Source organism: Tiliqua scincoides, chromosome 3 (genome assembly GCF_035046505.1).
Source record: "Tiliqua scincoides isolate rTilSci1 chromosome 3, rTilSci1.hap2, whole genome shotgun sequence".
NCBI lineage: Eukaryota > Metazoa > Chordata > Lepidosauria > Squamata > Scincidae > Tiliqua > Tiliqua scincoides.
In genome coordinates, this window is record NC_089823.1 from 81,173,303 (window position 1) to 81,581,566 (window position 408,264).

Genomic DNA, 408,264 nt, shown 5'->3' on the forward strand with positions numbered 1-408,264 from the left:
GGGGTGCCTGCAGCCCCGCTCTAGCCTCCACGGGGTCCTCTGAAATGCGCAGACACTCAAAATAACAATTGTGACTCACTTCTGGTTTTTGGTTGTGAAACCAGAAGTGGGTCACGATTGTTATTTTGACAGTTTGTGTGCTTCAGGGGGCCCTGCAGAGGCTGGCGTGGGGGGCCCTGCAACCCCAGGAACCTGCTCCAGCTTCTGTGAAGTCTAAGCAAGCCCCCACAACCCTTGACAGCAGTGTGCTTCTGGCCATTGCTTCCCCTCCCCCTCCCGACCCCTCAAGGATGCAGAGGCCAGGGCCCTCTGGCTGGGGCATCGTGACACCCCAGTTTGAGAACCACTGGATTAGATTATTAACTATCACCTTTATCAATATGGCTTGATATATTCTGTTCCTAGCAAAACCAAGTTACTGACATCTTTTGACATCATAGTAGTAATGATGATTGTAATAGTCTGGCAAAGGGGGTATGGGGACACATTGGGCAATTCATTTGGGGGGGGGGTCTGTAATCATAAAAAGAGTTAAGAACCCTTGCTTACGTACAGTACTCTATTATCCCCATATTGCAGCTTGAGCTGAAAAAGTGGCTTTCTCAAGCCACGTAGTGGGTTCATGGCAAATGTAAGGTTCAAAATGAAGTCAGCTCAATCTCCTAGCTACTCTGCCTGTTTAACTAAACAGTGCAACTAAAGTTTCCCTCTGCAGTAGTGTATCCAGCAGATTATCACATGGGGACCAGAACTTCCTTTTTTTATACACACAAAAACAGCACCACAAATACCCATTGAAATAAAAGTGTGATGTGTCCAAAGAACTTGCAGTTATACAACATTGAGTTGTAGATATGCTGGGATGGGTCAAGATAATGTGATTGAGAAAATGTGAACAGAGTATTTCAGTGAATTCTCCAGAGAAGCAACTAATCACATGTATCTTCTTGAATGGGACTCTTAAATACCATGCTGAACTGATAACCTTTTTCCTTAAGAGACAACACCTTAATTGCTTTGACTTCAATAACACTAAAATCTTTTATAGTTTTATAAGAAGCTACACAGGAAGGCTTAAATTTAGCTACTATCCTGCCTCTTTATTACTATGCACTGACTGGCTGCAACAAAACAGTATTTGACATACAATAAGCTGAAATAAAATGGAAGAAATTAAGTATCAAATGTCATTGTCCTATATTAAATATCTTGTTAATACTTAACTAAAACTATTTACATTAGTGCCAAAAAAGGCTTGCTTATAAAGTTTCTAATACAGAAATACTTCAAGGGTTTTACGACAAATGTTCAGGAATGGAACTTTTATGGAACTATGTAGATTTGCAAAAATAGCACCTACACTAGCAGCCATTCACAAACTTGAGGCCCCCACAGAACTGTCAGCAGCAGGAAAAGTGCAGACCACTGTGCACTGGAAAAGTGTTCCCCTGCATGGCCAGCACTTTTTGTTCCAGAGCACTGCATCATCCCATATCTCGGGACAAGCATTCATGCAGTACTCCAGAACGAAGCATCCCAGTCACCTGAGGGATGGATTTGGCTGAATGCCAGATACAGCCCTCGGGCCAGGGTTTGCCTGAGCCTGTGTCAGATTCTGCAAGTTTGGTTACTGCAATGTTCTGATGTAGGGACCAGTCACGATTACAAAAATATTTTTCTAGGGAATGAAGTAATCAGGATTAGGACATCTCATGTAAAAAAAAAAGTGTAGTTGATAGCCTGAGGGGACTACTACAAGCCCTAGCAAAATGTTATCTATCAAAGAACTTCTATAAGATCAGGCTGCACAACAGATAAAGTGAACCTTCAGCCTTACCTATCTGTTTTCCAGATTAAAGACTAAAATTGAATATAGGTGCTCCGCATTAACCACAGATTCGGAACCCATGGATTTGAATATCTGCAGGTTCTGACCCCACAGATGGAACTTCACCATCTGGAGGTGAAGAGAGCTGTACTCCCATTGCCACTGGAGGGTGTTCTGAGGCCCATGGAGGTCACACACTGCTTCCTTAGGCCTCAGAAGGCCTTCCAGGGCTGAAAACTGGAAGTTACAATTTTTGACATTTCAGAGGCCTCAAAAGGTGACCAGACGTAACTCAGAAGGCTCTGGACATGACTGAAGCACAGCTCTGGTTGCATTCAGAGGATTTCAGGTGCCCAAATTTGCAGACTTCATCATCTGTGGATTTTGGCATCCATGGGAGTTCTGGAAATGGAACCACCGAAGATACCAAGGGCCCACCTGTTTGTGTAAATTGAGCAAACTATTTTTGTTGGCATGGACACAAATTTCTGACTCTAAAAGGTTACCGCTGCCTAACAGAAGAAACAGGATCTGGTTCAATCACACAGTTCAGTTACCCTGTTAAGATCAGGTCAACAGCAGGCAAAAGTACATCTCCATCTCTTAATATATAGTAGCACATATATTCTTAAACTGAAACCAAACCCAAATCTGTTTCTGAAAACTGAACAGACCATATCACAGGTTCATCTAACAGCTGTTCGTTACATAATTTTTGCCAATGTGATTGTTGGCATTCTTTATTCTTAAGAGCAAAAAGTACACCCTGTACTTTAACAATCACTATAACAATGAAAATAACTAAAGCAATTCAAATAACGTATGAGATACATTAGTTTAAATCCAAGCTATTCAGGCACTTGCCAACATACCTACCGTGGGGAAAGGCAAACACATTCATAAAAAAAACAATTCTGGTCTTTATTTCCCCAAAGTAATTCTTGAAACGGAAAACATGCTAACACAGCAGTTGCACAGTCTATGGAGATCAATTTTGTTCATAAGACCTTGTTCTGAAGTAGGAATTCCAAATGTGGTGGTGGTGGGGACACAACCCTTCTACAATGCCATTTCTGCATTCACCTTACACATCAGGTGATGTTCTGAGTGTTCAGGCTGAAGCAAGCTTATGTTAAAGTGGAACACAGCATGGTTAGTTCTCAAGAAGTCTGTTTCTAATGCATCTATTCCATTTTCTCACTTTATTTGTATGCAGTTCTATGCATTACCAGTCAATGAAGAGTTTCATTTATCTAGCAGCGAAGGTTATCTAGCACTAGAATGCAATGTCAGCACAGCTCTGAATGAAGCAAGATTCACTCATGTCAAGAGAACAACGTTCGTGAAATTCCCTTTGTGATACTGGAATGAAGATATATTTCAACTTTTTCTCTTCATCCTGAAGTAGTGTCATAAAGCAGCAGTCATGGTACATGTACAGTTGATTATATAAATCGCTTCAGTAGATGGCACGTGGATTCTTTGTGCTATAGTAGGCCTCGCAGGCAGCTACATAAGCTGATTCTGGGAAGAAGTCATCATGGTATTCTGCTAAAAATCTGGAAGAGCAGAGTATGTATGATTTTCTTTGCAAGTTTTAACATGCCTTCGCTTCTAGGTTCACAGTATGCAACCATTTAAAGTATCTACCTTAGGATATTACAAAAATTTTAAAATTACAGGTATCATATCTCATCCAATTTAAGTCTTCCTAATGTATTTCAACAAATAATAAATCTGCCAGGGAGCATTTAAATATTCTGAAGGATAAAGGAGGAGCATGCATTTGTTCATTTCTAATTTGAAAAAAAACTATCTTACAGCACAATGCTGTGCATGTCTACCCACAAGTAAGTCTCACTGAATTCAATGGAACTTACTCCCAGGTAAGTGTGTATAGGATTGCAGCTCGACGGCGCAATCCTGAAAGAGAAATGGGCTGGTGCAAGCCCCCTTACACATCCCACCGAGTGAGGAGGGAGGCCAGCACATGGATGTGCCCCAGCCTCTGGAGGCCAGCCCAAGCCACACAGGCCAGCGCAAAAGGTAAGCCCACGCTGGCTGAGTTAGACCAGCATGGGGGTCAGGGGAGGACAGGAAGGAGGCATTTCAGGGCAGGGGAAGGGCAGGCAGGCCCGTGGGCAAGACATGGTTGAGAGGGGGGCCAGGATTTGGCACTTGTGCTGAATCCTTAACCCTGGGCAGCCTGGAGCAGTTCTGGGCTGCTTGGATCTACACCATCTCTTGGGGTGGTGCAGATCTGAGTAGCCCCATTGGAGCTGCTGCAACGTTACCCAGGGTAAGGGGAAGGAATTCCCTTGCCCCGGGCTGAGCAGCAACTGGCTCCACCCCACGCTGGATACAGGACAGGCCAGCAGGCCTCCCATTCTAGCGCAGTTAGATTGGGCTACCTGCCTCATACAATTTGGTCAAGCAGTCAAGTTCTTATCAAACTTATTAAAAGGAATGATTCATGCCTGTTAAAGTATAACCTTAAGTTAAGCCTCATTTCTGCCACCCAAAAAGTCATCCACTGCAGTTCCTCTGGAAACATCCATTTCAAACTCCAGAGTTGTAGGTCGTATCCCAGAAAAGTGAATCCCTAATAAGCAACACTGGAATCAATGAAACTTAAATAAATGGAGACAAATTAATCTTGATCAACTTCAGTGATGCTTAACCAGAATTCACCTTTTCTGTATACAATTCAGTAAGAACAAAGCTAACAATAAATGTCCTTTTAAAAAAAAGTTGTTTTTTTTTTAACTCCACTCCATTTTTACACTAGCTTCAAATAATTTAATTTCCTATTTCATAATCAAGTATTTTCCCCTGAACAAATAACTTCAAGAATGTTTTACTGGAATACACTTGCAATTTCACATTGACATTTTAAAGCCACTATAGCCTGACACTGTATCAACTGCATATCAGTACAGACTAGTGGTCACAGATCATTACTGCAACACTGCATTATACAATGCCTGCTCCTCCTACAGTCTAGCTGCACTCCGATGAGGACACTGATCAAGTCAGTCTTTTTGCAGCTATGTATTTGGTGGAAAGACCAATTCAGTGAAGGTTTTCTATATAATAGACAAATGTTAACATCACAGAAAGAATACCCTCTGTGATGGACTATGTGCAAGGTAGAGGTAGGCTGCTTCTGATTGCCAGATTGCAAGGGAGGGCACCAGGACACAGGTTGTGTCTGTTGTCTAGTGTGTTCCCTGAAGCATTTGGTGGGCCACTGTGAGATACAAGAAGCTGGACTAGATGGGCCTTTGGTCTGATCCAGCGGGGCTCTTCTTTACTTTTCTTCTCTAGTGAAGAAAAGTATGAATAGTTATACAACACAGGACTTTCACTATTAAATTATTTATCCAGAAGTAAATAAGCCTTGATTTAGGGTAGCAGAGTTTCAATCACACATACAAGAAATCAATCAAGTTACCTTAGAAACAATTCAAAGTGCTTTACTAATGCCTTTAGGTTTTTGTCAGGAAAGCTCATCTTCCCAAGTATCTCAGGAAGTTTTACTGTAAAAGCAAAAAAGAGAAAAGAATATGCATTTCTATTAAGTGTAGGTCTCTATGCTGCTATTAAATACAAAATTCCATATGAACACAGAATACTCGGGCACTTCCTTCCATCTCTGGGGAAAGTATTTCCCACAAACATGGAGACAACAAGCTGAATGAACAAGCTTAACAACTTTACCCTCCAAATGTGCACCAAGTAGCATGTGTCCCAACATAAAACAGATTCTGTTCAAGGTAACGGAAGACCTTTACCCTGCTATGGAAACCCTTTCAGGTTGACTTGCAGCACTCTTAATGAGCAAAGAGTGATGAATATGGGTGTCCCATGTCTATATGCTACCCATGCCACCATCGAGTGAGGACATTCAAGTACTGTACAGGTGAACGCTTAAAGACATACCAACCAGTGACGGCCTGCATATGCAACGGCCGCCACTGGTCCCTGTCCCCCTCCCTCTGAAGCCGAGGGGATCTGTGCTCTCCTTGCCTCCAGGGGCTTTTTTGAGCCGCGCAGAGGCACTGTGCATTTGCGCACTGCCTCTGCAAGGCTCAGAATGGCTGAAACAGCCAAAAAGACACAACTTCTGGTTTCTTCAGGAAACCAGAAGTGACTTTTTGTTGCCTTAAAAGGCATTCAGAGGCCTGGGGAAGCCCCTTGAGGTCTTCCCAAGGCTTCCAAATGACTTATAACGAAAAAAAAACAAACTTCACTTCCGGTTTCCTGATGGAAACCAGAAGTCACATTTTCTCAGCCGTTTTGACCACTGAGCCCTAGGGAGACAGCACACAAATGTGCAGCTCCCCTTGGCTTCAGAGGATTTGTTTAATGTCAAGCCTCACTTGACAAGAGGAGTGCAGGTCCACATCCCTGTTAAACGATGCACAATTGTATTAATTTTAGTTTCTCAAACAAAAAACTTCAGGCATCATGAGCCAAGCTAGTACAGGTGTGCCTCCATATCCGTTCTGGAACCCCTCTCACCCATGGTTATGTGAAACCACTGATACAGGAGAATAACTCCCCCCACCCTCTGAAAATTTTAAAAAAACACAGCTTCCAGTTTCATGGAGAAACCGGGAGTTGCATTTTTTAAACTGTCAGACTCAGACAAGGGGAGCGGGGAGGGGTCTCGCAGACCCGATTTGCGGATATTTATTTACTACATTTATACCCCGTCTTTCTTCCCAAAGGGATCCAAGGCAGCTTACAAAAATACTTAAGAAGAATTCAAAAAAAGGAAACACCACAAATAAAAACATGAATTAAAAAAGTGTAAATATGCAAACAGCAGTTTATAAAAGTCCCAAGCCTGTGACTGGATGATAAAAGGTGATAAAAGATGTTAAAAATGTTAAAGGATGTTAAAAAGGCCAAGAACTCAGAAGGCTTGTCTAAAAAGAAATATCTAAAAAAGTTAAGTGAATCTGCGGATATGATGCCCCCCTTTATTGGCCTACTAACTCAATATCAGCTAATTTTAAAAACATTCAGGGTATTCAAACTAGATGCCGATATAAGACGTGCAACTAGTTTAATAAAATGAGTTGCTATTGGAGGCAAGTGGGAACTGATTTTTTTCCAGATTACAGATTGAAGTATATACATTAGACCAGGGTTTCTGCCTTTTCATTTTAAGAGCTTACTTACCAGGACTCAACCCCTGGGGGCTGGGGATAAGAATAGGCCCTCGGTTTGGCTGTACTTGTTGTAAGAGGCGACTAAACGGCCACCGGGTAGATGGGACTCATTAGCTTGGGAAGGCAGCTCATCTGAGAGAGGGAAAACTCTGATCCCAAACCTCCACTGCCTTGTGGCTACATTCAGTTATGGAAGAGGCTTCAGGAGTCAACCTCGACGCAAAATCCAGAGCCGGAGACCCTGAGGCAGTTCATGGCTGAACACAGTCACGTTCTGGCAACTCCTGCGACGCCACTGGAACCAACCGTATTGGCTTCTGCCTTTCCACTGGACCATTTCAGCGACGTGGAGAGGGGGGATTTGCTGCATAGGTAACAGTCTATCCTCCATATCTACTCTACCCAGGCTTTGCATACTGGAGAGGACACTCTGTTCCAGAACCAGCATTCAGAGTGCAATACCATAGTCTTCCGAGACTGAAGGATGCCAACAGACTATCAAGACTCTTACCTTAGCAACTGTGTAAGCCTCATTAGCCAAAGTGGAATTAACGACTGGAAATGTTAAGATTACACACAAGCCATTTTATACATTGAACAGTCCAAAACCAAAAAGTGGTATTTTACCAAACATGCGTAGCAAATGCTGAGATCCATAAATGTAGGAAGGTGGTGGTGGCTGATCACCTGGAGGGTAGTTCTCTGGCATGAGTTTCCAGGACAATACCTAAACATAAAATTGGAATATTTAAATACAAGTGTGCATCACTTGACTGGGATACATTCTCTGATCCCCATTGTTATGCGATTCATTAAGTGAACATTCAGTCCAATCTACTGCCTTTGTTGTGTAAACAGACACCCTGCAAGACACTAGCTGGTTATGGCCACCGGAGATAGATTGCCTCTTCTTTGCATTAAGAGCCTCTGTGCTGTGTAAACAGACACTCTGTTGCAGGCTATGGAAGACGTGATTGCCTCATCAAGAGCATCTTTATTGTGCTTAGACCACCGTCATATATGTGGTCCATTGTTAAGTGGCGCATGCCTGTATATATGAAGGCATATTCCTAGGTGATATAGCTTAAACATTACATCAGGATTCTACTGAAATGTTTTGTCGAATTTCTTTTTTCTTGATTCTGAAAATATTTAATTTATAGTTCTTCAAATCTCTTTTGAAACCAGCTCTGCCACAGCTGCTTTTTAAAGGTTATCAAAGTGTTCTACAAAACCTATTCTGAATTTTCATTTTATATTGAAAAACATGAAACAGAATTTAGATTTAAACTTTTAGAACTAAAACTATGCAAACAGATATAATACACTGAGGCACTTATGTGCCAAGGTACAACCTGACTTGAAAATTATTTTCATCACAAGGTATCTATTAAAATGGTCTTGTAACCGCTACTACAGGATAACAGGGTACCAACGGGTTTTCAGGATACAAACTAGCAACAGGCAGTCACTAATCAGTTCCACTAAAAGCAATGGAATAGCAGTTCTCAAACTTTCTGGGAGTTCATGACCCACTTTAAGTCTTTGCAGGGGAGGGGGAACGCAGCGACATGATCAGGATGATCACAGTTGCCAAGGCTTTCAGAGGCATTTTTACATTTACCTGAGCTCATGCTGGCCTCAGGGGAGAGAGTGGGAAGCCCCGCGGATTGCTCCACAGGGCTCCGCAAGCCTTGTAAAATCTAAAAATGAAGATTGCAATTGCAAACCTAGAAGTGGGTTGCGATCTTTACTTTTAGATTTTATTAGACTTGGGGTGGTATCCGTGGGGCTTCCCTCCCCCTCAGAGGCAATGCAAGCTCAAGTAAGTGTAAAAATGCCCGTGAAAGCCCTGGCAGCAGCACATTCATTCCAATCGCATTGCTGCATTCCCCTCCCCTATCTTTTAAAGAGGCACAGACTGAGCTTCCCTGGCTGGGGTGTCACAACGCCCCAGTTTGAGAACTTCTGGAATAAAATTTCAGTCACAACTAACATTTGCTGCATTGCACACTCCTTATGTCTAGAAACAAGGTATGTTCTTTTTCAGCTCCTGTTCAACTGCAAGATGGAGGCAAAACAACAATTGGACTAGGAACTAAGGGGGAAAAAAGGACAACTGTGGAATGTTTCTGTCAACTAACTGTTTCACCCCAATATCATAAATCTCTTAAGACCAAACCCCACCCCACACACACAAGGAGTGTGCTATCTAGCATGGGTGGGGTTAGGAAAAAAGTCACATTTATCAGGGGCTCATGTAATTAATTTAATAGTTCTTTGGATCCAGGCTCTTGTATTTAACACAATTTAATCTTAGGACCTATGTAAGAATGGAATTTCTTACCTCATTTAATTCATTGTTTCTTCTGCCCTCAAACCCAGCAAATACTGCACTGCCCTCTTTGCTAGGAGTCAAAGTAATGGGAGAAGATGATCCACTGTGAACAGGTGTTTCTTCAAAAGTAAAGCAAGAAGTTGTTATTCACTTATACCAAGTTCCTATTTACTTTTGACAGATTTCTTTCCAACTGTAATTATTCAGCATCTGCTTAGGAATTGGATCCGGGATTGTAGGAATTCTTAGCCTGGCATGGGTCCCTTGCTCCACAGGTTGGTTATGAACTCGCCACTTAATCAAAAATATGCAAGATTATTCCAAAGTTCTCTACTCCAACAGCAGAACTGCTGTCCGTTATGTTTGCAGTACAAGTTGCACTTGTACACTCTCATGAGGAAGAAAATACATTAACAATCTGATTGTTAGTTTGTGCAATCTGATGCATTACTACTTGGATGTAAGCCCCATTGAGTTCAATGGATCATTCCCAAGATTGCAGCCTAGCTGAACTGTACTATGTTTGCCTGAAGATGGCTTCTACCTGGTTTCTGGAATCAACTGGAGGTTTTCTTGAAAGACCAGGGTGGTAATATAGTCCATTGAAGTGTTTCTCATACTATGGGTTGGGACCCAGTAGGTGGATTGTGAGCCAATTTCAGGTGGGTTCTCATTCATTTCAATATTTTATTTTTAATATAATAGACTTGATGCTACTACAGTATGTGACTGCATTTGGGAAAATGTGACAGACCTGTACTTTTAACAAGCTACTATATATATTCTTTTATCAATGTAGTACATGGCACTTACTCCTGGCTAAGTGTGGGAAGGACTGCAGCCTAGGATTTTTAAAAAATTTCCTGCTTCATGATGTCACTTCCAGTCATGACATCACTTCCAGTGGGCCATGGCAGATTCTCATTCTAAAAAGTGGGTCCCAGTGCTAAATGTGTGAGAACCACTGGTCCATTGTAAATGGAAATAAAGCTTACAGCTGTATGACAGATTAACTGATAGTGTGATTGTTAAGTATTCAGGCAGCCTTGCTTTATAAGTTAAAGAATGGCGAGTAAACGATTATTTTGGTTTCCCCAACTAATATTTCTAGTAGACCACATTAAAGACTATCTTTGCCTCTGTCAGCACCACTTTGTAGGACAGCAATAGGAGCTGAAAAATCATTTTCCAGCAGCTAAAAGCAAGCTCCATGAGCTAACTCAGAGACAACACCCCTTTGGAGAAGAGAATATGCATGCAGTATAATTACACTGTCTTTGCAGTAGTTACTAAAAAGCACTCAGGCTACAGCTATTACCAGTGATACACAACTGCTTCTGGAAAAGACAGGAACTTCTCTCCTTTCCAGCACTATAAAATTCACAAGACAACATCATTGTGCACAGTTTTATTCACTTCATTTGTTGATGTATTACATGGGTGGGGAAACTCACTGACACCGCATCATACATTTTACATTACTAGGCACTACCAAAGAAAGAGGAGGGGAGACACAGAGCTGCTGTTTTAGGCAGTACCCACACATCTTTGGCAATGTCCAATTTTGACCTCCATTAATGAAGCCCACTAGACAGTGACAGAGGAAAAGGAAAGATTAAAGGGGATTTAGAGATAGTAGAGAAATTGAATGAGTCTTTTGCATCTGTCTTCATGGCAGAAGATGTTGAGCAGATACCAATACCTGAATGGTCCCTCCTGACTAAGGAGGTGGCGCAAGTCCAAGGAAACCCATAGGGGCCAGCAGCCCTTACACAGGTGTAAGGGGGAAAGTTTGATGTGGTGATGGCATCCAGCCTAGATGCCTTTAAAACAGGATTAAACAGATTTTCTGGAGGAAAACTCCATTGCAGGTTACAAGACATGATGGGTATGTACAGTCTGAGATTAGCTGGTCGCTCATTATGAGGGTCAGGTAGGAATTTTTTTTCTGTAATCCAAATTGGCCGTGGATGGCAGTTTTTTCACCTAACCCAGACTGACAAGGGAGGGAAAGTATATTCAATAGGTTTCATGCATTAAAAATTGGTCACTGTGTTTAATAAAGCAGCAGAAATTAAACCCAATTGCAATCTGGTGCCTTTGATTGGGGGGGGGAGGGTGTGAGTGTAAATAGAATGCTAGGAAGTGGCAGCAAGATGCAAGTATCTTGTGGTCATGTGTGCTCCCTAAGGCATCTGGTGGGCTGCTGTGAGATGGACGCTCTCTGGGCATCTGGTGGGATGCTGGATGGGACCTGGGCCCTCTTATGTTCTTAATAACTTCTTGGAACAATTATATTTGGACACGGAGTGATGGAGACAGCAACTTAAACTATGTGCTAAAGATAGCTGCTATTTGCCTCTGGGCAAGAACTTTTCAGCCCCCATCAGTATACAAATTCAACATATGCTGCCAAATGTCCCTGCAAAGGCAATGTGTGTTAATAAAGCAGATGCTTAAAAACAAAATCATATATTTTTTTCATCATACAGATAGGGTTTGTGATTTCTACTTACTTTTTTCAAGATGCAAGAACAATTTAGGCATTGAAGCAGGAGTCTCAATGTTCCGCCTTTTTGGTTGCGGAGAAGCGCTGCTTTCCGATAATCTATCGCAATTGGATGTGTGACGAGTAGAACGCCTTAGAGACTGCAATATTTCAGGCTCAGCTTTTCGACGTTTAGGGGTTGCAGACTCTCCTGTTACAGGCTGACTATCTGTGGACTGTGGGGTTGATGGATTCAGAAGAGGTGGACTTGGGGACAGCTCTTCCTGATTTCTGGATAATAAAAAGAAAAAAGCTGTAGGGTGTTAAGAAGTTACTATACTTAAAAAAAAAATGCCCTTATAGCATCAATACAACTTTCACCTTTTCTATCAAGACTTCATTCTGCTTGCTTTTAGTTCATTTTATATGAAATATACAAACAGTTTACAAGTTAGTAAAGGTTAAATACATTGCCATTACACCATCTGCTGTGAAACATACTGAAGAGGAGAGATCAAAACCAAAATACAAAACCTACCTATTAGTGTTTGCTACACTCTCTTTGATTGGAAGAAAAAATTTGGATGAAGTCACTTTCTTAAACTGTGCTTGCTCATAGGGATAGAGTAGAATCAATGGGAGAGTGAAGTCAAAAGTTATTCTTAGTCCATCCACCATTTCTTTACATAATTCAACGCTAGTAAAATAAAATTATAAAATGAATTCATAGTTATTTTATATCATTACCAAGTTAGGTTTATATTAATATTTCATTAAGGTGACAGGGCTTTTTTTAGATAACTGACACTTTTTGTGGAAGTCACAAAAATAGTGCAGAGTTCTCAACAAACAATAATGAAAATTCATAGAAATATCTTTCTTCAATCACATAAAATAGAAGTTCACACATTTTCTCTGACCTTAATGACACCCACAAGTTTTGGCTGGGTAAGATCCTCCTTATCAAGGACAGAAACACTGCTGCACATTTCACCAAGCTTTAGAGGTGCACAGAATGTTTTAAAAGAAGTACAGTATAATATCAGAGACAAATTCCTCTCTTTTTCTTGCCCAGTTTTAAGGTCAGAAGAGGGATGGAACACATCCCATCTTCCACACCATTTCTGCAGGTGCTAAAGTGCTTCTAAACTATATAAATCTTGTCTTGCTCCCTAGCTCCACACTTGGGAAGTCAGAGTGGAGAAATGCACTGGCTCTGTGTGCAAAATTTGTGGAGTCCTACTTGTCTTGCAGTGTGAAACTTTGTTAGAAGGAATGTGCTTTCAAAGAACAAAATATAATACAGGTTGAGCCTCATTATTCACATGGGTTCCGTTCCAAGCACTCACGTGGATGGCAAAAAACACACTATAGCAAATCAAGTTTCTTTCTTTGGTGATTTAAAAACAGCCTTGCTGACCTTTGCGATGTAAGGTAAGAGTCATTAAGAAGACAATCCAATCGTCCTCCAAGGGCTTAGAAAGGTGCTTCACCCAGCCCCTCCCTTCACCAATGCAAAGTGATCACCTGTCTTTCACGTGCTCAGGGGGAAGGGAGGGGCCACTGGAGAGAGAAGGATTGATGGATTGTCAGCCAGCTGCCCTCTCTCTCCCCCACTAAGAAGGTTATTGTTAAAGGACTGTTCAGTTTTTTAAACGGATTTTAAAGGCATGCATTTTTCCACTTCTCCAGGGATCAGCACATTCCTGCTCATTTGCAGGGGCCATTCGTGTTGAGTCAAATCCATGTATAAAAAATCTATGTATAACAAGGCTGCACCTGTAGGTTGAAAACAGGTAGTCCATGAAAACCACCCACTCTCTGTCTACTGGTTGAAGTTCATCAAGTAAGTGGTTAACTATAACATTTAGGATAGTATCCTAATAAGTGCATCTGCCACTGGAAACTCACTTTGTGAAAAAAGAAACTCATGCATGCACATAACATCCGACTAGACACCCAGAACTAAATGAGATGCTTACTTCTTTTCTGGTGGGACATAGTGCAGGTTCAGGTTGGCATGTGAAGTCATTTGATGGTGCCGTGATCTTTCATTGGCTGAGAAGGCTGCGTTAATGGCAAAATGCTTCACATATGATTCCAGGATAGTTATTATATTTGTCTGACATGGTAGTTTCACCAGCTGGATAAGAGAGAGTCAGTAGATTGAAAATAATGTTGAACAGGAAGTCCCCTTTCTTTGAGGCTGCGGCAGCTGCTGCCTGGGGTGCGCAGGATGCCGTGGCAGCCATTTTTGGTACTGCAGCAGCCCTGTGCTCCAGGCAGCTCAGGATCGGGCTGTTATACTTATTCACTGTGCCCATCCAATTTAAAATGAGGTTAACTTCCACATCAGGCATACTAAAAATTGTAAAAAAAAAACTTAGCCCATTAAATTATATAACATCACAGAGATTCCTATCTAAAACTAGTCATGATCTGAAGAACTGGAGTAACAGGACTTCTTTTCAGTTAGATTCTCACTTCTATGCAATAGAGTTCTAGATTCTAGCAACACAACCCTACTTGCCAGGATGCAGTCAATTTCTTTAGACTACAACCTAACCCTGGAAGTACAAGAGAAAGTGACTGAAAAGACAATTCTAGCAGAGTTATCTCAGGTTAGTTTTAAATAAATCACTGTAGCTGGCTGGGTTCTTCATTATCAGTTTCTACTACTGGAGTTCAATCTCCTTTCTCATTAGTTTCTATAAAGCTCATAAAATAAAAAGGGCAACTAAAATGCCTGGCACTAAAGCTTCTAGGCATCATCACTTGTGCAAATGAGTCATACCCGCTTCCTCCTGTTAATATAGTAACAATCTTCTTCAAGCTTCTTTTTCAGGATTTCAGGAATTTCTATGTTTATTGCTCTTTCGTCCATGTCCCGTTTAGTATGAGTTTCTTGCTCTTCTTTCTGCAAGAACAACAATATTTTTTAAGAAGGCCAATAACTGTCTTCATAAGTTTTAGCTGAGATACACTAATGGGAACAATATTAGAAACAGTAATGTATAATGAATGAACTGGGAACCTCACATTGACAAACATATGCTAATATCTCCTTATGCATAAAAATATTTACATAATGTAAAGTAGGTTTCTGAAAACATCTGACTTCACACTTTTACTTGATAGCACTTCGCATTATAAATTAGGGCTTGTTTTTAACCAAAACAATTTTAGGGTCTAGGACCGATACTGAGATATCGGTTAAAAGCAACTGGAGGACTCTGTATCAGGACCCACATTTATCTATCATAATTTTTATATCACCCTTCCTCCAAGGAGTTCAAGGTGGTATACATAGTTCTTTCCCTCTTGTCCTCACAACAACCTTATGAAGCAGGTGAGGCTGAGAAATAGTGACTGGTTCAAGATTACCCAGGAAGCTTCATGGCTAAGCAGGAATTTGAACCAGGATCTTCCAGGTCTAATTCCAACCTAAACCACTAAACCATCCTGGATCTTCTATATTAGATCCACATAGCTTCATTATACAATCCCTTTTAAAGTAAAAAAAGGGAATTTTTTCTGACTCTATTTTTCTATTTCTGTTGCTTGTAACAGAAAACTGAATGTTCGTTACTTCTTACAGTAAGTGTAGAATTTACTGTGAGAATAATTATAATAAAGTCACATGAAAGAAAATTGAGAAGTGATAAACAGTATCAAAACCTTGATATTTCAGAATAAACAGAATAAAGTTCTGGTGTTTTTTTAAAAAAAAAATCACAATTACAATGAAGTTCTATCTTTCAAGAACCAATAACAATTCAGATGGATCTTTTAACAACCTAGTACAGGGGTCGGCAACCTTAAACATTCAAAGAGCCATTTGGACCCATTTTCCGGAGAAAAGAAAATCTCGGGAGCCACAAAACCCTTTTGACATCTAAAATGAAGATAACACTGCATATATAGTTTTTTTTACCTTTATGATCTGCTGCAAGCTCCCCTTCCTGTGCTAACCAGACAATATACTTATTGTCAAGACAGATATATCTTGACTGAGGGCCCAATCCTATCTAACTTTCCAGCACTGATGCAGCCCAGACTTAAGGAAACAAATGTTCCCATACCTTGAGGAGGCCTCTGTGACTGACTCCCCACTACAAGATGCAGTGCATGCCCCATTAGAATGGCTGCACCGACACTGTTAAACTGGATAGGATTGGGCCCTGAGACGGTACTCTGAGGCACACACAGGGTGACCAGATGTCATAACAATAAAAGAGGACAAGTCACCCCAAAATGTAGGATATTGAAGAAAAATGTAGGACCACAAAATAAAAGCTAAAAACACTCATCTATATTGATTATATATTGATCAATATATAGATTATATATATAATATATATTATATATAATGCATAATATAATATATATAATTTATAATAATATAAATAATATTATAATTTATAATAATATAAATAATATTATAGAGGACCCAAAGGATCTCCTCTATGGAGAATTCGTGCAAGGAAAGCACCCTACAGGTAGACCACAGCTGCGATACAAGGACATCTGCAAGAGGGATCTGAAGGCCTTAGGAATGGACCTCAACAGGTGGGAAACCTTGGCCTCTGAGTGGCCCGCTTAGAGGCAGGCTGTGCAGCATGGCCTTTCCCAGTTTGAAGAGGCACTTGCCCAACAGACTGAGGCAAAGAGGCAAAGAAGGAATGCCCACAGCCAGGGAGACAGACCAGGGACAGATTGCACTTGCTCCGGTGTGGAAGGGACTGTCACTCCCGAATCGGCCTTTTCAGCCACACTAGACGCTGTTCCAGAACCACCATTCAGAGCGCGATACCAGAGTCTTTCGAGACTGAAGGGTGCCAACATAAGATTATATATATATTATATATTGTATTATTGATCTCATGTGCCTAATTTAAAATTACTTATTATTGAATTTAAAACTGTATTACATATAATTTATTAATTACAAGAGGGGATGCGTTGCCTGCTCACAGGGAAAAGCAGGACATTTAAGTTCTTTTCCAGGACATGGGGCTAAAAAATAAGGCATGTCCTGGAAAAAGAGGACCTCTGGTCACCCTGGGCACACACTGGGACGGTGCATGCTAAGACGGCACCCTTGAATTTAGCACTCTTCATTTTCCCATTTTCGGTGGGCCGCTGTGAGATACAGGAAGCTGGACTAGATGGGCCTATGGCCTGATCCAGTGGGGCTGTTCTTATGTTCCCCAGGTCAACCCCATCTTTCTTGCTCCTGAAAGAGCACCCCTTTCTAAGGCTCCCACAGCCCCATCTCTGCCCTCCTGTTCCCCATGGCACCCCAGAAAAGCAAGGTAAAGATGGAGTTACACAGGCAGCCCTTCCACAGACTCCCTCTTCCCCACCCACCCACCCTTGCAAAGTCAACACTCCCCCCCATCCCACTGCTCTGCCTCATCTATTGCCCTACAAGACAAAAGTGAGGTCATCCCCATTGCCTCACTGTGCCAAGCCCCACCCCACAGCTGTGTGCCCAGGAGATGCCCACAAGGGGACTGTAGGCGCCTTCTGCCCTCTCCTGGGAGCTGCCCCTGCCTCCCCCACCCAGGCAGCCCTGCCTGGGCTCCCCCTCCTGCCACTGCACCCCCCACCAACCCCCCCTGGAAGCCCACCCGCCTGGCGCCCCCACCCCTTGCCAGCCACACTCAGGGTGGCAGGAAGCCAGGAGGGGAGCCTGGCTGCTGTCAGCCACACTCACCATATACAGGACGTAGAGGGCGCACAGCGCATTACGGGTGCAGGCGAAGGCCCAGCACACCATCTTCCCAGGCAGGAGTGGCCAAGCCCCCCTTCCCCTCCCCCACAGCACAAAACAATCTCCCGCTCCCCCCAAGGGGAAAGCAGCAGCAGCCCGCCCTGCCCCTTTAAATCCCAGCCTGCAGGAGCCAGAGCAGCAGCCGCCCGCCCTGCCCCTTTAAATCCCAGCCTGCAGGAGCCAGAGCAGATGGCTGAAAGAGCCGCATGCGGCTCTAAAAACACAGGTTGCCGATCCCAGGTCTAGTATCACTTCTGGCCCCCCGAATGACTCCATTTTGGCTGTCAAGCAGCTCCTTCATCTTTCACTTGAAGGGCAGCTGAAATGCTTTTTCACTCACACCAAAGAGCAGATGGAAAAATTCAGCTCAGCTTGTCAGTCGCTTCTCAAAGTCTCACCGCTAACAGAAGCTTTGGGTGATCTCAAACTGGCGACCTTCAGATGTTATCTTCTGACTAGGCAATTCCACCCTTTAGACCAGACCTCCTGCCCAGGTTAGGGGCAGTGCAAAGTTTCCTTTGGTTTTTTCACAATTGACAAAGTAAACTGCTTGCCTGACCAGCATGGAGAGCATCTGCAATAGAGACTTCAGAGGAAGACAAACCTCTGATGGTTTTGAATTATGGCCATCACTTTGTCTCTCCACATGGCAGGTTTTGACAACCAAATATGAAATATCATTGAACATTCCATGCATTTGAAGACTCAAGGTACATCATATGAACACACCATTTCTGCCTTCTCATCAATGTCACTTTCTTCACTCTTTATTTCTTCATCTGTGCCTTCATCACTATCATCATCCGAAGAACTACTTATAGCTGTATGAGAAAAAAATGAACACAATCCACTCACTTCATTTGACAAGAAACTTCAAAACTAGAGTAGTTCACAAATTAAGAATTTGGTTAATTAACCTGCTCTCTGACTAATTAACATGAACACATTCAGTATGCAATAAAGAAAACAGGAACCATAGTATTAAACATGTAAATAAGTTCAATATTCCTGATGCAACCAATTCAGTTCTTGCTGCATTGGAGCAACAGAAGTAGTGCTTCCCAGTTGCAATTATTTATTACCACTATTAAAAACTCTATAACTTTTGTATTTAGTGCTATATTCCCTTTTGCTTTATGTTCTACTGAACATACTTACTTCCAAAACTTGACCTTAAATTTACTGCAGATGGGAAAATTTTTTTTAGCTAAACATACAATTGTCTTGAGAACCACAAAAATTCCTATGAATATCTACATTACGATTTTCTGTGCAGGGCTGCCCAATCCTATCTAAATCACTGTGCACCAATGAAGCAGTGCCAGCAGAGGTTACACTGCATCCCACCAGCAATTTTCAGCTGCTGGAGGTATCCTTGGTGTAAGTAACATTTGTCCCGTTGCCCCAGGGTAAGCCCCAACAGCCACTATGAGTCAACTCGGACTTGCACCAGCAATAGCGCTGGTGCAAGTCCACGTTGATCCATGCAGATGGATCAAGCTCAGAAAAAGGGTTATAATTTTGTGTGTGCTGCTGCTGCCAAACCTACAGCCACTCCTGGGCCTTATCCCCCACCCCATCTCCTCTCCGTTCCTTCCTCCCCCTACCCCTTTCAATCCCCTCCCCATTCTCTGTGCCAGGTTTACCTGCTCAAGTGGGCCTCCATTGCTTTGCCAGCATGTGCAGGAGGACTCCAGCCTTCCTGCCAGCAACCTGCAGTGCCACAAAGCACTTTATGGTCCTTTTGTGGCAGCCTGTGCTAGCAGACTATGCATTCCACCAGTGCAGGCCTTGGATAGGATTGGGCCATCGGTCATACAAGTTGGTTTTAATAACAAATAGTAAAGCTCATATCACCTACATCCTTGACACTAATTCACATGTGGTTAATTTACACTCATTCATGTTTTCCTACCTCTTCTCCCTCATTGTTTACTTTAGGTTGTAAGCACCTTAGAAGTATAGCCCTAGTTACTTTTTGCTTATAAACTCATACAGTATGCATAGCACTTTACTGTTTTTTTCCAAGATTTGCCATTTATTAACAAAATAATGCTACTTTGCTTTTAGAATTTGATATCATTATTTAAATAAACAGCATGACTGACATAACTAGATCAAATACAAGGCAACTTACAGTGTTCGCTGCTCTCCTCATTCTCCTCTGCAGGAAGGCTCTTCAATACAGAGTCAACACCAGGCAATCTGCAACGCCCTTTCTTTCCTTTTCTTCTCCTAAACAGAATGTGATAAAGGCCATTTGGTCAAGATTATTTTGCTACTTTTTCCTGAAGTAGTAAATTTAAAAATTATATTTAACGTGTCTTAAGTTATCTTCAGAAAGTCCGCCATTTGTCCCCTCTCTCTGAATACCAAAGGTAACGCCTCCAAGACGTATGACTAATTGTCATAATGCCACTTTTATACTATATGAAAGAAGTCTTAATGGACACTTAAGCTTGTATGGTTCTTCACTTTTAATTCCATAATTACTGAACAACTTGGTTTGCTAAAAATCACGGGTACTTTTTCCACATATGATACTGAATGCATAGAAGAGTGAGATCATGCATGCTGCATGCTCTCTCAATCTCTATGCATTCAGTTTAAAGACCACATAGATCCTCCCTGCATACAACTGTATTCACATAGAACTCTGTGGACAAATGGGAACCCTGCATGTAACATTCAATAGTTTGCCATTTCATCTGAACCAGAAGACTATGACTTATCGTGCCAAAGCAAGGGCTGGCATTACATTTGATCCAGCCCAGTCCTTGTTTAGGGTGCGCTCTGCTTCAAATTCTAACACAATCATAATCACTATGGATAAGTTCACTTCTGTTAAGGTTAACACATACATGGAATTTCCTCTGCCTCTTCAGAACTGAAAAGGAAAGAGGCTCAGGTAGGACTAAGGACCCAATCCTATCCAAATTTCCAGCACTGGTGCTGCAATGCAGCACCGAGGTAAGTTCCCATACCTTGAGGAGGCCTCTGTGACTGCCCCCACTGCAAGATGCAGCACATGCCCCATTGGTACAGCTGCACCAGCCCTGGAAAATTGAATACAACTAGGTCCCTTAGTCAGGAAAGATTTCAAGACTGGCTTACTGATGTCTTCCATCTTGCTGAGAGAGGAATGGAAGCCACTGACCCATAGCAGCTTATTCTTTTTAATACAGTTAATTTTGTAAAGCTTTGGCTCCTGCTACTTAATCGTCAGGCAAAGAAAATATAACTTAAAAATCCAGCAAAGACAGCCGTTCTAAAGCAACAATCAAATGCTGCTTTATAAAGATAGGTATAGTCGAAGACCTAAGGATGATATGAAATAGAAGGGGTAGCACCTCCTCCTCCCAGAGTAAAGAACAAAAGTATGGCAAATCAGTCTCCAGAGTCACAAAATCCTCCTATCTTCACTGCCGAGCTGTTTTGACAAGCAGAAGAGACTCTCCCTCTCCTTCTTAAGAATTCTGAACAGGAAAGAGGATGTTCATTCATTTGCTTCCTCATTCAAACTGAATCACTCTAATATTCGATAGTAAAAGTTCAGAGAATGAGGAGAAAATCGTTTTGAGAGATAGAATAGCTATATTTCACAACTCTTTATGCAAACAGTGTGTGCATTAAATAGATACTACTAATGGAGCATCAACAAAATTTGTTATTGGCAGTTGGTTTTTAATGGTCTTATGATTATTGTATTTTGTTTTGGGGTCTGGTTTTTGTTGTGAGCTGTCTTGGGGTCCTGTTGGAGGCACAAAGGCATGGTATAAATCACTGAATGAATGAATAAAAATAAAATGGTTAAATTTATCATCATTTTCCACCTTATTTGAATCTTACATGCGAGCCACAGCTTTTCTTGCCAATTTACGTTGTAATCTGCGGTTTTCATCAGTGTCTCGAAGAACATGATCTTCAGCTGCCCATCTGTCCCAGCTGAGTAGTATTTAAAAAAACAAAACAAAACCCAAGAAAAGTCAAAACTAAGATACTGCAGAATAAAGTTAAACCTGGAAGGCCTGCAACACACATTTCTCTCCTGCCATTAGATTTGTTGCTTCAGGTCTCTCTTCTCAAAACTGGCAACCTTATAACTTTCAGGCATCAGTTTCTTTTATCTACTGCTCTTGGAGGGAAGTCTGGAATGTACTGTCAATGGCCAGGGGTCAGATGGGATTGTCTTCCCCATACACATACGTTCACTCTCTAACACAACCCCATTTATGTTGTATTTCTGTCTGAATTGTAGTTGTAAACTTCTTTGGAATCAAATCCTGGCTAAAAAAAAAAGGGGTCAATTAAAAAAAAATAATGGCAGAAGGCCAATATGCAAGAACTTGAGTAGGAAAGGGAAAATGGAACCCACAGATGAACGTAGCCAGTCATCAGCAGAGAGCATACTGCTAGTAGGAGCAAGCAGAAAAAGGAAGAGACACACTTAGCTGAAGGAGCAGTGATCATGTCACTGTTGGGCAAGTCCAAAACACAAAGTGAGGTTCACAAAAATCCCAACAAAACAGTGGTGCGTAGGGCAAACAAGTATCAAAGAGATTGCTCCTTTGAGATGAATAAGATGCTTTACACAGAGTTCTTATGCAGAGTTATTCATAGGGATACCTGCACACATTTAAGTGAGGAAGTACTGCAGTAGGGAGACAGCTAGTTGGAACTTTGTTATATATTGGCTCTTTACACACTTGATCTATTCAAAAGAAACAAGACCCACGGTAGTGAGACCATGAAGTTAATTCCCAATCAAGATTAATTAATGAACAAAATATTGTATAAAAACAAGTTCACATGCAAACTATTACATAGAAGGGAGCTCACAAAAACAAACCTTGAACATTTTTACCCAGGAGTAACCCTTATTTTAGCAGCACAAGTATGCTTAAAATTGCTATCTTCCTTTATGAAACAAGCATTATAGACACCCAGTTACCCACAGATGTGACTGCTTGGCATTTATTAGTGTTTGTGTGTCTTTGTTGCTTAGATAAACTTGTAATAGTATATACATTGTGCCATGTGTATTCTCACCTTCTGTTCCAACCATTAAAATGGATCAGATATTCTGGAATCTTTCTTCCCTTGTCATCTTTTCCAATAACAATGTCAACGATCTAAAATCAGAAACAATTGTTTACATGATCACACATGTGACTTTAGCAGAGAGGTGTATGAATTATCAATACACAGCATCCCAGAAAAAAGTGTGTTTTATTGATAGATAAGCATACTGTTGATTAAGGCATTGTACTTTTAAGTAAATACCATGAATATTAAGTGCAAGTCAGTATGCCAAAACAGTCGTGTCTGATAATGAAATCATAAATGGTTTTACTTGGTTCTCAGTTCAGGGGACTGGATGCACCATTTTTCTATATCTACTCAGTTCAGAATGCTGATGTCAATCAACCATTTCCAGAGCTGACAGAGACCACTACCACAGGATATGAATCACATCTGCGCCATGGTCAAGTACCAAGAGCAAGACACCTATCTTGCTAGGGACATTTTCATATGAAACAGGTTTACTGACCAACCCTCTACAACAGCCTCACACACAGTAATAGAACCTGAACAGCCCGCTGACTAGGGAAGTCCACGGGGGAGCAGAATGGGGGTAGGCAGGTTTGCCAGCTGCTGAAACCAACCCCCATTTCCTTGACCAAATGCCAAGGCCTAGGTCCATGTGAATCTGCATCAGTGTTTTTGCTGGTATAGGTTAGAGTAGACCTATCAGTGGTGTGAAGCCTTACCCCTAGGTAAGGGAACAAATGTTCCCTTACATAGAGGAGATCTCCAGGACTTTCCTTCCCACCTGCAGGATGCAGAGCAAGCAGTTTTGGCACAGCTGCATGGGGGGGGGGGAGAATAGGATTGGGCTGTTATTTAGACTATTTTATCCTGCCCTTTAGCTGAAAGGGCTCCCAGAGTGGCTTACACAAAAATAAAACAATAGGAAATAATGACAACAGAAAGTGGTGGAGGAGAGGAACAGTATGCTTTGTACACTTCTTCTAACAGGGCAGAAGTGGCTAATATGAAGGGGTGTGTGCGAATGCATGCATGAAATCATAATTAACGCTTAAATAAGCACCAGCAAGTAGAGATTGGGGCTCTTAATGTTCCTGACTTTTTAAATTGTATTTTTTAAAAAGATTTCTATCCCACCTCACTCCTGAAGGACTTGGATGGCTCACAAGTTTTAACACGTTCATCATAAGAACAATACAATTCATAAACCAACACAAGATGAGAGAGAAGGACCAGCCCAAAATTAAATAAAACATAGGAAGGCTAGAATAATTAAATGGGTTTCCAAGAAGAGATGAAACAAAAAAAAGAAAGGGCACAGCAAGTCTATCAGGAAAGCTACTTCCATACAGAGTGGGCCACGACTCCTACATGTCTTCTCCAATGTCACATGAAGCAGTCAAAGAACATGCAAGAGGATTCCTCCTGCAGATTTCAGGGTGCAGGTAGATTAATAAGAAGGCAGGCAGTCCTTTAGGCACCCACACTCCAAGCCATTTTAGGTTTGAAGGTCATGACCAGCACCTTGAATTAGACCCAGAAACAATAGCAACCAATGCAGCATGTACAACAGAGGTGTATCATGGTCTCAACCCTCTCAACAATCTCACAGCTGCACTAGTACCAGTAGCTTCTGGTCATCAAGGGCTGGCCCACAGATATCTCTCTTCATGTTCTGCTGTCAATACCATGGACAATTCAGTGATCAGAATACGGGGAGGAGATTAACAACCCAATCTTAAGTGCACTTGAACTGACTGATTTCAAAAGACTCAGGAATAACCAACTCTGCATGGACTGGGCTGAAGAACAAAAATACATATCACTTTTCCAGTTATTTGCTCACCTCAGTCCCTCACAACAGTATAATACTGCAATCCTAAGCACATCTACTTGGGAATAATTAAATCGCAATGTGACTTACTTCTGAGCAAGGGTGGCAACACAGATGGGGCCAGGTCAGACATGTGCCAGTGATAGGTCCTGAGAACGTTGGTCAATGGTATTTGCACTAATAACATTTAACTCAAATCACACATTGTATCAGAAAATGAGATTTGGCATTGCTAACCACCTGTAACCACAAAGCACTAAAAATATATCTTGAGCAAATACTACTACAAAACTACTGTTCCCAAACTGGTGGGTCCAAACTGGACCCCCCAGGGAACCAGAAAAGGCAGTAACACAACCATTATCATCACACTTCTGCCAGGCAGGTATTTTTTCACTTACCTGGGGGTCGCTATGGCTCTCCAGAGAGTCTGGGTAGCCTGTGACTCCCTCTGCAGCCCTTCCCAAGGCTTGAAAATGTTAAAAAAGGGAAACAACCCACTTCCGAATTTTGCCCCGAAACAGGATTTTTTTTTTCTTTTTTCATACTGCAGTCAAGCTGCTGACACAAAGGAAACCCCAGGTACGTGAAATAAACCTTTCCCTGCTTGGCAGCAGAGCAATTATGGCAATTGCATTGCTGCCCTTCCCCCCCCCCCATTAAGACTTATAGGATTCCCAAAGTCCAAGTAGGAATTTGGGAACCGCTGCTATATGGAGAGTGTATCTGAGTAAGAGTGGCTGGATTTATTTTTACAGAAGGCCAAAAAGTTCAAGAGAGGTAAAAGTGGAACTGGTGTTCTGAGGAATGGAGGGACTTCAAAGGACAGATAACAAGAATGGACAAGCAAGGACTTGCCCACTCTTAGGAACAAACCCTGACACAAATACTTAGGCAAAAAACTTTCACGTATAGCAAAACCCAAACTATACCACATCTATCTCAATGTTCAGTCTTATGCCATTCCTTTCGGCTTATGGAACAAGATGTCTGCTCAAAGGTGATGTGCAGTCCTTCTGCATGGTAATGCCTGCTCCCCAATATGGCCCTCTCTGCCCAAATGTCAATCCTGGGATCTAGCTATCTCTAGAAAACTGTCTTCTGATCAATTCCTTTTTAGTAAGGATCATCTTCTGCTGTTATCTTGTTAGTCTGAAGCCCACATAGATAGGAAATGCAGCAGGACAAGACAGAGGCAGCATGTTCACAATACCAGTTTACCTGCCTCAAATCTTCCAGCTGTCTATTGAGTTGGCCACCCAGCAGACTTTGCTTGTTATGACTATGACTAGAAAGGAACTTAGAAGCTTAAGAACATTTTCCTGTTGCTAATAATATCAATACATGCTTAAGCAACTTTAATCCATACAAATTGGTTGTGGTTTCACTCTCTTCTCAACAGGATCTCTCTCCAGGTCTGATCAACCTGTTGAATTTGGGTAGACCAGGGGCCACTCCCTTGACAGGTCCCACATCAGTGCCCAGAAACCTATCTCAAAGGGACAGTTACACTGCTATCCACTACTGCTCAGTAAGCATCCCCTCTGGGAAGTGGTGTAAAAGAGAAAACTGCTTCCAGTTCAGGTTCTGGAAAGACAAAGTGGTGGTATTAGCTGGTGCATATGCACCCACACCTAAAGGAATGGGGGCAGCATGGTGTTGTGGAGGCCCTGAAGGATTTGTGCCCCAGGCTGGCAAAATTCTTGCTTCTAAGTAAACATATAAAGGATTCAGCTGTAGAAAGCTTAGAAGTGGGGCCAGGGGATGGGGAGAGGAATTCAGTATACAACCAGTGAAACGAACTCACAATATGCAACATCCAGCTCTAAAGTTTTAACTATAACAGCACCATACATTTTGGAAGTGCTTGAAATAGCTTCAAGAATGCTTAAGACTACTATATTTACAGTCACACCCATAACTTTTACTTCCAGAACCACTACAAATTGAAAAGGCTTTCAGATGATGCATGGGTCCTAGAAAAAAGCTCTCCAAATTTGTCTTACCAATTCATTTTGGTATACTGCAAGTCCTACAGAGTCAGTGCCCAATCCTGCATGTGTCTAAGACAGCCATTTTCAACCACTGAGCCATGGCACACTGGTGTGCCACGAATGATCTGCAGGTGTGCCATGAGAGTTTGGGGGAGGGTCATTTGTTAGTAGGGCCAATGGGGATGTGAGCTGCCTACCAAAAGCACAGTGTGCCCTGTCAATTGTCAAAAAACTGATGGTGTGCCATGACAATTTTAATACCTTGTCAGTGTGCCATGAGATGAAAAAGATTGAAAATCACTGGTCTAAGAAGTAAGTCCCATTATGGTCAACGGAGCTTACTCCCAAGTAAGTGTGGACAAGATTGCAGCCTGAGTTATATTTATAACAAAGACTAACTTCAACAAACTAATATAATGAACTGTCAAGATTCTTTGTGCCATACCTTTATCTCTTCAACACCTAAATCTTTATTTTCAATACTTTGGAGTTAATGTGGGCTTGATGTTTTTCTCACACCACCTACAGCAATACCTTGACTTTCATTGTTTTCCTCTTTCAACTGTTTTTAATTATAACCATATTTCAAATTTTGTCCACTTTCAGGTGCTTTCCTAACATCAGATTTCATCCAACCTACCATTACTTTCATCAACATTATTATGTTTATCTTTTAATTTCTGTGTATTAACTTATGCATGCATTCACATGTGATATGGTTAGCTGCTAACATTTTACACCAGCCAAAATCAACTTGCCAGTTTAATAAGGTTATGCTTTGACATTCATCCATGTTCGACTTCCATCCATACTCTGGTCCTTAATCAGATGACACTGCAAGGTATTGCTGCATATTTGAATTGAGATACACACATGCAAAAACTAAAATGCTGATGGTGTTTGCACTACATTGTTACAGAATTTCAGCTACAAAACATGATTATGTGCTTGCCCTTTGTACACCCCACTAATGCACAGTGGGATGGTATATAAAATCAGTTCCTAGTGCATAAGCACTACTGGATTATGCTATGCACGCAAAAATGTAAACATAGGTTGCATATCAGTAACTACAAGGAAATGTGTCCATGTAAGGGCTTTTTGGTAATATTTGAACAAGCCATAACTTCCAAGGAAATGGACATAGAATTGAGATTTTACAATCACTTGAACAGCCAATATAAATCCTTTTTCCAGAGGAGAGGAGACAGATGGTGAAACAATTCTATCCTTCATATAAGAAAACTATTAGAGAGAATTAGCAAGCAATAAAAATTAAGGTTGCTATAATACAACCATGAGTTATCCCGGTCTGCAGTTGCACCTTTAACTGCTGGATTCTGGAGGCAAAACTTTTCAGAATGCAGATAATTGGTTAAGATACCACATGCAGATTTACAAGGCAAATCACTTGGCAAATCAGTTTATTTATATTGACCTATAAAGCAGGGAAGATTCACACTTATCCACTGGGTCCAGGAGTCCACAGTGGGAGCAAGGCTGCTTGAACGCTTTGCAGGACGAGCCAACTGATTGCTGCACAGTATACACCGTGGTTAGAGCCCACTCCTATGTGTGTCTACTCAGAAGTCCCATCATAGTAAATTGAGCTTACTCCCCTGTAAGCATGGATAGGATTGCAACCTCAGAGCCCAATCCTGTGCACGTCTATTCAGAAGCAAGTCCCTTGATAGTCAAGGGAACATAAGAACAGCCCCACTGGATCAGGCCATAGGCCCATCTAGTCCAGCTTCCTGTATCTCACAGTGGCCCACCAAATGCCCCAGGGAGCACACCAGATAACAAGAGACCTGCATCCTGGTGCCCTCCCTTGCATTGGCATTCTGACACAGCCCATTTCTAAAATCAGGAGGTTGCACATACGCATCATGGCTTGTAACCCGTGATGGATTTTTTCTCCAGAAACTTGTCCAAGCCCCTTTTAAAGGCGTCCAGGCCAGATGCTGTCACCACATCCTGTGGCAGGGAGTTGCACAGACCAACCAGGTAAGTGTGCACAGTTCCAGAGCATGCTGCCCTGTAAGCGTGGATAGGACTGCAGCCTCAGAGCCCACTCCTGTGCGTGTCTACTCAGAAGTAGGTCCCACTGCAGACAATGGGGCTTACTCCCAGGGAAGTGTGGATGAGTCTGCAGCCTCAGTACCGAGTACTTGGGCTTCCATACGTCCCATGGCCACCTCAGCCCTGAAGAAGGCTGTTGGGGGCACAGCTACAGGGGCCCGCGCAGACGTTGGCAACCAGGACAAGAGAAGCACCAGAAACGCCTTGGGCGATGGGGAACCGGAAGAAGGATGGGAGCGGGGGCGGGGCGTGCGAGCTCCTCCCCTCCCCCGCCCAACGCCACTTCCTCGCCCCCCCCCGCACACGGTCGCAGGCGGAACGGCCAACGAATTAGGTTTTCCCAACCCCGCGGCGGTTGAGGGGGCCGCCTTCCCGCCAACGGCCACCCGAGCGGCTCCCGGAAGCGCCCGCGTGAACAGAGGCCTTGTCCGCGAGGGAGGCGCGCGCGGCGGAGGGATCCCCCACCTTGGCATCGTAGAGCACCTTCGCCTTGGTGGGGTCCGGCTCGAAGCAGAGAACTCGCTCGCCTTTGTGGAATTTAAATTTCATTCCCCGCGAGGTCATTTGTTCATCATGGCGAAGGGAGAGCGCGGCCACACCCCTTCGGCGCAGGGCGGGGCTGCACGCGCAGCTCGCCACGCCTCCTCGCGCTCGTGCCCTCCCCTCTTATCAGGCCGCGAGGGGCGGGGAACGAGATCCTGGAGGAGAGCTCGCTCGCGCGCCCAACGGCCCTGCAGGCTCGCGGCTCGCCTGTCTAGTCCTCACGTGGCAGAGGCTGAGGGACCCTCATAGGCCACGTGTGGCCCGAGCCTGTGTGGCTCTTTGGGCTGCAGTCCTAGCCACACTTCCCTGGAAGGAAACCCCATTGGCTAGATTGGGGCTTGCTTCTGAGTAGACAGGCATAGGGTTGGCCCTTGGTCAGAGTTCAGCTTCACTGGGTTGCAGCTGGCTTAGAGCCCAATCTTCCACCTGTCTGCTCGGGAGTCACTCCCATTCTAGTCAATGGGGCTTACTCCCAGGGAAGTGTGGACAGGATGGCAGCCTCAGAGCCCAGTCCTATGCCTGTTTACTCAGGAGTAAGTCCCATTCTAGTCAGTGGGGCTTACTCCCAGGGAAGTGTCGATAGGATGGCAACCCCCATGCAGCTGCTAATCACCCTGCAAATAGCTCCGCTCCTGCAGTTTGCAAGCTACCTGCTAATTGCCCTGCAAGGAGCTGAGCTCCTGAAGTTTGGAAGCATGTGTGAATATTGGGAGATAAATGTTTAAGGGGTGAATTTTCATATAAGGAGAACTGACTGTATGCACATGTGATGCTGATTATATGGATGATGGGAGTAGGGGGCATATAAAGGCTCCCCCCTTTATGTGTTCCTGGAAAGTCTATACTTTCACCATGACAGTTAATGCTTATATCAAGGTACTTCCTTCATGTACTCAAACCAACCTAGTTTAAAGTCAGAGGTATAAACTAATAAACCCCATTAGGTTCAATGGGTTTATGTTGACTATAATTAGGGTGATGTTATAAACATTTCTACACCTAGTAAAGAATTAGAAGACCCAACACTTCTGGTAAAAGCATTTTAGAGGACCTCTGGCTAGAAACTGGCACAATATTATTCTTAGAAACACGATGAAGCCTTCTGTCAGGAAATTGCCTTGAACTTGGGATGAAGAGTCAACAGTCAAATTTTGAGTCAGCACTCAGAAACTTATTTAAGTTTTAAAGAATGGGGAAAATCTCAGCAAGAGAAGTCAAGTGTGTTTTGGGAAACGCTATGGCCTTGATCTTTTGCTTAGTTTAACAAACAGCAGAACAAGGGAGCCTTTTAACCTAATTTAACAAAGATATGAGATTCCATTACAAGTCACATATACAGAAAAGCTGACTTGCTTCCAAAGCATGTTAGTTAACACAGGGCACAATCCTAACCAACTTTCCAGCAACAAGGTAAAGGCAATGCAGCTCTGGGGTAAAAGAACAAACATTTCCTTACCTTGAGGCCTCCAGGACTACCACCAAACTGCAGGATGCAAGACATACCCCTTTGGCATAGCTATGCCAGTGCTGGAAAGTTGGTTAGGATTTGGGCCACAATGAAACAGCAATTTCCAAACTGGGTGCAGAACCCACCAGTGGGTCGTGACACAATTTTTTGTCAGTTACAAAACTGACAGGGCAGATTATGCTATGTGCATCAAGGTTAAACAAGCTGCTATTTGGGGATGGAGCACTGCTGCCCAATCGCTATTATAGCCAAACCCCTTGGCAGGGCTTTTTTTCTAATGGAACGCGGGGGGACGGAGTTCCGGCACCTTTTTTCAGGGGGCCCTCCCCTTTGGAGGCATTCCAGAAGGGGGGAGCAAAATAGAGGCATTCGCTGGGTGGGTGCTGGGGGGTGCAGGGTGGGCGGGTGCCTGGCCCCTGCCTGACCACACAATGACCCCCTCCTGCCCCCATCTCCAAGCTCTCGCCTGAGCCCAGCCCGCCTCCCCTCCCCCCGCGCTCTGCTTCCCCGTGCAGCAGCTTATCCTATCCACAGTAAGCCCCATTCACTAAAGCTGCCATGCTATCCACAGTAAGCCCCATTCACTAAAGTGGACTTCTGAGTAGACATGCATAGGATTGGGGTCTTAGGCTGCAATCCTAGGCACTTTCCTGGGAGTAAGCTCCATTGACTAGAACGAGACTTACTTCAGAGTAGACATACCTAGGATTGGGCTCTTAATCCTGGCAGAGATATATATCTGCACCCTGCTAAGGGCAGGTGAAAAGGGATTCTACGTGCGTACAACGTGCTGTCCAGCCTTGCCAGAGATCCTCCTCATCCTTCCCCCACCAGCTAGCATTTGCAGCTCCTCTCCAGCAATGCACAGCAGCTGCTCAGGGCAGCAGAGAACATACAATTGCGTGCCAAGCGCCTTCCCAAAGACACAGAGTATTCTGATATCTGAATTAAACCATATTTAATCGCTTGTTTGCAAAAGTAGCTGTTTCTATGTGCACCTAAGGACCCCTCTCGTGTAAGAATTCCTTTTTTGTTCTTACTCCCACAGTTGCTTAGAGTAATTTTACTACATGGAACTCATGTAAGCCATTTTTCGGAATCCATTCACTGCTTCCTCTCCTCGAAGTAGTGCCACACTACATACTACATGCTACAAGTGCACCTGTACAGTATTTTTCCCCGTGTGTAGAAAAAATAGCTGGGGGAAGGGATGTGGAGATTGGCAGCCCAATCTTATGCATGTCTACTCAGAAGTAAGTTCATCTTTATGGGGGAAGCACATAAAAAATATTTTATTTCTCCAATAAAAAATAGTTTATAAATAAACAAACAAACAAACAAACAAACAAACAAATAAATAAATAACAAGTTGTGAGTTCCTGCACCTTTTTATTTACAAAAAAAGCACTGCCCCTTGGCATTTATAAATCAGGCAGCAGCCTCTATAGGGCATGGTGGTCCAACATGCAACCTGAAATCCTGGCCACAGGGGGGGCCCCCCCACTTCCTCCCACTGTCTGTGACAGATCAGGAGAGAGATCTTAGGGTGGTGGTGGACAGGTCGATGAAAGTGTCAACCCAATATGGGGTGGCAGTAAAGAAGGCAAATTCTATGCTTGGGATAATTAGAAAAGGTATTGAGAACAAAATGGCTAATATTTTAATGCCATTGTACAAATCTATGGTAAGGCCACACCCGGAGTATCGTGTCCAGTTCTGGTCGCTACATCTCAAAAAGGATATAGTGGAAATGGAAAAGGTGTAAAAGAAAGTGACTAAGATGATTACTGGGTTGGGGCACTTTCCTTATGAGGAAAGGCTACAGCGTTTGGGCCTCTTCAGCCTAGAAAAGAGACGCCTGAGGGGGGAACATGATTGAGACGTACAAAATTATCCATGGGAAGGATAAAGTGGATCGAGAGATGCTCTTTACACTCTCACATAATACCAGAACCAGGGGACAGCCACTAAAATTGAGTGTTGGGAGGGCTAAGACAGACAAAAGAAAATATTTCTTTACTCAGCATGTGGTTGGTCTGTAGAACTCCTTGCCACAGGATGTGGTGACAGCATCTGGCCTGGATGTTTTTAAAAGGCGATTGGACAAGTTTCTGGAGGAAAAATCCATTATGGGTGACAAGCAATGTTATTCAAACTGTGAGGTGTGGCTCTTTAGGGAGGCACCAGGAACTCAAAGGGGAGGCACAGGATGTCCTCTCCCAGTGATACAATCATACCCCTGGACAGAATACAAGCCTGTGGTCTGCGCTTTTTTTTAAAGCAGAAGAAACAGGAGTTGCTCTGAGAGGGACTTCAAGAGTGGCTGCTGCTGCCACCCTGCCCTCTTCTCCCTCCACTCTGTGTTTGCTCAGCTTGCAGTCCTTAATCCTCATTGATCCTTGTCTGGTTGATTCCTAGTTCCCAGTCTAGGATCGCTTCTCATGAAAGTGAAATCTCTCTTTTCAACCCCTCCCTCTTCCACTCCACCCTTTCCATCTCCAAACTTTCCCGCTTTCCTTCCCCTCCCCAAATAAAACGCTTCCTATTTTACCAGTCATCAGGGGTCTTAAAGTTGCTTCCATGCAGTTGGCAACTGGGGGGAGGGGGAGAGACAAGCACACACTTTACTTGGCCAGGAGCAGAAAAGGGGCACTGTTTTTTAAAGTGATTTATTAATCTTGTTGTTTGACTGAAGAGGAAAGGCTGTATTTTTAAAGTGATGAATCTTGCTATTTGAAGGGAATACTTATCAGCCAATGATGAAGTGATTGCCAGCCCAATCCTATCCACACTTTCCTGGGAGTAAGCCCCATTGACTCTAATGGGACTTACTTCTGAGTAGACATGCATAGGCTTGAGCTGTGCATCTCCTAGTATAGGAGACAAACCAGCTTCCTAACCAAACCCTTATCAGCTCTGATATATTTTCATGGTCTATTTTTGTTTTCCCCACCAGCTGCTGGAAAAACTTAATTTCATTAAATTAATAAAGGTTTTAATCCTATCCAAGGAGAATGGGAGAAATTACTAGTTGGATTGGGGTCCACAGGGGTGTGTGTGTGTAATGTTGGTCAGACTGGTTGTTCACAAAGTTCATTTGATAAAACAATTCTATTGGTATGCTTTCAAAGTTTTAAAAAAATGAGTCCTCCTGGACCAGACAAAATCTACCTACTCCAGCATCCAGTCTCCAACAGTGATCAGCAGCTGATCATTTATAAAGCATGTATATTGCTGTGTATTAATAATATATTTTTAAGATTTGCATTTAATTAATGATATGATTGATATAATTAATATTAATATAGTTAATATATATTTAATATTATATTATAATAAATAAAATATATTATATTTAATATAGTTAATATTTCTGGCCACTTCCTGTTTAATGATGTCACTTCCAGCCCTCAGGAACATGCTGGGGAGTCATGGCCAACAACCACGGGGGTCAAGGGAGCCACTGGCCGGAAAAGTTTGAGTACCACTGGGTTACAAGCCATGATGTGTATGTGCAACCTCCTGATTTTAGAAATGGGCTATGTCAGAAAGCCAGATGCAGGTCTCTTGTTATCTGGTGTGCTCCCTGGGGCATTTGGTGGGCCACTGTGAGATACAGGAAGCTGGACTAGATGGGCCTATGGCCTGATACAGTGGGGCTGTTCTTATGTTCTTACCCAGCATGTAATTAATTTGTAGAACACCTTGACATTAGCTATTGTGATAGCACCTGGCCTAGATGCCTTTAAAGGGTAACTGGACAGATTAATGAAGGAAACGTTCTTCATAGGTTACTGTAATGGAAGATCAGAAGATCATCAGGTGCATGATATGGTGTTGACAGCTATTCCATGTTTTGACAGCTGTTTGACAGCTCTGGGAAGGGCAGGGCTGGCTCCACAGCTGTAACCAATAAAGGGCAATGGAGACTCTGATGGACACCTGAGCTTCATTTGACCTTGATGGGACTTTGAATGGACATGGACTGCAGAGATGGCTCACCTGAGCCTAATTTTGACTTAATGGGACATACAAGGATAAAAGGCAGCTTCAGAAAGAGCAAAGCTACTCTGACCCAGAGAGAGATAATACCTGACCAGAGGGACCCCAGACCCAAGGGGCTACCTGACCCAGATCTCTGGGAGAAAGGGACTGCTAGGACTCTGCTGGAGGATATAGAAGAGAGAACTGCCAGGATTCTGCTGGAGAGGAGGGACTCTGCTGCACTGGACTGTGCTTTGGAGACGAGTGGATTTGGACTGGAGGCTTTGGACCTTTACCCACTGAGTTAAGTGGAGTTCTGGGGAGGGGAAAGCCTCTAGACAAGAGGAATTGTTGGGAGTGTGTTTGTAGCAATAAATTCTTGTTAATAGCTCAACTGCTAAGGAGTTCTGTTCATTTCTTTGTACACCACAGTTGTTTCTAGAGATAAAGAGGGTGTTAATGAGGCAAAAAGCAGGCATTAGAAGGAAGTTGGAATATTTGGACTGGACAGTTACAGGCCATGAGAACAATATACAACTTTCTGGTTTTAGAAGTAGTCTATCTCTGAATGCTTGATGCAAGCGAGTGACAACAGGATACAGATATCTTCTTGTTTCATGGGCAGCCAGTCATTCAGTAAGGCTTCCTCCACCCCCCCAGCCATGTGATGCAAAACATGATCACTATGAACTCCCTGGGCTTCTCAAGCCAATCTTAAGGCAAGAACCCCCTTGGCTACTCCCCTGTTCTCTCTCAGCCAATGTAAATATCAGAGTTCCCATCCTTTGTCCAATGATCATCTGTTCCTTCATTCCTATCAGAGACAGGAAAAGAGATCCCAGTCTTGCCTCCCCCCATTCATTGCAACATAAACCCTTTCGTGCCTCCCAGCTGGAACCTCCCTGCTGCTCACCAGGTTGAAATGCTGCCCCATGAGGTTTTTCACACCGTGAAAACAATAAGCAAGCACACCCAGATACAGGCAGACTTGAGTTGGCATGTGTGGAGATGAGTGCTGAGTTGGGGCCTGACTTGAGTCTTTTTCAGAGTCTTCCATGTGGTCGACTCACAAGTTGCCAAATCAGTGAAAAACACGCATTTTTGTGACTCAAGTCTGAGTCACTGATTCAAGTTCCCATCCCTGGCTCTTATGTTCACAGAAATGGATTCTAGTGAATACAATTGGGGCTAGTTTAAATCAATTACATATAATAGTGTGCATTACTTGCATACCAAGCAAGGTTGAGGAAACTGTAATGAGCAGATTTCATACTTAATGTTGAAAAGTCTGAGACCTTGATCCTCTATGAGATCTCCTTGGAGTGCAGTAAAGTAAATTGCAGTTTTGCTGTTGTTGTAAGCATATGAACCTAATGACCAACTTATGCATGATGTGACACTTAATGTACAATTAACCCTGATGTGCTTAGTTTTTAATCAATAGCCCCAGCAGAAGACCCACCTGTCCAATCTGAGTGCTGAATGCTCAATACTAGTGGCAGTGCCCAGTGTGCCATTAAATAGGAGTGCCATAGGTTCCAGTTCAAAGCTTTCCTCCATGGCCCACAACAACCAAGCATTGGCTCTCATGTGGTGAAATTGGGACTTTAACTCTTTGCCCCTGCTGCAGTCTGGATCAACCCCTCAGAGGGTGCTGTTGCCTAAAGAAGAACTACACACCTAGACAATGACATTTAGAGCACAATCCAAAAGCAGTGCTTGTCCAGTGCAAGTCCATTGCGCTGGCCTGGGAGGGTCGCAAATGTGGCATAAAGCACATTTGCGCCTCCTCTGAAGTTGGCTGGGCTGGTGCAGAGGTGTGTGTAGGCCTGTGGAGGCTGCATGCAGCCTCCACGCTGACCATGACCAATGAGACTGCACCATCTGAGCTTGGCCAGCGTGGGGGTCTGGGTGTGTGGGGAAGACAGGGAGAAGTCATTTTGGGGTAAGGGAGGGTAGCCCCATGGGGAGGCAGTGACAGGGGGTGGGGCCAGGACCCAGCAGTTATGTGGGGGAGTGCATTCCCAGGCAGTGTGGAGCGGCCCTAGGCTGCTTGGGTCTGAGCCACCTCTGCAGCATCTCTCCCTGCGGTAAGGGGAAGCTATTCCCTTTGCCCTGGGCTGAGCCACTTGCAGCCCGAAACTTGCGCTGGACACAGGGCAGGCCTGCCGGCCTCCTTATTCCAGCCCAAGTTAGGATTGCACTGCCTATGTGTTAAGTTCTGCCCTTATTCACTAGCTAGCCCTATATTGAGCAAACTCCTTAGCTTTTGTGCATCTTGATACTATTACATTTCAATCCATTTTCATTACTCATTATATCAGGGTTGTCAAACATAAGGCCCGGGGGCTGGATGTGCCCCCCAGAAGCTTTTTATCCAGCTCTCAGGCTCTCAGTTGCTGAGCAGTGCTGAGGTGTTACTGCTGAAACAGCAGCCCACATGAAAATTGGGCTCTCCCATATCTTGAAATATAATCAAGATTTGCATATTTTCTCTTCTGTCATTTGCAGTTAATGAGAACCAAGTGCTGATTTCTGGTCATCAGCTGCTTAATGATGTCACTTTCTGGTTAATGATGCCACTTCTGGCCCTCAGCAGGCATCCTGAATGCTAACTTCAGCCCTCTGTATGGAACAAGTAGACACCCCTGCATTATATCCTTATGAGGTCATCTGATTCATGCTGCATAGATCTATATTTAGAATTCACCTTGATCTCCATCTTCAGATTAGTCTTCCTTTTTGCCTTCCTTTGTTTTTCCCTTCACTGGCATTGTACATGGCATCTGACACAAAAGCTCATTGTCATCAGGAGGGCTTATCTGTCTGGCTTATCCTTTTTGTTTGCCCATTTGTTGCTATTGAATCATTTTCTCTGACAGTTCTGTGCAAAAAGTCCACGGTGTTTGTAACTGGATGGACCTAGCACTCTTCACATGACTGAGAGTTCAAAACTGAGCAAGAACATGGTCTAGACAGGCCAAAACTCAAATCCCAAAAATCTGATAAAATTCCAAGCCTAGCTAAAGCTCCTGGTCAGAGAGGAGGAAACAAGACAGCCAAATCCAGAGGTCATAGCTTGTGAAGCAGGGCATACTTGACAGCAGGACAGACAGAACTACAAGAGCTGCTGCAACTGCTGAAAAGCATGCTAGCATTCAGGGTTGCTGAAAGGCTGGGATTAAGGCAGACACAGTGCAATGTAGTCTGGTTGCCCTTATAATTCTGGTTTAGCCACTGAAACAAATTTCCACTGTTCTGTCCATGGTGCTATTGTGTTTGGTATATATGTTTTTTCTTTTAATGTGATATTTTTAATGTGATGTTTTCAATGAGCCATTAGTTATTTGATTTTCTCTAAAACGCTTTGTGAACTTTTTGTTGAAAAGTGGTATATAAATACTGTTGATGTTGATGATTCTGAAGGACTCATCTCACAGTGTGAAATCCATTAGAATGGCCTGATTCTTCTTAGAGATTGCACACATTTTTTTCTCTATCCATTCTTCTCTATTGTCTATTTTCTATTTCAATAGAACAGATGATGTGGTATGACAGTAACAATGTGGATGAAGCATCTTCTCCTAATGCAGTTTTCTTTGTTTCCCACTAGATGGCCTGGGTACCTTACTTTTTTTTTTTTGCAAGAATACAATAACAAGGGAAAAAATATTTCATAAAACTGTAGGTCAGACTAACCGAATGGATTATTGGAGCAGTGGAACTGTCGAAAATTAATAACAGCTGTCTCCTCTTTTTAAAAAATTGACTTCTCAGAAGCTGTACTTTTGTTTTCCTGTGAATATTTGCCTGCCCTTATGAAAGCAAGATGTCTGTTTGGGTAGGCTACGACCCCTTGAAATAATCTTGGCAAATTAAGCTTGTGTATCTTTATGAAAAAGGAAGTTATTTAAAATGCCATATACCTTTTTCAAGAGCATAAAACCACCTCAGGCTGATTCTGTACCTTATGTGATCTGTAAATGCGCAACAAGGAAATTATTAAGACAGCAGAATATCATGTAGTCTGAGAGCTGAGGTCCTCTTTTATCTGTTCACTTTAGATGGTGCGATCCTTGTCCCTCTGGCAGAAGACACAGCTTCAGTTGTCCTATGAGAGTAGTTACTGGTGCATATTTCATATCTGATGAATCCATTCTTTTTTCTTTGCTTGCACCATCATTGTTTTGGGGACAAGTGTATTATATGGTTCCTTCCAACCCCAGTTTCTCTTGGTTTGCCAAGAATCTTTGGCTTTCCTTACTCTGCCTGCTAGTTAGTTACCTAGAGCAAAGATATAAAATTGAAAAGAGAAGATTGGAGCAGGTCTCTTAGAGCCAAAATCCAGATTCTTTCCACTATGGATCTATTGCCAGACTTAAGAAGTGACATGAAGTGACATGATACAGTTCTTTTGAATAGCAAATTATAGAAAGGATGCAAAATATCTAATTGCAGAATTATCAAAATCCTGTCATTTATCCACTACATACTGTTATTGTTTATATAGTACCATCTACTGTCATGGAGGTTTGTAATAGATGAGAGGACTGGTTCCTGTTCCTAGGGGCAGGGCTGGCCCAAGTTCCAACTGGCCCTGAGGTGAGCTAGCTCAATCCCCCTTGCTTTCATGCTCATACAAGCACTCCCATCTGTTTCCCTCACTTCTTCCAATTCCCTCTTGAGCTATTTTAAAAGCAGAAAGAGGAAAGTAGAAGAGGAAGTAATGGGAAAAGAGTAGTAGCCTAGACCAGTGGTTCTCAAACTTTTAGCAATGGGACCCACTTTTTAGAATGAGAATCTGTCAGGACCCACTGGAAGTGACACCAGGATCAGAAGTGACATCATCAAGCAGGAAAATTTTTAACAATCGTGGGCTGCTATCCTACCTACACTTACCCAGGGTTAAGTCCCATTGACTATCCCTGTTAAAAGCATATATATAGTAGCCTGTTCAAAATACAGATCTGTAACATTTCTCCAAATGCAGTCACTTACCTCAGTACCATTGAGTTTTGTATAGTAAAAATAAAATATTGAAATAAATGGAGACCCACCTGAAATTGTCTCGCAACCCACCTAGTGGGTTCTGACCCACAGTTTGAGAAACACTGGCCTAGATGATTTCACAGGAGGTTCTCTAGGCCACCACTCTTTCTCCCTAAGCACTTTGTTTTCCACTTCTTCCTGCTCTTTAAAAATAAGAGGCCAAGGTGGAGGCAAGCCAAGTGCTGGGCTGTTGCTTGCAGAAAGTTGCCTGGTTTTTTAATTATACAGATACCCACTTTTCAGCCAATACTGGCTCGCAAAGAGGCTTATAAGTGAAATCTATATTAACAGACCATATCATTAGGGATAAGTTGACGTGTGGTGGCGTAGTTTCTTCTGGCCTCTGGCATTAGTGATACAGTCCAGGTTTGTAGCTTTTTCTCTCCAGAAGAAGGGAGCAAAAGGGGCTGTGATAGAGGTTGATGGTAGAGATGCTAGCCCACTGGTTAGTCCACAGAGACTCCAGTTGATCTACTATTAGGTATCATGTGAAGCATGTATTGTTCCTACTGATCCATGCAGGAACTAATGAAACTGCCAGAAGCAGACTTGAGTGGCTTTGAGAAGGAAAGGGAAGATGCTGGAGGCAGCAGTGCTGTTTTTCATCTATTCTTCCTGTTGAAGGAAAAGCAGGATCATAGCAGTGAGCAGCTAACTGCAAAGGTGGTGTTGCCAGGAACACTTTAGGTTTTTAGAACACGGCCTACACTATGAAGAAATCCTGGCAAGACAGGGCATGGATTGCCCCTCATGAGAATTGGGAGCAATGTATTTGGCAAAAATCTTGCAAGCCTCACCAGGAAGGCTTTCAACCAAATGCAAAGGGGACAAGAGGGGAAAAAAAAAAAAACAGGACAAGATATAAAGACCAGCATTGGAGACCTCAGAATGCCAGATGTGATGGAGGGCACCAGGATGCAGGTCTCCTGTTGCCCTGTGTGCTCCCTGAGGCATCTGGTGGGCCACTGTGAGATACAGGAGGCTGGACTAGATGGGCTTTTGGCCTGAACTAGCTGGGCTTTTCTTATGTTCTTATGGGACAAGAAGGTGATAGGCAAAGGAAGAAACAGACTTGCAGGGGGTTTTAAGAGAACTGAAAGAAACTGCACCATGTAATCTAGTAGGCTGTATGTGTTCTTTGATGTCTATATGGCACTAAAGCACAGTGTACGGGAAACAAATAGGATGAACCTGAAATCTCAATAGAGGAAGGGTGCAATCCTAACCCCTTATGTCAGTGCTTTCCAGCACTGGCATAGCTGTGCCAATTGGACATGTGCTACATCCTGCGGTTCGGTGTCACTCACAGAGGCCTCCTCAAAATAAGGGAATGTTTGTTCCTTTTCCTTGGAGCTTGATTGCCCTTATGTTAGTGCTGCAAAGCACTGACATAAAGGGTTAGGATTGCCCCCAACGGCAAATATCATTGAAAGTTGATGTGATAAGACCAATGAGTGGAATATAGGACTGGAAGGCTATAGCTTGTTCAAAAGGAACAGAACCAACAGAAAGATTTGCATTATGGGTGAAGAATGTATACACCTATACAGAAGTCCAGGAATCTGAGCATGATAAGCTGATTGAAAATGTGTGGGTAAGAAAAGGAGAGAGGCATAATAGTGAAACCCTGGGGGAGTTTACTATAGACCACCTAGCCAAGCAGAAGTCATGGACAATTCTTTCCCAAAATACTACCAACCATTCCAAGCTGAGGTTCATAGCTGAGGTTGGTGAAGGATGCCACAGACAACAAAAAGTGCTTCTTTTGCTTATGCCTGAAAGGAGGAATGTCAAGGAAGTGGTAGGCCTGTTGAATGGAGAAGACGGATGGTGACTTGCCTGCCTGGTGCAAAGGTTGCAGACATCACTTCTCATCTAGACAGGCTGATAGAGAGTGCCAGAGAGGAGGTAGCTGTTGTGGTGCATGTCGGCACCAACGACATGGGGAAGTGTGTCTGGGAGGTCCTGGGGGCCACATTTAGGCTGTTGGCTAGGAAGCTGAAAGCCAGGACCCAAAAGGTAGCGTTCTCAGAAGTGCTGCCTGTTCCACGCGCAGGGCCAGCTAGACAGGTGGAGATCAGGGGTCTCAATGCATGGATGAGACACTGGTGTAGGGAGGAGGGGTTTAGATTCATTAGGCACTGGGGAACATTCTGGGACAAGCAAGGTCTGCACAAGGACGGGCTCCACTTGAACCAGAATGGAACCAGACTACTGGCGCACAATATTATTAATAATAATACAGGTATTTATATACCTTTCCTGGTCGTCAGATTTCTCCTCAGACTTTAATTCAAGGCGGTTTACATAGGCAGGCTGTTCTAAATCCCTGTAGGGTTTTTTACAATTGAAGTAAGGTTCTAACTTTCAAGAACTGCACAACATTTCAGATGGATCTTTTGTGGCCTGGTATCACTTTCTGGCCTCCAGATTCCTCCAAAGCAGGCTGACAAGCAGCTCCTTCATCTCTCACTTGAAGGGCGGCCAAGACGCTTCTTCGCTCACATCAAAGAGCAGGCGGAATAGTTTGGCTTGTCAGCTGCTTCAAGGTCTCGCCATTCACGGTGCCAGTGGCCTCGAACTGGCGACCTTTGGATGTTATCTTCAGGCAAACGGCGGCTCTACCCCTCTAGACTATACCATATTAAAAAGATGGCAGAGCAGCTTTTAAACTGATCCCTGGGGGAAAGCTGACAGGAGCCAAAGGGCATCCGGTTTGGGACTTCTCATTCCTATGGAATGAGGATGGGAGGTTAGAGAACAACAAGGCAGGGACAGAGTAGGATGATGGAATGTGATAGCCCATCCAGCAAAATGAGAGACTGCAAGGATAAAGGAGGTAATAAGCAGCCCATCTTGGGGGACTTCGTATACAAGTGCTTTTATGTGAATGCCCAAAGTCTCCAAGCAAAGATGGGACAGCTGGAATATCTGGTGACTAGGGAAATCATTGACATAGTGGGCATAACGGAAACATGGTGGAATACGGAGAACCAGTGGGATACCGCAATCCCAGGCTATAAAGTCTATAGGAGGGAGAGAACGGGGTGTGTTGGTGGTGGGGTAGCCACTTATAGAAGGGGTGGACTCCAGCAAATTGAAGGCAGATTGAAGGCAAGTCCAACTCCACCATAGAATACTTGTGGGTTAAATTACCAGGTTTGAGGAGCGATGTAATACTGGGGGCATGCTATCATCCTCTGGACCAGAAATCAGAAGAGGACCTTGAAATTAGGAAAGAGATCAGGGAGGTGTCGAGGAGGGACAGGGTTGTAATCATGGGAGACTTTAATTATCCTCACATCAATTGGATCAATTCGTGCTCAGGTCAGTAAAGAGAAGCCGGTTTTCTTGACATGCTAAATGACTGTGACTTAGAGCAGCTAGTCATGGAGTCCACCAGAGGGCAGGCGACTCTGATTTAATATTGTGTGGCACTCAGGACCTGGTTAGAGAGGTAAATGTTACTGAGCCATTGGGGAACAGTGACCATGCTGCAATTACTTTCACCATGCATGTCGGGGGAAGAGTGCTAAACAAATTTAACACAAAAATCCTTGACTTCCGAAGGGCAAACTTCCCTAAAACTTGGAGGCTAGTTAGGAAGAAGTTGAAAGGGAAGGTAAAGAGGGTCCAGAGTCTGTGGAAGCTGTTTAAAACAACAGTAATAGAAGCCCAGGAGAAGGGCCCTGATGGCATCCACCAAAGAGTTATTATGGAACTGAAGAATGAAGTTGCTGATCTCTTGGCTAAAATATGCAACTTGTCCCTTGAAACGGCTATGGTGCTAGAAGATTGGAGGATAGCAAATGTCACACAGATTTTAAAAAAGGAAGGAGAGGGAACCCAGGTAAATTATAGGCCAGTCAGCCTAATGTCTGCTCCAGATTAGAAGGTGGAATGCCTCATCAAAGATAAAATCTTAAAACACATAGATGGACAAGCCTTGCTGAGGGAAAATCAGCATGGCTTCTGTAAGGGTCAGTCTTGCCTCACAAACCTTTTAGAATTCTTTGAAAAGGTCAACAGGCATGTGGATGCGGGAGAACCTGTGGATATTATTTATTTGAACTTTCAGAAGGCGTTCTACACGGTTCCTCACCACAGGCTGCTGAGAAAACTCCACAGTCAGGGAATTAGAGGGCAGGTCCTCTCCTGGATTAGGAACTGGTTGAGGACCAGGAAGCAGAGTGCGTGTCAATGGGCAATTTTCACAATGGAGAGAGGTGGAAAGTGGAGTGCCCCAAGAATCTGTCCTAGAATCTGTACTTTTCAACCTGTTCATAAATGACCTGGAGACAGGGTTGAACAGCAAGGTGGCCAAGTTTGCCAATGACACCAAACTTTTCTGAGTGGTGAAGACCAGAAGAGATTGTGAAGAGCTCCAGAAGCATCTCTCCAAACTGGGAGACTGGGCAGCAAATGGCAGATGCGTTTCAATGTAAGTGTAGGGCAAAGAATTAAAACTTAAAATATAGGCTAATAGGTTCTTAGCTGTCTGAGACAGATCAGGAAAGAGATCTTGGGGTGCTGGTGTACAGGTCGATGAAAGTGTCAACCCAATGGGCTGCAGCAGTAAAGAGGGCTAATTCTATGCTTGGGATCATTAGGAAAGGCAGTGAGAATAAGACGGCTAATATTGTAATGACATTGTACAAATCAATGGTAAGGCCACACCTTGAGTATTGTGTCCAGTTCTGGTTGCCACATCTCAAAAAGGATATAGTGAAGATGGAAGAAGTGCAAAAGAGAGCAGCAAAAATTATTACTGGTCTGGGGCACCTTCCCTATTAGGAAAGGCTACAGTGTTTGGGCCTCTTCAGTCTAGAAAAGAGGCACCTGAGGCGGGACATGATTGAGACATACAGAATCATGCAGGGGATGGACAGAGTGGATAGAGAGATGCTCTTTTCCCTCTCACATAACACCAGAACCAGGGGACATCCACAAAAGTTGAGTGTTGGGAGAGTTAGGACAGACAGAAGAAAATCTTTCTTTACCCAGTGTGTAATTAGTTTGTGGAACTCCTTGCCACAGGATGTAGGAATGGCATCTTGCCTGGATGCCTTTAAGAGGGGATTGGACAAATTTCTGGAGGAAAAGTTCATTACAGGTTACAGGTCATAGTAGGTAAGTGTAAGCTCTTGGTTTTAGAGGCAAGCTGCCTCTGATTGCCAGATGCAGGGGAGGGCACCAGGACCCAAGTTGTGTCTGTTGTCTAGTGTGTTCCCTGAAGCATTTGGTGGGCCACTTTTGAGATACAGAAAACTGGACTAGATGGGCCCTTGGCCTGATTCAGCGGGGCTCTTCTTATGTTCTTATGAGAAGTGGTAATAAATGATAGAGAGAATGCAGGGCTGCTCAATTCTTATTTTGAATCTTTTCACTTCCACAAGGGGAAGGTGGCCCAACCTAGTAGTTGCATTAAAGAAGAACTGTAGGCATTGCAACCCAGGACAAGAAAAGAAAGGATATGGGAACACCTACAGCCCAGTCCACATAACTCCCACACATTGATGCAGTGGCACCAATGTGGCACTCATGTATTCTGCGGGGGGGGGGGGCTGGTTGGGGTAAAGAAACATTTGTTCACTTTCCCTGGGGTAAGACTCCACTGCTACTGTGAGAACTTGCACCTGTGTCAGTGATGTTGCTGGTAGATCAAGCTCAGGAAGGATCAAGTTAAGGTGGATCAGGGTCTGGAAAGATTCAGTGGGCGTGGCTGCTACTGAACCCACCCCCCTTTCTGGGCCCTGTGTGCCCTCCCCCACCCCATCTCTACTCCAGAAAAATTTATTTTTCTGACCTTTTCTCATAAAGCATGAAAAAAACAACTTGTCAATTGTACCCCCTGAAACTTGTAATCCTCCAATGCAATTCTCCAAGCTGCCAACCACTTTCAACTTGTCAGCATATCGTTTTGCTACTCCAATAGAGAATGGAATATAGAAGAAGCTCATATAACTGCAGAGTTGGGGCACAATCAAATTATGATTTCCACTGCACAGAGATGAACAGTGCAATCTCATACCTGTGTACTGTATGCAGGAGTAAGCTGTACTTGGTTCAATGGTCCATACTCCCAGGAAAGTGCAAATAAGATTGCAGCCTAAATAAAACAAGGAAGTGAAATGTGAAATGCTTTCAATGACACCAATACGTGACAGCTGTTGATTTCCCAGTATAAAAACTTCATGATATCTTTTATAGCTGTTTATTTTATACTAACTTTATTTGTATGCTAGCTATGGGAATTTGATGTGAACAGTGGCCAGAGCACACGTACTTACTGCTAATTATGGCGTGTAGGCAGTACACCAAAATGGTTACATCTCATTTCCACTACTGACACTGGCAAATTCACTATCTTCATGTTCATTTTATTTCTCTCTTCCTGTCTTTTCCCCAGAGAATGTGGCTATTCCTAGACTGAGTTGTCCTACCTACAATGTGTCTGACCTGTAATAGTTAATTGCTGGGTGTTCAAGAATCATAATCTATTTTAGCATGTTTTCATAGCACAGAAAATTATCTGCCAGTTCATGTTCACAATAGAACAAATGTTTTCCCAGCTGCATACTAGGAAATTTCATAACACTAAATGCAAGACAAAGTTGTTTACTCAATTGAATTTCTGATTGAAAATCAGGTAAGTAGATTTTAGCTAGGAATATGAAAGTAACTGATACCAGGCCTCAGATAACAATGAAAATATGTTTCCAGTTGTAAAAGGCAATAAATGTGTTATTTTGAAATGAGCACATTTTCTAGAATATAAACATGATGTGTAGCAAGAGAGCAATTTTAAAAATCCAGCTTCTGCAAATGGGCTAAGTTTTTTTTCCATTAGCATTCAAATTAAGGGGCTTATGGGACCCCTGTGGTAGCAATGGTAATGGCTGTGGCAGGGAACATCAGTTTAGTTGGCAGCTGGCCCAGGTGTCATTTAAGATGATGAATCAGTGAGCGGTGCAACAAATACAAGTCATCCGGGACTGCCAGCTTTTCAGTCAGCCTCTGTAGCTGTGCCTTCTAAGGGCAGCCTGGTTAGGCAAACATTAGCAGCTGATAAAGTTCATGTTCATTCTGTGAGTACTTGCAGATTTCTACAAATCATAAGACACATGAGTCCCTCCCCCACCACCTGGTTAACTGGATACAGAAGCACATTTCAAGGTGGTATCTTATATTTATCAGAGAGAGGGAGCAACTGTGTCTGGTCATTGCAGCATCCTATCACTTACATGGGTCGCTGCTTGTGACTCTTATGCCTTTTTTTAGATTCTTTTCAGAGAGGGATCCTTCTCCCCATATCAATGCTATATACAGGTCCAGCCTTGTTATACATGAATTTTACTCAAAGCAGAATGGCCCCTGCGAATGAGAAGGAATGTGCTGATCCCTGGAGAAGGGAAAATATGCACCCCTTTAAAATCACAGTTTAAAAAACTGCTTTTTACTGTTGCAGAGAGACAGTCATACAAGTGTTTACATGTATAACCTAAGTATCCACAGATTTTTCTATCTCAAAGCTGATGAGAAGGGCCTTTTAAATTAAAGGAAAACAGTCTTTTAATAATGTGAGAGAGGGCAGCTTGACAATCCATCAGTCATTCTCTCTGCATGCTTCACCCCTCCCTTCCCCCTGAGCAGTGAAAGAAGGCTAAATGGCAGCTATTATCACCTTCTCCATTCTTTCCCCCTTGCTGGGGCTCCTGGTGAAGGGATTGCTGCTTCCTAATGGAGCTTAAGCTCCTTAGAGAGAGACTGATTGTCTCTGTGTGCATTGCAAAGGTCAGCAAGGCTGTTTTTAAATCACCAGGGCAAAGAGGCTTTGTTTTTTAAATTGATTTGCTATAGTGTGATTTTTGCCATCCTGGTGAGTTCTGGGAACAGAACCCTCTAGAATAATGAGACTCAACCTGTACACAACTTACATGATTTAAATATGCTTGAATTATTTCTATATTTAAATATTCAAAATAAGATACTTATTCAAAATAATAATAATTAATAATAGGCCAACCCTCCCCCCTTAGGAAAATACAGTACTTTGCAGCTCCCCCCATGCACAACTTTGTGCTTAGCCTTTTAGGAAGAGATTTCTCTCTCATTTGGTAAATGTAAGGAGGCTGCATGCAACAGGACTTCAGCCTATGGGAGTTCTTGATGCAAACTGGTATATAAAGGGTGTAAGCTGCAGCAGATTACGAGATCATTACTTTTAACATAGGGCAAAACCCCTTTCCTTGCCTAAAGGCTCAATCCTATATATGCTTACCTGGGAGTAAGTCCCATTGAAATGAAGGGGACTTACTTCTGAGTAGACACGTATAGGCCCTCCTCCTCTCTGATTCTGCCCAGCTTCCAGTGCTTTGCTACAGAAATGGGCGCAGCCTTCCCCTGTGCTTCTAAGTATTGCTGCTTCTGAAGCCATTTCCTGATGCAATGCATGCTTGTGGTAGTGGGGTACCTCCAGGTGCGGGGCCCAGGGCACCCATCCCAATTGACCTCCCCAAGGGATGGGCTTGCCTTTGGTTCCAGTATTGTGAAGGAAAAACTTCTGTCTCTCCACATCATGCACAATTTCATAAACTGAAAAGACCCCTGATGTTGCCGCCTTTCCTCCCAAGTAAGGTGCTCTAGCCCCCTGATCATTTTGATTGCTCTCTTCTGCATCTTTTCCAGATATACAATGTCCTTTTTGAGTTACGGCAACAAACCCCTTGTATGAATTTTCCACCTCTGTTACCAAAATGCCTTGGGCCATATCTGGTCACTTCATTATTCCAAAGCTGAACATTTGTGCTAAAAGCAGGCACTAAATGTTGGCAATAAATGGAAGATCTGGAAGTGTGCAGCACAGTAATGTCATATCTACTCAAAAGTAAGTTGCTCTGTTTAATGGAGCCTGCTTCTAAGTAAGTGTGCTTAGGATTGTAGTTTTGATAATAGTTATAATAATTTCTTGTCATAACAATTGTTGAGTCATATTCTACACACACAGCCTCAGAAGTCTGCTATACTCATTTACATAATTCAGGACCCAATCTGGAATTCCCTCAGTGCTGGCACTGAGCTCCAGTGCTGGCACTTGGTGTTGGAAACATGCCATAAGGCACATCCACAGTGCTTGGAGAGGAGGTTGCTGACGCTGGGCCCAGCGCCTGTTGGCACTGAGCCTCAGCAGCACATAGAGGGCTGGCTGGTGCTCTGGCAGATGGTAAGTAAGGCTCCAGGTGGTAAGTAATTTTGAGGTGGGAGGGAGGTGGCGAGTGGGCAGAATGGGGCAAGGGAGGGCAGTGCAGGGGGAGGAACCACGGCAGGAGGAGGGTGGGACTCTGCTGGATCCTGAACTCTGTGTTGGGCCAAAATAGCCACACAGACTTGAGAAGCCCCACTGTGGGGCTTGGGGCTTCCCCCAGGGAGATAGAAGTCCCTTTTCCCCGAGGAGACTTCTAGCATCTCAGCAGTGCTGCTGGATGCAGCAGTAGCCATTTTGGTGCTGCTGCAACCAGTGGAGCTGCTGACTTCAGGATCTGACTGTTACTTCTTTCCTTATTTGTAGAACTTCTTTCCCAAAGTTAAAAAAGTTACATTATAGGGCACTGGTTATATTCTAGATGTAGGTTCATGGTGGGAATTTGTAAATACATGGGGAATAACACAACTATTTTGTATTAAGCCCCAAAAGTTTGAAAACAGGAAATTTGGTTCCAAGTTGGACCACCAAAAGAGATGCTAAAAATAGTGCTAAGAAAGGAGCCAAATTGGTTTCTATTTTTAGATTTATACAAGAACACAAAAGGAGCCGAAGAAGCAAAAGGAGAAAAGGAATGCTTTTTAATTTGTAGAACACTGTAAGTATCAAAGTTCTAGTCATCTTGGTTCTAAAAGTAATTTTACGTTGGAAATTTTTCTCACTTTTTTAAAGGGATTTATTTCAGGTTTTATATCTATCTATCATCTATCTATCTATCATCTATCTATCTCCTCTTCTTCAGAGATCTTCTTCAGAGATCTTCACTCCTCTTCTATACAAGGATGTAAAGAACAATTTTTAAAGTGGATGCAGTACTGAGAACTGTTGTTAGGGGAAGCAAAGCTTTGTACATAAGAACAGCCCCACTGGATCAGGCCATAGGCCCATCTAGTCCAGTTTCCTGTATCTCACAGCGGCCCCACCAAATGCCCCAGGGAGCACACCTTTCAAACGCCTTCTGAAAGTCCAGATATATAATGTCCACGGGTTCTCCCGCATCCACATGCCTGTTGACCTTTTCAAAGAATTCTAAAAGGTTTGTGAGGCAAGACTTACCCTTACAGAAGCCATGCTGATTCTCCCTCAGCAAGCCTTGTTTGTCCATGTGTTTTGAGATTCTATCTTTGATGAGGCATTCCACCATAGATGTTAGGCTGACTAGCCTAAATTTTCCTGGGTCCCCCCTTTCCCTTTTTAAAGATCGGCGTGACATTTGCTATCCTCCAATCCTCTGGCACCGTGGCCATTTTGAGGCACAAGTTGCATGTTTTAGTCAAGAGATCAGCAACTTCATTCTTCAATTCCTTAATAACTCTAGGGTGGGTGCCATCAGGGCCCGGTGACTTACTGATCTTTAATTTATCAGGGAAGTCTGAAACATCTTCTGTAACATCCAGAACTCCTTGTATGCTCCTTAGGGACACTTTAGATTATAGCCTCAGACCATTTAGCAAGAGGAGGCAGTCAGAATTACAAGGTCTTTGTTCCAAAGGAGCAACTTGATCTGACAAGAGTCCCAGCTTCAACTGAGCTCGTTTATAACTCCTGGTTCAGACTACTGCTCTCAGGATCTACCTCACTGCTGTAGAATGAGGATGCTGAAAGGGCCAGGAGCTGAGTGCTCTGCAGCACCCAGGCACCTCTTACCTAACACTTGTCTTGTGTTGGCAGGCAGGAGAAAAATGTTTCTGGTATGCCAGGTTCCAAAACTTTGGGACAGTCTGGTTCAGACAGGACAATATCTGGAGATGGGGTTGGGTTCAGGTTTCCAGGGCTCCTTTTTGTCTGGTTCCCACTCTCAAGCACTGGGTCCTGTACCTCAGCAGCAAGAGCTGAGTCCTCCCCATCTGGAATTCAGCATGACTTGGTGAATTCCTATTATCATTTTGTCCATAAAATGTATTCCAGCATTTGGATACATTTAGGTCCAAATACTATGTTTCCCTAGCACCCAGGATGACAGTGGTGCCAAAAAATACCACTGTATTCTATAGGGCCAGAGAAACAGCCGGAGGTCTCCTCAGGCCAGCGATGCATCATTCTGACGCTGACACTGGAGCCCATGGCTCACTGGCACTAGCTTCAGTGCCAGCCCAGCATCCTTACTGCTGTCACTGAAGTGCCTTGCAGCATGTTTTGCAACTCCCAAAGCCATTGGTAAGTCTGGAGCATGTGTGGGTAGCCTGAAAGAATCGGGCTGTTTATCTAGACTGGAAGTATTTGTCTTTTCTTACTCTTACTAACTTACTAATTTATCACTTAATAAATCATTAAATGATAAATAAAATTAGTTATTTGAAGAGGTTTATATCTTTGTCAAGGTAGCTTCAGGTTGACAGCTGCAAGAGTTATTTCCATATTCAATCTTTTTTCATAAACTTTTTTAAAAAAATACCCAATAAATAATATAAAAGGAAATATAGATCCTTTTAATGCTTAATAGATTAAATGCTTTAATGCTGTACAAACGAGGACCATGTGAACTGATGTGAGAAAGTGAAGAAACAGGAGGACCCTCCACTTCCCATGAGGTCTCTGCCTAAGAGAAGCTGCTGCCCAGTCATATCTCTTTCTTTGTTGAGCACCTGGTTGTGGGGCCACAGGCTGGTACACAAAGAGGAAAAGAATAAAACATTGAGGATGAGTGAGGAGGCAGGGTATCTGATCTTCCTTTCTTTTGAATTCATATGTTATATTTCAAGTTCAGATTGCCACACACTTGTTGCTGCTGATTCGTGGGGGATTCCCCAGATTTGGGGGCTCCTTTCATTTGGGGTAGGTTTTCACAAGGAGGCTTCCTTCCATGTAGGCTCTCTAACTTTGGGTGGTGGCAATTCACTCTCAGTTAAAAGGGTTCTCTGTTCACTCCTAGTTAAAAGGGTGAAGCCGGGAGACAGATGTTAGTCATTGACTGCTAGGCGGTCCACCTGCCAGGCCCTTCTCCATTCACTTACATGTGTGAACAGTCCTAAAGTCTGGATGTGAGTTCTGGCAACCCTCCATGGTCCTCAAGTCTAAGCCAAAAAGCTAGTTCTTACATTCAGAAGAGAACATTAGTGAACAGATTCCGTTTCTCCTCCTTGGGTAAGATATTGACAGACCCTGCAGGAAGACCCTGAGGTCAAACAAGGTCTCATTTTCCCTCCCACACTGAGGCTTTTCCTTTACCAAGAGTAGTAAACCAACCTGAAACCCCAGATGGTGAAGAGAAACAGAAACAAGAGCTGCTCCAGCCCTTCAACAAAGTCACTGCAGGGCATGTCAATCACAAGCACAAACATGATGCTGCCTTGTGACAAAAGAGCAAGAGCTGCTCTGGTAGTTTCTGGACAGACCTAAACTCTCTTTGGAAAAAAAATCTCTGACGTCACAAAGAGCCCAGCCCTGATTGGCTCAGGAGACCTTTGTGATGACAACACAGCAGACTTCACAGTTAGGCAGGAACGTCACACCATAGCTATCACCCCACCAACCTGAGGAGGTTGTGTCACTGGGGATATCCCTCGGGAATGCTTACAAGCAGGGCACTGGGTATGGGCCGAATAACACTTGCCTAGCTGTTTGTCTGTGCAGTGCTCCCACTGGTGCAAGGGCCAGATGGCCGAGCACTGCCTGCGGCTCAGTGCAGACTGATCGTTGGCAGGATTCTGCCAGTAGTGGGGGTGGACTGGAGTGGGGACAAGGGCAGGGTGGGTAAAGAGTGAAACATGGTGCCCCTAGTGTTCACCGTATTGAGAGCTAGGAAGGTATAGTGGTCCAAGAGTTGGACTTAGACCTGGAAGATCCAGCTGCAAATCTCCACAGCCATGAAGCTTCCTGAGTCGTCATCTCTCAGCCTCCCCTATCTAACAGAGTTGTTGTGAGGACAAAAGGAAGGTAGAAACTATGTACACCACCCTGAACTCTGTGGAGAAAGGGTGTTCGAAAAGGTGAAAAATAAATATCCTGAGTCCCTTTCTCAGGCTTGACCTGCTCCAGCAAAAGAGCTGGCATAGATCTGAGGAGAATCTTGAAGAGGCCGTCCCTGCTGACCAGGTTGAAAGCCTTCGTGAGATCTACAAAGGCTATAAAGAGTGGCTGTTGTTGCTCTCTACATTTCTCCTGCAGCTGTCTAAGGGAGAATACCATATTGGTGGTGGACCAGTTGGCTCGGAATCCACACTTCGATTCTGGGTAGACGCTCTCTGCAAGTACCTGGAGCCTCTTCAGTGCAGTTCAGGCAAACAGCTTTCCTACAACGCTAAGGAGATGCCGCAGTAGTTATTGCAGTCACCCCTGTCGCCTTTGTTCTTGTACAGCCTGACGATGTTTGCATCCCTCATGTCCTGTGGTACTCCACCTTCTCTCCAGCAGAGGCAGAGGATTTAATGCAGCTCAGTTGCGATGATCTCCTCAGCATCATCAGGCTCCTCAGCATCATCATCAGGTCTTTCCACACTATATTTGCTCCCAGTGTGGAAGGGATTGTCACTCCCAAATTGGCCTTTTCACCACACTAGATGCTGTGCCAGAACCACCATTCAGAGCGTGATACCATAGTCTTTTGAGACTGAAGGTTGCTAGCAGATCTGAGGAATCCCAAAGGGAACCAGGCAGTGGCCAGAAAGGTATGTAAAGTTTCTTTACATACCTCTCCCAGCTAGTCTGGTTCCCAGCCTGTGTGCAGGATACAGCAGCCACTATACTGGCTGCTCTGCATCTTGCACACCCACATGTGATAAAATTGAGCTGTTTTTTTCCAGTCCTCTAACAGTGGTTCTCAAACTTGTAGCAGCAGGACCCACTTTTTAGAATGAGAGTCAGGACCCACTGGAAATGATGTCAGGACCAGAAGTGACATCATCAGGCAGGAAACAATCCTAGGCTGCCACCCTACCCACACTTATCCAGGAGTAAGTCCCATTTACTCTCATTGTTAAAAGAATATACATAGTAGCTTGTTACAAGTTACAGGTCTGTCACATTTCCCCAAATGTAGACACATACCATGATAGCATCAAATCTAATATATTAGAAATAAAATATTGAAATGAATGGGGACCCACCTAAAATTGGCTCGCAACCCACCTAGTGGATCCCGACCCATAGTTTGAGAAACACTGAGTTAGAAGCATATGGTCTACCTAGAACCCCATACCCTGTTATGACTCATTCTCTTTCACATCCCACCATTTGACAATGCAGTAATCAGTGATAAACTAGCATGTATGAACTAGGCCTAGTGGAAATTCAGTATGAAAATTACTGTAGGCATATTGCCAGCTGAAAGGAAGACAGACTATAAATTTGTGGCTACAGCCTTTTTCTTCAGAGTGATTAATTTTGCATCTGCAGGGAGAAGCTTTAATATGGCCTTTGGAAATGAATTTTTGTACTCTTAGTGGGAAATTTTTGCTTACAATAAATTTAGCCACCACATCTATTATGAGTATTAATAAACAGTAATGTGTATAGTTAAAACCTCAACATCATGTGGTGAATATATATTGAATTAATCCTTCTGGAACCAGTAGAGCATGATGTTAAGTGAGATTTAAAAAGCAAAACCAAAATTTTCATCCAAACCCACAATCTGGTTAGTTAAAATAGTTGTACTTAACCTAATTTGGGCTACAATCCTTTGCACACTTTTCTAGGAGTAAGCCCCATTGATCACAATAGTACTTACTTCTGATTAGACCTGCATAGGATTGCACTGTCAATCTCACTAGTTTTAAACTAAGTGCTTTCATTTTTATTTTAATTGGGTTATCAATCAAATTGAATTTTTTTCCTTAAAAAATGTTGTACCAGTAACCTCCTGCTATGGTGGAATGCCAGTGTTGTTGCATTCTGTTGGCCCACAAGAGGAAGTGAATCAATCAGTAGAGATGTTTGTTTCCAGTGAGTAAGACAGGATTACAGCCTAAGCTAACACAATCGACTTACTTCTGAGTAAAACAAATAACAGGTTTCAAACACCTCTACTAGTAAAGTATGCGAACAGTTAAAATATAGCAATTAACAGCCCAGTCCTATGCATATCTGTTCAGAAGTAGACCTCATTAAGTTCAATGGGATTTATTCCCAGATATGCCTGTGTAGGACTGCAGCCTGAGCCACTTTAATAATCACCAAAGAAACCCACCTATAAGTCAATCTCACAGCTAAGTCGAGGGCAGGCTTTGAGCCAAAAATAATGGAATTTTCTAAGACCCTCAGATAAGTTGGGGGTTAAACTTAGGGGGGTGTCTGATTTTTACCAGAGGCTGGATCCTGAAAAATAACCTACCAGTAATTGTTACCTAAGAACTGTACAGTGTATAATTTATTAAAAAATAGTAAAAGATCATAAGATACATTTTTATGCTTTTAAAATTCTGGTCTTAATCACCTTTTTGAAAACACTATTAGACTATTGTAAACACTATCAGTGCACAAACACTAGTACACTGTAAACAACATACCAGTAAAACAGTGGTTCCCAACCTGGAGTTCATGTACCCCCAGGGGCACTCAACAGGACCTTTAGGGCATTCCTGTAATGGCAGAAAAAAACAGGTAGTGTGTTCCATAATGCCTTGCAGGGCCAGCAAGGCAGGAAGGGAGGTAGCTAGTTGGCTGTGAAAGGACCACCAATAGCTACCAATAGCAATAGAAACAAAGAGCAGGACAGAGTTGAAAAGCTCTGCCCTCTGATTGATCTCGGAGATAAGTCAAGGTGATAATTTAAGCTTGCTTACTTCGCAAAAATTTGTAGCCCTGTAGGTGTACTTCCCTATATCCATTCCACTGCAAGCTTAAGGCCTATATTGTCCTGCTTCTTCTTTTCCCCCCTGCTATTCCCCTTTTTTTAATACAGAGGTCAACAGTGAGAACTACTAGTTAACAGTCTATGTTAATTTCTCCAGAAAGGCCCACATTACAGTTTTTCTTGCTCAGTATGAGAGCATCTGAGAACATTAAACAATCAATTTGTAATAAGACAATGTCAATTATTTGCACTTCAGTCTGTTATCACAAGCTGTAGATTCTTCTGTGATCAGAAACAGTTGCCTTCTCTCCCCCCCCCCCCCATGCATCAAGGTTTCCTGTTCCCATGGGGGAATAAGGGTGAGTGATGTTAGGAGAAACAGTAAAGGGAGAAAGAATTAAAAGTCCTTCCCCACAGGATTCTTTTGCCCCAGATTGAGGCATCTGTGCTGCATTTCATTTGATGAAAGAGGAGAAGTCTGAGAAGAAACAACATGACTGCGCATCATATGTCATTTCAGTTATCTGCAGGTCACCGGTACTCATGTAGAAGTCCAGTACTTGAGAGCTCTATTGAACATTGCACTGGAAACATGCACATAGGTGTCCTACACTCACGATTGCCTTTTGAATTTGGCACACTGTCTTTTTCATGTCAATAGCTTAAAAAGCCAACAACATTTATTTAGCTAGGAGAGTTAAAAGGTTCAGGTTTCTTTCCCACAGCCTTACATTTTCATGTTTAGATTTCTTTCCTTCCCCCCACCCATTTTTTCTTTCTATTACTCAAAAGAAACTATTTGCAGAATTCTGTATGGTCCAAACAATATCTCTTCCACTAGAGGAATTTATCAATAAGAGCAATGCCTGGCAAAGTTTTGGTACACTTAAAATTTGCATTGACAAAAGAACACATACAAAAAAACCAACATATAGGTAGTACAGATTTCCCCAGTCAGAGGATGAGTCAGGGCTCCTATGTCACACCAGGATGACTTTATTTTTTAGACATAATTTTCAGAGACTGCTAGCTCAAAGCAAAAAAGCAAAACAGAAGACACACAATAGTAATAAAACTCCCTTTAGCTACCCATAGCCTCATCTGTTAGATGCTGCCAAAGAGGTCCAGCACAGGGGTTGCCGTTCTCTAAGTCATGTTACATTTGGCACTTTTTCTATTTTCAGTGTTTTTAATTTTCTCTTTGCAACAACAATGAATGTCAGGCTGGGATGCTGAAGAGTACATCTGTGAAAACAAACTCTCTATCTTTCTAGCAGATCAGTAATAATAAACCTATCTGGAATTATCCCAAGTAGTACATACCCCTTGGGCTTCATCAATTCTTTTGGAATCCCATAACTGTAGCCTGCTTCTGATTCCCACAGCTTGGGCAGAAACGTTTTTAAAACAATACTTTCCAGAGGTAAATTCTAAGGAATTAGATAAAACTCTGCGATGGGATGACATTCTAGTTCAATGTCAAGTAATCCTTTTCAGCAGAAGAGGAGTACATACGAGTCTGCTACATCAGGGGTGAAGGTAATTGCGTTCCATCATCAGAGTGTGCTTAGTGCAGAAAAATTAGCAAGCTTTTTCTGAATATTATGAAAGACATTAAAGCTGCCAACCTAAACACACTTATTAGAGAGGAAGCATTATTGAACTCAATAAGATATAGCAATCCTGTGCACACTCTCCTGCAAGAATGCCTCATTGAGCATAGTGAAATTCACTTTGGAGCAAACACATATAGGCTTGTACTATACAATAAGAAGTTTCAAAAGCACTTCCTAGCAATACAATGTGAGTTGGGCCATGCAAGTGCAGCTTGGCATTATTATATAGGTGCACTGAATTTCCAACATAATGCTCACCAGTCTGTCAGATCTTGTTCAGAATTCAGTACAAATCGTAGTACAAATGTATGTGTTTAGAGTCTCACATCTCACTTCCAAAAGTATTTCTCTAATAAATCAGTTCAGGGTGCAGACCACTGGAAAATCCTCCTGCCACTCCCATTCATTTCAATGGGAGTTGTGCAACAGAACTTCCTGTTGGCTTTTCTTCTTTGGGAAAGGACAGATAAAATCTGAGACTGGGGTCAGCCAACTAAATTCCAAAACTTTATTAGCAACAGTCTTTTCACATTTATTCTCAGGGAGTTAAATGGGAATTACAGTGAACCTTTGATTTAACAGACCTTGATTTAATTGATTTTGGCAACAATGATCATTTTCTGCAACATTAAAAATTAGTCATTAACATTTTGTGCATGTGTATCTCCATTGACTTTAGTGAATTCAGATTTTATGGACTTTCAGCATTAATGAGCATCCCTCCCCTCCCCTCCAATTAGTTAATTAACCCACTTAAAGCAATAGGCTCACCTATTTGGTCCCTGTTGCGTATATACGTTGGGTAGAAATGGATTAAATTACAAGGTCCACAGTACCCCCAATTAATTTGCATTGGACTGCTATCTTACTGGTTGAGCTTATGAGAACTTACTGAGAACCAGGTTCTTCCAATTAGATTAATTTCAGGTAAGTGTGTGTAGGATTGCAATGAACTAAGGGCCCAATCCTATCCAACTTTCCAGTGCTGATGCAGACACAATGCACTCCCAAGTGCTCATGGACCTTCCCCCCCCCCCCCCAAGCTGCAGCACAAACCCTGTTGTATGGCCGCATCAGCACTGGTAAGTTAGATAGGATTGGGCCCTAACTCTGTATAGGACTGGGACATAAAAAAGTGTTGATGTGATTTGAAAAATGTAAATGTACAAACAAGAAACTGAGTGACTGCAAGCCTCCAGACAAATATGCATCCAAATGATATCGCATTATTCTGAGGCTTTCATGGCCGCCATTGCTCTTATTACAGTTATACAGTTTTAATAGGCACAGTCTAGTAAAAACTTGAAACATATTGCATTGTTTAAAACAGTGGTGTCAAACAAAAGGCCTGCAGGCCAGATATTGTATATGGAAGTTCTTTATCTGACCTTTGTGATAATAGGGCTCTCCCAGCACAGCCCTTTCAGCAGTGCCACTTCCACTGAGCCCCTGGGAGGGAGAGATGGAAGGAGACTTCAGAAGCCAAGGAAAACTACAGTGGAAGAGGCAGATCAAAAGCGGTGAGAGAGGGAGATGCTGCCTAGATGCTGAGAGAGGCCAACTATCACACAGGCCGCACTTTCACGAGTGCCACTTGTGCCAAGATGTCACTTTGCAGAGCAGCACTCAGCTGCTGAGCTGCAAAGGGATGCCTCAGCAGGAAAGGTGACCTGTGTGATCATTGGGCTGTCTCATATCTTCAAAATATGATAAAGATTTGCATATTGGCTCTTCCACCATTTGCAGCTAATGAGTTCCTAGGTGAGAAATAAGGTGACAAGCTTATTTCTTGTCATCACTTGCTTAATGATCACTGTTTAAAATTACTGGGTAAATGTGTCCAAACTAAAAAAGAGAAAATACATGCATAAACAGATCATCTGTGAAGTCAAATTAAGTGAAACTAAGTTCTCATAAATTCAAGTGTTCTGAATTAAGTAATTTGTACATCACTTAAAAAATATATACAATTCAAAATGCCCATTAATTCATTTAATATAAACTTACACTGAAGCACATTCCATTGAAATTAAAAGGAATTGCTTTGAAGTTTGAAGTTAGTTTAGTATTGGTATTAGTGATATTCTAGATGTAGTATTGGTATTAGTGATATTCTAGATCAGGGCTGCCCAAAACCCAGCCCAGGGGCCACTTGCAGTCCTCGGGAACTCCCAGTCTCCAATGAGCCTTTGGCCTTCCTGAGACTTGCTGGAGCCTGTACTGGCCCAATGGAACTACTCTGAGTGTGAGGGCGACTGTTTGACCTCTGGTGTGAGCTGCACTGCTTGTTGTTTCACATCTGTGATGCAGCAGCAGTGAAGGAAAGGCCAGCCTTACTCTGTGCAAGGCCTTTTATAGGCCTTGAGCTATTGCAAGACCTTCATTCATTCATATAAGTTCCATCTCGAATATATTCATTTATGTAAATTTATGTAAATCTATTCAAATTTGAAATGTAAATTAATTTTTTTCCCCGGCCCCCAAAACACTGTGAAAGAGAAGATGTGGCTCTCCCACCAAAAAGTTTGAACACACCTGTTCTAGATATTTAGCACAAAATTCGTTTTTCTGACCTTTACCATTTCTTCAAAGAGGGGTTGTTGTCCATCATCTTTTTACACTTTTAAACATTACTTGTTAGTTTGTTTGCACATGTACACAATGTAGGGCAGCAGCAGACCTACAGGACAAATGTCCCAGGCACTGAGCCCACACTATTTTAGGAGTCAGACCACGCACATAGCCTCAGTGAGGCTCCCGACATAGTCGGAAGCTGCACTTCCGGTTTTCCGGAAGTGCAGTTTAAGACCGGGGGAAGCATTATAACACTTCCCCAGTTGGTCCTACAGTCGCACAAGGCTCTGTCACGCACAAGAAAGGTAGGGAAAGTTGTGCGGGGGGGGGGCAGACTTTTGCGTGGGAGGGGGTTCATGGACTTTTGCCCTGGGAGCAGGAAGGGGGAAGTCCTTCACTGGTGTAGGGTGCACGCTGGGAGAGCAGCCAGTTTCATGGTATTTTAATTAGACTGAAGACCTCAGGTCCCAGAAGTTTCAAGGAAGGCCAAAATATCGGTTTGTTGGAGCAATCCCCCCCCCAACTCTAGTGGCTGGCTTAAGAGAAGCCTTCTCATTCTTTGGTTTCTTTTGGAAAATTCCATGACTGGTTGCATCTTGCTTGTGTAGCAAATTTGAATCTGTAAATAAAAGCCAGAGCCTGGGAGCTTTCTGGCTTGGAGAAAACAGTTGTCAGTGGCAAAAGTGAAGGGTCCACAACGTTAACTTTTCCAGCCCTAACTTTTCTCATCAAATCCATGGCCAAACCAATCAAGAGGCATATACAAACTAAGGCCCTCAAAGTTCATTGCCGCACCCTCCCCAGAGAGCAAAACAACGGAGGCACCAGGGCCCATGAGAGGGGGGTGAAGGGGGTAATTTGTGCCCAAGCCCAGGGTCATAAAGGGGGCCAAGGGGCCAAAGAAGGGGGCCCAGAAATTTCTTGGGACCTTATATTTTCCTTTCTCACCTGGACTCACTGCCCTCATGGGATGCTGGGTGCGTAGCTGCTGCTGCTGCTGCTGCTGAAAGCCATATGTGCTGGGCTGAAGAATGCATACATTTCACTCCTTAACAGTGTCACATCTAGGAAGAAACTGGCCTGCTACAGTAGCTCTGGCATGTAGATATACTTGCCATGAAGCAGCGTATAGGAGCTCAGGAACACAGCTGTTGCAGAAGTATGTTTTGGTGCAAACAGGACACTTTCCATTCACACTATGATGCTAATTTTCTGCAATGATTTTTTATTTTTAAAAGATTTTAGAGAGACTTAGGTGTATTTTTGGTTTTCCATATTACTGTATCTAGCTGCCAATGCAGCACAGGCATAGACCTGGGCTCTGCATTGGGAAGCCCAGTAGACTTGGGCTCCAAAGACTTTTCCGATTGTTGCCATCTTCCCCTACCCTGTTCTGCCCCTGTCACCACCCTCCCCCACTCCATTTCAACGCCTCCCCTCCCCCTTTGGGAGGGGCCCAAAAGAAACTTTGTACCCACTGATAAAATTCCTCTTGGAGGCCCTGAGAAGCACACATCTTGAACTGGGGATGTGCGATCAAAGGCTATCAAGGAACAAAAGAAAGGTCCTAGAGGAGTTTACCGCATAATAGCCTATATGCTTCCTTATAGGAATATAGGTATAGAAGGTAATTAAGGTATAGAAGGCTGTGTCACAAAAATCTCCAGTTCACTATTTGCAGTTTTTCCTGCTTGCCGTCTCAATTGCTCATGAACTATGAAGTGGCCCACTGGTGCTATTATCAAGCCCCCATTCCCTTTGCTACTGCACAATCACTTTGTCAGTCAGCACCCAGGGCAGCTATCAGATTGCTGTCTTCCTTTCCAACCTTTATCCATTCTTTTGAACAAGATGTCAAGCCACAGCTCCACTGCCACTGGCTCACCTCTCAGAAAAACCCCTTGAGAGTCACCTTGGCTCCTTTTCCTTTTTTTCTCCACCCTGGAACTAGTTAATGCTACTTCCTTGCCCATCTTGGTTTGCTTTTCAAACCCTTTTCTGGTCTGTCTTTCCATCTTTGCAATGGGAAATCACTCTGTCTTAGCACACTTGCACTACCATCTTGGCAGTGCTTCAAGCCAACCCAGGAAATATGGATAGCCACAGCAAAGATCTTTGGGAACCCTGTCCCCTGACTCATTAAAAAAAAACCCTCTTCATCTCTTCTATCTTGTCACAAATCAAGTCAAATTTATGACATGCTCAGTACCTCTATCTTTTCCCCCTTGGGGTGAGTGCATTTGGGACAATGTGACCTGATTCCATCTCAGTTCCACTCTGCTGCTTCTGTGCTAACCCACTCAAAAACAAAAGGAAAAAAAACAAACCACTTATTGTGCTGCTTGTGTGGTTTCCAAAACCTGGAAGTGCAGGACTTCCAATTCTATTTCCAGGGACCATGTGAACCTTTCAATAACTCTGGAGGTCTTGCCATTCTGGATCTGAGGAAACCACACAAAGAAATACCCAGGCTCACTTCCCATTTTTAGCCCTGGTTCAGAATACAGAGAACTGCTACTCTCTGTGTGTTTCTTTTTGATCTATTTTCTTGCAATTATCTTGCAGGTGAAGATGCAGGCTCCAAAGGACACTTACAGCCTGCCTGAAAGAACCAGCAGTGTAAGACCAGCTGCTGCTCAAGGAGATGGTTCATAGATGGTCCAATCCTAAGAGCAGCAGCACTACCGGGTGCAGCAGTGCCAAAATCGCGACCTCTGTATCTAGTGACCCCACTGGGGCTGCCAAAGGGCTCCTCAAGGGAAGGGGACTTTTGTCCCCTTCCCCTGAGTAAGGGTGCAGGGGCCGCAGTGGGTCTCCTCCAGTCTGTGCTAGCTACTTTGCCGTGCAGATTGAAGGAGCTCCATGTTGGGCTTTTCAGCCCAACATGGAGGATAGGATATGGTGGAGCAGGGCTCCACCAATCCCCTCCCCTCCCCGCCAAACCTGGTTCCTCCCTCCACTCAGGAACACTCCCCTCCCACCCAGAAACCCCACACCACTGCCTGGCAATGTACATTACTGCTAGTACTCCCCTGGCACTGGCCTCCTGATGCTGGGCTCAGTGCCAGCACTCCTTGCTCTCCTGGTGCCATAAATGTGGGAGAAGAGGATTGGGCCCCTAGTTTTTCCATTCAGACCCTTGTGGCTTTGGAAACTCCATAGCAGACAGTGAACCAACTGGTGCAGCAAGACCTCAGAGGCACTTGTTAGTTGTTGGCTGTCTGCTGGATAACTTGCAATGGTGTAACAGCCTTCCCGGGAGATGGTTGGCAACTTCACCTGTGTATAGTGTTTCTCTTTCAGCTGCTGCTCTGTTGTGATACAGTTCAATAACATCTTTGGCTGGCTCACCCTAGTCTTTTAGCAGACAGGGATTCCTTCTACCCACCCTAGTTGTTCTTTACCTTAATTAATGTAAACAGTGCTTTATCAATGTTGTAAAAATTAAATCTCTCCCTTCCACTCCACAAGAGTGACCAGGGTGACTTATAACAAATATTTTAAATCAGATAACACACCATATAAAACCGTATTTTAGTTTTACATCTCAGAGTACATCATATCCAATATGAATGTCAGATTTGTTTTTTTAAAGCAGCCTCATAAGTAGACGCTTTGTTGAAATAAAAAGGTCTTTACCCCTCTTTTAAAAGTTGAGAGAGAGAGAGAGAGAGAGAGAGAGAGAAGGAGAGAGGGAGAGAGAGAGAGAGAGAGAGAGAGAGAGAGAGCACACGCCAACTATTTCACTATTTTCCTGGACAAGGGAGTATCTTAATTGAAGTGCTGCCACCAAAAAAGCTCTGGTCCTTTTTCATGTCAGACTTCACTGAGAGGTGTGACCCCTAAAGTAAGACCTCAGATATAAAAGAAAGTGTACAGGCATATACATATGTGAGAAGGCAGTCCTTCAAGTATCTTAAGCCATATAGGGCTTTAAAGGCAACAACTAGCATCTTGTATTGAGCCCAGAAGCATATTGGCACCCAGGGCAATTGGTAAAGCATGAGAGTAATGCAGTCAGACCAAAAATTGCCGAGAGTTGTAGGCAAGGAAACAAAAAATGTCTGATGCAGTTGACACAGATGAATGCTTGCTGTGGTATTTAGAAGCAGCCCATAATAGGAAGGGAATGCGACAAGGGATTTGACATGGATCATATGTTGGGCTTTAATAGCCAGCCATGTTTCTGACAGCACAATCCTATGCATGTTCTACTGAGAAGCAAGTCCCACAGAGTTCAATGGGGTTTACTCTCAAGTATGTGCGTATAGAATTGAAGCCTTAAACAATTCCATCCAATATTAGAGGAGCATCAGCAAAACATAAGGTGTGCACAGCAAATGCTATTACTCTTAATATATGTTGCTTATTGGTGAAGTGCAAAGAACATTTCAATGAAGTAGCTAGAAGTCTATTTTACCTTCCTGTTACTGAAGCATGCAGCTAACCTAGACCTAGCAAATACAGTGTAGATTAAAAAAACTGTACCAAGTGATTATGGAGCATCATTTGAGCAAAAATGTATCAAGTCAAAATGAATCAAGTTCCCAAAAGCCATTTTCAGTGTCTGAGCTTAACTCCAGATCTTTGGAAGTAAAAAATAATGATAGCTGCTTCTAAGAATGTTCTTAGTCAGCAGGAATAAGAGCCACCTGCACACCAGAGATTAAGAATTCATAGATTTTTACAGTGCAATCTAGTCATGTCTACTCAGAAGTAAGTCTCATTGTAATCAATGAGGTTTACTCCCAGGAAAGTGTGTATAGGATTGCAGCCTTAGAGCCCAGTCCTATGCATAGCTACTCAAAAGTCATTATAATCAATGGGGCTTACTCCCAGGTAGGTATGGATAGGATTTTGGCCTTGGGGCCTGATCCTACCCCATTTCCTGGTGCTGGTGCAGCTGTGCCAGTGGCGTGTGTGCTGCATGCTGTGGTGGTAGGGCAGTCACTTGGGCCTCCTCAAGGTATGGGAACGTGTTCCCTTACCACAGGGCTGCACTGTGACTACGCAGGAGCTGGAAAGTTGGATAGGATTGGGCCCTGAGTCAAATATGAGCCCTACAGACATTTCATCTTAGAAACCAGGTTTTTTTTTTTGTAGGCAAAAAAATAGGCATCAATGCTTCTTCCTTGGCTTCCAATGCAACTTTTGTAGCTCCTCAGTTTGGGTTCTGTCATTCATAACTCAGGGCCCAATCCTATCCAACTTTCCAGCAATGATGCAGTTGTGGCAATGGGGCATGCGCTGCATCTTGCAGTGTGGGGGCAGTCACGGAAGCCTCCTCAAGGTAAGGGAACATATGGTCCCTGACCTTAGGGTTAGGGCTGCATGGGTGCTGGAAAGCTGGACAGGGTTGGGCCTTCAGGAGTTACATTTTTTGTCTTCAGACAGCATTTGAAAGCTGCACTTGGTTGCCAGTCTGGAAATCCAAGTGGGGGCCAGGGAATCCTTTGGATCCACTCCTGCTCCGAAGCCGGTCTACACGAGCACCGTGCGGTGAAATCCAATCGCTGTGGGACACCGACTGGGCAGCAAACAGCATTGCAATGGTTGCACCGCTTGCGCAACTCAAACCTGGGGCGGGTGCGTGGCTGCCTGGGGCAGGGCGGAGATAGGCGAGGGTCCACTCCAGGTGGGGCTGGGGGGACCCACCGACGGCCCAACGCGGGAGGAGGGCCAGCAGGAGGGAGGAGGAGCGCCGGCGCCCGCCTGCCTGCCAAATTAGGCTCTGGTGGAGGAGCGCGCCTTGGCAGGATCAGGGCCGGCCAGCTCCCTGGCCGAGGCGCCGCGCGCTCTTGGAGAGGCAGCCCCGGGGTGCCCAAGGAGCCCGCCCCTCGGCTGAGCGCAGGAGGCTCGAGGAGCGGCTGCAGCAGCTGCAGGCGGAGAGCGGACGGGCGCTGCCGCCGCCGCCGGGATGTCCGCGCACAGCCTGCTCAACAGCGTCTTCTCCTGCTCGTCCTCGCCCCCCGGCGCCCCCCTCTTCTCCAAGCGGCGGCTCCGCCAGACCCGCAGCCTGGACCCCGCCGTCATCGGCCGCTCGGGAGGCGAGGAGGCAGCCCCCGAGAGTGCAGCCCGCGCCGGACGCTCCAAGGCTGCGGGGAGCCCTTCGGCGGAATGCCTGGCCGCCCTCTCCTCGCGCGCCCTGCTGCGCCCGGCCGCCTCCTCGCTCTCCACGCCCAGCACCCCGCTGGACAAGTCGCCCTCCGGCAGCTTCCACTTCGACTACGAGAGCCCCCGGGGCAAGAGGCACACGGCCTGGGAGCTGCCCTTCCTGGCGCGCGCGCCCTCCGCCTCGGCTCTCAGCGGCGCCCCCAGCGGCGGGGCCAACAGCATCTTCTTCTCTCCCCGGCGGTGGCTCCAGCAGAGGAGGGGCCCGCAGCCGCCCAGCAGCCACGCCTCCGCCTACGTCGTCTGGAGGGCCGAGGTAGGCGGCTGGGGAGCCCGGGAGGGCTGCGCTCCTGGCCACGCTTCCCTGGGAGCAAGCCCGTGGACCAGAGTGGCGCTTACTTCTGAGTAGACACGCATAGGCGTGGGCTCTAGGGCTGCAAGTCTAGCCGCACTTACCTGGGAGTAAGCCCCATGGACTAGAAAGGCGCTTACTTCTAAGTAGACACGCATACTTGGTGCTCTGTGTCTGCTTCATTCACTGCACCTGGGGCAGGAGAGCCTAGGTAGCAGGGTGACCAGATATCCTCTTTTTCTAGGACATGCCCTCTTTATTAGCCTTGTGTCCTGGAAAAGAACTTCAATGTCCTCCTTTTCCCTGTGAGCAGGCCCTTGCAGCCAGTGCATAGCCTTCTTGTAATTAATAAATTATATGCAATAAATTATATGTAATATAGTTTAAAACCATATATTATTAATTTTGACTATATGGAACCCATATATGAGTGTTTTTAGCTTTTATTTTATGTTCTACATTTTTCTTGGATGTCCTACATTTTGGGATGCCTTGTCCTTCTTTTGAGGTTATGACGTTTGATCACCCTGCTAGGAGGGGCTGTGTGTGTCTGCTTCGTTCATTACACCTGGGGTTGGAGAGCCTAGAAGGGGGTGAGTGTGTCTGCTTCTTTCATGACACACAGACCTGGTGCTGAGCCTACAGCCTGTTTTCAGGGTTACAATTCTGTCCCAGGACAAGTGAAGGGAGTTTTTGCTTCTGAGATGAGCACCTCTGGATTGGATGGGCAAGCAGATGTCCAGGTCAGAAGGTTTGGTTTCTAGGTTAACAGCTTCTCTATTAGTGAGTGACAAGATCCTCCTTTGGCACCCTGTGTCTAATAGTAATAATTACAGCAAGGGTTCTCAAATTCTTGGGAGTAAAACTCCCAAGGTAAGTCTTGCAGGGAAGGGGGGAATTGAGTGACATAAGCCCCCAGGATCACACTGCTGTTGGGGGAACAGGGGCTTTCTTTCACTTACAGATCACAGCAGCAGGCTGCTAGGGGTGCGGGGAGCCCTGCAGAAGCCTCTGCGGGGCTCCCTGATGTGCAGAGAATGTGAAAATAAGGATCACAACACACTTCTGGTTTGTGATCTCAAAACCAGAGGTGGGTCATGTTCATTCTGTTTTCATTTTCCGAGCACTGGGAAGCCCTGCTGAGGCTTCCACGGGGCTCCCCTCACCCCCAGGAGCCTGCTGCTGTGATGTGTAAGTGAAAGAAAGCCGTGCCCCCCCCCCAGCAGTATGATCCTGGGGATTGCATCTCTGCATTCCTCACCTCTTAAAGTGGTACAGGCAGAGGACCTCAGGCTGGGGTCTTGCAATGCCACAGTTTGAGAACCTTTGAATTACAGTATCGGTATACCACCTTTCTCACTGACTCTCACAACACCTTGTTGAGAGTCTTACGGACTTAAGGCAGTTCATAAAGGCAAGCTCTACTAAACTCATCTTCAAATAAGTTTTTACAATAATTGTTCTACGAACACTTGTAGAACCCTTTACTTCCAGATGGAATCCTTCATGGCATTATAATATATATTGGATAAGTACAAAAGCTTCCAAGGGAATTGTATCTACATCAGGTGTCCTCACCTCACTGATGTAAACGTTGTGTTCCTTCTCCTCTGCCTAGTGCAGGCGTGTCAAACACATTTCATAGAGCAGGCCTAATAGCATTCATAATGCCTGCTGAGGGCAGGAAGTGATTCATTAAGCAGGAAGTGATGTTGTTAAGCAAGTGATTACCATTTTGCCACCTTCCCCAGTAGATGTAGGTTACTGGTATTTTGGTCTACATTGAGCTTTGTTACGTAGGGAAATAAAAACAGCATCATCAGGACATGTGCCCACAGTTTGATTTTAAATTTCTTTTTTTTGCCATATAAGCAGGGATCACAGCCCTTCACCCTCTCCTTGCTTTGGCTGCCTCTTGGTTTGTGCATGAGGCTCAGAACCCACCTCTCAAAGGCTACTTAAAGACTTTGAGTAGAAGGCAAAGAGGAATTTCTCCTCACTGAGTGAGTTGGGTGAAGCGCTCGCTGATCAGACTCCTTCTCTGCTGTTGCTGGGTTTGGGCTTTTTTCTCTGGGAACTCAGCGAGCAGCAGCAGTTTGGCAGGATGAGGCTGAGTGCTGACTGAACTATGACTGGGAGCCCCTGCTAGGAGGCCAGGTGGGCAGGCATGGTGGTGGGGAAGTGTTGAGCTTTCCAGCCAGTAGCAACCTGCTGACATGCTGCGTAACCACAGAGCCTTGCACCAGGAAGATGCTTAAGGAAATTCCCACAGGTACAGAATCTTCTGGGGCAATCTTCCATGGAAGCATCTCCCCAGCACAAGGAATGTTAAGTCTTCCCCACCACCATCCTGCGGGCCAGGTAAAATCTTCTGATGGGCTGGATGTGGCCCTTGGGCTGTAGTTTGGAGGAATGTCCCTCCAGTGGGATGCTGCCTAGGCAGAACCGCATGATGTAACTGCTAACTCTGCACCGGATCAGTCTTCACAAGTCAAGCTGGCTCATTGCTGTGAGAGGTGCTCGGGAAGTTATCAAAGCTTCTCCCTAGCTCTGTGGTGTTCTTAGGAACCTGTGGCAAGTTCAGGAAGGAGATTCCTTCTAGGAATGTGCTTTTGACCAACACCATGCAATGTAACTATCAGTAGAGAAGGTTGTTACTGCTTTTCATTGATGACCATTCCTTTGTTGAAGACTGACAAGTGACCTATAGATTTGCTCAATAGCAGGGGTGTCAAACTCATTTCATGTAGTGGACCAAATAGCATTCATGGCATCTGCTCAGAGCTGGAAATGACATCATTAATCAAGAAGTGACACATTAAGCAAATAATAGCTGGAAAGAAGAACTTCTTTCATAGAAACATTAGCTGCAAATGACAGAAGAGAAAATGTACAAGTCTTGTTCAGAATTTGAAGATGTGAGAGAGCCCAATTATCATGCTGAGAGAGCCGAATTATAATAGGGGCCAGATAAATTGCTTCCAGGGGCCACATCCGGCCCACGGACTTTATATTTGACACCCCTGCTCTATAGGGAAGGAAGGAGAGAAGGAAAGGAGAAGTATGTGAAGATGACCATGAGTTTCCTACAGAGAGATGCCTCTGTGTGTTGTAAATTCTTTTTCATGTAGTGGTCAGTAACCAATTGTAAATTATCTGTCAGGAATTGCAACATACCAACAACAGGAGTGCTGAATGAAAAATGAGAGATTTAATATGGAGTTTTACTTATTTCCCCTCCCCCCCACTCTTCATGTGTAATCTAGCTAGATGGTATCAAGGAAAGGCTGTAGGTCTTTGGTTCCAGGTGTAATCCGCAGTATCTCTTGGTTGAGTGATGAAAAAATCCTGTTTGAATCTCCAGCTAGTCAGTGACAGTAATACTGAACTAGGTGGTCTCGGTGGTTCTGACCTGTTGAATATGGCAGCTTCCTATGTTAGGGCCCCAAATCACCAATAATGAACTTTCATAATATGTATGCTAGGTCGTGAGTCGTCTTGTTGAGGTCTTGTTCCAGAATAATCTCTTTGTGATGGCATTTGGGGTGGGGGAGTCTATAAAGTTACATTTTTATAACAGATCTATTGCAAGTCGTGACATTTCTGCAGTTTGAAAGCTCGAGGAAAGAATGGAGGATATGATGTTTTGAGAAAATATAGTGACCTTTTAAAATCCTAAAATGTGCTCATTAATCAAACATGACATTTATATTGTGCATTTGATTACACAATTCTTGAAAACGCAAGAATTATTATGGATGACAAACCTCATGTGTCTGCCTGCAGTTTCATGCTCCAATAAGAAGTGGTTTCTTTAAACTCCCTTTCAAAGGTATGTCTGTTAGGTCAATGCTACAGACTGTGTTCCATGTATAGTTGCAATGGGAATATAGAACTCTCCCATATGCTTAACTAAAAACATGCATGACATCTAGCAGGCTAATTATGTTTCTTTACATACTTAGGCCATTCTTGCGAATCACGCCAAGGTATAATATTATATAGTGAGGAGGCAATGATATTGTATCCTAACATTTCTTTATGGGTTGCTGCAAGCAGGATTGGGAACTTGTCTCGAATGACTTGGACTTGAGTTGTGAAAATGTGTGTTTTTCGCTGACACATGAGTTGTGGAAAACTTGGGAAAACACTTGGGTCAGGGCCCCCCCTGACTCAGCACTCGTCCCCGTGTGTGCAGACTTGAGTCTGCCTGTGTCTGGGTGTGCTTGCTCACTGCTTTTGCAGTGTGAAAAGCTTGTGGGGCAATCATTCAGACCGGACAAGCAGCAGGGAAGTTCTAGCCACGAGGCAGGTAAGGGTGAATGCATCCAAGCAGGAGGGGGGAGGCTGGAGAAAGCTCTTTTGCTCCTCTGTGATAGGAAGGAAGGAACCTAGGATCATTTGACGCAGGATGAGAGGTTTGATATTTTTTGGACAAGTTTCTGGAGGAAAAATCCATTACGGGTTACAAGCCATGATGTGTATGTGCAACCTCCTGATTTTAGAAATGGGCTATGACAATGGCAGATGCAAGGGAGGGCACCAGGATGCAGGTCTCTTGTTATCTGCTGTGCTCCCTGGGTCATTTGGTGGGCTGCTGTGAGATACAAGAAGCTGGACTAGATGGGCCTATGGCCTGATCCAGCGGGGCTGTTCTTATGTTTGGCTGAGATAGGCAGGAGGAGGAGCCTAAGGGGATTCTTGCCTTTTGATTGGCTGCAAAAGCCCAGTGAGGGGGAGAAGGCAGGGGAAAGGGGAAGGAGTTCATAGTGATCATGCTTTCCACCACCTGGCATGGCTCTGTTGTTACCTGGGGAGAGGAACCCTGACCGGCTCAGAAGTGGAATTACTTCTGAGTAGAGCTGCCAAGAGATACTTGACGAGACACGTGAAGAATTTGAAGAGACACTTGGCCAGCAGACCAAGGCAAAGAAGGAAGGCCCATAGCCAGGGAGACAGACCAGGGACAGACTGCACTTGCTCCCAATGTGGAAGGGATTGTCACTCCCGAATTGGCCTTTTCATCCGCACTAGACGCTGTTCCAGAACCACCATTCAGAGCGTGATACCATAGTCTTCCAAGGCTGAAGGTTGCCAACAAGAGCTGCCAAGGATTGGGTTGTCCTGGTAAACCTTGCAGCTACTGCACATGACTCTCCTTCCTCTTGCCGCTTCTGTCCCTGCTCTCATGCCGTCCCTCCCACCCTGTTTACAGATGGGCAGGGACAGCAGGGGAGTATTAAAGGAGAAGTCTGACACACACACACACCCTGGCAGCAGCCCCGTTCCTTTCCACAGTAGGCTTTTTAAAGGGGGTGGGGTGACTTGAGTCCTACTGAGTTGCAAAAGGGTGATTTGGCGATTCGGAAAGTGTCCGTTATGACTCATTTTCGAGTCAAGTCGCAGGGGGGCGATGACTAGATTCAGCTCGAGTCAGCCATGCTATACCTTCCCATCCCTGGCTATAAGCATTCAAGTTTATAGCAATGTGCAGGCTGCTTATGAGCAGTCTGAATGCTGGAAGGAACTAGAATGCTGGAAGGGACTAGAACAGGAAGTGTTTTCAAGTATTCAGGCATGAATACTTTCATACAAGAACACTTCTGGTCCAGTAAGCATTTAAATAACGTTAATGAGCACACCCATGGATCTGTGGGTGATTGAAACCACGGATACAGGATTTGTGGATATGGGGGCCCTCCTGTACTCATTTCAACATGTGTTAATGCAGGTGAGATTAGCTGTAATAAGGGAGGTAGCTAATCAAACACAAGAACATTGGCAGAAATCACTAGATGTTGTTCATGAATGAAAGCATGGCCCATAAATTCTGAAGTAGTCTTGTTTTTTTGAAATATGCACCTGGTGGAATAGCTCTACTTAGCTAGCATTCCATGATAAGATGGTTCACATTGCATGCCGTATAATTACAAGTATTACTAAGATGTAAGCACTGTTTGTAAGCAGAGTTACAAAAATTTGTAGCTATAGTTTTTCAGCAAGTTTAACTTCCAACCAAATAGCGTAATTGTGATGAAGCAGCTATGGGTCTGTCAAATCTAGATGCTGAACTCCACCTGAATTTTGGTACTGTCAAAATTAAGCTTTCTCCAAAGCTGATGTAAAAATTTACAATTCAAAATGGGTTATAATACTTTTTGGTTGGTCCTAATAAAGACAATGGTATCAAATGGCAAGCTTTTGAATCCTATAGGATTCTTCATCAGAGCAGGCAAAAGTGAGAAGAAGAGGAATGGGGACATGTTGGGAGCTCTCCAACCATCTGAAGTTGCATAACCTGTGTGTTAACTTGCTCTGGTCTCCAGTACAAATGCTCACTGGTTCCTGCCAGGTCAGAGATTGAGCAACAACAGATCTACAACATGGAATTACTATTTTCAATGCAGCAGATAAATTTAAGGTATAACACTAGGCTGAAAATCAATTGAAGACACATTGGTAAGCCACTTAGGCTGCAGTCCTGTCCTAACCTTACTTTCCTGAGCGTAGGTCCCATTGAACACAATAGGACAGTGATTTTCAACCTTTTTCATTTCGTAGCACACTGACAAGGCATTAAAATTGTCGAGGCACACCATCAGGTTTTTGACAATTGACAGGGTGCACCACACAGGTGGTGAGGGGCTTACACCTCCCAGTGACACCCCAAAGGTCGTAAATGACCTTCCCCCAAATTCCTGTGGCGCAGTTGTGGACCACTTGTGGCACACCAATGTGTCACGGCACAGTGGTTGAAAATTGCTGCAATAGGACTTATTTCTGAGTAGACCTGGTTAGGATTGTGCACCTAGTGTGAGAGGATCCTAGTGAGAGGATCAAATGCCCTCCAGAAGTAGGATACCAGTGTTTGTTGGTAAAATATCTTCCTCCTCACTTTGACTTTCTCTTGATTAGCCAATCTGCAGCATTCTCAAAGTCACAACATCATAGGTAGCTGTGCTGGTCTATTAGCAGAAAACTCAACAACCCAGAGTAGGGCGGTGCCTTCATTAGGACCAACCAAAACATAAGTACAGGTGGCGCCTATTTATCTGTGGGTTTTTAACCCTTCAAAGGGTTTAAGGGGTCAAAACCTGCAAATTTCCTTTGTGTTTTTTGGTATCCACAGGGGGTCCAAGAACGGATCCTCTGCAGATACTGAGGCCCCACCTGTATCACACAGTTCAGTAAACTGTGAGCCTTGGCTCCTTGGGAAGCCATGGACACCAGCCAGAGGAGCTGCGGAATCCTCGCAAAAAATCCCACCCCCCTATGTAACGGGCCAGTAGGGCCAATGGTCCAGTAGATCAAGGGAACTGCCTGTCAGAAAAGTTTAGGAGTCACTGCCATAGTTGATGTAGCATTTTCAAGCAGACTGTTTCAAAGAAGCGTAACTTTTGGGTAGTAACTGAAGCATCTTGGCAAGAGAGAAAATAAAAACAGATCTCTTGGATTCTATGAGCAATATTTCAGAACTGAGTGTGTTTGGACAATAATCATCTGTCTTATGCAAAAGCCTAGCTTGCTAGAGGGGTCTACTGATACAAACAGCCGTGTAATGCTAGAGCCATGCAATCCCACGAGATTGCTGATCCTTTTCTGTGAACTTTGAAAAACATGTGGGACTTTTCAGTTCACAGCAAGGCAGGGCTAAGCTCACCATTAACTAACATAAGAACATAAGAACAGCCCCACTGGATCAGGCCATAGGCCCATCTAGTCCAGCTTCCTATATCTCACAGCGGCCCACCAAATGCCCCAGGGAGCACACCAGATAACAAGAGACCTCATCCTGGTGCCCTCCCTTGCATCTGGCATTCTGACATAACCCATTTCTAAAATCAGGAGGTTGCGCATACACATCATGGCTTGTACCCCATAATGGATTTTTCCTCCAGAAACTTGTCCAATCCTCTTTTAAAGGCGTCTAGGCTAGACGCCAGCACCACATCCTGTGGCAAGGAGTTCCACAGACCGACCACACGCTGAGTAAAGAAATATTTTCTTTTGTCTGTCCTAACCCGCCCAACACTCAATTTTAGTGGATGTCCCCTGGTTCTGGTATTATGTGAGAGTGTAAAGAGCATCTCCCTATCCACTCTGTCCATGCCCTGCATAATTTTGTATGTCTCAATCATGTCCCCCCTCAGGCGTCTCTTTTCTAGGCTGAAGAGGCCCAAACGCCATAGCCTTTCCTCATAAGGAAGGTGCCCCAGCCCCGTAATCATCTTAGTCGCTCTCTTTTGCACCTTTTCCATTTCCACTATGTCTTTTTTGAGATGCGGCGACCAGAACTGGACACAATACTCCAGGTGTGGACTTACCATAGATTTGTACAACGGCATTATAATATTAGCCGTTTTATTCTCAATACCCTTCCTAATGATCCCAAGCATAGAATTGGCCTTCTTCACTGCCGCCGCACATTGGGTCGACACTTTCATCGACCTGTCCACCACCACCCCAAGATCTCTCTCCTGACATGTCACTGACAGCTCAGAACCCATCAGCCTATATGTGAAGTTTTGATTTTTTGCCCCAATGTGCATGACTTTACACTTACTGACATTGAAGCGCATCTGCCATTTTGCTGCCCAATCTGCCAGTCTGGAGAGATCCTTCTGGAGCGCCTCACAATCACTTCTGGTCTTCAACACTCGGAAAAGTTTGGTGTCGTCTGCAAACTTAGCCACTTCACTGCTCACCCTGTCTCCAGGTCATTTATGAAGAGGTTGAAAAGCACCGGTCCCAGGACAGATCCTTGGGGCACACTGCTTTTCACCTCTCTCCATTGTGAAAATTGCCCATTGACACCCACTCTCTGCTTCCTGGCCTCCAACCAGTTCTCAATCCATGAGAGGACCTGTCCTCTAATTCCCTGTGGAGTTTTTTCAGTAGCCTTTGGTGAGGGACCGTGTCGAACGCCTTCTGAAAGTCCAGATATATAATGTCCACGGGTTCTCCCAAATCCACATGCCTATTGACCTTTTCAAAGAATTCTATAAGGTTCGTGAGGCAAGACTTACCGTTACAGAAGTCATGCTGACTCTCCCTCAGCAAGGGCCTGTTCATCTATGTGTTTTGAGATCCTATCTTTGATGAGGCATTCCACCATCTTACCCGTTATGGATGTTAGGCTGACCGGCCTATAGTTTCCCGGGTCCCCCCTCTTTCCCTTTTTAAAAATAGGCGTGACATTTGCTATCCTCCAATCTTCTGGCACCGTGGCCATTTTGAGGGACAAGTTGCATACCTTAGTCAAGAGATCTGCAACTTCATTCTTCAATTCCTTAATAACTCTTGGGTGGATGCCATCAGGGCCCGGTGACTTATTGATCTTTAATTTATCAATGAGGTCTGAAACATCTTCTCTTTTAACCTCTATCTGACTTAACTCCTCAGTCAGGAGGGGCCGTTCGGGCAGCAGTATCTGCCTGAGGTCTTCTGCCGTGAAGACAGATGCAAAGAACTCATTTAATTTCTCTGCCATCTCTAAGTCTCCTTTTATCTCCCCTATCCCTCCCTCACCATCCAGAGGGCCAACCGCTTCTCTGGCGGGTTTCCTGCTTCTAACATATTTGAAGAAGCTTTTATTATTCCCCTTAATGTTGCTGGCCATGCGTTCCTCATAGTCTCGCTTGGCCTCCCGTATCACCTTCTTACATTTCTTTTGCCACAGTTTATGTTCCTTTTTATTCTCCTCATTAGGGCAAGACTTTCATTTATAGAAGGAAGCTTCCTTGCCCTTCACAGCCTCTCTAACTTGGCTGATTAGCCATGCGGGCACTCTCCTGGATTTAGTGGAACCCTTCTTTCTTTGCGGTATACACCTCTGCTGGGCCTCTATTACTGTTGTTTTAAGCAGCCTCCATGCACTCTGGAGAGATTGGACTCTTTTTACCCTCCCTTTCAATCTCCTTCTAACCAGCCTCCTCATTTGAGGGAAGTCTGCCCGTCGGAAGTCAAGGGTTTTTGTTAGAGATTTGCCTGGTATACTTCCCCGAACGTGCATGTCAAAACGGATCGCAGCATGATCACTGTTCCCCAATGGCTCAGTAACGTTTACATCTCTAACCAGGTCCTGCATACCGCACAATATTAAATCCAGAGTCACCTGTCCTCTGGTGGGCTCCGTGACTAGCTGCTCTAAGCCACAGTCATTTAGCACGTCAAGAAATCCGGTTTCCTTATCGTGACCAGAACACAAATTGACCCAGTCAATATGAGGATAATTGAAGTCCCCCATGATTACAACCCTGTCCCTCCTTGTCACCTCCCTGATCTGTTTCCTCATTTCAAGGTCCCCATCCGATTTCTGGTCTGGAGGACGATAGCACGCCCCCAGTACTACATCGCTGCACAAGCCTGGTAATTTAACCCACAGAGATTCTACGGTGGAGTCGGACCCACCTTCAATCTCTACTTTGCTGGATTCTATCCCTTCCTTAACATAAAGAGCCACCCCACCTCCAACACGCCCCTGCCTGTCCCTCCTGTAGAGTTTATAGCCCGGGATTGCGGTATCCCACTGATTCTCCGCATTCCACCAGGTTTCCGTTATGCCCACTATGTCAATGTTTTCCCTTGTCACCAGACATTCCAGTTCTCCCACCTTTGCTCGTAGACTTCGGGCATTCGCATAAAAGCATTTGTACACGGAATGCCCTAGGATGGGCTGCTTATTCGCTCCTTTGTCCCCGCTTCCTCTCATTGTGCTAAACCGTCTATCACATCCCATCATGCTACCTTTCCCAATTTCATCTCCTACTCTGCCTTTGTCTTGTTGTTCTCTAACCTCCCCATCCTCATCCCATAGGGTTGATCATCCTCCCCATCCTCATCCTCATCCCATAGGGTTGATCAACTGCTTGATCATTACACAGCTCGCATGAATACATAGCACGCCTATACTGGAGTGTGCGTGTATGCGTGTGTGTGTGTTGTGCTGGACACAATTCAAGCTTCCTATGTTTCTATAAACTCTCTTTATGAAGGCAAGTATATATCCTTGAAAACAGCCTAGTAGAGATAAGCTGTTTTGTTGGTCCAAAGGTTAGAAGTTCTGTTACGGTATCCTGCAAGCTACAAAGAAACGGGAGATAAAAATCATTAGGTTTGTATCCTAATGCTTGCATCTTACTAAGGCCCAAATCCTAACCAATTTTCCAGCACTGGCATAGCAGTGCTAATGGGACGTGTACTGCATCCTGCAGTTGCGTGGCGCTCATGGAGGCCTTCTCAAAGTAAGGGAATGCTTGTTTACTTACCTTGACGCTGCATTCCCCTTATGCCAGTGCTGGAAAGTGGGTTAGGATTGCGCCCTAAATAGCGTAAATCAGTGGTTCTCAGACATTTAGCACCGGGACCCAACGAGACAGAATGCGAATCTGTTGGGACGCACTGGAAGTGATGTCATGACCGGAAGTAACATCATCAAGCAGGAAAATTTTTAACTATCCTAGGCTGCAATCCTAAACACACTTACCCAGGAGTAAGTTTCCTTTATTATCACTGTTAAAAGAATATACATAGTAGTTTGTTAAAAGTACAGGTCTATAACATTTCCCCAAATGCAGTCACATATCATAGTAGCATCAAGTCTAAGTCTAGTAAGTCTATAAGTCTAATATATTATACATAAAATAAATTTATTGAAATGAATGGGGACCCACTTGAAATTGTCTCACAACCCACCTAGTGGGTCCCAACCCACAGTTTGAGAAACACTGGTATAAATACAAACACTGAATTCTATTTTTCTCCATTTACTTTAATTTTTCATTTTGATTGGCATGGGAATGAATACCCTCTGCTTAGTCAAAACTGAAAGCAGCTAGTTTCTTTAAATAGGTCAGTTGGGCAGATTAATACTACAGCTTGCCTTCTCATCTTTATTACTTAAAGAACTCTACTTATAGCCAGTCTTGCATATTCCTGTCCACATACAGTACTTAGAGGCAAGCAATGTGTGAACTGGGTGATCATGTAAACTGAGTTGGCAACTATTCCAATGGTCAAAGCAGGGCTCTTTTGTCAGGCTCTGAAGTGACAGGAGTTATTGGGGATAATATCTATGACTGCCTGTTCGAGACATCTCACTTGTCCTTTCTCAGGGCTGATAAGGATTGCTTGTGTATACAGCAAAAGCACTGTGTGAATAGGCTTATTTTTTCACTGATTGGTGCCAGATTTGTGTCTGAATGGAACATATGATGGTCAACACAACCACAAAATAGTTAACTGCTTATGTTTTCACTGATTAGTGCCAGATTTGTGTCTGGATTGACTTTATGAACACTTTTTTTGCATTTAGCAGACTTACAGTCCCTTCAAGATGTCTTTTAGTTGGTGTCTGTCTGTCATAGTTGTATCAACCAGGCTGACGTTATCTGTGTGAGGGACCAATCCTATCCAACTTTCCAGCGCCTATGCTGATGTAATGCACCCCAAGGTAAGGGAATAGATGTTCCCATACCTTGAGGAAGCCTCTGTAACTGCCTCCCCACCACAGGATGCAATGCGTTCCCTATTGGCACTGCTGCACCGGCACTGGAAAACTGAATAGAATTGGACCTTGAGTTTCATTTATGAGTTTTGCACTATCTTCACTATCTAGATGGGCAGTATTGCTCTCTTCAGCAGAAGTGGCTTGAGATGATGGTATGATCTGTCCAAGAGCAGTTAACCATCTTGTGGTTATGTTTGACCACTATGTGTTTCATTCATGATCATCAGCTGAACTGGAGATGGAATATACAAGAATTTTTTTTTGAAAGGCAGGGTGTGTGTGTATGTGTGTGCATTTTCTATAAATGGGTCCATAAATATTCTGTAGTTAAGTGAAAGCCTTAAGATCTTTTCAAGCAATGTTTGGCTTTGGTAGAGAGGATCGTAATCTCCCTGTCTCTTAGGGTATTGACTGGAACAATACTCCTGCAACTGTCTTATGGAAGTCTGGGGACTGTCTAAAACAGATCAGGTAGACGTACTGTACTTCAAAATAAGTCTTTGCTGTTTTTGTTAGGTGTGCCATAAGAGACTCTTGCTGTTTCTGTGAGAGAAGAAGTTGGTTTTATGCCTGTTAAGATTGTGCATTCTCACAGAACTTTTTTTGATGTGAAATTGCATGGAATGGATAAAGGCAGATTAAATTTTTCAAAAATTTTTTTGGCACAATTGGTGAATAGTAACTAGATCTGTAGACACACTGCTGTGAAACTAGAATGTAGTCTTTTGAGGTTTGAAGGTTAGTATCAAAAGAGTGGTCTCTGGAGTAGTCTCATATATGTGTGGAAAAATGGGTTAAGGGAGAAATATGTATACAAAGATATGGAGATAAATCAGATCTCATTATTGCTGGGCTACCTGTGGCTTGGAGAGTTCTCTGTATATTTTGTACTCCTTAGCTATGCTTGGATTTCAAACAATCAAAATACAGTATTTAAAGTGATATTGCAGAGCAAGAAAAAAGAGATTGGGAGTTCTAGTTGCAGAACTCCCATGTGATGTCTAGTTTGACTCCTTAAGTTTCTGCCCTTTTAGCTGCTGAAGGACCTTTCTGTGGGGAGGATTAATCAGTAGTGGACCTAGTGCTGGGCAAATGGGGCAAATGCCCCAGGTGTTGGATCCGCACGACTCTAGGTCTCTGTGGGAAGCCTCACTGAGGCTCCCAACATGGTTGGAAATTGTACTTGGGGTTTTCCCGGAAGTATAGTTTAAGACCGCGGGGAAGCCTCAGAAGGCTTCCCCAGTTGATCTCATAGTCACATGAGGCTCCATCATACTTAGAAGGTTGGGGGAGTGGCTTTGTATGAGGGGAGTGGCATCTTGTGGGGAGTGGCATTGCAGACCTTTGCCTCAGGAGAGGGGGCCGGTTAAGTCTATCACTGGAATTAATTAGGAACTTTTCTCCAGTCCCAATAAATTGCCTTCCATCTAGATCAGAGGTCTCCAAACTTTTTGGCCAGAGGGCCGCATCAAATATCTGGCATGGTGTAGAGGGCCAGAAAAAAAATTTTAAATATAAAATTTATATAAATAAATTAGATCTGGAACTTAGATGAGTGAATAAATGAATGGGCTCATTCATTCAACCTCTCTGGCCCTTAGAACACCCTCCAGATGCAACCAGAGCACAGCTCCAATCATGTTCGGCAAAGTGGGCCAGAGACTTTCAGGGGACAAGAAGCTGGTCACAAGCCGGATTGAGGCTTGCCGCGGGCCGCATCTGGCCTCTGGGCCAGGGTTTGGAGACCCCTGATCTAGATTGTCAAAGAATCTTGGCCCCTTGTGAAGCTTTTCAACAAACAAACAAGCTTCTAGCACCTGGAAGATTTTCTTTTTAAATTTACAAGCTAATATTGTTTTTGGCCACCTTGGGGGAAAAATATAGGGAACAACCCACCAGCACCACCACTTTATCTGTGTATAGCCCTGTTTTTTGTAGTGCATTCAAGGATTAGTAAACCAAGTAACTTGGTGATGATATTGCTGGACAGTGAAACTACAAACATACTCTACTAAGAAGCACTAGTCATGTAGCCATGCAATTCTTTAAATCTTAGGTGCTAGACTACCAGCAGAGTAGGTAATCACTTTTAAAATCTTTTTGAAGAATGGGTACTTCAGCTAGTAGGACATAAGAGCGCCAGGTCTCCTCTGGTCAGTGGCATTGCTAGGGGGGTACGGGTGGTGCAGGCTGCACCAGGTGACATGCACAGAGGCGGTGACACGCTAAAATAGCGGTGGTTAGGAGTAATACTGTCATGTTATATACCGTTGGACGCAGAATTTCCAGCAGAATGCAACACAAAAAACCAGAGTGAAATATCTCCTTTCTATCAAAAGTTATGGCCAAAAACTGGACAATAAAAAATGCGTGGATCCCTATGGAAAGTGAAAGTGAACTGTATCGCGCGTTTACTTGCAAGTAGGCAAACTTACCTTAGTCTTTTGGAAAGAGCAGGCTGAGAGGAATCCAACGACACCAGAATGGTCCTGATCCAATGAATGCAACCCCCAAGAACACCTGAGAAGGAAGTCCCTCCCTCCAAGCATACGAATGTATTGAGCCCTATGGAAAGCGAAACTAAGCCTCATGGTTGCGTTTACTTGTGAGTAAGCAAGCGTGCCTTGGCTGCTGGTCAGGCCGGGCAAAGAGGGTTCTGAAGCCACCAGAATGGTCCTGATCTGATGGAACTGAACAAAAGGCAGCTTCCCACTCCCCACCCCATTAAAAGGATCAAAACAGAGGCTTCAGCTGATAAGGTGAACTTTTTTGAGACTAGCGAAGCCAGGTGGATCCTGACAGTGATCTGGTTTAAACAGAAGTTCTTAAATTGAACTGGGCACTGGGTAGGGCTGAAAACTTTACTGATTTTGGAGGGGGGTGTTATTGTAGGCAGGCTACAGAGGAAATTCAGTGTGTGGTTTGTCTGTGGAACTCCTTGCCACAGGATGTGGTGACGGCATCTGGCCTGGATGCCTTTAAAAGGGGATTGGACAAGTTTCTGGAGGAAAAATCCTTTACGGGTTACAAGCCATGATGTGTACGTGCAACCTCCTGATTTTAGAAATGGGCTATGTATCAGAATGCCAGATGCAAGGGAGGGCACCAGGATGAGGTCTCTTGTTATCTGGTGTGCTCCCTGGGGCATTTGGTGGGCCGCTGTGAGATACAGGAATCTGGACTAGATGGGCCTATGGCCTGATCCAGTGGGGCTGTTCTTATGGTGAAACAGGGCTGGCTTCTGCTTATTTAATTATTTGTTTTACTTTAATTGTTTATACTTATTTATTTTATTTTGCCTGATGATGTCACTTCCACCATGACATCACTTCTGGTGGGTCTTGGACAGATTGTCATTCTAAAAAGTGGGTCCCAGTGCTAAAAGTTTGAGAACTACTGCAATAAGGTGTTAGTAAGTTGACACCCTGGGGGGGGGGCATGACACCACTAGTGACGAAAATCACTAAAGTCACAGTTTGGAGGAATAATACCAGCATGTTATATATCAAATCAATGCGTAATTTCATGCATAATGTGTTCTATCTTTGTTCTATCAAAAGGTACAGCCAAAAAACCAGTGGGGGCGGAGTGATGGTTCATCACCATGCCCACCACCTGGGGTGTTGCCCCACACACTGCATGGGGGGTGACGCACTGGCATCCCGCACGGGGTGATGTGAACCCTAGTGACGCCACTGCCTCTGGTCCTCTGTCATCAGAGCATGCTGAAATAAAATTACTAGAGGTGAGGCAAACTATGAGAAACCTGTTGATATTGGTTTCACTGTTTCCCTAATTCTCCCCCAATTCTCCAGACTTCCCTTTGAGAGAAGTCCACTCTGTTAAGAGGCAGTGATAACATTCATTTTGTTTCTAAGTGCATCATCCTTGCCTTGCATGTATATCTTGTGTTCCTGAGTGTTAAATGTCCAGAAGAGAATTATTCTTGCTGACTCCTCCAAAATACATTTTCCCAAGTGGTGTTCCTCTTTTATGTTTAGAATAGTGTTTCTCAAACTGTGGGTTGGGACCCACTAGGTGGGTCGCAAGCCAATTTCAGGTGGGTCCCCATTCATTTCAATATTTTATTTTAATATATTAGACTTGATGCTGCCATGGTAGGTGACTGCATCTGGGAAAATGTTACAGCTCTGTACTTTGTATATGCTTTTAACAATGATAGTCAATGGGACTTACTCCTGGGTAAGTGTGGGCAGGATTGCAGCCTAGGATTCTTAAAAATTTTTCTGCTTGCTGATGTCACTTCTGGTCATAAGAACACTTCCCGTGGGTCCTGAGAGATTTTCATTCTTAAAAAGTGGGTCCCGGTGCTAAACATCTGAGAACCACTGGTTTAGAAGATGAGAGCAACAACTGTCCTTATTCACTCTGGCATAGCATCCTTTCAGGTGACTGCTTTCTAGTGCAGTGATTTTCAGCTTTTTTTCTTCTCATGGCACACTGACAAGCCATTACAATTGTCAAGGCACACCATCAGGTTTTTGACAATTGACAAGGCACATCATGCTGCCAGTGGGGCTTACATCTCCCAATGACCCTACTAATAAATGACCTTCCTCCAAATTCCTGTGGCACAGCGGTGGACCACTCGTGGCACATTATTGTGCCATGGCACAGAGGTTGAAAATAAGTTAATTCCTTCTCAAAAATGTGATTTAAAAGGTGCCTACTGTACTCTTTAGGGGCCATTATTATGTGAAAAACAGAGCAAGCATGTTGAAAGGCTACTTCAGAAGGTTTCACGCTTTTGCTCCCTCTAAATTCTTCCCACATCATGCGCACAGCCACAATGTTAAATATGCTGCTATTGGCTGAGATGCTACCAAGTATTTGCAGTTGCTGGCTTCTCTGTCACTCACAAGATTCTGTTGGCGGCAATCATAAGCCCATCATACAGTGAATAACCAATCATACTGTGAGCCTTGTTTTGCTGCAGAATGTCCATCTAATTACATTTGAAGCCCACCAGAAACTGAGAACCTACTGTATCTTACAGTATCTTACTCCTCTGGGGACTGGGGATAAGAAGAGGCCCTCAGTTTGGCTGTACTTGTTGTAAGAGGCAACTAAATAGCCACCGGGTAGATGCGACTCGTCAGCCTGGGAAGGCAGCTCATCTGAGAGAAGGAAAACTCTGATCCCAAACCTCCACTGCCTTGTGGCTACATCCAGTTATGGAAAAGGCTTCAGGAGGCAAAATCCAGAGCCGGAGTCCCTGAGGCAGTTCATGGCTGAACACAGTTCACATTCTGGCAACTCCTGCGACACTGCTGGAACCAACAGTATTGGCCTCTGCCTTTCCATTGGACCATGTCAGCGACGTGGAGAGGGGGAATTTGCTGCATGGGTAACAGTCTGTCCTCCATATCTACTTTACCCAGGCTTCACGCACTGGAGAGGACACTCTGTTCCAGAACCAGCATTCAGAGTACAATACCATAGTCTTCCGAGACTGAAGGATGCCAACAACTGTATCTTAATAGTAATTACAATTCTGGCACGATGATTTATTGCTCAAATAAAAGATTACAAATTGCAGTTTGTCTCTTAAATTCAATGGTGCTTAATTTGACTTTTGGCAAGCAGTGTTGGATTTCTGAAGTATATTAGAATGGGAACAGCTAGAAACATTTTTTGCTTCAAAGCTGACTTGAACATTGATTAAAAAAATTTTTTTTTAAGTAGAACAGCAGAGATTATCAGAAATGAAGCAAACTTTTCCTACACCTCTTAAATAGAGTGTAGGAACACGGGAAGCTGCTTTATAGTGAGTCAGACCATTGGTCCATTTAGCTCAGTATACCCTTGTCATCACTGACTGCCATTGGTTCTTCAGGATTTCAGACAGGAGTCATTACCTTACCTCAAGATGCCAGGGATTGAACCTGGGACCTTCTGCATGCATAGGACGTGGTCTACCTCTGCGCTTGGGCCATCCTTACAATATGAAGCTACTTTTATTCTTGCTTTGCCAAGGTTGCTTCAAATGTGAGCTGAGTGGCATGTGGCTACTTCTGTTTGGTGAGTCCCACGGTGCTTTAGTAATAGAATGATTATATAGGAAAGTTACTTCACTTGCTGACATCTTCCTTCTTTCTTTTGGGATCAATGGTGTTGATATGGAAAGTAATCATATCCCACCCTGTTCAGTGCAATTTCTCCATGTTACTGAAGTGGAGTGAGATTTCTCCTTTCTGGCTGGTGTTCCCTCTGTGCTGTGTTAGATGAACTGGGTTAGACTACCATTTCCGTACATAAGCTGTTCTTCTGCTTTGTGGTTTTTAATGTTCAGATTCATTTTTAATGTTAATCTTTATGGAATCTTTATTCCTGTAATTTCCTTTCATTCCTAGTGGAAAGAAGGAGTCTTGTTCCTATTGCCATCTTTTCAAGAGGAAAGAGTGTCAACTTTTAAGTTCTTGTTACCTAATTGGATTGGTGCTCAATTTCTAACTTTCTAAATTTACCAGAGGTCCCCGCACACATTGATAGTCAGTGAAAAGAGCAATTTCACTGTGACAGGCAGTTTCTGGCAAAAGCAAGACAGGGACTAGGGTTCAGTTTGTGAAACATGGAGATTGGAATGGGAGCTAAAGGAGAGAGCCATCCTAGGGCCAAGGCACTTTGCGGAGTACAGAGCTGCAAGCTGGGGATGTTTTTGGTTGCACGAGTGACATGCTGCATGGCTCCATTCCAAACTTTAACCTGTATATTTGTAAATAAAGCACAAACTGCAAAGACACCATAAACATACACTGATCTCTCTCTCAAGGAAGGCTGAACACATGTAATGTACCCAATGGAATTTGCCACTACTTGGGAAAGTAGAGTGCAAGTATGTGTACATGTGTTGACTGAATTGTATGGAGGGACTGTTGACCCTTTAGTCATTAATTGCTTTCACTTTCTTAAGTGGCTTTCTCATGTAATAGTTTCAAAAGATCCTGAATCATTAGTCAAAATATTTCTGTAGTTCCAATCTGCTAGGAATAATTTTGGTGAGCCATCACTGAGCTCATATTTCTTTTTGTTCTTCGCTACTCTGAACAATCTAAAAATATTCCTTTAACAGGAAATGTTTTTCATTCTGTTATGTTGTTTGCTTCCCATAGGAGGTATTTTTTAAATTTATTGAATAAACTTTTGGGTTGCATTCCCATAGAAACACAGGCGCTATAGAATCTTGGGTACATTACCCGAGATATCCTTCTCCTGTTTGCAGAAGAGATGCAATCTGTGTTAAAAGGATTCTAAGCATTAGAAAGATTGGTGCCAACATGAAGAATGACAGATTGAAGACCAGGAAGAAATATAACCCTTACATGGTTTGTCCACAGATTGAAAAAACCAAATGACTTCTTAAATTTCACTTTGAAGGCATATATTTCCTAAACCATGAATAAAGTGTGTTCTTTCTCTTTTTAAAAAAGGAGTTTTTGCCAAGCTTTCAACCACATTCTCATTAGTGGGACTTCTGTTGTTTGTTTGTGTTTCGGAATACTTTTTTAATGACAACATCTTGTTTGGAAGAGGATGATTGATAGATTTGAGTGAGACTGTTGTTCTCCTGAACCAAAGGAGTATACCATCTGCTACTTCACTATCCTGTTTGAAAATGTATATTCCTTTTTTGTGTGTTGAATAGTATACTTGCTTATTTTTTTTTGTAGTTGAATCATGCTTGTGAATTTTCTTCATTTACAGTGGGGGCAGTCTTTTTCATCTTGCTGGTTGAGAAGCAAGTCTGTTCTTTCAAGGACTGTGTATATCCTTAGTGGTCATTGTCTGGTACACACATTCTTGCAGTCAGAATCTTTAATTGTTGGATATATCTTTTTCTAAAGCACCATCATGCTTAACATTTTTGTCCACCTTCATTTTTCCACGGAAGTGTAGTACTTTTCTTGCAATGGTTGTTACCTGATTTTGACACTCAAAGAAATATGGCTTGAGTTTGACAGCTATGAAATTAACATATTAAGGAATAAATATCCAACATGTCTTGTGCAAGTCAATAGCTTTACTGTGGCACTAGAAAAAGTTATGCACTTAGCCATTTGAAAGTATGGTGAGTTTTGTACATTTGCATCATACAGGAAAAGTATGCCACTAATCAGATGATAATCTGCAAAATGCCTAAGGATCCAGGTGTCTACTCAATCCTACTACTTTTTTTCTTTTTTAAACCTACCAACTTTCCCTCTCTCTCTCTTTTTTTTTTACATAGATTAGTCTATAAGAACCTTTATCTGACATCCTGTAATTGCTGCTTTTTAAAACAAGGGGTGTGAATTCCCTTCCTTAGATATACAGAAAAGGCAGCAGCCTTTTGTGACAGTCCACCTAGACAGTATCCATGCATTACTATTAATAACATACTGTGCCAGGTGTGAGGTCTTGCCTCACCTTCAGGGCTCTCCAAACCTTGGCCTGTGGGACGGATCCAGGGTTTGGAAAGAGCCCTCCGTCCAATGAGTGACAGTTACCATTCTGCGTCCCTGTGCCCAGATCACTTTGAAAGAGATGTGACGCCGTGTTGGGACGGGGAGAGCTTTTTTGGGACACAGTGTTTTCCAGTTTGGAGACCTCTAGACTGGTTAATACTGTTATACTTAAATGAAGTTTGAGAACAAACTTCATGATAAAGAACGAACACAAGTTTACAGTGAATGATTTGGTGTCTTGACTACTACATAGCAAAGTCCTCTTGCAAGTGGTATTGGTGCATGTGTAGTAATGCTTTAGCAGTGTTATGCTACTTCTCATACTACCCCTGTATAAGTAGAGTTTTATTCTTCAGGAATCTATGTTATCCGTGAGCTCTTTGAGGTGAAACCATGCCCTATTTCTGGAATAATTGAAGAAGTTGGCATGTGCCCTGGAGATAAACATTGAGGGTTAAAGCTCTAAGCATTTTAAATACAAACTGAGTCCTGTTGAAATAATTGGGACTTCCCTCTAAGTAAGGATGCTTTTGCTGAATACCTGTGTTTGTATGCACTGCAAATGTCAATTGTTTCTGTATACATAACTGAACATTAGACACCCTTTTCTTCTTAGATACTTTTGGACAATGCAACTGGATTATGGTATTATCTTAAACAGTGGCGTAGCTAAGGGGGGCAGGGGTAGCAGTTGCACCGGACATCAAACTTTAGGGGGGCAACTTGCTGAGCTTGACACAGGTGACCAAAATTGTGAAAATCTTGATATGTATGAATAATACCTTTATGTTATATATCATTGGAAAGGTAATTTAATGCAGAATGCAATGAAATAAACTGCACTGGAATATCTATATTCCATCAAAAGTTAAGGTCAATTAACCAGAAAATGAAAACACAACTGCCTTGTGGAACAAAAAGTGGATTTGCTTAACTCCAAACTGACTTATAAGACTGATTGTTCTTAGTGCCAATGAGATGTTATGATACAGCATGGAATCAATAACTTTTTATTTATTTACCTAATTAAATTTGATTTTGTCGTGTTGGGGGGGCTACAAATTCTGCTTTGATCCCAGGTAGCAGATATATGCCTTAGCTATGCCACTGTCTGGGGGGAGGCAGCAGAGCAAGTGGGTGGTGAGCTGCTGGGGGGAGGAAGTAGGCTCCTCCCACTTTTCACTTTTTAAAAAGCCCGGGCATGATGTCACTTCCGGTTGTGACATCACTTCCGGGACAACATTTTGAGCTTGACACTGGGCTTCATGATCATTAGCTACGCCACTGATCTTAAATAGTATGATCAATCTGGAGCTCTGACTCTTTTGTTCCTCCCTTAACTTTTCTAACTGTTGAATATGAACCTGTTCCTAAACAAAATTCTTCAGGTACAAAGGGTCACTTGGGTTGGTTCATGCTGTATACAGCTAACTGAAAATCCCAATTAAAAATTGTATAAATGGCATTTTCCAACTGCTTATCTGCCCATTGTGACCAAATTGGAAGTCTTGTGCAATTGTGTCTAATTTCAGATTACTTGTGGATAAAACCGCTTGCATTCAGTACAATTTGTTTGTCGTTTTGGTACCAATAACAGCCTGATGCACTGCCCAGGCAGTGCTGCTTGCATACATGCTGCCTGGGCAACAGCCACTGCAAATGTGCCATAAGGGAGAGGTACCAGTGGGGAGGCTCATGCCACTCCGCGCTGGACCTCCATTCTGGATGCAGTTGCAGCATGAGCACCTAATGGGAAGTGTGCTGCTGAGCAGCAGGAAGGGATTTCTGGGCAGGGGGAAGGCAAGGACAGGGTGTATCTGATGGGGGAGGGTGGCCCACAGGGTGATTCAGGTCTGGGAGCGGGGCAGGGATGGTGGCAGAGGCTGCTGCTGGTTTCTGTCCCCTCTCCTGTGCCTGAAATTCCAAACAACACAGTCCTGGAATGAGCTGGAATCCCTAGCATGTATGCACTGCTGAAACAGAGATGCCTGCGTTGGCTGGGTCATGTTGTGAGAATGGATGATGGCCGGATCCCAAAGGATCTCCTCTATGGAGAACTCGTGCAAGGAAAGCGCCCTACAGGTAGACCACAGCTGCGATACAAGGACATCTGCAAGAGGGATCTGAAGGCCTTAGGAGTGGACCTCAACAGGTGGGAAACCCTGGCCTCTGAGCGGCCCGCTTGGAGGCAGGCTGTGCAGCATGGCCTTTCCCAGTTTGAAGAGACGCTTGGCCAACAGTCTGAGGCAAAGAGGCAAGGCCCATAGCCAGGGGACAGACTGCACTTGCTCCCAGTGTGGAAGGGATTGTCACTCCCGAATTGGCCTTTTCAGCCACACTAGACGCTGTTCCAGAACCACCACTCAGAGCGAGATACCATAGTCTCCCGAGACTGAAGGTTGCCAGATGGATCTACTTGAATCTGCACCAGTGATATAGCTGGTGCATATTTGAGTAGACCCTTGGGGGCTGTGGGTTGCTACACAGAGTAAGGGAACTGATGTTCCTTTATGCCAAGGAGACCTTCAGCTGTTTCTCGTGCCCTCCAGGATACAGCAGCAGCCATCTTGGTACCACTGCCCCATGAGACAGGAAAGCAGCATAGATTGGGCCTTGAACCTTCCCAATGAAACGGTTTGTTCTGTAATTTGGGATTGTTTTCTGAACACAAAAAGTGCTGTTGGATCAGTGCAAAAGCCTTCAAGTCCAGCATCCAGTTTCCATGCACTGGCCAATCAGCCGCCTCTGGGTAACCTACAAGCAGGAGAGAAAAGCATGCTTCTTTCATGCCATTGGTTGCCTCCAACTGTTTTTTAGAGACATACCGCTGCTGGGTGGATAGTGTGTGTAGCCATCATGAATAGTAACCAGTGAGAGACCTGTCATCCTTGAATTCTGCTTGCTCTGCCTAAGGATAAGGGTAGGACCCATAAAAGTGTGCAGTCATCCAAGTGCACGCTTGGTCCTTGCCCAGCCTGACTTATAAGAACACCAGATGGGGACTGGATGGAATGATACTGTAAATAATACTTCTTGATTGATGCTTGCTGAAATTGGGCAGTGGGCTAGTCTTATCTGAAGAAACAAGAGCATCTTAATGCCCATGTGTTTGACAACTACTGGTACCCTAAAATTTGCCATTCTTGGGCAAGGTGCTTGAATGTGTAGTGGTAACTCGACCTCAGAGAGTTCTGGAGAAAACTAATTTATTAACCCTTTTCAGTCTGACTTCAGCCTGAGATTTGGGGGGAGACGGCCTTGGTCACTGTGGTGGATGACTTACACTAGGAGCTGGATGAGTGCAGTGCATCCCTGTTAGTTCTGCTGGGACTCACAGCAGCTTTTCATACCATGCTATTTTTTCTGGAACACGTTGCCAGGATGGGGCTTGGGGGCACAGTACTGACCTCAGCCCTTCCTAGAGGGCAGGTTCCAGAAGGTGGTGCTGGGGAACTCCTGTTCAGTGCCCTGGTAATTGGTCTATTCTGTCTATCTGTCTATGTTATTTCATTTATATACAAGTTAGAATACAGATTCTTTCAGTTATGTCATGTTTTTTTAAACAGCCTTTCTTTTCTAACCTGGGTTACTGGACTTGGCGAAAAGATTTGGCCCGGGATATGTTCACTAGATGCTTTCTTACCCTGTGAGTCATGTATATACAGCCAGATGCCCCTATATAGTTGCAGATGCAAAACAGATTCCACATCTCTATCACCTTTCAACTATGACATAGAAAAATCTGGGAAGCTGCTTCTTCTTTCAAATACCTATGGATCCAAAGTTTGGAACAACTCGGTTTTGAAATAACTCAGTTAGGAACTTCTTGGTGTTGTAGGGACAAGAGAAAGTGTGAGCATAGAAAAGTCCAGCTTCATCCAAAGGTCACCACACACATAAGGATTAAACAGAAGAATTTAGCTATTCTCTCTGCACGCCTTGGCCAGTGTTTTCCCATCTTCAGCCAATGAGGTGAGCTAGCCCTGCTGCCAAACATTTAGCTTACTTGTGTTTCTGTCACATAGTCATTATGTTTCTAATGATCAATGCATGCAATTCATTTCATAACTTCAGGAGAAGTTTTTTTAAAAAAATACATAGAAGTAGCCTTTATTACTAGTGTCTCCCTACTTGTTTGTTGTGTTTCTAATATCTAAGGCATCTTTTATGTTAAAATTTAACTAAGGGCCCAATCCTATCCAACTTTCTAGTACTAGTGCAACTGCAGTGCAGCCGCGAGGTAAGGGAACAAATGTTTCCATACCTTGAGGAGACTTCTGTGACTGCCCCTCCACCACAGGATACAGCACACACCCCGTTGGCACGGCTGCACCGGCACTGGAAATTTGGATAGGATTGGGGCCTAATTTTAGCAAAACAAATAATTGACAGCACAATCCTATTCCCTCCCAGCCACTGCGAACATGCTGTAAAGCACATTCAGGACGACTTGGAAGTAGGGGAGGCCAGTGCACAAACATGCACTGACCTCACAGAGCCAGCACAGCTCCTGAATATGATGAATATGTGCTGGTCCAAGCAGGTTGGCACAGGGGGTGGGAGAAAGTGGCAGGAGGGCGGAATGGCGGTAGGAAGGGGGCGTTTATGGGTGGGAGACAGTGGCCCGGAGGCGGATCGGGCTTGGGAGAGGGGTGGAATTGGCCGCAGTAGCACAGGCCGGATCCTAAGCTTGACCGTGGTCCAAGCAGCCTTACACAGTTTGCTCGGATTTGCACCCATGAAATCGTGAGTGCAGATCTGAGTAGCCCCATAGGGCTGCCTGGGGCATTTCTTGGGGTAAGGGGAATAAAATCCCCTTGCTCCAAGTTGCACCCCAGCCCCAACTTCCTTTACGCTGCATTCAGCGCAGGCCATTTGGCCTGCCTGTTCCAGTGCGAGTTAGGATTGTGCCCTAAATATTTTCCATATTGCTGTCCTTTCAGGTGAAGATCACAATTGGACGATATTAATGATGTCTAAAAAGAGCAGATATCCTTTTAGTCTGGAGTGGCAGCTAATTAAATAGCACAAGCTTCACTGCATGTTCAAATACATACATATAGAAAAATGTTACTGTGGTTGACAATCTATAGCATCGCTCTGCCTCTACAGAGGTTGGTGATGAGTTCTTTTCATTCTTAACAGAAAAATCTCTTTGATACTTGATTTTCTTCTAGCTTGTTGAGAAACTACAAAAGCCAACTGATTGCTGAGAGAAGAGGTCATTGATTTCCTGGCATGTGCATGATGTCTGCTTTGACTCTTCTGCTCTTCCATCTTTCCCCTCCCGGTGAAATACCCTTTTTCAGAATCTTGTGAAGTTTCTTCATTGGTATTTGTTATTAGCATGGCTTTGAGTTTTGCACAACCTCTCTCTGGCTGAACATTTTCTGCCCTGCTCCCACCCACTCTTTTTTGTTCCCATATACATATATTCTTGTTCTGAAACTCCCCTTCTAGGGAGGTCATGAAGAACTGAACCACTGAGATCTCAAGGAATTTCTTTTAGTAGAGTCCAAGGGTCATGAGGCTGAAAGCATTGTTTGAATATTCATCCAACCAGACCTTTTGTGCATGCAGTAACTGAATTCAGCTGAACACTGCTGCTTACGGTCATGATCAAACTTTGTTTATTTAACCCTAGCAGTGTATTAAGCAGGTCTCAGTGACAGCCGTGTTATGAGTCATGTTTCTTTATAGCAATGCTTAATAAAGTCTTAAATCCTTTCTGGTTTATCTTTATTGCTACGTGAAGTAGATTAATCTAAATTTCAGGCTCAAACTAGATATGACAACAGCAACCATGTTTTGCTTGCACATGTGTGGCACATATGTATAAAACAGGATTGGTCTAATTTTAATGTCAAAAGGCATGCATTGGTATATTTGGGAATAATGCAGCTCTCCTTATGTCCCTGTCGTTCTTTGCACGTGCATGTCTTCTGAAGCTAGGGTCTGATATCCCAGTGAACTGAGCTCAGAAAAAAGTTCATTGGGTCTTGGACAACGATAGAGTAAGGTGGGAGAGAGTTCAGCTCTACCCACCTTGCTTTATACAAGAATGTGCATAGGGATATGAACATGGAAGGGAAGCTATTGCTTAGCAGTTCGGCACATGCTTTGCATGCAGAAGGTCCCAGCCTGAATCTCTGGCATTTGGGGAACTTCCTTGTCAACATGCAGGAGAGCTATCTCCAGTCAGTGCAGACAGTACTAAGATAGATCAATCAAGGGGCTGATGCAGTAGCTTACACATCCAATAATTCACATAGGAAACAAACAAAACGCTGCTGTTGTGTCTCTGGTGGCTAGTACTATGTTCAAAATAGAAACAAATTTGAAGCTGGTTGCTTGGGATTATATGCCCAATGTGGAACTATGAATTTTTGCAGCTTTTAATACAGTATTTCTCCAGAGTGGGCCATCCAAATCACTGATATTAGTGTGAATCCCTGAAATTGTTTATGATTATATGTACAGCTAACATTTCTGCTTTTGGTTACTTACACCAGGGCTTTTCAAACCCTGTCCCGCGGACTGGATCCAGGGTTTGGAGCAACCCTTCCACCCAATCACTGGCGCTTACATTCTGCCGGGTCACTGCATGACTTCTACTGAGATCAGAGGACAGGGACGTTCTGTGTAGTTGCATCTGTCTGGACGTCCTGTTGCACAGCGTGCTGGGACACCGGGCAGCAGACGCGACTGCCCATAGCGTCCTTGTCCCCCAATCTCAGTAGAAGTCATGTGGCGACCCAGCAGAATGGTAAGCTCCCGTTCGAACGGGGACTGCTTTTTAAAAATGTAATGGTCACGAGTTTGCCAATCGCTGACTTACCCCATAGACATATTGCTGTATTTACTATCTTTTTGCCACATTTACTATAGTAGGTATCAAATAAAACATTCACAGTTATAGCTATCAGTCTTGCTTTCTTATGTAAATTCACTTAAATCCTCATTTGGTCTCAAGTATGTTTTTATATTTTAGTAAGAGTTAAAACTATTTTTAGATTACTCAGATACAAGTGTGAGTAACTTCTTTAGTAGGCCCTTTTGTTTTATGTTAGAATTGGTTCACATTATATGGAACTTCCTGTCCTTAGCCTACCTCAGCCTATGTCCACCAGTGTGTACGTGTACATATGTATAACAGGTGACATACACATTAAGACAGTAACTTTTGAACAGTAAAAGCTCTATCATCTGTTTTTTTCCTTTTTTGTCTACTGGGATGAATTCTACAGTGGGTCTCCAAATGCCATTCTAATCTGGCAACAAAAACCTTGGAGTGAGATGAGGATTTTGGGAAAGGCTAACTGTAAACATTCTTCAGAGGAACAAAGCCCAACTTTGTAATCTGCTCAAATATTCAGCCTCTTGGTTTACAGCTAAATCAGTCAAAAGAAGCAGTGCAGTCTTCCAGAATTTACATTTAGGCATTAGCGTACGTGAGGTATTAGTTGTGATTTTTGCCTAGCTTTGGAAGAGTGTCATGGATAAAAATAGCCACTGCTGCTATTGGCTCCCCTACTATGGATGTCTTATTTGCTGGAGACTTAAGAAAAATAAAAGTAGATTGTTATGCTTTTATAAAGTTCACAGGGCCTGTGAGGATATCTATAGATATTTCATGCTAAACATCTTCCCTTTAGTTTTCTGGAAGAGAATGTTAGAATTGCCTGTATAATTTACTAGCCTTCATTTATCAGAAAAATTATCTCTCCACTGAATTTGAACATAAAATGTCTTGATTGCCTTGAACTTGCCCCAGACCCCTGAATACAAGAAGTGATAACTTGTTCCAAATAAACAACTCAGGGTCCAATCCTAAAGAGTGCGTGCCAGCTTACCACCGGTGCACACTGTTGCAAATGTGCCATAAGGCAATTTGCAGCCCCTAGTACTGGTGGAGCACTGGCGTTGGACTGGCACCAGACCTCTGCTGCTCAGTAGTCTCATGGATTACCAGGCAGTGGAGAGGTAGATGGGGGTGTGGGGGGAGATGGGAAGGAAGTGTTTTGGGGCAGGGGAGGTGGAGGGAGAGCAGGGAGGAGGTATCCTGAGCCTCTGTGTTGGGCTAGTGGCCCAACACTGAGGCTCTTCATTCTATGCTGGCCTTTGTCGTAGAATTGTGTAGTCCCATTGTGGGGCTACTCACTTTCCCTGGGGGAAGGGGACGATAGTCCCTTTCTCCTGAGGAGGTGGGGGCAGCTGCCTGGGGCATGCTGGATGCAGTGGCAACCATTTTTGGCACGGCTGCAGCCCCACATACTGGGCAGCTCAGGATTGGGCTGTCAGTAGTTAGATACTTGTTTTTCAATTATAATTGATTATTCTTTGTATTCTGTTAGTATCTTGTTTGTAGAAACTTTCATAACTTTTTAAAAAATAAACTACTTTAAATTTTGTGAAGTGAAGCGTTGCGTTCATTTTATAGAACTGCTTTGCAATCGTTTGAGATTTAACATAAAATGTTTCTGGAAAGATTAATCTGAACTGGAATGGAATCTCATGTTTTAATGGTTTGACTTCCTGCTTTTATCTTTTCTTACTAATGCTTCATTTTTTTCTCTATGGACCAAAGATAATGGTTCTGGCTGGACCATGCTATGGTCTAACCCAGGGGTGTTCAAACTTTTTGGCAGGAGGGCCACATCATCTCTCTGACACTGTGTAGGGGGCCAGTGGAAATTTACATTTCAAATTTGAATAAATCTGCATAAATGAATATATTAGAAACGGAACGAATGAATGAATTTTACTGAGCTTATTTATGATACACATGCGATCCAGAAAAGGGGGCTTGTTAAAATAATTCCTGACACATATAACACACCTCTTCCTAGGGAAAAGTAGAGAGCAAACTTTGGAGTCAGCATGGGCTCCTTCCCCCCCCCATGCAGGAGCATGTTTTTACTCTCACTCTCCATCTTCCTCCCTCTCTGCCAGCAACCCCAATAAGCAAGAGCAGTAGGTTTCCTCCCCATTCAAACATCCCATGAGTTCTCCCCTGCAGTGCCCGCCCCAACACCAAGCACTCACTGCCCAATCAACTCACATTTTCCTGGGAGTAAGCCCCACTGACTCTATGGGACTTACTGTCAAGTAGACATGCTCTCCAGCTGCATTCAAGCATCCCCTGCAGTGCCATCCCCTGTCCCCAAGCACACTCACAGCCCAATCGGATCCACACTTTCCTGGGAATAAACTCCACTGAGTCTGATGGGATTTACTGCCAAGTATACATGCTCTCCAGCGGCATTCAAACATCCTGCGATTTCTCCCTTGCAGCGCCCACCCCCCAGCACATGCAAGCAGCACAAATAGACCCACCGTTTCCCATCCCTCCTCAGTGCCTACCTACGCCCCCCCATGCCAAACTCAAGCAGGACAAACAGACTTCTCACCCCATCCGATGCCTGGACTCAGCTGCAGCCTCCCCAATCTAATGGGAGAGTTGCGGATGGGCGGGGCTCCTGCTCTGCTGTGAGTGCTTAGCCTTTTCCTCGCTGTTGCTGTGAAGAGCCAGCGAGGACTCTGATGGGTCTCCAGCAGGGCGAGTGCCCATTGAAGATGGGGGCTCCCTAGGGGGCCGGACTACCCCCCCCCCCCGTGGGCTGTGAGTGGCCCAGGGGCTGAAGTTTGGGCAGCTCTGGTCTAACATGATAAGGCTAGTGCTATGCTGGAGCTTAAACTTGCAAAACTAGTTGGCATCCAGTGTGCTCACAGCAGTAACGGGAGGAAAAAAAGAGCTTCCTTAGTTCATTGCAACACTGTCACTACCAACCACATACACTGCTATTGCTCCTGATGTTCATAAATGGAACCAATCAGTCTGGCAGTGGCAGGAATCTCTTGATGATGTCGCTTATTCCATTCGGCCTCCTGTGCAAAAAGGTCTCTGAAAGCATTAACCTGTTGGGGTTCATCACATGAGGTGGGAAGGAGCCTATGCCTGCAGGAAGCAGTTTTAATCAGCTTTGCAGCACAATAGCTATTTCTGAGGGGGAAAAATGATAGGGACACCTTCCTCGGATAGCTTCAGTGACCAATGAGATTTGGAAGCGGAGCAGATGAATAGAGTTGCTGACTTAAAAACAATATTCTAGGGACTTTCCCACATCTTTGAAAACTATGCATATGACAGAGGAAAAGGTTCAGCTTTCCCAATTGCTAAAAACTCATGCTAGGCACAGCTTCACATTAAAAACCGTCCATCAGCTTGCAAACTTACAGAAGCCTTGCTTGATCAACCAGGTAACCTTCTTACACCAGAATAGCTGCATTCAGATTGCTGCTGGTGGTTGTCTTGCCTTCTTCAAGCACTGGGTAGGGGCATCATCTTTGCCTTTGCACCTGTTGGTAAGTGACCAAGAGAGGCAGTAATGAGATATGGGGTCCAATCATATCCAACTTTCCAACACTGGTGCAACTGCAATGCAGCCCTGGGGTAAGGGAACACATGTTCCCATACCTTGAGGAGGCTTCTGTGAATGTGTCCCCACCACAGAATGCAGTGCATGCCCCATTGGCACAGCGGTACCAGCACTGGAAAATTGCATAGAATTGGGCCCATGGTCAGCAGCTACATGTTGGCATCCTTCAGTCTCGGAAGACTATGGTATCACACTCTGAATGGTGGTTCTGGAACAGAGTGTCCTCTCCAGTGCGCGAAGCCTGGGTAAAGTAGGTATGGAGGATAGGCGACCCAGGCAGCAAATCCCCCCTCTCCACATCGCTGAAATGATCCAATGGAAAGGCAGAAGCCAATATGGTTGGTTCCAGCGGCATCGCAGGAGTTGCCAGAACGTGACTGTGTTCAGCCATGGACTGCCTCAGGGACTCCAGCTCAGGATTTTCAGCAGCTACAACAAGCAAGTGAAAGTGCCCTGATATCTAGCTGTGAGTCTATAAAAACACTGAAGTTGCTGTACAAACAGAAAAGTACATGAAGAAATTGCTCACTGTTTTCTAGCATTTCTTAACACAATGCTAAGTGGCCTACATTAATTCCTCCAGGTTTTGTATGGACATAAATGAGAAAGAAGTTAATCAAAGCAACTTCATTGAGAGGGAAAAAAATAGTTTTGGTAATATGAGTTGTCTTTAGAAAGGTGCCTTTTGAGCTTTCTAAATAACAGTGTTGTCACTGAATTGGCAAAGATAGTAGGTGTGGTGGGTATCTTGAGTGGCTTAGACTGAAGACACCCTGGATTGAAATCTCCACTTGGTTACAAAACTTAACTTTTGCTGGTTTGCCAACTGGCCCAATTAATCTTCCAGATTTATTGAAAGACAAACGGAGAGGGTTCAATGTCCACTGCTGTGTGTTCCTAGAAGGAATGCTGACAAGTACACCATCTCTCATACACACACCTCTTATATGTTGCATTATCAGTGTATTTTATTTCATTCCATTTCTACTGACGTTGGTGAGAAATGTTTTAGGTCAGTGTACCCCAAACTGTGTGCTGCAGTACCTCAGGGTGCCATGGCAAATTCACAAGGGCGTAGTGGGATGCCCCCAGCCGCCTTGCCTTCCTGGCTCTTATGAGTACTGCCATCTTGGATCGTGTGAGACCTTAAGTGATTCTCATGAGATCTTGCACAATCTAAGATGGTGGCACCTTGGATTGCTGGGAAGAAGAGGCCGCCATGAAGGAAGAGTGCTGTGACCATGGAAGGTTTTGAAACTGCTGCTCTAGTTATCTGATGAAGAGCCACTGGAAACTTTTTGGATCATGGAAAGCAGAGGTTTTTTTTGTCATAGGCATCTTATTGTTTTTCCTTTATAGAAACTAAGCTGCCAGCAGCTGGTAATTAATATATGTGACATTGTTGGAAATCAGAAGTTCTACTGAGATCCTTCCCTCTTCCCTCTCTGGTGTTAATTATTAAAACATTATATAGTCCCCTTTTTACATTTAGTCTATACAGCAGTCAGTTACTGGGTTTTGCACGTAGACTTTCAAAGTCTTGGCAAGGCTCCAAAAAGTTGAAAAAACCCTGTTTCATAAATTTAAACTCAGGCTATTTTTAGCTTTTTGTTTTCAGCTAAAACATTACATCACTGTTGGCATGAAGTTGGAAGCATCTTGAAACTTAAGTCCAGGATCTGTTCTATCTCAGTCACTAAGGTCCAGTTAGTGCAAGCACTGGCATTGTGACTATTTTTAAACGTGTCTGCATGAAGGCAAAGGGCTGCAACAAAAGCTTATTGTGTTGCAGCTTAGAAATCTGATGGTCATTTTTTTTAAACCCAGGAATGATTATTATCTATGTTAAGATCTATTTTACCCTTCTATCTCCGATTTGTTAATTTTTATTTGAATTCTAGGACTTTAAAAATGGAGTAGAAGTGCTATTAAACACATTTTTCTTTCCTAATATAGGAAGCAGCATATTTATGATTACAAGTTGGGCTGTCATAAAAACTGAACTTGTAAAGATTTCTAGACATTTATTTTAATGTCAGACTTCTTCAGATAAGATTATATAGGCCACCTGAAACTTTTGTAGACATGCCAGCAATTAAGCCAATAGAAAGGAAATTATCTTACAAGATAATGGTAAATCAACTTTTGACACATCCCATTCATGCCTTTCACAATATGTTGGAATGTTTTGCTTGAAGTTCTGATAGCCACTAGAGGGAACACAGGTCTAGGGTTCAATATTGCATTGGCACTATTGAAATTGAAGCAGACATGAATGATAAGGGTGAAAGCACTTCGGTTCCTTGGACTTTATGCAGATTTTGTTTGACCAGTGGTGTAGCTTAGGAGAGTATGGGGCGTGGGAACTACACCAGATGTTGCACTTGGGGAGTGGAGGTAGTGACACCACTATTGGCCAAAACTGTGAAGATCTTGGTATTTTTGAATAATACCATAATGTAATATATCAATGTTCTTCATTCTTCAACCTGTGGGTTGAGAAGCTTCACTTGGGAGGATCATAGCAACCTTTCAAAACCTGTGCAAGAGATGGCTTGGATCCAATTCAATAACGGTCCTGCCTTATTCAAACTGAATTCTTGATATAATCCTGCACAGCTTAGTCCTGCTGGACTAAGCAGCTACTTAGGCCCAGCAGCTACTAAGGCCAGCAGCTGCTGAGGCTGCTACCTCACAGGGTTGTTGTGAAGACACAAGAGAAAGGGGAAAGGAGGGGTGGGGGTAGGAAGTAGGCAGCAACTGGGTTCAGGAGGAGTGAGGAGGTCCCAGGAGGGGTGCGGGGTTGGTGAAGAGTCCCCAGTCTCATACTTTATTGCAGTTGACACAATGAACTCTCATACTGGGTGACGGGAACCCTAGTGACACCTCTGTGCTTGACTGATGGCTTTTGGCATTGTATTGGCAACCTTCAGTCTCGAAAGACTATGGTATTGCACTCTGAATGGTGGTTCTGGAACAGCGTCTAGTGTGGCTGAAAAGGCCAATTCGGGAGTGACAATCCCTTCCACAACGGGAGCAGGTGCAGTCTGTCCCTGGCCTGTCTTCCTGGCTATGGGCCTTCCTTCTTTGCCTCAGACTGTTGGCCAAGTGTCTCTTCAAACTGGGAAAGGCCATGCTGCACAGCCTGCCTCCAAGCAGGCCGCTCAGAGGCCAGGGTTTCCCACTTGTTGAGGTCCATCCCTAAGGCCTTCAGATCCTTCTTGCAGATGTCCTTGTATCGCAACTGTGGTCTACCTGTAGGGCGCTTTCCTTGCACAAGTTCTCCATAGAGGAGATCCTTTGGGATCCGACCATCATCCATTCTCACGACATGACCGAGCCAACGCAGGTGTCTGTTTCAGCAGTGCATACATGCTAGGGATTCCAGCACGTTCCAGGGCTGTGTTGTTAGGAACTTTGTCCTGCCAGGTGATGCCGAGAATGCGTCGGGTTCCAGCTGGGAGGCAAGAAAGGGTTAATGTGAGCAGGCGGGACCAAGTGGGACTGGGCTCTATTTTCCTGTTTCTGATAGGAAGGAAGGAATGGATGATCATTGGTCAAAGGATGAGTATTCTGATACTTTCATTAGCTGAGGGAGAGCAAGAGGAGGAGCCAAGGGGGATTCTTGCCTTATGAGTGGCAGAGAGAGGGAAGAGGCAGGTATGGGGGGGGAGTTCATACTGATCACGCTTGCCAACTGCATGGAAAGGGAGAAGGAATTCTCATTGAATGATGGCTGAAGTGGGACTACTTCTGAGTAGGGCTACAAAGGATCGGGTCATCCTGGTAAGCCTCACAGCTGCTACTTGTGACCCTCCTCCCTCTTGCTGTTTCTCTTCTGGCTCTCTTGCAGTCCCTACCACCCCTCCTGCTCTTTTTACAGATGAGCGGGTAGAGCAGGGGAGTGAGTAAAGAGAACGCCAACACACGCACTCCCCAGCACCATCCCTGTTTTTTCCATGGCAGACTTTTTTGGGGGGGGGGGGTGACTTGACTCAAGTTCATTAGAGTCACTAAAGGCTGACATGGAAACTGGGAAAGTGCCCCCATTATGACTCTTTTTTGAGTAGAGTCATGGGGGGCGGTGACTCAGCGACTTGACTCGAATCAAGCCACACTGGATTTTCCCATCCCAGTCAGTTAGTCCATTCATCAGTCAGCAGGACCAGTAGTCTGTCAGCCAGTCCATTAGTTCCTTAGTCCATTAATCCATTGGTTTAGTTCTCTCTCCTTCAAGCTTTCCTCCTTCTACTACCCACACCCTTTTCCTTCCTGAAGGGGCTGCTTTTAACCCTGAGGGCCTTTCTGCCTCCAAGTGGCTGCAGCTCGCTCACTGCAGTCTAAGGCCCTGGTGTTAACCCCATGCTTGCCGGCCAGAGCAAGGGGCCACTGTTGACACCACACCCGATCTCCTCTAAGGATCTTGTGTGTTTCCATTACAGCATATCTTTGCTATTGCCATCATTCTTTCCAGGACTAATATATTTCCCATGCAGCAAACAATGTCAAAATACTTAATCACAACAGCTGTGGTATTGTTTGACATGTTAATTTGTCGTGTTAGCTGTTCTTTCTCTGGCTGAGAAAAGGGGGATTCCTAACACTTTGGAAAAGTCCCCCTACCGGGGTTAAGAATGTCCACTTTCCCAGAACAGGAATTCCCAGGTAAGAATTTCCATTTTTGTTTTGGATGCCATTTTCTTTTTGTGTCATCTTACACTCTGAAATGTGTGTGTTTCCAATCGTGTTTAGAAATCTTTCCCCCACTATAGTTTGTTGATCAAGGAAACTTAGACTATAGAAATTTTACCTACTGCAAGAATTTTGGCTGTTCATGCAGATCTGAAATATTAATTGTGAGTGCAGAGGGAGATATTTAACAAAGTATCGTCAACAATATTTAGGGCCCAATGCTATCCACCTTTCCAGTACTGATACAGCTGTGCCAGTGGGCCATTTGCTGCATTCCTGTGGTGGTGGGGCAGTGATGGAGACCTCCTCAAGATAAGGAAATGTTTCCTTACCTCAGGGCTGCATTGTGACTGCATCAGCACTGGGAAGTTGGATAGGATTGGGCCCTTAGGCTGCAATCCTATCCACACTTTTGTGGGAGTAAGCCCCACTGAACACAATAGGACTTACTTCTGAGTAGACATGCATAGGATTGTGCCCTTAATCAGTCAGTTCATTTTACATTCCATCCTTAGATGTTTGGTAGACAAATCCTTTTTGGTCTTAAGCAGCAACATTTTTTTAACTTCGCTGGAAATGGATCTTGTGAGAAGACTAATACAGTATGTAATTAGGATGCTCTGCTTTCATAAGCCTAGGTTCAAAATAGACTTAAAGAGGTCTAACAGTCTTGCCTATCTGTATTCCTTTAAAACTAAAACTGTGTAATATATTTACATACATGTATTAATAATTGAAAATGTTGACTTTGAAATTGTCATCAGATTTAAGAGTGAACTTGGTAAAACAAAGCAAATTGGTTGACCTGCAAATTATGTTAGATTCCCTTCAAAGGGCAGCCTGGGGGGATACACTGGTAGAATACTTGTTAGATCACTCTAACAGTGCATGCCACTGCATTTGTTAATGTGCACAGTAGTCGTTAACATTCAGTGTGTGACTAGAATCTGTATCAACTGAAGGGGTTCACTTTCTAGAGGTCACTTAATTTTGTCCGTATACATCTGTCCAAGGTCTTCTGTTAACTTACTAGAAATGACTTGCATATTGAAAAGATGACCTTTTTTTGTTGCCTTATGTTTTGGAATAACTGCTGTGCTGTAGCTCATTAGGAGACTTGATCCATACATACAGTTACTACTTCAACTGTCTGGTTGGTATGGTTAGAGTAGTGGTTCTCAAACTTTTAGCAGTAGGACCCACTTTTTAGAATAAGAATCTGTCAGGACCCACCAGAAATGATGTCATGACCAGAAGTTACATCAGCAAGCAGGAAAATTTTAACAATCCTAGGCTGCAATCCTACCCACACTTTCCCAGGAGTAAGTCCCATTTACTACATTGTTAAAAGAATTTATAGAGTAGACTATTAAAAGTACAGATGTGTAACATTTCCCCAATGCAGTCACATGTCATGATAGCATCAAGTCTAATAGATTAAAAATAAAATATTGAAATGAATGGGAACCCACCTGAAATTGGCTCGCAACCCATCTAGTGGGTCCCTACCCACAGTTTGAGAAACACTGGTTTAGAGAACTGCTACATTTCTTCTTCTTTTTGTGATGTTGTCAACACTTCGTATTGGAACACTAATGTGGTCAACACTTCATATTGGAAAGTTACAACTGAGAACGATTATACGCCAAACAATATGTTATGTTTTCTTGTAACCGTGACAACTGTTGTTATGAAAAACATGCTCCATTTCACTTTCTGTGCTTGTGTAGTACAGAAAGGAGTATTGAATTATAACCCATTTTTTCATAATGACATGCCTAATACTGTTGGTTATTATTAAGTCAGAGCACAATGAATGGGAAGTTTAGACTGAGAATAGTACAGGGGGGGCCCCATATCTACAGATTCCATATCCATGGTTTCTGTGGACTGGGTCCACAGGGCCCCCTGTAGACACACACCCCTGCATGCACGCCCTCCAGAGGTGAGGGGAGCTCCGCTCTTCTCACCTCTGGAGGGTTTACTGAGCCGAGCAGAAGCCGTGTGCATTTGCCCACAACCTGTGCTGGGCTCAGAATAACTGTAGGGAGTAAATAACATGATTTCTGTGAAAACTGGAAAAGATGTTTTTATTGCCTTATAGAGGGAGGCCCGGGGAAGTCCTCCTTCATGAATCTGTGGATTCATGTAGCTATGGAAGGTTCTAGAACAGAACCTCCCACGGATATGGGGCATGCCTGTATCCCAAATGGCCTTGTAAGCTTTTTCTTACAAGTTTTGTTTCCACTGATTGTTGGTAGAGGCTACCTATAACATTTATCTAGTTTTATGGATCAGTAACGAACCTGCCCCACTATGCATCCTGGAGCACATGTTCGCAATGCTTGCCCCCTCACAGCACACCACCCCCAGCTTACCCAGCACCTCGGAGCCTCAGGCGACATTCTGAGACTTCCCCATGGTCTTCTGGGACCAGCCTCAGGGAAGCATTCTGAGACTTCCCCATGGTCATCTGGGAAGCCAGAAGTACTGCTTAAGATTGGATTGGGAGTCTCACAAGACTTCCTGTGCAGTCTGGAGTGTTGTGCGGATGCTGCGCTCGGGGCATTTGCCCCCCTGCCCCCCTTTAGACCCACCTCTGTTATGGATGCCCAGTTTTATGGATGCCCAGTTTGTAATCCTTTGTGCTTAGCTTCCAACATATTGTGTGATAAGTAGTAATAGAAATTTAATAGATATAATGCCACCAAAGTTGTCCCATTGATTTCACTAGGAGAGTTGAACATTGAAATTAAGATTTAAGTGCTTAATTTTGGCTCCTGTTCATCTACTCATGAGTAAGTGTGCATGTGCTGCTTTGATTCGGTTTCCATAGGGATTGGTACATTTTCCTTGTAAGCTATCAGCTTGTCAATGTTATTGTCATGGGGTCGCATCCCACAGTTTGGGAACTGCTGTACTACACAATTCTTTTGTGTCATATATTTAGAATGGCTTGTGTATCAATACATAGCTGAATTTGGCGTAGAAAAATGAATGAGCAAGGATGATAGTCATTTCAGCAAGATGATTTGGTGCCTTATATGGCTTGACAAGTGCGTATGTAATATTCCAATATAAACTAATGTTTTGAAAATATTGTTTATGCTTGGAAAATCAGGGAGAAGAAATGTTGAAGGCGTTTTGGTTGCATTTAAGAGTTGTTTAGAAAAGAGAAATAATGAGTTGTATCATTCTGCTCTTTGATTTGGAATAAGCATCACATTTTAAACTTTATTTCTTTATAAGTACTGCAGTGAAATACTAACACTACTAAACCTGAATGGGGAATATTCCCCATATGTTCTGAGAACACCCATTTTTGTATTCATATGATAGCTTGATTGCAGTTGTACAAACAATGAAGAATAATGTTTAGCACCTAAATATTTTTTCCCTTTAAAATAAGACGTTGGTAATGATCGTCTGCTATAATACATCTTAAATTGCATCAACCTAATTTGTATTTCTGCTAATTTTTTATTTCACGTAACTGAATTATAACATCACTAGGCATCAAACCAATTTAGATTTAGAATGGAATGTTGCCATTCATTACATAAATGAATCATTCTTTATTCCAGCTGATGTAGTTCTAAACAATATCCTTGGAATTCACTTTGTGTATGGTTTGCACAATTTTATTTTGCTACTTGGAAAGTAACCTCTTGATAAATTTCTGAAGGAAAAATCATGGTAATCAATTCAATCCTATTGTCACAGCTTAGAATCTAGAAATAAATGTTGATATATGAAACTTATAAGCCAAACATTCATTAATTTCTAATACAAATCAGTAAATGTGAATATACAGGGTGTCCATGAAAACACTTCCTGATTTCAAACAGGTATAACATGCAACTTTATTGTAATAATCTTTCACAGTTGGTACTTTCAGATGCAGGATTTCATTCAGTTTCATGTGGTATAGGGTAGCATTAAAGGCACTCAATGTGCGCCCCTCTGGTTGCTTGGCAAGCATCAATGCGATAGTCCAGTTCAGTCCAGATGCTCTGCAGCATATCTGGAGTTATCATGCGAACTGCTTCAGTGATCGAAATTTTCAGCTCCTCCAGGGTTGCGGGTAGTGGTGGTACGTAAACTGCTCTTCACGTACCCCCAAAGAAAGAAGTCACAAACAGTTAGGTCTGGTGACCTCTCAGGCCACTTGTAGAACACCTGATCATCTCACCCAGCACAACCAATCCATCTGTTTGGCAGGTGCTCATTGAAAAGTCTCCTGACAGCGAGATGCCAGTGCGGCGGAGCACCATCTTGCTGGAAAAGGTAGTCATCACCCTCAGCAGCTAGTTGTGGAAACATCCAATTTGTCAGCATCTCCAGGTAACTTTGACCAGTAGCAGTTCCTCCCTCAAAGAAGAAAGGGCCATACACTGTCCTTTCTGATACAGCAGAAATGAAATAACTGTTAGAGAATCGGTTCACAACATGTTTATCAATATATTTGAATTAGTTTAGATATCATAACATCGTGAAATCAGGGAGTGTTTTTGTGGACACCCTGTATAATGGGTTGGATCCTCATTATGAACTCCATCAGTTCATAAAAGAAGGTTGCACTCATGGAAAGCATTCTTATGAGTACAGCTCTCCTTTCGTGAACAGATGAAAATCTATTCATGGAGTTGTAAGTTGAGATCCAATCAGCTATCCTTAGTTCTAATGTTACACAATAATCTTGTGGCAACATAGTTGTAATAATGTAGTCTACACTTCCCTGTTAATTGGGGAGCTGACATGATGAAGAGAACAGCCAGTTGGGTGAAAAAAGAAAAAAAATGCATATTTCTCTGTCACAACATATTGTAATAACAGAATTATTATACTTTTTCAGTTATGAAATTCAGTTATGAATTCAGTTATGAAATTATTTAAAAGGATGATTCAAGATTCCACTCTTGTTTTTTTGAACAGTGGTTTAAGGATATTAACTATACACCCCTTCATGGTATTTTAAATTACTGTGTGTCTGCAAGGGAATTTTGGAATCTTTCAAAAACAAATTGATGGGCAGCCCAATTCTATCCCCAGCAGGGCCACCGGGTGCAGCGGCGCCAAAATGGCAACCATGGCAAAATGGCAACCATGGAGGCTGCCAGAGATCTCAGGGGAAGGGGATGTTTGTCCCTTTTCCCTGAGTAACAGTGCAGGCTCCACAATGAGCCTGTGCTGACTGTTTGGCTGGTGCAGTCTGGAGAACCTTTGTGTCAGGCTGCAAAAGCCAATGTGGAGGATGGAATCCAGTGGAGCAGGCTTCTGCCAGTCCCACACCCTCCCGGGCCAGTCACTCCGCTGCTCCACCTTCCCCTGCACCGAAAACCCTTACTGTCAACCCGTGATGCAACTTACCTTCAGGCATTCCTGTGGCATCTCCACTCGACACTGAAGTCCAGCGCCAACGGGTGCAAGCCCAGTGCTATCAGCCCCTTCTCCTTGGGTGTTGCAGATGTACTTCACCACATATTTGCGACACCTAGTGCCTGCACTGGAGCTCAGCGCCAGCTCCCAGGGAGAATAGGATTGGGCCCTTTCTCAGTTGGAACAATAGACCTGGCAGCACTGCAGGGATCTTAAAATCTCAGAGAATTTCATGTCTTCTCATGGTAGAACAACTGGAGTAAACAGGCTTTTAGTACAGTGAGTTAAGATTTCTTCTTTGTTAATCAGATTCAGCATTGCATGTCAGTTTGTCTTAGCAGAGACCAAGGGCTTTTCCAAAAGGTGTTTTGTATGAAGATGAACAGCGATGACAGATAATTGCAACCAGTTCAGGCAAGGTTTCCTCATCTAGCTCATTTGTTGCAAAACAGTGAATTTTACTAGCACTGAGTAGTGTTGCTGATAAAGAACAGTTTGCCTTCTCCATGAACCACTATTGTGTCTTACCATGTTGGTGCTTGGTTAGCATTGCTGGTATGTATTGGATGATACCTCTGACTAGTTTCATGTTCCTCCCCATTACTTGTGCCATCGTTGTGTTAGTACTTTATAATGGCAGACAACCCAACAATTCGGGCACTAAGGCTGAACATTTTTGCAGTGGTGTCACTAGGGGGTGTGACTCACACTGGGTGACGCTCACTGAGGGGTGACTCGCATTGGGGGAGGCGACACCACTAGTCACCAAAATTGCTTAAATAGCGGTTTATAGGAATCATACCATCATTTTATATACTATTTGATATGTAATTTACAACAGAATGCAATAAAAGAACTGGAGTGAGATAGCTCCATTTTTGTCAAAAGTTATGGCCAAAAACCCATAAATGCAATGAAACAAACTGCTTTGAAGTATCTCTATTCTATCAAAAGGTATGGCCAAAAAACCAACAGGTGTGGGGTGATGGTACATCACCTTGCCCACCACTAGGTTGTTGCCCCGCCCACTGCATGGGAGGAGGTCCATCATGGCAGTGATGTGCTGGCTTCCTGCATGCAAACCCTAGTGACGCCATTGCATTCTTGCTATATGGTAGTCATATTTTTTCTACATACAGTATGGTATGGGAGAAGCCTAGCACATTTCATGCTTTTTGGGGTAAGAAAATTGTTCTGTCTAGATTTGTCTGAACAAAGACATCACATTTATTCTCACTGATTATCTTATTGATGGTTTGATGCTACTGTGTGATGCTGGTTTTATGATGCAGTGTTTTATTTTTATGCTGGTTTGTACTGCTGCTTGATTGCTGTTTTGTATTGTGTTTCTTCTGCGCTTTCACTGTGTTTTTACTTCTCAACTGTTTTGCACAACAGATCAAATATTTTTACATTTTATTGTTTTTTTGGACTTTCTCATAATTTTTCTTTATTCATGGGCTGCCTTGGGCACTCCTTTTTGTGGGCGGGGGGGGGAAGGAGGGCTAAAAATAGTTGGACTGCCCAATCCTAACTTGCACTGGAACAGGCAGGCAGAGTGGGCACTTGCACTGAGGGCAACTTGGAGTAAGTGGATATTTTTCTTCTATCCCTGTATCATGCCCAGACACCCTGATAGGGCTGTTTGAATCTGTGCCAGTGATCTTGCTGGTGCAAATCTGAGCAACCGGTGCAAGTCTGCAGGGCCTGGAAGTGAGGGTTAGAACTCTGCTTGCGCTGTCATGGCTGATCCACTTCCCTCCCAGCCCTGATTCACTTCCTGTTCTTCCCTCCCCACTGGAAAATGCCCCTCCCCTCCTATGTTCCGCCATCACCCTTTCCCACTCCCTACACCAGCCTATATCGGCCAGCGTGAACCTACCCCTTCCAAGTTCAGATATGGCACCAGCAGGAAGGCACATGTCTTTGTGCCAGCCTAGCCAGATCTTGAGGAGACATAAACATGCTTTATAACATGTTTGTGACTCTCCTGGGCTAGCGCAGTGGACCTGCACCACTGAGTGTGCAGTGTGGATAATAATAATAATAATAACGTTATTTTTACCCCGCCTTTCTCCCCGAAGGGACTCAAGGTGGTTTACAACAGATTAAAAAACATAATTTAAAACAAATAAAAACATATTAACACATATCATAAAAACAGCAGTCAGAATAAAGAAATAGGTAAAAAGAGCATAGAGCAGCAGCAAGTCATAAAAGAATCAGGCCTGTAAAAAATATTAAAAGATGGATTGCATTCTAAATACATTTTGCAGAACAAAACCCAATTAAAACCCCATACTCAAGCTCAGTTTAGAAATAGTTGCTGTTGATGTACGTGTTGCTATTGTTTAATTGAAATAGCCACTAGAAGATGAACAGCAATATCAGAGAACTCATGGTGTATGTCTTAAAAGCCAAATTACTAGCCACCTGTTCATGCTATTGCCAAGTCATAGTGGTAGCAACGGATCTCTTTTTCAGATAATGTTCATCATGGTCACCATAGAAATTCAGATGTACAGGTATAACCTAATTATCCACGGATTTTTCATCCACAGTTTTATCTCAACAAGATGATAAGGGCCCTTTAAATTAAAGGAAAAAAGTTGTTTAACAATAGCCTAGTTGATGCAAAGAGGGCAGCTGGCTGACATCCATCAATCATTTTCTCTCCAGGCACTTACAACAGCTTCATTCCAAGGCAAGCAACCCCTCCCTTCTCCTGAGCATGTGAAAGAAAGATAGTCACTTTGCATTTTTTCCCAGCCCTGTGCTCTGGGTGAAGGGAATGGTAGATGGCTTGAAGTGAAGCCTTTCTGGAGAGAAGCACCTGGAGAGAGACTGATGTATTGTCTACCGAATTACTCTGTCTTACATCACAAAGGTAAAAAAAGCTGTTTTTAAATCACCTAGCAAAGGGATATTGCTTTTTAATGGATTTGCTTTAATGTGATTTTTGCCGTCCAGGTGAGTTCTGGGAAGGGAACCCTCACGAATAATGAGACTCAAGCTGTACCTCTTTGTAAGTACTGCAAGATTTGCATCTTTGTAATTTTCCTTCATTCTTGGTCAATATTTCCACTATGCAGAGATTCTGAATGCTAGGCAAGAATGATTTGCTATGCTTCCAACACTTATGGACTTAATCATCATAATATTGCTTCAGCTTGCTGCCAGTTGATAGTGAAATTGTAAAAGGACGACATGCATTGCACATGTGGAATTGCTTTCATATTGTCAAAAAACAACAAAGAAATATGGAGTGTGCATGTTTATTTCCCTTGGCATAAGAGAGAGATGACAAATGCATAGGGTAGCTGAATTAAAAATTTGTAAACTATGACTTGAAATCAATCCCAGGTAATTTTGGGGGGGGAGGGGTCATGTGGATTTTTCAATAGAGACGTGCAAAGTCTTCAAAACTAGCCTGGTAATGGGATTAGTGAGTTGTGGAATAAGAATTTGTGGTTTGTGTATGGGTGTGTGCAAAAGAAAAACATGAGCTAGTCAATACATTTATCATCTGATTGTCTGCTCCTATACTTGGGCTGCCCATTTTGCAGTTGGAGAGGACCTTAAGTATCATTAGATCTGGCAAAGTTGAAGGAATGTAGAGTGACCCCTTGCCCTTACCCAAAACTGAAATACATGTGATTATGAAAGTTATTTAAAGATCATGGCAAATTTCAAATCAGGAGGATACCTACACTTTTCTTTGAACTAATACTCTGTGGTTCTGGCTGGTTGCTAGAGGGATGTCCCCAAATCCATCTAAGACATTGTAGCAAAAGAGCATCCTCAATAATATCTGTTTTCTGTATGAAGAATTAAGGTTTAAGTACTTGAATCATCTGTCGTATGGAAAGGATAGCCAATCAACTTTAAAAATGTAATTTCTTTTTCGTGTACAGCAAGAGTAATGTTGTTGAAAAGGTTTCCATTGCTTTGGCAGCAAGTGTGCACTATAAATTCACAGCTGTTCTTGTGTAAAACATTGTTATGACAAGTGATTTGTTCTTAATTTTTGTTGTTTTACTTCCTTTTTTACCTTATGACCCATGGTTGGAAAAAATAGAGGGTTTAAAGCATCTTCATATGGAGAAGTTTTGTGTTATTGCATAAGTACAAGTAGATAAGGAAGTATTCTATGGAAAATGAAAAGTGTGAAACATGGGATATTAAACATATTTACAAAAATTGTAGTTACCTTTCCGTTTCTTAACCTTCCAGTCCTGAAATGTTTGCAGGATAATAGAAGATTGACCATAGATGCTGATAGGGCAGTATTTAATTCAGTGTTTCCCAAACTGCTGGTCAGGACTCACCAGTGGGTTGCTACCTGATTTTTAGTCAGTTGTGAAACTGACAAGCTGATAGCTGACAAGGAAAATGTGCTGAGCCCTATGGAAACCAAAACTGAGCCACAAGTGCATGTTTACTCATGAGTAGGCAACCCTGCCTCAGTTCCCTGCAAAGGGAAATGCAAGGCCACCAGAATGGTCCTGATCCAATGAACATGGAGCTCAACAAATGCTCCAGAAGGTGCCCCCCCCCAAAGTAGAAAGGATAAAAACAGAGGCTTGAGTGGCTTGCAAAGTGGGACTTTTGTTTAGTCTTGTAATGCTAGGTGGGTCTCAACAGAGTATCATTTTAAAGAGTGGGTCCTGGTGCTAAAAAGTTTGGGAACCTCTGCCTTAATTGTTTAAAATTAGAAGGGTATAATGAAGGACTGTTCGTGGTTAGATTACTGAATATGAGAATACTGTATTTAATCTTCATAGGTAAGCACATTATTTCTTGGAGATGATTTTTTTAGTATATAGAACTGTTAATTATCTCTTTAACTATGTCGGTTTTAATCAGTATTTCATGTTTGCATTCGAAATATACAGCCATTGCTTATGATTAACTCTCTTTTGTATGTTAGTTCAGCCTTTCTCTCCTATTGGCTGCATGGGACCCCTGCTGTATATGGTGAGGAGATTGCTTGGAGGCATCCGTAGAGACCTGACACTAGCTTGACCTAGTTAAGGAACTCTTTGAGCCTTGGTAGCCTAGTGCAACTCAGAGTTTAGTACTTGTTGGCATTGCTTGTTGTCCAAATGACACAATGCAGATTGCTGGTACCTCACCAATCCTGCCTGATTTTGCCTTCCTCCTTTTACATAAACTCAGAAGTTGTGACCTAGAGGGGTGGTGTGTGTGTGTGTGTGTGTGTGTGTGTGTGTGTGTGTGTGTGTGTGTGTGTGTGAAAGAGATAATTAGCAGAAGTTCTATATACTAAAAAAATCATCTCCAGGAAATAATGTACACAGATAAACCTGATATGGGGGGAAGCTCTTTTGGGACAACAGAGAACTTTGATAGCTGCAGAATCTTTCCTATTTAGAGTAGTATTTTTACACACAACAATCTATCCACTGCATCTGCTCTGGCATTCTTGGCACATTAGCTCTGTTTGTGAGAAGCAATTCTTTTATGATCTTTTAAATGACATCAGTTAATGTACGTGTGCAGGCAGCACAGCAGTGTGCAGCACCTGAAATATCAACATTTTTAACTGCCTCCACGGCAGTGTAAAACTTGACCTTGCAAATGCCTCCTATTGAGTGGCAAACACATGAATATTAAGAGATTACTTGGAAATATCCAATACTTGGTTCATCAAAGCTTAGAACAAAATTGGAATATGTATTTACTCATCTTGCATATTTTCCAGTAAGATGTGTGAGTGCATAATGAAGTCACTCTTCCCAGAAATCATGGCTTGTTTTCTTACAGATAAATTCAAGTAGATTTCACAAGCCATTAAAAAAACAACATTGCTCTGTGAGATGAACCTTTCCTGCTGTCAAACAAAATGGTCTCTCTTTACACATAAATATGTTGTTGCAGTAGTATGCAAGTTATGTCCAGTCTTTACAACAAAATTACTTGCAAATTTACAAGTGACGACAATCTGTATCTCAAATCTTGTGCCGAACATATTGGCAGACTTGCATCATTCTTCCTGGATGCAGTCATTCCACTGCAACGTAAACTCCAAGATTTCCCACGAAAGAAAATGGCTCATGGTCCATTGTTATCAGCGCTGTCATTCTTCCCATTGAAGTCTTATCAGCGATGTTTTTGGGGCGGCATCAAAGGAGTGCCCAGTGCGAATTGTAGCAGGAGACAGTTCAAAGTATGGTACTGAGGCGAGAGCTAGACGGTTGGTTGGTAGGCAATATTTGTCGAGGGGATAGGGTGATGAAAAGTTCTCTCTTACCTGGAGAACTTGTACCTGTTTTTGAGGTGTCAGCTCTTTCTTCCATGTACCAGATACTTGAGTGGACTAGTAAATATCACACAGGTTGCTCTGTGACATCTTTCCCTGACAACTGGTGAGATGATTTTGTGTCTTTTGATAAAGGTCAGCAAACTCTTTGCTGGCAATTCTGCAATGAGAGAGAGAGAGAGAGAGAGAGAGAGAGAGAGAGATGGCAGTGGAGATTGGGCAGCCATTGCAAGAGAGAGTCAGTCAGCGGCAGGCTGTCTCTCTTTCTGGCACTTTCTACAGTACAAGGACCTATGGTGGCTCTGATAGCAGCCCTGTCAGCCTGAAGCTTCTGTTGCTGAACCCCAAGTCAGTAAATGATAAGATCAGCCTTTTCTAGGATTTGATCCTGGATGAGGGTGCTGACTTGGCACATATCATAGAAACCTGCCTGGATGATGGGGGTGGAGGTTGGTTCCCTCTCCCATTTATGCCTGTCAAGTTCCTTGTTCTCCAACAGCCATGGCTGCAGCAATTGGGAGGAAATGTTGCATTGGTCCACTATGAGTCCATCTGCCTTGACAGGTATCCTCTCCAGCAGTGTGTCAAGTTTGATAGCTAGGTGGCAACTGTGGCCCTGGGTGCCTTTGCCTAGCTTCAGCTGGTGCATCAGCTGCAGCCATACCTGAGTCGGACAGAGGTTTTCCTGATCTAAAAAACCATAACTTGGGCATTAGATTTGTGCCTTCTGCTGGGTGTGGTTTGCAGGTCCGCAGTATGAGGTCCTGCTGGATTCACAACTGCTCCTGGTCAGCAAGGTGACAGCTGTGGTCCAGGGCGCCTTTGCCCAGCTTCAGTGGGTAGGTCAGCTGCAGCCATACCTGAGTCAATTGGCTCTGGTGGTGCACACCTTAGATACATCATGTTTAGATTACTGTAACATGCTCTTTGTGGGTCTGCCCCTGAAGACGGTTTGGAAATTGCAGTTGGATCAGAATGTGACAGCTTGTGTAATTACTGGGGCTTGGCTGTTTAATTCTGTCAGGCTGCTGCTCTGGCTACTGTACTGGCTGCCAAATTGCTTCTGTGTCCAATTCAAAGTGCTGGTTTTGACCTACAAAGCCCTATATGGCCTGGGACTGGGATACCTTCAGGATCACCTACTCCTGTACAATCCAGCATGTCCCTTTAAGAAAGGTCATCTGGTTCCTGCTAAGAGTTCTACTGCCATCCAAAGCAAAGGGGATGGTGGTGAGAAACAGGGCCTTCTCTGTATTGACATTGCACCTGTGGAACAAGCCATTTTTGCTTTCCTTTTCTGTTCTCATTAATATGGAGCAGGGGTGCCCAAACCCCGGCCCTGGGGCCACTTGCGGCCCCCGAGGCCTCTCAGTGCTGCCCTCAGGGAGCCCCCAGTCTCCAATGAACCTCTGGCCCTCCAGAGATTTGTTGGAGCCCACGCCGGCCCAACACAACTGCTCTCAGCTTGAGGGTGACTGTTTGACCTCTCACGTGAGCTGTGGGATGAGGACTCCCTCCATTGCTTGCTGTCTTACATCTGTGATACAGTAGCAGCAGCAAAGGAAGGGCCAGCCTTGCTTTGTGCAAGGCCTTTTATAGGCCTTGAGCTATTGCAAGACCTTCATTCATTCATATAAGTTCATCTTTAATATATCCATTTATGTAAACCTATGTAAATTTATTCAAATTTTAGATGTAAATTCTTTTTTCCCCCCAGCCCCCGACACAGTGTCAGAGAGACAATGTGGCCCTCCTGCCAAAAACTTTGGACACCCCTGATATGGAGGAATAAGTCAGTCAGCAAAGTTCTGTTTTGGTTTTTGTTTTGAAAAGAACTGAACAGAGACTAAGAGAAGCTAGATCATGAACCAGCAAAGAATGCAACATAGGACAAACTGAGGTGAGTGGAGATAGGAAGAGTATAATCTAGATGAGACAGCACAAAGAAGGTGCCCCTCCCAACATCCATAGTCATTTCTCACAGGTCAATGTTTCTGTAGAATATTTGAAAAGTAAGCAGTTGGTTTCCTGCAGCTTTGTTGGCTGGAGGTATGTTTAAATGAATTGCTCACAAAGTCTGTCTTTTGTGACTGGAAGACGGATCCTTGACAATCTGGGAGTTCAGTGCAAGATCAGTTATTGTGGGATTTAGACATCCGTACCCGGTAGAAATAGCAGGTTGCACGTAAACAGTGTTACAATGAATTTCAGCATGTTTAGGCTATGTGTCTTGTACAGGCAGACACTTTTTGTATTGGAACAAAGTATTCTGTAATTTAAAAGATGGTGCATGGGAGTGTGGAGTATGAGTAATAACTTTTTTATTTGTTATGTTCTTTATTGAGGATTTACTTACTTGAAAATAAACCATTCTGTCTTGTGTAAACATGGCATCTTAAAATGCATACAAAGCCAGCAGGACAAATACATGTGGGGATTTATATGTACTTATGGAAATGTCTCAGATATGAAAAAGATTTCACATTTAAATGCTTGGATGTGAAAAGACTGTTGCTATTGCTTTAAAAATAAAAAAAATGTAGATTCTTTTTTAAAATGTCATCGTTGGAACAGTATTTTGCTCAGCCACTGAAGCAATTATCATAAATAATTAACGCACTGAGAAAATACTATAGATACTCGTCGATCTCACAGATAAGTTGAGGGCAGGTTTTGAGGCAAAATCGTGGAATGCTCTATGACCTTCAGATAAGTTGGGGGTTAAACCTAGGGTGGTGTCTTGACTATAGTTTTGACTGAAAAAATAACCTACTAGTTATTGTTAGCTAAGAACTCTACAGTCTCTAATTTATGAAAAATATAGTAAAAGATCATAAGATAACTTTTTTAAATTCTGGCCTTTACAACCTTTTTATAAACACTCTCAGAGTAAGTGCACTGTAAACAACAGACCAGTAAAACAGTGATTCCCAACCTGGGGTTTATGTACCCCAGGGGCACTCAACAGGACCTTTAGGGGTACTTGAAAAAGAATTGTACCTGGCAGAAAAAGGCAGGTAGTGCTCTAGAATGCCTTGTGCATTCTGCATTGCTTCAATGCCTCTCCTGGCAATCATCACCGGATCTTCTAGACCTGCAGTTTCAGGTGAGAAACAGGTTGTTTTCCAGGAGCTCGTCCTGGAGACATGCCTGCTCATCCACTACTTCGCCCCGCCCCGCCCCCTGCGTAATTTTGTATGTCTCAATCATGTGTCCCTCTCTTTTTTCTAGACCAGGGGTGTCCAAAGTTTTTAGCAGGAGGGCCACATCATCTCTCTGACACTGTGTTGGAGGCTGGGGGAAAAAAGAATTAATTTACATTTAAAATTTGAATAAATTTACATAGGTTTACATAAATGAATATATTAAAGATGAACTTATATGAATGAATGAAGGTTTTGCAATAGCTCAAGGCGTATAAAAGGCCTTGCACAAAGCAAGGCTGGCCTTTCCTTTGCTGCCGCTACTGCATCACAGATGTAAGACAGCAAGCAATGGTGGGAGTCCTCATCCCACAGTTCACGTGAGAGGTCAAACAGTTGCCCTCAAGCTGAGAGCAGTTGTGTTGGGCCAGCGTGGGCTCCAACAAATCTCTGGAGGGCCAGAGGTTCATTGGAGACTGAGGGCTCCCTGAGGGCCACATTGAGAGGCCTCGAGGGGCGCAAGTGGCCCCAGGGCTGGGGTTTGGGCACCCCTGTTCTAGACTAAAGAACCCCAAATGCTGTGGCCTTTCCTCACAAGGGAGGTGCACCTGCCCAGTATTCATTTTGTTTGCTTTCTTCTGCACCATTTCCAATTCAGCTATGTCCTTTCTGAGACATGGTGTCCAGAACTGGACACAATACTCCAGATGAGACCTTACCATTAATTTGTACAATAGCATTATGCTATTGGCTGTTTTATTTTCAATCCTTTTTTAATGACCGCTAGCATAGAATTGGCCATCTTCACTGTAACACGACACCAGTAACACCTTCAGTAACACACAACCTTGAGTACTGAGAACAAAACGGCTAATTGAGAACAAAACGGGTATTGAGAACAAAACCCGTCTGTTTTAATATTCTATCCGTTCTGTTTTAATATTCTATCTATCTATCTGTTTTAATATTAGAATATCCGTTCTAATATTATAATGCCATTGTACAAATCGATGGTAAGGCCACACCTGGAGTATTGTGTCCAGTTCTGGTCACCGCATCTCAAAAAAGACATAGTGGAAATGGAAAAGGTGCAAAAGAGAGCGACTAAGATGATTACGGGGCTGGGGCACCTTCCTTACGAGGAAAGGCTACGGCGTTTGGGCCTCTTCCGCCTAGAAAAGAGACGCCTGAGGGGGGACATGATTGAGACATACAAAATTATGCAGGGGATGGACAGAGTGGATAGGGAGATGCTCTTTACACTCTTACATAATACCAGAACCAGGGGACATCCACTAAAATTGAGTGTTGGGTGGGTTAGGACAGACAAAAGAAAATATTTCTTTACTCAGCGTGTGGTCGGTCTGTGGAACTCCTTGCCGCAGGATGTGGTGCTGGCGTCTAGCCTAGACGCCTTTAAAAGGGGATTGGACAAGTTTCTGGAGGAAAAATCCTTTATGGGATACAAGCCATGATGTGTATGCGCAACCTCCTGATTTTAGAAATGGGCTATGTCAGAATGCCAGATGCAAGGGAGGGCACCAGGATGAGGTCTCTTGTTATCTGGTGTGCTCCCTGGGGCATTTGGTGGGCCGCTGTGAGATACAGGAATCTGGACTAGATGGGCCTATGGCCTGATCCAGTGGGGCTGTTCTTATGTTCTTAACCTTCAGTAACATGATCCCAGCCCAGAGAAGAGACTGTCTAAGATAAGGTTGTGATGCAACACAGCCCCTAAGGAACTGGGTGACATACGGGGTTAGTGGGACCAGGGCCCCATGAAAGTAAAGGCACTGACCAAAATAAACTGTTTCAGCCAGACCATGAATAAAGGTGCTCTTGCTAGAGGGGCCTGGCAGGCTGTAGGGGGCAAAATGTTACACTCTTCCCCATGGGATGCCCTGTTGCTTCCTGATCTGGAGGCTGGGGAGGCCATGGACACGATATGATGGCAGAGAGAAGTTAGCTCAGAATTTTTTAAAAATACAATTTTTATGTTTGCACATTTAGTTAGGAACTTGTTCCATTCTCAAAATAGTGCATTTTGATGTGAACAAATAAACCTTTGGGTTGTGGCAACCCACAGTTGTAGTTTGCCAGCTAAGCTGACTTCAGTAAAGATGCAGTAGATTATTTTGTGGATAAATCACGTTCTTTTCAATACTGGCTTACATTAAATCATTATATAGAACAGCTTTCTGTCACATCAGTTTAGCAATGGCAAAAAATTCTGGGGGAATCTAGAGATTTCCTCTAAAAAATCTAGAGGTTTTCAAAGACAATGGGCCAGTTTCTAGGTCAGGGGGTATGTCTCATGCAATCTCTTGTTGCTGCCATTTTTCAGTGGGATTCAATCTACATTCCCATTTCTTATTATGTAGAAAAAATTGACACCAGAATACCTTTAATTGTCAGAACAGCATTCAAATAGCATTTTACTTATGAAATGGCTACTCCTATTGGGCCTTTGGATGATGTGATCCATGTATAAATGCAGCCACCTATTCAAAACACTGCTTGAATGAAAAGATAATAGCATGTGTGGCATATAAACGCATGTGCGTTTGTGAGTGGGCAAGTTGCTGTTCTCTAGGAATTCGGCAATTTGTTAGAGATCTAAACACTTAGAAGTCTGAAGACATTTAGGGCCCAATCTTGTCCAACTTTCCAGCACCAGTGCAGCCTCAATTCAGCCATGAGATAAGGGAACAAATGTTCCCTTAGCTTGAGGAGGGCTCTGTGGCTGCCCAGCCACCACAGGATGCTGCACAAACCCCTTTGGCATGGCTGTACTGGTGCTGGAAAATTGGATAGGATTGGACTGTTATTAGGCAGAGGAGCTCATATAATGATTACTATGTTCTATTTTGGTCACTAACAACACAATCCTAACCTGCGCTTGAACAGGCAGGCCAATTGGCCTATGCTGTATCCAGTGCAAGTTAGGTGGGGGGGGTGCAACTTGGAGTAAGGGGACTTGTCTCCTTACCCTGAATAATGCCACAGCCAACCCTCTGGGACTCTCAGATTTGCACCAGCAAAATCTCTTGGTGCAAATCCGGGTGGCCTATGTAAGGCCAACTAGGCCAGGGACAAGGGTTAGGATCCAGCGTAAGTGCCAGATCCTGTTCTCGCCCCCTTCCCGGGGCCATCCACCCACTGGCCCACTCTCCTCCATTCTGGGACGGCCCTGTTCCACCCTCCCTTCGCCTTCCCCAAACCCTTGCACTGGCCTAGGGAGGCTGGCGTGAACTCACCCATCCAGGTTTTCACAGAGGCTGGATCTGGCCTTCAGGGGCTGGTGCAGGTCCTTGTGCCAGCCCAGCTGACTCACAAGGAGGCACGAACATGCCTTATGACACACTGTGACACTCCTAGGCCACTGCAAGGGACTTGCACTGTCCAAGGGCGCGCTAAGGATTGCACCCCAAAAAGACTAAGCAGGTGTCAGACTTAAGAGTCTGACACAGTCATACAGCAATTGGCAATTGCCATACTCTAGGAGTCTAGATTGCTTTTTAAAAATTGTTTTTGTGTTTAGGAAAGTAGGACTGTTGTCCGATTTTCGTCAGTGACATCCCAGGTGAATGTGAAAAGGAGATTGGATAAACCTGACACATTGTTGCACAGTTTATTAATCTTATAAGCAAAACCTCATGAATTGTCCTGTGTTTGGAGCGAGTGTTTGGTCCTCTGATTATGTTTATAAGATTGGATTTCTACCACATTAGCCCTTTCCTCGGGAATTGCCATTTTCTCTTTGATCACTTTTTACAGGCTGTCCACGTGTCATCACTGGTATGCAGTTGTTTGGCAGAGTTTTTTGTGTTTATGTGCCTTTCTTTTCAGACATGATTTGTGATGGATTTTTTGGGGTGGCCATAAAATGCGGTTGCATCACTAAACTATCTAATGTGGACAGGCAAAACAGGGTTTTAAGAAGACGTGATCTTTTATGTTGAAAGGCTCCTGTTCCTGCAGGTTCAGTTGTGTTTCTTGCTTTCCAGGTTAGCCACTTTTCAGCACCGACATAAGGGCAATGCAGCTCTAAGAGAACAAACATTCCCTTACTTTGAGGAGGCCTCTGCTAGTGCCCCCCAACTGCAGGATGCAGCACATGACCCATGGGCAAAGCTATGCCAGTGCTGGAAAGTGGGTTAGGATTTGGGGCCCCGTCAGCTTTTATCTAACACTGTGTGTTCATCTGTGTGTATGTGCCTATGTGTAGGGCTGGCTGAAGCTATTTGCCTGATAGAGGCAGCACATAGTTCCGCTGCCCCTTACCTGGCTCTGTCTTCCACTTGAGACTTGTGAATCAAAGTAGAAAATGTGAAGCGTTCCAGGATCACTTCCAGAGTGCTCTTCATGTCCTCCTTTGTTGAAAATAACCACTGATAGACTATATTCCACTATGAATGTTTAGAATCCACTTTAAAAGCCAGTGACCAACAACACCCCACCTTCCTACCAGAAGCATCACTAGTGTTGGTGTCAACTGGTCTGGTAACTCATGGTGTATCCCCTATTAACTGTGTTTATTTTACTATTGAACAGTACAGGTCACCCAACCAATTAGTAGCCAACAAAAAAAGTGGCAAACTTGATGTCCCTAACACAACTGAATAGGAGTTCAAGTATTAGCTCTGATGGATGGAAAAGGGAGCTGACTCATAACATCTTATTGATTCCATGCTGAGTCATAATAACACCTTGTTAACTCTCAGAATATTCAGACTCATTGGTCAGTTAAAGAAACCTACTTTTTGTTACATAAGACAGTTGTATTTTTGCTTTCTGGTTTTTTGGCCATAACTTTTGGACATTCTGGTTTGCAATTCTAACCACACTCTCCTGAGAGTAAGCCCCATTGAATAAAATAGGACTTACTTAAGAGTAGACCTGGTTAGGATTGTGCCCTCTGACTCCAGATTGAATGAAGATAATTCGCTCTGGTTTGTTTCATTGCATTCTGTAAATTATGCATTGAATGCTATATAACATGATGGTATTATTCCTAAACTGTGATTTTTCCCAATATTGATCACTAGTGGTGTCACCCCCCCTCCGGAAGGTGGCACCTGCACCTGAGATGGCCCGCCCCCCACTACCTAAGACACAGCCTGGTGGAGGAAAGTGTGGGAGCCAGATTTCCCCCAGCAATCTCACTCCTTCCACAACAAACAGGCAGCAGTGGGAATCATGGGAAGATAAAGGCTGGTAAGGACCAACTGTCAACTCTGACCAACAAGTTCACAAAGCAGTTTCCAGAGAAAACCTTCTTAGCTTCATGCACCTCCTATGGGGAACTCTTGAGTTCTGTTGACCTGAGAAAATAATGTAACAGACTGAACTGATACACAATGCTTTTAAATAGCAGTTGGAAAGGTCTTTATTGAATGAAATTTGTTTATGAGTAGACATTATGGAAGGTCCTTGACTCTGAGGAATGTTGTTACTGGAAAATATAGTGCTGTATGGAAACTCCCAATTTAGCAGTCAAGTATTGCATATTTGAAAGCAGTCAGATATCTTAATTCTGATCTATATCCAACCACTTTGTAGTACTGATTGTAATAATGCATATGCTGTGCGGGACTGGAGATTTCATATTAAATGATTGCTTGTTGACATCTGTTTAAGATCACTTTTGTAGGTAGACAATTTTTATGCAATAAAATGGGTATGGTTTATCATCAAATTGCAGATTGTGATTCGATAAGCTGCAAGATGAGTTCAGTGGTTATAGAGTTATAAACCTGACATTGCACCCATGTCGCTACATAACCCCCTCCCCAATGTTTAGTTTTGAACTACTTTAAAGGAGGCCACAAGAACATGCCTTGAGTCTAACCAGTTGAAATTAAAGCTCTTTCTAAGCCTTTTTCTTAGAACATTTTCAAAGTGGTGGTCATAGTGGAATGAGATGATGAGGTTGGTTTTTTTTTTTTAAGTTTCACATTTTGTATAACATTCTGGGTATGCATGACATTATACAGAACAAGTGAGTTTCCATTTTAAACCAGTGCTTTACGAGAATGGTATGGTAAGGGTACAAAAATGATGGCATGGGATGTTCAAAGGATTACATGGAATTTATGCAGTGTGTATGTTGCAATAAGGGCAACATATTTGTAAAGAGACTGATTGAGCATACATTCTGAATTCTTTGATATATGGTTTTGGAATAGACTGTATTATGGCTATTACATTTGGAAGACAAAGTAGGTAAGACAGCAGTTGTACTGAGCTCACAAATTGTGTGTGTGTGTGTGTGTGTGTGTGTGTGTGTGTGTGTTTTAAGTGAACACATTTACACATTTCTGTTAGGTTACTTGGGTAGAATAGGAAAGAAGCAGTTTTTGCTAAGAAGGCTAAAGATCCTGACTAATGGAACGAAACTGAGAAGCAACAGCTGTGGATAGTGTTGTCAGTATTGCTCCTTCCCATGCACACGTGTCTATTCCTACATGTGTCATGCACAATAACATGCAAGCAAGTCAGTGTGCCTCTAATTAGGCAAACAGTAACCACGAGCTTATTTCAAGGAAGATAGACTTTATTAAGGAATATAGGCAAACAAGAAAAAGGCTACTTTCAGTTGTTTGGCTTAGGATCTCAGATACAGAGTTTGAAACTGGGGTGTTAAGGCTGAGGGCCCTAACTTAAGGCCTGAGGGCTGCATATGGCCTGTGGAAGCTCTTTATCTGGCCCACGTGGTAATTGGGCTCTCCCAGCACCACCATCATGATTTATTTATTTATTTGGGGTTGTGGCAGGAAAAAGATTGAAGACCGCTGACACAGCGAAACATTGGAATGTATTCAGCAGTACTGCAAATTGATGGATTTACCAGATAATAATTTGGAATGTGTTGACTGGCACTTAGTACTCCACGACATGTGCTCAGAACACACTATTCTCTGCTGCATGGCATAATTGCTCTTGTAGATTTTATGGCAATTTAAATTTGTCTGCACTGTGACCTTTTTAAAATGCATATTGGTACACAGCTTATTCAGAATGCATGTGCTCAAAATGATGATCATAAATCATAAATGTGAACTTAGAATGTACAACCAAATTGCTTAGGGTTTTTTTGTTGTTGTTGTTAATCAAACCAAGACTATTGTGGTACATAGAAGATCTGTTCCTGCTGCTGTTCCAGACAGTGTAGGATTCTACACTGGTGGGAATTATTAACAAAGTCAGCCAATCTGCATGCTGAAGGGAACCTTTTAGGACATTGCATCAAAATGTAGGAGAAGAGAGTTGGGGCACAATCCAAACCCACTTTCCAGCTCTGAGGAAAGGGCAATGCAGCTCCGAGGTAAGGGAACAAATATTCCCTTACTTTGAGGAGGCCTCCGTGACTGACCCCCAACTGCAGGATGCCCCATACGTCCCATTGGAATAGCTATGCCAGTGCTGGAAAGTTGGTTAGGATTTGGGCCTTAGGAACGTTAAGTCTATCTTTACTTTAGAATCAAGAGATATATAGATGTTAGTTGTCAATGCAATTTGTTTTGACCAGGTTTTAAAACTATAAAAATAAACTGGGAAAAGTATATAGGTGCCCCTTGTTCTTTCAAGTAAGCATCTGTTATGGGGGTCGCCAAACTAGCTTAACATAAGAGCCACATATGATAAATTTCAACTGTTTGAGAGGTGCAGTATTTAAGAAGCATTTAAATTCTTAAATATATTTACTCACGGTGAACATTAAACGTACATTTTAACCCAGTGGACCCTCAGTTTAAATCCAGTAAATAATTATAAAGCTTGAAAAAAATAATCTTCCTTTTACACTATATTAATTGTGATACAAGCTCAGTCAACACATTTCCATGAGCCGCACGTTGTATGTCGAAGAGCCGCATGTGGCCCATGAACCGTATTTTGGCCACCTTGATAGATAACATTTAGCTGTACAATGAATCTGTGCTCTTTGGGGAAGCTTACCAAAATGCATCTTTGCTCCATTTCCACTGTTGAGTTCAAAACTGTGATTTTTCTCAAAGACTTTCCTCCAGTTGCTGGTACAGTGGTAGTTTCTGGTACCAGGCCTCTTATTGTCTGGGCTGCACAGGGAGTGTCTTTCCGCACTGCTCTTGAAATAGTGCCTGACTGTTAGGAAATGAAAATAATTATTTTGAAACTTAACATGTCCAACTTCGGCAAAAAAAGAAGCCGTGGATGGTCTGGCTTCTCACCATCTCCTGTTTTCTGCACAGTTCAGAACCGTCTTTGGTAGAAAGCAGGTGCAACTCAAAGGTGGTTTTTGTTCCCCTTGGAGCTGCTGTGCCACCTGTGCCTTAGTTTGGTTTCGGAAACATCTGCCTCGGGCTCCCGTCCGACTGTCTGACGCCAGGTGAAATAGAGCAGTGGCATGATGCCTTGGAACTTTACAACAGCCAAGTTTTTAGTGGGTTGTCAGTATCAGTTTTATTATTAAGCATAATATTTATGATTTAGCACAGTAGTGTATAAATACTTCAGTTTGAAGTAAAACTAATCATTCTGAGCTTTGGAAAGGCACCTTCCATGCCAAGCCTTCCACGATATACCGAGGCCCCTTCTGTTTTAGTTCTTCTTGCCCCATGTAGTTGAGGAACTTTGACACTAAAAATGCATGGGCAAGGAACAGATTGGCTCAGAAGGAATGACAGCCACCTTCCTACTGGGTGGTCCTGAAATTTGGGCAAGGATTCAGCCACTGTCTGAGTTGGTACAAAATGCATTCCTTTCTCACAGAAGCAGTTTCTTCAACCCTTGTAGTCCTCCCACACCCAAACAAAATGACACTTGCTGCCATGCGTGGATTTTCAGATTCCAGAGCGGCTTTCCCATTCCAGTGGCAAATGTGAGACAGACCAAGTCACGTAGTGAAGGTCCAGGAATGAAGTTTTTCAAGCAGCTGCTCAATTTACCTCTTTTATTTAGCAGGGGGAGAGTAACCGGCCCACCTCACCCCAGCAGTGTCTTTTCTAGTGGCTGTCTGCTGGTGTTGCATCTTTTTAGATTGTGAGCCCTTTTGGGACAGGGAGCCATTAGATATTTGATTTTCTCTGTAAACTGCTTTGTGAACTTTTTATTGAAAAGCGGTATATAAATACTGTTGTTGTTGTTGTTGTTGTTAATGAGAGAGAGAGAGGGCAGCTGACTGACAATCCATCAATCCTTCTCTCTCCAGGCAACCTCTCCCTTCCCCCTGAAAGAAAGATACTTTGCATTGGTGAAGGGAGGGGAGTGAAGCCTTTCTAAGCACTTTGAGAGAGACTGATTATTTGATTGTCCTCTTAATGACTCTATCTTATCACAAAGGTCAGTAAAGCTGTTTTTAAATCACTGGAACAAAGAAACTTTGCTTTGTAAATTGATTTGCAATAGTGTTCAGTAGTGCCATCAATAGTGATGGCAATAGTTTTTGCCATCCAGTGAATGCTTGGAACAGAACCCATGGGAATAATTAGTCTCAACCTGTATTTTATTTTGAATAGATTCGACTTGATGCTACCATGGTATTTGACTGCATTTGGGAAAATGTGACAGATCTGTACTTTTAACAGGCTACTATGTATATGCTTTTAATAATAATCGCCAATGAGGCTTACTCCCAGGTAAGTGTGGATAGGATGGTAGCCTTTGGGATGTTTGAGGAATTTTTTTAAACAGATCAGCAACTGATCACAAGGGTTTTGAAGGGTTCTTTTTCATTTTAAATAAATTTTTAAATTTGTACTTATTGCAAACTTTTAATTTACTTACTTAAGCCATTTCTGCCCAGTGTTCATGTATACAACAGGGACCAAATGCGTACACTGTGGGCTGGGCAAAAAATTGGTTAATTTGATTTGATTTTGTTGTATGGGGGGTGTTAAAAATTTTCCTGTTGGATGATGTTGCTTCCAACCATGACATCACTTCTAGTGGGTTCCAACAGATTGTCATTCTAAAAAGTTTGAGAAACACTGCCCTACAGAAAAGTATACTCTTCTAGGAACAGATTTTAAAAATTGATATTGCGAACAGCTTAATAGATAGTTATATGGTTTGCCTGATATATTTGGGAATAAGAGAAAACCGCTGGTAATTATGTTTAGTAAATTTTGATGGGATACTGTATAGAACAGGGATGTCAAACTCATTTCATGCAGTGGGCCGAATAGCATTCATTGGACCTCTGAGGGCAGAGGTGACATCAATAAGCAGGAAGTGGAGTCATTAAGCAGATGATGGACAGAAAAACTCAGTTTGTTCTCATGTAGGAACTCATTAGCTGCAAGTGACAGAAGAGAAAATATGCAAATTGTGGTCATAGTTTAAAGATATGGGAGAGCCCAATTATCAAGCTGAGAGAGCTCAATTATCATGTGGGTCACCCTTTCAGCAGTCCCACTTCTGCCAAGATGTCACTTTGCAGCATAACAGCTGAGATGCTTCAGCAGAAGCAGCGCTGCTGAGAAGGTGGCCATGTGCAGTGTCTCCCTTTCTCACCTTTTTTGGTCTGGCCCCTTCCCCCATAGTGTTCCTTGTCTTCTGAGGGCTCTTTCTGTCTCTCCCTCCCAGAGCTTCAGCCCTTGGCCTTATGTATAACACTCCTGGTATAGAAAATAATTTGGGGATGTATCAGTAAACACAGGGAGATATGTGTAAAATTTTCTTTTTTAAACTTCTGTGTACCGGATTTGTGTTTGATTGAGCTCTCTCGATGTGGAGGTTACTTTTTTTGCGGGAGGAATCTCTCTTTCTCTCACATAAATAATAAAAAAGGCTTATCTGAGGAAACAAAACCTAGAAAACGGATTAAAATATCACCAGGAGCAACTGGTATCGCTGTCCACACTGACTACTAGCTGTAGCTGATCTAGGAAATCCACTTTTACGCTTACTTGATGCTTCTGGGTGTTTACCAGTCTTCTCTATTTCTAACTATCCTTCTAATTGTGCTGTTCTTCTGTCTGCCACCAGTTTAACCTGATTAACACCTTGCCTTACTAGGCAATACCTCCTTCCCCATTTTATAGTGCAGTGTAGGTGGTGTAGGGGAATCCCAATGTGAAACGAGTGTAAAATAACTCCACTCATTCCCAAAGTGGCCATCTAGTCCTGCACTGAAGAATGGGAGGACAGGTGGGTGTGAAACCAAAATGTCTTAGAGTAGACAGCATTAAATTTCTGCTTCATCCTTGCCTGTCCGTTAGCTACACTGTAAGAGGCTGCAGTGGCGGACCTCCCCAGTCCCACACCCCAGAGCAAAGGTCTGTGATGGCGCCCCCCCATGCAATGTCGCCACCACTCCGCATGCAAATCCAACCCCCCACTCACATGAGGCTCATGGAGCCTCATGCGACCATAGACTGCATCAAAGAAACTTCGTGAGGCTTCCTCGAGGCTTCAAACTGTGCTTCTGGAAAACTGGAAGCACAGTTTCCGACCCTGTCAGGAACCTCAGAGAGGCTTCCACAGGGTCCTAAAAGCTCGAGCCCGGGATATTTGCCCAACAAGTATTAATGGTAGGTCTGCCATTGAGAGCCTGTCATGTTGGCCATTGTCACAGGCCTCCACCCTGCTCAGCAATACCACTGTTGTTTGAGCTATGAAGTGTTTTAAAGTGAAGTTTTAAAAAATCAGGATACTATTGAAGAGACAAACTCCCGATAGTCCTAATGACTCCTAAGAGCTCCTCAAGTGTCCCATGGTCACAACCGTGTTGCCATACCTAAAGCCTCTTGCCCTGAAAGAGTTTGTTGTGCCTGGTTCATCTGAGGTAAAGGGCTAATGTACACCTGCCACGTCATTTGAATACACAGCTGTTGATAATATGGCCAGAACTACAGTTCACCAGTCATTTACACATTAGCTACTACAGCTCTCAGATGCCACCAAGTGGAAGATTAGAAGCATGTTAATACTGAATATGAAATGTTTCTTTTGGCATATTCTTCATATCAAATAAGATTCTGTCTAACAAAAGCAGTCTTCACTATTCAACTTGTTCTGCCTTTAATGCTGTTGTGTACTTAGTATTGCATTAAAAATATACTTTTGAAAAGGGATGTGGCAGCATGAGTTTTGCATCTTGCTCATTCCTAGAGCACAGTAAGAGATCTGTGAGGAAGGCTCCGAGACAATGCAGAGTATCTTAATAGAATAGATAACGTGTCTTCATTTATTGCGCAAACAGACCAGTTTATCGTCATCAATTTCTGGAGGAGACCTGCAACACCAATTTCACAGTTATTCCTGAGATTCTTTGGAGAAAAAGCCAAGGGAAGCTGAATTTATAACCACAAATTGAAACAAACAAAAAAATTGTAACAAGTTGAATTAAATCAGAATGCAAGTGTACCTTGGCAAATTGGTGTTGGGCTTGCATTGGTACATCAGTTGTGAAAGCATCTTTGCCAGTGTCCATGACATAAGGAGCATTTGTGACAATGGAGAAGGCAACTCTGATTACAAGTCCCTTGAGTCCTGCAAATGTTTCCACAGGTAGCACAGTAGGTAGGGAACAGGTATCTTTTCTCTTTCAACCAGGATGTGGGGCCAAAACTAAACTGAAACCTTCTCCTGAGAAAAGTTCTGCTCCCAATTTGCTTCAGCAGTCTAACCAAAGGCAGGTCTTCTGTCTGTTCTTGAACCTTAAGGTAAGAACCATGTGTGCGTGTAAGTCATCAGTAGATGTTTGTTTCCAGTGAGTAAGATAGGTTTACACCCTAAGTCTTACTGAACACAATGGACTTACTTCTGAGTAAGGTAAATAACACAATTTTCAAACACCATATTGCTAAGAAATGGCTAAAGAAGCATCCCAGTCCTAACAGCTGCAAATGCCTGTCTTGGGATCCCTATCCAAGAAGAGAGAAAGTCAGACCACTGTTCAGCCAGCGAAGTATTCTCTACATCAGGTGCCCAACCTCTACATCAGGTGCCCAAACCCCGGCCCTGGGGCCACTTGCGGCCCTTGAGGCCTCTCAATGCGGCCCTCAGTCTCCAATAAGCCTCTGGCCCTCCAGAGATTTGTTGGACCCCATACTGGCCCAACACAACTGCTCTCAGCTTGAGGGCGACTGTTTGACCTCTCGTGTGAGCTGTGGGTTGAGGGCTCCCTCCATCGCTTGTTGTTTCATGTCTGTGATGCAGTAGCGGCAGCAAAGGAAAGGCCAGCCTTGCTTTGTGCAAGGCCTTTTATAGGCCTTGAGCTATTGCAAGACCTTCATTCATTCGTTCATATGTTCATCTTTAATATATTTATTTATGTAAATATATGTAAATTTATTCAAATTTTAAACGTAAATTAATTCTTTTTTTCCCTGGCCCCTGACACAGTGTTAGAGAGATGATGTGGCCCTCCTGCCAAAAACTTTGGACACCCCTGCTCTACATTGACAGACATCAGCTGTCGGGTTTCAGATGGGATTTCCCCATCCCTGGAGATGTCAGGAATGGAATCTGGAACCTTGGGCCTGCAAATGTGTGTTCTGCCACTGTGTCACAGCCTCTTCCAATTGGAATGGCTGTCAATTATGTGCGTGTGGGTGGTCTGCTCCGGCACATGCCAGGGCTAGTGACTCCCAAGAAACTCCTCAGGCTTTCACTGGGAATAAGCCACCAATCTAGAATTACTAGATGTTTGGGTTTGCCCCCCAGAATCCTCTGAGCATAGGTGTGCTCTTGGGACTGAACAGATTGCCTTGGATGAGGTGGGGGGACCTGCCTGTTCAAGTCTGTGTGGTCAGTTTCCATTCCATCTTCTCCCCTTCCCCTGCCAATCAGGTAGCTGTCCATGGACCCTTCTGCCCTTTCAGTAATCATCTTATTCCTAGGATTTGTTTTCATTGTTTTTCTTCCATAGTTTTTCTCTTCTGCAGCGAGATCACTCTGAAACTGGCAGTACCTTGATATACAGTCGATAATCCTTCAAGCACTGCTGAATGTTAAAGTATCATTTATTTTCAGCAGAGTGCCTGCTTGAAAGTGCCCACACTGAGCCATGTACAATCAATGCATTTTCAGAAACTATTTGTTTATCAGCTTCTTCATTATGTCCTTTTATGCTATCATAAAAGTGTCAGTAGTTCTGGTTTTTTATAAAACACTGGTGCATAATTCAAAGGGTAAATTGCTAATTATTAATATTATAATCATCACTTTTTCACAATTATTCTCTGCTGCTACTTCAGCTACAAATAATACACAGATTTTTTTTCCCAAGTCCCTTGTACTGCTGATTCTTAAAGATTACGTCAAGATGGCAGATGCTGATGAAATCTGTGATACAATAATGTTGTGATATATACGGTTTCTGTGATGGTTTGTTTTTTTTTTAAAGCAGAGACATTTTTGAGATTCATGTAGTCTAAGCTCCATGGAGATTACATTTGTTACAGAATTTTGTAATGCAGAGACTGGGTCTTGGGAACCCGGCTAAATTACAAATGTTAAACATCAGCCATCAGGCATTAAAAACCTGCAGGAATAAGAACATTTTGCACTTTGAACTCTGCTGAATAGAATTGACTGCATGAGAAGCCGTGGATCATGGTGGGACAGAAAGGCCGGTTTTCCCTGGCAGAACTTAGCATTTAGTCAGGTTCATAAAGGAGAAGGCAGACATTTAGATAACCTGGTCTGAGTGGTGGGGCTCCCCAGCCTCTGGCCCTGGTTGGACGGGGAGGGCTCCTCCCTTGTACTCACAGTACCATTTTGCTGAGTCTCATCCATCCATCATCTAGGAAGGTCCCTGCTACCTGACCTGGAGAGCTTTCCCCTGTCACCTCAGACTGGCTTTGAGAGGGGATGGGGTTAGACCAGTGTTTCTCAAACTGTGGGTTGGGACCCACTAGGTGAGTCACAAACCAATTTCAGGTGGGTCCCCATTCATTTCAATGTTTTATTTTTAATATATTAAACTTGCTACCATAGGATGTGACTGCATTTGGGGAAATGTTACAGACCTGTACTTTTAACAAGCTATTATGTGTATTCTTTTAACAATGCTTCCTTCCGTAAATGGAAGTCTTGCCCTAATGAGGAGAATAAAAAGGAACATAAACTGTGGCAAAAGAAATGTAAGAAGGTGATATGGGAGGCCAAGCGAGACTATGAGGAACGCATGGCCAGCAACATTAAGGGGAACAATAAAAGCTTCTTCAAATATGTTAGAAGCAGGAAACCCGCCAGAGAAGCGGTTGGCCCTCTGGATGGTGAGGGAGGGAAAGGGGAGATAAAAGGAGACTTAGAGATGGCAGAGAAATTAAATGAGTTCTTTGCATCTGTCTTCACGGCAGAAGACCTCGGGCAGATACCGCTGCCCGAACGGCCCCTCCTGACCGAGGAGTTAAGTCAGATAGAGGTTAAAAGAGAAGATGTTTCAGACCTCATTGATAAATTAAAGATCAATAAGTCACCGGGCCCTGATGGCATCCACCCAAGGGTTATTAAGGAATTGAAGAAAGAAGTTGCAGATCTCTTGACTAAGGTATGCAACTTGTCCCTCAAAACGGCCACGGTGCCAGAAGATTGGAGGATAGCAAATGTCACGCCTATTTTTAAAAAGGGAAAGAGGGGGGACCCGGGAAACTATAGGCCGGTCAGCCTAACATCCATACCGGGTAAGATGGTGGAATGCCTCATCAAAGATAGGATCTCAAAACACATAGACGAACAGGCCTTGCTGAGGGAGAGTCAGCATGGCTTCTGTAAGGGTAAGTCTTGCCTCACGAACCTTATAGAATTCTTTGAAAAGGTCAACAGGCATGTGGATGCGGGAGAACCCGTGGACATTATATATCTGGACTTTCAGAAGGCGTTTGACACGGTCCCTCACCAAAGGCTACTGAAAAAACTCCACAGTCAGGGAATTAGAGGACAGGTCCTCTCGTGGATTGAGAACTGGTTGGAGGCCAGGAAGCAGAGAGTGGGTGTCAATGGGCAATTTTCACAATGGAGAGAGGTGAAAAGCGGTGTGCCCCAAGGATCTGTCCTGGGACCAGTGCTTTTCAACCTCTTCATAAATGACCTGGAGACAGGGTTGAGCAGTGAAGTGGCTAAGTTTGCAGACGACACCAAACTATTCCGAGTGGTGAAGACCCGAAGTGATTGTGAGGAGCTCCAGAAGGATCTCTCCAGACTGGCAGAATGGGCAGCAAAATGGCAGATGCGCTTCAATGTCAGTAAGTGTAAAGTCATGCACATTGGGGCAAAAAATCAAAACTTTAGATATAGGCTGATGGGTTCTGATCTGTCTGTGACAGATCAGGAGAGAGATCTTGGGGTGGTGGTGGACAGGTCGATGAAAGTGTCGACCCAATGTGCGGTGGCAGTGAAGAAGGCCAATTCTATGCTTGGGATCATTAGGAAGGGTATTGAGAACAAAATGGCTAGTATTATAATGCCGTTGTACAAATCGATGGTAAGGCCACACCTGGAGTATTGTGTCCAGTTCTGGTTGCCGCATCTCAAAAAAGACATAGTGGAAATGGAAAAGGTGCAAAAGAGAGCGACTAAGATGATTACGGGGCTGGGGCACCTTCCTTATGAGGAAAGGCTACGGCGTTTGGGCCTCTTCAGCCTAGAAAAGAGACGCTTGAGGGGGGACATGATTGAGACATACAAAATTATGCAGGGGATGGACAGAGTGGATAGGGAGATGCTCTTTACACTCTCACATAATACCAGAACCAGGGGACATCCACTAAAATTGAGTGTTGGGCGGGTTAGGACAGACAAAAGAAAATATTTCTTTACTCAGCGCATGGTCGGTCTGTGGAACTCCTTGCCACAGGATGTGGTGCTGGCGTCTAGCCTAGACGCCTTTAAAAGGGGATTGGACGAGTTTCTGGAGGAAAAATCCATTATGGGGTACAAGCCATGATGAGTATGCGCAACCTCCTGATTTTAGGAATGGGTTAAGTCAGAATGCCAGATGTAGGGGAGGGCACCAGGATGAGGTCTCTTGTTATCTGGTGTGCTCCCTGGGGCATTTGGTGGGCCGCTGTGAGATACAGGAAGCTGGACTAGATGGGCCTATGGCCTGATCCAGTGGGGCTGTTCTTATGTTCTTATGTTCTTATGATAGTCAATGGGACTTACTCCTGGGTAAGTGTGAGTAGGATGGCAGCCTAGGATTGTAAAAAATGTTTCTGCTTGATGATGTTACTTCTAGTCATGACATCACTTCCAGTGGGTCCTGACAGATTCTCATTCTAAAAAGTGAGTCTCGGTGCTAAATGTGCAAGAACCACTGGGTTAGACAATACTCACTTCCTCCTCTTCTCCCCAGGACAATTGCCTTTGGTTATTGACTGATCTAGTGGCTATGGAGGCAGAGCCTTTGACCTTGCATCTTGCTGCTACTGCCTAATCTCTGGCAATTTGTATCAGAGCCTGCCTTGTAGACTTGTGCAGCCTTATCAGCTTTCCAGTTCAGAACCTGCTTTGCTAGTGTCCCGATTACCCTTGCAACCAGCAAACCTGCCTTGGGAGAGGCGTAAGTAGTTGCAGGATCTAACTTTGGCTCACCCACTGGCTGCAGTGCTAGGAGTGGGGTTAGTGACTGGTTTGGTATCTGTGTGCTACTTGATTTTCCAAGTGACCCCGTGACTCAATGGTCGTACATGGGGGGTGGGAGATTCTCCCATGGGACTTGGTGTGTGCAAGGATGGGGTCAGCAAAGCTGCTCCTATACACTGGCCATTTAAGGCTTTACAAGTCAGTACTGTATCGGCACCACTGCTCCTTCTCCAATTTCCTGATACCCACAAGCCCCTCTCGCCCCTCCCCCTGCATCCCGTTTGTCTCACCACTGGTCCTTCTCCAATTTCCTGATAACTGGAAGCTGTATCCTGATACCTGGAAGCTGTCACTACCCACTCTGCCAAAGATCTCCAGCAGCTCATGGATCGTTTTAGCAAGGCCTGCCAAGATTTTGGACTGACGATCAGCCTTAAGAAAACACAGGTCATGGTTCAGGATGTGGACTCACCTCCCTGCATTACAATCTCTGCGCATGAACTGGAGGTTGTCCATGACTTTGTGTACCTTGGCTCAACGATCACTGACACTCTTTCTCTCGATACCGAACTAAACAAATGCATCGGTAAAGCAGCTACCACGTTTTCCAGACTCACAAAGAGAGTCTGGTCCAACAAGAAGCTGACGGAACGTACCAAGATCCAGGTCTACAGAGCTTGCGTCCTGAGTACACTTCTGTACTGCAGCGAGTCATGGACTCTTCGCTCACAGCAGGAGAGGAAACTGAATGCTTTCCACATGCGCTGCCTCCGATACATTCTCGGCATCACCTGGCAGGACAAAGTTCCAAACAACACAGTCCTGGAACGTGCTGAAATCCCTAGCATGTATGCACTGCTGAAACAGAGACGCCTGCGTTGGCTCGGTCATGTCGTGAGAATGGATGATGGCCGGATCCCAAAGGATCTCCTCTATGGAGAACTTGTGCAAGGAAAGCGCCCTACAGGTAGACCACAGCTGCGATACAAGGACATCTGCAAGAGGGATCTGAAGGCCTTAGGAGTGGACCTCAACAAGTGGGAAACCCTGGCCTCTGAGCGGCCCGCTTGGAGGCAGGCTGTGCAGCATGGCCTTTCCCAGTTTGAAGAGACACTTGGCCAACAGTCTGAGGCAAAGAGGCAAAGAAGGAAGGCCCATAGCCAGGGAGACAGACCAGGGTCAGACTGCACTTGCTCCTGTTGTGGAAGGGATTGTCACTCCCGAATTGGCTTTTTCAGCCACACTAGACGATGTTCCAAAACCACCTTTCAGAGCGCGATACCATAGTCTCTCGAGACTGAAGGTTGCCAACAACAACACACTGTATCGGCAGTTTGAATTGTGACTGGAAATGGAGTGGAAGCCAATGCAGTTCTTGTCACCTGATCCCTAAACCTAGCCCCACACAGCTGTCTGACTGCAGCTTTCTGAACCAGCTGCAGTTTCCTGTCAAAGCCAGCCCATGTAGCGTTTGTTCAGTCATTCAAATAATATTTGATGACAGCATATTGCACTGTGCCAGGTGTGTTTTCTCCAGGGAGGGGCACATCATCTAATTCTCTCCCCTCCTAACTGAGCAAAGGGGTACCCTTTAAAGTGGGTGTCCTCTTATATTTAGCAGGGGTAGCGCAACTGTTCCTTTTCACTCCCAGCATGGCGTTTTTTCCAATGCACATTGCAGTTGTCTCTTTTGTATTTTTTTTAAAAGATTGTTAGCCCTTTGGGGACAGGGAACCATTTATTGATTTATTTTACTGTGTAAAAAATTTTATTTGTTTTACTTTGTGAATTACACCTGTTGAAAAGCAGTTCATCATCATCATCATCATCATCATCATCATCTCCTCCAATGACATGACCTTGATGTGGTGGAGGGGCTTGCGTGCTTTGATTATATTGAGAGCTATGCTGGCAGTAGCACAGCTACCAGAAATATCACCCAAGCCAGACAGGTCTCAATCGAGAAGCCAGATTAAAATGCCCAACTACCATCAATTATTATAAGAAAAAATGAGAAGGCAAGGAAGGAGAAAGCATTCTGCTGCAAGTTGCACATGCTAGGACACTCCCCCACCTGCCCCCTAAACTGGAGGTCATGGACTTCTACAACAGGCAGTGGAAGAAGAAAACAGAGGTCTGAGTTATGCAAGCAAAAGCATGAAAAATTATTGAAGGCTGTAAAAATCAAGAATATTTTTAAAACTACAGTAACTAAGGCTGAATATAAAAAGCAGCAATTTGAAAAGAGGTTTAATAGCTGGAAAAATAAACCATTGCATGGACAACACTTGAAAAATATTGAAGGAAAAAGTTATAGTTCCTTGACTTGGTTATGGCTGAAACTAGGTACCATCAAGAAAGAAACTGCAGGTCTGATTTTTTTTTGCTGCACAGCAGGCTCTGTAAACAAATGTTATGAAGGTTAAAATCCAGAAAGTAGGTGAAAAGCCTAAGTGCGAACTTTGCCAAGAAAAATTTGAGGTTGTGTCTTATTTGATATGTGAATGTAGTAAAATTGTGCAGAGTACAAAGTCAGATACAATAGAGTTGCCAAATCAATCCACTGGTCATTATGTTAAAAGTATAATTTGCCTGTATCAAAAAATGTTTGGGAACTTCATTTTGAGAAGGTGTTGGAGAATGAACAAGTCAAGATCCTGTGGGATTTTAAAATTTGAACAGGCCTACAACTCGAACATAATAGGACACCTGATATAATGGAAAATCAAAATGTCTAGCAAATTGATATCATGATTCCTGGAAATGCCAGAGTCAATTAAAAAGCACTAGAAAATGACAAAATACCAAAACTTTGGACACTCCTGCTAGACAACTGCAGCTTACTGATGTAACATCATCAAATCTTCAAAAAACAATGCTTTTAGGAACACCATACATACTGTGCCGATATCTGGTTGTTACTTAGGTCTCAGGCTGAGACTTGTATCAGTTGCTCAACACCTGTTAACAACTGTGTTTCATGTAGTTTGGAATTAATAATGAGCAAACATGCTGCTGATAGCTGCAATCTCTTAAGCAGTCAGGATCCTGGTGTATTCTCAGACTTTAAACCTGTAAGGGGAGTGCTGCCCTATCCAAAATAGGTTGAATCCCTATTCCTGGATCATCATTCTAATTGACCAGGTCTCAGGAGCATGCTTTCACTGTCTGGATTACACTTCAGTTTATTGATCTTTTTACTAATCCCAAGCCCTGGTTTAGAAACTTGCCTGGCCTGCCTGATGCAAGATGGCAAGGAAAAGTACAGTTTTTTTTTGCTTATATACCCAGCAACTGTTACCCTACACATGCCCGATCTTGTCTGATCTCGGAAGCTAAGCAGGGTCAGGCCTGGTTAGTACTTGGATGGGAGACCGCTTGAGAATACCGGGTGCTGTAGAATTATACCATAGTCTTTCTGAAGTTTGCCAACCTTTGCTTATATACTGATTATACCATGCTCCAAAATCAAATATACTGGATTAGGTTGGGGTCACACATGCACAGCCAAAATGGAGTCCTCTTGGATATTTTAAGATAGCGTTTAAGGTATCAGACATGATTCTTCTGGTACTGCCACCTGGAATTGCCTGTCCAGGAAGGACTGCAACCAGCACTAAACTGTGTGTATACTAGTCCCAACCTAGACAGGTAATCCAGAAGGATATAGTGGGTCATGGTATTGGAAAGCTGCTCGGAGATCCAACAGTATCAGTGAGTATACTTCTTATGTGTGTTGAATCTTATATGTTGATAATCTCAAGGATTGCTTCTCCCCATTGCTGTACTATAGTAATTCTTCATATTTCATCATGCTTCAGTGCATTTTCTTAGGCTTCATGTGAAGCAGGAAAAGCTCATTAACTTTGACAAATGAATTTTTGATGCCTTCAGTCTGTGGCTATTCAGATCAGATAGGTGAGGCATGTTAAGAAAAATTAGTAGCAGCTATGTATTCATGGCAAGATATTCCTCTGCAGTAATACTGTTGTGTGCTGTCACAAACTCTGCAGTGCCATGGATGCGTCTCAGTGTTACAATAAGAAATCAAACTTTACTATCAGAGAGTTTCCTGTTTGACTTGGGCTGGTCTAGGAATGTAGTGTTTTTGATAGTGTTGCATCTGGAGCCAATTGAAAATATGGAGCGTGCAAACATGGAAGAGATTATTTTCTAACCTCAAAGAATCTGATTCTTCTTTCCTTCCTGCAACACTTCTGGCTGGCTCTCTTTGTATTCTGTTATGTGTGCCCATTTTTTATTATCTCTATGAACTATGAATAGTATGGTTTTGTAAAAACTGAGAGTTGGCAGGCTCAGTGAGAATAGCCCATGGGCTTGTTCACATACAATGGTATGAGGGTAGCTAGTCGAGTAGTCACGCAATACTTTAAGTAGCAGCTTCCTACCATTATTTGCCAGATGAGCCTGAATTTATGAAGTTCTGCTCTAAATGGAGTAAAATATAGTTATCTGCAAATATGGTACCAGGATAAAAAAAAAATTGGGGAAGAGGACCTAATAGAAATGAACAACTCTATGCGTTCTGATTTTTTTCTTCTTCTCCAGAGTATTGCTAACTGTATGGAAACACTAGAGGGCAAGATGGTTATACTGCAAAAACTAGAATTGTATTTGAAGACGCAACTGAACAGGGTAAATGGCCCGAGCTATTAGCAAGTCACATTAAAGATATTTTAAATTGAAAAGTTAAAGCAATGTGTATACTTTGAATATTGTTCAGAGCAAATTATATTACTAATACTTTCAATTTATGACAAATGTCTAGTAGTCTTAACAACCAAAGCCTAGTAGCTCAATGGCATACTGTACCTGAAAGGATTGTGTGCACGTCTGCCAACTAGATGCCAACTCTCAAAATAACAAATCCTGGTATCTCGGCAGGGCTCAGAGGTGGATCATAGAGCCGGACCTGGTAGGGGTGGATTCCAATGGCTTTTTGCAGGCATAGTGTAAAAAAACAAAAAAAGATAGTGGCTTTTGGGGAGGAGGAATGGCTAACCATTACTTTCTAAAAACTTGATTGAAAAGAAAGTTTTGACCTGTGTATTTCTTTTCTACTCAATTGCAATCCTAGTTACAGAAGCTTGTTGGCCCTTTCAAGGGGGGGGGGGGCTTAGACCCTTGACTTGGGATCCAGTCTAACCAATCTTCCAGCACTGATGCAGCCCCAAGGTAAGAGGACAAAGGTTCCCTTACCTTGAAGAGGCCTCCATGACAACCCTGCCACTGCAGGATACAGCACATGCCCTGCTGCAACCATGCTGGAAAGATTGGGCCCTTATCCCTTACAAATTACTAACATGGGTCATGTCTACCACTTCCTTGAGCTACAGTTGTCTAATTTTTACATTGCATGGTGGAATTAGTAGCACACACTTCATGCATTTAAAATGTTTACATTTTCTCATGTTCAAAGTGGTGTATAGTTTAAGAACAAAAAACAGATCTCCATAATAATACCAAAATTGTCAACAGTTAAGTACCTAAGCACAGCATCATTGTTTCCTATATAAAATGTATAGGCAGTGGAACAGAAGTTGCACTTCACAAGATAATCTACAAATTGCAAAATACTTTTAATCAATATATTGATTTTAACTTCAGCTAGTAGGGTTGAATGTTGCAGGACAAAATTCAAAACCTGCTTAAATTTCCTTTAGTGTTGTGGGAATAGAAATGATGATAATCAAGAACCTTGTGGGAACAAGAAGGAATTTGAACATTCAATCCTATGCATATCTACCCAGAAGTAATCTCCATTGAATTCACTGGGACTTGTAATGGAAGTGTGTATAAGATTGCAAACTGAATGGTTGCTGTGTAATCTGAAATGGATATAGACACTGGCTTACTTTTTCAGGGAGATATTTATTTTATTTACAGTATTTTTATCCAACTTTTCTCCCGGAAAAGACCCAAAGTGGATATAATTTACAGCCCAATTCTATCCATTTTTTCTGCCATAGAATGCAGCTGTGCTAAAATGGACTGTGTAGCATGCTGTGGTGGTAGTTGGGGGGGAGACGGAGACACAGATCAAAATATATTCCCTTTCCTCCCCATAACCAGTGGATCTCCTCAAATCGTGCCAGCCCTTTAACTGGCACAGGATTAAAAAGAGAAAGGGAACATGTCAGGAGACAAAGAAGGAGAAAGCATTCAAGTGCAAGTTGCACATGATAGAACACTCCCCCACCTGCCCCCTAAATGCCCCATTCTGCCCACCCCATCAGCTTATCTGTGCTCGCCTGTGGATCCAGGTGCAGGAGCAGGCCGCTGCTGCCATTTTGGGTAGTGGATCTAAAATGGTCACCAGTGACCTGTTGGTGAGGGAATGTCATAGGATTGGGCTGTAAATCTCACATCTATTGTGAGATTTCTGAGACTAGATGTGAGATTCACATTTTTCTCGAAGCTACTAGTGGCTTGCTGATAAGAGACTATTGTAGGATTAGGCCTAATTCTTACATGTATTTTAATAGAATAGATGTGGCAAAGTTTAACCTTAATCCTGAGCACCTACCTATGTCCATCTGCATTACAATACCAGGCGATTGTGGATTATTGTGTAGCTTCTGACTATAATGGCTAGCTACTCTTGCATGCAGGTTGGGATCACAGAGTAGAATCCTTGTAAACACTGGAGCCTTGCCTTATAGAATTATATGGTGTATGCTCCATACTAGTTAAGGAGCAGATCCTACTTGGGTTGTTGTTGACAACCCATTTCATGTGTTTGTCTAAGTAAAACGAAGTCAAAGATACCATTTAAAAAATCAATACATTAATTAATGCTGCTTACCAAAGCAGTTTTACTTTTGAAATAGTCAAATGTTACTTTTTTCTGTTAGATAAACTTTATGAAAAAGTAATTTTGATTTGATTTTCAGCATCCTTAAAAAGTAAGTTTTGCTCTTATGTATGTTTTGGGGAATGGGTAAAACCTGTAACCAGCTAGATAAAACAGACACTGACAAATGGCAGAGAACCAAATTCAATTCATAGGGATTACATGGTCTGGGCTGGCAGACCATTGGATGACAGTCATCTATCTGCACTGGTACTCTGCAAGGAGGTAATGCAGAATTTAATATAGCCACCCTGCACATGCTTGATCTTGTCTGATCTTGGAAGCTAAGCAAGGTCAGGCCTGGTTAGTACTTGGATGGGAGACCGCCTGGGAATACCAGGTGCTGTAGGCTTATACCATAGGCTTTCGAGACTGAAGGTTGCCAACCACCAACCAGAGTCTTCAAAACTGGGACATTTCTAATAGCTAGTGACTACCTTGCAAATAAGCACTTGCACTGTCCAATTCTAACTCATGGTACCTTCTGAATGAGGTAACATCATGCACCTTTCCTCCCTGCATAAAAAATAATGTTCAGTACCGCTGGCTGTACTGCTCACAGCAACTCCCCTTCCATCTCTGTTCTCGTCTCATGCCTGGTGCAAAGAGGTGCCCTGCTTATGACCAGGAGGTTTATCAAACAGTCTATAAAGAAACTTCAGGCTTTTGTTTCCTGCGTTTGAACTTGATAGAAGGAAGGAAAAGTCCTACTGAATACATTTGAAAGCACTCCATTGTTTTAGTATTTGAGGAGTACATATTTGAAATAGTTTGATAAGGGAAACCAAGCACGGTACAATCTGTTGGCCACTGGGCGTTCAAAAGGAAAGAATTTCAAAGCAAACCTTGTAATGGCTGTTCAGTTCATCTCATATCTATCTGAGATTTGGGGACAGAAAAGCAAATTAGAAGAAGGTTCTTGATCAGTGACCACCTGGCCACCCTTTCAGTTGTACATTGATGCTTGCATGGTTAAGCCCAGCCAAATCCCTGAATTATACTGTTCAGACATGGCCATTTGAGTTCAGGCCTCTTTTGCTGTTTCCTGGGCTATATGGTGTCCTTCAGATCTGGTCAAGTTCCTTGTGCCATTCACCATGTTTAGAGGAATCTTCTGCAAGTGACGCATGAGAGGCAAGGGTAAAAAGGGGGCATACTGGGATAGTCCCTTCTACTATAAAACTGTTAAAGTAAGAGGAATCCTGCTTTCCTCTTACATCTTGTCTTCCTTCCAAAAATGCATTTTGCTCTAACGTTGTTGTCTATTTTGGTGCTGGCTGTTCTTAGTGCAAGACTGGAACAGATTGTCCCTGATGGCCTTCCTTTCTGTTTACACCTCTTCCCGTCCCTGGGACTCCTGCCACCTTCAGTCATTGATTGTAATTAAAATGCTAAGGCACTGAACATCTTTAGCTCTGAATTTGAAAATACTGAGCAGTGATTTATAGATGCAATGAGCCCTATGGAACAAGGGTTCCATACAAAAGATTACGCTTACTAAGAGAAACTGGCTGAACCGCCCTGGAACGTTAACTGACATTTAAACTTGGAATTTAAAAAAAAAATCTCCAGTTAATGTCATATTAGTAGTGAATCTATTTCAAATTTTAACAGCTAATGTTGATGGGTTGTTAGTGTCAAGCATCCTTGTACAGGTTCTCATTGTTTGTGAGGGTTTCCAGAACTCACGTGGATGGCAAAAATTGCACTAAAGCAAATCAATTTTTTAAAAATGTCCCTTTGCTAGGTGATGTAAAAACAGCCTTGCTGATCTTTGTGATGTAAGACAGAGTCATTAGGCAGACAATCCATCAATCAGTCTCTCTCCAGGCACTTAGAAAGGCTTTAGTCTGAGGCAGCAACCCTTCACCCAGAGCACAGTGCTGGGAAAGAATGCAAAGTGATTATCTTTCATGTGCTCAGGGGGAAGGGAGGGGTTGCTTGCCTTGGAATACCCTCTCTTGCATTAACGAGGCTATTGTTAAATGACTTTTTCCCTTTGCTACCCGGGGTCAAAGATTTTGTAGCTCTACCTCCATGACAAAATCAGATTTAATTAATTAAATAAATAAATAAATAAATAAGAAGTTATTGGTCCCTTTTAAATAAGAAGTTAATGGTTCCATGCTGTATCATTATAACATTTCATTGGCACTCAGAACAATCAGTCTCATAGGTCAGTTTTGTTAAGCAAATCCACTTTTTGTTCCATAAAGACAGTTACGTTTTCATTTTCTGGTTAATTGGCCATAACTTTTGACAGAATACGGATATTCCAATGCTGTTTGTTTCATTGCATTCTGCATTAAATTATCTTTCCAATGACATATAACATGATGGTATTATTCATACATACCAAGATTTTTACAATTTTAGTCACTAGTGTCAAGCTCAGCTTGTTCCCCCCTAAAGCTTGATGCCTGGTGCAACTGCTACCCCCTGCAGCCCCCTCAGCTATGCCACTGATACTTGTACTCACCATTTTCCATTCTGTCGTCCTTTTCCCTTCTAAACATTAATACACACCTTAAGTGCCAGGAGTGAGATTCTGAGCCTTCAGTAATCTGAGTTGCATACAATATATCAAAACAATTAGGCTCGGTAATTCCTGGAACTGAATGTTGCCGTGGAAGTCGATTCTGACTCTGCAAACTGAACTGTGGTCTCAGGTACCAGAAGTGAAGGAAAAAGGTAGTGGATATATATAAGAGCCTCTTTTAAAGAAACACTTCAATCCAGTTTATTGAAGCAGATATGTTTCCATTTTATTTCTAAAGAAGACTTGCACATAACGAATTTAGAATCGTATTTTTGGATATCTTGGATACAATCCCTCTTCTGATGGCAGCAGTGTTTGTGTGCTTATAAAGATCTGCTAGGAAACAAAATATATTTTGAGTTCTTGTTTAATGCATTTTGTTGTGTTTCCCCTGGGGGCTGGGGATAAGAATAGGCCCTCAGTTTGGCTGTACTTGTCGTGCAGTTTGGCTGTTTAGTCGTAAGAGGCGACTAAACAGCCACCGGGTAGATGGGACTCGTTAGCTTGGGAAGGCAGCTCATCTGAGAGAAGGAAAACTCTGATCCCAAACCTCCACTGCCTTGTTATGGAAGAGGCTTCAGGAGTCAACCTCGAGGCAAAATCTGGAGCCGGAGTCCCTGAGGCAGTTCATGGCTGAACACAGTCACGTTCTGGCAACTCCTGCGACGCCACTGGAACCAACTGTATTGGCCTCTGCCTTTCCATTGGACCATTTCAGCGACGTGGAGAGGGGGGATTTGCTGCATGGGTAACAGTCTATCCTCCATATCTACTTTACCCAGGCTTCGCGCACTGGAGCGGACACTCTGTTCCAGAACCACTATTCAGAGCACGATACCATAGTCTTCCGAAACTGAAAGATGCCAACAAGATTTGTCACACGACAAATCTTGTTGGCATCCTTCAGTTTCAAGCTTACATGAGCATTTTTAGTCCTCTTCATCCCCCCTCCCCCACAGCACAATATTTCTTTTTTGAAACGAATCAGGATATTTCATTTAAGTAGCATGTATTGGAGCAGAAATGAATGTAGCCTGTGCATCAGATTCTTCCCCATAATTGAAGATGTGGAATGTTCATTGTAAACTATTGGTGTGTCTGTCAAGAAGGTGGGGAAAAAAGAGTTCATTATTAAAGCCATTTCTGCCCAAGGTTGCATATACACAACAGGGACCACATGTGTACACCTGTGTGCTGGGCAGAAATGAATAAGATGTCTCTCTAGATAGCAGATCTGAAAAAGAGACAAAACTTGTGAGTAATGGAGACTTCACCCCCCGCTTTGGTATATAGGACTGGTATATAGGATCTGGACTGGGAGCATGACAGTTCCAGTCCAAATTATACTCTCAATCTACAAGGAAGATCCAGGTACTGAAGAAAAAGGCCAGTGAAACTTAATGTTAAGTAATCTGGCCCTAAGTATGTGTGTGTTTCCTCTGCCAATGATGCCTCAATGGCCTTTGCTCCCCATCCCCTCCACAAAGATTGTGGCTAGCAAGGCTAGTGTGACCTCACAAGTCCATATTTGTTCTCAATGCTCAAGATGATTTTTTTTTTACCTTTATAATACATGGTTTGAGGCAGGGCTGGCTGAAGACCTCCTGGCACCTGGGGCAGCATGGTCCTTGGCTGCATCAGTCCCCGCCCCCCTCAGTGCCACCTCTGCACATGTGTGTGCTCCATCCCTTTTACTTACCAGGAGAATGGCCTGTGGCCTGCCTGGTCTATGCTGCTTCTGTTTGAGATGAGTTTTGAGTCTCGGCTTCCAAACTGCACTTCTTCTGGTCATATTCAACAGAAGCAGTATGGACCAGGCAGGTTGCAGATTGTGCTCCTGGTAAGTAAATGAAGGGAGGGGGGCTCCAAATCACCTGTCTGTGCTTACTTGATGCTTTGTAAACACAGGAGGATGGGGAAAATAAAAATGTTCCTTAGCTCCTCACTTCATACTTAACTCCCTGCTTCCTGTTAACATTGATCTAGTCTTTTCGAACATTCAGGTGGAAGAGCCACCCAGCCCGGGGAGAGGACTGAGGAGTAGGAGAAGGTGGGGTGGCTGCCCAGCTGGGGATAAACAATGCAGAGGAGGAGGCTGAATAGAAAGACCACGTGGGTGCCGCCTGGCACTGGTAGGGGAATCAGCAGCAAAGCTCCACAGCAGCTTCCGCATGAACGCTGCAACCCACCCCTGGTACCAGATTTCCCTCCCCAGCCCCTCTGGCCTGCCACGCTGGACCTTCGTCACCTCAACGCTGCAGCTGCCTGCTGCTCCTTCCACTGCTGCTGAGGAAACAAGAGGCTGGGGGAAGTATGGGCGCTAGCCTTTAAACTACGTGCCCCAGGCTTGCCCCCTGCCCCGACCAATAGCTGCCCAGCACGTCACACGGGCGGGGAACTGGGCAACTCTCCTTCCACCTGCATCCACAGCTGGAGGGCTTTTCTGAAAGGTTTAACCGCTTTACCTGAATGTGGCTTAAAATCTTATAACGAAAGTGCTGTTACTGTTCACAATTTTTCTTCAGCCTAGAAGTTGCTTTTCAGCCTTTGGCTTATTATGTGGGTAGATCCCAATTATTTCCATTTTATAGGAAGAGACATAGAAAATGAAAAGTCAATTGCCCAAATGCTCCAAGTTACTCTGTGATAGGAGTGGGGAACTTGAACTTGATGGAGAATTTGAACCCATGATCACGGTGTTCACTGGGCCTCATTATTTGTTTTCCAGAATGTGTACGAGCTATTTTTTCCACTGAATTAAAATATGGTATCATTATCTGGCACACAAAGACATGATAATAACATCAAAGCTGCAGATATCTTTGAGTTCAGAGAAGAGTGAAGTTGACTCTGTTCTAACAGATATTAGTGTTGTTGCAGCTGTAGATTCTAACACTCATTTCTGTTGACTTAAGATGAAGCTGATATTCACTAAAACTCTTGAAGTCCATGGGACTTGGTATGCATTTATTTTTCAGCTGGCTTCTGTCATCAAGTGGCTTGTTTCAATATTGTTGCTTATTCAAGAGCCACTCAGCTGCCCCTGCAAACTCACATTCAAAATGGGGAGAAAACAACTCATTCTGTGGTCCTGTGCTTGTGGTTCTAAAGCAGGGGTGTCCAAACATTTTGGCAGGAGGATCACATCATCTCTCCTACACTGTGTAGGGGGCCGGGAAAGAAAAAGAATTAATTTACATTTAAAATCTGAATAAATTTACATAAATGAATATATTAGCCACCCTGGGTTAGGGAGAAGGGCGGGATAAAAATAAAGTATTATTATTATTATTATTAGATATAACAACAACAACAACAACAACAACAACAGGTATTATTATATATACCGTATTTATCGGTGTATAACACGCACTTTTTCCCCCTGAAAATAGGGGGCAAATGATGTATGCGTGTTATACGCCGATGTCCAGGGAACGGAATCCTCTTTAAGGGATCCCGTTCCCAATAGTGCCTAGCGGCGGCGCAGCGTCGTGACGTGATGTCAGCGCTGCGCCCGCCGCATATTATCACAGCCGCTGGCAGCTGATGAATATGGTAAGTGGAGACCCTTTCTTTGGGGAGGGGAGGGGGAGGGATTGAGGTGAGGTGAGGTGGGGTGGGGGAAGAGATGGAGGTGAGGTGGGGTGGGGGCAAAGAAATACTGACGTTTGGGAAATGCCTCACTACTTATGATTGGCGTTGTACAGAATGCAGCTACCCTTATTTTTTTCCTGAAATTTCCCTCTTAAAATGAAGATGCGTGTTATACGCCTGTGCGTGTTATATGCCGATAAATATGGTAATAACAGGTATTATATTATAATATAATAATAATAATAATAACAGGTATTTATATACTGCCTTTCATGCTCTTTATTCAAGACTTTATTCAAGGCGGTTTACATAGGCAGGCTTTATTTAAATCCCTTATTAAACAGGGATTTTTTACAATTTGAAAGAAGGTTCTTTCTTTCAAGAACCACTACATTCAGGTGTTTCATTCCGATCTGGCTTCACATTCTGGCCTCCATCCTCCCACGCTCAGAGCAGATGGAATAGTTCGGCTTCAGCTTGTCAGCTGCTTCAAGGTCGCACGGTGCCGGTGGCCTCGAACTGGCGACCTTGTGGATGTTATCTTCAGGCAGACGGAGGCTCTACCCTCTAGACCAGACCTCCTGCCTCCTGTTCCAGAGATGGAACTTATATGAATGAATGAAGGTCTTGCAGTAGCTCAAGGCCTCTAAAAGGCCTTGCGCAAAGCAAGGCTGGCCTTTCCTTCGCTGCCACTGCTGCATCACAGACGTGAAACAGCAAGTAGTGGAGGTAGCCCTCATCCCACAGCTCACATGAGAGGTTTAACAGTCACCCTCACACTGAGAGCAGTTGCATCGGGCCAGCACGGGCTCCAGCAAGTCTCCGGAGGGCCAGAGGCTCATTGGAGACTGGGAGCTCCCTGAGGGCTGGATTGGGAGTGCCTGAGGGCCGCAAGTGGCCCCCGGGCCAGGGTTTGGGCACCCCTGTTCTAAAGAAACAAGACTTCTTTTTCTTCCCCTTTTTGCCTTTTGGAGGGAAAGCCTGGACATTTGATAGCATGGCGTGGGGGAAACAAATTAACGCTGAATTTGTATTTGTGATACATGTTGGTGGTATGGAAGGAAAAGATTGAAATTGTAGACTGTTTTTGTTTTTGTTTTAGTTTTAGAATGACCTAAAGGTCCTAGTTTTTCACTCTGTGGCAGACTATGAATTGGGAAACATTTTTGGTAGGAGAAGAGCATAAGGAGTCATTCAGCAAGTTTGTGTGCCAGTCTTGGGTCTGGCATTTTCAGTTATGGTTTTGTGTTTTACATCTGACTCTGGGGCCAGGGAAGGAATTAAACAATATGGAGGACTGATGGTGAGAAGTGGTTGCACTATTAAAAAAAATATATTGGGAGGAACAGAAGGGGCGAGGTAGGGCTTTGTGGGGGCAGGAAAGCAGACTTTTCCTAACATGTTAAGTTAATTTCTTTAATAAACAGTGTATCTTATACTAATACTTCCACTCTAAACATAAATGTTTCAGGGTGGACTGCTCTTGATATTTTTGTGCATGTTGATGATAATAAATGATAAACACTCTGAGTGTATGAAAAGTGCCTTTCCTTCAAATAACCATGGGGCTCAGTAATGACAGCAGCATGGCAAGCAACTTATCTGGGTAGTGCATGCCCCACTTAGTCAGTAATAAGTTGCAGTGATTAAGTCAGTCACTCTTGGCTGGAGGTCCTGGAAAGAGGAGTAAGTTTGGAAGGGTAAAGAACTATTATACTATTATAACTATTATATGGCTGCTCAGTGAGCCATTCCAGTCTGGAAATAGAGGTGTGCTTGCTGATCCCTTCAGATTGCCCCCCCCCCCCAGTATAGTCCTATGTAGTGAGTGTCATTTTACTTTAGCTTCGCCTAGGATCAATGCCACTGAAGTCTGCAGAAAGATCTACATGGTTTAATGGATGCAATCACAAGCACTCAGTTATTCAACTGAGGAAGATGGCGTGCAGAGCTGCTATTTTTGTACCAGAATACTTTTCAGTTCATGATTCTGTATTATTTGGCAGTCTTCCGAACTTGCAGCTTTTTATATATACATCCTGGATTCCTTTATGACACTGTAATTACAAAGCTGCTCTTTGATGTACTTTAGGAACCTCTCAGATAGCTTGTTTATTTCAAATTCAAAGTTCACCATTATGAAGAATAAAAGAGACTGATCCATATTATTTGTAAAAATATTCAGGACTAATTTCCTGCTCCTCTATAGCTGCCCAGATAGAATATCATCAGTACAATGATAATATGTTAGTGGTGACAAATTTTGTAGGAGATATAGTAGCTCTTGTAGTAAATGAAAGCTAGGAACTAACATAAGACGAGCCCTGCTGGATCAGACCAAAAACCCATCTAGTCCAGCTTCCTGTATTTCAGAGTAGCCAACCAGATGCTTCAGGGAGCACACAAGACAACATGATACCTGCATCCTGTTGCCACTCCCTTTCACCTGGCATTCTGAGGTACTTACTGACATTGCTAGTCTGATTTAACTTGCTTAGAACAGTTTGACTTTACTAAGCGGTGATTAATTTAGGATGATGTAATCTGAAAGTTCATTCATAGGATTTTTGCCCCCAGAGAGCAACAGGGTATTTTCCTAGATGCTGTTGGATGGATCTTAACTGTTGATCATGGATGACCAGTCTTTAAAATAGGATCCATTTACAGCATCTGTAATGAAAATACCAGACTCTTTGTTTATGTAAACAGTAAAGATATGAAGATATGGGAAGGATATACTTTTCTGCACCTTAGTATGGAAAAGTTGGAAATTCTCAGAAAAAAATGGAAATTTTTATTTAGCACCTCCTTATTTAACACCTTCTGCAAGATTGGTCAGTGAAATGCGTTAACATATTACTAATCTCATCTTTCACCCATGTCAAATTCTTTATACTTCTGTAATAGAAAGACATTTAAGACAGAAATCCACAAATGTTGACAGGAAGCCACCAAAATTATCCACAACGTTTAGGGTGCACCCCACTTCCTTCTAACTCCTCTCGTGTACTTCTGAGGCTCTAACTCAGAAACACAGGTGACAGATGACAGCCCTGCCCCCGTTCTTGGAGCAGAGGTATCTCTGACCTATACTTCTGCTGTGCTTTGAGTACCTTGGAAGTACAGTTTTGAAAATGATCCTTTATCCCCATATTCAGATCCAAGCTCAAGAGCAGGCTAGGGGCTTGCTGTGGTTCCCATGGTGAACAAATTTGTGGACCCTAGATCCTACATTAGACGAACTGTTAAGTCTTTGTGTACTGTATTACTGTTTGTTCTCTGACTTTTTGTCTTATGTTTTGGAGGCACTGTTCAGAAAAATGAAATGAGACTAGCACCTGCTCTGAAATCTTTCTCCTGACTTGATTTTCAGTTATTACTGCTTACAGTCTAGATACATCTGGAATTGCTCACACAGAAAACTGGAGATTTGACATCAGGGAGGGAGTTTATTGCCTGTGTCAAAAACAAGTTTTAAGGGATGGAGGGAGGTGGGGCAGTCTTTTCTTTCCACTCTTGAAACTGAAAGGAAGCCTTCCATTGACGCGGCCACCCTCACCTTCCAGGCACATCTTTTTATGTCTGTGTTGGCAACTGAGAAGTGTTTGTCAGTGAGCAGGTTTGGTCCTAGGCCCTCTAACGGACCCAATCCTATACAGATGGACCACTGCTGAAACTAGTGTAATAGTGGCAGGGGGGAGGTGCTTTACGGTTGTAGCAAGCAGCCTTTCCAAAGCGCTTGGAGCAGTGTTCTGCAGTGTGCTTCCAAAACACTGGTGGCAAGGCTGGAGCAGCACAAGCCTCCTTGGCACAACTGCTTTGATGGGGATGGGAGAATAGGATTGGATTTTAAATCCCTAGTCTTCTGCATTGCTTGTATTTACTGAAAGGCACTGGGGCAGAGGCTGCAATAGAGCTGTCATGGATTGTAGTGCTTCAGAGGAGGATCTTGGTTTGGATAAAGGCACCATAGCACAATGGTGATAAGGTCTGTCTGCATACTGCTCTTAGCACAGGACTAGTATAATGTTGTCTGCATGATTCTAACTCTTTTCATAAGTATACCAAACGGTACAAATTTATACCTGTCCTTGTTCAGTTATTTTAAGAAAATGAAACGTGTTACATTTTGAATTTATTAAAGAGGAATCTTTCCACATTTCCTGAAATGTTAGTTTAAAAAAAATCCTCGTTTCTCCATAGCTTTGTGTTCTTGGAAATTTTAAATCTCTGGATAATAAGTGATGCCGGAACAGCATGTGACTTCTGTCAGTTTAGTGATGGGTTTCACCAAAGATTCCTTCTTGAAACGTCTTAATAGGATTGCTAAATCATATGTATTAATCTTATTGTAAGTTTACACAAATTCAGTGTATAAAAAGCAATTTATGGCCCAGTCCTATCCTGTGCTGGAACAGGCAAGCTGACTGGCCTGTACTGTATCCATCGCAGAGTAGGAGTGGATCCAGTGGAGTAAGGGGATTTGATTCCCTTTACAAGCTTTTTTCCTTACTTTCTTCATCGGTGTTTCTCAAACCGTGGGGTCAGGACCCACCAGGTGGGTTGTGAGCCAATTTCAGGTGGGTCCCCATTTCGCTATTTTATTTTTAATATATTAGACTTGATGCTCCCATGGTATGTGACTGCATTTGGGGAAATGTTACAGACCTGAACTTATAACAAGCTGCTCTGTATATTCTTTTAACAATGAGAGAAAATGGAACTTACTCCTGGGTAAGTGTGGGTAGGACTACAGCCTAGGATTGTTAAAAATGTTCCTGCTTGATGATGTCACTTCCAGTCATGACATAACTTCCTGTGAGTCCTGACAGATTCTCATTCTAAAAAGTGGGTCCTGGTGCTAAATGTGAGAGAACCACTGCTTTACCATAAGAACATAAGAACAGCCCCACTGGATCAGGCCATAGGCCCATCTAGTCCAGCTTCCTGTATCTCCCAGCAGCCCACCAAAAAGCAGAGGTGGGCTGCTCTGTACCCCACCAAAAGCAGAGGTGGGCTGCTCTGTACCCCACCAAAAGCAGAGGTGGGCTGCTCTGTACCCCACCTCACAGAGCAGCCACCCAGTGGGCTACTCGGATCTGTGCCAGCTAAATTGCTGGCACAGATCAGAACAGCCTGGGTATAATGTCAGACTGCTCAGGATTTTAGAAATGGGTTATGTCAGAATGCCAGATGCAAGGGAGGGCACCAGGATGAGGTCTCTTGTTATCTGGTGTGCTCCCTGGGGCATTTGGTGGGCCACTGTGAGATACAGGAAGCTGTACTAGATGGCCCTATGGCCTGATCCAGTGGGGCTGTTCTTATGTTCTTAGGAGAGGGGTTGGGTCTGCCCTAAGTGGCGGAGGCCGGTTCCACTCCTCTCCTGGGCCCACCTCTCTGCATGTGTTCTTTATTCATTTGCTCAAAGGTTTGAGAAAGAGAACATGGCAGACTTAGATCTCACTTTACTTCCCTTACCCAAGATTCTGCTTCTCTTCCAAGCCTCTCTTTGTTTCCAAGAGCGTTGAAGAAAGAGGGACACCTTCCCAGACAGAGGATTTTAGAGAGAGGGGAAAAAATGGCAGACAACAGTTTTGCTGCTTCTCACCTTCTATAGACTTCCAACAGTTACCTTTTCTCCTGGAGCAAATGGCAGCTGCAGTGGGGGCGGGGGAGGAGACAGGGACAGTTGATCCCACTTAGGAGCATGGAACGGATGACTGACTATTTAAATCCTAACCCACATGCCTGACCACAGGAGTGTGGCCCCAATGCCATGATGCCACTATTGAGAAACCTTCCATCTTTCCTAAACACTTTTATAAATGTAATGTATAGTTGGGACCTAATACTGCTACCAGAACATCTCTATAAGTGTAGTTTGTGTCCATACACCTAAACAAAATTGAATGACATCCAAATTTCAGAGCTATTTGTCAGTAAATTCCTTGTACAAAACATGACAAGAGAGCAAGAAATAGTTGTCATTTGCTAGGTAGTTTCAAAGCTCCTGCTGCCTGCTTTTTCAGATGTCCTGATTTTTGCTAACAGCATTCTATGTTAATTTATGGGTCTCTAGCTGATTAGCTGATGATACTATCATATTTTCTCTTTCATTGTGATCCTAATTACAGACCCAAGAAGTCATCACTTTGAAGTTTCTTTGTTTGTAGGAAGCTTGACCCTAAATGACATTACTAGGCTGTCTTTCAGTTCACCACAAACTCTCTTCTGTCTTGTTATGCCTTGATCATATACCATATTAGTATCTGGCTAATATATCAGTGTTGGAAAAAACAAAGTATGTAGGCAATGGTCTTTATTATATTTTTATCACCATGGTTTCATTCTGTGTCATGGTTTGTAAAGCGGCTGGAGTTCATGGAATTGTATGTGAAACTAGCAGAAAGTGAGTCAAGGAGAAAAAACAGTATAGGCCAATACTGTACAAGTATCTGTGTTGTGAGGTCAGTGTGGAATTGGGAATGGGGGCTGATAGTCTATGCTTCCCGGAGGACAATGAACCTGCTCAATCTTTATGCTGTTTTTGTTTTCTTCTTGGTCTTCTCTCTTCTAAATTATGAACAAACTAAGTGGTTCATATATTGTATGTGAGTAGCCCTGTTTCACTGTCACTGATGTATGAACAGGTACCTGAAGCCAGTATTAGAAGAAACAAGTGGGGATCTATTTCAATTATAACTTCTTAGGGATTCAAGCAGAACAATTACATCCACCCCATGCTGTCAGTAGCAGTATCAAGATTGCTACTTACACAAGTGGAGCGCCATCCCTTAAAGCATATCCTGGAAGTGATCCAGTTATTTGATCTTGTTTCAAATTTTAAAATGCGAAGGTGTTATAGCAGAAGTTCTCAAACTTTTAACACTGGGATCCACTTTTCAGAATGTAAATTTGTTGGGACCCACCGGAAGTGATGTCATGACCGGAAGTGACGTCATCGGGCAGGAAGAGTTTTGACAATCCTAGGCTGCAATCCTGCCCACACCTAACCAGGAGTAAGTCCCATTGACTATCATTGTTCAAAGCATATACAGAGTAGCCTGTTAAAAGTACATATCTGTAACATTTCTCCAGTGTGGTCACATGCCACGGTAGCATCAAGTCTAATATATTAAAAATAAAATATTGAAATGAATGGGAACCCACCTGAAATTGGCTCATGACCCACCTAGTGGGTCCCAACCCACAGTTTGAGAAACACTGCTCTGTAGAGTCTGAAAATGCATTGGAAGTGCTCGGAAGACAGCTGGCTCATGTTATACAGTGTTTGGCACAGATACGATGCACACCTTTGTCATGTTTTACTCAAACACTGGGCATGCAATTTATTATATAAATCCCATGCACACTCATTTGCTTCCACTTACTTGCAGTGTTATTATTTTGGGATAGCATCCAGAAACTACAGTATGAAATGCTGCTGTCTGAACAATTAGAGAAGCCATTCATTATTTCAGATGTGCTATTTGTGAACAAAAAGAAGCTGCTTATTAAAAAAAGGTTGTCAGTAAAATATTTAATTTTGTCTCACAAATCTAGTTTGTATAAATAGCAGACGTTTTTATGTGTTTTATGGATTATTATTTTTTAAATCACACTGCTGATTTATATTCTTGATGCAGTCCCAATTATGCACTTCTGTTTGTGCTTGCACGCACACAGAAGCATGCATCACTTAACAACCATCTGTTTAATGACTGACCACATATATGAGAGTGGTCAAAGCACAACAAAGGGGCTCTTAATGAGGCAGTTGGTCTCCTGTAACCTGCGGCAGAGTGCATGTTAACACAACAAAAAATCTTTTAATGCAGAGAAGAGGCAGTCTATCTCCAATACCCTGTGCAACCAGCTAGTGTCCGGCAGGAAGTGTTTGTTTACACAACAGCGGCACTAGATTGGGCTGAATGTTCACTTAATGACCTAATCACATAACGGGGATTGGAGAGGGAAGGTGTGCGTCACTTAACTCTTATGCCAATAAAGGTTAAATAAATAAATGATGGGGATATGCTCTCCAATCCCTGTTGTTATGTGCTTAGATCATTAAACGAACATAACCAGTATATACGTATATAGACTTGCTTTCTTGAATTTCTGAGAGCAGCAAAGATGGACTGTATACCTGGAATGGAAGTGAGTGATATAGGGAGACCATCTAAAGAAGCCCTTTGCAGGTTGCAATATTACAAGCAGGTAGCAGGCCTGTCCATCTCTTGAGTGTTTCTTTCTTGCATGAGATTGTAAAGCAATCCCTCCTTCCTGTTGTTGTAGACAGAGCAGTGAGCAGGAAGGGTGTCTTAGGAATTGTATTGCTGGGCACCTTGTCAAAAGAACAGCTGTACCAAAAGTAAGATTGTGGAGGGTAAAATAAGGTGACCTGCGGTGGTCTCACTTGTCCTCTGATCTACATCGTGTTCTCAGGGTTGAAAAAGGAAATGATCTCTTTTCCTTTAGTATTTAAATTAGAATTTTTTAAAATCAGTTTTGTTAGGTATCTCTTAAAATACCTTGGATTAAAATGAAATCCGAGTGTTACTCAAACGTAAAATTAACATGTAAAATTAAACTGTTGTAATCCTTGATTTTGTTCATAACCATCTACCAAACACGTTTGGTTCAGAAATGACAGTCATACAGCATTGTTGTGTGTGTGGGGGGGGGGGGATTGCCGGTAAGCCCTGTTGACATGCCCTGTTGCATTTTGCGACTCGAGTCCGAGTCACCTGACTTGAGTTGCCAACAGTGGGTTGCGAACTTAACAGCACACTCTCAAGCCTATGTCAACGTACTTGTAATTTCTGAACAAAGTTACTGAGTTGAAACGTACTTTTACATGTTAAAAAAGAATGAAAGTATCTCATGTCAAGCATTTAAAGTATGCAGGGCTGGCCCAACAGGGTTCACTTCCATTTGCCCCTCACTTGCTGCTGCCACTTTCACAGGTTGAGGTGCAGAAGAAAAAAAAATATAGTGCTTTGCTTCCTTCCCGTTCTCCATCCTCACAACTGGGTTTTTAATTTAAAGATTGTGAGGGTACATAGCAAGCAGAGGGAGAAGCAAAGCAGTCATTCCTCATGCTGCACTGAAGGGTGCATTCTTTTTAAACTTTAAATCCTGTGCAAGGACAGAGCATGGGGAGGGAAGCAAGTGATCCAATTCTCACTTGGTTTAGTGAACAGAGAGCAGATCAAGGCTGCTTTGTGGTTGACTGGATATAGGTGGCAGCGCACATGGGGATAAGGGTATCCTCCACCCCCTTGGTCTCTCCACCCTCCACTGCTGACACAAGCCTGAACAGGTCACTTCATGACTGGGACGGCCATGGAAATATGACACAATAGGCAATAAATTGGGACTGGCATCCTGCTTAATGATTCCATGAACGGATTTCATGAACTCCCTCTGAGAACAGAAGAAGTGTTTTCCTTGTGAAAATGAACCTTGCATGAGCGGAATGTTCCTCTGTTTCTCTGAGGGAGCCTGCGTTCCAGAAATGTGCTCCCATTCACAGAAGCATTATTTTAGATCAGGGGTGTCCAAAGTTTTTGGTAGGAGGGCCATATCATCTCTCTGAAACTGTCGGGGTCCGGGGGGAAAAAAGAATTAATTTACATTTAAAATTTGACTAAATTTACATAAGTTTACATGAATATATTAAAGATGAACTTATATGAATGAATGAAGGTCTTGCAATAGCTCAAGGCCTATAAAATGCTGAAAGCAGTTGCGTCAGGCCAGTGCGGGCTCCAACAAATCTCTGGAGGGCCAGAGGCTCATTGGAGACTGGGGGCTCTCTGAGGGCTGCATTGGGAGTCCTCAAGGGCCGCAAGTGGCCCCAGGGCCGTGGTTTGGGCACCCCTGCTCTAGATCAGTGTTTCTCACATGGTTAGCACCAGGACCCACTTTTTAGAATTACAATCTGTCAGGACCCACCAGAAGTGATGTCATGACCAGAAGTGACATCATGAAGCAGGAACATTTTTAACAATCCTAGGCTGCAATCCTACCCACACTTACCCAGGAGTAAGTTCCATTGAGTACTATCATTGTTAAAAAAAATATACATAGTAGCTTGTTAAAAGTACAGGTCTGTAACATTTCCCCAAATCCAGTTACATATCATGGTAAGATCAAGTCTAATATGTTAAAAACAAAATACTGAAATGAATAGGGACCCACCTGGAATTGGCTCACAACCCACCTAGTGGGTCCCAACCGACAGTTTGAGAAACTCTTCTCTAGATGCCACCTTTTGAATATTTAGACCATCCACCAAAGAGCATGTAAATTTCCTATTCTTATAGAAACACTCTTCTGTCTGGTAACTGCAGCACTTTCTTCTGGAAAGGTCTAGATACCAGTCTGCAGTAAATGCATAGTGTATTTGTGGGGGAAGCGGGGAAGGCAGAATGGGGAAAAAGTATGAGAACAAAGTGAAAATCTTTAATTTCACAGTTGTGCCTCTACTTCTAAAGTGATATATGTATTGTACATTTATCGGTACACATACAGGAACAGCAGAGGTCTCTGCCATATCCAATCCTCCTTCCCAGGCCTGATTTCCCAATATGGGGCTGCTTGTCCAAGCCAAAGTGCCTTAAAGGAGAAGACTACCAGGAGAGAGCCTGAACATAAAACAAAACTAGACAGAAATTATCAGGAAGCAGTTAAGTTCTACTTCCTGTTAATGGCCGGGATAAGTTTAAATTGAGGGGGCAGACAGTCATCTATGGTACACGCGGTTTCCAGTATCTGCAGGGAGTGCCCAGAACAGAACCTCTGCGGATACCGAGGCATGCCTGTAATGTTATAATTCTGCTTGGAGCAAAATTCTGAAGCAATTCCACTTTCTGAAGAATCTCAGGGAAAAAAGTGCGAGATGCTTGCATCATCTGTTGACCCTACATTTCTGATCATTCAAATTAGTCTAAATACTACCAGGCTTAAGGACAAGTAATTAAAATAAGGCAGCAATCCTGTGTCCAATTTTCTGGGCATAATCCCCACTGAACACAGTGAAACCTGCTTCTGAGTAAACTTGCATAAGATTGTGCTGTAAGAATTCCAGAATGCCTGAGCAAGTAGTTATAACTCAATGCAAAAGAATACACTTTTATTGGTACAGAAATAAAAACATTTGTTTATATGATTGGCCAAATAAAGTGTTTTATTAATGTCTGGATTTGGGATAGCATGAGGCAGTCTTGTATTAAGGGCATCCAGCTGGACAGGATTTAGCCCATTGCTCTGTATATCGCATACTCTGTCTTGTTTCATAAAACAGTGATTGAAAAGATTAAGGGCTCTGGTGTACGTTATTTTAAATACCAACCAGTTTTTTTTTTCCTTGTGTGTGTATGCGTTTTTAATAGTGGTTGGTTTGTGTGCAAAATGGAATGAAAATGCAATGAGGTGGAACTGATCTTGATCATGCATTCCCTGCCATTTGATCACTTGAGCAATACCTGCATGATAAAATTCTATGGTCTGCTCAACAATTCACAGCCCTGACAGGTAAGGCACACAGCCTACTGCATTCTACTCCTCAGGAGACTGGAATTCCATGTCCTGCTTTTTGATAATGTCTCGTCCTAACCTATACTTTGAGAAACTGTTGTTCTGTGTAAAAATAAAGAGGAGCAATATGGAGAGAGTTCTATATATTTCACAAAGATTTCACGTTGACAGCACTCTTAAGGATAACTTATCTTGCTTGTAGGAGATAGGAAAGTCCTTCGTTTTCTAAAGCTCACAGAAGTTTATTTAGGTGAATTCTTTCTCAATCAACTGAGAACATGTGAAAGGGAAGCTGTGGGGGGGGGGCGGGGAGGGGCAGAAATACTTTTCAACTATACTACTGCTTTTCATATTACTCCCACACTTTGAATTGCAGTATTGTGTCACAGTATGAAACTTGATTTTGGGGGCGATAAATTTATACCTGCCACCTGTCATTCTTTTGTTGCTGCCTTTGACAAAGGGGTTCATGATTGCAAGGTAAAAGGAAGCAAGGTTGACCACAACCTGTAGAAGAAAGAGGTAGTAGCATTCCTGCAAGTCTTTTATTTCCATGTTTAAAAAAAAAACATTCTTATTGAAATGTACTTTTTTGTTTGTACTTGCAGATAAACTAGGTTGGTGAACATTTGCAATAGATTACTAAGGCTATCTTATGCATGTCTTCTCTGAAATAAGCTTCAGTTGCGTTCAACAGGGCTTATTCCTAGGTAAGTATGTATAGCTGAGTTTCCCAGAGTGTGCATTGTGAAACACTCACTGGGGCGTTGTGGGACCCCAGCAACAAGACTGCGCCACAACCCTGCAAGCAGCAACAGGAAGCTTCATGCAGTGGGCAATGCTGCTGCACACGATTTTCACATGCTTGGAAAAGTCCTCTCACTTACTCTGAGCCAGTTTCCATTGTTTGGAGGGTCACTTCCTGCTTCCAAACCCGGAAGTAAGTGATGATAAAGTAAGTCATCACCCAGTTGCATTGCACACCATTGCCACTTCCTCCATTTGCTGGGATATTCTGACAAAGCTACGTTTGGGAAGCACTAGTGTATAGGATTGCAGCCTAGATTAATAATAGTAATAAATCCTTTTAACAATGCTTTTTACCCTACTATATTATTTTGTTTCAGTTGCAGTATTGACACCAAATCTCGGAGAGAGAGTGGGCTAGTCAATAGGCAGTAGCATTGATTTTTCTTTCAATAGTTGAATCTGACCATAACTATAGAATCCTGTTAATTTCATCTGGAAAGGGTGATCTGTCCTCTGCTGTGCTTAATGGGTACTTATGGAATCACCACTGTTCCAAGGTATTGTCACCACCTCGGATAAGCCTAAGCAAGATGCTATCTATATCTGCAATTGCAGGGAAGCAAGTTTTATTGCTGGTCTGTTTGCATCCGTCAGTACCTTTGAGCAGTCATCTGCCTTGTCTCTGATGTTCCACATGTTGGTTATTATTACTAACGCCTTGTCTCAAGTGGGAAAATATTTTTGTAAGTAATACTATTAATGTTAATATTTCATTTTTAACTATCCTTCCTCCAAAGAGCAAAGTATGCTATCTTAGCTGCGGAACAATTCTGTGAGCAAAGTTAGGCTGCGAGAAAGAGTGATGCCTAGGGCTACCCAGTGAATTTGTGACTTTAAAGGATTGGTATATGTTTCTTGCATTCAAGCCCAGCATATCCAAATGTTATGTATTAATTATATTGGGTCCACGGACTTTGGCCCTAATATTATGGGGGCCTTGCACTGCCGGAACCAGTATTCCAGCAGCACAAGGCCTTTTACAGCTTTACACTTGGGCCTCTGCTGCAAATGGTGAATAGCTGCGGCAGTGCACCAGCAGCCCATCCACAATCCCTGGTGCCATTAATTCAGCAAGAGCAGGGGGGGCTGGAGGTGGGCAGAATGGGGCAGGGCTGATGGAGATTGGCACAGGCAGAAAAATGGATTGAGGCCAGGGAAGGGCCAGTATCGGCAGCTGCCGCACTATAAAATCCTGTCACTGTTCCCAGCCTCAATCTTCCTTGCTATGTTCACTTGGATTTGTGCCAGCTAATTCCCTGGCACAGGGCTGAGTAGACTCAGAAGAGCAGTGAGGGCTTACCACTGGGCAAGGGAATAAATGTTTCCTTCCCCAGAGAAGATCTCCAGATATATGCTCCAATGATGTGGGAGGGAATTTAGGTAGGATTGGGCTACCATATACTTTCCCTGCCTTAGGTATATGCATGATATTTTACTGCCCTTGCTTATTGGCTGGATCCTGCCAGGCTTTTGCTTCCCAAATGCCCATTTAGGCATCTATTTAGGACCATCTAATCCTGATGATGAATTTGTTGTATGTACAATGTTGTCTTGAGTCAGCTTGGAGCTGGACCATTACTTCCTGGAATGAGAAGTTCTGGCAATTGGCATATTCAATGTGAATTTCTTCTTGTTGGCACCTAGTTCACACTTCTAGTTGCTTTTTGCTAAGGAAAAAATACACAACCATTTCCAACTTTCATGATGGGCAAAAACAAAGCACTATAAAGTATATCTGTATTTTGTATTTATAATCTCATATTAATTAAATCCAGGGAAGCAAGTTCCAGGGAAAACGTACTCTCTTTGTGTGTTTCATTTGTAGTGGAAATAATGTACATTGTCAATCCTTTTTAGGTTAGGTTTCAAAATTGGAAAGGGCTTTCCAAGTCCTGCCAGGGCTTTGTTTGCATGAAGGGTCAGAATATTAGAAATGGAATAACAATATACGCACACACTGCTACGCCTATTTTACAAGTATGGTAGTGAATACTGAATAGAAATTGTTAATGTCAGTTGCCAGCTAGACGTATACAGCCTATCTACTCACCAGTTTTATGTGGTCAGGTTATTGTCACAACTAGAACAATAAAATTGAACAGTTTTATAGAACAATTAGACTAGTGAGTCCCCGGGCTTCACAAGTGTCTTTCCAATGCTTTTCCTTCAAAGCCCCATTATCAGCGGTGAAATCTGTCATTTCCCTAACATTTTTCCTATAAAAGTAATTGGGATGATTTTTCGCTGCTGATTAAATAATTCATGCCCAAACACATGAAAATTGTTTACACTGATTCATTGTAATCACCTCCTGTTTATCTGAGAACAGAGTTTTATTCGTAAAAATAGTTTTATTTCATTTTTTATGCAGATTTCACTTTATTTTGCAGGTACCATTTTGAAACACCTCTAGGCATCATATTACCTTTGATCATTCCCTTTCATCAGGTCTGCTGCACTTCAGGAATATTTTCCAACCTTCCTTCCAACCAAGAGGCAGATGGCACACAATAGTGCCACATTCTTCTGCTGCTATTTGCTATGGATTCCCCCCTGTAAATATTAGACTCTGCCTCAGTTCTGTACCCTGCGTGGATGTTCTAGATTTGTAAGGGGTCAGACCTCTCATGCATGTAGATGGCACTGTATTATTAATAATAGATACCTCTGGAATGCCTGCGGGCTGCACCTGCTTTCATTATTTCACTTATATCACCTTCCTAGTGCTCAGATTATCTAAACACTTCAGCAGCAAGTAAAATTTATAAAAAATGGAATAACTTGGAATAAAAACATATAATACTGCTTTTTGCCCTTTTCAATTTTGTTTTATTTACCAAAATTTGCAAAAAAAAAAAAAAAAAAAAGCCACCATTTTCAAACATCTCTAATAGTGCTAAGAGGCAGGGAAGGTGAGTGAATTCTGGAAAGACAGAATCTCATGCCCGTGTTGACAGACATTCTCCTATTTCATTTTGGAAAAAATGCTGGAGCTAATTTGGCTAACCTACTTTGTAGTGAAATGTAGTTGTAGCAGAAAATTTATCAAAATGTGAAATCTGAGTTACTCTGAATAACACAAAAATGATTCTGAGTATAATCTTGCTTAGGCTGAAATCCTAACCAGCTTTCCCGCACTGACACAACTGTGCCAAGGGAGCATGTGCTGAATCCTGCAGTTGGGTGGCACTCACAGAGGCAGTGGTAAGGGAATGTTTGTTCCTTTACCTCGGAGCTGCGTTACCTTTACCTCGGTGCTGGAAAACTGGTTAGGATTGTGCCTTTAATGCTGTTAAAACATGCATTCCACACAGCTTATTTTTAGGGGGGGGGGAGTGCATGTGTGTGTAAGTATAAACCTTTTGGCCTCTTTACATTTGATTCACCTTTTGTCTGAGTTCTGGCTGCCGCTGTGGTATATTCTTGCCTGTAGGGTGTGTGAGCAAGTCTTCTGGAATCCAGCATCAATATTGGCCTCAGCAAGCTGCTTTCAGAGCCTTTCCCCCAAACTGGATACTTTTCTTTGTGCACTGTGGCAGTCTACGTAGTGTTTCAGTACCTGGGAAGCCTGCACTATTCATATATAAGCGGGGCTAGAAAAAACAAGTTTGTGTCTAGACCTGCATCCTTCTTTGTGTGAGGGGATGAATTCCAGTTTTAAATGCTTGTGCTTCTCCCTGCTTTTGTTCAGCTGGCACACACAGAAATACCAAAGGACAAAGCAGGATGATACTGAAGTAAACAAGGTAAGTGTCATATACAGGAACTGTCTGAGATGACCTGATGCACTGTCCCTGCCAGCATGCATCCCCCCTAAAAAAAGAATTGTGTGCATGAACCTGCAGCTGCAACTTTGTTGTCCTCCCTGCCCACCTGGCAGCTTACTAAAGCAGCTGGGTGGGCACGGAGACGGAGGTGAGTTCCTTGACTATCAGCTCCACCACCACCTCCTTCCTGTTTGTTTTCAGACAGGATCAGAAGGGTGTAAGAGGAAGGAGCTGGAGCTGAAGTTGTAGGAGCAGAGCAGAAGTTGTGTGGGAGCTGGCTCTGCCTTGCCTTGCTTGTCCCCCCTTTGTCCACCTGGCTGCTTTCCAAAGCAACTTTTTTCTTCTTCTACTTTCTGCCAGTACTGCTGGAGGAAGAGGTGGGCTACTTCTGCCTGATCCTCTTTTCTCTCACAATGAGTGGGAAAATGGTCAGAAAACTGATTGAAGGGGGTCAGTGGGCAATGAACAAATATGGTGTGGGGGGGGGATCCCTCATCAGTGTGCTGCTTCCCCCACATCTGCCCTTTGAATCAGCCACTTCAGTCAGCCTTATAGCTACCCTGGCCCATATAGAACTGTTGTTTGGGAATAGAAGTGCCAGTCATTTCATGACAAAAGCACAACCTCTCTGAAATGTGGTTCATAATGGAAATTGAACTATTGCAATGAAACGTAGAGCAGACGGAACTCACTTGAAGCCGTTTCAGCGATGAGAGGAGGACGTAAGGTGATTTTCAAGGGTCAGTACAATAACAGAATGCACATCAGGAATACCATGCTTGACAGTAGTCTTGGGACCTAATCCTAAACCTGGCCAGTGCCAGTGTTGAGCCCTAGCACTGGCGCAGAGTGCTGTAAATGAACCATAAAGCATGTTTACATCACCCAGTGAGCAGGGAGTGTTGGAGCTGGGCTTGTGCTAGTCAGGCACCAGGCCCAGTGCCAGCAGGACGAGGACATGACACTGCCAGGGATAAGTTCAATCACTGGGTGGCGGTGCAGCTGCTGGGGGCTGGGGGAAGGCAGGAGGAGAGTGGGCAGAGGGGACAATCTCCGCTGGATCCTGAATTTCAAGTTGGGCCTGATATGGAGTTTCTTAACTCTGCGCTGGCAAAATAGCTGACACATTTTTGAGAAGCCCCATTGCAGGACTTGGGGCTTTCACTGGGAGAAGGGGATGAAAATCCTCTTCCCCCAAGGAGACCTTCGACTGCTTCCCAACTCCCGCTGGATACACAACAGAGGCTTTGGCATCACTGCTCCAGTGTGCTCCAGGAAGCTCAGGACTGGGCTGTTGGTCTTCTGTTAATTATTATCTTGACTATCAATGTCAATGTTTGCTGTAAATATATCTAACAAATCCACCAGCACAACACAGTAAAGCAGGGACCTTCAGGACAGTTGCCTCCGCAACAGAGATGCAGTCCCTTTTTCTGTTCTTTATGCAATGGGTGGGGAAGTCATTGTCACATTGCTTTCATTGGCTACGTGATGCTGAGAAGTGCTCAAATTCATAATGATAGACAAAGACCAATTGCAGCTATTAGCAAAGATGGCTAGGTAGTATCTGCTGATTTTGCGGTGCATGTAAATTGCTGGATGATGGGCATTAGAACTGGGCATTTGGGAGCCCTCTTAGGGCCCAATCCTATCCAGTTTTCCAGCACCAGTGCAGCCGTAACGCAGCCCCAAGGTAAGGCAATGAATGTTCCCATACCTTAAGGAGACCTCTGTAATTACCTCCCCACCACAGGATACAGTGCATGCCCCATTGGCATGGCTGCACCAGCACTGGAAAATTGGATAGGATTGGGCCCTTAGTTTTCTCTGCCATTGCAGAGTTTCTCAAGCATGCAAATCTGCTACCAATCTTACCCTCAAATCATACAGTACCGATATAAGAAATAACTTGAAAATGACCAGCAATTACCTAATTTCTGTTAGAAAGTTTTTCAAGCTCTGATGAGGGTTCCTATGATGTCAGGATACTTTAAGAAGCATGTATTTAAAGGAAAAGTGAAAAATCAGATACAACTAAGAGCCCAATCCTGTGCTTGGCGGCATGGCTCTGTGCCGCCGAGTGAGCCTCGCTGCCGGCTCCTGCCCATGCTAGCCCAGCGTCGGCTGGTGCTGGGCTAGCACAGGCAGTTGCCCAGCCACAGAGTTGCCCAGCTCTGCGGCTCAGCGGTCTCCTGGACTGCCGAGCCACAGCACGGTAAGCGGGGGCTGGGACCGGGGCAGGGAGCCTAGGAGGGGGCAGGCCAGCAGGGGTGGAGAGAGGGCGGGGGGAGGCATGATGCAGAGGCATGACGCTGGGAGGGGGGCAGGCTGGAGGCGTGCCTGGGGGAGGGAGACATGCGGGTCCGTGGAGCTCCGCTCTGCAGGATCCAAGGCGCTCACGGAGGGCTCCGCGCCCTCCATGAGCGCCTTTACCTTACCCATTGCGGGGCTGCTTCCCTTACCCGGGAGAAGGGGATGAAAGTCCCTTTCTCCAGAGGCTCCTCCTGCAGTAGCGCAGGATCCGGTGGCAGCTGTTCTTGGTGCCGCTGAGTCTGGGTGCCCCGGGCAGCTTAGGATTAGGCTGCCCGCTGTCTATCCCTAAAAAAGGCACCAAAGTGGATGCTATCCAATTATCAGGAAACAATAGACAATAGAGCAATTGCAAAGCATCTGTTGGTAAAGTTAAACCTGAGAAAAAAGATAGATTAGAAAATAAAGTTAACAGAAGGTGGCAGCATTGTATGTAGGGAGGAAATGGAAATAAATTAATATATAACAATTTATTATGAGTAATACTGCTTTAATCATAGAGGGGGTGTGTGTTTCAATAATGCACTTTTGTGGACTCATAATTTGGTATTAACATCAAAATAACAGGTGTTGAAAAATCATGTGTTAATGTGCATAGATTATTACTTCTCAGTGTGCATGAGTCATGTTTCAATTCTACTACATAATTAAGGTTGGTTCTATATAAATGTAGAAGTGTATCACTTGTGAAACTTGGGAAAGAATGGTGATAATTGAAATGTTCAGTTATGAGGTCTACTCCACTCATAGATGCTGTTTTAACCAGGTAGGAAAGATACTCTGTGTCTTTCTAGCATAACCAAGCTAAAACCAGCACTTTCTAAAAATCAGCAGCACAACATGGAAAGTTTTTCTTGATGATCAAAACCTAAAATTTTGGCAAAACAAAATGACCAGAAAATGAAAATCATTATAACATGTGGTCTTTCAGGAAAGACCGTAATGTGTTGGCTTTACTGAAATTATGCCATTTCAGGTTTCTGTAATGAGGACAAAGGGGTCTGGATCAGTGCAAAATTAATCATAAGGTATTAAGACCAGTTCTTGGTATCAGCAAGATTAAATTGCTGAGTACGAAGAGTACTTGGTTTTTATGTGTCTGGTTGTAACCACAAGAGGTAAAGTACTCCAGCCTTAATGGTGCCCTGATAAAGTTCTCCAAGAATGTGAAGATGGGATTAAACTTAATTTGCAGTAGTAGAATTCTCTGATGGTTTGCTCCTCTGCTTCATACAAGCAAAAAAAAAAAAAAAAAAAGTTGTTTAACATGATAATTTAGGCTTGCCATTTTTAATAAAGGTCCCTAGGATACCTCTTGATTTATTCTTCAGTGTCTGAAATGATAAAACACTTCATTTTTTAGCTTTGGTTTTGTTATGAGTCAGGGCCCAATCCTATCCATCTTTCCAGTGCTGATATAGTTATGCCAACAGGGCATGCTCTGCGTCTTGCAGTCGGGGGACAGTCATGGAGCCTTCCCCAAAGTAAGGGAATATTTGTTCCCTTACCATGGGGCTGCATCGGTGCTGGGAAGCTGGATAGAACTGGGCCCTTTGTGATACATTGTTGGATCTGGACATGGCTGAAATCTCAGCTAAGCCATGATTTATTTGGTGCCCTGGCCTGCCTCTGTCCTAGCTGAGTTCTGACCTCAACAGAATGTGGAAGTGCCACAGGAATCTGAGCAGTGGATTGAAAGTGAAGTCATCTTGTCAGTACAGTGAGACTGAATTACTTTGGGTAAAGGTAGCTAATTCAGCTTGCCCTGAGTTGTGCCGCAGGTGGCCCCGACCCCATGCTAGATACAGTGCAGGCCAGTCGGCCTGCCTGTACTAGCATGGGTTAGACTTGGGCTGTAAGATTTTTGGAATCTCTTCCATATAGGTTAATTCCATATAGGTCTCCTTTTAGTCCACTGTGTTCCTTCAGAACAAGGGACCCCACATTGACCTTGTGGCTTAGGAAACTTCTAAGTGGAGAATAGGCCTTGGCAGGAGTGAAAGAAGAGCAGATTCTGAAGCTGGGCCATGCTTCACAGGTTCTTCATTGGAAGTGTACTGTGGAAGCAATAATTGCCGTAAATACTTGAAATAGTACTTGAAATTGCATAGTACTTGAAATTTTTGCCAAGTAATCAAGCTCCAGTTATCACTTTGCCTTATCTCTGGGTCAATCAGAGGGCAGAGCCTTTCAACTCTGAAAAGTTTCCTTTCTTTCTCAAGCAGCAGGCAGACACCTCTCATTAGAAGCAATGCAGAGATAATTTGTTTCTACAGCAACTTCACTAGGAAATTCCAGCCAAAGTTAACCTTTTAATCTCCTTCCTTCTTTCCCTTTTGCAAATGCTGCTACAGCCTGGTTCTGCTTTGCAAATACAGTACTTGCAAAGCAGGTCTGTTTTTTTCAACACCAGGATGGGATCCTCCTTTCCATTTGAAACAAAGTCCCCGGCTACAATTCAGTGCACCATTATTTAAGAATAACACCCATGGAAAGCAGTGGGTCTACTTCTGAGTAAAAAGGGTTTCTCATCTCTCTGCTGTGAATTGAATTGCACACTCTCAGTTATGTGTTATGGGTTGCATGTTGTATGTAGTATGTAGAGCTTCTGGCTTAACACACCAGACACCTTAAAGGTGGATTTGATTCATGGATCTCCTGCAATGGTTCCCAACCTTTTTCACTTGCATATCCCTTGGCAGTCCATTTCCATAAATTGTACTCTTCATATTAGAAAAATGTTTGTAGTAATGCAAGCCCTCATCTCCCCTCTATGAAAGCCTAGACTTCATGTATTTATCACAGTGTTTTCTCTTTTTGTCTGTTTGAAGAACAGAAGACTCTGCCTTTGCACTGTTTTGCACCAGAAGTGTGCTGAGAAATTCTGGGTGATTGATCACTTTCCATATTATGTTTCAGCTTTTTTACTGTGCTGGTTTTCAATCACTGGTTCATAGATAAATTGATGACCAAAAACTAGCTATTGGTGGGGCTTTCACAGCCAGCTAGCTACCTCCCTTGTTACTCCTTGCAAGGCATTCTGGAGCGCAACCTGCCTTTTTTTTTATTCAATTCTTTTTCAAGTATCCCTAAAGGTCCTGTTGAGTGTCCCTGGGAGTACATGAATACCAGGTAGGAAACCACTGTTTTACTGTATGTTGTTTACAGTGCACTTATGTTGACTTATAGGCGAGTGTCCGAGGTGCTTGAAGTTCCTACTGTGATGCCCTGTTACTATCCCTTCTAGGTGTGTTCCAGGACCAGGAGCCTTCTAATTTCTGCCAGAGGCAGTTATAAAACAATGTGATATTAATTGAGTAAAGTGATCTAGTACAAGTGTTTTTTTTGTTGTTTTTTTGCTATGCTTTTGTTAGAATCCCCTTCTCTCTTCTGTGTTGGCTCAGGATAACTAGATATGATAGTACCATGATACTGGCCAAGATAAGAAGCAAGCTTGAGGAAGTGGTTGAAAAGACTTCCTGTTGCACTATAGACTCTTCAGATATGTTGTGTGCTGACAGCTTGTTCCTTTCTCTATGGTGGAAGATTTCTCCACAAACCAGTGGTGACTGGATTCAGACTGGCAGAACATCCCAAGTTGGAGCTAGGCCACAAAGGGAGAGATTGGCTAGTCTTTTCTCCCCTACACTATTTTCAAAGCAAAAATTGCCTCCCTGACAAGGTGGTTTGCCTTGCAAGCAGTGATTTGAGAAAAGTGCCATGGCCAAAGCATATCACCTTGCTAGGGAAGGACATTTTTGCATTTAAAACAGCATGGTGGGGGAAGTGATCTTCCTTGCATAGTCAGATCCTGACCAGGGTTGCCCTTCCTATTAGTCAGGTATGTTTTGTTTTTGAAAAAAGAGTCTCCAGATCGAAACACACTTAAATCCCATGAGTTTCCATGAACATCTGATGTGGCTCTCATGCACACTCTTTGATGATGGTGATTGTTGTATGCTGTCTGTTGTGGACATTTGTTGAAACAGGTATGGTATTTGTTGAGGCATAAGACCTCAATATTGTGTTTTCAATTCACATTAAATAAGAAAAGAAATAAAATACAGGTGGGGCCTCTGTATCCGCAGGGTATCTGTTCTTGGACCCCTGCGAACACTGAAAACTGCAGAAAAGCAAATCTGCGGTTTTGGCCCTTTAAACCCCCTGAAGGTTTCTGAAGCTCGCACTGGTCACATGTGTCTTCCCATGGACGCTGCAGGCTTCAGAATGGCCATTACGGCAAGAACAAAAAGCACTACTTCTGATTTCCCGAGAGAAACCAGAAGTGTCGTTTTTATGAATTTAAAGGCATTCTGAGGCCCAGAAAGGGCTTCCCAGGGCCTAATAATACCTTAGAAACCATGAAAACGTCACTTTTTTTCTCCACAAACCAACGGTGTATCTTTTAGTATCTTAGTACTAGCATCCTTTTTTTCACCATAACAGCCATTCTGAAGGCTGTAGAGGCCTTGGGCAGATGTATCCTCTGTGGCCTCCAGAAAGCCCTCTGGAGGTGACTGGAGCTCAACTCTGGTTGCCTTTGGAGGGTTCAGGTTGGGCCAAGTCTGGCTCAACATGGGTCCAGGAGTTGAAACTGAGGATGATAAAAAGTGGCAAAAGAGGTTAATCATATAGACCAGGGGTGTCCAAACTTTTTGGCAGGAAGGCCACATCATCTCTCTGACACTGTGTCAGGGGCAGAATTAAATTAAAATTCACATTTGAATAAATTTACATAAATGAATATATTAGAGATGGAACTTGTATGAATGAATGAAGGTCTTGCAATAGCTCAAGGCCTATAAAAATCCTTGCACAAAGCAAGGCTAGCCTTTCCTTCACTGCCACATCACAGATGTAAAACAGGAAGCAGTGGAGGGAACCCTTGTCCCACAGCTCATGCGAGAGGTCAAACAGTCATCTTCACACTGAGAGCAGTTGCATCAGGCCAGCATGGGCTCCAGCAAGTCTCCGGAGGGCCAGATGCTCATTGGAGACTGGGGGCTCCCCGCGGGCCAGATTGTGACTCCCCGAGGGCCGCAAGTGGCCCCCGGGCCAGGGTTTGGACACCCCTGATATAGACAATATGCCAATATGCAGCATGTGGGAAATAAGTAGGATGTGGGGGCTTACCACTAAATATATTTTTACGTATCTGCTGAGCTGAAGCTGGCTGGTGGAATTTCAAGGACCCTTCACTGGAGACTCATGACGAGGGCTGAGTTATCAGGGTGAATTCATTGCAAAGCCGGAGTATTCCAAAGGCAAAGAGGGGCTCCTAAACAGCAGTTCAAGCACATGCTAGGAGGGCTTGGGTAGAGCAGTGATGTGCTGTTCTGAAGAACAGGGAAGACCTAGAGCAAAGTCTGGGGGTTTCAGTTGGTTGATTGTGTATCACCAGACAAAAGAAGAGGATTCCGGGCTGAATCTCCTGGGACAGTTAAGATAAGGGTGTCTCTGGTTAAGACAAAAACCTAGACCGAGGAGAGGAATAATTTCCTGATTTAAACAAAAGACCTTATGCTTGACTCTCAACAGCCAAATCTATAATTCCTCCAGTGGTAAAATTTAGGGAATGAAGCATACAGAGGACTTTCCATGTCTAACTGGATTACAGATGGAAAAGCATTTATTCAAAAAGAACAAGGCCAATGCATTAGATGTGAGGATGCTTGTCTCTTCCTAAGTTTCATTTGTCTGGGGGTATTTCTTGCTTCTAGGCTTGACCAAACCTTAGCCAAGCGGAGCAGTCTCATGCCCACAGATTCATATCCGTGTATAAAGGGCATTCTGGGCTTACATGCTGCGTGCATGTATGTAACCATCTCAAAAATTGTAACCCAGTCCTCAAACAAAGTAGCTATTCTACATCAGTTAATATTAGTCATGACAGAACTTCTGAATGCATGAATCTTGAGGGAGCAGGAAAAGTCCTGCAGGATGAAACTCTTCTCTTTATGGAGAGAGAACAAGCAGAACAAAATGCACTGAAAGCAGCTATACTAGTTTCAAGACAAACTCAAAATTATGTGGGAAAGGGAAAACACTTTTTTGCATGAAATGAATACTGTGTATATTTACTCGAGGCTTAGGGGAATAGCTTATATGACTGGCCTGGCTCCACAAACTCCAAGATGTCTGGCTGGGGAAACTTCAGATTCGAAGTGGTCTGCAACCTGTTTAATCTATTCTGGGCCAGGTTATCCAGCCATCTTGGTCTGTAAGAAGAGTAGCATTCTTTCCAGGATGGTGGCACTGGGAGTGATTTATTTTCCTAGCATTTAGAGTTAGCTCATTTATTTAAAACTCATCAGCACTGAGGTTCTAGTCTAAGATGGGTTGCATAAACAAAAAGCAATACAAAATGGATTCAGCTAAGCTACAGCTAGCCTTAGGATGGTCGTTGTCTGTCCTCGAACATCTGGGATTTAAACGTCAGTTTTATAAACAAAACAAAACCTCCTGCATGATGATGGAGCCTCTTCTGCACTTTCTCTGTGGTTGTTCAAATAGATTGCCTTTAAACACTTTGCTAATTGCATGGATAAGTGACCCTGCTCATGGAGCATACTATATGTTGACAGAGTGCATTACTTCATTTTGCCTTGTTGGCAACTTGAGATCTTAAGAAAACAATACTGAGGTTACTCTCATTTTGCACTGCTATCCTTGGAATGCTGCTTGGATTTTCATTTAACTCTGTCACTGCACGATGCTCACATCAAGGTTGTTTTTCAGAGGAAGTAAAATATCTGAAACAGAAAATATGATCACAATTTTCTTTTCCTCCCCAAAAAGAAAACACCTTTGGTGCTTTTTTAAAATAGCTTAATTCGTTGTTTTAATGGAAATAGTGAACAAGAAAGAGAGTAACCCCCTCTGGTGTCTTACAGCTGTTGCAGAAAGCAGTGTTTTTATAAAGTTTCAGCAAGTGAATATAAGCTTCATTTATAAACAAGGCAGCTCTCAGGATTCTGGGCCCAATCCTATCCAACTTTCTAGCACCAGTGCAGTCACAATGCAGCCCCAGGGTAAGGGAACTAATGTTTCCCTACCTTGAGGAGGCCTCTGTGACTGCCTCCCCACCACAAGATGTAGCACACAACCCATTGGCACAGCTGCACCGGCACAGGACTATTGGACAGGATTTGACCCACAGTCTGGCAATCTGTCTGTGTTTTGGCTTTGCCTGAACACAAACATTACTCTCCAAAATTTTCCCTTGAGCATATTAATCACAAAGGAGCAGGGACGTGAAGAAATCCAAGCCAGTGGAAGCTAGCTTCTTCCTCACATTCTTAAAGCTGACCTGTGATCGGAGTGTCAAGATTTCTTAATAATTTTTCCACTGTTTCTCTTCAGTTCTTTATAAATCCCTTTGCCAGTAATGATTCCCTAAAGCTCAATTCCCCCATTGTTGTCAGTAAAATAGTTAATGCTTGTTGCAAACATAGCAGTTCCCATTGAGGTTGTTTATTCATTTAACTCCAATTAATGCGTACATGGCTTGGGCAGAAGTGAGTCCTGGTGGATCGCATCCTGTGTTTTTACACAACCAAAGACCTTTCAGCAATTAAGATAGTGTGAAGGCCACTGTGTAGAGTTTGGAATTCTATTAATGATTAACCAGTGAGATCATGCTTTAGAACAGAAATAACACTTTCCATACTTTTTACTAAATTACTCTTAATTGTGGAGAAATCACAGATGAGCGTGGCACTTAACTAGACCTCTAGGAGAGGATTCATGCTGTTACTAGTGATCGTCTATTTTGTGATAGTTTTAGTTTTGTAAAAGACTACCTTGGAAAAGTTACAGATAATGTCCTTGGAAAATGCTCAGTTACTGGACCACAGACATATCTATAGTTATTTTAATTCATAATGACTGCATTTTGTCAATTTCAGTTGATTTAGTTGCCCTGTTTCATGAGTCTCTGCTCTGAGGATAGGTTATTTTATATCATTGGATCTTGCCTTTTTGATTGGACAGGGATCTGGTTTCTCACTCTCTGTAAAGTGCTATGCGCATGGACAATGCTATATAAATAGTAGTAGTATTAATATAACATGAAGAGTCCCTGATCCATACATATACATGATTGATATCCAGCACCATCCATTTAATGTAGCGGAAGAATCATGCTGTTGTCTATGAAGGCACACAATTATGGGCGCAATCCTAACCAACTTTCCAGCACTGACATAGCTGTGCCAATGTGGTGTGCACTGCATTCTGCAGTGGGAGGTAGTCAAGGGGGGGGCCTCCTCAAGGTAAGGGCATGTTTGTTACCTTACCTTGGGCCTTCATTGCGACTAGGTCAGTGCTGGTTAGGATTGCGCCCTAAGTGTGTTAGGGTCCAATCCTATACTCCCTTAGTGCTGACGCTAAACACATTTATGGCACCATGGCAGGAGGGAACGCTGGCACTGGGCCCAATGCTGGGTGGAGGATGCTGTGCAGCCACCAGAGCAAAGTAAGAGCATTGAGAAGTGGTGCGGCCTTTTGGGGTAGGGGGAGAAACCAGCCCATGAGGGGGTGGGACTGGAGGAGGCCTCTTTTGCCAGATCCTATCCTCTGTGTTGGGCTGAAAAGCACAACATGAAAGTTCTCAAGTCTGCACTGGCAAAATAGCCAGTACAAACTTGAGAAGCCCCATTATGCTGCTTGTGTACTTACTCGGGGGTAGGGAACCTCTGGTGGCTTCCTAACACCCACGGGATACAGTGGTCGCCATTTTGCTGTTCCTCCGGGCACCGAGAAGGATAGGATTGGGCTGCTTGTCATGTTGATAGACTGTTTGCTTCAGTAGTCTAATAAGGTTCTTAATCTAGAATTAGTCCAGAAACTGTTAATATCAAACTTTAGTCACTGTTAATTCATTTCTAGCATTTACTAAGCAATGCTTTTGTTCAGTACGTCCTATAGAAGCCAACTGAATATGTTGCTTTCAATATCCCTGTATGCTGCTGGGATGTTTCTCGCTGTACTTTCTGTTACCAAACATTGTACAAGGCTTTTTTTGCAGTCATCAGGGATTGGGGTCTTCTACAGCTCAGAAAGGTTAATACATCGTCTTCAGCAGAAAGAGTAGCTACAAGCTCTATTTATGCAGTACTTTGTCTTGGGAAACATTGGCTTTGTTTATACATTCCTTTAGAAGCAGCTTTTGTTTTACAAACAGAAAGATCATGGATGAGCAGGAAAACAGAGGAGCTGAGTCAATCTGTTTCAGAACTATTACTATTTGTTACTTATATAGCACATACAGTATGGAAAGTGCACAACACTTTTGTATCATGTCCTCAACCATTTTGTGTGCAGGCCATATTATTCTCACTTAACACATGGAGAACAGATGCTAATGTGTGGCAGACAAACTTAACTTCAGCCATGAGTTAACTCTCTGCCTGCTTGCAAATCTGCCTCAGTAGGACAACCTGAGGCTGAGACAACACTTTGTAAGTTCTCTCTTCTTTGAAGAGAAGCCTACCTCTCAAAATGGAGAGGTTTTTGAATAGTTATAATATAGTATGATAATATTTTTAAAGGCAGAGACCTTAAAACATGCAAGTAAGAATGCTTTCTTGTTCACTAACAGAATCTAAAGATTGCGTCGTACATTGCAGAAGACAAATATGTTTTCCTAAAGATGCGTATGTTACCCTGATCAGCTGCAGACTTCTTGCCATTTTACTGTGTTGCCACCATGTGTATAGACTAAAAATAGAATTTATAAAGCAGTCCAGGATCTCTCTCTCCCCCTCATATAATCAAAGCCACAATTCATCACACTTTATAAAAGAATATGTATCTTATCCCAAACCATCACTGCTCTCTCTCCCCCCAGCTCCAAGTTTGGAGCTGCAGTGGTAGAAGGGGAGTATCCCTGCTGCTGAGCTTCTGAGATGGTCAGATGTCCAGGTCAAGTATGAGCGGAGACTGCCCTGCTTGTAACTCCAAATCCAAATCTAAGAAAGGAACTGATACTGATCTTGTGCAGAAGTGCAGCATACGGGCTAGGAACAACAGCACAACCCTTTTTGTGCCTACTTGAAAGCATGTTCCACAGAGAATAAAAGGAATTATTCTCAAGTAACACAAGAACATAAGCCCCATTGAACACACTGAAACCTGTATCTAAGTACAGTGTTTATCTGTGGACTTGAGCATCCAAAGATGCCAAGTCTGGGCCTCAGAGGGCCTCTTCTCCTTCCTCAGGAGAGGCCTCCTGAGGAAGCTGGGAAGCTGATGTGACCTGGGGGGGCTGGGTGCAGCTTCCAGATGAGTAATTGTGGCACCTGTGGATTCCATTCTGAGGATTTTAATCTGTGGGGGAGGTCCTGGTACAGATCCCGAGGGCCCACTGTAGTCATGCATAGAATTGCATTGAAGTGGGGGGGGGGGGTCCAGGAAAAAGGTCTGACTCTTGCCCTCTGTGCTAGCAACTCTTACATTAGTTTGTAAACTTCAGCTTAGGTGGATTGAGATCTTGCTCATAGCATACCCTATAGCTCAGTCCTATGCATATTGACTTAGATCAGTGGTTCTCAAACTTTTAGCATTGGGACCCACTTTTTAGATTGAGAATCTGTCAGGGCCCACTGGAAGTGATGTCATGACCAGAAGTGACATCATCAAGCAGGAAAATTTTTAACAATCCTAGACTGCAAGCCTACCTACACTTACCTAGGAGTAAGTCCCATTTACTTTCATTGTTAAAAGCATATACATAGTATCCTGTTCGAAGTACAGATCTGTCACATTTCCCCAAATACAATCACATACCATGGCAGCATCAAGTCTATGATATTAAAAATAAAATACTGAAATGAATGGGGACCCACCTGTAATTGACTCACAACCCACCTAGTGGGTTCCAACCCAGTCTGAGAAACACTGACTTAGATGTGAAGTCCTGTTGAGTTTAGTGGGACCTACTCCCAGAGTAGTGTGTATAGAATTGCAGCTTGAGTTCTCTTTCATAAAAACCAACTTAACAATAGCATTAAAAAAAAAAACTATAAATAGTGCACAGGGGTGGAAATGTGCAGTCAGACTGCAAACCACATTAGGGGCTAGGTGCTCAAGCTTCTCAACCCTTGGCTCTTAGCCATTTTATGCAGCTCCCACCAGCACCATTTGTGTTGTCCAAGTCCAAGTTACACATTTCTTGCACATATGATTTTACTCAAAGATATTATACCAGATAATTTTACTCAAAGAGATTATACTAGATCTGAAACACCTTGCCACTTTAATTCTCAGTGGTGTGACTTCTCAAAATGAAAAGCAGTAGGTCGGTCTGACAACTTTCTCTGCTGCCTTAAGTCATGCGGGGTACAGGTAGGCTCCTATATCGGGGAGGGGGGAGTTCTTTTCCTGGCCCCCTGTGGATACAGAAACTGTGGATGCAGGGGACTCTTGTATACAATTAATAGAAGCCCCTCACAGCCGTTACAATACTTTTGTTTTTCATCTGTAACGATGGCAGCACAGGTATTTTTGCTTAAACGGAAGAATGTGACTACGGGCACAGAGCAGGCAGGCTAGAGGGAGACTAACAAACATTATCAGGAAGCAGCTGCTTACATTTGTTAGTCTCCCTCTAGCCTACCCGCTCTGTGCCCGTAGTCACATTCTTCCGTTTAAGAAATAATTCTTCAGTTTAAGCAAGGAAGTTTATTAGTTTAAAAAAAAACACCTGTGCTGGCATCACTATGGATGAAAAAACAAAAGTCTTGTAATGGGCACAGGGTGAGTGTGCGAGTCCCCCCATATCCGTGGATAATTGAAACTGTGGATACTGGATCTGTGGATTCAGGGCCCACCTATATAAATTTTTCATATATAAATAAGACAGTATGGAAGTAGTCAGAACTGAGAATGGAGAGTTGATGGCACCTGAAGTGTTCTGCCTTGAATTAAACTTCTCTGCTGTGTGTAATGATAACTGCGCAATTTTTTTAAAACCACTCTAGTTTCTAACTTTAAAATGTAAGAGTTACTCAAGTCTGAAACTATGGTTTGAGTTATCTAATTACTTCCCAAGCCTGGAAGACACAGAGCTCAGTTTCATAAGATCTGCTCCATTGTTACCAATTCTGCAGTGACAGGTGAGAAAGATGAAAGTGAGTCTGCTCCTATATTTCTAATTGGTTGTGGTTGGAGAGTGGTCTTGTTGATTTGAATCTGCAGTGCTTGTGAGCTGTTGGACAGCACAAAGTCATAGTAACTATGTTTAGTTTAATCAGCTTGGTCAGCTGAAAATAATTGCTCCTCTGGAAGTATGATTTCCATAAAGTGAACATTTTATTCCAAACTGAGTTGGAAAATTGCCCACTGGAAAAATTATACAAGTGCAGCCTTAGATCTGCTGCTTCAAATGTTCAGGGAAGTATTCTTGATATGATTCCAGTCTATAGCATTGTCTTAAGGAAGATGAGAAATAGATTTTCCAGAGACTTATATCTGAGACCTAAGCTATCTGTTAGGTTTACAAGATCTGTAGTCAGTCTTGTAGCTTACAAGATTTTTGAGGGAACCCTGCAGTAAATGGCACTTTAAGAGTTAATTAGCTGACCCAGGAGAGTGATTTGCAGAGGTAAACTGTTAAATACTCCCTAGTCCAGTGCTATGACCCCAATCCAAGCCTTGGTCCCCACTCATGAGTAAAGGTAAAAGTTCAAGTACATGTCATCTATAGTGGATATAACATGTATTTTGGGTCTGAGATCTCCAGTGATGTGTGCAGCTGGAAGATTTTGGGAAAACTTTCATTGAAACCTTAAATGAATTGAGTTGGCAAAAAACAAATATTATCTATGTGAAAATGTAAAGATAGCACAAAACATTTGTCCAAAATACCTTTACTCATGGCTTTCCATTGTACAAGGAACTAGACCCACTGATTTCCTTTCCAGTTTGGAACAGAATGAAGCTTATGTCCATTCCTTCCTTGTATAAACAGTCTGGTACCTAGATGGCATCAGAACTGTCCCTTGTAGACAGCTCTCCTGTGTTTTCTCATTGCTGTATATCTCATATGAAGTACTTCCGTCTTCCACCTGTAGCAGATTAATGGAACATTTTTGCAGGTATTACTTCTGCAACTTGTTTCGGTTAGCAAGTTAAAGGTTGTTAGAAAGCACACCCTGCCTCTGTATTAATTCTTCCATATGATGCTAAAATAGCTTTTCCATGTCCCCTTTGTGCTTAACAAAATAAAAATACCAACACATTACTATCCTAGTGCAGAGAGCTAAAAAAGGCAGCAGCAGCAAGAAAACCTACCCAACCAGCCTCTTTATGAACAACTCAGACTGGAATTGATCATTTACAACTAGAAAAAAGTTTTCACTATCGTCAGCACTAACCAATCTGGGTCATTTCTTCATTAGCAACTATGAAACTGAAACAAGCAGTAGGATTGTGCAGCTCCTTAGAGGAAAATAAATCTGTTACCTTTAAAACTCAAAGCTGTTTCAGGGCTTGCTTCCTACATGTTGTTGCTTTCCCCTCAGTGTGAATATACATGATCCAGCGCCTGTAAGCGGCCTTAATATAACTACTACTGTCTGTTGAGCACTCTTGGGTGTTGCTTAGTACAGTGAACTAGGAAAAGAGAGAAGCTGCAGTTCAGCTCTCTGCATAGGGGAATGATTTTGTGTGTCAATTCCAAACCCACAAAAAGGTTGTATGAACAGACTTCATGTACAGCTTGTGTCAGATTTCTGTTTGTCTTCCATTGATTGATTAAAGTAGCTCACGTTGAAGCCTATGTACTTTTAAGTGTACATAGGGAGGAAAGTGCTAGAGCTCAGTACTTGCTTATGTTGCCTAGGATTTGGATCAGTTTATTTTTAAAACTTCTGTCCCACTTCTTCCTTCCCCCTGAAAGGAGGAGTCCAAAGCAGTTAATAAACAATTTTAAATACATACAGTGGCGTAGCTAATGATCGTGTAGCCCGGTGCTAAGCTCAAAGTGTTGCCCTGGAAGTGATGTCACAACCGGAAGTGACATCATGCCTAGGCTTTTAGAAAAGTGAAAATTGGGAGGAACCCACCTCCTCCCTCCAGCAGTTTGCCACCCACTTGCTCTGCTGCCTCCCCCCAGTTAGTGGCATAGCTAAGCCATCTATCTGCTACCTGGGGGTCAAAGAAGATTTGTAGCCCCCCCAGACAAAATCAAATTTAATTAAGTAAATAAATAAAAAGTGTGCCCCTGATTGGTTCAAGACACTGTCATGATAACATGTCATTGCACCATGTCAATAAAATAATAACATTTCATTGGCACTCAGACTCATAGGTCAGTTTTGAGATAAGAAAATCCACTTTGTTCCATAAGGCAGTTGTGTTTTCATTTTCTGGTTAATTGGCCATAACTTTGGACAGAATACAGATATTCCAGTGCAGTTTGTTTCATTGCATTCTGCATTAAATTACCTTTCCAATAATATGTAACATGATGGTATTCATACATACCAAGATTTTCACAATTTTGGTCACGAGTGTCAAGTTCAGCTTGTTGCCCCCCTAAAGCTTGATGCCCGGTGCAACTGCTACCCCCTGCACCCCCTTAGCTACACCACTGAATACATGTGTAATACACCAAAAGCCAAATAAAGCATCAATATGAAGCAGTTCAGCAGCAAAGAGCAAACCTCTAAGAACAGAGAAAACACAAACACACTATGCACACCGCAGGATTAAAGAGCTTGCCAAAATAAGAACTATTTTTTGTGTGCTGCGGCAACACCAGCAAAGGGGGCTGCTCTGAACTTGACTGACAGGCTGTTCTATAGGCTGGGTGCCACCAAGGAGAAGGCCCCTCTTGAGCTTCACCACCAGTTAAGCTTCAAGTTGGCAGAACACAGAAAAGTTGTTTGCAGGAGTGCATGCTGCTGATCTCCAATGTTCAAATCTAGTGTAATTTTCAATAAAAAAATTAAAGACACTCCAGTTTGCTGCATAGGATTGCAGCCTTACTCTAGAACAGGGGTCTCCAAACTTTTTGGCCATAGGGCTGCATGAAATATCTGGCGAAGTGTTGAGGGCCAAAAAAAAATTTAAATATAAAATTTAAATAAATAAGAGATGGAACTTAGATGAATGGATAAATGAATGAGTGGGCCTATTCACTCAGCCTCTCTGGCCCTCAGAACACCCTCCAGATGCAATCAGAGCACAGCTCTGGTCATGTTCAATTGAGTGGGCCAGAGGCTTTCAGGGGCAAGAGGCTGGCCGCTGGCTGGACAGAGGCTCCTTGCGGGCCACATCTGGCCCCCGGGCTGGAGTTTGGAGACCCCTGCTCTAGACCTTAGGGACTGAGTAGCAAGAAGAGGTGCCAGCTGGCCTCCAGTTCAACAAGAACTGTAGTGAATGCCATAGCTGGTGCTTCCTGAATCCTGCTCACTTCCCAGAGCCTGGGCTATTCCTGGCCAAGAAGCCATCCCCTCAGTACCACTTTCTGAAACCTACCTTGCAGAAAGGAGCGGAAGCCCTGCAAACCAGGACCCTATCAGGACAGAAAGTACTTTTCACTTTGAAAGTCAAATCTATACTCTAGCACTGAAATGTTGTATCTGGAAAATACAAAGTGTGTGTGGTCTGAAAACAGCTTCAGGCTTTAAGGCACCAATCCTATGCACACTTACCTAGGAATAAGTCCAGCTGCACAGCTTGGTGCTTCTGAGTATGGCAGGGCAGGGTGGCCAGTTATCATAACTGCAAAAGAGGACAAGGCACCCCAAAATGTAGGACATCCAAGAAAAATGAAGGACAACCAAGACCACACTAAAAACATTCATGTATATTGATTTCATGGGGTTAATTTAAACACTAGATTACTTATTACATTTAAAACTACATTACATATAATTTATTAATTCCAAGAAGGCTATCCACTGCCTGCTCACAGGGAAATGGAGGGCATGTAAGTTATTTTCCAGGACATGAGGCTAAAAAAAGAGGATATGCCCTGGAAAAAGAGGACATCTGGTTGTCCTGGGTAGTGGTGCACTGGAGGCTAAGCACAGGCAAACTTCATATATGAACACGTATAACAAACATGCACAGTCTGAAATCTTAAGCTTAATGCAACACTCCAGTGTATGCAATGGGGGTGAAAGCTGAATACTTCTAGTTTGCCAATGAGAGTAAGCATGTTGTGGGGGGGCCGGCTCTGCTTGCCCCCCACATCAGTAGCAGGGCTCTGTTTGGCATGGAAACCACCAGTGCTCGGTCCTCTTCCTTCGCCAGCGCTGCTGCTGCGTCCAACAGGTGCGTCGGGGAGCTGGTCTCTTCAGCCCAAGCCCGAGCCAGGCTGCGGGTTCGCCTGTGGCGTGGCTGCCGCTCCTCCAGGGACGGGTCTCTCCTCCTCCTGCTGAGAGCCAACCCCGGGGGAAGGCACCCCTGGTTGTCCGCGCCCTGGCTGCGCGCCTCTTCTAGCGCTCCGCAGGACCCCCGGGCTCCAGGGAAGGAGCGCGCCACCAGGCTCCCCGAGGGGGCGCACGGGCAGCGAGCGCCAGGGCCGCTGCTCTGGCCGGAGGCGCCCCTGCCTTCCTCCCGGGCAAGTGGCAGCCCAGCGCGGCGCGCCGGAGAGGGAGGGCCGAGGAAGCCGCGCCGCCCCGCCCTTCAGGGCAGCCGCCGCGCCTGCAGCGGAGCGCGCTCAGCCCTCGTCCCGCTCGGCCGGGACGCATCCCGCCTGCGAAGAAGTTGCGGAGGCTGCGGGCGCGCCATGCCGCGGCGGGGGGCGGCTGCCTGCGGGGCGCTCTGAGGACCGGCCATGCTGCAGCGTCGGGGGGATGCGGGGGGCTCCCCGCCCGCGCCCGGGGAGCAGCTCCTGAAGGCGAAGCCCGCGCTCTACTACGCGGTGAGTGCCTGCGCCCCGGGAGAGTCGGGGCCGGGCCGGGCCGGGCAGGGCGCCTCGTCCCCCTCAGAGCAGCCCCCTGCAGTTCTTGGGGGGGCGGAGGGGAGAGTCTTGCAGCCCTCCCCGTCTCGCAGCTGGCGCCCTGGAGCGGTGGCTGCGCAGCTGCTGGCTCGCACTGCCCCTTCCCTCTGTCCACGCAGACCCCTGGCTGGAAGGGAGAGCGCCCCCCGCCAGGGCTGGTCCAGGCGGGCTGCAGACTCTACTTACGCCCACTCAGTGGGTGCGGGGGCAGGCAGGCTGCCCGTGCACTGCGCCCCACCCTGCCTGCAGCAGGCCCATCCTCTTCTCGCAGGGAAGAGGATGCAGAGGTCTTCGTTCTAGTGGCTGGTGGGCAGAAGGCTGGCACCTCTGCTCGTCCCTGCAGAAATGGCAGGGCAGGAGCATTCCTTCCCCAGGCCACTAGACAAGGTGGGGGCAATGGAAACAGTTGTCTGAGGGAGGGGAGCAAGCATGCTGTCCAGGGTGTGGCTTGACTCCTGCCTCCAGCCACTCTAGCACTGCTGCTGCCACCACTACCTCCTCATCTGGCCATGCATTTCCTCTGCTGGCCACTAGAGGTGGTGGCAGCATTGCACACCTCGGAGGAGATAAGGCTTCTCATGCCTTCAACATGTTCTCTGAATGCATGAGGATGGAGTCAGCAGGTGAGCATATCCTCCTGGTGCAAGCCATTAACAATGAGTGAGTTAGGGACACAAGGTGCAGGTATGGCAGGTGAGGCAAAAGAACATAAGAACAGCCCTGCTGGATCAGGCCATAGGCCCAACTTGTCCAACTTCCTGTATCACACAGTGGCCCACCAAATTCCCAGGGAGCACACAAGACACCCGCATCCCAGTGCCATCCCTTGCATCTGACATTCTGAGGTAACCCACTTCTAAAATCAGGAGTTTGCACATAAACATCATAGCTTGTAACCCAAAATGGACTTTTCCTCCAGAAATTTGTCCAGTCCCCTTTTAAAGGCATCGAGGGCATTTGCCATCACCACATCCTCTGGCAAGAAGTTCCACAGATGAACTACATGCTGAGTAAAGAAATATTTTCTTTTGTCTGACCTAACTATCACAGTGCTCAGTTTTAGCAGATGTCCCCTGGTTCTGGTGTTATGTGAGAGGGAAAAGAGCATCCCCATAATTTTGTATGTCTCAATCATGTCCCCCCTCAGGTACATTTTTTCTACTGAAGAGCCCCAAACACTGTAACCTTTCCTCATAAGGGAGGTGCCCCAGCCCAGTACCATCCCATCATAGTCCATGGTAAAGCACTGCAGCTGCCCTGCCTGCTTATACCTGAGGAGGCTTTCCTTACACCTGAGAAAGCTGGTGTAAGGAGAGCCTCCTTGGGTGTAAACATCTATGCTGCATGTCCCTGGAGTGAGTGTGTGTGCATGCACTGGTGAGAGTAGGGGGTGAGTAGTGGAATTGGGTAGTAGCGCCATTGGGAGATAGATTTAAATAGGAGAAGGGATAGCTTCTATGTGGATTGAATCCTTGATGCTTTCTGTTTTTGAAGCACCACCAACTCAGAGCACTGAAGAAGTTAAAGTGCTTCAGAGAATGCAAAGGCAAAGAGCCCCCATCCCAGTTTCCATCATCTTATACCATCAGTCCGGCAAATTTGTCCTTCAAAACACTCAGTAAAGGGGAAAGAGACGTGCCAAGACAAACCAGTGAAAAAACCAGTTACTATGCCAAGTTGGTTTATTTTCCTCCAGCAGGGCTCTTCTTATGTTCTTAGTTCCTCAGTGAACTGGGATTTGTGGAAGGGCAGTTCTGAGTTGGTTGTCACATTCCAAAATTCCTCCCTTTTATGTACCACAACCACCAATATTTCTAAGAAATTGTATAAAGTTGATTATCAGTGAGTCAGGCCACCTTATTCACAAAGTGGTGGTGTAGATTGGTCCCATTGTAGAATTTCTCCTTCTTCTTGCTCTGAAATAGCTCAAGATATCTCAAACCAATCTGGCACCTACTTATCTTGTGCCATAACCCCTTTGCCAACCCCTGTGCTGCTGCCAGCAGCCCACCAGTAAGAGACCCAGGCAGTGCCAGGGCACCTGTCTTGTGTGAGCACAAGGTAGCACACTCCTGCCATGCCATCCAGCACCACTTCTCTGTCTCCAGTGCTGCTGCTTCTAAATTGACAGTGGTAGGACAGTTTACAGCATGCTCCCTATCTGGCCACGTAGAAGTGGCTCTGGAGGAGAAAGCAAGCTCCAAGAGAGTGAGCAAGAAGAGAATGGCGCCGCAGTTATGGGGTGCACATTGTTCCTACCTCAACTTAACACTTGAAAGAATCAGTTCTCTTGGATGGTCTGCCTAGGGGCATAGTTCATGTGGCAGCCCAATATGGGATTGAATCTAATGGCTAGTAGTTGAGAAGAATAATTGTAAAAAGGTACTTGCCAAATTGGTTTTTGTTATTCCCTTTTTGCTTGAATTGAAATGGTGCCACTTCATCTGTTTGTCTGGAACCAGAGGTGTAATAGAGAAATAAGCCCTATTAGAATAACTCTCACCAATGAGATTTCAGGTTTTCAGTTTTGAATGTGTGTTGCTGGAGTAGTTGGTTTTGGATGTCTTGAGCCTGCTGCATCATTATTAATAATCCTACAGTAATTAAAATGAAAGAAAATAATTCTTCAGTCTAAGTTTTAAGACAAAGTTTGTCTGTGAGGGGATAATGTGCTTTACCCTGTGATGCTTTTGTTTGTTATACGTAATATGAGAGTCAGCTTGATGTAGTGAATTGAATTATGCTTGGAGGGAAACTTTATTTACTTTGGATTTCATGAGACAAAATAATACAACTTTCTCTGGATTTTTCATCTCCGGAACTGTTTCACAAGACACTTTGCACATGAAATGGTCTGAAACGTAAGGGCCGTCCTCATATTATACTGTTTACATGTAGAGCTGTCTGAACACATCCCTTTTGTGAATGACTATACGGCGCATTTCTGTTTGTGGATCAACAAATATACGTAATTACATTGTATAGGGATTTACTTGCATTGAGTGGAACATGTGAATAACTATACCTAGATAAGGACTAACAATGAATGTGCCAAGGTACCGTTTGTGTGAAGAGCCCTGTGAGGTAGCTTACATTTAAAGAGTACTCAGACTTTGGGGAGAGAAGTGATAAATGATGAATGTTGTTTGATGGACATATTATCTTCTGTGATTGACAGTATTTCAACAGCTTCTCTTTTTATTCTGCTTGTTTTTGTTCCTTGCTATATGTATGTTGTTGTAAGCTGCTCTGAATATGTCTTAAGATATATGTTTTTGAGAACAAAAAAAAATGTTCCAAATGTAGCATAGCAGCTTTAATTTCCAATTGAATCATTACTGCTGAAGCTAAGACATTGCTGTATAATGCACTTTAAAGATGATGATACTGGAATCAGAGTCACATTGAGATCTTGTTCTTTCCTCATTTCACTGATGAAAAGATGACTCATGGGGACTTGAAAGTATTGTCAATGTGAAACTCTTATTTAGTTCTTAAGCTTTTATGTCAGTGTTTCTCAAACTGTGGGTTGGGACCCACTAGGTGGGTTGTGAGCCAATTTCAGGTGGGTCTCCATTCATTTCAATATCTTATTTTTAATAGATTAGACTTGATGCTACCAAGGTATGTGACTGCATTTGGGGAAATGTTACAGAGCTGTACTTTTAACAAGCTACTATGTGCATTCTTTTAACAATGATAGTCAATGGAACTTATTCCTGGGTAAGTGTGGGTAGGATTGTTAAAAACTTTCCAGCTTGACGATGTCACTTCCGTTCATGACATCACTTCCAGTGGGTCCTGACAGATGCTCATTCTAAAAAGTGGGTCCTGGTGCGAAATGTGTGTGATAAGATTGCATTATATTTATGTCTTGAGAAGTTGAGCAGTTGAGAAACCACTTCCTTCTGCTGGACTGTGTAGCGTTTGTAGCTGTGGTTTTTTTTTCAAGCAGCGAGCTACCTTATCTCTGCTTAATTTCCTCCCATATGTAAACATTACATATGTTATATGTAAACATTAAAGCAATTTAAGAACGTGTAAGCTTTGTTGTTGCTATCTCTGCTAGTGCAATTTATGTAAAATAACAGTCTGTCTGAGTACAAATTGTAAGTACAATGAATTCTTAGTTGTCAGTAAATACATTCATCCCCTTGAAGCCAAGGTAGCGAACCTGGTGAAGCTGAACAAGTCGGAGAGGTCTGTGTATGATACCTTGAGGGATGTGACACAGCTCTCCTGGGCTAAGATACCCACTTCTCACAAAGAGTGGAAGAAGGGTGTTATGAATAAGAGGGAAACAATCCTTTAGGGACCCATTCCATGGATGATGAGTCCATATCCTCTTGTGTTGATGATAATCATCAGGGAGTCCCTAGTAGTGGGTGACTGGACTATTAGGAACGTGGAGAAATTGTTACAAACCAATTGTACTTTGGGGCAAGAAACGGAAACTTCATATATATCCTGATGAGTTCTGAGCTGTCTGTGACTGGACAGGAGAGAGATCTCGCCGTGCTGATGGGCAGCTTGATGAACGCGTTGTCCCAGTATGTGGCAGTGTTGTCCAACCCAGACAGGTGAGCTGGTCTAGGTGCGCCACCATGATTAGTTGGCCAGCAGCACCAGGCCTGTCCTCATGAAAGGACAGTGTGGTGACATGGCCAGAAGGGATGGGACGACCCAACGAAACCTGTAGAGGAATGTAGACCAGTTTCTTTTAATAATATGATGTGTTGTAATCAACTTGTTTGTACTCATAGCTATTATTTTTATCAATGAAAACCATTTCATGACAATTGGAACTTGGCTTTCAAACATTGTTGTCAGTTGCATAAGCACAGCAAAGTAGCACAATTTACTGGAAAGAACAGAAAGCTAACATTTCTGTTCTGATGTAGTGTTGAGTCACGGATGTAAAATTTGTTCCTTGGGAAAATAAAGACTACCAAGAATCTAATTTTCTCTTCCTATGTAATAGTGTCCCTATGGATGCCTGCACTGCAACACAATTACAAAATACTTTGTGCGCTAAGTGGGTGTGTGTACGCATGTTTTGTTTTGCTAAACTTCAGAGAAAATGTTTGCATGGTCAATACATGATCTACAAAATTGTGGATACAGTTGAGTAAACCACTAGATAGATATTTTAATTTAATTACATTGATTTTTGTTTGAACTTGACAATTATCCAAAATTAATTTTTTTAAAAACCCACACTGTGTTTACAGCACTGTTTCATTGATGAAAATGAAACTGAATAGCTATGATGCTGAAAAGGCACTTACTAACAGTTTTTGATATAAATTCTTTTTAAAACAACTTTTGTACAGAGTGGTTTGGTTTCATTTCTGTTTAATGCAAGGCATGCAGGAGACATGCACTCATGAGGGTACTTGGTGCCGAATGCCTACCTGGAAAGCAACGGGCCAATTTGTGCTGACCAGAATTATTATAATGCAATTCTAGACTAGAATGTCAGGAGACCAGATTCTCTGAAGTGGAAGATCACACTTTTTATGACAAGCCAGCAACTTGGATGTTGAGATATGTAACTGACCTTCCCATACTAGTTAATTAAGCCTTCTATTCAATGCTCTATGTTTGGATGGTTTATTGATGGCTTAAATGGCAATGTAGTCTTCACACCTCCAGAATTGGGGAGATGAAGCTTTAAATTTCAATCCTAATTTGCGCTGGGACACACAGGCCAAATTGCTAGTGCTGTATGCAGTGCAAAGTAGATTCCAGCTGGACGGCAACTCTGGGTAAGGGGATATTTTTCTCCTTATGTGGTGTTGCGCCTCAGTCACCCCTGTGGAGCTACTCAGGTCTGTGACATGTAACTCTGCTTGGGCCAGGGATGGAGATTGGGATTCAGCTTGTGCTACCATGGATAATCCCACCCCTCTCCCAAGCCTGATCAGCCTTCTAGGCTGCCCTTCCCCCACCCTTAAATGCCCCCTCCCCACCTCTGACCCACCTTTTCCCACCCCCTGCACTAGTCTACCTCGGCTAAACTTACCAGTGCAGGGTTTGGATCTGGCCTCCAAGAGCTGGTGCAAGCATCTATGCCAACCCTGCTGACTCCCGAGGTGGCATAAATGTGCTTTATGCGCATGGGGTGAAACAGTTGGGGAGGGTGGTGATAGGCGAGCAGAAGAGGGCCAGGAGGAGTGAAAGAGTGGGGGTGAGGGTGGACACAGCTGGGAAAGTCTTTGGAGCCCAGGTCTACCCACCCATGTGGCTTCAGCAACTAGATACAGTAATACAGAAAACGAAACACACTCCTAAGCCTCTCTAAAGTCTTTTAAAATCAAAAATCTTTTGAAAATCATTGCAGAAAGTTAGCATCATATTTAGGCTCACACTAGAATGGAAAGTGTCCTGTGTGTACCAAAACTTGCTTCTTAAGCAACTACGTATAATCCCACTGCTGTGTTCCTGAGCTCCTGTACGCTCCTTCGTGGTAGATCTGCTAGCCGAAGAGCTACTGTAGCAGTCCAGTTTCCTCTTAGATTTGACACTGTGTTAAGGAGTGTCATGTATGTATTCCTCTAGCATATATGGCTTGTCAGTAGGTACAGCAGCTGCAGATGCATGCCCATGGTTGTGTCCCCAGCATCCTATGTGGGCAACAGGTCTGAGTAGATAGGAAAATGTAAGATCCCAGAAAATTTCTGGGCCCCCCTCCTTTGGCTCCTGGGCCCCCATTTTGACCCTGGCCCAGGTACAAATTACCCCCTTTACCCCTCTCTCCTAGGCCCTGCTTCCCCCTTCCTCCAAGAACCACATGCCAACTGGATAGTTACCCAGGATGGTAACACTGAGCAACCCCCTACTTCCTGGCTTCTCTCTCTTTCTTTCTCTTACCAACTTGCTGAGGCCAGTGCAGGCTGGTCAGCCAACTTTTCCAGGTCACTTCCCTCCAAGTGCCCTTGTCTCCTCTGTCCTTCCCTTTCTGATGAAAGGCAACTTGGCTTACTTGCCCAACCACTTTCGAGGCTAGTAATTCCCTGCCATGTGAAAGGCTTGCTTCGTAGTCCTGTTTCTATCCCTGTGACCCCTCTTGCCCAGGGAGATTCACTTGCTCAGCCCTTTGCCACTGTGACTTCTGCAATATCATGATCTCGAACTATGCCATGATCTTGTACTGTGGTCTCGAACTATGCTATGATCTCAAAGATATCTGTCTCTGCTTAGCAAAGTGTATACAGGTGCACTTGTTAGAAGACAGTTGTGGCTTCTGCTGCAGCTACATTATAGCAAGGAACCACAGTCCATCATTTCTCCTAATAAAAGTTGAAAGGTATGTTCTTTTCATTGTTGCATCTATGTTGTAGAATGTATTTCAAAAGGAGCTTTTCCAGGCTGCTTCCTTTATGTCAGGTGTAATCTTTTGTATACTTAGAAACTTATTTAGCAATAAGAGTTTTGATAAACCACTGCTCTTCAACTGTTAAGTTGGGACCCACTACCAGGTTGTGTCACATCTTAATATATATTGCAGGGTATCACTCTTATTGTCTTTTTACTCTGATTGCTAGAAAGGAATAGATGTAAGGGAGGTTTGTATGTGGGAGAGAGCAAGGTGATATACACATATTCAGCAGAAAAAAACTTTCTGTGACTTTCTATGTTGCAATTGTAAGTTAAAAGTGGGTCCCAGATATGAAAAGGTTGAAGTCTCATATATGATTGATTGCTGAGGTGTTACCTGGGAGTATTGTTGTTTACTGTACTGTTATTGTCACTGATTTTTAAAAAAATGTGTTTGATTTTTAAATTGTCTGTGATTGTAAGAACTGTACTGTGTTGCTTGTATGTCACTCTGGGCAGGATGCAGTAATATTTATAATTTGTATAGCTTTCTGAGTGTGCATGGTGTTTCACGTGAAGTTATTTTGTTATAATCTTTACAACGACCCTGTAATGGAAATAATATCACCATAGTGCTGATGGGGAACTGAAGCTGAGTGTGTCTTGCCTTAAGGCTACTTGGGCTGCAATCCTATAATATCCTGTCAGTAAGCTGAACACAATGGGACTGTTTTCTGAGTAGATACATACGTAGGATTGTTAGGGCCCAATCCTATCCAACTTTGCAGCGCTGATGCAACTGCAATGCAGCTCCTATGTAAGGGAATAAATGTTCCCTTACCTTGAGGAGGCCTCCGTGACTGTCCCTCCACCACAGGATGCAGCACACATCCCATTGGCATGGCTGCACCAGTGCTGGAAAATTGGACAGGACTGGTCCCTAAGTAAGTTCATGTCAGAGATGAGAGCCAGACTGGGGACCTCTTGATTTTTCTCTTAGCCACTGTGTTTACCAATTCAAAATATAAATGTTCAAAATATAGAATTTTTTGGTTTTTTTGCATTCTAATAGACATTTCATTTAAGTGATAATTTGAATTTGGGCTTTATTTTAGCTGTTTTCAGTTACTTCCATTTTCTAATATTTGTAGATGAAAATTTGTTTTAAAATGTCTAGAAGTGTGAAATCTGATATAGTGTCAAGAACATGAAAGTATCCCTTTTGCTCCCCTTACTTCATTATTCACTTACACTTACACTTCATTATTGCTTAATTTTTCATTAGATTTGAGAATTTTGCAATTTAAGAATACACCACTATATTTCACTTCTGGCTTTATGTGAAAGGTCTAGGATGCTCTGGCAGCGTGACATATCAGCAGACCATCTTGAGAGGGGAGGCTGAGGTCTTAGTCCCCTCTTCAAGGTGTCCCCTGACAAACTTGGATACTGATTAGGTACTACTCTATGCCTTGCACAAAGGCTTTTGAAAACTTCTGTGTAATAAGTCCTCTCTAAACTTGGTGGTATGAGTTCACTAACTTGAAGGAAGTGTTGGTGTCTAACGTTCCCCTGGGAAGAGCCTGACCCTTATCTAGATTTGTAGGTTTTTAAAAAAGAAACGTAATAAGTTACAACACAGCTCTTAGAATGTTATCCCTGGTGCACATTTGAAAAGATTTCTGCATTTATTGTGCACTGAACTTGATATTGCAAATTCAAACATTTAGATCTCAAAGGTTCAAAACTTCATGAGTGGTTTAAAAAAAAAAAACTGAGGAAAGAGCAAGTGTTAGTTTTGTCCATGAATGGTCGAACATTTGGAGTAGAAAGTTATAAAACTTTCTATAGTGTATGGATTCTATTTTATTATAACCATTAAAAAGTAGATAATATAAACATATGCAACTTCCACTGAAAATGGCAACTATCTGTTTTGCTAGCCCCCTCAGTAAGATCCGGTAGAGTTCTTTCTTCATGTTCTGTGCTGAGTGTCTTCTGGCTAACGGCACGTAATGCTGTAGCAGGCATAGCTAATACTTTTCAACCAGCAAAAAAATCCTTTTGCTCCCCTTAACCAATATAAATCTTGGGGTTATACTGTCAAATGTGTTGATTTAAACTTCCTGCTGTTAAGAGTAGGTTAACAGAACCCTGTTGTGATAATTCATTTTCCAGACTAAATTTGAATGAAAAAAAGTTGAGCTGTAAATGGAATTGTTACTGGATTGTACATTCATAGCATGTATGACCTGGGTTTCTTTGTAACACACTTGGATTTATGGTCTTACCTATACTTTATACTCTGTTCCTAAAATAACTGTAAACTATGCAAGTATAATTTTTTTTCTCTTGAAAAGAGGCTTAGATGCGGAATACTAGCAGTCTTGAGACATTTGTCATTTGGGGCTGATCTAGGAAGTCTACTTTCAACAGCAGGAAAGCCATGGTGTCAGGTTTTAAATAAAGACTATGGCTGTCTTCTGGCTATTAAATATTGAATATTTAAATACGAGTTGGTTAATTATAATAACACATACAGGTGGGGCCTCTGTAGCTATGGATTATGTATCCTTAGATCTGGCTCAGTGTGGGTCCCCTGGACCTGTGTTGTGCCAGTCTTGGCCCAGCCTGAGCCCTCCAGAAGCAAACTCCAGGAGTTGTTCTCCAGTCACCTCTGGAAGGCTTTCTAAAACCCGCAGAGGTCACGTTCCTCCACCCACAGCCTCTATAGGCTTCAGAATGGCCATTTCTGCCAAAAAAATCTCCACAAGTTCTGGTCTCTGGAGGGAAACTGGAAGTCACACGTTTTGCCCTTATAAAGCATTCCCTGGGCATCATATAAGGCAGTGCTATTCAAACTGTGAGGCGCGGCTCTTTAGGGAGGCGCCAGGAACTCAAAGGGGAGGCGCAGGATGTCCTCTCCCAGTGATACAGTCACATCCTGGGCAGAATACGAGCCCATCTTCTGCCCATCATCTTCGCTTTTTTTTAAAGCAGAAGAAACAGGAGTTGCTCTGAGAGGCACTTCAAGAGTGGCTGCTGCTGCCCCGCCCTCTTCTCCCTCCACTCCCAGGCTGCCGCCTTCTGTGTTCATTGCATGTTGTTTCCAAAGCTTGCTCAGCTTGCAGACCTTAACCCTGGCTGATCCTTGTCTGGTTGGTTCCTAGTTCCCAGCCTGGGATCACTTCTCATCAAAGTGAAATCTCTCTTTTCAACCCCCTCCCTCTTCCACTCCCCCCTTTCCATCTCTAAACCTTCCCACTTTCCTCCCCCTCCCCAAATAAAACGCTTCCTATTTTACCCCAGTCACCAGGGGTTTTAAAGTTGCTTCCATGCAGTTGGCAAAGGGGGAGGGGAGAGACAAGCACACACTTTACTTGGCCAGGAGCAGAAAAAGGGTACTGTTTTTAAAGTGATATATTAATCTTAAGAACATAAGAACAGCCCCACTGGATCAGGCCATAGGCCCATCTAGTCCAGCTTCCTGTATCTCACAGCGGCCCACCAAATGCCCCAGGGAGCACACCAGATAACTAGAGACCTCATCCTGGTGCCCTCCCTTGCACCAGGATGCAACAAATCTTGTTGTTTGACTGAAGAGGAGAGGCTGTATTTTTAAAGTGATGAATCTTGCTGTTTGAAGGGAATACTTATCAGCCATTGATGAAGTGATTGCCAGCCCAATCCTATCCACACTTTCCTGGGAGTAAGCCCCATTGACTCTAATGGGACTTACTTCTGAGTAGACATGCATAGGCTTGAGCTGTGCATCTCCTAGTATAGGAGACAAATCAGCTTCCTAACCAAACCCTTATCAGCTCTGATATATTTTCATGGTCTATTTTTGTTTTCCCCACCAGCTGCTGGAAAAATTTAATTTCATTAAATTAATAAAGGGTTCAATCCTATCCAAGGAGAATGGGAGAAATGACTAGTTGGATTAGGGTTCACAGGGGTGTGTGTGTGTGTAATGTTGGTCAGACTGGTTGTTCACAAAGTTCATTTGATAAAACAATTCTATTGGTATGCTTACAAAGTTTTAAAAAATGAGTCTTCCTGGACCAGACAAAATCTACCTACTCCAGCATCCAGTCTCCAACAGTAATCAGCAGCTGATCATTTATAAAGCATGTATATTGCTGTGTATTAATAATATATTTTTAAGATCTGCATTTAATTAATGATATGATTGATATAATTAATATTAATATAGTTAATATATATTTAATATTATATTATAATAAATAAAATATTATATTATATTTAATATAGTTAATATTTCTGGCCACTTCCTGTTTAATGATGTCACTTCCAGCCCTCAGGAACATGATTGGGAGTCATGGCCAACAGCCACGGGGAGCCACTGGCCGGAAACGTTTGAGTACCACTGATATAAGGCATCCTAAAACGTTTCATGTTTTGGCAAAAATGGCTATTCTGAAGCCCAGGGAGGCTGCTGGCCAATGTGCATGACCTCTGTGGGCTTCAGAAAGCCCTCCAGGGACTTTCCTGGGCCTCAGAATGCCTTATAAGGTATAAAAATATCACTTCTGTTTTCCCACTGGAAACTGGAAGTCACATTTTTGTGTGTGTGTTTTTTTTGCCAGAATGGCCATTTTGTGACCTGCTGAGGCTGTCTCTGTCTGTTCAGCTCTGGTCACTTCCGGTCAAGGCTGCAAAGCTTCAGTCGCCTCTGAAGGTTTAGGGGGGCTGAAATTACAGGTTTCATTGTCTGCAGTTTTTGGTATCTGCAGGGGGTTGGAGAGCAGAGATACCGAGGCCCCACTGTACACAGGAAATACCACATTCACGTTAATCAGCCAACTACTTTAATCAGGTCAACTACTTAGTGGGATGACCATAGCTTTCAATGCCAGTTTTGATCAGAGCAGATTCCAGAGATACAGCTTAATCTTGCTTGTTGAAACTGTGTGAAATGTATTTCCTGTTAAAGGATGTACCAATTTTTCATGAGTTTAGCTTATTAATGTCCAGGTGGCAAATCATGTAGTTCCCCTTGTATGTAGAAAGACAAGTGAAGGGGTGAGGTTGGGAAAACATAGTCCAGAATGAACATTGTCAGGCAAATGTACTGGAGAGATTCAAAGTACATCTGACTTGCAGCTGCTGTACTATTGGAGTATGTTCCCAAGACAGTCCTTAAGTTAACCATATTTACAAATTCTTGTACTTATAGCGATACTAGGAAATACTTAAATGCCATCATGGCTCGAGTGTTCTTTCACTTTCCATCATCATTTGGGCTCAGTTTACTTTAAGCTAATCTTATTGTAAGCCATAGTCACAGGAAAGTAGTATGACTAATCTCTTCCATGTATTGAATTCCCATTTTCTCATAGATGGGGCCTCTTGGTATGCCTGTGTGATGGTGCAGACAATCAACTACTGCAAACTACATCAAGGAAATATAATAAGCAGATTTAATTAGCATGCCACCTGAATGTGCTTAACATAATTTGTAAGTTTTCATGAGCATGACTGATATCAAGCTACAATCAATAGATGTGTGTGTTTAACTTTAACTATTGTATAGAAGAGGGAATTTTGACAGGTTCAGCTCAACATGGAATTGTTTAACAAGCTGCACCTGCCAAAAATTTTCTCTTCTGTACAATGGTTAAAGGTATTGCACTCTGTCCTCTATGGTAGCTGGTCACTCTGACCACAACCGCCATTCTAGCCTGTACACCTCATGTCCTTTCCTCTGGAAAATGACTGAACTGTGCCATGCAGAATGTGTGAAATTGACCATTTCTGTGTTTGCTCCAGTCTGCAGTTCCAGTTTATTATGAGACCAGGGCAGACTGGAATAAAGCGAAAACAGAATAAATGGTACTTTCTGCATCTTGACCCCTTCAAGAGTACCCTGACATGCACTTGGAATCTGCAGATAGCAGCTGACAAGAAATCTTATCAGCACTTGTGATATATAGGTGATGTGCCATGCAGGTATTAAGGTGAATTTAATAAAGATCTTCACTCCTTGAGTGGTTTTCTAAGCTGCTTTCCCAACAATCAGAAGGCATCCTTCTAGTCTTCTGTTAGAGAAAAATACTGTACATTAAAATGCATGTCTCCAAGTGTGTGTGTGTGTGTGTGTGTGTGTGTGTGTGTGTGTGTGTGGTAGGGGAGCATGGCTAAGCTTTTAAGGGACAAATGGGCATGCTATAGAAACTAGCATCCCTGTTCAGCCACTTCATGAAGGAATCTTTTTAGACAGAAGCTATGCAGCCTTAAAAGGACTTGTTTAAATGTATGTGTATGTGTACTTTGTAAAAAGCCAGGAAACCTTCACTACCTTTAAAATTATTCTCTTGTTGCATATTAAGAAATGTAAAACTTATGTTGCAACTTAGTGCATTCAGATTTAACAAGAGAAAACTTCTGTTCAGTTTGATTTTTATTTATTTAAAGAAAAAGAAGTAACTGAGTGAAGGAAAGGGATTACTGTATCATTACAATTGTACCCATAACCATTACTGAAACACAAATGTAAACAATACCTTTTAAGGCTATATTAGAAGTACTAATTGCTAAGGCTATAGGTGCTTTATAAATAATCATTGGATGAAATAATGCGTGACACACTGAAAAGAATGAACTGAAAATGGGAGCAAAAGGCACAGCATCTAGGAATGCTGCCAGAAAGATTTATGGTTTCTTGTAACTTCTCACTCAAAAATGGGTAGTTTTGTAGTTAAGCACCAGATCGTGTTTTTCTATTGAGTAAGACTTGTGGAGCTAGCCAATTGATCATGGATGTCAACAGTTGCTTTATGTGAACAGCTTCTTAGGCAGTTACTGCAGAGATTTGATATGTACAGTTGTTAGTTTACATTAAATATAGTGCTAGATAAAAAAAAAAAAAGCAGTAGAAATAGCAATACGGGACATGTGAGGCTAAGCATGCTTGCTCAGGACTAAATCCATTGAGCTTAATGATGTCTGAATTCCTAGTGTGCATCAGACTACAGATTTGTGTGGAACAACATAGATCCTTCATGCTGTACATTATTTGCAAGACAGTCAGGGCTTCTGTACTTCCTTCCTCATGTACTTCCTCTGTCATAGAAGTCTCCTCTTCACCCCCTGACCCCTAAGTTTTGCTGGCCCAGTGGGGCCACATGGCCTCTGCTGTATCCAGCACAGTGTAGGTGCAGGCTAGAGGCCTCCTTGGGGTGAGGGGATAATTTTTCCCCTTACCCCAACTAATGCCCCAGCCTGCGCAATGGGGCTACCTGAATCTGTGCCAGCTATTTAGCTGGCACAAGTCCAAACTGTGTAGGGTGTTCAGGCCCTGCAGGTAAAGTAGGATATGGCAGCTCGTTTCGCCAGTCCCGCTCCCCTTCCAGGCCTAATTTGCCCCATTCCACTTTGCCCCCTCCCTGCCTCTGTTTCACTCCTTTTACCTCCTCCAGCAGCTATTCTTCTGAATCCAGCATTGGCATGGTGGCTCAGGCCTGCTCCTCAGCGCTGCTTACTCTTCAGGTGCCATAAATGTGCTTTATGTCTTATTTGCAACACCTTCGGTTGGTGCCAAAGGGGAACCTTTGGATTGTGCTGTGAATCTCTTAGGAGAAGAAATTCACTTGTAGTTATTTTCTTCCACCATGAACCCTTTAGAACAGTGGTTCTCAGATTTCAGCACTGGGACCCACTTTTTAAAAGTAAGAATCTCTCAGGATCCACTGGAAGTGATCTCATGACCGGAAGTGACATCATCAAGCAGGAACATTTTAAACAATCCTAGGCTGCAATCCTACCCAAACTTACCCAGGAGTAAGTCCCATTGACTATCATTGTTAAAAGCAAATACACAGTAGCCCTGCTGTTTTCAAATTTTCCAGGAGTTTGAAAAGCTCAGTAAGTCCTTGTGGGGAACAGGGGGCAAGTCAGCGATGCAATCCCCTGGATCGTGCTGTTCAGGGGGGCTGCAGGGACTGGGATGCACTGACCAGTCCCTGCAGCATCGTCCTGGGGGTGCGGGGAACTCTGTGCAAGCGCCTGCAGGGCTCCCCAGCTGGTTTGAAATGAAAGTAGAGTGATCGTGCTCCACTTCCGCATAACTTCCACAGTCACTTACCATGGTAGCATCAAGTCTAATATATTAAAAGTAAAATGTTGAAATGAATGGGAACCAACCTGAAATTGGCTCACAACCCACCTAGTGGGTCCTGACCCACAGTTCAAGAAACACTGCTTTAGAAAGTTAACGCTGCAGTCCTTTATGTATTTCAGTTCCATTGAGCTTAACAAGACTTACTTCCAAGTAGTTATGCATCAGATTTTGCTGTAGAAGTTCATAATGTATATCTCAATTTTATATGATGTATTTCTTCAGCAAAGTATTCAAAATTCAGATTTTTATGCTGTAGGTTTTATTTGATTTTCTCTTCAGCTTAAGATCTGGTGGCTTTAAGCAAGTTCTGTACCTTTGTTCCATTTTTGTGTCTTCAGTCTATGTTGGAATTTCCAAAACTGTTAGCTTTAAATTTTACTGGACTATTCCAGATGTGGTATAATTGTGCTTGAATGATCAGCACACTTCCCTTGTGATGCAATAACTCTTAATGAAAAAAATATGCTGCTGTATTGCGTGAATGACAACGTTGTTTTCTTTAAATGTTCCCAATGGTGAGTTCATCAAGCTTTTGTTACAGTGCATCGATGGTTCCTTACCATTTGTGTTAAAAGCTTGAGTTTAACATCTTTCTGATGTTCAAAGGAAAGTGCTAAAAATTGGCCATGAGAAGTGCCTCTTACTAGGGAATAATGTTCTCTCGCTTCTCTTCTCAGTTTAGTTCTGATTCTTAAAGATTATGATTTCTAAGTAATGTGCGGTCAGAAGCATTACAGCAAGATACCTTATAAAGGAATATTATCTGAACTTTAATGCACTGGCACAGTTTGTATCAGATCCTAGATAGAATTTTCTTGGAAAAAAGTCCTCCATAAATTGGGTGTTTTTTTTCTTTTTCTTTTACTAGTGAAAGTTAATGGTGAGTAAAACCAGCCCTGAGTTACCTATAAACAGTTCTGCTAAATAAGACCCCAGTTAAGGTTGTGGTCCTATGCTTACTTTCCTAGGAGTAAGCACTGCAGAACTGAATGGAACTTATTTCTGAGTGAATGTGCAAATAGTTTAACTTCTTTATGCTTTATTGTCATTAGTTTGAAAATGTGTTTTAATATTGTTATTTGTAAGCTGTCCTTTTATAGGCCTTTTGAGGCACAAAAGTTACTTAAAAATCCTTTAAATAAATAAAATATAGTGTTAAGGATGTTCTAAAGGTACTGCTTTGGAAGAGTTACATGTAGTTGTGAGACCTTAGTAATCCAATTAGTTGACACTTTGGAGAGCAAACAATTTTGTCAATAAAGAAGTATACAAGAGTCAAATCATTTATACCAGTGTTTCTCAAACTGTGGGTTGTGGTCACAAGCCAATTTCAGGTGGGTCCCCATTCATTTCAGTATTTTATTTTTAATATATTAAACTTGATGCTACATGGTATGTGACTGTATTTGGGGAAATGTTACAGATCTGTACTTTTAAGAGGCTACTATGTATATTCTTTTAACAATGATAGTAAATGGAGTTTACTTCTGGTTAAGTGTGAGTATGACTGCAGTCTAGGATTGTTAAAAATTTTCCTGCTTGATGATGTCACTTTCAGTTATGACATCACTTCTGGTAGGTCTTGATAGATTCTCATTCTAAAAAGTTGGTCATGGTGCTAAAAGTTTGAGAATCACTGATTTTGCATTTGTTGATAGCATGCAATAATTTTCTATCTCACATGCACAATTCTTTGCTATTGCATGCCTTTCTGTGATTTGTGAATGAATGAGACATGCTTAATAATGTTGGGACTCTGTGGGGAAAAAGACATGATACATCAACTGACCATTCGCAAATTCCTTTTTCTCATCTGTTCCATTTGACAGAACGTTATTCAGCTAGTCAAGTGGCCACCTGCACAATCTGCTGTCCAGGCAATTTTCAACCTTTTTAATCTCATGACACACTGAGAAGGCACTAAAATAGTCAAGGCACACCATCAGTTTTGTTGACAATTGACAAGGCACACTGTGCTGCTAGCCGGCTCATATCATCCAGTGCCCTATTTATATATGAACCTCCCCCAAACTTCCATGGCACACATGCAGACCACTCACAGCACACCAATTTGCCAGGGCATAGTGGTTGAAAACCACTGTGCTATACTTTCTTATACAACATCATCTTTTCCTGCTGGTGTTCCTCTCTTTGTTTCCCAAAGTTTGTAATAGCTGTGATGAAACTGAGTGGAACAGTGCTTGCACCATTTCTCAAGGCATATGCAATTAGGCAAAATGATATGCTTGAGAGGAGCCAATGGGTGCCTTCCTGGACACTTCCTGTCAGGGACTAAGCTTTCTGTAGATGCTGTGGAGGTGACCATTCGAAAAAGATCAGATACAAGTAAATCACTCTTTAATTGCAATACTTCTGACAATCAGACAAGCCAATGTGCATTTTCAGTTCTTTTGCTGTGCAGCTTTCACTTAATGTTGGTTAAAAAGGAGTCATTCAGTACCTTCATCATTCAAATCTAAATTCTGTTTTATGATATATTAATGCAGTGTTCGTTCTTGTGCACAGAAATAATAATAGAAGGAATAACTAAGAGAGTGAGAGTGCAATCCTAACCTGCGCTGGAACAGGCAGGCTAACTGGCCTATATCCAGCACAGTTTAGGAGGTGGCTGGAGCACTAGTCATAGTACAAGGATACTTATCTCCTTACCCTGTATCGAGCACCAGCCACCCTTATGGAGCTACTCGGATCTGCACCAGCGAATTCGCTGATGGAAATCCAAGCAGCCTGCTGTAATGCTGGTCTGGCTGGGTGGGTGGTCCGGCCTAAGGTGCAGAGGCCAGTGCTACCCCCATCCAGGCCCACCCTGCCCACTGGCCTGCCCCCCCCACTCAAAAATACCTCTGTTCTGCCCTCCCACCACCCTCTCCTATTCCCTGCCCTAACCTCCTTAGGTTAGCACAAACTCACTGTTGCTGGTGATGCATCTGGTGCAGGGAGCCTGGTGCACGTCCTTGGACCAGCCTACCTGACTCCCAAGTAGCCATGAACGTGCTTTACAGCACATTTACAACCCTTGAGAGCCAGCACAAGGAATTCGCCAGCTTGGGGGGAGGGGTTGGATTGCTCTGTAAATGCCCTAAGTAAACTTGTAATGAACTTTTCCTGAAAGAGAGATTTGTTTCCAAAAAAACTAAAGATTCAAAAAGTCTTCTTTGCTAAAACAAAAAAGTAAATGTTTCTTATTAGAACAGTTCTAGATATTACAGGTAAAGGAAATAAATGGGAAGTGTCTTCTGTCAACAAATTGGCCTGAAATAGAATCTGCCACTAGAACGTTATAGGGTGACCAAGAATGAAACACTCCTAGTTATTGGGCTTGAGCTTCAAGATCTATGTTTTGCATTTCTTCAATAACAGGGCTGTTTGTTCTTTTAAAATCATGAAGCTGGAAGCTGCTTTCTTTTCCTTAGAAGAATTAATAGGACCCCATTTCCTTGGCTGGACAAAAATCTCTCTGCTAAATAAAACGGTTATGTGACATCTTTGTATATGCAATGAGTGGGAATTGGCCATAAAACACATTGTCAGTAGATGGCATCAGATCTCATGTATGCTTTCAGGGATAATTGCACCTCTTTAGACACACGCCTATTAAGAAAGGTTTATATGTAAGGGGCATAGGGAAGAAGAAGGATGTGTAGCTCAGTGGTAGAGAATATGCTTGCATGAAGAATGCCCCAAGTTCAGTCCTTGGCATTTCAAGTTAAAGGTTTCAGTATCCGGCAATGGAAAGGCTATGGAAAGCTATTGCCAGTCACCATACATACTGGTGACTTCTTGGATCAGTGATCTGACCCACTATGAAGCAGCTTCATACATTTCACATGATGTCTTCTCCCAGAAAAAACAGGATATGCAAAAAAAGTTATCTCAAACAATAACTGCCATTCAAAGTGAGGCTTTTACATTATGAGTAATAATTTGAACTGTGCCATTTGTGCTTATCTGCTACTCTGCTATCAGCAGGGATTAGTAAAGGTATGGCAAGGGTACTGCAGATGTTCATTAACTGGATGCTCACGGGCCACTTCTGCCAGTGCGTCACTTTGCAGCTCAGCAGCTAAGAGCTGGGACAGCCCAGTTATCACAGGGCGCAGATAAAAACCTTCTGAGGGCTGTAATCCAGCCTGCAGGCCTTGTACAGTGGTGTACACCAGTGGTGTAATCATAATACAGTACTGTCCATCCTGGCAGAGAGGTTGGATAAAAACATAAAATATAAAGATCCATTGTGTTTTATACATATTTGTTCCTGTTTTGTTCTTTTTCCTCACACCATTCTTTTAATGTATACTTAGCATGGCCTATTTTTTGTACGTCTCATCTACAGCATAACAGACTAGAGCTGTGCATGATTATAAATTGTTAAAGAAATGTAGGTAAGTTTTATGTTAATATTGTAGGTAGTTTTTTAAATTTTGTGTGAAAAGCAGATAGACTTCTTTTAAGAACTCAAAACAGCTGGAAGTTGTCTTAACAAAAAATAAAAATGGTATGGTTGTGCAACTGTCCAGTGCTTTTTGCTGGCTATTTGTGTGTGTGAAACATGACATTCCCCTGATCAGATAGTGGGAATGTTTTCCCTTAGAACCCTGAGTCATTTTTAAGGAATGTTCCCGTTAATGCACCAGATGAATTCTGTCACTGCTAGAAATAATAGGAATCCTTTTGCTTTTGAACTTGACACGCACTTCAAATAAAAATCAGGTACTTAACAGCTGCAGTATTTATTTCAGGAAAAACTAGTTGCACATTATGATGTTGCTTATTCCTAGACTGTGATTAGTGCTGGACCAGTTAACTTAGCCAGTAAGGAGTTTAGCACAGGGTGTTCCTTTGTTTCTTGGAGCAGTCTTCACATTTAGATACTACTTCAGCATGAGCTGTTATTGTACTCTAAGTTTGCACCACCACCCCAGCTTAGCACAAAAATAGAAACGGATTTCCAGTGTAACCCAATTGTATGCACATTAATTCAGATGCAAGTCTGATAAGTAAATTCAGGGAACTTAATTCCCAGTAAAACTGCATAGTGTTGCAGTCTTAAACTAGTAGCATTAATTAGCCCTTGCAACTGCTTCAGGAAAGTGACAAGTACTGTGTGTACTAATAGATGGTCAAAAGAAGAAGCTGTACAACAGCAATTTTCAACCAGTGTGCTGCGTCATATTGGTGTGTCATGAATGGTCCACATGTGTGCTGCAAGAGTTTTGGGGAGGATCATTTATTAGTAGGGCCATGGGGGGATGTGAGCCCACCAGCAGCATGGTGTGCCTTCACAATTTTACCACCTTGTCAGTGTGCCATGATATGAAAAAAGTTGACAATTGCTGCTATACGATTATAAGGTCAGTGTCTACCTTTTACTTGAGATTGTCATTAGAAACTTTGCTTCTCAAGGGTTGAAGCAGGTGAAAATGGAAAAGACATCCTCCTTGGTTGTGGTGCCCGGATTATGAAATGTTCTCCATAGGGAAGCTTATCTGGCACTTATTTTGTGGTCCTTTGGTGCCATTTTACACACACACCCCTTCCCAAGCTTTTGATTGACATTTTGTCTGTTATGTTGCTGTTTATGTAGCAGCTATTCTGTAATTAATCTTTTTAAAATACAGATGTGCACCCCTTAACAACCTTCCAGGCCAGCAACATGTCGCATATGTGACGGCCACCGCTGGTCAGGAGGTCGCACCCCCAAACCTCCAAAACGGAGACTCCGGAGGCTTTTCTGAGCCTCTCAGAGGCAACGTGCGTCTGCGTGCTACCTCTGCGAGGCTCAGAATTCCAGAATTGCGTGAGAGATGTGATCTCCGGTTTCCCAGGGGAAACTGGTAGTCATGTCTCTCGTACGATTCTGGCATTCTGAGCCTTTGGGAGACCCAGAAAAGCCTCCAAGGCGAGGGGAGTGGAGCTTCCCCTCGCTTTGGAGTCTTTGCATAGCATCAAGCCCCGCCTGTCTGCAGGAATGCCAGTCTGCACCCCTGTCGTTAAGCGGTACACGACTGTATTTCAGAAACAAAAAAAGGCAAAGTAATAATTGAGTATCATGCTTAAACCTTCATCAGTCCTTTGACTTTCTGGTTCATCCTCCGTTCTGGAATGGAATTATCACCAAGGGACCACCAGTTATTACTTTTGGGGTTGGGGTTGGAATGCTGTGTCTGTGTTTTTATGAAGCCTAGACTAGACAATGTGTTAAATCAGGTGATTGTATATCCTATGCTTGGTTTTGTTTAGAAGTAACAGGGATTTGGATCTGTACTGGGACCATGGCACATAGGTAGTGGGGTGGGGGTGGGGGTGACATTTCCTCCTATGTCATCTTCCTGCCAAAAATCTATCACTAGCTGCTCTTGTCTCCAAAGTTGCCTGTGCTACCTGCAGAGCAGCAACTTCAGGAAGCAAGACAGATGTTTTTCTAAACAAAAGCAAATAATGAAAAGAAGACTAAATATTTAATACCATGTCTGGTTTGTCCCAAATATTGAATGACATGGTGGTTTGTGCCTTAATAAAGGAGTAGGGTTGAAGCAAAGGGAAATCTTAGTTCGCAGAAGTTGCAGGCTTTCCTGAGGAACTCGGACCTTCTGAGTAGACATGCGCAGGATTGTACTGTAAGTGGTGGTAGTAGTGGTCTGCCTTTTCCTGGTGCAGTTTCCCAGATGCCCCAGCCCCTGGCACAGAGTTGAGGGGCAAAATATGTGACATCAGGGAAAGAAGTCAGTCTGCTGCTGTCTTGGCTTCCCCACAGTCCCTGATAAGCTAGGGTTTACATGGATGATTATAGGTGGTGGTGAGGAGAATTGGCTATAAAAGGCCATTGCTGTCTCAGGAGTTTGTCAGCCATGGTGTAGGCATGGGCCCCTGGCATGTTCCCCACCAGGCCCAACTTGTGAAGTCACTCCACATCTAAGAGCAAAGCTAAATTCAGGATTACTCTTAAGAGAATGCCTCTCAGAATGCCAGATGCAAGGGAGGGCACCAGGGAGCAGGTCTTTTGTTGTCTTGTGTGCAACCTAGGCATCTGGTGGGCCACTGTGAGAAGCTGGACCATATGGGTCTTTTGCTTGATCCAGCAGGGATCTTTTTATGCTCTTAGAAACCCAGACTTTTCAAGGAGCATGCAACCTGTCCTTGTCGAAACCAGGTGTTCCCCAGAAAAGACCAGAACCACTGCCCCCCCCTCCATGCTAGATGATCCAGAAGGTTGATGCATTGATGGTCCAAAAGCTACTAAGAAGTCCAGTGGAACCAACCAGGATGCATTTCCTCTGTAAAATTCCCAGCAGGGAACTTACGGGAACAAATAACACCACCCAATGCACATTTTGGTGCTTCAAAAGTTAGACCTATTCTTGGATATATTTGGGGCACTGATTGCAAATATGGCATCAGTTTTGCCCTATCAGCTCCAGTTTTGGAGATATATTTATAATAATTTTATTTCTACACCTCAGCATCTAAGATAGGTATGCCTTATCTCCAAAAGTAGCGCTGATACAGAGAAACGGATGCCATTTTTGAAATCAGCCCTCCAAATATACCCAAGAATATGTATGTCTAGCTTCCAAAGCACCAGAACATTTGGGGTGTGTGTGTGTGTGTGTTTAATCCATGCATCCTCCAGTGTGTCCAAAGCCATCTCAGGCCTAAAACCAGGCCTTGTTATAATATATTTGACCACCCTAGAACAGTTAGAAAAGTCTGACCCAAGGATGGAAGCCTGTCTCAAACCATTAAAGTGGAGGAAGTCAATTGCAAGTAAGAATAATAATGAAGCAATGTCATAACCATTGAGGAGGAGGAGGAGGAGGAGGAGTATAATAATAATAATAGTAGTGAGAATAATATGGGTTAACACATAGAAGAATTTGTCTGCGTTGAAAGATGCATTTACCATATTGAAAAAGATCTTTGATTTACAGTCTGCATGACAGAATTGACTTTGCTGTTAGTAGATTCCTGATTTTTTTTTTCCCCTTGGTTAAACTGTCTCAAATAAGCCTCTTTGCACAAACAGTTCTAAGAAAATTCTATAGATAGAAATTATATACACAAGGAGGAGTTCTGTATATACAAACCATATGCTAGTACCAGTAACAAACATTTTTTCATGTTCCTCTTTTCTGAAGTAGATTTTCATGGAAAAAGTAGGTGCTGTGCTGCAATAAGGCGTCACAAAAGCAGAATGTCTCCATTCAAAAGCAGGAACTATTATGAAAATTACTTGACCAAGGCCGTTTTGGTCTTTCAGATAAAGAAAATAATAGCTAATTTTGCTATTGAATGGATGGCATTTGCTTTTGTAAACGTAGAGGAAATGTGACTGAACTGATGAAATGTGGACATGTCAAATATGGGGCTTGCTGAGTAAAAGAATACTATATAACTACAGGGAGAGAGATGATAAATTTCTGAAAGCAGAGAGATGATAAATTTCAGAGAGATGATAAATTTCTGAAAGCTAATCCAATGATGGCAAAACGTTTGGGCTCAACATGCCACAAATTTGGAAAATGCTAATTTGACGCTGCTGGTATGTCACCCCTACCTCCCCCCAAAAAGAGAGAAATAATTCTTTACATATTCATTTATATATAAAAAATACAGTCATGTGTGGTGCTACGTATTACATTATATAAGGAAACATCAAATAATTACAAAGATGAAATATGAACAAAACCCAGTTGTTGTTGGATGTTAAATGCTGGTTTGTTACCCAAAACATTGTGCCATGTCATCGTTGACACACATGTCATAGGTTCACCATCACTGCCCTAATCACACCCTAAAGAAGCTGTATGCATTAAGAGATGAGCCCATGTTATCCGTGGGTTTGGTATCCATGGATTTCATTATCCACAAGTTCTGAACCTCTAATTAGGCCCCCACCTGGACCGTCCAAACGTAGCCAAAGCTGTGTTCTGGTTGCATGTGGAGAATGTTCTGAGGGCTGTGCAGGGCTTCCCTGGGCTTCAGAATACCTTATAAAGGCATAAAAGGCATATAAGGCCTTATAAGGCATATACCTTATAAAGGCTTTCTCAGGGAAACCAGAAGTCACATTTTTTCTGCCTGAAACTGCATTCTGAGGATTGAGGAGGCCATGTGCATCCTCCCTGGCCCTCAGACAACTTTCTAGATGCAACTGGAGCACAGCTTCAGTCACATTTGGAGGGTCCTGGTGGGGCCATAATCTGCAGATACAACCATCCACAGATCTCAGTATCCGGGGGTTCCTGGAATGGAAACCCCATGGATAATGAGGATTGCCTGTAGAAGTGTATGTTCCCATGTAAGAATCTTGAAGTTATAGAAGTCTTTTGTGTGAAAGAATTTGCCCAAAGCTTATCCAGAAATAACAGCATGTGATGGTGTGTGGCACTCAAGTTTTCCAGCAAGTAAACACATGTTGATAAACTACAACTGGGCTGTGGCTTTTCTTCTGCACATGTAGACATGCACATTGTAGTGTGCACATTGAGATTCCTGTAGCCTCTGTTTTGCAGTCTGGGTGTGAATTTCATGTTAGTTCTTACACAGTTGTGCCTTGTGTGTAATAACTGGCAAATGATTCGGTTATACTGATTTGTGTATCACACATAGCCCAGGCTCTTGTGTATGTTAAGATTTCTCAGGATCCTGAGATTCTGTTTACCTTTAGGACATTTTGTTGCTATTTCACAGACAGTGGGTCTGTCAGAATGTTAACAGCTTTAATTTCCATAAGACTTGGTATGAAATGGGGTTATACTGCTGTTCATTTGAATTGGTTTAAATTGACATTTAGCCTTAGAGTTTTGTATCATGACTTTTTTGTTTCCTTTTTTGTTCTTCCCATTTAAAAATGCTATTTGCAGGTATCCTGAGAACAATAAGCTCTCAGTAATTAATCATAATGCAAGTAGTGTTTTGGTTTGGTACTCTGTATGTCAGCCGCTTTAGTAATTACAAAGAGAGTTAATGATCCATGGCAAAACCCAACATGGTGAAATGTGGTATAATCTATTTGTTAGGAACTTTGAGATGTGGTTGTTTAAATAAATCTTGAAGATAGTTAGTAATCTTTACTGAAACAAGTGCTGATGGTTACTGTCAGTCAGAAAAAGAAGATTTCAAAGGAATTTATTTTTTACATTTTTATACTATCTTTTCACTAAGGAGCTCAGGGTGATGAACATGGTTCTTCCCTCCTTTTTGTCTTCACAACAACCCTGTGAGGTAGGTGAGGCTGAGAGATGGTGCTAGGTCCAAGCAAGCATCATGGCTGAGCAGGGATTTGAACCTGGAAATTCTAGGTCTCCCAAACCACAACACAATATTTTCCATATAGTGGGTCCTTGATATCCACGGGGGATTAGTTCCATAATCCCCCATGGATGCAGTAATCTGTGAATAAAGAAATTAGCAGAGGACCACAGTCTCATCGCCACAGGGACTCATTCAGGCCCTCTGGGGATCATACTGGCCTCTCAGCGTCTTCAGAAGACCTTCCAGAAGTGACTGGAAGTCGTTTCTAGTTCGCATCTGCAACTTCTGGTCACATATGCAATTTCCTCTTATTTCCAGTAGATATTCTGAGGCCAGAAAAGATCTGTGGAGTTGGCTGCAGACCTTCCCTGATCTCAGAACTCCTCCTGTATGCAACAGGAAGTCACATACCAGAAGCAGCCTACCTCATTGGCCTTTCTCAGCCTGGATGTGACCAGAAACCATAGTGTCCGGGAGGCCCTCTGAGGTGGTGCTTGGCATCTGTGAATGTTCAAATCTGCAGATGCCAAAGCTGCAGATAAGAAAGGCCTGCTGTATTTACAGGTTGAGACTAATTATTCGAGTGGGTTCTGTTCCAAGCATTCACATGGATAAAAAAAAAATGCACTATAGCAAATCAATTTAAAAAACCAAGTTTCTTTGCTCCAGTGTTTGAAAAATAGCCTTGCTGACCTTCTGACTCTAAGATAAGAGTCATTAAGAAGACAGCTCTTCATCAGCCCCTTCACTCAGCCCCTTCACTCAGCCCCTCCCTTCACCAGTGCAAAAGGATCACCTTTCTTTCACCTGCTGGGGAAAGGGAGAGGTCCAAAGGAGAGAGAAGGATTGATAGATTGTTAGCCTGCTGCCCCCTCTCTCTCTCTCTCTCTCTCTCTCTCTCTCATTAAGGAGCCTGTTGTTAAAGGACTGTTCATTTTAGAACTGATTTTAAAGGGATGCATTTTTCCCCTTCTCCAGGGATCAGCACATTCTTTCTCATTTGCAGGGGCCATTCGTGTTGAGTCAAATTCATGTATAAAAAATCCGTGTATAACTAGGCTGGACCTGTACTAACAAACAGGGACTCTTAATTTACACAATCTATTTGCACATTTTCAAAACAGCATGATTTGCTATTAATACTTGAAGTCTGATTTGTGCAGGCTCATCTTTTAAATAGCATGGTAACACTTCCTGCACTTTTGCATGTTCAGCCAGCAGCAGAAAGACATGTGATATTTGATGCATTTTTCAGTGTGAGACTATGTCTGGAAATCTTCCATCTGCCTTGCCCAGAGAGCCTGAAGCAAAAAATGTGTGAAAATCAATCAGAAGGGATGTTAAACTAGATGTGATCAACCTGTTTCAGAGAGGGGAGTAATGTTGTCTGAATGCTTCACTTAAGTGAGAGCACTCAGGGCAGTGCTGATACAATTAACAAAAGGGCTGAGTCGGGGACATCTGCAAATGCAAAGACTACCTTTTACACTTGCTCTGTAATGGAGTAGATGCTGAGCAGCAGATCAAGGTTTAAAATCAGTGCAATATACCAGTTATACCAATATAAAGGCTTGTACCTGGCACAGGAAAAAGCTCAGGCAATCTTGGGAAAACTGCAGAAGGAGCGAGAAGGCCCTGTGAAGCCATTCAAAGCTAACTCTAGTTGGTTTGCTAACTTTAGGCAAAGAGAATGCCAGCAAAATCATACATATCTTGGAAGAGAAATCAACGTCTACCTTCAAGGTCTCTAAGGATCTCCATGCTTTTCTGTTGGGGGGATAATGCTAAAGAAGACAGAAAATTGAGACCTACATTTCCATACTCTCAAATATTACATGAAAAATCTGGTTCATTTCCTCATACCAAGGGATGGGTTACTGGTAATATTTTCTATGGCTATCTTGTATCAAATCTGAAAGATGCATTTTGCCAATATTGTGCATACAAGAGTCTTTCCTTTTAAAATTTTGTTTCCAAAGGGGGAGCCACAGAATCCAGGCAGGGGAGCCACAGAATCCTCATGAAAAACTTTCACTCTATACTGTGTATAGGATTGTAGCTTTAATGGAGAGCCACATCCAATAGCCCAGTAGGTCAAGGGGGCTGCCAGTCAAAAAAGTTTGGGAATCACTGTTTTAGTGAATAATGCCCCTGGAAATGTCTATGTGATTAGCATGTTTAAGGCTTATTATCCGAAGAAAACCTTTGATGTTGTAGTGTAGTGATAGCAACTGAAAATGGGAGAATGACTGTCAAAGAATTCTGGAAATCTTTTAACATTAGAGGCTCTGTTGTGCTTGTAGGTGAGGCATAAGAGCAGTTTGTCATTAGTGTATGAATGGGGTTTGGAAAAATCTGTGCATAACTAGCATGTGATGTTTGACAGTATCAGCCACCAACATTGTCAATCTTGCTTTCCCACTCCCAGTAGCCTCCCTCTGTAATCATCAGTCAGCAAATTGGTGATAGCCATCCTCTGAATGCTGTCTTATTAGTTTGTCATTTTAATATGTGGGTGGATTATGTCTTCACATATTCATAAGAATAGGCACACATGTATTGGGCAATGTGCTTTTCCAAATAGCATGTATATCTGATGTGTGCTTATTTTTTTTCAGTTTCTTAGAAATAAATATAGTACATTTTCAGAAAGCTTACATGTGCAGGTGACAACATTGTATCAAATATGTGAAGTTGTGGTCCTTACCATTTTTGTCAGGGCTAGCAAAACTGAAATTGCCCATATAGAGTGATACACTGAATTAGTTCATCCCTCTTTAGTTAGCTCTCAGTCTGTATGCTTTGTATTTCTGCTTGATCACTTGTCAGGATGCTGCACTTTCTTTATAAATTAAAATAAACTGCCATGAATCAATGCCTTTCTCTGCTTCACTCACATACCTTCCCTCCCTGTACTGCTATTTTAGAAATTATTGGTTGGTCTTCAGTAAGGTTCATTTGCTGCTCTCATACCAACTGCTTTGGTACCTTTTTTTCACATTGGCTATGTGATCCTAACCAATCAGGGATTGTGTATCCAGCATGATTCTTCATAATGCCACTTATTCATACAGATTTGGCTATGTGGCAACGTGGCTGACTGAAAACAAAACTCTTAAAATTGCTCTGATTCGCAATTGGGGGGCATGTTCCCATGGCAACTGGAACAACATTCCCAGGCTTGCCATGTTGTGTTACTAATTTCATTTCTTGCTGGTGCAGCACAGTAAAATGGGGAGTGTTGACCTGGTTGCCTTGGCAATGAGGGCCTGTTCCGTTTTATCCTACCTCTGCATAATTGTTGTATGCTTTCCACACCTTGTGAAAGACAGCAGAAGGGTGGGTTCTTTTCACAGATGATGAAATTGATGAAGAGATACACCATTCATGAAAAGTGCCCCCAGTGTTCATAGTGTGTGCATTGAACAAGCTTTGCTTTAAAAAAGAGAAAAAACCTCTTGGAATCAATAAAGTTCTTACACAATACACAAGCTAGTGGCTGTTAAACCACAACCTTCACAGAACCTTTTTTTATGTTGACTTGTATGCCATGCTCGTTCTTCAGAAAATTCTGAGGCACCTTGTAGTAAGACTGCCAAATTGGTTGGGAAAACATCTCTGTTTTCATTCTGATTATGAGGAGGAGGACATTTTACTAAAAAAAATTACTAAATTTTTGTGATGTTCTTGTGTCACTATTCTTTACCTTGTTGTATGTTATTACAGGTATGCACCCCATAACAACATTTCGGTTAACGATGGACCGCAAGTACAATGATAGTCCCATAAGATTTGCTTTAATTCACTATTCACTACTGCTTGCTAACTAAAAAGGAAGAGGTGGTGCTTCAATGTGCCACATACGAATCTTTTAGCACATATTTGAAAGATATTTATCTTTTAGCACTATTCCAATCTTGTTAGGGGCACAGTACACATCATAGGTTCTGGCTGCCAGGTAGTGCCCCAGAATGTCTTAAGAACATAAGAAAAGCCCCACTGGATCACGCCAAAGGCCCATTTAGTCCAGCTTCCTGTATCTCCAGTGGCCCATCAGATGCCTCAGGGAGCACACAAGATAACAACAGACCTGCATCCTGTTGCCCTCTCTTGCATCTTGCAAGCGTCACAGCCAGCGCCTGCTTGCAACCCATCAAAAATTGGGTCGTTACCCACTGGTAGGTTGCAACCCACAGTTTGGGAATATTGCGCTATACCATATAAACTTTGTTCTGTTATTTTTTTGCGGCATTTATATCCCACCTTTCTCACCAAGGGGACTCAAGGAGACTTACAAAAGGGTATGTATATAAAAGTAAAAACACAGTTAAAACAGCTGTTAAAATAACTGTACTCTGCCCTGCTTTCTGACTCTGTCTGAAGGCTTTTGACCTGGTCAGCAGGGACGGCCTCTTCAAGATTCTCCCCAAGATCGGATGTTCACCCAGGCTCCTCAGCATCATCAGGTCTTTCCACGAGGACATGAAGGGCACTGTAGTCTTTGATGGCTCCACATCAGACCTCTTTGACATCCGAAGCGGAGTGAAGCAGGGCTGTGTTCTTGCGCCAACCTTGTTTGGGATTTTCTTCGCTGTCCTGCTGAAGCATGCCTTTGGAACTGCAACAGAAGGCATCTATCTCCGGACCAGATCAGACAGAAAGCTATTCAACCTCTCCAGACTGAGAGCAAAGTCCAGCTGAAATGTCTGTGTGCCTTCCTCTTTGACGATACAGCTGTCACCGCCCACTCTGTCAAAGATCTCCAGCAGCTCATGATTTTGGTTTTAGCAAGCCCTGCCTCCAGCAGCTCATGCATCGTTTTAGCAAGGCCTCCCAAGACTTTGGACTGACAATCAGCCTGAGGAAAACACAGGTCATGGTTCAGGATGTGGACTCACCTCCCTGTATTACAATCTCTGCGCATGAGCTGGAGGTTGTCCATGACTTTGTGTACCTTGGGTCAACGATCTCCAACACTTTTTCTCTTGATACCGAGCTAAACAAACGCATCGGTAAAGCAGCTATCACGTTTTCCAGCTTCACAAAGAGAGTATGGTCCAACAAGAAGCTGATGGAACATACCAAGATCCAGGTCTACAGAGCTTGCATCCTGAGTACACTTCTGTACTGCAGCGAGTCATGGACTCTTCGCTCACAACAGGAGAGGAAACTGAACGCTTTCCACATGTGCTGCCTCCGACGCATCCTCGGCAGGACAAAGTTCCAAACAACACAGTCCTGGAACGAGCTGGAATCCCTAGCACTGCTGAAACAGAAATGCCTGCGTTGGCTTGGTCATGTCGTGAGAATGGGCGATGGTTGGATCCCAAAGGATCTCCTCTATGGAGAACTCGTGCAGGGAAAGCGTCCTACAGGTAGAGCACAGCTGCGATACAAGGACATCTGCAAGAGGGATCTGAAGGCCTTAGGACTGGACCTGAATAGATGGGAAACCTTGGCCTCTGAGTGTCCCGCTTGGAGGCAGGCTGTGCAGCATGGTCTGTCACAGTTTGAAGAGACACTTGCCCAACAGACTGAGCAAAGAGGCAAAGAAGGAAGGCCCGTAGCCAGGGAGGCACACTAGGGACAGACTACTCCCGAATTGGCCTCTTTAGCCACACCAGACACTGTTCCAGAACCACTTTTCAGAGCACAATACCATAGTCTTCTGAGACTGAAGGATGCCAATGATGGGCCCTGCTTTGTGTTCGTACAACAATTAAATCATCTAATGACACGTTTCTCAAAACTTATTCCCATCAATAAGTGACACATATCTGTATTTGTTCTTCTGCCTGTTACTGCCTCACTACAGTGTTTTTCCCCTTTGTTTTTTTTCCTATGTTTTTTTCCCTATGTTTCATAACATCACCATCATGAATTAATCTCATGGGTCTAATTCAGTGGTTCCCAAACTGGGGGTCATGACCCAAATGAGGATTTCACTGATGTACCTGAGAGTCACAGGAAGCAGCATTCCCTGTAAGCTACGCAGCTGAGCAACTAGAATTGAAGCCCAGGCAGCTTCTCTCTTGGTGCTCCAGAGCAATTATTATTGTCACTAACACGTATCAACTCCATGTATCCATAACAACATGTATTAACTCCATTGCTAATGATAACATGTTTCAACTCTGAGAAACTCTCAGTCCAGCAACATTTTAGGTCCATTGTGACTTCTAATTGCCCCACATATACCAAAAGTGCATCCTGAAATAAGCTTAAAGTTCTGCTTCAACAGCAGAGGAAGGTCACTAGTGGTGGGCCATCTGCCTTTTGTGTCCATTCTTGATCTATGAATTGATGAATCACAGTAAGATTTCATCATATCTGGGATCATATTGGAACAGGATCATCACCTTAAGGGTGAGACCTTCATTTCAAAAGCACCGTTTCATCTTTCATTCTTCAGGGACAGAAATTGTTATTGGCCTTTTTTTTCCTTTTTTTTTTTTTTTTAAGTAGGGATTCCATTTCATTTCATTTCTCTATTTGTAGAAGTTCACATTTGGATGATCAGTCAAGCTTCAAGTATTTAAATGATTTCTAGTTAATCAGTGGTGAATGAATATGAAAGAGAAGTTGTTCCTAGTCTATGTTTACTCATGAGAGTCCAACAGTTGTGGTTTTCTTCACCTGGTTCTGCATGTCTGACAACTCTGGTTTGTGCTTGTGCAGAAAGAGTCCTTTTTCACAACATTTTCATGCAACCTCTATAGATTTTTTTTTTAAACTTACATTGTAGCAAATCATAGGGATAAAATTGCATGTATCTTTTAAGATTTTTAAAAGAATGCATGGGTAACATTAAGGTAAAGGCATCCATTTAAAGCTTGTGTGTTCTACCTCTGTGGCAAAAATGTGCCACTGATTAAACAGTACTGTTAATAATTAGTACTGCTGATAAAAAGCCACTTATCTTACTGGTATGATAAACTGGCATTTTACAAAGCATGCTCTCCATAGCATGTTGTGCTTTACTTTCGTACTGAATTCAGAGTGGTAAAAACTGCTTTGTAAAGGGTTCCCCCCCCTTCTCATTTTCTATTTTGGTCTTCAGAAGCAAAGCTTCCACAAATGGCTAAAAGCACCATTTCCTTTTTATTCAAAAGCAAATAAGTGCTCTCCTCTATCCTCTTGAACAGAAGGGGCATCAGCAGAATCATGGCATCTGCTGGGTGTCTCTACAAAAACATCAGGGAACATTGCCCTAGTGTCTGTTACTGCTTAAAGCACAATTGAATAGTACCGTTTACCAAGCTGCCAGGTTACTTGGACACAAGATGAGGACAAGGCTTCCATTGATGATACAAGATGAGGACAGGGCACCAACCTAATGCACAAATCCTTTCACATGAAACCCTTTGATGACCATCTGAGCACTGCCAAGCTTGATGTTATATACCTTGGCAGAGTAGAAGCTGAAGAAATGCTAGCGGTGTACAGTACTGACAGTGTCCTTCAGTTGGCATCTGTCTTATCTAAAAATGTTCATGGCAAGTCGTTTTGCAGGGGTAATAGTCTCTCACATTGGAATGGACTTGTAGGTAAGTCATACCCACACCTTGTCCACCAATCCTATGGATTTGAGACATACCACAGTAACTTCTTCACTGGTAATTGCCCTCAGGGATGTTGGTTTCCCATCAGTAGGTACTGTGGGCCAGTACCCAGACAGTTCTTGGGCTGGAGCTTGTCAGCTGGTCCATACAATGAATGTTTTGGCTTCCTACCTCTGCGATCACCCTCCTTGCTGCCACACCTTCAGCGATGAACAAGGTGGGCATTCATGTACTGTCAAGTGGCAAAATTGCTGGAGTTCAGGCAGGGTAAAACTCCCAAATGCTGCTGGAATATATACAGTTACATGGAGAAAAATGGTGTTTGGATCCACTCTCAAGCTGCCATCCTATGCATACTTACCTGGGAGTAAGCCTCGTGGAATATAGTGGGGCTACTGTGGAGTAGACACACATAGGATATTGCTGTTAGTAGGTTAATACATCAGCTTGCAGTCTGGTAGTGCAATTATTCTTATGTGTTATGGCAGTTTTTGGCAAGGTCAAAACTTTCTTATAAGTTTTGCACTTTGCTATCAGATATCCTGTGGCTTAAAATAAGATACAGTTAACAGCTTGAAACAGTGAAAATGTAATAGTTTTTGTCAAAACAGGAGCATATCACACCTGACCAAATTAATTTGGACTTTAAACTTACTTGGATTTTGATTTGTTGCAAGTGATGATTCTACTTCTACTTTTTAAGAAAGAAAAACTCATTGTCTTTATGCTATTATGACCACCAAATGTAAATTTGATTTTTAGTGTACTGTTTTGCACTTACTTCAATAACTGTCGAATCCTATCCCCTGCCATGTTATCGTGTGCAGCGGCGCCAATGGACACTACAGTGCATGATGTGGTGGTGGGGGCAGTTGGGCAACCTGCAGAAGGACAACCTGCAAGTAATTATTTTTTACTTACCTCTTGGTAGGCTGCCTAATCACCCATTGGTCTCCTTGGACCTATGCGAGCTATGTAGCTGACAGTCTGAGGAGAGGCAGTGGTCAGGAAGAGGAGAAAAATGGGAGATAAGATCTGGTCTGTTTAACTGCCACCACCCACCCCTTCCTCTACCAACGAGACTCTAGTTCCTCTCCCCAAATGCCTCCTTGCCCCCCTGCCTACCCATGGCCAGCCCCATCACCAGCTGGTGCCTGCAGAGACTCCAGAAGCTGCTGCTGCACTCACTGCACCTCTGATCATTTACAGTACCAGTCCAGCAAGCAAGCAACAACAGCCCAGCTTTCACTCCTCCATAATGGACCTTGTACTGCCAGAATGCTTGTTCCAGCAGTTGTAAGTCTGGGGGTCTTTGAGTCTTAAAGATTTATATATAAATATGAATTTTTTTTCCATTAAAGAGGTATTTCAGTGATACTGCATTTGTCTCCCCTCCAAAGGGAAGTCCTTATGAAAAGGAAGCTGTTAACATCTGCACTTCTATTCCTGCCAGTTTCAACTTAGTCATCTGCAGTTGTGACATGCCTTCCATTAGCAGCTGTACATAGGAATCTATAAATGGAAAGAGGAATCTTGGCAAAGTTCCCTTTTAAAAGAAAAAAACAGTGTCACTTTTTTACCTGCTTTATATCACATATGTTTTGCCTTGTTGTGTTTTAATTTTGTGTTTTGCCCAAAAAAATAGGCTTCATTGCAATATACTTGGTCTGTTATAATTTCATTGCACTTGGCGTTGTGACTCTTCGTCTGTGCTTTTGGGTCTTCAGAACTGAGGGCCCAATCCAATCCAATTTTTCAGTGTTGGTGTAGTTGTGCCAGTGAGGTGTGCGCTGCATCCTGTGGTGGAGGGGCAGTTACTGGGGCCCTCTTGAAGTATGGAAACATTTGTTCTCTTACCACAGGGCTGCATTGTGACTACAGTGGATCTTGAAAGTTGGATAAAATTGGGCCCTGAGTCACTATTGCTTTGGATGTGTGAACCTTGTTCTGGAATAAAATTACCAGTCTGTGGTAAAGAATGTCACTTAATTAATTATTTAAATTTTTTTATCCCACCTTTCACCTTGTTTCATAGGTTTTCAAGGCCATTTGCCATAATTACATAAAAATAAAACAAAGTGCAGTAAAATCAAAATAACATACAATTAAAGTCAAAACAGCAGCAAGAGAGAAAATAACAAACAAGAACAACTTCAAGTGAGGAGGGCAAGTATTTCACACAGAATACTTGATGTGCTTTAAATGACCAAAACTTGGATAGCACAAAACTGTTCTTTACCTGATGCAGGATATTGTGTTGAATGAAACATCAAATAGCTATCCTGAATATTATGCATTTTATTGCTTTTTTACGCAAGTTGTTTCCTGCAGATAGTATGAGGAAATTTGCCTAATGGCGCCATGTGACAAAGTATATATTTGAGGGCTCAGTTCCAAATGAGTGTATCTACTGAAATGAAGAGTGTTGCATCGTTTCCTGTGACCATACTTATGCAGTTCATTAGCATAGTCTATTAATATGGGTTGTATCTTCACAGATGTGAGTGAAGGAGTCCTTTTGTAAATGAAGCTTTCCTTCTGTTGAGCTGATATTCATAGAAAGTTAAGTTAGAATCCAGTTTCAAACTTCATAGCAGTTTCTAAGGAATGTTGGGCAGTTTCTTTAGACTTCTTTTTCTAGTTGGTCTATTTTAAATAGTTGTGAAGCTTTTGAATATACACATGTGAAAAGATTAGGAATTAGTTAGGATGTTTTGGATAGGCTACCTCTTACTCTCTTTATCATCTAGAATTCTCTAGGACAGCCCTTAATCCTGAATTGGCCAAATCTAGTTTAATTGTAACTCTTATCTATAGTGCACATCAAACAGATCATTCCATGTAGCATTTGAATTTAAAAGGATGCTTGTCTGAATGGACCAAACATGACGATAACGTTTTGGCAATTTATGAAGAGAGACTGATGGATGTACTAAAATCAAAGGGTGATCAACCCAAGTGGGATGGATGATTCAACATTACAGTAGCAGCAGGGGGCTGGATTTGCTGGCCTTTTAATCTCTTGCAGCTCTGTGATGGCAGGATCATGGCTGAATAATTACGATAAAGCTGGGAACTGTTGCTTTATTTGTTTTTCGTAATATATATTCTTTGAAAGTCCAGAATAAGGTCACTGAGTTTGACTGCAGGAAAAGAGATTGAAGAAAGTAAGCCGTACTGCTCTGTCCCAAGCATACAGTATTCTTCTTCTTGACAGATCAAAGCTTGTTGCCAATGTACGGTCTTTCTTTTCCTCCTTATACTGTATTCCAGTGGTTCTCAAACTTTTAGCACCAGGACCCACTTTTCAGAATGAGAAACTGTCAGGACCCAGTGGAAGTGATGTCATGACCAGAAGTGACATCATCAAGCAGGAAAATTTGTAACAGTCCTAGGCTGCAATCCTACCCACACCCAGGAGCAAGTCCCATTTACCATCATTGTTAAAAGCATATACATTGTAGCCTGTTACAGTCTGTACAGATCTATAACATTTCCCCAAATGCAGTCATGGACTAGGGTAGCATCAAGTTTGATATATTAAAAATAAAATATTGAAATGATTGGGGAACTACCTGAAATTGCTCGTGACCCACCTAGTGAATCCTGACCCAGAGTTTGAGAAACACTGCTTGTATTCCATATGCCACATATATGTCTATTTCAGGTTCGAGTTAGTATTATCCTTGACAGAGATACCTGAGGTATTTGATTTGTTTATTGTAACAATGGCTGGGCAGTCCTGAACTGTATTATTATAAAGCTACTCAGGGGTCAAGAAATACTTGTCCTTTGTCTCTTGAATATAGAAAGTCAACCAGCCAATGCTTCTCCGTTATGTTGTTAGCTTTCTTGAATGCCTCCCTAATGGGAGGGGAAAGGCAGGATATAAATACTTTAATATAGTAACATGCTTGTTGGGAATTCTTCACTCAAACAAATGAGATTGTATGTTAACTTGAAAATACTGTAATATGAAACAGTGTCCCTCAATTGCTCTGTTGAACTCTAGCATTTTAATAAAATACACTGTCTCCCTAAAGCAGACAATATTAGCTTTACATGGAATATTACTGGGTCACATAAGCCCAAGGCTCCTTCAGTAACATCTCTACTTGTTTTGTTGAAGAAGGTGGGCAAACTAGGTGAATATTAAATATGGAGTCCATGATGCTTATTGGTATTTGACTATGGTTCCCAGATGCAAGAAGGCTTACATACTAGAGTATGCAGTCTCTCTTTCTTAAGCTGAGGATATCTAGTTAAAATAACCACTGAAGCATAAGGAAAAAGATATTGCTGTGTGTCCTGAGAACTCCTTTCCAGTATTGTGCGTTGTTGACTTAGTTCTGGGAACACTGTCATATTTTAAACTCTTTGGAAGCAGAATCTGCGTTTTTCCACTGGCAAAAGGAGGTTTCCTGGCTCAAAATCAGTTGTTGCTTCCTGATTAATCATACTTTTCTTTTTTCCTTCTTACTCTCCAGCATAGTGCAGCTTGCAGATAATTTCTTATCAAATGGTAAAACAATTAAACATAGGTATTAATATCTCTCTCTCTCTCTCTCTCTCTCTCTCTCTCTCTCTCTCTCTCACACACACACACACACACACACACACACACACACACACACACACACACACACACACACGTAAATTGGGTTAGAGCAGGATTTAAATCAAAATTAAAATAACTGTGAGCTGTCTTGCTGGGCCCTGTGGGACAGAAGGGCAGGACAAAAAATGTCTTAAATATGTAACTGTAAAAAATTATTTCAATAATTTTTAAAATATTGTTAGTGCTTGCTAATAGCAACATTGTATAATCCAGCAAGTGTTTTGTTCTGAAGTGTTGAGGTATGTGGTTGTTTGGAAAAAAGCTTGAGATCAATATGAATATTTGGAATGTATAGCTATATTGTATGCACTTAATATATAACATGTAGGTCTATACTGTATAAATTAAAAGGTGGTGTTTTGCTTTTAAAAAAATAAATACATTGACAGGTACAAAATTTTATGAGTGCTTGTCCAGTCATGCTTGGCAGACACCCAGGGATTTCTGTACATGTGGAACATCATCCTGCTATTGCAGCAAGCAGATCTATGGTAGATTGAGTGTTGGAACTGGTATGGGAAGGCCTCTCTTGGCAAGTATTAGAGAACTGCGTTCTCCTCATATCCTTTGAATTCATTTTGTTGTCAGCTTTGAATGAACGCTGGCGAATAGACTTACCCATTCCAATTTTGTGCTTTCTTGGGTTTTTTTTTTTTTTGGCATTTTACTGTTCAGTATGGCAGCCTCTGTATGCTTATGGTTGATGTGACTGCATTCTGGTTTGTTAATGTTCATGATGCATCTTGAATCCTACTAAAGTTGCAGTTTGAGTTCAACCAAAATGCCACAGAGTTGAGAGCAGCAGCACTTCCCTTCTAGAGAACTCTCTATCAAGCTGGGTGGCAGAGCAAACATGGAAGGCAGCGCAGGGAAACAGCAGCTGAACATGGCTTGAAAAATTGCTTCTCACGATTGTGGGTCATTTTCATTGCTCATAATAAGTATGTCGCCTTCTGTGTTTTCCAGTGTAGCAACACAGGTACTTGCACTTTCTGAACTGTGTAGCTTTTGTTGTGATTTTGTTTCCCTTTCAGATTCTCCTTTGATGCCAGGACATTGTTCATGTGTTTACTCATGCTTAAAACAGGATTCTTGTTCTGAGATATGTAGTTTGTTTGTATGGCAATTACTTAGTTCTTTAAAATAGACCTTGGATATAATCTGTGTTTTCAACCTTGTAATTAATAATACTTGATTATGATCTTTAGACTTTCTGTAAGACTTTCTTAGTATACATAGTGCTTCACAAGTATTACCTTGCTGCAGACTGTACAGCAAACCTATAAGGTGGGTGTTATTTCCCCCCTCTTGCAGCTGGGGAATTGAGGCTGAAAGAGAGTGGCTTACCTCTACACCAACTCTCTTTTGAAACTACAGGAGAACTGCGTACCTGCAGTTAAATGTGTTAACTACCTATCCAGTACAGCTAACCTTAAAGGAGTGCTTTTTAAGATCAGACCCATTTGTAGGATATGCATACTGGTGCATACTTGGTGTATGCATACTTTAAATAATAACATGTAGTGAAATGCAGTAGTATTTTCCCTTATGTGAGAAGCAACTACCTCTGCTAGTGTTCTTGTAGATCTTGGCCAAAGTATCTTATGATAAAGAATACTCATAATTCCATAAGTGTTGATTAAAACAGGTTTTACTATTTGCTACTTTTGGACTTGTTTGCTTTCTAGCTACAGCATTCTTCAAGAACCTGGATTAATGAAAACATGCATTGCTGACTGCATTGGGATGGATGGGTTCTTGAAATCAAATGACAATGCCTACAATATTTTTTTCATTATTCTGATTTCTTTGTCCCTTTAATCCTGTAAGAAGGAAAAAAATGCTAAATTAAAATCACAGTTTTAAAACAATTTACCATGGTGCTTTGGATTGCTTTTTGTCATTCAATGAAAGCCTTCAATGTTGAAATAAACACATTTTATAACTTCATTTTTCAAATTAAAAAGGCATAGGCCTAAATCCAGCCAGACATAAGAACCTCCTGCATACTAAATTTTGAGCATGTGCCCCCCCCACTTCTTCACTTTTATGAAGTGCCCCCCCCCCCGCAAGTTGGAGACCCTTTGGAGTGGCACACCATAAAGCCCAAGGGACTGGTATCAGAATATTTTCTCAGTCCATAAACTATGCAGATCAGGTCTGTGGTGTGAGGATTCTCCTGAATCCATCTTTTGCCAAGCAGGTGGATTTCAAAGTGTTTGAAATCTGTTATATTTGGCAAAGACAGAGCAACTATTCATCTGAACACTGCATCTTGTTCCAGTGGCAAATTGCTATTTGTTCTTTTTTTGTTCCTTTTTAGTGATTGTGAGCTCCTTGGGATAAAATTTCATGGATTTTGCTGTGCAAACTACTTTATAAACTTCTTTGTTGAAAAGCAATATAATGTATATTTCTAAAATAGCATATAACTGCTACACACAGAAATAGCCAAAGTAGCTTATAAATGCTAGTTTTCAAGAAAAAGTTCACAAAACAGTTTACATAATAAAGGCTGCAATCCTAACCACACTTTTCTGAGAGTAAGCCCCATTGAACAAAATAGGACTTACTTCTGAGTAGACCTGGTTAGAGTGTGCCCAAAGTAAATGAAAAGATGGCTGCTTATCCCCGAGGGCCCACAATCTGAAACTGATACAAAAGGACACCAGCAAACAGCCCCTGGAATGTTATGCTGGAAGGAATAAGGCCAGTTGCTTTTCCCCAACTATCTATAAGAGAGCCACCTCTTGGCCCAATTAGCTTGATCTTGTTCTAGGACTGCCTTCTTACCACTTCCTCTTGCTTGGTCTTGTCTGCCGCTTGCCATGGTTCATGAAGCATATTTGGAAGCCCTGGTAGCAGTTGTGGAACTGGAAATGCATGCTGGATTGGATTGGGTAGCTGCTGAGGATAACATGATAAACATATTCATAGCGTATGTGAATCCAGACATTGTGAATCCCCATTCTACAAGTACCCCAACAAATCCTAAACCTGTTTGCAATAATCTATACATACATTATTTTAAAATTAGAATCAGGGAATTAGTGAAATGTTTATGGCAGTGGTTCTCAAAATGGTGGGTTACAACCCACCAGCACAAGAACTACTGCCCCTTTCCCCTTAAGGCAGTGGTTCTTGAACTTTTCTGGTCAGTGGCTCCCCTGATCCTTGTGGCCATTGGCCATGGCTCCCCATTACATCACCTCACCTCTGTTAGCCCCAAAATGGGGATGAAGGTATTATAATTATACACTAGAAACAAAAAAACAAACAAACAAACAAAAAACAACTGCCAGCACTCTGAGGCTGCAATCCTAACCACATTTACCTGAGAGTAAGCCCCATTGAACAATATAGGACTTACTTCTGAGTAGACCTTGTTAGGATTGTGCCCTGAGTTTGTTAGCAGAACAGCTGGAGGGTTCTGGAAAGGGGGGGAGAAGTGATGAATTTGCTGAGGGAGAGGAAGACTTTGTTTTGTGTGTATCTGCTAATTGCTAACTGATGTGCCTTTTGTCTTAAAATTGTAACCAACATGGGATGTACCCCCCCCCCCAAAAGGAGGCAGGAGGTAAAAGGGGGATGGCTGAAAAGGAATGGGTATTTTTATTTTTAATCAGTTTTTGAAGACAAAGCTTGACTAAATCAAGAGTGGCTTTATTTTTCTTTTTTGAAGAGGGAGAAAAAAGAGAAAGGTGAAGATCCTTGGTTAAGCTGACACAGACCCCAAACCTATGTAGGTCTACTCAGAAGTAAGTCCCATTTGAGTCAATGGGGCTTACTCCCAGGAAAGTGCGACTAGGATTACAGCCACACCGAGCAAGATTACAACTCACCCCAAAGTAGATGGGGGCTGCTCACACACATACACCCCACCATTAACATTAACAGTATTTATATACCACTTTTCAACTAAAAGTTCACAAAGCGGTTTACAGAGAAAAATCAAATAACTAAATGGCTCCCTGTCCCAAAAGGGCTCACAATCTAAAAAGATGCAACACCAGCAGACAGCCACTAGAACAGACACTGCTGGGGTGAGGTGGGCCAGTTACTCTCTTCCTGCTAAAAAAAGGAGCACCCACTTGAAAAAGTGGGTCTTACCCAATTAGCACAGGTTTACCCAATTACCCAACATGCAGATGCCACCCCTATTCCCCCCAGGCAAGACAGAGGAATGCAGGCTGTGGCATTTGGACACTCCCCACTAAGAGCTTGGGCTCACTTCTTCCCAAGCAGAGGAAAGCGCTGCGCACCTCTGCCACTGCCCAGCCATCCTTCTCTCCCACCTCCCCCCATGTTTCACATGCCCTCTCCACCTCACACTGCCCCACCTACCTCATTCAAGCCTCAGAAAAGCAGCAAGTTGGGAGGCGGCACGTGCAGCTGGGTTGAGCAACTGTGGCCACCTCTCTCCCCAAGATGCCTCACAACGTCCCTGGGGGCTAGTCACAACTCCCTAGGAAACCCGATGCACAGACTGAATACCTCAGCCTTAAGGAGTGGGGTGAAAGGAGCGACACAATCCTCAGGATTGTGCCACAGCAGGGGATTGAGAGCTTTATGTTAAACTTACCCTTTTGTGCTGGCCTCTTTGGGGCGCAGGGAGCCCCACAGTGGCCTCTGCAGGGCTCCCTGCACCTCAGAACATTTTTAAAAATGTGATTGCGATCCACTTCCAGTTTTGTGATAGCAACCTGTAAGTGAGTCGAAATCTCATTTTTTGGATGTTCTGAGACACTGGGAGCTCTGCAGAGGGCTCTGTGGGGCTCCCTGCACCTGCAGGAGGCCAGTGCAAGGGGGTAAGTCGAACTAAAAGCCCCTCGGTCCGGGCAGCGACTTGGTCCTGAGGATCACGCCACTGCCTTCCCTTTGTCACTGTAAATTTGTAGTGGGTTGCAAACTCTACATGAGAGTTTAAGAACCACTGGTTTAGGACACTTTGAAGCAACTGCAGTTTCTAGAATTTTATCAAATAATTGTGTGTTGTTAGTAGGGATTGCAAATTGAATTTTTTGAGTGGCATTGTCTTTAGAAGCCATACCTGGTGTCCAAGTAGACTCTGGTACCATTTTAGAGGTGTTATTACCTTGGGGAGGATACAAAGCAAACATACATAAATATTTCTGCATATCATATGACAAACATTTCAAAAGGATCATATTCAGAATGATGCTGTCACAGTCATTGGCATTCAACACCATTTTCAAGTTTTCTGTCCCCATTCTTTCTATAATAAATTAGTGAATGTGTTATTAGTCTATAGGTCTTTGAATTCTGCTTTAAATGAATTGTGCAAAATCAACATTCCAAAAGATTTTCTTACATTGCCTTATTTAGTTTATATATTGGACAACATTGTTGAATATAAAACAGTTGCATTTAGACAGAACAAATTCCACTTTTGCCTACCCTTGATTTCCCTTCTCGTTTTATTAGTATAGCCTTCCCCACCTTGGTTTAGTTGAATGAGACAACATATTCTATATTTAATCCCACTGCTGTATGCACACTATACAGCCCAGTTCAGGTAACCTCTGCCAAGTTTTATACAAACTGACAAGTCTGGGAATACAAAATTAGGGATATGAAGTGGTACACCTTGCTTTCATTTGCATGGGGAAAATGTACATTAAATACAAAGTTTATACAATATACAAAGTTTAAGGAATTTATACCTCATAACTGAAATTAACAAAACCAGGATGTTGTGGATGAGGCGGCAGCTGTGGAGAAAAAGAAAAAAAAGTTTGCGTTGCAAATATGCAGTAATTCACCTTCTTCTATCCTTCCCAACCAATCTTCTCGGAGTGGACAGTTGAGACCATTGCAAGACATTGTAGTTTAGACTGTGAACCAGAAGATGCCAAGTTGCACAGTGCATTCTTCTGGAATACATCTAAGGTGCTTTAACTACATTTACTATAAAGTATAGGTGGAGCCTATTTATGCAAGTGAGTTCGTTCCATGACCTGCCGTGATTAAGAAAAAACACATTGTGCTATATTGCATGGAGTTAAGCAAATATGCTGCAGCCTGACACTTCGGGATGGAAGGAAACTAAGACAGAGGTTCTCAATCGCTTCCCCCTCCTCCGCTCCGTGTTCAGCACCCCCCATTGCCAGCTGTCCCACTTCTTTCACAGGTGGGATGCTGAGCTTTTAAGAGTCTAGTCCTATGCATTTCTACTCAGAAGTAAGCCCCATTGTAGTCAATGGGGCTTACTCCCAGGAAAGTGTGGAGAAGATTGTAGCCTGAGAGCCCAGTCCTGTGCCTGCCTACTCAGAAGTAAGTCCCATTCTAGTCAATGGAAAGTGTGGATCAGATTGTAGCCTAAATGTCATGCTTTGCCGGCTGGGCTTGCATGGAGAGCCTACACCATCTCAGTCTGAAGGGGGGGGGGAAATTCGGAAAATACTCCCTTCGTTTTTAAAGCAATCCCCTCTGTTACTACTGCACCTGCTGCTCTGTGTGTGTATGTGTGTGTGTGTGAGAGAGAGAGAGAGTGAGAGAGAGAGAGAGAGAGAGTGTGTGTTCCACCTTGCTGCACCTGTTCTTGCTACAGAGGTTTTCCGAACCCCCCCCCCCTCCGCCTTCAGTCTCTTTGCTGGCTCAGGGGCTCCAGGAGTCTTACTGTTCATTCCCAAGGGGAACCTCTTCCATGGCTCCAGGACTAGTTCCCTGCCTGTGCAAGGCGGAGCCTTTTTGCAGTGATTTGGGCTGCCTGGAAAGGGAGAGAGAAGCTAGCGAAGGGTAAAGGAGGCAAAGGTGTGTGTGACTTTCAGTTCCCCCCACCCCATTCTCTTTGAGACAAATTCACAGATAAAGCATCCCTGGATAAATAGGTTGCATCTGTACACGTTTTTCATATGCAATGGGTAGGAACTCAGGATTGACAATGATGTCCTAAAGGTTTTCACAATTGCATACTTATTTTTTCCATTATTGGTGAATAATAAAACAAGAATGGAATTGCTGAACAAAATAATTGTGTAAAGAAAAGAAATAAAAGGGAAAAAGATCCTCAGTCCATTGGAAAATAGTGGGAGGGCAAGTCTATGTCTGTTTTAGCTGCAGTAAAACCTGGGTTTGCCACTGAATTGTGTGAAAAGAGAGCTAAAATCAGAACTGAAATTGATTTCTGAAGATTCAGAAATCTGAATGCACACCTGCATTGTGTGCACACCTGTGTCTTGAGAAGACATGTAAAATGTCCTACCTGATTTTGACAGTATGTTCATGTTACTAATTTTGAATTTCTAATTATTACTAGTTCATAGGTTGATTAGATTATTATTGGTTCTTTGTACAGTAATCACTGAGCAAGTGTTATAAGAAGATTAAAAAATAAGGTACTCATATTTTTGTAATATGGTGCACACATTAAACCTTAGTTTCTGTTGATGTTCGTGCAAAAACTATTATGTCCCTTGGTGTGAAAGTTTCACTAATTGCTTCAATTCATTTCTTCAAAATTAATGAGTACACTTACTGGAATAGCAAAGGCGGCACTTAAGAGGCATGTAACCAAAGTCCAACCCTTCATCTTTATCATCATGGGTCCTGCAATGTAAAAGGAAGGTTTTTTCACCACTGCATAGGTAAAGTCAAATAATACAAGAGAACATGATCAATATTGGTATATATTAGCTGCTGTTTGTTAAATCAGCTTTCGAAATAGTTCACTCTGTGTCTGTGGAATGTTAATAGCTGTGGGTATGCATCCAGTCAGTGTCCCTTTTTCATCAATTAAAGCGATTTAGGCACATCAGTTCTCTCCCTTGAAACTAGTGAGATTTAAAGTGCTTAACTTTGGCTCAGTTGTTGAGCATAAGCTTTGCTGACAATCATAAATTAAACTCAACTACTGTTTTGCTAACCCTGAAACTTACACCACATTATCTGGATAATTTTGTCTCGTATATTGAACTGACTTGACATCATCAGCTACTGAAATAGTTCACATGCATTGGCTCATGGTTAGGGGACTTAGAAGTTAGAATACTTTTAATTTTTTTTCTAGTACATTGCATAATGTTATACTACATCTGAAAACATCATCATTTAGTAACTCTGACCAGACTTTAACTAGAACTTTAATTGCAGATTAAACATGCCCTTGAGGGCCCAATCCTATCCAGTTTTCCAGTGCCGGTGCAGCCGTGTCAATGCAATGTGTGCTACATCCTGTTGTAGGAAGTCAGTCACAGAGTCCTCCTCAAGGTATGAAAACATTTGTTCCCTTACCTCGAGGCTGCATTGCAGCTGTACCAGTGCTGGAAATTTGGATAGGATTGGGCCCTCAATCAATTGTGACAGTAAAAAGCTAGCCCTCTCTCCTCTGCCCAGTATTTGGTGCAAATGAAATATGATGGCTGTTTCCTCCAGCTTGTTTTCAAAGCTAGCAGGCAGTTTGCAAGCCAGAATGAAACTCCTGTGACTTTCTTCTACACTTGCCACTGGCAAGTAATATTTCCATATTCCACAAATTCGGGGGGGGGGGGAAATTGAGGTAGTCTTTCTTTCAGTGTGAGTGATATGCCAACTAATTATTAGTTTATCTCAGGGGTGCCCATACCCCGGCCCGGGGGCCACTTGCGGCCCTTGGGGACTCACAATCTGGCCCGCAGGGAGCCCCCAGTCTCCAATGACCATCTGGCCCTCCGGAGACTTGCTGGAGCCCATGCTGGCCTGACGCAACTGCTCTCAGTGTGAAGATGACTGTTTGACCTCTTGCATGACCTGTGGGACGAAGGCTCCATCCACTACTTGCTGTTTCATGTCTGTGATGCAGCAATGGCAGTGAAGGAAACGTTAGCCTTGCTTTGTGCAAGGACTTTTATAGGCCTTGAGCTATTGCAAGACCTTCATTCATTTATACGTTCCATCTCTAATATATTCATTTATGTAAATTTTTTCAAATTTGAAATGTAAATTAATCTGGCCGCCGACACAGTGTCAGAGAGACTATGTGGCCCTCTTGCCAAAAAGTTTGGACAACCCTGGTTTATCTGATGCTTAAGAGGGAGGGTCTTAAGTATCAGGGTCTTAAGCATGAGGTTCCACATTTCAAGACTCTCACAAAGGCATCGTTTGGTTTTACAAGATGTAAACATATTGAGTTAATCTGGCTAATACTTAACTCTTAGTTAAAAGAAGACTGACTGTTTTAATAGGAAAAAAGCCTTGGCTGACACTTCTAGTTTAAACTCTACTAGTCATGAAAAAGGCTAAGTATCTAGGCTGAAACAATGCAAATTTAATTGAAAACTAAAGATGAATGTTAATATAGGAGGAAGAATAAAACTATATTAATGGAAGATCTTCAGATAAAGATTTCCATTCAGAACTTCATTTTAAATTTTCTAAGTATTTTCTAAACCTTATGATTGTGAATTAAGATTTAGAACATGCAAATATTATCCAATCCAAATGTCTTTTGTCTGAAATAAATATGAAAATCTCACTGAAATGATGTGCATGTAAGTATACACACACACACACACACACACACACACACACACACACACACACCTTCCTGTATATTTATTCTGTCATCCCTTTAGATCATAACAGGTATTAGAAAAGGATAAATATGCTGCTAAATGAATGAGTTTACCTTTTGGAAGTACTCTGGGATTCTTGATATGCGTTTAGGTCCGGTAGCCTTGGTGGTTTAGGAATCTCTCTCTCTCTCCGGCTCAAATTTAAACAATTTTCACTTCTGCAACAACCAATCAGCATTTAGGATAAAAACTGTTGGGTCATGCAATTTCAGACATTGAATCACACCTGGGACTGAATATTGTGATTAGTGTATTCAGTCTTTCATTACTTATGCCTTGCTGGAAGACCTATTATTTTGCAAATTTTCTGTGATAACTGTGGGAGTGACGGATCCAATTTCTAATCTTGATAATTTGATCCTCCTCTATAAATTTCCACCTACTTCTTGAGGAAAGTTGAGTATTTCCTTCGTCCTCTGGTTTACATAGCATTTCATCATCAAAAATATAAATTACACAGGCCAACACACATTTTGCTTCCTTAAACGTTCACCCCAATATATTTGGGGTGCCGATTCCAAAAATGGCATCTGTTTTGCCCTATCACGTCTAGCTTTGGAGATACAGCATAACCTCTAGTGAATGGTTCAAGCAGCTTCCTCATGAGGAAGCCTACACCATGGCTTCCTCATGAGCACGCTGCTTGAACCATTCACTAATGAGGCTATGCTGTATCTCCAAAGCTAGACATGATAGGGCAAAACGGATGCCATTTTTGGAATCGGCACCCCAAATTCATCAAACCACCATAAATTTTGGGAGAAACTTTTCTGACCCTCAATTTTCAAGGCCTGTGTTATCTAAAACAAGGTACAATAATTAATTTATGCGTGTGGAAAGAAGGAGAATTCCCTGAACCATTAAAATCTTGTTCTGACTAATACTAGATTGTTCCACCTGTTGATCAGTTTAGGTTGATAAAGATGCTTTTTCACAAGCAAGGAAGGAAGTTTTGCACGTGGCTGCGGGTGCCTCAGAAATCTGTGCCAACAAGATCTGCAAATTCCTAAGAGCAGATAAGCTAACGATCACATCAGTGGCCTGGTCTGTTTGCTGTTTTGCCCTGCACATAGCAAATGTTAAGGGAGTGCAATTTGACATCCTAACTTTAATAACATTAGGAGTTTTTTTGTGTTTTTTTTAGTTTATTAATTGTGTTTAGTCATGGTGACATCTAGTACCCTACTCAAAGCCTGTAATTTAATAGTTTTTGAACTTTTCTGACTGTAAATCAAATAAACATGTTTGCTTGTTTACAATGCAATACAGAAATATACATTTTGGTCTCTTCTAGGCTGACATAAGCGCATGTGAAAAACTGTGTTGATGCTTGGTTTCTTCCCTTGTTTTAAGAATGTAGCCAGTGAAGTGAGCAACACTAGTCAAACTCTCTGTTTAGCTTGTAATTTCAAACAGTTGAAAGAATTATGTAATTAGATGTCAGAGAAACGTCCTTGAGTAAGCGAGAAATGATGTTTGTGAATAGCATTTAGAGTGGGAGGTGGTTGGTTCTGGTAAAAACAGGGAGTGAAAATTGCTGGTCTTATTGACCTACTGCACAATCAGCAAAAAGAGGAAAAAAACCAGTATTCACAATGGGTGAGAATCTTGATGTATTCCACATTCATCTATACTACAGATATTTCACTACTACAGCTACGAGCGGGCCGTTCTTAGCTTCATTGGGAGTGTGTTTCAGAGATGTGGCACCATCATGAAGAAGGTTACCCCCTCTTCATTGCAGCCAATCCTACTTCAGGTGGTGGTAACGTATGCAGGAGGGCTCCCTCAATGACTTCAGGGGGTGACCTGTCTCATACAGGAGAAGGCAGTCCTTCAAATATCCTGGCTCTGAGCAATTAAGGTCTTCAAAGGTTGACATCATCAGCACACTGAATTGTGCCCAATGACAAATGGCAGCCAGTACAGCCATAGAACCTCAACATGATGGTGGCAGAGAAGAAAAGCTTTTGTCACTGCTATCACCGCCACAGAGAAGACTTGGGAGTATGCTCTGTGTCCTTTTAGACTCATAAGGAGTTTTTCACCACCATTTACCACCAAGGTGTCGGCCATGCCTTGACCATGCCGTTTCTTAGCATTAAGCTGCCCAGAAAACCAAGGAGCTGCTATGATGTGGCAGAGGCCTGTCAGAAGCAATCTCTTCCACAGCCCTGGACATTTCTTAATTAACTTAGAACTAGATCTGTGTGTTACTTTTGGTTTTAAAATACTTCACAAGAAAATAGATGTAGGTTGGTTATGTACATTATTAAAATATATATATATATATAGCTTATCAACTAAAAGTTCAAAGTAAATTTTATGACATAAAGTAAACTCCCAGACTGTACGTACCTATCATGTTTTGTAACTTGTAATGGAATTTTCCTCCAGAAATCTGTCCAATCCCATTTTAAAGGCATCTATGCTCGATGCCATCACCACATCTTGTGGCAAGAAGTTCCACAGACTAACTACATGCTGGGTAAAGAAATGTTTTCTTTTGTTTGTCTTAACAATGATTGTTAATCATCCATCAGGAGTTAATCATTGATCATTGTCTCTCAAAGTATGCTCCTAGGAGCCCTGGGTCTTTCTGAGTCCCCTTCAGGGTCTCCAGAGGGCAGGTGACTCTGGAGTTAATATTGTGCGGTACACAGGACCTGGTTAGAGATGTCAATGTTACTGAGCCATTGGGGAACAGTGATCATGCTGCGATCCGTTTTGACATGCACGTTGGGGGAAGAATACCAGGGAAATCTCTAACAAAAACCCTTGACTTCCGACGGGTGGACTTCCCTCAAATGAGGAGGCTGGTTAGAAGGAGGTTGAAAGGGAGGGTAAAAGGAGTCCAATCTCTCCAGAGTGCATGGAGGCTGCTTAAAATAACAGTAATAGAGGCCCAGCAGAGGTGTATACCACAAAGAAAGAAGGGTTCCACTAAATCCAGGAGGGTGCCCGCATGGCTAACGAGCCAAGTTAGAGAGGCTGTGAAGGGCAAGGAAGCTTCCTTCCATAAATGGAAGTCTTGCCCTAATGAGGAGAATAAAGAGTAACATAAACTGTGGCAAAAGAAATGTAAGAAGGTGATATGGGAGGCCAAGCGAGACTATGAGGAACACATGGCTAGCAGCATTAAGGGGAATAATAAAAGCTTCTTCAAATATGTTAGAAGCAGGAAACCCGCCAGAGAAGCGGTTGGCCCTCTGGATGGTGAGGGAGGGAAAGAGGAGATAAAAGGAGACTTAGAGATGGCAGAGAAATTAAATGAGTTCTTTGCATCTGTCTTCACGGCAGAAGACCTCGGGCAGATACCCGGCCCCTCCTGACCGAGGAGTTAAGTCAGATAGAGGTTAAAAGAGAAGATGTTTCAGACCTCATTGATAAATTAAAGATCAATAAGTCACCGGGCCCTGATGGCATCCACCCAAGAGTTATTAAGGAATTGAAGAATGAAGTTGCTGATCTCTTGACTAAGATATGCAACTTGTCCCTCAAAACGGCCACGGTGCCAGAAGATTGGAGGATAGCAAATGTCACGCTTATCTTTAAAAAGGGAAAGAAGGGGGACCTGGGAAACTATAGGCCGGTCAGCCTAACATCTATACCAGATAAGATGGTGGAATGCCTCATCAAAGATAGGATCTCAAAACACATAGATGAACAGGCCTTGCTGAGGGAGAGTCAGCATGGCTTCTGTAAGGGTAAGTCTTGCCTCACAAACCTTATAGAATTCTTTGAAAAGGTCAACAGGCATGTGGATTTGGGAGAACCCGTGGACATTATATATCTGGACTTTCAGAAGGCGTTTGACACGGTCCCTCACCAAAGGCTACTGAAAAAACTCCACAGTCAGGGAATTAGAGGACAGGTCCTCTCATGGATTGAGAACTGGTTGGAGGCCAGGAAACAGAGAGTGGGTGTCAATGGGCAATTTTCACAATGGAGAGAGGTGAAAAGCGGTGTGCCCCAAGGATCTGTCCTGGGACCGGTGCTTTTCAACCTCTTCATAAATGACCTGGAGACAGGGGTGAGCAGTGAGGTTGCAAAGTTTGCAGACGACACCAAACTTTTCCGAGTGGTGAAGACCAGAAGTGATTGTGAGGAGCTCCAGAAGGATCTTTCCAGACTAGCAAATGGGCAGCAAAATGGCAGATGCGCTTCAATGTCAGTAAGTGTAAAGTCATGCACATTGGGGCAAAAAATCAAAACTTTAGATATAGGCTGATGGGTTCTGAGCTGTCTGTGACAGATCAGGAGAGAGATCTTGGGGTGGTGGTGGACAGGTCGATGAAAGTGTCGACCCAATGTGCGGCGGCAGTGAAGAAGGCCAATTCTATGCTTGGGATCATTAGGAAGGGTATTGAGAACAAAACGGCTAGTATTATAATGCCGTTGTACAAATCGATGGTAAGGCCACACCTGGAGTATTGTGTCCAGTTCTGGTTGCCGCATCTCAAAAAAGACACAGTGGAAATGGAAAAGGTGCAAAAGAGAGCGACTAAGATGATTACGGGGCTGGGGCACTTTCCTTATGAGGAAAGGCTACGGCATTTGGGCCTCTTCAGCCTAGAAAAGAGACACTTGAGGGGGGACATGATTGAGACATGCAAAATTATGCAGGGGATGGACAGAGTGGATAGGGAGATACTCTTTACTCTCTCACATAACAACAGAACCGGGGACATCCACTAAAATTGAGTGTTGGGAGAGTTAGAACAGACTAGAGAAAATATTTTTACTCAGCATGTGGTTGGTCTGTGGAACTCCTTGCCGCAGGATGTGGTGACGGCATCTAGCCTGGACGCCTTTAAAAGGGGATTGGACAAGTTTCTGGAGGAAAAATCCATTACGGGGTACAAGCCATGATGTGTATGCGCAACCTCCTGATTTTAGAAATGGGCTATGTCAGAATGCCAGATGCAAGGGAGGGCACCAGGATGAGGTCTCTTGTTGTCTGGTGTGCTCCCTGGGGTATTTGGTGGGCCGCTGTGAGATACAGGAAGCTGGACTAGATGGGCCTATGGCCTGATCCAGTGGGGCTGTTCTTATGTTCTTATGATCACACCAAGAGTGGTCGTTCTTGGTAGGTTACGTACATTATTAAAATATTTTTATATAGCTTTTCAACTAAAAGTTATTAAACCGAAAGATTTATATGATCTGAAGAAAAACCAGAGCATGGTTCATAAAGCAGTTTATATAGCAAACCAAATAAAAAACTAGTTCTGTTCCCCATCAGACTTGCAATTTTTTTAAAAAGACACATAAATGATACTAACAAAGAGCAACTGAAACATATGCTATGCTGGAGTGGGTGGGACAGTTACTCTCTGCCTGCTAAATAAGAGTCCCACCACTTTAAAAAGGTTCCCCTTTGCCCAGTTAGTTGCTCATTTGCAAAAATCACTTTGACATACTGAAAATGTTTCTCTGCATGCTGGAATGTAAAGCAGTTTTTTTTTCTGCTGTTACTGTTCTAGAGAAGGAGAGCAGCTGTAACTCTGTACTGGCTGCAAAAGCAGATTACCTTTATGAGCCAACATAGCATGCAGGGAGAATGTCTCCTTTTTTTAGACAGACATTCCACTGAGCTTAGTTTCGGCCTTAAAACAATCTTTTTCAGTTGTTTGTGCATTAGTGATTATTTCAATGGAATAGAATTTTCCTAAGTGGATGGTATCAATAGATAAAAATTTCCAATATATAATATTTGCGCTCACAGTGTCCAATTACAGTTTAATTGAACAGTAAACATATCCTGAGGCTGAACATGTTTGCTCATTGGATGTCAGCAATGCTTATTCATCGTGATTTTTACCTCTGTACTAGGCTGCTGTGCGCCGCTTAGCCATGTGTCAATAGATAAAATGTAAAGGACACAAATGCATGCAGGTGTGCATTGAATTCCATGTATGAAATTGATTTATGTGGACCTAAGCTCATTTCTTTTTAGATTATAGTCTTAAATGTCTGAGGTTTAAAATACAATTATGCAGTGGTTCAGCTGTATGTGAGTATTATCTGACCATTTTGGGGTGTGTGTGTGTGTGTGACAGTACCTCACTACACTTGATTAGTCCAGCAGCTTTGATCTAGTTTAGAAAAATGCCCTGGTGCACAGGGAATGATGCTCAAGAGTGCAGTTGGCAGGGTTTCCAGATGGACCCAACATGTCTTGCAGCTACATATAGTAGCCTTTTTTGTAACATCTGTAACAAACCAAAACAAACTAGTTACCAGTGCAGATCTTTAAGCACTAGTGAATATGGTTGAATCTACAAAATCTAGTTAATAACCAATGTTGGGAAAACCCAGCATTGCTTGACTTGAGTTGCAGAATCACTGCCCCCTGCAACTCAACTCCAAAAAGAGTCCTAATGGGAGCACTTTCTGAGTTGCTGACTCACCCTTTAGTGACTCTAAAGGACCTGAGTTGAGTTACTCCCTCCTGAGTTTTCCTTATATCCTTGAACTCATTTTGTTGTCAGCTTTGAATGAACATTGGCAAATATTTTTCCATCACAATTCTGTACTTTCCTTTTTTTTTTTTTTGGCATTTTACTGTTCCATATGACAGCCTCTCTGTATGTTTATGGTTGATGTGACTGCATTCTGGCTTGTTAATGTTCATGATGCATCTTGAATCCTACTAAAGCTGCAGTTTGAGTTCAACCAAAATGACACAAAGTTGGGAGCAGCAGCACTTCCCTGCTAGAGAACTCTCTATCAAGCTGGGTGGCACAGCAAACATGGAAGGCAGTGCAGGGAAACAGCAGCTGAACATGGCTTGAAAAATTGCTTCTCACGATTGTGGGTCATTTTCATTGCTCATAATAAGTATGCCACCTTCTGTGTTTTCCAGTGTAGCAACACAGGTACTTGCACTTTCTGAACTGTGCAGCTTTTGTTGTGATTTTGTTTCCCTTTCAGATTCTCCTTTGATGCCAGGACATTGTTCATGTGTTTGCTCATGTTTAAATCAGGATTCTTGTTCTGAGATATAGTTTGTTTGTATGGCAATTACTTAGTTCTTTAAAACAGACCTTGGATATAATCTGTGTTTTCAACTTTCTATAAGACTTTCTTAGTATACATAGTGCTTCACAGGTATTACCTTGCTGCAGACTGTACAGCAAACCAATAAGGTGGGTGTTATTGTCCCCCTCTTGCGGCTGGGGAATTGAGGCTGAAAGAGAGTGGCTTACCTCTACACCAACTCTCTTTTGAAACTACAGGTGAACTGCGTACCTGCAGTTAAATGTGTTAACTACCTATCCAGTACAGCTAATCTTAAAGGAGTGCTTTTTAAGATCAGACCCATTTGTAGGTTATAGTAAGTTCTTGGTATATGCATACTTTAAATAACAACATGTAGATATATGCAGTAGTATTTTCGCTTATGTGAGAAGCAACTACCTCTGCTAGTGTTCCTGTAGATCTTAGCCAATGTATCTTATGTTAAAGAATAGTCATAACTCCATAAGTGTTGATTAAAACAGGTTTTATTATTTGCTACTTTTGGACTTGTTTGCTTTCTAGCTACAGCATTCTTCAAGAACCTGGATTAATGAAAACATGCATTGCTGACTGCAGTGGGATGGATGGGTTCTTGAACTCAAATGGCAATGCCTACAATATTTTTTTCATTATTCCGATTTCTTTGTCCCTTTAATCCTGTAAGAGAGAAAAAAAAGCTAAATTAAAATCACAGTTTTAAAACAATTTACCATGGTGCTTTGGATTGCTTTTTGTCATTCAATGAAATCTCTTCAATGTTGAAATAAACACATTTTATAACTTCATTTTTCATATTAAAAAGACAAAGGCCTAAATCCAGCCAGGCATAAGAACCTCCTGCATGCTAACTTTTGAGCATATCCCCCCCCCCACTTTTGAGCATGTGCCCTCCCACTTCTTCACTTTTATGAAGTCCCCCCCTCCCCAAGTTGGAGACCCTTTGGAGCGGCACTCCATAAAGCCCAAGGGACTGGTATCAGAATGTTTTCTCAGTTTATAAACTATGCAGATCAGGTCTGTGGTGTGAGAATTCTCCTGCATCCATCTTTTGCCAAGCAGGTGGATTTCAAAGTGGTAGCTCTGTTATATTTGGCAAAGACAGAGCAACTATTCATCTGAGCACTGCATCTTGTTCCAGTGGCAAATTGCTGTTTGTTCTTTTTTTGTTCCTTTTTAGTGATTGTGAGCTCCTTGAGATAAAATTTCATGGATTTTGCTGTGCAAACTACTTTATAAACTTCTTTGTTGAAAAGCAGTATAATGTATATTTCTAAAATAGCATATAAATGCTACACACAGAAATAGCCAAAGTAGCATATAATGCTAGTTTTCAAGAAAAAGTTCACAAAACAGTTTACATAATAAAGGCTGCAATCCTAACCACACTTTCCTGAGAGTAAGCCCCATTGAACAAAATAGGACTTACTTCTGAGTGGACCTGTTTAGGATGTGCCCAGTGTAAATGAAAAGATGGCTACTTATCCCAGAGGGCCCACAATCTGAAACTGATACAAAAGGACACCAGCAAACAGCCCCTGGAATGTTATGCTGGAAGGAATAAGGCCAGTTGCTTTCCCCCAACTATCTATAATAGAGCCACCATTTGAAAGCTACCTCTTGGCCCAATTAGCAGGAGTATTATTAGCAAGAATATCTTGTTATAGGAATGCCTTCTTACCACTTCTTCTTGCTTGGTCTTGTCTGCTGCTGGCCATGGTTCAAGAGGAATATCTGGCATCAGTGGTGGCAGTTGTGGAATTGGGAATACAGGCTGGATTGGATTGGCTGGTTGATGGGGTTGTACTGGATGGTTTGAATGACCTGGTTGCTGAGGATGCATTGGGTGCTCTGCTGTGTGTGGTGGAAGGGGATGTTGGACTGGATGTCCTGCTTGAACTGGTGGTTGATATTGTGGATTAAGTGAATTTTGCCCAGTCATTTGCACAAATGGGTGATGTGCAGGTTGTTGCACGGATGGGATTAGCGGTGGCTGCGGCTGTGGTGGATTCATTTGATGGAGAGGCGACTGGACTGGATGAAGGCTTTGATAGAAATGTTGCTGAGGCAGCATTGGCCCTGAATGGTGGCGCATCCATCCTCCAAAGGGTTCATAATGTGGATACTGTCAGGAGGAGAAAAAAGCAAACCAGATTAGTTATGAGATTGGCATCCTGCTAGCTGGGCAAAGAAGCATTTTTGAAGCAGCAGCACTCTTATATTTAATGGAATCGTTAATTAGTTCCCATCACATCTCTCCTAGTGGCTATTTTTTAGTGTCTCCCTCGTGTCTTATTTTTTATATTGTAAGCCTCTTTGAGAAAGGGAAACATTTGCTTAATTCTTTTATTTTGTAAACCTCTTCGTGAACTTTTGTTGTTGTTGAAAAGCAGTATATGAATATTCTAAATAATAATACTAAAAGAAGAGGAAATGCAGCTATTGGCAGCTAGTTTAAGACTTTAAGGAAAACCCTGCTGGGTCAGGCCAAGGTCTAGCTAATCCAGTATCCTGTTTCCTACAGTGGCCCATCTATTGCCTCTGGGAAACCTAAAATCTCCCACTTATCTCCCACAATTGCTTTCCTGTTACTGGTGTATCTTAAGCCAGTTCAGATCTCAAATATGAGCCTCTGAATTGGCTTCTGCTGGTACTCAGGAGAAATATGAGACTTGAACTTAACTTCTGTTTTGGCCGCTGCAGCTCTGATTTCTGCAGGCTTAAAACCATAAAACGTTTGTATGGAGAGTGTTTGAAAAATGCTAACCTGAAAAAGATGTATCAGATTTGTTTCATGTGAAATGTTTATGACAGTGGTTCTCAAACTGGTGGGTTGCAACCCACCAACACAAGAACCACTGCCCTTTCCCCTTAAGGAGTGGGGTGAAGGCAGCAACGCAGTCCTCAGGATCGTGACGCAGCAGGGGATTGAGGGGCTTTATGTTAAACTTACTCCCTTGTGCTACCCACCTTGGGATGCAGGGAGCCCCACAGTGCCCTCTGCAGAGCTCCCTGCATCTCAGAACATTAAAAAAATGCAATTGCTATCCACTTCCAGTTTTGTGATAGCAACCTGTAAGCGAGTTGAAATCTCATTTTTTGGATGTTCCGAGACACGGGGAGCCCTGTAGAGGGCTCCGTGGGGCTCCCAGAACCTGCAGGAGGTCAGTGCAAGGGGGTAAGTTGAACAAATAAACTCTCAGTTCCGGCAGCGACATGGTCCTGAGGATCGCGCCACTGCCGGATTCCCTCTGTCACTGTAAAGATGTAGTGGTTTGTAAATTCTACATGAGAGTTTAGTAGGGATTGCAAATTGAATTTTTTGAGTGGCATTGTCTTTAGAAGCCATACCTGGTGTCCAATTAGACTCTGGTACCATTTTAGAGGTGTTATTACCTTGGGGAGGATACAAAACAAACATACATAAATATTTCTGCATATCATATGACAAACATTTCAAAAGGATCATATTCAGAATGATGCTGTCACAGGCATTGGCATTCAACACCATTTTCAAGTTTTCTGTCCCCATTCTTTCTATAATAAATTAGTGAATGTGTTATTAGTCCATAGGTCTTTGAATTCTGCTTTAAATGAATTATGCCAAATCAACATTCCAAAAGATTTTTCCTTATTTAATTTATACATTGGACAACATTGTTGAATATAAAACAGTTGCATTTAGACCAGGGGTGTTCAAACTTTCAACTTTAGGGATGCTGGACCTTTAACAAGTATACAGAAGAGAGAATTGCAGCAGGTGCAACTTGTCATCCCACAGATGACAAGCTACACCTGCTGCAATTCTCTCTTCTATACACTTGTTAAAGGTCCAGCATCCCTAAAGTTGAAAGTTTGAGCACCCCTGATTTAGACAGAACAAATTCCACTTTTGCCTACCCTTGATTTCCCTTCTAGTTTTATTAGTATAGCCTTCCCCACCTTGGTTTAGTTGAATGAGACAACATATTCTATATTTAATCCCACTGCTGTATGCACACTATACAGCCCAGTTCAGGTAACCTCTGCCAAGTTTTATACAAACTGACAGGTCTGGGAATACAAAATTAGGGATATGAAGTGGTACACCTTGCTTTCATTTGCATGGGGAAAATGTACATTAAATACAAAGTTTATACAATATACAAAGTTTAAAGAATTTATACCTCATAACTGAAATTAACAAAACCAGGATGTTGTGGATGAGGCGGCAGCTGTGGAGAAAAAGAAAAAAAAGTTTGCATTGCAAATATGCAGTAATTCATCTTCTTCTATCCTTCCAACCAGTCTTCTCAGAGTGGACAGTTGAGACCATTGCAAGACATTGTAGTTTAGACTGTGTACCAGAAGATGCCAATTCGCACAATGCATTCTTCTGGAATACATCTAAGCTACTTTAACTACTTTTACTATTAAAGTACACGTTTTTCATATGATATTGTTAGGAACTCAGGATTGACAATGATGTCCTATTTAAAAGCTTTTCACAATTGCAAACTAATTTTTCCCTTTTTTGGTGAGTAATAAAACAAGAATGTAATTGTTGAACAAAATAATAGTTGTGAAAGGAAAAGAAATAAAGGGGAAAAAGGTCTTCAGTTTATTGAAAAATAGTGGGAGGGCACATCTGTGTCTCTTTTAGCTGCAGTAAAACCTGGATTTGCCACTGAATTGTGTGAAAACTAAATTTCATTAGAACTAAAATTGATTTCTGAAGATTCAGGTGTGCAGAAAGTGTAGAAAGTAAGAAAATGTAGAAAGTGCTGCCTGATTTTAACACTATGTTCAAGTAACTAATTTTGGGATTCTAATTATTAGTAGTTCATAGGTTGAGTAGATTATTATTTGTTCTTTGTACAATAATCACTGAGCTAGTGTTATAAGAAGATTAAAAAATAAGGTACTCATATTTTTGTAATATGGTGCATACTTTAAACCTTAGTTTTTGTTGATGTTCATGCAAAATTTCATCTGTCATTTAGTGTGAAAGTTTCAGTAATTGCTTGAATTCATTTCTTCAAAATCAGTGAGTGCACTTACTGGAATAGCAAATGCGACACTTAAGAGGCATGTAACCAAAGTCCAACCCTTCATCTTTATCATCACGGGTCCTGCAATGTAAAAGGAAGGTTTTTTCATCACTGCATTGGTAAAGTCAAATAATACAAGAGTACATGATCCATATTGATATATATTAGCTGCTGTTTGTTAAATCAGCTTTCGAAATAGTTCACTCTGTGTCTATGGAATGTTAATAGCTGCGGATATACATCCAGTCAATGTCCCTTTTCCATCAGTTAAAGCGATTTAGGCACATCAGTTCTCTCCCTTGAAACTAGTGAGATTTAAAGTGCTTAACTTTGGCTCAGTCGTTGAGCATAAGCTCTGCTGACAACCATAAATTAAACTCAACTGCTGATTTGCTAACTGTGAAACATACACCACATTATCTGGGTAACTTTGTGTATGTTGAACTGGCTTGACATCATTGTTTGCTGTTCAGCTACTGAAATGGTTCACATGCATTTATTTGGCTCCTGGTTAGAGGACTTGGAAGTTAGACTACTTTTGATTTTTCCCCAGTACATTGCATAATGTTGTACTACATCTGAAAACATCATCATTCAGTAAGTTTGACTAGACTGTGACTAGAACTTTAATTGCAGATTAAAGATGTCCTTGATTCAATCAATTGTGACACCAAAAAACTAGCCTTCTCTGCCCAGTATTTGGTGCAAATGAAATATGATGGCTGTTTCCTCCAGCTTGTTTTCAAAGCTAGCAGGCAGTTTGCAAACCAGAATGAAACTCCTGTGACTTTCTTCTACACTTGCCACTGGCAACTAATATTTCCATATTCCACAAATTGGGGGGTGGGTAGAATTGAGGTAGTCTTTCTTTCAGTGTGAGTGATATGCTAACTAAATTGTTAGTTTATCTGATGCTTAAGAGGGAGGGTCTTAAGCATGAGGGTCCTCATTTCAAGACTCTCATAAAGGCATCTTTTGGTTTTACAAGATGTAAACATATTGAGTCAATCTGGCTAATATTTAACTCTTACTTAAAAGAAGACTGTTTTAATAGGAAAGAAACCTTGGTTGACACTTCTAGTTTAAACTCGACTAATGAAAAAGACTAAGTATCTAGGCTGAAACAATGCAAATTTAATTGAAAACTAAAGATGAATGTTAATATAGGAGAGAGAATAACACTATATTAATGGAAGATCTTCAGATAAAGATTTCCATTCAGAACTTTCATTTTAAATTTTCTAAGTATTTTCTAAACCTTATGATCCTGAATTAAGATTTAGAACGTGCAAATATTATCCAATCCAAATATCTTTTGTCTGAAATAAATATGAAAATCTCACTGAAATGATGTGCATGTAAGTATATATATACCTTCCTGTATATTTATTCTGTCATCCCTTTAGATCATAACAGGTAATAGAAAAGGATAAACATGCTGCTAAATGAATGAATGAGTTTACCTTTTGGAAGTACTCTGGGATTCTTGATATACGTTTAGGTCCTGTAGCCTTGGTGGTTTAGGAACCTCTCTCTCTCTGGCTCAAATTTAAACAATTTTCACTTCTGCAACAACCAATCAGCATGTAGGATAAAAACTGTTGGGTCATGCAATTTCAGACATTGAATCACGCCTGGGAGTGAATATTGTGATTAGTGTATTCAGTCTTTCATTACTTATGCCTTGCTGGAAGACCTATTATTTTGCATCTCTAAATTTCCTGTGAGAGTTAGTGATGGATCCAATTTCTAATCTTGATAATTTGATCCTCCTCTATAAATTTCCACCTACTTCTTGAGGAAAGTCGAGTATTTCCTTCGTCCTCTGGTTTACATAACATTTTATCATCAAAAATATAAATTATCTAAAACAAGGTACAATTATTAATTTATAAGTGTGGAAATAAGGAGAATTCCCTGAACCATTAAAATCTTGTTCTGATTAATACTAGATTGTTCCACCTGTTGATCAATTTAGGTTGATAAAGATGCTTTTTCACAAGCAAGGAAGGAAGTTTTGCACGCAGCTGCAGGTGCCTCAGAAATCTGTGCCAACAAGATCTGCAAATTCCTAAGAGCAAATAAGCTAACGATCACATCATTGGCCTGTCTGTTTGCTGTTTTGCCCGGCACGTAGCAAATGTTAAGGGAGTGCAATTTGACATCATAACTTTAATAACGTCAGGAGTTTTTTTTGTGTTTTTTTTAGTTTATTAATTGTGTTTAGTCATGGTGACATCTAGTACCCTACTCACAGCCTGTAATTTAATAGTTTTTGAACTTTTCTGACTGTAAATCAAATAAACATGTTTGCTTGTTTACAATGAAATATAGAAATATACATTTTGGTCTCTTCTAGGCTGACATATGCGCATGTGGAAAACTGTGTTGATGCTTGGTTTCTTCCCTTGTTTTAAGAATGTAGCCAGTGAAGTGAGCAACACTAGTCAAACCATCTGTTTAGCTTGTAATTTCAAACAGTTGAAAGAATTATGTAATTAGATGTCAGAGAAACTTCCTTGAGTAAGCGAGAAATGATGTTTGTGAATAGCATTTAGAGTGGGAGGTGGTTGGTTCTGGTAAAAACAGGGAGTGAAAATTGCTGGTCTTATTGACTTACTACACAATCAGCAAAAAGAGGAAAAAAACCAGTATTCACAATGGGTGAGAATCTTGATGTATTCCACATTCATCTATACTACAGATACAGTGATGCCTCGCAAGACGAATGCCTCGCACAACGAAAAACTCGCAAGACGAAAGCGTTTTGTGATTTTTTTGGTGACTCGCAAGACGAATTTTTCTATGGCCGTGCTTTGCAAGACGAATTTTTTTCCCTTTTTTTTTGTTTTAAATCGCACTTCGCAAGACGAAAGTTTAGCAAAACGAAACGACTCACGGAACGAATTAATTTCGTCTTGCGAGGCACCACTGTATTTCACTACTACAGCTACGAGGGGGCTGTTCTTAGCTTCATTGGGAGTGTGTTTCAGAGATGTTGGACCATCATGAAGAAAGTTACCCCCTCTTCAGTGCAGCCAATCCTACTTCAGATGGTGTTAACATATGCAGGAGGGCTCCCTCAATGACTTCAGGGGGTGACCTGTCTCATACAGGAGAAGGCAGTCCTTCAAATATCCTGGCTCTGAGCAATTAAGGTCTTCAAAGGTTGACATCATCAGCACACTGAATTGTGCCCAATGACAAATGGCAGCCAGTACAGCCATAGAACCTCAACATGATGGTGAGAGAAGAAAAGCTTTTCTCACTGCCATCACCACCTCAGAGAAGACTTGGGAGTATGCTCTGTGTCCTTTTAGACTCATAAGGAGTTTTTCACCACCATTCACCACCAAGTTGTCAACCACGCCTTGACCATGTATTACCATTTCTTAGCATTAAGCTACTCAGAAAACCAAGGAGCCACTATGATGTGGAAGAGGCCTGTCAGAAGCAATCTCTTCCACAGCCCTGGCCATTTCTTAATTCCATAGGTCACTTAGAGCTGCAGATAAGTTACCAGTCCTAGTGGCAGGAAATTCACCAAGAGCTCTTTGGAGTCTATTTGCGTTTGTAAGCTTCCAGGGTCAGCGACTGTACAGTTCCTCTCCCCTTACCTGCAGAAGTAAAAGGCTGCAACCAACCTAGACCCTTCCAGGAAGTGATCTGGCCATGACAAAGAAGTTATCTTAATCTCCTTCAACCCTAGATCACCATCTGCTACCCAGGAGTTAATACAATTCTCGGCATGTGTCCTGCTACATGTGTCAAGGCTGAAATGGTTGCCATAAATTCCTGAGCTGCTCCCATTCCAGGTAGGCTCAATGTAATCATTAAAATTCCCCCCAAACCAATAATGACAAACCTGCTTTTATTAATAAATTTCTACCTTGCCTTTTCCCCTCACACACCCCCTAGAGTACCTTGCCCTTCCCCCCAATGTGGGTGCCCAAAGCAGCTAACAAAAATATAAAACAAAAATATCATAAAACCATGCAATAAAATTTGGACATGAAAGCAGCATATAGTGAAGCCTGTTTATCTGTGGATTTTTCATCCATAGACCTGGCTCAGTGTGGGTCCCCCGGATACGCGTTGAGCCAGACCCAGCTCCACCAGAGTCCTCCAAAAGGGACCAGAGCACAGCTCTGGCAGAAAATTGTGGATTTTCCGCTCTGGCGGAAAATTGCAGAGGCAGAAAATTGTGGATTTATCCGTGATTTTCAGTATCATTGAGGGGTCCAAGAATGAATCCGTCGCAGATGCCAGGCCTCACCTGTATAACGTAAAATTTTCCTAACACACATAAAACTGTCAATAGCTTTGAAACCAACAACCCTAAAACAGCAGCTAAGATCATCGTAAAAGCACCAGGCAATTTACGTAAAACATAAAGTAGCACAGAAATCACTGGTTTTTTGCTCCTGGGGAGCAATTACACCATGGGAGACTGGTTAGGGAAACTTGTAGTAGCTGTTGACAATAATTTGGGTTGTGCGGAGAAAGCTGCTCAAGCTAGGAATCTCTCAGATCCTGTGTTGTTGATAATGTTGATAAACATTATGGCTTTGCTTCATACCCCACCTCACCTTCCAAAAGAGACAAAACAGTTTGAATTATATGGCCCATGATTTTGTCAGGTCAGTACATTCATAAATGCAAGTATATAGTGCAGCAGGTCCAGTCTCCTATCTAGCTTGGGGTAGGCAGCCAGTTATTGCTTATTTCCCCTTTTGCATGTTCCCACCCTATCCCAGAGCTATAGACAATCTACTGACCAACCCCAGCTTCTCAGTGTCAACCCCCCCCCCACCACACACACATTTGGTTAAGGATGCTAAGGGTGCAGTCCTAACCAACTTTCCAGCACTGACTTAGTTGCAGTGCTTGGTTTCATTTAAAGAGATGTGGGGGTGTGTAACTCTCCCTTGCAAACACCCTCCTTGGGCTTATTCTTAAAGAAGCCAGAAATTTCCTCATCCACACTAGGGTCAGAGGAATTGTTGTTGAATTGAATGTTAGATGCACCGTTTTCTTGCAATGCCTGTCAGCAAGCCAAAAAACCTTATCGAAGTCCACTTGTGGAGGGTCCATTCGAAGTAATTTGTTCAAGGAGATAAGAACCACCCAGAGATTATCCCACCTGTTCCTGTTAATTGAGGTATTTCCATAATAACTTGATAAGGTTGAAAACAGCATGAATTGGAAGTGAAACTGCTAACGTGTGCAATCTTTGGTACCTTTTTGGTCACAGAGGGAGGTCTTGAGGTTCCTAATCCCTGACTGAGTCAGCTTGGGGAAGTGAGGATTTCGTGGAACGATCTGTTACATTAGAACATTGTTCAAGCAAGTCAAGCTGACAAGAGATATAACAAAGCTTTTGGAACACAGCATTGATTAACAAGCTGGAAGCAATGCAGTGTTCCGCCAGCAGTGATAAAAAGGAAGAATTGCTGGTATCAGAGTCAGCATAAGTTCCAGTGAAGGGATGTCTGTGAACTGCTGTTGTTTGAAACATTTTCTCCTGTAATAAGGCCATTCTCGGAGAGCTTGCTTGCGTCACTGGAGAAGCTTCGTTATTTTTAGGAGACTTGTCTATTAAGGTGTTATCTCTAACTCCTTCGGTCATAAGTTCAGAACCCAAAGAGACATATCTGTTAGAAGAGATAAAATCAGAGTTGTTTTTCTCACCCACTGGCTTCTTCCCAGCTAGTACCTCCTCCAGACGGAGTTGTTTAGGAGCCTTTCTGGATGGGCTTGGGGAGCCACCTGTTGTTCGTTGGTCATCTCTTCTTTCTCTTAGACACGTTTCCACAATTAAAGTTGGCTATCTGGCTCGCTGAAGTAAGTTATGGCAGAGCTTATCCAGAGCCAAGTTAGACAAATTGGTGAGCCCAGACATAATCTAAAAGAGGAGCTCAAAAACAAGCTGCTGACTCACTGCCATCTTGTCTCCTCCCCTTTTCCAGTGCGGCCCCAAGGTAAGGTAACAAACATGCCCTTACCTTGAGGAGGCCCCCTTGACTGCTTCTCCACTGCAGGATGCAGTGCATGCCACATTGGCACAGCTATGTCAGTGCTGGAAAGTTGGTTAGGATTGCACCCTTAGGGCGCAATCCTAACCCCTTATGTCATTGCTTTCCAGCACTGGCATAGCATTGCCAATGGGACACGTGCTGCATCCTGCAGTTGGGTGTCACTCACGGAGGCCTCCTCAAAGTCAGGGAATTTGTTCCCTTACTTCAGAGCTGCATTGCCCTTATGTCACTGCTGGAAAGCACTGACATAAGGGGTTAGGATTGCACTTAAGGCAGCCCTTAAGTCAGTCCTGGAGAACACTGACATAAGGGGTTAGGATTGCACCCTTAATTGCACAACCTCCCTCAAGCCAAGCAGATCTTTGAGGCTTCCTTTGCAAAGGGTGCCCAACCTGCAGATCTGAGCTAAACAAGCTCCACAGACTGGTTCTTGACTTGTCAAACCATTTCCTTTGGGTTCACACCAGTTCTTCTTCTGAATCCCAGCCTTACACTACTCTGCCAATCATGGCCACCCTGGCTAACGCCTCCAGCACTACACAGTTCACCAAGCAGTCTGGGCAGTGGGAAGGGATCTCTTCTCAACAAGCCAACCCTGTGAAGAGCTAACTTCCTATCTAACTCCAAACAGCAGCCAGCTAAACTCAGATTATCATCAAGGGAGCGAGGGGTCCAATCAGCGAACCAACTGAAATGGCTGATTTTAAGGAGGAGCTGCTGCAGCTAACAGGCTCCATTCTCAGCATTCCAAGTCATCCAATGGGTTACCTCAGTTCTCCAACCCTCTCATGCCAGGGGATGGGGCAAAGCTGCTCTCACCTGCAAGCCTATTGGCAGTAAGCGATTTTCTCAAGCAGTGAGTTACTGAAGAGACTGATTAAAAAATTGGACCTGTCCTTGGTAAGCTTGAAAGGAATGCAATCCATTTAAATGATTCATTTTACATAGGAGTTAATCACTGATCATTCTTAATCATTGATCAGTTAATCATTTATCATTGTTAAGAATATAAAAAGAGCCCTACAGGATCAGACCCAGAGCACATCTAGTCCAACTTCCTGTATCTCACAGCGGCCCTCCAGATGCCTCAAGGAGCACACACAAGACCACAAGATACTTGCATCTGGTGGACACCTCCTACATCTAGCATTATATTTACCCTCATACCCCCCAGCGAAGACACCAGATTGCAATTGGGTTTAACTTGTGCTACTTTATTAAACACAGTGACCAATTTTTAGTGCATGAGATCTACTGAATATACCTTCCCTCCCTCGCCAGTCTGGGGTAAGTGAAAAAACTGCCATCCACGGCCAATTTGGATGGCAGAAAAAAAATTCCTACTCGGCCCTCATAATGAGCGACCAGCTAACCCCAGACTATACATACCTATCATGGCTTGTAACTTGTAATGGAGTTTTCCTCAAGAAATCTGTCCAATCCCATCTTAAAGGCAAATAGGCTGGATGTCATCACCACATCTTGTGGCAAGAAGTTCCACAGACTAACTACACACTGGGTAAAGAAATGTTTTCTTTTGTTTGTCCTAGCAATGATTGTTAATCATCGATCAGGAGTTAATCATTGATCATTGTCTCTCAAAGTGTTCTCCTAGGAGCCCTGGGGCTCCCTGAGTCCCCTTCAGGGACTCCATGACCACACCAAGAGTGGCTGCTCCCTGCTCGTCGCTGTGCCACTGTACACATATGCAGGATTTCCAAGAAATTGTTTAGAGAGTAAAGGGCTCCCTAGACTGAAATGTTTGAGAACCACTGTTTAAAATGTCATGTCTCGGATCTTACTTGTTGCTGCATGAAATGACTGTTGAGCATGCAATTCAGTCAATTTCATAGTATGAACTATTGCAAAACCTCATAGTTCCAGAACCCATGCCACTTCACAAACTCCCACATTACCTTAGAACTTTATCTGTATGTTACTTTCGGTTTTAAAATACATAACAGGAAAATAAATGTAGGTAGGTTATGTACATTATTAAAATATTTTTATATAGCTTTTGAACTAAAGGTTCATAAAGCGAAAGAAAGATTTATACTATCTGAAGAAAAACCAGAGTATGGTTCATAAAGCAGTTTACATAGCACACCAGATAAAAAGCTGGTTCTCTTCCCCATCAGACTTGCAATTTTTTTAAAAAGACACATAAATGATACTAACAAAGAGCAACTGAAACATATGCTATGCTGGAGTGGGTGGGACAGTTACTCTCTACCTGCTAAATAAGAGTCCCACCATTTTAAAAAGGTTCCCCTTTGCCCAGTTAGTTGCTCATTTGCAAAAATCACTTTGACATACTGAAAATGTTTCTCTGCATGCTGGAATGTAAAGAAGTTTTTTTTCTGCTGTTACTGTTCTAGAGAAGGAGAGCAGCTGTAACTCTGTACTGGTTGCAAAAGCAGATTACCTTTATGAGCCAACGTAGCATGTAGGGAGAATGTCTCCTTTTTTTAGACAGACATTCCACTGAGCTTAGTTTCTGCCTTAAAACAATCTTTTTCAGCTCTTTGTGCATTAGTGATCGTTTCAGTGGAATAGAATTTTCCTAAGTGGATGGTGTCAATAGATACCAATTTCCAATATATAATCATATTTGCGTTCACAGTGTGCAATTACAGTTTAATTGAACAGTAAACATATCCTGAGGCTGAACATGTTTGCTCATTGGATGTCAGCAATGCATATTCATCGTGATTTTTACCTCTGTACTAGGCTGCAGTGCGCCGCTTAGCCATGTGAATAGAGAAAATGTGAAGGCCACAAATGCATGCAGGTGTGCTTAAATGCATTGAATTGATTTATGTGGACCTAAGCTCATTTCTTTTTAGATTATGGTCAATATGTTAAATGTCTGAGGGTTAAAATACAATTATGCAGTGATTCAGCTGTATGTGGGAATTCTTTTGGAATCTATGACGAAAGGTCCTATTTCAACTGACAAATCATCTCCTTAAAGTAGCTACATTCAGCTCTCAAGAGTTTTTTTTTTTCTTTTTAGGTAGAAAAGCATCTAGTTGTGTGTTTCAGGATTAATGCCTAATAAAGGTTGTTTGAATTTTGATTCTTGTAAAAAGTTCCTCCTGGCAAATGATTTCAGTCCTTATTGAGAAACCTGGATATTTGGTAATGTGATAAAGATTGGAGGAACCAGAGCCATTGAACCACAGTGAAATGCTCTAACATGAAGAAGGCTTGAAATGTTTGTTTATCCACAGATAATCTTGTGTATGCTCACTTCCCTTCATCACAAACTATTGTAGATATAGAACAGCAATGTTTTTATCTAGGTCTTTCTTTCAAAACTAAACCTTTGTCGTGAATCCAATTTCTCAGTCATTGTAGCATTTTCCCAAATGGCTTATGTGCAATGGCTGACAACCCAATCCTACCTGGGCTGGCTGTTGTCAGAGTGCCTTTTCCACTGGTGCTGACAGCCATCTAGTAGCACCAGTTGTAAAAGGTGCTCCGACAGTAATGCTGAGCCTTCCCACATGTGTCGTTGGCTCTCCTCTCGCCTTCCAGAGCAGGTAAGTCAGTGGGAAAGGCAGGAGGAGTGAGGGAGGGTGGGAAAAACTGGGCAGGGAGAAGGGTGTAACAGGGTGGGGTAGGCTGTGGGAGGAGTGGATCCAATGACAATGATGCACACCAGAACCTGTCTCCGTTTTCTGTGACCCCCTTTTTCTCCATGTACTTGCACTAGTGAAATTGATAGTGCAGGTCTGAGGAGACCCATTGTGCACCAGGCAGCTTACAGAGGCGTAAGGGAATTTAAATCCTCCTTTTCCTCCTAAGTCTCCCAATCCAACGCCCTCACTGTATACAGTGTGCTTGTTTTTGGCACGACTGCACCAGCGATTGGGGTTAGGATTGGGCTCTCTGAGTCTCATTTCTCATTGGCTGACTTTTGTTAAACAGTTTGAAATAAGAAGTTGTGTCTGTCAGTCAGGTAGCTTGTAGGAACAAGACAAAAAAGTCTGCTTAGCCACCACAAGGATAACCAGCAAAAATGGGCTGCTCGAAGGAAAGGAAGTTAAGTGGAGAGGGTGGCTTTGACCAGGGGACCTGCTAGTAGCCCTGGACATGCATCCCGGAAAAAGGATTAACACATGGTTGATTTTTTGTTCACATACAAATCCCACATCTTGATTTTCACTAAAGACTGCTTTGTTATGTAAATATTCTTTGAGAAGGTTTGCTCGTCGAAATAAACTTAGAACTGTAGAAGTATATTTTTGATATAGACTAGTTGGATATAGACACTGACATTTTTATCATAATACTTAGCATGTAAATAAATTATTTGTTTCTGTCTTATGTGGATATGTCATTCCCATGTATGAAGATTGTGTGGTTTGTTGAATATAGAAAGCAGTTCTGAAGCAAGAATGGACTGTCAGACATAAGACATCTGGCTACCCTTTTCTGTATTTTTAAACACAGAAACAATGATAAGAGCCTTATTTTGGATGGGAGGGTTACCATGTGCTGCACACAGAGATGAACATTCTATATATGGCACCAAGTTTGTTCCTGGAATGCTGTGTTCAGTTTAAAGTTACTACAGATTTATGTAGGTAAACTTGGAAGAAATTCAGGAATGGCAGCAGAAAGTATTGTGCTGCTAAAACATACTTTTCCTTATGATATTAAACAAAATTGAAAATGTATTAGCATGTGATCCTTTGTGAAAGACTGGGTTGACTGGTAGGTAGCTTGTTTGTTGAGAAACCTAACTGGCTTCCATGCTATGCTTGTTCATATAAAATATTTCTTTTTTTCCCCCCTAGCAGTGCTCATTTTCCAAAGCAGTTAATAAAACGAAACTAATCAATCACATGAAATAAGAACCAATGTATAGTTAGAACCAATGGAGCGGACAATTCTCAGATATATAAAATTCTCCTTTCTTATTTCTGAGCAAATAGGAAGGCTTTTACTTGAAACGTAAACTTTTGTAATGTAGATAAATTGCTGAATTTAATACTGATGTTTAAATTTATTTCCTTTTTTTGGAAATTTTCTGTATTGTCTAGCATTTTGCTTTTAGTATTCTATTGGTATTATAAATCATTCTGGAAAAATGTACAGTTTAAAAAGAATATAAAAGATTCCCGATGAATAAAATGAAGAACAACCATTAAAAAAATCTAGATGCTACATTCAGGCCATCATTTGGCTTCAAGCTAGAAAGGTCTGATTGCAGTGCAGATAGACAAGGGGCTAATTCTATGCTTCCCTAGCGCCCAGGGCTACAATGGCACCAAAATGGCTGCCACTGTATCCTTTGAAGCCAGGGAAGCTTCCAGAGATCTCCTCTGGATAAGGGAACAAACACTTCCTTACCCTCTGTCAAACAATGGTGGGACTATATGGGTCCCTCTGGGACTACTCAGACCTATGCCTGCTATTGAGCAGACACAGAACTGAAGAGACCCATGTTGGGTTTTTTGGCTTGGGAGGCAGCATAGGATTTGGGGGCAGTCTGCCACCATCTCTGCTCCTCTTGGGCCTGATTTACCCCAAAGTCTGCCCTCCCCCATTCAAGTTCTACTCCTTCCCCCACCTTCCCTCTGCCCCCAAAAGGCTCATCACCATCCAGTGGTGAAACCTACCACTTGAGGCTCCAGTCCATTGTCTTCCTGTCACTGGGCCAGCACTGAGACCCAGTGCTGACTGGAGCTGGCCTCAGCGCTGGCTCTTACCCTTGGCGCCTGAGTGCCTTACAGACCTTTTCACAGCACTCGAAGCTGGTGGTAAATGTAGAGCATGTGGGGGTTAGCCTGTTAGAATTGGGCTGCCCAAGACAGTGGACTGGAGTCGAGTGTTGGATTGGACTAACAATGATCAGAAGGGTTAGAGGAAGAAAGTGGTGTCAGGACCAGTAAGTACCAAAAGAGACGAGGGGTGGCAAGGCAAAACAAGACTGTCTACATTGATATACGGTATTGATTTATTTTGATATAAAGACAAAGGAGCAATCCAATGGTCAGAAAGGCAGTATTACCAGTATTATTATTATTATTATTATTATTATTATTATTATTATTATTATTATTATTATTATTATTATTATTTGCTTAGACTGAGGAGCATGAGGTTAGATCAAGTGTGCTGGAGAACCAGCCAGGTCTTTATTGGTCCCTAGGGTAGCCTGGGCAGAGAATATTATCTGACCATCGTGGGGGGTGATTTCACTACACTTGATCAGTCCAGCAGCTTCGATCTAGATTAGAAAATGCTCTGGTGCATGATGGGAATGATACACAAGAGTGCAGTTGGCAGGGTTTCCAGATGGACCCAACATGTCTTGCAGCTACATATAGTAGCCTTTTTTTGTAATATCTGTAACAAACCAAAACAAACTGGTTACCAGTGCAGATCTTTAAGCACTAGTGAATATGGTTGAATCTACAAAATCTAGTTAATAACCAGTGTTGGGAAAACCCAGCAGGGCTTGATTTGAGTTGAGTTGCCAAATCACCGCCCCCCCCACGACTCAACTCAAAAAAGAGTCCTAACGGGGGCACTTTCCGAATCGCTGAGTCACCCTTTAGTGACTCTAAAGGACTTGAGTTGAGTTACTCCTTTCTTTAACAGCCTGCCGTGGAAAAAGTGGGGCTGCTTCTGGGCTCTGTGTGTGTGTCGGAGTTCTCTTTGAACACTCCCCTGCTGTCCTCGTCCATCTGTAAACAGGGCAGGAGGGGTGGGAGGGAGTGTGAAAGAGCCAGAAAGGAAGTGTTAAGAGGGAGGAGGGTTACGAGTAGTGGCTGCAAGGTTCACCAGGACGACCCAATCATTGGAGCTCTACTCAGAAGTAGTCCCACTTTAGCCAGTCATTCAGTGAGGCTTCCTCCCCCAAGCAACAACAGAGCCAAGAAGTAGTAAGGTTGGAAAACAGAACTGGGCTTTCTCCCTCCTCTCTGGGCCTTTGCTGCCAATTGTAAGGCAAGAATCCCCTTGGGCTCCTGCTCTCCCTTAGCCAATAAAAATACCTGAATGCCCGTAGTTTGTCCAATGATCACCTGTTCCTTCCTTCCTATCAGAGACAGGAAAAGAGAGCCCAGTTCGCCTCCCCCCCTTCACATTAACCCTTTCCTGACTTGTGGCTGGAACTCCCTGCTGCTTGCTGTTGGAAAGCTGACTCCACAAGGTTTTCCATATGGCTAAAACAGTAAGCAAGCACCCCCAGACACAGACCTGAGTCAGCACATATGGGGATGAGTGCCAAGACAGGGGGGCCCTGACTCAAGTCTTTTTCAGAGTCTTGCACTCGTGTGACTCATGAGTTGCTGAGTCACCCAAAATCACACATTTTCATGACTTGAGTCTCCAACACTGTTAATAACCTAACTATATTCTGTACTAATTGAAGTTTCTGGTCATTCAAAGAAGTATAAACACATTGCAGTAATATAACCTGGTTATGCTTAGTGATTGAGCAATTTTCAAAGGAGGATATGAAAATAGGTTGTACTTTTTATTTACAATATAGTGGTATTTTACAAAATAAATCCATGCAGTCCTTTCTTTAAGCTAAAACCAGCTTTACTGAATAAGTATACAGTCAGGGATGGATCCTGTATCCACAGATTTAACCCTCCGTGGGTACAGAGTGTCCACATGGGCTGCTCTGGAGATTCCCTACGATTACAGTACTCATCTAGAACCTGTGGAGTTACACTAAACTGCCTCAGAATGACCTGCAGAAGTCTCCAGAAGTGGTTTCTGGTTTTCAGAGGCAACTTCCAGTTTGACCGAATGTAGATTCCGGACGTGTCTTTGGGCCATTCTGAGGCCCAGGGAGGCCAAAAGAATGGGTCACCAGCCCGGCATGACCCAGTAAAGGGTTCTGGAGGTAATTGTGTGAGCTTTGGGAGTGGACCCCAGCATCTGCATAATTCCTTATCCATGGTGGGATCTGGAACCAAAATCTCACTGGTAAGGAGGGCCCACTGTAATAAAAGGTGTCGTCTGTCACATTCTCATGCCTGCCATTACAATATCTATTGTGCCTCTCTTGTGCTCTTTGTATATGTATAAATATTGTTGTTTCCATTTATATTCCCTATTAACAAGTTGAATGTATTCTTCTAGCCCATGTAAGGTTCACATTCACATTAGTGATTGAGAAAATACTAAAAGCCATTTTAATTTTCAGCTAAACTCTACCATTGCCAAAGGAAGTGGGGCTTAATTGAGGCAATGTATCTTTCTTGATCACAACTTTTTTAGCCACTCTATAAACTTTAACAGCACTGTAGTTAACTATTATAAGCTTTTTCCCCCCGAAACAACTGCATGTTGTTTTTGATGCATTGACCCTTTTGTATGAAATTATTTTTTCACATCTGCGTGACTTTTGTAAGAATATTGTGGTTGGTGCTGTAACTTCTTGCTTGTTAAGGTTGGAGGAGTCGCAGTGAATGCTAAAAAATAAAGGACTGATTGGCTTGGTTGAGAGAGAACATCAGATGTCTTTACCATACTCAAAGGGATTTTACCAGATGTGTGCAGCATTCTTTGGAGTGTTCCTAATAAGGAAAGTTTGCACAGTTACAGGGTAGTTCTGCATTTGTACAGCCATGTGGAAGAAGATTTTGCTTTGGTGAAAGGAGGGGAACGATGACCACTTCTTTGTGCTGCTTCAAAACAATCTCACTGAAATAAGCAGCCATTACAGATTGCGTATATCTTTTCTCATGGGCGCATTGAAGCAGCATTTGGCAGTATTAATACCTTGTGCTTACTTGGAAGTCGAGTTAAGAGATTCATCATTGTTTCTTTCTGTCCTTTAAGATTTATGATGGTAACAGTCAGTGGCAACTAAGGGGATTGTAGGAGCTGCAGCTTGAGCTTTTTTCAGATACCTGATACACAGGGCTCCAGGAAAATATATTTTCCTCATTTTCATAAGAATTCCACACAGGATTAATCTTCTTCCATTTGGGCTTCATCTGCTTAGGAAAGACGTCGATGGAAAATGAGACTTTGGTTAATGGGTAAGAAACAATTGTGTAAGTCTGAAATACAACTGTAGCAGGGGCTGTTTTTGTAGTAGTAATTGCAAAGGTTATGTTGCTGTGCTTTAATTTTTACTTGCTGTAGGTAACTGGGCAAAAACAAAATCCAAACAAAAGAGAACATTCACAATACAGTTTCTGCCTAAGGGAGACTTTGGTATTCTACCTGCCACTTAGCAGGGGCGAAGTCAACAAGTAGCAAGTTCTCAAAAACCTTTTATTTTGTGTGTTTTCATGACATTGCACATATTGCTAACAAGCCTGAGAAAGGCAAAAGCCCTTAAATCAGTAGTGGTGTTGCATCATTAAAGTCAATTATGTGACTAGACCAAGCCAGTTCAGCTAAAATTCCTTTGAAGTGTCTGATAGGTTTTTAACTCCTTTATAAATGAATGTGCAAGCTCTGTAATCCTAGTTATTGATAGCTGTGAGGTGGGGCATATTATAGGGCATACCTAATGTATATGTAGGTTGTTGTTGGTACACCATCTGCATGTAGTGCTTTACATGGAATGAGAAGGTGATTTCTTATCCCAAAGGGACTGAATATCTGAAAATATACAGAGGAAGGAGAGAAAAGTAAAGGCATAAAACAATGCATATATTCAGGATACATGGGGCAGTGATTCCAAAACTGTATATATCAAACAAACTCAGTGGTGTAGCTAGAGGGGGTGCAATGCACTTAGTTTTGCAGGGAGTCTTCACCATGGCATGCAAACGGCCTCTCCCCCTTCCCTTTGGAGCCATTCTGGGCGGAGGAGCATATGCCTCCATTTTTACTGTGAAGGAAAGGGGGAGGAGCTCTTTGCATGCAGTGGTGAGGCTCCCTGCAAAACTTAGTGTCTTGTATCCCCTCTAGCTACGCCACTGAACGAACCAAGGATGGCCAACTAGTGGCTTGTGGGTCAGATCTAACTCATAAAATGATTTCCTGATCCCAAACAGCCCAGTATAATTGTATCAGTGAATGAAGGTGTAGTAAGAGTTGTTCACAATTTCACTCTTTAAAAAAACAAAAAGAAAAACATGTTATGAAATCATCAGTTGTGGAGCGATTCCAAAACATAACGTTAAATTTATTTTGGGGTTTTGTATATAATGGCCCATGCTGTTCCTGAGTAAATTTGCTCTATAAACATGTGAAGCCCTTACAGCGGGATAACAGCAGCTCCCTACTAACCCTCACCATATTCTGGAGGTGACTTGAGTTGGCACCGCTGAACTCAACTTTCAAATTTACTGCTTGCAGCAAAGTATAGTACCGAATAAAAGCTGGTCATCATCTGGCTCAGGCTTAGAGTATCTCGTAACGCTAGCAATTGTTTCTGTTTTTCACAACAGTGGGAAATTTTATGGGCTTTTTTCCTTCTCCCTATCCAAAATAAATGTGCTGTTTAAAACAAAGAATGAAACTAAAGGGCACCATTTGAACTGCTTGAGCCTTTGGAGTAACAAAGCTTAAAGATGGCAAAGGGTTTCCTATGTTTATCATCTGCAACAATCTGACCCTTTATAATGAGAGCCATGATGCTGTCAGTGAAGCAGCTATCTTGGATGGTTGAATGCCAAGGGGTGTGTCCTGTGTGCTCCTGTCCCCTTACCTTCAGGTGCCTCTGTTGTTGCCACCCCTTCCTGCTACTGTGAAATTCTTAAAAAGCAGAAAGAGGAGGTGCTCCTATTTTGTGAAATACTCTTCTCACCCTCTCTCTCTCCCTCCCCCCCTTATGCAAATATCTCAGAGGAGGCAGCAATAACTGAAGCAAGGGTTCTTACAATTACAGACCCCTAGTGGATTACCCAATATGTCCCCATACCACTTTCTCCAGACTGTCAGAATCATCATCACTAGTCCTATTAGGTACCAGTATAACTTCACAAGATGTCAATAGCTTAGTTTAACTTTAAATATGGATAGCTAAGAACAGAACACCTCAATCCATGTTGATAATTGTGATAGTTATTAATCTAATCTAACAACATTTTTTTGAACAGTTGTTCAGAGATTGAGACCCATACACCCATCATTTGGTACCCATGCCCCCAAGGGTTATGGATACCCCTGGTTAAGAATTCCTGAACTAAAGAGCATGCATGTGCACATGTGTGCCAAAGCAAGGGCAAATAGAAGCAACTATTTGCCTTGTCTCATGTGTGGTGGAAGGCCAGGGAAGGCCCAGGATGACCCAAGACAGTTTTAATGAATATTGCCTTTTATGTTTAATGTGGGTGTAAATTATAACAACTTAAGTCAGCTGTTCTCAAACTGTGGGTCATGACCCAATTTTTGGTGGATCATGGGCCTACTACCCGGAATCCGCAAGGCATTCTGGGGTGCAGCATGGTCGCTGCAACCAACAAAGCTAGTCACAACTATAAGAAGTTTGAGAACCCTGAGCTAATTTGTAACTTATGTTGTAAGGAGTAATCTGGTGCTACTACTACATTTACGTGTAGGTTTACACATGGATTACTTACAAGCAGTTTGCGTATCAGTCTTTTTCTATAAAACATAAGTCTTCGTGTATATTCTTTCCCCTTTTTTAATCATAAAGAGACCAGTAGGAAGTAGGATGGAAGTATTTTGACCACTGAATTCTGTGTTCTATTGATTACATTATACCTGGTTTGTTACCCAAGATTTGCTTCTAAAGCAGTTTACAGCAGTTAAAACCCAACACTAAAATTCAGAGGAAAGTGGGTTTAGCACTCTTTTCTAGCACTTGATGACATATAGTAGTTCATCAAGTTCCTAAGCACTTCTGTCCAGGGTGGGTGGGGATGGCAATATGAAGGTACTGCATGTGGACTGAAGCTAACACTGTTCATTAATATACACACATGTATATCAGTGTGTTGGCAACCTTCAGTCTCGGAAGACTATGGCATCGCGCTCCGGACGGTGGTTCTGGCACAGCGTCCAGTGTGGCTGGAAAGGCCGACCCGGGAGTGACAATCCCTTCCACACTGGGAGCAAGTGTAGTGTGTCCCTGGTCTGTCTCCCTGGCTGTGGGCCTTCCTTCTTTGCCTCAGACTGTTGGCCAAGTGTCTCTTCAAACTGGGAAAGGCCATGCTGCACATAGAAGCAAATGAAATATATGGTTACCAAAACAATATGAATAAAAAGAAAGAAAAAAACCATGAAAGTAAGTAATGTGTGGCTACCAGTCCTAAAGAATGCTACATGGAGAATAAAGAACCAGCTGGCAATAACAGCTGACAACTTAACTGAGTGGGCAACCTATATAAAAACAGGTGAGCACTGAGTTCAAAGGCCTGAAGAAGTTACTGCAGCCTCTGAGGAAGCCCACCAAAGTTGTGGGTGAATCATAAGATTTTAGTTTCTAGCATGCAGTTCTTACTTTTTATTGTTTTAATTTTTAGTTTTTACATATTTTAACCTTCAGTTTTAGTTCTCAATGTCTACTTTTATCAGTTTTTATTTTCAGTTTTTAACTGTACCAGAGTTTTAAGTTTATTTTTAGTTTTAGTTCTGAGCTCTGGATTCTAGTTTTTAGTTTTAGTAAAAACTTTTATAGTCCAGCAGATGGTCAGTTAGTTATTTCTTGCCTTGCAACAAGATTGCAGCTCGGGAGAATTTTGTAGCAAGTAATACCCCATGCACAGCTGTTTCGTTGTGTGGCTGCTGTTCCTATCAACTTGCCTAGGAATTGCTGGATTTTTAGCTGCTTTCACACTTTCTTCATTCGGTTGGAATGTAGCTGGGGTTGTGTGCACCCATCCCTCGGCTATGACGTAAGTTTGTAGGATTCCACTACTCTTGTGGGCCAGCAGATGCATCTAATCCAAACATACACTAAACTTTTGTTGAGGTTTTATGTGATGTATTTCTCTAGTGCAAGTAAATTCAACCCTCCCGTGGATAGATGTCAACATTTCTTTGCTGCCTACATGTTCCAGTGCTATGCAAACTTAGCAAAGTGTATCATGGAATCAGAGAATACTAGGTGAATAGGATGAAGCTCCAAAGAAAGCAATAACTCCTGGAGTCATTCCTGACTTGCTGCTTTGTTATCATGCGATATTGGACTGTAGTGGTATGAATCATGGTTATGGTAGTTATAGATAAAAACACAAGTCATTAGTAGAGTGTTTACATGAGTTGATAACTTGCGCACCCTATCCAAGGAGGGTATTTTTTATTGAACTTCACAACCTACTTGGGTAGTTCTATGGTAAGAGAAGTTATGTTTTAACAAGCCAATTCAAAGCTTCTCAGTACCCAGGGCTTCAGTGGTACAGAAATTGTTACCGATGCATTCTATGGGGCTGGGAAACAGTGCCGGGGCTACTCAGGGTAAGGGAGCTTATGCTTATGCTCCCTTACCCCATGTAAGACCCAGGCAGCCCTGATTGGCCTCCTCAGATCTGAGCCCACTACTGAGCAGGTGCAGCTTCAAGGAGACCGATGTCAGGTCTCCTGGGCTAGGAAGGGGTTCAGGATATGGCAGCAGAGCCTGTCACCATATCCTCCCTGCTCCCTTCCCCACCACATCTTCCCCTGCCCTGGAACGCCTCCCCCCCCAGACTTATCACTCCACTGCCCAGCGCTCACCCAGAGCTCCCAGCAGTGATAATTCATTCTCTGCCCAGTGCTAATTCAGCACGGGCTCACACTGAGCCAACTCCGGCGGTGGACCGGCTCAGACTTTCACAGACATGCCTTGCAGCACATTTGTGACACTGTGTCCGCACTGGGTTGGCATGAGTTTGTTTGGATTGGACTTTAAAAGATCAATTTGCCCAAAGTTGCCAAGATTTCATTCTACTTGAGCAGAGATTTCAGCTTATGGCTCGGTTCAGATCTAATGCTAAACTGAGGAACCCTAGGAGACAGAAGAGCAATCGTTCTCAGTCATTTAAAGCAAACCACATTTCTGTGTTGTATATGAACTCAGAACTGTGGTTGGTTAACTATAATGAGAACAAGTCATGATTTCAAACCAACTACAGTTAAACCACCATTCCTGCAGTTAGTTGTTTTTTTAAAAACTTTATTGCAATATTTATATGCAGTTAAATGTTCAAAGAAACTTGCAAAATAAAATCAGTATAGTGCAGCAAACAAATGTCTACATGGATCCTCAGTAGAGAATAAATACCATATCTTATACCACATAAATGCTGGAAAACTCTTCTCAGCACAACAGATGGCGTTTTAGGGAGAGGGACATCTGAACCTCTGGGAAAAGCGGGTTCAGCAACAGTGCCAACAGTCCCATGCAGCTGCATTGTTATAGGAAGTGGGGCACAGAGTAAGATCCTTAGCAAACTGGAAGGTTCATATGGGAAGAACTGGTCCTGAAGATTCCCTAGGGCCAAGTTACCAAGGCCTACAAAGCAAATATTAGTATTTTGAATTGAGCCCTGAAAGAAATCAGGAGCTACTGCAGATCTCATAACAGTGGAATAATATGATCCCTAGGCCAAGGACTTCTGGACCAGCTGCTGTTTCCAAACACTTTTCAGAGGCTGTTCCATGTAATGCATGTTACAGTAGTCAAGCCTAGATGTAGACTCAAGCCCAGGCATGAGTAGTAGTGCCCAGGTTTGCTTTCTCCAGGAATGGATGCAATTGGTAACGTTGAAGATCTGCAGAGGTTCTTCAGGCCTAAACAGCAACCTGATCTTCTACTGAGCAGTGCTGAATCAAGGTGCCCCAGACCATGAACCTAATCCTTAAGTGGGGCTACAATTCTGTCCAGTGCATGTTGTACTCCTAGACCTGGATGAGGTCTCCTATAACCAATGGCACCTCTGTCTTATCTGAATTTAGCTTCAGTTTGTCAGCCCTTCACTGCCTTCAGAAGATTTCCACTGTTTTTCTGGGTTACCTTTCATTGTTCAAGTGATAAAGAGAAAGTGAACTGGGAGTTATTCATGTATTAGTAACAACTCAGCTCAATCCACTGGAGTACCTTTCTTAGTGGTTTCATGCAGATGTTGAATAGCTTGGGAGATTGAATGGAATTCTGAGATACCCAAGTCAAAGACCATGACACCCTAGCATTACCTTCTGGAACCAACTTTCCATGTATGACCAGAATTGGTGCAGCATTGTATACCACATGGACACATAACCAGGTGCTGGTGTTAGTTTCTAAAGTGGAAGAGTTTGCTGTTCTCTCAAGCATGAGCCTGCAACTTCCTTAGGCTTTTTCAGTACCCATGATTTAGTATATGTCTGAATCAGGCTGATAACTCTTCCCGCCAAACCCCACTCTCCATAATCTTTACATTTCTTTTAACATTTCTGTAATAAAAATGGGATACTCTTCTGTAATCTCTGACACTGTTTTCCAATTTTTAGGCTTTGTATTTTATTCATTGATTGAATAATCAGTGAATTAAATGGTTTTAATATATCTACTAGCTTGTTTTCAGAGAAATGACAAAATGGAGACGCATAATCAGCATTGCAATCCTGTACTTGTCTACTTAGAAGGAAGCCCCATTGAGTTCAGTGAAACTTTCTCCCAGCTAAGTGTGCATCATACTGTAGCCAAAGAGAGATGAAATATGTAGAGGCATGAAAGAAGAGTAGCAAGCAGATAATTATCAAAACATAGAGGCCTTTCCTGTAAGAAGTCTGGAAGTAATTTTAGAACAAGTTGAACTTACAAAGTCACCGCAATACATTTTGTTTCTAAAGTTTATCAAATTGTACGAATACAGAAAGATAAAGTAGTAATGATTTTTGGTCGTGTTTGTCTTTTGTCATAAAGAGCTATTTCATACAATATTTAGTCAAGTATGTATACTGAGAGAAAATATATCAAAGTAATTTTCCCATCAAAATATTCCCTTTGCCTACTTTTTGTCTAATTAACACCCCCTTATCTCTAGAAACAACAGCTGTGGTGTACAGAGAAACAAACAGAACTCCTTATCAGTTGAGCAATTAACAAGAATTTATTGCTACAAACACATTCCCTGCAATCCCTCTTATCCAGAGGCTTTCCCTCCCCAAAACTCCACTTAACTTAGAGAGTAAAGGTCCAGGTCCAAGTCCAATCCAGTCTCCAAAGCACAGTCCAATCCTCTGCAGTCCAATCCTTCCCATAGCAGTCCACTGCAGCAGAGTCCCTTCCTCTGTGTCCTCCACCAGAGTTCTGGTAGTCCTCTGGTCTATCCATGTCCTGTAGGTCTGGTCAGGTCTGCTCCTTCTGAAGCTGCCTTTTATCCTGCAGCCCCTTGTTAAGTCCAAATGCAGCTCAGCTGTGAGCTACCTCGTTAGCTCATTCAAAGTCCCATTAATGAAGCTCAGGTGTCCATCCAGGTCTCCATTGGCCTTGATTGATTGATTGATTAATAATAATAACTAGGTATTTATATACCACCTTTCGGGTCATCGGATTACTCCTCTGACTTTATTCAAGGTAGTTTACATAGGCAGGCATTTCTAAATTCCTAAAGGGGATTTTTACAATCATAGAGGTTTTTTCTTTCAAGAACCAACAACATTTCAGAATGGATCTTCCTGGTTTGGTCTCACTTCTGGCCTCCAGTTCTCCCACACAGGCTGTCAAGCAGCTCTATCTCTCACATGGAGGGCAGCCAAGATGCTTCTTGCTCACACCAAGAGCAGGTGGAATCACTTAGCTTGGCATATCAGCTGCTTCAAGGTCTCGCCATTCTCAGCTGTTCAGGGAGCTGCCGGTGTCCTCGAACTAGCGACCTTCTGATGTTCTCTTCAGGCTAACAGAGGCTCTACCCTCTAGACCAGGGGTGCCAAAACTCCGGCCCTTGAGGCCTTTCAGTGCGGCCCTCAGGGAGCCCCTCCAATGTGGCCTTCCAGTGAGCCTCTGGCTCTCTGGAGATTTGTTGGAGCCCACAATGGCCCAATGCAGCTGCTCTCAGCATGAGGGCGACTGTCTGACCTCTTTCATGAGCTGTGGGATGAGGGCTCCCTCCACTGCTTGTTGTTTCATGTCTGTGATGCAGTAGCAGCAGCAAAGGAAAGGCCAGCCTTGCTTTCTACAAGGCCTTTTATGGGCCTTGAGCTGTTGCAAGACCTTCATTCATTCATATAAGTTCATCTTTAATATATTCATTTATGTAAACTTATGTAAATTTATTCAAATTTTAAATGTAAATAAATTTTAAATGTAAATTAATTCTTTTTTTCCCCTGGCCCCCAACACAGTGTCAGAGGGATGATGTGGCCCTCCTGCCAAAAACTTTGGACACCCCTGCTCTAGACCAGACCTCCTGATTAAAGCTGTGGAGCCAGCCCTGCCCTTCCCAGAGCTGTCAAACAAAACATGGAATCGCTGTCAACACCACATCATCTACCTGATGATCTTCTGATCTTCCATTACAGTAATGCAGTAGCATTGTGGTAGTAGTTTGAACTTCACATGAGAATAATATTAGACAAGAATGCAAAGGAGTATTGTTAATTGCATCAATTACTCTGTCTAGTGATAAGGAATTTTAACTCAATCAAAGTCTGTGTGCAAGTACACAGTAATTGTTCCAGTAGGCATTAAAGTGGACTTCCTTTCCTAGAACTTTCTTTCCTAGATCTTAGATGTTATATATCTGGATTTTTAGAAGAAGTTTGATATAAATTTCTCACCAAAGGCTGCTGAGAAAACTTCACAGGGAATAAGGTCCTCTTATGGGATTAGGAAGTGGTTGGGGACTAGGAAACAGAATGGGTCTGAATGGGCTGTTTTCACAGTGGAGAGAGGTGAAAAGTGGTATGCTCCAGGAATCTGTCCTGGGACCAGTGCATTTCAACTTGTTCATAAATGACCTGGAGCCAGGGAAAAGCAGTGAGGTTTAGCAAATGACGCTAAACTTTTCCGGGTGATGAAGATCAGAGGGGATTGTGAGGAGCTCCAGAGGGATCTCTCCAAACTGGGAGAATGGGCAGCAAAATGGCAGATGCGTTTCAGTGTAAGTAAGTGTATAGTTCATTCCTAGAACTCTGCACTCAAAAATGATTAGAAAATAGGTTATGAAATCTATAATGTTATGGAAAGCAATCCATATTTGGACCATGGTGTGGTGACAATCCTTCAGAGCATGTCCAGTGGCTACAAGCTAGCATCCTGCCCTGGAAGGCTCAACGTCAGGATAAGTTTGAGGCCTTCGCCCTTCAGTGCAGCTGAGGCAGAGCAGGCAGTTGTACTTTTGTGGGGAGGGTAGAGCAGTGGTAAAGCACATGCTTTTCATAGAGAAGATCCTAGGTTTAACCCTTGGTATATCCAGTAGGGCAGAAGAAAATTCCTGTCTGAAACCTTGAGAGTCACTGTGTAGGCACTTTTTCATTAGAAAAGGTATTGAGAACAAAACGGCTAGTATTATAATGCTTTGTACAAATCGATGGTAAGGCCACACCTGGAATGTTGTGTCCAGTTCTGCTCGCCGCATCTCAAAGAAGACATAGTGGAAATAGAAAAGGTGCAAAAGAGAACGACTAATATGATTACTGGGCTGGGGCATCTTCCTTATGAGGAAAGGCTATGGCGTTTGGGCCTTTTTAGCCTAGAAAAGAGGCGCCTGAGGGGGGACATGATTGAGACATACAAAATTATGCAGGGGATGGACAGAGTGGATAGAGAGATGCTCTTTACACTCTCACATAACACCAGAACCAGGGGATATCCACTAAAATTGAGTGTTGGGAGAGTTAGAACAGACAAAAGAAAATATTTCTTTACTCAGCCTGTGGTTGGTCTGTGGAACTCCTTGCCACAGGATGTGGTGATGGTGTCTGGCCTGGATGCCTTTAAAAGGGGATTGGACAAGTTTCTGGAGGAAAAATCCATTATGGGGTACAAGCCATGATGTGCATGTGCAATCTCCTGATTTTAGAAATGGGCTATGTCAGATGCAAGGAAGGGCACCAGGATGCAAGTCTCTTGTTATCTGGTGTGCTCCTTGGGGCATTTGGTGGGCCGCTGTGAGATACAGGAAGCTGGACTAGATGGGCCTATGGCCTGATCCAGTGGGGCTGTTCTTATGTTCTTATGACCAAGATGGCCCAGTGTTCTGATTCAGCATAAGGCAGCCTCCCTGGTCTGGATTGGGTTCTCCATGGCTCAGGAGTTTCCTCCTGGGCAAACTGGGGCTGTTCTGGATGGCAGAGACAGCAGGCTACAGTCCCTTTACCCATGCTGCAATCCTGATTTGGATCAATTCTGGTGGATGTTTTAGGGGGGAAAACAAGCACATCATGTTTAAGTGTACACTTAAGGTATGGTTTGACCCTTAGAGGGTGGGGAAGATTACAAATGACAGTCTTCCTTTTTCTGTTTTCAAGAATCAAACACTGTTTAAAAAAACCACCAAACTGCATCAAAAAGATGTGTAGAATACATAATGAATACAATCACTTTTAACTTATTTTATTGGGTCAATTTATACACCTCTTGTGGACAGTCTTAACATTTCATGTTGTTTTGGTCTGTTTGAATAAATTTGGATCATTGTGTCTAAATAAAGCAGACAGCTGAAAGTAAACATTTCTTGGTCGTCTCAAGTAGATTAGGAGATGTGAGTGTTCATAACATAACATTTTCAAAAAATATTTTGACAGTTATAGTCTCCACTAACATAATCATAATCATGTTGGAATGACCTAGGAGACAATATAAGAACTGCATCAAGGTTAACGCATCAGTCAGGAGGGGGAAAGGTTGAAAAACAAAAAATCATTTTTTCTTTGTGGTTCTTTATACAGAGCTAGTCTTGTCCTTATCAGTGAGCTTGTCAGATGTAATAGATTGGGACTTGGAAATAGTATTGCTGGAGTAGCTCATACTTCAAACAGAAGTTAGTAAGAAGCTATCTTCTTAGAATACAAATTATGTCCTTGACCCTTAAGATGATTAACATTTCTAGAGGACTTTTAAAGGAAAAGAGAAGTAATTCATCTATCCTGCCCAAATGTGCCCTTTCAGTAATCTCTTTCTGAGCTGTTTTCAATCTACATAAAATGGTAATATTATGTAGATTTTTAAAAAGTAATTGAAGGATAGCAGGAGTAATCATTTTGCCACTTACTAAGAACTGCTTCATCATTTCATAAATGCTGGGACATACCATATAAAAACATATTTGAGTAATACCATAGACCAGTGTTTCTAAAACTCTGGGTCGGGACCCACTAGGTGGGTCGTGAGCCAATTTCAGATGAGTCCCCATTCATTTCAATATTTTATTTTTAATCTATTAGACTTGCTGCTACCATAGCGTGTGACTGCAAATGTTACAGACCTGTACTTTTAACAGACTACTGTGTATATGCTTTTAACAATGATAGTAAACAGGACTTACTCCTGGGTAAGTGCAGGTAGGATTACAGCCTAGGATTGTTAAAAATTTCCCGGCTCGATTATGTCACTTTCGGTCACTTCTGGTGGGCCCCGACAAGATTCTTTTTCTAAAATGTGGGTACCGATGCTAAATTTGTGAGAACCACTGCTGTAGACATATTTAAATATTTACAACTTGTGTGCAAGGTAGGTGATTTTTCAGTGACTTGAAACATTCAAAACATGCATGTAAATAATTTAATGCTTTGTGGTATATCCTTGAAGATATTATGTGTATTTTTCATGGATTTATTTATCACATTTTTATACCACCATTCCTCTAAAGCAGTGGTTCTCACACATTTAGCACTGGGACCCACTTTTTTGAATGACAATCTATCTGGGCCCACCAGAAGTGATGTCATGAACGGAAGTGACATCACCAAGCAGGAAAAATTTTTAACTATTCTAGGCTGCAATCCTACCCACACTTATCCAGGAGTAAGTCCCATTGACTATCATTGTTAAAAGAATACACATAGCAACTTGTTAAAAGTACAGGTTGTAACATTTCCCCAAATGCAATCACAGACCATAGTAGCATCAAGTCTAATCTATTAAAAATAAAATATTGAAATGAATGGGGACCCACCTGAAAGTGGCTCACGACCCACCTAGTGGATCCCGGCCCACAGTTTGAGAAGTACTGCTCTAAAGAGCTCAGGGTGGTATACATAGCTCCTACCCTCCTTTTGTCCTCACCAAAACCCTATGAGATAGTTTAGGCTGAGAGCTAGTGACTGGCCCAAGGTCACCCAGGAAGCTTCATGACTGAGCAGGTATTTGAACCTGGATCTTCAAGGTTTAAGATCAACTGCAGAACTATTACACTATCCTGGCAATATAAAGATACAATTGAACCTTGGTATCCATGGGGGATCCATTCTTGGACCTTCCACGGATAATTAAATCCACAAATTGTGCTCCAATAGGAGTTCCAGATGTGACCGGAACCTTGTTCCAGTCGCACCTGGAGCCATTCTGAGGCCTGCAAGAGGCTATATGTAGCCTCTGTGCAGTGGCGTTACTAGGGGGTGTGTGGGCTACACCGAATGACATGCATGGGGGGTGACACTACTGGCCAAAAAATTTTAAATCTTGGTATTTTTTAATAATACCTTCATGGTATACATCATTTGATGTGTATTTTCATGCAGAATGCAATGAAACAAACCATGTTGAAATATCTCTATTCTATTAAAAGGTATCACCAAAAACCAGCAGGGGCTGGGCGATGGTGATGCACCATGCCCACAGCCCAGGATGTTGCCTCACCCATTGCATGGGATGGGTTCCACCATGGGGATGACACACTGGGCTCCTGCACCAGGAGATACAAACCTAGTGACGCCAGTGCCTCTATGGGCCTCGGAAAGCCCCCCCCCCAAGTGTTTAATGGGCACTTCCGGTTTTTTCAAAAACTACAAGTGCCCTTTAAATACTCCCAAGGGCTTTCTGAGGACTGCAGAGGCCACAGTTAGCCTCTGCAGGCTTCAGAAAGGCTCCCGAGAACACCTCTAGTCATGTTTCGGAGCTCTGGTTTGACCGTCCACTGCAGGTTCGTAACCCACAGTGAATTAAGCCGTTTCTGCCCAATGTAGCATATACACAGCTGGGACCAAATGTGTATATCTATGGGCCGGGCAAAAATGGGTTAAATCTGCAGGTCCCGTATCCATAGATAGACAGTTGGTCCTGTATAATCTAAAGTGTGTGTGTGTGTGTGTGTGTTGCATTTAGCACACACAAGCATTTAACATTCATGTATTGCTAGTGTCCTTCATTCAAAGACATTTTGAGGTTAGCCGTGCGTGCTGGATTTCTGGTTAACTATTTTATTGTAATTTATCACATATTCTATATTGTAAATATTTCTGGTTACTGATGTGGTGAAAGATTTTTGGTGTGCTGTTGCAGATTTTCTAAGGCATGACTTGTCTGTCTGCAAATGTTATGTATGGAGATGTGTTTTTGTGCTTAACTCTCCATCATTCTCTCATGAATCCATCATGCTCTCATGAATTTTCTCAGTGAATCAAGCACATCATGGCTTCTTAAACCACAGTTTTCTGTGATGTCCGAACTGTGCTTTTAAGAAATCATGAAGTGTTCAGTTCAGCTTGGTGTACAAGTGATGATGAAGTTTATCAGCTTGTTCATGATTCAATAAACTGTCATTTCTTGCATCATCTGAACAAAGCCAGTGACATTTATATGGAGGTCCTGAAAAGAGTTCCCTGGAAGCATTGCATGTACAGCTGATTAAACATGGAAAGTGTTGCTTTTAATATTGTTTGTTAAGACAAAGTTTCTGTTTTAGACTGCTAACATTGTAGAGGAGGGTTGTATGTGTAACTATATGGACTATAGTTTTGGACTATAGTTTTAATTGTGGTCTGACAGAGTGACATTTTCATTGAACAGTTGATGCCCATATGACATTTTATACTTTACTTTTTCTGCTTGATTTCCTGCAGGGTGACTTCACTTGGAACAGCATGTCAGGACGCAGCGTTCGACTGAAGTCTGTTCCTGTCCAAAGCCTTTCAGAATTAGAGCGTACCCGGCTACAGGAAGTGGCCTTTTATCAGTTGCAGCAGGACTGTGACCTAGGATGTCAAATAACTATTCCTAAAGGTGAGAAGTGAATCAAAGCTTTTTCTGATGACAGTGTTGAAAGTTAGCATCAGCATGGTATATGTGCAAACTGCCAATCTTGGAAGCCTGCAGATCTAGGAGAAGACAGAAATTATTTGTTACATTTAGTTGCCATTTTTTAAGAACATGGTTTCTAAATACCCCAATCAAAGCTGTGTGTATCCCTAAGATTTTCTTTCTAAGAGCTAAAATATTATCTAATATTGAGACAGATAATCATAATGCATTTGACTTGCTAATTATAGGTGCTGAAATTGAAACGTTTTGCTTCTGCATTACAAAGGGAAGCTAGTTTCCTTTGAGTATGATTGGGCCCCCAAAATATATAGTCATATGTCTAGGGGAGGTAAAAGGTAAAGGGAGGTGATAAGATTAAAAAAATTTTAAATGTTCCTTTATCACAGCAAAATCGAGCCACCTGCAGCCTCTTCCTAGTCATTCCAAGTCCCTGAATGCAACATGATGCCTTCTCTTCCTGGTCGTGCTGCATTCTGGGCCTACATTGGTGAAATGGAGGAGCCTCAGAGCAACCAGGAAGAGGCTGCAGGTGGCTCGGAAGGCTGCCTGCAGCCCTGGAAATGCAGCGGTTTCAATAAGGTAAAGCAAGATTCTCCTATCTTTTGAAAAGGAGTCCCTGATATCTGCGGTTTTTGGTATCCACGGGACCGGGGGTTCCAGAACAGAACCCCTGCAGAAACCGGGGCACGCCTGTGCAATATTTGTTAACAAGAGACATTGTTTTAATTGTTTTTGTGGTTTTAATTTTTTTTATATTAAAAGCCATTTCTGGTCAACGTTGCATATGCACAGCAGGGGCCAAATGTGTACACCTGGGCAAAATGGGTTAATGTTTTAGCATTGTTTTATCTATTGAATTGAAGTATAATTTTGTAAGCTGCCTTGAGGGACCTTAAGCAGGTTGGAAAGTTGGGATATCAATTCCTTAAATAAATAATAAATTTACAAGCATTGTCCTTGTGATATTTTCTTAAATGGCTGGAATTTGAAGTCATAGTTTAATTCAAGAGGATGTTGTTCTACCAGGAAAGGGCGGTCCACAACTGCAGTCACTGAAACAAGGAGATGCCTCTCAGTAAACTGGGAGAGAGTCTTCCCAGCCATTTAAGAAAAGATCTCAAAGAAACATCCAGAAACTAAGCCTTTCAGTGATGAATTGTTTGTTTAAATGCTAAATTTTAATAGTGGTTTTTCTTATTAATGGGTAACTGATTCTAGTGAACAGGAATTATGGCTACCTTTTTAATATATGAATTGCTGACAGTGCATCTTGTCAGTCTTTTTAATATTTCTTGTCAATCTAATTGTATGTGGTACAGGAAACTTGGAGCAGCAAAGTATTTAGCAATCTGACCACAGTAGTAGCAAAGCCCCTTTTTCCTGGGGAGAGTGTTGTAGCTTTTGCCTTATTAGGCTGTTTGCCTGCTAAATAGTCTATACAGGGTTTGTCAAACTGTGGGTCATGACCTGATTGTCGGTGGGAAGCTTTAGCTGATGGAGTCCTATGGAAAGTAAACCATATCCTGCTCACGAGTAGGCAAACTTGCCTTAATTCGTTGCAAAGGGCAGACTGAGAGAAATCCAACGCCATGCAATTTGCCACTCGACCTGTGTATGTGAAGCAAACAGAAGGGAAACAGCCAAAGAGAATGTATTACCTACCCAGCTTGGAAGGTGGCTGCTGGCCACAGAGGCAGTCTCAAGATGGAGAAGGGACATTAATAAGAAAGTAGTGGAGTGGAGGGGAGCTGTTGAGCCAATAAAATTACTTGTTAGTTGTGTTTTATAAATAACCCAAACTGTGATCTTTGTTCTGAACATGAATTTAGTCTGCTTGAGTTTGAGTGGGAAAACATCAATCAGTGTCTCCAGAGGATTGTAGTCATTGCCGATGAAAATGAGAGCAGAGAATAATAGTCATTTTAGACAAGAATTTATTTATATTTTTTTCTAAAGTATAGCGAAGTAAATAGTCTTTATTTGATGTTAAATAGTTTCATCTGGTTATGATTTACTTAGAAGCAGAACAGCTTTCACATCCTGCAGAATGAACTTCTTAAACTTTTGTAACCTTCTTATGAATGGATTTTTTTTTCCTGAAGATTTTGTTTGTTTGATAGTTTATTTGGAACAATTGTGAAATATGTAAACCAAAGTTTAAAAAAATTCCAGCGACTAAATTGTGTTCCATCAAGAACAGTGAATGGAAAACATTCTAAAGCTGTGATTGTAGTTTGTGCGCCATGCCTATCATTAAAAATATGTCTCTGAAGTTGTCACCAGTTTAACTCTACCAAGTTTAATAGAACGTTTTATGGTTTCAGGAGTCTGCCTTTTTTAAACATTCTTCACTATTGAAATACAGATTGACCAGACAGAAGGATTCTGCATCAAAGTCTGCCCACCCAATCTTTCCTCCCTGCAAGTCAGACTCTTTTCAATTTATGTACTGACAGCTGGCTGAATGCTATGAATTCTCAGCCATGTCCTACTGTAGGAGGGTCCTTCCTTCCCTTACAGTGTGGATCAAGGAGTTAAATTTAGTGCTAATTTGTTTGCAGGGTGAGAGTGCCCAAATATAGCTGTCTCATTGTCTCAGAACGCACTGAAGAATTAAATGTCTGGTAGAAGGAGTAGAAACAGCGTGTCTGTATGATGTGGAGAATGGAATACTGCCTTGACTCATCATGTGGGAACTGAAAAGAATAGCTGGTGATCAAGTAGTATTCAAGGTTCAACCTAAAGGTATTGATAAGTCAGCCTATTATAAGTTATGTTCTTTTCAGCCTAAAGCAGTGCTTCCCAATCTTCGGCATCCTGCGTTGCCTAAAGCGCACAGCTCATGGAAGTGACTGTTGATGACATAATCACCAGTTACTTCCTGGTTTGGAGACCACATGGGGTGCTGCAAATGGGGGTAAACAGAGCAAACAGGAGGGCCTTTCTCGATGCATGAGAACCGTGCACGGGGGCTCAGCCCACCAGCTGAGCCTCCAACCGCCATTTATAGCATCCTGTGTGGTCTTGCTGCTGGCTAGCTGGCAGCCTGGGACACCCCAAGGAGTGTCTTGTCATGCCCCAGAGCATTGCAGTGCACAGTTTTGGAACCTCTGGCATGTAGGCTAAAGTACAAGTACAATGCAAGTTGCATTGAGCTTATCATTAAGACACTGATTTCACACAGAAGGTAAAATTGTCTGGACAGTTCCTTAATGTCATCAGAGGGCATCTAGCTTCAAGCGCTGCCTCTGACGGAGGTGTCGGGAATGGCAGTCAGGACATTTTCTGTAGTGGCCTTCCTCTCTGGGACTCTATTATGTACTCAGGACAGTTGGGATCTTGGCAGGGGTTAAAGATTTTTTTTTGTTTCAGTTGGCTTTTTAGCTGGATCACTTTGCTGCTTACTAGCATGATACTGTATGAAGTATTTTACTGTACTCTACTGCTTCCATGTTTTATTAATTGTGGTTGTTTTAATAATAGCTTTATTTGATTTTGTATGTGTGTGTAAATTTTTAAAATACATGGAACTATTTTTAAAACAGCATATATGGCAAGTCTGATACAGACTGTAGGAATGATGGTGTGAAGGGGACAGAGCTAATACTTTCTCCTGTCCCATTTTCCCAGCCAAAATTGCTCCCTAAGCTACTACTTACTCTAAAAGCAGTTATTTGTAAGAAATAGCCTCTACAGAAGCAGGTGTGAAAAGGATAAGAAGAGGAAAGTGTTAACTCACTCCATGTTTCCAATCTGTGTTGGGCCCCTGTATCTGGTTTTCTTCAACCCTTATGGCTTACTACTTGTACTGGTTGCGTCTCATTATTTTCCAGGGTTCACTCACATGGATGGTAAAAATAGCACTAAAACAGATCAGTTTAAAAAACAAAGTCCCTTGGCTTGGTGATTTAAAAACAGCATTGCTGACCTTTGTGATGTTAAGACAGAGTCATTAGGCAAATAATCCATCAATCAGTCTCTCTCTAGGGAACCATCGACCCCACCCTTCACCAGAGCAAAGTGATCTTTCTTTCACCTGTTCAGGAGGAAGGGAGGGGTCACTTTGCCTTGGAGTGAAGCCTGGAGAGAGAATGATTAATGGATTGTCAACCAGCTGCCAATTGTTAAATGACTGTTTAATTTAAAGGGCCCTTCTCATCAGGTTGAGATAGAAAATCTGTGAATTTTTCCACAGGTGAAAAATCTGTGGATAATTAGGTTATGCTTGTAATCACTTGCATGACTGTCTTTGTACAGCACTAAGAAAAGCAGTTTTTTAAACTCTGATTTTAAAGGAATCTGCATTTTTCCCTGTTTCCAGGGATCAGCACATTCCTTTTCATTTGCAGGGGCCATTTGTGTTGAGTCAAATCCGTGTATAAAAAACTATGTGTATAACAAGGTTGGACCTGTATTAACCCATCTCTTTAATGATGGTTTTAACACAACGTAATGGTAGTTGGGACCTAAGCCAGCGGTTCCCAAACTGGTGGGTCATGACCCACCAGGGGAACCAGAAGCAGGGCAGTCCCCCTTAAGGGGAGTGGCCCTGCTCTGATGGCAGTGACAGCACTGCAAAGATTGCAGCATTACCACTGCCAAGAGGGGTTTTTTTTTTTTACTTACCTGCAGTGTCTTGGAGGCTCACAGTCCCCTCTGATCTCCTCCACAGCTTGTTTACAAAGCCCTCACCTCCCATTTAAAGCTACTGAGGTTTTCAGGGAAAATAGAAAGTATCTTTAGGTTGGAGATAAGGACTGTTTACAGCAATTGCAGAGGAGTGGGGGGACGGGACTGCCAGCCTCCAGGGCCCTGCAGGAGGCCAACACTGCCCCAAGGTAAGTAAAAAAGCTGCTTGGCAGTGGCAGCACTGTGATCTCTGCAGCACTGTTGCTGCCCCCTCCCTCTCCATGCTAACACTTAGTACCTGGTTTCCAACTCTCCTGTAGAAATGTGGGAATCACTGCCGTAAGCAACATTTTCCCATATTCTGCATGTATTACTGTAGTATTAAATCATATTAGCTTTCAACTTCACTGTTCATAAGCAACACATGCAAGCTCATTAAGGCTGCAATCCTACGCACAATTTTCTGGGACTAAGCACTATTGAACCCAGTGGAATTTAATTAGGATTGCACCATAGGCCTAGCAAGACAGTTTTGTTTCTACTTTTACTCCTATGATAGAAAAAAATAAAATACTACTTCGTGTGTTGTACTTGGGAATAGAAATATTTCTGATCTTCCACGGAAAAAGTAAGCATATGTGATTGTGACCAAATAAAAGTATTTAAAATGTTTCATTAACTTGAATTGTTAGATTACTCACTCACTCACTCACTCACTCACATGTAGGGAATCCATGATTAAATGTCACTTTTTCCGAGTAAGTGTTTCTCATTTCCGCATTTAGACACACACACACCCAAAAAAGGTACCTTGTAGGTGCTTACTGTCTGCTGGAAATTACAGTAAACAATTTTCAAAGAGCTAGTTTTGAAAGTGTAGCACTTCTTAAGTGTATGTAATCCAGGAGGGCTTTGCGTATGCAGTTTTGCAAAATTGTACTTTGTGTGTCATGTTCTGTTAGCAGCTGCTTAACTTTTCAGATGTCAGGATTTACTTAAAGCAAAATCATGTTGTTCCATAGAATGTAATAAACCCAAAATGAATAAGATATGACTTTAACCCAACATAGATTGCTTTGTTCTTTGTGTTGAGTTCAGGCCTAAAAGTAAGAGTTTCTGGCTCCTAGAAAACAGATGAAAGGGACTTAAGGAGAAAAATGTCTCACCTTTGTAGTGACAAAGCAGGAAATTTGTGACTTTCTTGGACAGCTAGTATTCTCAGTAGTTCCGTAAAAAAAACAAAAACCCTTTAAATAGGAAACTCAGTGAAGTTTATTGGCTGAAACTCTTGGAATTTCCTGTTGTCTTTTGTCTGTTTATGTATTCCATATGGGACTGATTCAGTCACTGTTATGTGAAATATTCTGTGAGCACAATATACAGTACAGAGTTCTGTAGCTCCATAAGCTCACTTAAGCAACTCAAAATCCTGAGATGTCTGAGTGTTAATGGAATTATTTTCTCCTCCAGAAGAATAACTTCAAATAATGCAGTTTTTGCCCCTAGGATCAATAAAACTATGCAACATAATGCCTCAAATGTCCCAAAATAGATTGCAACAGTAAACAATTCTACATTAGTTTGTTTTAATCGCAAAATTTTTTGCGTATCTAATTATTTCGGATATTTAAGCAGTTGCCAGTACATGGAAGACTTGCATTGAACTAGAAGTTTGTATGAAGTGGTTACATTTGGCTAAGTTCTTAGGATGCTTAGGAAATGCAGCATGTCCACGTGTTTCACAGTCCTATCTAAACTTCCCTGTGTGCTGTCACGGGCTATGCTGCATCCCAAGGGGAAGTTATCAGACAGAAAGTCTCCTTGTCCCAGGTTACGTCCCAGCCTCACTACAGGTCAACTTGGACTTGTACCAGCTATATGGGTAGTGCAAGTCTGCATTGATCCATACTGGCAGATTGGGCCTGGGAAGGAGGATAGGATACAGTACGAGCTGGCACCACCAATTCTCCGTCTTCTGGGCCTGATCCCCCCTCCCCTTGTTGCTGCCGTCCTCTTGCCCCATTATGCCCTTCCTTGCCCTTACACTGCACAGCGTAGCACTTACTTACTCCAGCAGGTGTCCTCCACTGTGCCAGCACACACAGGAACACTTTGGCCTTCTTGCTGGCAGGCGTGGACACTGCACTGTTGCAACATGATTTATGGCATGTTAGCAATAGCGGATGCCAGTGGAGCAGCTGCTGCATCAGTGCAGCTGGCCCGTAGGATTGGGTCATCAGCCATTATTGTGAAAACCAGATACAGATGATGGTTAGATGTTCACAACTATGCAAGCTAGTAGTGATAACTCAGTTTCTCGCATGTTTGCAGGATAAGCTCTTAATGCCAAATAAGTCATTCTACTTTTGAATTATAAAACTCCTTGATCTTTCTTTTCTTGATTTCAACTCTTGAAGCCATTGGTTTTTAGCTAAGCTTCAGTACACAGCAACCACAGAGTCTTCGGTTTCTGGACAACTTTGATTGTACAAACACTAGCGTGACATTTTCAATTAGGACATTTGGGATGAAATCTTCGCCCTTCTGAAACCAGATAGGGATTTAGTATTGAAACTAATTTAAGCCATGTTTTTCATTTCCTGCTCTCTGTTGTTATCAACATTTTTGGGTAGAGATGTGAGAAAGTAGTTGCAGCAGAACCAAAAAAAGAAAGTTTAAACATTTAGGCCAAGAGTGCATTCTAAAATGAGCAAAGTTCACTGCAGCAAAACTCTAGGGCTCAGATTGGCAATGTTTGGAGTTCAGAAGAAACACTGCTGGGAGATTCTTGGTTCAGACCTAGAGTTTTAAAGAGATTTTCCATCTGTCAAATGCTGAAGTTGTAACCTGTCAGCAGTCTTTATGGCAGAGATAAAAGAGCAAAATTGACAGTAGTTACAATAAAAAAGAACAAAATTGATTAGTTATATAAAACTAGTATAGCCATTTTTTTTGTAATGTTCAGTGTAGATGCAATTCTTTAGTTTAGGGTTTCCAAGAGGGATTTTATCATGAGGTACTATGTTTCTTTTGGGCCCCTTCCTAAAGGGGAAGGGGAGTGGGAGAAACAGAGTAGGGAGAGGGTGGCAACAAGGGCAGCAGAGTGGGGACAGCAAGGGGGCAAAACTGGACGGGGAGGGTGGTGACAACTGAAAAAGACTTTGGAACCCTCTACTGGGCTTCCTGATGCAGAATCCAGGTTTACCTACCTATGAGGCATCAGCAGCTAGATATAGTACTATGGAAAACCAAACTCATTCCTAAGTCTCTCTAAATATATAGAACTCTTTTAAATATAGAAAATCATTACAGGAAATTAGCATAATCATATTTAGGATCACACTAGAATGGAAAGTGTCCTGCGTGTATCAAAACTTACTTTTGCGGCCACTGTAATTCCGCAGCTGTGTGCCTGAATTCCTATACATGATAATCAGATCCACAAGCCAAAGAGCTACTATTGCAGGCCAGTTTCCTCTGAGATTTGACACTTTGTTCAGGAGTGTCCTATATGCATTCCTTGGTCCAGCACATATGGTTTGCTGCAGACAAATACACACCGAAAGTCTCCTGTGTGAGCAGTAAATCCAGGTGAGATTGGAAAAAGATAAGATCCCAAGACATTTCTGGGCCCCCTCCTTTGGCTCCTACACCCGCCCTTTGGACGCTGGGTCTGGGAGCAAATTACCCTCTATACCTCCCCCCATGGGTCCTGGTTTAGATTGTAACCTGCCAGGCTAGGCTCTGTGCATGAATGTTATATATACGCCACACCCATTTTATTCTTCTGTTAGACATTCTTTCCAGATACTTCCTGCTAAAGGAAGTGCCTCCTTCCTTTCTGCTAAAGGAAGTTAGACAACTAACCTTCTTTCTTGTTTGTATAAACTAATACTATCTAAGGACCAAAGTATACATTACATTGATTGTTTCATTAGAGCTAGTTTGTGTGATGGGAGGGGGTTTCTAAATAGGAGCTAAGGTGGCCAGTCTGGATTCACATCATAGTGTGGAAAAGAGTGTCTTTGCCTCCACTATGGTCCCAATCCAGATCAAGCTGTTTTTGTGGCTGCCACTTACCCCATGACCAGTGAGAGCTTTCCTGCCAGGTCAAATAGCTGGTCTGGCTTAAAGTGTGGCATTGTCTCATCTAGAAGCTGTCCCTTCCCCACTACAGTTTAGGGGGGGAAAAAACCCACCAAGTGTATCCATTCTAATACTGCACATGTCATTTTCCCTTTAAGGATTAAGCCCAAATCCAATGGGACTTGCTTCTGAGTAAGCATGTTTAGGATTATACTGAGTTGAGGTACTAGTGTTATGTCTTAATTGTACAAATTGACAGACTTAATTATACAGTGTTGTTGTTTTTTTTTTATTTTGTACAAATCCCTCCAGACCTGGTCTGAATGTGAGAATACCCTGGTCTACCTGAATCAGTCCCTAATCCAGATGCTATTTCTGTGTTTAAAATCAACAAGCCTTTAAAAAAGCATATGCTGTAGACACTCGCTTATAGTATGTGAAATTTCTGCCAAGTAATCAAGCTCCAATTCTCACTTAGCCTGATCTCCGGGTCAGTCAGAGGGCAAAGCCTTTCAACTCAGTTGAACAGTTTTGTTTCTCAAGGGCAGACAGGTGCCAGGTTTCTCAAGCAGGAAGCAGGCACAGCTCCTTAGAAGCAATTTGTTAACCTTTTATTCTCCTTCCTTCTGCTGCAGCCTGGTTCTGCTTTGCAAATGCTTGCAAAGCAGGTCTGTTTTTTGAAACACCAGGATAGGACCCTCCTTCCCGGGCTACAATTCAGTGCACGATTACTTAAGAATAACACCCATGGAAAGCAGTGGGTCTACTTCTGAGTAAAAAGGGTTGAAAATATCTCATCTCTCTGCTGTGAATTGAATTGCACACTGCCAGTTATGTGCTATGTATATGTATATGACTTATCCGAGGGTCATAGAAAAGTCCATGATTGTTGGCTCAAAACCTGCGCTCGACTTATCTGTGGGATCGACTTATAGACGAGTATCTGCGGTGAATTCTGTATTTTAAAGTTAATCAAAGTAGAACATTGTATTGAGAGATAAACATTAAAAAATAATTCAGCATGCACTTGGAGTGTTCATTTTACAGTGAAGGCCCATGTGCTTCTAACACACATATTTTTTTTGCTAGTTTTAGTTGCCAAATATACAGTGCAACCCTGGGAAAGCAATGTGGACTTGTGTAAACAGCATATATTAACATTTGCAAACTAGAGTCTTGCTGCAGTTTCTAACCAATTATGATCATAAACAGTTCAGGATTAAAGTACATTTTACTCTTGAACGCAATCATGAATGTCTTGGGCAACAAGTGAGCCTCTGGACAAGGAAACTGGAATCTGTGCCACCACCATCCGGTTCAGTATACTACCATAAACTCTGCAGAACAATCACACAAGTTTTTCATCAGATAAAAACCAACCCATGGAACATATGGAAGGAATGTGCATGAATTTTATATTTCCCCGCCTAACCCTATACAGGAGTGCTACAGGCAATTCCTTGCCTTAGTTATAAGAACAGTGAGTTGTTACCAGGTATCTGACCTAGGTTGTGATCAGATATAGTCACTGAATGCAAGATAAAGATGTCTCCCCTGCAAGTGCGTTAGGGAACTAATCCAGTATAATTCCAGGAGGCTTAGGCAAACAGCTAAATCTTCTAGAGCAGGGCTTTCAACCTTTTTCAGCTCACGGTACACTGACAAGTTGCTAAAATTGTTTAGGCACAGCACCAATTTTTAAATTACATTGAATTATTGCAAGGTAATAAGTACAATTAAATTATTTAATAAATTAATTTAATTAATACAGTTAAATAATTACACGACAATTTAAAAAAATTCAGAAAAAGCAGAGATCAAACTTCTCTGAACTTGAATGGATCTTTCTCATAAAGTTACCTTGAGGAACTTGATATTTTGAGAGGGAAGAGTATGTGGTTTCTGGAAAGCAGGAAAAAAATGTTTAGAAGTGGTGTGGTCAAATTTTTGTCAGAAGTGCCAGATGAACAAGGTGTGGGATTCAGCCAGGGGTGAGGCGGGGGAGAAGAGAGAGAGCAAATGAGAGGCAATTCCAGACCTTTTGGAAAACGTGGACAAGCGAGGGACGGTCTTAACTATGATTATAAGATGTTAGGATGGTGAGACAGAATGAGTTGTTTGTACGGCAGGGAGTGGGGTGGGGGAGGAAAGAGTTGTGCCGATTGATTACCTGCTCGTGTATGCAAGAAAGAGCACAAATAATGCCCTTACTGTAAAGGCCAAAAAGTGCCCTGTCAGTGGAGACAAATGCATGGAGAGTTGCTTTGGGGCACTAGGCAGAAAGGAAAAGAGACTCTCAGGACCCTCTTCAGCCAGTCCTTTGGTCGCTGGTCCCAGGCAGATTCCTGCTTCATTTGTTTCCTTCTTACCTCCTGCCTGCCTTCTGGCTCACTTGCTGTCAGCCACAACACAGCTCCCGCCTGCAGCTCCTTCAGGCTTCTCCTGCTGCCCAATCAGCTCCCCGGGCAGGCAACTGCTGACTTTCGCTCAACAGCATAAGCTTTAAAGGAGCAGCCTCAAAGCAGCTGCTTTGGCCCCTTCCTTTTCTTTTTCTGCTGTGCGAGACTCCCAGGCAGCTGCTGCCTGTCTCCTCTGGCCCCATGGCACACCTAAGGCCCCTCTGCGGCACACTTCAGAGCCACAGCACAGCAGTTGAAAACTGCTGTTCCAGAAGAAATGCAGACTGTGGTAAAGATCTCTTAGTGAGCAGTACTGCTTTGGGAATAGGATCCTTTTCTATAACCAACACAACAGTAGTTTGCTGTGTTAATATTTTTTTTACAGGGCTATTTCCCTGTATGGGAACTGGTGAATCACTGTCAATATTAGTGTTGAATACTGCTGGAAGAGTTTTTCACATGGAAGAACCTAGACCAGTGTCATGGTGGAAATGACACCCAAGCTAATTTTTGCTCCTGTGTCTTTTCAAATCTTGTACAGTTTTCATCACTTCTGTAGTGTTTTGGTGCACTAAACCCTCTCCTTGACTAAGGCTGCAATCCTATACACACTTAATAGAGAATGAGCCCTATTGGAAACAGTGGGGCTTAATTCTATGTAAATGTGTAGGATTGTGGGGAAAAAAGAGAGGCAGAAGTTGTAGAGGAGAAGTGACCGGCAGAATACCTACTTAAACTGTCCTTTCATCTGCATTTATCTTGGCAATACTGGCTGTTTTTCCTCTAGCTTAACTCAGAGGCTGGGTTTCCTGTTCAACTGGGATAACTCACTGCATGGGAGAGAAACCTGCAGAGGATGGGCAGCTAGTGAAAGAAACCTTTCTTCACCCACCATCTCTGGAGATAAACATGGGTTTGCCACCAGTCTGGTTCCAACCATAGACCAGAAACCATGCTGAGCTACATTTCCCGTTGTAAGGTGCTGGGAGTAACCAAAAGGATGGCTATTACAACCATGCCTTACTTATGAATTTTCTGCATAGCTACTTATTATGTTATTTTAATTTAATTAATTTTTCGGGGTCAAAAAACAAGAAGTAACCAAAGCTTTTTTTTTTAACATAATGACTGTAGACAGTGTCAGAAACCTGCCAGAAATTTCAGACCAGCCAAAAATTGCATCCCCAGCAACAAAATTAATATAAACATTTTCTCTTCAAATTAAAAAAAAAAAAACTAATAATAGGTGTCAGCAAAGTTCTCCAAATATGGGTTTGGAAAGTAACAGCCCAATCCTAACCAACTTTCTAGTGCCAGTGCAGCCCCAAGGTAAGGGAACAAACATTCCTTTACTTTGAGGAGGCCACCATGACTGTCCGTCCACCAAAGAATGCACTGCATGCCCTGTTGACGAGGCTGCATTAGCACTGGAAAGTTGTTTACAATTGGGCTGTAACTTTGGGAGCTCAGCAAGGCCCTGCTTAAAGGTAGGTGAACTACAGAAGTCCCCAAAAGTTCTCTTCTGAACCTGATCTCAGGAATGTTCACCACATTCTCCCCACCGGTTTCCCAGTTCCTCTCAAATGGACAGTAGCAGCAATGTGTGAGAAAGTGGGGTTCCCTCCTTTTTGTCTCTCCCCCCACAAAGCCTGGCAAGCGGCATTCCATGGCTAAAGAGGCAGCCAGATAAGTTCTTTCTCCTCCTTACATTATTCTTTTGCTGGATCCTCATCTATGAAGTCACAGGCAGCAGGAGACAGGCGACCTGATGCTAACTGGTGCTGAAGTAGCAGGGCCACTCAGTCCATGCCATATCCAGAACTGGGAATGAACAGGCTGGAGATCTCCTCAAGGTTAAAAGGGACAGTTGTTTCCTTACCCCAAGCAAAGCCCCAGCCTGCGCAGTGGGGCTACTTGGATTTGTGCAGCAATGATGCAAGTCCAAGAAGCCTTGTGTTGGGTTTTCAAGACCAGGAAGGGGAGTGGAATATGGTGTGTGCTGCTGCTACCTGCCCCTTCCTGGCCTGATCCATCCCTTCCCCACCCCATTACACCCTGCCCCCATTCCGCCCTTCCGTGCCATCACTTTGCCCCTGTGCTGCCCAGCGAGAGCTTACATGCTCTGTTGGACACTTTATTTGGGTCCAGCTCCAATGGGGTGGTACAGGCCTTCCTACTGATGTGCCTTACTCACTGGATATCATGAAGCACTTTCACAGCACCCTAGACCAGCATAGTTATTGCTGCACTGGCATAAGCACCATTAGAATTGCACCATGAAATCAAAGGAAGATGAAATGAATGAAAATTAATAACAGAATGAATTGGAATTTAAAAAACAAATATCTTTTCCTTGCACATATGTCTTCGTTATCTCCAATCAAATATTGGTTTGTCACTTAAGAAGTGGAGACTTCAAATACCTGTTTTTAAAAACATCTTTGTTTCCATGAGAAAGGAGCGTGAAGGAACTTCGTCCAATGTCGGATATGTCACACCTTATACAACTGTTTTCTCTTTCTTTGTAGATGGGCAAAAGAGAAAGAAATCATTACGAAAGAAACTGGATTCCCTTGGGAAGGAGAAAAACAAAGATAAAGGTACAGTAGAACATATGTATATAAAATGAATGCATGATATATCAAAAATGCATACATAGTTTAAATGCATGTAATATGGACTTCTTATTTACTACCTAGATATTTATTACTATAGATAGTCAAAGCTGAGATTTAAAAACAGATTAGAATTTCTCTATTTTAAAGATGCATTTCCTTTTTCAAAATTATGGCATATTTTTCCTTTTTGTTTAAAAAAAATTATATCCTGCTCTGCGGGTTAAAAAAAAAAAAGGTTCCAGAATAGCCAACATACTTAATTTTTTGAGACAATAAATTCATTAACACAACATAAACAGCACAGCAGGAAATTATCAGAAGCCAGATAATAAATAAAATTCTGCATCTTAAAGACCCTTGCAAATAGTATTCTCCTGGCACCCAAAATATATTTGGGTCAGTTCCATGCAGGCCTCCCTGAGGACAGCATTCAAGTCAGGATGCCACAATCGAAGAGGTCATATCTGAAACCACCACCTGACAGGTGAGCCACAAAGAAAAGCCTCTGAAGAAGGTAGCCATAGAGGCAGGAATGGGAAAAGCTGGTCCTTGAGGTACACAGGTCAGAGCTATTTGGAAGCACTGCCTGGTCCTGGAAATGTAGAGGAAACAAATGCTGCTATTCTAAGACTAATGTGTTGTGTTGCATACCATGATACCGGTTAGTAATCTAGATGGTACATTTTTTATTAATTGTACAAGTGGTGCCTCTTTATCCAGATTTGTCTCAGTGTAGGTTCCGGACTCTTGTGGGAAGACATGACTGGAAGCACCTCCGCTCTTTTTGAGACCTGGTGAGGACTGCTTACCTGGAAGTAACTGGTGGTGACATCATCATGTCACTGACAGTTACTTCCATATCTGCGCAGTAGGGTGACACAAGGAATCACCACAGGGCTGCAAATGAGGCAACTGCTCTACTATCTGCATCTCTCATCTGCAGAAAAGTCAGAGAATGTTGTAGAAATTAATCATTTCTGTTATCATACATCCAGGATCATAGAGTAGAAGGGCACAATCCTGAGCTAGTGAGGCAGACATCCTGTTATGATTTATGAATTATTTCCTGTTATGATTTATTTTCTGACTGGTTCTAGTATTAACCCACAATATCTGACTTTATATCACCAAACCGTCTGTCTGACTTCTCACCTGCACTACTTCTACGGTTTCCTATAAAGTTAGAGAGATTATCTTTTTTTCTGTTGTAAGGCTGGACTATCCAAATAGGGAAATGTTCTTGATGTCAAGTGCTTCTCTGCTAGGATATTTAAAAAATGCTCTAAAAGTGTTAATGCAATGGTGCTGATTATGGAGCCACACTTTTGGGGTGAATTTGAAGACCTTTGGACAGAACTTTTAGTTCAGCTGAGTTTTGAGGTATGAACTATCTTCTATACCAGGGGTGTCCAAACTTTTTGGCAGGAGGGCCACATCATCTCTCTGACACTGTGTTGGGGGCCAGGGAAAAAAGAATTAATTTACATTTCAAATTTGAATAAATTTACATACATTAATATATTAGAGATGGAACTTCTATGACTGAATGAAGGTCTTGCAATAGCTGAAGGTCTACAAAAGGCCTTGCACAAAGCAAGGTCAGTCTTTCCTTTGCTGCCACTGCTGCATCACAAATGTGAAACAGCAAGTAGTGGAGGGAGCCCTCATCCCACAGCTCATGTGAAAGGTTGAACAGTCACCCTCATGCTGAGAGCACTTGCGTCGGGCAAGCATGGGCTCCAGCAAGTCTCCAGAGGGCCAGAGTCTCATTGGAGACTGGGGGCTCCCTGCGGGCCACATTGGGAGTCCATGAGGGCCGCAAGCGGCCCCCGGGCTGGGGTTTGGGCACCCCTATTCTATACCCTTGATAACACTGCTTTCCTTTATGGTTTCTCCAAGAGAGAGAGAGAATACTAGAATAACATAAGTACTGCACTTAACTGTTTTCCCAAACTGTGGTTTCCTACCTTAAAGAGGAATGGGAAGTTGTTGGGAAATGTATCAACATTCCTTTTCACAAGTGGTTTAGTTTGTGTGATCCAGAATGTAGAGCCTTGCTCCTTTTTTTGGTTTTGCAGGGTGCAAATTTTCACATATTTGACATATTTGTTTTAATTAGGACTATGCCTCGATTGCCATGCAAAATGGGTCAGTGTTTGTAAGGAATATAGACAGAATGCTTCCTGGTTGGTAATGTCAATGTTTTGGCTAATCTAGGTTATTTATGTACAGTATTTATTCAGGTGTTTGTTGGAATTTATACAAATAAGGCCCAGATCCTAACCAACTTTCCAGCACTGGCATAGCAGTGCCAATGGGATGTCTGCAGCATCCTGCAGTTGGGTGTCACTCACAGAGGCCTCCTCAAAGTAAGGGAATGTTTGTTTGTCATGCATGAATGTGTAAAGTCATGCACATTGGGGCAAAAAATCAAAACTTTAGATATAGGCTGATGGGTTCTGAGCTGTCTGTGACAGATCAGGAGAGAGATCTTGGGGTGGTGGTGGACAGGTCGATGAAAGTGTCGACCCAATGTGCGGTGGCAGTGAAGAAGGCCAATTCTATGCTTGGGATCATTAGGAAGGGTATTGAGAACAAAACGGTTAGTATTATAATGCCGTTGTACAAATCGATGGTAAGGCCACACCTGGAGTATTGTGTCCAGTTCTGGTCGCCGCATCTCAAAAAAGACATAGTGGAAATGGAAAAGGTGCAAAAGAGAGCGACTAAGATGATTACGGGGCTGGGGCACCTTCCTTATGAGGAAAGGCTACGGCGTTTGGGCCTCTTCAGCCTAGAAAAGAGACGCTTGAGGGGGGACATGATTGAGACATACAAAATTATGCAGGGGATGGACAGAGTGGATAGGGAGATGCTCTTTACACTCTCACATAATACCAGAACCAGGGGACATCCACTAAAATTGAGTGTTGGGTGGGTTAGGACAGACAAAAGAAAATATTTCTTTACTCAGCGCGTGGTCGGTCTGTGGAACTCCTTGCCACAGGATGTGGTGCTGGCGTCTAGCCTAGACGCCTTTAAAAGGGGATTGGACGAGTTTCTGGAGGAAAAATCCATTATGGGGTACAAGCCATGATGTGTATGCGCAACCTCCTGATTTTAGGAATGGGTTAAGTCAGAATGCCAGATGTAGGGGAGGGCACCAGGATGAGGTCTCTTGTTATCTGGTGTACTCCCTGGGGCATTTGGTGGGCCGCTGTGAGATACAGGAAGCTGGACTAGATGGGCCTATGGCCTGATCCAGTGGGGCTGTTCTTATGTTCTTACCTCAGAGCTGCATTGCCCGTATGTCAGTGCTGGAAAGTGGGTTAGGGTTGCGCCCTAAATCAGATCTCTGATTTAGGATATAACAGAGTCAATAATAACATTTTCCAGCTTCCTAGTAAAGAACACTAGCAGGGAGATAATGCAGTTGGTCAGAATGAGTGACTTTATGTGCCCCCTGGGTCAGCTTTGACTAACTGCCTGTTGTCATCCTATTGTGCTCTCCTTTGAAATTGGGTGCATGTCACAGAAAATTATTTTGCTGATGTACTTCTCTGGCATTGTATCTTGAGACCATTAAACGGTATCTGTGGCCTATACATCCTCAGAACACACTCTTTTGCTGCACAGTGAAATGACCAAGTAGATTACTAACCGGCTGCTGGAGTAAGTGTGCGCTCAGTGAACCTGCTGGTATGTGTCGTATGCGTTATAACTTGAAGGATTGGTTGCCTTCCAAAGCATAATATGCCTTCATTTTTCTTTTGTGGCATTTCTTTTTTTGTGTAGTGCATGTTATGCCCAGTCTCTTCAATAATCCTCTCAGTATTTGTGTGCAGATACGAGAACAATGTGGTGACTTGATTCATGGTTAGCCCACACAGTCCTAAACAACACTCATTGCCAGCCTCCGACCCCCGCCCTTTCCCTTTATGCTTGATGGTGAGCTGAAAAATGTTCTCTTCACTGCTCGCACAATTGTGTGTTTTAACGAGCATTTGAGAAGTTTATTTAATAAAGCGAATGCTTTCCATTGCCAAGCAACTTGTCCAAAACAAACATTCTGCTCCGTACGGCACAGCACATGTAGGCGTCCTCTCACAGATGCGTCTTGAGTGTTCTCATTCACAGTGGCTTAGTCCTAATTTTGCCTGCCTGCAAGCACTGATTTGCAGCTGTCTTGCTTTATATGCTAAGCCTCTAGTTTAATTTTTCAGGGACTAGTAAGGAGGCAATAACAGACAAGAAAGAGAAGACTGCAGAATTTCTGGAACACGTTGCATAAGCTTTGATAAGCACATAAACAATCAGAAGCATATAAACCATGGAAAGGGTTTCTTTACATCATTGTTTAAAAGGTTGATAGCTTAACATTGTTCTCCTACAACTGGATCTTGGAGTCCCAAGGCAATTGAACCACACACCTTGCGCTGACCATCTTCAGCAATGCATAGGTTGTTGAATTTTCTTGAGAATGTAAAACTTGACCCACTCTGTGTGGAAGGGAAATATTCATTTGGCTGCTGTTTGCATGATCACTTTTCTCAGGATGAAAGAAAGGTGAGCCAAAAAAATCCTTGTTCTGCCAGTATTTCTTAATAATTCCTTCCTCTGATTCAATCTTTGACCATGTAAACAAATTGGTAGTTAAAGTGAGTTATGTCCCAACATGACTGTATGAGTAGCCCTCTTTTCGTTCTCTTAGTCTAGTCCTCTTTTAGCTTTCAGAAGTTCAACTGTTGTTTTGTCTTCAGGGTGGGTGGTCATAGGTTGAGTGGTTATACCTTTGAATGTCATCCTGTCTCAGCCTCACAACTAAAGCTGCAATCCTATATGGGGGGGGGGACCATTTCTGCAGAAGCTGTATTCACAGATTCACTTATCTGCGGATCAGGTTCATGGGGCCCCCTGCCCGATTCCCAGTGTGCGCTCCCTTTGGAGATGAAGGGAGCTCTGCTCCTCTCCCCTCTGGAGGGTCCTCTGAGCCCAGCAGAGGCTACATACCTAAAGGACTTCCCTGGGTCTTCTAATGCGTTGAAAACATCACTTCTGGGTTTTTTTTTGTAAAACTGGGCTTTTTTCATTATAAGGCTCAGTCTGAGCCTGGCAGAGCCATCCTGAGCCTGTGGATGGATGCGTGCAGCCTCTATTGTTCTCAGAGGACCCTCTGGAGTAAGGGGAGCCAAGCTAATGGTGGGGGGCATTCCCTGGTATCTGCATTTTCAATTAACTACAGAGGGTTCCAAAACAGAACGTTTTATTTGTAAGCAGTCTTGAGTGACCTTTGTGGAATAGAAAGGTGGGATATAAATTCTATAAATAAATAAGTTCCAATGAACTCAGCAAAGTTTACTTCTGCATAGGCATACATAAATGTGTGTTTATAAGGCATTAAAAACGTCACTTCTGGAGTTTTTGAAAAATCGGAAGTTTTTTTTTTTACCTCTAAAAGTCAGTCTGAGCCTGGCAGAGGCCGCAGATGGACTTGTCTACGGAGCTCCCTTCGCCTCTGGGGGGGGGGGGCGTTCCCTGGTATTCATGGTTTCACTTAACCATGGTGGGTTACAGAATGGAGCCCCCAGGGATTCTGGGGCATGCATGTACTTTTCCCGGTTAGATTATACCACCCTTCTATAACACGTCCCTCGTAAGCAAGTGTATGGAGTTTTCTGCCTTTTTCCTCAGAACGACTTTGTCAGTGCAGGCAGGAGAAACCGTTCTCAAGCTTAGATGGAGGGAACACTAATGGGCTATGTTTGGGGAATCTGTGATTTCATCTGCTTCAAAGTCCAGGATGTCTGTGGGCAAAGAAAAACAAAGTGAGGCAACTGGAGCACAGAGGAGAAGTTGAGATTGTCCCTTTCCTACCTAGGAGGCTGTTGCCCGTGGTTATAGCCAAGTATGTATGCCTACCATTTAATGGGTATATTGCCAGGTGCTCATCAATATTTCTACACTTTATTCAATCTATACAGTAGTTTTTCCATTTTCCTAAAATCAAATGACGTACTTTTTTGTTCCTGTTTGTTGCTGCAGTACTTTAGTAGATAAATAAATGCTGACATTTGTAAAGGTCACTGCAAACAGTATAAGAAAATTGCTGCTAAAGGCATTACTACTAACCCAATTTTGACATTGTTGACATCTCTGTGTGTTGCTTAATTAGAAGAGGGAAGAGCTCTAATGTCTAAATAACCTTTTCATTTGTTGCTTTGAGTGACTCAAAGACAACATAACAAATCTCATGAAATGTGGAAGAACTAAAAAATTAAATCTAACAATTGGCTAACTGGTCCAACACCTTCTATTATGACCTTCCCACAATCTCTACATTTCACACAAATTTACGTGCCACATATAGAGCCTTTTGTATATCCCCCAAACTATCCCTCTATTGCAGACTGTAGAATTAGCAGTTTGGACATTAGGAAGATTTTGATATGATTAGATGTTTTTGGAATTTCGGGAAGGTGGCAACTCTGTTCCATATCTTGCCTACATACCCCAAGAAGTCAGGAAACAAGGATTTTTGAATTATAAATGGGCCAAAACTTTCTAGACACGAAACAAACTATAGCATGTCCTTACTAACATAACACTTCCCCCTTTTAATAATAGCTCTCAGTGGCATAGCTAAGGGGGTGCAGGGGGTAGCGGTTGCAGTGGGCAACAAACTTTAGGGGGACAACAAGTTGAGCTTGATACTAGTGGCCAAAATTGTGAAAATCTTGGTATGTATGAATAATAACATCATGTTATAGACCAGTGGAAAGGTAATTTAATGCAGAATGCAGTGAAACAAACCACATTGGAATATCTGTATTCTATCAAAAGTTCTGGCCAATTAACCAGAAAACAGAAACAAAACTGCATTAAGAAACAAAAAGTGGATGTCTAATTCAAAACTGACCTTGAGACTGATTGTTCTGGGAGCCAAGAAGATGGTGTTATGATTCAGCATGGAACCAATAAGGTGTTAATATGGGTCAGCTTTCATTTCCATGTATTATAGTACAGTTACTCCTGCTAATTGCGTAGAGGCACTTTTTCAAGTGGTGCTCCTCTTATATTTAGCAGGGGGAGAATAACCACCCCTCTTCACCCCAGCACAGTGTCTCTAACCAATATGGGACAAACTTTTTATTTATTTGCAAGTCTGGGCATGATGTCACTTCTGGTTGTGACATTACTTCCGGAGCATCATTTTGAGCTCTGCACCGGACTACACAAGCATTAGCTACGCCACTGATAGCTCTAATCCGTTCTCCTTTTGTCTGAGTGACCTTCTACCTTCTCCTTTTTTCTGGGTGACTCCACTACAGTCTGCAGATCATATGCTTGACAGTACTAGTTTCTCAACACCAACCCTTATAAAGAGTCAAGGCAGCCCTCTCAAGCCAATCAGTCTTTGGGTTTCACTTTGCATTCATTGTTCAGTGGGTTCCATTCAATATTCCTAAACCAAAAGAGCCTCTGGAGCCTGGTCTTGTGACCCCCTTTGACTGATCTACTTGCCTTGGGGAACTCCCCAAATTTCCTGTTCTAAATCCCCCCTGCACAGAACCTGCCATGGGTGGGGGGATGATAACTGCCCCCCATCCACCTGCGACAAATACAGTCATACAGACCCTGCCATAGCTCACCTAGAAAGAGAATCTTAGCACATAAAAGATGAACATCTCCCCTATATAAACTCAGTTGCAAGTTAAAACCAGTGGAATGGGCAGTCAAGGCCCTGCTGCTGCCACCACTGTCCTTCTCAAGTCCTAGTTAGCTTTCCTCTAAAACCTTTCTACTTACTAGAGACCTGAACCCCTGTCCCTGCCACAGTCTTTGTTGGAGAGGGTCAGATCAAAGCACGACCACTCCAGGCACGCAAAACCTCTACAGGCCTGATGGCTCAAGGACAGTCCTATTTTCAGTCCCAGGTCATTGTCATCTAGGTAACTTAGCCAGGAGTCTACTTGCTAAACACTCCTGCAAACCTGGCATCAGCTGGTCCCATAACCTATTTTCTGTTCAGCTGATGCTGGCCATTTTCCCCATGCCAAGCTTGTGACTGATGTTGCTGTTACTTATTCTTTCTTGGGCACAAAATAGTAGAATGCACCCAACCAATGTCACCATCTGCCGCTGCCAGGCAAAACAAGAATCAGTGCAACAAACCATGTAAATTCTGGACAGACCTTCATACCTCATACTTGTATGCCCTGGACTTCCACTGCCAAGTTCACTAAGTTCAAACCTTTCCCAAGCCCATTCCCACCACTGTAATTGCTGCACCAGTTCTAAAGAATCCATGTTGAACATCTGACCACAAACCAGAGATACTGGGCCAAAGGACTCCACTTTGGTGCTGAAAAAGGAGCCCTTTCACCTTCCCTCTCTTGCTCAAATACTCCAAAGAGATGTGACAGGGCACAGTCCAGACCTCCCAGTTTTTCCCAAATGTACCATGTTCCCTTTTTCTTTTTTGTAATTTGATGATTTCTATAATGAGGCCCTTGTGTTTCAAAACCCACTCTCACAAATTGCTCTTGTCCCTAGCCAGGAGATCATTCGACCCGTCACGCTAGAAAAAGGCCATGAGAAGCATAACTGTAAACAGAAGCACTTTGTGCTACAGTGAGCAAGTCCAGTGGTAATTGCTAATATTTTGAGGTGAATAGAGTGCCTATTACAAGTTGTTGTGGTTGCTCCTTTGTTCACCCCTCTAACGTATGCTGTACTTAGTATCCTGGAGCCATTTCCACAACTATAGTGTGGCCTGGTGCAACTAACACATACTCAGACTGCTCAGGGGATGTGCTGCTTTGATCAATTCCTCAAGATGCACCAAAACATTGCATTAATCATGGGAGATGTCATGCCAGCTATCACCCACTCTGTACCCCAATCTTGCAGTAATCTCCAAATTTTGCTCCCAAGAATTACGTATATGGCTGCTGCTGCCGGACCAGGGCCCACATGCCATAATTCTCAGGCCCAGCTTACGTTATGCGTTAAAGGGCGTTAAACCAAGCCTGCAAAATCCTAGCATGTCTTCAGTAGTGGTCATTTGAGCCTTGCCACATTTTCTCTGACCTCATTCAGGCATCCTGGCTGAACAGACCTCTTCCATCATTTGCAGGACACAAGAACCCCTGGGGGAAGCGGGGTCTGCAGCGAGGGAGGGGATATATCTGCCCAATTGTGACCTAAGGGCACCCTCTGCACAAAGCACTTCCACTGCAGTAAGCCCAGTAACACCGTACTGTCCTCATTTTTGTTTGCTTGCTTGTTAGGTAAATGCTGGGGAGGATAGACCAGTTGATCAATACCTCTACCTTCTCTTTGTTTGCTTGTCTTACCACTGTCCCTATATCATCAACAGAGCAGATCACCGCCCTGCTCCCTAGCCTCACTGCTCTGCTGACTGGCCACACTGAGCGACAACTGAGGCACTGACTGACCCTCTCTGAACTCAGCCAGTGAGGGTGGAGAGAGTCCTGCAAGGTGTACTCCCACACCCAAAAGTACTGCAACAGAACAGTAATTGGCTCCTTGCTTGAATGCTGCTGCTTTGATCTTAGTGACACACACTAAGATGGCTCAAGAGGGAGCAGCATCTCTAACAGCTGACTAGACTCCTCCCTTCAGAGTCTCCACCAGTGAAAGGGAATAATCTCTCAACCTTGCCACAAGGACATTCTCCACCCATGATTCTCTTGGGAAACAAGCAGAATTCTCAAATTAATTTCCTGACAGAATTAGTTGAATCATATTTTATGTACTGTGGACAAATGGATGGATTTTTAATGGTAACACTTTCTCTCTGACTATGTGTTTTCCTATGGGAGATAGTAATAGTTCATTGAAAGGATTGTTCTTCAAATATTTTATCTTTCAATTGGTTCTAAGTGCCACCTACACTCCCAGAAAAATGATACAGTGGAGTACTCTCCTTGAACTCTGTCAGAATATAATAAAAAAGAGAAGAAGCTTACGTGATAAGGCAGCATTGCAATGTTTAAAGTTAATTGAAGGCAGAGGAGTCCTATTCCCGTATAATTAGTTTTCTTTGCTTTGAAAAGACAATTTTGATAGATCCCTTGATTGTCATTTCTGCAACTGAGAATGGCACAATTTAGCTGTGTAATCTGCATGAATCCTAGCGTGCTTGCTATTTTACAGTACCTGGTGGGATGGTAGATGGTTCGCCTCGTTCCATTGCTTATGTTATATAGTGGGTCCATGCAAATAAAGGAAGGCATAGAGATAACAGCTGAATACATTTATTCCATATTCAGAACAGGACCTGGCAATGAATCTGACTCAAGGCACATACCCCTGGCTTTTTATAGCCGTTAGCTCCTCCCAGACTCCCCATGATCGGTGCAATTGAACCGTTCACTAGAGGACCAATCGGATGGTAGGATTTCGATCCATCACCCGATTGGCCAGCCATAATTCTGGGCCAATCAGTTATGCAGGATTTCGATCCTGCATAACTTGCATACATAACAGCTTATTGCCATTGGTTTTTTTTTCACTATTGTGAATAAATGTTTAGCTTTTTTCATTTTTTTGTAGCTAGAAGTTTTTGTTTCCAGTGAGTAAGATAGGATTATAGCCCAAAACTTACTAAACAAAATGGGCTTCCCTCTGAGTAAACAACACAATTTTCAAACACCTCTAGTTGTCACACATTCTGCTTACATTCTTACTTTCTGTTCACTCTATGTTAACATAAATACCATTTATGTTTGAATTGTTCCAACAGTAATTTTCACTAGTGACGTTAGCATGCCATAGTCTGTCTGAAAGAGAGAAAGGAGTCCCAATGAGAACATAAAATAGCATGCTTGTTGTTTCTCAGAAATAATTTTGTTGCAAATGTTCTTTGTTTCATATTTTGCTTTCCCCCCTCCATTTATGCATCTCTCTGAGACTCAGTAAGACAATGTACGCCTCTGACGACATGTGTGTGTTCCTTTTAGTTTTTGCCATAAAGCAAGAGTCTAACAACAGGTGTTTGGAATTGCATTGAACAGAAAACTGGTTGGTTTTTAAGCAGGGGGTTAAAATTTGGTGAGCAGTGTCTAGAAAAAATTTTGTGTTTTTGTTTCTTGCTGTAAACTCTAAACTGAAAACCTTGTCCCATTAAAGATTGCAGTAGCTTTCCTCTTCATTTTAAATCATTTAGTCATTTTACAGGACTGCCATTTCACCACGTGCACACCTGAAACTTAAACAGCCATACTTTTTACATGCTTTTCTTCAACACATAACAAAGGTCTTGGGGGTGACTGAAAGTAAGCCTCCCATCTTCAGATTTGTGTTTTTACTAAGTATTTTTGTTTTCTTCTATTCCTTCAGCTACTTGTTCTTGTTCACTATATATGTTGACACTTCCCCAAGAACTGCTCCCAAGTCCTTGGGGAAGCTCACCCGACTTGAAAAAATGCAATCCATTTTTTCAAAAATGCGCTTAGGCTGTGATCCAGTGTGCACTTACTTGAGAGTAAGCCCCATAGAACTTGGTGGGGCTTTTTTTGAATAGACACACGTAGGATTGCACTATTAATGCAACACAAACTGTACCCATGGGATCCTTTTTAGTGTGTTTATTATCTAAACGTTCTGCAAGGCAAGAAGAACCTTTAGAAATTTGTTCAGACAAATGAAATATGGAAGCAAATTCTTCTTTTCCCTCCAGAATTCGTACCCCAGGCTTTTGGAATGCCGTTATCGCAAGTAATAGCTAATGACCGCGCCTACAAACTGAAGCAGGATACACAAAGAGAAGAGCAGAGGGATGTTTCGGAATTTGTAGCCTCTCTTTTGCCTTTTGGGAGTAAAAGACAGAACAAAGAACTCTCAAGCAGTAACTCATCTCTTAGCTCTACTTCGGAAACACCAAATGAATCTACTTCGCCAAACACGCCAGAGCCAGCTCCACGGGCCAGGAGGAGAGTAAGTTTCCCTTTAATTGCTTTGTGCATTCTGTTGGTTTAGTGGGGCTTTCTCAGGCACTGCCCCGCTTTCATAAATTGGAATCTGAGGTCTGTTTTGCGATAGTTAAATTAAAGTCAGCCCTGATTGAAATGATAGAAGTTGCCATTTTAACAGTCATCTCTCTTTCCCAGCTGCTCGTGGGAGAGAACGAGATGGACACAAGTCTCTTGCCAACACCTCAGGGGACACAAGGATTCTTTGGAAACTTTCCTTTTCCCCAGTCAGATTCTGGTTGGTCTTTCAAATTATTAAGGAGCAAACTCAATCTTTTTTTAAGCCACTTATTGTAAACGGATTACACTTCTGAAACTACTGCCCACCCAATTATTTATTTCGTCTCCCAAACTGTATAAAAAGCTTTGCATGATTCATGATTCATTTTCAGGTTGTTTTCTATTTTTTAAATTATAATCTAAAGTAAGTACTTATGTAAGTTTAAAAAATAAGAAATTATTGTATTAAGGTTTGTGAGAGTCACTAGTGTAAAACTTGTGTACATTACGTACAAGAGTCTAACCACAGGTGGTTTAAGAAAGGAAGCTGATGTATATCTAGACTAGAGACCGTCAAACCTCTTTGTGCTCTACCAAGAACTCCCTCCCCCAACTTCCTTTTTCTATGCATTTTTGCTGAAGGATTCATGACTCATGAATCAAAATGACTCAGGGCGCAATCCTATCCTGCACTGGAACAGGTAAGCCAAGAGGCTTGCACTATCTCCAGCACAGGATTGTGGCCACAAGCGGCTCAAACAGAGGCAATGGGAAACATTTCCCCTTACCTCCGGGTGAAGGCTGCTTGCGCTTAAGGGTCTCCTCGGACTTGCACTTATGGGTCTCCTTGGACTTGCGCCACCTCTGGAGGTGGCACAAGTCTGAGGAGAGCGGAGCAGTTTGAAGCCGCTCCATTCTCCTCAGGAACGGGGGTTGGGATCCTGCATAACTGCTGGATCCCAGCCCTGCCTCGCAGGAGCAGTTTGAAGCCGCTCCATTCTCCTCAGGAACAGGGGTTGGGATCCTGCATAACTGCTGGATCCCAGCCCTGCCTCGCACTCAGCGCCACCGAGTGTCCCGGATGCGATGGCGGGCCAATCGGGAAGCTCCGGGGCTCTTTCCCGCCCCTTTCAACATGGCGGGCCAATCAGGAAGCTCCGGGGCTCTTTCCCGCCCCTTTCAACATGGCGGACGGGAGGCTCGGTGCACGATCGACCGGATTTTGCTTTGCAATCGACAGGTCGATCGCGATCAACGTTTTGAGCACGCCTGTTCCACAGCATCTATTACTTAGTAAAATCTCCAATATATATTCATCTGCCCTCCTGAAGTGTGCTAGTTCACTTGTATTTGCACTTAAATTGCTCTCAGTATCAGAACTCCAAATTTTTGAGATCTTAAGTTCTACTCCACATAAAGTTGTAATGTATTCACTTATTGCATTTTTTATGGAGGCAATTTCGTCTTATTGCAATTGTTCTGTCTCCTGGCACTTATGTTAGCAGAAATGTTAAGAACCACATTAAGCATCTGAACCTGCTATGCAGTAGTTTAGTTGAAAAATACATGCATAATTCTTTTTAGTTTTGTGAACCAAAAGTGACCCTTATGGAACGTAATAACTAATGTTTAGCTATGTAATGTTAGGGGCTTTGGGGACTTTTGGAGCCTTGTGCCTTTGCTACAGATAGATTTGTTTCCAAGCGTTCAGCAACTGTTTCATGAACATTTGACATTTAGATAGTCAAATATTACACAATAGAAATCAGAATAACTAACTGTGATTTAAAATCTCACAACAATTTGTGAATAAAAATTTGAACCTGAAATTCTGGTGTTTTGATTGGTTCCCATAACTGAAATCAGTACAACATTTACAAAAATCATTTTTGAGTTTGAATGTCAACAAAAGTGAATTGTAAAATTTGAAAAATTGTTGGATTTCAAAACTTTTATTTCAGTTAGTACACAGTTGGTTGGCAACCTTCAGTCTCGAAAGACTATGGTACACAGACATGTCTGCACACAGACATGTCTGTACACAGACATGCACACAGACATGTCTTTACACAGACATGTCTGCAATGGCTGTTCTCCCAAAACGCTTTTCCCTTACTAATTTAATCTGAGTTTTTAATCTGAGTTTCTATCATTCACCTTTCTCCATAGAAGTGACTGTGTATTTTCTTCATTGGCTTGAATGGAAAACAGGAGCAGGCTTGCCACTGAAGGAATAATGGATGAATTGGGTCTCTCCTGTAACTATCATGTCTATAAAGGCCAGTTTGAACACCAGAGTTCTAAAAACAATTGGTTTATTTAAAATATTCAGGTTGAATACTGATGTGATGATAAAAATTTTTATTACCTATATTTTTGCATTACACAAATGAATTGTGAGCAAGGTGTTTTATTTACCACCTACATCCTTTTACAGATGCTGTAACTCCTCTAGGTGGGATGAGCTATGGTTCAAGATAATAAGCAATAGTGTGTACGTGCTTTACTTCCCAATAAAATAGCAACAGAATTCTTCAGATATGACAATCAATGTATATTTGAATATGAAAAATGTAACCCCAAGCGTTTTGAAAAGAAAATTTTGTGAGGCCTCTGTTGGAAATCTTCCCACCTTATACCAGTTCTTCTGTTATTATCTACTCTGGTGATTCAGAGTGTTTTATTTTTAATCTTTATTTATGTTAAGGGGAAAAATTCCCACTTTGACTACAGGAGGTTATAACTAAAGCAGTAGTTTAAAATATTAATTTTGAAAATTAATCCTTTGAATTTAATTCACTTAACTTTTAAAATGGAGAAGAGCCATTAATTCAATTACAGGTTTAGGGAGAACACCCATGGATATTTGTTTATATTTTTAGCTGCGAGAATATAGTGGTGAGAATATTTTCAGCGCATATTTCATAAGTGGGAATTTATACTACACTCTCTCTGATTACTTTTCTATTACTTTATGTTTTTAAATTCAAATCTGGTTCTTGTGCTTTGAAAGAAGAAGTTGGATTTATGAGCAACTTCACTTCAGAACTCAGACTCCATGCATTCGTATCAGTCATACATATGTGTATTTATGTTGCAGGGTGCAATGTCTGTGGACTCTATTACTGATCTTGATGACAGTCAGTCTCGACTGCTGGAAGCTCTACAGCTGTCATTGCCTGCTGAAACTCAGAGCAAGAAAGAAAAGGCGAGGGACAAGAAGCTAAGTCTAAATCCTATTTACAGGCAGGTTCCCCGCGTTGTAGACAGCTGCTGCCAGCACTTAGAAAAACATGGTAAGTGTGTTTCAATATACACTAGCAATGAAAGATAGATGATGTAGTCTTTGAAACATCTTATGTGGATTTGTGCACAGCCTGTGGGTATTCCCCTTGAACCGATTAGATAATTTAGCTCCCAATGCAAGTTTAATATATTTACAGGTATAATTGGTTCTTAACTATGCTGCTAATCAGTTCTTGTATAACTTGCAGATGTGTTACAGGGAATTGGCTACTTCTCAGTTAGGACCCTATGCCGGCTTTTCTCAATGTTTGTCCCCTACTGAACCACTTAGCATGGTCCGCCTATTGGAAGTACCACCAGAAGTAAAAGGTGATGATGTCTTCACCTGTTATTTCTGGATTGGGAGGCCAGCTGCAAAGTGACAAACACTGGTAAGAGGCTCAGGATGGATGGGTGGGCTTTTTTGAGCACATGAAAAGTGCATGCTGGAGCTCTGCCTGCTGAGCTGCCTACCACTGCTTGTCACTTTGTGTTGCTGGTCCCGCTATCAGAGGGACTCAGCACTCCCGTGAGTACCACCAGACACCACCACAAGTACCACTAGTGGTACTAGTGCAATTGATTGAGAAACACATGTTAGCTCTGAGCCAAACTACACAAAACACTAGGGAGTCACTAGCCCCCCCCATCCCAAATAGTGATGAGAAATGAGTGCTTAATTCTTTCCATTGGACCATGAATGAATGAATATCAATGAATATCAATCCTGTCCCAGGTGCTTTCCCACCCATAGGTTTCTCTGTCTTTCTTCATACCCTCACTCAGTCAGATTTGCAGTCCCCCTTCACTTCATTTCAGTGTTTTGTTAGGCTTTTCTAAACAAAAAGTAGCCATCAGGGATCTCACATGTGGTAGTCTTTACTAGTTTGGCCCTTAATCATTAGAAATTTTGCTGCTGCAACCTTTACTAAATGTCCCTGTTAATTAGTCTAAGAAGCACCTTTTAAGTAATGATTGTCTTAGCAAGGGGAGAACAACTGTCCCTATTCATCCTAGCATAGCTTTTTTTCAGTGGTTGTTTACTGGAATCACTTGTATATCTCCTCCTTTGGGGAGATAAACTTGTATAGATTATACTCCCCCTTTTGGGCAGTGAACACATTTTAAAATTTATTTTGCTATGTAAACCACTTTGTGAACTTTTTGCAATTAAAAGTGGTATATACATTGTTGTTAGTTACTGTTATTGTTATTAGAGTTGCATGTCTGACACCATGGAGGGACAAGCCATCTTCATATAAATATTTGAGAACTCTGGGATATGATCAGTGCTTCAGTTCCTGCACTTATTCATCCTTCTCTCTCTCTCCTGTTTTTCCCAGTGGGATAGTAATTCATGAGCCATTAAGATAATAATCTATATCCAGGATCTCTTTCTGGACTTTTATTTAAGGAAGCACGCAGAATGAGCACATTTTTTTCCCACATCAGTGGTTTTGTGAAGCTCCAGAATCTTTCTATGCACAGTATGACTGAGTTTGATCTTAGACTCCCCCCTAGTGTTGCCCTTGAACAGCTACTGCAGTGTAGCTGAAAAACAGTCTTGGAAGCTTCACCAAAAGAACTACAAGCAATCTCTGCCTTTTTCCCCTGAAGTGTCGATAAGTTTTGGTGTTAATGCTATTGGGGGAGAAAAGGTAGCAACTTCAATATGTATACGTCAAAGTTTTATACCAGATATCTTGCTGCAGAGCTTAAATTTCATTTTAAAATATCATAACAGAAAAAAAATATTTGAATGCTCGATGCATGTATGTTTAAAGCTTTGAATAATGAAATAAAATGAATACTATTTTTAGGTCTTCAGACCGTGGGGATATTCAGAGTTGGGAGCTCAAAAAAGAGAGTAAGACAGGTAAAGCCAATATCTCATGAACTGTTTGAGTTTGATATATTGTATGCTGATAATGTCTAGTAAAATAGCTGAGATTATAAAAATAATAGTATTCTCCCAGACTCTTATCAGCTGGTCAAATAATGTATTTTATATTTGAACCAAAAGGACCCCACAAATATAGTCCATGTCAGCAACTGGTATTTGTTTGTACTCGCCCCAGTGAACACTTGGGACAATGTATATGGGAGAACGGGCCATTTTATTAACTTATTTAATGCAGATAGGTAGAAGGTGAAAACGTGAGACCTGCAACAGTAGTGCAAAGGATAGATCATTTGAGATGCACCAGAATACCACGACTCCAAACCACACCCCTTTTAAGGTCCTGCTAGCTTATCCCCACCAATCCCACAAGGGGGCAGAGGAAGCTGAACTGCACAGGGCCATTCCATGTTGTTGAGCCTTTGGGGCAGCCCCTGCAATTTTGACCAGGGACAACCTAACCAATCCCTTGCATCTTTGGGCCACTGAGGAATGGAAGTGGGTTCAGCTTTGCCTTTGCTAACATCAAGGTGCACACCAAAGGGCCATGCTGATGCCGTCAAACCTGCACTGCTTGCAAGAGTAAAGTGACAAGAGGTTATTCAAGCAAAGAAAAAGAACCCAACCCACCAACAGTCAGGGGTAGGTGAAAAAACTATTCACCAATGGCCAGTCTGATAAACAGAAAAATTCCTACCCAGCTCCAAAACACAACTAGCTACACCCACACTGTTTAAAGGGCAGATAGGTGTCAATAACTTGCATGTGGACTAGCATGCAAAGAGGAAGGGAGCCAGGGGGCAGTCTGCTTAAATGTGTCCAAGCCCTGACCCCTTTCCAAATTGCCACCAATCCTCTCCCAAGAAGAGGATCTGGTGCATCTGGGCCAGCCAAACAACCCCTGATCCCTGGCTTAGCAGTACAGGATCAGCAATAATTGCAGAATCCTTTTTGTTTAAATATAAATTTACAGACTTGCATCCTCTCCCGGTCGTGCATACCATCCCCTCCCCACTAAAGTTGAGTTTTGGGAGAGTTAGGACAGACAAAAGAAAATATTTCTTTACCCAGCGTGTAATTAGTCTGTGGCACTCCTTGCCACAGGACGTAGTGATGGCATCTTGCCTCAATGCCTTTAAGAGGGGTTTGGACAGATTTCTGGACAAAGAGTTCATCTGGGGTTACAAGTCATGGTAGGAATGTGCAAGCTCTTGGTTTTAGAGGCAGGCTGCCTCTGCAGATGCCAGATGCAGGGGAAGGTACCGGGACACAGATTATGTCTGTTGTCTTGTGTGCTCCCTGAAGCATTTGGTAGGCCACTGTGAGATATAGAAAGCTGAACTAAATGGGACTTTGGCCTGATCTAGCAGAGCTATTCTTATGTTCTTATGAGAGTTGTGTAGGAACACCATAGCTTATGAAAATCCATTCCTGAGGTTTAGGAAGGCCTCTGGAATAATATGGTATGCAGCTGGAGAAGGGGGAATAGGCAGAAAGTGACACCTTTTGGTCAGTTTTGATCATGGATGTTAAAGAGAAAATAAAAGTAAGATCCAATTTCTGTCCTAAGCAAGATATAGTGAGATTGAGAAGAATGTTGTTCCATAGGTCTGGGAGCAAGACTTAGGAAACTTTTGTTTTCTTACCTTGAGGCTGCATTGCAGTTGCATTGGGTTTGGAAAGTTGGATAGGATTCGGCCCTGAGAGTGGTGCAAATGCAGCTTAGTGTAAGTGGGTGTAGAACATTATTACAGGCTGTTCTGGAACCCCCCACAGATACGTGAATCCATGAATATAGGAGACTTCCCCCCCCCCCCGAGGCGAAGGCAGCTCTGCTCCCCTTGCTTCTGGAGGGTCTTCTGATCCCAGCAGAGGCCACGAGCATGTCCACCTATGGCCTCTGCCGGGGTCAGAATGACTATCAGAGGCAAAAAATGTCACTTCTTTTTTCAGAAAAAACTGGAAGTAACATTTTTATGCCTTTAAAAATATGTGAGGCCTCTGCTGGGCTCAGAAGACCCTCTGGAGGCAAGGGGAGCAGAGCTGTTAACTGAAACCATGAATATGGGATCTGTGGATATGGGCCCCCCCATACTTATTTGTAAGCTACTAAATATCTGCTGCAAAGTGCTCTTAAAGTGGCATGTGAAATGTAAAATAATAATTGTAATTTAACAGTAAAATCTGAACTGCTGTTAATGGTGCATAAGAACAGCCCCACTGGATCAGGCCATAGGCCCATCTAGTTCACCTTCCTGTATCTCACAGCAGCCCCACCAAATGCCCCAGGGAGCACACCAGATAACAAGAGACCTGCATCCTGGGGCCCTCCCTTGCATCTGGCATTCTGATAGCCCACTTCTAAAATCAGGAGGTTGCACATACATATCATAGCTTGTAACCCGTAATCGAAAGGTAATTGAAAGGACAGATCTCCTGTGGGCAAAGTGATCTAACATAATGTTCCTAAATGCTTTAGCTTTTATATTGTCTTGGGGGGGGAGGTTTCTTAGCAAATATAGGAATTGACATAATACCAAGCTGTTATCCATTCATCAGCTATATTTAACATCATATTGCTGGGACATTTTCTCTTGCATTTATTTTTCTAGTTACGTGAAGAATTTGATCGCGGTGTAGATGTGGTATTGGATGAAGAACACAGCATTCACGATGTGGCTGCATTATTAAAAGAATTTCTTCGAGACATGCCTGACCCACTTCTGACCAGAGAGCTTTACACTCCTTTCATCAACACTCTCTGTGAGCAAGGACAGCGTTTTGTTTTCATGGTTCTTTAAAAATGGGCACACACTCTAACCCAGGGGTACCCAAACCCCAGTCCTGGGGCCACTTGAGGCCCTCGAGGCCTATCAAAGCGGCCCTTAGGGAGTCCACAGTCTCCATTGAGTTTCTGGCCCTCCGGAGATTTGTTGGAGCCCGCACTGGCCCAACGCAACTGCTCTCAGCGTGAGGGCAACTGTTTGACCTCTCCTGTGAGCTATGGGATGAGAACTCCCTCCACTGCTTGTTGTTTCACGTCTGTGATGCAGTAGCGGCAGCAAAGGAAAGGCCAGCGTTGCTTTATGCAAGGCCTTTTATAGGCCTTGAGCTATTGCAAGACCTTCATTCATTCATATAAATTCATCTTTAATATATTCATTTATGTAAACGTATGTAAATTTATTCAAATATAAAATGTAAATTAATTCTTTTTTTCCCCTGGCCCCCTGACACGGTGTCAGAGAGATGATGTGGCCCTCCTGCTAAAAACGTTAGACACCCCTGCTCTAACTTATAGAGGTGTTTGAAAACCATGTTATTTATTTTATTCAGATGTAAACCCATTGTGTTCAGTAAAATAAAGGTTGTAAACCTATCTTACTCACCAGAAACAAACACCTCTACTAATCTGTTTTTTGGGTGCAAAGCTTAGGAGACGTTCATATGATATTACAGGGTGTTTCACTGATTTCTTTAAATCAGTTCGTGCAAAGGTTCCCCAGTCCCTTTAAGGGGTGGGGGAAGGGGAGAAGCAGTGACCCAGTCCCCAGGATTGCGTTGCTCAGAGTGCAGGGGATGCTTTCACTTTCACTAATGTAGGGCTGCTAGACACTCCAGGTTGTGTGGGGAGTCCTGCACAGCCCCTCTGCATGGCTGCCCGATGCTTGGAACATTGAGAAATAAGCGAGCACAAAGCACTTCCTGGTTGCGGCACGAAGAGGTAGTGCTTTGCGCTCACTTATTTCTCAGTGTTCCAAGCATCGGGGAACCATGCAGAGGGCTATGCGGGGCTCTCTACAACACCTGGAAGCTCCAGCAGCCCTACATTAGTGAAAGTACCCCTCCTCGCCCTTAGGAACATGATCCTGGGGATGCAATACTCACCCCTCCCTTAAAAAGACTTACTTAGGGAGTAAATCTCCCAAAAAGTTTGAGAACCACTGCTTTAAATGAAGAAGAAATCTGTGATAGCTCTCTACTAAAGCACCAGTCTGGTTCAGAGAATGGACCTTGAACCAGTGATTTGTCATCATAGTCTTCTAAAAGCCCAATCCTAACCAACTTTCCAGTACCCATGCAGCCAGTGTCGACCCAAGATAAGGCAACAAATGTTCCTTTATCTTGAGGAGGCCCCTGTGACTGCCCCCCCACACTGCAGTGCACACCCCACTGACATGGCTGCATCAGTGCTGGAAAGGTGGGATAGGATTGGTCCCTAATAGTAAATTCTTCAGTTGTGAAAATGAGGCCTGTATGAAGCAAGGTTAGTTAAAATATTTTTTCTAAATGTTCCAAGGATGCAGTGGTATTTCATCTCTATAGCAAAGTTGGTGAAGAGATACTGGGTCTGCCATTATTTCCTGATGAGCTCCAGGCCAGATTTTGGACAGAATATATGGCAAAAGTTTTTCTCAAGAATGTAATATCCTACTAGTCACCATTACGTGTACACCGGATTTTTTCTGAGCGCCTCTGCCAGAGCATTTTTTTTCACAGTGAAATGCTCTAGGATCTGAAGGACTCTTACAGCCCAATCCTAAACAGCCTCAGACCTGGCAGTTCAGCTCCGGAGAAAGCAGTGGGTGTCACAAATGGATAACAAGGCTGATGTCCAGGTTTCAGACTTTCCTTGTTCATATACAGCTTTCCTTATGCATCAAAATCCAAACCTTTGAGTAAAATCAAAGTCCCACGGATATTGAGGGTCCCTCCTGTCCTGAGAAAATATGGATGATTCATACTCTGATTTGGAAGTATGTTGTCATACTCTGTTGACAACATAAGTGTCAGGGAAAAGTGCATATCTTATTCATACTCTGATTTGGAAGTATGCGTCATAGAGTAAAATTGATTCTATACATTGATGTACTTCTCTCTCTCCGTCTCTGTGAGAGAAAGATTAAACTTACACAATGAAACCTGGCAACACCATATGCATTCTCTGATGATTCCAAAGCAGCAGCAGCAAAAAAAACAACAACCTATGATCTGTAAAATTTTCTCAGAAGCTTCAGTATTAGTGCAAATGCTTATCTCATGTTAACAGGAGATGAATCCAGATGGAATTCTAAAATACCCATTGCTTCAACATGTGAACTCTCTCCTTCCAGCCCAGTTTGGACAAGTCATGTGTACCTATATATTTGCAGTTTCATGAAATGGCAGGCCTTAAAAGAGGAAAATGTAGTATTCGTATTAGTAGAGAATAGTGTAACGTGTACCGTAGTGACATTCCTTAGAATACTTCTATTTCACTCTTTTAGTATTAGAATCACATGAGCAACTAAGCAGTCTGCAACTTCTTATTTATCTTCTACCTCCCTGCAACTGTGACACCTTGCATCGTCTCCTCCAGTTCCTTGCCACTGTAGCTAGCCATGCAGAAGACAGGATAGATCAAGATAACCGGGAGGTAAATTCAGATCAATGATTTTTCTGTGGCTGTTTCTTGAACTGTGTGTTTTGTTGAAACAGGGAAAACTGACTCCTGCTTGATAATTTGCTTGCTTTGCAATTAGGCATTGTGTAATGTATACATTTCATGTTACAGAATAAAACAGTAGATATGATAGAAAAGAGGTCAAATATCTAAAGAAACACTGAGATTTGTTAATAACAAATTTATATTTGTTATAAATATAAATATAAATTTGTTGTACTTTATATTGCATCATTGTATAAGTAAATACCACTTAGAAGCCGTGGTGTCACTAGGATTTCTGTCATCCGGTGCCAGAGACCAGTGCATCACCCCCATGATGGACTTTCCCCCATGCAGTCGGCAGGGCAGTGCCCCTGGTGGTGGGCATGGTGATGTATTATCACCTGCCCTGCTGGTTTTTTGGCTGTAACTTTTGCTAGAATAGAGATTTCAACACGATTTGTTTCACTTGTGTATTTTGTATTTTGCTTGCAATTTCGCATAAAATGATATATAAAATGAAGGTTTCTTTAAAAAAAAAACACCAAAATTTTAAATATTTTGGCCAGTAGTGGTGTCACCCCCCCTTCATGTCATTTGGTGTGGCCCGCATCCCCCCCTAGTGATGCCACTCCTTAGAAATAGAGGACTCTTTATGTTAATTCTTTTCTTCCTTTTCCTAAATCTCACTCTGAATCATGTTCATTGTATATCATACATATTTTAAGTAGGCATCGTTGTACAGATACTTCCTGAGTCTTCTATTTATAGGCCACTTTACAAGTGCAGTAATTGGAACAGGCTGCCGGTTCTTGTTGCGTTGTGTCCAATATATATATTTGGAAGCTTTGTCAAGTTTTTCATTTTAAATTACAGGCAATAAAAAAATCTACTGGTCAATGTTTTTAAATAACAAATAAAGAGGACAGTTGGGTTATTCATCTACAGTCATCCTTGCTTAATACGACTGGCTATACTGAAAGCAATAAATAAATATGTTTTGACGTCTTGTGAGCTAACACTGAATAAGACAATTCATTTCAGATAAGTGAGACCTGCAAGGCCAGTTCAACCACGAGGTCAACCAAAGCTTTCCCTTCCAGAAGCAGATTGGTGAAGGGCCCATCTCTATCTTCCTACTTGCCTCTAGTACTCCTTTTTCTCCATCCAGTCCCTGGATTGGAAAGGAAGAGGGAGACAGAGAGGAAGAGGGAATGTAGAGGAGTGGAGAATGTGAAGCTAGAATACAAGAGTGAGAGGAGCAGAAGCTGGCTCATAAATTGGGCAAGGAGGGGGCAGCATTTGATACACTGCCTGAAGCGGTAAGGAGATATTTTGAACCAGCCCTGGAGAGCTGTAAGAAATTATTGTAGTGTATCCTCAGGAGTTTCTGTTCAAGTCTCCAGTCAGTGTTGTAGTTCTGCTCAGGCTTCATAGAGTGGAGAGTAAGTTTCAGGAGATGGGAAAGGAAAATGGGACACTGTACAGGCGTCCCCCAATATCTACAGCTCCAGTACCTGCAAATCCACTTATCCACACCCCCACCCTCACACACCCATTACCTTTGTTTATGTTTTACTGTTGCGCAAAGGATTTTGTATCTTGCTTTGCCAAGGCTCTTTAAGCAGAAAGCTTGTAGCAAAGATAAGCAGATAGGGAGTCTGCAGGTAGAGAGGATAACTCCGGGAATGTAAGCAGGAAGCTAAAAGTAAAGCTAATAATTGTTTCACTGATCTAATAAAATTATGCTTCAGAGGCCTGACAAAAAATTACATTTACAAACTTGGTATATTTTGGTGTAACTAGGAAGTATGTAGAAACCGCAGCCTTATTTTGGGGTAGTTGCATTTCAAAGTGATAGAACTCAGCCACATAAGTTTGCAATTTTTATGTGTTTAAGGGCCAATCCTGTCCAACTTTCCAGTGCCGATGCAGCCGCAATGCAGCCCTGAGGTAAGGAAACAAACGTTCCCATACCTTGAGGAGGCCTCCGTGACTGCTCCCCCCACAGCAGGATGCAGTGCGTGCCCCGATGTAGTCGTTGGCATGGCTGCATCAGCGTTGGATGGTTGGATGGTATTGGGCCCTAAGACAGAGAGAATGGGCCTGCTTTTTCAGGTCTTAATCTGGTAAAGCAAATTTATTCCTCTTATGCAAAGTATCAGAAAGCCATTTGCAAATAAGTGCCCACTTTTATTCCGTTTCTAGATTCCTGGTAACAAAATGACATCGCTTAACCTAGCCACTATATTTGGACCGAATCTGTTACACAAGCAGAAGACAACAGATAAAGAATTCACAGTTCAAAGTACTGCTCGTGCGGAGGAGAGTACTGCAATCATTGCTGTTGTACAAAAGATGATAGAAAACTATGAGATGCTTTTCATGGTAGGTGAAGACTTTCTTGTGTTGCTTAATACAGGCTTCCAGTGCATTCTGTGTGTAATTGTTTTTACTTGTCTTTATTTGAAAATACATTAACGCTGCATATTTATTTATTTGGCTGTTTTATAGCTATAGCTGTTTTATTGAGAATAACTCTTCAACAGTTGTTCTCAAAAGAAAACCATAATACTGATTAAAATTACAAAAAAAAATACAAAACAGTAAAACATTATAACGAATCAAAATGAAAGAACAGAACTAGGAAGCCAGCAGTAAAATAACATTTTAGTTATAAAAGGCATGCCTGAAATGAATGATCTTGATAGCTCATTTAAAAGGGCCTCATCCTGAATCTGTCACAAGCAACTTGGTGATACCAAGGGTTCAAGATCCCCCTCCCGCCCCAAGGATTATTCAGAGGACGCCCCCGGGCTGAAAGATTGTGGGCCTGCCAAGAGACTTTTATTCCCACCTCTCAACAATTGGGAAGACCCTTGTATCCTATGACAATAGACTGTGTTTACATAGTACATTATTGAATTATTGCAAAAGTGTTTTGCAAAAGAGAGGAAAGTTAATATAGGGTAAGTATATGCAGAAAAATCACAGTTGGAAATAAAAGAGCTTTCACTTTGCACTGTGCAACATATAGAGAGTATTGTGGATTTTCACAGAAGCTGTGCTTCTTTTCCAGGGATAACTACTCTCCCCATCCTCAAATTCTCCAGTATTTTGTACCGAGCAATAATGTGACACTCCACTGATAACTCATTCATTGCTAGGTACAATCCTAACCCCTTATGTCAGAACTTTCCAGCACTGGCACAGCAGTACCAATGGGACATGTGCAGCATCCTACAGCTGGGTGTCACTCATGGAGGCCTCTTCAAAGTCAGGGAATGTTTGTTCCCTTACCCCTGAGCTGCATTGCCCTTATGTCACTGCTGGAAAGCACTGACATAAGGGGTTAGGATTGCACCCTCAATGTGATATCCTTTGCCTGGCACTCCAGGCAAGCCAGGCTAAAGTGGAAAAGTGAGGGTGCTTCATTGGCTGCTGCACAAGATGGGGCTGGGCAGGCTGATGTCCTGAAGACTGAGTACCTTCTCGAGTCAGTATGCTGGAGTTTTCTAGCCCCTCTTGCCCATGAATGGTTTGAGATTAGCTGGCTGCTCTGTTAGGGAGCCGGGTAGGAAAGTTTGTCGTCAACCTAATAGACCTTGTCTGTTAATTTTTTTGCCAAATCCAGACTGATGTGGTAGGGCATTGGTTTTCAGACTGGGGCGTCATGACACGCCAGCCTGAGAGCCCTGGGTAGTTCTCCCTTAAGGGGAGGGGCGGGGGAAGTCAGAGACGTGATGCTCAGCATTGCCCCTCTGATTTGGGCGCTGCCACTCACTTCAGAGAACAATAGTGGGTGTGGGCTCTGGGGTATATGCTCATCCAGCTGCCTCAACCTCTAGGGGTTGGCTCTGATAAGCTGTCTTGTGTGATGACCGAGGGCGTTTGGAGCCAGGATATGATGCCTGTATAACCCAAGGGAGGTAGGCGGCTAGCACCGTTTCTCCCAAATTAGTAGCCTACACTGGGGGATGTTCTAGATTGTTTATTCCCTTCTGCAGATTTTCTGATTGTATTTATAAAAGTGACTCTTTATCCCAAGCCTTTGTCTGACTTGCTCATTTTGGAGGTGCAAGAATACAGTAGCTGAAAGTATACCTAGAACAATCAAAAGTGAGAAAAGAAATGTGATTAATTATCTCTGAGGTATATAGAAGGTATTGGGCTCCTTTTACACAGGAAACCACGGAGTGGTTTTGTGTTGTGCTCTTTTTACCCATCTGTCTTTTTACGCTGTTTTTCCTTGTAGGGGAAAAGCAACTCACTTCCTGTGAGTTCTCCTGATCATTTTTTCACTTGCTGGCAACAAAGATTTTGCTGCAGTAAGTTTAAAGAAACGGAAATAGCAGCTTCAAGGGGTGTTTATATCAAGAAAATTGTTTTGGGGGCAAGCATTAACAAGGCAGTGCCACTATCTTAAACCTATTTGCATCTGTTGCTCTCCATACCCTCCATTTGAACTTTTAAAAAACCTATAGGAGATCCTGGATGAATTTCTCATGATTTGTCTATGGCTCTAATTCAGTGCATGCATTCCTGGGAGTAAGCCTCCTTGACTTCCAAGTAAACATGCAAAGGTGAACTGTAAATCTGCCAGGCATATTATTCTCCTGCATGGGATGCCAAGGACTTGTCTCCTCTTGTGTTGCTTCTTGCTTGCCTCAATTCCTTCCGTCTTCTGCATCTTGCAAAATAAAGTGATGTATGTTTGGAAATATAGACACCTAGTCAGCGAATAAGAAGGTGCAACACAAAGGAATTAAGAAGATGGTCTTAATTCATGCAGATTTTCCATTTCTGAAGTTCATGGGCTTGAAAGTGAAAGTTCAAAATCAGAAGCTGTGGATCTCTTTCGCTCTGATTGTGACAGTCTCTAGGAAATGCAATGCTAGTGTTTTGAATTCTGCTAATATTTTTCATGGATATATTATTTGGAAAGAGTGGGATTTCATGATTTCTGAATCATGGGAAGAGTGAGAAAGAGTGGGATTTCAATATCACCAATACAAATAGTTGATTTGATCCATACCCTCAAAATAATGTGGAGAAATTATGTAGCATACAGCTGAGACGCTAACTTTCTAGCTTGTATGTGGACCATTTTAGTTACAATAACAGTATTCCATTATCTTGCTTCCGTTTAGAACTGAAGCTTAATGTCAGTGTTATGGAATTCTTTTTGTCGTCTTTGGAGCAGTTGTGCTGCAAGCAGATAAATATCTTGTAGCTCTGGAGGCCAAGCTAAGTGGCTTGCTGGATGCAAGGGAACAATATACCATTTCAAATGACGTGTTTATAATGAGAGAGTGCTGTGGATGTGTGTCAGTTTGACATCAGATATGTACGGTGGAAAAGCATCTCTGGAGAGAATCTCTGTATTTGTGCCAATGTTTAGCCAACTGGATTGCTTCAGTGGATGAAGCTCCAACCTTTGTCCCAAGTTCTTGTATTTTTGGATATATTCATATCAAGCTGTTTTGCTTATTGATTTATCTGCAAACAAAAAAAGAACTCTCCACAAGGTGTTGTTTTCATTTTGTTTTAATGTTCTGTCTGGGAGCAGTGTGAGACCTGTAACTCTCCAAATTGGCACAGCAGATTCCTTGCCAGGGTGGTAAATTGATAGAAACAGAGTTGTTGATTTCTTCATAACAAACTTTGATAATTCCCCATCAGGCAGTGGCAAATAGTTTTTCAAACCCTGGAGAGTGAGAAGGGGCCAGGGCTGCTGTTTATACTTAAGAGTTTGACATTTGTACTACTTTCAAATACAGAAACATTTGGAAGAGACTGTGAAGCTGCAATGTACAACTAAATGTGACATTGCCAAATTTTCTATTTCTCCAGCTGTAACCGGCTTCAGAACTGAAATTGTAGCAAGATCTGTGAAATAAAACCCAGTAGAACAGAATGTGATATTTGGCCTACTGCATGGGTTTATTGTCAGGTCAGAATCATTCTGCTTGTCAGGAGGAATACATCCTATCACTGGAGATTGTGTTTCTTAAATGAACTAGCACCGACAATCTGCTAGTAAGGTTAGCATGATAGTAAATATTCAGACATTAATTTAACTGACATTTAAAAACCTCAGCAAAGCCATTTGGAGAATAGGTGTGCTCCTCATGGAGACCCTAAGGTTTAGGAAGATGGAGCCAGATTAGAAAGCTTTCACTAGATCTCTGTGTTTAAAATGTGGATAAGCTGTTCTCATGACTTAAATTGGTACAGGAAATGGAGCTGAGTTTGAAAGACATTTGGGTGCTGTTTTGCAAGTTCATGCCATGTTCATTCTTCTGTATCAACTTGCCCATCCCCTGATATCTATATTACAGACTGTATTTTCTTAGCCACTCTTCACAGATCTGGTTGGTGCACAAGGGATGGGGCCTTCAGTCGGGGATCCATAATGTGAACTCCCTTCCCAGAGAGTTCCCATAGATGTGGTTTTTAGGAAGAAGCTAAAAACATTTTTGTTTGGCAGGTCCTCACTGATTCTGTAATTATTTATTGGTTTTAAGAAATTATTTATTTCCGTTTCCAGATATTACATTGATAGTTTATAATTATTGTTCTCATCAATTTTTAATATACTCCTTTGATCTCTTTTAAAAATTTAGTAAACAAATAATGTGCACAAGGTCACTGATAAGTGGTGCAGAACTTAGGTGTCTGCAAGTCTCTGTATAAAGAGAGATTGGATGTAGGAGGCTGGAACAGAAGATTACAAGTTGATGAAATTGGAACCTGGACATTTGTTTGCTGTCAGAAAGAAGTTTGTGATTTGTTGTTGCATGTAATGTGGTGGTGCTTGTATTTTGGGGCAATGAGTGCATATTTCTCACCCACTCTTAAGCAATTATGCTGCGTTATTCTAGTAAACACTCAACGAGATTGGTCTTTTTATTTCTAGAGCCCCATCTCATGTTGTAGTCATGCCATTTTCTCCCTTTTTTATGTTTCATGAGTTATGCACATATAGGCCATTCCTTTGTTATACATTGTTCTTTTCTGCAACCCTGGATTTGTAGAGCATATTGTGGTGACACTAGGAGGGATCAAATTGGTACTTGTGTGTGCTAGGTCAGGGGTGCCCAAATGCCGGCCCTGGGGCCACGTGGCCCTTGAGGCCTCTCAGTGTGGCCCTCAAAGAGTCCCCAGTGTCCAGTGAACCTCTGGCCCTCCGGAGATTTGTTGGTGCCCGCACTGGCCCAATGCAACTTCTCTCAGTGTGAGGGCAACTGTTTGACCTCTCGCGTGAGCTGTGGAATGAGGGCTTCCTCCATTGCTTGCTGTTTCATGTCTGTGATGCAGTAGCGGCAGCAAAGGAAAGGCCAGTCTTGCTTTGTGCAAGGCCTTTTATAGGCCTTGAGCTATTGCAAGACATTCATTCATTCATATAAGTTCATCTTTAATATATTCATTTATGTAAACTTATGTAAATTTATTCAAGTTTTAAATGTAAATCAAATCCTTCCCCCCCCCCCGGCCCCTGACACAGTGTCAGAGGGATGATGTGGCCCTCCTGCCAAAAACTTTGGACACCCCTGTGCTAGGTCATACACATGCTTGTAATGGACTTTGGCAATCTTCAACCTTTTTCCTGCCAAGGGAATGAATGGATGAGAGAGACTGGGAACCCCACTGTCAATCCTCTCCCCCTCCCAGGACCCTATCTTCCACTGCCACCACTCACTGCCCCTTTATGCCCTTCTAGCACTGTTCACTGTAGCTGAATATTCTTATTAGAGAGAGCAGAAAAAGTTACCATGAAGCCTGGCACTAGTGAAAACTATTTTAGCACAATGGCTAAGAACCTGAGCAGGACTGGGACACAATCTCCTGGTACCTGAAGGGGTACACCAGATGCTTCCTCCTTTACCTGGTGGTGCTCTAGTCCAGTGGTCTTCAATCTTTTTCATTCCCATAAGTTGCTGCAACCCTGCAACCGAAGCTTCACAACCGCATTGAGGTCCCAACCCCATGGTTGAAGAACTCTGAACTATGGTAAGTTAGCAGGGAAACATTCAGTAAGAAATCTGCCTTCTTAGAAATATCCAAGGCAAGTCTATACGGAAATATCTAGCATCATTGAAGCGCTTACTGGTTATTCTACTTTTCCTCTGGAAACTGGAGAAATATGATATGCCTATCACTGTAGAGAAAATGTGGAGAATAGTTGATTATGTTTAGAGACATCTGGCACAGATAACTACCCAGATGTACACTTGGTGAATATATGTGTTATGAACTAATTCTTACCATTTTTATTTTTCATTCAGATAATGCAGGTATCTTGCGTACACAAACTATCCGTGTAATTGAAAGTATTTATTACAGGATTAACTAGCATAAATGTTCGACTTAAGATCTTGGAAATGCCAGAATTGCAAGAAGGTTGATGTTTGAGGTTCATAATTCTGCACTTCTGAATCTTCATTTTTTCCATCTTCATGCCTAGGTTCCTGCTGATCTTCAAAATGAAGTACTGATTAGTCTGCTTGAGACTGACCCAGATGTTGTAGACTATTTGCTGAGAAGGAAAGCTTCCCAATCATCGTGAGTAATTTTCTTCATCTGTCTCCATTAGGGATTTGTTCTCTTCTGGACATTCAGATGCTTCTAGCTGCAAAATCCCACTCTGTTAACAATAGTGATGCCATCCTTTTTATGTTAGGTGAGTGGCTTCAGGTCTTTGGAATCACAGTCAGCATTCTGTGGGTTGGTTTTTTTGTAGTAGAGCCTATTCGCTGTGCTTAAAGAAAGAACGTTAAATTAGCAGTGGTTGTTGAACATCTTTAACAATATTATTAAAAACAGGAAGTAGCGTGGTTAGTTTCATCTGCATCTATGTTAACTGGAGTTCTAGCTTTCTAGATCACATATCCATGATCCAGCTGTTCCCTTTGGGCATGAGGTCCACTGTTCACATAGAGCTTTCCTGTTCATATCAGTGCAAAAGACAGATCTGTACTCACACAGAAGGATTCCTTATGTAGAATTGGGTTCCTTGTTACAGGGAAACCTACCTACCAAGCTTGCCTGTTGGATCACATATGAAGTTTTGGTTCAAATCCAATAAGCTTCACTATTGTTATATTTTACCATAAAGCAGATGTTAAGATCTCAATATTATGACAACAAATCATGTGAAGTTTTCCTACCTAGCCAAAGCTCAGTTTACTATTCTACATATACATTACATCACTTGGTGTATTGTCACTTAGTAACATTCAGCTGGCTGAGTTTTATCAGTCTTGTTTGGAAAAACCGTTAGGAGATGTTGGGACTTCTTGAGCTTGCTTAATCATTCAGTGTCATGCATGCCTCAAGGTCACTGGGCACCTTTTCTGTGAAATGGTTCGCAAACAATTTTACTCATGGTAGTTGCAAACTCAATATGTAACTCAAGTGAGTGCTGCATAATCATGGTCAATGTAAATGTCACTGAGAATTGTGAAGAAAATTGTTACTTTTGTTTTCAAACCAGTAAAAGTTTCAGCTTCACCTTCATTTATGATAAGGTACTCCAGGAATCATTTCTGTATGTTCTGATGTTAGCATGTTTCCGGTTGTAACCACGAAGTCATGGGAAAGAATTTGGCTAGAAGATTAGAGGGACCGTTGTTCAGCACGAAAGGAACTCATGTTCTTAAGACATGACGTGTTTTTATTCCAATTTGGAGCGAGGCTACAAATGATAACTGGGTTATTGCTTTTGAAAAGAAGTTGGAAGCAGAGAAGATAACGCGGGTGCTTATCATCAATCAGGATGAACCATCAATCTGTAATGCACTGCTTCTGGAACTATACTCGATTGTGCATTTTAAATCTAGACCAATGGTGTGGAACACTTTAAAACTCTGCAGTGCAAATCGAATGTGTGGAAATCATTGGTTCCAAAGGAACTGTATGAGAACCACTTCAAACACTTCTCTCTCCTACTAGTTTGTCCGCAGGCAACGTAACTCTAAAGTGTGCATAGTGCTGATCTGTGTGGCCTTTTCTCTTGATGCCATTGCAAATGCTTTCTTGCCTCTACTCTGGGTGTTCTTTTTTCCTCTTCACTGGAGTACAAAACAAGTGCTTTTCTTATTTACTGCTCCTCTGTCAGAATGAACTACTACAGCAGTATTGGGTGTTATATAACATCACTTGCTGCTAATGCTACAGTGATGACCATCTGTTTCTTTTTTCCTTCTTACATGCTTGGATTTGCAAGGATGAAATTTTGAAGCTTCAACAGTATATTAATGTAAAATTAAGCTGCCACTTAAATCTGAATTCTTGTGGTGAATGCTTTCTTGTTAAATGCTGTATAAAGCAGGCAGTTGCCATTTAAATTTTATCAGGGATTCTCTTTTGAGAAGAGATAGGATTTCACAAATCTGATTCAAGGTAAGCTACTGTTTCAGTTATACATTTCCTTGTTGTGTTGTGAATTTTTGTGGTTCAAACGTATACCCATTTTTTAAAACTTGGATATATGGTGTCAGTGGGATTGCTCATATCGTGTAGAAAACAATCTCATTGTTCTTTGTTATAATAGCACTTCCATTCCAGCATTCATTGCCTTGTGTTGTCAGTGTGGTCCAAATGTACTCTTATTTGCTGCACTGAAGTATATTAATTCATATTTGTCTGTCACATTTTATCAAAAGCACTGAAATGCTCGAGTCAGAAGGTTCGTTCTCCATGGGAGGCAGGCATTCATCCATAGACTCAAACAGAGCGTCGAGTGGTGACATCTCCCCTTATGACAACAACTCCCCAGTGCTCTCTGAACGGTCTCTTTTGACAATGCAAGAAGATATGGCCCTTGGTTCTGATAAGTTGTTCAGAGTACCAGAACAACACCTGTTGGTCAGCAACTTGCAGCCAAAATCAAGAGAAAATTCCCCAGGATCATGGTTTGGGAAAGGTATGTTCAGAACCAATCTAGATCAAAGTTCTATGGTTGGGATATCCCAGCACCCACAAGCAGCAGGAAGTTTGTGTAAGCTGCCCCTCTTTTGAAACCACTCCTGGGGTTCAGAGAGACCTTCAGTAACAGGTTATGATGTCGCATGAGAAACCACAAGGGGGGGGGATTTCCCCAAACCAGGCACAAGCGCCACCCGCACTATCATATTATATTCCCAGGGGTCTCCTGCTCCCATAGCACCACTTCATTAGGCCACTGAAAGAGGAAAATGGGGAATGCTTGTGCAAACTTCCTTTAAATGATAGGAGTTGGAATACTACCCCCTGTGACCCTTTAACTGGGATCCTTATCTGCTCTGTAGTGTCTTCTGCTATTACTTTCCTCATATTATTTCCATTGAGCCTTCCTGTTCCTGGCTAATAGTGATTGTGATGGAGAGTGTGTTCGCTTCCATTTGGTTGATAAAAGGCTTCATTATAACATTTTCGCATACCATTTCTGCAAATGGAACCTGTCCTGACTGTCTTCCTTCAGAGAGTGGGTTGCTCAGTTATCTGAGAGCCTAAGAAACTAAACAGAGCTGGAAGGACAGTTGGGTGTAATTGGAGACAGCGGAGACAGGAAGCCACAAATAAAACACAAAAAGTAATTTCTCTGAGTTAGCAACAATAGCTAGAGGCTGTGGTTGTTAAGATGAAAATACTAAGATCCCTGTGGCTACAGACAACCTCACAGAAAATTTATATTTCTCCATGACAAGGCAATTTATCAAAAAGATATTTCATACTTTTCTGTTGATGGTTATTTGGCCTGGATCCAAAGAACTTTTAAATAGTTCTGTGAGCCTAAGGTTTTTTGTTTTTTTTCAAGTATTTTCCTTAGGTAGGAATCTTCTCCATTCTTGTAACATTGTCTACTGCTTTTGAAAGGAAGAAAAAAAATTTAAAACATTTTATGACATAAGATCATCTGTTCAAGATAAGTTTTAAAATTCTACTGGAATAGCAAAAGCTCATTGTATATAATGCTAAGTTTTTTCAGATCTTGGCCATTATCTACATTTGTCTTGTATCTTATGATACAAGACATTTTACATTCCTTTTTATCATTCTTCGTAGATGATTCAGAGGACTATTTCAACATCTGGGGAACTTGGCATTCAACGCTGAAAAGTGGTTCCAAAGATCCAGGAATGGCAGGTATGAATTTTGTTACATTTTATATACTTTTACAGAATGATTTGACTTTAGAGAAGTTTGCTGTTTTGATGCCTTCACTAGAGATGTTCGTTTCCAACACCTCTAGTCATCACCTTCAAAGACAACCCTGTGCCCTATTCATGGGATCATCAGTACTGGTAATCACTATGGGATTTGACCTCCCAAAGAATCATTACTCTCAGGGTGCTCTTAGCAGACAGTCTGGTATTTCCTCCAGGGGGCAGCATTTTTCAACATTTGTCCTTCACCATACAACTTCACATGGTCTGCTTATTGGAAGTACCACCTGAAGTAACTGGCAATGATGTCATTACCAGTTGGTTCTGGATTGGGAGACCAGAACAAACACCAGTAAGAGGCTCAAGAGGTATGGGAGAACTTTTTTGAGCGTGTGAAAAACCTATGCTAGAGCTCTGCCTGCTGAGCCAAGCCTCCTACTACTGCTTATTGCATTGAGTTGCTGGTCTTGCTAGGCAGTGGAGGTCTGGGGTTCCCACATGTACCACCGGGCATCACCTCAAGTACCACTGGTGGTAAGAGTAACACTAGTCAAGAAACCGTGTCCTAGGGGATTTGGGGCCCCAAACTATCCAACCTTTCAGTGCTGATGCAACTGTGGCAACGGGGCTTGTGTTGCAGCCTGCAGTTACTGAGCAGTCACTGAGTCCTCCTCAAAGTAAGGGAACATTTGTTCCTTTACCTCAGCCTGATGCATTGAGGCTGCATCAGCACTGGAAAGTTAGTTAGGTATTAGTTCAAGAAATAGTTCCATGGATGCCCCTCCCCTCAGAGCTTCAATAGGATAGCCAATCAGTCTGTCAATCCAGTCCTACCTAACTTTCCAGTGCCTGTGCAGCCATGCCAAAAGGGCACTTGCTGCACCCTACAGTGGGGGAAGGGCAGTCACAGAGGCATCCTCAAGGCAGCGTTTGTTCCCTTACCTCAGGGCTGCATTGTTGCTGCATCGGTGTTGGAAAGTTGGTTAGTGGGCTGTGTGTCTCTTTGGTATGGGATGTTTATCATTGTACTAGAAGAGTTTAAGAATTTGTGAATATAGTCAAACTGTTTTATCCTTATCCCCCAGTCTGTAACATAGAGAATTGCCAGTATTGCCCAACTTACAAGGTTATTGTAAGAATTGCCAAGATAATATACAGCTAGACTCAAAGTCAAACTACATTTGGCTCTACACGACCACATTGCATGACTCTTTAGCTACCTCTCTCTCCCCCAGCATATTGCATTTGAATGCTTTGCCTCATTTTCAACTTTCGACTTGGTAGCAAATCATAGTTTGCCTAGTTCAGTAACAGTAACCTATCTGCACAAATTGCAATTTGCTCAGAAACTGGGTTTCAAACTCAGTTAAAATTATGGCTTGCAATCCTGATGTGCAATCCTGATGTGTGAGATGATTGTGCAAATCATGATTTCCCAGGATCAAATTAATGCCAAGCTATGACATCATCATCATAACCAGTATTTACTTACTTACTTTACTTTGGTAAACCTTTATTGGCATATTGGAAGGCCACAAACAATAATAAATATAACATAACAAATAGATACACTTGACCAGGTATTAGAGTCTGACCTTTGCCATACTGCCATAACCAGTATTTATATACCACCTTCCTAGTCATTGGATTACTCCTTTGACTCTGTTCAAGGTGGTTCACATAGGCAGGTTTCTCTAAACACCCAAGGGGTTTTTTACAATGACAGGGAGGTTCTGTCTTTCAAGAACCAAACAATATTCCAGTTGGATCTTTCAAACAGTCTGGTATCACTTGTGGCCCCCAGTTGCCTCCCACACTGGCTGACAAGCAGCCCCTTCATCTGTCACTTGAAGGGCAACCAAGATGCTTCTTCGCTCACGCCGAAGAGCAGCTCAGCTTGTCAGCTGCTTCTCGGGGTTTTGCTGCACACAGAAGCTTCAGGCAACCTTCAGATGTTATCTTTGGGCTAATGGTGGCTCTAGACCAGACCTCCTGCCCATGCTTCTGGAAACAGGAGCACAAGAGGAGAGGAGGAAAATAGCTCAAAATCATGGTTTGACATTGTGTCTGAACCTATGCTACATGAGGACATGCAGCCACATTAAGAAAATATCAATGTAAAATAGCACTGGGAGAAATGTTTTCTTTAACTGGCAATCAGAGGATTATTGCCGTTGACCATGGAGACTATATTTAGCAATTATGTCCGATAGTTATGCATTGTGTGAAAAAGTGTTGTCCATCTTGAACCTTTTGCCTGTAAATTTTGTCAGGTGCCCCTGAATTCTGGATTTATGAATAAATTCCTTCTCCTTTTTCTTAAAAAAAAAAAAATGGTCTGCCATTCTTCAGTATGTTCAGCAGTCTATATTCTGGTGTATTGGATTGAAACCAAAATTTGTCTTGAAATGAGAGACAGTCAAAATATTAACCTTCTGATCTAATTCAAGGCAAACCTTTGTGTGTATGTATTCTAACGTAATGTACATACAAAAGCAGTGGTGACTGTATCAAAGTCATCCATCTATTGTAAAAGACAATAGTCTTAAGACCATATCCTGGCACCTGTAACTATTGCTTTTTCATGTGTCAAAAATGAAGTGCTTATACTGTTGATCCCTCTTCATGGGCCTGCAGGGTCATATGGAGACATCTATGAGAGCAGCTCACTGCGGCCAGGGCAGTGCTCTCTTTCTCAAGGGAATCTATCGCTGCCTTCACCTCAGTGGCAGGGGAGTGCCACAGAATTAGACAATGTAAAACAGTTCATCCGGAGGAGCCAAACTACTGCTGCCCTTCCTGAATGTCGTCCTCATCCACCCCTCTCTCGGGTTTGCAGCACTCCACAAATAGAAGTTGGCAGAAGGCATTCCAGCCAGTCAAATTCAGAGCAACACTCGTCAGTGAGTAGCACAGACCACCCTGCAAAGCGAGACTTGGACGTTTCTTGTTTGCACAGTGCATCGAAACTGTTACACTTGAGGCCGAGCGAAGGAATTCGAAAAGACAGGCCACCTCCACCCCCTTATCCTGACACAGCAAAGTTGAGTTCCACCTTATCCTACCGGCCAGCTGTACCTTCAACAGAACATCCGCTGTGGAGACTTCAGAGGCCAGAAACCCGGTCAGGGACTATAGGAGGAAGTAGAGTCATGGCCCAGGTGCCTGAACATTCTCCCTTATGCGAGGACCAACAGAACAAGATTGGGAGGAAATGCTCTACTCCAGATAAGGAACAGAACAATAAAAATTTGTCAGAGCCAGACTGGCATGACTGGCAAAGGGATCGCTGGCAAATCTGGGAGATTTTATCACCTGATAATCCTGATGCCCTCCCTGAAACGTTGGTATGAGTGGAGTCAGCACTTTTCCCGGCTAGGAAAGGGTTGGTAATGGTGGACTGGATTCCAACTTTGTTTTATACCAAGCAAATGCCATTTAAATTTTTTTAAAACTATGTTCACTTTATAAAGAATATAATAGCACTATAAAGCATTCCTTTTTTTGAATACATTGTGTACCTGGTTTTGTAGTCATCCTAAGAAGGAAAAATGAGATGACAATTCCAGCCCTAACCACTCTGTAACATGTAAGCTGTGTGACCGATACAAAACTACAGCTTTGGTGTTGCTAAGATGTATTTATGTATCTGCAGTTCAGATGATTGTATATTCTGTAAAAGGTTTTTGTACGATAATATTGTGTTCATATGCAGAAAACAAACAACCTTGACTGCTTGGGGGAGGGGGAATAAATATTATAATCACTGCACTTAGTTACATTACCACAATATGCATTGAGGCTCTCCAGGATGTGCACAAGCTGGTTTCTGTGCTTTTATCTAATCTGTTTGTGGGAGACATATATTTTCACTGCCTATGGAAAACACTAATGTGGAATGAAACCATGAAAAGCCATATTTTATAGTGAACAAGTTAGAGAAGAAGAGTATCTACCAAGTTGTTTTACTTTGGAGCAAAATTTTAATTTTTATACAATACTATAAAATATACATTTTTAGAATCTATTAGGTAGCAATTTGGTTACCCTTCAGCATCAAGGCCGTGCCTATACCAAATACCAAGAAAGCTGCAATGTCCTCACCTCCATTCCAAAACAACCACCATATATATAAAACCTATATATATAAAACCTATATAGGTTTTAAAGACCTATATAAATATAGGTCTTTAAAACAAACTGGAATCCAAATTGATAGACAACATTAAAGAAAAACCCTTATATATGTTAAATGGCAAGTATTTACAGGATCCTATATTGATTCCAGAGTGAATATGACCACTACATGAAAATTATACCCAAAGTTTGAGTAAAAGAACGTCCGTTACTACTGTGTCATATTTGTTAAATGTTGATGTTAATAAAAACTGCAGCTAAACCGCAAAAATATATAGGGCCAACAGGTGGCAGTATGCTGCCATTTAAAAGGGTTTTTTCTCAATTTGACAAGGGAAAGTTGTACCTGCCATCTTTATAAATACACTAGTGATGTAGTGCCATAAAGATGGAATAAAAGCCTGCCAAAAAATCTCACATTTGTTCAATTTACATTTTTTCCGTTTGTTAATATTTTTGCAATTGTAATGTCAGACTGAGCTACAAATCAAGAAGTCACCATACAAATCTTGGGCCCGGCATTAATCCTTCTGAACCTCAGCCCTCTCCCCATCTGCAAAATACATGCAGTAATAGTATTGACCTTACTGGATTGCTGTAAGGATTACAGTGAAATAGGGTAAACACATGTGAAGCTCTTTAAACACTCAAGTGCTCTATAGCAGGGGTGCTCAATAGGTGGATCGCGATCTACCGGTAGATCGCGAGGCAAAATGAGTAGATCGCGGAGTGCCGACCCCCCCTTCAGGTGCCTCTGGGAGGAAACGCCGGGAGTAAGGCCCATTGTACTCAATGGGGCTTACTCCCAGGTAAGTGTGGCTAGGATTGCAGCCTCACAGCCTAATCCTAGGCATGTCTACTCAGGAGTAAGTCCTGTTATACTCCGTGGAGCTCAAGGTACACCAACATACATTGTACACATAAATGTTATATGTTATGATGGCGCGAACATTGTAAAAAAAACTCTGGTAGATCTCCGGGCCTTGCTGGGTTTCAAAGTAGCTCTCGAGCCAAAAAAGTGTGAGCACCCCTGCTCTATAGTATACAAATGTTTTTATTACTCACTGCAGAAAATTAGTCTTGATGAGATCTTATGCATGAGGGCATCAAGATTCTTTTTTGGTGCAGTGTTTTGCCAAAGTCCGTATGCATTGTGTGCATGGATTATATTTCTTTTTAAAAGGTTAAAATCACAATTCACGTGTATACATAAGTAAAACATGGCAAATCAAAAGCAACTTGGTGCAGTCATCTGTATGCTCACACTATTAATTTTTCTGCAAAAACTCAATGCACATATTGCATACGTGTGCATGAAGAAGAGGGGGAAAAGTGAATAAACTGAAAGAGATGGTAAACTGTGCAAGTTCTAATTCTGAAATTAATATTAGAAACTCTCCTGTTTAAGCCACAACTAAGGATTTAAATTCTGTGTATTTTGTTTTGTTTGTCTGTGTTTAGCTGGTCGGATGACCGTAAATAAAGTATCTATCACAACTAAGGAGCAGCGGAGCATAGGGCAAAGCAAATTGGAGGGAAGGATAAAGCAGTGCGTTGAAGGAAAGCATCTTATCCCTACCTGTACAGCTGGTTTTTTAAGGACAGCTAGCTGATTTTTTAAGGACAGTCTTTAAAAAGGTTCCAAAATCCTTATTTTTCCCTGCTCCTTTTAGGGAACCCTCAGGAACATACATTCCAAAGTCAGAAGGGGAGATCAGAAGAGAATCATTCTTTTTTCTCTCTTATACCAACTGGGGTTCTTTCATGAAGAAACAGAGTCCAATCCTATTCAACTTTCCAACACCAATGCTGTTGCAATGCAGCCCTGAAATAAAGGGACAAATGTTCCCTTATCTCAGAGCCTATGACTGCCCACGACCACCACAGAATGCAGCACATACCCGCAATAAGCCTAAAAAATTGAACAGGATTGGGCCCTTAATCTGATTTTTCCTTAGGCCATACTTTTGAATCATAGTATTTTATAAGTTGTTAATTTGATGTTTTGCAATCAAGTAAATGTGTTCCTTATTTAAGACACTTTAAGTTAAGAGCTCAAGTTAACAAAGTCCCTGAACGTCTGAAATGAAGCATAGTTACTCTCCCATCTCAAAACAATTTGTTTTTCCCTTTAAAGACACACTATATATTGGGTTTGCTTTGCTTATTTGCAGAAACAGCTAAATGGATCAACAGAGTTAAAATATATACACCTGAATACCATACATTTAAACATCTTTGGGGTGTGTGTGTGTGTGTGTGTGTGTGTGTGTGTGTGTGTGTGTGTGTGTGTGTTTTCTCCTCCATGGAACTTTGGGTTAGGTTGTTCATTTTACCAGTGTGGTGTAAGTACAGAATAGTGCTGCTTTCAAGTTGCTGAGATATGGCAGGAATAAATCCCCCCAAACAGTCACCAGGGGGAAACCTTCTTTCTGCCTTGAGATCTCTTAGTTGTCTAATGGAACAAATGATCAAGTCAGGCCCTAGATTAGTATTTTTATTTGGTAATTGTGAGTAGTCAGTTTCCTTACTTGAAAGAAACCATTAGACCTGAAAGCATTTTGTCATGCAAAAACTGAGGTGTGCAGTGGCCTGGCAGATGACATGAATGAATGAAGAACACAATGTTTACTTCGTTTGAGACAGTGAGGAAAATGTAGGTGTCTCTGGGAAATCAAGCTACCAAAATGAAAATCATTTATTTAGGCATTTCTACAATTAGTACTCTGTTCTGATTTCCCAGAAGAAAATTTAAAAGCCCCAGCAATTCAAACTCAATAGTACAAGTACAGTCCTTCTTATTGGTTAGATTGCATGTAAATGTCTGCTTCCAATGAACTTATTAAATATTGAAGTAAGGCCTCTAATGGTTCAAGGTAATTACAGAAAAATATTCAGTAGTTTCTCATTGTTGCCTTTCTTTGGAGGAACTCAGAGCAGGGTATGTGGATATGTCAAAGTGCATTACATTCATGTAACGATCCAGTCCAGGGCTGCTTCAGAGATGAACTTTTCAGGACATTGTCAAAGGTGAATATCTGACCAGATAGTTCAGAAAAACATGACTTAGTTGTGATGGGTTTTTTAAAAATCTGACTGCTGTGTCCATGAGTAAGTAATATGGAACAGCACTGAACTGCAAATTCCCAAAATAGAGGGCAGCTGCATGAGCCCCAGGGTCTTCCAATGAACCTCTTTTCTGCTATGCTTTGCTATTGGTACCCTGAACATCTGTTCAAATATGCTTCATGGTTGAAAACACCATGTTGTATTTGTAATGCATGAGAAGCCAGTATTTTCTCTCTTCCTCCCCTCTCATTCCTGTAAGATAGAGAGATCTATGAGTCATGAGCCACTTTTGACAGTCCTGAAAATAGTCTTGAACTGGTAAAATTTGCCATTAGAGCTGTTTTATGGTTTCAGTGAGACCTAATCTTTGTGCTATTTGGGTCTGTCTTCTATAGTCCATAAGTTTAGTTATTGAAGGCAGTAACTCTGAAATGTTTGTTCATTGACAAAGGCACCTTTTGTTTTATGGAAAAGAGCACTTGAAATAAATGTGCTTTTCACATAAGCTGTATATTCTTAGCTCGTGTTTATATGGGAAGTAAAATGTGCTGCTATACAAGATTGTACTCGTATTTTCAGAACTAAAGAGTAAGTATTGGCTGCCACACCAATAATGTCCGCAACTTGTCCTTTCATCTTGTCAGGGAGTCTCAACTGTGTCTAAGCTTGAGATTTATATTCTTCTTGCTATGGATGAAGGTTCTTGCCTGCTCTTTGTAAAGGTATTTTTTAAGTCTTGTAACGATGTCATTCAGGCTGCTCTGCATACATATGCAGTATATGTATAGATACATATGTGGAACTATGTGGAAGATTGCACACCAGTCAAAGGAAGCTTTGTGGCTTTCCACAAGCATAGTCTTTAGATCAAATGTCTTCATCAAGTTGGAGAAATATTTACCATTTACACATTTAATGCTCTGCTCGGTGCTACCATTTAATGTAGACCAGTTATGTGACCATATCGTCAGGCTTTTGCATCTCAGTTCTTAGTTCTAGTGCCAGCTCATGAAATATTAGGAGTTTGCATTCAGGCTGCCTGACCTTTCAAAGAATTCAGCATTCGTTTATTTTGAACCCTGATGGCTGCAAGACTGTTCTCTATTCCTCTGCTCTAAAATGCTGTTAGTACGTGGGAAACTATTGAGCTTACCACTTGTCATGTAGCCAAGATATCTCATCTTCCAAATACCTCGTGGTTTGCCATAATTCAAAATAACAGTTGGAGAAGCAAGTTTCATTGGAACGAAAATGCCACATATGATATATGTGATGCTAAAAAGATTTTCCTTTATAGCCACTAGGAGGCTGTCTTAGCTCACCACACTTAAAGCATGTACTTCTTTGACAGTCAAGTTCTGGAGTGATTCTATGTTTCCAAGGCCAGGGATAAGATTTATAACACATTTGGGTAAAATATGATACTCCAGTAAGAAATAAGTAGGTAAAGAGAGGTTTAAAAATGAAATTATCATGATGTTTGTTATCCTTCATCAAAGGCAATTTGTTTCCTTAAAGTTTAACTTTTGTTACTGGTTATATAGATAAGAATATTGTTGTCTTCAGAAACACATAAATAAGATTGGTTGAGTTTCCATGGTCTCATAATCAAAATACCCTAACAAATGATTATTTGTTATAGGCAATTTGTCTCTTTGAGCAATTTGGGGTGGGGGGTGTTGAACTGCACTAGTAACTTTGTGCACAGGTGGTAAATATTCTTAAATTATTAATTCAAAGTAACTTCTTCTTCTTTAGCATTTGTTCTGTGTGGTGGCGGAGTCAGCTATTTTGAATCAGAGTACCATTTCTTGATCGCGGGCTTGATCCGGGTGTAGGTGGGTGATTTTCATGTTGCCTTGCAGTGCTTCAAGCCAGTGCTACTTTTGTCAGCGCAACAAGGGTGGTATTGTATATTTTGCATCAGATGAGATTTCCTAAGCTTGCAGTATGGGTCACCATGTGAGCACATATGGAAATAAAGAACCAAGGGCCCAATACTTTCCAACTTTCCAGCACCAGTACAGCTGTAGTGCAGGCCTGAGGTAAGGGAGCAAACATTCCCATACCTTGAGGAGGTCTCTATGACTGCTTCCCCACCACAGGATGCAGCGCATGCCCCATTGGCACAGCTGTACTGGCACTGGAAAACTGGATCGGATTTGGCCCCAAGTGAGTAAATGTATAGTAGCGGTTGTAGCATGTATGAATGTGGGCAGAGAGGAACTACAAGAGGCAATGGTGGTGATTCTGTAATGGCTCATCAAAATGAGACCCTGCTCTCTGGCTTACAAGTTAGGACAAGAAATGCGGGAAAAGGGGGAGCTAAACATAGGGCTGGTGATAGTGCAGCTGCTTCTTAAGTTTTCCGATCTCAGTTCTTTTGGCACTGCTGAAACTTGGATCCAAATGGACACTTCCCTCACCAGATGCCTCCCCTTTTACCTGGTGGTGGTCTAACCCAGTAGTCTTCATCCTGTTTCATTCCCCTAAGTTGCTGTGACCCCGCAACTGAGGTTTTCCTATCTCATTAGAGTTCCAACCCCCAAAGTGAAGAACACTGGCTTAGACAACATGTAGCTAAAAAGTCATCCATAAGTGTCTGAAATGTAAGTGCAGGGGGGAGGGTAGAGTTCTCTCTGAATGATGCCACTGATTTCAAGCGAAGTTGTGAGCGACTTTACAATAATTCATACTTGATTTACAATATTCTTTTTTTGTTTTTTCCTAAAAGAGATCACTCCTGTTTTGTGGAGTTGTTTTGTTTGGATGTCCCTATATCACCAGAAAAGAAAGAAACCATGTATTGCTCTTTGAAGTCACTTGGAAAGCAATAGCATGCAGTTCTCTTGTTTATCTCCAGAATAGCATCACAAACTTGATGCTTTGAGCCACAATAGCTAAGCGGATCCTTAATTTAGCCATGCAGAGAAATTGATTATGGAAATAGGGAACAGAAATAGTGAACAGAATTTGGTGTGACAATAACATGTTGTGATCCAGTGGGCCTTTGGAATGCTTCCTCCAAGAAGGGCAGTTCTGTAGGGAGCTTGTCTGTCAGTCACCTTGCCACTCAAGAGCTGTTCATGCCCAGAGGCAAAAGAAGATTCTTTGAATGGAGCTGCTCCTCCGCCAGAGGCTTATATGGCATGTTTGGTCTGCAGAGAGGTTCAAAAAGACCTTTGTGGTGTGATTCCCTTTCCACAGCACAGGGATGTTTCATATTCATATATAATTTGCAAATGAACGTCCTGTCCATGACTTTTTCTAGACTCGTACATATTAGGCAATAGGCTGAAAATAAAACACACAACCTTTACTTTTAGAAATGTTTTGACTGACTATTGCGTCAAGTGTAACTTAATTTTTTTCTACTATTCTGTATTATTTCTATTAAATTGGTACCTGAGACACACTCACCTACTCACAAGGAAACATGCATGAGTGACCGTTTCAGTTTTCATAGGGCTCAATACATTTTTTTTTTTTTTGTAAGCTTAGAGGAAGGGGAACTTCCTTCTCAAGAGTTTGTTGGGCCCTGCATTCTTTGGATTGGGAGCATTTTGGTGATGTTGCATTCCCCTCGACCTGTCGTTCAAAGTGGACTGAGGCATGTTTGCCTAGTCAGAAGTATACACATGCTGCTCCATTTCCTTTTCCATAGGGTACAATACAGTTTCCTTGGCTATCGGCCTCTCAGTTGTGGTTCACCTCAGAACGCCAGATACAAGGGATGGCACCAGGATGCATGCCTCTTGTCGTCTTGTGTGCTCCCTGAGGCGTAGGTGGGCCACTGTGAGATACAGGAAGATGAACTCGATGGGCCTCATGTTCATTTTCATGATCCACCAAAAATTGTGTCACAACCCACTGCTAGGTCCCAAACCACAGATTGGGAATGACTGGTATGATGTATTCTGCTAGAAAGTATATTTTATGCTTTCAATTTTCAAATTAATATTTTGTTGAGATAAAAAAGCTTAAAGTCACAAATTCTGTGTTCTTGTTTTTTTTTTTTTAATGTACATCTGCTTCCAGTTTTTTCTCCAATGACTTTAATGTTGCCTACCTGGATTCCCCCCCATGTGATCATTGCAAGCGTTTGAGGTAAATCAGTTAACTTCCTGGAGCCAACCAGAGAATGCCATAACTGGGCAGGGATCTGAACAGATATCTCCTGCTAAAATCTTATGCTGTGTGCGCTGCACCAGCTAGACTGCCTCTAGCTGAAGGTGCATTGAACACAGAAAGCTACCACATGCTAATTCAGACCATTGAAGAACCAGGGCTCATAGGATGGAGAGCTAACAACTGTTTTCTTGCCAGAAGTCATTCCCACCCCAAACTGATTATGTGCAGCAAAACTGCCTTGTGGGTGAGATTTTGGACCGCATTAACTGTGGAACATATTAACCCCTGATCCCCTGTAAACCAGACTGGAATATCTGAAGTTGCTTTATTCACCAAAAAAGGACATTTCTGCTACTTTCAGTCTACTTCTGCTTACGACTACCATCCTATATACATTTCCTGGGAATAAGTTCCACTGAGCTCAGTGAGACTCAGTTCAGAATAAACAGGCATAGGGTTGTGCTGGATGTCCACCTTTAATCTGTTGGCAAACTTCAGTCTCGAGAGACTATGGTATCGTGCTCTGAATGGTGGTTCTGGCACAGCGTCTAGTGTGGCTGAAAAGGCCGATTCGGAAGTGACAGTCCCTTCCACACTGGGAGCAAGTGCAGTCTGTCCCTGGTCTGTCTCCCTGGCTGTAGGCCTTCTTTGCCTCAGTCTGTTGGCCAAGTGTCTCTTCAAACTGGGAAAGGCCATGCTGCACAGCCTGCCTCCAAGCGGGCTGCTAAGAGGCCAGGGTTTCCCATCTGTTGAGGTCCACTCCTAAGGCCTTCAGATCCCCCTTGCAGATGCCCTTGTATCGCAGCTGTGGTCTACCTGTAGGGCGCTTTCCTTGCACAAGTTCTCCATAGAGGAGATCCTTTGGGATCCGGCCATCATCCATTCTCACGACATGACCGAGCCAACGCAGGCATCTCTGTTTCAGCAATGCATACATGCTAGGGATTCCAGCTTGTTCCAGGACTGTGTTATTTGGAACTTTGTCCTGCCAGGTGATGCCAAGGATGCGTCGGAGGCAGCGCATGTGAAAAGCATTCAGTTTCCTCTCCTGCTGTGAGCGAAGAGTCCATGACTCGCTGCAGTACAGAAGTGTACTCAGGACGCAAGCTCTGTAGACCTGGATCTTGTCTGGAAAACGTGGTAGCTGCTTTACCGATGCATTTGTTTAGCTCTGTATTGAGAGAAAGAGTGTCGGAGATCGTTGAGCCAAGGTACACAAAGTCACGGACAACCTCCAGTTCATGCACAGAGATTGTAATGTAGGGAGGTGAGTCCACATCCTGAACCATGACCTGTGTTTTCCTCAGGCTGATTGTCAATCCAAAATCTTGGCAGGCCTTGCTAAAACGATCCATGAGCTGCTGGAGATCTTTGGCAGAGTGGGTAGTGATAGCTGCATCGTCGGCAAAGAGGAAGTCACGCAGACATATCAGCTGGACTTTGGACTTTGCTCTCAGTCTGGAGAGGCTGAAGAGCTTTCTGTCTGATCTGGTCCGGAGATAGATGCCTTCTGTTGCAGTTCCAAAGGCCTGCTTCAGCAGGACAGCGAAGAAAATCCCAAACAAGGTTGGCGCAAGAACACAGCCCTGCTTCACTCCGCTTCGGATGTCAAAGGGGTCTGATGTGGAGCCATTGAAGACTACAGTGCCCTTCATGTCCTCCTGGAAAGACCTGATGATGCTGAGGAGCCTGGGTGGACATCCGATCTTGGGGAGAATCTTGAAGAGGCCGTCCCTGCTGACCAGGTCAAAAGCCTTCGTGAGATTTATGAAGGCTATAAAGAGTGGCTGTCGTTGTTCCCTGCATTTCTCCTGCAGTTGTCTAAGGGAGAACACCATATCAGTGGTGGACCTGTTGGCTCGGAAACCGCACTGTGATTCTGGATAGACGCTCTCTGCAAGTACCTGGAGCCTCTTTAGTGCAACTCGGGCAAACAGCTTTCCTACAACGCTAAGGAGAGAGATGCCGCGGTAGTTGTTGCAGTCACCCCTGTCACCTTTGTTCTTGTAGCGTGATGATGTTTGCATCCCTCATGTCTTGAGGTACTCCACCTTCTCTCCAGCAGGCCCTAGGTCCAACACAGAAGAACATTGCTCCTGTGAAGTCTGCCGCAGGCGAGGTCATCCAGGATCAGGCGTAGCAGATGGAACACTGGGTGCAGCACTGGATATCTCATAATGTATTAACAGTTAGTGAGGATATTTTTTTCATCTTTCTCTGAGTTCAGAAAGTAATTCCTGGGTCCAAGGATGGAATGCAGCATAAAAATCTCTTTGAAACAGAACTGGAACACTGGCACCATGTAACACCAGTGCTTATGTGCCAGCACACACATGTCAACAGACACATCTCCATGGACCTTCTAATGTTTTACTTGTGGTCTGCAGCATGAATCACAAGGGTGTGAAGAGTTTCCTTGCATGGTCAACTCTGTAGAATGATCCCAAACCATGTTTATGAGAATCCCCATAAAGAAGGCTACTTATGCCCTATAAATCCATCACATTTCAGATTTCTCTCCCCCTCTGAAGCAATTGTTCCAGGACTCTTTATACTAGCCTCTACCATACAGTGGAAATCTTAGATGCCAGGGGATATTCATCAGGACTGGAGAGGTGGGCACCATTTGAGGTTCTGCTGACAGTGACATAGGGAGACAGCCTTTTCTGTGGTGGCACCTTGCCATGGTTGAATCAGAATCAGATCAATTTCTTCTCTGTCTGTGCTCAGCATTGGCTGAGCACCCATGTATTCTCTTGAACATCTGGAGGCTTACTTTCATCTTGCTGTATCTTTTCAATTAAGTGTTTATTCTGTGCTATATTGGGTTTATTGCTTCTGTTGTTGGTTTTATTGCACAGTATTGGACTTCTTATGTTTGATTGGTCTTGTGGTTTTGTTGCCTTTTTATTTTTAAATTACTGTAAGCTGTAATTATCTTTGGACATTTTTCTACTAAAGTGGAAAGGAAGAGGTGTAATTATTTTTAATAACGAACATCACAGCCTATCTAGTAGGAGCAGTAGTACCCCCCAAGTCATGCTTTCTTTCAAAGTAGACAAGCATGAAGTGCTGGTTTGCATTACCTTACCAACATAACATAAACTGCTGTCTTTGACACCTGTTCTACGATACGTGAAGGGCACTTAGACCTAACCACAAATATCTCAGATAATAAAAAATGTGAGTCTTTTGAGGTTAATAATTTTGAGGCGTATAATTAATAATTATAAAGTATAACACCAACTGGGGAAATTGCCATGGAATGGAAAAATCATGCTTTATGAATGGTGAAGCCGGAGAGAAAAATGAATGGCAAAATCTCTGCATGAATGTTAGCCCAGTTCTACACTTACCACATGATGTTGGTGCTCCTCTTCCACTAGTCGTAAAAGGTGCTCCGACAGCGCACTACTCGGCACAGTGCCAGGAGTGTTCCACCTTCCTGCCCGCGTCATCTGTTCTCCAGCCACCTGCTGGAGCAAGTAAGTCAGCAAGAGATATGGGAGGCGTGGGGGAGGTTGGGATGGGGAGGGGACAAAACCGACGGCGGAGATGGGTGGATTGGGTCAGGGTAGGAGGTAGGTTTGGTGACAGCAATGACACCAAATCCCAGCCCCCTTCCCAGACCTGGTCCTATGACACGGGTTCATGTGGACTTGCATCAGCTGTTTAGCTAGTGCTGAATCGAGTAGACCTCCTTCCCTCTTACCCCTGGATAGAGAAAAAATTGTTTCCTTACCCAGAGGACACTGCCACAATTGCCTCACACTGCAGGATGCCACGCCAGCCATTTTGGTGCTGCTGCATCGGCAGGGGTGGGGATTGGCAAGATGGATAGAATTGGATTGTGAATGTAGTCATAATGGTAGAGAAATGTGACTTCATACACTTTAAATTATTCTTCAATTTTGAACGAAAGTGACAACTAGAAACTGATAGCCCCAACTATTCTTAACTGTTTGTGCATTCACCAGCTTGCAACAATTGTAACCTTGGAAGAGATGGCAAAGACTCTGTGCCTTAAACAGCTGCACAAGAGACAAAAATCAACTGGTAGAACTTTTCCTGTTATTGGGTATCAATTCTAGGACAAGCTTGCATTTGACCTGTTAGGGAAAGCCATTCAAATAAAGTTAATAATCCCATTTTGTGCACTGCCCTAGCAGCCTTCAGCCCTACGTTGCTCAACATCAGCCAGATGTTGGAGTCTCAAAAGCCAGTCATTTGGAGGTCATTGTGTCCTGTTTTCTTCCTGACATCTAGTACTCAGAAGTATACCACTTCTGGTTTCTCCTAGCAGCTATGGCTAATAGGAAAAAAATCTACTGACCACACATTCTTAAATCTTTTTAGAGCTAACTAAGCCAGTGGCCATCGCTCCAACTTGTGGAAAGTTGTTCCCTGAGTTGATTATCTGTTGTGTGGGAAAAAAATTACTTTGCTTGCTTGTGCTGCCAATAACTTTCACTGGATGACTCCAGGTCAGCGTGGTGGCACAGAATAACTTCTCCTTCCACACTTATTAATTACTTTACAAACTTGAATCATTTTCTTTTTGTTGTTTTCCATAATGTTGCATAACAGACATTAAACGGAATGTTTATTGGACCAAAAAACACTTTGTGAAAGTTATGGACCTGAGCAGGACAGCTGCCCTGTGACATGTGCTTGACAACAAAGCCATCAAGTGACAACATGCTGATTCCATCAGGGAAGCAGCACTTGCTCTAACTTGCTCTCTGCAGACGCGTGTGGCCTCTGGGAACCAAGTGCCTCGGGAACTAAGTGCCAGGTAAGGCACAAGAGTTTAGCATCTGGGCGAGGAGAAGGCAAGGAGACCTCTGAGTTTTGGAGAAGGAGAGGAGGAGGAGCAGGAGGAGGAGGTAAGTGTACTCATTCTAACACTTTGTCTTTCTAACTCCCTGTCTTCTAACCTTAACCTTACCTTTAAAGCAACCTTAAATCAAAATTGAAAGTTAGCACCTAAGGGAGGTACATAGGTCTACTCTGAGCAGGAGCAGAGTCCTACTCGTGAGTAAGAGCAGAGTCCTACTCGTGAGTAAGAGCCCAAGGGTCAGGCATTTAAATCAAAGTTGAAAGTTAGCTGCACCTAAGGTAGCACCTAATCGAAGGAAGGGAGGAGGATAAAGTGGAAAGCAGGTTTTTCTACTTGTTTAAATTAAACCTATACTTAACCCAGGTTAAACTTAATCTAAGTTAGAACATAACCTAAACAGGTCAGTAAATTGGGACACAGGATCTAGAGAGCAATAAATAATTAAACAAACCCAAATAAAAACTAGCTTGAGGTTACAAAAACAGTCCAGCCTAAGAGAACAGAACTAGGAGGGAAAGAACCTAGGAAGGGCCAATTCCCAACCCATTAAGAGCCCCATTAGGCTAATCCAAGCAGTCCATTCAGGAGCCTGCAGAGTAGGTCACGCCCATCAGCAGCCATTTGCCTTCCTGAGCTTTTGTAAACTCACCTGGGAAGGCCAGCCCCCTTTCAATCAGGAAGGAAGGAGGGAAGAGGAGCCAGCCAGGAGTATAAAGCTAGGCAGGCCATCGCGTGAGGCTCTCTGCAGACACGTGTGGCCTCTGGGAACCCAGTGCCTCGGGAACTAAGTGCCAGGTAAGGCACGAGAGTTTAGCATCTGGGCGAGTTCAGCAGCAGGGCGAGGAGGCCAGGGCCCCATACACTGCCCTTCCTCTTCCCTTGAGAAAAGGGCTGCTATCCAGTGTACGGTTTTTAAAAGGACCCCTAAATAAAACAACAACAACAAAAAAGCTATGCAGTCAGACAGCCAGCAGCAGGGTGGGGGCTATCCAGTGTTCTGCATCGAGTGCCACATGTATGATTATATGCCTCTGGGGCATAAGTCATGGGTGTGTCCTCGGTGCAAGGAGCTCCAGGCTCTCAGGGAACGCGTCCGCTCCCTTGAAGCCTTGGTGGCCAACCTGGAGAAGCGCAGGCAGCCAGAGGAGGACCGTGGGGAGACTTCCGGGGACGATCAGGCTTCGTCCCAACCTCAGGCGTGCAGCTCCTCGGCTGCCCGGGTGGGAAATCTCGGGACTGGAGGACGTCATCCTGGAGAGGAGGGAAACAATCCCCTAGGGGGGATCCCGTCTCCAGGGGATGGGCCCGTATCCGAGCGCACTCGGGATACTCCTCGGCGGGAGGGGGGTCGGGGGCTTCTTGTAGTGGGGGATTCGATTATTAGAAACAGAGAGAGGGGGGTTTGCAACGGATGTGAGGACCGCATGGTGACTTGCCTGCCTGGTGCGAAGGTTGCGGACATCACTTCTCGTCTAGACAGGCTAGTAGACAGTGCTGGGGGAGAGGTAGCGGCTGTGGTGCATGTCGGCACCAACGACGTGGGCAAGTGTAGCTGGGAGGTCCTGGAGGCCAAATTTAGGCTTTTAGGCAGGAAGCTGAAAGCCAGGACCTCAAAGGTAGCGTTCTCTGAAGTGCTACCTGTTCCACGCGCAGGGCCAGCTAGGCAGGCGGAGATCAGGGGTCTCAATGCGTGGATGAGACGGTGGTGTAGGGAGGAGGGGTTTAGATTCGTTAGGCACTGGGGAACATTTTGGGACAAGCGGGGCCTGTACAAGAGGGACGGGCTCCATTTGAACCAGAATGGAACCAGACTGCTGGCGCATAACATTAAAAAGGTGGCAGAGCAGCTTTTAAACTGATCCCTGGGGGAAGGCCGACAGGAGCCGAGGGGCATCCCATAAGCCCAACCCATAGGGATGAGGATGGGGAGGTTAGAGAACAACAAGACAAAGGCAGGGTAGGAGAAGAAATTGGGAAAGGTAGGGTGATGGGATGTGATAGACGGTTTGGCACAATGAGAGGATGCGGGGACAAAGGAGCAAATAAGCAGCCCATCCTGGGGCATTCCGTGTATAAATGCTTTTATGCGAATGCCCGAAGTCTACGAGCAAAGGTGGGAGAACTGGAATGTCTGGTGACAAGAGAAAATATTGACATAGTGGGCATAACGGAAACCTGGTGGAATGCGGAGAATCAGTGGGATACCGCAATCCCGGGCTATAAACTCTACAGGAGGGACAGGCAGGGGCGTGTTGGAGGTGGGGTGGCCCTTTATGTTAAGGAAGGGATAGAATCCAGCAAAGTAGAGATTGAAGGTGGGTCTGACTCCACCGTAGAATCTCTGTGGGTTAAATTACCAGGCTTGTGCAGCGATGTAGTACTGGGGGCGTGCTATCGTCCTCCAGACCAGAAATCTGATGGGGACCTTGAAATGAGGAAACAGATCAGGGAGGTGACAAGGAGGGACAGGGTTGTAATCATGGGGGACTTCAATTATCCTCATATTGACTGGGTCAATTTGTGTTCTGGTCACGATAAGGAAACCGGATTTCTTGACGTGCTAAATGACTGTGGCTTAGAGCAGCTAGTCACGGAGCCCACCAGAGGACAGGTGACTCTGGATTTAATATTGTGCGGTATGCAGGACCTGGTTAGAGATGTCAATGTTACTGAGCCATTGGGGAACAGAGATCATGCTGCGATCCGTTTTGACGTGCACGTTGGGGGAAGAATACCAGGCAAATCTCTAACAAAAACCCTTGACTTCCGATGGGCGGACTTCCCTCAAATGAGGAGGCTGGTTAGAAGGAGGTTGAAAGGGAGGGTAAAAAGAGTCCAATCTCTCCAGAGTGCATGGAGGCTGCTTAAAACAACAGTAATAGAGGCCCAGCAGAGGGGTATACCGCAAAGAAAGAAGGGTTCCACTAAATCCAGGAGGGTGCCCGCATGGCTAACCAGCCAAGTTAGAGAGGCTGTGAAGGGCAAGGAAGCTTCCTTCCGTAAATGGAAGTCTTGCCCTTATGAGGAGAATAAAAAGGAACATAAACTGTGGCAAAAGAAATGTAAGAAGGTGATATGGGAGGCCAAGAGAGACTATGAGGAACACATGGCCAGCAACATTAAGGGGAATAATAAAAGCTTCTTCAAATATGTTAGAAGCAGGAAACCCGCCAGAGAAGTGGTTGGCCCTCTGGATGGTGAGGGAGGGAAAGGGGAGATAAAAGGAGACTTAGAGATGGCAGAGAAATTAAATGAGTTCTTTGCATCTGTCTTCACGGCAGAAGACCTCGGGCAGATACCGCTGCCCGAACGGCCCCTCCTGACCGAGGAGTTAAGTCAGATAGAGGTTAAAAGAGAAGATGTTTCAGACCTCATTGATAAATTAAAGATCAATAAGTCACCGGACCCTGATGGCATCTACCCAAGGGTTATTAAGGAATTGAAGAATGAAGTTGCAGATCTCTTGACTAAGGTATGCAACTTGTCCCTCAAAACGGCCACGGTGCCAGAAGATTGGAGGATAGCAAATGTCACGCCTATTTTTAAAAAGGGAAAGAGGGGGGACCCGGGAAACTATAGGCCGGTCAGCCTAACATCCATACCGGGTAAGATGGTGGAATGCCTCATCAAAGATAGGATCTCAAAACACATAGACGAACAGGCCTTGCTGAGGGAGAGTCAGCATGGCTTCTGTAAGGGTAAGTCTTGCCTCACGAACCTTATAGAATTCTTTGAAAAGATCAACAGGCATGTGGATGTGGGAGAACCCGTGGACATTATATATCTGGACTTTCAGAAGGCGTTTGACACGGTCCCTCACCAAAGGCTACTGAAAAAACTCCACAATCAGGGAATTAGAAGACAGGTCCTCTCGTGGATTGAGAACTGGTTGGAGGCCAGGAAGCAGAGAGTGGGTGTCAATGGGCAATTTTCACAATGGAGAGAGGTGAAAAGCAGTGTGCCCCAAGGATCTGTCCTGGGACCGGTGCTTTTCAACCTCTTCATAAATGACCTGGAGACAGGGTTGAGCAGTGAAGTGGCTAAGTTTGCAGACGACACCAAACTTTTCCGAGTGGTAAAGACCAGAAGTGATTGTGAGGAGCTCCAGAAGGATCTCTCCAGACTGGCAGAATGGGCAGCAAAATGGCAACTTCAATGTCAGTAAGTGTAAAGTCATGCACACTGGGGCAAAAAATCAAAACTTTAGATATAGGCTGATGGGTTCTGAGCTGTCTGTGACAGATCAGGAGAGAGATCTTGGGGTGGTGGTGGACAGGTCGATGAAAGTGTCGACCCAATGTGCGGCGGCAGTGAAGAAGGCCAATTCTATGCTTGGGATCATTAGGAAGGGTATTGACAACAAAACGGCTAGTATTATAATGCCGTTGTACAAATCTATGGTAAGGCCACACCTGGAGTATTGTGTCCAGTTCTGGTCGCCGCATCTCAAAAAAGACATATTGGAAATGGAAAAGGTGCAAAAGAGAGCGACTAAGATGATTACGGGGCTGGGGCACCTTCCTTATGAGGAAAGGCTACGGCGTTTGGGCCTCTTCAGCCTAGGAAAGAGACGCTTGAGGGGGGACATGATTGAGACATACAAAATTATGCAGGGAATGGACAGAGTGGATAGGGAGCTGCTCTTTACACTCTCACATAATACCAGAACCAGGGGACATCCACTAAAATTGAGTGTTGGGCGGGTTAGGACAGACAAAAGAAAATATTTCTTTACTCAGCGTGTGGTCGGTCTGTGGAACTCCTTGCCACAGGATGTGGTGCTGGCGTCTAGCCTAGACGCCTTTAAAAGGGGATTGGACGAGTTTCTGGAGGAAAAATCCATTATGGGGTACAAGCCATGATGTGTATGCGTAACCTCCTGATTTTAGGAATGGGTTAAGTCAGAATGCCAGATGTAGGGGAGGGCACCAGGATGAGGTCTCTTGTTATCTGGTGTACTCCCTGGGGCATTTGGTGGGCCGCTGTGAGATACAGGAAGCTGGACTAGATGGGCCTACGGCCTGATCCAGTGGGGCTGTTCTTATGTTCTTATGCCCAGTTTCTATGCCACACAGACCGCCTTTCTGTCTAATATTATGTGATTAGAAAGGACTTAGGGTAGGACAAGAGCCATTTCCTGTGAAATGTATTGGATCACTACAGGTCACACGGGGTAATGTAGTTCTCTGAAAGAAGAATCCCGTTTTTAACTTAGGATTTGTACTTTAACAGGAACTTCCCCATTAAAGTAATTATTTAGGGTGTGGTTCGAGAAATGTATACTTGTAAAAAGCTGAATGTTAGCATGATGGGATACGATTCCTGAATAAGTAAGCAAGGACTTAGTTTTGTAACCAATGGTAACTTCTCCCATGTAATTTTTTGCAAATAAAGAAATACCTTGGTTATAGGTCTAAACAAAAAATGTGACACAACTCCAGCACTCCTTGCTTGCAAGACAGTGTTGATAAAACCATCCTATAGTTCTGAATTTCAAGTTTAAAGGAACTACTAAACACTAATTAGTTCCCTGCATATGGGTGTGGAGGTCTTGGCTCCCTTTGTCTCTTGTTTAGATCCAAATTCTGGACTGTCTCCTTCTTGTCTGTTTTTAATTTTTGTGGGACTTGTTATAGAGTAGTTTTTAATCTGTTGCTTTATTGTATTCTTGCAGAATGGATGTATTCTAATTTTTGGAGGAATGTCCTAGTTTCCCATATAAATGGTAAAATATTAGGATTACATTCCCAGACATAAACATATCAGTTTCCTGCTAATTTACGAAAAAAAAAAAACCTGTTATATCCTGCCTGTGATTCTTTTTTCATATATTGGACCTGTGAGCTTCCATTTACAAAATCTGATCATTTTATAAAAATGAATGTATAGAAAATTTACATCTACTGAGGCTCAGTTCACAAAGGAAACCTAAAAAGCCTCAGTCAGAAGCCTCTAGTTGTGCGTAGCAACTGTTTGTTCAGACAGGTGCTAAAGTTAGCCAGAGTAATCCATTCCAGCTCTCTCTACTCTCTGCTGACTTTGTGCCCTTTTGCATCCTCTCCTGCAAACCAGATACGCTTCTGGTAGTTGCTGTGACTTCCTTGTTTCTGACTAGGATTCTGAGGAGGAGAACCTTTGTGTTATTACCTGTGGTTGAGCAGCTGGAGGATTCACACAGTAGAGGCCCCCATTCAGACCTTCAGTGAAATCTGGGGGATATTATCTTTTCTTTGGCGGTTCAGTCTTCTACTGTTGAACAACTCATGAGGCTGCTCAAGCAAATTGCTTTTTAGCTTGTTGAAATAAATCTTTGCTGCTGTTTTGTCATGTTTTTACTACATTTTTGATGTAATTGTCATGTACAGTGATGAAAAGAAGACTAATAAGCTCTGAAGGGACTGTGTGTCTTATGAAGTGCTGTGTATGTTGGCCATAATTATTTTTTTTTATGAAACTCACTGAATAATGTAACGCTTTAAAAAAATTAAGCAAAGGTGGGTATTTTGGGGCAGGGAGAGGGGATTCAGGTCTGGGACAGGGTTGGGTACGGTGGAACAGACTTCCACTGCATCCTACCCCCTGTCCTGGGCCTCAGTGTTATATGGGGCTACTCTGTTCTGCGCTGTTTAGATAGCTGGTGCAGAACAGAGTAGCTCCATGTAGTGCTGGCAAGCCTAGGATGGGTGATAGGATGCAGTGAAGGTCTGTTCTGCCGTCCCCAGCCCCGTCCCAGGCCTGAACAGCTAAACAGCTGGCACAAATTTGAGTATCTCCATTGAGCAGGCTGGGGCACTGCACAGGGTAAGGAAACAAATGTTCCCTTACCCCAAGGAGACCTCCCGCCTGCTTTAATCCAACACTGGATACAGTGTGGCCCCACAGCGCCACCGTTGGATAGGATTGGGTTCCAATCTGCTTATCTTCACATTGAATAGTTTGGTGTCATTTGCAAACTCCGTCAACTCGCTGTTTACCTCTCACTCCCAATCACTGATGAACATTATCCTAAAAAGCACCCGTTCCAGTACAGATTCTTATAGAAGTGTCTTGTTCTTTCCCAGCCTTAAACTTACAGTTTTTATAACCCTCAATAGAGGATATTTGAAATGAAATGATGCTTTTTGCACTCTCGTCCTTTTGAAACATGGCTGTTGCTTTTGGCAGCAAATCAACCGTATCTCAGGGAGGTTTCTTCTTCCCGGTGCACATTTTGAATTTCATCATGACCTCCTTCTGCTTCAGGAGGTTTCCATTCGCCCCTCTTTTCTCTGGAATGACCATACCAGTGTGGGCTTTTAAGAAACTCACAAGATTTCATATTGATGGAGCCATTTGCCTCTGGTGAGTAAGATAGGATTGAAGCCTAATAAGCTGTACTTATTGAACACAATGGGCTTACTTCTGAGTAAGGTAACACCTTTTTCAAATACTTCTATGTATTGATGAGAGACCAAACACTAGAGTGGAGTTAACCACTCTTTGGCAGGCAGGAACAAAAGGGAAGATAGGTCTTGTTTGAAGCTGGCATCTTTCCCGGTCCATCCTGTGAAGCTATTCCATCATGAAAATGGGCCACCGTCTTCAACTGCCTTGGCACTGAAATTAAGGGTACATGATGCCTTTTCCATCTAATATCACCATTCCGTGGTCTGTGTGTGGTTCTGCTGTCATCCAAATGAGATGCTACAATATCAGTCTCACTGAAACAGATCCCAGTTGTATTTGCATCTGCTGTTTCCTTCCCTCTTTTTTCAGCAGTGTACTTTCCTTGGCACCTGAATAAACATTTGCAAATATTTATAGTTCACTACCTCACCATCGTGTATTTGAGATCTTCCCACAACTCCCCTACATAAAATAGCAAATTCCTGCCTCCTTTTAATATAAACATACAACTAATGTGCCCCTTGTCACTGTGGACATCTGTTAGATGTATAGTAGGCATTATGCTGTTCATGGACGAGTCATTTTGCATCTGAATATATTTGCATGGTCATCTGAAATTTGCAAAGGCTCCTTCACAAGAGAGAAAATCAGGCTCTACGTAGCATTGCTTACAGTAAACCAACACCATACTTGTAACAGAATGTCTAAGACTGGTTCTATGGATCAAGCTTGCAAAATGAATTAGACTGGAGGGACAAATACAGCACCCACCAACTGCTGACGTCCACACCCATAAGTCACTGCAAAACGTGTGAATTTAACCTTGGACCATCAATTTCTACTTCAGTTGAGATATCAAAATAGAAATCATTACTGAAGCACTGCCAAGAACACTGTCTGTTCTGAAAGAGTTAAAGGATAAATGTGGCTATCCAGTAGCAGTGTGCATGCATTTGTGATGTCCTAAAACGAACATGAGGGAACAAGCATGTCAATGTCCACCTTCTTCCCTTTATCAAAACAGGAAGGAAAAGTTCACCAGTGGCTGCTGGTATTAGATCACTGTAGCAGCCACTGGCAAGTCTGTCCTTTTGCCCTATGGACTGCCTAACCCTGAAGGCATGGCAAAGATTTGTGTGGTAGTGGTACTGGAAACAACACTAAGGAGGGCTCACCTAATAAACAAAAGTGAAAGCTGGCAATAGTGCACAGCTGATTTGACAAATCTGACCATACCAGCAATCGTGTTTTGTGAACATTACTTAAGAGTATGATCCACAGCGCTTATTGGGCTGATCCCTGGGAGTGACACAAACATGCCAGAAGGAACGTTCACGCCTCCTTAGCAGTGTTGGAGGCTGACGCGAGGATGTGTGCCAGCCTTCTCATGCCAGATCCGAGACAGTGGAAGGTCAGTTCACATCAGCCTATGTATGCCAGAGCGGGGGTTGGGGTGGGTGGTGGGAGGGTAGAATGGGGACATTTTTGGGTGGGGGAGGATAGGGGGAGGGCAGACCAATGGGCAGATCAGGCTGGGTAGGGGGAGGAACTGGACTCCAACACACAGACCAGATCCTAACTCCCCTCCTGAGTAGCCTGGTGTTACACCAGGCTTCTTGGGTCTGTTTAGTAGCTCCATTGAGATGACTGGGGCATTACTCAGGGTAAGGGGAAATAAATCCCCTTGCTCAATAGCCACCTCCAACTCTGCACTGGATACAGCACTGGCCAGCTTGTTCCAATGCAGAATAGGATTGGGTTGTCAGTTACTTAATTTCTATCTCAGCCAGCATATACCGAAAGGCACGTATATTTACATATTTTCCTTTAATTGTCTTATCTCAGTTACTCCAACATAGTAGCAAAGGACTTAACTGGAATAAATGCACTCTATGCAGAAAGATGACATCTTTGTGTCATCCTAGAGATTGTAAATTAGTTTAAATGCACATTTGTGAGGTACGTTCATGAGCCCTTACCGCAGGCCCCGCACTGGGCTAGTTCTGGTGCTGGGCCCATGTTCCGCCACCTGGTGGTCACCTGGACCGCTTGTCAGCAGAGAAGTGAGTGGGGGTGTGAGGGGGAGGCGGTGTTCCAAGGGGGGGTAGGTAGCGTGGCAGGAGGAAGGTGGGGTAGGAGGGAACAGGGTGGGAGGAGCTCAGCTCCACCAGATCCAGAGCCTCGTTTTGTACCATGCCGCCCAACATGGGACTCTTTGATTCTGCTGTGGCTCTCAGAAGGGGACAAAAGTCCCTGTCTCCCAAGAAGGCAAGGGTGGGAGCCCAAGGGAAGTTGGATGTTGCAGCCACCATTTTGGTGCCGTGGCAGCCCTGCACTCTGGGCAGCTCAGGATTGGGCTGTTAATGCAAAAAGGATATAGTGGAGATGGAAAAGGTGCAAAAGAGAGCAACCAAATGATTACTGGGCTGGGGCACCTTCCCTACGAGGAAAGACTACAACGTCTGGGCCTCTTCAGTCTAGAAAAGAGGCGCCTGAGGGGGGACATGATTGAGACATACAAAATCATGCAGGGGATGGACAGAATGGATGGAGAGAGACGCTCTTTTCCCTCTCACATAACACCAGAACCAGGTGGCATCCACAAAAGTTGAGTGTTGGGAGAGTTAGGACAGGCAGAAGAAAATATTTCTTTACCCCGCATGTAATTAGTTTGTGGAACTCCTTGCCACAGGATGTAGTGATGTCATCTTGCCTTCATGCCCTTAAGAGGGGATTGGACAAATTTCTGGAGGAAAAGTTCATTACGGGTTACAAGTCACAGTAGGTATGTGAAAGCTTTTGGTTTTAGAGGCAAGCTGCCTCTGATTGCCAGAGGCAGGGAAGGGCACCAGGATGCAGGTTGTGTCTGTTGTCTTGTGTGCTTCCTGGGGCATTTGGTGGGCCTCTGTGAGATACAGGAAGATGGACTAGATGGCCCCTTAGCCTGATCCAGAGTGGCTCTTCTTATGTTCTTATGTTAATGTGGATCTCCTAATTTCTAGGGACATCCCTCTGTTTTGTAATGAATGAAATTTTTAAAAAATGAATGAAATGGGATTCAATCTGTTCATTTTTTCATTCATTATGAAATGAATGCCTGGATGTCCCAAGTAAATGGAGCCACCAAAAATGAACTCTCTCCAGCAAGCTGGTTTTGCCACTATTGGCTATGCTATAGGTAAGCTTTTAAACCTTCCACAGCTATGGAACCGAATGAACGACTGAATATACACACAAAAAATTATTAAGAAATCAAAGTCTTAATACCCAAAAATAAAGTTTAAAAGAATTCTGCACAGCGCCCATCAGTTATTATAATGTTATGATTGCTGCCAAAAGATGCCTGATCAGGCCAATGTGTGTCACAAGCACATGGCCTATTTGGGTTTTGCGAGTTGTTGCAGTGTCAGCTAGTTAAGGTGGTGTGGCACAGATCTAGGAATAAACCATGTTATCTGTCCGGTCATCACATTTGACATGCATTTACTGAACTGTGTGGATGTGTACTGTACTGAATAGCACAGCTGTGCTATGGAGTCCGGATCATGCCGAAATGATTTTATCAGTGGTGACCTACAGCACTCTGGGAATGTGCAAATTGGCCTCAGCCTCACTAGTTTGTGGGTTACATGGAAGCAATGTGTCAACACCACAGATGGTTGTCTGAGATTTCCTAACCTCCATAGATCGGGAGCCGCCTGGGAGTGGCAGTTTGAGAGACTTAAGTTCAGTTGCCAGTCCCCATGTATTCCAAGAATGTTCTCCAGTGATCACACTTGGCTATAGTTAATTCTTGAACTGAGATTTATTGTGCTAACAAAAAACACACCAAGAGCTGCAATACTGAGTATTTCATAATCTTCAACATCATAAAAGTTTTGGCTTAAAGAATTCTGTGCTAACAAAGACTTCTGTTTGTATATTGTTGGGTTCTTAAATCACAAAGGCTGCAATCCTCTTAATACTTACAGTGGGACTTAATTGGGACAATGGGACTTCCTTGTGAGTAAGCATGTTTCGCATTGTGCTAAAATGCCAGACTTGAGAAATGATGGGCGCAATCCTAGCCCACTTTCCAGTACATAAGGGCAATGCAGCTCCAAGGTAAGGGAACAAACATTCCCTTACTTTGAGGAGGCCTCAGTGAGTGACACCCAACTGCAGGATGCAGCACATGTCCCATTGGTACTGCTATGCCAGTGCTGGAAATGGGTTAGAATTTGGGCCGATGTGGCATGAAGGTTTCTAACTGGTGTGTGGTTTGTGTTTGTGACAAGGAGAACAATTCAAGCAATTGTTTGCCCAAGGTTCTGATTAGCTGCATTGTGATGATGTTCTTCAGTGCTCCTTCCTCCAAATTTTTTTTCCCAACACTGAAACCATCCTTTCAGAAAGAGAGACCTGGCATTATGACGTCCATTCCCACATGAGCTGGTATATTTAACTTGAGAGAAGTGTGTGTGTGTGTGTGTGTGTGTGTGTGTGTGTGTGTGTGTGTTTAATTAGTTATGGAAAGTGGTTCTACCTTGACACTTACAAACAGAATGTTTTCTTTTTTGAAAATATCCTATCCTCACAATATGCCACTCCATGGGCAGCATGAAATGCAGCAAAAGTTCAGTGGTGGAATTTAACAATGTATCACTCCGATAAATTCTGTTCTAAAACCTGCCAGTCCCATTTTGTTATCTATAAAAATGCAATTTGCTACTTTTGATAAATGTATCTATGTAATCCAGTTTTCTCAGCTTCACACAGAGATCCCTCTGAAAAATATTTGAAAATTAAGCTAAATTATGCAGTGTGTTACATTTCCCCCACCCTCTGATCATGTTACGCAGCCAACATGCCTTAGACTATCTTGATGATGAATAAATGCATGGAATGTGCCCAGATAGAAGTTTGCAGAAAGTGGTGAAAGAATAAATTGGGCAACCACCCAAGAAATCAAGTGTAAGAGATTGAGACTTTTTAAATATTTCACCATGTCGCTTTAAAAATGCTATGTTATCTTCTCAGGTATTTCTAAGGATGGCAGAACTGGTTTGGCTTTAAGAAGCTGTCAAGAGACAATGACGTAGGAGGACTACAAATATACATTGAGGTGTGAACTGAACTAGGATCCCGATATGTGCATATTCTTTTCATGCACTAGATTTTGGATTCCTCCCACCACCACAGCATTTGAAGGTTTCTGTTGGGAAGTTCCTGGGGGGAGGGGGGAACCATCCCGGGTATGTGTGTATAGGATTGCGGCCTTAAGGACATGTACCAGGTTATACTGTTAGGTATGTTGTTGAAATTGATGGTTTTTATTAATATTATCACTATTGAACATGTATCACTGAATGTTGGATAAAAATATTTTTAAATATAGCTAATGCCTTTACTGTGCACTCCTATACGTGTCTACTCAGAAGTAAATCCTACTGAGTTCAATGAGACTTACACCCAGGTAAGTAAGTATAGGATTTCACCCTTGCTTCTAAAAAACAAAATTTCCATTGATCCCAATTAAGCATCAATTTAGTATTGTATCCTAAAATTAAGACTGACAGACTGCTCTTGGTATCACCTAGGGCACCTATGCCCATGAGTTGGATGTGTCTCCTGGACCTCTTTATCAGGCCCCTGTGATAACTGGGCTCCCCCAACACTACCCTTTCAGCAGCCCCACATCTGTTGAGGGTCTATAGGCGGAGACAGAAGGAGGCCTCAGAAGGTAGGGAACACTCTGGAGCAGTGGTTCCTAAACATTTTAGCACTGGGACCCACTTTTTAAAATGTCAATTAATCGAGATCCACCTAGGTTTACCAGACTTTTTTAAAAAGGAGATCTAGAAAGAAATTATTTCTTTACAAGTAATAACTCCCAAAAAGATGCTCAAACATTTATTTCCTTATATTTACACATACTTGCAAAATGCAGGAGCTCCGTTTGCAAGAAGCTGAGCTCTGTGCAGTGCAATTAGCAGCTTTATGATTTTTGGATAGCCTCAGGGCTTGAGGAAATTAGTTATCTGATCTTTCCATCACCATGTTTTCATTGGAGACTCTGCTCAGCTGCTATGGGACGTGCCAAAAATAGGGTCACGACCCACGATTTGGGAACCACTGCTCAGGAGGAAGGGAGAAGACCATGAAAGAGGGGATGCTGCTGAGGTGTTGGGAGAGCCCAGTTATGATGCGGGCCACCCTTTCAGCTGAGCTGTGAAGTGGCGCTGCAGCAGATGGAGTGCTTGTTGAAGAGGCAGCCCGCGTGATAATTGGGCTGCCCCACATCTTGAAAATGTGTTCAACATTTGCACATTCTATCCTTTGCAGCTAATGAGTTTTTGTGAAAACAAAGTGCTTATTTGTGCTCATCATCTGCTTAATGACATCATTTCTTGCCCTCACAGCAGGCACGATCAAAGCTGTTTGGCCCACCTTATGAAATGGGTTTGACACCCCTGACCTGGCGTGCAAAGTAATGGGAGTTCACATTCAAACATGAATGTACTATATGCTAAAGAAATAAAATAACGTTCTGCATTCAGGTGATCCAAATGCTGCACAGGAGGAACATTGGATTCTGTGAAGATTATGCAAATTCTATAGTTCTATAGTGTAGTTCCTTCTGATTTTCTTGGCTCAGGGCAAGGAGCTACCCAGAGTATTAGAGCACCACTGCGAAATGCTTTCAGACATGGCTACTTCATTTAAACAAAGCACACCAGCCTATCTTTGGAGACCTAAGGTCTGGCAAGCAAGCAAGGAGATGTTTTGGAAACTGAATTCAGTGCTCGGCTCACGTTCTATGCTGCTGGAGAACACACACACTTCAAGCTACTTATGCAGTTATGTTCTGGGTTGCCGTTAAACCATTGTTTTTGTGTGATTGTACTACTGTACAACAAATCCTCATTATCCATTGACACGCATCCTGTAGATCTGCTTATCCACCTCTAGAAAAGTGTAACCCATTTTGCACGTGGCTGCTTCACATCCATTCACAGCCATGTGCCTTTGCCCTCATGCTTCAAATCCCCAGTGAAAATCTCACAAAAAATCACTAAAAGATCTCACTAAAGACCACAAAGAGGAAGACTTTTATCTTTCCTGGTAGAAGATAACCTGGTAGAAGTCTTTGCTAGGAGTAGGTGTCTGTCCTTGCAATTCTAATAAAGGTTCTGGGAGGAGGGATGCCATTTTAGGATGCCAGAACCCATGGCAACCAGGAAGGGGTAGCCATATGGAGATGTCACTGGAAACCAAGCCCACCCTCTGTCAACCTGCTCTTAAAGCTTGAAGTCTCCATTAGTGCAGCAGCAGTGAAGAGGGCTAATTCCATGCTTGGGATCATTAGGAAAGGCATTGAGAATAAGACAGCTAATATTGTAATGACATTGTACAAATCGATAGTAAGGCCACTCCTGGAGTGTTGTGTCCAATTCTGATGGCTGCATCTCAAAAAGGATTTAGTGGAGATGGAAAAGGTGCAAAAGAGAGCAACCAAAATGATTACTGGGCTGGGGCACCTTCCCTACGAGGAAAGACTACAACGTTTGGGCCTCTTCAGTCTAGAAAAGAGGCGCCTGAGGGGGGACATGATTGAGACATACAAAATCATGCAGGGGATGGACAGAGTGGATAGAGAGATGCTCTTTTCCCTCTCACATAACACCAGAACCAGGGGACATCCACAAAAGCTGAGTGTTGGGAGAGTTAGGACAGACAGAAGAAAATATTTCTTTACTCAGCATGTAATTAGTTTGTGGAACTCCTTGCCACAGGATGTAGTGATGGCATCTTGCCTGCATGCCCTTAAGAGGGGATTGGACAAATTTCTGGAGGAAAAGTTCATTATGGGTTACAAATCATTGTAGGTATGTGCAAGCTCTTGGTTTTAGAGGCAGGCTGCCTCTGATTGCCAGGTGCAGGAGACGGCACCAGGACACAGGTTGTGTCTGTTGTCTTGTGTGGTCCCTGGGGCATTTGGTGGGCCACTGTGAGATACAGGAAGCTGGACTAGATGGTCCTTTGACCTGATCCAGTGGGGCTCTTCTTAAATTCTTAAGAACCTCTCCCATGGTTCTTTTGGGGGCAGCCAGGGTTGAGAGGTTCACAACAATGCAACACCTCCCTAGCACCATTCAAGGTAAGATTCAGGTTCATTTAGTGAAGAGAGTTCCCTAGACCTAGTTTCATTTTCCCATAGGATCAATTATTCTGTAACCAAGGTTTCTGTTACAGTGGGGTTTTCCAGGAACCTCACTCCCCGTAGGTAACAAGGATTGACTGTATCTGTGGTGGTTTGTATAACAATATTTCATTTGACTGAAAATTGCTAAATTTCAATTATTTTCTAAGTTAAGAGACAGTTAAAATGCTGCTGATTTCTCTTCCTAACTATTTATCATCATTATCCTCAGGCTTTTTCTAAAACAACAGTGGTGGTGTTTAAGGAAACCTTAATATGTTGCAGCATCCACTGCACACCTGAAAATTTCAATCAACATTAGGGAGACAGCTTGTTTTCTGAGCTGAATTTTTGCCAGGTAAAACATAATTACGGTCCTTGCAATAGAGTTACAACAGATATAAACTGATTCCATGCTTGAATAGCACATTTATCATGGATGGTACATTGGTAATCAGCTCTATTAGGTAATGTGATGAGTGCTTTGAAAGTACAGCTGTTGTACAGAGAGAACTGATCTAATTTGTTTAGTGTGCGGGCATTTTTCTGTCAATGTATGATGGGTGACAGGGAGTAATTTGCCTGTAAACAAGCCAGTATTAACCAGGATTGCAGCCGCTTTAGCAGACAGGATTTTTTTTTTTAATGATCTCAATTAAGTGGAATGAAATTCAGGGGAGATGATGAAAGGTGTTGCATATCACAAGTGCTACTTTCCATGTGACTTTTTCATACTGAGACTAGTCTGTGTCAGAAAATGCATGTGTTTAACCTCTCTGGATGGTGGAAGGTTTTTGTGGCAAAAATCCTTCAGTAAAAATCCTTTATTTTTGCCTAATTTTTCTGCTATTTTTAATCCTCTTTAATCTCCCAGGGGCATTGTCACATCTAAGCATCATCAAAGTCTTGCAAGATTTGCATTCTACGCCATTATAGAAGGGCAACATGGTATCCCAGATAAACACTCTATGTCTGCTGTTCCCAAACTGTGGGACCCACCAATGGATCACGACCCAATTTTTGGTGGTTTGTAAAACCAGCAGGACAGATTAAGCTATGGATTAAGGATTAAAGAAGCTGCTACTTGGAGGGGGCGGAGCACTGCTGCCCAATCACCATTATAGCCACACCTCTTAGCATCTTCAAATCAGGCAGCAGCCTCGAGGGCCTCTAAAAATTTGGAAACCACTGCTATATATATTTGCTGTCTTCATGGTTGGAGTGTCCCCAGAGATAACGAATGCTTCCCTGTTCTCCTGCTGAGACTGGCAAGTGCCCATCAGTGGGGCAGTTATGCCCACTGGCTAGGGAAAAGGTGGGATGGAAGCCCTACTGGTGGAGTGGTGAAAAATGCTGTTTTTTCAGGTGCCTGAATGCTTGTGTAAAGCGGCTTCTTCCTCTTGCCTTCACGGCCATTTGCAGCTGCAAAAGCAAAGTGGGGGAGACTCTTCCACTTGTTACTGTTTGGTTTTAAGTGGGATCCCCCTCAAATTAGGAGCCCATTTTCTAATAAGGCAAGAAGTTTTCTTAAAGCTCTTTTTCCCTGCCTGGCAGGAGAAGCTGTGGTTTTCCCTGTAACTCACAGCTTGATGAGTAGAAACAGTGGGGAGAGAGTGAGTCAGAAAGGATCATTGCTAACTGCTGGGTGCACTGCCTGTTTGACGCCCTTCACCCCTTTCTTCAACACCCCTTCTTTTAATGGCTATATTGGGAAGGTGCTACATAAGACAGTTTCATGACCTCTGGAGCGTAAAGAGATGCTTGGACCATTTCATGCTGCAAACTACATTTTGCAAAGTATTCTGACATGTCAGTCTTAATGTCAGGAGAAGCATTGATGCTTCCTTCTTAAATGTCGATGGATGTTTCAATGGAGAGCTGTTGGCCTGGCAGTAAAGAGGAAGCTGCCTTACATCAAGTCAGACCATTGGTCCATCTAACTTAGGATTGTCCACACTGACTAGCAGTGACACTCCAAGGACACAGGCAGAAATATTTCTCTGCCCTCCCTGGTGATGCCAGGGATTGAACCTGGAACCTGCTGCATATACTCTTCCACTGAGCAATGACCCTCTTATTATTGCAAATAAGTTTGATTGTTGGAATAAATGATGGCCCAAACCATGTTTGAACAACATGATCCTTAGGCTCAGGATTGTCATTTTGAATTGCCTTCATATAAGATTTTTGTTTAACATTTGAGCAGCAGAGACTATCAGTCTTCTGACTGCTTATGAAACTTTCATTGGAAGTAGTGTGCTGAGTTTTGGCCATCATACTACAGAAAGCAGGCAGAGTCCAAGCCTGTTAACTTGTAAAAGTGCTACATTCAACTCTGACAGAATTTAGGGGAAAGAGACTGAGGTGGGGCTTGTGACTCTTTTATTAGAAAGCATGGCATAAACAAGAGAGAGATCGGTTCTTTCCCCAACACGCATTGAAAACAAGACTCATAGCTCCATATTTCCAGAAGATGAGCCCAGCAACTCATACAAACTCTAACTATTTTCTGGGGAATACTATATATAAGCAGATATATGTGGGTGAATCTTATTTTTATTATAGGAATATTATTAGAATGAAGTGTTAACAACTTCCCATTCTTGGCTATATTTCAGCTAGACTTGGACTTAATGCATCTTTCCCTTCTGTTTTTGTTTCCTTGTTTTTAAAATACCTCTCCAGCTGGATCAGAACCACAACACCAATGGGGAGAGCTTTGATCCTTACTCCCTGCCACAGTTCCAATTAAAAAAGCATGCACACATGCTCCTTTTTGACCTGGAATGAAAATTGCCATTGGCTGGCCAATAGCTCCTAGGTGAAAATAACTTTGGGTTCAATTTTCAATGAGGTAGAAGCATGAGAAAATCTCCTCCTCCCATGACATAGCCCCAGTTGGCGTCTCCATAGTCATTATTAAAAACACACACAAGATGGGGAGGGCAGGTCTTGTCTTCATAAAGCTGTGATTAACAACTAGTGTTAGGGGAATGCCACTTTAAGAAGCAGATAGAAGCAGGAAGCCAAGCTAAAGCTGAAATCCTATACACACAGTGGCGTCGCTAGGAGGGTGCGGAGGGTGTGGGCTGCACTGGGTGACACACACAGGGGTATGATGCACACAGGGGGGTGACGTGCTAAAATCGCAGTGGTTCAGAGTAACCCCACCATATTATATACCGTTGGATGTGGAATTTCGAGCAGAAGGCAATGCAAAAAAACCAGAGTGAAATATTTCCTTTCTCTCAAAAGTTATGGCCAAAAAACTAGAGAACAAAAATGCATGGATCCCTATGGAAAGTGAAAGTGAGCCGTATCGCGCATTTATTCGCGAGTAGGTGAACTTGCATTAGTCTGTTGGAAAGGGCAGGCTGAGTGGAATCCAATGACACCAGAATGGTCCTGATCCAATGGATGCAGCCCCCCAAAAACACCTGAGAAGTGAGTCCCTCCCTTCAAGCAGATGAATGTATGGAAAGTGAAACTAAGCCTCACAGTCAAGTTTACTCGTGAGTAAGCAAACGTGCCTTGGCTGGTGTGGAAGATCAGGTGAAGGAGAGTGTAAGGCTACCAGAATGGTCCTGATCCTATGCACCTGCAGCTAAACAAGTGCTCCAGAAGGCAGCCTCCCCCCCTCTCCACTAAAAAGGATCAAAACAGAGGCTTCAGCTGATAAGGGGAACCTTTTTGAGACTTGCAAAGCCAGGTGGATCCTGATAGTGATCTGGTTTAAACAGAAGTTCTTAAATTGAACTGGGCACTGGGTAGGGCTGAAAATCTTATGATTTTTGTAGCAGGCAGGCTCCAGAGCAAATTCACTTGGTGGAACAGGGCTGGCTTCTGCTTATTTAATTTTTGGTTTTACTTGAATTATTTATACTTATTTATTTTGATTTGCCTGATGATGTCACTTCCACCATGACATCACTTCTGGTGGGTCTTGGACAGATTGTCATTCTAAAAAGTGGGTCCCAGTGCTTAAAGTTTGAGAACTGCTGCAATAAGGTGTTAGTAAGTTGACACCCTGGGGTGTGTGTGACACCACTAGTGACCAAAATCACTAAAATCATAATTTGGAAGAATAATACCATCATGTTATACATCAATCAATGCGCAATTTCATGCAGAATATGTTCTGTCTTTGTTCTATCAAATGGTACAGCCAAAAAAACAGTGGGGGCGGAGTGATGGTACATTACCACGCCCACCACCTGGGGTGTTGCCCCACCTACTGTATGGTGACACGAACCCTAGTGACACCAGTGTATACACACTTTCCTGGAGTAGACAGCATAGAATTCAATGGAACTTAGTGGAATGGAACATAACGAGTAGACTAGCATAGAGTTGGGCCAACTATCAGCAGATCCAATGCTCTCCACTCACTTTGCTTGCCTCTGGACTGGCAGTCAGGACGGGGACAGTAGGAACTGTCACAGCTAGATTTTGAACTGTTTCTCATCTTACACCATCTTGGTTTAGCTAACTCAGGGCCATTTTAATACCATTTGCAGAAATGTACAGAGAGGTGCTTAAAGGTTTGGGTGAAGGCTTTTATTTGACTCTCCCTTGTGGAACTTGATAAAATGTCTAACTTTTTTTTTTTTTTTACTTAAGATTGTTTTTCCTTTCAAAACGCCCTGTTTCTGTTCTCAGGAGGAGCTGCTTGTTGTAGCTATTGGACAGAGGGCTAGTGCATAGGTCATCATAACCAGCTTCTGCATAAAATGAGTTCAGCCTCAATGGTGGACTCATTCATTTGCACAAACTCTTCAAGCTGCTCATGAAATGCTGCCTATTAATTTGTTTATACAGATCTCAAGGACACTGTGGTGCAAACAATTAAAGGGTTGACTCTCTGTTCAAACGGAATCGCTTCAATATGGGAAGACATGATGGCAGCCAGCTTTTCTTTCTTGACTTTTCTAGTCCAAATATTGCCTTTCTTTTAGCATACATTTGCTACTTATAATGCTTTTAATAGCCTCGGGCTGACCTGGAAGCCATTGAAACCAACATAGTGCTTGCGTGCGCTTCTGCTTGGCCACGCATTTACATACAGTTAACTGGAATAGAACACACATTTTCAGTAGGATCTACATCTGTGAGACACATCAGGGCAAACTTGTAGCCGAAGTTGTGATGTTAAAAGCATCCCAGAATGGAGAGGTTAAATGAAAATTGTATTGTGATAATTTGCAATGCGAAGAAGTGTGCACAGATCAAATCTCTTCATCAACCCCAGGACTACTACAGTTGCCTGAAGTGAGCAAACCCAACTTTGGTTTTGTTTCCACCCTTTCCTGTGCTCCTATATTTGCCCATCTCCCCAATGCCGAATTAAATGTTACCTACACAGGTGAGCACATTTGCTATCTGGGGCATGATTGTGGTGACATGCTGGTTTTGGTTTCTGACCTTGATGACCCAATGACCCAAAGGTTACACAACTTGGCAGGCCAATAATAGTGGAAAACACACAATGTTAAGGTCAAACTCGAAACAGCAGAAGACCTGTCTCCATGTGGTACTGCCCTAATCATGGGTAAATCAGGGAATGTAGAGATCTGTACTCCCACCAACACCTGGAACATGCTTCTCCACAACTGATTTTCTCTCATTCAACATCCTTTTGGTATTGAAGGCCAGCTACTGGTAAAATCAACTTGGAGACCAGACAGACCATAACTGAAATTCAGGGAGGTGATGGAGTGTTCCTGATGATGGAATAAAGTCAGGTATCCTTAGTTTCCAAATATACGTGATCATGTTTGTCACTCAGGCAGTCTTTCCTTGTGGAAATAAGCCTTAATGTGCTGCTGGTCTGGGCTGATTGGCTGCATGACATTTGTAAAGCTGGGAGTATAAGAATATGCAGCTCATTAGCTTATGGACAAATCATCCCATATAATTATGCAGAAGCCTGCCTCCCACCAGCTTGCACTGGGTGCCCCTGATATAAATGGCAGCCTGGCTTGGGGCCAGTTTCAACTGTGTGTGAATGAATCCTCGAAAACATCTGCCTCTGGTCATGTTTGAACATGGAGGCTTTGTATCTTCTAATAAGTTGCTTTGAAGTAGCTTGCCTTTCCCAGGGCTAGTTTCCAATGCCCAGGGCTGAGGTCATGCTGTCCTCCATAAATCATATTACTGAGAGTCGTAGCATGGCTGTACAGTATGCTGCATTAGTAGGGAACTGGTCCTGCTATCAAATGGTTTGATGCTCTAGTTTAGCATATCTTGTGGTTTTTATTGCACAACATTTTCATTCTCTCTTTGAAGTTTCTAATGTGCCATGTCATTCTCCCACAGGAATAAATCTATATGCCCTCCATCAGATTGTCCATCAGATTCTTGCAACCTAATAGATTATTTGCTTGAAATAAAATTAAAATCATCCCGCAGGAACCCATTGGAAAAGGCAGTTCAAAAAGTTGTCTGAATCTTTGCAACTTTTTGCATACACCTTCTGCATTCAAACACCTTTCCCATCACTTCTGATCATATCAAACTCTCTTTGTCATTGTTAGACTATTATGAGAATTCCAGTCAGATCACAGCATATAAAGTTCCCAGTTTCCAAAGAGCTCGCTAATTTCCCATCAACATCAAAGGAATGATGATTGATTTGTTTCCCTTAAACGTAGGAATGGAAAGCATTAGTCTATTAAAAATGGTTGCCAATATGAATCCCCATTAGACCATTCTTCAACAAAAACATTTACATTTGGCAAATATATTTGCATCTTTGAACTATATTAGATTTGCTCCAGTGCCTCTTCCAATAAATAAATTGGGTCATGGAGAAGTCACTTTAAAAAATGAGCTATGGCTTGGAGGCTTCTTGGGGGAAATTTGATGTCAAAGAGTTGCTAAAGGAACCTGTCTCAGAAAAGGTGGTAACAATAGCTGGGACCAGTGAGAAGGTTCAACCAACTGGCATCAGTTCAGTTGGCAAGGAAGAGTTAATGAAAAAACATGTGTGCGAACTCACAAAGGCAAGCAGGCTCACACAAACACACCATTGTCTTAACAGTATAATTGTACTGAAGCTAATATATAGCCCTGATTAGTGATGGCCTGATCCAAGGAGCTTCACTTTTTCATTCTGTAGCTTGATGACAAGATCTCCACTAGGGTTGCTCACATTCAGGATTGAAAATTAAAGGGAAGATTGGGCTTGATCTAGGCAGCTACAGATGGAATGCCAGCTGCAGGGAGCAACAGCAGGAGAGGGATATGTCTTTCTCTTTTGTGAGCTCCCCAGAGCTGGCTGATTGGCCACTGTAGGAAACCCGATATGGATTACAGGGACCTATGCTCTGATCTAGCAGGATGGTGCTTGTGTCTCTAGCAATGGGATATACTTCTGCCTCACTAGATTCTAGATTTGATACATGGCTTCTTGTGGGCAAATGAAATGTTTCATTTTAGGAGCAAATCCAGGACCTGTTGATTTCTAGCAGGTTTCAACCCAATCTAGAAATACAGGTCTCTTCAAGAATGGAGTGTTTTGCTTCTTCCTCTCTGCCTTGGTACATGTGAGGTTTTTCTTTTAAAATCTAATTCTGAGATCACCTCTCCACAGAATGTGCCCTGCTTAAATGATCCCTATTTAATAAAAGATTAAATAAGGTTCGCTAAATAGATAAGTGAAATTGAAGGGATTATTCCCTTTCCTAGAGGAGTCTAGTAAAATTTACCAGGGCTTGTCAGTTCCATGAATTTTCTCAGGACTGGATGAAGAGACTGAAAGGGAATGGCTGTCAGTCTTGCAATACAAGTATGTGCCACCTACCAATGTTCCTGCAAATGACTGATTGCATAAACGACAGTGGTCCTGCTAAATCCACCAGGCTAACTTCCTTCCTGGCTCAACTAGCTAACCATTGCTTTGTGTGCTTTCCATGCATGCTTTCACTGGCTAGCTACCTACCTGGTTTCCTGGTCACACAAGGCATTCTGAGGTGTTACCTGGCTGCCACAAGGCATTCTGGGGTGCAACCTGGCTGCCATTAGCAGTTGTCCTGGCAATGACAGATGCACCTAATGACAGGGTTTATAAAACATATCCCTGTTGTTAATTGACACATACGTGCACAGTACTTCTAAAAGTATTGATGTGCTTGGTCTTCTCATAACCCTTTCACTTTGCTTCCCCCAACCCACAAAAACATTCCACTTGGCAACTGTACTGAGACTGGAACCCAGCTTCCTACCTGTACCTGAGACTGTGTGTCGGGGAGGGGATCGATTTCTGGCACAGTTTCCTTTGTTGTGCTTTTCATAAGCATGTATATAGATGCACAACTTTTGCATCTGATTGTCTCCACTGCCAGCAGGATAATGATTGTAGAGGGAATTTCAGAAGCTGTGCCAGATTTTGTGAACCAGTCCAGAGGTTTGAAAGAGATTTGACAGAATGAATTCATTCTGCTCTCTGCCAAAACTTGCTGGAGTGGAACAGGGTGGTTCTGGACATCCCTTCCTTTTTCACCACATGCTCCTTAGCATGCCGGCCAAGGATCTTAGACCCAGTTTGGAATTCCAACTAAATCAGATGTCTGTCGGATGTGAAACATTAAGAGTTGGTACGGCCTGCTAAAATCTGTCTCCTGTGTTTCAGTCCCACTGCACAACTCCTTAATTTCCCATTAGGCAATGCAGCCACAAAAACCGGTTTCCTCTTTTTAACATATTCTCTCTCCATTAGCAAAGCAAATCAGTGTCAATTATTTTTGTATTAGGTTACTTTATGAAAAGTATATCTCTCAACAGCAGGAAAGTCTGAGGGCTTCTAAGACTCACACGGACATAATGAAAGCTGCCAACAAAAATGTAAAATAATACAGATTCATATGAACCATGAAAATATTAGATTGGAACTCAAACAGTAACCTTTAAACTTTAGCATGAGAATAACAAAAACACCAATAGGGAATTTAGAATGTGTGCATATATACATATTTTTTTAGGCATCTGTCATCTCAGATCTGTATTTTTTTAAAAACTGAGTGAAAAAACCAATTTTAAGAACCCAGTCCTATGCCAGCTTCTGCCGGTGAGATGGGCACACATGCAGTCATGGAGCTGCACCTATCAACTGGGGTAAATACAATGCAGGGGGATAGGGTGGAATGGAAATGGGAAGGAGGCATTTTGGGGCAGGGGGAGGATAAAACAGGAGGCAGTTCAAGCTTGGGAGGGGGGCAGGGACAACGGAGAAGGCCTCCGCTGCATCCTACCTGGGCCTGAAAGCCCTGCACGGATTACTTGATTCTGAGCCAATGATTTAGCTGGTGTGGATGTGTAGACCCATAGAAGCTAGTGGGGCTTGACATGGGGTAAGGGAACAAATATTCTCTAGCTGCCTCTGCCTGTGCAGGTTACTGGGGTGGTCATTTCAGTGCACTGTATTGTGGCACAGGTAGGCTATATAGCAGTGTGTTACCCTGCACATGCCTGATCTCATCTGATCTTGGAAGCTAAGCAGGGTCAGGCCTGGTTAGTACTTGGATGGGAGACCGCTTGGGAATACCGGGTGTTGTAGGCTTATACCATAGTCTTTCGAGACTGAAGGTTGCCAACCAAACTGTCTGTCACACATTTAGCAACAGGACCCACTTTTTAGAATGGGACCCACTGTCAGGACCCACCGGAAGTGATGTCATGACCAGAAGTGGCATCATCGAGCAGGAAAACTTTTAACAATCCTAGGCTGCAATCCTACCCACACTTACCCAGGAGTAAGTCCCATTGACTATCATTGTTAAAAGAATATACATAGTAGCTTGTTGAAAGTACAGGTCTGTAACATTTCACCAAATGCAGTCAAATCCCATGGCAGCATCAAGTCTAATATATTAAAAATAATTATTGAAACGAATGGGGACCCACCTGAAATTGGCTTGCGACCCACTTAGTAGGTTCCGACCCATAGTTTGAGAAACGCTGCTATATAGAATTCAGCTGTTGATGTTAAGTCAAAAACCCACAAACAAAAGTAAACCTTTAAAATTTTATATATTTAAATTCTTCTCTTTTGGTTCTCCTTTGCTTTTACTATGATCTATCTGGCTGTGATTTCATCAATAAATCTGACTTCTGTTTATGTTCAAGGTGTCACTTTTTCTTAGTCCCACGTCTACCCTTCTAACGTTATCCATCCTGCTTCTTGCTCTGTTCCTTTTTCAATAATTTTGTGGAAACATTCCACTGGGATAAAGGTCAATGACATTTGGGATCTCATTATTAGTTATTAGATTACAGGTCTGATACCAACAGTGCAAACCTGTGCATGTTTACTTGGAAGTAAGTCCTGCTGCGTTCAATGTATTTTTCCTAGGATTCCTAAGACTGAAAAATATTTGTTCTGAAACTGTTGAATTTTGGGCCCCTTGTGCATCCTTTGACTTTTCAACAGTTGATGACCCTATTAAATACTTGATGGCCTGATTTTTTTTTAATACTACTTTCTGGTGATAATGTGAAATTATGTAAAAATCCTGTCTATGCTGTTTTAATTAGTGATGAGTTAGTTTGTTTTGGGATGGAAATTAGCATCATGCACCCCTAACGGTGCCTCAGAAGAAACAGGTATATAAGTGCCAAATCTTTCAATTCAGATTAAAATCTACGCTAAAGAAGAATTCCAGTTTTGTCTCCCTCTCTCCCTTTCTCTAACACAGGGGTGCCTGAACCCCAGCCTGGGGGCTATTTGCGGCCCTCAGGGACCCCCAATCTGGCCTGCTGGGAACCCCCAGTCTCCAATGAGAGATTGCTGGAGCCCGTGCTGGCCTGATGTGACTGCTCTTACCATGAGGGCAACTTTTCCACCTTTTGTATGAGCTGTGGGTTGAGGGCTCCCTCCACTGCTTGCTGTTTCATGTCTGTAAAGCAGCAGTGGCAGTGAAGGAAAGGCCAGTCTTGAGCTATTGCAAGACCTTCATTCATTCATATAAGTTCCATCTCTAATATATTCATTTATGTAAATTTATTCAAATTTTAAATGTAAATTAATTCTTTTTTTCCTGGCCACCCAATACAGTGTCAGAGAGATGGTTTGGCCCTCCTGCCAAAAAGTTTAGACACCCCTGCTCTAACATATACTGGGGTTTATCCACTGGGCTTTACCAGAATGTTGTCCACTGTTGTCTGATGTTTGTTTACAGGGCTTGTCCACAATGCCAAATGAGTCAGTCTTCTCAAATGGCAGAGGTCACCTGTTTTGGCAAACTGGGTTCTGAGCAGCAGAAGCAATACTCTTGCCATAGGAAAAAGGCAAGACAGAGACCCGAGCTCTCCTTTCCTTCCCTCTTTGGTGTGCAGCTATTGCATCAGAGGGAGAAAGAGCCTGGCTTTGGGGGAATGTAGCGTTTCTGCAAATTACTGCAATGGCAGCAAACTGAACTATGTCCAGGTGTTTGGGAAGTCTTTTCTGTGTATTTCAAAGCAAATTCAAAATGAGCAGGGTGTGTGGGTAAGCTCATTAAAACTATGATGGCAAACTTTCATCAGGTGATGGCACAATTGGTGGCTCCTGAGCATCTGTGTTTGAACTGGTAGTGGCTATATGGGTTAAGCCATTTCTGCCCAATGTTGCATATATGCAACAGGGACCAAACATGTATACCTGTGGGCTGGGAAGAAATGGGTTAAAGATGGATCTGTAGAAGTGCAACACACTGCATTTTTATAAATACAGGTCATTTTTATGACCATAAAGAAAGTGGTGAAGACTTCTTGAGTGTGAGACTAGATCAAGAAACACAAAGTCCCAAGCCTGCATAATCCTGTTGATGCTGGCGGAAAAGGTAAGTGAGCTGTTGCCCCAAATCTTTTCCTGCTTGCTTTCAGCAAATGAGAAGAAGGTCAGAAAGCTGACTGCAGAGGACAGAGGGATAGCAGGCTAGTGAGGGGACCCAAGGGGGGCAGGACACCCTTCATCGGTATGCTGCTCCCCCTTAACCTACCTGGCCTTGCAACTATGCATGCTGCTGTGAGCTCCTTGGAGAACGGGCAGAAAAGAAATGTAATAAATCACAAAATTCTAATTGAGTAGATATGGATTTTCTCTACCTTTCAGTACAACCTTCAGTACTGAAGATTGAAATAGCCTAGGGTTGAAGTTGCACAAAAAAGAGGAAATAAGTCCACAAATATGGGGGTGGGGGCCCCAAAGTTTTTTGAGCTTTAAGAAATCCAGAGTATATAAGTTTCTAGTCCTCAGGAATATTTTGTACTTATAAATCAGGTACACTATTTAAACAACCAGAATTAAACTAATATTTATTTATTGCTATGAGACAGGAAGTGGTACCCCCACATGCAAAGAAAATCAACTGGGGAGAGTTGGGAAGAGTACAGTGTTCTCCTTCTGCCTGCTGCATTGTGCTTCCAATCTCTTCCCCACCTTCCACTTGACCTAATCCTTGCAACTCCTGAACTAACACACAGGTTATGTCACCATTGCATCTGCTTAAGCCCTTTGGAGTCCACTGAAAGGATCTGATGACAAACGTGAGGGGAAAGTAGTTGTTCCTTCTTTTCAGCAGAACACCAGTAAATGCCTTAAATTACATGCATGCTTATTTATATTATAGCATGAATAGCTTCAAAACCACCACACCACCAGTTCTCCTGCTGCTGCTCTGTGCCCTCAACCTCATCTCCTGCTGCTCTGGATGGGTTCGTTCTTCTCCCATTTCAAAAATCAAATAAGGAAACTATTTTCCATCCATCATTCAGAATGCCCTTGCTTTGAACTAGTTGTGTTTAGAAAGGTGGGTTAGTGACTCCAGACAGACTTGGAAAAAGGTGCACAGGCTGAAAAAAGGTGCCTCGTGTCTCCCCCCAGCTATATTTTTAATTTTTTTTCTTTTTTTTGCTAAAGTAGTAAAATAATCACGGTACTACCAAACACCACTCTGGAAATAAGAAGGTTTTGAATAGGCAATATCTACTTTATGAGAGAATGCTGAAAAATATTTTGTATGGAAGAAACTTTTCTTCCTTTTAACATCAGAGACAGATTTTGGATTGTTAAAAAAATAAATAAATCTTAGAGCCTTCTCCTTTAAGGAACTTGGGCTTTGGTAAGAAGCAAGTTAATGGACTTGTGTGGGGAGGGGGGGGGTGAAGCAGAGATTCTGCATCCCTGCCACAATACCATTAGGTCATTTAAGGTATTATCCAAGTCAAAAAGTTTTTTAAAGCAGAAGATCCTAGCAATCTTCTGCTTTAAAGGGACCTATTAGCTGGGGTAAGACCTTAAACAGCCTAGCAGTCTGACCCTTAAAAAAACTAGATGGAGTTTAACAGGAAGCAGTTACGGTCTGTTTCCTGTTAACATCTAGTCATTTGCAAGCAGCCAGGCTGCCAGGAGGCAGGCTAGAGGTTGCTATGTGTGCCTAAGCTTGTAGTGACCTAGTTTAAGCAAGAATTTTGCCTCTCACCCTGGTAAATTTAAACTGAGTGGGTGGGTTGGGGGACAGGTATCCATGGTATTTGCAGTTTTAAGTATCTGTTGTTGTTGTTGTTTTTTGGGGGGGGGGGTCCGGAATGGAACTCCTGTGGATACCGGGGCATAGCTGTAATCCTATGCATGTTTGTTCACAGGAAAGGTCCATTGTGTTATAATCCATATATATGTTGCCACGGAAGCACGTTCCAAGTCAAATTTCTTTGTTTCTTTAAAAAATGCAGAGAGAGAATGAGAAAACTCTTGGAACTTCATTCCCATTTTATAAATTCATATGGAAGACTTGCACATATCTCCATTTGATTCAGTTTACCTTTACTGCCTGAAAAGGACTGTAACTTCAGATTATTGCTTGGCCCATGGGCTTATTGGTTGGCCCATTTCACATCAAGTTATTCAACTGATAAAAGAAAGCAGCATCATAAGCTTTCTCCTGCACACCCAAGTATATTTTCAGAAACTGTAATGTTATTTCTTGATTTCCATTCTTGCTATAAACTCAGCTGCTGGTAAGGACCCAGATCACAACTGAACCTAATGACACTGTCCAAATGGACATATTGATTTCTTTACTAGACTGCATTTAGATGAAGGAAATCAATCACCCTTGCCTTGAGCAACAGAAATAATGTGGCATCTTAGCACCCTTTTCCATCCTATGTTTACATAATGTTTACTAATTGTTAGAATATGATTTTGGTAGTATATGTATTGGCAACCTTCAGTCTCGAAAGACTATGGTATCGCGCTCTGAAAGGTGGTTCTGGCACAGCGTCTAGTGTGGCTGAAAAGGCCAATCCGGGAGTGACAATCCCTTCCACACCGGGAGCAAGTGCAGTCTGTCCCTGGTCTGTCTCCCTGGCTATGGGCCTTCCTTCTTTGCCTCTTAGCCTCAGACTGTTGGCAAAGTGTCTCTTCAAACTGGGAAAGGCCATGCTGCACAGCCTGCCTCCAAGCGGGCCGCTCAGAGGCCAGGGTTTCCCACTTGTTGAGGTCCATCCCTAAGGCCTTCAGATCCCTCTTGCAGATGTCCTTGTATCGCAGCTGTGGTCTACCTGTAGGGCGCTTTCCTTGCACGAGTTCTCCATAGAGGAGATCCTTTGGGATCCGGCCATCATCCATTCTCACGACATGACCGAGCCAACGCAGGCGTCTCTGTTTCAGCAGTGAATACATGCTAGGGATTCCAGCACGTTCCAGGACTGTGTTGTTTGGAACTTTGTCCTGCCAGGTGATGCCAAGGATGCGTCGGAGGCAGCGCATGTGGAAAGCGCTCAGTTTCCTCTCCTGTTGTGGGCGAAGAGTCCATGACTCGCTGCAGTACAGAAGTGTACTCAGGACGCAAGCTCTGTAGACCTGGATCTTGGTATGTTCCGTCAGCTTCTTGTTGGACCAGACTCTCTTTGTGAGTCTGGAAAACGTGGTAGCTGCTTTACCAATGCGCCTGTTTAGCTCGGCATCGAGAGAATGAGTGTCGGAGATCTTTGAGCCAAGGTACACAAAGTCATGGACAACCTCCAGTTCATGCTCAGAGATTGTAATGCAGGGAGGTGAGTCCACATCCTGAACCATGACCTGTGTTTTCTTCAGGCTGATTGTCAGTCCAAAATCTTGGCAGGCCTTGCTAAAACGATCCATGAGCTGCTGGAGATCTTTGGCAGAGTGGGTAGTGACAGCTGCATCGTCGGCAAAGAGGAAGTCACGCAGACATTTCAGCTGGACTTTGGATTTTGCTCTCAGTCTGGAGAGGTTGAAGAGCTTTCCGTCTGATCTGGTACGGAGATAGATGCCTTCTGTTGCAGTTCCAAAGGCCTGCTTCAGCAGGACAGCGAAGAAAATCCCAAACAAGGTTGGTGCAAGAACACAGCCCTGCTTCACTCCGCTTCGGATGTCAAAAGGGTCTGATGTGGAGCCATCGAAGACAACAGTGCCCTTCATGTCCTTGTGGAAGGATCTGATGATGCTGAGGAGCCTGGGTGGACATCCGATCTTGGGGAGAATCTTGAAGAGGCCGTCTCTGCTGACCAGGTCGAAAGCCTTTGTGAGATCTATGAAGGCTATAAAGAGTGGCTGTCGTTGTTCCCTGCATTTCTCCTGCAGTTGTCTAAGGGAGAATACCATATCAGTGGTGGACCTGTTGGCTCGGAATCCACACTGCGATTCTGGATAGACGCTCTCTGCAAGTACCTGGAGCCTCTTTAGTACAACTCGGGCAAACAGCTTTCCTACAACGCTAAGGAGAGAGATGCCGCGGTAGTTGTTGCAGTCACCCCTGTCACCTTTGTTCTTGTACAGCGTGATGATGTTTGCATCCCTCATGTCTTGAGGTACTCCACCTTCTCTCCAGCAGAGACAGAGGATTTCATGCAGCTCAGTGACAATGATCTCTTTGCAGCATTTTAGGACTTCAGCAGGGATGCTGTCTTTTCCAGGTGCCTTGCCAAAGGCAAGGGAGTCCAGGGCCACGTGAAGTTCTTCTAGGGTTGGTTCGCTGTCAAGCTCTTCCAGTACAGGCAGGCACTCAATGTTGTTCAGTGCTTCTTCGGTGACTACATTTTCTCTGGAATATAGCTCAGAGTAGTGCTGCACCCAGCGTTCCATCTGCTGCGCCCGATCCTGGATGACCTCGCCTGTGGCAGACTTCAGAGGGGCAATTTTCCTCTGTGTTGGACCTAGGGCCTGCTTGATACCATCATACATCCCCTTGATGTTGCCCGTGTCAGCTGCTATCTGTATCTCGGAACAGAGCTGGAGCCAGTAGTCGTTAGCACATCTCCTGGCAGTCTGTTGGACTTTGCTGCGAGCAGTTCGGAGGACCTGCAGGTTGCGCTCACTGGGACAGACCTTGTATGCTGCTTGAGCTCTCCTCTTTTCCTCAATGACTGGTGTCAACTCCTCAGAGTGGGCTTCAAACCAGTCTGTCGCCTTGTTGGTCTTCTTGCCGAATATGGACAAGGCGGTGTTGTAAACGGTATTCTTGAAATGTTCCCATCTGTTGGATGCGTTTGCGTCGGCCGGGCCTGGAAGAGATTCCTCAAGCGCTTGTGCAAATTCCTCCACTTTTCTCTGATCCCTGGTCTTGCTGGTATCAATGCGAGGTCTTCCTTCCTTTTTCGTGTGATACAGTCGCTTTGTTTGCAGTTTCACTCTGCTGCACACCAGGGAGTGGTCAGTGTCGCAGGCAGCACCATGATAACTGCGTGTGATCTTGATGCTGGGAAGGCTGGAGCGTCTGGTGAGGATCAGGTCGAGCTGGTGCCAGTGCTTTGATCTTGGATGTCTCCAAGAGACTCTATGTTGGGGCTTTGTGTTGAAGAACGTGTTGCTGACACAGAGACCGTGATGACAGCAAAACTCTAGCAGGCGTTGGCCATTTTCGTTCATCCTCCCAGTGCCAAACTGACCTAAGCAAGTGGGCCATGAACTGTTATCAGCACCAACTCTAGCATTGAAATCGCCGAGGATGAACAATGGCTCTTTTACAGGGATTTTCTTGACAGTGGTGGCCAGGTCATCATAGAATTTGTCTTTGGCTTCTGCTGGAGATGACAGAGTCAGTGCATAAGCACTGATGAGAGTGATAGGTCCTGCTGATGACTGGAGCTGCAGGGACAAAATTCTTTCACTTCCCACAGTAGGTGGGATGATGGATTTCAGCAGGGTATTTCTGACCGCAAAGCCAACGCCATGTTCCCTGGTTTCGTTTGGTGGTTTTCCCTGCCAGAAAAATGAGAAATTTCTCTCCTTGACAGATCCGGAATCTGGCAGCCTAGTCTCTTGAAGGGCGACGATGTCCATCTGCAGTCTGCTCAGCTCCATGTCGATGACAGCTGTTTTGCGTGCGTCGTCTATTTCTTGCAGGTCATCAGAGAAGCCAGGTGTCATTGTCCTAACGTTCCAGGTGCCCAGCTTTAGGGCAGTAGTTTTCTGTTTTCGGTTGCATGGTGCAGAGTTGTCGATCCGCTTGTCGGTTTTCACCCTAAACCCCACGCACCCCATGAGGTTAACGGACCGTGGCGAGGCAACACCTTACTGGCTGGGGACTGCCCAGCTTAAGGCGGGCGGTAGCTGCCCAATGAGATGCAATGATCTCTCCCACCGTCGGAAGCAGCCCCTGGCGTCATGCTCTACGCCAATCGAGCAAAGACTTATAACCGGTAAACTGCTGCTTCCCGTGTTGTGCCGACGCCGTATGGCGAAGTTGGAGTGTCCTCTCCAGTGCGCGAAGCCTGGGTAAAGAAGGTATGGAGGATAGGCTGTTACCCATGCAGCAAATCCCCCCTCTCCACGTCGCTGGAATGGTCCAATGGAAAGGCAGAAGCCAATACGGTTGGTTCCAGCGGCGACGCAGGAGTTGCCAGAACGTGACTGTGTTCAGCCATGAACTGCCTAAGGGACTCCGGCTCCTGATTTTGCCTCGAGGTTGACTCCTGAAGCCTTTTCCAGAACTGGATGTAGCCACAAGGCAGTGGAGGTTTGAGGTCAGAGTTTCCTTCTCTTAGATGAGCTGCCTTCCTAGGCTGACGAGTCCCATCTACCCGGTGGCTGTTTAGTCGCCTCTTACGACAAGTACAGCCAAACTGAGGGCCTATTCTTAGCCCCAGCCCCCAGGGGACGATTTTGGTAGTACACATTTGAATATTCATTTTGAATTGAGTAGAATGGAACAACAAAGCAGTACTTTCCATTTCCCTCAAAACGGCCATGGTGCCAGAAGATTGGATGATAGCAAATGTCACGCCTATTTTTAAAAAGGGAAAGAGGGGGGACCCGGGAAACTATAGGCCGGTTAGCCTAACATCCATACCGGGTAAGATGGTGGAATGCCTCATCAAAGATAGGATCTCAAAACACATAGACGAACAGGCCTTGCTGAGGGAGAGTCAGCATGGCTTCTGTAAGGGTAAGTCTTGCCTCACGAACCTTATAGAATTCTTTGAAAAGGTCAACAGGCATGTGGATGCGGGAGAACCCGTGGACATTATATATCTGGACTTTCAGAAGGCGTTTGACACGGTCCCTCACCAAAGACTACTGAAAAAACTCCACAGTCAGGGAATTAGAGGACAGGTCCTCTCGTGGATTGAGAACTGGTTGGAGGCCAGGAAGCAGAGAGTGGGTGTCAATGGGCAATTTTCACAATGGAGAGAGGTGAAAAGCAGTGTGCCCCAAGGATCTGTCCTGGGACCGGTGCTTTTCAACCTCTTCATAAATGACCTGGAGACAGGGTTGAGCAGTGAAGTGGCTAAGTTTGCAGACGACACCAATCTTTTCCGAGTGGTGAAGAGCAGAAGTGATTGTGAGGAGCTCCAGAAGGATCTCTCCAGACTGGCAGAATGGGCAGCAAAGTGGCAGATGCGCTTCAATGTCAGTAAGTGTAAAGTCATGCACATTGGGGCAAAAAATCAAAACTTTAGATATAGGCTGATGGGTTCTGAGCTGTCTGTGACAGATCAGGAGAGAGATCTTGGGGTGGTGGTGGACAGGTCGATGAAAGTGTCGACCCAATGTGCAGCGGCAGTGAAGAAGGCCAATTCTATGCTTGGGATCATTAGGAAGGGTATTGAGAACAAAACGGCTAGTATTATAATGCCATTGTACAAATCTATGGTAAGGCCACACCTGGAGTATTGTGTCCAGTTCTGGTTGCCGCATCTCAAAAAAGACATAGTGGAAATGGAAAAGGTGCAAAAGAGAGCGACTAAGATGATTACAGGGCTGAGGCACCTTCCTTATGAGGAAAGGCTGCGGTGTTTGGGCCTCTTCAGCCTAGAAAAGAGACGCCTGAGGGGGGACATGATTGAGACATACAAAATTATGCAGGGGATGGACAGAGTGGATAGGGAGATGCTCTTTACACTCTCACATAATACCAGAACCAGGGGACATCCACTAAAATTGAGTGTTGGGCGGGTTAGGACAGACAAAAGAAAATATTTCTTTACTCAGCGTGTGGTCGGTCTGTGGAACTCCTTGCCACAGGATGTGGTGATGGCGTCTAGCCTAGACACCTTTAAAAGGGAATTGGACAAGTTTCTGGAGGAAAAATCCATTATGGGGTACAAGCCATGATGTGTATGCGCAACCTCCTGATTTTAGAAATGGGTTATGTCAGAATGCTAGATGCAAGGGAAGGCACCAGGATGAGGTCTCTTGTTATCTGGTGTGCTCCCTGGGGCATTTGGTGGGCCACTGTGAGATACAGGAAGCTGGACTAGATGGGCCTATGGCCTGATCCAGTGGGGCTGTTCTTATGTTCTTATTTCTGGTTTAAAGCTAGAAAGTATCTGGAAAAAAAAATCACTGGTCATTGGGATAAGTTAGTGGTGGTATTAACATAATTTTCTGTTCAGAAAGAATATTTTGCAGGAAGTGTTGTAGATCTTCCTGACTTTTCAGGAAGTCTGATACACTTAACTTTTTCTCTATTTGTGTCTGACTTACATTCCTCTCTTATTACTATTCTGCTTTTTTTCTTTGTCTCCATAGAGAAAGGATATCCACAAGAAAGTGATTTCTTACCGCTAAATACATGGGTTATAATTAGGTTCTGTGCTACACAGTTTACTGTATCTTGATACTTCAGTTGCTATGCTCAAAATTATAACTGGTAAGTCTTCCTAGGCCACTTTGTTATAGCTGAAAGTTTCCTTAATTGCTTGACCCTCTTCTATTGCCATCTCTGAATTGGGAGTGCACTAGATTTTTTAAAACTGCAATACATTATTAAAAGGACAAGATGATGCCCTATGTGTATTTATAAAATGAATGATCTACTTCATTGTCGGGTAGTCTGTTTGTGGTGTTCATATAGCTCTCACTTGAATATCTGCAGAATTTTTAATTTAAGATGTCACTTCTAGTGGTCTTCTAAGCATATTTATCAGTCCCTTCTGATTTTCAACTTGTGTGATGCATGAAATGTCATCAAATTAAATCTGTGTATATGCAGTTCTGTGCACAAATTCAAGCACTGAAATTGTGGAGTGCTCCTCTGAGGTTGGTCAGTCTAACTTCATTGCTTCTTTTTTCAGTGTGAAGATATGGCCAATTAACTATGCATTTGGGTTGTATGTTAATTGATTTGGGATTCAACTCCTTTATGGTTTGCATATTTCATGTGGGTTTTGTTTGTTGCTTTTTTATGATTGTTTTATTTTATGAAATAGTTTTGCAGAGGGTATAGCTCCCTTGAAAGTACTGTCTTTCAGTCTCATCCCTGGTAAAAGGTCATCTATCTCAAAATGTGTTAACATTGCAGTTGATTCTTTGCTTGTTAAATTGTCTCCTTCCCCTGTATATTCAATTAAAATTGTGTTGTTGACTGCTTTCAGTTTTTTTATTAATAAATATGCAGAATAAAAATATGAATAAAAATTTAGATCTTATTTAAATGTATATACATTTAAATATATACATATAAAAATGTATATACATTTTTTCATTGGGGATAACTAGATGGGTTTTTAAAATGTTTCAGGTCTGAAATATCTGTTTTTAATAAGATATAAGAATCAAGCTATTTATTCATGATCCTCAACATCGATCTTCCTAAATTTCAGATCACCCATCATGCATGGAATTCTTTCAGATTTAACATTCTGCTGGAGATAAAATGACTTGCTTGCTTCAGGGTGCTTATTTTTAGGAGGCAGGACCTCACATTACTGTGTCATTAAAATAAAGGATGTGCACACTTGACAGTAGCTTTCAGGTAATTGCTGTATATAATCCACATGGTCATTCTCTCTATGTCATTACTTTGACTGCACCCTATAATTCTGATAAGAATGCTAGAAATGTAAAGAATTTCTGTGAGACATGGTTTGGATTTTCCAAAGCATTTGCACTCTGACCCTTTTAATAAGACAATTGAGAGGACTTGTTCACAGTAAACTCTCTTTTCAGGGTTGAACATTCACAAGTCTTGACTGCACAGTGCACTAAATGCTGGAACACGATACCAATGAACTTTGTAATTTACCTGTTGGAATCAAATTTTTTAAAAATACATTTATTGGGAGCAAAACACAGGAGGCAGATAACAGTGCATGTTTATTTAGTTAAGAAATTTATATCCTACCTTTCCAGCCTGCTTAGGGGACTTCAAGATGGCTTACAAAATATTTCAATATAATAGATAAAACAATGCTAAAACATTATTAAAACCATTAAACAGTCAGGCACAACTGGATTATTAAAAGATGTTTCATAAAAAGTACCAGCCCCCCAGAGACAGCTTTTAAAAGCTTCCCTAAATAAAAAGGACTCTAAAGAGGACTCTAAAGGAGAAGGACTCTAAAGGACTTTAAAGAGGGAGCTGTTCTCAATTCCGTGGTAGGGAATTCTCTAAACAGGGTGCTACCACCGAGAAGGCCCAATTTCTTGCTGCCATCCCTCTCACCTCTACTGGTGGCAGCACAGTAAGAAGGGCCCCCTCTGATGACCTGAGAGAATGGGTAGGATTATATGGAAGGAGGCAGTCCCTCAAATATCTTGGACCCAAGCCATAAAGGGCTTTAAAAGTCAAAACTAGCACTTTGAATTCAGCCTGGAAATGAATCGGCAGCCAAGGTAGTAGCTGAAGCAGTGGCCCAACTGAGTCAAACCAGTGAGACCCAGCAACTACGGGCAGCTGTGTTCTACACGAGTTACAGTTTCCAAACAGTCTTCAGAGGCAGCCCCACGTAGAGCGCAATGCAGTAATATAATCTCGACGACACTAGGGCAGTGGTTCTCAAACTGGCAGGGAGTTTGAGGACCGCAGTAAGTCCTTGCAGGGGAAGGCAGTAGGCCCAGGCGGAAGGCAGCAACACAATCCCCAGGATCGTGCTGCTAAGGGGCGGTGCAGGGACTGGCATGCACTTACCAGTCCCTGCTGCAGCCTCCCAGGGGTGCGGGGAGCTATGTACAACCCTCCACAGGGCTCCCCAACCCTTAGAAAGTGAGAGCGATTGCGCCACACCTCCGCAAAACCGGAGATGGAGACTGATTGCTCTGCTTTCACTTTCTAAAGCTCAGGGAGCCCTGCGGAGTGTTGTGCAGGGCTCTCAGCATCCCCGGGAGGCTTGTTGCCCCACCCATGGCATGAGAAGAGGTCCATCATGGGGGTGACATGCTGACCTCCTGCACTGGGTGACTGTCGCAAACCTAGGGAGGTTTGGGGTGCTCAGAGTTCTTGGTTCTCGAACCCTAAAGCCCTCAAGGCCCCCCTCCCCCGTCCAGTAGTACTGCCACCACCCTGTATGTGCCAGTGCCTCAGTCCAGGGACACTGAGACCCTCTAGGCTTAACTCTATCCCTTGCAGGCGCTGAGCTCTTTCTCCCATTAAAGCTTCAGTCCTCAAGTTACTAGACCTCAATGAGCACTTGGTAGCTTGCTAAACGGTTAGGCAGGATTCTGAAACTTTGTCCCCAACAGACAATGAAACAACTTGGTAAAAGAGATTTTAGTTTATTAAGTACATAAGGCAGCAAATGCTAGAGGCATAAACATCTAGGAAACATATCAGCAATAAAATAATAAAGCTAGCTGGCTATCTCTATTCATCCCTATCTCTCACCTGGGTCAATTAATCTTGTAGATCTCTTAGCTCCAGGCTACCTGTGAGGCCAGATGCCCATGGTGGACAATGGAGCTCACAGCATGCAGGATGTTGCACCCAAAACTCTGCCCAAGAAGAACCGGACACATCCCTTGGGGCACTCATTAGTATACTTCTTATGCTAATAGTACTGAGGTGACTTCATACTTCTTTAGACTGCCCAATCAGAAACGTTTGAGGACAGAACCTTCTCGGAGTGGGTCTGGTTGCTAGCCCTCCTAGTTCTTACCCCTCCCCACTGGAGATCCATAGCTGCATTCCATTCCGCTTGATCAGGTGCCCCTCAGTCTACTGAGGAGTTAAACATTCCAATGGGTTGTAATTCTTGTTGTCTGTCCTTTCTGGCCAGCAAAGGAGAGACAACAATCTTTTTGTTTGTTTACTCACATTCTTGCAGCTAGGAGAAGTCTCCATTACTGACTTAGTTTGGTTTAGGCTTCACATGCTAACCAAGGCCTAGCATGTACATATCCATGACAGTGACAAACCCTAGTGTGCCACTGGGTGGTACACCACCACCCACTTGATGTTACTTATGGTTGTTTATATGGTAAAATGGGTGCCAAGTTGGGAATATGGGATACGTTCACAGAGTACACCTATGGTTTTCAAATTCTCAGGGAGTTTGAAGACCGCCGTAAGTGCTTGCAGGGGAGGGGGGGAGGCAGCTGGGGCGGAGGAAAGGCAGCGATGGGATCCCCAGGATTGCGTTGTTCAGGGGGCTGCAGGGACTGGCATGTACTCACCAGTCCCTGCAGCAACCTCCCAGGGGTGCGGGGATCCCTGCGTGAGCATCTGCAGGGCTCCCCAGCTTGCTAAAATTAAAGCGGAGCGATTGCGCTCCACTTCCGGTTTTGTGGAGGTGGAGTGCGATCGTTGTGCTTTCACTTTCTGGTGGTTGGGGAGCCCTGCAGACGCTCGCAAAGGGCTCCCACACCCCCAGGACGCTGCTGCAGGGACCAGTGAATACATGCCAGTCCCTGCAACTCCCTGAATGACGCAATCCTTGGGATTGCGTCGCTACCTTCCCTCTGCTCCCACGCCTTGGGGAAAAAGGCCAAGGCTGACTGGCTGGGGTGTCGGAACGCCCCAGTTTGAATAGCTCTGGTGTACACTATAGCAGTGTTTCTCAACGTTTGGGGCATTTGGTGGGCCGCTGTGGGGCATTTGGTGGACCGCTGTGAGATACAGGAAGCTGGACTAGATGGGCCTATGGCCTGATCCAGTGGGGCTGTTCTTATGTTCTTAACGTTTGCCCCACTGTACCACTTCAAAAGGTCTACCTATTTGAAGTACCACCGAAACGACATCATTGCCAGTTACTTCTGGGTTGGAAGGCCAGATGTAATGAAATCAACACCAGTAAGAGGTTCAGGGTGAACAGGAGGGCTTTTTCGAGCTCAGAAAAGCATGTATTGGAGCTTTGCCTGCTGAGCTTCCTGCTGCTGTTTTTTGTGTCACATTCCTGGTCTTGCTGCCGGGCAGCAGGTGTCCCGTGGGTACCACTTCACACTAACTCAGTTACCACTGGTGGTACCCATATAATCAGTTCAGAAACACTGCACCACACATTCAGATTACACATTTCTTGAAAACATTCCTTTAAAAAAAGAAAAGACTTTGTAGTAATGGGTATTGCTGGTGGCTCTCCTTGGTCTTTTTTAGATTATGAAGATCCAATCCTAAACAGGGCCAGCACCAGTGCTGGGTGTCACAAACATGCTGTGAGGAGTCAGTGCCAGCCAGCGCTGAGCCCAGTGCCAGCCGGACACTGCCCAGAGCTAGGTAAGAGCTCCAGGCAGCGGTGAGGGCCTTGTGGTCCGGGCAAGGCATCTGGGGTGGGAGAAGGCAAGGCAAGAGGAGGAACTGGTTTGGGAAGGGGACACCAGCAGAGCTCTGTTCCACTGGATTCTAAACTCCATGGCAGGCTGGAAGGCCTAATGTAGGGTCTCTCAAATCTGCACTGCCAAAAGAGCTGGCACAGCCTTGAGAAACCCCAAGGGGTTGGGGCTTGGGGCTCTCCCCAGGTGAAGGAGATGAAAGTCCCCTTCCCCTGAGGAGATCTCAAGTGGCCTCAGTAGTACCGTTGGATACAGAGGTAGCCATTTTGGTGCCATCACACCTGGCAGAACCACCAACTTTAGAATCTTTTATTATTATTCAATTTTCGCACAGTCATGTTGTTTTGGACTCGATTTTGTACATAGCCACTTATTGGGTTCTTCCTGAGGGCCTAGGTCAGGCAGCTATTTTTTGTTTTTATACTATTATGTTACAATTATCGCTGTAGTATATGTGCTGTTCCTAGTCAGGTGGTCTTTTGCAGTCGCGTCACTAGGATTCGCGTCACCCAGTGTGGGAGGCCTGCGCATCGCCCCATGCAGTGGGCGGGGCAATGCCCCAGGTGGTGGGCGTAGTGATGTACCATTGCCCTGCCCCCACTGGTTTTTGGGCTGTACCTTTTGTTTGAACACAGATATTTCAATGTGGTTTGTTTCATTGCATTCTGCATGAAATTATGCATTGATTGATATATAACATGATGATATTATTCCTCCAAACTCTGATTTTAGTGATTTTGAAAACTTGTAGTCACACACAAACAGATCCTGTGTCAACTTACTAACACCTTATTGCAGCAGTTCTCAAACTTTTAGCACTGGGACCCACTTTTTAGAATGACAATCTGTCCAGGACCCATTGGAAGTGAAGTCATGGCCAGAAGTGACATCATCAAGCAAATTAAAATAAATAATTATAAATAATTAAATTAACATAAAACAAATAATTAAATAAGGGGGAGCCAGTCCTGTTCCACCAAGTGAATCTACTCTGAAGTAAGTCCTATTGTGGTCAATGGGGCTTAATTTCAGGAAAGTGTGGGTAGAATTGCAGCCTGTGAGCCCAGTCCTATGCATGTCTACTCAGAAGTAAGTCCCATAGTGGTCAATGGAGCTTACTCTGTAGTCTATCTGCAATAACACCCCCCCCCCCCCGCAAAAGAATCAGTGAGATTCGCAGCCCTCTCCAGTGCCCAGTTTAAAGTTCTTCTATTTCAGGCATATCCAGATAAAGATCCTCCTGGCTTCACAAGTGCAAAATAGAAAACATTCCCCTTACCAGTTCAAGCCACTTTTTTGTCCTTCTTAGTGGGGGGGGGGGAGGCTGCCTTCTGAAGCATTTGTTGCACTTCAGCTCCATTGAATCAGGACCGTTCTGGTGTCCTCACATTCCCCTTTGCCTGGCTTGACCAAGGCACATCTGTCTACTCGCGAGTAAACACGACCATAAGGCTGCTTTGCTTTCCATAGGGCTGGGAGGGAGGGAGCTCCTTCTCCCTTTTGAGTTTTTGGGGACTGCACTCATTGGATGAGGACCATTGGAGTCCTCTCAGCCTACCCTCTCCAACTAAGGCAAGTCTGCCTACTCGCGAGTAAACACAGCCATGTGGCTTCGTTTCGAACTCCGTAGACTGGGATGGGACCTCCTTCTCAGGTGTTTTTGGGGGGCTGCATTCATTGGACTGGGACCATTTTGGTGTCATTGGATTCCTCTCAGCCTGCCCTTTCCGACCTATTATGGCACATATGCCTACCCACGAGTAAACATGTGATATGGCTCACTTTCCATAGGACTCCATGCATTTTTCTTTCCGGTTTTTTGGCCATAACTTTTGAACAAAAGGAGCGATTTCACTCAGGTTTTTTACATTGCACTCTGCTGGGAATTCCACATCCAACGGAGTATGGCATGACAGGGTAGTTCCTAATGCCGCGATGTTAGTGCGTCACCCCCCCGGGCGCATCACCCCCCCGGCTCTTCATCTGGTGCGGCCTGCACCCCCCTAGCAACACCACTGGTCTTTTGTAATTGACTTCTAGTGCTTGTGCTCATCCCAATGATGTCCAAATGCTTTTCCATGTGTTTCGGGATAACACCCAAGGCCCCTATGACTATTGGCATTACTCTTGCTTTCTTGTGCCACAGTCTATCAATTTCTATTTGTAGATATTTATGCTTGGTGATTTTCTCCAGTTCTTTGTCTTCTACTATCACCAGGTACTGCAATGTTTACTGTCTTTCTTATCCTTCTTGTCGATGATGATTATGTCTGGTATGTTGTGTGGCAGATGTTTGTCGGTTTGTATTCTAAAATCCCAGAGCACTTTGACATCTTCATTCTCTACCATTTGTTCAGTTTTGTGGTTCCACAAGTTGTTACTTGCAGGCAGTTTATTCTTTTTGCACAAGTTCCAGTGAATGATTGTTGCAACTTTATCCTGTCTTTTCAGTCTGCACGATCTTCTTGCAGCAGCTGACTAGATGGTCCAAATTGTTGTTTCTTCTTCTTCTTCTTCTTCTTCTTCTTCTTCTTCTTCTTCTTCTTCTTCTTATTCTTATTCTTATTATTATTATTATTATTATTATTATTATTATTATTATTATTATTATTATTATTATTATTATTATATTTATTTATTTATTTATTTATTTGTTTATTTTAAGGATACATGCTTCACACAAATGTCACTGGACTAGTGTGCCTCAGCTAGAAATTTAAAAGCTTCATATAATTAAAATTAAAATGTTTTTACTGTGAAGCAGGACTCCTCACCAGTGCTGAAGGGTTATATGTTTCATATGTACTCATAAAATTAAACAAACACTTAGGTTTGTGGAGTAATGCCACAGACTAGTAAAATAGCCATATTTTTGCATATTTTCAGAAATGTTTTATGGATTTTCCACTGATTCACATTTTCTCACACTATCATTTTGTGGCTTTAAGCTTGTACAATGTTTGGTAGCATACTAACATGTTTTTTTCAGAAACAATTGAATTCAGAAACTAACTATTCTGTTTTTTTCAGAAACAATTTTTCTCAAAATGTCTTTGAGATTTTTAAGATTTGAGCAGAAAAAAGAAAAGCAGGGCAGCAGATGGCAAGGATCAGAAATACGTTAACATTCATGCATTCTGAAAAACGGAATATTGGTTTGCATCTTAATATACCTTGATAAAATGGCCTGTACTATCTGACTTCTAAACAATCCCAAGGCAAATATCTTGTCGGCAGGGATGGGCCCAGACTTGGATGACTTGACTTCAAGGCACACATTTTTCATGACTCATACTGACTGGAGTTACAGGTGTTTTTGTCCTCAGAAGTTACTTGCAACTTGGGAAGTTACAGAACAGTTACAGTTACAGAAGTTACTTGCATTTCCTAAAAATGAAAAGACTCAAAGACTTGTGTGTTCTTGTGACTCTTTTTTTGTATGCTTGCTTGCTTTTCTCGCCACTTCAGGGGCTTGACTTGCTTTTCAAAAAGAATTTGAGTCAAAATGACTTGAAAAAGAGCTCTGGATAATGGTCGCTATTATGACTCGTGGACAACTTCAGTCAAGGGGGTTGGAGACTCAGGACTCGATTTGAATCTTGGTGCTGTGGCTCTGGCACATTCTTTTTTATCTGGCAAATTAGGGTGGGCAAGTTTAAATGAAAACAGGTGACCATATTGTCACCCAAGAAATGCTACCAGCAGAAGAGGTTTACTCGAATGGCACTTTCACTTGACAAAGCACCTTTTCCATGATCAGCATATCCTAGAAGCCGTGCCCCAATAACTGTGACTCCATGGCATTTTCAGTTGTGTATTTTGCTGATGAGGCCTCCTATTATTACAGCCCAATTCTACCCCCCCCCCCAGTGCAGCGGCACCAAAAAGGACACACTGTACAAGTACACATTACCATGTATGTATGTGTGTTTAAGTGGATGACTGTAAATGCATACATCTGAAAAGTGAATCTAGGGACTGGACCCCTCAAAAGTACCACTGTAGAACATAAGCCTCTTCAGGGGCTTTCTTTCCTCATATTCATTGAATGTGGGGGGGGGGCACTATCTCTGCCAGAACATTCCTTTACCATGTTTCATGATCATCCTCTTGAATTCAGTGTTTGACTGCAGGAAAGCAATTACAGTACATGCTTCATGAAAAATTAACATATTTGCAGGCGCGGTTTCAAGTCTGCTCCTAGAGCACACTGTATTTATGAGAAAGCTCGGATGCATACTCTAGTAAGAAGTCGGTATAACCTAACTAGCCAAGCTACTTAGGTTGGCTAGTGGTTGAAAGTCACAATGAGGGTTCAAAGACACAGTTGTAATGAGGTTGGTGTTTCAAGGAGAGACAGAAACAGTTTTTGATCGGAGTGTTGGCCTCCTTGAAATTAAAGGGGTTAATGTCTTTTAACGTGTTGGTGCTTTGATTTAAGTGTTTTGTGGAATGGAGCCATAGTGTGAAAAATGTAAAACACTCTCCTTTCTGCGGCTTTTAAAATTTTGATAGTCTTTCTATTTTGAGGATAATATGCTGTGTTGGCAGAGGACTGCTACAGTAACTGAAGTCTGACTTAATACCCATAATCACAGGCTTATGCAGCACCCGCCATATGTAACTGATATCATGAAAATAATCAATTTTAAGTTTTTCCTATATTATATGGACATATAATGATTTTTTTAAAACTGGAAATAGAAACCAATATTGAGTCTACACATTCCAGTGTGCCAAGTTACTTATTATTATGAGTAATGTAATTACTGGAAGTAAAAAATATGTCTATTTTCTGTATTTGTATGACATGATAAATGTCGTGGTCTTTAGCACCTCGTTTCATCTGTCAAGGTGAATGCAAGTACTTATAAATTTTATCATTGTGGCTGATATTGTTTTAAATCTCTGCAGTTTTCCAGGCCTGTACAAACCATGATTCCCATAGCATCATAGCACAATGAAAGATAATGTCTTGCTTAAAACTGCATACATAAGTGTAGATAAGGAAAAATGAAATATGAATCTGGCTTTTCTCACTGAAATATTATGTGCTTAACCTTTTGGCGCTAGACGATGAAAGAGCTAAGCAAATAGGAATGAGCTACTCCTAAGTAGCAAGGGCTAAACACATTGGATTGTATCCTAAGTTCAATCAGACATTACTAACTAGATGCAGAACACAACATGATAGTTTACTGCTTTACTATAGACCAGTGGTTCCCAAAGTGTGGGTCCGGGACCCCCCAGTGAGTCATGACCCAGTGTTTGGTGGTTCACAAAACTGACAGGATGGATTTAGGCTATGTGCATCAAGGGTTAAACAAGCTGCTTCTGGGGGTGATTGGGTTAAACGATGCCCAATCACCATTATAGCCACACCCCTTATTTTATTTAATTTATGTAAAGGATTTGTATACCACTTTTTCTAAAAATCCAGAGGTGTACAACAAAGCATAAATACATCAACATCTATAGACAGTACTTATCTTGAAAGAAACATTCTAGCTACTACTACTCTGGTGATTAGCTTTGACAATAACTTTAAAACAGAAATTGTTTGCTGTGAAACCAGGAGCTAAGCCCTCCACTGTACCTCCCATTGTGTCCCCCACTTACTCCACAAATGGCACAATGAACACTGAGAGTGTTCAGGGACTGAGGGTTCTCAGGTTGGCCCTGAGAGATAGGCCCTTTGACAGGAGTGGGTCCTCGTAGTGTACATCCTCTGGTTTTATTGTTTCTAAAGCACTTTTCTAAAGCACACTTTGCCTTTTTGCACACACCAACAGCCCTTCATCCTGGCTCCACCGCCACAGGGAGAGAGTGCAGAGTCTGGACTTTTTTCTGAGAGCCCATGAAATACAGTTCAGGATCCAGTGCTCTGAAACAAGGAAAGGTTATTGAGAAGGTATAGGAAAATAGAGAAGCCGACGAAACAGTGGCCGGAGTGATGAAGCTGCTAACATTCCTACACAACTGTTTCCCATGCCTAGGCTATACTTAGCAGACCAAGCCACATAATTGTTTTGATTAATTTAGCCAATGCATAGTGCTCGTTCTCGCTCCCACCACTCAAGCCATGAGGTTTAACTGGCTTTGTTGCTCAGGCAAAATGTTTGCTACCACAGTTAAATTCACACAAAGGTTATATTTCTCTTCTGAGAGAGTTTATTACTACTAGTTAGAGAACATCAGGGCTGCCTTTAGGCCTGGTTAGAAATTTAAAAAGAAATAGAATTATTCCGGGATATCAATAAAGAAATACTATGTCTTATTCCTTTGTGGCTTGTGGTAGGGTTCAGCGAACCAGTCACATTAGATGTAAATATTCTGACTTGACCACATCCGTTTCGATAATACCACACTAAAGCTCAACATGACTTAAATGATGTGCAAATTATTGTATTAGTATGTTTGGAATTCTGATCCCTTGCCGCCATTTGTGCGAGGATTGTGTTGTTTGGTGTGCACCCTGAGGTCAGCAAAGGCAGGGCATGAACTCATTCTCAACTCCTCAGTTGCTTACTGAGTTGCTTACAAGAGGCTGGCATGGTTGTCCTTGTCTGGATTGCTGTGAGCGCCACAAATGCTTCCAGTTTGGGAAGGGCTTGTGCTGTCCAACTGTCTCTCCCCCTAACAAGGGTTGGCTGTGATAAGCTCACTTGTCCCCAGCAGGGGGTGTGGCTTGAAATAGGGGTGGGAATGCCCAGCCAGTGGATCAGGCCATTGGCTGATGCCCCATAGTGAAGCAGCCACAGTATGGTCTATCATTCCTTTAACTGCTGCAGGTTTTCCTCTTTGTAACCAACTGTTAATAAAAGTGGCCAATTCACCCATATCTTCATCCTGCATGCTTACTGGGAAAGAGTGCATGGGCAAATAACGTATTCTCCCCGCTACCCCATTTGTTGGCATCTTCATGCTGTGATTCCTACAGTTATTTAAAATAATAATCAATACGTACTCCCATTTCACAGAATATTCTATGAGATAATATTATTTGTATCTGAAAAAGTCAACATCCCAGTCATTTTTCAGGTTTTATTTTTAAAGTTTCTATTTTCCACAACAGTCTTTCATTGAAGAGCAGTGTGTATTTTATTTTCTGAATTGCTGTAGCATGGAAATGTAAGGATCACACAACTCTTAATCTGTACTTTAAAATCTTTTCAAATAACGTTTATTTTACTACATGATAGATTTTTCATAGGTGAATAATATATGCACCTATGAATTTAAAGAATACATTCAAAATTAATACTGGATAGACTACAGAGAGAAAATAAATAATATTTTTTACCAACATCATTGAGCCAATGCTTTAAAAGAATTTAAATAGAAAGAATATTTAGAGAGAATGTTCTGAACAGATGTAATTGAACAAAATGGGTATAAATTTGACCTTGGTTTAAATGGACTCTTCCTGTTTCTACTTCTCATACTTTAGAAAAAGAACAAAACTTTCCAAAGAAGAGTTTGAATTTATATGATTTGCTAGAAATTCTAGAAATAGTGTCAAAGTACAGAAATCCATCCTGATACTTGAAGATTTATTTTAAACATGCAGTAGAATAAGAGTCCAATCCTATGGTCCGCGCCTCACCACAGCTCCGTGCTGCGGACCACAGTCGCAAATGTGCCATAAGGCGCATTTGCAGGGCTTACTGGGCTCCCGCCGGAGCTACCTCAGCGCCGGCTGGTGCTGGGCTAGCGCCTGGCGGGCGCCCAGGTTCCGCAGCTCGGTGGTCTCCTGGATTGCTGGGCTGTGGAACAGGAGGTAGGGCGTGGCCAGGGGTGTGTGGGAGGCGTACCGGGGATGAGGGAGGTGTGGCTGGGGGTGTGGGGGAGGCATATTGGGGGGCCTCCTCCTGTATTGGAGTCACAATAGACCAGTGGCCCTGGTACCAAACAGGAATCTAACAGCGCCATCTTCTATGATCTGCCATCCATGAGATATTGGAACCACTGCAAAATGTTGCTCCCCAATGCCCATCTTGGTCAGACAATCCAGAAGGATGCCATGGTCAATGGTATCAAAATGCAAGAGAGATGGTTTCTTGCAATGGTTTTATGCAAGAGAGATGTACACTCTTTGTCGAGCTCCCACTGCATGTCATCTGCCAAGGCAACCAAAGCTGTGTCAGTCTCAAACTTCAGTCTAATGCCAGTTTTAGAGGTCAGTGACACACTTGGAAGAAAATAAATTCATATAATACAAATTGTTCTGATTCAAAAGATGGAAGGCATCCTCATTGGGCTGTATTATGTTTAAAAATTTAGTCTGGTCTAAATAATCCAATTTCATTCATAGGGAGGGGAATCACACATATTAGCATTCAGCAGATATTTTAGTTTTGAGGGTCTTTGTTTAATGGGTGAAATAGCCCTAAATACTTGATGGGATGGCTCATTTTCTTTGTTGCTTATCTAGAACAGAATTCTGACTTTGGGATGACTGTATCGCTTTGGCATTTTGTGTGATAGAGGAAAAGAAAGAGCCCTCTGTATGGCACTGTTCTTAGAAATAAACATTTTATGTTTGCAAACATCTGAAAAGACAATGGCAGCCTGTGTTTCAGACTGGTGTTCATGGTGCTTGCTTAATTATGGTGCATCAAGTTAAAAATGAACTGTGTACCCTGGTAATAGGCCTCTGGGGATAACCAGATGAACTACTTCTCAACACATTCTTCGGGGCCCAGTTAAAACTATTCCAATTACGCTAAATAAAGCTAATTCTGAATTCCCAAGGTATGCACACAGGGGTCCGAAACTGGAATCAAGCAACCAGGCTCAATAGTCTTAGATAAGTTATCCTAATTTAGATCCGTATTTGTTTGTTCCAATTGCTCAGTGTCAGCCACTTAATGAAATGTTGCTTGGCTGACTCTGTTTCCTTTTGAAAGAAGATAGGGCATGACCTGAATTGAAAAGTCCCACCTCTCTTCTCCCTCCCTTTATGTGTGTGTAATTTCTGATTTCTTACAGAGTCGCTCTAGCTGCTGCATCTTACGCATTATCTCTCTGCCAGCCCCGATGATCCTGCCACAGCCCTTATGTGAGCCATGGTCAAGGGCCCTCAAGGCTCCATATGCATTGCCACTCCTCAGAGCTTGTTTTATGCATATCTCACCAAGCATTGCAAAAAAGGGTGAGACAGTTGACCAGTTATTCTCTGCATCACCACATTTACGAGATTAGGGCAACTGTGTGCAGTTCAGAAATTTCATTTGAATACGAAAATATCAGTGTATCATTTCAAACCGACAGTTTTTTATTTCTAGTGGTATACAAGGAGTGGGTGAAACCTCATTTACATGATTTAACACAGACTTAAGAAAAGAGGGTTGTGACATAACTTTATAGTGTCTCCAGGCATGACTCATGTAGTAGCCTATGAGCTGCTGTGATAAAGCAGGGAGCCTTTGGGAGCAGTGATAAGGGAAGAAGTGCCTGTGCAAATCTTGGATGAGCACTTCTGTCTTCCTCTGGCCAATTGGCCACACTTTCTGCTTTGTTGCCAGGGCATGGAGGTAGCAGTTCTTTGTTTTCCACATTGCGGAGGTGGGAGAGAGAGAGAAAAACAGCCCTAGCCCATCTGCCTGCTAGCCAACAAGGCTGGCAAGCCAGGGCTGGGGACGAAAAGAGGGAGAAAGGTGGACAGACTGCCGCACGGCGGGAAGGTGGAGATCAAGAAAGAAGGGAGATGCTCATGCTGTGACACGGGGGAGCACTTTAAGCACACTACCCAGGGACCCAAAACAATGAATTGCCCCAGGTACCAGTCCTGCCAGCTTGTGTAAATTAATCATATTGGTTTTAAGGACAACAGGGTTTTGCAGTGAAGAGTCTTTGAATTCTATCAATGTTGAATGCCATGTCAAGGTCAGTCTCTTGGTCAAGTAGTCTAATGTCTCAAGAATGTCATAGCTTGGTGATTCTTTTTTAATACCATAATCACTATGATGTGATGAAAAAAAGTGGTCATCGTAGCCCACCCTCAGGAGGTGGTGTGCAGTTACCTGCTGAGTAAGCAATTAGGTTTGAGCCAATAAATGTGCTATGTCAAGTCTTATGAATGTAGATTGCAAGGAAAATGACAGCATATTCCCCTGTTGTACTGCTAAAAATATGTGAACTGTAGCATGAAATATTACATGTTGCTAAGCAGGGCGTCAAGCCACGTTGGAAGTTTTCAACTGTCAGCGGGGTAATCAGATGAAGATTATGGCTAGGAAAACCTGATGTCTGGATGATTGGATCTCATTGCCAAATCTGCTGGCCTGTCATCCAAAGACATATACCACGATACGCTAGGAATTCTATTTCGCTGTTCTTTTTTTGGTTGCTTTCTGAAAGTGATAGGATGACAGCCTTTACTCTGTACAGACATCGTTTCAAACATAGTTGGCAACATTCTTCTGATGCCCGAGCAGAGTTTTGTAACGACTACGGCTGAGAGATCAGAGAACAAGAGGCTAAATGATCCTGGCACAAGCTGTATTAGCACCTGTTCAAGAAGTAGGAAAGAGGCGGCTTCAGACTTCCAACAATTTGTCACTTCAAATTAGACTCTTGACCTCACTTTTAATTAGTAGGTGCTTACACCTATTAAAAAGATCACTTGGATCTGGGAACAGGAATGAATCACGTTATTAACATTCAAGTAACAGGACTCTTATGAACAACTGTACAAGCTTGTTTTGGGATGGCCAATGGAAAATGAGGTCTTTCCCAGATACAGCACTATGCAGCTGGGCACAGAACTACAAATAACTCAAGTTATAAGTAGGATTGCCTACAAACGCATTGATCAGAAAAATTGCACAGTGGAAGATTCAACACCAATCTTGTTGTTTCAAGAAATTAAACACTGAATGCATTAAAAAAATAAAAATATTTGTAAAAATCTAAAAGGATCTATCTATCTATCTATCTATCTATCTATCTATCTATCTATCTATCTATCTATCTATCTATCTAGCCTTTTTTTTCTCTAAAATATCACTTGACCTCCTGGGTAAATCACCTAAAAATTATGACACGCTCGCATGAATCTGCTCAGCATAATCTCTGCCCTGCTTTTCTCTTTCCTCATTCTTCCTTCATAGAAACCAGGCACTTACCTCTTTTCTCCCGTTCCTTCTTCCTTCTCACTCTTCTCAAAGTAGCGTGCTTCCTTTAGAGAGTTAGTTGAACTAACACACACACATGCAGCTCATTCTAATATGCTTGCTTGTCTGGACCTCATATTTCGTTATTATTTTGCATCTTGCACCACATTTATTTTGATTTTTTCTATTATTTAAGAATAAACCTTAATAGAATGATTGCATTTCCTTCTATCATTGTAAAATAATCCTTAGTAATAATGAGACTTACTCCTAATTAGGCATGCATTGTGATTTGACCCCCTTCTCTCTCTCCTTTCTTGCCACTAAAATACGAACACAAGGTAAAAAATCCTTTAACTTGCTTGTTTATGTACACATGTAAATCCATTCCTATGCAGAATATAGTATCCAAACTAGGCTTCTGCAACATAGTGGAGAAAGGGGAAAAACAAGAAGTGATGCAAGGGCTAAGTCAATGTCCCAATGCTGAGGACAGATTAAAAAAAAAAAAACTGCAGGGAGAAAATTCAGACATTCAAAAGATACCCAAGTTATCTGATACACCCAACCAAATTATGCGCCTGAAGCCTGATTGCTTCTAATTTTCTTCCCCCTCCCAGCCTAGAGTGTCCAAGCCAGGCCCAGTCCAAACATGCAGTTATGCCATGAGAAAACACATCACCTGTGGGTTTCAGCTCAGGTGGGATTTGCAACCACACATTCAGTGTAGTCCAAGGCTTTCTTCAAGGCAAATACTGTCCTAGTCCCTCCTCTGGTGCTGCCAATCATCCATCAGGAGACTTCCTATGTTTGTATCCTAGAAGCACTTGTGAGCTAAAAGGGGTGGCAGTTTCCCCCCAAGAGTTTCTGAGCCCTTCTGAGGGCAGTAAACATCCTGCTCATGCCAGTGACAGCAGGATTCATGTGCTGTTTGATTTCTGTGCCAGCATGCACAGAGCTGACCTGCTGACACTGCACAAGTTGCCAGCCTACTCTTTGGGGCTTCTGAGCAAGTGGGCATTGAACACAATGGGACTTACTTCTCATTAGATCAGTATCTCTCAACATTTGCCCCCTGCTGTACCACTTCGCATGGTCCACCTATTGGAAGTATCACCATAAATAACTGCCAATGCCATCCAGGTTGGGAAGCCAGGCACAGCACAACAAACACTGGTAAGCAGCTCAGGGCAGATGGAAGGGCTTTTTCAAGCACGTGGAAAGCTCATTCTGGAGCTCTGAGCTGAGCCTCCTACTACTGCTTATCATGTTGCTTTGTTGTTCTTGCTGGCACGGAGTGGGGGTCCCACAAGTACCACCAGGCACCACCTCAAGTACCACTGGTTGAGAAACTCTGCATTAGACAATAGGATCATCTCACTAATGACAGCTTTTCCCTCCTTGCTGGGGGGGGGGAGAGGAGGGGGGTGATGGTTGAGCAAATGGAGTAGAAGGATGGGAAAGGTGCCATTGCCTACTTCTCTTTCTCTCTGCTTGGGCTGCCATCATATACACGCTTTCCCAGAAATAAGCTCCATTGAACATAATGGGACTTACTTCTGAGTACACATGCATAAGGCAATATAAACAGTGGCACCTCCCCTTTTTCTCTCCAGTGGGAAGAGAATCAAAGTTCCATTGGCTTCCCTCTCTTTCTATGCCCCCCCCCATCAAGCAGAAGCTGCCTTCCCTGCTGTCTCTCCTACTTACCACAAGCCAGGGAGAGAGATGGCTGCCCTTTGAAGCTGAGAACAAGGGGTGAGCTGTAGCAAAGGAGGGTTCTGCCAGCAGCCATTTTGGGGGACATTCCTTCCTCCTCCAAAGTCTCAAAACTCACAGATTGAAGAACTTTGTGCAACCATATGTTCAAATACCCACATGCAAAATCTTTAGTTTCATTGACTAAGAGGGGAACCAGTGGGAAAGAAGAAGTACCTGGCTATTTGGTATCAAAAGGCCCGCAGGAGTCCCACAGGATAAGGAAACTCATGTGGGTTTTGCATCCAAACAAAATGCTCATTTCCATGCAGGTTTCAGACCGTTTGGTATGGACCTCAGATTGTTGCTGTTCCTTGACATGCGTTCATCCCACACAAACCTGCTTTGACTTATTCTGTGCCCTTCGAGCTCAACAGGAACCAGAGTGAAAAGAAGAAGTCTGTCAATCTTGTTGTTATTTCATTTGGGGGGGAAAAGCAAAACAGCCATTCAACTGAAAAAATAATCAGAAAGATGAAAGGTGACTGAGTGGCATCTCTGTGTGCATACCTCATGGTCTGGCTCTCTTTGAGGAAAGTTGTGGTGATGCTGAATGGTATGTCCTAATGGTTGAGTGGAATCTTTTTATTTATTTACTTCAGCCAGCCGGAGAGGGATTTAGTTGCAGAGATTTCAAATTCACTGCCACTTTTCACTTGGAAGTTAAGCCCTAGAATTCAATAATACAGTTTCAATATTAGGTTGTATATAGTATTTTCATTGTGGTTTTACTAGACCTGTAAAATGCCCTCTATGGGATAGTATCACAAGGAACGACTTCATGTAGCTAGTTTAAAATGCAGTATATTCTTAAGCACTTGTGGAGATGGAGACTTTAGAGTAGTGAGAGTCCCATAGCAGCTTTAGTATTTAAAAGCATGCTTTTCTTTAAATGAGGTAGCAAGAAAGGGGTAGCAAGAAACCAAAGTGTAATAAGTATTTGTAAGATTTGAAGCTTTACATCCCCCTTGCATTGCTAAAGGAAGCAAGATTAAGAAGTACTTGTTCTATCATCCTAGCTTCTCAGCCTTTACTTAGACACTCTGATCTTTACACTTGCTAGAAAATATTAGATTTATAGCAAAGTAGGATTTCTATCTTGTGCATTTATTTCAGTGATTACAAAAGATTCAGTAACATGTTATTGTGGCTGATTAGACACATTGGGCCAAATTCTGACACTGGTGCTCCTGTTGGAAAGGAGTCAATCCTATGCATGTCTGTTCAGAGCTCAATGGCACTTACTCCCAGTTAACGCCTGTAGAATTGCATCAAGCTTTTTTCATTTTTTTTTCTTCATAGTTTGTCTTATTATTTTGGGTTCCCCATGAAAAGAACATACGAATAACTTTGATGGATTTGTCTGAGAGTCCAGATAGTTTGGCGCCCACTCTCAACAAGAAATTGTAGTAAGTAGTAGTAGTATTTAAAAGATGTAACATGATGTGATCTAACATGAGAGAGATACAGAATGAAAAGGAAGAAATTATGTCATGTCTGAGACTTTTAACACAGTATAAGATTTGTGTAATGTGTAGAGAGCCCAGTAAAAGCACTAAAGAAAGACTGCAAATGTTTGCAAATAGTCTGTGCTATCACTACATCTCAATTATGTGCCTCAACTTCTGGCCTTCATCATGTCTTATGCCACAGGTACCTATCCAGTTCATGCTCAGTTTTTGTTTACTAAATTTTGTTTTCCTTTGTAAACCTGAAGGGAAGAAACATAATTGGGACCATTATATGTGGTTGTCTTTTCATTTAAACACAATAGGTTGCCCTATCCTGAAGAAACATTTGTTTGTTTAGCAATTTCTACCCTGCCTTTGTCTCTAGAATGGCATGCCCAAGGTGGCTTATAACGTAATAATTACAATACAAAAATACAATACAGCATTGGTGCTCAAACCTTTTAGCAATGGGACCCACTTTTTACAATGATAATCTGTCGGAACCCACTGGAAGTGATATACTGCCTCTTGCTGTATGTGACTTGATGTTAAATGCAAGTTGACTGGCGAATGACTTCTGAAAGGGGAGCTAAATTAGCACCTCATACCTAACAAGAAAAGCAAAGTTTTCCATTTCCCGTCTTTACCAATGAAAAACCTTTATGACAAGGTACTATAGTACTGACATCAAAGCAGTCTGTGTTTGCACTGGTTTTCCTTAGTTCTTATTGGCCAAAAGGATTACTCATACTGAACTTGTTCTATGATCTAAGAAATTAAATGAAACCAAAATTCAGTAGAGGCAAGTTTTAAGCAGATTCTTTCCTCTTTATGGTCCTATCGTTGAATCTATATGTGATAAAACGTAGATGTCTATCATGTACATTTCACAATAGCTTGTTCATGTTCTGTTCATATCTCTGTATGGCCTGTGCCAGCTGCTCTTGAAACCAATGAAGGTTGCCAAATGACTTACCACACCGTTGAAATAGCCTCAAAAAAGCGATTACTGTCTATCTAGCATCTGGTCCAAAGACAGAAGACATCTGTTGTCAAAGATTAGGGCTGTTTTTGCAAGAGCTGCTATAATGAACCAAATAACCTTCCTCCTGACTTCACTGTTGTGAAAGCAAGAACCTCTTCTGTTGTCCTGTTTTATTTTTTCTCTTTGTAGTCTCAATGTATTTGTGCCATGTGGGATAGATATGCATTTGTTTGATCTCCCCAGCAAATACATATTTTGAGAGCATAGACTCAATGAGAATGAAAGCATCATTCCCCCGCCCCCAGTTATTAGCAAGAGAACCATCAGCTGCTGTAATCTGGCAAAAACCTTAAAGTACTTTGTTGACACAGATATGTAGAATCAGCCTTCAAAGACCAGCATTTCAAGTACTTAGCATTTGCCCAGAGGTGTCAGAATCTTTGGCTGTGTTGAGGGATTTGCTCTAACACTGTGGTTCCCAAACTGTGGGTTGGGTCCCACTGGTGAGCCGCGACCAATTTTCTAGTGGGTCGCAAAGGGCTGGGCAGAGCCTTCAATGTAAACACATGTAATGGCAAGATCAGATAACTACGTCAAGCCCTGAAGGTGCTTCTTATCCTGCAAACGGCTCAGCTCCTGGAGTTTTCAAGATAGCTGCCCTGCAAAGAGCTCAACTCCTGAGGTTTGCAAGAGCTATGCTCCTGCAGTCTGCAAGCATGTGTAAATAAAGGGAGATAAATGTGTCTGAGTTGATGCCCCCTAAGAAAGAATTCAAAAAAACCCAGATTTTTTATGTTTTTTAATTTTTCTGGGGGAAATGCGGGAAGGAAGGAGAGCATTCATTAAAGTTGAGGGCTGCTTCATTATGAGAAATGGATCGAGTTTTTTTGTAAATAAATAAACAAAAATATTATTACCTGTAAGTAAATAAAAATATTTTTATTTCTCAATCTTTTTTTTTTAAGTCTTGTAAACCTAAAGAAGAAAAAGTAAATTACATTCTTTAAGTAAATATTACAAAAAATGTCCTCTTTCACTCCATTTCCCTGTTCCTTTTTGAATCTGAACAGGCAAGTGGCCCCACCAACTTAATGCATGGATACAGCCTTGGTTGGCTTCATGGACAGGATGATCTTGTATCCTTCCCAAACAGGATGGGTTATCCTTTTCTCCCTTTCTTCAGGCTGTGCTGCAAAGCAGTTCAAGGACCCACACTGTTATGCCACGTCCAGTTCTTTCTGAACCGTTTCTTTCTGTGTTCAGCAAGATTGCTAACTTTCTCAGCCTTTGAAAGAGAGAGAGAGAGAGAGAGAGAGGAGATCCAAATGTTAAAATTACCTGGCATTCTTGATGAACAATATTTTGCATATGCCACCTCTCCCACCTTTTACTTGAAAAAGAAAGGTCAGGGAAATGAATTTATATTGCAGTTTCAGTTTAAAAGCTTGAATGGGCAATATGAGACACCTGCAAAATTGAAACCACAGATGCTGGTTTTATGATGGGAAGGGGAGGGGGGAGTATTAATAACCTCATATTAATACAGAGCCTTGGTTTGGAAAGCTTAAACTGTGCTTTACCTATTATATTAAAGCCAGGTTTAAGACATACTCAGGAGAATGACTTAATTATCTTCTTTATTAGTTATTTATCTCATTTTATATCCTGACTTTCTGCCATGCTGGAACTCAAGTTCCGCAGGAATTTATATAGCACCTAGCCAGGAACTAGCCAGACAAGTGTCCTGTCTAGGTTTCTGAGGGTCCAGGGGCAAACTGTGCACTCTCCAGTGATGGTGCATTGTGTGCTACCACTGCTACCCATACTGAAGTCTCAAGGGTGAGCAGATTCAGTGGGCCTTCTGAAGGGCATGGGCCCTCAGCCAATATTGTACCCAGATGAACTGATTCCACTCCTGAGCCAGATCCACACCTGCTTAGCTTCAGTAAGGTGGATACCTCATCTGCTTTCAGACCATGCTTTTCTGATACGTTTAAAGCACAACTTAAGAGTCATTCATTGAAGTAATAATTTATGACCAGTGTGGCCTCCTATTTATTTGTTATTTACCATAGATGCTCGCCTAGGTTGATCTCACAGATAAGCCGAAGGCAGATTTTTGAGCAGAAATCATGGAATTTTCTATAACCTTCAGATAAGTCGGGGGTTAAACTTAGGGGGGTGTCTAAATATTGTCTTATTTTACCTGAGGCCAGATCCAGAAAAATAACCTACCAGTAATTGTAACCTAAGAACTATACAGTCTCTAATTTATTACAAATATAGCAAAAGATCATACAATATATTTTTATTAACTTTTTAAATTATGATCTTCACCACCTGTTTGTAAACACTATCAGAGTCAGTGCACTGTAAACAGCATACCAGTAGAACAGTGGTTCCCAACCTGGCTTATGTGTACCCTTGGGACACTCAACACGACCTTTAGGGATACTTGAAAAATAATTCAATAATGGCGGAAAATGGCAGGTAGTGCTTCAGAATGCCCTGCAGGGCCAGCAAGGCAGGAAAGGAGGTAGCTAGCTGGCTGTGAAAGCCCCACCAATAGTTAGTTATTGGTCATCAATTCATGTATGAACCAGTGATTGAAAACCAGCACTGTAAAAAAGCTGAAACATAAAAGGGAAAGTGATCAAACAGCAAGAATTTCTCAGAACACTGCTGATGCAAAACAGTACAAAGCCATACTCTTTTGTACTTCAAACAGATCAAAAGTGAGAGTACTGTGATGAATACATGAAGTATGGGTTTTCATATGGAGGAGGGCCTATATTGTTGATATTAATTACAAATATTTACCTAATATCCAGGGTACAGTTTATGGAAATGGGCTGCTAAGGGATATGCAAGTGAGAAAGGGTTGGAAATCACTGCAGGAGAACCATGAATCAAATCCTTTTTAAGGTGCCTGGTGTGTTAAGCCAGAAGCTCTCCATATAACATACAACTTATAACACATAACTGGGAGTGTGCAATTCAATTCACAGTGGAGAGACAAGCAACAAGGCCTGAGCAAGGGTAGCTGCAGGTCGTTGCAACCCTGTTTACTCAGAAGTAGACCCATTGCTTTCCATGGGTGTTATTCTTAAGTAATGGTGCACCCTGTGTTCAGTGGGGCTTCCTCCCAGAAATGTTTCTATAGCAGTGCTTCTCAAACGCCTACAAGGGTGTTGGGAGCCCTGTAAGTGTGTGAGGAGGAGGGGTTATGGCAGAAATGCATTTCACAGGATTGTGCTGCTGCTGGGGGTGGGAGGGGCTTTTTTACTTACTGGCAGCCAGCACTGGAGTACTGGGGGTCCTGGGATTCTGGGGAGCCCTCTGCAGGTCTTCCCATGACTCCACACATGTAAATAAGAAAAAAATGGGCACTTCTGATTTTTGTTGTGAAACCAGAAGTACTCATTTTTCCATGTATGGAAGTGCTGGGAGCCTTGTGGGGGGCTCCCCAGACCCCCTTGGAGGACTCTGGTCATGGCTACCAGTGAGTGAAAACCCCCCCCCATCCCTTGCAACAGTGTGATGTTGGGAATCGCATGCTGCCTTCCCCCCTCCCCACTCTTTAAAGAGGCAGGGACAAGTGCTTCCCAGGCTGGTGGGTTGCGGCCCACCAGTTTGGAACTACTGCTCGATAGGACTGTAGCCTGGATTGCACTTGAGGCATTTGGCTTGCAGTTAGCAGGAGTCTAGAAATCTGTTAATTCTTGGGGAGAAAAATCTGCCCTATGTCTTTTGTGGATTTACTACTGATCATTTGTGTTCACTTCATAAATCTTGGACAGCTTGAATAAAAAATAACAGGAAGATGCATACAGCTGCATTACTCTATTCACGGTGCCCATTAAGGTCTTTGCCAGATTGTGGATTCCCTGTGCACCCAGACTTTTTCCCAAGCACGTTCAAGTCTCCATGGGAAAACCAGTCTTTGGGATGTCAGTCAAGCCCATTAGCCTTACATCACCCAGACATTCTCAGGTTGGACTTCATTTGTCCAGGGATGTTGGTCAAGTTAGCTAAATGATTTGGTCCACTTCCATTGCAGTGCAATCGGAATGTTGCTACAAATGTGGAATGAAAACAAAAGTGGTTTGAATGTGGATATGACTCAGTCCAGATATTCCCTTCGCTCCCAGCTTCATGCAGCAGGATGTGGAAGAGGTCTTGTGATACTTCTGAAAACAAGTCAGGCTGAGTCAGAATGCAGACAGCTGTGAGCTATTCCAGACACTGAAACTTCAGTATTGGTCTGGGATCTAAAGCCCAAGTGCACCACTAGTTTGGGAAATAGATCTTTTTTTTTTTTTTGCATTAGTAAATTTTGCATTAGTACATAACCAAAGCACAGCTCACTTGCCCTTGGTGTTTCTTACGGGTGTGGACTGAACTTGCACCTAATTGCACAGCCAGTATTCAACAGACTTACCATTTATTTATTTGTTTTTGTTTGTTTGTTTCCCTGTTTCACATGCTGAAGCAAATGCCCAAGGTGGCTTACAAATACAGGAGGGACCCTCATATCCACAGATCCTGAATCTGCAGATGTGGGTTAGCCTCCCCGTGCCCCACCCTCCAAGGACAAGGGGAGCAGTGTTCCCCTTGCCTCCAGAGGGTCTTCTGAGCCCGGCAGAGGCCGCACATGTCCACCTGTGGCCTCTGCCAGGCTCAGAATGACTGAAAGTAGCAGAAAACACTACTTCCGGTATTTCTTGTTTTTAGGCATAGTGATGTTTTTAGGCATAGAGAAGCCTGGGGATGTGCCGGAGGGAAGCCTTTCCCTGGCCCTCCTAATGCCTTTTAAAGGCATAAAAATTTCACTTCTAATTCTGAAGAAAAACTGAAAGTCACTTTTTTTTCTTTAAATGGTCATTCTGAGGCCTGCAGAGGCCACGGGCAGACACACACGGCCTCTGTGGGGCTCAGAATACCCTCTGGAGGTACCCTCAGAGGGCAGGGGTAGGTTGTTCCCAGTATTTGTAGTTTCACATAAGTGCAAGGGGTTCCAAAACAGAACCCCCATGGATACCAGGGCATGCCTGTACCTGAATCTATCTAAAATACGGAGAAGAATATGCAAGCTTAGTTCCAACTGAACATTTGAAAAGGAATAACTAATTTGATATTTGACACAGTGTATTTTAAGCATAACAGTCAAATGGGTGGGGTTTAAGAATTCCTCCACTGTTTCTGTGGAAGTAAGATGGAACCTTTAATAGGTCCTAAACAAGGGAATCAATCTGATTCCCTTTCAATCTTTTCCCACTTGGATGGCTAAAGGTTATGAGTGAAACCAATCTATTCTGGGTTTTGACTATTACAGAGCTGATGGATGCTCCAGAATCCATTTGGAGTGTAAATACAGACAGCAAGGGTAAGTAAATGAAACTCAAGTAAGTGCCTAGGAGATGTAGGGGCAAGATTGATCTGAACCAAGGAGGCTCAGAACGTAAACCGGAATTTATTATGCTGGAGGGTTAAGCTGTACGGTCGCTCCATTTTGATAAAATCAGCATAACGGAGAAGATTGAAAAACTGAATTTTTAATGTAAACTCAGCCAAGAAATTTTCAGGGCACAGCTCATGAAAGATAACTGAAAGGATATCTTTGGTCATACACAGAGCAGGCTACAGCGATCAGCCCGGTTCTACTGGTGCAAACAAACAGAAAAAGTAAAGCCACTTTCTCCACTTGGGAATTAGAGAACAGGCATCCCTGAAATTTGATTAAGCAAACAAAGAAAAATAAAGGAATAATATATTATCTGATCTCTAAAAATTATTTTTTTGCCATAATGGTTCCAAATGGCACTTTTATGCACTTGTTGACATTCTGCAATATTTGTTTCTAACATGGATTGTCCTTTCCAAGTGTCCTTCCCACACTGGATTATCCAGAGCCTGATGAAGCTCTTGTCCACACTTAGGCCTGTCGTCCCTTTAAGAGGCAAGCTCAGAATGCTTCAGGATGACTGTGAGTGAGTTAGATGGTACAGATTGTGAGTGAGTTAGATGGTAATTTTGTGGCAGATGCCTGTGTGCCTGGTCTGCACGATGTCCTCAGAGGGCTGAACAGTCCAAGACATACCAGTAACCAGAAATAGTTTTCAGTTAAGTTGTTGTTTGTCCAATTGGAACAGTGGTGTATCTAGGGAAAATGGAGCCAATGGCAAGCACTGAAATTGCACCCCTGTCCAAACAGAGAAGGAAGATCATGGAGTGGGAAGCTGGCCTTGTTCATTCTACCAAGTGAATTTATTCAGCAGGCTACACAGAGAAGGGGAGGTAATGGAGTAGGCAGTAAGCCCTGTTCTGCAGATAATGATTCCCTGACCTACTACCATTTCACTCTTCCAATGCTGCTGTTTCAAGTACGGGGGGGGGGGGCTGTATCTGTGGATCCCGTATCCATGGATTCACTTATCTGTGAATGCAGGACCCCCCCCCCCCCCCACAACCCACAGCTGACCTCCTAAATTTGGAGGAGAAATCTGATGACTAAAGAAAGACGGTACATAACTGCTGGTGGTGTTCTGGTTATTTTTAATAATTTGGATACCTTTTTCCTTTTGTTACAGACATGCCATGAGTTCATTTCAAATAGTGCTTGTAGCTATGTAATAGTTAAGTATTGTCGCTCTTGTTTTAAAATCTGCAAGGCAGTCATTCTGTGGAGCTTAATATCCCATGTCTATGAGAAATTTAATTTGTGCTTTATGCATGAGATTGATAGATCAAGTCTTTTCATGGATTAAAATAGCGTTTATAATCTCCTTTGGATGACAATCCTAGCTGTTTTCTTTTTATGTATTTGCAGCTTTTGACAATACAGTAAATCATGTAGAAGGGACATTAATTTTGAAAAGACACTGCTGGGTAACTGTGAACTCTCTTTTGGCACCTCTTTTGATATATTCTCATATTCTAATTTTATTCCACTTGATTTTCCTTTGTCTGTGCCTCTTCAGGGTTCTGCATTCAGACTATTAACAGTTCATTTCTAAGTGCTGGCACTTTGAGTGCACTGCATTTTGTTTATCTTAGACTGACCACATAGATGTCAAGGCATTTTTTACCCTGATGTTTCATCTCTAAGAATGATTTGTTCTTTGAATGTCAGAAACCCCCTAGAAAATGGGAACCAAACTAGACAGTGTTGGCAGCCACATCTCAGTGCCTAATGGCATCTGGGGCAGGGTGACATGGTGACACAGAGACATGACCTCCCCCCAGCATCATCATGTCACCCCTGCACCTGTGTCCTACACCTCCCTGCCAAAATGGCTCTATTTCAGATCATTAGGGGGACAGGTGGGCCCAACTTGGACAACAAGTGCCCCCACACACACATACACACACAGAGGCCGGGAAACACCCAGAGTGCCATAGATAGGAGGCTGTGCCGCTGTGAATACTTGCCACCACCATGATACATCCATGTCTAGTGCCCCCAAATGGCACACAGGGCAAATGACCTGTCTTGCAACACCCTAGATGTACCCCTGAGTGTTGGCAATTGTGTTAGACTGCTGCTTGCCTAGTTCATCTAGAAATGGGAAAGGTGGGGAGAGGGTTTATTTTTTTCATATCCAAAGCAGTGCACAAGGGATAGGAGCAAAACCTGCTGACACACTTTCTCTTGCCATGCTCCACTTCTGTAAGCACTTTTCCCTAGTTCATGATGTCTACTTCACATCTGGTAACAGGGCTGGGATGGGAACAGAGTGCTTCAAGGTGGTGGAGAATAGCAGCTTTTGCTTCCCTTCTCTATGCACTTCTTTCAGTAGAAAAACCACACTTTTGAACTGCCCCTGCTTTGTGAGGGAACAGGGTAGCCTGGGTTAGGTCCTGAGCAAGAGACTAAACTGAATCTTGCTTCAGCAGACTTTTGGCAAATGTACCAAAGAAGTCACCAAGGAACAGACAGTTTCCTTCCAATCTGTGCAAAAATGATTCCTCCCCCCTTCCAACCCCATTTCCTGTCATTACATAGAGCATTATTTTCTTGGAAGCAATTTGGAAGCTGTGAGGTCTTTTAAAATTATTTGTTTTTATCTTGGCTAGAGACATCCATAGAGTGACAGTGATGGCCTCCCCAGCCTTTGAAATGTGTTAGCTCACGGCAAGTTTCTCAGTTAGCCTTTTCCCCTGGTTTGTTGGGTTGTCGTGTGTTTCCATTAGCTTGTTGGAATCCTGTGCCGGCCATATCAAATAAAGTGGTTCAAAACTTTAAAAGGCTGATAATAAATTTTACATTTTTTATTTTCACCCCCATCTCAAAACTTCTTTTTACCTCAGTGCTTTCTCTCTGCCTCATTACTTTCATTTTCACATAACCCAGTGGCATTCCTCACATGCAAGGCACATAATCCAAACAGCTTCTTCAGGCATTCCCTGAAGAAGATATTTTACATAATGTTATGGTGTCAGGGGGGCAAGGGGCAAAAATACAGACTTTTTTTTCCAACTATACCATGCACTGGCTGTTTTGCCTTCTAGCAAGCAGTTCAGGTCATGGCGAGAGATCAGGGCCCTACGTGTCCAGTGATGTACAGCAGTGGTAAATTTTGAAGTGTAAGAGCTAGTCATGTGCATGGCACTGCCTCCTCAGTCATGCCCCACTAAGACGATGCAGCTACAACAAATTCAACTATAAATTTCTCTATCTTCAGTCATTTGCAAGCCGCTGCCACCACAAAGCTGTGGTGGCATTGGAGGCTTACTACCATGGCCAGCAGCCTATACTGAAGCAAGTAAGAGCCCAATCCTGGGCTCTGTGTCGTGGCTTCTTGCCGCCGTGCACTGTCACAAATGTACCATAAGGCACATTTGCGAGCCTCACTGCTGGGCTACCGCCTGTGCTAGCCCAGCACCGGCTGGTGCTGGTCTAGCACCGGGCTAGTTCTGGGCAGGTGCCCAGCCTCCACGGCTCGGCAGTCTCATGGACTGCCAAGCCGTGGCATGGTAAGCGGGAGTGGGGAGGAGGTGTTCCAGGAAGGGGGGAGGCCTGCAGGGGGTGGAGAGAGGGCAGGGGGAGGAGTGACGGAGAGGGGGCGGGCAGGAGGCATGCCGGGGGGAGGGAGGGAAGTGGGTCTGTGGAAGTGGGTCTGGATCCAAGGCGTTTGTGGAGGGCTCGGTGCCCTTCACAAATGCCTTTACTGCCAACCTTTAGGTTGGTGGTAAAGTGATTAGCCCCACTGTGGGGCTTTTTCCCTTACCTAGAAGAAAGGGACAAAAGTCCCCTTTTCTCGAGGTGCTGTCTGTGGTAGCCCAAGGTGCGCAGGATCCGATGCAGCTGTTCTCGGTGCCTCCGAGGCTGGGCACCCTGGGCAGCTCAGGAATGGGCTATAAGTTGGCACAGGGGGCAGTTTGTGGACAGGGAGGGGGAGTGACAGGGAGTGTTGGGGGAGGAACCAGGGATGTGTCGGGGAAGGGAAGGGAGTGGATCTGGAAGCAGTTGCACTTACTGGATCTTAACCCTCTTTTCAAAACCTCCCCACCCCTTTTCTCTCCTTGGACACACACCACCAAAATGACTGGCAAATGTCTAGGGAGAATCATAAGCAGTCAGGCAGCCTGTCAGGAGGTAAGCGTAGCATGCAGCACATCCTCCATAGTTGTGGCTGCATGCTATACCCTGGTGGGGATAGGAATGGGGCAAACAAACAAACAAAAAACAGATACTAGAAAAGTGAAAGTTTTTGATGGGTTCAGATTTCCATTTAAATCTCCATCAAAGCATTTATTTATTAATTTGACTGAACGTTTGCCAAGTATTGTTTCAACTGCCTTTCAGTTTGGTCGTATGTGGAACAGGGATGTGCAGTGTGGGGGTGGCAGGTGAGGCAGAACTGCCCGTCATTGTCCTTGGAAAAACACTGCAGCTGCCCAACCTGCTTACACCCAAGGAGGCTCTCCTTACACCAGCTTTCTCAAGTGTAATGAGAGCCTTCTCAGGTGTAAGCGGGCAAGGCAGCTGTAGTGCTTTTGCATGGATGGGGTGCTTCTGACTCACCTGCCACCCCGACACTGCCCATCCCTGATATGGAAGGGGGAAGGAAAGCATTTCATTGAGGACATTGGAATACATTAAACAGGATTTCATTATTTTTCTTACTATTCTTTTCAATTAACACGGCAAGTTAACACAAGAAGCAATCTTATGTGCAACCCTATTTCTTTTGGAAAGGATTGCAGCCTAAGGCAGTGTTATTCAAACTGTGAGGCACGGCTCTTTAGGGAGGCACCAGGAACTCAAAGGGGAGGCGCAGGATGTCCTCTCCCAGCGATACAGTCACACCCCTCGGCAGAATGCAAGCCCATCTTCTGCCCATCATCTTCGCTTTTTTTTAAAGCAGAAGAAACAGGAGTTGCTCTGAGAGGGACTTCAAGAGTGGCTGCTGCCACCCTGCCCTCTTCTCCCTCCACTCTGTGTTTGCTCAGCTTGCAGTCCTTAACCCTGGCTGATCCTTGTCTGGTTGATTCCTAGTTCCCAGCCTAGGATCGCTTCTCATGAAAGTGAAATCTCTCTTTTCAACCCCTCCCTCTTCCACTCCCCCCTTTCCATCTCCAAACCTTCCCGCTTTCCTCCCCCTCCCCAAATAAAACGCTTCCTATTTTACCAGTCATCAGGGGTCTTAAAGTTGCTTCCATGCAGTTGGCAACTGGGGGGAGGGGGAGAGACAAGCACACACTTTACTTGGCCAGGAGCAGAAAAAGGGCACTGTTTTTAAAGTGATATATTAATCTTAAGAACATAAGAACAGCCCCACTGGATCAGGCCATAGGCCCATCTAGTCCAGCTTCCTGCATCTCACAGCGGCCCACCAAATGCCCCAGGGAGCACACCAGATAACTAGAGACCTCATCCTGGTGCCCTCCCTTGCACCAGGATGCAACAAATCTTGTTGTTTGACTGAAGAGGAGAGGCTGTATTTTTAAAGTGATGAATCTTGCTGTTTGAAGGGAATACTTATCAGCCATTGATGAAGTGATTGCCAGCCCAATCCTATCCACACTTTCCTGGGAGTAAGCCCCATTGACTCTAATGGGACTTACTTCTGAGTAGACATGCATAGGCTTGAGCTGTGCATCTCCTAGTATAGGAGACAAACCAGCTTCCTAACCAAACCCTTATCAGCTCTGATATATTTTCATGGTCTATTTTTGTTTTCCCCACCAGCTGCTGGAAAAATTTAATTTCATTAAATTAATAAAGGGTTCAATCCTATCCAAGGAGAATGGGAGAAATGACTACTTGGATTGGGTCCACAGGGGTGTGTGTGTGTAACGTTGGTCAGACTGGTTGTTCACAAAGTTCATTTGATAAAACAATTCTATTGGTATGCTTACAAAGTTTAAAAAATGAGTCCTCCTGGACCAGACAAAATCTACCTACTCCAGAATCCAGTCTCCAACAGTGATCAGCAGCTGATAATTTATAAAGCATGTATATTTATACATGAATATAGATTCAGAATATACACAGAATATACATTCTGTGTATTAATAATATATTTTTAAGATCTGCATTTAATTAATGATATGATTAATATAATTAATATTAATATAGTTAATATATATTTAATATTTAATATTATATTATAATGTTGTTGGCAACCTTCAGTCTCGAAAGACTCTGGTATCGCGCTCTGAAAGGTGGTTCTGGAACAGCGTCTAGTGTGGCTGAAAAGGCCGATTCGGGAGTGACAATCCCTTCCACACTGGGAGCAAGTGCAGTCTGTCCCTGGTCTGTCTCCCTGGCTATGGGCCTTCCTTCTTTGCCTCTTAGCCTCAGACTGTTGGCCAAGTGTCTCTTCAAACTGGGAAAGGCCATGTTGCACAGCCTGCCTCCAAGCGGGCCGCTCAGAGGCCAGGGTTTCCCACTTGTTGAGGTCCACTCCTAAGGCCTTCAGATCCCTCTTGCAGATGTCCTTGTATCGCAGCTGTGGTCTACCTGTAGGGCGCTTTCCTTGCACAAGTTCTCCATAGAGGAGATCCTTTGGGATCCGGCCATCATCCATTCTCACGACATGACCGAGCCAACGCAGGCGTCTCTGTTTCAGTAGTGCATACATGCTAGGGATTCCAGCACGTTCCAGGACTGTGTTGTTTGGAACTTTGTCCTGCCAGGTGATGCCGAGGATGCGTCGGAGGCAGCGCATGTGGAAAGCGCTCAGTTTCCTCTCCTGTTGTGAGCGAAGAGTCCATGACTCGCTGCAGTACAGAAGTGTACTCAGGACGCAAGCTCTGTAGACCTGGATCTTGGTATAAATATTATATTATAATATTATATTTAATATAGTTAATATTTCTGGCCACTTCCTGTTTAATGATGTCACTTCCAACCCTCTGGAACATCATGGGGAGTCATGGCCAACAGCCACGGGGCGGTGAAGGGAGCCACTGGCCTGAAAAGTTTGTGTACCACTGGCCTAAGGAATGTAGTATGATTGTCTCATTTTAATGACATAGCTGTACTTACAGGTGTCAAGATGCATGCATAAATCCATAGGGATCCATAGTTTCACCAGAATGCAGATTTTCTGTTTACCTTAGCAATTTTGCAATAAGCTGTAATGGTCAAGGCTTAACACTTTAGCATTCACCTGGAAAGCTGGTTTTTTTCCTCCACTCTGCATACCTACCTCCATTGAAATTAGCAACCCCCATGCTGATATTCTTTGTCAAGGGTCTGGTTCAGAGTGTTTGAGTTTTCTGCAGTGATCATCAACAATGTGATTTTCCTAATTAAACACATTCATTCATTCCTTAGGTGATTAATCTCACGTTCAAAACAAAAGCCAAAACCTGAGTCTTTCTTTTGCCTCATGTATTATAAAGCTGCCTTTCTTTTCTTACTGCTTTCCTTCCCTCTATGGCTTTTGTTTAATTCTACATACATTGTTCTGAGATGAAGAAAGTAACTAGAATTAAATAGAGACGGAGGAAGGAAAGGTATTCAGTTTATTTTTGAGAGAGAGAAAAGGAAGGAAATTGGAACACACATTTTCAATAACAGAATAATGTACTAAAAAAATTCACATACAGCACTGGATCTAGTTATGTTGGCTGCATAAAGTTTGGACATCTCTTTCATTCCACTTTGGTGATAGCTGTCACTTTTTCTTTTAGGCAGATTTTTTTTTCTGCAAAGCTATATGTGGAATGTTGCATAGGCTGTAATTTTCTAGGCTTGTCGTTATATAATCACTACACATTTATGCACACTGAACACAAAGTACAGGAGAATTAAAGGAGGGCAAATAAAATGTGCAAATTTCTCCAGAAATCCTGACTGATGAAGAAGAAAAGGAAATGGTTTCAAAATTGCTGGCTTTGTTTTTTCACACAGAAGTATAACAGGTCAATTTATGTTATGTGAACCCAAATTGGAAAAATCTGGAAAAATTCTGGAAAATCACATATGTGTGCTTTAGTTCAGATGGGACTGTGTGTTAGAACATAAGAACATAAGAAGAGCCCCACTGGATCAGGCCAGAGGCCCATCTAGTCCAGCTTCCTGTATCTCACAGCGGCCCACCAAATGCCCCAAGGAGCACACCAGATAACAAGAGACCTGCATCCTGGTGCCCTCCCTTGCATCTGGCATTCTGACATAACCCATTTCTAAAATCAGGAGGTTGCGCATACACATCGTGGCTTGTACCCCGTAATGGATTTTTCCTCCAGAAACATGTCCAATCCCCTTTTAAAGGCGTCCAGGCCAGTTGCCATCACCACATCCTGTGGCAAAGAGTTCCACAGACCAACCACACGCTGAGTAAAGAAATATTTTTGGCATTCGGGACTTAAAACTTTTGCAGTAAGAGAGTTGGGGGATCAAGAGAACCAGTCTGATGCCACCGTCTATAGTTCCATGACATGTTAAATATCCTGGACCTTATTTAAGTAAATTGCCTCTGAGTAAAGACTATCTAGGCTGTTCCTGCTACCTTTGCTCCAATTTACTTGGTTCCGGGTCAGTTTCCAGACCTGTCTCACCCCACTGCATCCTGCTGCATTCTTTAGCTACAGGAATGAGAGAGATTTTGCTTTCTGACTGGGATACAACTGCTGCCGTCCCAGCTTCTGATTATGTGAAGCTTTTCCAACTCTTTGAATCTGACCTGCATGCCTGAAACTTAAGGGATCTTCATGTGATTCCCCCCACATGTTCATGAAATACATGGCAAGGAAATGAGGACTGCACACTTTAGTCTTGTCTCTAACCTCAGTACATCTGCTGGCCATGTCCCTCCCTACATCCACACATTTGGAATTAGTGTGAACAAATAGGCTGTTAAGAATCTCAGGCAACCTTTCATCTGCTGAGCCTTGGTTGTTCATTATACATTGCGTAGTTCTGCTGAATGACTGAAAGGCATCCAACTCAAGTAGATGATATCAGTATTCTAGAACCAGAGCAGTGAGTGTGCATACATTTCTGTCATGGTGGTACAATGACCAATGAAAAGTGCTTGTATGGGCCTAGCATTTAAACTTTTACTTGATGTGGTAATAGTCATTAATTTAGGTGTGGCCATAACTGTTCTTAATCGCCTTGATTATGAACATATGCAAACTTGCAAGTTCTGTTCAAACATAACATTTTAACTTTTCTCAGAGACTACTTTATTAAAATGTTGTCTTCCAGTGACACCCCCTCCTTTGTCCCTTCTGTCATTGTGTACATATTTGATTGAGTGTGGCTCAGTAGACTGGAGTGGATGAGAGACATTTGGGACATGTGATAAGACAGGGCTTGGAGCTGGCTTATGAATTACGATAAATTGAAAGGTTGCCTGAGTAAGGCTAACGCTCCCTCCTGGTTTTGTTTTTCAAGGCCTTTTCTGCCTTTCTCCCTACCTTTGTACCAGAAGATTTCTGCGTCTTGGCACATAGCCCCATGATATCTGTGACACTACAAGTTAATCTCAGCTGATATGAATAAAGTAACCTATGGTAACCTTAGCCCTAGGTGACCCTGCCCATAGATCCACAAACCCCGTCTATCTTCTATGTGTTATATGTAGTCCAATCTCACATACAACTCCACCAGCCCATAGCATACACACTGCTGATGGAGTGTGTGCTATATGCTATGGTGGAGGGAGGCGTGATCAGATGGCCTGGGAGAGGTAAGTACTCTCTTTTCTACTTTTCTCTTTTCTACTTACCTTCCCATAGTCCATCTGGCCTCCAACAGGTCTCCTTGCCAGATACTGTGATCTGTGGAACTCCTTGCCACAGGATGTGGTGATGGCATCAGGCCTAGATGCCTTTAAACGTGGATTGGACAAATTTCTGGAGGAAAAATCCACCACGGGTTACAAGTCATGATGTGTACGTGCAACCTCCTGATTTTAGAAATGGATTATGGCAGAATGCCAGATGCAAGGGCGGGCACCAGGATGCAGGTCTCTTGCTCTTATGTGCTTCCTGGGGCATTTGGTGGGCCTTTGTGAGATACAGGAAGCTGGACTAGATGGGCCTCTGGCCTGATCCAGCAGGGCTGTTCTTATGTTCTTACTTAGCTGGTATAAGTCCAAGAAGAGTCAAGCGGCATGTCAGGCCAGCAAGAGGGGAATAGAATCTCAGCATGCACCTCTGCCTCTGAGATCATCGCCCCCCCCCCCCGAACTGGCCAGAAATACAAAGCTGGAGGTACAGACCCATCTGAAGAGTCCAACAACAAGATTTTTTGTCTTAAAAAAGTTATTCGCCAATGGGGATATGGGCTATTACAAATTAGGCCTATGGTGCTAGAGATGTATGAGTAACAGGCAAGTGAAGATGAGAGAGAAGATCACTAAAATAAATTTTAAAGATACTTAACTAAGAATACCTGGGAATTAATATAGCCTGGTGAAGTACGCCTGTGCATGGAAAGTAAGTTTTGGATGTAGATACTCTGTTCATTGCCCTGTGAACCCCTGCTGATGTACTGACACATGGCAAAAAGCACAAAGCTGGAGCTTTGAGCATTCAAGCAGAAATATAAAATGATGTATTGGGAACCATTCCAAGCCAAAAACTGAAATATATCCTTGGGCTAATTGCAGACAA

The 408,264-nt window shown here is 42.9% G+C and overlaps 3 protein-coding genes and 1 pseudogene across 8 annotated transcripts; 2 read left to right on the forward strand and 2 right to left on the reverse strand.

The window, feature by feature from the left end:
- Window positions 1-344: 344 nt before the first annotated feature.
- On the reverse strand, window positions 345-29,169 carry MSL3 (MSL complex subunit 3). 4 transcript variants are annotated; one of them, XM_066619902.1, is made up of 13 exons: window positions 29,035-29,169; window positions 22,660-22,742; window positions 21,460-21,555; window positions 19,748-19,845; window positions 18,340-18,431; window positions 14,629-14,751; window positions 13,817-13,977; window positions 12,373-12,531; window positions 11,863-12,125; window positions 9,356-9,465; window positions 7,636-7,735; window positions 5,283-5,367; window positions 346-3,387 (listed from the first exon to the last, which is right to left on the reverse strand). In XM_066619902.1, the coding sequence occupies exons 1-13, from the start codon at window positions 29,131-29,133 to the stop codon at window positions 3,288-3,290; spliced, it is 1,569 nt and encodes a 522-aa protein (XP_066475999.1). In that variant the 5' UTR covers window positions 29,134-29,169; the 3' UTR covers window positions 346-3,287. The 4 variants fall into 4 exon arrangements, with proteins under 4 accessions (XP_066476002.1, XP_066475999.1, XP_066476000.1 ...); XM_066619903.1 differs by having other exon boundaries at window positions 21,444-21,555; window positions 29,035-29,125; XM_066619905.1 differs by lacking the exon at window positions 12,373-12,531 and having other exon boundaries at window positions 345-3,387.
- A 36,546-nt stretch (window positions 29,170-65,715) lies between these two features.
- On the forward strand, window positions 65,716-348,856 carry ARHGAP6 (Rho GTPase activating protein 6). Of its 3 annotated transcripts, none has more exons than XM_066619645.1 (13): window positions 65,716-66,225; window positions 271,515-271,674; window positions 285,356-285,427; window positions 297,150-297,406; window positions 300,542-300,737; window positions 302,547-302,602; window positions 305,239-305,389; window positions 307,894-308,042; window positions 310,260-310,439; window positions 316,519-316,616; window positions 318,719-318,978; window positions 320,100-320,180; window positions 348,783-348,856. In XM_066619645.1, the coding sequence occupies exons 1-13, from the start codon at window positions 65,716-65,718 to the stop codon at window positions 348,842-348,844; spliced, it is 2,232 nt and encodes a 743-aa protein (XP_066475742.1). In that variant the 3' UTR covers window positions 348,845-348,856. The 3 variants fall into 3 exon arrangements, with proteins under 3 accessions (XP_066475742.1, XP_066475739.1, XP_066475741.1); XM_066619642.1 differs by lacking the exon at window positions 348,783-348,856 and adding an exon at window positions 322,838-324,419; XM_066619644.1 differs by lacking the exons at window positions 65,716-66,225; window positions 348,783-348,856 and adding exons at window positions 182,920-182,995; window positions 322,838-324,419.
- Window positions 238,238-242,686, reverse strand: AMELX (amelogenin X-linked). The gene is made up of 5 exons (XM_066619171.1): window positions 242,624-242,686; window positions 241,750-241,797; window positions 240,935-240,979; window positions 239,265-239,708; window positions 238,238-238,243 (listed from the first exon to the last, which is right to left on the reverse strand). The coding sequence occupies exons 1-5, from the start codon at window positions 242,684-242,686 to the stop codon at window positions 238,238-238,240; spliced, it is 606 nt and encodes a 201-aa protein (XP_066475268.1).
- Window positions 348,857-361,380: 12,524 nt separating the features above from the next.
- On the forward strand, window positions 361,381-361,501 carry LOC136646604 (5S ribosomal RNA; annotated as a pseudogene).
- Window positions 361,502-408,264: the final 46,763 nt, after the last annotated feature.

What these genes read in the sequence shown, in the direction of transcription:
- MSL3 (XM_066619902.1), bottom strand. Translation starts at nt 29,133, where the DNA reads ATGACCTCGCGGGGAATGAAATTTAAATTCCACAAAGGCGAGCGAGTT. An exon ending in TTTAATGGTTGGAACAGAAG is followed by an intron (nt 21,556 to 22,659) that starts GTGAGAATACAC and finishes AATACTACTCAG; the next exon opens with CTGGGACAGATGGGCAGCTG. An exon ending in TGAGGAGAGCAGCGAACACT is followed by an intron (nt 18,432 to 19,747) that starts GTAAGTTGCCTT and finishes TTTCTCATACAG; the next exon opens with CTATAAGTAGTTCTTCGGAT.
- ARHGAP6 (XM_066619642.1), top strand. Translation starts at nt 65,716, where the DNA reads ATGTCCGCGCACAGCCTGCTCAACAGCGTCTTCTCCTGCTCGTCCTCG. An exon ending in CAAAAAAGAGAGTAAGACAG is followed by an intron (nt 302,603 to 305,238) that starts GTAAAGCCAATA and finishes TTATTTTTCTAG; the next exon opens with TTACGTGAAGAATTTGATCG. An exon ending in ACTATGAGATGCTTTTCATG is followed by an intron (nt 310,440 to 316,518) that starts GTAGGTGAAGAC and finishes CTTCATGCCTAG; the next exon opens with GTTCCTGCTGATCTTCAAAA.
- AMELX (XM_066619171.1), bottom strand. Translation starts at nt 242,686, where the DNA reads ATGATAAAGATGAAGGGTTGGACTTTGGTTACATGCCTCTTAAGTGTC. An exon ending in GTGTCGCATTTGCTATTCCA is followed by an intron (nt 241,798 to 242,623) that starts GTAAGTGCACTC and finishes TTTTCTCCACAG; the next exon opens with CTGCCGCCTCATCCACAACA. An exon ending in TTGTTAATTTCAGTTATGAG is followed by an intron (nt 240,980 to 241,749) that starts GTATAAATTCTT and finishes ATCCTCCCCAAG; the next exon opens with GTAATAACACCTCTAAAATG.